The sequence below is a fragment of the Scatophagus argus genome, chromosome 15, assembly GCF_020382885.2.
Source record: "Scatophagus argus isolate fScaArg1 chromosome 15, fScaArg1.pri, whole genome shotgun sequence".
Lineage (NCBI taxonomy): Eukaryota > Metazoa > Chordata > Actinopteri > Scatophagidae > Scatophagus > Scatophagus argus.
Window position 1 is genome coordinate 13858480 of NC_058507.1, and position 493771 is coordinate 14352250.

General features: G+C 42.0%; 31 protein-coding genes and 1 long non-coding RNA gene across 50 annotated transcripts in view; 18 read left to right on the top strand and 14 right to left on the bottom strand.

Annotated features, from left to right (window-relative positions):
• LOC124071702 (formin-1-like) overlaps positions 1-18843 on the top strand; it is a 53429-nt gene extending 34586 nt beyond the window's left edge. For all 6 annotated transcript variants that reach the window (XM_046412481.1, XM_046412477.1, XM_046412482.1 and 3 more), the window contains 5 exons: positions 4698-4790; positions 9724-9775; positions 14788-14937; positions 16188-16269; positions 16379-18843. In XM_046412481.1, coding sequence (XP_046268437.1) covers positions 4698-4790; positions 9724-9775; positions 14788-14937; positions 16188-16269; positions 16379-16423 — 422 coding nt within the window. In that variant the 3' untranslated portion in view covers positions 16424-18843. The remainder of the gene's footprint in view (positions 1-4697; positions 4791-9723; positions 9776-14787; positions 14938-16187; positions 16270-16378) is intronic.
• Positions 18844-19635: 792 nt separating this feature from the next.
• grem1b (gremlin 1b) lies at positions 19636-22042 on the bottom strand. Its single transcript, XM_046413975.1, has 2 exons — positions 21356-22042; positions 19636-20935 (listed from the first exon to the last, which is right to left on the bottom strand). Exon 2 carries the CDS (start codon positions 20932-20934, stop codon positions 20386-20388), a length of 549 nt encoding a protein of 182 aa, XP_046269931.1. The 5' UTR covers position 20935; positions 21356-22042; the 3' UTR covers positions 19636-20385.
• A 1438-nt stretch (positions 22043-23480) lies between these two features.
• Positions 23481-30779, bottom strand: arhgap11a (Rho GTPase activating protein 11A). Of its 2 annotated transcripts, XM_046413371.1 has the most exons (12): positions 30077-30779; positions 29076-29143; positions 28883-28979; positions 28534-28790; positions 28252-28415; positions 28017-28157; positions 27674-27748; positions 27152-27325; positions 26930-27059; positions 26540-26648; positions 25704-25818; positions 23481-25586 (listed from the first exon to the last, which is right to left on the bottom strand). In XM_046413371.1, the coding sequence occupies exons 1-12, from the start codon at positions 30200-30202 to the stop codon at positions 24088-24090; spliced, it is 2955 nt and encodes a 984-aa protein (XP_046269327.1). In that variant the 5' UTR covers positions 30203-30779; the 3' UTR covers positions 23481-24087. The 2 variants fall into 2 exon arrangements, with proteins under 2 accessions (XP_046269327.1, XP_046269329.1); XM_046413373.1 differs by lacking the exon at positions 27674-27748 and having other exon boundaries at positions 30077-30778.
• A 1209-nt stretch (positions 30780-31988) lies between these two features.
• On the bottom strand, positions 31989-35459 carry LOC124072165 (actin, alpha cardiac muscle). Its single transcript, XM_046413377.1, has 9 exons — positions 35311-35459; positions 34114-34265; positions 33872-34000; positions 33567-33677; positions 33391-33475; positions 32908-33069; positions 32621-32812; positions 32346-32527; positions 31989-32255 (listed from the first exon to the last, which is right to left on the bottom strand). The coding sequence occupies exons 2-9, from the start codon at positions 34240-34242 to the stop codon at positions 32112-32114; spliced, it is 1134 nt and encodes a 377-aa protein (XP_046269333.1). The 5' UTR covers positions 34243-34265; positions 35311-35459; the 3' UTR covers positions 31989-32111.
• A 2397-nt stretch (positions 35460-37856) lies between these two features.
• eif2ak4 (eukaryotic translation initiation factor 2 alpha kinase 4) lies at positions 37857-59906 on the top strand. The gene is made up of 39 exons (XM_046413374.1): positions 37857-38264; positions 38390-38505; positions 39757-39859; positions 39954-40127; positions 40553-40633; positions 40753-40904; positions 40988-41088; positions 41198-41355; positions 41488-42026; positions 43395-43510; positions 44035-44189; positions 44280-44719; positions 44830-44902; positions 44989-45078; positions 45161-45283; positions 45851-45955; positions 46080-46143; positions 46242-46321; positions 46394-46495; positions 46601-46651; positions 46740-46976; positions 47395-47470; positions 47799-47920; positions 48181-48230; positions 48589-48757; positions 49373-49489; positions 49619-49684; positions 49792-49962; positions 50054-50188; positions 50413-50520; positions 50888-51016; positions 53635-53721; positions 53883-53995; positions 54079-54137; positions 54630-54733; positions 55218-55286; positions 56181-56225; positions 57170-57285; positions 59417-59906. Exons 1-39 carry the CDS (start codon positions 38136-38138, stop codon positions 59472-59474), a joined length of 4983 nt encoding a protein of 1660 aa, XP_046269330.1. The 5' UTR covers positions 37857-38135; the 3' UTR covers positions 59475-59906.
• A 728-nt stretch (positions 59907-60634) lies between these two features.
• Positions 60635-92419, bottom strand: crim1 (cysteine rich transmembrane BMP regulator 1 (chordin-like)). Of its 2 annotated transcripts, none has more exons than XM_046413375.1 (15): positions 91705-92419; positions 87732-87893; positions 87268-87441; positions 80026-80268; positions 76551-76730; positions 73913-74116; positions 72890-73018; positions 72371-72524; positions 69821-69942; positions 67517-67735; positions 66139-66354; positions 64768-65001; positions 63852-63974; positions 63315-63493; positions 60635-63017 (listed from the first exon to the last, which is right to left on the bottom strand). In XM_046413375.1, exons 1-15 carry the CDS (start codon positions 92000-92002, stop codon positions 62826-62828), a joined length of 2829 nt encoding a protein of 942 aa, XP_046269331.1. In that variant the 5' UTR covers positions 92003-92419; the 3' UTR covers positions 60635-62825. The 2 variants fall into 2 exon arrangements, with proteins under 2 accessions (XP_046269331.1, XP_046269332.1); XM_046413376.1 differs by having other exon boundaries at positions 64780-65001; positions 91705-92417.
• A 47007-nt stretch (positions 92420-139426) lies between these two features.
• Positions 139427-152396, bottom strand: LOC124072041 (bcl-2-modifying factor-like). The gene is made up of 4 exons (XM_046413166.1): positions 152258-152396; positions 150094-150290; positions 149211-149413; positions 139427-144277 (listed from the first exon to the last, which is right to left on the bottom strand). The coding sequence occupies exons 2-4, from the start codon at positions 150263-150265 to the stop codon at positions 144161-144163; spliced, it is 492 nt and encodes a 163-aa protein (XP_046269122.1). The 5' UTR covers positions 150266-150290; positions 152258-152396; the 3' UTR covers positions 139427-144160.
• A 41751-nt stretch (positions 152397-194147) lies between these two features.
• LOC124072001 (cytochrome P450 1B1-like) lies at positions 194148-197093 on the top strand. Its single transcript, XM_046413120.1, has one exon. The coding sequence runs from the start codon at positions 194380-194382 to the stop codon at positions 195955-195957; it is 1578 nt and encodes a 525-aa protein (XP_046269076.1). The 5' UTR covers positions 194148-194379; the 3' UTR covers positions 195958-197093.
• A 1273-nt stretch (positions 197094-198366) lies between these two features.
• On the top strand, positions 198367-201769 carry LOC124072002 (cytochrome P450 1B1-like). Its single transcript, XM_046413122.1, has one exon. The coding sequence runs from the start codon at positions 198621-198623 to the stop codon at positions 200193-200195; it is 1575 nt and encodes a 524-aa protein (XP_046269078.1). The 5' UTR covers positions 198367-198620; the 3' UTR covers positions 200196-201769.
• Positions 201770-220905: 19136 nt separating this feature from the next.
• Positions 220906-222911, top strand: gchfr (GTP cyclohydrolase I feedback regulator). The gene is made up of 3 exons (XM_046412338.1): positions 220906-221077; positions 221588-221682; positions 222334-222911. Exons 1-3 carry the CDS (start codon positions 221042-221044, stop codon positions 222461-222463), a joined length of 261 nt encoding a protein of 86 aa, XP_046268294.1. The 5' UTR covers positions 220906-221041; the 3' UTR covers positions 222464-222911.
• Positions 222912-226098: 3187 nt separating this feature from the next.
• On the bottom strand, positions 226099-256117 carry dnajc17 (DnaJ (Hsp40) homolog, subfamily C, member 17). The gene is made up of 11 exons (XM_046412336.1): positions 255901-256117; positions 250961-251030; positions 249488-249546; positions 249321-249408; positions 249057-249133; positions 248293-248407; positions 247429-247478; positions 245428-245505; positions 243636-243716; positions 242837-242956; positions 226099-226359 (listed from the first exon to the last, which is right to left on the bottom strand). The coding sequence occupies exons 1-11, from the start codon at positions 255979-255981 to the stop codon at positions 226234-226236; spliced, it is 945 nt and encodes a 314-aa protein (XP_046268292.1). The 5' UTR covers positions 255982-256117; the 3' UTR covers positions 226099-226233.
• Positions 233487-241154, top strand: LOC124071629 (cdc42 effector protein 3). The gene is made up of 3 exons (XM_046412337.1): positions 233487-234228; positions 234320-234474; positions 235860-241154. Exon 3 carries the CDS (start codon positions 235973-235975, stop codon positions 236591-236593), a length of 621 nt encoding a protein of 206 aa, XP_046268293.1. The 5' UTR covers positions 233487-234228; positions 234320-234474; positions 235860-235972; the 3' UTR covers positions 236594-241154.
• Positions 256118-259205: 3088 nt separating the features above from the next.
• On the top strand, positions 259206-265381 carry inf2 (inverted formin 2). Its single transcript, XM_046412618.1, has 5 exons — positions 259206-259442; positions 263127-263528; positions 264066-264181; positions 264406-264565; positions 265344-265381. Exons 1-5 carry the CDS (start codon positions 259370-259372, stop codon positions 265379-265381), a joined length of 789 nt encoding a protein of 262 aa, XP_046268574.1. The 5' UTR covers positions 259206-259369.
• LOC124071752 (inverted formin-2-like) lies at positions 265157-272634 on the top strand. Its single transcript, XM_046412614.1, has 19 exons — positions 265157-265377; positions 265633-265774; positions 265886-266018; positions 266269-266889; positions 267319-267464; positions 267591-267652; positions 267739-267841; positions 267959-268044; positions 268161-268261; positions 268354-268424; positions 268511-268618; positions 268706-268776; positions 268872-268992; positions 269098-269262; positions 269480-269582; positions 269684-269836; positions 270126-271001; positions 271285-271338; positions 272078-272634. The coding sequence occupies exons 2-18, from the start codon at positions 265685-265687 to the stop codon at positions 271335-271337; spliced, it is 3063 nt and encodes a 1020-aa protein (XP_046268570.1). The 5' UTR covers positions 265157-265377; positions 265633-265684; the 3' UTR covers position 271338; positions 272078-272634.
• Positions 272635-272823: 189 nt separating this feature from the next.
• On the top strand, positions 272824-277773 carry adss1 (adenylosuccinate synthase 1). Of its 2 annotated transcripts, none has more exons than XM_046412616.1 (13): positions 272824-273144; positions 274057-274159; positions 274254-274316; positions 274412-274462; positions 274571-274637; positions 274795-274902; positions 274992-275073; positions 275148-275274; positions 275362-275516; positions 276106-276230; positions 276404-276501; positions 276606-276755; positions 276861-277773. In XM_046412616.1, the coding sequence occupies exons 1-13, from the start codon at positions 272956-272958 to the stop codon at positions 276911-276913; spliced, it is 1371 nt and encodes a 456-aa protein (XP_046268572.1). In that variant the 5' UTR covers positions 272824-272955; the 3' UTR covers positions 276914-277773. The 2 variants fall into 2 exon arrangements, with proteins under 2 accessions (XP_046268572.1, XP_046268573.1); XM_046412617.1 differs by having other exon boundaries at positions 273052-273184.
• On the top strand, positions 277583-280927 carry siva1 (SIVA1, apoptosis-inducing factor). The gene is made up of 4 exons (XM_046412619.1): positions 277583-277773; positions 278238-278426; positions 279465-279618; positions 280672-280927. The coding sequence occupies exons 1-4, from the start codon at positions 277653-277655 to the stop codon at positions 280718-280720; spliced, it is 513 nt and encodes a 170-aa protein (XP_046268575.1). The 5' UTR covers positions 277583-277652; the 3' UTR covers positions 280721-280927.
• A 6799-nt stretch (positions 280928-287726) lies between these two features.
• On the bottom strand, positions 287727-292076 carry zbtb42 (zinc finger and BTB domain containing 42). The gene is made up of 2 exons (XM_046413297.1): positions 291849-292076; positions 287727-290609 (listed from the first exon to the last, which is right to left on the bottom strand). Exon 2 carries the CDS (start codon positions 290593-290595, stop codon positions 289000-289002), a length of 1596 nt encoding a protein of 531 aa, XP_046269253.1. The 5' UTR covers positions 290596-290609; positions 291849-292076; the 3' UTR covers positions 287727-288999.
• A 5431-nt stretch (positions 292077-297507) lies between these two features.
• akt1 (v-akt murine thymoma viral oncogene homolog 1) lies at positions 297508-327934 on the top strand. 2 transcript variants are annotated; one of them, XM_046412639.1, is made up of 14 exons: positions 297508-297778; positions 303014-303199; positions 315617-315745; positions 317481-317592; positions 317857-317983; positions 318564-318695; positions 318832-318897; positions 319481-319549; positions 319699-319824; positions 321643-321771; positions 324663-324877; positions 325064-325151; positions 325917-326019; positions 327276-327934. In XM_046412639.1, the coding sequence occupies exons 2-14, from the start codon at positions 303154-303156 to the stop codon at positions 327353-327355; spliced, it is 1422 nt and encodes a 473-aa protein (XP_046268595.1). In that variant the 5' UTR covers positions 297508-297778; positions 303014-303153; the 3' UTR covers positions 327356-327934. The 2 variants fall into 2 exon arrangements, with proteins under 2 accessions (XP_046268595.1, XP_046268594.1); XM_046412638.1 differs by having other exon boundaries at positions 297508-297721.
• Positions 327935-328113: 179 nt separating this feature from the next.
• Positions 328114-332750, bottom strand: LOC124071765. Its single transcript, XR_006845392.1, has 3 exons — positions 332696-332750; positions 331150-331243; positions 328114-330208 (listed from the first exon to the last, which is right to left on the bottom strand). It is a non-coding gene; the product is annotated as an uncharacterized LOC124071765 (long non-coding RNA).
• Positions 332751-333743: 993 nt separating this feature from the next.
• cep170ba (centrosomal protein 170Ba) lies at positions 333744-352678 on the top strand. Of its 3 annotated transcripts, none has more exons than XM_046412381.1 (19): positions 333744-333974; positions 334768-334905; positions 336685-336774; positions 337580-337658; positions 338326-338384; positions 339028-339184; positions 341741-341863; positions 342633-343121; positions 343198-344105; positions 344269-344421; positions 344879-345017; positions 345137-346771; positions 348027-348267; positions 348534-348666; positions 349086-349220; positions 349327-349415; positions 349848-349941; positions 350030-350081; positions 350181-352678. In XM_046412381.1, exons 2-19 carry the CDS (start codon positions 334801-334803, stop codon positions 350402-350404), a joined length of 4905 nt encoding a protein of 1634 aa, XP_046268337.1. In that variant the 5' UTR covers positions 333744-333974; positions 334768-334800; the 3' UTR covers positions 350405-352678. The 3 variants fall into 3 exon arrangements, with proteins under 3 accessions (XP_046268337.1, XP_046268338.1, XP_046268339.1); XM_046412382.1 differs by having other exon boundaries at positions 333745-333974; positions 344269-344388; XM_046412383.1 differs by lacking the exon at positions 344269-344421 and having other exon boundaries at positions 333745-333974.
• A 53-nt stretch (positions 352679-352731) lies between these two features.
• Positions 352732-356479, top strand: LOC124071649 (5'-3' exonuclease PLD4). The gene is made up of 11 exons (XM_046412384.1): positions 352732-352865; positions 352957-353030; positions 353135-353295; positions 354008-354191; positions 354266-354386; positions 354497-354624; positions 354712-354912; positions 355142-355281; positions 355386-355551; positions 355646-355742; positions 355875-356479. Exons 2-11 carry the CDS (start codon positions 352980-352982, stop codon positions 356075-356077), a joined length of 1452 nt encoding a protein of 483 aa, XP_046268340.1. The 5' UTR covers positions 352732-352865; positions 352957-352979; the 3' UTR covers positions 356078-356479.
• A 484-nt stretch (positions 356480-356963) lies between these two features.
• srp14 (signal recognition particle 14) lies at positions 356964-359717 on the top strand. Its single transcript, XM_046413611.1, has 5 exons — positions 356964-357098; positions 358049-358121; positions 358242-358354; positions 358451-358483; positions 358653-359717. Exons 1-5 carry the CDS (start codon positions 357075-357077, stop codon positions 358740-358742), a joined length of 333 nt encoding a protein of 110 aa, XP_046269567.1. The 5' UTR covers positions 356964-357074; the 3' UTR covers positions 358743-359717.
• Positions 359217-366240, bottom strand: xgb (x globin). Its single transcript, XM_046413609.1, has 5 exons — positions 366053-366240; positions 363235-363342; positions 361400-361520; positions 361057-361137; positions 359217-359994 (listed from the first exon to the last, which is right to left on the bottom strand). The coding sequence occupies exons 1-5, from the start codon at positions 366223-366225 to the stop codon at positions 359875-359877; spliced, it is 603 nt and encodes a 200-aa protein (XP_046269565.1). The 5' UTR covers positions 366226-366240; the 3' UTR covers positions 359217-359874.
• A 1083-nt stretch (positions 366241-367323) lies between these two features.
• LOC124071435 (pleckstrin homology domain-containing family G member 3) lies at positions 367324-404682 on the bottom strand. Of its 3 annotated transcripts, none has more exons than XM_046411958.1 (19): positions 404464-404682; positions 397912-397979; positions 386855-387396; positions 384050-384150; positions 382252-382321; positions 382110-382156; positions 381844-381994; positions 381357-381488; positions 380664-380846; positions 380374-380466; positions 379964-380050; positions 379854-379884; positions 379565-379666; positions 378606-378638; positions 377291-377301; positions 376657-376929; positions 375696-375806; positions 373323-374760; positions 367324-368793 (listed from the first exon to the last, which is right to left on the bottom strand). In XM_046411958.1, exons 2-19 carry the CDS (start codon positions 397958-397960, stop codon positions 368138-368140), a joined length of 4110 nt encoding a protein of 1369 aa, XP_046267914.1. In that variant the 5' UTR covers positions 397961-397979; positions 404464-404682; the 3' UTR covers positions 367324-368137. The 3 variants fall into 3 exon arrangements, with proteins under 3 accessions (XP_046267914.1, XP_046267913.1, XP_046267915.1); XM_046411957.1 differs by having other exon boundaries at positions 376570-376929; XM_046411959.1 differs by lacking the exon at positions 376657-376929.
• Positions 404683-405211: 529 nt separating this feature from the next.
• On the bottom strand, positions 405212-414693 carry spint1a (serine peptidase inhibitor, Kunitz type 1 a). Its single transcript, XM_046411960.1, has 10 exons — positions 413901-414693; positions 413130-413287; positions 412760-412901; positions 410722-410889; positions 409972-410019; positions 409564-409695; positions 409404-409454; positions 409059-409229; positions 408011-408070; positions 405212-407865 (listed from the first exon to the last, which is right to left on the bottom strand). Exons 1-10 carry the CDS (start codon positions 414310-414312, stop codon positions 407684-407686), a joined length of 1524 nt encoding a protein of 507 aa, XP_046267916.1. The 5' UTR covers positions 414313-414693; the 3' UTR covers positions 405212-407683.
• A 3030-nt stretch (positions 414694-417723) lies between these two features.
• On the top strand, positions 417724-424236 carry ppp1r14d (protein phosphatase 1 regulatory inhibitor subunit 14D). Its single transcript, XM_046413106.1, has 4 exons — positions 417724-418166; positions 423396-423476; positions 423650-423682; positions 423815-424236. The coding sequence occupies exons 1-4, from the start codon at positions 417987-417989 to the stop codon at positions 423881-423883; spliced, it is 363 nt and encodes a 120-aa protein (XP_046269062.1). The 5' UTR covers positions 417724-417986; the 3' UTR covers positions 423884-424236.
• A 1293-nt stretch (positions 424237-425529) lies between these two features.
• On the bottom strand, positions 425530-428979 carry zfyve19 (zinc finger, FYVE domain containing 19). Its single transcript, XM_046413104.1, has 11 exons — positions 428765-428979; positions 428558-428679; positions 428414-428467; positions 428174-428340; positions 427915-428057; positions 427385-427493; positions 426986-427204; positions 426732-426808; positions 426458-426559; positions 426205-426362; positions 425530-425970 (listed from the first exon to the last, which is right to left on the bottom strand). The coding sequence occupies exons 1-11, from the start codon at positions 428816-428818 to the stop codon at positions 425892-425894; spliced, it is 1284 nt and encodes a 427-aa protein (XP_046269060.1). The 5' UTR covers positions 428819-428979; the 3' UTR covers positions 425530-425891.
• A 27-nt stretch (positions 428980-429006) lies between these two features.
• bub1bb (BUB1 mitotic checkpoint serine/threonine kinase Bb) lies at positions 429007-432719 on the top strand. Of its 3 annotated transcripts, none has more exons than XM_046413102.1 (9): positions 429007-429156; positions 429585-429744; positions 429843-429902; positions 429984-430128; positions 430218-430414; positions 430500-430663; positions 430815-431008; positions 431097-431197; positions 431733-432719. In XM_046413102.1, exons 2-9 carry the CDS (start codon positions 429602-429604, stop codon positions 431986-431988), a joined length of 1260 nt encoding a protein of 419 aa, XP_046269058.1. In that variant the 5' UTR covers positions 429007-429156; positions 429585-429601; the 3' UTR covers positions 431989-432719. The 3 variants fall into 3 exon arrangements, with proteins under 3 accessions (XP_046269058.1, XP_046269059.1, XP_046269057.1); XM_046413103.1 differs by having other exon boundaries at positions 429032-429156; positions 429558-429744; XM_046413101.1 differs by having other exon boundaries at positions 429047-429180.
• Positions 432720-433106: 387 nt separating this feature from the next.
• Positions 433107-452804, top strand: LOC124072408 (serine/threonine-protein kinase PAK 6). Of its 3 annotated transcripts, XM_046413818.1 has the most exons (10): positions 433107-433463; positions 436156-436491; positions 445264-445507; positions 446937-447599; positions 448043-448576; positions 448916-449049; positions 450108-450234; positions 450341-450466; positions 450600-450734; positions 451270-452804. In XM_046413818.1, the coding sequence occupies exons 3-10, from the start codon at positions 445304-445306 to the stop codon at positions 451435-451437; spliced, it is 2091 nt and encodes a 696-aa protein (XP_046269774.1). In that variant the 5' UTR covers positions 433107-433463; positions 436156-436491; positions 445264-445303; the 3' UTR covers positions 451438-452804. The 3 variants fall into 3 exon arrangements, with proteins under 3 accessions (XP_046269774.1, XP_046269775.1, XP_046269776.1); XM_046413819.1 differs by lacking the exon at positions 433107-433463 and having other exon boundaries at positions 436053-436491; XM_046413820.1 differs by lacking the exons at positions 433107-433463; positions 436156-436491 and having other exon boundaries at positions 445242-445507.
• A 63-nt stretch (positions 452805-452867) lies between these two features.
• LOC124072507 (inversin-A) lies at positions 452868-458191 on the bottom strand. The gene is made up of 2 exons (XM_046413979.1): positions 458068-458191; positions 452868-455149 (listed from the first exon to the last, which is right to left on the bottom strand). The coding sequence occupies exon 2, from the start codon at positions 454889-454891 to the stop codon at positions 453278-453280; it is 1614 nt and encodes a 537-aa protein (XP_046269935.1). The 5' UTR covers positions 454892-455149; positions 458068-458191; the 3' UTR covers positions 452868-453277.
• A 6667-nt stretch (positions 458192-464858) lies between these two features.
• plcb2 (phospholipase C, beta 2) lies at positions 464859-485787 on the bottom strand. 2 transcript variants are annotated; one of them, XM_046413838.1, is made up of 32 exons: positions 484150-485787; positions 483821-483898; positions 483089-483157; positions 481263-481403; positions 480802-480881; positions 480632-480685; positions 480470-480545; positions 480125-480225; positions 479499-479659; positions 479258-479404; positions 479010-479167; positions 477921-478003; positions 477659-477743; positions 475755-475968; positions 475571-475653; positions 475373-475469; positions 475152-475236; positions 474895-475019; positions 474469-474620; positions 473770-473934; positions 473551-473650; positions 473262-473366; positions 472986-473050; positions 472730-472820; positions 472153-472605; positions 471780-471963; positions 471053-471194; positions 469694-469758; positions 469078-469137; positions 468832-468889; positions 467325-467408; positions 464859-465458 (listed from the first exon to the last, which is right to left on the bottom strand). In XM_046413838.1, the coding sequence occupies exons 1-32, from the start codon at positions 484231-484233 to the stop codon at positions 465288-465290; spliced, it is 3816 nt and encodes a 1271-aa protein (XP_046269794.1). In that variant the 5' UTR covers positions 484234-485787; the 3' UTR covers positions 464859-465287. The 2 variants fall into 2 exon arrangements, with proteins under 2 accessions (XP_046269794.1, XP_046269793.1); XM_046413837.1 differs by having other exon boundaries at positions 472721-472820.
• Positions 485788-486134: 347 nt separating this feature from the next.
• LOC124072378 lies at positions 486135-487311 on the top strand. The gene has a single exon (XM_046413789.1). The coding sequence runs from the start codon at positions 486592-486594 to the stop codon at positions 487273-487275; it is 684 nt and encodes a 227-aa protein (XP_046269745.1). The 5' UTR covers positions 486135-486591; the 3' UTR covers positions 487276-487311.
• The last annotated feature ends 6460 nt before the right edge of the window (positions 487312-493771 follow it).

Consider the following 493771-nt stretch of genomic DNA (forward strand, 5'->3'; position numbering starts at 1 on the left):
TGCGTGTGTGTGTGTGTGCGCACGTGTGCAGCGTCTTGTCATTGGTGATGCTCAGGAGCAGTTTGCCGTCCAGCTTGGCTGCCCTCTCCTTCACTGGCTTGTGCAGAAACATGATCCTCTTTTGATGGGGCTTCCTGTTTGGGGAGAGGGTGATGACCTCTCTCTGTGCTCCTCTCAGGGGGAGAGGGATGAGTGGGAGGCCACGAAGACCTAAACCTACTGTAGGACTCTTAGCTCCAGCAAAGACAAATATCTTCTCTTCTATCTCAAAGTATGTATAGTGGTGCAGTTAGCTCTGGGACCCAGCATGTAAACAACAGAAACAATCTACAGAGTTCTACTGAGCTTCAGGTCTATCATAAGTATTCACCGATCAAACTGTCTGACTAGTGGGTACCTACATAAAGATCCCTTTAACTGCCGTGTAATTGGACTGGACAGAGAGGCAGGGACGCTACCGATCAAATAAAAAGAAACAGTCAGAGCTCATTTGCCGCTCAGGGGAGTTTAGTGTTTCACTGAAGGCCTGGCCCGGGTTAGGCATTCATCACTGTGGCAAATCAGACAGTGTTCTGATTTTAAATGGCCTTTAATGTCAGGTTCAGGCAGGGCCTTTAGTCTGAGCTCCGTTTTACGACAGAGGCTCTGCTCGCAAAAGCATGTGCGAAGTCAGTGTGGTGAAGTACAGTCGCCTGAATGTCACATTTTTTGTCGCTGATTTGTTGAAAATGCCAATTCAAGAAAACTCCAAACTGAGTGTGTCTCAATTATGAATCAAATTTGTCAAAATCTGTGAAATATTTTATAAAAATTTTCATCAAAGGTGTTTTTATATAGCATGTGCAATAAAAGAGCTTTTTATTTTGCCAGTATGACTATTAGCCTAATCATAGCATTAACCCGTCTGTCATCAGACAGCTCCAGAATGATTTTGATGCTCTGTGCTTCCAGATTTTAACAAGGATTAATGCTCCACCTCATATTCAAAGTCCAGCCTGATGTCTCTGTGTCAGCATGGTATTCTGCTGGAATAAAATTAGTATAAGAGTTGGATACAGGTTGATTTATGAAGAGTACTAAGGAGTCTCTCCCTTCTCTACTGAGGTATGCTCCTGGCTGGACTCACCAAGGGGGGAATATTTGGCTTCATCCCCTTCAAGAAGGAGCTGGAATCTGACAGTCTGCTGGGTTTGAGGATAATTGGGGATCAGGGAGAGAATTCAGTTTCCAGGAATAGATAACCAGAATATGCCTGGGCTGGAGCATTGTACTGGTTTAACCTCTGATGAAAGGTGAAAAAAGTAAAGTAATCTCCAAAGTACGTCCAAAAACAGGGCTTAGGAGGTTCACCATCTGATTTTACATTCAGGAATTTGTAGAACTGAACAATATTTGAAATGAATTATTGTATTATTTGGATCTGTAATTCAGCTTTGTCTTTTTTAACAATTTGCCAAAAAAATGGAATCACCTGTGTATTATCATGTGTCTCTCTGTCTGCTAGTTTGCTCCGTCCCTGTTGAATAATGATCCAGAGCTGCAGAGAGAAGGAGGCGGAGGCGCGTTATGGCCACATTACTGAAACAGAAACATTCATCAAACAGCTAGTTCCCCCTCGTCTTGTGGTGCTTTGCATTAATTTTCCTTAGCACAGCCGTGCATTGTCTTGGTGTGCTGTGATTTCCTGGTAGCTGCAGTTGGGGGCTCTTGCTTACTGCGTTCAAATCATAAGTGCATATTGACATCAAAGTCACCCATTTTGCTAACCACACAGTGTAAACCCTGGAGCAGAAGTCTCGCTTTTCTTGTTTGTTTTTCTTCCTGTTTTCGCCACCGCAGCTTGTTGCAATATTACCTCATATTATGCAATAGCAAGTCTGCTCTCTCCCGTTCGGATATATGAATGCTCGGGCGATGATTCCTCTGGAATCAAGTATTAAGCTCCTCGGGATATTCGCTCTGTTTATTCCCACAGTGTAGCATGTTGTTGTTTGCTTTCGCAGTCCTCTTAGTTTGATGGAGAATACATTAGCAGCCCAGTTCCAGAGATGCTGAGTCCACTGGATGCTGAGTCTCATTGGTTATCCTCTTGCAGTAACAGTGGAAATGCTGTAAGGACTGGTCCTATGGGCAGCGAGCCTGATGGGACAAACTGATGTCACAGACAGAGAAGCTTTTGTACAGCTAACAGCAGGAGTGATACAATATGAATTAGATACCAGTAACATGATTGATTTGTCAACACAGATCAGTTTACTTAACATATGTTACATTAATCAAGGCAATGGATGATTTTCTTATATGACATATTGAAATGTCTGACAAGTTTTAATGGTCATTTTGATATCTATCAGAATGGTAATTTAATTTTTATCAACTATGTAATTCACTTATAATTTAATCAAAATATGAACTTTACATCAAAAAATGTTGGTAAATGGTTGTGCTTATCTCAAATTATGAAAATGTAAGACAAAACTACCACTGACTATTCCATTAATATTTTTGTAGTTATTTCACTCATTACTTTGTCTTATAATATGAACTCAAGATGTCAGTTATTCTTTGTAAAATTTTTAAGTTTTTAATTTTCTAAAACAATCAAATATTAATGTTACTTTTACACTTTTACATTAATATCAACGGCTCTATTCAGTATTTAGAAAGTAGTAGTTAATTACTTTTTTGGTTCTTTGTGAGTAGATCCATGGACTTGTGTGGGTGTCTTTTTTTTATTTTTTTTATTTCTAAACCCTTGCTAGGAATTATATGGCATTTAGTCAATATTATATATTATTTATTATTAAATATATATATATATATATATATATATATATATATATATTATATATATATATATATATATATATATATATATATATATGTTATTTTATTATCTTTATATTTAGGCAGACCATCAAAGCAGAAATTTTGTGCAATTATTTTAAATCAAGCATATTTTTAAATATTTGATTTTAAAATACTTGGAAAAAAAAAAAAAAGCAAGCCCTAAAAACATCACGGAGCATTTATCCCATTAGCTCGTCACACAAAAGAGCAACACATTAACATCCACTGCTGACACACATTTTTTGCATTATTTGTAACCAGTATTTTAATCATAGGCCTATACGTTCTTCTCTCTAACCTGACACATGGCGTCAGACACTTAAGAACAAGAGAATCTTCCTTTTGAATGTGTTGCTATAAAACATGTATTATCACTCCAAGACGATGTCTCAAACACAAGCTTTTAGTTTTTATTCTTTACAGCTGCTGTGTTTTTGTGGGCTTCCTCTTTGTGGCCTTTGCTGTCTGGACCGCATTTGGAAGAGAGCCGCCTCTAAATTGTAGACTTGCTGTTTTGAACACTGTTTTAATGGGTCTTTTTGAGTTGGGGGATTTCTGGTAAGGAAACGTGGTTTGTCCAAACAGGATATTTTGGTTATGTTTGTATGGTTGCTGATTTCTGTTTCTTATTTACTGGCTCTCACCATCAACATATTTTTAAAAAAAGGAGTGCTGGAATCCAGTCTGCAAGGCTGTACGTAGTTACCCCTCAATTTTAATGCTCAGACGTCGTGTTTCCTGTCTGATTTATAAAGATATCCAATAAATAAAAGATGTAATAGACTGAGTTTACGGAGCTGCAGGTGCAGCGGCTCCACGTGCAAACATGTAAGAGGCAAACTCGGATCTTAAAGCGGCGATGCAGTGAAGTGAGACATCGGCCAGACCTGTTAATGCTCTTGTTGTGTTGCAGAACTACTTAGCTATGCAGTCATAAGCAAGTGAAGGTATTTATTGCAGCCATTAATGACTTACAGGTTGGAGGAATGTGCCAAAGTTCTTTGACCAGGCGTCTGTGTGCGTATGTTAACCCAGGCTTACAGTTGAGAGGAAATGGGGAAGGTTCGGCTGGAACACGCTCAGTCACGGCTGTTTCCTTTGAGCTCGTGTGAGTTGGGTCATTTGGCGCCACACGGAAAACCCGTCCACAAACAGCAAACACATCTGCTGCACTCACATGTACAATATTAAGACATCAGAAACAGCAACAACATGTAAAACAACATTCAAGTGTTACTGATTTGTAAACCACGGAATGCTCTCCACCAATAGTTGAAACGAGTGGATCAAGAAGAAGGGGAATACCCGAAATGTAGAAAAATTTAAATTGAATATACTTTTAAGAGGAAAGAAATTTCCTTTTCAGTTTTTGTGTTAAACCCAAATTTGTCTCCCCTCCCAGTACAGATGTCATCTTCTATTCATTTAACAAGGAGAGTGTGTCTGTGGCTTTCCATTGTGGGATATTTAGTTAGTCATGAAGTATGTGTATTTTAAGTGTAAAATTGCTTTTCTTAATAGATCTTGCAAAAAAGAAAATTGAAGGAGAGAGGGGGAAATTGAGGGAGAAAATAATGATGCTGATTATATAACACAAATGCTTTTGTTAGAAGTACTGTGAGGTTAGATGTGATATTTTAGTGCCTTTTACTTTTAATGAACATCTTCAAGTGATCAGGTCTCCCTCCTCGCCATGTTTTGCTTACCCTAATTTCCCAGTCTTTAGCAACACCATGTGTTTTATTGGTTTTTAATTGTTTCATATCCATAGATGACTTCGAGAGGCATTTCCGCCTGTTATTCCATTCATCATTTCCCTCTGTTCTCTTTTCTGATCTGTCTGCCAGCTTGCGAGAAGGACGTGCAGAAGGTGTGTGCTAACTCGTCTGAGGAAAACCTCCAGCCCTTCAAGGAGAAGATGGAAGGATTTATCTCTGCTGGTGAGTCAAGGAAAGATTTTTATCAGGGGCAAAACTGTATTCATTATGGTTTAAAAATATATATCAGTTTTGCTCTTTGTTTTGTTGTATTTGCTTTTCTTTATTGAAATATATGTTAACGTAAATTGTGTGAATTTATGTAAATAAATGCCACTTTAGTTGTGTAGCTTTTGTCTAGTTGATGAAACATTTTCATATATTTACATTTTTAGGAAAAATCTTCATGCACACAGGAATCAATGAGCAGGATGTAGAAACAAAACACTGTGGAAAAACAACTTAGCAATGATCCCAGAAAAAAGCAAAAAATATAACTAAAAATGAAGATGTCACTCATTCTCACTTTAGGAAAATGTAATAAACCACAGATTGTTCCATATGCTGCCCCCAAAAAACACAGGTACTGCATGTGTAACTTTTACCTCCTCCTTTTATCTCTTCCGTCTGAAATAATTAGAGTTGTGTCAATCAAGAGAGGACAGAAGCTATTAAATCTTCTCCCACTCCTACCAAATAATACACAGTGATGCACTGATGTCAGCCATTAGCTCTGCTCATAAGCTGCCCTGTCTCATGTGAAGTGGTGAAGGACCCCAAAGAAAATTGGCAGCATCTTCAAAGATGAAATATTTATTTGGGGAGAGGATTTACAGCCAAGGAGATAGTCATGAAAACCGTCTTACAGAGCTAGAAAAACCTCATCTTCACTGAGACACACAGCATGGGCTCTTTTTAAAAAGAGGAAGGTATAATTATGTTTTTTTGCCATGTCAGACGGTCACCGGAGTAGAGCAGAATCTCCCTCTTAGTGCGTGCGTGTGTCTTTTTGTTCTTGCTGGGAGGGGGCGTCTCAGTGTGCTGTAAGACAGCATGAGGACAGGAGTCTACAGGCCTGTAGAAGGGATCACATTGCCTCTAACATGGTTCTCATGTACTCTCAACTGCCATAAAGCTGGCAGGACATCTCTGACTGCGGCCTTGTAAAGACTGGCCGGCCTCAGCGGATCAGATCTGGGGACCACCGGGACAGGAGCAGAGCTTCTCCAACACACTCTGATCTCATCTTGCTGTCTGTCCCCTTTCTGGCCCGAGCACTGGTCCTGCTCTCCTCCCTCTCACAGTTTAATGTAGTTGTAGTGCCTGCCAAGGAAAAAAGTTGCATTGAATCCCCCCACATCTAATTCCCTTTCAACCTTACATTTGTTCTGCACGAAGCAAGGAGTAGAGCATGCTTTGGTGAGATAATTAATGAAGGTGGCTGTGTACACATTTCCCTGAGTTATGACACTCATATCGTTAAAGTGGTGGTCTGCGCTGGCTATTAGAGACCCATATGCTGCCCTACGTTTGATTCACCGAAGCTTTATTATACACAAACCCTCCTCTGCATCCGAGTGAATGTCATTAAGGCATCTCAGTTCGCTACAGATTTCTCCATCTCTTTCTCCCACTGTCACATCACTTGATTCAGTTGTGCCTGGATAAACAATAAATGTGGGCAGTTGGGCAGTTTAGAATCCACATGCTTGCAGTCTCTGTCCCAAAGGCTTTCTGTTCATGCCTTTGAGCAACAATCTTCTCACATTTTGTGCACAAGCTGTTGATAAAATCCAGTTTGCCTGTAGAGTTTGATTTAATATCAGAACACAGGCCTTTCAAGAGAATTAAATACCTTTGTGCCACGAGAGAGCAGAAGGAAATCGGAGCTCACCGTGCTACTCCAAAAAATACAAAAATCTCTGTGAACAGTTGTCAGTGGAACTTTTTTCTGCCAAAAAATACTCACTACAAAAATTGTGCACATAAAGATCCCTGGACTCTTCGAGTTTTTTTTTTTGTTTTTTTTTTTTACTTTAATTTTTGGATTTTGCATTTATTAATTGCAGGCGAGGAGAAAGAAAGACAGCGAGATGGATGTGACATGCGACAATCTGGACACATTTCAGTAATGCGACCAGACGGGCCGTCTGTTGAAGGGTTTAAATGTAATTAATCAAAGCTGTGAGCAGCACAAACGAAAGTGTTCACCTCCATTACATTGATGTGGAGGCAGAAATCTGAGAGGTGGATATCTGGGGAAAATCCGCATGGCTAGACACCACTCTCACAAGTGAGAAAAGATATTTTGTAATTTGGGTGACACAATCCTTTAAGTACAATCACTTATGTTTCGATGCGGTATGTCTCTGAAACATCTTTTCCGAGTCTTAGTGACGGAGGAGTGTCCCTGTCACATAAGGACTAGTCTTCATTAGAAGAATTCTCAATCCCCTGAGTTACTTCATGGAGTGGTGAAACACTCCGTCATAAAAGCAACAGATGAGGAATCTCACACAGGGATTGTAGCTGCATTTTTGAGTCCATATTTGCATTAGAATTCCTGAAAAGATGTGTGTTGTTGCCTGACAAGTCTGTATTCTTGAAAGAGAAATGTGCCATGACATTGTTCTAGTTAGTTTATCTACCTTGACTGCTTCTGAGAGCCAAAGCCCTCCTTGAGCTTTGCTGAGTATCACCGAATATTTGAAACCGGTGCGGTTGCCACTGGCTGCAAAATGGCATCAGTTTGCGAAGGCACATCTTGAACATAAACTTTCCAGTGGGATACTTGTAAACCTTTCTTTCATAAACAGAATTCCTCGAGCCGTGTTGCCCGTGCTTTGGCGCTGTGTAATCATTGTTCATGATGATTCCATGACTTCAAAAGGCAAAACAAAGCAACAGCTCTCACATCAAAGAGCGTCACAGGCTCTTAAAATTTGACTCATCAGCGAATGAGTGAATTTCTCACACAGGTAAACGCTCGGGAGGCTGCCCACAGATGCATGTGTCTGACACATGATTTCAGATAGTGAAATTAACTGGTAAGAAACAAATGCTGAGAAATGCATCATTAGAAGCCTCAAAATGCATGCTGTTCAGTATAATCTCTTGCTCATACGAGAGGATCAAAGTATACCAGTGAATCAACAGAAAAAGAATTTGTGCTGAGAGTTGTGTTTCTGAGTCGCGCTGACCCGTAACCCAGCCTGTGGAGGAGCTCACAGCAGGGCCCGCAGGTGAACCCAAACGCCCTGCGCTCTGCCTCTTAGACTTGCCTGTGTGATCTCTAACAGGGGACACCTCTGAACCCAGTGATCCATTCTCATGTAAGGCTGTTCCTTTGCTTGTCCCATCAGTGGTTTCTCTCTGCTTTTTAGCAAAGTCCTCCTGACCACTCTGAAGTGTTTGTCTTTATTCTTGTATTTTATGTCATGTTAAGCTGATCTGGTTCACTGATTCCCTCCCTTTTGTGCTTAAAATCTTCCCCACAGTTTATTTCTCTCTCTGTCGAGACACAACCTTTTTATTTTTTTGGAAAAAGTTTCACAGATCAGACTGTGGTGGTTTCAACATCTAATCAGCCACCTTTTTTGTTTCCCTTTTTAATAGGAGCTCTTTGAAACCTCTGGGGATACTCTGACTGGCATATTTTTCATGTTGAATACAAGCCATGACTAATTGAAAACAAATTCCTGCTTTTAATCTCAGCTTGTGCAAGCCTCATTCCACTGGCTCTCTAAGGAAATACATGTGTATCATCACATCCTTTTTGTCAGTGAGTCTGACCCCAGCAACAAAAATTCCACTCGCTCAGGTGAATTACGCAGACCAAGTGGATTTTACAGATAACCTGTGTTCAAATGGAGGTGGTGCTGTTGAACAAGGGGGGATGCTTTGTAGAAATCGTCACACTCCTCAGCATCCCTCTTACACTGCTTTCCATCTCTTTGTTACCTTGCTGCTCGGTATAGCAGCAGTTTGGAAAAGTGTGTCGGAGTTTTAAAGCCCTAATTTATTGTCCCTCTCAGCATGCACATCTCATAACTTTCTAGTTAGCGACTACTGGTTTCATGTTTACACAGGGAGCGGAGGAAGAGAAACTTCACACATCCTTTCTCTCTGGGCCACTCTCTCCCTCTCTCCCCCTCTTCCTCTCTCTCTCTCTCTCTCTCTCTCTCACTCCCCCTGCCTCTCAGCTCTAGTGCCACCTCTGCACAGTCGCACCAGAGGGGTACCTCAGGCGCCAGCCTGACCCCCACTGAGACTAACGCCATTGGTCACAGCCCCTCTACTCTTCCCCCACTCTGTCCCAGACATGGCCACAACCTCCCTTCATTAGGTTTACCTCAGCCCCCTTGCCAACATACATGTAAAAAAAAAAAAAAAAAAGTAAGAAGTAAAAGTAAAAGGATTGGTTGGTCAGAGGCTTAAGCTCAGCTTCTCCCAAAAGACCCCCAAACCTGCCTTTGAACAATTTTTGGGAGACTTCCCGCTCTTAAATCTTCAAGTAGGAAAGGTCCCCCATCATTGTAAAAAGGATGAATCTGGAAAAATGCAATAAATCTGAGATCACAGGCACTCTCTGGCCCTAGATAAATTCTTGCACCTCAGCCTGGCCCGCTCCACACATCTGCCTTGCATTTAGACACTTTTACATGGCAGGAGTCCACAGGAGCCTCCAGTTCCCAAGACTCTCCGCTCAACCCTGCACCCCTGCTTCAGCTCTGCTTACAACATGAACATGCATGTCAACACACACGCACGTACACACCTCCGCAAACAGACCACCACTCCCCATCCCAACTCCAGGCGTCACAGGCTCACACTCTCTTGCTTGAGCACAGAAGCGCGTCAAACTTTACAATGTGCTTAACTGTCACTTCGATAACATGCTCACTGCATCAGTGACATCTCAACCCAGAGAGCGTCTTCTTCTTCTTCTTCTTTTCTCTTCAACTGACAATCCTAAGGACAGCTAATGAATACAGCGCCCCCTCTGGACATTTCTGTTATCAGTTCTCAGTGGCTGTCAGTCGAAATAAATGTCACCAAAAGCCCCATAATCTGCCACATGATCAATCTTAATCCAATATTTCCTCCTTTTTTACAGCTCAAAAGGAGCACTCAGCTGAAGAGGACCGACTCAATGCAGCACAGAAAAGGTAGGTGACCAACCTTTCATAACCCCAAACCAAAATGCATTTAAAATTTTAAATGTTTGGAAGAAAAATATTTATGATTTCCCATAGATTTTATCCTTCAATAAGGGAGAGAGCCAAGTGTTATGGATGCAAATGTCACACAACAGTGTTATTTAGCATGTTTCATATAAATAAAATAGCTGGTATGTGATAGCACTAATGCTTCTTGTTTGTATGGTTGTATACATTTACTAGCACCAGCTGATAAGATTTCTGGAAACCAGTCATGACTAGACAGGGATTGTTGGTGTAATTTATTTTGCAGGGTTGAGCTCAATTTTATATTTGCAATATTTTATATATTTATACACCTGTTCACAATACTAGCCCTATTGCAATCTGCCTTAAAGACCTATAAACAAGATGCCCATGCAGAAACAGCAGTGGATTTCTGCACACCCATAATGTGCAGCATACTGTAAGCCTGAGCGCCCTGTGTTTCCTCCTCTGCAGTTCCCATTAGTCTTATCTGCCATGTTTGGTGAAGAAGACTCCCAAGAGTTTTCTGAGAGGCATCTGATTTATAGGCATAAGACACACTGGCAGCCGCTGAGCTCGCTGTCCGAGCAAAAATCATATCTGGAACATTTCATATTGGAAAATGATGGTGGAACAGACAAACGACGCAAATAGATTATTTTTGTCTTGTTTGGATAGCGAACAGAATTGTTTGCTTTATACCGTAACGCTCCCACTTCCAAAATAAATCATGAAAGCACATAAAGGAGAAAGTGAAAGACGCCGGACGCAGGAAAATGGAAACTGTAAACAATTAGGAAGTTGATTGCGTTGGACAAAACTATAACTCAGCGGCTCGTTCCAAACTGTTCTGTTTCATGTTCCTGTTTATAAGCCAAGAGAATCGTTGAGGGACTACTGCGCCTCTCGCTTTCTGTCCTGGCCTCTCACCCCCGCCCTCGGCTCTCCATATAGTGATATCTCTATCCAGTGAACTAAACTGACACGCGGGTGTGTGTATATGTGTGTGTACGTGTGAGTGGACCCTCTTGTGCATGAGTGACACCACTGTAATGAAGGCGTTGAACTTGGAGGGGAATATTGATCAAAAGGGCCCCGCAGCTGACAGCACCTTTGCCTTTAATGAAGTTTTCCTTTAATTTCATCTAAAGAGGAGGCTGGCTGACTGGCGCTAGGTAGAGCAGGAGGGAGGAGGAAGAGGGGTGGGGGGGCTCTTTCTCAGGTTCCCACAGAGCCACCTCATAAAAGTGACACGCTGTTGATGAATACGGGCGTCAGTGGGCTCACCGGGCCCTGGGTGGGCTCTCACATCTGCACTGGATGAGGGATCCTCGCACAAACACACAACAGCAGCCGCGGCTTATGACTCAGTGTTAATAAAGGAAATCGACAACACATCCCTAGTGCTACCTAATACCTCAGCCTCGACCTCGTGAGGAGTCAGTGAGTTTAGACGCCTGCGAGTCAAAGTCAACCACCAGTGAGTAGGGCTGAGCGATATGAATCAGCATGAGGATACTGACAAGGATGAGGGTTGGTTCCAACCAAAACATTTGTCATGACTGATTAATATATTGATTCTTTGGTCTGATAAGTGTGACAAATGAGGTAAAAATGTCCATGAGAGTTTCCAGAGATTCTTACATCACTGCTTTTATCTGACCAACAGTCTGGACCCCAAATATACTCAGTTTTTAACAACAAATGAATTTAACATAAAAAATGATTGAAGAGAATAATTGCTTATCAAAAGAGCTGCTAATTTAGTTGTTGTCCATAGACTTATCATGTAATTGACTAATTGTTTCAGCTTTTGGAACTGTGTATCTGGCCAGATTCTTTTTTTTCCCCAAGTTATCCAAATTTGTGATTTCAGCCTAAATTAATAAAATTGACTTATTTGATCAGACAGTTTCTGATAAACCACACTTTTACCATTTTAAGACTATTTATTCAGGAAGGTTCTTATACGGTTGCTCTTGCTGAGACAACATTTAACATTTGAGAGGTTTGTTTTTTGTCTTTCAGAAGACTTTTATATTCCTCAAACTAAGCTATTGACAAAAGTATGGATTTTATATTGGCTTCAAAACTCGGTTATTGTATTGGCACTAGCACCATATATGTATAGCCTATTTTACTTATGCCAGCAGCGTGACTAGCATGATGTCAGCTGATCAGTCCACTACATTTGTCCAGACCAAAGTGTTTCAAAAATATTTCCATCAATTTGTAATAATTTTGATGATTGTTTAATTTTTCTATCCTGTACAAAACTTTACTTTGTGAACAAAGCAATGACAATGACATTCCGATCAGACTCCATTGTAATTCAGGTTGACTCCTAATTAGCAAATGTTGGCATGTTAACAAGCTAAACTAAGGTGGTTAAGATGGAAATAAATTATATCTGCAAAACATTAACATGTAAGCATTGTCAGTGTTTGCATGTTTGTATGCGAGCATTAGCATTTAGCTCAAAATACGGCTGTGTACATCAGACAAACCTTTCACATATGTAAAATAAAAACTTCAAAAGATTATTTTGTTCATTTGGATAAAGCACTCTATGAAGTTACATTTTCGTTTAGCCTAGTTATAAAACACTAGTGTCATTCTGTTGAGAACATTTTAAACTTATGTGGCCCATCCTTGGTGGGTGCCAACGTCTGTTCCTCAACATGCAGTCTTAATTTATCTGCTTCTTGTTTGGGTTCCACTGAGGTTTTCTGGTTCTGTCCTCAGTTCCGCCTCATTAAGTTCCTTTCTCCCACATCATGCTCAATTTCATTTGGCCTAACTGGCTCCACTGCACTTACCATGCAGTTATGGCTTCATAGATACCAGTCAGTGTTATTATTGTACTTAGATATTGCATGACGACAGTGGCACAAATTGACTTGGTGTCTTAGCCAACAACATGGAGTTTACTACTTCTGTAATCTTTTGACTGGAGAAAAAAAGGAATGCAGGGTTGCCTGTCCAAATATTTCCCTGATCTCATGGCTGCTCATGGTTTTGTAAAGGGTCTTTTTTTATAGCTGTCAGTGAGGAATGCCGACTGTGTGTGCTGCAGTAAACCTTCTCACTGCAATGGCATCATAGCGTGGATTACAGAAGTGTGCTCATGTGCTTGTGTGTATGAGTGTAATTGTTCTTCGCTCGAAACAAAGGTCTGCTTGATTTTGTTTATTTGTTGTAGGTATACTTGCACGTGGATTTGCATCTGTTTTGAGTGAAGCTTTGTGTATCTGCTTGTTCCATATGCTCAGGAGGAGGGTTAAGGGGAAAAAGCACTGTTACTTGATTTGTGCATGCTTTGACCCAGGGTCAGGAGAGGAGCTGATGGTTGAGAAACCCTGTTCATCACGCCAGATCAGGCTGACTGCAGCAAAGCTACCTGAGACGGAAGGTCTGTTTGGTCAATCTAAACATCCCAGAGCCTCGATTTTTCTTTTGTAGCATACAGGATCCTTTTTTGAGCATCCCAGCAAAATGACGCACTGGGAAATGGGAAGCAGGCTCAAGCCGAAGCCTCCCTTATTTCCCCAGATTTTAGCAGGCCGTCTGGGCAGCATATTGTACCAGTTCACTCTGCATGAACATGTCTTAGATTAGCGTCGCAAAAAGCCACCTAGCATCTGGAGGTCAGAGCCTAGCTTGGACGTCAATGGGACAGGGAGCATCCCTTGAATCATAGCCCCTTTTATCAACTCCTTGACAGGCAGGGCTAGAAAATGTCTTTCATGTTTGGGTTAGGGAGAGAATCTGAAGCAGCAGGCTGCTTCTCATGCCTTGTGTGTGCTGCTGAGAGTCTTGCAAAGAGTTCAGATTTGGTTACAATTGAATTAGGATGAGGAGCTGGCCTACAACAGTGTCACAGTCTAAATCCACAATCTGTTTATTCACACAGATTTGATGTGTCCCCATATTTTTCATGTGTGCGCACCTGTCAAAGTGTCTGACACATGTGCATATATCATATCATATATTTACATCTTAAGTTGTCAGCTAACAGATATGTTTTTTGATAGATATGTCCCGATTTCTCCATGGGGACAAATAAACTATCTGTCCATCTAGATATCTTCCTTAGGCTGTAGGAGTTTCACAATACTGTGTTTGTGTGTGTGTGCGTATTTTGCTGTGTGTGGAGGAGCAGCAGTCGGGTCTTGGCTGTCTCCTTCTCTTCTGGCAGTCTTTCCCCTGCAGGCTGTGGAGGTCAATGTGATAATGGAGCCGCTGCTACTGGCTCTCCCCCGTGGCCCAGCAGGGTGGACACTTTCCTTCCAGCTTCCAGTTTCTCACCTCTCACTCTGTCTCTACATGGTAGATGTAGTGTGGTAAATTTTGAAATTACATCCCAAAAACAGAATTTTTGACAGTATTTTGAATCCCATCTTCAAGTAAACTATTGGCAGTTGGTGGAAAAATAGCATTTTCTCTTCTGGAGCTGACATTTTATCGAGATGAAGTACACTATTCTCAGAATTTTGTCTTGATGAGAAAGTTTTTTGACAGTAGGCTGAAATCTGTATTTGCAAGTCTTAGTGTGAAGTCGCCCCGAATCTCTTTGGGTAGCACAACATGATAATGATGTGAGATGATTGTGAGTTCAAGACGCAGGTGATGCAGAGTGATCATATACCGACTCAGGCAGTGTGCTGCATGAATTAGATATGTGACTTCAAGGTTTAGTGATAATTTTGGTCCTGACTGTTCTGCTGATGAGTATCTCTAATTTGTCTCCCATCGCTTTCTTTTTTCATCTTCTGCCTCTTCCTCCTGCCTCATCTTCCCACTCAAAATGCCTGGTCCTGACTCACTGTTTCGCAGCAGCAGTAATCTACCCTCCTTTTGTCAATGTTTCTTGTACTGACTCTTGCTGTTTGTATAACTTCGACATGTAAATCTACAGTTGATCACTAAAACGCAGTGTTATTATGTGTGATAAGACAGCATTATTAGTGCCTCTGTTCTGTTTTCCTCTCTAGTTTCCAGGACACTGTGAACTACTTTGGGGTGAAGCCAAAGTCTGGGGAGAAAGAAGTGGTCCCGAGTTGTGTTTTTATGCTTTGGTACGAGTTTTGCAGTGACTTCAAGAATGCCTGGATACGACAAAGCAAGATCATCTCCAAAGAGAGGTGAGTTGGACTCTGGTTGAGTTGCTGCATTTCTTAATTTCTCTCCCAAAGACGCATGAAGACTCATCTGGAGTAGTAAAAAAAAAAAGACCTTTGTAATGTCCTCTGTGACTCTGATGGCAGCTTTCTAAAGTCTCTCTCTGGGCTCTTTTTTTAAAAGAATTTGGAATGTGGATGTATCAGAAAGAGTCCAAAGATTCTGTTGAATTATAGGAAATGTAGGGTCCAGTATTTTTAGAGATTGATCCATCTAGACATTGCCTCAAATTAACTGAACAAGAGTGATGTGCAATTGCTGTGTTAGAACTAAAGCAGAGAGGCAGGCCATCAAAGAGGAGGCAAACTGGAGTATCTGAGGCCTCGGCCCTCCATCTGAAGGACTGGGTCCTGAATTTATGATGTTTCCCCTGACCTGAGGCGGCATGGTGGGGGGGCATTCCACTGAGGGGACAGCAGACCCTCCTGGCGGCCGCCTGCCTTTACTAGCGAGTGGACGGGGCCTGTGGCTGTTAAAGGCAGCGTGTTATGGGAGAACTGATAAACACTGTAATGACGCTGGACATGCAGCCCAAAGGACAGGAGTGCTGCACGTGTGGAGACGACAGCGGGACTGCAGAAGATGTCACATCATGAATCTGAGCTTGGTGTCCTGCACACTTTAACTCAACTCACTCACTGAGCTGAGCCGCCTTTTCTCTCGGTGACATGGAGGGGTTAAAGATTTCACAGCCCTGTCTTGCATCCATGTGCTCTCTCTTGATTGTTTACTAGGTAATCTTGCCTCACATTACTCACAGCTGATTGTGCTTATGTACAATTAACTTTATTTTAAATACTGTCTGCGAACTCATAAAAGCCAAGTGTTTTTTAAAGGCTGCCTCATTATCTCATCAACCCACTGTCATTCTCTACTGCTTCTCACTTAAAGGGCTTTCACTGACCACAAACTCCTGAGAGGATCTGTGTGTGTGTGTGTGTGTGTGTGTGTGTGTGTGTGTGTGTGCACACGCGTGTAAGACTCTGCATGGCTCCATGACACAGGGTGCCCCAGGGAGATACTTAAATGTTTTTTTGCTCTAACAAACAACTTCACAAGGTCATAGTGATGAGAGACTTCTGACTGCCTTCTGAATTTACATTGTTTTCACAAATACTGTTTTTACAATTTTCATCAAAGCTTTTAGCTTTTTAGAGTAGTTTTAAAGGATCTGCAAATATCAAGTCAGTGTGGTTTTTATGTTCTTTCGTAGGTTGAAGGAAGCTCAAGAAAACATCAAGAAGATCACAGCGGAGAAAAGAGTTGAAACCAAGAAGATCAATGCCAACAGTCTGGTAAGAACGATTTACATACAGCAGAGAAATGGAATTTCTGGAAAGCTGCTCTTTCTTGTGTCTGTGCTGAAATCAATACACTGAATCTTTTTGTGGTTCTTGCCAACAGAAAGAGAGGCTGCGGCAGAAAGAAGCCAGCGTGTCCTCCAACTGAGCAAAATGACACAGCAGAGGAAGAGATACAGTAGGGTTGGTAAGAAAGTTGCAGAAGATCAGAAAGTGTGCAGGCCTCCTCTCTCCTGCATTCGCCACCTGCCTCAACAACAGCAAACCTCCCTCTGTGCCCTGTGTGGACTCACAATAAAACCTCACTGGACTCATACTGGTCCCACTGCCGTTTCTCTGCCCTACTAACAACAGTGGGCATCCCCCTGCCCATCCCCACCCCTACTTTCCACTTCCTTCACGTTGAGCTTTTTTCTGTCAGCTGAACAGATAAGAAGCTGGGCCTGCAGCGAGGATTCATGGCTGACACAGTCGAAGTGATGAGAGTCTTAAAGGCCAAAGGTTGATCTCATTCCTCCAGCGCGGCGTGACCTCTGAGTGCCCAGCTTGTGAAAGGTCTCATGGGGTCAGTGGGTTTCACAACAGTGCCAGCTGACAAATCGACCGAGCTGAGAAACCATTTCTGTCTGAACTGTAGATGTTACATCGGACAGAAGATGGATGATGCTTCTACTTATTGTTATATGAGCAGATACGGCTGCCTGCAGAGCAAAATCCCCGTTGATGAAACAGACCTTTTTCTCTGGAAGCTGTTAAAAAAAAAAAAAAAAAGCTGTTTCAGTGTTCTTTTGCTGTAGCGAGTAGCTTTTCATTCATTATGACTCATTAAGAGTCTTGTAAATATGTCGTGTTGTAGAATCGGCAGGGATTGTGCGTTAAATGACGAGACTTCGAGTGTAGATGAGGACATGTTGTGTATAAATGTGTGTGTGTACAAATCAGTATGTGGAGGAGGTTTCCCACTGTATTGTGTAGCACTGCAACAGACTGACTTCTTATGGGTGACGGCCAGAGAAGAGCAGAACCTGACCCCTCACACACACACACACACACACACACACACACACACACATACATACATACATACATACATACATACATACACATACTTAAAGGAACAGTTAAAATCAAAAATGCAAATTTTTCCTCTCACCTGCCGTGCTGTTTATCCATCTGGATTGTTCTGGTGTTCTGGTTTTGCCAATATTGGCTGCAGAAATGCCTGCCTTCTTTTGAAAACAATGTCAACTAGATAGTACTCAGCTTGTGGTTGGTCAAGGAACCAAAAAAAATAATAACAATTTGAACACTCAATAGCAATGTCTCTTTCCAGAAACCATGACCCAGTTACTCAATATAATCTAGACAACTTGTCGTGAGCAGTTTTATGTAGGTACTGTTTTCTTTATACACGCTGTATCACCACACAGAAACAAACGTGCATTTACTCATGGATGAAAGGCTCGTGCTCGTCACAGGGTGGTATGTAGACACTAATGACATCTTTCTCAATTTAGCTGTCATAGAAGCTCATCCGTAACACAACAGGCAAGAGAAAAAGTCTGTATTTTTGATTTTAGGGTGAACCGTTCCTTTAAAAACATCAAATGTCTAAGCCCAAGATATATTAAATATATATTATTAAAACTTTTTAATCCTTTATTGAGTGCTGTGCATCATATTGTGTCCAGAACACTTTTAAGCACTTTACCACTTGCTGTAGCTGTATGTCGTAGCTAGCAATGAGCTGATAAGCCGCACTCCCCTGTTACGCTAACAGCGTAGCGTGCATTTTGTTCAGATGTCTTGCACTTTTTTGCACCTCTTTTCCTATGCAAGGGTATTGTTTTCTTGTTAATAAGATTTATTAATTGTATTGCTTCAAGGGGAAATTCTACTAATTTTTTTTTTTAATTTGTTAAGAAAATATATTAAGCTCAGTGTTTTAATTTAGGTAGTGTAAATGTAACCACACTCTGTAACATTCAAGAAGTCTATTTATGTAAGGAAAGACTAACTTTATGCCAAAAAAAAAAAAAACATCAGCTTTGTTCCCTTTGAGGCTATATTTTTGTTGTAATTGACTGAGAAGCTGCCTAATAGGTCAGTCTGATGAAAGATATATTTTCACACTGATATTGCTTACATGTTGTGCCCGCTGATTTACAGGAAATGGAGTAATTTTCATAGACAGCTGCCGTTTCTGTTATGCCGAGGATTCTGTTTTGGGTAGAGAGAGAATATTTGAGCATATCTCCTGAAGCCATGTGCTTTGCCATACCTCAGACAGACTTCCATTACCTTGAATTGCTTTTATACCCTCTAAAGTCTTTCACATGTGCCATTTATTTTGTATAAAAATCAGGATATTTCATAATTTTAAACTGCTATGTTTTACTTCAGAGGGTTTGAAAAACCAATGAGCTGATACTGACCAAGGAACTGCTGTAGCCTCTACTGTATGTATGTATGTCAGTTCATGTAACCTTCTCTAGCTCTCATGTAGGTGCTCTGTAATTTTATGGAATTGTTTTAAATTTCAAGAATAAACTACTGGATGCCGAACAAGCTGGAACTATATCACTGATTTTTTTAAATCTGTCAACACTTCCATTAGGCCGGCTTATGGAAGCCCCGCAGTGCACCGAGAAAATGTGATATTTATGCAAAAAAAAAAAAAAACAACTCATCAAAGAGGATTTGATGATTCATAATTCAGCTAGCCTGTTCAACTATGACTCAAAGTGAAGTCAAGACATTTAAACTTGTTCCTGGAAGACCCCTAAAATAAAGTGATTATCAGTGACAACAGGAATTTTTCATGTGTTGGAAGTTTTAGGCGTGAGATCCGCGTTTCTCTGTTTGTGGTTTCACTAAAAATCCAATACAGTGGAGACTTAAGACCTGGTTTAGGACCTGTTCTCTTTACTTACTGGGATTTATAAACCTGAATCCAAACGATGCATTAATGTTCGTCGAACAAGACTCAATAAATCGCCGACTGACTCTGATTAAAAAAAAAAAAAAGTTTGAATTTTTGGCTGTAGATTCACACCTGTGGCAGCTCATTCCGTTTTCTATCTAAACAATTTGCACTCCCTCAACCTATATATACATGATGAGGTTAAATGGCATCACCCCTTTGATAATTGGAGGAGGTGATCGCTTCTTCACTCATAAACTGACTACCTTAACGATGAAATCTCAAGATCTGAGCGGATGTCCACGCAAGCCTGTGGCTCTGCGCACGAGAGCAGCAGGTGATGAGGGCATGATTTAACATTTTGTTCAAAACACCGTCTACCTCTACATCACGTGTGAGGAGACAGATGATATATACATCACTCCAACATCCTTTTATTTGATGTTTTCATGGATAATTTAATGAAAGGATAAACCAATCGCTTACACATCAAAGATGGCTTTACACGTTAGGACGATTTAATCTCGATACTGTAGAAACCACCACTGTACATTGTCCGTTTTTAACAAGGAGGCCTGCTGTCTCTACAACCGAGTAGGCACTCAACTTAAAAATCGTTTAATGATGGAATTCACAGACATCAGTTAACCTTGAAAAATTCATGTACTGAATACCGAAATAAAATCACATTTTCCATTTACAAATATCGTCACTCATCCATCAAATTCCACACAGTGGAAACATCCAGTTAAACAAAGACATATGCACACAAAAATACAAAATAGAGCAGGAATATTTTCCTGTCACAAAAAAGCGTTTTGAGGGTGACTAAATAAACCAGGGTTATGCAGTCCTCTTGGGGTGAGGAAGCCGTGCGTAAAACGTGCCCATTCCAAGTCAGCGTTCTCGTGCAGTGATGCTTGTTTTCAAACGTGGCAAAGTTTGTGAGGAGTAAAATGTTCAATGCAGTTAAACGTCTGTTGCATGTCCATATTTGATCACACGCTGCGCGAGAGAACAATCGTTGTAGCCTACATGTGGGGAGCCTTTACGGATGCTTCCCACTAAATGAAGACAGACACGTGTTCTCGGCTGTGTGACAGCCTTTCTTCTTTTGCTACCAACAATCCTGACCGCGTAGATTAAGAATATGGGAAACACATAGAACAGAAATATGCTGTGCGTCTTTAGTCCAAGTCTATGGATATGCAGCGGCACTGTTTGACGCGCTGGATGCGCTTCTTCTTGGTGGGTGGCTGCTGGTCCGGACAGTTCAAAGTAAAAGTCATGGTGGTGAAACGTTTCGGCTTGCAAAACGAACAGGACTGGAAGGCACCCTCCTCCCTGCGGATGTGCCTGGGGATGTAGAAGGAATTGCACTGTCCGTAACAAAAGCGGTTGATGATGGTGCGACTGACGCAGCCCTCCTCATGGATGGTCTGCTTGAGGGGCTGCGTCTTGCACCAGTCCCGTTTCAAATACTGGCGCTCCGTCACATGTAGAGCTTCCTGGCTGGATTCCAGCACCTCGTCGGCCGGTGAGGATGCGCTCTGCCTCTGCCTGGAGCCGGAGCCCGCATGCGGAGGCTGCGGTTGCTGTTCTGATTGGTTTGGGTTGTTTTTGTCAGGATGAGGAATGGCGCCTTGTGAACCTCGGTTTCTTTTGGAATCCACGGGAGAGGATAGCAACCCGATGATGAAAACCATGCTGCAGAAGATACGCGTCGAGTTGGCCATCCTTTGGGAGAAAAAGAAAATAATTCATCTTCTAACACCGTTTCAACGCCGAACGGGTTACGCACAGCTGTCAAAGCTTTTACGCTGCGTAAAAACGCACAGATAAAGCCTGCTTTTAAAAACGCATGCAAAATGAGACTTTAGTGTAAAAACTATACAACCTCAATCTAAATACCTGAGCGAGAGAAACATGTCTCTGACATTATTTATTGGGCTTTTAAAGAATGTATTTAACAATTGTGCATGATAATTTTCTTGGAAGTTTAATAAACCATCTACGCAGTCACACGTGCACACCAGTGCGTGGAAGGCGTGCAGTTTTGTGATTTCCATAAGCCATAAACAGATGAAAGTTCAAGCGTAAGTGGCTTAAGACGATGGGCGCGGATGTTATGGTGAGAAACAGTCCAAATCCACTCACCTGTGCGAGCCTCCGCTGTCACAAGTGCGATAATCTGATCCTGTCAGTCCTCTGCGGTACCTCCCGAGGTGATAGGCACCTACTGCTGTCGACTGTACGATGGTGGGACTGTGGATGGGTGGGAGACTAACCGCTCCATAGACAGGGGCCAGGGGGGTTTAATACAAATTGCTCCAGCGCCGGACTGTCTCCCTTTTAAATGTCTGCCAGCTGAGATGTGCACAACAGTTCCCTCTACATTATTGGCTAAGCACAATGTAGAGAAAATCAAAACTGTCCGCCCCCTCAACACTTCCCTGAACCCACTTCAAGAAAACAGACAACCGAGGAACAGCGAGGGCAGGCAGAGAGGAGGAGGGGGGCGAGAAGAGCTGAGAGCGAACAGGCCTGAGGTTTGTGCGCACATGGAAAAAGTAAAGCAGCTGATATTTTTAATCCAAGGGAGCACGCGGGTAAATCTGTGTGATTTGTCCGAATGTGAAAACTGAGAGGCGGCGTTCACGGACCTCCCGCAAAATATGAACATTTAATTTAAGAATTAACTCGATGAGAAAAGCTGCCACACGCATCACAGCACACCTGTGAACCCTCAGCACAGCGACAACAATGGCCTTTTGTATAGTAAATAAAAGATTGGAAATTTCAGTAATACACACCGGGGTATGGTATATTTTACTATTTATTGCTCCCTCTATAGCCATGGTTTTTTGTTATTTATAATACGTGTCCACAGTCTCCGTTTATTTACGCATGTCCAGATTAGGTCATTGTGAAAATGAGTATCTCAGTTTACGGTCTTTAAATGAATCAAAGCAAAAATACTACTGCACTACTTTCGAGTAAGGCATCTTTTTAAAAGGGTTTATAAATGATAACGAATGGAGTTTTTTGGTTATTAAATAATTCCCTCATGCTTCCTAAACCAGCTCGAGCCATTATTGAGAAGAACTTTCGGGTTGCCAGGTTGTGCAGTTTCCCTGGTTGATGTTACATCCTTCAGGTTTGGTCTGGTGCGGTTATAAATGTGCTGCTTGCACTTTCAATAAACGTCAAGTCCAGATTTATACATTTTAGTAAGCTGTTGATTGACTGATTTAGTTGCAGGTACACTGCAGGTTTTTCCAGAAGGTTAATGGCCCATTAGAGAGTCTATTTGATGAACTAAATAAGCGTGAAAGAATGATCTTGCTGAACGGATTTCAACATTAATGGCTTATAACTGATGTGTAAAACATTGGTGAATTAGTTAAGAGATGCTATATAAAAAAGCACCAGTTAGAAATTTAGTCAAACTGAGACTTCAATTCCAGCCCTGATGATAGTCTGGAAAATACAACTCAATCACTGTTACTGATTTAGAATCAGTTCGGACAAACATTCATCATGTACACATCTTTATAACATCACTAACCAGGTAGAGGATTTCCTGTCTATGTGTTACATTCTGATGTAATTTAGCGTTCAGAAATGTGAACATTTGATGGCCTAACCATCTTCTCTCACAGTCTGAACTAGTCTACTGAAGACATGTCATCCAATCTGTAATATTTATGCATCATAACACAGCGCCTGGCAGAGAATAAAAAACAGAAAGACACACTGGTCTGCCATCACTGCAGAGATAACCAGCATCTCTGGTTTTAACAAAACATTATTTTTTTTGTCCAAGGCCAATCTATTGTACTGCACTTGAAAAGCATGTGAGGCTCCCAATGGGCTACAGACAATAAATCTCAAGGAATGATTTTCACCTTCACCCTACTGACTATTCTCCAGATTCTTTTTAAGAAAATACACAGTCCATTCACTTCTCTCATGGCAACGCAAGTTGTAAGATGGTGTACTGAGACACGTCCATACAGCCTTTCATTGAGGGGACGGAGAAGTGTTTCTTTTATTAAGAAATTTGCAGATTATCTATTTCGAGAAATGCTTTTGATCTGGAAATGGCTGCAATAGGTCAGTCTAATCAGCCATCACAGCTTCTGGTTTTTGAATAAATTCCTGAGCCCCATTACAACATGTTTCACTGAACAAGTCAGTCTGATGTGGTCTCAGCAGTGGTTACATGACTCCCCCTTGTGGCACCCAAACCAGAAGAATTCAGCTGAAGAGAAACATACAATACATGCCGTTTGATTTTATTTGTCTGAAGCGGTTCACATAGCAAAGTATTTTACTGGTTCTTTGAGGGACAGACAGATGATCAATACTGCTTGGCTTTTTTTTCTCTCTCCATAAAATCCAACAAAAAGGTGCATTTTTACTTCTATCTGTTCATGATGAAACCATAAGAAAATATTTTTTAATTAAAAAAAAAACTGCAACTTAAGTAAACTTTTTTTTTTTAAAGAAAATAACATCTAACTAAGGATAAGATATAAAATGCATAAATAAAAGCATAAGACTTGTTCCAAACATTTCCAGTCATACCACCAATCACATTTCATTTGGCCTGCGCTCTACAGTCAAAACACTACCCAGCTTCAATACTGCAGGCTGATGTGTCGATATTTGACTTCTAAACATGCTTTACTACAGTAAAACAGACATAAGGCATATGAACATCTCCCATTAAGGCCCTGACACAACACAACCAGCACCTACCTCATTTAAAAATAAATTAAGACCCCTGGAATTATGGGTAGCATAAAAGGGAATGTTTCAAGTCGTGTTGCCCTACCAGACAGAGACCTGCATAGTAAGCGAACACAAAAGGCAAACTTTCTGAACTATAAATCTACAGGCTTGGTAGCAGACAGCAGCCTTACTTGGTTGAGAGGGTTTCTAGGTGAACCTCTGTAATGGTTCATGTCCTTTTCTACGACTTGCTGCACAAGGGGCTTCTGAGCTCCTGATGGATCAGGGACAGAACTGTCCATTTTGGTCTTTGGTTGGACCTTGTTGGTCACATCGCCCAGAACACAGGCCTTTGGCTTACGGGCCAAAGTGCTTGGCTTTTTGGGTGGGACTGGAGGTGGTTTCTTCATGGGACAAATACTGCTGGCCAGACCCACTTGTTCCGCTCCCTGGTAAAGCTGAAGCTGTGGCTGAGGAGAGAGGCCGCTCTCCAGACTCACCGCCTTCACTACTTGAACGCTCTGGTTGGTAGCAAGCTTTGCTATTCTACTCGGTCTACTGCTGTCTCCCAGGAGAGAGTTGATCCTGCGGACAGCCTGACGCACAGGGGTGCGCTGGAATTTGAGCGGTGATCTGATTTGTGCTGTGCTGGAGGCTCTGGGAGAATGGAGAGTGAGCTTGTTGAAGTGTTGAATGTGGTCTATCACCCGACGCTTTTCAGTCTCCAGGCTGTGTGGTGACAAGGGTTGTTGGTTTTGGACTTCGGAACCAATCTCTGGTGAAGATTTGTTGTTTTCGTGTACCACACTGTCTACAGCACCAGTTTTAGAAGGTGTATCATGCTCATCATCGAGCTGTAGGTCCAGCTTGTATGGGGTGGACTGCCGCCCGGAGGAGACGCTCAGTTTAAAGAAAGCAGGACTCTGGATGTCCAGAGCATCAATCAACCTGCTGCAGTTCACCTGCTCTGCTTCTCTTTCACTCTCTTCCGTGGAGCTGTTATGGCTACCCATAGGAGCTGCACAGAGGGGACCTTTACTTGCCTTTATTGGACTACAGTATGCACTAGACTCAAAAACTACACTGTCAATATGCAAAGGCGATAAAGCAGCAATTTCAATCTGGCCAAAGGTAATGTTTTGATCATTAGCCAGACGGCTCTGCTGAACTGGGAAACTGGAGGCCTCTGTGTCCACAGACAGGACTTTGACTGCAGGAGTCTCTGGTGGAGGAATGAGGAGGCTGTCCGATAGTTTGGTTGCATTGGTTCCAGTAGAGTTACAGGGTTCCTGTATCACAGCCTGGAGGTCACTGCCAGACTCGGTGAAGGCCTTCTTTATTTTCAGCAGGGTGGGGCCGGTTTGACTCTGGGCCTCAATGATGGAGCTCTCACTCTCCAGGCTCTCAGCACTGGAGGCACAACACAGCTTCTTAGGAAGGCCAGCCACCGCTGGGGGCTTTGATATGGCAATGGCTGGCTCAGATGTGTAACTGCCCTTGAGACATATGTTCATGGGGGTGTCTGTGAAAGATCCTCCACCGAAAGCCTGGGCTCCTACAGGAGTCTCTGCGCTCCATGAGGTCCGGTGGGAACGTGAGTCACATTGAGGTGTCAACAAGCTGTCCTCAGACTTACTGATGTACTTGGAGCCTGTAAAACAGAGTGGGATATTAGCAGGCATTACAGCTGAAAAGATCACATCATGTTTATAATAAATTTATCATTTATTAATAGACAGTTCATTTGATTTCTCCAGCTGGTACTCACTCTTGGATTCAGCTTTTCTAGGCAGAACTGATGGACTGAACTCTGTCTCTTTGGTGAAACGAAAACTGGTGGTGCTCTCCTGAGTGGCAAGTCGCCAGCCAATGGACTCAGATCCCTTTATCACCAGCATGGAATGAGAAATGAAAGATGAAAGGAAGTTCAGAGAGGATTAAGCTTAGTTATTTTGTTAAAAAGGACCCCATAGATGTTACCCAGAATGTAACATTAATATGTTAATTCCATGATTGTTGTGGTTAGTTCTTCAGAGGATGACAAAAATCACTCAGAAGAAACAAGATATTGCATTTGTAGGTCAACAACTTTATTAAATCCAGAATATACATGTAATTGTAGAGCATTAGAGAGTTTTGTACCCTAAATGTTTATTAGCTCACCAAAATGTACCCAAAAACACATTACAATATATCTGATTTATATAATAACATTCTTTCACCTGAGTGCTTAACAGAGCAAATCACCGAAAGCTGGGCACAGGAAATATCCTATGGCTTTGTACCATACAACTATGAACTAAAGTTATTTAGTAATCTTACAAACATAAGGTACTGAAAAAACAATCCAGATGTTTAAAACCGTGCATGCATTAGTTTAAATGTGTTAGATACTCAAAGTAAACGTAGAATGTCACACAATAAAAAAGTGCTAGTGTGCAACAGTTAACCCCAACAGAAACACCTCATGTGCAAATGCCTTACTTGATTTGAATACAGTTAACTGCAGCATATGCCTGCATGCACTTGATTGGTGTCATTTTTCACCGTTAACTGTGAGCCAGATAAGTTGGAATGTGAAGTCTGTCGGGCAACCACACTTACAGCGTCTTTGCTGCTCTTCCCCAGGCTAAAACGTAAGCGCAGAGATTTGCGCGGTGCTTCCTTTTTGCAGACTTTAGGAGAGAAGCAGCCAGCCCTTCCGGATTCAACTCTGAAAACGATATTTATTAAAACAATTATAAACATCAGATAAGCAGAAAAACTATGTAGCTCTCAGGTTAATATCTTACAAACTCTCATCTCTCTGTATTGTCATGGGAAACACATGGCTGTGTGGCACAATACATTTAATGGCTTCAGTTTGTCTTAATTTGTTTTATTCAGTGAGTATCAGTTACTGCACCATACTGTGAGTGTAATTTGTATGTGGCAGCAGACAAACAGCATAATTGTGTATTTTGAAAGACAACTGGAAAACAAAGAAATGTGTACCTGTTGACAGCATGTCTGCTGCTAAGCCGTCGGCTCTTCCTCCTCACAGAGGTAGCTGATTGCCTTCTAGACCTCCCTGCTGAAGACAGGGTATTCTGGGAAGAGTCCAACACCCCCGAAGCACTGTAAGCTAGAAAATATGAAAGGGAAAAGCATGTAAACATAACAACAAATTTTGAAGTTGAATAGCTGCTACCCATTTCATTAAACAACCATCAATACCTGATCCAGGAGTGGAAGTCCCGCTGAACAAAGTATTGGGAAGTAAGTCTATCCCAAGGTTCTTTTTGACAGATCTACGTTTCTTGTTTGAGAATCCAAAAGAATGGCCAGATTCCAAAGGAAGCTTTCGCTTTGAGGATGGCGTTGCAATCACAGGAGTTGCAGAGGAAAAGACTGGCAGAAATCACACAAGAATTAATGTCTTTGAATGTGAAGGATTTGCTGTTGAAAACATTGCAAAGATGATTCTGAGCCAAGGTGATGAGAAGAATTAGCATTAAATTGCCAGAGATAATCCATGCAAATGACAGGCAGACAGGCAAAGCAAACAAAAGCCAATAAAAACATTTGAAAGAAGACATGTCACATCATCATTATTAATTATAACAGCGTGTGTGAATAAATTTCATTGGAAGCGCACAAGAAGACAGAAAGTTTGCTGTTTCATGTAGCAAATGGATTACAACGGTATCATCATGCTATATGACAGGCAACAGCATCTCATCTGACCATAGTACCTACCAAGACTGTCTGACTGGGTGGCATTTGTAGGTGTTCTATTAGTTTTAATCTTATTCAGAGCACCACTGACCATATCTGAAATACGAGACAAATCGAACCATATAAAACAGTATTTACTAACTAAAGCCATTTCAAAATAACTTACACTAACTTACAGATTCATTTACAGTTACAGGGACTCAGACCTCTATTTTACTTGGATATGTCTGTGTAATGTCACTGAGTATTTCCAGTGTGGTTGCACCAGTCTTGCTGGAATTAATCAGGATAAATCTGATTTGATGTAAATCTTTGCATACTGCAGCGTTCACAAAATAATGAACCTCACATGATTTAGTCTTACCCCCAAAGCTGCGTCTGTGTCTCTTCTTCATCCCAGTGTTCAAGTCCAGCTCTTCAAGTTCATCATGAGTAGGGGACAGAACCCCCGCCTCACAGCCCATCATAGCTGGAACTTTGTCTTGAAGAAACTGTGGTAATACACCTGTGACAGACAAACGCAGCAAGATATTAGCTAAAAAGCTACAGTGCGGAGACACACACAGATGACCTGCAGGTTGTGATGCCTCAAGTCATACCAAAGTTGTGAGCATTGTCTATGAAGCAGTGCACTATGGCTGCCTGTAGCTTGAGGCGTTTTTCAGTGTTCGCATTCATCTTCTCTGTACCGTCTCCGAAGTGAAGGAGGTTGGGAGCCAAAATTACAGACAAATTACTGCCATCCATCTTATTCTCCGCACTCCTGTAATTGACAAAGGCCAAAAGATAAAAACCATCCACAATGGTAAATAGTGCACATACAGTGCTTTGTAAATAAAAGAAAAAGAACAAAGTAATCCCACTAAACATAGTTCTGGCACCTCTTAGAAACGGTGCAGAGGAAGTCAAAAAAGTGACGCAGGGTAGTTAGGTTTCTATCTGGTAGCACACATGAGAGCAGCATGGTGGCAGAGGTTCTGTCCTCCACGGTGGGGAGCTGCTGGGCCTTGAGGAAGGCCTCCTGCAGCTCTACGGGCAACACAGGCTCTGGCAACTCCCTGAAGAACTGCTTCACCAGACCGGCCACGTCACAGGGAAGTGCAGTGGACAGGCACTCCTCGCCCGCGTCCAATTTAGTCTGGAAAGACAATACACAGCTCAGGCATGTTAGACGTTTCTCGGGGTCAAGGGCCCTCAGTGAATACAAGGTCAACTTCAGCCATCACTCACCCTGAGCGCCTTCAGACGAACAACTGAGCCAGATTTTCTGAACAGACCCTCTGTGTCAACATGTGCCAGTAGCTTCATACATGCATCAACCAGAAAGCTAAGAAAAGCAGTGAAATGTCATTAGCACAAAATGTACAAGGTTGAACAAGAAATAACATGCCAACTGTACAAGTAAATAAGCAGAACCACTTGCCTTGGCACGCTGCCATATTCCATATTATAGTACGGCAAGCTCTCCAGGGACACCCCGAAAACCTTTGTCTGAAGGAACAATTAAACAATCAACAAGAAGACATTAAAATCTAGAAGATTTAACAGGAAAGCTAAACAATGAGGAAAAAAAGCTCATTTTTTAAAAAACTATATTTATTAAATTTACAGTGTGTAATAGTTCTCCTTGACAAGGCAGGAATCTCACTGCCACACACGTTTCTATTATTTTTTTCATAAGACAGTTTGATGGCTGGCTGCCAAACCTTGCTCTGGTTTTGGAGAACAATGATGAAAGATATAACAGCTCTTTAATGTTGGTTTCTAACCTCATTGATGTGTTTTGTCCATTGTTTTTTTTTTGTGTGTAGAAGAATTGCTTCATTTCACCTCTGGATTTCTTCACATAGCCAAAGTTTGTGGCATTCGTTGCAAATGCAGAAGTGCGCTGCTCATTTGAAAAGTCACAAGGTCGCTAGCAACAAACCTTGTGACTCTTGTGAGCTAATTACAAGAACACAAATAAAAACAGGACCTGATATATTAACTGATATTAAATTCATTATTGGATGGCCTGCATTGTTAAATTGTCCTACCTAAATTGCCAATGTCTATTGCCAAAATGTCCGATGGTATCACAACAATGTGCCATAAAAATTTATGAGAAAACACTGCACTTTTGTGTCTCGTTAGACTTGGCTTTCTGTTGCTGGTAAAGAAATTTATGGTGCGAATAATCACGACCACAGCGAAACAAAGCGTGTGCAGTGACTGACATGGGTGACAACAGCCTGCAGACAAATGGGTTTCATCAGCGGGGCCAAGCTTTCAGCAATATGCTAATTTGATTCAATAGACAAACAATTGTATGTCGAAAGCAGACAGATACCCTGAACTTGTCGATTCGTAGTCTACCATAATAAGAAATTATGAAGCTCAAAGTTACAAGTGAAGTTTCATTGCTCAATGGTTTTCTTTACTTACCGAGCTGCTGGTTGTTGTCTTACAGCTGACTTTGTTTTTATTCCAGTTCTTTGTCTTTATCCCGTACGCTGTGCGGAGATGTTGCACAGCCACTAGACGCATCACATTCTTCTCCATGACTTTCATTTTACACTCCTTTCTTATACTTTCCAAGCTAACTCCACAATAAGTCGTTCACTCTCTTATACCAGGACCAAAACAAACTTGACATCTGCAGTTGAATCAGTTACGTGATGACCAAACGCGTTCTGGCTTTATCACTTTCTCCAGACTTCTTTTAACTCATCCTTTCGTGGATCTTAACTGCTCACACGACTCTTGATCGCCACAAACATTTATCAACTATAACCTCAACAGTAAGAACTGCAAAGTCACGCCCTTCCAAAAAGATGTTAACGACTTGACCAAAGTTACAGTACAGAGCGCCTAATGGCTTCAGTTACAATGCAGTTAGCTAGCCAACGTTAGCCAGCTAGGTTAGCAAGTCACGTTAACTCCTAAACAAACCTTGTCCGGAAAAAAAAATAAAAAACAGAATTGTTTCTCGGCGACACACGATTTAAAATTGCCGTTTACCTCTGAAACGGTGAACTGTAAGAATTCCGCCGATTTATTTCGTCAGCTAGCTAACTGCATTGTGGTATGGTTGCTCCTCAAATCGGTTGCAAGGCAGTCTGTTTCCGCAGAGCATTCAAACAGCGGCGCTCTCTACATTCTACGCTGTGATTGGCCGAAACTGTTCGAATAATATTCTCTAGGGCGCATGTTTTACTATCCTTAGAAGCCTCGCTGGGCGGGGTAGTTTCTGTTGCACCAGATTAACTATCAAGTGACCGCCTCTGGTGCACCGGTCCACTCTGGAATAGAAAGTTATTACCCCTTTAACATTGAGAATCCACTACCCTCTTGCACGTATTCCGGTGATATTGTGTACTTAAACAAAACAGACACCCATATGTGATTTTAGGCTGTAATTATCAGCTTTTTGTGCACTCATTGTATCTAATGTGTAGTCGAGGTGTACGCCATTTGATAATGCTTTTGAAATGAAACAACATTCAGTATGTTTAAAGAGCTCTTTCAACTGAATGTGAAGACAGTACAGAACTGAGAACTGTAAAAACTGTAAGGTGACCAGGACCAAACCTCAGATACTAGGACAATTTAATGTTGTAATGCACTGTAGGAACAAATGCTCTAGCGCAATACTGTTACTGTAAGTAACCTCTTACAGTGTAAATTAATTTCTGTAAAAGATTGAAGTTTACTGTGTGACATTAAGTGAAAATGAGTTTGCACTGTACAAGAAGTTCCAACCTTGCAGACTTCCATTACAAAGTTCCTCTGTCCTGGCTTTAAGAAATATTTACTGAACCAATGTTCACTTCTGTCTTCAACCACTAGGTGGAAGCATCACCACTTATGCTCCAGAGTGTGAGTGTGGCCTTTAAAAGTAGCTATTTGCTTTGCTATAAGCATTGACAGACCATGGTTTTAAGGACAAAGACTAGATCCAAAAATAGAAAATTACATCAGTGTTACCATTTTACTTTCAGGCTAGGTGTTGGCAACAAAAGACAAAGCAGCAGAGTGTTTTTAGGTTCCAGCATCTAAAGCAACATTGGTGATTCACTTTCTTAATCTGTGTTCATCAGCTGCTCAAATACCTGCTTTATGATGATGGTCTGGAGTTAAATACATACAACAACGTGTTATTGTTGATGTGACTGCTGTTTCCTTGTCTGTGTGTTTGAAACCAAAAGATGGGATTAGGCCTGGTAATCATTTTTTATGTCGACTTTTAACTTTTGCCCTGTTTCTTTAATCTGCAAACTATTTAATAAATCGTCATGGAGCAGGTCCCTCCTCATGTGGTGTAAGTGTATGCTGGTCACAAAAACTGTACCAGAGATACTCTCAAAGGGCTTATCTTTATTACAGTAGAACATACAGATATATATAGATAGATATATATATATATATACAGGAGACAACATCATACAAATGCATGGACAATAGGAGGTTGGTTGTGTGTTTAGAAGCATTTCCTGTGGACAATGGAGGGGCCTGCCTCATCGTACTCCTGCTTGCTGATCCACATCTGCTGGAAGGTGGACAGGGAAGCCAGGATGGAGCCACCGATCCAGACGGAGTACTTCCTCTCAGGTGGTGCAATGATCTAGGTAAGGAATAAACACCATTTCAGTTTTGTTAAGTGTTAATTCACTTTCTCTTGACTTGATGACTTAAGCATTTGCTGTTCTCTCACCTTAATCTTCATGGTGCTTGGGGCCAGAGCTGTAATCTCCTTCTGCATACGGTCAGCAATACCAGGGTACATGGTGGTACCACCAGACAACACATTGTTGGCATAAAGATCCTTACGGATATCAATGTCACATTTCATGATGCTGTTGTAGGCGGTCTCATGGATACCAGCAGACTCCATACCTGGTAAAGAGAAAGCAAAAAAGATGAGTTCTGTCTGAAACAAACACTACATTTCTTAGATCTATTGACAAACAAATGTAACTAATTACTCACCAATGAAAGAAGGTTGGAAAAGGGTCTCTGGGCAACGGAAACGCTCATTACCAATGGTGATGACCTGACCGTCAGGCAGTTCATAGCTCTTCTCCAGGGAGGAGGAAGAAGCAGCCGTGGCCATCTCATTCTCAAAGTCAAGAGCCACGTAGCACAGCTTCTCCTTGATGTCACGCACGATCTCACGCTCAGCTAAGTTCACACACAATGTTCAGATATTGAGAAAAAACACTTGGAAGCCTCTCATACATACGTTAAACAAACGACCCATGATTGCATAAACCTACCGGTTGTGACAAAGGAGTAGCCACGCTCAGTCAGAATCTTCATCAGGTAGTCAGTCAGGTCACGACCAGCCAGATCCAGACGCATGATGGCGTGTGGCAGAGCATAACCCTCATAGATGGGGACATTATGGGTGACACCATCACCAGAGTCCAGCACGATACCTTTAGCAAGTAGAAAGGAACCATGGTTTGTCAGCTATGCATGTCTGTGAAGTTGAGGATTTGCAGCTAAGTCTGCCCTATGTCTCACATCATAAACTATACAACGCTGCTGAAATCACTTGGCACAGAATCCGCTGGAGAGGAATTAACACCTTCCCTTAACAATAAAGTTGGAATATACACAAATGATAGACATCCTCAAAATGTTCAACAACATGTTCAGCAGTTTCTCCCTTGCAATACAGCTTCTTATTTTAGGTCATTGCATAATTGACCAAGGATTTAAATTGGGTACATGTGAAAAAGCTGCAGTGCACTGACCGGTGGTACGACCAGAAGCATACAGGGACAGGACAGCCTGGATGGCCACATACATGGCAGGAACGTTGAAGGTCTCAAACATGATCTGCAAAAAAATCAAGCAGAATGTGAAAGGTTTGCCTTAACCAAAGAGCAGGTGTGTGATCATGGGGCGAGGAGTAGTGACTATAAAGTACCTGGGTCATCTTCTCCCTGTTGGCTTTGGGGTTCAGGGGGGCCTCAGTGAGCAGGGTGGGGTGCTCCTCAGGGGCCACACGCAGCTCATTGTAAAAAGTGTGGTGCCAGATCTGACAAAGAAGGAAAAAGAACAGCGTTTGTCCATACTGGAACAACTCTTGGCTAAATAAACAACAAATGGGTCTTCTAAATAAAGCGCAACAACAAGCAGGAATTTATGATGGCGACCAGGCTGTGAATTCACAGGAATGTGGAAGGTCAGCTGCCATGAATGTCGTAAATGAGGCTCGCTGTCAACACACACCTTCTCCATGTCATCCCAGTTGGTGATGATGCCATGCTCGATGGGGTACTTCAGAGTCAGGATACCCCTTTTGCTCTGGGCTTCATCACCTACGTAGCTGTCCTTCTGACCCATACCCACCATCACACCCTGAGAGAAGAAGAATAAGAGGAACATAAGACATAGAAAGAAGAAGCTGCTCTTACATTTTAAGGTAGGATTAAAGATTTAATGGATAGCAACGGGGGCAGATTTATGCCTACCTGGTGGCGGGGCCTTCCAACAATGGAAGGGAAGACAGCACGGGGAGCGTCATCTCCAGCAAATCCAGCCTTGACCAAGCCAGAGCCATTGTCGCACACAAGGGCGGTAGTCTCATCGTCATCACACATGATTAGGCTTTATTTGGGGTGATCTAAAATTTCAAGTGGGATAGACACACACAGAGAGAAGGTTTATTCTAAGTATTAGGAGCAGCTGTCTAAACTTCCCATCATAGAAAACATAGCACAAGTGCTAGTTATAATTCAACAATCACACTTTAATGCTGGAGTGGCTAATGATGTGATTAGGCCTGCTATATCTGGAGAAGTTGATGACATAATCAGTAAATCATTCATGTGATGTATTAGCTGCGATCCAAAGCACATTTGAAGACCTGCCAACACTATCTCATAACTGCACTAAACTTATTATCACTTTCACACACTAATGCGACCCACTTCAATGGGTGCTATCTATAGAGTGCTAATTAAACATGCTTTTGGATGCTATTTTGGTGCTAACCTTGTTGTACATCTACTGATACCATATCACCACAGCCATGATTGTTCCTGGGACATCTCAGAGCTGCTGAGGTAGCACCAAAAAGGGGCATAACAGAGAGACCTGTGATCTATTTTAAGCTCAGCACCCCTGTCGTGCTTAACGGGGTGAAACAAGTGACACATGGATCTCCTGCTATTTCAGGTCTGTGAGAACTTGTCTGAGAGCCAGGCCAGCACCCATCCGTCGGCATGCTACTGTGACACTTGTTTTACTACATGGCTCCATGCCCCAGTTGCCTCTTAACTTCATTCATTGAAGCATAGGTGGATTTGGCCAACTTCTGCTCAGCTTTAGTGTACTCATCCAAGCAACACCAGCACAAATCATGCTTGAGATACAATATGTGTTGTTCTATCACAGAAAATCACATCTTATAATCGATGTTAACTTCAACATCTCATGGCAATTAATCAACCAGAAGCAGTAATTCCAGTTGTACCTGAAATCAACAAGCCCAGTTAACAATTATAACTTGTGAAAACCATTAGTTAGTAGCACTCACCATTCAATCATCTCAGTTTCATCAACTCAAAGTACAACTAATAGAAAATCACCACATAAATGACACTGATCACACAAATGACGCAGACATCTTCAATAATTCAGAGAAACAAGCAATGAAATGTACTCACCAAGGTGCACTGGTAGGCGGATGCTTCCACTGGGACGAAAGCTGAGGGTGAGAGGAGCCCCTTAAATAAGACCCAGACTGAGTGTAGGGATGAGGGGTGGGGCCGAGGGTTCACACAAGTCCAAATAAGATCTGCAAGCAAAAATCATCAAGCCACAGGAAAGTGTTTTACATACATGGATTGAAGTCACTTGAATGACACAAGTTCAGTGAAATGCTGGTAGAGAATGAAAAGCTGCTGAGTTAATCTGATAGTGAATAGCCTATTACTGGTAGGTTTCAACAGAAAAGGAGGGGTCAGAGGTCTCTACCTCCATGTGGTTTTATTATGTTTCTTAATACAAAAGAACAAAATTCACACCAATACAGTGTCTCTTCTGAAAGCAACCCAATGAGTCATTTGTATTCCTGAGCTGAAAGTTTATTTCCTGAACTTTATGAACATGAATGAATATGCTATTTATGAATATGTAACTTCAGTCCTTAAAACCATTATAGCCATGAAATTATATATCATAAAACACTGTATTTTATGCTATTCAGATATATACATAAAGTGTCTCTACAATGCAGGAATACATACAGTGTGTCTTATCTCTTAGGACCTTTTACTATGTTCATAGCCACCTAGAAGGCTCACTATGATGACCCAGGCAGGCCAGCACCACTGGTGTCTTGTTAAGGATATGATAACATTGTATATGTCTGTGAACCATGCTGCTGGTATGTGCGTTGAGCCTCCTCAGTGTGTGGAACAGCTGATGGTAACGCCGGTTGAGCTCTGTGTATCATCTGGGTATCTGAGTGGCCTGCTGGTGTCAGTGCTCAGAGCTGATTGGCCCAGCTGTCTCCTTGTAGGGTTATAGGGAGCAGCAGAGTCATAAATGTGCGGCCACTGAGGTTCCCATGCTGTGAGTTTGCAAAAAGGAGTTCCATGTTTGTGCCGCCCACTTTTCCATATATTTCCTCCACGTACATTGCACCTTATGAGGTAATGCACACACATCTGTGCAGGAATGAGACAAACATTTGACAGATTATTTGTTGATACAATGCTATTCCACATGAAAATATCATATATGGTCAGATCTCAGGGAATATCATTCATGCATTTGTAATGCTAAAAGGAATGTATTTATATGGACCGTCAGGTAAGAAAGTTTCACTCAGATGTAAAACAGCAGCATATAATATGTGAGTTTATATCATAACTAGAAGTATGTGAGAGCATTCAGTTGAACCAGTAAATACCAGAGCCTCCTATTTATAGCTATTTCCTCTTTATCTCAACAGATAGGAGCTGGATGCAGCTGAAGCATCTCATAGTTATTTGCATGCCAGTAAAGACTTTTATAGATTGGATTATTATTGTTTTGATACATAAATAAAGGAGATGTGAATCATGATCAGGCAGCAGTGAGAGGTACTGTTCACTCCTAAATCCTTTAGCTTTGTAAATAAAAATACAAGAAATACAGAGTATTTTGCAGATATTTCATACAATATGACAGAGACACTCCATTACTGTCAGTTTATTAGCTCCGAGGAGCACTACTCAGTCTGTAATTTATGTTTTCTTTGACTCTTGAGGAGCTTCACTGAGTCCAACAAAACAGCCCCTGATGAATTGTTTCAGCTTGGGCTTGCAAACTCATAAAAGAGAGCCTGCACTGGAGGGTTGGGGTTTTGAAAGACGTGTAAGAAAAAAATGCATTTGGTTGCACCGTGGGGAGCATAGGATCAAATGTTTTGTGGATACTAGATACTAAAAGTCACTAAAAGTCAATATCTCAGTCTTAAAACTCTTTCTCTTGGAACCATGCTAAATCACTGCAGCACCCCTTTGAGGAAACTGAAGGGCTTGATTAAAAAACTTCAGCTATAAATCCATTTTGGAACATAATCACTGCATATCTTTTCAGATCTGTGATATCACTGAGCAGCTTGTTTTAATGTTGTAACATGTCCTAGTGTCACGTAGGATCTTCATCACTGTTTAATCCAAAAGTAAAATGTACAGTAAAATGCTACTTACACATTAATGCATTAGGACTAATTTGATAATCTTATTTATAATGGCAATGTCTGAGGAAGTGTGCAGATCTTTTACTTAAATAAAATAGCAAGACCACAGTAGAGTAGAAGTAACAATAAACCATAATTTATTTGTTGATCATATTTTGTATTGTTAATCTCTAGTACCAAAATTTACAGTTTTGTCTCTGAATTGCAGTGGGATAGAAATATAGTGTAGCAGAAAATCTAAATACTAAAATAAAGAATAAAGGAAATTCCTCGAAATCGTGCTGTCGTACAGTACTTGAGTAAAGGGTGTCCCACTTGATTGCTTTCAACCACTGGCGTGGTTGAGTCCTCACAGGAGCCATTTTTCAGACTACATTCACTGCAGAATTTATACATTGCAATACTCCTACTCTCAGTTAAACAAGATACTAAATCTTCCACAACTGAGTGATTCTCACACTTACCAGCCAATACCTTTCCCAGCATCGGTTAAAGGTGATTGCTGCCCTCAAGGGGCCATTTTTGAAAACGCAACGTGATGACGTGACATCTGCGACGCATCTCGCCACAGCCATGCGCCAGTTGCAGCATTGTTGTGGTAACCCTTGTGATAAGTTAGCTATTAACGAATAGTTTGTGGCATTGACGTGTTTTCTCGCCAAAGTTTAGTGTAGAAAGTGACAAAGGAGCTTAGGACGGCGGCAAGAGCAGCGGCGGAGCAACGTGCTGAGCCTCTTCCTCCTTGTCTGACGGCTGTGAGTGTGTCAGGACAGGAGGACTGCCATGTAGTTAGGCAGAAGAATGAGCAGTCAGCATACTCTAACAGACGGGACAGACGAACTCACGGTCCAGCAGGAAAATGAACTAGAAGCCCTCGCTTCTATCTTTGGAGATGATTTCCAGGATCTGCGGAACAACGATCCGTGGAAGGTAACGTTAGCTAGAGCTGTTAGCAGGATGCACTTCCTGCGGGTGTAGAGCAAAAGTTAACTGCTACTGCCCGTAGTGTGTTAATAAAGTGATGATCCCCACCAAAGAGGTGTCTGTATTTACAGGTTAAAAGGCCTCCAGAGGTGTACCTCTGCCTGCGGCCCAACGGGCTGAACAACGGTGAGGAATGCTACGTGACAGTGGACTTGCAGGTCAAATGTCCACCCACATACCCAGACGTGTGAGTACTGACCCCTGACCTTTGCCGTGTGTTCACCGTGCCCTTTATTATTACTGCACCGCAAGGTGTCCGTGCACACAATGAGCAGGTATTTCACTCCATGCCACACTTATTCAATTGCTTTCTCTTTTCAAACTTCAATTTTTTGCAAACCATTCAGAATATTTTTGGCTAAGAAGATGAAATGCCCCTGGATGGATATGCACACTTATCCACTAACTTGCATCTGTAAAAGTTCAGAAAACCAAAAAAATCCTATAAAAAAAGTGAGATATTTTGTCTGAATATGGGATTATAACTTTGTGACACTGTAAGATTTTTAGTTATATTGTATTGTATTCTTGTCTTTTTTCTATGACTCTTAATTGTTTTATTTACTTGGATGTTAAAAGTACCTTTGCTGTACTTATTTCAATGTTTCAAAGAAGATAAAAGAAAGAGCAGCTCTTATGCGTTAAAATGACACCGCTGATGTTTGTAGCCTTGTCGAGTTTATTTCTTATGTCTCTAAATAGTTTCACACTCACATGTTTCAACCCAGGAATGAGTTCCGCTTTGCCCTGGAGCCTGTTTTTCTCTCTTGTATGTGAAACAGATTTCTCTTCACAGAAAGTGTGATCTTATCTTTGAATTCAGCCTCGCTTAGTTACTGGCAACGTCATAAAACCCCGCACGAGATAAAGCAGATAAAGGAAAGCATAAACATAACAGACTAGTCTAGAGTGTCTAAAACAGGTGAGTATTGAACCTGAATGCTTTTTTGGTACTGACCAAAATGTATCAGCAGCTGTCAAGTACCAGAAGCTGAATGTGTAAAGATTCATAATGCTGTTCACCTTCTCTTTGATGAAGTAGTAAAGGCTCCTGGACAATAGTGGTCCCCCTCACAGTCTGTTACCAGAATACATTTCCATATTTCCTGTTCCTTCCAAGGCCCGCCAAGCACGGTGTGTCTCATATCACTTAAGGTGGAAATCAAAGTTATTAAAAGAGCTTTTCATTTTTTTCCCACTATTATTGTAATCTATATATAGCCTTAAAACAGTTCATTTAGATTTTATCAACACAAAGCTATATGATTCAAAACAAATTCACAATATGTCGATGCTGGCTGTTGCCTTTAACATACCAACCCAGCTGACCCTCTTGCCTGACGGTAGTCTCTGCGCAATCAGTGCGAAGATCCCATGTGCAGCTGTGAAAGTCATTTCAGTGTTTACAAGTGATCACGTTAACTTGAGTCTCAAACAGGCCTCCCGAGCTGGAGCTGAAGAATGCCAAAGGTCTGTCCAACGAAAACCTCCAGAACCTTCAGAGTGAGCTCACCAAGCTGGCAGCAGTGCGATGTGGAGAGGTGAGGATGCACATACATGAAAACAGGTACTTCAGGTACCTTTTCAGGTACTTTATACACAGCCTACTTCTAACCTACCTGCCTGCCCACCTAGGTGATGATTTTCGAGCTAGCAGACCACATCCAGGGCTTCCTGAGCGAGCACAACAAGCCTCCGCCACGCTCCTTCCATGAGGAGATGCTGAAGAACCAGCGCAGGCAGCAGGAGAAACGAGCCCAGGAGGAGAAGCGGAGGATGGACCAGCAACGCAAGCAGGAGGAGGAGATGGTGAGGAGGATCTGAGTTGTTTAGTTTGGTGCTTATGTTATTTCTAAATGATTTGTATGACCCACTCACAAATGTGAGAGGTATAATGATTATCTTATCTCTTCTGTGTAATTAAAATGAAATCACTGACACTAACTAATTCACAAATGATAGATACAATACTTAAACTAACTTACACACAAAATGAGGAATAACATACTTCTCTTCACACTCTACAATAATTTCTCTTCTTGGCCTAACATCTGTGTTAGACCTGTTTTTGGGAATGATGGAAAAGGGATTTCTTTTTACTTCCCTGACCTGTAAATACTTGTGTTAAGCCAAACTATGTACAATGTTGGTATTTCCTTAAATAACCAAACCACAGGACCTGACAGAAGCTCCAGCTGAACAGGATGTTGTGGTATTTTTTTCCTTTCTTGTAGGAAAAAGAGATCATGGCTGAAATCCAAAGAAGAGAGGAGGAGAAACGGGAGGAAAAGAGAAGGAAGGAGATCGCCAAACAGGTTTCTGTGCTTCCTCTGATCTCCATAAGAACACCACAGTTTATTATTGTATCACCTGCAGAAAGATCATAGGAACAAATATGGTGTAATTGACCTTTTGTGTGGTGTTATATTCATAGGAGAGACTTGAGAATGTGGAGCAGTCAGTCTCTGCTAGCTCCACCCTGTTAGGGAAGAGCCCACCCAGCCCAGGTAGAGCTCCTTTTGAAATGACAGAGGCCAAGAAAGCAGTCGGTAATCGCCGTCGGACTACATCGAATACACGCCACAGGTACACAGCAAACCAGCATTTACAAAGACAAAGTAAAAAGCTTGCTCGCTTACCTATACTTAAAGCGGTATTTGCTTTCCCAGACGTGACACAGTTAATGAGGACAACCAGCGCTCGCAAGAGGTTCTTCACTTCAACAGCAACTTTTACGGTGAACTTGTCGTGCACAGTGGGAAAAGATTAGGTGAGAACTGTCCTGAAACGATGCAGCGGGTCCAGTGAAAAGTCACTTAATGCGGCCAAGTAAGCCTGTTCATACCTTACTTTTGTTTTTGTGTTTGTGATTCCGACAGGTGTAAGCGAGAGGCTCGGCCGGAACGTTTATTATGGATTTGTGGCGAACTCGGGAGACTTTGCTGTGATCTACGAGTGGTCACTGCGATGGAACAGGAAGATGGGCAAGTTCTTCACCACCCAGGAGAAAGGAAGGATAGAGATTTGCAAAAAGCAGGCAAGTACAGGAGGAGGTAGATGTTATCTTAGATAGTAGATATTATCTCTGATTTTTAACAACAGGAAAATCTGAAAAATACTTCTGAGAGCCATATGCAATATACTTGCTTAAAACTGAATTCCTGTCTAGATCCACGGGGCAGAAAATGAGTTCAACTCCCTCCTGAGGCTTGACCACCCAAACTTGGTGCGCTACACGGCAATGAGCACCACTGAGAAGGAGGACTGCCTCGTGGTTAACTTGCTGGTGGAGCATGTGGCTGGAACCAACTTGAACCAAAGCCTAAACACCAATGGCCCGGTCCCTCTGGACAAACTGTGTCATTACACAGCCCAGCTGCTGGATGCTCTCGACTACCTTCATTCCAACTCTGTGGTCCACAAACAGCTGGGGGCCTCAAGCGTGCTGGTGGATTCTGAGGGCAACGTTCGTTTGACTGATTACAGTCTATCAAAGAGATTCTCTGATATCTGCAAAGAAGATATTTTTGAGCAAGCCCATGTGCGTTTCTCTGAGGACACAGCAATGCCAACAAAAACGGGCAAAAAAGGGGACATGTGGAACTTGGGGCTGATGCTGCTGGCTCTGAGTCAAGGCAAGGAGGTGAAGGAATATCCAGTTACAGTGCCAGACAGCCTGCCTGCTGACTTCCAGGATTTCCTCCACAAGTATGTATGGATGGATACCTGACCAGCCTCTTCAAGAAGTATATGAGCCCATGTACTGTAAATCATGTGCTGTATACTGTATATTACCACTGACCATTTTCCAAAGCTGACCGCAGTTTTGTTTGCTTTGTCTTTCTGACAACCACTTCCATTTATCGCACTAGACACGGACATTTTGCTGCTTTCATGATGGTCAAAATTATCATTATGTGATTGCAAATGTGCATACATATTAATTTTAAAAGTCTCAACATAATTATCATGACAATCTCCATTAAAATTAGCAGGGCTAAAATTAAGTTATTTTGATTATCAATATTTCTGCCATTTATTTTCTCAAAGCCTAAAAATATTCACTTCTCCAGGGGTATATAATTTACATATATACCCCTGGACTTGAACCATGAACTTGGAGCCATGTTGGCAGCACGTTTAGCATTTCTCCCCATTAACAAACCACTGAATTAGTTGCCAGTTAACCTTCAAATGATTACTTTACAGAGACAAAAGTATCCAGACACATCTTTATGGGACTGGTTTTCAGGGGTTGGGCTCGGCGCCTTACTTCCAGCGAAGGGAAATAATTAATGCTTCAGCATACCAAGACATTTTGGACAATGCTGTGCTTTGTCCAACACAATGCAACTTTGTGGCAACAGTTTGGGGAAGGTCCTTTTCTATTCCAACGTGACTGTGCCCCAGTGTGCAAAGCAAAGTCCATAAAGACATGGTTGGATGAGTTTGGTGTGGAAGAACTTGTTTGGACCACACAGAGCCCTGACCTCAGCCCCATCAGACACCTTTGGGACTGAACTGGAATGGAGATTGTGAGTCAGACATTTTGGTCCAACATCAGTGTCTGACCTCACAAATGCTCTGCTGCATGAATGGGCATTAATTCCCACAGAAACTCCAAACTCTTGAGGGAAGGCTTTCCAGAAGAGTTGAGGCTGTTGTAGCTGCAAAAATGTCTAGTTATTTAGAATTCATCATGTCCCTTATGGTGTAATAGTCAGGTACCCCTATACTTTTGTCTATATAATGTATTTTTAATTGGCTGATTAATCATTGTAGCTTTATTTTGACAGTTACAATTACTGAAATACTATATAAAAACCAATGATTGCCTGGAGGAAAACTCTAAAATGCTTGTGAGGACTATGCCTTGGAAAATGGTTGGTGGTACGGTAAATTGTTTTATCCATAGACTTCAATGTAATAGATATTTCTTGTTTTTGATATGTTGACTTTATGTTGTCAGCAGTTGTCCAGCACAGTGTGGATTGGAACAGGATACCAGATTGTTCCAGCTCATGGACTGCACACATTACCACACTGCCTATTATACTGTATGTGTCTTTGTCATAGATGTTTGTGCCTGAATGATGCTGACCGCTGGACAGCCCAGCAGCTTTTGGACCACTCCTTCATCAAGCCTCCATCACCTAAAAACCTGCCGCAGTCCCAGGATGCCAGCCCAGAAGGTGATTTATACATACAGCATGTAAAAGAGGTGGACAAATATTAGAAAGGCCTTTGAAAATTCAATACAACAAACACACTAAGTACTAACTAAATATCATTAAACTGAGACAACGAACAAACAAGTTAGTGTGGTAATATTTATTACTGGTGCAACTAATGATTCTTTTCCTTATTGATTAATCTGTCTGTTTTTCAGTCAATCATTTAGTCTATAAATGTCAGAAAATAGTGAAAAGTGCATCACACTGAGCAAATTAATATATTCAATTGCCAAGCAGCACTGACATTTGAAAAGTTTGGCATTTTTTTGGTAAATGTTGTAAACAACCAATCAGTTTTCAAAACTATCGATTCTTTTTAAAATTGTTAATTTGTCTCGGCCCTATTATTTGTTGCAGGATTAATTTACTGTGTTACATTACATTGCACAGTTGTTTCTGTTTTGTTTTTCTGAAAGCACCGAGTTAGACATTTCAGCTCTGACAACAAAGTCCAAAAACAATGTATTATCTTGATCTGTTAGATCTCGCCGTGGACTTGGTGCCATCAGTCATCCCACAGAGCCACCTCCTCAGTGCTCCATTCATCTCCGGGGTGCAGAGGCAGTTTTCTCGCTACTTCAGTGAGTTTGAGGAACTCCAGCTCCTTGGAAAGGGAGCCTTTGGTGCTGTCATCAAGGTAGGCTCTGGCTTTATTGGGAGAGAAGCTGGTTGTGATCTCTTAGTGTTCCAATTGGTGTTTTCCACTTTCCCTCTGTTGCATCCCCAGGTTCAGAATAATCTCGATGGCTGCTACTATGCCGTAAAGCGCATCCAGGTCAACCCAGCCAGTAAGCAGTTCAGACGGATCAAAGGCGAGGTGACACTGCTCTCACGCCTCAACCATGAGAACATTGTTCGCTACTACAACGCCTGGATCGAACGGCATGAGACTCCCTCGGTGGGCGTGCTTAGCAACACCGACAGCTCTGAGCCTCAGACCACTGCTGACAAATCTCCTCAGTGCAAAAAGCTTCCACTGTGCCTCAACGAGCTGGGCCTTCCTGACAACGTGGAGGACATTGCGCCGCCACCGGCTCTGTCGAGCTCTGTGGAGTGGTCCACCTCCATAGAGAGATCCTCCAGCGCCAAATGTCGGGGACATCAGTCAAGTGATGATGACGATGATGATGATGACGAAGAGGAGGATGTTTTTGGTGCCTCTTTTTTGTAAGTGTTTTTTTTTTTTTGTTCTGTAAGTAGCAGTAAGTCCTTCAAGACTTCCTCCTACACAAACACTCGATACATCACTGTTGCTTTTTGTCATTTTACACTTTTAGACCATCAGACAGCGACTCGAGAAGTGACATCGTCTTTGACAATGGCGATGAAAGCATGGACGAGATGTCACTGGTTTGAATATTTACACTTCATTAATTGTTCACTTGTTTGTCAGTGTCACAAGTGCAACGGCAAACTGATGGTGTTACCCTTTGCAGGTTGAGCCAAGCAAAAGGCCGGTGAACAACACAACAGAGAGCTCAGACTTGGAACAAGTTCCTCTCACAGCCCATTACCTGTACATACAAGTAAGCTTCACTGCCATGGTCCGTTGTTACCATTAGAGGTTTCTCTACCTTGCATCTAATGCGTGTTATCTCTTCCGGACAGATGGAATACTGTGAGAAGAGCACTTTAAGGGACACAATAGATCACGGCCTGCACCAGGACCAAAACCGGCTCTGGAGACTCTTCAGGGAAATACTAGATGGCCTTGCATACATCCATCAGCAGGTGTCTATCTGTGTGCATTTGTGTTTGAGTTTCCACCCTTCTCTAAAGCTGATAAGCCTGTTTGCCAGGGCAGTGTCCCATAACGAGGATCCAGGTTTAAACATGTCGATCTCCTCGTTAGTATAGTGGACAGTATCTCCGCCTGTCACGCGGAAGACTGGGGTTCGATTCCCCGACGGGGAGTGTTTCTTGGGGCAGTCGTGGATCAGCGGTTAGGGTGTCGGACCCGTAACTGGTGGATCGCTGGTTCGATTCCCCGTCCCGGTGTCCATGGCTGAGGTACCCTTGAGCAAGGTACCTAACCCCTACTGCTCCCCGGGCGCTGCACGCGGTCGCCCACTGCCCCGGGTTTGCTGTGTGTGTGTGCACGTCACTTGGGTGGGTTAAATGCAGAGAACAAATTTCGTTGGAGTGAGTTCCCTCCAATGACAAAATATGTCACTTTACTTTACTTTACTTTCATACTTCAATAGCAGTACAGTTAATCTAACTGTTAATGTGAAGGAAGACATGTTTTCATTTATCAGTGTCTGACCAGATCTCTTCATCCATCCTCCTCTCTTTTAGGGTATGATTCATAGAGACCTGAAGCCTGTCAACATATTCCTTGACTCACAGGACCATGTGAAGATTGGAGACTTTGGTTTAGCTACAGACCATCCTGCTAATGTGGTATGTAATGAAGTGCCTCCCCCTGCTGACATGCTGCTTTGTGGAACTTGTAGCTTTGTATGGAAGTAAAACTCCACTGATGAAAATGTTACAAACTTATGGAAATACTTTTTGCCTCTCTCAGGCTGCAGGTAAATTTGAAGTGGAGGAGAGTGGCTCAGCAGTGATTTCCAAACCAGATCCAACAGGTACAAAGAGTTTAATAGACGTGGTGTAACTCTGTGTTTTGTCTGATATGAATATTCTTCCCTGACACTTTGTGTGGCTTTGATGACATATTCCACAGGTAACATGACAGGCATGGTTGGTACTGCCCTCTATGTCAGTCCAGAGGTTCAAGGAAACACTAAAGCCACCTATAATCAAGTAAGATTCTAAATATAATCAAGATTTTTAGTTTTTGAGTTTGTGGTATTCATCCATTCTTTTACATCTCAGAAAGTAGACCTGTTTAGCCTGGGCATCATCCTGTTTGAGATGTCCCACCGGCCCATGACCACGGGGGCAGAGCGCATCTCTGTCCTGAGCCAGCTACGTGAGGTATGTATGTAGTCCATGTTCAGGACTTGGAACAGTCCTTGTAATTTGGACAGCGTGGGCCTCTGAAACTGTCTTGTCACTTGTTACTCTCTTCTCACACTGCAGGAGCCCATCATCTTCCCTGAGGACTTCACCGCGCATGAGCAAGGATCACAAGTGAGTACAGCATTTGATTGCATTTTTTTTCCTGTTTGTTTCCTTAACAACTGAAAGGCTCTCTGTGTCTCACATTTGTATCTTTCAGAGGAGAGTGATAGAGTGGCTACTGAACCACGACCCTGCCCTGCGGCCCACCGCCCAGGAACTGCTGAAGAGCGAGCTGCTGCCTCCGCCACAGATGGAGGAGTCAGAGCTGCATGAGGTGCTGCAGCACACCATGGCCAATATCAATGGCAAGGCCTACCGCACCATGGTGGGCCAGCTGTTTGCTCAGACGACCTCTCCAGTGATGGATTATGCCTATGACATGGACCTGCACAAGGTATGGCAGACATGTTTGACACAAAATTGAAAAGGAGGTCATGTGTGTAACATTTGAAAATTTGGGGAATTAATTTAAAGCCTTCCCAAAAGAATTAAAGCTGTTACAGCTGCACAGCTGTCCATCTATTTAGAATGCAATGTCATTAAAGTCCCTGTTGGTGTAGTAGTCAGATGTCCCAATACTTTTTCCTACATAGTGTATGTTGGATGTGAGGGCAATGTAAAGGCAAAATCATAGTAAAACGTTGTTCCCCTCTGTACCTGAAGATGTCGCTGCAGACACACGAATGGCTGCACCAGCTCCTTCGTGCTGCTTAAGTCATCTGGTCTGTATAGCCAACCTGCAGAAGACCTGTTAGTGCTTAATCAGTGTCTCCTGATCCCTAACAGAGGCTGTTTGTTTGGTCTCCCTCCAGGGCAGCTTCAACTTCAGCAGTGCAAAATTGCAGCAGTATGTGCATGAAACAATCACCAGGATCTTCAAAAAGCACGGTGAGTATGCAATGCCTGTCGAGTGTGTGTGAGCACAAGCCTTTCTTTACCTCTGCTTCTACCACTTTGACTCCTGACCTGCTAAGGTCTCTTTTTAGGGAACCCCAACATCTGCTCCAGTGAGTGGCAGCTAAACAATAAGTGTACTGTTGGGCAGTGCAGATTCTGTGCACGTGCTAGTGTTATTTTTATGCACACTGCTGATGGTGTCCAGCTGTACTTATTTGTTTATGCTCAGTTTGTATCTGCGCACATGCATCAGTTCTTTTAGGGTTAGGGTTACATTATTTCTGCAGATGTTGCAGTAATGCATGACGGTTGTTTTCAGGTGCGGTGCGTCTCCAGACACCGCTGCTCCTCCCCAGAAGAAAGAAGCTGTTTGATGGCAGCGAGCCGACCTGCTTCATGGACCACAGTGGAATGCTGGTTACTCTGCCCTATGACCTTCGTGTGAGTGAGCACGCAGAACAAACGTGTAGGCACGCACGTCCGCACACCAGTACTAATTATACATATATTTGCATCAGCATATGCAAACACACACGTAGTGTGAGGCCGCAATCAGCAGTGCTCTTTAGATCCCGCTACCTCGGGAAACCCTGAGGACTAAATGGTTGTTTCCACACTGTGATTGATTACAGCCTGGTATTCACTGATTTCACTGTCATTACACAAGTGCACCCAATGTCTCCACTCCCTTTTTACTTTAGATGGCGTTTGCAAGATTCGTCGCTCGGAATAATGTAACACATCTGAAGAGGTAAAATTTAATGATTTAACACATTTTTATGCCAAGAATCTATTTTAAGGATAATAGTAAGGTAATCATGATATATGATGATTTAATAATGATTTTTCTCTGCTAAGACAATAGAAACAAAAACATTGGTGTATATGTTACCAGCCTATGGGTAACTCATAAATCACACTGACTTTTTCACATGCAGCATAAATAATCCTTGATTGTATTTTTGTTAGATAATAACAATAATAGTCAAATCATTGCTGTTCTGCTCATTTTGCTCATCCAGTAGACCTGCTGCCTTTGAGTTTGCATGGAAACATTCATGTTGAAAATAAGCACAAGTGTCTCTGTGTTTTCCTTCATTTTTCTCAAGGTATAGCATTGAACGCGTTTTCCGCCCCAAAAAACTGGATCGGTCACACCCGAGGGAGCTTCTGGAGTGTGCCTTCGACATCATCACACCTGTTACCAACACCCTGCTTCCTGATGCCGAGACCATTTACACCATCTCTGAAATAGTCCAGGAATTCCCCGGACTTCAGGTCATACACATGAACTGCCTGTATTTTAAATGATACAGTGAGCTGACAGTTTGTGCTGCACTCCCTCGCCTTACTTCACACTCAGACCAAGCACTTCTTCAATGCATCATCATTTATTTTCCTACAGATGCAATCATCGCAGCCTGTCCTGTTGTTGTTTTTTCCTCTCTGTGCTTCCCACTCACATTTCTAACATACCAAAGTATGTGTAAGCCTGACAGATTTACACTGGGTTTATTATTTATATAGTAAATCTCTTATGTGCAGCTCTCTCCACTTCCTTCCCTGCCTACCAGTACAATCTGTTTCCTGTCCACATATCCCAGTGCCTCGTCAGTCTCGTGTCGCAGTCCTCCTTGCGTGTTTCATGAACCCAGTCAACCGAGGGTCTCGCCTCTCGTTCATCCCTCATAGATCCTGTTTCTGATCCTGTCCAACGCCCTGCTCTTTGTGTGAAAGCTTTTAAGAATATGTGAGTCAGACAGAATGAGAGGGCAGCCGGACACAACAGTCATTATTCAGAGAGGCACTCATTGTACAGTAGTGCTCTTGCTTTTGACTGTAATTGCAGCTGAGAGGGCTAAAGATGTGTTCGCTTGTGTTTTGTGACTACAGGAAAGGAACTATAACATTTACCTGAACCACACCAGCTTGTTGAAGGCCATCCTGCTCCACAGCGGAGTCCCTGAGGACAAACTGAGCCAGGCCTCCAACATACTGTGTGACGCCATGGTCAGTGTGGGTCACACATGCATTACAGATGTTCTCCCCTTCACGTGTCTGCTGCTGATGTGCTGCATGCGTGTTTAGAATAGTGTTCTTCCCAAATATTGCAGTGCTGACTTTCTGTATTTTCTCCAGAATGAAAAGTTGACCAAACGTGAGGTTGAGGCAAAGTTCTGCAACTTTTCACTGTCAACCAACAGTGTAAGTGTTCCTCTGGGTGCACAAACCTTCTGTAAAAATAATCAGTCCTGCAGCAGCCAACTTCTTCTCACTCATAAACACTGAGATCCCTCCTCTGTTGCGTCCAGTTGCAGACGCTGTACAAGTACATAGATTTGAAGGGGGATCTGCAGGACCTGGTGCCACTGCTGACATCACTCACCAAACAGAAGACTGCCGTCACTCAGCTGGCCAAGCAAGGCCTCAAGGACCTCGAGGAGGTCACAATGCTGCTGCGTAGACTGGGAGTTAAACTGCAGGTGATTTAGGTTTCCGGGTAAATGAATGTTAAATGAAGAGGCACTGTGTATGTTTTCTCTGCCTTTTTACATATAGGTGTCATCTCTACAGGTGGTGGTGAAGTTAGGCTTAGTATACAAGGTGCAACATCACTCTGGGGTCATCTTCCAGTTTGTGGCTTTCGTTAGGAGACGCAAGAGAACTGTACCTGAGATTGTGGCCGCTGGAGGACGATATGACCATTTGGTAGGTTTTACTTCCGTGGCCTCCACATTCCACGTGGTCAGGTCTTGACAAAAATCTGCAGCTATTACTGTAAAATGAAAACTGGGCCAAATGTTTTTATTCCATTTATGCACGTATGGGAACCATATTTTTCCCATCTCAGATATAGACATCTGCATTTCATAGAATCCATATGATGCTATCCATGTGGTATCTTCATATGGTGGTCCTCTCTGTGCTGCTAGATCCTGCAATTTCGACGGGGAGCTTCCACAGTGCCGGTGCCCTCTGCAGTGGGAGCCAGTGTGGCCCTTGACAAAGTCTTTGCTGCTATTGCAAATATGGAGGAGCCAGTGAGAGAGAGACAGACACACACACACACACGTGCACTGGGATCTGACATTCCTAATTATTGTAATGAAGGAGCAGTAGACAGAGCTACATATTTAATGATGCCTTATTACAGCAGGCGGCTGCCACACAGGCACTTTTAGAAACACGTTAATAACTATCATCACTGTGACTCTTGACGCCATGGAGTTATTTTTGGAGGCACATCATTTTCTATATTTTAGATTCAGACTGTGACATGATGTGCCCAGAAAACTGTGCTTAGGACTGAAGATAGAGAAGAGCACTGAAGCAGGTTTTTTCACTACAGTTCACAGCATCTGTCGCTATTAAACAACTTCTCTGTCCTTTTTCCCCCCCATTTATTAGCCGTCAGTGAGTTCCTGCGATGTGCTGGTGGTCCCAATTGGGCATTCTTCAATGACAAGAGCCATTAATGTTGTCCAGAAGCTGTGGAGCGCTGGCATTTCCACAGACATCGCCTACGATGTCTCACAGGTTAGGAGCCTGCGTGATACCAAGCCAATTTTTAATTCAAAGTTTTTCTGTGGAGTTTTCTTGTGAACAAACAAATCTATGTTTACATTCTGTGTTATTGAACAAAACAGTTTATGTGTATCCTTGGGGACTTGTTGGGGAGTTGTTGAATGCATTTCTTTCCTCAAACAGCATTTGCAAAGCCAGTTGTTTGTACATTTTGAAACCTGTGTCGCTGATTGTTGGCTAGCAGTAATACTGCCTCTGCTGGTGCATTACTTCATGTCTTGGCACATTACTGCCACCTGAAGGTCAAACACTGTGAAACGTGAGTGCGAGCACAGAAAATATTGCACTATGGTGCTTCTAGTGCTTGAAAACTGTGTTGTGCTACCTTGTAGTTGGTTGAGTGAAATGTCTTCAATTGTGATCAGGCAGCTGGAAAAGCACTTGTCTTGGAATTGAATTTTTGGTTTGACCAAATATTGGTGATGCGTTTGGGGTGTAGAGAGAATAATTGAAAACATCAGATGTCACTGAGCTAAATTTATCAGTTAGTCACCCTTTTACTATTGCTTGCAGACCTTCAAAAGAAAGAAATGTGCAGACAGGACTAGCATATAGCTGCATTGTACGTGTTGAGGTTGAAGAAGAAGGAGTTCATGGAGTTTATATTTATACAGTTTACGTGACTTTGTGTAAATTATGTAACTGAGCCATCATGTTTGTGACACATCTAAACTCAACCACATTTCTGACTTTGTAGATCCCTGAATAGACCCTGGAAATTAGTCAATTTGAGGCGATTTTCTGAGCCTCCCCTTTGTTCTGTGGTACCTTCATTCCTCCTACAGAGGGCAACACCTGACTTCCGTTCTTGAGGAAAATTCCCCTCATCTGTAAGCAGCAAACTTATCGTGACAGCATCAGAAATAGTAAAAATCCCGGAGAATGAACTGAACTTTGTGGTCACGTCTGAAAGAGACTTACAGGCCATATTGGCACAATGTGTCACGGAGACATTTCTGCAATAATTGACTTGGTCATGTGTTAGACAAGCTTCCAGTAAAGTTTCTTTTTAACTGAGCTCTTGTTAAGGAAACTCTTCAGTGTGATTGGAAAGCGCCCAAACTGAGATCGGTCCCTTCAAAGCAGAGTTATTTATCCTCTGGTCCAAAACTCTTGATGCCGTGACTCTGTCACATTCTTCATGTTTATGTGACAAACTGATCTCAGCCTTGTGTTTGTGGGTTTGTGTAAAACGCCCTCCCTGGCACATTGCTTTGCTCACATTTAAATACTCCTCCTGTTTTCCCCTTTTACTCTTTATAACCTATTGTTTGAACTTTCCACTTGTGCAGTGGATAAGTGTTTGCCTTAACGGTCTTCATTGTCTTTTGTACTGGCGCAGGACATAAGTGATTGGCCAACTTCATTTTCCCTGAGTCTTTAGACGCAATTAGGAAAGTTTGGGCTTGGTTGCAAACAAGCAGCACATAGTCCAAATTGTCAACAGTGTTTGTGTACGTATATGTTGATTATGTATGCAGGCGATGCCTTGACCAGTGGCAAATTGGTGAGAACACCTTATTTGGAGATACTCACCCATCACTCCCCCTCGCTAGACTTTTTGTTAACACCTTTCACATGCTGGCTTCCTAACGGGCTGAATCTGCAGCTTTAATTTATCCTCAGGAGATGGTTTTACTCTTTTAGGTTTTATTAGCCAAATATGGCAAACACTTTCCACATGCGGTCAGCTTAGGCATATGGCCCAAAGCTGCCCACTGGCCTCTAGGCAGTGGCTTACCTTTGATTTAATTTGTTCTGTCAATGAGAATTTTGTAATGCTTTTATGAGGACGAGGTGGAGTGACACACACACACACAGAGAGAGAGAGAAGGGTTTGTTCTGTTAGCTTGTGGAGCTCAGCAGTAAGATGAAACTCTGTGTGAAGTTGCTGCGGATAAGCTGGGCGGACACAAACAAATACATACATGCCCGCTGTCTGGGTTGACTGCATTACCTGAATTCACATTGTTCTTGGTTGTGATTATTGACTCAGTGTACACTCTTCTTGTTCCAAACAAAACTTAGCTAACTTACTGACTGACCGCTGCCATAGAAGAATTTCTGAGACTGTGAGTGCAGTGTTGACTTTGAATTATCTCTCATTTTTAAAGGTTGCCAACCTTATGGTATTAACTGAGTGCCCTCGCCTTTCTTTTTCAGGAACCGCATCAGCCTCATTGTGAAATTTGCAGTTTTGAGGCTTTATTTATGCAATTCCTCTCATGTTATCACACACAACTCATAATTTATGTCATAATTAATGGAGGAAAACGCTCACACAGTACTTGTATGGATTCAACCCTGAGCTGACCTCAGTAAACACCTCCCTCTGAACTAAACCCACACAGGCCGTCTGGCCAGCATCCCCAGGCCCCATCACTGACAACCCGGAAACATCATCATCAGACCAACATGACAGGATATCCAGCGCTAAATTGATTTTAGTTCTTGGATATAGTCAATCATTTTTTAATGGACACCTTGTTAAGCTGAATTGCACCCTTAAATCACAGCTCACATTGTGTGTGTGTGTGAGTAATTCAGCCTCTGTCATCGTGTGTGTTCAGTCTCAGGAGACGTTGTTGGAGCACTGCAGGCTAGCTGGCATCAGCTGCATGGCCCTGGTCTCTGACAAGGAGGGAAACCACGTGAAGGTAAACCAGCCTTACAGTGCATTGAAGTATTTTGCAGTATTATCCAGTCCTTTCTAGAAAACCATTGACACCCGAGTTTTAATTTGCATACACTCTGATAAGAGGGAGTTATGGAAATGTTGTATAAAGCAGCGCATGTTAGAGTCATTTTCCGTTTGCAGGTCAAATCCTTTGAGAAGGACAGACAGTCTGAGAAGCGGATTCCCGAGTTTGACTTGGTGGACCACATCATTCAGAAATGTCGGACCAAATTCTTTGAGGAAAGAAACACCAGGTAAAGAAATTGTGCCTGATGTCTGAATGTTGAATGTTCTAAGCGGGTTGTTCTTATATAATGCTGTCTTTGTGCCCCTGCAGAGAAATCCCCGAAAGCATGTCTCTTCAGAACCCTAAAGGATCCCTGCTCAACACCTCAGGTACTGTGTTCAGTCCGGTCTGACTACCCCCTTTACAGTCAGCCTCTATGCAGTTTTTAACTGTATATTTGTAACTTGGCAGATTGAGTGCAGCATGAAACAGTCATACCTCTGTTTTCATACAGCTGTGCTTTGACTCAAACTAAGTTCTGAAGTAGTAAGTAAGTAAACTTTTGAAGTAGTCGAACAGAATGTTCTGATCAACGTATGGCTTCTCTTAGTGTCGCATTTCCAATTCTGCTATTTAACCAAAAGAGAAGATAATGAAGAAAGACTAAGTGTTACATTTCATGCTGCCTCTGCATGAAATGCCTCATATCTGCCTCTGCATACACACAGGTAGCCAACGGCTCTGCTTTATTTAAACCAAATAAAACATCCCATTGGAATGTGTAAATATGAGATTGTGGTCTGATTAATTGTTGGATATTGGAAATGTGACACGACTTATAATTGGATAAAATATGGAATTGATCTTTCTTTTCTCTCCAGGCTCTTCAGAACAGCATGGGTGCAGCGGCAACATGAACATGAATGTGAACGTCATCAGCCCGGAAAAAGTTTCTTCCAGTGCCAGACGCCGATATGAGACTCAGGTTTGTGATGCACATACGTGTGCATGTATACGCTTGCACACAAACACACACACACACACACACACACACAAGAGAGAGTGAGTGGAGGTTGTATGCCCATACCTTCACTTTTCACAAAAGGACAGCTGTGCAGTTTGCAGCTGTGTTTTGGAGAAAAACATGGACATTGGACTGAATATTTGCAGATAATTGTGACTTGGGTCATGATAAGGCCATGCCTTCCTAAGCAAACCATGTTCACTCATTCATGCTAAAGCTGAACAGTGTCATACCCATGAGCTCCACTTTGTCTCCTTGAACTACACCAGTAGTAAAGATTCTCAGTCTTAAACATTGAAATATGGCAACTGTAACTGTAAGTAACAGTGGTTTACTTATAAAATGATTGCATGTCAAGTAGACTTTTATCCTGCTGGTTCATTGTGATCGTGCAAACAGTTACTATTTTGTCTTTCTTCTTGCTTTCTTTCTAACTCTCTTTCAGATCCAAACCAGATTACAGAATCTCGGTAGCAATTTGCAAAACAAGAGCAATGACATTGAGATTCTGGCAGTAAGTCATTTGTTTGTTTACCCCTTTATCCCTCCCAATCCGAGCTCCCCTTTTTTCCTCTCCCACCTTATCTTTTGAATTCATGTGTGAAATCACAGAGTGGGAAAAGCTCTTTTGATAGCTAAAACAGCAAACATCACTGGGAGCAGCCTTTTTATAGTTATTTGCCCTGTGCTAAAATCCCCTGCTGGAGGTAAGATGGCTGTGAATTTGTTCCAGTCGCTACAGAACAATGAACACTAAACAGAAGGCAGCAAGCGTGTCATTTGGAGGGATGTAAATGGCTGCCATATTTGAGTTTATTTGTGGTTGGGATGTAGATTTATGGCCAGATATTCTCAAAGTAAATCAGCCTTGCATGTCTTATTTACCATGTTGCTGTATGTTCCAAATACATTTGTCATCCCTGTTGGGGTCTGGATTTCATCAGCGATGCAACCGCACACACACAAGTTATTGAAACATAACAGGCGTAATCACCTTGATTCTGGTAAACAGTTGGCCTGTACTTTTTTCGTTGCTGTATGCGTGCTTGTCAGTCAGACTGGAACACAACAGTGCTTGTTTTACAATGATAAACCCATGAACCCCTTCCTGTAAAAGGGACATGTGGTGCTCAGGCCTGGCAGAAGTATTGTGAAAGTGGAATTATGAGTAATTTACTGATGTTAGAGCGGACTGGATTATCTTGTGTTGAAAGAATTACACAACATCGGGCAGCGGGTGCAGCTCTTGATATTTTTAGCTAGTTATACAGATGAATACAGTATTTTGTAGTACAAGTGGCCACTTCCAATCAAAACCTGTACTCTGCTGTGTTCGGTACATTTGTTGAGCTGTGAGATAAGGCTGCATTGTGTTATTGTGTAACCCTGCTTGTTTTGTATCCCACAGGTGGACCTGCAGAAGGAAACACTGATCAACTTCCTGTCCCTGGAGGTAAGTTCCATACTAGCTTCATCAAGACTACTGGAAAAGTTAATAAAAGGCTACATCCCAGAGAAGGGTGGGGGGCAAGGGGAAAGTGGAAAAAACATCCAGTAGAGGTCAAGAACCGAGACAGGAAGAGGGGGATCCCGTCTCCTTCCTTACAGTCCTGTCTGATGAGGAATGGAGTGAGGAAACACCCCTGCCTTTTTTCTACAGCCAGGGTGATCTGCCAAACAGTACAGCTTGCACTCAACAAATGGGACAGACACATACTGTAGTTAACAAAACGCATACTTGAAAGGTGTTAATATTCACATTCCAAACGCCTGACCACGGCTGCATGCATAAAAAAAAAACCCTGGTTCCTTAGAGCCCAGGTTTAAAAACAGACTTTAATTATATTGTGCGAAGAAACACGAAGAAGGCTGAAAAATGCTCTTAACACCACTGTTATATAAGCAAGGCCTCCACTCCATAAATGAATGGGCCACCTATATAGTCGCTCCCTTGCAGCACATGTGTCACAGAAAGCACATTTAGTATGTAAAAAGCACGACAATACACAGTGTATACAGCCCGGCGTGCAGGAAAGGCCTGTTTTAAGTATGGCAAATTACCCCAAGTCACACAAGGAACCAAAGAGCTATATAAACCCAGTGTTGCTTTGTACCTTCACTGCCCGGCTACACTTGACATGTAAAAATATACATATATATATATAGGCCGTAGATGAAAAACCCTGTTTATTCTTCTGAAATGCTGTCTACATTTCTGTTAACAAACGTGAAGAAAATGACACTGTGTTGAACAGTCTCCACAATATGCGACAGTAAAATTAGTCTGTACCAGGCTTTGTCTGATGTCCATGAGCTTTGTCTCCATCTTGCGTTCAACACTTTGTCACCTTTTTTTTTCTTTTTGCCTAAACTTCTGCTTTTTCTCTTTATTTCTAGTTTGATAGTGAAGACCAGTTCAACAGCAGCGTGAAGACTCTGCTGTCTCGCCTCCCGAAGCAGCGTTACCTAAAGTCCATCTGCGATGAGATCCACCATTTCAGAATCGTAAAGAAGTATGTTGATTGCATTTGCACATTTCTCTGTTGAGTTCCTTGTGTTGTTAAGGTCATCTATTCAGATCCTACGTGGCCTAGCTAGCTATATTATTATTAGTCTGAATAAGTTACACATGCAAGCTCAAAGTTGGGCACAGTGTGCTAACATGTTCTCAATGACAACGTTAGCATTTCGATGTTTAACAAGCATAATGTTTACCATGTTGACCATGTCAGCATAATACCATTTGCAAATTAGCTAAATACTTCAGCATGCAGACATTCTGAATATATCAGTGCTAACGTTCTTATGTTTGTTACGTAAAATGTTTTCCATGTTCACTATCTTAGTTTGATGTGTAATTTGGAATTACGGAATGGATTTAGGATTCATGTCAATCCATCCAGGTGGATATTTCAGTCAGGTCCAAAATGATGGACCAACCAACAGTACAGTCATTTATATTACTTACATTTTACCCACTACAGTCTTTAATGATATAGAGTGCCCAGTACTTTGAATATTTTGATTATTTGGTCCTTGTTGTGGTGGTACAGCAGCATTTTTGATGCAACTGGAGAACCAGTGTCATCCAATGTGTAAATCACCCTATTCACTAACCCCATTAATGAATGAAAGTAGTTATGTGATTAAATAAATAATGCTTAGAAGAATGCGGAAAGACCCGGTAAATAGAAGATGCATAAAAGAGAAAGGACGTCCTTGCAACTTCTTTTAAAACTCAATTTTAACATGCACATCCTTGTGTTTAGTGTCAGAATGTTTTTAATTTAACTTGTTCTCCCTTAAAAGTAAAGAAACAGCAGGAACTTGATACTGTATAGATATTTTCCAAACAAACAGTTACAGACGTCTTGTCTCAGCAGGGGCTCTGGTGGAAGATGAACCAGCGACCCCAGAGCCTCGCCTCTCTGCTCACTCCCACGTGTTTTCATATTCTACCGACGTGTTGTTGTTATTCAAATGAAACCTGAGGCAAACAGTGGAATACATTAAGGACCACTTAAAAAAGGCAGACTTCCTTTAATGGGCGGCTGCCACTCCAAAGCCCACGCACTGCAGGTGTAACAGTGACAGTCGGTCCTTCAAAGGCAGCTCTTAGACGGATAACTACTGCCTTGAAGTACATCAAATCCTCAGCTGATCCCGTTTCCTGAGGTGAAATCTGGAGAAGGATTACCTTTTTTGGTCTTCTGATGTCTGTCTCTTAACACCCAAGTTGATTGACACTGAGATTGCAGCACAAAGCGGCGTGTTAGCGGCGTGTTAGTGAATGTTAGCATTCATTACTGTGGTCGTGGTTTATTCCCAGTGTTTCCCAGGTAGAATGTTTTTTCAAGACCCAAGCTAAATCCTCAATATTTGAGCTCCCAGTGTTGTGACCCTTGTGAATGCCCATAGAGAGTAACTGTGAGGGATTCAGCAGATTTTCTCTTTCATGAATGAGATGGTAAGAAAAAAGAAAAATCAAAGCTTCTCTTTCTGGCTTCCCGTCTACCTCTTCAGAGCACTTGGTTTTAATTTCCTGTCCCTGCTGTGTGTTTGATTTGCCATTTTGGGGGCGGGGGGGGCGAGTCTCTGCTCTGATAAATGAGCGTCACAGAGGCAACACTGGATACATTCAGCATGTGTTTTTATGTGTTTGTTTAGTTGTTATTGTGGAATACAGGGCAGGCAGGCAACTGAGGCCAGATGAGTGGGGTAAAGGGCTCATGCAGTCACTTGGCTGCAGCAAGACCATAAACTTCACTTATTCCAGTTGCAGTCACTGAGCTTTTATTTCAGCCAAAACTACTCTGAGCAAGACTTGTTTATGATGTGTATGTCCAACATTGTCTCAACAAGTCTGTGAGGCTGCATGTATGCACATTGGTGCTTTGAGCTAAATGCTAACATGACCGCAATAAAATGTTCATAATGACAAGGTGGACATGTTGTTGCTGAGCAGGTAGAATTTGTGATAGTTTACTGACCTCTTAAATGAACATTGAACATGAACCCCAAAATTATTTTCTCATGAAACCTGCTGGCAGAATTTCATTATCCTGATTTTGTCCCATTTGGTTCTCCATAATGTCTTTAATATTCTTTTGAATCTTCTAACTGACAGATGTTGTCCTCTTGCAGGGTGGGTGTGCTTGTCTTGTACAGCTACAGGGATGACTACTATAAGATCCTTCTCTGAAAACCCAACGGTTCCAGTGGCCTGGGAGATGTCCCGCTTGGCTTGAGGCTCAGTAGATTCCCAGAGACTGTTCATCTCGGGACCCGCAGAATCTGCTTGAGGATTGACAGGTTTTCCCTTTGGAATCCCAAAAGACACAAATGATTACTGGTTTTTTTTGTTTGTTTGTTTGTTTTTTGTTTTTTCTCTGCCATGTTGAATGGTAACTCAGCTGTTTGATCCCAAATCTACAACTTTCCCAAAACCTTCCAGTATTTTGTGGTTTTCTCTCAGACTGGACACTGGACACAGGTTTGCTGGACTTTTTTGCCTTAAACAGCAGCAGAAATTGAAGTGCAGAGGGCTTTTTACTGAAGAATGTGTCATGAAAGCAGCACATTTCTAATTAGCAACAGGAATGATAGTAGAAATAAAGCACTTTTGGAGCTGTGATTTTGTTTCTGTGTAAAACTCGATGATTAACAGTGCAGGTATTGAGTATCCACTCAGAAGCTATTGCTTGTCCTTACTGTAAGTAATACTTAGGAATCCAGTTATTGCTCAGTTAGGACAGAAGTTGGGAATGTTGTAGGACTTATGAAAGTATCTCAAGATAAATAGCACTGCTTTTGGTAGTCTGAAAGCTTTGTGTTGCAGTATTTGATGCATTCAAGGCCTGGGAAACTGACTGTAATGTTTGCTTTACTGATCTTCCGGAGAAGCTTCCTCACCTTGAAGTTTATGAGCAAGCTTTGATGGACAAGTCAAAACAACAGCCCAGTCTACACTGAGGATTATCAAGGTTCCCAGGTCTGGCCTGCATGTCTTTGTGTTTTGTAGTGTTTTACCAGCCCACAGGATAGATGGGAGGTCTACTCGATCTTTGCTAGTACTTGAATCTCATAGGACCTCTGTCAGAAACAAGGTACAGTACCTCTGCTAAACACATCTGCAAGTGCTACTGAGATAAGAGGACAACCTTGGAAAGCAAGGGGAAAGCGATCAGATTTAAAGCAACTAGGGGAAGACAAATTCCCATTTGGAGGAGAACTCCAGGACCAGATGTGCATGAGCCTGCAAAAGTGAGTGAAGCACAAACCACTAACAGATACCATCTTGGATGATGTCACTTCAGGGAATTGTTCCTCCAGCCCAGTTTAAGTATCATCAGTGCAGGTCACTTTGGTTCACACATTTATTTTTCAAAATAAGTGTAAATGTTACAGTTCATTGTCTAGGAAACATATTTACAGGGTTCGCAACAGTAAAATAAATAAGGTTGTATAGAATATAGCAGGTAGAAATGGTAAATAGTCTACAATGTACAGCAGCTTTGGCTACCAAAAGTTCATTTTTCAAAAAAAAAAAAAAATCAAACTATAGTATTAATAAATAAAGCTATGTGAAAAAATAAATAAGGTACTCTTCTGTCCTACTAATTTAAACTACTTTTTTACACATAGAAGAACAAAGAATTGCGTAAGCCTTTACAGTCACCTCTTCATTTTAAAGCACATGGTCATAATTCAAACAGACACAAATCTATAGAGTTACTGAAACACTTTAAAATTGGTCTTCAACCAATTTTGGCATTAAAATGGTCTTTGTATTGAAAAGTTGGCAATGGATGGACAACTGTGATCCGAAACCTTTTCTTATGAAACCCCGGTTTGTTGTGTAATGCTTCTTAGATTCTGTCCTTCCCAATGCTGATCAGATTGGTGTGGAGCCTCTAGCTGCAACAGCTTGTTCACTTGAGTGGTTTAACATCTCCATGAACCTAATATGCCTATCAAATCCCCGATTAGGGCCTTTATCCCCCCAAGAATCCTGCAGTGAGCTTTCTCAAAAACACTGGCTCCAAAGAAAAGTGCTACATCTCTTTAACACGCTCTGATTTTGTAATGTGAACTCTTATGTACAGTCATCAGCGAGCTCCCCTTACATCTCCACATAACTCACTTGTATATGAAGAGTTGAACCATTAGCGATGCTGTATAACACAATCTATCTGTCTTAACATTGGGTGAGTATATTACTATTTTCAGATTCCTTGATATGGGCTAATGCACTTGTTAAAAGAAAACAAAATATCAACAAAGAAAATGCATTAAGGCTATAGAATTAAGGCTTTAAAATGAATCATTACTAACTACCATTAACATTCGGTGGGAACAGCAGCTCCACACAAACACACACCCACACACAGGGCTGATAATGAAGTTATGAAGTGAGCCAAGGTATCAGAAACAGTCCTCATTTGTCCAGATGAAACATCTGGCACCATTTTGTCTCCACTGCAGTCAATAAAATTGCATCTTTGTGGATGAACATCACTCCAACTGCAATTTTTTTCAATTTGCAGATTTTTCAGATGATGAAGTATGACTGACTCCTTCTGGAAATGGCGTGGTCAGATGAGGCTGAGTGGAAAGACGAGTACTGTTGGCTACTGCATTAGTGAGGGAATTCACATATTTCATTTCGTAGAACTGCGGTTTGATTGAGTTTTCTGAATGGAATGGCTCGGGTCATTCGAAGGCAGAAACAAGGCTATGATTTGGGATGCGTGTTCTTCCTGAACTTGATTGGGGGGAATGTTTAGACTGCCATTTTCAGAATGTTTCTGGCCCCGTGGAGACACCCATAATAAAAATGTGAGGTGAACCAAGAACAACACTACAACAAGTACAAATACTGTAGAAATATACAAAAACTAAGATGGAAACCACACATTCTAAAGCAGGGGTTTGGATCTGGGAGTCTGTGTAAAGCCTGTTGGTTTGTTATGATTTGGCTACTGAACCCAATATGATCCACCTGGATTATCAGTTCCTTATCCTCCCTGCCGATGAATATGATTACATCCATGAAGCACTGCTGAACTCAGGAGGCATAATCATCTACACCCATTTAATCTACAGCCCAACCCTGTCCTAAAGCTTTAAATGCTCCTCTTATTGCCTCAAAGTTCCAGTTCCAAAGGAGACAACAATATATTACAATGTTCACAGTCAAAGTCTAATTCTGACAGAGGAGCCTCCCTGGCTACCTCCTTCTCTGTTTTAAAGCAGCGCCCAGAGTGGCTGTGTCCTTTAGATGTCCATGTGTCCATCCACCTCCCAGCGTCTCACTCCACCCAAAGATCCAAACACAGAAGAATATGGACACATGATAAAATGAACAGAAGTCACTTGCTTCGTCTCTTGTGGAGCATCCTCAGATTCACACAGACAAAGAAGGGTGGGAAGAAGGCAGCGCCCAAGGTGTGTGTGTGTGTGTGCGCACCCTTGTACTAATCACCTTGGATACAGCAGTAAGAGAGAGTGGGAGGTGCCGGACAGCTCTGATCTGCAGGGTTTGGGCGGTGTTTTAGCGCGGCGTCCAGTCGTTGCCCATGCTCAGCTTAGCCCTGGGTATGGTCATCTTGTCCAGACAGGGGGAGCTCATTTCTGAAGAGCAATGGATGATACCGCAGTCGTTCTTCACATTCTGAAATTTGTTCTCCTTGGAGGGCTCCATGTAGACCACTGAGTTCTTATTTATGTTCTTTAGGATCACCGTCTAAACAGGAGCAGGAAAAAGACGAGAATCCCTTGTTGTTACATTGAAGGCAGGTCTTGACAGCTAATAGTTGCTGAAAGCTTACTATATTTATGTTAGTTTGCATTTGTATGTTCTTTGTAGAGCTGTAGATTTTCATAATGAACCTTTCCGTTCCAGTTGGAAGCGAAGGGCAAGAGGAAACCACAATAACGCTGAAGTCATGACAGCTTAAGCACTTCTAGCACACGCTGGAACATCGAGAACCTCACATCAAAATAGTGAGCGGATTCATGCGATTTACAGATAACTTCTCACCTTCTTTGGTGCACTGTAACAGGACATCTGCACCCACTTCTTTTTCTTGTTGATGAGTAGTGCCACAATGAGGAAGATGATGATGGCCAGGAGGAGACCTGCCAGGATCCAGGCTGCTGATTGGTAGATGAGGGCCATCTCTGTTTGGCTGGGGTAATTCTCCACCAAACCTGGCTCATCTGTGGGACACGGGCAATACTGACACTGATCCAACAGAAAGCTTTTTCGTTACTCTACCAAATCTAAGCTGAAAATAGCTGATTTTTTTGCTTTTGGTAGATTACGTGGTTCAGAACTTGAAAATGAACGCAGAGCTAATCTTACGCCATTGTCCATTTATCACGATATTTTAGTTCAGCATTAGTTAATATACCTGACAATCATTTATCAAGGCATCCCAAATACCATCTATTAGGATAAATATTTACTGAGACTGGCAGAGAGTACACAAAGGCTGTAGGATGAGGTTACTACTTCATAGTATAATAAAGAGAATATGGAGGGGAATGTGTGTGGATGGGTTTATTGAGCAGGTACCTGTATCAGCCATGATGGGCGGTACAGTGACAGTGGTGATCCACGCTGCACTCCCCACTGTCATAGTGACTGTGGTCTTGGCGGCATTGGTAGACACCATCACCGGCACAGACGTTGTAATTTCTATAGAGACGAGAATAAGATCCATTACCTTTATCACTGGTATAATGCAAAACATTCCAGACATAACTGTGAGTTAGTGTATGAACTCGCTTGATAGGCTGTGTTTATAGGATCTTAACTTGTACTGTACCACTTTTTAAAGGCATTACTTAAAACAGCTTTTGTTTTTCACCAGGCAAATAACAAAAACAAAGACCTGGTGAAATGGCGACATGTCAGGGTGAACAATAGGAGCCTATGTTGAGGTTTTCCTCTATAGGAAAAGCTGACATGAAGCTTTGCCTTCCTGTGCTGCCACACAGAGAGTGTCGCTCGCTGATGTAGCCGGGGACAGGAAACACGTGTGAATGTGCGGATGCTCGAGCAATGTTTTTGCTCTGAGTGGACCGTGTGAGTACGTCACATGGAATGTTCCTACGAATGGCTGTGTTTGCCTATGTAGCGCCAGATTGGCTATGTCTAACGAACAATCGCATACACACACATTCAGTCTGGAAACCAGACAGTTATGCCCTCTGTTTGGTATGTATTATGAATTATAACTTTCCCAACAACAGGCTGTGCCTTGTTCCAGTAGTCCCGCTTATTATAAAAAGGATGGTAGTTTTTCAGATTGTTGACAGTTCTTGTTCGCACTTTGTGGAAGTGTTAAATAAACTACATCTTACTACACAGTGCAAACCGCAATTTAGAATATACAAACTCAAAACTAGTATATTTTTAGTACAAAATCAAGGCTGAGTCTAAAGGCACAAGTACTTACAAAAGCAGCTTTCTCTTTATGAGGACGCACCTACGAACTCACCGAGACAGTGTGGACAGCACTGGCCCTTGCGTAAGACGGGCACCCTGCAGTTGGCAGCCAGACAGCGCTGAGAGAAACACTGAATGGTGCCGTTGTTGCAGGTGCAGCTGGTGCAGGCGTTGGCTTTCCAGGAGTCTCCTGCCAACAGAACGTCTCCATCGTTGGTTATGCAGTACTCCTGCTGGCTGTTGTTCACTGGCAGCAAGGGGTTCAACGTCTCGTCTGTGGTTGCACACAGGTATAAACAGGGTTAATAATGAAAATACTCAACGGTTAAGGCAAGAACTGGGGCTGTGTGGTGTGTAGGTCATATATCATATATCATAAGTTAAGCTTTCCTCATTTAACAGAATTTGGAATGGTAAGATTATGGCTAATTGCCATTTTTAAAGAAAATAACTAATTTTGTCATTATATTTTGTTGGAATATAACTAGGTGGAGAGGCCTTTTTCTACCTTCATTTATTTCTGCTGTATAACATCTCAATCAACAAAAGTTATGGGGCCTTTAGGCTTACGTTAAAGATAAGATACTTTACTGTATGTTAAACACTAACACAAGTGACTCCATATGGCAGATGTCTGCTCTAAAGCCTTATCTCTCTGTCTCATTAGACCCTCACAGGCCTTAGATCTATGGCTTTCTCATGACCAAAGACTGAATTAGCATGTACACACTGCAGTACTCTACAGTACACATACATCATAGGGCCTGTCAGTGAGATGTGTATTATTCCCACATTCCTGGTGACCAGGCCCATACATATATCAAAGGCTGGCCTCTGACAATCTGCTTTTGTGAAGGGAGATGCAGCGATAAGGCAGGCCGGCATTCTCAAGAAGCAGCTCTCGGGCGCAGTCATGCATTGCTGATTTGTGGGCCTCATGCTGGGGAGTGCTTAAGATATGCTCATTCTAAGTGTGTGAGAGAGGCTTGAGTGTTTGGGTATAGTTGTCAATAAAATATGCGTGTGGTTTTGTGTTTGCCTAGATGTTTAATCCCATAACCAGAAGAATAGTACAGCACAGAGGGAAAACAGTTACATTCTTGCCCTTCCAGCTATAAGAGAGTTATGATGAACCTCCAATGTGGGCTGCTGGGTGAAAGTAGTCCACATGTGCTGCTGCCTGCCTGGAGGATCACTATGTAAACCCAGCCGGTTTTGTCTGGTTTCTTTATGAGTCTGTGTGCCTGACATAAAACTGCCCGGCAGAGTGCAACATGTAAGACCTTTCAAAACCACATGCTGATAGTACATCTAAAACAGCTTCTCCACCCATTACCCCAAGTTCTGAGGCCCCCCAAGTCTTTTCTGTAATTACCCCTGCCTCCTTGCACTCTGGCCTTTTTCCCATTACCTGTGCATACATGGCAACAGGTGTCCTTGTTCCTGATTGGTGTCTGGCAAAGAGCTGGGGGGCACACTTCAGTGTCGCACAGGACACGTCCCTTCCTGCAGGTGCAGCGTGTGCACTCGTCCAGGTTCCAGGTCTCCCCCTCCACGTAAAATTCCCCCCCAGGTGCTCTGCAGACCACCATGTCCATCCCCTCTGGCTGACCGCTGCCTGACTCATCTACAGTCGAGTAGGAGCAATGCAAGAAAGGAAATAATCAAGTTTGTATTCTGCTATCAACTTCACATTCTGGTCTGTGCCAAATAAACATTCATTTAACTCATAACATTAACTGCAACGAGATGAAGTGAAACAATCATCTTGACAGAGTAAACAGTCAGAGGTTACTAGAATAAGGATGTGTGTGAATCCACTGTCCACTAGAAAGAGGCCTCGTGCAGTGACGGTTGGTGTCCAAGTTATGTTTTTACTCTAGTTTGGTTGAAAACATCTTTCTGTCCAGCAGAGTAGCAGACATCTGCAAAGAGTTAGCCTGTTGTCCCCTGACTGCAAAAAGTGTGTAGCTTCTGAAAGTTGTAGACATTCTTTCACTCCTAAATATTTGAACAGCCAACTGAGTCACCCCTCCATAAATATCCTGCATGAGTTGGAGGGTTTGCGAATAAAAATGTGTGGGTGTGGATCAGTGTGCCTTCCGTTTTTAGAGAAACAGAGACTGTGTGTCTAGTTTAACTGGTCAGCAAGTCTAAAGCCTAAAAGCTAGTTAATGATCAAAAGCTCTCGCTTGACTGAGCTCTTAGAGGACTGTGACTGTGTGTGTGTGTGTGTGTGATTCCAGCTAATGTCTAATACTGTATGCTGAGACATATGCAGCAGTGATTCAATTATAAGTTACTTCATGAGACATCAAGGTAAGAGTTTCTCCCCTTCAAACGAAGAGAAGATTCTAAACGATTATGTTGATTACAACTTGGGTCTTATTTTTATATTTCTGGCCATTATTTTTATTCGTTATATTATAAACTGTACTTGCTAATTGCTGAGATCTGGGAACATGGCAACATTGCTGCAGTGAAGTTGTGAATGTGACTGCACTTGTAATGTTGGTAGTAATTGTTCATTGCACAGAAAAATGTGTGCAAAACTAACATGTATTGGAGGTCAAACTTTTAAATAGGAAGTCAGTTAATGTATGGTATGCATATATTTGTCTTTATTTTCTCTTCCATTAAACTAACCTGGGAGTTTGTTAAAAGCGATGATATTCCAAGATCTCAACAAGAATAATGGTCAAAACTACAAAATAAGACCCAAGTTAGAATAATCAGTGAACACCACTTAAAACTGGATATAAAATAAAGTCATATTTGCAGAGACATACCCTCACACGTAGGGCAACACTGGTCAGGTCTCACAACTGGATGGGAACAGCTGGGCACAGGGCAGGATATGAGCACACACATCTCCCGTCCGGAGTGGCAGTAGCAATCACGACAGCCGTCATGCCAGCTGTCACCTTCCTCATATCGGTGCCCGTTGGAGGTAAGGCAATAACTGGGCATTGGGGCCGGGGCAGCTGTGCTTGGGAGGAGGCCACCTTCTGGAGATACAAGCGTGAAAGGGACAGACATTACCGGGCTGGCTAAGGACAAATAGCTTCACAAAAATTCAAAAAGTAACACAGCCTGCTCTGGCAAGGAACCTTGTAAATTCACTGTGGAAATTTCATTAAGCACACTTGTGATTTATTGGAAAAAAACGGCCAGTATCATTGTCTTTGGTCCAATTTCATTAGAGGCTAAAGTGAGAGTTAAGTGGTTATGGTTCCATCTACTGGAACATTCAGCAGCCAGGAAGGTTTGATCTTCCTTTAATGCACATTTGTCTCTGTATTCAATTCATAATCCTGCCACAAATAAAGCTCCATGAATTTCCCATGAATTTTTTGATCTGATAAAAAAGGGAGAAAAGGGTTCAGGCAGATGATTTGGATGAATCTTTTCTTTTATGTAAAACTTTAAATAACATGAACAAAAAATGCACTTCCAAAATGAGTTTCATATCCCTAAATATTTAAACAGTCCACAGACAGACTGAGTTTCAGAACCAGGTAAACGGCAGCGTGTTTGCACAGCTCTGTGTGTGTGTCCCTCTGGAAACGAGGAGCCCGCTGCATTGATCACCTCATCATACAGCAGAGTATATTTGAGGCTGATATATTATAATACAGCTAAACTGGCAAAATAAACACATCACACAAAATGTGGTGAAGCATAAACATGGCTGGGAATGTAATTACAGTTCCACACACAGTCCTTGCACACAGATGAAGCTACACACCAACAAGTCCCAAAACAAGCATACATAAAACAACAGAGCACCAAAAGGTCACAGGAAGCAAAAGCATCAAAGCTGCAGCTTAGTGGCAGAAATTCAACTCTGCTAACAGAGCTTCCCCACCTCCTTCTATCTATTGTCATTTATACTGTTTATGGTGAAGATCCAGTGGTGGAACTGTAGTTATGCATCAGGGGATAACTCTTGATAATCACCGCCTAAGAGGCAACTGTATCAATATATCATATTAGAATAGGAGTTGAAAATCCTCTGTGGACACAAAGTGAAGAGTAAATTTTAGTATCCCTATTTGCTACTGAGATTTGTTACACAAGAGTGACTCTGGTCTGAGAGTGCTGGTAGAAGGGAGGTCATAACAACACTACAATTAGCACAGTCCATCTTCTGGGGACCATGAATATTCAAAATAAAGCCAAAACTCATTGGATTTCATTAGGTGGCTTCGTTCAGTGAAGCATAAAAGTCGTTAAGTTTAAGAGTGTTGAACTTTTCCTTCAAGGTGGCGTCAGACGTTCTGTGTCCTTTCCGGACACAGAACACCTGCAGTCTCCACCATGCAGTCTTTCAAAAACTCACCTTCGGAGAAAGGCTTGCTAGCTGCTGCTAATTTGAATGCCAGCAAAAAGCTTGCCTTGGTAGTTGACTCCTGAAGCGCAGTTTGTCGGTGAAAAAAATTTTGCTGGAACAGTAAATTGGCTGCCATCCTCTCAGCCGTAGCTGCCCGTTCTTGCGCCGACAGCTTGCTGGCATAATTGGCATGCTTCGTAGCAAAGTGACGGCTAATATTGTACTCCTTAAAACCCGCGACACTTTCTTGGCATATCAAGCATACAGCCTTTGATCGGACTTCTTTGAAAAAATATTTTGTTGTCCATTCTGTTTTAAACACTCGGCACTCACTGTCGACTTTTCTTTTCTTTGATAAACTCATGTTTGTTTTTAGAAGGGGGAAAGCTTTACCGCGGAAACCGAGAAGGAGAGTGCTTCTTCTGGGACCGCGGGAACCGCGAAGAAGAGGGGGCAAATGCTCAAGCGCGCCATCTATTGGGGAAATGTGGGCATTACAGGGGAAAGTAAATGAACAAGGTTTGCCGGTATATTTTGATATAACTGGGAGATGTTTGGCGGGCCGGATTAAAAAGACCAACGGGCCGTAGTATGCCCATGTCTGCTCTAGCTGAATGAAGAGAACAATCAGTATCGCTACCTACAAGGCAATCATCTTGTGAAAGCACCAGTAATCTTTCCCAAGCTATTGCTAAGCTATTGACTGAGGTATCACATATTGCCGTGTTGCCCAGCGTTTGCAGCAGGTGAGCTCAGTTACCTTTACACATGCAGATGGAGCAGCCCTTCCTGTTCTGTCGATAGCCCTCGCTGCAGTGCTTGTCGCAGGTGAAAGGAGGACACTTGACACAGCGACACATCTCACAGCCATGCTTGTTCCTCCTGCGGGTTGAAGCATGCAGGTATAAAACACAGTTACTTGAAGAGAACTTTAGGGACTCAACAGGAAAACACTCTCCTGCAGCTCAAATAGTTGAAAAACTGCTTCACATTGAGAATATCCTAGATAAAGAGGAGTCTATGGAGCAACATGATGTTGTGATTGAGGAAAACTCAGACACTCAAATCTGATGTTCTCAACATCTGGACCTGCTTTCTCCTCTCTATATTAGCTTCCCTTAAAGAGGGCCAAATAAAAGGCACATCATACCAACTCTGACTCTGGATGGAGCCATCCAAAGCCATTTCAGATGCTTTTAATTCACCCCATTGCCATCCTTACTGCTTCAAAAATCTTTGGCAAATATACAGGAGCACCAAAGAGCAGTGGCTAGACAAGAGATAACTTATGCAGAGTGGAGGAGGAGCACAGGAGTACAGAAAAAGAGACAGAAAGATTTGGTCCTCTGAAGGTCAGCTATAAGCTGTTTCTTGATTTGTAGATTAAGTGACAATTTAACTAAACTGAAGAGAATCAAAGCTTGAGTTCAGTTGTCAGGGTTGAGGTTGTGAGGGTTATTCTCATATACAAAGAGACAGGAGCAGTATGAAATGTGGAAACTGCACAGGCTGGAAATAGGCCAGTTGGATCCCATTATCTGCCTTATAAAACATGGATAAGCTGCAGGTTGATAAAGTGTCAAAACCCAGACAAAAGAATGACCTGTATCTACGCTTCTCTCATCCTATGCTTCCTCTCTATCCCTCCCTGTCTGCATTCAACCCTCTCTCAACCAGCTAGCCTCCCACCCCGTCTCTTTCTCTCAAGGTAAATGATGATACCTATTTTATGAAGTAGTGGACTCATTAAGTTCGGGTAATTACTCGATTAATCTTCATCTGCCAGGTCAGCATAAATAAAGACGCCCTTGAACACATGGATGGGTGCTGTGCCCCATAAAGAGGACAGTGCATGTCAGGCTCAGCAAACAGAGCTCCCTATCTATGCTGAAACAGCAATAACGGCTATTGAAACAACATTGTGATGGTTTGACCAGCGCCTCACTGTACAAATACAGAGACAGAGGGTGCTGCAATCTTAGAACAAGGCTTTGTTTAAAGATGGTGTGTGGAATGCCAAGCAGTGCTTTGGACTCCGGGGGGATAGAAGGGCTTGGTGAGGCACTGGGGCCCACAGCCCTGGGACTGCTTGCTCGGCACAATTTCCAGTGTACCACAACTGTGATGGTCAGAAGAATGCCATTCATGACCTGTGAGGTCACAGTGATGATTTTGAGCCATAAAGGATGGAAACCACAACATCAGTTGTAAGAACTACCCTGAGAATATCCATCATGTAGATTGTTAACACAAGAGAGAAGTGGTCAACACATGGTCACACATAATTTACAAGGTTTACATTCACCCTGCGTTGGAGGCCTGTCCCTTCAGTTTTGGATATGTACATTACATTACACACAGGATGTCATCAATACAAGCAGTATAAACACAGAGATCCTTTGTGCCTTTTGTTTCTTTGTGGTTGCTCCATGCAGAGATCCTGTGTGAGGAGACAGATCTACATTGCAAGGCTGGCAAGCTCTCAGAGGATTTCAGACTTCTGAGGGTAGACCTAAACAGCTGCTTATGAAGGATAAAGCCAGGACTTCCTGTTCTTCTTTTCCCCAGAGGGTCCCCCTCATCCTCTCTCCTCTTCTCTCCTCTCCGGCACAGACATATCGGGCACATCTTGAGCTGTGGCTCCTCCGAGCATGGTTGAGATACCAGAAGAATCCCAACTGTATACGTTTCATAAAGGCTGCTTTTGTCCTGATGTGTTTTTGATCGTTGTTTTGAGACGGAACGATGATTTATGAAATGAGAGTGGTGCCTGGGGACCGAGCGTCCTGGTAGAGAGCACTTCCAGATGTTCGATCGGGTTAAATGGGATTAGGAGGAAAGGAGTTGCAGGGGGGCTGAGAGGCTTGCGAGGACCTCACAGTGAATTACTCACACACAGATATGCACACACACTCTTATGCACAGATTTAGAGACCTGGAACTGGCCACCAAGATAGGCCCTTTGATCTTGAATGCCAAACTACCATACCATTACAATAGCCTGTTCTACTTCCTTTTGACCAGGACCAAATAAGCACTGGTCTCTGGGCACCACTTATAAATATAAGTATTGAACTACTTATTGAACCAAATTCAAATACATGAGGTCACGGTGGAACATTATTCATCACACAGAGCTATCCATTTAGATTTTTCCATCTTATGTAGGAACAAAGTGTATAGTTTCCTCATATATCTGTAGGTCATGTCACTGACAGATGCCTTTAAAACAAGTTGAAAACATGGATAACAAATGACAGTAGGTGGACTTGGAGGATGAGAAACCCACGTATTTACTGCGTGTACTTACACATATCCATAGGGGCAGGTCTTAGTGCAGGTCAAAGGTCGGCACTTGGGCACAGGGATGCTGCACTCACACACTTCACAGCCAAAATCATCCCTCTCGTATCCCATTGGGCATTGCAGGGGACAGTATTTCCCCAGGTCAGGGCAGGAGTCATCTGAAAAGTTGAGGGAAAGGTCATCTGATCATGGGTACAACAATCCATCAAAGGCAAAGGCATGAGTCGCTATGGGGCTGCTCACAGGAACATTCTTGTGACAGAAAACCTCGCAAAGACTGTAGCTATGGACACTGATATGCCCTAACAAATATGAACATGTCTTTGTTGCTGTCAAAACCGAGTGGTTGCCAGATTTGTTTGTCATCAGCAAGAACAAACGTAAATACAGAGTTGGAAATCCGTCATTTCAATCCAAAAGCACAAGAAGCAGCATGTCAGAAGAAATATATCATGTTCAGCTTCTGCAAGTCAGTCCCTGAAACTTTAACCCTTTCAACATAAAGTGAGGAAAGTGAACTTACTACTGAGACACTGGCAGAGCAGACATCCATTTTTGTCTTGTTGGAAGCCATAGGGGCAGTCATTCCCTGACAGAGAACAGTTTTCCAGGGGAGGACATAGCATGGGGCTAACTGTTTCATAAGAAGGCTCTAGAGAACAAAAGAGATGATGGAGTGTAAGAACTTTGCATGGGAACAACAGCAACATTCAAAGTATACAACAAAGTACACTGAGTGATTTCTTTAACAATTTTTTCTGTTTTTAATATGCTGGTATATGTGCAAGGATCCCCTTAGGTGTTATACCTCACCTATGCTTTTTTGTGCCAACTGTAATAGCTACCTATTTACGCTGCTCTTATTTTGGAGTAAACAGTAATTACAGATAAATGTAGAGCAATTATACCAGGGTGGGTCACAGGGTGGGGGATTATACCTCTCTCTCTCTCTTATTGTGTGGAGCTGTCTCCCATTAATAGGGTGAATTCATCTAAAAAGCATGTTTTAGTTCTAAGACTAACAGTGAAGGTAAAAGAGTGTCTCCTGGACTGAATTTAGAGTCTAGCACATTGCAGACCCTTCTGAATCAGGGCCAGCTTTATTGTGAAGCCACAATAAATGAGCATGGTTACATAAACACATAAACACAAACATATATGCCGCGTAGATATTCCCGTCTCTTGCCACGTTCTGTGGGAGGAGCAGCCCAACGAGCTGTAACTAATTACGCTCACAAAAAGAGGATCCACATCTATTATGCAGCCTCCTGCTTTTAAAGCATGGAACAGCCTCACACAGACAGGTGGGTCTCATTTCGGCGGGCAATAGTAATAAAGGAACACAAAGAACCCTGCAGCTTAAAGAATGCTCTGTGGCCTCCCATTTAATGAGCCCATGCTGACATGGCCCCTGTAGAAAAGCTGCGTGGATGCAGGAGCCTTCTACATATATGGGCTAATGTGTACCTCATACAGATACATTAGATATGATAAATAATGAAAAACAAGTGCCATTTGGTTTGAAAACCAACACAGCTCCATATACCTTCACAGAATGGACAGCACTCTCCAGGGATCTTGACAGGGTTCTGGCAGCTCTGTTTGCAGGCCATGGCTGTGCAGTGCGGTTCTCCATCCACACACTGGCAGAAGGTGCAGTCGTCCTCTTTCCACTGCTCCTCATGGGCTCGCAGCTTATTATTCACCCAGCAACTGGCCTTAGTGCTGTCCATTGAAAGCAACTCCACATCTGGGAGGAAAGAAAGAGAAGTTCAGGAACAATGAGAGGAGGGGAGAGTCTTGGATCTGATTCTTAGCAAAGTGACATGTATAGTTTGGCTGGCTACCATGAATGTAATTGAAACCCAGAGATACAGGATCTTATACTACATCCTCTACTGTAACAGAATTAACAGAAGACGAGAGCAGAACTGAAGGATGCGGGATATGGAAACTGGCTTGTCACCAAGGGCTGCGGAGAGAACACTGTTTAATTTAGATGACTTGTTTGCATTAATAAGTGGGGAGTCCCCTTGCTGTGTAACAAAAACATACATATTGATTTATGGTGAAATGAGACATTTGAGTGTTGGGGTATCGGTGTCGTCTCAAGCGAGATTTGATCATTGAAAACACAGAGAGGGTGATGACATTCATAAGTGCCGGTCCACTCATCATTTGGCCAAAAGCTTGAAGTCATCCATGCGAGTTTCAGCTGTGACCTTCAATGTCAATGGTTAGGTCAGTGTTTGATAGCATACATTTTACTCCAAAGCAAAGAAAGAGTTTTAAACATGTTTTAAACTCTTACTGTCTGAGACAATTAAAAAGCCAATCTGTAAAGCCAGTCTGCTCAGCCTGAGGTGACGTATGATCCCTGAGACCAGCTAAACTTTTCTCATTTACAGTAAATAATTGCTTTTGTTACGCTGTTTATTGGTAACAGACGCAGGTTAGCAGGTGGTCTCAGCATTTTCTTTGTATGTCGGTGTGAAACAAAGTTGTGCTCAGATTTCTGTGTGTTTGGTGTGGCTTGTGTCCATGTGTGTCCAGGTTGTGCTGTATACTGAGCACAGGAGTCCTGTGAGTCAGACCCCAGCTGAGTTTTGGCTGCTGAGGTTCCATCCATCTGACTGTGATTAACCTGAACGAGATATATTTTCCTCTCCTGTATGCTTTACCTCTCTCTCACTGTGCACATCTCACGTATGCTGTACCATGGCCCTTATAATGAAACTTTAAAGCGTCATTCTGACATTTTAGCATTTGGCTTTCTTGAAGTTGGGGCCCTCAGCCTACAGATAATGCAGCAGAGGCCCTGATATCTTCATTATTTATACTGGTCAAGCTGCAAAAACCTTGAAATCTAAACTTCCTGTAATGCAACGTGACAGCATCTTACCAGTTCCTTTTTTAAAAAAATTGCTACCTTCCATTCCATGCTGAGATTACATGTCAGTTGGATAAATTTTCACAGACTTGACAAAAGCTTCTCCAAGTTTTCAGTATAAAACAAGTACATTCACTTCAACCTTGACATAATACGCAGATGATTACCAGGTTTCTTTTCAGTTTTCACTGATTCTTTTAGCCACTTAGGACAAGCTGAATTGCACAGCACTGACCTATTATTACCTCATAAATGTCATCCAGCTGACACAGAGCAATATTAGCATTTCTGTTCTCCACCAGCTCATGACCAAAATATCTGGATGATAAACAGGGCACTATACTTAGCTGCCTGTCACTAACTTTGTCTTATGCTGAGCAGGTAGCAGGAATTGAGGGTAACTGCAAAGTCCAGTCATAATTCTGTGTGGGCTTCTCATAACAAGAAACCTGTTTCACATTACACCGCCATTTGATCTATTGTTAACACAAAAACATTGATTAGTACAGCTTTACTTGTAATGACAACCAGGTAACCTTGAATACCTATCTTAATCCAGATTAAGAGTATTACAGCTGATGTCCTGATGTCCACGCAGTAAGTAAGAGCAGCTTTCCATGAGAAAAAGATGAAAGCATTCCACACCATCTAAATGCCTGCATATTCCAGGTGTACTTCCAACGCTGACTTGAACATGGCTGCACCCGTGCAGCCAAGCAGGCAGAGGACGCAACTGGTTCCCATCTCTCCCATCTCTACTGACTTCTAGCAGACTGTAATGTGGTTTCCATATGCCATTTTTTAACAATCTCAAGAGCACATATCAGAGCTCCCTACCTGGCTTTGAGCACATGTGTTTTTGTGAGTGGGTCGACCCTATTAATCCAGAGCCAGATATTAGAAAGCCAAACCATACACTCTAAAAGAGGGTTTATACGCTCTTAAGTCTCCCCAGTGGAAATGAATCCCTGGCTGGCTCAAGTGCCAGGTATGTTAACAACTGTGGAGGCTGGTTATATGAGGAAGCCATTAAGGTATGTGTCAGACAAGGTGGATTTCGCTGTCACCTCTGCTTCTCCTGCAACAGCTTCCCACTCTGCCAGCTGGTGAAGCTTTGACCTCATCTATGCCACATTACCAGTGGTTTAAACCTCCAAAAAGCAATTGTAAAACACAATATCCCGATTACAATAATGTAATGTTTGACAAAATTAAGAGTTACGTTAATATAACGTTAAGTTACTATATCTTAACAAAATAATGGTAAATAAAAAATAAAGGTAAAATTGCATACCTATGCAGACAGGGCAACACTCGCCCTCAGGAATGTAAAAGTTTTCACAGTCCAGCTCAGCGCACTCTGCCTTGGAGCAGAACGAGATCCCACCGCGGCACTGACACAGCCAGCAGGGGTCCATGCGGTACACCTCTCCCTCGGAAAACTCCTTCCCATTGTGGACACACTTGGGAGATACTAAGACGAAGAACAAGCAAAAGAATAGTCAAGCAGGCTGTGCCATCCTTCAAGGGGATGACAGTGCTTAACACATTTTGCGGTTCATGAATAGGATATGCTCCTCCGTCAGGTATCCATCACATTTGGCAAATATTAACACAAACATTTTCTCCTCATGACATTAAGACAGAAAGAAATGCAGATTTTAATCACAAATGTCAAGCTTGATCTATGAGAGGCTTCCACAAATGTATACATTCAATTACAAATTCATAAACATCCATTTGTTTTCTGCTGTTGATGGAAATATTTATTTAAACCAAATGGTGCTGAGGTAGACACTGATGGCTCAGACTATGCCTGTGGAGTGGACTGGCATTAATCAGACAATGAAGCCATGAAAAGGAATTTCACAGGGATCTATCAAGTCTTGAAAAGGTGCTGGACTCTCGCACTGCTAAGTAAAAGAAAGCAGTAGTGGGTCCGAGGCTTTGTCAGAATCTGGGCTCAACGTGCTTGTGGCAGGTGGAGTGAATCAACGCTCTGGCCTGCCTTTCCAAAAAGCCTTCAAGTCCTTAGAACCTCGTTCAGCTGTGTGGCCTCTACTATGAAATAAAATGAGCTTAGTTACAGCACTATTGGAAAACCACGCTCTGGTTTTGTGTACAGATAGTGGGCCCAGAAAAGACAGAATACATATATATGGAGAAAACTTGACCTGCTTAATGTGTGTCTTCCACAAATTGGAAAAAATGTGATTAATCATTGAAAGTTAATGGTGGTAGTTTTACAGCCAAAGGTACAGGAAGATTACAACATGACATCTCAATGGTAATGCCAGATTCACCATTCAATTACACCACAGTGGTTTGGGTGATTCATCATTCTAAGATCTTAAGTAACCACGCGGTAACTTTTCATCAAACATACTCCAACATGAGGGAAGTGAGGCAATGTGGTTATGTAAGAAAGTCTCCAGAGTAACAGAGGAGTAGCTGCACTAGTTAGGCAAGTAAATGGATTGCACAGATGCAAGCAGATGCAGGGCCAGTGGTTTCTATAAAAGGAGGAGGTTAAGAAGGCATCTGTACGCCATACCTTTGAGTGCAGCCTCAAAGTGTCTGCGCTGATGACCCCACGCCTCTTGACAACCAGCACGGCACTCAAACACAAAGCAGGTGGGCCGACTGAGTTGAAAGTAGAACGAGGATTTGTCGATCTTTTATTCGCTTCTTAGCCATCTTTGTGTTCCGTCATTTCTGCCCTTTCCTCCCTCCCTCTCTCTCTCTCTCTCTCTCTCTCTCTCTCTCAGTATTCCTGCCATCCCGCTTTGCGTGCAGCAAAACCAAGCAGAGAAAATGCAATAAGTACTTTAGCTGGCCGAAATCAAAAGGCACAGCAGCGTTTTTTAACGCTCACAGAAGCAATAGGAAGTCACATGAGGGGATGATCACATGTGATTTCCGCAGTGTTTGTTAATGTAATCCCTAAAACAACTTGCAGCACAGACTCTAAATTCCAGTCATGCTTTGTGATGTTCAGTCTTCGCTAAATTGAGGAGAGGATTGAATGTGAAGATGGATAGGCTATAAAACATTGACCCTAAGCCTGTCCAAATCATTCATTGTGGGCTGTCATGGCACCCCTTAAGGTTGGCAGGTAAATAAAGCAAAACCACAAAGTTAAACATGACTTTTCTCAGAAAAGAATGATGAGATTTTATTTATCATCTTTACAGTGATGCTTCCGATCAGTTCAGAATGACAGTGTACAAATGAATTTAATACGCAATCATAGTTGCTGCGTGTTTAGAATAAACTCAAGCTGAGTCCCCTGGGAACCGTTGGTGTTGTGTTGTGTTGGTGACCTCAGCCTTACTGCTCAACAACAGAGCAAATCTCAAAAGAACATGTGCAGTCATGAACCGACACTGCATCCAGGGGACATATGCAGAGTATGTGCCAGCTTAAGTGTTGATAAACAGCAGACCATAGCTAAACAGGATCAAACAGGATTATCTGTAACATCAGATGACATCAGGTCAGGATAGTGCTGCCAGGTTTGGTTTGCTACCCAGTTACAGCCATTTTCCAGCCAACAGTGGAAAGAGTCTATCGTCAATGGAGGCCAAAACACACAGGTGGGATTTATTGTCACTGCACACACTGACCCTAACTAAATATGAGCCCTCAGCCAAGTAGGCAATGGAAACAAGTCTATCAGTCCAAGCGGACACTCAGAGAGGATGAGAGGCTGCACTTGTGCGTTCCATTAGAGAATAGGCATGGCATTTGAAAGCAACTTAGAGTTTACATGTATATAATACAGTAGTTGGAGCCAGTGCTTTGGGGGCCGCTGCAGGACTAGGGAGGTGACTAGGGGGCCCAGTATGTGTCCTTGTCAATGTCCCTGTCTGTGGAGCGCAGTCATGCAGGCCTAACGGACGGTAGGGGCTGCACAAAAGGCATCAAGCCCCAGGCCCAAAGAGCAGCAGACACTTGTTATCAAAACACTGATCCCATGGCCCCCACGGCTGCCATTCAGCCCCCGCCGGCCTGCCGGACTCGATTACCCTCCCCACTGGCAGACTGGAGCACATAAAAAGCATTCCCATCAATGAACTGTTGAACCTTTTCCCTTTGGACGTGTGACCAGACAGGAACTCTTTGACACTGCACTTCTGTTGAGCAAATTCATAGCCTAAGCACTTTTCTGGTCACTGGGCTCGTTAAGTCCATTAATTCCGGGACAGGGCACTCATTTATGCATGTGGAGTGGCCAGAATGGGAATTTGTTCTGTTGGTAAAACAGCGAATATTTGTTGGGAGCACAGAGTAAACAGACCAATACCACAGGTCCCCTCCCTGCCTTCCTGACTCTCCTGGCTGCTTCTGGGCCATGTCAGAGAGGTCTCTTTACATGTGATCAACACATCATCATCTGCTTCTTATTTCTTTCATTTCTTCTGTTTCTTTCTTACCAGGTGAGAAACACAAGCATCGTTAAGATTCGTTATATTTAGTATCCCTTCAGGCAACAGAAATATTTGTGGATACGCCCCCGAAAAATGCCTTTGAACCATGGTCTTAATGGAGGCACTGGCCGGGCCTGATAAACAGCCAAGCAGTCATTATCCAATCAGCAATTTTCCTTTTCATCTGTGGACATTTAGTCAGCAGGGAGGAAAGCCTTACTCTGAGGAAAATAATTACTTCCTCGAAGGGCGATGAATCTCACACCAACTGCACCATTGCTACCCCCAGTGGGAGACAAATTGAAACAGATTGTGTAGTGTGCAGTTTAGTGCAATCACCTTTCTGGCACTCAAAGATATCACAGCAGTCTCCTGGCTGACCGCTGGCCTGGCTGAGTGGCACGGCACGCTGTCCACTCGGGCACTGGGGCTTGTGGCAGGCACTGAAGTCACAAGTGCACTGGGGTGGTATGGAGGGGCAGCAACCAGCAGGGGGCGTGGAACTCTTGGTCAGGACTGAACCCTTGGGGCAGGAGGGCACCTGCAGAGTGGGACACGTCACTCCGGCACACCTCAGCTCCTCTGAAACACACAGACATGGAAGCATGTTGTGATACAGGTATATACGCAGCATGCAGCGTATGCAAATACAGACAACGACTGGGACAATTAAGGCTTTGGCATCTTTTTGATTTTTCATTTAAGACATTCTGTGAAACCACCACCAACTTCTCTAGGTTCTGAAAGTGACCACACTATTCTCCTAGAGGAAGGAGAGGCTTTTCTGTGCTTGCACATAAGGGTGCATGTGTGTGTGTGTGCGTAAGGGCTGCCTCCTCATAGTGTCTGTTAAGCCACTTTAGAACACCACTGCTCGTGTTACGGTCTAAAAGCTGAGCTGACACCATCATCCAGGGCAAACCCTGTCCACATAAGATCTCTATTTCAGTTCTTCAGTCAGTTTCAGCGCATCCTATCAGTACGAGCGCTCAAGACATGACAAGGCTCTCTGCATATCCTGCCTATGTGCGTCTGATCCAAGCCCAGACTGGCTCACAATCCAAAAAGCCCCTCATGCTCTAAAACTAGTCATTAATACCAGGCAACCTTCAGCAGAGCTCTTCTCCTTGCCATTTTAGAATCTTCCCTTCTCTCAGCATACCAGGATGTGTTGGTCTATTCATTTAGCACGGCCGCCATAATAGCTCTGATATCCTTGTTGAGGGGGTGCAGGGGTACTGGAAATCTGGGATAGGGGCTCAGGGGTGTATTTTGGAGCCTGTTCAGGAAAAGAAAAGTGGAGCACCCCTCTGTACAGGGATTGTATGAGAACAGTAGCTACCTTACAAAGATTGGATTACCCAAACGAAAGGGATGTGTTTATTTTGGTTCTCAGTGTCACTGTAATGTATACAGCGCAGGCAGAAGACAAGCATCGGGGGGGAGCAGACTCAGGTCCTGTCCTATAATTGTCAATCACCAAGTAATTTTCCAGATCCCCGACTGAAAGCCCAGTCAATACACACTTTGTAGTATTTTGACAGCTGAGAAGAAGACTTAAATGGCAGCATTAACTTGTTTAGATATGATGGATGAGGATGAAGAAAATCTTGTAATTATACATCACTGATATTTAAAGGAGAAAATATGTCAACAGACGACTGTCTTAGTTACAGTTAATTTAAGTAGACTAAGAGTTAGTAATTAGGAATACTTAACAATCTTTGCATACATATGGTTTTTGAGGAGAGGGGAAGATACAGGCTGAGATTGTGTAACTGTGTTTAGGGTTTTGGTAGTGTTTCCAGAAGCTGAGTTTTGTTGATGGTTTTCCCAGACTGTTGCTGGCTCCACAATGCAACATGAGTCTCTCAGAGGATGTGCCTCATCCCTGACATTTGAAGACCTGTAAATTAATCCCTCTGGCTTTTGCCACAAGATGGGGAAACCAAACTGGTGAGCAGTCCGTGGTCCAGACTTCTGATCCTTCGATAATGGTTCTTTGGTCTAACTTGATGCTCTGCTGGCACTGCGATTAAACAGTCGTCTGATGTCTACCTGACCCAGAATAAGCATGGAGGAGGAGGGCTGTAAGACTGCTACTCTGCTCTTGAGGTGTGTTGGGGTAACGCTTCTGACAGATGAAATTGAGGCTAAGGGAAAAGTTGCTTTTTTTCTTGCACCAGATAAATAAAGCAGGAGTCTGAGGTACCTGCACTGTACCGTTTACTCAAGCGACCTGGGAACAGTGAGGACCGCCACAAAGCTCTCATTGATAAACTCTGCAGCTGAATAGTGTCATAGAAAATGAAGGGAAAACCCCTAAATTAGGGGAGGCTACAACCCTTTTAACGGTTTTTGGCCTGATTCCTATGCTGGAGTTAAATAAACTTCAGTTGGAAACGCTGATTGGCAAATGTTTTACTTCCAATAAAGTCTAATGCAGTCTGCTGCTGCTCAATTGAAGACTGGTTTTGCATATGAAAACCTCGCACTGTCTAAAGCCATAGAAATTTCCCTGGAATGATCTTGCACAATGTTCTGCACTGAAAAACACTTTCTGTGTATTGTATGTGTCTCGGAGAAGGCTGATTACTCTTTCAGTTGTGATAATGGCTGGGGTTAGAGTGCGCTGGGAAAAGCAACCGGCAGACATACCATTGTCATTCAAATGAATAGAATTGTATAAATCTGTGGAAATGGTCCAGCCCTTGCAGGTCCAATTAATATAATTTTCTTGCTGTAGCATTTATTAGCACAAGAGGCAGACAAAGAGGACAGAAAAAGTCAGCAGCAAACGGACTTTATCCTGTGTTGTTTGTGTGTTATCTCTGAGCATAAATGGCTATAATTAATGAGTCAGCAACCACTAAACCAATCTTCGTATCACAATGGTGGCCATGCTCCAGCTTGCACCAACACAATAAGCCTGATTTGGTATGCTTGATAAATTCTCTCTGTAGATTAACAACATGTGCTCTTGTGCGACTGTAAGATAGCAAACAATGGAAAACCTTTGACCTGCAAGAATGTACAGAATCTCTCACTCACACACACACACACGCACACACCTGACGCTGGTCCGGAAGAGGTGGAATACGGAAATTGCTTCATTACCACAGAATAGTCTCTTTTGTCAACAATGCATATTCCTGGCATCTCAGCAGCTCACTGAAGAAAGAAAAACACCACCTATCTAAATGGGTTTTTTTCTTCTCTTCAAGTCCGGGTACAAGGAGCGCAGTCTTTCCCCGAACGAGAGCAGCTCGGCCAGGCAGAGGAGGCTGTGTTGACAGCCCGAGTTTACTCATGGAAAAAGCGCACAATGTGAGTTCTGTTCACCGACTGACTTTGGAAGCAAGTCAGCGCAGAACAAAGCTGTCTCAGTCCAGCTGCCCTCCGTGGGTTTCTGGTCTGTCCTCAGGTTTTATAAAGTTGCTCCGCAAAGGGACACATCAGGGCCGTGCCTCACGTAAACGTGTGGGGGTCTGGCCCAGTGCCCACCACCAGTTACGGCTGAGAAAGTCAGCATTGTTCACAGTGTGTGTCAGCATGCGTGAGTATATGTGTGAGCACCGCGGGAGCAGGTCTGGGAGGGGGTCCAGGCCAAAAGGCACAGACAGGGTCACCAGGAAGAAACACTTGGGAACTTCACACCATGATGATTGGAGTTTGAAGCCTCAGGTAGTCGGGAGTATGCATATAGCAGCTGCGTGTTCTGCCTGCACACCTTGCTCCGTTATCCTTTGGCTAAATATTTGTATTAGAAAAACATGATATTAAAGTAACACCGCTGCAGCTGTGAATAAGCATGTTTGTGTTTATGTGTGTGTGTGTGCGCTTGCGAGCACAGCATGTGTGCATTCCATTGAAACACACCCTTTCCTTGCAGTCAGATGGCCAAAAAGATTAGGCCGATGGTGAAGAGAGTGAGGGACTTCTGTCTGGCTGAAGGGCCGGTCTCTCAGACACAGATCAGCATCATGCATGGTCTATCGTTACATCTGCCACAAAACGCATATGAAAAGAGCGAACATACCAGGGTACTGTACACAAAAGCACTGAGAAGCATAACTAAACAGTTGGCACGTGTACGGTCACTCAGAGGACACTGTAGCTAAGAACATAATGCAGCATACAGATAATGCAGTGAACATCTATGGGAGGCAGACAGACTGAATAAATTGTGGAATAACCATTTGGGTTTTGTATGGATTTTAGCCATATGGATCTTTTCCCTTTCAGGGTGAAGGGAGAAACAATGGCTGATGATAAAAGAAATGTTCCTGAGAACAGCAGGAGCTGGCTTAGGCTGCAGTGCAGGTGTCTTTGATTTTTTTAATGGTTATAGTTGGGTTAGTGAGCTGAGGCTTTAGGTCTCAATTTAGTGAATATACTGAGTTAGGTTAGGTTTGTGCTGGACATGCAAGAATGGTCATTTCCATTTGAGTGTATCTTGGCTTTTGCTGCTGGCATAATGCTAGCTTGTTTGGTCAGTGGCTGACCATAAGTAGTGAGTGGGGTTGAAAGCAATCCCAGCATGCCTTTAAGGGAAGTTCTTTGTCTCAGTTGCCACACAAGAGTTTTGTTTCCTCTTTGAAATCGCTATCCGCACAAACACAAACACTAACACGCTGGGAAACGAGCAGCTCGCAGGGTACGACAGGGACCATGGCTTCCGCAGACAGCAGTACACAAACAGCGCTGAGACGTCTCACTCCCCTGCCAGCCAGTAGCGGTCTGGCTCGGCCAGTAATAGCTCTGCCACAAAGGGGCTGCAGCCAAGCAGAACTAACAGTCCTTTCACAAGGGCAGAGAGAGGCAGGACGGAGGTGGCATAGGTGGGTAAGTAAATTTGCGGGAGCAAGGTCAGTTTGTGCCATTGCATCATAGTGGGCACTGCTTCCCTGTCTGATGAACCGCTTGTGAACTTCCACGTGCCTATGAGGGACAAATTTGACTCCATGTTACTCCATTCTCTCCACATTATTACTCCACTAGAGCAAGTAAGTAAACAACCTGACTGCTTCAGCATAGGCTGGGTTTTCAACTATCACTATTTCAGAGCAAATGTTAGTATTAAGTGATGCCAGTTGTATGAATCACCTAAACACTGTCAATGAGCAGCAGCAGGGGAATTCCTCTAAAAAAGCAGTTGTGGTCTTATCATGAATGAAATATGTAAACCATGCGAGAGTGTAAAATTACTGAAAGCCACCCTCTGAAGACCCTGGGGCCTATACATGACACAAATACTTCAACAAAATGGCATGTTGTGATTTCCTATCTTCTGCCCCCCCGCCCCCGCCTCCACACTTATCACATCCTCTTTCCCTGACATGTGGGTAATACGTCTGGCACACCATGTTGCTTCCAATTGAACGTTTGCAGCCGAATTACATCAGCGTCTTGTACACCAGCAGAGAACAGGATCCCACTGAAGCTACAAGAGGCAACATTAGGTGACTGAACTCCAACTGCTCTGAGGCAGAAAAGATGTTGAGTTTTAACAGGTCACAGTGAGTCACTGCAGAGAGATGAACTGACAAGACCACAGAGTGCGTCAGGCAGAAAGTGAGAGGGCAAACCGTTACCATGTGTGCACTTACAAATCTCAAGAAGAGAATTCTAAATTCTAAATTCTGACTGATGCATGAAAAGACTTTCTTGAAGTGTTTGGACATGTGGTCCGATGTCTCAATGCATGTGAAGACAAGTGGTGTGTTCATGCCTTGTCAGCAGGTTTACAGGATACATTTTCTGTCACACACTAGCAGGGCATGCTAACGCAGATCTTAATAACTGCTTGTGTCAGGACAACAAGGAGTTGACGGATACAGTCACTGCGGAGTCCAACAGGGCTGAGCGAATAAGATCCTAACCACAGAATCCCGGTCTGGTCGCAGAGGAAGCTCCTTCTGAAGACAGACAAAGGAAAATCTCTGCCGAGACATCTACACAAACAAGATAATTATCACACACAGACACGTGTGCGCTTTTCCACATGCACTTGCATACTTACAGACATAACAGACACACACATCCTGGTCTCTTACTTAATGAGGGGCTATCAGAAGGGTGGGTGTGTGTTGCAGTGAGAACTCATAAGCTGCTGAAAAATGTTGTTTACAGTTTTCACTGGCGTGAGTTTAAACTGTCATCTGCTGGGCTCAGGCTTTGAAATGAGGGAGTTCCAAAACATAAAAGAGCAGATCTTTCATTGTAACACTTGACCTCAATGAAATATAATGTTCAGTGAACACACTTCCTGTGGAATTTACTGAGTAACAACAGCAGTGTTATATGGAGACTAAATGATCACCAATACATTTTCTTGGTACGCACAAGAACTGGTTTTCACCCAAAATATCAGCAGGAACTTGAGTACCAAAGCAGAGCAACTTGTGGATAAAAACACAAGCAGTGGCATGCTTTGGACTTAATCTGCTCACTACACCAGACCAGTTTTCTTCCAGTTAACGGTAATGTTTTCCAGTTTTCTGGCTTTGAAAAGCTTGCTCAGTCAGATGAGGTTTACCCAACATACGCAGAGGTTCAGTGAGTTCACTCAGTGGCACTCCTGTCCAATTTTGCAAATGTCACTCAGGTGGCAGTCGCCACTTTGCTCCTGTCTATCTACCAGACACCAAACAATCCAAATGAGGAAACTAAACTCTCTGTGCCAATAACATTTTTCACCTACAAGTGTCAATCAGGGAGACTGCTAGGAGTGGAGGTAAACACACACTCTTGTATTCTTTCACATCATTCAAGCTATCCTCTTTTTTACCGCCCACACAGGACAAGCATTCATCTTACACTCTAAACACCTACGCCTTAAGGCATGTGTCCTGCACCTGAGGATCTCCAACACTCCATACTTCCAAAAGCAGCATCCGTCTCTTGTAAAGGAGATATTTTCTGTATTTTTTCTTGCTCCTCTGTCAGTCAGATTCACACCTTCTTTCTTTCACTTTCAACATCTTTCCTTTCAGTTTTCTTTTCATGACATCAGCCCTGCTCTCTTCCCTTACCTCCTCCTCCTCCTCTACTTTCCTCACTCTGCAAATTAAGTGGGAGGTGTTATGCATTATGCTGTCTGCTTGTTAAGCTTTGACAGTTAGTATCACACTATGAGATGACTTGTGACTCCATGCAAATATTTGGCACAAAAGATTAATTGCATAGTCACACCCACAATTTAAAGTACGGTACTTTGACTTTCGAGGGTCTCTTTGATTAAAATCAAATGGGGAACACACACATATATATATATAGAGAGAGAGTTACAAGGTTTTCATTGGTCAGCAACAATAATCTTTCTTTCGCACACATAATGAGGCGGGACGTAAGGAATTCTGTGTTCCACTTAGAGGTGATTTGTACAAGAGAAGGGCAAAAACCTAAACAGCCAAAGTTACAGCGTATTTTATACCAATATTTATATTATATAAAGGTAACTTTGTACTCAGACACATGTATAAATCCCCACCCCTCTCTTAACACCAAATAAGCTGAATAAAGCTACTGGTCGGCTGCTGTGCGGTTGTCAGTTCCCATTGCAGGTCATTTGAAGGTTACCTGCGGCTTCCTGGCACTGGCTGCGGTTGATGTAGGCGAAGTGGTGGTGGCAGCTCTGAGACTCACACACACAGCCCTCAGCGGTCAGGTTACACCCGGAGAACATGCAGGCTGGGTTAGATGGTCCCACATACTTCTCTCTGTGTCTTTCCCGGTGCTCGTGCCTGCGACCCTCTGAAATCCAGCCGCGGACAGACACACACACATACACAAACCACAGTCATCAATGAGTCACAGACAATGGCACCACTCAGTGTGAGAGGGGAAGCACTCGAAGAAGCCTTCGCATGTGTGTCGTCACTATGATATGTAAGTCGAATTAGTCACCTCAGGGCCACATCTGTTATGGATTAGCTCCTCTCAATGGACAGCTTTATTCACTCTAAACTGGATTCTCTGCTTGTGTGTGTGTACATCCATGTGTGTTTCAAAATGTGTGTGTGTGATGGAAGCAGAGGGCTCACCTGACTTGCTGGCCTTCATGCAGGTTTCTTGGTCTGGGTAGGTGAAAGAGCCCAAGCAGGAGTGACGGGCATCACACACACACTGACCGCCGGCTCGGTCGCAGCCCATCATCAGGGGACAGCGCTCGTCCTCCAGGCCTGCCTCTGGATGGTCAGGGAGCACTGCGGAGAACGACAGAGACAAGAGGACATAAGTGAAAGAAGATGAACTTCTCATTTGGATTGGATTGTACTTTTACCCATTTTAACTGGGAATGAAAAGACATTGCAGGGTGTGTAAATGTAATCACAAAGCAAAATGTGCCAGAAACTAAAATTTGTTTCCCAGAAGTGCTCAGAGGTTAGCCAGCTTACAGCCTCTGTTGCACCACCATTACTGAAATAACCAGTGGATTTCAGGGCTGCCATCCCTCCTCCCTCCTCATTGTGCCACACTACTTTAGCCAGTGAGCCCATTTGTTTGCTTTTGTTCCACAGCATGGGGGCCTCCCAGGGTTTCCATCCCTGCCGGCTGCTGGAACGCCTCTTCTGTACCAAGGCCACTTGCACCATACCAACAAATTGTTTCTTCGCCTAGCGAGACTTAGCCCCTGAGATGGCACCTTGAGACTTAGCCCGATTTGGATGCAGCTTTACCGTAGTAAACAATGTATGAGGGAGTGATGCGCCCCACTAGTGCTATGTGAGCTGAACAACCATGAAAAACCTTGGGATTAAAGAGCCCCAACATACACATTACCCACTTTGTTCCTTTCACACTGGTGCATGAATACACACATATATATCCCCAAATTACCCTCCCTCACAGATGTCCAAGCCTGCTAAGAGTGGCAGCAGAGTAAACAGGATGAGACAAACTGTAACACTGAGTAACCCCTTTCCAAGCCAAGCATTTAGCTCCCAGGCCTCAACCAGCAGTGTGGAAGAGTGATTGGAGCTTATCATAATACTCCAGCTTTCTTGTCCAAACAGCTACAGACCAGAACAATGCACCAGAGGAAAAGGTGAAAAGGTTTAACTATCCAATATAAACACAAGCACCTCATAGTATATTTACCTGACTACTGTAGTAATGCAACTTAAAATAAAGTTCCTTAAAATTCAAATTCTGTTCAGGGTTCGGAGAAACAACAACGGGATGACTCAAAGTGAAAGGAAAAGAAACAGACAGCTTTGCTTTCAAATGTTGTAAATCATTAAAAAACATATGTTGATTCATTTTAATTGAAAACATATATTCCACTATGAGGTAAAGTCAGTCTCTTGGAGTAATGAATTGTATTTTTAAAGTGGATCAATGTGACTGCGCAAGATAAGGTTTGGCTATTTTCAAGTTAAGACTGGTTGCGTGAATGACTCCTTAGTGATGAACGATGCTCACAAGCACTACAGTAAACACCGGCCACTGGAAGAGTTGAAGGTAATACTACCTTTAGCCTGAGCCAGCCTGTGCTGTTAATAGCTCTCCCAGACAGCCAGCAAGACTGGCAAACACAAGCAGTCTTTTCAATAAACCACACCAAAACTTTCCCCGTGATTTCCTTTCACCTTAAAATGATCCTCAACCCCACATATTTTCCATCCAGAGGCTTTCCTGTGCCTGGGAGGGTATTTTCTTTTGAGAAGGTGGTGGCAGGGGTGCCTGTCTGTGTGGGGTGCTAAATCTGGCATGTAGTAAAGGAGGTGGAAGTCAAAACAATTAATGAAAGGCTGGCCACTAAAGATGTTGTCTAATTAACTAGCTTTTTGCTTGACCCCAAAAAACGTTCCGTTTGTTCTCAGCTGGTCTGCAACCAACTAGCCCCATTTAGTCTGACCCTGGTCTGGTCTGGCCATGGTATCTATAATCTGGCCTGGCATGACTCTAGCCAAGGTCTATGGCTTCATCCCAGGGGGATTCCTCTCTCAGCCACTGAGACTGCTTGTCTTGGCATCCAGGGCCAGGATGGGAAAGCTGACCTCTAGAGGCCCTGTGGCTGATAGCGAGCTAAAAAGGAAGTCTTTGAAACATTAGATAATACCAGAGGAAGGGAGAAATAGAAGGCATGTGAAGGAGTGCAGTGGACATAGTGTCCCTGTAAGACAGACATTCTGTTACATGGTATGCTAAGTGCCTCTGAAGCTTGGGGAAGTTTGATGTGGGAGGACACACACAGTCATACAATGAGAACATGAAAGCAAATGACATAGTTTGTGTAGAGTGAATGAGTTCATCTGACTGAGGGGCTAATCACTGCAGCAAACAAGATAAGATGGAAGACCCAAATGAGTTTTGCGAAGAGCAGGTGCTTGTCTACTCAGAAGACTCCACCTGCAACCTGAAGCTGCAATGTTTTGTTTGGATATTTTTGTCACTCTCAGTGTTTAAATGCCAAATTTCTTTAATATCACAAGGTATTTCTGTTTGGAAAGATACAACCATTTCTTCCATGCATGCAATTACTTTTTGTTGTTACACCTTTGACATGATTGAACTGGCAACAAAGACCTGGATTTAAAGACTAACAGATTAAAAACTGAGTGTCGATGCCTTCCCATGTTACACTTCTCATATCATATGTGACATGTCACCTGTGTTGTAGGGTTGTTGTGCCTCCACACTAACAGATTATGGCCACCCAGAAAATAAGAAACTGTGAGCAGAAAAGCAGGGGATCAGAAAGCGGAAACATTTACCTCCTACTCCTGATTGCGAGTCTAATCACTTTAAGACTCTTGCAGCTTGAGGAGGGAAATCTGGGATCAGCCTCCAGCAGCCTACCTACTGTGGCCCCTGAAAACACACTGGGAGGTGTTGATTTACCCCCACCAAGACCCACTGGGATATTGAGATTGTGTGCGTACGTGTGTCTGATTTAGGGGTCAGCAGCGTACTCCCTGGCCCCTGGAGCCACAGGACCAGAGGCACGACTCAATCAGGGGAGTCATTAGGTCTCCCACTAGGTCCAAAGCTGTTAATTTGCAGAGGAGATGCCCTCCAGACGCCAGCCTAACCTGTATATGCAGCACAATCAGCAGCAGCGTCTCCTGGGATGGCCTGGGGCTTGAGACCCCTGGAAAACCCTCGAGGAGCCCCGACTTGGACCACCCCACAGAGGGATGATAGGAGGGCAGGGTCAGAGGATGTAGACACCCACTGAGAGCTGCTTACTTTCTCCTACAGTCCTGTCAGTCCCTTTCAATCATTTCAAAACAGACTGGACACAGTGCAGGTGAAGGGTCTGAGGGGGGTCCTCCCAGTGGTTATTTGTTCCTCAGGGGAAAGCCATTTGCTACTTCATTCACTGTGAGGAACCTGACACCAAACACACGTCTTTGAAGTTCAGAAAGTTGCTCAAAATAAGAATATCCACAGTATAGCAGTGTTCGTTCACAAGGCTGAAAACCTGTTAGGGACTTTTGCAACCATGCTGCTAAACCACGCATGTGACATAAACAATACAGGCAAGAAATGGGCAGCTTATTTATTAAATTACAGTTTATTTCAAGTTTTAAAACACAGTCATTATTGTTGGAGTTACTGCACAATTTTGCCCTCACACGGATATTTGCTGTCTTGTCTCAATTCAGCAAGAGAACTGAACCCACTAAACCTGAAGTGTAACCCAGTGCCAAGCCACTGCTGCCAATCTTATTGTCATGCCTCTGAGCAGAGAGTGAATGAAGCTTTGAGGAGAAGAAAGAGCAGTGGAACACGACTCCTCTCCTGGCAGTCAAGAGCCCCTCAGACCTGGGGGGGGGCTGCTCCAGGCTGCTAGAGACAAGGTAAACACTGACACAGTCCCTGTCAGGACTTAACTGACATTTGAATAGTGATGTCCTCAAGCCACTTCAATACGGGAATGGTTGCCTACCAAAGGAATAGAAGCCTGCTGTTCTATTATTTCACGGTTAAATAACTCAACAACAGAGCATTTACTCTCGCAAGACTGCCACAAGCTCTATGATTTAATAAAAAATTACTTTTACCGACCTTTACATACTCCAGTTTCAGGAACCGTGGCTGCTCCTGTTGTGTTGAAAGAGGCGCAGGTCAGACCCAGGGCGCAGTAGCCGTGCGCCCAGTCCTGTCCGCCGCAGGGCTCCCACTCCAGCCGGGTACACTGGTCACAGCATCCGCACGGATCCCTGGCCAAGGTCCGACCACCCTCACAGCCGTGCGGGGCTATAACGGGACAAACCCGGAGGTTACACGGCGTGCACTCATGAGCCGCGAGCGCCCGCACCAGGAAAAGGACATTCAATAAGACAACGGAGCACTTGCTGAACATGTTTCGAAAGCCTTCCCTAAGTTTCACACACAAATCCCCCGCTTCTCTCGGATGACAAAGCGCATGAACTCCAAAGTTGCAAAGTCTTCTTTAAAGTTTTGTGACGAGTCTTCCCTGAGGCGGGTTTTTCGTTTTGTTGTTACACAGCAGCTTCAAAGACAAAAAAAAAAATACCACGAAACTGAAGTGTGCGGATGCGTTTCAAGTGGCTGCAATATCCAACGGACTCAGTGTGTGCAGGTAGACGTCCGTCTCCAGCGTCTCATCTGATAAAAGTACATGAAGAAATCCCAGTCCGAGGCTGTGGACGTCCACTGAAGCTTGATGGTGCTGACAGCCGCACACGAGAACGCTATCTGACTGTTATTGACATACAAGCATATAGAAATTAGCGGTGCACCCCCCTCCCCCTGACTGACACGGCCACGGACCAGTCACAGGGAGCCAAAGGAGGGAGGATTTCAACTGATTTATCCCCGCTCGGCAACTCGTCTCTGTGTTGCGCAATGATGCAACTTCGAATGCCTCGAGTGCAAGTTGCTTTTTCGTCTTCATATTAAGCAAATACATGCAGTCTGGTGACTTTAGCAGCTATTTGTCATTTTGAAAACGGATATAGCAGTTAAAATGCCTAAAATACCATAAGCAAAAATCAGCTTTAGGGTATTTTTACTGTAAGAAAAGCATCTTCATCTTGCTTCAGGTCATACTGATATACAATGTGACTCTACAGCATTTAAACACAGCAGTAAAGTCAGTTAGACTTTAATTTTGGACCTAATTAAAATGTATGAAACCATGGCAATGAAATCAGACTCCAGGACAGTCTATGTACTCCCTCCCTCATTAAGATAATCTTTTATGTCACAGAGTGCATTTACAGTGGTGCTCCTGTCACCAGCTGCTTAATTATTCTTTATCTCTGTTCAACAATACAGCCATAAAGTCTGTCAAAGGCCTGTAATCAAACATATCCGGCATTATCAAGGCCATATATCATTCCACAGCTTTACCTTTTGTTTGTGGGTGAGTGTGCACAGACTTCTGTTTGTGGGTGTCCAATTGTGTGTGTGTGTGCAGGTGGCTTTGGAAAGGCAAAAAGGTCATCTGATGTTTGTTGAAGCAGTGTTAGTGTGCTTACATTGGCAGATGGATGGTGTGTGTATGTATGTGGGTAGTGGGCACAGCTGGAGGCTGTTTGTATCAGTGCTGCAGACACTGAGTAGCTAAAGACAGCAATACTATTTTAAAAAAATATATAAAATGCCATTTGTGGCCCTCTTCTGTTGCACAAGAGAGCAAGCAGACAGATTTTTTTCCCACAGTGACAGATCATATGGTCTTCAGATAAGTGTGATGTTAACACTTGAGGCCTCTTTACATGATTCTTGCTGACAGCCCTAAGGAGCTAATGAGAATTACTGGAAAGTAATTGATGCAATAGTAGATAGCACACATCAAAGTGATGATCCAGTATGTGAGATTTTTTTTTTTTTCACTTTCATTTGGAAACATTTCCTCTTCAAACACCATTCAGATGCCATCGGGGATGATTTTCCCCACAATGTCAACACACACAACAGCACCTCCTTCATTTGCAACATCTGCCTGGAGCCACCCGCTCCAATACAAACACAACATCCAAGAAACCAGCCCCGCAGCACGCATAATCAGCCCTTGCAACACAACTCAGCTCTTGTGCTCCCGCTCTCCCTCCACGTCTCCTCGCTCCGTCCCCTCCTTATAGCTCTTGTCATATGGGTGGACCTGCTGACCGTTGGCCGGACACCCACTGTTAGTTGATGACAGATCAGACCAGGACCTTGGAGAGTCTCGGTTTCCATTCACTTGCAGAGATCATGGCCCAGCAGCTCTGACCTATTTGCCTGGGCGATGAGCTTTCAAACGAGGCCAGCTGGCAACTCTCTGAGGCCTCTCATCCTGCTATCATGGATCAGGGGTTTGTTTTTGGCCAACCAAAAGGTCACCACAGCACCTTCTGGTTCTCTTTCTCCATATCCATACTAGTAATTAGATATATACTGCAGGTGATCATGAATTGGGTACTTTTTCTAGTCTGGGAGCAATCAACAATACAATGACTGGGACCAATCTAGAGTACACCTCATTAGATTCCCTCTGAGCATGTGTCCTGTGTCAAATGTTGCATGAATGTGGTATTTGGAAAACTTCCCTTTTGTTAAGTCTGGCATCAAACACCACAGTAAAACTATAAATCATTTATGCCTTAATTTCAAATAAGTGCCAAATGAGGCCCAAACAAAGCTAAATAGATTTGCTGAATGTCATGTAAAAACCAGAGCATAATCTGCTACACCATGTGGCCTGGGTGTGGGTAACTTTGCATGGCAGTCTCTGAATGGAGCAAACAAGGGGAAAAGGTGAGGCAGTGAAAGGCGTTTTGCAGGACTTGAATAACAGTAGTGTGTGTGTGCTAATGATGTTCTGAGTCACAGATCTCTGGGAAAATACAAGCAACAGGGGCGCCAGCTTCCTCGTCTCCTACACCAAAGTCTCTTGTGTGATGATTGTGATCCTGGCTTGTGAACTGATGGATATCCTTTATGTGTGAGTATGTGTGACAGTATCAAGTTTCCAGAGATTGGGCAACCTCTCTCTATCATTCAGCCATTTGCTTCTTGTCAATCCACTGCACAGGCAGCTGACTTACACTCAACTGCTGTGGAGGCGTTAGGCTGGCGGTGAGGAGGTGTTTCTGGGATTTAGATGGGTGTGAATGATGGTTTGGAGGTAAACTAACTGGCTGCAGCAATTCAAGGCTGAGTGTGGCACTGTGCCAAATGTGGAGTGCGATACGGAGTGTTGAGAGCATGTTGAGTGGACAGCGTGTGGCACACCTGATTACAAGTCCAAAGGATGTGTTTCCGGGATTTTTCCCCAAGGATGGGTGTACAGCGCTGGTTATCACCCTTGCTTAGCTTATCTGTGGGAACATGGTGCCGGACTGAACCTCACTTTGCAGATTGAGGCCAAGGGGTGGGGGGTGGTGATCAGGAGTCAGGGGGTTGAGGGAGTATAGTGGCAATTCACATTGACAGTTGAAAGAGTTTCAAAGCCAGTCAGACATCAACTAAATAGCGGAAATATGGAGCATTTAGTGTGGAGGTTAAGCAACACATAGACTAATGAATGGCCTGTTTCAAACTCAGAACAGATGAGGTCATCTGTTTTTGATATAAGCAGCCAATATATATAAAAAAGAAGACATTACAAGACAGTGAAGTGTGAACAAAGCAAAAATCTTCAGAAAATAAACCAAAAAGATTAACACACAATGATTTTTTTTTCTTGAAATAGACAGCTGTACAGTATATTGAGGTAGTAATCGACAGAGATGATTACTTCTCGTTTCCATTACTGCCATCCAGAGGGACTTCTTTTGTTTCTCATTTTTGCACTCTTCATTTGTTTGGACCTCTGTAGAAAGAGTGGGGGGAAAGTCAGAGACATGAGAAGGAGTAACTCATCTTTTAGGAGATCAGAGCTTATTCCCAGGTGTAGTTTACAAAAACACTGAACATCATTTATTTATTCAAGAGGTCCTCCTCTCTTTCTATGGCTTCTCTTCTCCTCTGTCATTGTCTCTTTCTGTTTTGCCTCTACTCCCTCACTCTGCGTCTTTTCTTTCTCTCTGTGAGGTCTGGTCCAGTTGCTGTTTTCCATGCGGGGACTATAATAATGTGTTTTGACACCCTCAGGTCTCCTGCTGTCTTCTTCTCTTAGTATTCCCAGAGTCATTGGAGCAGCCCTCCACACCCCCTCTTGTTCTGGGGGGTTCAGTGGGTTCAATCAGTAAGGAGTGTTAGGTACGCAACTTTCACTTTGTTGTCTGTGATTTGGCTGTTTTTGTTAAGGAATAACACAAAAAAATCTAAGCAGATGACATGTAAGTCACTGCTGTGTGAGCTGACATGGATGTTTTTTTAAGATGTTTTTATGGACAAGAGTCATGAATGCTTTGATTTGTTCAGCTTCTTTTTAGTCAAGTTAGTGCTGTGGCTCTGGGGTGGGTAATGTCTGTCTATTGGTCACCTGTTTGGCCCATCAGTTTTGCTCAGACTGAAATATTTTAACAACTGATGGATTGACATGAAAGTTTCTACAGACATCCATGGTGTCCAAGGTTAATATCGCAGATCCTCTGATTTTTCTCTTTATCATTCACTCAAAGGTTTGACTTATCCTGTGAAATATATCAACATCTACTAGATAAACTCTAAAACTTTGGTTTATGACCAAATGGCTGCTAAATTAAGATGTTAACATGGTAAACATTATACCTACTAAATATCAACTTGTTAGCAAGACCCACCCTTTAAATGCTACTACACTTCTAAACTCTGCACAACATTTTCTATTACCAATTACATCAATACTTTCCAAAAGTGTTCATAAGGTTTCTGGGTTCAACTGGCATCAAGAGTCATTATGACTCAGACCCAGACCTTTCCTACAGTCATGGCTCAAATCCTCTGGCTGTAGATTATGCCCAACTCTGGGCCTCTCACTTTCCCTCCATCCCATTCTGCCGTGAGATCCTGTGACCTTGAACAGCCACCACCTAGTATGACAATTATAAGTGGCATACTGGCTCACCCCTGTCGTGCTCCCAGTGGAACGTTAAGTGGACCTCTCTGAAGTTCTAATCTGTAAATCTAAGTGATGATGGTGAATTCCTCAGTGGATTGAAGTCTAAAAGATCCCTTATGTCCCATTTTCACAACACCTGGTCAGTGTAATCTTCCTTTTCATGCACATATCACTGAGACTGTTGAACAAGTGAGCCACAGAAAGTCTATGGTTACAGCAAATGAGTAGAGGGCGAGGCTGTAACCCAGATTTTCTACCTGCTCATAAACTACTGTGAGTGGGTGTAGCTGGAGATATTTGTCATGTGAACTGAAACTGTAATGTGTTCATGAAAGTTCTCATTAACATGCAGAGTGTTTGGTAGTTCAGTGTTGATCATAGTGTCAGACAAGAACAAAACCTCTTCTTGCTTGTTATTTTCATGCTGATTACAGGCATTACATGCAAATTAAATAATTTCTAGAATGACAGTAGCAAATCATGTTCTTGTCAGTGATTTAATTCAAACCTTACTGTATGATTTTTGCCCACCTGGGGTCATCAACAACAAACAAAGACAGCATGGTACAAAACAACACGATGAGAACGGAATTTACTTCGAACTAACGGTTGCAGTTTGGTTAGCTTTGGTCAGGTTAGGCACTAAGACTGCTTGGTCAGGTTTAGGAAAATGCATGCTTTTGGTTTAAATAAGTTAATGTATTATTTCTATAGGAGACAAAAGTTTGATTTCCCAGTGGAGCCAAACTCTTTTAACCAAAAACACAATTTGTTCGCATTGCAATCTTTTGCATTCTACTTAAGTGGAGCTGACATTTTCCCACAAAAGCCCATATAAAGGTATAGTGTGTTGAATTTAGTGGCATCTGGTGGTGTGTTTGCAGATCATTACTGAACATCCACCTGTCTTACCCTCAGCTAAGGTGGTCAATTAAAAATGTGAACAACACCAAAGATCTTGTCCAGAGTCAAAAACACCATGACCCTTAGTTTCAGGTGATTATATATTAATGAAAAATAATTACAAATATTGCATTCCTTTTTTCCTACATTATATTCAGTTTCTTCTTCTAAATTCCCCAAATCCTACGCGCAAAAAATAACTAATTTTACAGCAGACATACTTGATATTTAATGTTGGACAACTAATATGCCTTACTACAGGCAAACTAACAGACTGTCCAAGAAATCTGTGCTACACTTATTTGCCTATTTTTGGATTAGATGACAGTTAGGCTGAGTCAGGCACTGCCAAGACGTCGACAGCTGGGGCCACCACTCATTTATAGGTCATGTCACAGAGCTTATGTTCATGTTTTATTTAGTCTATACTGTACACACAACGTTGACATATTATCACCTTATCAAGTTGTTGTCTTTGGCGATCAGAAATTATATCCAGTATTCACTCTCCTTTTAGCTCTCTTTTGGTCTCCGCCAACTCCTGAGGAAAACAATCGGCGCTTGTTGAAATTAACTGAATGCAGCACTGACAGAGTGGTGAGACTGAATCCAAACAAAAAGCAAAGGCAAATCAATGGAAACTGTGAAGGTCAGTCTCTACAAATTATTCCATTCACATACATTTAATAATAATAATAATAATAATAATTTTTGGACTAAAAATAAAAATTAAAGCAGTATACAGCAGCAATAATTCTGTCTGAAGCACGATTAACCCTAGGCAGCAACATGGCTGAATCTATCTAATTTTCATTCATAGTAACATGCTATCAGCTATCAAATGTTTCACATGCCTGTCACTACAAAACTAACATCTTACCTTACCTGGTAAGAAGTCACAATGACTCAGATTATAAAATCCTTTTTTAATGTGTTATCAAATATCGACTGTATCTTAAAACAATTAATCAAGCTGATGAGGCTTCTTATAAATCAAGATAATAAAATTAACTCTATATTTTTTCAGTTCGTCCTTGAATAAATCATATCATGCTCTCACTCTGCACATACACACATGCACCTGTAACTATACAGAGATGGTTCTAGTGGTTTCTGTGGGCTTTGAGGGGAGGATCTTAAGGTAAAGGTGCCAGATTTACAGGCAGACCTCCAGCTGGCAGAGGAATGTCACAACCTGTGTTTCAGCTGTAAATTCTGACATAATTACAGTGCCACTTACTCAAGCATTGAGGTGAAACAACCACCTTGAGAGGGGAAAATGATCACTGCTTAATGTTATGTCTGGGACACAGATTTACTCCAGTCTTTGTGGGGGGAAGTACAGGCGGCAGGACCAAGAATGTGAGAAATGTGAGAGTCCTCTGACCTTTATGAAGGTGAAGCAGAGAAGAGTTTACATCATTACCATAGCTGGCATGTGCATACTTGCAGTCACATGGGCCAAAGGAAAGTAGGTACAGGTCAAGTGAGGGGAGAGTGTAAGTTATGTGCTGTATAAATACCTCTGTGAATCCATAAACTTAATGTTTACTTGACATATAAAACACATGTCAGGGATGCAAATTGTTGTAGCTGTTGAAACTGTGTCATTTCCTGGCAAGGGTGAGTGCAGTACTGATAGTCTTGAAATATGCATGACATTCATCATCAGCTTAGCTTAGCACATAGCCTGGAAACAGGGAAACAGTTTGCCTGACTCGTTAATTAAAATGTAACAATTCATTTTCATTTAGACAGAGTCAGGCTACCTTTTTACTCTTGTTTCCAGCCTTTATGCTAGCTATGCTACCTTATATGCTATAGAAACACATTTTTATCAATCCTCTCATCTAGTTGTATTCAAGAAAGCAAATAAGCATGTCTTCCAAAATTTCAAATTATTCCTTTAAGGTAATGACCATGTACTTCTATTTTCAGCCCATTACCTTTGTTGCATGCCAAGCTTCATCTGCCTCTTCCCTCATTCCTTTGATTCTTTAGGAAGAGGCCAGAAAATGCAACCTCCAATTTCTTTATTATTATCACTTTTCATTTATGTAGTTTGTTATTGAAGCTTGTACATCCTAGTTTGACAATACTGTGCTAAATTAAGAAAACCCAAGAAAGACAGAAATTGGGATGGGTGGCGGTGGTCTTTTCTTTTTACGTTTCCTTTTTCCTTTTTCTTTTTTCTTTATGTGGTGCTGCTGCCATGTGGTGGAATGCAGGCAGTGCAGTGTGACAAGCGCTGCACCTCGTCCCACAGTGTTCAGGTTCATTTTATCACACACAACATCAACTTGATAATTCTGTCTACCTGCCTGCCTGTCAACTCATGTGTGAGAAGAAACATCTAAAGGCAGGAAGCCTTTATTCCTCCTGGGCCAAGGTTTTTACCGGCTTAGTCAAACACTCTTCCTGTTTTTCTCCCACCACTAACCACCAACAAACAATACAAGGAAGGGGTCTGCTCTTTGTCTAGACGGTGGTCTGTCAACTGCGTCTGATCTGATTCAGTGTACGGCTCAACAACAGGCATGACAACTGACCTGTATGGCTGAGGTCAACCTGACTACTGAAGCGAGGCTTGCCGTAGGTGAATTCTAATGCACCCTGCTCTTTGTGAAATGCACTTTCCCGACACTGTGTGTGTGGATCATGTGGATGTGGATGCATTATTTATGTGATGAGCATTGCTTTAAGTGAGTGGTGAAAATTAGACTTTACTGAAATGGTCAAACATGTTTCAAACAACCACTAAAACAAAAACAATCATTTTAGACTAAATGGATGCCTTGCAATTTCATGATTTTATCAATAGAGGGCAGAATGATACAACTATACAATACACAGGGTTTCTTTAAGGTCACTGTTAACCGCAAAGAAAGGAGCCATGAAATAATGTAATTTCATGGCACACTGAGATGATTAATGATCAGCTAGGCCAAAAAAGAAAACAGAAAGTGTTCACAGAGAAAGTGTTATGATTTTCAGTGCTATCGTGCAGTGATACCACAGGGCAACAGACCAATGGATTTCTACTGGTGTGAAAGCTCAAAGGTGTGCATAAAATCAATTGTAATGTAGCTCATTATCAGGAAAATCAATTTTTAAAAAAGTAGAAACACAAACTTTCCTCCTATCATTCTCTGTCCTGTCAACTACCGCCTTCCTACTGTCAGTGTAGAAATATTCAGGAACAGCTGCTGTTTCTTGTATAGTAAAAGAAGACTCTGTAATGCTTTTGGCAATTTAGTGCACCTTAACCTTCGCTCGCACATTATACTGTGACGTTTCAGAGCAGAAAACAAAAATCATTACGGCCAAATCTGCTTGAAATGAAACTACAAATGTTGATACTGCAGCCTTGCAAAACAACAACTAACATTATGTAGCATGTGGCTCTACAGATATCAGCAACAACTCACTCTCTTTGAACCATCCAGTCTCCTTTGATTCCTTAGTTGGCATTTGACATGACAGTGTGTGTGTGTGTGTGTGTGTGTGCGTGTAAAAAGAAAGAGAGGGAGAACCAGAAGGTATAGGGGCAGACTTTCTGGAGCCAACTCCCACATGCCCTCTGACTACCTGTCACTGGTCAGACCAACCTCGTCTCTCTGAGCAGATGATGTGATAAGAGTGGCAGAGAGAGCAAGAAAGACAAGCGCAAGAGAGAGGAGGGAGGCGGACAATACAGAGTGAAGGGAATGAAAAATGATGAGAGGTGTGATAGGCAAGCGGGCCCAAAAATGTGAGTAAGTAGAGGAGGGTGAATGAAGGAGACAAAGGAGAGAGAGAGAGATCAGGAAGGGGGGGGGGGTGGCAGAGAGAGAGAGAGAGAGAGAGAGAGAGAGAGAGAGAGAGAGAGAAAGAGGGGGAGAGAGAGGGAGAGAGCACAAAGTCTTGCCCTGAGGCGTTGTTTCTCTGTCTGCACTCGGTGCAGGGAGGCCAACAACAGTGTCATACACAGCTGAAGACATTCACTGGCAGCCAAGAAGCACATCTGGATTTCTCATAATGAAATGCAGTAGGCTGCAAAGTTTTCCTGTGCAAATATACAGTAGAGAGAGCAGCCGCTGTGAATGTTGGTTGTTAACTTTGTTTTTCAGAACACTTTGCACCAGAGCTTTAGCTTTATCAAATTTATGTATATGCACAGTTTATTGTCACTATTGGTAGACACTGACAGATGGATGAATTACAATCAAACTGTCAGCAAGTGAAAGTGTGTCTAATTCTGTGACTGAGTGCACTGCCAGCCATAGGGAAAGGAATCTATCATTTCACGGTCTTATTATGTATTTACTGCTTCCAAAATACACCAGATACACAAGAGCACTCACACACATCTACACACCAACTCACTGCCAAGCTGTCCAATCCTTTGCATGTGCAGCATATCCTCCACTTTCCCCCTCCTCTTTTCAACATCCTTGCACAATACAGAAGAGTTGTGCTCAGGTTACACGCTCAGGTTGGAGCTCTCGATTGCTCCCCAGGGCTGTCGGGAAGAGAAGAGGTGGAGAGAAAAAAAAAGGCAAAAAGGAGGAGATGATGGAAGGAAGGCCCACAATAACAGTCTGTTTCCTCGCATGTTGGGGCCTGCAGCCTAACCTACTGCACCTGTTGGCTCACACTAGCTGGAGAATGATACGCGGGGAGGGGGTGGAGGGTGGAGAGGTCTGAGTGGTGATCTAGTGTGGCACCTGTATCGTGGCACAAAGCCAGCTGGAAGGGGGCCTGGCCTGGACACAACTCAGTGCACTCTGTCAATATCAGCTCACACTCTCTTTGCACTTGATGACCCCTGCAGCCTCCAGCTAACCCTGTGAGCATACACCTATATGTGTGTATGGAGTGTGTCCCCCATTCCCCCCCACCTGCCCGGTCTCACTAGGTAATTGGGTAAGTGTGTAATAAGGTTGGTCATGGGTATCTGCAACCAGGCTGGGGTAAATGTGACCCAGGCAGCACCAGCGCTTGTGGAATAACTGAGGATCTGTTTATGATTTAGGGAGTGCTGTGGGGGGAGGGAGGACGTGAGTTGAGCTGTGGTAGCAGTCACATTTAATTTTGGTTCAAGCTGTAGGATTTTAATATGAATCACTCACATCCCCCTTTTTATTGGTTTCTGTGTAATCACGCTTTGTTGGAATATGTTTTATTTAACAGCCTCAGCAGTATTTCACATTTTACAGCTTGTTGTAATTGTTCCGAAAATCTAAAAATGAGAGAGTGTGACTTTATGGGACACTCGGTTTGGTGACTAACAGTGCATAGTCCTTCTCATCCTTCTTCGTGAGCCATCACAATCGTCTGACAGCATCGTGAAGCCCCCTTGGTCAGAAATATGATCTTTTCTAGTTTCCGTCGAGAAAAGCCCGTCTTGCCAATATTCCTCGAGGGGCTGCCGCTTTTATATCTGACTGGCTGTCTGTGCCACTCTACACCACGCCGTTTGTTTTAGCCGTCACTTCAGACAAGAAGATGAGCAATCTCCCGTTGGTTGCATCGCGTTTTGTGGTCTTGATGACAGGTTTTATCTTCCCGTCTTCCTCTGGAGGGAGACTCTGCATCCGTCACATCCATTACACAAAAGCAGGGATTCAGTGAGACAACTCTCTCTTGCCATATGTCTCTCTAACTCTCCTCTGATTGCTGTATTAGTGAGCTTGTGTGACCACATCATCAAGGGCAGTAAACGTAGCGTAGAGCTTATTATCCCTCACTGCCTTCACAAGGAACAGGAAATGAACTAAACAAGACTCGGGGCTGTTCCAGGGCAGAGCATTCTCCAAGGGGTTCGCACTAGAGTGATTACGCGACTTTTTATACCAACTAACCAAAACACACAATTAGCCAATTCCCTAAACTACATATCACATTTGTGTAATAGGTTGCAGTTGGTTTTGATATGCTGAGGTAAGTTTGTGGGGTACATTTGAAGGAGTGTTTTTTCAGATGTTTTTTTTGTTTGTTTGTTTTTTTTTTTTTTTTGGTTATGTGTGCTAGATCTTTAAGTTTTCTTTTATAACATGTACCATTGTTACCTGCTCTTTCAGAAAGACATCTGACATGAGTGACAGCCACTGACAGTAAGTGGGTATAATGTTGTGCTGCTTGGCAAGCCTGCCACAACTCTACACATGAACATGCTGTTTCCTCAGTCTGACAGGGCTGTCACACACCATTACTGCTTACTGAAACCTCATCTCACTTTTCTATTTCTTCCATTTTGTGTTCTCTCACTAGCACCAAAGTTACCTCCCATGGTTTTCAAATCCACCCATGCAGCATGTTGCTTCTTATTTAATGCCCTCCCCTCCAAGTCCATCCATTTACTTTGTAGTATGTGGCTCTACCTCTCAGTGTCCCTTTCAGCTCCTTTTCTACCCACGTCCCTGCTCCCTCCTCCCTCCTCCTTCTCCTGTTTGACCAAGTCTGTAGTTGCTGTCAGACAAGGCGGTCTCTGTCTGAGCATTGCTCTTGTGTGAATGAGCACATCTGTGTGCACGTCCATGTGTGTGCTTGCAACTGTTGATATCTGTGTACGTGATCATGCTCTGTGTGTGTGTGTGTGTGTGTGTGTGTGTGTTTAAGCACGCCTGGGCTGAGCCTTAGGGGCAGTCCTCCTTTGTCCTCCCAACCATCTCCCAGAGATGGATGTGTCTCCAGGGAATTGGCCTCAGAAGAAAAGCACCTCCAGTTCACTCATATTAAATTCTGCTGAGCAAATACAATCTACCAGCATGTTTTTCCCCCTCCTCTTTTTCTTTTTGAAAGGAGCTAATTTAATGTGTGTGTGTGTGTGTGTGTGTGTGTGTGTGAGTAGAGGACCAAGAAGGGAGTGCAAACCAGTTCAAGAAAGTCAATGGTTGAAATAAAAAGAATCTTCACACATTGTATTTCAAAACAAGCTTGTTTTTGTGTTGAGAGTTATTCCTGCTTCTCTCAAATATACTTTGGAAAAGCTCATGGAAAGCATTTATCATGCAGTGGGCAATATGTCATGGCTTGGATATCTTTAGAAAATGCTTCAGTTCCTTTTGTTGACACATTTGGATGTCACGCTATTCCCATATAAGCCTTTCTGTCGGAGGCTTTGGCGTGCTGTTGGCCTTGTCCTGTTTGAGGCCGTTTGCTGTTATGGAGTCATAAAAATGTGCACTGGCTCTCATTTATCCATCCTTACCGGAGAACCAAGAGGATGGATAATCCTAATGCATCCACTTACCTCTCCCTGATTTTTCTTCTTTCCACTCCTCCCCCAGGCTTAAGGCTCAGCACCTGTGGGCCCCTCCCCCACCCAAACTTTTTCACTCCCCCTCCCTTTGGCAGGATGCCTGATGCGCTGACACAATCAGGGCTCTTTGCGTGAGAGAGACTGCCTTTTTCTCTCTGCCTCGCTGATTTGTGTGTGTGTGTGGAGATACACATGCAATTTGTGTATGAAATTGAGGGAGCACATTTGATTACACCCATCCCAGTGCAGCATAAAAGTCAGGAAAACAGTCAAACTTTTAGCTGAACAACAGATAACAGATAAGTTTGTAAACTCTGGCAGCAGTAGCCTCTAACCCCCAGAGATTACTCCTCCACCTCCATGCTTCTGCCTGCTTCTCATCTTCACTCGCTACTGTCCCACTTACACTCCTTATTTGTTAGACTGGTTGTGCAATTCATTCTGATGTGACTTTACTAGTAAATGAAGATTTGAATAGCCTTGCACCTGCTCTCCAGTAAATGGCACTATAAAACAGCTGGGGATGTAAAACTTTATTTCCACATCCCCACGACCAACACTTGCCAGACTGTCCTGCCCTCATGTGTCTCTGCTCCTTCAGCCTCATTTCTTTGTCACTTTTCTTCCTGATTGAAACCCTGAGCCAACATGCAGCCTTGCAAAATCACTGTGCCATCTCCCCTTCCTGGCACCCACAGGCTTCATGGCACTGCCCCAAACATGTGGTTCAAATAGCTCTTCCTGGCTCACTTTTTTTTTCTTCTTCTTCTTTTTTTTTGATTCACTTGTTTTGCATTTCTGTTTCAGCACACATGTGTACACTCACATACAGTAACCCCATATCAAGACATTTCTTAACAGAAACATAACTTTAAGGCTGTCTGTCACAGTGATTTGATGGATTCTCACTCTGCATGCATTCGCTCCTTGCAGCATGTGGCATTGATTGCACTATTCTGCTTCCACTGTCAGTCAAGCAGTCTCTCAAGGTTAGGCAGTAATGTATCACTCATGGCCTCAGGCTCATCTACTGTTTCCATTGCACATCTTCCCCCTGGCCAGAGGAATTGTGTATGGTTTTCATTAACAAAAATACTGCCAAGGAGCAATCTTTTTCTTTCCTCAGTATTGGCCAGTACTGTATGGACTAACTGCGTGAGTTTCTCTGAAAGATCTGATATTGCATACAGAACAGTGAAGATAGACTTTGATCCAGAGAAGCAATCCAAAGTTCAGAGGAGTCAGTAACTGAATAATTCCATAAGTATTATCAGCTCTGTCTTCTTCTTCTTGTATATTTGCATGTATTTCTGTTCTTGCTGTGCTAATTTACCAGCCTGGGATTTAGATGCATTTTGGCTCAAAAGTACACAAAATGGCACAAAGTTAAAAAAAAATAATAATAATAGCCTTGATTTCTTAAAGATTTTGTGTTGCAGGCAGTGTGATGTGTTGATGAGATGAAGCTGGGGAGGGAAAGTGTTTTGTTAGCTGGTGTTTTTGTGTGATCGGTGCTTCAGAAGCTGTGTGATCTTCAAACAACCAACCATGACCACGAGTAGTAGATAATCCCCATCATGTGACCATGGAGCAATTTGAGTGAAACATGAATGAATGAAGACCGGTAATTAAAGCAGCGGATCTCCTCCATCAAAAGAAACCAGGATGAGATGGCTGCTCTTGAGTCATGCTGGCTGCTTTTAATCTAACTCTCTAATTAGGCACCAGAAGAGCAAACGAAGAAAAAAAGAAAAAACCCAAATGCTTTTGTTTTCCAAAATGACTCAAACATGAAGATCCATCTCTTCATCTGGCTGCAATAAGTGCACGCTGCAGTATATTGTGTCTGACACGAACAACAATTACACAGTGTGTTTGGTTCTCTGGCTGAAGAAAGTTTTCACACAAAGGCTCAACAGGCGGTGCCAAATGCTGTCAGCTGGCTGGTTTCCAATGCTAAACTCTGTGAGCCAGACACACACATACACAGCAAACAGCATCCACTGCCTTCCTGTGATGTATCACCTGGATGCTGGGCAGTGGCCAGCAAAAGTACCCCACTGTGACAAGGGATTAGATTTTTTTAAACAACACTCTATGGCCAAAAACCTCCTAATGGGACAGTGATTACTGACTGGTGTGAGGACAGGCCCTCAACTGTTCAACTCACAACTATTATCCTTTCTGACTGTTGCCATATCCCATCTTCCTAGCTTCTGCAGCCTGCACTAGGACTGTCAAATAATTAAAATGCAATCAGACATAACGAAATGAAATATGTGTGAACAAACAAGAACTATAACTTATAAGAGTAACATAAATGTCCTATTAGGTAGTAACAGTGCTGAAATAACTTTATATTGCAGGGTTACAAAATGGTCATATAGGAGAAATTCAGAAATCCATCATCTGTGATCATTGCATTTCCTTCTTCTTTGGAAACTCGTTAAAAATTATTCACAATATTATTTCAGTGTTAACATACCAAACTGCCATACTGTTATTCTTAGTATGTTATCATTCAGTGTAAATTCTACCATGGTATATTTTTGGCTGCTAAGGGGCATATAAACATCAAACCAAGCCATCAAATACACAGACCCCACATATCACTGGTTTAAGTTCCAATCCACTGCAAGTCAGAAGCCGGTATTCATAACTTCCAGTTCTAAATGCATCCCAGGGCATCCCCTTGGGAAAACATGGACGCCTGCAGCAAACTGATGGCAAATCTTTGAACTTCATAAGCACCCAGCACAGTTTAAAAGATATGGGAGATGTAGACTGGTACTGTGTGCATCCAAAGACTATCAAGCACAAATCAACTAAATGGAAGTTGCAGTGGCAGCTACAAAGTTGCATATAGAAAACAACATATTTCACAACACCAACACTACATAGTGAGGTCAGATGTGTTTATGTTGGCAAACTTAGGACAGACGTATCTTAAGGTTCAGAATCAGAATCAGAATTCCTTTATTTATCTCTAATTAAGTTCCAACTTAATTTCCTATTTCCTTTTCTATTCCATTTTTCCATGTTGGAGGTGTTTTTTTTTTGTTTTTGTTTTTTTGGAGTGCAATGGTTTGCAGCATAATATCGAAAAGGAAGAGGGTACAACTCTGTGCTATTTTAGAGCAACATCACATTTCTGAATAATCAGTTTCCTCAGAAATGTGTCTATTGCAACATCTTTTGAAATAAATAAGATTTAAAAATAACATAACTGTTTTTAATATTAGGAGATTGATAACATTGATTGTTATTAATGTTAGGACCACAACCAGTGTGATCTTAACATTAATAGCAATTAATAATCTCGCACAATTAACAGCGGTCTTGCTGTCAGCTGATAATAAACATGCTAGCACATTAGCTCGCTAGCAGTAGGGTTAGCTCGCTGGAGCAGATAGAGTAGATAGATAGATAGATCATTCTTATTCCTTTTGGCTCTTGTTTGGTCTCTACCAGCTCCTCAGAAAGATACAACTAAAATTAAACAAATAAACAAAGTTAATTTCTAAACTGGATACTGAGCTGGTTTCATTAGCTTAAAGTAGGTTGAAAGCTTTTTGGTGGACAATTCTGCTTATATGAAGCTCATGAGAGCGTTTAGGGCCTTAAATATATAATATTCACTTGGAACAGTAAAAAAATCTGATCACCATTTAAAATCAACTGTACTGTTTACAGTTATAAGCTGTACAGCTGGTAATTCATCTGACCCTGTATGATGAAGCACTAAACCTCACAGAATATGTGACCTCTGTCATATGATGACAGCATAAATCTTCTCCATGAGGCCTGGTGAAAATCTGGCTCGCTGTCATTATTCCCTTCCAGACTTTCTAATCTCTGGCAGTGTGTGTGTGTGTGTGTGTGTGTGTGTGCGTGCGTGTGTGTGCTGCAGAGGTCTCATCACTGGTGCCAGCTGTGAACAGTAGTCCCTCCTTAGCACTATTTTCATGTGACCAAGCTGCACTGGACACACAACACACACACACTTTCAAGCACTTGCATACAAAATCACACGTGCACACACAGGCACGCCACATGACCAGATGAAGAGGAACCATTGTTCAGCATCACAGGACCTCTTAACACAGACATACACAATTCTCCTTTTGCATTGCCATTCGTGTGACCACCAGAGTTGTCCTTGTTTTAATATTCTGTGGGTTACATGCTTCCACATGCCTTCACTGCCTATAAACACACAATTCCTCTGTGTTCATGTCTTTGACTACAGCTTCTGTGTTCATGTGATTTTCTAGCATAACAGAAATCACTGCTGTGTCACACTAATCCATATGGAGATCTGAAGCACCCTTTGCCTGCCCCTTGGCCCAGCCTAAGTTTGCCCAACGTGATGAGGACTTATGGAGCTGTCAGACTGTGGCAGGCGGTGACAGTGGCAGGCCATTAGCCCGCTGAGCTAAAGCAGGTGAGGTCAAAACCCTGACCTCCAAATCTGAGGTCTGATGGGATCAGGGGTCAAGAGGTCAGAGGGCTGGAGACGTTTGACCAGCTCTAACCTCTATTCTCCATTCTGTGGAGACCAGTCACAAGACAAACATGTTCAACCATGATTTATGAGCTAATGGACTTTTGACTTTTTTTTAATACATGATGTGACTTTTATTCTTGGACAGCTTTTTATTTGGCTTGACATTTGTGACCGTAACCTTTTTAACTTACTGCATATAAATTAAAATCGGTTCACTGCAAAACTACAGCAAGGATAACAAAGCTGTTAATACGTTCAAAAGGATCTTCCATAGTGTCTCTGCTGGTATGCACTAAATATGCAACTGACTGACCAACTTTGTGCCAACAGTTTGGGGAAGACCCTTTTCTATTCCAGCATGACTGTGCCCCACCAATTCTCTGCTGCATGAATGGGCAAATATTCACACACAAACACTCCAAAATCTCGTGGAAAGCCTTACCAGAAGAGTGGGAGCTGTTATAGCTACAAATATGTCCATGAATTTACAACAGTACATTTATAAAATAAATGACTGTAAAAAACTTGTATTCTTGGGCTTGCAAAGCATTACGCAAAGCAGAGCTTAGTGGAGATGTTAAAAATTACAGTTTCACCAAAAAAACATTTGCTTTCTAATTTTCTTAGATGGTTTAGTTTTAGTGGCAATTTAAGGCCTAAAACAGGTAAAATTACACAATATTTGACAAAAAACTTCAAGATAAGTCAAAAAATGCATACAAATATGTGAGGCAAATCTTGTTTTTTTCTTCTTTCCTGCCTCATTAATCATCATACAACCCTTCATATTTCCCCTGTGGCCCTTTGATGGGACCCAACCCCTGGGAACCATGAAAACACTGAATTTTACAAAGTAGTTAGAGGTACTGCCCCACTTAAAGCAGTAAAATACCTCATGCACAATGATACATCAATAGTAAATATCTAATAATGACATACTAACACATCAGCCACAGCTGGACAACTTTGTGCAGAAACACCTTTACTTTTGAATGTACTTTTATTTGGATCTGGGCATTTTCAAATTCTCATACTAGTACTTTTAATTACTAAAGGACCACAGTCCTTCTTTCAATACTAACCCAAACAAGTACAAGTTCTAATTAGCTGGCTACAAAGAGCATTTCTAGGTAGTGTAAACTGGATTTTAGTTGCTGCACCACACTTCAGCATACAGAAGGGTTACGGAATCTTTACAGTTAAGGGCAAATGAGCGTTTATCATAACACCTCTGCAAAAGTCTGTCTTGCATTTTGTACCTACTCTAGAAATCAGTTTGGTCACTGTCACAGCTCTCTTATTACTGAAACTGCAGCAGCTGTCGTGTCTTTGTTTCATGGTGAATGCAAACACACACAGCTGTGTGAGTCGTGCGTAAAACCACAGATACTCGAGGGAAATGCACCTGTGACTGAGTGAGATTATCACCCCACCGCCACCACCATTACCCCCCCTGCTGTCTAAGCCTGACCTTAGAACCACATCCCCTCCCCAGTCACATACTCCCCAAATCAGTATATGACTATATATTTGCCCCATTCCTACTCTCTTTCTAGACATATCCTATGCACATGTGGAGAGATACAACAGAATGCAACAATTAACATTTAAAAAAACTTATTACTATCACCAGCTTTAACAAATATGAAACAAAAAATAATACTTCCTAGTGCAGTTGACAGTCTTTAGGGACGTCATTACTGTTCCTGTTTTCGTTGAGGTGCACAGCCGTGTGTCACAATATCGCCTCATTCCCTATGAAAACAAGCAAGTGCCACACTGTCACTTCCCCTCTTGCACCATGACCCCTGCTGGCATCCTGTGTCAGAGTGATAAGCAATCCCTTGATACCTCCCAGCCCCTCACAGAACAAAAGAACCACAGGAAGGGGTCAGGCACTTGCCACATAAGCCTGCCAAGAAATTATAGTGCTCCATATGTTTCAGGTTGAGGATAACTCAAAACAAATCCCCTGACTGCACACTCCTATCTTATACAATTAGGACAAGCACAACTCACTTACACATGAACTGGTCTTATTTGGCTGAGGTAATCAAGATTTACCTGCACATTGTCAAATACTGTCAGTGTGATCATTTTTCATCAGCACTCTTACTGACCTGCTAATTGTATTGTTTGTTGTGATTGTGCACACAAAAGCATGGCTGTCCATGCTGTGGACTTTTCAGTGCATTTGAAGTCAAAAGGCAGCTGTCTCACCTCTGAGAAAGCAATTGTCCATCACTGCTATTGGTCTGATATATTCTGCTTTATGGGTTGTGGAGTTACAAAGAGTCTATTTAAGCAGAGTCAAAGGGGACAGGACTAATGTTCACCAGGGTCAGCCAGAGCCTGGCTGTTATTCACTTAACTCTTGCAGAGGATCGGCGGTCAAAGAAAATCTGGCTCTCAGAATAAAATGTTGTCAACAGTGGTGGTGACGTTGTGGTCATGTCATGAAAGGTCTCTTTTTACTCCAAAACAATCAAAAGCTCTGCCGTGGTCACATTTATTTATTTGGTCACAGCAGAAGAAATATACCAAACCAGAAAAGAAGCTTAGAGTGAATGTTGGTTTTATCACCTGGCACTCCCACTCAACCACATGAATGCAGTGAACACTAGCTACAGAAAAGGGGGCAAAGGGATGTGGTGATATAGAACCAAACGGTGGAGGGGCTACATTTGAAAAGCAACCTTCTCTGTATTTAAACAACAGCCTGTTGAACATTAATACAACTCAGAGCGAAGACAGACGCCCCCCAGATGGGTCTGCGCTCTATATGTTTGGTCCGGCACAAGCATGTTACTATATCGTAGATCACCAGGAGGAACCAAGAGCTGATTAATGAAAGTCAGAGCAAATAGAAGGCAAGGCAAAGCAGCTGTTTGCGCCTGCATGAACCCATCAGCGATAGCTTATGAATCCTGAGAAGCCAGTTTCTTTTTTTGGTTGGGTATAAAATCTGAAATTGAACCCTGTCCAAAACAAAGCAGTGCCAAGCCCTTTCCACAATAGAAAGAAGACAGATGTTGGATCCTGAATTTGTAGACTGGCAGATTAGACTTGCAAAGTTATGGTCCAAACAGGGGCTATGAGGAAAAAAAGAGCTGCACTTGTCAAAAGTGTGGAGAGGAAATGGAGAGTTGCCTAACTACCACAAGGTCAACATTGTCAGTTAATAATAATGAAAACAGAACAGTGATAGCCATAGCATGCAGTGTTAAAAATTAAGTTTAACATTAACCTTAAAGTATATGAAAGAATACCAGTGACTCTTGAATAAATAAAATAATAGCAATATAATTAGGGTGCCAACTTCATTCTTAAGGTTACCCTCAACTCAAAAATGTATTTTCCTTCTTGTTCCTAAACTTAAATGTTTGAAGTTCACTGTGAAGAATGAAGTATATGCAGTGGTTAACACTAGAAGGCAGTTTTCACATTTATTGACTGAAAGTGAACGGTTTGGAAGTGAATTCTGGTTCAATATTTAACTTACACACGTGTGATGTGAAGGTGAACACTGAGAACTGACTTCATTGAAGCAGGAGACATCTTGCACTGATCAGCCATAACATCAAAACCACTGACAGGTGAAATGAATAAAATTAATCATCTGTTTACAATGTAATGTTCTGCAGGGAAACACTGGGTTCTGGCAATCATGTGGATGTTCTTTGGCACAAGGCACCCACCTAAACATTTCAGCCCAAATACACCCCCTCACATAGCAACGGCTCTTCCCGTATGCAACAGCCTCCCCCAGCTGGACAATGTAGCCTGTCACATTTTGTCACAGCTCAGGAATGTCTCAAGGACCACAACAACAACCTGCAGACTCCCCAGAGCCCAACCTCATCAACAATCTGGGAGATGCACCAGAATAAGCCAAATCCATCTTCCCACCTGGAGGGCCCACCCTCAAGGCCCCAAATCCAAAGGATCTAACATTTCAATCTTGGTGACCACAAAATACCCACAGAGGTCCTGTGTCTTTTCTCCTGACAGGTCAGGGCTGTTTGGCCTACAAAAAATCAAGCAAATAATAATAATTCCACTATTATTCACAGATTAGGGAATTTGCCATAAGGGAGAAGGGGTAGACGTCATTTTAAGAACTTTAACAAGATGATCTTTTTATAGAAAAAAACATACCAGACCGAAATTATTATTCAGAGTATCAAAGTATTACATATGCATCTTCAAACATGTCTGGAGGGGATTGTTAGTGTCGGAAAGTGCAATTAACAAAACATGCTCCCCTCAGTATCCATTGGCTAACTTTTCAGGGGCTTTCAGTCATATCATATAATTTTCATCGGGCAGCGCTGCATCAACTGATGCATCAAATTATTTTCATTTTGCTCAGCCGTCATGAATTGCAGATGTTTGAATTTCTGTGTCTGAGCATTTAGACCTGAATGTTTGTATTGTTTTTGGCCACCTGTAACCAGTGCAACAAATTGTAAATTGCACAGTACTGTAATAGCTAATAGCAAACAGTTGCCTGTTTACGCATCCAACAGGCATAGAGAAATGCTTGCATTTATTTGGAGTTGTGTGATTGGCTGCATGACGTCCAAAGGTAAGTCCAATATTGTCTCTCCTTGTAGCTTTAGTCACACTTTCAACCACTTTTGAGAAAAGTATAGCAGGCAGGACAGGGGAGGCAGCGTGCCCTGTGGACATCCAGCCTGTCTGCTCTCCCTTGCCCAGAAACAGAAGAGCAGCTCTGGAGGAGGACTGATCCTGGAGGAGCAGCGGCAGGCTGGGAAGGGGAAACTACAGCTCACTGTATCAGCACTGTCGCTGCCTGTTTGTCATACAACCCACTTACCACAAAAGCACACAGACACAACAGCCAATACAGAAGCCTCTGTGCTTGACTCAAGCTCTTATCTCATAATGATGAATGAGCAAGACAACCAATGGAGGCAACGAATCAGAAGCACAGTAAGGCTGGTCTGGCAAGAAAAGCAGTGGGATCCATAAAAACATTGATGTGATTGATAGTTTTGTCAACAGTAGTAACATATTTTGTTAAATATGAAGTAATTACACAAATGACCATCACTGATAGCTGATGATTACGGGGACATGTTCCATATGCTCCTGTTTACTGTTGTATTTCTCTCTTTGTCTTTACAATGAAACACAATATTGCTTAGGACTTGTGAAAATGTCTGGATGAATCACAGACAAAAGAGAAGGGAAGTAGATGAAAGGCTAAATTGCATTGGAGATCCCTCTTTAGAACATCAAACAGAGAGCGTTTCTCCCAGCAGTCAGTGGGGCTCCGGGGGGACAGAGTTGTAATTTCCTGGCAGAGATGGGCTGGACATGTGGGCACTCTGTCGACATCAAAGACAGCAGACCTTGAAAAAGCTCACTGTACACACACTCTTTCTGTCTCTGTCTGTGACATCTCTCTCTTCTCTGTCTCCATCTGGACTCGTCTCTCTTATCCACCCTCAATGTAGTTAAATTACAGGATTTGGTACTTGATTTACAAATCACTGTTTGAAAGAAAAAGTTCTGAAAGTGAAAAAAAAAATACTTGAAACTGAAATGAGTTTTGGAAAAGAAAAAAATGTTCCGTTTTGGTTTCTCCTTGCAAATCAACATGTCTTTCACTTGTAGTTCACTCAGCTTTTCCATTTATTTACATATCTATCCGCTTTAAAATTTGTTGATTCGGTTATTTAACTGATGTCCTCTGATTTGAAGTCAGACACTTCATCATCAAGGCAACAGAGCAGGTTGCTGTTACCAGTAATGCACAAAAACTCTTGAGTTGATATCCAACTAATAACTCACTTCATTAAATAAATTAGTTCTTGCAATATTTGACATATTTTATCAACTAATTCACTGGTTTGTTTAACAACACTTTGGCTAATTACAAAGATAGCATAGATTACATGACTGAAATAAGTTTCAGGTGGCTTGTTAACTTGTTGTAAGGTCAGTTATCTATTCAGGCACTTATCTAAAATTACAGTAAGTAGCCGACTGAAAGCGTGAAACCAACAATGTCTAACACATTCTCACGTTCTCATTCCAAGTTGTCAGATACAGCAGCTTTGTCATGTGCCTGTCAGCATCACACACAGACACACATGCTATGCTTGAACGTCTGTGTGTGATGAGCAAAGCCTTCCTGCCACAAAGCCTTTGTAACACACTGCTCACACAAAACTGCACTCCTGTTAAGTTTAGACCAGAAAACTGCTCGGTTGCGCATAGGAAAAGATCAGATCAGGTGTTTGGTTTCACACTAGACATGAACTCTGGCTCACTGGTGTCCTGGGTGGAGATTGTGTGTGTGACTTTGTACTGAACCCCAACCTACACCAGTCTTTGGGTTTTCTCACAGAGAGACGTGCCAGAAGGACCTTTAGCTTGCCCACTGAAGTTCCCCTTTTTATCTGGATATCAAAAAACACTTAATTAATGAAGTTCAGCTGTGTATTTGTGACTAGTTTTAAGCTGGAAGTTTATTAGATTGCTTATGTAACTTTTTTCATTGAAACACCTGTTATAGTAGAATGCATAATGTAGTTCCATAATGGGAAAAGCCCAAGTTAGAGACAGATTCACAAGGCCTTCAGTTTGCTTTTAATGGACTGGTATGAGCATGGTGAAAGTTGTTGCTGTGAAATCGATATATAAAAGTGCCAGGTACTTCACTATGGTTTGGGTTTAAAATAAACTGTATACGTGATCACACTAAGCATGGTACTTATGAATAAATAAAATTTACAGTGGTGGTAGCAAAGGAGGCTGTTGCAGAAGAGAGAAATTACACAATAGAAACATTTCAGTGTGGTGGCATCTTTGCCCAATTCAAAATCGTGGCTTTTATGACATGCCTGGACCAGATAAGAGCCTCAAGCAAGAACAGCTTTAAATGTATCATCATGTGCTCTATGGGCAGTGCGGTGTTCAGTGTTGCTAAACATGGTGTATGTAACAGGTGGACGCGCGGAGGCGTGATCTGTAATCTCCATAATTCACATGACTGCCATGGTTGAGTTTCATGTTGCTGCAAATTTATTCCTATGTTGAAATAGAAGCAATGAAATGAATGTGGATTATCCATAAAACCTTTTACAGGTTACAGCAAGTAAAACAACATTGTTGCCGTGGGTTTAAACATCACAAATCTCAGTTTAGTGAAACTGTGATTTGAAAGACTAATGAACCTTATTCACACAAACACTAGTCAGACTGGATTTTCTGCTTTTTTTGAATGTCATTAGATAAGTGTGGCATACAGTGATGTTATATTAAGTGAAACACAAAATTGTTCCTTAGCTTACTGATGATGACAGGACTTATGATATGATAAGAGTGACAGCCTAATGACCGGCAGTGATCAGCAAGTGAAAATAGACATGTCAAAATTCTAAAGAAAGTAGTATATAAACGCAAACAGTGACAACGTTGTCATGTGCAGAGGAGAGATATTGTATGTACAAAGCTGTTTATGTGGTGGTTAGCAAAAACACACAAGAGTGAAATTACATGTTTTTTCCATGTAATTGACATAATTGATAAACTCATTAAATCTCATAAATGACTGACATTTAAGTAAAATCCTGGGTTGCAGTCAGTTACACGTGAAGACTTATTTACTCTAAAATGTGCATTTTGGACGAAATGTATATCTGTTATAGATGTGTGTGGAGACAGCTCACACATGCTTTACAGGTTATATATACTGCAGTTCACACACATGTACTGTAGTAGGCGTGTGAGTGGGCAAGTTGTGGGTGCGTAAGGCTTCTTCCTCCAGCCATATACAACAAATAAACAAAGGGCATTTACTGCTAGCACCATTTACAGGATAATTACAGCATACAGTTTTGTCTGGAGGGGATATCGGCCAAGGCCACTCAAGTTGCTGATCTGGAACACTCTGTTCAAAGATAAGTGGACCAAATATGGTCCCCTTCTCTCTTTGTGTGTCTTTCAGTGTGTGTCTGTGCCTGTGCTTGTGTTTATGTGTAAAACAATGACTTAGCCACTGCATTTCTACACACACACACACACACACGCACACATACACATATACACACATGGCCTCAGGTGCTATGAACCAGGCAAGGCTATAATTTAGGAGTGCAGGCTATGAGGGAGGCGGCCCATTGGCCTGACTCGCCTCAGGTAACAGCTAAGCCCATAGATCTGAGTCAGGCAGCTCTGACTGGAGCGGACGGCCAATTTGCTCAGAGTGGAGGTTCTCTGAGAAAAGGCTTGAGCTGTGGGAGCAGCTGGGCTTGTCAACAGATTAATGCATCAACCTGAGTGACGGGTCAGGACCCACCTCCTGTCAGCTCCCTCCACCAGCCACTGCACTCTGTGTTAGAGGAAAGACTCGTATCTCTCTCTCTGTTCCTCTTAAACTTTCCTTATTATTCCTCTGGGACAGCTCTCCCACTGCAGCCGTTGGTCCACACGCCCAGCTGAGCCAGGTGGCAGCATTGTTGTGGCCTGGCTTTGGGATTTGCTGTTTGAGGCTGTGGGTAGAATTTTCCACTGGCACACAGCATGTCTCCACACTGCTTCTTGCCTATCAGAGCCATGTGTGTCAGCGGCGCTGCTAATGTTGCCCAGATGAGGCGAAGAGAGAAGTACTGAGGGGGGGGGTACATGTCTAAAAGAGACAGGAGTACAGGAACCTGAGGAGTGTGAAGGAAATTGTACCACTGCAGGTGTGTGAGCGGAGGGAAAAAATAGACACCCCCCGCCCACACACACACACACACACACACTCTCTCTCCTCGTCTCCTCCTCCTCCACCCCCCGGGCTGTGGTGAAACAGGTGACCTGCAGAGTCATAGCTTGGAGTGGAGTTGCTTGTTTAAAGAAACTAAGTTCCAGTCATGGTGGTAAAACCAGGTCACTCTTGCCAACGGATGCCTTTGATGTGTCCATCTTCAAGGAGATTTAAAAACCAAAGTGTGTTGGCTAGGGGTGCTGCAGAGTGTGTGTTGGGTGGAGGGAGGCAGAACTTAGGTCAACTGCTCCCTTTGAAGACTTGTTTGCATCCAAGCCAAGGACAACATAAAAGGAAAGACAGATTGGGCTGAATGAGTGTGGACTGCAGTTTAGTTAGGTGTGCTTAAAGTCATTTGAGTCAGTTTTGCTTTCAAGCTTGGCCATAGTAATTTTGGGGTCCTACAACTGTCCATAGATTCACTGAATGAGTCATTCAAACAATGTACAGTCAATGTACAACACACTCTTCTTACTCTGGTAAGCACAAGTTTTTTCTTCTCCAGAAACTTCAAGAAGATCTTTGGAGGTTTGTTTACTCAAAGTTGTAATATTGTGTTTCATGTCAATACCACAAGCACTGAGTCCATGCCAAATGGATAAGCCTCATGTTTGATACAGTTTCTCTGACTGACATGCTGTGTTTAATGGCATCTGAACACTAATACAGCAACCCAAATCAGTGTCAGTCAAGTCAGAAACCAAACAAGGACAAACAGCAATCTTATGAAACAATATATCCATGCGTTAATGCAGTATGCACCACTGCACTTTTTCTTTCACACACACACACACACACACACACTGCAGCTTAATGTTTCCAGCGGCTGCCATGTGGATGGTGTGCTTTGTTCTGAGCGCTCTGACTGTGAGTGGAGGTCTCAGGAGGCGCATGTTGAAGTTGAAAGCTCAACAAGTTCTCTGAAGTGGCTGGCTTTTATGTTGCACATTGTGCTGGAGCTAGAGGAGAGGGCAACACGAGTGCAAAAGACAAGCTTATTTTAAAAGCAGCGTATGTCAGTCATACACGCATCTGCAAGAGTTATGCCTTTCTGTAACTTCATTAAAGGTGGATACCTTTGAAAACTGTAGGATTTTTTTTTTTTTAATTAACACTCAGATTATTACCAGGAGCATTTGAATGCGGCCTACGCAGAGTGTCAGAGTTACGACTTACAAGTGTGGATTCACAGCTCAGGCTGCTTTCCTCTCTCTTCAGGTCAGGGTACATGTCAGGACATGAAGCAGTACGACTGCTCACTTTACTGGGCTGAGAGAATTAATTATTGTTCTGTTCTTATGTGTGTGTGTGTGTTGTGTATGCTGAGTCACACTGTGGTTACCACCTCTGCCATTTAATACCCCCCCTGTAATGACTCTCAATATTAGATGCTTATTATGTTAATTGAGCTCAGACGGTGACAGCCCGTTTTTACCCCAGCTTGTTGAGCCAATAAAACACCACAGCTGCAGGATGAAGAAAAAAGTAAGAAAGCAGTTCTGAGCCCACTATCCCTTAATACAACAATAAAGTCATCCTCTAAAGCCATATGTAGCTTAAACCTTTATTATTTCCATCCCAAATGTAAAGACAACTGTTCAGAACTGTCATGGTCAGTGCTTTGAGACACTTAATGCCCCTTTGTCCTAAAATGACACAATGGATCTGTGTTGTTGTCATGGCCATGTTTATAATCTTGGATCAGATTTCTCTAGTCCGTGCCAAAAGTGGTGACCCTTCCCCACCAATCTGCCCTCATATCCCCTCTCTGCTTTACCCTTCAGTTACCCTGAAGCTCTTTTTGGTAATGCTGCAGACAGTAAAGCATGGCAGATGTTCAAGGGAAAACATTACTGAGGGACAAAAAAAAAGGTTTTGAGAGGGAAGGAGCATTAACTAACTTAACTTTACAAGAATCTATTAATGTTTCCTTAATATAGTCTGGTGGAATTGATTTTGGACTCTGTGCAGTGCAGTTGCAAATATGTGGGAAGCAATGACAGGAAGTGCCACTTTTATAAGCAGGTCATTAGGATCTAAAACAATCAGCCAGCCTCCACTGAGATTAATCTCCTGTGACTATTCAGCTGGCCTGAGACACTGGAGAGATGCCAGGAGGAAGAAAGGCAGACTAGACAGTGGAGAGTTATGTATTGTATATGAGGCAGCAGCGGCCTGGAGGCTAGGAAAACAAGTCTGAGACCACAAGGTCAAGTGTCACTAACTCCATAACTACTGCTATGGACAGCACGTATGCCCCAAACCCTGCAATAGAGCAGTTTGTTGGTTACAACAGAGGACGCATGGAGCTTAGATTAAGTGAATGAAACTCCATACTTCTCTCTTTAAACCTGTAATAACTGATTTTTGGTCATTTTGGTTACATTGCAAACAAGCTGTAAAAACAATATTGAAACATTACTACCTTTAAAGTTGTTACGGCAGATGTGTTAGCAAAACGTCACTCAAAATGACACACATAAGTTCATGTTCATAGCAAACCCATAAAATAATGGGTTTAGAGGATTAATATGTGAAATGCAAACTTTTGTCTTTTTCATCACATCCAGTATGCACATTCATCATTTTCTGTAAATCTGTCATTTCATATACATCTTAAACCCGAATAGCCCTGTGTACACAGTTTTCAGGTGAGGCACACCCCGTCAGTAACACAGAGGAATAAAATTCAAATACATTGAATAGATATAATGGTATCAAAATGTGGTTTGAAAGCCTGAAAATCGTAAGTATTAACATTTAAACATATCCCTTTAAATCTCTGCCAGTGAGTGCAGCCTTACTCTCCTCCCCTTAAAGATACACGAGCACTAAGCCTGTTCTAATCAAAAACTAATGGGAATCTCATGATGAGATGGTCAGCAGTGTTGAGTGGCTTCACAAACAGTGGCGCCACTGTTAGATAATGACTTCTTATCTGATTCACAGAGATCTGTGTAATAGTAACATTACACTTAAATGGTGGCTCCTTAAATCATCCTGTGTGACTGGTTGAATATGAAAGGGCATAAAGTAAGTGGAGATTAACTTGATTGATGTACTTCATTCTGCATTTAAAAGCCTGAAATAAGTCTGATGCCGTCAAAGCTTTGTTGCTGGAGTAATTTAGAAGGACAGTTGTCTGTAAAACAACTGATTCATCATGTGAAATTTCATTTGGAGGAATGAGAGTTTGACTGAGCCAAACAAATAACAGAAAGATTAAGATGGCAAAACCCCTCCATGATTTGCTCTTTTGATCCAGAGTCGTTATCTAAAATACGACTGGGATTTTGGAATTCAGTCAAAGAGTCTCTGTGGTGTTTTATTAGCAGCACAATGTAAAGGGGCCCAGTCCAGATAAGAGGCTCTTTATGGATGGTGTTTCCCCAGGACTCTAGACCTCAGGACAAGCCAGGAGATATTAGATGACTGGGCTCTGGAGCCTGGAGTCTTCAGCCCAGCTGTTCACACAAAACCTCCACACACAACACACTCAGCCAAAGAGGGCACACAGGGGCAATAAAGCTGGGTCAGGTGCAGGCGACATGCCAGCACCATGACTTCAGTTCGTGTGAGTGTGTGTAGTGTGTGAATGTGTAGGCTGTTTTGTATGCAATGTTTACACTGAACTAACCAAGCTTTCCTCTTTATGCAGTCACCCATTCTGTGGTGTTCCTGTACAGACTGTCTCCTGTACCTCTTTCGGCTTATTGCATAATCTGGCACTCTAATATCTGTTATGAATCACCATGACAGTGTGTGTATCTGTTTTATTTTTTCCAAGTGTGAGCTGACCACACACCCAAAGTGCAGCATTCAAAAGCCACAAATGATCAGGCACAAAAAAAAACACTCGCACACACGTTTGTATTGCTTTCATTATTGAGACATATCAAACTGTCGAAATGCAGTCACGACACGCTCGTTAACCTGTTCCTGTGCGGATTGCTGTCTGTTTTACATCATAGATTTAAATACAGGAAGGGCAGTGCTCAGTCCTTTCTTTTTAACTAGAAAAGCCTCACTCACATTAAAAAAAAAGTCCTTTTTGAGAGTGTCCTGACTAGGCTAGGAAAGAAGTATAAAATAGAAAAAAATGTTTACTAAAGTCTGCCTCTGTAATGCAACAAAGGCCAATAAATCTGATAAATGTGGTGAGTGTGTTTTGGAGAGAAGGCAGCCGTGATAAGAGGACAAGTTATGAGTAGGTTTCATAATGCTGTCTGTTCCTCCTCCACAGAGAGCTCATTCAGACAAGAGGGGGGCACGGCAGGATATCCCGACCAGGCACGGCATCCAGCCATCCGCTGTCATTGGCTTCACTTGTTATGTTTTATCTCAAGATTTATCTCGCTTATGTACACTTAAGTACTACGCAACTAACTGATCTTAAAACTGTTAAGTGCAGGATTAACAATGTGACACAAATGAAATGCAGAAAAACATGCTGTGAGAAAACAGAGATCCTACTGTGCCAAAAACAACTACTAGTTAAGTTGGTGTACGGCCCCTTTAAAGGAGCAGGGTGGATGCGCTCCCCTCGGGGGGCCAGGATCGGGGCTTTGTTTAAAAACTACACGCTCCAATCTGCTGCAAGACGCTGACATCAGCAGAAGCCCGCGCTGGGGGTCATGTGGGGTCGTGGCTGCCACTCACCCAGTGCAAAATCAAAACAGCCTGGGCAGATCCTGCAGGCTCCGGAGGTGGAAGAAGATAGAGAGGAGAGAAGGAAAAAAACAACCTGCAACAGATGCAAACTTTGCATGATATACAGTGTAAACCTTTTTCCTAACCTTTTAATTCTCCTGAGTTGAAGTGGTGCACATACCAAGTGCCAACCAACATAAGTGACAATTATCACATTTTTTTTTGTTTTTTGTTTATGTGTAGGTTATATGCTTAAAACACACAAACTACTGAATTGTTGTCTAATTTATATTAAACCTCAATGTCAAGCTTTATGTCATAGACTGGCACAGTAAAATTAAACCACTACACTTCTCTTCTGAGTCCTCAGTCAGCAGGATGTGTTCCTGCTGTGGTGACAAATCCTCTCAGCAGTCACGGACCTGAACTGGAACACTGTGACCTGACACTCATAAAATAACCAGAAACAGCCTGCAGGTGTTATACACAAGGGTCCAGATCTGAGCAAGATCCACAAATGTCTTCACAGCCTTTGGTTTTTCAGCTGTACAACAAAGTTGGACTCCAGCTCTGAGTGATCACTGTGAGCCATTTTGCAGTAGCATTGAATGCACTTTCACAGTGTGTTTAGTGCACTTGACATTATCTCTGTGGTAAAGTCTGAGTCAGAATCGTGATAAATTGTACCGATTAGAGAGCAGCAGCATCCTCAACACCAAGATCTGCTTAAGTTAAGTGTCATGATAAGAGCGTCATCTTCACCATCAAGACCTGCGGCTGATAAGTCAGCTTCAGGTCAGTGGATCACAAGTGTCAAACACTTGTGTTTTCATAACATAAATACATTAAAATAAGCAGGAAATAACAAAAGACAGATACACTGATATAACAAGAGAACTTATTTAACATATTTTTTACTACTGGGGGTGTTTTGTCCATATCGGGGGTGGGGGGACAAAACAGCCCTAAAGAATGTGTGGATGGTGGACCAAAGCTGTAAAAAGCTGTGATGTGATGTGAGACTTTACCCCCTGATCACAAACCCCTGCAGGTTCTCACAGGAGATAAGAGTCTGCTGCTGGAAGTTGCAAGTTAACTGGGTCGCACTTGCCTCTGCAAAGGGCTTGCACATGCTGGCACGTACATACAGAAGTATTTCACAACACCACCCAGTTCAACTTCTATCTGTCTGACTGGTGAACTTTTAAACCCTGACATCCACAAAGGTGGCTAACATCACAGCTCGTCTCAAACAGAATAATACTCTCTTCTCTCAACAGGAGGAGTGTCACAACTAATTTACTCAGCCACCCTTAGGAAGAAAGCCATTAGAAGTTGTGTTTTACTGCAACTTGAGGTCAACAAAGAGTCATTAGGTAGCACAAAAAGGATTAAAATCCACTGTTAGCTGTCCTTAAGTCAGTGTGATTCATTCATAGTTCTGAGGAAATGCCTTGAGAGTGTTACAGTGCTATACAGTGCTGGCTATAAGTTAGCTTTGTGTTCAGGAAGTGACAGTGGTGCAGAACTTAGTCTGATCCTTTATCATGCAAAAGCAATATATAGCACAAATACAAGTAACCTCAGTGCAGGAAAATGCCCCTTGGGATTGTAATGTATTACATTTTGCTGTAAAAGTTAGTTGAGTTGAAGCTCATTTTGAAAAACTTTGTACAGAGCACTTGTTTCATATGATGAATGTGTTTTATATGCAAAAATCGGAATTTCATAGAGCAACTTTCAAATGATTATAATGGATATTTTCTTCTGAGAAAGGGGCATTAAAAGAAAATACTCAAGTCCAGTTCAGTTACTGTACTTCAGGTTTTTATGTGAGGAAAACACACTTAGTCACATTCCACCATGTAAGGGTGACTCGAAACAGACTCTGAACAGGTAGAGAAAAAAACAACACTTCTTGGCTCAACAAGATGTAAACGGGCTGCTGAAAGACCACATCAGCTAACAGTCAGGCAGGCATTTAACAACAACAAGTGTTGACTTTACTGATTCCTGGGTAATGGTAATCAAATCCTTTTGAAAATACAAACAGTTGACTTTTTTATTTTTGCAACCACTTGGACAAAATCACCACATGCCACCAGGCATTAGTAGTATTAGTAGTGCCAACGTGCTTTAAATGTTCTTCCACAGGAGCTGAAACACTGATTTGCTAAATGTGGGTTGCTGTTATGTGGTCATAGATGTGCATTAATGAGCCGTTTTACAGCGGCTTCGACTGGCATACATGACATTGACTTGGAGTTTTCTGCCTGCAGCCTGTGGGTGGTGTTCTGGGCAGTGGAGGGTTGTCAGGCAGAAAATAGTGATAAGAGAGAGAGGAGAATCTGGGAATAGGGATAAGATGGACAGCAAAGCAAACGGGCAGGCACAAACAAAGTCCGATACATATAAACACGCAAGATCTCACACACACACACACACACACACACACACACACACACACACATACGCCCACGCTGTGATTCATGCAGACAGAGTCAGTCTCCAGCAGGGATCTGTCCTCACCAGAAGGCCTCAGGGGAAACCAGACAGAATATTTAAGACAGGCCTCCCTAATCCCTTTAGTTAGACTGAAATCACACTCACTCACTCACACACACACACACACACACACACACACACACAAACTATATTTAGGGGGAAGAGATTCGAAAGCAAACAGGATATTACTAAATTTGTTTGCTTGTGTGCATCCCTGTGTTTGTTTTTCTGCGTGTGTCTTGTCATCCTTACTTTATATTTCCACTTTAGAATTTCTAAAACAATTTTGCATGTGAGAAAGATACAAGTGGGAGGGAGTTGTGGTCTAGAAATTACAGTCATTTAGCAAATCTGCTCATAGCTTCTTAGACTCTGCGTGATGTGCTGGCTTTGCCATCCTTAATATGATATTAACAGACTCTTAAGCTCACCCAAAAGCTCACCATTCTGACGAGGGGAAGCTACATCCTTGATAAGACTTGTTGTTTTTACAAGCATATGTTTGTGTGTGTGTGTGCGTGTGTGCCTGTGGTGGAGGGTGGTTGCAGTGGCAGTGAGAGGTACCTCCTGTTGCTTCTTTTACTGTTTGACAGTTTGTGTGCGTGTGTTTGTGCATGTGACAGAACAAAAGGTCATGACGCTGACTTTGTGGTCACACATGAGTCCCTCCGACGTTCGATCCCACAAGTGAAACATCCCCGAAAATGCTCATATCCACCTACACAACACAACAAGAGATAAACACTTTTACTCCCCCTCGCTGCTCTCTTTTGCTCTTGCTCGCTCGGTTGATGAGAGAGTTGTTATTATTGGCCGAGGGCCTGCTCCTAACTCCCAGTAGAAGCCAGATGATTGTTTTTGCTGCCTGGGGTCCAGACCGTACCTCTCCAGATCCTATTACTGGAACTGTGGAACCTTTCCACAGGGTTCTCAATGAGAGTTTGGCATAAAGAGAGGGAGGAGATGAAACTGCATCCCAAACATAAAGAGTTTACATCATTTTTAATAGACTGTCTTTTTATCTCTTTGTGGCAACAGCTGTACTTGAGTTGATGAAAACAGCAGCAGTGGAAAGTATCTAAGTACTTTTACTCAAGTACTGTACTTTGTGCTTCATCTCCACTACACTTCAGAGGGAAATGCTGTGTTTTTATTTAATGTGATGGCTCTCGTTAATAGTTATTTTGCAGACTGAAGGTGCCCTGTGGAGTAAACAAACAGTTTCTGTTTACATTTGGTGTCACTCACCACACTGAGGTCCAGTAAACGTGCTTCATTCATTTCCTCCCTCGTGAAACTTTTGTAAAGTAGATTTTTCTTACAGGTTCGGAGCTTGTATTGTTTATATCCATGTTTACTTGCCAATAGTCTAGTGCCTTGCTAGTAGCTTAATGCTGTGTTTCTTATTGTTTTACCACTTAGATCATTGGAATAATGTGAAAGCGTTGGCGGACATATGGATCGCATCAGCCACGTGCTTGAGAGCCTGCGTATGCATCCTTGTACATGTGAGTGGGTGCTCATGGCCATGGGAACAAACACAGTGCTCAGCACAAACTGTCATACAGAAAACATACACTTAGCTCATAAAACCCATGCATTGTTGATGTACTGTTGTAGACAACCCAGTGGTACGTAAACTAGCTGACAAAACTGTCTGCACTCAAGGTCCACCTGCTTAGTGGAAGCTTTTGACCATGGTCTTCATCAGCAGGGGAGGTTACTCTGTTGTGGAAGTGGTAAATGTGCAGCATTGTAATTTGACTGAGCTGTTTTGAGACGTTTCATCAATATTAAACAAACTGACTTTGACAAGAGAGTGTTTTGTCAACAAAGGCAACAGACAATGTTAAATTTTCAGCCAAAACGTATGAAAAGTTTAAGATCAATGTTTTTGCAACAACTGTGTAAACTTATTTGAGGATGACCTTGTTGGTTTGCCAAAAACACCAGAGCAAAATAGCAAGTGGAAGCTGATGTTTCCAAGATTAAGAAGAACTGTCAAGCTATCTAACATAGTGAAAATTAGCTCCACAGTCACCAGATGACATAATAATAATATGACATATTATATGCAGAATTTTCTCCAACATCCTTTTATTTATTTACTTTAAACAGCTTTGTCTTAGAATCTTATTCTTATAATTAAGTAAGATTTTGAATACAGGACATTTAAACTGAATATTTTTTAAATTGGCTTAATATTTTGGCCACCTTTTTAAAACAGCGCCTCCCACTCTTCCACACAGTCTTTCATGGTTTCTCTGTGGTGCTAATTCAGTACATTCTCATCTGTTTAATGTAACCTATCTTTTCATCTTCCAACTCAAGCTTGCACAACATTGTGGATTACAACAGACACATGCACACACATGCACACCTGTCACACATGTGTGTGTATTTTTAGCGGCCAGCCCGAGCAGCTGTTTGCCATTACTCATATCAGTGTGTGCTCCTTCTCTCCCTCTCTGACCCAGTGTTATTCTTTCTAAGCCACCGGAGCTACAGTCACTGTATGACTGTGTTGGCCTAACCCTGGCAGGCTGTTTTTCCTGCCGCAGTGGTTGAAGCAACTAATTTGAAAAGCTTGTCTAGCTTAATCATTTCCCGCTATCATTGTGCCTAGAATTATTTATCATATAACTGTGCAGAGGGAAAAGTTACAGAGGACCCGTTGATGAATTATTCATTGTTCTGCACTTTGTTGTTTATAGATGTTGCCACAGTGAACTGCGTATGTCAAGAGAGGAGTGTGTGTGTGACTGAGATTTTTTTTATGTGTGCGTGGTTAGGGTTAGAGGAGTTTATGGCTTGGCACATAAAAGATTAACTAGCATAACACACAGTCATGCATATTTGCCAAAACAAGCACCTATGCTTACAGATATACATACCCATAGAGCATACAAAACCCATCATTTTATTTCCTCCGTGTAAAGGATCAAGACACAGAGGTGAGTGTGAGCACTAATGCTGTGTGTAGCTGTGAAGACGTGTTTAGCGAATGAAAGTTTCTGAACTAACCCATGCAGGGTGTCAGAGATCAAGTCAAGGTCGCTTCATCCCAAAAGGCAGAACGGAGCATTATTACCCTTAATTAAGATGGCATTAATGACTTCCCTCTGGGCCTGGACATAAACATCCAGTTAGTGTTTTACAGAGTGCAATTACCCCAGTGGTGTGATTACCTCAGACCGGAGCCTCTGCTGGCTTCCTCCAGCGGTAATAGCTGGCCGGGAAGACTTCAGCTTGTTTAGTTTAACTCTAGAGATCAGGGTCGGATGCACCATAGGATAACAGTGAAAGAGAGAGAGCAGCAGAGGGAGAGAGAGACAGACAGACAGACAGACAGGGTAAGAGACTTGTGCTTTACAATAATTCTGCTGCTCTGATTGAATATAGAGGCAATGAAGAAAGAGGCAAAAGATCAGTGCATGTGATTAAGTCAGTAATAGCCATGAAAACCCTGTCAATTTTCATATGGAGCTGTTATCAGACGTGAAGCTCATCTTTCATTTGTCCAATCAGATGAACATCAGGCATAGCTCCAGTGTAAACATTCAAAGTGCTTCAGAGGGACAGTGTCTCTCGATACAAACCAAGAACTTTGTATATTGCTAATCCGCCTGTGGCTCGAACTTGTCAATAATCACCTAAAAGGGAAAACAAACCCTGCAGCCAGGTTGTTATATCTTTTGCTCATTGATCATAATTGATTTTGGAATCAGTACACAACATGTTCCACTTTCTCCTAAAGATTCTGCTATGTTATCAAACAAAGCCACAGTAACTGTGATAAATGTACATGTATATGAGTAGCACTCTTGCATATCACCCTGACTGTTAGTGGTGTTGCTCCAGAAAGTCTTACTTTGCTCTCTGGAGTCGTGGGGTCCATTTCATCAAAGTAATGACATCATCATACTACCTGAAATTAGTGACCTATGATCATTCCCAAAACAGACGCAGCTTATGAATGAGAATGAAACATTTGTTTGTAATTGGCCAGCAACAATCAAATGAGAATTGTGGCATCGCCGCTATTTGTGATCTGCGTGTAAGCAGTGGGGCCCCCTGCTGGTTATTGTTCGAGCAAAGTTCACTGATACAAAGATGAGTAAATTCCTGCATGTAACAAACATAACACACACTACCTGCTGTACACTAGCTTCATTCTTTGATAAGTAAACCATCATCACAGCTTAAACATACAACTGAACTCTGGTTGACACATCCTCACAGCCCTTCGGGCTTTAAGGGATTGAGGTCGACTTATGGACCAACCAGTATAAAGGTGTCTGTAGCACTGCAGCTGATAAAGAGGCTGGCTGTGGGGGGTGTCGGATAGATGTTAGCTGGAGGTTGACTGAAAGTTAATGAAGGAAGGGGGATAAATCTAAGCTGCAAGGATGAAGTGCCACTCTTTTTGAGGGGTATTTCCAAGCATGATTTAACCAGAGTCGCAAAAGGTCAAGTCATTAACCCTTTATTGATAATTCTTAGAAGTTGAGTCCTCAGGCATCAACAGTCATGCACTACTAATAAACAGGCTTACTAGTGTGGAAAAAGCCGTCCATGTGTCACACGTAAACAAAACAGGGTGTTCATGAACCATACCTAAAAAGTTTAGGTGCATTTTAGCAAATTACACATTTTAATGCCCATATACACATAGCCTTGATTGTAAACACCGACAGGGTCACAGGGTGCATACAGTAGAGCATTAAAATAATAGTAATGTGCATTCTCTGTGCTGATTATCACATTAATTCACACACAAACCTCCTTGTCCCATGCAGCAACATGAGCATGACTTGGCTCTGTACACTCCAGGGAATTGGTGAGAGCCATTGTAACATGGTCAAACCTCATGGGCGTGATTGAAAGCGTGAGGTTTCGGGGTGTGAGAACCACGTGAGACAAGTTGTTGAGAGGACAAAAACAGAAAGAGAGAGTCAGGGAAAAGGGGAGACAAGGTCTCTTGTTTCTTGCTCTCAGAGGCCCAGCTGCTGCAGCTTTCATTATTCAAATGCATGACACTGAATTAATACAGCCATTGGTAAACACTGCCACATGAGGACCTGTGCCGCAAACATCAACTAGAATCGTGCAGCCAAGGCAAATAAGCAAATTAAATGATGCTGTGAGAGAAATAGGGAAGAGAGATTGGAGGAAGAGATAATGTGATGACATTTGATAAGACTAGCACATTAAATACACTATCAGCCATTTTACATGGTTGCTTGTTTACACAGAGACTACGCAAGGTACAACAAGTTGCTAGAAATCAACTAAAATCTCAGTTTCATGAGCACAGTCAGATGGAACTCTTGGGAAAATAACATCTGACTTTCACTTTTATTTGTTCTTATTTTTAAAGAAAGCCAGAGTCTGCAATTCAGAGATGAATTAAATGTTCATTGCTCTGTGCTCACAGTGTTCCCTGATAACTTAATTTCCTTTCTGATTTCAGATTTTCCTTGTTCGTATTCTTCCGTACAAACTACACTCATTGCCTGCATATGTAAACAAGTCCACTGACACAAGTCCAACCCTAGTGAGTGGAGTTGTGGGTTTCAGCAGAGGTCACTAACAAGCAGATGACCCCAAGGTCACAGAGGGTGGAGGAAGGGCTGTAGGCATTGAGGGTATTTCTGTCTTGTTCCCTACTTGTGATTTCTAATGGACTAATCTAGAGGGTGCGTGAGAGCAGAGGATTGCCAACTTCCCTTCCCCCACCTCCGTGCACTCCCCCTGGGGAAAACTCAGAGTTACGCTAGGCTGGAGTGGGTAAGATGATGTCCAGACTCTTGCCGCTCAAACTTATAAAAACAACCATCATGAGAGGCAATTGTTTACAATGAAACTTCACTGTTACAACATAGACATACAGGTTCCTGGAGTTCTTTTTTTTTCTGGCTGGACAAGGAAAGTCATTGCCAAGTTTAATTGCCATGAGCCTGAAAGACAAAAAGAGTGATAGGGAGAAAGAGAGACAGAGAGACAGATTTAAAGAGACTGAGTGAGACTGATTGCCCGCTCTCTAGCTGTATATTTGCGTTAAGTTCAAGAGTTCAAGATCCTATCTGAATAGTTTGTCTTGTGTTGCTAACCACTCGACGCCACTCTGCCAACCAGTGCTGGTTTGGGGTGACTGACCATGATACGTACATCATAAAACCTCTGCAGCACTTGGCGGTTCAGCCTGAGTTCATGGAGGTAGTCTGGGAGAGATAGAGAGTGAGAGAGAGGGAGAGCGAGAGAGAGAGAGAGAGAGAGAGAGAGAGAGAGAGAGAAAGAGAAAAAGAGAGAGAGAGAGAGAGAGAGAGAGAGAGAAAAAGAGGGGAGAGGCAACATTAAGCCAGCAGCAGTGCAACAAGCTTTACAGATGCCTGTTCAACTCCACTTCTTCTGTACACTGATCTGTTTTTAGAAATTGAGATAACAAGCCCAAAACTGTATGGTAATACTTCATATTAACTACATCATGAGACACAAAGACTCCACTTTTTTCACTGCCCACTAATGAATCAGCAGATTTACCGATACACAATATATTTGTTGTCTGCACCTCCCCATCCAAACATCCTAAAGCAAAGAATACAAAGGTTCCCATTGGACCAATAATGAATAAATAGCTCCCATGTGACCATGGGCCAAGTCCCATTTCGCTCCATCCTCTGTTTGTTTTCCCCACCATTGTAATTACCCCTCCCCCTTAAAAAGCCCAAACTACGCAGCGGTAAAAGAAACCCAACAAACCCTGGGTCCCTGACTCAGACCCATAAAAACATGACAAAAGAGAATAGATGGAGGGGGGTTGAAGGATTGCAGCTTACGGGGGCAAACATGGCATGACAGCAGGAGGGAAAAGCTTTGGGCATTCAGTGCATGTGTGCGTGTGTTTGTGTGTGCAAAGGAACAGCGCCTTTACCCCCTTCCTCTGGCTCTGACCCTGGCCCCCTGCCAGCAACAGTCACAGTCTAATTACTGAAATCTGTGTGCCAGCTAAAGGCTTTGTAGAAGTCAGTATTGTCTGGGGGCCTGTGAGAGCAGTCACCATTCATCCCTGGGTGCCCTCTATTTACTGAGGTGGAACGGCCTTTACAACTAATCTGTTTTTGAGTTAGCAATGCGTTTGAATGAGTCGTCTGAGACCGGCCTGCTAAATGCTACAGTGTGACAGTGTGTCACTGTATTCAATTAGGAAACCAGTCCAAATGAGACTAACTGTGGCTCTATGTTGTCATAGTCAGATACAGCAACTTAAAAACAACATCCAAGATTAGTAGCTAAAAATAAGAGATTAGTGTCAATATTGATATTGCTTATTAAATCCATGTAGACCTCTGAATTTCCATCTTTGCACCGTTAAGTATTCACCACCATTGCATCTGTTTTTCACCTTTACCGGTGGAGCATAACAGCTGATGCCGCTCTTGCTGGTGTGAAATCCCTCCACCGATATCCAGATTAGAGCAGTGCTCCAGTCAAAGAGCCTGCAGGGAGGGACTCTCTACAGCTTAGATTCCCTAGTCCTGTCTTTATCACGCCCATGACTGGATTTATTAAGCCTAATGCTGTTAATCTGCTTGATTTTCAGTGTAAATCCATTAGGGGACATGCTGAAGGTAAGATAACAACAGGGAAGATGAGAGAGAACTCTCTCTGTTTTCAAGTAGGAGCCAACTTCTGTGTATTTATCTGACTGACTGTGATCTTGTCAAAAGCTGTCATAGGTCAGGATGTGCCAAAACAATGGTGTTAGGCCTCTTGTTATCACTGAAGCTGGAGACGAGGAGTTATTTACATCTGTGTTATCTACTTCGAGTCAGATCATGCTCCCTCACTGAAACCTTGAAAACAGTATCGGGAAGCATTCACATCTGCAAAACAACCTGGGTTTACATAAACATTTTCCAGCGAGACAGGAGGGGACTCGTGGTTTGCAGACATTTCTACACTGCAATTGTGACAAGCTGGCAGCTCAATGCATGTCAAACCCAAATGATCAGCCATGTTATAATGCTCAATAAGATGTAATAACAGTGTGGTGGTGGCTTTCTGAGTGGTCAGGCAACAGTTGAGGGCCTCTGCCTGCTTTTGCCTAGTGTGGTGAATTGTGATGCCACACTCCGTCTGCTGCCACCACAAGGTTCACCACTGTCTCTCGCCGGCGTCACAGCCGTTTGGTAGGCAGGGCCCATCCTCACCACACCTCACCTCACCACACCACAACACAACACACAGTCACATGAAACCCTCATACCCCTCACCCCTCATGTCTGCAGAGCTGCTTGTTCTGTCTGCATGGTGTCTGACATTGTGCATGCCAATAAAGTACACCACGATGATACTTTCACATGCTCGTTGAGTTTCACATCATCTTCTGTGGATGATAGAGCAGTTGCCTACATGTGTTAGGACACATGTGTTCACATTTGGGGAGTAGATTAAGGTCACTACAAGAAAGCACAATTATCTATAATAGGAGTAGACATGAACATTACAGCATGAACTCAATCACATCACATACAGTTAGCATGCAGCGATTCACGGCTCTACATGGAGCACAAAGTGAAATATCAAGGAATTAAGGTCAACCCTTGAGGCCATAATAGCATTTGTAGGTGAGCTATTGTACAACAAACAGCATCGGAACAGAAGTGGTGAGCTATTTTTATCACGGCTGGAGTTTAAATCAGTTTAACTGTTGGTCTGGACTTGTCAAAGACAAATTTCGCACACGACTGCATATTGTACCTTTACGTTTTCCAGCCCACCCTCATCTCTTTCTCTTTCTGCAATTGAAATTCATTCAACTGTCTTGGAAGAGAATTATTTATGAGCAAATCTGTTCATTGGAATGGCTTGTCTTGTTTTTGCTTTACTGAGCTCCCCTGATGCGGTTCTGCTGGGACTGCCTGTCAGTTTTTAATGGTGCCATCTTGCCAAAAACACCAGGTACAAAAGGTTAGCTGTTTCAGAAAACAGGAATATAATTACAGCTGCATTACAGATATCATAATAATCCCTGCACAGACTATCCACTGTCCCATTTCCCCGGCGTTATTAGTGAGATTCTGTGTATCTGTTGTTTTGTTTGTCTTAAACAGGGTTTTCATGCCCTCCCATGGTAGAATGGAGGTGGCCACAGGTTAATGATGAGCAGCCAGAAATGAGACGATTGCAGTGTTTCATTCTCTGAGCTTCAGTCCCAGGCGACTCCCTCTTTGAGAAGTATGGGTTCAAGAGTTTACCCACAGTCCTCTGGGCAATCGCATTAGCCAATTGGCGTGCAGGGATAGCAGCACTTGGCTAGAGGTGCCCGGTGCTGTGTGAAGAGTTGAGGTTGACTGGATGGTCAATGTCTGGACCGTCCTCTCTGAGGGACAATTAAAGACAGATGAAAATAAAGAAAAAGAGACACATAGAGAAAGTAATGTAATAGTAACATTGAAGAAAGTCTCGACTTACAACTATTGGCTGTTTGGATAATTAATGTGTAGTGATATCTAATCTCTGTAGGGGGTCTGTCAGGGACTCCAACCATTTGGTAACAATAACATTTAAAGAATAATGCTCCTTACATTTTGTAGTGATCAATAAGATTGGGGTTACTGAGAGGAGAGGAGAGGAGAGGAGAGGAGAGGAGAGGAGAGGAGAGGAGAGGAGCCAATCTACAACTTTGTTTATTGCCATCCAAAGTTGGCTCCCCCAGCCAGCCCCGAAGCTCATGCAATTGTTTGAGATGAGCTGGCAGCCTGCCAAACCTGGAGTAAATCAGCACTGTCAGTCAGCAACAACAGCCAGCAAAAGAGAGGGGGGAGGAGGATAAGGAGATGGGTGGATGCATATGTGTGTGTGTGTGTGTGTGTGTGTGTTGGGGGGGCAGAGTTTTGTGTGCTTGTGTATGTGATAGACATACAGATAGTGAGGGAGTGCAGAAAAACAGGGTCAGTAAGTGAGAAAAAAAAGAAGTGAAGAAGTGAAGGAGAACCAGGGAAGTGGGGGATGGGAGGCCCAAGAAAAAAAAAGTCATAGAGAGAGAAAGAAAAGGTAGAGAAAGGAGAAAGAGGGGAGGGAGTGCCTGGTCCTCTGTTGTGAAACATGAGCTCGGAAAAACTGCTCTGAGTTTAACACTCTACCCAATGTTTTTGCAGTTGTTACTGTTTGGAGGAGGTCCATTGCGTGAGCCGACACACATACTGAGACACACACACACACACACACACACACAATTGTCCCAGAGCCCCACCTCTGGTGCGCTGGTTGTTTTTCTTCCTCGGCCTCATCCCTCTCCCTACACTTCTGTTATCAAGGTGAGGTGTGCTAACAAGACAGGCCGCCTGCCTGACGTCTGTGGCGCCCTGCCAACCTGCTGGTTAAATAAAAAAAAACAACACACATACACCCACTGAACTGGTCCGGTTCTTTAGCTCGGAGGTTTTAACCAGCCCTTTATGCGTGCTGCCTGCTTGCGAAGACAGTGCGTCTGGAAACTGGGCATCAGGCGAGCTCTTCTCTCATTACTGCACACCACAGGCCGTGCCAGCGCAGAGTGCTCCTCGTGTGTCCTCAGGAAACCACAGTGACTGCTTATTTTTATCTAGCTACAGGAACCTTTTTCCTGCCAATTAGTTCCCAACAATGACCCTGCTTGTTTATGTGCTGTCTATTGAGTGACACCCCCCCCATCATAATTAGGTTGGGCTTGTGTCTTTCACAGCTTCATGCCTGTGCATGGATTTTCACATGTGGGGAGAGACAGCCGCCCGCTGTGTGCGAGGTTTGCAGGGTGTATCTTTTAATTGGGTCCAAATGGTGGTGGACAAGTACGAACATTTTGAAAAAGTGATAAAGTTGGAAAATGTAGAGGGAGAACAATAGCCAGCAGGAGACGAAGAGGACAAGTTCAGCAGGTTCATGTGCTGTGCTCAGAGGATTTAAATCCCTCCCCTTGACCACAGGATACTGCTAGTGTTTGTGAGTCAGAGATTTCAGTTCTGTGTGTGTGTGTGTGTGTGTGTGTGTGTGTGTGTACTTGTGTATGTGTCACAGCTGTGAGGCCGGGAGTGACTGCTGCTCAACAAAGCCCTGCGCTCTGCTGGGTTGCTCTTCGTAAACAAAGGGAACTCACAGTGCTGTGTAGTGATTGCCCAACCTCTTCTTTAACAGAGAAAGTAAAGAAGAAAGAGCCAGTCGAGCACAGCGGATTAGAAGAAAAGCTAAAAATGAACAACAAGCAGTGATCTTTAAAAGTGAAAGAACAACCCAGTCGCAAGAGCAGAAACCAGGACTGTTTATTTGATTATCAGCTGCAAAGTGTTAACAGATCAATTTCTGCACACTCTCCTCCCAGCTGTGATAGGGTGGCTGAGCAGAGCAGAGCAGGCTGGAGGAGGTGGGGGTTTAGGATTGGGGTCTTTGCCAGAGGAGGTCAGCTGTGTTCAGTCACAGCAGAGAGAAGTGAAGGGCGGGTGGGGGGGGGGTTATGGTTGCTGAGTTTCTGCACCCACTGCATGCCCAGCTGAACCCTGATCAGTCCTTCTACCCCCCACACAACATGCAACACTGTCAGCTCAGCTGCTTATTCCCATGACAACTGCCTGCCTGAGCACCAGATGTGTGCAAAGAAGAGAAGAGGAAGAACACAAAGTGTGGAAGCATTTCCATGGCTGAAACCGTGATGTTCCATTGCCTTGACTTAGGAGTTAAGTTAGGTGTCCAGTGTTTTCTGCTGAAGTATTTACAGATTTATAACATTTCTCAAAGGCATACTTAAATCAAGCCAGCAGAAATGCAGTTTTTCATCTGACATGAAGCACATACGTACACAATGCTCTTTGCAAAGTGATTGCATTTTGCACAGCTGTCTATTAACAGTCCATTTCATTCAAAATAGATTTGTCTGCCTGCAGTGTCTTGGTGCTATCAGCCCTGAAAGAGACGGGTTAGATGTGTGTGTGTGTGTGTGTGTGTGTGTGTGTGTGTGTGTGTACAGTCTCACATTTGGACGTAGTTTTGAGCTACACGCTAAATGCTAAAGTCAACACACCAACATGAGAGTGTGCCAATTTTTTAAAAATGAAATGGTGATTATTTCACGTCTCATAGGGATGATCATTTGAAATATTACTTTATATTACATGAAGTTTGCCAAGTCCATTTCAGTATAGTCAGCAGGATTGACTGTGGTGAAGAGTGTGGTGAGAATTTCTTGGCAATCATTTTTTTCAGGTGTCTTGTGTCTGTTTTGTTCTACAAAAACATCTACATAACAGTAGCTAAGATCAGTTCATTTAATTGTAAGTTTTTCTGCAAAGCTCTTTTTATTTTGCTACTAGCAGATCAAAGGAGTTAAAAACTCATTAATGTAATTTTAGATTTCATAAAATTAACTTAAGTTCCTTTACTCAAACCTTAAATTACAGCTCAATGAGAAGGGTGAGCTCACAGGTGATAATTTAGTAATTGCCTGTGTGTGAAGGAGTGAGGAGCCACTTGAAGAGGTCTTAGGGCTGGGGGGAGAATCTGCGGCTGGTGATGCGGAGCAGGTGCTGAGGTGCCTGTCAAAGCTAATTTGCTGTTTTTCTCTCGCACACAGCTACTTTATTCACTTAGTAACACAACATACCACTTTAGCTCAGAGTAGGAGGAACAAATTGAAGCTGTGGTTGAATTCGTTGCACTCTGTGACTTAAGCTCAAGCAGAAACTCCTCTTCAGTCTGCCAGAGACCCAGGCAAGTAGGAGTTAACGACGTAGGCTGCAGTGTTTTGATTGGCTTTCCAGACATAAACAAGAGCCGTACTTGTGCGTGACCCCTGAGCCTGACCCCAGAGATAGACGCTTCTCTAATGGGTGTCTCTTTCAGCTGGCTGCCAGGCCAGGGGAACAGAGGAGCCATTGTTTGGGCCAGGGAAAGCCAATGCTCTCCCCATTATAACACTGAGCCTGGAGGAGAGGGCTGTAGGAGCCCTGAGGCTGAGGTAAACAGCAAAGGAGGCGGGGAAATCCTTGGCACACCGCTTACTTATGATTAAAATTTAGGCTAATATGTCAAAAAAGCAAGCAGTCCTCTCTGCATGGATAACACTGTGGTCTAGAGTCATATGATCTTTATATATTTTGACAGTTATATAAATAACTCTCTTAATCAGCTCCTATTAAGGCTTGAAATGCCTACACTTGAAACACCTAAGATACAGGATTAGGAGGGGACTGTGCACGTAAAACCAAGCGTGACTGAGGTAGAAGTTGTTGTTCTGTTTCAACCACATCCTCTAACACACTTCATTGTGTGCATGTGTTTGTGTCAGGGGGCCACAGACAAGGGAGTTTTTTTTTTTCACTGAAAGTGGCCAAACAGGTGAGTCAGGTGTTGTGAAGCGTGAAACTGTACTTGGCATGTACGACAATAGAAGTGGCACGCGTCAGCTCCGAGAGAGGCGACCGTGTCTGCTCTGTTGAATAAAAGAGCAACAAAAATCATGGGTGTGATTGTAAAGCATGCTGTAAGAAAGCATTTATACTGGACAGATGTTAGAAAACATCTTCCATAAAAATGAATACACGCTTTTAAACACGATGAAAAGAATGCACTCCACACAAACAATCAACACATACTAAATTTTCATGTTTATGTATCAAGAGAGATCAATCACTCAATCCCATGTGACCAGGGCATCCATACTACAGTGTGAATAATCTCCAGGCTCAGCAGCAATGGTCTTAACCATTGAGGAAGTGACAGAGATTTGTTTGCCAGTCAGTTGTTGCTTGCGTGTGTGTGTGTTTGTGTGTGTGCATGTATACGTAGAGTGCAGACATAAAAACATTAATAAATGAATAACCTAGGAGCAGGAGGGATGGCCAGCCTCAGACACTTGGCTAATCTACCAGTGGCTTTCTTTCACAATAGTCCTCTTCAAAATAAAACCTCAGCCTCAAAGGAGAAGGAACAGAGCAAGTGAGGAAACTATGTTTTCCTCTGTAGACCCTATTTTGTTGTTGTCACTTTCTGTTATGAAAGTTTGAACTTACATCTAGACCTTTATTTTGCAAGAATTGCAACTTTTATTCCTCATCCGATATTCCCATTGCACTTTAGCCCTCAGAAAAGTGGTATTTCTTTAAATACCCAAATGGTTTCTCACATTTTTCTCACACATCCAAACAAAAACTTGACTCAACTTGACACCTTCAATAAAATTTTATTGAAAAAAAGTACCAATAAACAACAAGAAATCCAGAAAAAAAGATTTGTAGAGCAAAGCTCCATATGTACAGCATATTGCACTACATAACAAATTGTCTTTACTTCCATATTATATCAACAACCAAAAAATATATATAAACACAAAAATGAGTGCACAGTAGAGTCTCGAAAACACACAGTCAATGTTTACAAAAATGCTACATTTTCGCTGGGTCTCATTTCTTGGTATAACAGAGAGTGTGTGATAATCAAGACTTTGTTGAAACTGAGCAGTTAAAGGCATATTCCAGGGTTTTAGAAATACATGTACACTTAATCTGTTCTGTAAAGAAGGGCAAACATTTCACTGCTATAAGCTCATGAGTCAAAGTAACCACAACCATGAATTATTTTGGTTTGCTTGGTTTTGTTTATACACCACGATGTGCAAGGAATGTTGCAAGTTCATTTTTCTATTAAAAAAATGCCCTTGATCTCATGGACTTCAAAAGGATCCTGCTCGCATTACAAATTATTTTACAAGCATGAACTGTCCTTATAAAAGCAGACCCTTTTCTTACGAAAATACATTTTAAAAAGTTAAGAAAGACCATGAAGAAAAAATGTTATCGTTTTTTTTTTTTTAAAAAAAAGTCAAAATCAAAACCTTCCTCAAAAAACTTCAAATTTATATAAAGTGGAATATAAAATTCAAGACACTGATGGTTTCCATAAAACACATCCCACCCTAGGGATTCTCCACACTCACATATAATGTGATGAGTGCAGCTTGGGAACCTCATTCTAACAAAATTAAACAGGGCACCATGGTGGCTTGTTTCCCTTTTCCAATAAACCAAACAGGCCATCGATCTGAGCTTACTCTGTCGATGCACTGATAGACGTCTGTCACAAGGCAAGATCAGCTCGTGAGAACAATCCAGAGTATACACTATACATAAACACAGAACAGATAAGGGACCCATGGGATCTAAACAAAGTACTTTCCAGTGCATATTGATTACAACATGATGATCAAGATTAAAAAATTTACCACAAAAACGAACGCCCTGCGACATGAGAAGAATATGAAGGCAACCATTTTCTGTATGTTATGAAGCATTTCTAATGTCATAACTATCTTTAGAAACGGGTGAGATGGATGATGACTCATTAATTATAAAGGAAAGGTCATATCCTGTTGAAAGGTTAAACTGCATCAAAGCTGCTGCTTTTCTCAACCACATATTGTGAATCTACCCAAGATGACTGGTGAAAGATAATGAAAAAGGTCTGAACTGGTTGGGCCCATCCCTGGAAAATCACAACCTTTTGAGTGTAATACTCCACCCAAGATCTATTTTTCGAGTATCAAACACATGTGGGCTTGAAAGGTGAGGTTTGTAGTTTTCTTCCTCACGGAGGGCAGCAGCTGTGGTCAGAGTGAATTCATGCTGGGCAAAATGTGTTCCAAGAGTGAGACATTTTCAAAACGATTACAGAACATTTTCAATCGATTGCTTCAGAGCAAAGCACTTTCCTGCTGTCTACCTGTTGGGTCAATACGCTCCAAACTGTTACATTTGCATATATTGATGGATACACTACTCTGCACAGTACTGTTCTCCTGAAAGCAGTGACACTCTGACAGATGCAGTGAATTTTGGCAAAATACAACATGTGGAACATGCAGCTGCGCTGTGCAAACATGTCACCACTGAAATCCATTGTAACGAGCATGAATTCAAACTGACCAAAGGTGTTTTTCTTCATAAAGAAAATTATTACAAATTTCTAACAGCCTTCAGCAAATGAGTGATACTAAATGAACACAATTTGGGTATTACATGAAGCAAACCAACCTGCTCTGCACAGAGTCAAACAACAGAAGAATATACAAGTCCGAGAACAAAAAAAAAGAAAAAAAAAAAAAAGAAAATTGCACACACAAGCGTATACAGTAGGAATGGGCAAATGTACAAAAATAAATAAGAAGGTTAAAAAATAAATTACAAAGAAAAATGAACCGATGAACAATACCCATGTAATTAAGGAGCAGCACAAAGAGGAAGCCAAGAGCCAATGGTGAGACAGGGCGCTACATAGACTGGCTCAGCGTTCAGGATCCGCAGGAAACTCTAACCACAACCACATTCAGTGCACCTCACACGCCTACTACTACATGCTCAGTAGCCCCCGTCACCACCACAGTCAGCAAGTCAGCCTCAGACTCCTCAGTCAAACTGTACCTTTATGTGTGTGCTGAGAAATTGCCCAAGAGGATATATATATATATATTTTTTTTTTTTTTGCTTTATTTTTAACTGAAATGAAAATAAGACTTGACAACAGCTCGGGAGGCTTCATCACAAATCAGCGGGCGGAAACACTGCTCTCCTTCTAACCATGTGACAGATTCTCAAGGTTTACCAGTAGCCCACACAGTCCGTCCCTGAGACATCTTTAAGAAAATGAGAGGAAACCCTAATTATGTAGTGATTAACTCGACACACGGTGAGAAGCAAGTAATTACGGACCCCTGATATGTACTGCTCCTCATGTCCAACAGTTGGCCTGGGTTAAGCAATGGAGAATATAACAAACAGCATCTTCAACAGTGTCTTTAAACATATTCATATTTCAACAACAATTACAGTCATTCTCACTTTCACTTGTCTTTTTTGTCATTGGTGATTATGTGTATTAAAATATCCCAAATCTGAATCTGAGCACCAAAGACAACACAAGACCACCCAACAGAATACAACATGTTGGAAAACCCCATAAAAGTAGCCTGAGAAGATCTGTTTCACAGATTGATTATGCAGTATTGTTTGGTGTTCAGAACACACGTGGGCTGTGAAAAAAAACCAAAAAACAAACAAACCAAAAAAAAAAAAAAAACAGGAGAGAAACGTTTCAGTGGAGGCAGGTGGTTCTGTTGAAACTCTAATGTAGTCTGAAACACTGATACGTTGAAATCTCCAGAACCCATATCCAATCCAGGTTAGAGACTGTTCAGTCTGGTCTCAACATTGATTATTTATCTTGACACGAGAGTGAAATGTTGTGGCATGAAAACAAGTCATAACTGAAAACCTTCATGCAAGACAGAGGTTAGCTCGGTAACAATCTGAACTCTTGAAGGGTGTATGTCTAGTGCAAAAACAGTGGATCCACAGTTCCACTTCAAGGGCATGGAGGTCTGAAAACAATCACATTAAACAAACACATCTAAAAAACATGAAGAAGCTGAATTTGGGGTTGATTTTGGGAGCAAACTTCAACTGAAGAATCCGGTGTTCTCAATAAAACTGAAATTTAAAAAAAAAAAAATCACAACAGGCTTGGCCAAAAAGTTTTGTTGGATAAAAGATGCTTTACTTTGCTCTATATAACTCACAATGTGCTTTACTTGAATGCTAGAATTTAGTGCACGGGTCCCAGACCTCCAAAAATCACGCTAAACTCGGCACATCACCATTTTAATCTCAATATATTTTCATGTGTCTTCCCAGTCCTTCTTATAGAGTGCTACATCTCAGACAACATCCAGCCACCCAGTAGCTGTGTTAAGGAAGTCCCAACAGGATAAACACAACGCAGAATAGTCTAATCAAGTCTAAGCTGGTGCATGCAATCATATACATATATATGATTTGTTAATAAGAAATATTTTTTGTTATTTCTCTTAATATGTATTTCTTGCTGTTAGGTTGTTTTGTTAATTATCATGATACTCATGCAATGCAGGTCACCGTTTCATTAACTTTTGTGTTTCTAGTGTCACTAATTCCAATTCTTAATATTGCTATCAGCACCATGCAGAGCTTGTTTGCAATCTGCCAGCATGCTGTTGTACACAGGTTTGCTGACAGTCATCAGGCTTGTTAGACCAGTCGCTGACAGTACTGCAAACTCCACCCAGATACTTCTACTTTGTGTTGAACATCGCTTTGCCTTCTAATTGTCTGACACGTAGCACATGACTGAAGGACGGTTTCAAAAAATACCTATGCATACCAAAATAAGATATTTAGATTACAAGTCAAGGTGTGCTGAAACTTAACTTTGTTCCAAACGTTTTGAATGATACGGAGGGATCGTGTTAAAACTTAATAACCGAAGAAAACGGAGGAGGATGACAACAAAAACAGGAAGTAAAATTAAGAGAACAAGAAGAGATAAATGTTCCATTGAGGTGAGGTGCAAAATGCTTTGTTCTGAGAAGTTGCCTCTTTGGAAATTAGTAAATCAACTCATCTGATCACCTGGAAAACTTCAGAAAAGAAAACATCCCACCACATTTCCTTTCAATTCCTCACCATCTCATCTTGTCTGTCTAAATTGCTCAATACTCATTCTGGCAGAATACATTGAATAAGGCATTCCCAGGGTCTGTGGAGGTCATTGAAGATGGATACATGCTGGAAGTGCAAAAAAAAATTAACAAGAACAATGTACTGTACAAAACTACTACACCACATGTATACCAAAATATGAACATTGTCCTGGATAGGAATCTCGGCGCATCATGGCATCTTCTGCAAAAGAACAAAACCCCACACACGACCTTGTACAAAAGTTGGTTGTCTCCGTCCCGCGGCGACTTTTTGTCTCCTTTTTCTCTCTCCCCCCGCCCCAAAAACAGACCCGTGTTAGATTTGACAGTGCCATTAGGAGTCCAGTTCCTCAGAGAGATGAAGAAAAGAGACGTGAGAGGAAGACCCCTCCTCACCTCCGTCCTGCTCCCCCTCCTCCCGCAATGAGCCCTCTGTCAAACAGAAGGCTGAACAGAGCTGCGCCCAGGCGCCACCACAGCGGCCACTGGTTCCTTTGGTTTCGATGATACTGAAACAACAAATAAAGAGCAAACGTGAAAGTTAGCGCGCTCTCCTGAAACTAGTGCAATTTTCAATGTGAGTTTTAGTTTGTGTTGGGCTCTGATGTTTGCTGACTGACAGTGAGTACAGTGAAAAGGGTCAACTGAGAAGAGGGTAAGACAAAACCAGACACCGGAACAATGCTGATATTTTCACAACAGTCTGCTTCTGTCCCCAACAATACCTATTAGACTGGCCTCTCTTTGTGTGCTGGATCACAGTCAAGCTTTTCTGACACACATCCCAAGCCATAAACACATTCATCATAGGGTCACACTTTTTCATATCTTTCTGGCAGCGACCAGCAGCCTGTAGCGCAGAAGGAGACTCTCTCAGGTTTGCGAGCCAATTGGATTGTGTGCGATTTGGGGGGGGGGGGATAATGCTATCTCTGCCATTGAGAAGCTGAGATAAGATAATTGTACCAAATGGGATTAAGGAGCTCTTGATGAGAGGCAGGGAGCCTCTGGAAAACACGTATCTGCACGAGAAGGGTACAGTAGTGCAACAGCTCATCTGCAGACGAAAGGCAGACTCCACAATGCCTGATAGAGGCGAGGCTATTTTCAGCCCACGAGGGTGGTAAACTGAGGGAGACTGAGAGATGACTTTTCATTACAACGCACCAACGTGTGGTACCTTTTCTTGGAAACGTTCTGCTATTGTTTACAACAAGGAAAAATATCTCAAGGCAGAGATTAGATATGCCTTATTTGCATGACTGTTAAGGTTGGTGTCCAAACACTGACCTAGTTACCAGTCAAGAACTGCAATTGTGATAAGCCTGTATGTGTCTATACTCCTATCTGTTTGTGCTGAACATTTCACAGTGTTGCATAAGCTTTGCCAGGTTTGAACCAGCATGCGTGGATCTTACTTACTACTCGCTTACTCTTACTCACTTTTTCTCCCTAAAGAAAAATCAAGAAAAAAAAAAGAAATCATTAAAATCAAAGACTGTGGGGAATTTTGATACGACAAGTTTCTGTTGTATAATATATCTAAATCTTGCCTGGGGATATTTTGATAAGGACATACTGATAACGTAATGCCCGCTTCATATAAACATAGGCAATATTTATATGCTGCACAGAATGGATGAGCTGGCAGCCAGCATTGCTCAACTTCGTAAACACTGCCATGCTGTAATTCTTTCAAATTTAATAGATTACAGTCAGTTACTACTCTGGGATCAAAGCCATTAAATGTATATTGTGTGTCAATATGTGTAATACTTAACGGTGATTAGAGTTTCAGTATTAGACAGTAAAAGCTGCAGGAGTAAAATGAGCCAACTGAGGGATTTATCACGCTACAAAGCTTGTGTATTAACTACACGCTACACGAGAAGTCATTAATCTTTACACACAGAATGTTCTTGTGACAGCGGCCTTTTGCCCTCTACTCTGCCAAGCAGGGAGAGAGACATCGAGACAAACAGAAAGAAAGACAGCGCGAGAAAGAGAAAAAGAGGTGTGCACAGGCCTGTCGCAACTTAGTTATGAGTCACGCCACCAACTGTCAAAACGAGGCGCGGGCTCTAAATTTAGCCAGCGATAGAGCAGCAGAGTCTAGCCAGATGCTCAATGTCGTCACTCTGACACCAGCCTGATGTGCTTTATCAGCGTCCCATGCGGCCTGTCTGTCCAGCAGCTGCTGCAAAGCTCTGCCTTATCTCTTGAGCAAACAGGACAGCCTGAATAGCAAGAACCTCTGGATTAGTTACATCAAGGAGGAGCCAAGGACAAGTACAAACAAAGAGCCGTGATATTAGATAGTAGAAAAAGTAGCACAAATGGACATGTGAACAACAATCATCACAGAACAATGAATGAAAAGTAAATATCCAAGGAAAGCTTCGTGTGTTTTTATTTCTAGTGCGCGACTTCACTCCTCCCCTCTCCCTCTACAAGTGCTGAAAAGAGAGAGTGCTGTGCCCTCTCTGCGACAGCCAGCGAAGAGATAAAGCCACAAACACTGCGTGTGTGCAGACGTGCAGACACACACTCAGACGCACACACACACTCAGACGCACACAGGCGATATTCAACCCAGCTTTCAACACCTCCTGTCGAAAGCACCAGGAGTCGTCTCTCTTAAAAAAACATGGGGATGAAACCTAACTCTGCTCCTTGCCCTGTGCAGGCTGGAGCCGCCTTCCTGCCATTGTGACTGTCATTATTGCCACGTCTCAAATGGCGGGCCGGCTAATGTCAGCCATCCTCTGGGGACCTTGGCGTCCCCTCCGGCCCGCTCTGAGTGAGGAGCAATTTATCTGTCAGCATCCTCCAGCACTCCTTCGCTACCTAATCCCTCCTTTCGCCAGGGGCCCGCAAGCTCCCATGAAGAGCACTCACGGACACATTGCTCCCAGATCCGTCAAGAAGATGGCAGTCGAACACACTGGGATGACTCAGGGACAAGTGTCTGCACTGAATGACTGCAATCACTTACTGACAGGTATGAGCCATGACAAACAGTACCACTGCTACGGGTGGAGAGATTTTGTACTGACTGTCAGACTGTGTGACAGTGAGAGGTGATAGGCAGAAAGAGCAATTAGATATAGCAATTAAAGAGGCATAAATCAAGCATGCAAAACTGCACATCAGTGTCTGCATTGCAAAAACATGCCTCCAGCCACACACACACACACACTCTGATCACTCACACACATTGGCAGAAACTTAATTACACTTCATTTGAATGGCAAAGTGTCACCCATGGTCATACTGCTTTCTAAACGGGTTTCTATGCTAACTTGCACAAAAAAGCAGTGCTCATACTGCTTTCTGTGCAAGTTAGCATTATAAATCCCATTCTCTTTCATATTTCAGGCAAAAGTATTATTCTCTTCATTGCTTGTTCACTATCACGACATCTGTGTATCTGTGTCCCGTCAGTTGCAGCTTCAGGATATGACTTCACAGAGCCATTCTCACTCTGACTGTCCTCTCTGCTGTTTACTCAACCAGCAAAAGAGCAGCACAAGCCACTTCCTCATCCCCTGACCAAGGCCTGCCTCCGATGTGCGTCATTAGATCCCAGTCGCACACATCGCAGCACCCCTCCTGTCTGACTGTCTAGTTGTCTGTGCTGCATTTCCCACTGTCACAATACATGAGTCATGCTGAGCTGCTGGTGTATATATAGCTTGATAAGCGTATGGGAAAATCAGAAACTGTCTTGCACTTCTGAGTCTGAAGTTAAAAAAAAAATTAAAAGAAATAAAGAGGCCCTACCCATCCCCCAAAAGCAAAGGTTTAAGACAACTGAGATGGTTGTTACTTGATCATTTGAGGTTCATTTTCAAACCTCCTTCCCTCACACACAGCTTATACAGTCATTATGGATCCCACCCTTCTCTCTCTCTCTCCATGGCTGCGTAGACCTCTTATTTGGTGGTCTCCTGTGGCCTGTGGTCCCCCTTGGGGCTCACACATTGAGCTTCGAGTTACAGCATGTTTACCTGTTTCTGCCATTTCTGCTTTTTTCCTGGACATGTAAGTTTGTGTGTGTCTAGTGCATGTGTGAATAAATATGTGTTGGACTGTTAGCCACTTGTGTAGAAAGAGACTCTCCCCTGAGGGTTTATGTGTATTTTTGATGTTGCAGCCAATAAAGCAACCCTGTGTCGCGGTCATACGACACATCAACATCATGCAGCGCACAGACTCGGTGGACAGAGTCACCCTGACCACAGTGTATTGTTTGAGGCCAGGCATCCTCCACACCACTTGTCTCCACAGCACACTGAGGAAACAGGAGAAAAGAGAGAGGGGGGGGGGGGAGAGAGAGAGAGAGAGAGAGAGAGAAATAAACAGGAAGGAGAAGGGAGGGGGAGGGCCTGGGTTGGCAATGTGGGGGAAGGGCTGTCCTGGTTCAGCAATGTCTTTGGCTTGAGGGTGGGGTGGGGGCAAAACACTGGGCTCTGTAAGTTGTGCATGTGCACAGCCTCTCCAAAACAAATACAGAGCAAACACAATAAAAGAGAGCAAACTTTTGCCCCACCATAAATCTTGTCTAATCAACATTAATAAAAATTTTTTAAAAACCTGTGTGGATGAGGTTGGTAATGTGTGAACTGCACTTTTATTCTGCTTTGACTTTCAAAAATGCCACCTCAACCTGACAAAAACACAAACACAAAAAGGTCTGCTTTGATGACAATAGAGTGTAGCATAACGTGAAGCCAGGGGAAATGGACAGAAAAGATTAAAAACAAGAGCCATGTGCCCATACTGATTTGATGAGAATCGGGACAAAATATAACATGAACTTTACGTTTCAGTTGACAACTTCAGACTCTGTTGCTGTTTCCAGTCCACACTAAACAAATCACTTTGACCTGAGCGCCCAGGTACTGTAAACTGGTTAAAGTGCAGTATTGTTTCTAAAGTGGTTTATTCAACAAATTAAATTTCCTCCTACATAAGAAATAATGTGGTGTGAAATTCCTCAGTAGTTCTTTTCTTCTATCAAGTTTTTTTTCTCATATATTTTGAGAATAATATTAAATAACCTGATTTGTATAATAGCATATCCTCCTGGTTTTACTGCTTTTTATTTTGCCAGCTCAGCTTGAGGGCCACATTTAGAAAAATGGGAAAGAGTCTTCTGTTTGCCCAGCAGCAATTACTGGTATTTGTCTAATAGATTGTTACCAGTAATTGCTGGTTACCAGTAATTGCTGGTAACAATCTATTAGACAAATCTGAAAACTGACAAGGTACTATGACACTTCTAACATCAGGATTACCCACACACAGCACTTCATGAAGGACATCAAGGGAAGATTCTGTTACTGTTTACCACTTCCATTTGTTTACTGCCATCAAACTAGAGACCAATGTTTCTGTTTTCAATTTGTACAGTCAGCAGGATGCGTATTTCTTCCTCACCAGCTGTAGGTGTTCTCGGTGAAACTGGTCTCCTATCAGCTGGAGTTTCTGGCCAATGCATTCTTCCACACTGCGGGCCACAGGTTGCCGCTGAGGAACCTGCTCCATCCTGTTCTGCTCCTCCTCGCTTTCTTGACGCCTCGCTTCCTGATCCCCAACAAGCTCAAAGTGTGCCGGGAAGTGCAATCGAAAACCTGCGTTGCCTGTTGAGTGTCAAGGCTGAGACTTATTATTTTGTCAACACCACACGTGTTCAGTATAAAAATGTAAGTACCATAATAACACCTGACAGGGTGCTTTTCTTTTACCGTGATTATGTCTACGCTGATAATGTAACAGGTACAAAGAGCAGGTAAGTACTGCTGAATGTGTCTTTGACCAATAGCAATGTTTGGCCTTAACCACAGCTTTCCCAGTTGCTGTGTTCCTTTTTTAAGTCAAACACTGAATCATTTAGGAGCTTCATATCACCTACAACAAAATTGCATGACACAGATTTGAGGTCAGTCAGTTGTCATGGGGCTACTTTGGAATGATTACTTGTATATGGCGCCAATGTAACTTCGCTGTCACTGATAAAGAGCTCTCTGTACAGTTGTTGCTTGCGCAGGTAAGCACTTCTGACATGTCCTTCCAGTCACAATGCCAGTCTGGCGCCTTTTGAATAGCAAAGCAGCTGGGTACACTCCACGCAGCCCATAAAAGCCACTGTAATCACGACTATCAGGCGCCAGGGATGAGATCAGTGCAGCAACATTGTAACCAGTTTCACACAGTAAGTCTCACATTATGGTTTCGTGCCTCAGTTTTATAACGCTGGTCATCACGTACGAGGCTATGTTCCTTTTTCTCTTTTTGAAATACAGTGTGTCATAAGGCTCACCGTAGAAGAGTGGTCTGGGCTCCTCTGCGACTCCACAGGGCAGCATGCCGTTGTGCGGTGCCAGGGCAGGGCCAGGTGTCTGTGTGCCCCGGTCTTCACACTTTATCTCCTGGTATGTGGTGTGCCAGCAGTGGGGGTCTGGCTCAAACACATCATCCTCCTCATCGTCCATACGGGGGCACTATGAGATGAGCAACCTGAAACGCAACAGGACAGAGAAAGATATTTTACTGCTTTACAGCTGAACATAAAACATTTGTCTTCCAGTGAATGTGTAAGTCAAAGGCAACTCAAGTTTTTACTTCACTAACGGTAGGAACCTTGGACGAGTCTGCATTTGGGCCTGATGAGATGATCTCAGACACATTCATTATATTTATTCATTCCACCAAAGCATTCATTATCATTATAGACAACCTGTCTGGTTTATAAAGAGTGCCCTCTAATCAATAAAACCACACTGGACAAGTTGGGAGGAGAACATGAGCAAACGGTCTGCCTTCATTTGTGGTAAAGAACTCAGTGCCTATTTAGACAAATGGCCGTGTTCGTCTCAGTGATGAAACCACACAATTCACTGCGGTTAGGAGACTCGATAGAGCAGCATTTACATAAACGTGAGTTTGGCTTATTCCTTTCAGTAAGAGGTAGAATTTCTCTTGTTTGTGCTAAGCAGTCCTGTGGACAGGAAGCCTGGCTTCTTAAAGAACTGTCCCATAATTTCTGACTCATAAAACTTACATCAGGTACTTCAACAGCAAAGAGTTTCCTGTATCTGTGCATATATAAATATTTGAAATGTACACAGTATGCAAACTTGATGATGGGAATAATAACAATGTGTGATTACAAATCATTAAACGGCGTGGCGAGAATCTCAACCAGCACTTGGGAATCCATCCAGTGTCAATGATGCACTCCACTCAACCCTGAATCATATGGTGGGTCAAAGAGTTATCAAAATATGGGTGAAATTCAAGTTGCCTCACCAGCTCACCCCAGTCACTGTCGAGTTGTAATACAGGGTTTGACTACTACCACACTTCCAAATTAGGGTCCACAGCAAAAGGGTAATGACAGTCTTTGAGGAAAATCCTAAACCACTCTCCCTACCCTGGTCTGTCAGCCTGCCAGCTCCCTGAGAAGGAGTTTTCATTTCTTCACCCAACATAAGCAGATTGGCCTTTCTCTAGCATGCCCAGACCTCACAATACACTGTGTGCGTTCACAATAAACCCTGTGTGTAAAACCACTTAATGCTTTGTTTTGACAAACAAAGAGTAAGAACATGGAAGGCTCAGAAAATAAAAACATAGGCTCAGCTTCCAGATACCCTGTAGCTACTGCGCTGATAGTGAGCTGTGTGTTTGTGGCTCCCCCTGCTGCAAACAAAATAACCATAGAGAAAGGGAAGGAGGGAAAGATAAGTGGTGGTGGAGGTGGTGAAGCGGCTCTCTAAATGACAGTTTCAATCCAATGCCTTCAGCCTCACATCGCTCCATTTCCACTTTATGTAGGCTAACATCAGGCACACCGAGAACTTAAATGATACATGACCTCTTCAAGCTCAAATATACAGCTTTTGAACCCCAAAAATCTAGTTAAAAACCCGCAGACAAAAATAAGTATAGTATAAGTAGTATAAAAGAAAAGTAGGTCTTAAAAATGAATAAGAATGTTGTCCAAGAGAATTTGTGCGGTGATGTACAAGAAATTTTATACACGTATTCAGTCTGTGTAATTAACGTTTCCACGCGCAAATAAATGAAATCTATGGAGAAAAGTGCGGTCTCTCGTTACATTTCAGTGAAGCCTGACACACGCTTCCCGTAAAAACAGCCGCGGAGCCTGAAGTCCATTCACCGACCGAGCTCTACAAACCGGGAAAGCCGGTATAATTCAAATCTCTGCTGTATGAATGACACACTGATTACACTAAACACTGTTTTAATTTCGACTGATGTCGACGTTTCGGCTAAGTAATATACGGGTCAAATGTCGAAATAAATTTGTTGCAGCTGTTTCCACCACAACAGCGGCACGTTGTTTGTTTCTGCTTCCTAAAGACGCGGATGTCACTTTTAATGTTAAAGCCCGTGCCGACTAGCTGTTGTAAAGCTTCCACCGAAACAACGACATTTAAATGTGTTTTCGAGGAACTTACCACAGAGGTGGGCTTCGTTGTAACGGCTATACTGTACGACGAGTTCAATATCCTAGCAAGTCAGGCGAGTTTACTCCGTATCACCTCCACGACTACTTCCATACTGCGTGCGGGGAAAACTGCAAGAAGCTGATTTCATTTCGCCGACCTCAGCTCCAATATGGCTCCGCCTGTCCGGGCGTGGTGCTCAAAGTTAGTAAATAAACCCTCCTTGATTCGGATGCTGTGACCAATCGTCGAGTTTGTTTTTATCCCGCCTTCCTCATCGCGTATTCAGACACGTGGACGGGAAATTCCCCGTAGCACGAGACCCGCTACTGCTGTGCTCTTCTGGTCAGAAACCTGTGAACTACTGTCACCAGAGAGAGAGAGAGAGAGAAAATAGGAACACAGAAAGCTACAACGTCTTCGTGCGATTGCCTTCTGTGTAGGCTTTAAATAATAATAATTATTAAAAACGTTCATGTCTGACCATGTCTCTCACTGTATTATAACCAAATTCAGCTTTAGATAACAATAGAGGCCTACTTAATCCGTTGGTTTCAACTTGAGGTCTGTAGGTATATAAACTTTTATATACCCTTGTTATCATTGCACATGCTCACTTTTATGTTCACATTTAACTGTCAGATATGAAAACCTATGAACATTCAAATGTGTTCTGGTTAAATCAACAAACTGTTCACTGAGAAACTGGTTATGAATTTTTTGTTTTTTTCTAAGTGACATAGATCCTACGGGAAGTGGGCTAGATTTTGATCAGTCTAATGTAGCACCTGTGGCAGAAAACACTTTACGACAGGTGCACAGAATGATCGAGATCTGCAACACGTAATTCCAAATATAACCACTAACATTTTTCAGTTCAGATATACAGTACAACATTAATTTTATTTCTAGGTGATTTATAGTCAGCCCAGATTTTGACAGTTATCCATGTCCACGCTGAGCTGATCCTTTTAGGCCTGTTGTTTTGGAAGTCAGGACTGTGCTGATCTGCCCCCTCCCCCTCAGGGCTATCACAGATCAATAAACCTTCGGACAGCTGGAGCTGAGGCCGACCCCCTGCATTCTCTCACACAGCATCACCCAGCCCCCAGCTTCTCTTTCTCTGTCCCTCTGTCCTTCAGCTATGATGGCTTCCCACCACTGAGCTGTATGAGAAGTCACGGTTCCCTGCATCCTCTGTCCTGCCTGAATTGGATGGACCTCTTGGTTTGGTGCACCTGTAGCCTCACCAAAAAGGTTGGAATATACTGTGGAAGAGGGGATTGGTTTCCTCGCTCACTATGATATTGGAAACTTGATCACTTTTTGCATGAGTGCCCACTGTAAACAACAAAAGGCGTGAAGATGTGGGAGCATTAGTTGCAGCTTTCCTTTGTGCTCCAGCCAAACAAAAGAGACATCACTGCCCCGTACTTAAGAGACTATCATGAAAACACCTGCAGTGACTAAAGACAGTCCTTTCAGGGACAGGGTATTGTCAGAGGCACATGCAACTTTTGTGAGCTAATGTGTCCCAGTGCAGAATATAAGCTGCGGAGTGCCATCTAAGAAATGAAACACTATATTTGCTCTAGTTATGTCAACTGGTCCCACAAAAGTCGATTATTTAAATGGGAAAAGTAATCTAAAATGAATTGTAAGAATGTGTTTTAAGTAAATCTAACCGCACTGTGTTAATTAAATGCTGTATCACAGAGTTATGTTAAATTAACTCAGCATTATCTTGAATTTACTGGCACGTCATTTAACTAACGTGACACAAATAAGTTCAGTTTACTTAACGCATACAAGTATTAGTCATGTAGGTTTATCTTTAACTGTTTAAGTGAACTGGTTACATTGGTTTGAAGCTGCAGACCTATTTTGTAGCCTTAACATCTCAAGTTATTATTTTAATATAATGAAACCTGCTTATTGTGACTGTAAAAAATTGAATAGTGACAGTAATTTCAATATAAAACAACTATGTAAAGCAAAAAACATCATTGTTTCATTTCTCTCAGATAACATTGTCATGGTAATTTGTTACTATTTATTTGACTGGTTTATGATTTGGAAGTTTTGGAATGAAACATTAATGAATAATGTGTGTATACAGTATTGATGACAGAACATATATCTACCCTGAGGTATTCATTAGTTTGTGATGCATTAGCATTTGAGAGTAGTTGCAGAAACTATTGAGGCAAGTCTCGGTGGGACACATAGACAGGTCTTTATAACATAAATAATGAAAATGGATAAATTCACAGCAGTTTTTGCCACTAGCAAGGAACATAAATTATAAATTCAACACATTGTTGACTTAACTAATTGAGCCACGTCTGTTAATATGTAAAATGTGTGGATTAAAGAGATGTGTCTCTAAGTTTTTGAGGTGAACACACTCATATTCCATTTGAACATCATCTCCAGACAAAACTCTCACTAAAGAGAAAACATTAATAAAATCAAAGTGTCTCGCAAATATCTCTTAATGTCTCATCCTCTCTCTTCAACGTGAAACAATATTCACATTCACTTGTTTTTCCATTGTGAAGTGTTCATAAATAAGTTGCCATTGACGCCTGAGAACCCTGGGAGAGAGAAGGCAGGCATCAGTTTGTGTTACATCAGAGAGCTGGTTCTGAAGAGCAGTGCATGCACACCCACACACACTTGCATAAGAAGCATGCATGTCCATACCCGTGCGCACGCAAACACACATGGCTGCACAATAACATGCCCTACTTCCTCTTTAACCTCAAAAGCCATTCTCCCTCTTGATATCTCATTCTCTATAAACATGTGCACACGCATCTATCACAAACACACACACACACAATCTTGTTTCCATCTCTTTTGGGGACACATAGACTTACATTAATTTCCTGGAGGCTTAACCACCACCTAACCATAACAGTAAACATTACTTGCCTAATCGTAACCCTTACCTTAACCTGACCCGAACCTCAACCTAACCTAAAAGCAAGTCTTCACCCTAGTATTTAATGATTTACTTTGTGGAGACTTGCGTTTTGTCCCCATAAGTAAGGCAGGTCCTCACAGTCACATTGTGAGGACCCGCCTACAGGAAAATGCATCCACATACACCAGCACACACACACACACACACATGCACTGCCTGTCTCCCTACCAAAACATTCTCAGCATGTGAATCCTGCCTGGAAACTAGAAAGGGGAGATTTTATTTGCTCTAACAGGACATGTTCCATGGCAACCGCATCCTGACCGCGAGCCAGTTAGATGAGATACGTCGGCACACTGACCCAATGGCAGAGATCATACTGGAGCAGTGACCTGATAATAAACCGGGGGCTTGTTTCCCTGCCCTCTCTGGCACTCCTCATGTCAACTTCACCTAAAGAAAGCCATAAAAGCCCAGAGCACAGTGGTCTTGTGTCTCTGTCCTCCATGTCACTGTCACTCTCCTGTAAATTTTAAATTTTAAAACACAAAGTCAAGTCAGGACCAAAGAATCTGACAACATCTGAAGCTGTATGGTTAGGTGTGCACAACCACGTGCATCCATGTAGACATCTGTGTAAACCTCCTGTGGGAATAGCCTGAGGTTTGTTATCATTATCAAAGTCATCTGTTGTTGTTTCGAAGTCTAGTGACTTGGAGAAATAGTGCAATATATCCTTTTACCTTTCAAACAATAAATCATGTATATTGTATATTCTAGTACCACTAAGATGAGGAAAAATATTCTCTTGGCATGTGTTAAAATGTTTTCTACCAGCTGTTTTATAAGTTGCATTATTACTGATTTTTATCTGCTATGGTAGGTAACACAACGGTCAGAAGACAAATGGTAAAAATGTGTTAATTTTTCAGTCAGTTTGTATCCCCTAACAGGTCATCTCAGGTGAAAACTGATTGAATAATGTAGCGAGCGTGGAGAGGTGGAGTGGGGTCATTTCGTGCTTGAACCCAGCCTCTTTTAGAAATTGCAAAGGTGAGGCCAGTTATGAAGCAATGACACCTGATCCGACCACCGTAACTGAGAGCACAAACACAAATGGCCACCTTTGTAAGGCCTGTCTGGTAATCATACATGCCTGTCTGGCTGTAGACTGCCGGCCAGACTTCACACTCTCAAAGTGACTCAGTTACAAAGGTCTTTGTTACTGTGGAGGATCACGCCACAAAAGTTTTTCCCAAGAGAAATGTGTTTGGTGTAAAAAATATCCAAATGATGTGAGTCTTAGGATCAGTGAATGAAGCCATCACATGACCACGACTTACTGTAAGAAAGGCCCCATTTCTTAGTGTTTCCAGTATTTAGAAGCCAATTTCTCTTTTTGTCAACAAATCCCATGACAAGAACAACGCCAGCAATGAACTGTCAGTGTAACCAAGACGGTGTGCCGTATACTCTCGCTGCTGTCACTGTGAGCACTGGATGACACATTTCTTCACTGTGGTTTCGTTTGAGTCAATCTCACGCACAATGTCTGGCTGAAATGGGACCCTACAAATGTGCCATTTAAGTAATGTTTGCTAAAAAGTACAATACCCATCTATAGTCTTTTAAAATACATAAATAAATGAAGTATGTATTAGGGACCTGTTCTGAAAGATTTATGTCTTCATAACTTGCGGACTTGCGGCTGGGTGTTGTTGAGTGCAACAATAGGGAAGTTGTAATGTACTGAGGCTTTTCACAAACTGGTTCTTTACATCACAAAAATATAGAATACTATCCTTTGTTGCTGCTGTTTGGTTATTGTGTAATGGTTTGGTTTATACCATTATGGGGCCATGGCTAATTTATTTTAACTGTTTAACCATGTCAGCTGATCCCTGTGATGACTGCATGATGCTAACCACAGAACTTTAGTCACCATGTCTGCGCATGAGCTGCAGCACTGACATGTTTATTTCACTCCCCCATTAATACCAGCACAATCTCCTCTGTGAGAAAAGAGTAAAAATGAGACTCGAAACTATTGTGGCATGCGTAACTGTTCCACATAAGCTGACCCTTTGCTGAACCAGCTACCATTTGATCTTCACTGCAGGCAGCATAGTATAGCCCCGCATGATACACTGAAGTTTATGTTATAACTGAGACACACTGAAGTCCAGCAATTCGCAGACTGCCGGTGATGCTTTTATGTCAAGCGAGAAGAATCAATTGAAAGGCAGGAAGCTGTCTTCGAATTTCTCCAGTATTTTGCCCCCTGGCTATTCGTAGGCAGGAGTAGTCTGGAAAACTCTGGGCTTCACTTAATGAGACTGACCGGTGTGTCAAGCTGTTCTGCTCACTCTCTGGGGAACATGAGGGTGTATGTGGGGCAACAGCAGAAACACTCGTGCACAGACGTGCACACAGTAGATAAGACTGGATAACTGTGTGGGAGAGCTGACCAGTCATCCAGCCTTGATAATGGCACCCTGTTTAATCTGCTCCACACATGAAAGCCACGGCACCTCAAAGCAGGCATGTGCTAACAGCGATGGACATGTCTCTGTCTCTCTTTCTCTGAAGTGTTGCAGCACAGCGGTGTCCACAGCCACGTAGCAGAGAAGCACAGGATGAGGACTTGGAGACTGCTCGCCATGAATGGGTCAATCTCACACGGGGGTTATGACAATCCGAAGAGCCTTCAAAACCCAACACAGCCCTTCAAGCTCGCACAAAGGGCTTTTTCTCCCCCATTAAAGGCGTCACACTGGCCCTTCAAGGCTTTGAAATGCTGATATTATTTTCTACAGGATTTTCGTCATGCTTTCAACATGAAATCCCCAGAGGTAATAATACAAAAAAGATCAAATAAATGTAACAAATGACTTATTGTTTAATCACCAGTGATAATTAAACACTTTAAGTAAAGCTGATCAGCACAGTGGTTTTTAAAACTGCACAGAACCTTCTGTATCAGGATTTATTTATCTATTTATTTGCAACTTAATTAACTGTGGATAGCTCAAAGGGGGCCTGCTGCTGCATGGAGGTCCAGCTTAGAGGCCTGCGAGCTGTGTGTGGAAAAGCACCATTAATGGAATCTATCATCTGCTGCTAATTATGCTGCCTCTGGGCCTGACTGGATCCAGTTTCAGCTTTTGGGCTCCAGCCACCAAACACTTAGCATTCATATTTAATCACACCTCATTATCCACCAACAATGTAGGAAGGAGACAGAGACCTTACCTGATACGCCAGACAGACACAGTCAACATACAGACAGAAAAGAAAATCTAAACGCCAACTGCGAAGACAAATAGCAGCAACACATAAGCCCCCGCCCTGTGCCCCCTGGCCATCAACAAACGTTTGGAGAAGATGGTTTCTGCTAGGGAAGTGAGTCAGCCTCTTTGATGGGACCTAGTGGCCCCAATGCTGTGCTTTCTCAGCAAGTTGGTCCTTTCATGTGAGATTCTTTTCTGTTCAGTGTTTTCTGGTTCAAAGAGCAGCAAAAGCAAACGGAGGCTAATCTCTTATCCTCACAGCAACTGCTGGCTTTCTGCCGAGTTATCATCTTAGAGTCATCATGATGTCACACTCTTCAGGTGTGAGTAGTCTGAGGTTGGACATCAAATATGACTCTGGTCTGCCTGGGCCACCTGCCCTTGTTATTGCCGGGCAGGTGAAACAGAATACACTGAGTCATGCTCTTCACTTATCGTGCAACGGAGATAGTTTCATGATAAGCAATCAGTGTCAAGTGTTTCTTTTGATTTGGCTGCATGTTTGTGTGTGTGTTCCCTTGTCTTTCAAGAGTTCTTTATTTCCTTGTATAAGTAAAAGGTTGTCAGTGCGAGTTAGCAGCCAGCTGGAGAGTTACTGTGACTGATGTGCCTCAGCAAGTCCTTTCAGGAGCCAGTCTGTGCAATTTGTAGTTAACACTGGTGCGGATAATTATCTGGCACTTGTTCGTCCAGTTCTAGGACTCTGGCCAGCTGAAACTGGAGATGCTCCTGAAAGATGCAGGAGCTATTAAACAAAAAACACTGCAATATCCTCTTTCTTCAAGCTGTGAATCAACACATAAATCCCATCCCTCATGACTGACTTCTCCCTTACGACTCTGGGAATTCAGACTTAAGACTCATTAACACACGCAAACAGAGGACCATAACCGACTGAGCATTGAAACAATAAAAAGTATACACTCAAAATAATTTCTGCACACATTCAGTGATTAGCAGATTATTTAAGTTATTTAGTCCTTTTCTTTTAAGGTCTCTTTTGTATATCAGTTACATCGTGTCACATTTTTTGACTTTATGACACACTGGGCAGAAATGTGGATTCTCCACATTTCTTTTTTAATCTTTTGGCTTGACTATACTTGGTTCAGAGCCTAGTCATGGCTGTAGAAGTGTAAACAAAACATTTAAGAGTCATTTGACCCCGTGTGGGGACAAGTAATCAGTGTGCGACCTCAGACGCTGTCGTCTCTCGTTTCTCATCACAGGAGGCCAAGAGAGAAAGTCATCAACAGGCACGTATACACATACACCTCAAACTCCTGCTGCATGGTCAAAGAAGCACATGTATACACAAAAACACAAATACTAAAGTACAGCACTATGAGAAAAAAATTACATTAGATGCGCACAGAGGTAGAATCCTTCATCTCATCCAAGCCTTGTTTTTATTAATTTCTACCTTTGTGTGGTAATATTTTTAAAAATCAAACTGAACTCCAGAATGAAAAACATGTAATAGAATATGCTGAAGGTGTCAATTATTCATTTAAGAAAAGCAGCCTGATCGAAAATCAATCATTCAATCCTGATCTGATACACAGTCCGCTGAAATATTAGCTGTGGGGAAACATCATGTATCAGCCCATGAATGCTCCTTAATGTATATTCCATTAAAAATTGACACTCTGGTCTGAAAATGTGTCAAGTATAGACAGTGTGTGTGTGCATGAGTTTTAATCAGGCAGTGTGTGAATACCTGTGTGTATTTGAGAAGGGCGGGGTCACTTCATCCACTGTCTAGTCTCAGTCTGTTGGGCGGATGGTCCTGTCAGTGGGGCAGCCAGTAGACTGGAGGGGGGGGGGGGGGGGTCACGTGGGTGCAGTGACCTCCAAGCAGCGTTACGTGAACCCCCTCATGGACTGTGATGAAGTCAGATTGCCTAATCCATGGAAAACAAAAGTGCTGTCAGTCAGGCCGGACAAGTCATCAACAACAACAACAGCAGCGGCAGCCTGGGAGATTTTGCACCAGGCTGGACCCTTGGCGGGCAGGCAGCAGTCCACTTATGGGATATTGATGATGGAAAGACGCCTGGCTTTTACACTACAACTGCTAATGGTCTCTAAGTGTTCACCAGTGAAAATGTATTTTCTGTTCGGTTAAATAGGATATGCTCATTATGGCTGCGCTTTGTCTTTTATTGTAAGTGCTTCTGATGATTGGTCTCCCCGTGTCAAGTAACAATCAATGCCGGGCCTCTAAGCAGCAGCTGCATATGGGGCTAAATGTATGAAATGTATTTAGATGGGAGTGTGTCCTGACAGAATAAACAAGGGAAGGTCTGTGTTTGCCAATATGGATGGATTATATGAATCTCCTGAAATTATAATCCATCTCACGTGCAATGGGATTGCTGCTTTCACTCTCACAACGCTCTTGAGCACTTTTCCCAGCGCTCACGTTTGACGGATAGGCTTTGTTTTCTGGTTATTGTTTGGGGAAGTTGTTGTGGTGTGATACATGAGCCGATCCCTGCGTATTCCAATCCAGTGTTATTTTCACATTGTTTTCAGTTAACAAGAGAAATACCATATTTATCTAATGCACCGCAGACTACTGTAATTCACAGTGTTTACATATTGTCTACAGTTGTTTGTTACTTGGCAGACGATAAGCATCTGCAGTGAATCATAATGAGCTTTATGAATGAGATCATCATGTGCTGTAATGTTCAGCCAGAACATGAGACCTAGCAGGGTTTTTTGGTGGAACCCCTCCTTTGGCAATATGCCCTCCTACTGAACACATCCTCTCCTTCCCTTTCAGATGATGTCACTTCACCAGCTTTGTTATTCTTAGTGAATATTTAACCCAGATAGTGGCACACAGACAGGATAACCCAAATAAGAAGTGGAGGGATGTGAAGGGATCCAGCGAGCTGGACCGGTGCTTGACCACATTCCCGGAGTATGAGGTGACCGGGTTTTGACTGCCCCACGAGGAATCCCTTTGATAATGCTCCTATCTGCCCGGCGATCAATATGAAGCAGCGCGCTGATAAAAGAACACAGTTCACATCAAAGCCAGCCACGATGAGGGGGATAAGTAATAAGACGTCAATTATTAATGGAGGGGAAGGGTCCCCTTTCAAGTGGGAGGGAATTTAGATAATGAAAATCAAACAAAATCCATCTTTCACAAATAACATCCTCGGGTGTTCAAATCTTTTTTAATTTTTTTTTCACCTTTTTCTCATGTGAAACAAAAGCTTTTGTTGAATGTAGTCGATGCTGCTTAAATGTGATTGCTTTGAGAAGATGCCTTCTCGCACTAGCAAAATATGTAACCTTCCTGTGACCTTCAGACAACATCGCTTCACAGCTGCCGTGAGGTTGAACCTGTAACCCTCACCTCCACATAACCTCAACATCTGCACTGCCAAACCATAGAAGCACAGATCCATACTCACATGCACCTGAACTCTACACACCTTTCTGTGGCTCTCGATCAATATTTTCCCCCCTAGTGTGGTTTTGTTCTTTCATGTTTTGAGCCAGGTGGCCAACAAAGTTTTCTTGTTTCGAGTTTCAGCCGAGCTGACTTTTGAAATTCAAGTCTTTTGATTCAGCTTGTCAGAAGCTATGATTTATTGATCACAATGCCTGTGATAATCAAGGAAAAAGAGGGACTGGTACTGCACTTAGGGCCTCTCCACTGTTATTAGGCAATGTAAAGCGTCATGTTATATCCCTCAATGTGGCTATAGCGTTAAATATTCATGGCAAAAGACTCAACATATGGATTAACATGCATATTTTATGACACCATTCCCATAAGGCAAAGAGATGCACTGTATAGCCCCAACAGGCATCGCAATAAAAAAAGCTTCATTCTCTTCTCTTTTTGCCCTTTTCACTTTGCCCATTGGCAACTACTTGCACTCTCCTCCCTACTGTAAAAAAAAGCAAGCATAATCACTAATGAACCTCTGTGAGCATCTTGTTCTTTCCCGTGAAGTTCACATGAAAGGAGATTTATCGATTTCTCAGACCAGACAAATGTACTGCAAAGTTTTCTCCCTGTACTCCCACCTCAGTCCTCTCACCCCCTACCTCTGCTGGCACAGCCGGAGCCCCACGGAGGCACACCATTGTTTATCTCCAACTGGAAATTAGCATCTAAAATAGGCTGCTGTTTTGTTTGTCTCATTACTTCGCTGAAGGTTGCTCACTGAACTTCTTGACCTTTTCTTTTGAATATTAATTTGAATTTCTTGAGGTCAAATATACAGTATGCATCCAGTAATGCAGAGCTATAAATATAGGTCTGAGAATACATTAATTTAAAGCTAACAGTCTTTGACAAGTGCCAGAACATATAAGCAACAACATGCAAAATACATTTTAAAAAGTCTTAAAAACCATGTAACGTGTTTACATTAATCATGTGGGGTTTAGGTTGTAAATGAACTTAAGCTTATATTAACTGGCAAAACAATCATTAATGTTTACAGCTGTGAAGCAGCGCCGATCAGGAGGCCAGTAAGTCGGTGGGGGTGTAGGGGTCTCTCCCTCCAACCCCCTCAAGAGCCTTATCTGCTCCTTTTGACAGGCTAATGTGCTGACTCTGGGATTCTCCAGCACTCAGCAGGGAACTCCTGGCCACCTGCAGCTGAAGGCAGCTTCAACAAAGGGAACCCCTTAAGCTCAAGCTGCTATACCCATTTATGTCCCACACGTCAGGCCGGCAGCCAATGTAAGTTCCTTTACAATGATCCCAGTGGTGGGTCAAGCACTCCTTTCCATCATCGCCTCCATTAAATTCAAATAAGGGAAATACTAGGACATGTTGACAGGATTTATCATGTCCAGCAGCAACACAATATAGAAAAGTAGCAGTTACCACAATGAGGCTTTTGGGGAAAAATTCACGTAGTTTATTTGTATTTGAGTTGAAATCTCAATGTAAGAAGGCACGATTAGACATTCTATGAATGTCAGCATGAGCAGAGGAAGTTGGCAACAACAATTTGACAAGTGTGTGTGGATAAAGACCAAACTTCATGCTTTGGCACAGATAAAGTGTCACATTTTTGCAATTAGTCCTAAATCGCATTTGTTGTCCAGTGAAAATTTCCTTCAAAGTGAATACATTCACTGCTTCATAGTTATGATGCAGAGTCTTATCCTGCAGTCCAGTGCTTCTTCCAAGCTATTTGACTGAGCCAGGAGGTTATTTTAAAGTGTAAGTTTAAGTGTGAGTTATGAGGCTGCAGTGAGTCACTGTCACTGCTATTAACAAAACAGTCCTGGAGAAACTGGGTCGTTTGAAGGCATTGTCAGGATATACCACACCCCAAAGAATCATTTCAGTGATACTGCCTCAAAGTATCCTCTCTGCTTGACATATGTCACACTACCACTGTGGGAATAAATCAGTTCATGCCAAAAGTTTACCTGCAGGCATTTCCCCTCAGTGATATCACTTGTTTGATTTTCCCCTCTGAGTTGGGGGGGGGGGGGTCATATTGACAGGTGAGAGGTGAAGGGTTATAGTCAAGAGGAAAAGGATGAATTAGTGTTCATCCTCAGTTTTCTTTTGACTTCTGTCTAGCTTGAAAATCTTGAAAAGACATTTTCACAAAAAAGGTGGAACTTGAAGGAACAAAAAGTTAACCTTATGACCTTTCAAAATATCTAAATAAACATTCTTTTGGTCAAGATGTTAGTCTTTCTCACCTCCCCACCACTCACAGCAGGCCTCCCAGTGACCCATCATCATCTGCACTTCCACATCAACTTCCTTTTCTTACCCTCTTTTTCACACTTCTCAGAGACTCATCTCCCAATTCACACCTCTATTGTGCCACTGGTCCACGGTTTGTAATCTGGGGCCCTCTCCCAGGCTCTTCACACCTCAGTGTGACCTCCACACCCCATACCTGAAAGGAGATTAGCTGACCATTGCTACTCCTCCTCCCTCCACTTTAGTCCCCACTTCTTCTCACTCTTCAGCTTGCTGCAGTGTCGGCACATCAACTCCCCGCTCTGCCTTAACCCGCTCTGAGGTCCAGGATAAAGTTACTGTACTGGGGTCACTGACTGGCAAGAAGAATTAAGTTATTGGGTCACAGGAAGGAGATAGACACCCCCCGCCTGGGTCCAGACGCTGATGTCATGGTGAGACACCTCAGAGACAAGCTACAGAATAGTGATGTCATAGTATGCCTGAAAATCTGGTGGGCGGGTAATGGAGGAGATGAAGGGTTTGAACGTCGAGATCGTGTCATCCATACAAAAAACACTCTTGTTGATCTCATCTTGTGCAAGTCAAAAAAAGGATGGAAATACTGAGAAAAGATAAGTTTGTCTTTTCTCAGTAAAGATCTTATATGACAAGTCCATTCACTGGCCAAAGGTGACCTTGAAGGATGTAATTCTAGGATGGTGACAAATGTGTTTCTGTCAACAACAAAAACGTTCCACTTCAGATGGTTACAGCATTCGTCCGTACATGTTTTTGTTTGTTTGTTTGTTTGGTTGATTGGCTGGGGAGGCACAGCACTGGCCAGTAGAGGCTGACTCCTGTGACCTTGTAAAGGAGACGTGATGAAAAATTAATGTGAGAAATTTGACCACTTGTTTTTCTTTCTTTTGTTATTCAGTATCTCCACAGCTCATCAGTTATGTTAATTCCATATTTTGTCTTCACACTCTATTTGACACGAAACAATTGTATGGAGACCCAAGATGGGTGCTGTGGTTACAGTTAGGTAACCCAAGAGTGAGTCAAGCTGCATTAAACTGATTTATATCTGAAATATTTTAGCCACATGCCAATCGGGTGTTACATTGAGGCTGTAAAGCAATCAGTGAGCTCAGCCCTGCACCACATCAGTCATGGCTGTGCAGGGCGACACGTTCAGTGAGGTGAACAAAGAGTCACTGTATACATTTAAGATACCACAAAAGGTTTAGCTGTTTACTGAAGGACCAAAGGAGAAAGCACACTGTTGACCCGTCTGCCCCCCCACTTGCCTCCGGCTGACTGAGTAGATCAAAAATAGCTGTGTAATGTGAGGGGCAGCTGTGATTTTGTACATACATATGTGTGTGTGTGTGCGTGTGTGTGTTTACAGGCTTGAGCATGCAAAGACAGCATAAACAGGTGTTTTGAACACACACACACACATACACAACCTTGTGATATCACACATTCCAGCACAAAGCCAAGCCCCCTCCTCCTTAGCCTCACACCCTTCATCTGAAACTCATAAGACTCCCAAACACTTTGATTGCGAGATCCTTTTACATAACCAGGGCAATAGTGAAACATTAGTGGGAGGTAGCTCTCTGTCAGACAGTTATGGATCGGGCTGTATGGAGGATGAGGTCACCAGGCAAATGCATGGCTGCTCTGCCTCACTGTCACTTTTCTAATTGGAACGACAGGCTGCATCATATCACTCCAGAGTTAAGATCTTAATCTCCTCCTGCAGATACTATGTTTTATACCCAGTGGACATAAATATTGACACATGTATCCAGATGTATATGGGACGCTGTGTAACATGAGGCTGTTGATGGCAGGTGATCTGTTGACCTTGGTGATGACAAGTTCACGTGGGGTGCAGGGCGAGGGATACAGTTGCATGTGAGGGGTGTGGATTTGGTGCATACAGACCTTCAGCATCCCTACCAGTTGTCTGTCTCGTTAAGCTTTATAGCTAGCCCTCAACCAGCATGATGAAATCACAAGCAGCTGTTGTGTGGCACAGCCAGACAGACAACCAAATTCACCAGGGAAGCGCCAAAATGGATGCCGACCACATAGTTCCACCGCAGTCCTCTGCTGCGCATGGTGGGAAACAACAGTGCTACGGTATGAGGGGCGAAGGCTCCATTAAGGGCCATCAAATATTCATCTACCATACGGCACCAAGTCCTTGGCTCCATCCCCATAGAATCGTGCAACCAACCACCAGGAAAACTGCTCCTGAAAACAACAAGAACAACAACACAGTGAAGAGTCTGCAGAAACCGAAGAAACAGCTTTAATTGTCCTTGACCTCACATCAGACAACACTGATATATTCATTGACAAGGACTGGCAGAACCAAGAGCAATTTACAAATCACTTATTGCACCATGACTAACTTAATGGATGTTTAATTTACTGATATTTTCACATGACAAATTAAGCAAATGAGAGTTTAATGGAGGAAAGAGGTTTCTTTTCTCATCTGCTCACATTATATAGGGCTAACAACAAAGTAATTGTCGCATATTCATTAATGAGGATAACAATGACATCACCAGACTGACCACATGGTTCAATACTCTGAGTTAACTCCAAACTGTCAATAAAAACTCCATCAATGAATCCGACCAGGCATATCCAGACTGCGATCGGGTCTTAAATGTGTTTAGTGTTGCTGGTGGGGCTGTAATTACCTTAGCAGGCTAGCAGGCTGGCTGTAATGACATTATCAACCTGTTAACAACCACAGAGGAGCTAGATATGTTCCTCTAAAGGCTCTGCCATCCATCAATTTATAGTCATGTTGCAGTGTTGTTTATCTACACTGCTATTTGTTGAGGTCTCTCATGTTTTAGGGCTGCATTTGTCTACTGAGCATAACACAAAATGTGCTAAGGGCCAAAATGTTTTCAACTTATCAGAAATGATCAAAACAGAAAAGGGGCTGTAATTTTTAAAACTGTGTTAAATGATGCTGGCAAAACATACTTGGAGTATTAACAATGTAGTTTTCACCAGGGGGCAGCATCAACACATTTTTCAGATATCAAATTCACGTTGAGTTCAATGTATTCATATCTGCAGGAAAATGCAAATGGTTTTACTTACCATCCTACTGTCCAGTTTTTCTGCTAGATAATGGAATTTGTTTATTTCATTTGCATCACATAAGCCTAAAGTACACTAACCTGTCCTGTATGAAAGACAGGTTTTCGACTGTGTGTCAGGTGAGACACCAACCCAGAGGGGATGCAAGAGGGATTTTTATTTCTTTTATATACATTGATATAAAAAAGGGATAAAGTATGTAAGAGTAGATTGTAGGATCAAGTTTGATTCATCCATGACAAATCTAAAGTTGACAATATTTCCATACAAAAGAACATTTTCCCACACCTTGAGGCATCATCACTCATATATTTTGTATCAGCTTGTTCCCGCACTTCACAGACACTAGGTCACCCTTAATGCAGTATATTGATTTAAAAGAAATGACTAGAATTTAAAAATGAAGTTTTGTTTGTTTTAACAATATGCTCCACCTGACTTTGAAAAGTAGACAAACAGGACATAGCGTGTTAATGAGTGATATCCAAGACTTGGAGTCATACAGCTGTGTTAATGTGTTGTGCTGTGTGTGTGTAACACGCTCATATCACACTCTCATCATGTTAGCATGCTAACATTTGCTCATCCGTAATAAGCAAAGACAGCTGAGGCGGTGCCAGAGGAAATAACAACAGACATTGCCATCCACAGAGCCGTGCCACCAGTATGCCTGTTCGATACGCTTATAATAAAAATAATACAAACTGGGATCTGTTTTTCAGCAGGCGTAGGTGTATCTTACTTTGTATTTTTAGACTGTTGTCTCAGAGGAGATTTCAGCTGCAGCTCTGAAATAAATGGGCATCAAATCAGTAACAATTACAGCCTAAATCCAGATAAAGAGAGAAATATTGTTCTGGCCACAATACCAGATGAGTGGGAATCATTTCGTTTTACAAGAAAAATGTAGGTATTGCTTGCCAGCCTCCTCACAATGTGAACTCTTAAAATACAGTAAACTAGGACTGACTTAGTCCAGTCACATCCATCCATTTTCTATACCGCTTATCTGTCAGGGTCAGGGTCGTGGGGGAGCTGGAGCCTATCCCAGCTGACTACAGGCAAGACGCAGAGTACATCCTGGACTGGTCGCCAGTCAATTGCAGGGCCAACACACAAAGACAGACAACTACAGGCTCTCACACCTGGGGGCAATGTAGAGTAGCCAATTAACATAATGTGCATGTCTTTTGGGATTGTGGGAGGAAGCCGGAGTACCCGGAGAAAACCCACGCAGGCACAGGGAGAACATGCAAAGTCCACATAGAAGGGCCCAGACCGGGATTCGAACCTGGAACCCTCTTGCTATGAGGCAACTATCCTAACCACTGCACCACCGTGCCACCCTTAGCCCAGCCACATCTCAACTTAATTTTTGTTTTTACATCATAAAATTAAGATCTCATTAGATTAAGAAGAAGTCTCAAAAACAATGAATGATTCCTCTCTTAAAGAATTTTCTTTTTCTGTCTCAGGTGTCCTTTAAATATTGATGACAACTAGAATAAGGGTAAAAATCACAAGTCTAACACAGATCTTAATATTTTTCATATCAACACACATTTAACAGCAGTGGTAGCACTCCTAGCAAGACGCATGTCTGATAATGTAATGTTTAACTGGTTTTTCAGAGGCTCTACATTTGTACTTTAATCTGTGTGGGCCAGTCAAGTTCTTCCACACCAAACTCATCCAGCCATGTCTTTAAGGACTTTGTTTTGTGCACTGGGGCTCAGTCATGCTGAAATAAAAAAGGACCTTCCCCAAACTGTTGCCACAAAGTTGGAAGCATAGCATTGTCCAAAATGTCTTGGTATGCTGAAGCAATAAGATTTCCCTTCATTGAAAGTAAGGGGCCGAGCTCAATCTCTGAAAGGCAGCCCCATAAGAGGTGTGTCTGGATACTTTTGTCTGTATAGTGGATGTGTTTCAGTTCTTATTACAATAATAAATAATAAAAAAAAATAATAAAAATATATTCACTCAAATCTTTCTTTTTAGTTACAGCAGCTGTGGGGGGTAATTGCTCTTCTTGTCTCGGTTGGTCATTCATACCAACGATAGGAGTTCAGAACAAAATGTGAGCAACTTTTATAGACTTATACTTATATACTTATACTTATACTTGTCTTATATGACATTTTACATACACAGCAAGTGATTCGTGATGTCATTTTATTCATGTTTTTCAGGTGCTGGATCTCTGATGCTGTTTGCCACCAGAGAGTGAACGTCAGTTATTATGCTATAGCGTTCATCTTCACCTTCACTACATTCATTCTAACTGTGGAGCAGGTTGTTACCCCAAAGCCCATAGCAGGGAAATCTCAGGACATCAACTCCAAGCTCCAAGCAAACTCTTTCTCGATGCTGGCTCTGCTCCTCCTCCGAGGCATCGCCTGGGCTTTTGCTTTTTAACTGCCCAATTTTTTGCAGGTTTCTTGTTGTTCATCTAATATCACAATTCCGGCAAGTCTGTTGGATAGGACAGAAGCATCACAGTGAACAGTGGCAGCACAGCTACATCAAAAACCAGCTGACAGCAACAGTTGTTGCATCTCAGTGTCAATGATGCGTTTTGTACTTGCTTTTTAAATGTGGACAGAAAGTGTTCTGAGAGTATTTGGCACACAAGAGGGCAGCATTTCATTGCATGTGGTCAACTAGACTACATGTCGCATGTGAAACAGAATGACTACCCTGGTCTGAAATGGCTAATCTGGATTACCTTCACTGAGAAAATTACTCAAATGAGTGGAACACTGATGGCGTAATCTCCTGGAAGTCATTTGAGCATACGACTTCTGTGTTTCAACACAAGCCCTATCTGACTCACTGTGAAACCGAGAAGTCTGTGACTCACTCAGAATATATCACAGAGCTCCTAAATCAAAGCTTCAGTCATACACTGGAATGTAGAGTGCAAATGTTTAGGGAGAAAAACATCACCCCTTCTTATGACTGGTGTGGTTGTCATAATGACCAAAGATGGCAAAATGAAGAAAAAAACAAGATGAAGACAAGTCTTGTTTCTCACATGCTTTTCAGTGATGGGAGTCAAAGCAGTCAGCTAGCGCTTTGCGTGCCTGCAGATAATTACCTTGTGCCTACAGAGAGCTGTATCCACTGTGCAGGGAGCCTTAACTGGCAAACAAGAAATGAGCTCATGACTACCTATAATGATAAGAGGCTTGAGGACACACCATTATGTTGAAACCATTCTCTGAAATATGACCATATTTAACTAGCATTTATACTATTTAATAAGATAAGTGTTGCAAAATTATGTTGATGATCAGGAGTCGTTGGGAATTGTGTATCCTTTTGTTATCCATTAATTTGCATATTTTTTCTATGTACCTAATATCATTAATATAATGTCATATAATTTTGGAATACATGTCAAATTTCTGTGCTATTTTAATTTTTTCTTCAGTTATTTTTATTACATTTTATTTTGTTTCATTTCACTGTCCTTTCACTGGGAACACAATCATCATCACAATGTGATCATTGTGGTTTGTTAGGATTTGTTTTGATGAAATGTGGTAAGGCTTGTTTCTTGATTCAGTATCTCAGGACAAAACAAACAGTCCCTCAGACAAATGTCTAACCGCTTTTGTGAATGAAACTGACATTGTCTGCAGAAATGAAGTGTAACAGAGTTTCTGGTATGTTAAGCGGACACCAGAGCAGTTTTTCTTTATGCAGCACGCTGGGCACGTCGGGCTGGGGGGAGTGATATCCAGAGAGCAAACCATGTTTATTTATCTATGACTGATTAATCTTCCAAATGACTGCAGCGGCCCAGCCAAAAACTCGGGTAATTACTGCCATACACATCTGATTTGTTGCCCCAGAAAAGGCCTTTCATGCAGAGCACAGCGGACTTCTATGATGTAGGCTACCTGTGTGTGTTCGCACGTCGGAGCTCTCTAGGTAAGCCACAGCTGAGCCCTCATCTAGGAGCTGACACCGATATTCAAGCTGCAGTTACAAATCACAGCACTGTGGTAAACTGAGGCAAAACACATTGTAGAAAAAATATGTCAATTTCAAGAACTGGAGATTTCACAGCCCAGCATATGGATGTATTTGAGCCACAGATCAACAACACTGCCTTTTTATTCATTCATTTACCAAATCAAGTCAGTAGATGTTTCTCAAGCATAAATTATGACTTGTGGTGTGTGGTTTAACTGCTTTTCTAAAATGACTTAGATATCTCCAAGAAATGTACAAAAAGAAGCACTTGTGTTCCTGACTTCTGGGAACATTTTATTAAGTATGTCAGTCTAAATTATTTCAAAATAAAATTGGTGAGGAATGTTCGATCTTCACGTTATCCCATAAAACTGTCTGTTAAGTGAAGTGAAAATATGGCCACTGGAGTAAAATTTGAACACGTGTTTCTTTTAGTGGAAGGAAACTGAGAAAACACTTACTCGCTCTCAGCCTTAAACCACATGGACAGTAGTGGCTTGGAGAAGCACCAGCACATTGGCATGACAAAAGCTGTCTCTAAAAATGAGGGAAATCATGGGTGGATTTCACTGCTCCTTAGAAAGATACATACCCAGATAAAAGAAGGTATATTCAAACTAAGCGAGGGAAGTATTCTTGGAAAAGTGTAAAAATTCCACCACGTAGCCCTTATGACCTCAGTTTCCTTTTGATGGAAGATCATTATTCCTCAGCTGTACTGGAATAATAACAATAACACTGCTCCTAATCACGGCCAAAGTGTGAATACGTTTGGTTTTACGATTGGTGTATTTCAGGCGCATGAAAAGAGACATCAGTTTTGCGTGTGTTTTATTAAATGGAGTCTGGACTGAGTCCTGCCTTGTAAAACCAAATTGCTGATCTCAAATGACCTATTAAGCCTGAGGTCTTGTTCCTGCAACTTGTGTCTGGAGGAAGTACAACTTGTCAAATATAGATAACCATGCACCTGGATGTATCTTTTATTTAACTTCATAGTAAAGTATAATTGTATTACTGGCTTTTATCAGTTTGGAGTTACTATGAAGATCTAAATCTGACTATTGTCAAGGTACGTGACTGCTAACTGCACCCTTTTTTTGTAATTTTCTTTGGGTCAATGCAGCACACTTCCTAGCATCCCCCCTTTTCCCTTCTCGCTTTTCATAAATCCCAAAAATGATTTATTTCCTACTAACTTTGCTCGTGAAAATTGATGTGGACCCTGGGCCTTTGTAGCGTCTGGTTTCCCAGCCTGCTGCAGTAAAATCAGGCTGAGGTGCAGGCGTGGGGCAGCGCTTGCGTGACTGAGCGCCCTCGCCTCATTGCATGTCACAATGTGGCCCCCAGACTCAAAGCCCCCAGGCTGTTAGATTTGAGGGCCCATAGTTAAGTGAGTAGATTTATGACAGGCAGTTGCGGCTTGTCAAAGAGACTGTGTTACTTTTGCAGGGAGAACAAAACGAGGCCTCCTCCTACAGGAAAACACAAGAGGAAGAAGAAAAAATCCAAGGTTCTTTCAGGTTACCATCCATGACCTGGGAATCAGCATACTTACTTGTAGTCTATGTGGGGTGACTAGATGGCTGCAGATGCATCCATAGAACCTGACTGAGATGAACTGTCTTGCCTGAGTCCTGGAAGTTTAGATCTGTCTTCGCTGTTCATCAACATCTTTCATCAGCAAGGAGAATGATGGGGTGAGAATGATGGGGTGAGAATGGAGAGGTCACCAAAGGGGAGAAGAGGAAGGGAGGGAGAGGTGACTAAGGGCACGACCTGCTGAAATATTTAGTGTGAAAACTTGACCTCTGGATTTCAAGCTTCTCCTCCTTAAAGTTGCCTGTCTACCCTTCTCACGTCATGCACAACAGCAGGAAGGATCATTCTCTTTCCCCTTTTCGTCTCCCCGTGACCTTATTGGCTCCTCATCGCTCATTCACGGTTGTGTCAAGCACAGGGTCTGATAAGTGGAATGCTAAAGCCCTCTCACACATTCAGATCTGTCCATCAAATGTCAACAGATTCATCACAGTCACTCTATCATTCAGCTGATACTTGTGAGTTTTTTTTTTTTTTTTTTTTTTTTGCTACATTGCAACAATGTGAAGCATTTTGTGGTGTGTTTTGTTCAACCATCAGAATGGACAAAGGATAATTGAAACAACATGAGAATTTATGATGTTTGTGAGCGTATGCTGAGTAAAGCCAAAGTAACCTTCAGTGGCAGCAAAAAAGGTGTATTTCACAGTTGCTGCAGAGCTTCAAAAGCAGCCTGAATAAATAAAAACAGTTGTCAACACTTAATGTTGATAACACATGTGATTAATCTCTGTAATTTTCACAGTAATGTATGTGCAAGACTGCAGTATTCATGTCATTGTATCATCCTTCATTCTTTAAAGACATCGCTGGCAGAATGTCACTCCAAAGATTTCCTCATTCAAGCTGGATTTACACAGACCTCATAACAACCAGTTTGGTCCCACACTTTAGAGACATGAAAGCCTATGGTTAAAAGACTAAAGCCGTCTGGATTCACTCATACTGCGCCTAGTTAGCTTGCTATTGGCTTGGCCGTCGTTAGGCCTTTAAAATTCACACTTGGTGAAGTTGTGGTATTTGCCTCACACTTATGGTGCAGGCTTTCCCACAACACTGAAGAGTTTACTACAGGGACTGATTCATCCGCTGGTTTAACATTGCAGAATTACAAAATCTTCACCAGTTTAAAACTAAAAATTTAACAAATTTACCAAAATAAAAATTAAAGAATTGCCACCTCGCCCATTCTCATTCACTCTTTGGACCTTTTTATCATCTCGCAACTTACTTTTTTGGTTTTTACAGCTCACAGTAGCTCACAGTAGCTCACAGCATAACATCCCGTGGATGTTATATTTGTACATTTCATCATATCAGCACACCTGAAAAGACATACTTCACATTGTATGTGAATGCATGTGAGCTGAGCTCCTCATCTGGAGGATGAGGATGAGGGGGTGGTGGTGGTGTGACACCTAAGCGAGATGAGTGCCAAGCAAGAGAACAAAGTTCAACTCCAGCTGACACTTGTCGGGATTTTCCAGACGTTTTTGTCACAACAAACTCAGGTGTTTTAAGTCACCTTTTCCTAACCCTAACCAAGTGTATTTTTGCACCTAAACCTAAGCACGGCAAGAACATATAAAAAAATGCAAGCGCAATATATATGTGGTTTGCACAATGTCAAAATTTATTCTGGCAAATGGATTGCAGAATGGCCAAAAACAAGGCTACTGACCAGTTAGATTTAGGAGCTAAATAATAAAAGATTTCTCAGGAGTTGGTGCAGAAACAGCTGAAAGAAAGTGGCTGCTGGACTTTGATTCAAATATTCAAATATAATTGTGTAGTATTTAATAACCGTATAGTGCTTCCCTCTACACATGCAAGTGTGAGAATATATTCCTCTGTTTAAATAAACAAACTGAGATCACATGAGGAGACATATATGGAAAACATCCACTCGCGTGCCAATCCTCATTAAATCTTGTTTGCATCTGTGTGCTAGCATTTGGGTTAGTGGCAGTTTAATGTGAGGGACCACCAGAAAAGTTTGTTTCCTGGAGCAAAAGAGGATGGCTGTTTTTTCATCTTCTCCATGGCTCATTTTTAATGTCTCTTGTTTGTCATTTATGGCAGTCTCAGAACATAAGGATGTGGCTCTTCTAAGTGATTCATGTATTGTCCCAATATGTGGTCCAAGTCTTTCACAAAATGGTATTGGACAAACCACACAATTTAGGCTTGATGAGTGTTCATTTGGAGAAAATAAATCTTCTTCACATGCTGCTTTGAAGGTGTCCATTAAGTACATGCAATGAAAGAATTTACCCTCGTGATGCAGCAGTCGCTTAGTAATAACACGTTTAAAAATAATTATGTGAAAATTTCACAACTCTTTGCCTGGAATAAAAGACCAACGAGCAATCTGACTTGGTGGGCTCACTCCTGCTCCACAGCTCCTCGTTAGAGACTAGTGTCTGTGTTTACAGCCAAACACGACTTCCAGCTTCTAAAGCCAGACAGCTCCAAGTGATTCCATCCCAGCAGAGGTACTGACTGAAGCAGTGGCAGAGGTTAATCTGGAACATACTTGTGACTATGTCGGGCTGAGTTATCCTGCTGTCTTGACGTCCTGTTTGATGTATGGGCCTCATCTTGCTGCTGTTCACCATGTATCTCCTCTGACTTAAAGGATTAGTGGGAAGTGACGTCAGCTGAATTTCTCTGTCTATGCTCAAAATTTTCATAAAGGTCTGTGTGTCAAGGAGTCCATGTGTGTGCTTTAACCTGCATTGGGTTAAATTAAATGCACTAACTTATGCAAATAAACTATGTGCTTTTTTGAATTTCAGTTAGGCTGTTATTTTGAGATAAAGATAGTCCACTAAACGCTGTGGAAAATAAAGTCGACAAAACCAGCTAGACTCAGTTTGCATCTAGAGAATTAGGACCACATGGGTTTACATGCTGTTTTCCTCTGCTCTCACTGTCTTTATTTATTTAGTTATAGCAAAATTTAAAATAGCCTAAAGCATCATGACTTCTCTTGTGCCTATTTAGAGGTTTCACTGCCAAATTTGCTAGATTTCCTCTGGTGGTCTTTAACAGGCAACTCAAGGTAGGTCAGTCAGGGATAAGACTATGGATACATTAGACTTCGGATTTATGTCCACATTCAGTCAGTAGTTTGAAGCCTTGTCCACAATGTACACCCAAAGATTTAACTTCTCTGCAAATCTGGCATTGAAGCTTCTTATACAATAAGCCAATTAGCTGCTAAAGTTTCTTCCAAGTCCTTGTTTATTTCCTTTTGCTATTTTCCATCCATTTTAACAAAGACATTTTGTTTATTTGTTTGCTGTTTCCTTAATGTTAAAACAACAATGTGTTTGCCCAGAGACGTAGTTATGCATTAACCTGATGCGTAAATTACTGAAGCGAAAAATTCAGTCAAGTGGATGCTCAGAGATGGGTACCTAGACTAGGAGGTGACAGAATCCAGTAAGGCTACTCATATGGACAAAAGTGCTGGTACTACTTGTGTGAATTAAAATTAAACACGTGTCAAACAGGGCGGCATGGCGGTGCAATGGTTAGCACTGTAGCCTCATAGCAAGAGGGTTCCAGGGTTCGAATCCCGGTCTGAGCCCTTCTATGTGGAGTTTGCATGTTCTCTATGCCTGCTTGGGTTTTCTCCGGGTACTCCGGCTTCCTCCCACAATACCAAAAACATGCTCATTAGGTTAATTGGCTACTCTAAATTGCCCCTAGGTGTGAGTGTGAGAGTGTGTGGTTGTTTGTCTTTGTGTGTTGGCCCTGCGATTGACTGGCGACCAGTCCAGGGTGAACCCCACCTCTCCGTAGTCAGCTGGGATAGGCTCCAGCTCCCCTGCGACCCTGACGGATAAGCGGTATAGAACATGGATGGATGGATGGACGGATGGACATGTCAAACAGACACAGATGTACAGCTATTTATACATCAACTTATAGAGAGCAAAGAGGAGTAAGACGGAGACAGCAATGTCACCTGCTCACTATGTTTTTATCATAATTCCAATACTTTTATATTCCCAGATATAAAGTGGTTGTATTTGCATATTTACACATTATAGAAGAGCGGACAGTCGGCCTTGACAGAGTTCTGCTCTCTCCGATTGCCCTTCCCTTGAAAGGTGGGGTGAATGATTCTAAAGAAAAAGTTGTTGGCTCTTATTCACAAGGTTGTTATTGTTTTTGTGGCCACCAACCCAAAACATCTGTATTTGATGATCTGGGAATGAGGTTCAATGATCAAAAATCTTTCCCCAGAATCGCTCACCCCATCTTCAACAGTAACCATGAAGTTGCCTTAATTTTAACTCTTGCCTAATCCTGACCATAGTTTATTTGACATAGCCACAGTTCTCCCTCTGACAATTACCATGCCAAAGCTGTCATGTTATTTTCACTGTTGGGGTGAAGATTACGTGTAGATATTGAATACAGCAAAAATTTCTAAAATGCTGACATTAGTTAACATTAACTCAAGAACGTCTCCATTGAATGTACTCCTGTGTGTTGCAGAATGGTCGGGCAGTGTTGTCTGTGGACGTGCTGCAGGGTCAGATAATTTTGGCTACCTGGGATTAGATCATCAGCATCACTTACACTGGAAAAGTAAATATCCCTCATAGATTTTGTTTCAGCATGTAAGACATACACTGATCAGCCACACCACTGAAAGGTGAAGTGAATAACATTAATCATCTGTTTACAATGCAATGTTCTTGCTTCTTGAGATCTGGCAATCATCTCCCACCTGAACATTGCAAGGACCCATTGCATCCCCCCACCTGGAGGCCTCACTCTCCCAAAGGACCCAAAGGATCCAACATTTTGATCGTGGTGACCACAAAATACCCACTGAGGTCCTGTGTCTTTTCCCCTGACAGGTCAGAGCTGTTTGGGCAGCTCAAAGGGGCAGATTGGTTTATCAGAAACAGAATCAGAATCAAAATTGTCTTTATTGCCATGTAAGTGGAGAGGTTTCACATTACTAGGAATTTGTCTTAGTGATTGGTGCATACATAAAACGTAAGAATGAGTAACATATAATAATTATACCTGTTGCTGTTTCCCAGGTTTTCTTTTCCTTGGCCCATTTTTGGAAACCCCCGGAAACATCTCACAAGAGCGTATCTCACCCATTGCCACAGGTGCCACTGTAACGAGATAATCAATGTCATTCACTTCACCTCTCAGTTTCCATAGTGCTATGACTGATCGGTGATTACTATTGGCAAATGGCTGAGTCCATCACCATTTTTTGTTTTTTTCTGGATGGGATTGTTATTTTGTTTTCATAATTTAAGGGTCTGCCTCTGAAGAACGAGGAATAGCTTCTGCTGAGCTGTCATTCAGCAAGCTAACCCAGTAGCACAGTAGGCTGGAGAGAACAGAAAGAGGCAGCGGAAAACATCTTGCAGAGTCAGAATATTTTCACTTCTCTTTCAATCAACCAAAGTCAGTAATTATTGAAAATTTATCTCAAGAGCGTTGTTTTTTTTGGGGTGTGTGGAGGGGGGTCTTTTCATCATTACAGCATTACAGTACGCCCGTTAGCACCTCACATATGCACACACCTGCACAAATATATTGACAGTCGTTGGTTGTTGGGCTGACAGTGGCCGTCTGGAAAATTTTAACATATCTCCCAACCCAAGTAATTTGTGTGTCAAGTAACATTAAATTTGTTGCCCGCAGACATTCAATTTACTTTCTCATTTGCCAAGATCTGCTGTTATAGCAGGAGAGTTATGAGCTGCTGTCTGGGCCTGGTATGCTGGCTCTGGGAAATCATCTCTTCCTCTCTGCATGTTAGCTTGCACGCCCATGAATTTGGGGGATGTAGCTTCTGAAGGAGCGCTGAAGGGAGGGGGTGTATTTGTTTGTCTCATAAATTCAAAAATTAATCATCTTTCCTCAGAATTGCTGGCCCCACCATTAAAAAATGTTTGAAAATAAATTCACAATTTAAAACCACTAAATCAGTGTAGTGTTCCCTGGCCAGTCACTGAAGGTCTGTGCATCTGAATGCAGAGCAGTTACTTAACATAGTCATTCATTCATTCCTTGGACATCTTCATATCTACCATCTTTGCAGATTGAATTAAGCAAGAAAAAAATAGAGTTTTAAAGTGCAGTTGGAGTGAGGTTTGAGTCCCATGTTCAGATAAGTGAGTTAAATTATTGTTATGCTCATGTCAATTTGCCAAAGCCAATATAATCCATTTTTGTAACTGATTTTGTAATGTGAATAAGTAACTTTAAAGTTGTGTTTCCTCCATATCAGCACAGAGTGCCGCGGGATTGTACAGAATCTGTACAGGTTCAACAGCGCATGTGAGAGGCACCTTTAAATGCAAACCTTGCATGACCCCTATTTTGCAGATTCGAGCTGGCCTTGTCCTATTGCTCCTATCTGTGTTTGTATACCCACTTGGAATACAATAGAGGAAACTTGGCAGGAGAGAGAATGTGCAGAGACATGAATGTTAGCGTGAGCAATTGTTGGATTACAACAGTGGGAACAAGTGAAATCTCCGCATACTGCCACGATCCTCCTGCTCCCTTTTCTCTGGCACTCTCTGTGGACGGCAACCGGGACGGTAAACTCTGAGTGACCTGCCTGTGCATGTCATTCCTCAAAAGCAGTTACAGTGGGGCATATTTCCCTCTGACCAGGCAGGGATGTCACACACTCAAATATACCAGCCTCACATTATCACGCACATGCAAAGCACAGAGCTCTTTCAGCGGCTCATCCTACCATCCCCCTAGATTGTCTCCACCTCCATACACACACACACACACACACACACACACACCAACACCTCTGCCATTGCTCCACTCTAAGATGAACCCGCCCTGAGTGTGGTCAAAATGTGCCTTTCACACGGGCGGCTGGCCAAAGCAAATAAACCAGCCACATGCCAGCTAACGAGGGCATGAACAGGGTCACAGGGGGGGCTCGCTGGGAGGTGCCAGGAGTGACAGAGGGAGGGACATGGTCACGCAAAGAAAACAAGCCCAGCAAGAGCCAGCCAGCCTTCTCACGCAGGGGCCCAGACATGTGTCTTGTCATGCAACAGCCACCCCATCAACCCAAATTAGGACTGACGGAGGTAATAAAGCGAGGGAGCAAAGGAGGAAAAAGAGAGGAGAGGAGCAATCCACTCCTTCTCCTAAGAGAGCAAAAAAAGTGAAGATATGTTGTTCACCTTTTAGAAGAGTCTTACAAAATAACTCTGTGACCTCAGTGCACCTCAGTGTCAAGCTGTCTGCATGGTAAAGCCTCAGCAGTCAGATCTGTCTAACACACACACACACACACACACACACACACACACACACACACACTATGTCCTCAGTTAACCTTTAAAGGAAATCAAACTTCGGGAACACAAGGATCTGTCTCATTTTTGTCATAAGCACCATGCAAAACTATGGGGAAGACCATTTACAGGCACTCCACTCTGAATTTCTTTTACTTTCTTCTCCAATTACTTTATACGTTTGATTTATATTTGATGCAAATCTGTGGATAATTACACTGAAGTTTTGATAGTTTGATACTCACTCACACCAGATGAATGTATTGTACATAATCTATATTTCCCTCCAGTAACTGTGCTTGTTTATTTAATTTATTGTGTGATGGTAGTAAGGCTTGCCTGGACTCATTACTGAATATAGCCCTATTCACATGGGACTTGTAGCATCTGTGGGTTTCTAGTTGTCTATGATCTCAAGCCCTTGTGAATCTGCCATGTTCCTAACTTGCAAAATTTAAAAAATAAATAATTTCAAAAAACAATATTTAGCCAGACACAGAGACCATGTGATAACAGCTCTGTGCCATGCATCTCTATGATTTGGAGTCATTTTCTTTTAGCATTCATTCTATTCTTTAACATTTTTTGTTGTCAGACAACCGAACAACTATGAAATTTGACCATAACATATTGAAGAGTCAACAGCTGCGGTGTGAGATCAGCTATATTAATGTTTAAACTAAGCGCTGGCACACAAGGTTAGGAGTAACGAAAGGTTGTCACATTCAACTACAGCCACAAAGCATCTGTTACTTGGTCTAAATGAGCTGCAAACGTGTATTTACTGTGTTAACACACGCAGAAAGTTGGCAAAACAACTCCAAACTATGTTATTAATGTGCTGCTGAAGAACAGATGCTCCTTCTTAAAGGATGATGTTTCGCAGAGCCTTGACATCATATCCACAGGATAACGCCAGTAAATTCAAGTACAATACAGATTTCTGGCTTATGGCTTATGGCTTATGACATCATTTTTGTGTACATTCTTAAATTCACACTGGCGATTGTGGTGAGCAGAAGGTGTGCAGAAGGACGTAAATTTGTGAGATGTCCTACAAATAAAGGAGAAAAGTCACTGTTTTTGCAGTTCCCTTGTGGTATCTCTGTGTCCACTGTCACCATGAGGTTTGGTTACATTTTTGAGGAGGTGCACATCAGCGACATCATATTGTGGTTGTGTGCACAGGCCACATAGCTACTTCAAAAAAATCCTTATTTCGAAACATGCACTTAAGCTGATTTGTGCCTTGCTTTGACTTTTCAAGATGCTTTTTGCTATCCACAGCAGCCTGAAGAAATTTCAACCTATCCATATATTTGCTGTGCCCACATGGAACTTGAGCAGTGAAAGACTGGGAAACATTGTAGACTGGCTGCCTATAAAAGACAAAAACATAAAGCAGGTATGAATGGGAACAACCACTCTTTACACCCCTTTAATGTTGTTTAGAGAATGTAAGGTCATTCATGAACCTAAGCTGCATGTCTTCAGACTGGCAGGATGCAAACAGCCCACCTCGCACAGTGAGATCATGCAAACTCCAAAGAGAAAGTACTAAGGCTGCGTTTCAAAGACCCCTTGGTTTTGGGATGTGAGGTGGAAACCACTGAGCAATCATCCCATAATTTCAGAAATAACAGATGTAGTGCCATTTACAAGAGACAACGTTAATGAAAAAGTAACTGTGTACAATTTCCCTGATCACAGCTAGATAAAGCTTATCTTTAGATTGAAAACAAATATGAAGATCAAGGAAGAAGAACATTGGTGAGACCAGCTTCCTTCCACTGAGTGGCAGCCAGTCTGATGGTCTGAGGAGGAATATGTCAGCTAGCATAGGTGGTCTATGCCAGATGTGAGGTATAGGATGCCTCTTGGCCTCCGAGCATATGGTATACATTGTGCATGGAGGACTCCTCTGAGACTGCTTTCTCCTGGGTTGTGAGGCAGCTCATGCTTTTCCCTACAGAAACTGTGGGATTTAGAAATGTATCACCTTCAGTGGACGGTGCAACAGGGAAAAGGGGGGCAGCCGAGGATGTAGGGGGATGTAGGGTAAGAAGGTCAAACTTTCAGATTGTTTGTCTCTGTGTCTGCCTCAGTTGGAGGCCTGTGGATGTTAGGACTCATGTCTCACATTACACCATCCACGAAGTTATCAATAGGCTTTCACTTAACAACATGTTATGCTTGTTGCTCAGAATTTAAAGAGCTTCATTACATGGGATAAAAGTGACCTCTTCATTTGAAAATCTCTGTATTTTTAATAAAAACTGAGCTTCAGTCTTCACATCTGTCTCACATGTCTTTCCTCCCTTGAGTTCCTATAATAATGTGATGAATTACCAAAGCATATTGAATGGAGAGGAAAAGGCATATCATCCTATGTAAACTGCTGGGCCAACACCCATCCTCTTTGTAGTGGTCCATGAAATTATTCCCAAACAATGACAGACCACCACTCGCTACATCTGTCCCTGCAGGGCTTGTTTAAAACATCATAAATTCCCTGTCGAATGAATATTTTGCACGGGCCATTCTGCTAATTAACAGGAATCCCACATACCTTTTGGAGAATTAGGACTTCGTCACACTCCTTTAGTTTACTACCACCTCCCACTACTCAAGAGCATGTCCATATGGAAGCTACAGATGGGAGAATGAGAAAGGTGTACACCCAAAAATAATGCGCAACATTTTGCTTCTTCTGGTGCAATCAGGACTACCATGTCCCACTAAATGATCGACAGTAGATGATCTTTGCACATGTCAGTTTAGACTTTCTTTCTTCAAGCACTATGACTGCTAATGGATATTAGTCTGCTAACAGCTATGTGTTTACATTCCCTCATAAATGACTGTGGTACTGGAAAGAGCATGCCATATATAGGCAAAATCTACTGAGTGTAGCATTTGAACTTGTCCCATACCTAAACAGAGGAGATGGCCACGATACGATTACTTTAAATGTATTTTTTTTTTCTCCACCATGGATTTCCTGAGAGTCTCAGGCTGACTGTACATGAAAGGGAAGGTACAATTATATAAGAGCTTCAATCATGCTGGCAGACCTCGTTACACAAACAGCATGTGTCTATGTGAGTGTGGATGACTGCTTGAAAGCATCCTTATGTCTGCTTGCATTGTATAAATAAATATGCATGAGTATGCATGCCTGCACAGCCTGTTTCAGCCCAACAGCTGAACAGGTCAGTAGTTCCAGGTTATTTCCACATGGCCACAGGATGAGCTGCAGTTCGAGAGAGAGAGAAGGACGAGATGGACTCCAGTGCAGCTGGAACTTGCAAATATGGCAGAATGAAGTTAAGCCTGCAAACTGAGTGATGATTTGCACAAAATGATGCTACAAGATACATGCATTACTGGATTTAGTAAGTAAACAGAGTTCTTGGCATTGTCTTTTGCATCCCAGATTTACTTAGTTATTCACTTCAAAACATTAATCAGATGTCCTTCCTCATTCCTCTTCAAGAGCCAGCCAACGTCATGAAAATGTCTGCGTAGTATTATTTAATTCATCAAGGTTATAGCTGTGATGTCAACTTAAAACCACTTTTATGACTTACACAAAAGAGTGTAGTATAGCTATTGCTCAAGCAAACAAACTAGCAACCAGCAAAAACACCACAAAAAAGGGGCATATAATTAGAAATCGCTGGGATTAATTTGTTACTTAAAAATCAGAGGATGTAGTTACATTAATCATCATCTATAAAAAACAGAGGGAGAACAAGTAATCCACGGGGCAGCCAGAGCACCAAACAGATCATTTTAGAGCCACACTGAACTGTTATTTCCCTTTCTGCAGCAGGAAAATGAATGCTTTCTGACACAAAGAAGTTCTGACCCTTAAAAGTGTGAATCGGCCTTGGCCATCTGTCACCAAAAAGCCAAAAATGACAACTCTCACTTTTGGAGAGCAATAGAGGGCAAGAGGCTGCTGGAACTGTGTCATCTCCAAGGATCACACTGTTATTTTACGTCAGCTTGCTCTAAGAGCTGTCATCACTCTTTCTGTATTTGTGGACAGAAGTATAAACACTTAAGCAGCTTGTTTGAGAGAGCTCTGCGCCTCAAGCATCAGCCTGCAGAGTATTGAAAGTCTGTAGATTCTATCAGAGATTCAGTCAGTAAGTGAGAACTGAAGCTGAACTAATAAAGCTGAACTCTGATAATTGAGTTGACAACCATTGAAAGTTTTATGAAAAAGAGACTCACTAAGTCTATACCGCTCACAAATGAGGGAGCGTAGAAAAACAGAAACAGGTGAGTTACACAAAACATTTTAAGCTTTGAGACAACTTAAATGTCACTTGAACAAAATGAGCCACAGCAGAGTCAGGTGGATGACATTAGCTGCACATTCAGTCTTATTTGAAACAATCACAAAGCAGAAAAAGGAGAAAAGTGAAAAGCAGTTGGCAGTTGTAAGTATTGAAAATAATTCAAGTTCCATCCCTGGTTTTCTTAACAGTTCAGTTCCACAGTAATTACTTCACAATTTGCAGTGTCAGATACGTGGGCATGTGGTGATATATAAAGCACCAGAGCCCAATATGTACAGTATGGATGAATTAAGTAACAAAATAGCACATTTTTCACCAGTATTGCAATTATAATTGCACCAGTGAGACTACAGCAGAGCTTCTCAGATAGTGGATGAAATGCCCTCTGAGGTCTCTGTCCTGCTGTCTTGGAGATACCATCTTCTCATCTGCAGAATTGGAGCAGTGAGGGGGGTAACCCGACCGCTTGCTGACCCTGCTTCATTTTCAGGATACTAAAATGCACTGAGCTGCTCAAGCGGAACATATGGAGGTGCAAAAGAGAGGGAATCACGGAACATTATCCGCCCAATTACACAATGAGAAGAGCGACCCGCTGGTAGTATCCATACTGCACGTAATGTTCAGTGTGCCTGTGGCTGAGTCGTGGGCCCCCTCAGCTCAGATCAGACCAGATTCCAGCCTGGGACCGTCTGTCTCAAACAGAGACAGAAAAAAAAGTCCTAAATATGTGAGTCACTAAAAAGTATGGAGAAGAAACTGGAAAATGTTGTGTGCCCCCCCCCCCCCAAAAAAATAACTTCTTCATGTCCTATCACAGTAAACTGAGCAGATGCTCTACAGATGATGTGATTTCTGAAGTATCAAAAGACAAAATCTCCTCATGGTTAAGCATTTCGGAGAAGGAAAAGAATATTCAGAGTTCTAGCACATATTTCATTGTTGGAGCAAGTACTATTTTGCATGACAGCCTCCCATCTTTCTTGGTTGTCATGAGAAGAGCAAGTAATGCCCATTCTCACTCAGCAAGGCTCAGGAGTGTAATGACTTGACAAAGCATGACACAGACTCTGCTCCGAATAATCTGAGTAAGTTGCGAAAGACTTGCATGCCTGAGAGCAGAAATTGGAAAAATGATACTTTCTTCAAACAAATACTAGTATAGTCTGAAAATAATCAGTACTTTGGACACTTACAAAACCACAACATTATTCTACTATATAATAGCTTACTTTATTTATAAAATAATAATCATTATATATGATTTATTTATCCCCCTTTCTGAAACCTTTTGTCATCCTATCCCTCCCATATGTCCAATACATATGACTTAATATGGCAGTAGGATGGCAGGTGCAGCAACAACAAATGGTATCAGTCAGTTAAGCCAGTGCAGGATCAAAATGAGAAAATATGGAGTAATAACATAATTTGGACATCAGTTAAGTGGCACACTGTAACATCGTACAGTTCAAATAACCCTGAATTATGACAGATGACAGCTAGAAAGAAGTGAAAAACAGAGTTGAGCAAGGCAGACAAGTGTTCGTGTTTCTAATAAATCACTCTGAGTACTTTGTCCCAAAAAGACTGGAAAGGATCTGGACCAATAAACCCAGTAGCTTTGTGTAGGTGTGGCCTTGCAGTTTGGAAAATCTTGATCACATACACAACACTATACATGCACTTAGTGTACAGTAAGACTTTTTTAACTGTATTTTAAATCTTCTAAACACTTAGAAACCATAGACTACATACTAAATCCTGAAGTGATGTCCTGTGCTGCCTCCTTTAACATCGTCTTCTGTATTTGTAAGGTTTTCTTTTATTTCAGTTAGTTTATAAATAAAAACACACGTTTTTGACCAATTCTGGTACATTGACAGTGTTTATTAAGGGGCTGTCAAATCGACTTATGAAATAAAATCCAAGAGGGCTCTCCCCACAATCACTGGACTAGCTTCAGAAAACATAATCGACCTGTGGTTTCTTTCTAGTTTCCAGCTGTGTAAGAACTATGCCCATATGGAAGTGATTTATTTTTCAAGGTGGATTTTCACTTTAATTTTCTATTTAATGACCCAAAAGATAATATCTTCATAAAGCCATCCACGTATCACAAAGCCAGCAAGAAATTTTGAAAAAGTATTAACTCTGACAGTTAATGATTCACAGCATGACTGTGGCAGACTTACGTATGATAGTATTGTGTAACCAAAACAGGTGAAATAATGAAATAATGTTTTGCCAATCTTCTATGAACGGCTAATCACAAAAAAATGTAGTTTACGAAAAGCGTTTCTGCCCTGTTGCAGACTTGAGGCATCCTCTCAGCATTTTAAATGTGATGAATGTGTACCCTAAACACGTTGCAATGACAGGACTTATACTGAGTTTGATCTGAGTTTATGTCAACATCTTGCTGTATGCAGTATGCTGTAAATCTTCACTATCTCTGCTGTAAAGATTCTAAGGCATAACAGTCGTATATTAAAGGTTGTGTTTCATGGTTGATGGATGACAGACATAAGCATGTGAAATTTACAGAACGAACTCACATGGGCCTAATTGTGTTACCAGTTTAAGAGTTACCCATCACAAAATGTTATAGTCCTAAATTTTGAAGAAAATATCTACTAACAATTAGATCTAATATAAATCAGAATTGATCAAGTTTCTACACACTTGGAGACACTATAATAATCTCAAGGTTTTATAGTGAGAGCCCAATACCAAAGATGCTACATTTTTAAGTTCCTTTGAACTAAACAATATGTTCTTCCTAAACCGTGCTAAGAAATATGGAATGAAACACCATAAAATAAAGTCTGTCATGAGACACAGCACGCATCATTTTGTAAGTTACATAAATGACTGAATTGAGAAATGCAAAAGGGGGCGAACGTTCAAAGGAAGAATTTGAGTAACATGTCAAAAGACAGTTTCAGAACAATATCCAGATTTAGCTTTCTTCACTTTTTCTTTTCTTCTAAATCCGTGCATCTCTCAGCCTCACAACTTCTAATAATGTTATGGTGGCAGTATCCTTTAAAGAACTGGAGAACTAAGTTAATGTACTTCTTACATGACACAGGAGGTGGGAAATGTGTCCTACTGATTTCAGCCTGTATTAGATGAGCTCACAGAGTCGGGGTCATCTGGAAGCCATTTCTACTTGTACTTTCTCCCCTCGTCTCATTTTAATCTCTCAGTGCAGCCCCATACACCCCCGCCCCCGCTCCCTGGGGAAGCCGGAGTTCAGTGACCAAGCTCCACGCACGCCAGGCCAGCATGGCACGCAAGCTCATCCCCGCTCCACTCCCCTAGCACGCAAAAACTCTACGGGATTAGAAACAAATATCTCTATACTGTACATAATACATGTCTCCTGCCCTGGATGCCACATTAAGTGAAGATCTATCACGCAGACTGCACACAGTGAAGACGGAAATTCTCCAGGCAAGGAGGAGTGTGGGAAAAGAGAAAAATAGGCTATTATCCAAACAACTTACTATATTAATAAAATAGTAGTAATAAGAAGAACCTAGGGTCTATCAATGTCTGTGTATATTTACATCTGTCACTACTATTCTAGTCAACTTAACCTCTGTATGAACCCCTGTCTGGACTTACTGGGAGTGTGAAATTGGCATTTGTTACAAAGACTGAGCACTTGAACGATGCACAGCTTTTTACACAATGTCATGGGTCAGATAAAGAAAACTTTCAAAAAGGTTGGCAAAGATTCAGCAGTTGCAAACTTGCAGAGTGGGCTGACTGGGAAAAACAAACAGGACTGTACAAAGAGGATGCAGCCTACCTTGGTGTATTTTAATGCGCACAAGACAACAGCTGTCTCAGTGGATGCAACCAGCTATGGCAGAGGCAGCATCCTGTTGCATCTCTACAGCAAAGACGGAAGACTGGTTGCATACCATTCCAGATGACTGAGTGATGGTGAAATGAGGTATGCTCACATATAAAAAGAGGTCCTTGTGTGTATTCAGCCATGTGAAATGTCTGGTCTTATTGCATTCAGACTTATCACTGATCCCACATCACTCCATCCACTGATGAACTCTAGTAAGTTTCGGGAAAGACCTTGGCTATGGCAGATGCACTTTCCACAGACAGCAGAGACAGCACCTGACAAACAGCTGCTAGATGTGATCTGGTACATACAACGGTGTGGTTTGAACATATAGCAGACATGAACAGTGCAATACTTCTGAGCAGATCAGAGACTCAAATTCAGAAAAAGACTCAGGAAAATTGGTAAATTTCAGGACAAAAAACCAGAGAACAAAGGTAAGCTAAGACACTTAGAAACTAACAAAAGAAATAATGCTGGAATGCAGTGAGCTGTCTGACAATCTTGCAGGGGAACAGGAAAAACAGGCCAATTTAAATTATGAATCAAGTGGCACCTTGAGGGGCTGAAAAGGGAAGCCAACCTGGAAGTACTAAAAACTGCACTTCCTCGAATGGCCACTCGAGTATGGCTCCTAAAGCAAGTCATCTCCACAAGACCCCCATGTTAGATCGCCATGTCACAAAAAAAAGTTTTGGTCTCTATAGCTAATGTCCCTGTTCATGAAAACTATATGGAGGGTTTAAATAACGCACTGGTTTAAATTACATTAAGGCGTAAAATTGTGTTGCACGAATCTGGTGTTTGGATTAATGAACAACCTTGCTGACTGGCAGACTGGTAGACAGGTGCTGGGAGCTGATGAGCTCTGGAGGACAGAGTCGTGGGCAATGCACAGTGGGCCTACAGGTCAGAGGGCTCAAAAAGAGCACACAATGGATTTTTTTTCTTTTTTTTTTAAATAAAAAAAGTGGATTTATCTTCACTCTTCTTATCAACCTCTGCAGCAGCGTGTGTGAAACTGTCCGCTGTAACATACTGCAATTCTCTTTTATTTGACTGCTACTTTGTAAATGTAAGAGAAGATGATAGGAAAGAAAAGACACTGGAGGATATCAGAGAGAACTGGAGTCTCTGGTGAGTTCTGACTTTCATTTGACAGGATCTTAAAAGAAAGGACCACATGCAAATTTGACATTTTCTTTCTTTCTTTCTAAATGTCTGCAATCCTGGATGATTTTTTACTTTAATATCTCCCTTTTGGCATGTCACTTCATTATCATGCAGTGTTAAAAGTGTGAAAAATGTGCAGTGTGGGTGGACTGAATCAATCCCTTAATGTCCCCTTCAGTACACCCCTGCAATAGGCCTATTCATCGATGGGACCACATGAAAGTGCGAAGATAGAGATAACCAGGTTCCTCGCAATGGTAGTTCTCTTTTACTCCATATACAGGTGATCACAGGACATCAGGCGACTGTAGTTCACCTACATCCTACATTAGGTTCTCTGTGTCTCGCTATGGCCTTTTCATGGTGGAACAGTCTTGTAGACAAGTGAAACAATGGAGGTTTTGACAAGTACACAAACAAGGAATTAAATTCCCAATAATTCAATCTCGTTTGCGTGCCTGGGGTTCATCGTGCTGTGTGTGTGGTGATATGTGTGTAACACAATACATGCAGAGTGGTCATAGTCTACAAATGCAAAACCTTTGCCTCAATCATCACACCCGCAAGATATGAAACAACTTTAGCATTTGTCTGGAGCCACCTTCAAGGCCATCTGATGAATGAACCTCCAATATTCACTCTCCTTTTGGCCTCGACCAACTCCTGACAGGAATATCTTTCTTTACTGGTGAATTGCTGTCCACTAACTAGTTGCTAACTTTGTCTACTGTTTGGTGCTGGCCAGGAAGCAAACAAAAAATAATGAAAGTTGCTGACACTCTGCGTGAAATCCAAGCGGAACTGCAGGGACAGGTTATAATTATCTGACAGTCAGTCAATACCAGCAACGTCTTTACATTATACATATTATTTTTAGCTTTGTTAATATAAAAATGTTGACTTAAGCAGCTTCAAGTGATATTACTGCTTTGCTTTCCTATTTTATGGCTTCAGCAAACGGAAATGTCTCCTTTTCGCTTTCTAGCAATAATCAACATCGTGTGTATATGTCAAAATACTGATTACTTGTACCAAATTAGCCACAGGTCCATTTGGTATCTGCCCAGTGAAGTGAATTGTGCCTTTGCTTGTGCTTTTTTTTTTACTCACAAACAACAATCGGGTCAGACAGTGACAATTTTTTCAAGTATCTCTCTTTCCTCGTATTGTGGTCTGGCAAGCGAAAAACGCTCTCATTTCAAACATCACCATCTCTAATTAGCAATGTCCGGTGGTTACCTCCTGGCTGCCTGAGATGGCGCTGGCCCAGAGCATGTTTTTGTTGGTCTGTTTACTGGTTTGTCGGGTTGTTTTTGGCTACAGCTTTTTCAGTCTTGGCTCACCTTAGTTGAAAAAAAAAAAAAACTTCACTCAAATTCCTGCTTTCTCTCTGCTCTTCCCTTTCTTAAGTCCCACCAGATCCCCAACTGCCTTTTGGACCCCTGGCTTTCCTCTCCTCACTGCGCCACCCCCCCCCCAAACCCCAACCCCCCCTTCCATCTTCCTTCCTCCCTGTTGGTGCTGTGCGTGACAGTAGCTCACTGAGAAGTGGAAATGAGACTAGTAAACAATGATTAGCTCCAGAGCCGTGGCAGCCTGGTCTACCATTGGCCCTGTCTCCACACAGAAAGCGCCCACCCGCCAGCACATGACACGCAGCAGCATATAGACCCCATCCCCGCCTCCGCCCCCTCAGGCCCCAAAAACCCCTTCCAACTACTCCCCCCTTAGCCAGAGTCAACACAGGGTCAGGGCCAACCTTTCACAGCCAGGTTACAAGGGGTAATCACAGGCAAACACAGCAGCCACACGCAAAATGCACACACGACACCCCCCCTCCCGACCCAGGCCTCCACCTTCTCCCACACACATACACACAGACTACACCCCTCCCCACCCCTTACCTCCCGCCACCAAACTACCCCCTTCCCCAGCCACAAACCTGGCTCTGATTAGCGTGATGGGGAGGCAAGTGGCCACATGTGTATGAGGAGCAGACTCAGGCAAAGGGGAGGAGGAGGAGGAGGAGGAGGAGGGGGAAGCAGTGGTGGTGTTGGGGGGGGGGATTCCCCCTATAGGAACAGAGAAGAGAAGAAACAGTCATCCCCAGTGCAGGCAGTGTATTCGAAGACATTGCTATGTCTCTGGTTAACCGAGGAATCATTCTGGAGGCTTTGGTGCTCAGCCACACCGCATTTCTCAAGACAAACAGCTCTCAGGCAAAACTCTGAACCAGCAAAACTCTCGACATCTGTAAAAGGCTGCTCAAGGCCCATTACTGTGAAAGAATGACATATAACACATAATGTAGTTACACTTAAGTGACTTTTATTGCTGTCTTTTTCTTTGTTTTTACAATTTGAACATGCTGTGCCTGAAAGAAATATTATTTATCACTTTATTAAATCAAAAATTGTTATACATTACAGTTTGGGAGTGTGTGGTTGGGATGTGAGAGTTCCTGAAAGTTTCTATTATATTTATCGGAAATGTTTGCTTTGCAGAGCTAGTCGGTTAATCCAAGGGCTCTAAAACATCCAGTCTCACAGAGTGTGTGGACGTCATGGTGAAATATACAGACAGCACAAAGGTAATTTTGTGTTTGATTAATGAGGTAAGTATATACATTATTATACACACAATTGGCTTTAACTCAGCTATATATATAATAATATATTCTCCTGCCCCCTTATCTTAAAATTTATTTTATAAAAATGGCCTCATAACTTCGTATCATGAAAAATGATGTGAAAATAATTCCTGCACAACAGATTTTCAAAAAGTCAGTTAAATATCATTTTTCAACATTCATTCCTCACCCCTCCCTTCCTGCTGATGAAGACTGTTTGTGCTTGAGTGGCAGTGATGTTTCTGTCCCTCTGATTTGGTGCCTCGCTTCAGAAATGTTTTGGTACCTTCGGTTAGGGCCGTTACCTCCCTGGCAAAAATAAACTTCACAGCTGGAGGGAAAACAATGAATAAATTTTCTCTCCTGGTCAAAAGGGAAATGCGCTGCCTTGAGAAAGCGCCTCACTTAGAAAGGTAAAAGGTATGAAAGAATCAACAGAACAAAGATTTCCTTAAGTCTTAGGGCAGCTATCTATCGATCCATCTATTTGACAGAGCATTTAAGAACTCTATGACTCATAACTAACATGACTGTACAACTATCAAAATGTATAAATATAGTCAAAATTTGACATCAGATTTTCCTTTGTCTTTAGCAAGCCGTGTCTTTTTTTTTTCTTATTTTGTGGGGACTGTAATTTGCAAAGAGAACCACTGTTGGGGGGTTGGCGGGTGAAGTTTGTTGTGGTATGATGTAACCTGTAATGTCATGCAAAACTGCAGTTTATGTGTTCGCCACCAGTGTTCAGATATCAATATTTCATAGCTTGTTCTCTCTGAGTTATTGTGCTAGATTTCAGTCACATAGTTCAATGACTGCAATCTCGCACACTCCATACTGTGAAAGAAAGAAAGGATGAAAGAATGTAACACTGTAATATCTCCATATAAATCAGTGAGCTTATATTATTCTTGCTTTATGAAATTTTGATTATTATAAAATTTTAAACTGAATGATATGGCGATATGAAAATGTTTTTTGTTTTGTTTTGTTTGTTTGGTTGGTTGATTTTTTGTTTGTTTGTTTGTTTGTTTGTTTAGCTATTTATTTATTGTTTTTTGGTGATAAAGCTGCAGGTTACAGTCCAAATAAAACGTTTCCCGTCGGCTGGGATTCTGTAGTCGGGTCTTGTGGTGCGCAACTTTGTTTCAACTTTGTATGTGGCACTAATTACATTTTTATAAAATACTAACAAAATGATCATTTACAACACTCGATCATTTACAAAGCGACTTTGCACTAAAAATCAGAGGAAACCCTACAACAAAAATAACGGCACAGGGTTTCTGAAATCACTAAATTGCTGGAAAGAGATGTCCGATATATCCTTATATTTAAGCACGTCATTAAAGACGCATCGCAGAGCCCACAGATCTGTTAAAATTATCTTCTAACTTTCCCAACAGAGGATGCATTTAACTTCTAAAGCATGCAAACTAACTTTTAAACAGACCAATAAAATCACTAATTAACTGGCTAAATAAATACTGCCACATTCGCGCAACTGAAATATAATTAGTCTTACATATAGTTTGCGCAAAAGTTATTAAAGAGTAAAGTCAGTCTAGAGTTGGACAAACCGTATCCAAACACTTTTTTTTCTAGCCAAAGTGCGCCCGCCGAGTCTTCTGCAGCAAGAAAATAAATCATGTTAAAAAGATACGCTTTGAAATGTGCAAACTGTGCCAGTCCTCCAATTAGTAAAACAAATTGGCTCGACACGTTTCCTACTGAATCGGTCACCAGTTGCTGGTTCTTTTTTCTCTGCAGCAGACGGTTCGTTCACGCTGCGCGCGCCTCCAGCGGCGACCGACAACAGAGAGATAATGTAGTGGGGTCCGCAGGGCTACCACAATGGGAGGAGTATGAAAGTTGTCCCGAGCCCTGCCCACCAACTGCAAAACATATAAGACGCTGGAGTGAAGCAAAAGTCAGGCACTTAAGCCTTAAATCTTGATGAAAAGACTGACAAAAGACAAAAAAAAAAAAAAAGAAACCTCACCCTAACTCACTTTGCTTTTTATTATTATGACCTCAGGCATTTGATTGACATATCTTAAATATTTTTTTATGTGATATGGATGTATAAGAGCTTTATTGATTTTTTTTTCCTTCCAAAATTACAACTAAACAGAGTTAAAATTGACTTTTTTTATTTTTTATTTTTTTGAGGAACAGAAAATTTGTCACAATGGCAATGGACAATGATTTTGGTGTGAAGGGCAGCAGCATCATCAGGGAATGGAGTGGACAGGTCCAGCCTGCTCTAGTAGCCTCCTTCGTTTTCCTCTTCTGTCTGGAAGCCTGTCTGTGGGTCAGGAACCTCCGACTCAAGAGAAGACTCCCGGGACCCTTCGCCTGGCCTGTGGTGGGCAATGCCATGCAGCTGGGACAAATGCCCCACATAACCTTTGCAAAGCTAGCCAAAAAATATGGCAATGTGTACCAAATACGTCTAGGATGCAGCGATATTGTGGTTCTGAATGGAGACAGGGCAATACATCAGGCGCTCATACAGCACAGCACAGAGTTTGCAGGCAGACCAAACTTTGTCTCTTTCCAGATGATCTCTGGAGGCAGGAGTTTGACATTTACTAATTACAGCAAACAGTGGAAAGCGCACAGGAAAATAGCCCAGTCCAGTCTCAGAGCCTTTTCCTCTGCAAACAGTCAGACCAAAAAAGCCTTTGAGCAACACATTATAGCCGAAGCCATGGAGCTGGTGCAGGCATTTTTGCGTCACAGCACTGCTGGAAGGTATTTTGACCCGGCTCATGAGCTTACAGTAGCTGCTGCTAATATCATGTGCGCTCTCTGCTTTGGGAGGCGATACGGACACGAGGACCTGGAGTTCAGGTCCCTGTTAAAAAAGGTGTACAAGTTTGGAGAGACAGTAGGGGCAGGTAGCTTGGTAGATGTAATGCCATGGCTTCAGTCCTTCCCTAACCCCGTCCGAAGTGTCTATGAGAACTTCAAAAACCTCAATGAGGAGTTTTTTGCCTTTGTGAAAAATAAAGTCGGGCAGCACAGGGAGTCCTTCAACCCTGATGTGACCAGGGACATGAGCGACGCCATCATCAATGTGATTGAACACAGAAACGACAGCGGACTGACCAAAGAGTTTGTCGAAGCAACTGTCACAGATCTGATTGGAGCAGGTCAAGACACAATATCAACTGTCATGCAGTGGGTCGTGCTGCTCCTTGTCAAATATCCAGACATGCAAACCAAACTGCAGGAGCTCATAGACAAAGTGGTGGGTCGAGACAGGCTGCCATCAGTTGAGGACAGAAGCAGCCTGGCATTATTGGACGCCTTCATCTATGAGACCATGCGCTTCACCAGCTTCGTCCCCGTCACCATCCCACACTCCACAACCTCTGACGTCACTATCGAAGGTCTCCACATCCCCAAAGATACGGTGGTCTTCATCAATCAATGGTCTGTAAACCATGACCCTCTGAAGTGGAAAGACCCACATATCTTTGACCCCTCACGCTTCCTAGATGAAAATGGGGCCCTCGATAAGGACATAACCAACGGCGTGATGATCTTTTCGTCGGGTAAGAGACGCTGTATCGGTGATCAAATCGCCAAGGTGGAAGTGTTTTTATTCACAGCGGTCTTGCTGCACCAATGCAGCTTTGAAAGCGACCCTTCTGAACCCCTCACCCTTGACTGCTCCTACGGGCTCACGCTGAAGCCGCTGCGATGCTGTGTCAGCGCCAAGCTCAGGGGAAAGCTGCTTGGCTTGGTTTCCCCGGCATGAACAGCATGTCCTGATACTGTGACTCAAGGCCAGCTAACACACCACCAATGACACAAAGTGAGTATTAACATAGAGTACCTGCAAAGATCCTACTGTTGCAAGATTTTCAGATATAATAATGATATTTAATGGATATCTAAACACAGACTGTATATGAAGTATTGATGTTGATTGAAGATTTAAGGTTAGCTACAAGACTGTGGACCATCACGATCAGGGCAAAGGTATTAATTTCTCCTAAAAAAATACTCTATACTTGATCAGATGTATGTAATCCTGAGTTGTGTGTTTGTTTTACAATCACTATTGAGCATGTACGTGTATGGTGTGAGTGCAGGAATTAACTACTTTCTTTAACAGTCAAACTAATATAACTGTATATAAAGTGCTTGTGAATGTTATGAAGTCACTTGATGACTTGTTGTTCTCAACTGTAATATGTAAGAATATATTTAACCGTTGTCACGCAAATCAGTAACAAAATATTTTTATAATTTCAGGTATGACAATAAATGTAATGAAATTTAATGTATTTCACTATCTACTGTACTCAAAATGGACACATTGAAGACAGAATGCTGATCAGAGTGTAAAGAAAACAAACAAAAAAGGCTGGCATCTTTGAAAAGCAGGAAATCTTTTCATCAAGGAATGTTCATCACAATCTTGAGGATGAAGAGGAGACTTTAGCATTAACCAAGACTTCGCAAAGTTTATGCACCCAGGGTTCAGTTTTACTGTACAGGCAATGCAGCTACTCACTGCCAAACACACACACATCTCACCAGTATTAAAAAAAAACAGAAAAAAATCACGTGCACCAAATTTCTGTCAATGATGAGGCATTCTCAAAAACATGCTTGTTTACAAAGTAACGTCTTCAAAGCTACATGGATGTCACTGCACTCTCTTTAAACCTCTGCATTCAGGAATTGATGTTGCAACACCCAAGGGATGTGTTTCTCTGTCTGTGTAAAGGCAACAAATTAAACTTAGTCAGCTTTGGATGTTTAAGCATTCACTATAGAGGATATTTTGTTATCAATGTGTTGGATTTATATGATGGAAAAATAAGCTATATCTGATATTAATAAAGTGAACTGTCAACAGTCTATGTGTCCGGGTATTTTTTTTATTTCAGCCCTTAGACCTTTAGAACAAACTAAAATCTCTAAAGGCTTTGGAGACAGGAGAACATCTCTGGTTCTTAACTACTTTCGCAATCTCAAAGCACTTTTTTTTAGCTCTTTGCACTGATAGCACTATTAGATATGTGCCAGCAAAGTGATATTAAGAAGCACCATTGTGTAGATGTCTGTCATTACTCATTGTTACAAAAATAGAAACATCTGGAAAATTTGTGTCTGAATATCACTTCAACCCAAGCTGATGTTTTTTTTGGGATCTTCCTTTTGTTGCACAAGCACCCACATAAGCCCATATCTATCTATCTATCTATCTATCTATCTATCTATCTATCTATCTATCTATTTCATAGAGCATAACAAATCTTTGGATCTGAAACTGGCACTTTTCATGGTGATACCCCAGAATGCTTTACCCTGTGTGGTTATAATTAACATCTGGGCTGTAAATAACAGAAACCAAATCATGTTTAAACTGGCTGCAGAAAGTTCATAGGAAACAGTCATCTAACCTTTTAAAAAACTATCAGCTCCAGCTTATTGCCCATTACCAACACAATATGCTACTACACATCCAGTGACAGAGAGGAAGTATGTAGATCTACAGGTACAGTTTGGAGGTGCTTGTACTTTCCTTGAGTATTTCTGTTTTCTGCTACTATATGATTCCACTCCACTCCAATTAGAGGCAAACAATACATTTTAGTCCACTACATTTATCTGACAACTTTAGTTACTTTGCAGATTGTGTTTAATAATACAAAATATAATCAAATCAGCAAATAAATTAACATAAAAATGGTGAACACATCAGTGCACCAATAAAGTATTTCTACACTGTGGTATCACTACTTTCACTGAAGTACAAGTACTTCTTCCATCTTTCTATCACGTGCTACCAAATGCCATCCATTGCATCACATTGCTGAGGTGCATCACTTTCCAACATTAAAAAATCTATACAATATGTAGTGTAACAAATACCCTCCAGGCCTTGTATGGTTTGTGGAATTGTTTATCTCTTTAAAGTGTCAAGGGTTTTATTCTTTGGCTATAAAACTGTACAACTGTAGTTTCTGGCAACAGGACCTATTAAGTAGCTGCTCTCCTTTTCCGTCATCTTACAAGGGACTCTGCTGGCAGGAGGCCTGAGTGGGAATAGGACTAAGGGCTACAGGCTGTGGTCAAAATGGGAGGGGAGTGATAATAAAAAACCTGAGGAACTGACCCCTCCCACTGTAGAGATACATATAAGCGAAGTGTTAAGGCTTGAACCTGATCGAGCTGTTCTCACTAAGTCCTGTGCAGGAGGCAGCAAATGAGTGCTGCTTGGACTCTTCTTTTCGTATGGCCATTTTGTTATTTTGATCATAATCTATGATGAGAAAAGAAAGAATTTGTATTTTAATGTATTTAAGACTGCGCAAAGACGGACCACTTGGAAAGGTTTGCCGTTTTCAGTGAAACTTGCATATTTACTGGACACAGTGGATCATAGACAAACTACAGGATAACACAATGGCTGAAATGGATGGAGAGTTTGGTGTGAAGGGAAGCAGCATCATCAGGGAATGGAGTGGACAGGTCCAGCCTGCTCTAGTTGCCTTATTTGTTTTCCTCTTCAGTCTGGAAGCCTGTCTGTGGGTCAGGAATCTCCGTCTCAAGAGAAGACTCCCGGGACCCTTCGCCTGGCCTGTGGTGGGCAACGCCATGCAGCTGGGACAAATGCCTCACATAACCTTTGCAAAGCTAGCCAAAAAATATGGCAATGTGTACCAAATACGTCTAGGATGCAGCGATATTGTGGTTCTGAATGGAGACAGGGCAATACGTCAGGCGCTCATACAGCACAGCACAGAGTTTGCAGGCAGACCAAACTTTGTCTCTTTTCAGGCTGTCTCAGGGGGAAAAAGTATGACTTTCACCAATTACAGCAAACAGTGGAAGATGCACAGGAAAATTGCTCAATCAACGATCAGAGCATTCTCATCTGCCAACAGCCAGACCAAAAAAGCCTTTGAGCAGCAAATTGTGGCTGAAGCCACAGAGCTAGTTGAGATTTTCCTTAAACTCAGTGCTCAGGGCCAGCATTTCAACCCTGCTCATGAGTTGACAGTAGCTGCAGCTAATGTGATATGTGCCCTGTGCTTTGGAAAACGTTATGGACACGATGACGATGAGTTTAGATCCTTGCTGCACAATGTAGATAGGTTCGGACAGACAATAGGCGCTGGCAGTTTGGTAGATGTGATGCCATGGCTTCAGTCTTTCCCGAATCCAGTCCGCAGCATGTTCAAGAACTTCAAAATTCTGAATCAAGAGTTCTTTGGGTTTGTGCAGCACAAGGTGAAGGAGCACAGAGAGACGTTTGATCCAGAAATAACAAGGGACATGAGTGATGCTATTATTGGTGTGATTGACAAGGCTGTCAGTGACAATGTACTCACCAAAGGCCATGCAGAGGGGACGGTGTCAGATCTGATTGGTGCAGGTCTCGATACTGTGTCCACTGCTCTTCACTGGATTCTTCTTCTACTGGCTAAGCATTCAGAAATACAAACCAAACTCCATGAGCTCATAGACAAGGTGGTGGGTCGAGACAGGCTGCCATCTGTCAAGGACAGAAGCAACCTGGCTTACCTGGACGCCTTCATCTATGAGACCATGCGCTTCACCAGCTTCGTCCCCGTCACCATCCCACACTCCACAACCTCTGACGTCACTATCGAAGGTCTCCACATCCCCAAAGACACGGTGGTCTTCATCAATCAATGGTCCATCAATCATGACCCCCTGATGTGGAAGGATCCCCATATCTTTGACCCCTCACGCTTCCTGGATGAAAAGGGCTCCCTAAACAGGGATCTCACCAACAATGTTATGATTTTCTCAGCAGGAAAGAGAAGATGTATTGGGAACCAGATTGCCAAAGTAGAGCTGTTTCTGTTCTTCGCAATACTACTCCACCAATGTAGGTTTGAGAGATGTGCCAGTGAAGACCTGTCCCTAAACTGCTCCTATGGTTTAACATTGAAGCCTTTAGATTACAAGATCACTGCCAAACTTAGGGGAGAATTACTTACAGGCCACTGAAAAACATTTGACTGCTGGGTTCTCCAATTAAAGAAAAGCAATCAATGCAGTATAAGGTATGTGTTCTAAAATAAGATCAGAATTTTTTTAAGTGATGAGCTTTAATTATCCCAAAAAATGCAAATGATCATACTTCTGCAAACATTTAAAATTGTTACCAAACACAATAATGTCATATCAGCCAGTTACAAAATCTGCTGGTTTATGTATCAAACGTCAGCACGCTGTAAATGGCATCAGACAGCATGTGAGTTATATTTAAACTTAACAAAAATTTTACTCCTCAACTCTAAAAAGCGGTGTGACTGAGAAAGCCTAAATATATCTGTGCTGCCTCCACCACACTGTGTAAGAAATGGCAACAAAGATGCAATTAAAGCTTTGATGTGTTTGCCCAAAACCACAATTCATAATAGACCTTAAGTATGTATTGTTATTTATATGAGGGTATTTAGCGGAGTCACTCTAAATTGCAATATAAACCGGTGGTGATACATAAACTTCTTTTTGAGCATTTTGTGTTTTTCTCTGATGGTAATAAATCATGTGCCAGCTGTGTGGTCTCGAGTGAATCCCCTGAACATTTATTCACTCAGACGCTCATTTATCTTTGTTTGTATCGAACTTTTTCATGCTTGAGTTTAACGCAAACACACTGTGCAAGTCATCTACATTCATGTGCTCTTAAATCATGTATAATGCTATTGTGTTCTGATAATAACTCATGTCACATGTAACGTATGTTTAAAGGGCCATACAGTTGAGATTATGTTATACCGTCTCCTTCCTTCAGTGCATGTGCTACATCACTGTGCAACATGATTTAGCAGGCACATCCACTGTGTGATAAGCAGAATAGCAAAATAAATGATGTTTTCATATTAAACATGACCCGGTGTGATACAGTCGACACTACACTGACGAAAGCCTTGGATGCACAGTAAACATTCATGCATTGATCTCTAACTGAATCTTTGGGGCGCATCAGTCAGAGCAGCCAAATTGTTGAGAATCACAGAGGCCAGAGAGGTGAAAGAGATAATAATAGATGCTGATGTCTGGTCTAAAAGATTAATATGGGTTACAGGCCCTGCATGTTCTTGTTCTCCCCGCTTTACAAGCAGGCTGTAACTCATCAGTTCAGGCAACAGTAAGCAGCCGCAAGCTTCTCTCGTCAATATTTAACAGGGAGCCTGCTGCTGTGTCATTTCTGAACGAATGCATTCACTTTCAGCCGAGTCAGTGTTAACTCTCATGTATCAATACACAGTGAACTTTTTTCGTCAATTTAACTGACAAAACTAACAAAAATGTGTAGTAGCAAAGACTAGAGAGGTCAAGTCATGTTAACTGTTCAAGGAGAAGTTAACTCAAACACTGCAGGGGGGTGGGGGTCACATTAGGCTGCATGCCAATGATAAATATGTGTCAGTGTATTGTATACTATATGCTTGTATCGCATCCCTTTGTATAATTTCATCTTGTAAGTGCTGTTACTCTTTTTGATGCAGTTTGGGTTTGGCATCTGTTATGTTTTTATACGTAATAAATGTAATAAATCTGAGGTTCCTGTACTTTACATTAAGATTTTAATTTTCTGCTGCTTTACAGCTGGGGTGAGTGATTCTGGAATACGAAATGGTTGATTGTGGCCCTCAACCCACTTTCAAACATCTACGCGACTACATTTTAGAACAAAGTGCTATACTTTTTATTCCATTGCATGTATCTGGTAGTTACAGGTAGTTACGGTCCTGACTTTTTATAGAAATAACACATGATAACTTAAAAAAAATACAATACATTATTAAAGGTCAAACCAGAAGTTATTATTGTTAACTAAAATGAAAGTAAAAAATAAAATTAGGTGTAAAAAAAAACAAAAAACTTTTTTTTTTTACACGTTTTTTATCATGGGTAAACCAAAACCACCCACAGCAGTATATTTTCACAAGATTTTCAAAACACAATTTTGCCCATCTGTGGAAATTTGACTCCAATAGGGAAATGACTGAGACTTAAATGAACCCAGTCTCCCCCCTAAACTGAGGATCTGTGTTTTAATAGACTCAGCTGTGTTTAAAGATGAACAGCTTTTGATTATTTTCCTCCTCTTGTGTATCACCCTCAGTATCAGTGACATATGAGATCTATCTATTCCAACAAACGCAGCTCACAGCCCACTTTAAATTCTTTCTCCTGACTGACTTTTCATATTTTGGGAAAACCAAAACCACACAATTCTCAACATTTATTCTTGCTGTAAGTAAATATTATTTTACTTGTGGGTTAGCAGCTTATCATATTCATTCCCCTCTTTCCTTTTAGCTCCCTTTCCTTGCCACACGGGAGCATTTCCTCAGTGAGTGGTCCTGTGCTCTACCTGCAGGAGCAGCACTGTGGCTAAACTCTGAGGGAGGCTTGTCTTCACTGAGGTTAAAACAGAGCAGGCTGAAGACATTCTGTACTGCAACAGGCTCACTCACCCATCTATCTCTCTCTTTCTTTGCTCAAACACCACAAGGACCCTAGCGGGAGGAATGGGCCACTTAACCTCCCTGTTTTCCATCACTGCTTCCCAAAACATCTATGAAATGTGTTCAGCTGAAAGACTCCCTTTCACCCCGAGTCACCCACTCCTCATACGCCGCAGCACCTTAACCTGCTGAGTTTCACTCCTTAAAGGAAAACAGAGAAGTGTACACGCTGACAGTTTTTCAGCTCTGAGGTTGTTCACGTTCTGCACGTACACCAGGCCGCAGACTGACCTCCCACAAGGTCAAAATCCCCCTCTCCCCTGTTCGAGGTTAGACATGTAAACTGCAGTCATTGTTTGGTCACAGTGAGGTAGAATTACTTGGAGGCAGACAAACGCAGTCCTCCAGAAAATCTCTCCCCATGTCCACTGCCATCATCTGCTGAAATACAGCGGAACATTGTGTCTGAGCATTGGCTGGAAACGGCTTCATGTCCTTATTCAGCCAGTCTTTCCTAAAGCCGCCCTCGACACCAACAATCTGACCACAGCTACTCTCAAAAACCCCCAAAATCTTGCAGACAAATAATATGACTGTAATTTTGCAGGGGGTTCTAATCTGGCACAAAGCATAGATTATTAATAATTCTGGAAAAAATGATATCATCCCAGTAAACATTTTTCTTTGAATAACAAGAGTAAATAGCCCTCAGGAGGAAAGAAGCTCATGCAAAGTAACTATGAATCAACTTTTCCCAAACTGCTCCCAGAGAACACATTTGACAGACAAAGGTGACATTTCCAACAAGTCAAATAACACTGATTGCCAAGAGGTCAACAAAAATCTCTTCTCTCCCTAGAAGCATATTTATATGAACAAATGCAATTCTTCAGAATTTTATATTAATGTATTTTCAACATAATTTTCCCCTTCTGAGGTAACTTCAATCCAAGAGTGAAATAAATGTTGCTAATCCCTCCCTAAACTGATGTTCTGCGTTTTTTAAACACTGACAAACTCATCATCAGTCATCAGAGCGTTTTGCAATGTACAAATAACTTCGTTAGGGAAATAGCTATAATTTGAATTCAGCTTCAACTGACAGAAATATGAGTTTTTTTGTGATATTCCATTCATGAGCTCTTTTGAAGCCCCCTGTGGCATTAGGTCACAGACATAAATGCAGAGCAGAACTAATAATGTTCCAGTTGACATAATAATCAAGTCGAGCCACCAATAAGTGTGCTCTAGACTTTGTATTTTAACACATTACTGACACAGAGTCCAAAAGTTATTGACCCGTCACTTCATGTTTTGGAATACAACCGCAAGTCATGTGAAGTGACCCTGTTCAATAAACAATTACCCAGCTCATTATAATAGGGCGGGACGGTTAGTGCTTGTTGTTTTGTCCGCGCTGGGATTGTGTTTTGGAGCGGTGGCAAGGAAAGGACCTTTGATATAAAATAACACAATGTTCAGTTCTTTCCATAAAACAAACAATTACTCTCAGGAAGTGCACAAGGAAGTGATCCGTGTTGGTCAGTATGAGAACATGGCTAGCATGTGTTTTTTGTTCATGGATGGGAGTTCATGGTCTGAAACAGTCACTCATTCTAACTCTGTGTAAGTGGTCATTTTTGTTTCATATGGAAACCGAGCTACACTGTCTCCTATGATTTATGTTCAGTGGCAATTCTGAGGGACTGCATCGTCTGATGTTCTTGTAATGGAGTGGGACGAGAGGGCGTGGAGCCTATGGTGGAGAAGTTTGCACCCCTTCCCCTTGCTTTCTTCCGTCACTGAGACATGCTGATGTGGAGGCTGAGGTCGTGTCAGGATTTCCAATCTTTCCTGTGTGCACTACGGAGAAGGCTAACAGACCACATTTGCACCATTTGTTACATTTTTCAGTGTCTAAACAGCTGTACTTCCTTATTTTCTATTAAGAACAACAGGACTCGGCGAGGTTTTACTCAAGCAAACACAAAAACTCTCTTTATTTGCCAAACCTTGAAAGCAAATTAGATTACTGTGGTGTGTCTCCTACAAATAGCTTGTGATCTCATTTATCTGATGATGAATCAGTCCTGGTGGACATTCAGAGTGCTGGTACTTCCCTGTTGGTCCAGCACCTTCAAGAGGCCATCAATCTTGTGCAGCGTCAGAGATAGTGGTGTCTGCTCAGACGATAATGAACCACTGGCACCACTCTTGTGTAACCCAGACTGGAACTGCCTCAAGAGGCACACAAAAGTGTCTCTGAGAAGTAGACATATCTGATTTGTTTTGAAAAGGGAGGAAATAAATCAGATTATTGCTCTGTGTATTTTTTCAAGTAACATGAGAACGTTGGAAATGCTCAACAGAGTGATATCCCATGAACGAGCGGAAGAGAGACTTGAAGATATGTGTATAATTGCTTATTTTAACTATTTTACTTACTTCCAATTTGTGTGCTAAGCTAATTGACTGCTGGCTGTAGCTACATATTTGGCAGACAGATATATTAGAGTGGTACTGATCTTCTCATCTGACATGTGAACGTGAATGAGCACATCACTCAAAATGGCAAATGACTGTCGTTTTAACTGAATCTATTAAAATGAAAATTAAAATTATTCTCCCACGTCTCTTGAAACCAGTGGGACAACATGATGAAGCAGACAGCCACAACTGAAACAACCAACTGCTCCAGAATGAAAAAGGAAGTTTTGATTCTATTAGGTTTTTATTTTTGGCGATCCACTTAGAAGAGTACTGCAAGGCCAAAGGTATGTCAATACTTGAACAAAGTGTATGAACTCCTACTCACTGCAGAAAAGCGCTCCACAGAATTCTGAGAGGTCATCCCAAAGGTTTTGGATGGTTGAGGTTAGGGCTTCATTTATTTAAAGACCTGCTTGGTGCACAGGACTATTGTTAGGCTGAAATAGGAAAGGTTCTTCGCCAAAATGTTGCCACAAAGCTGGAAGCAACTATTGGCTAAAATATTGTTTGTTGAATTATTTAGATTACATTAATCTGGACTAAGGGGCTTAGGCCAAACCTTGAAAAACAGCCTAAAATCGTACACACAAGGAAGAAGAAGAGGGAAAAAGAGAAATAAGCAGAACTGTCTTTGTATAGTCATAATTCGTGTTGAACAAAGGTGACTGAAGAAAGAGTAAGGACACTCCATCTGTCAGAATCCGCCTCAGTTTTATAGTGTCTGTATCTGAAATTATAGCTCATGCATTGGAGTATGAAATATCTTGTAACCATCTCCCTGACAAAAAAAAGTCACATGCTCCCATGTCAAACAAGCTACCCATAATTCAGCTCTCCGCTGTGGCAGAACCCCTCTCCTTCCCTCCCTTCGCTTTCACGCCATCCCACTTCAAGCCCACTTCTTGGCAACGCTTTACGCCAGACCAAAACAATTTAGCAATAAGCTATTTGCGTTTGTAGGGATTCATTTTCAGTTGTTTTTACATTCTCCTTTTGTAGTGGGCTCTGATTGCCTGTCAGAACTTCCCCACTCACTGAGAGAATAACGGTTTGCTGGAGCTGACCACCCTACTGAAAAAACCTTGCCCTGTTAAGACTTGGAACAGTCTGCGCTTGGAACATGTCGGCTTGCTGACAGTGTTAGATGTTATATTTCAGTTCCTGTTATCCTAAATGACAATTTCACATCGTCTACGTGTTGTGCCTATTTTGAGGGGGTTCACTTTTGCTGAAAAAAAAAAAAGAAACTATGGAGTGCACGAACAATGGAGAGCATATTTTAACACAATATTTTTAGGTATTCTAATTCAGTTTGATGTGTTTAAATATGGTACTTTTTGGCTTAGGATTCTTTTGCGAAGGTTCAAGGAAAAGAAAAAAAGCACAACGATGATGCAGCTGAATTTTACGGATCTGTAGGGGTCAGTAGCTGGAGTTTAATTTTGTTCATGTGGACACACGCACACACAGACACATACTAAGACACAGTGTACCCTATGCTTTATTCAGCACCCATTAGCATCATGGCAGCACACAGGGTGCCAGCAGTGCATAAGCAGATCACATGCACCAGGAGAAGTCCCTCTGACAGTTTACCTTGTTCAGCATGTCTGTGTGTTTTCCCTACCTCAGCTCCCTCTGAAGCTCTTCTCTGAATCTGTTGATCATGTGGGTATGTGAGTGTTGATGGGCCAAATATTACATAAACATTTGTTCCTGCAACACATAGCCAAAACTGGAAATCAAGCATAATGCTTTCGTCAGGACAGTATGTTTGCTCAGGACACACACACAGGCGCCACTAATATTCAATTAGACAAGCATCCAGCAGTTCCTAGAAAACACATGTTGACAGGATGTCAAATGTGTGTGTGTGTGTGTGTGGGGGGGGGGGTTATCAGCTATCAGCTGGTTTTGAAGGGCAATACATCTGGAGGACCCTCGTGTGGGACTCCATGCCATAAACATGCATCTGAGGTTAATGCTGGGGACAGACCAAGAGGTCCTTGAAGATGACTTGAGCTGAAACGGAGGTGCGGATCATAAAAAATAACAGAGTGGGGATGAAGGGTGCTTATGGAAATGCTGGGGCTAACACGAGGTTCCGGAGACACCGTTTACTCAGCCTGCCAGCATTAGAGGACTTGGCCGGTGGTTCCTTTCCTGCTCTCTATCCAGAGGGGGAAAAACTGAGGGGACGCAGAAGCAGATCATGTTCGGACAGTGGCATCATATACACTCATGTCACAGTCTTGGGTTAGCAATATTTTGGATTTGCAAAAGCAGGGGGATTTTCTGTGCACTGGTACATCACATGCAGCTCACACTTGAATGGATACTTGGAAAACTGTTAGGTTTACTGGAGCATAAAGCAATGCAACAGATGACAACAAATATGTGTTAAGTCTTTTGTGGGTGATCTCATATCATTATGTAAGACAGTGGCGCCCGTGCCAGACCCTAAGACAGAGTGCAGGGAAGACATTCAGGTGCATGCCGCTGAGCACGCAGCTCTCCTCTTTGCCTGCCATACTTGGAAATAGTTGGTTGAGCTTGCTCCACTTGATTACCCCAATAACAATGCCTAGCCAAGCTTTTAAAAGCAGTTTGGTAGTGAAATGTTTTTGAAATAATTGCAGCTTTCATGTTTACAATAAAACAACATCATAAACTTTAACAGTTTAAATCATTCAGCTCTCCAGTGTCGGTACAGTAGCTCCTGGTCATTATGTAATTCGGTTTAGGCAGCAAAGGAGTTAACACAGCTGTAGTGAGCTACCTCTGTCTGAACCATAGTGACTGTGGGACCTCTCACGTGGGCATTCAAATATAATCACATGTTCGTGCACATTGCACCCACTTACCCAAACTTTTACCCCATAAAAATCACAAAAATATCTGATCCCGACAAATTTGAAATCATAACAACGTGGGGGGAAGATTACAATTCCCCTTTCAATACTCTGGTGGTCTCAGAATGTGAACTGAAGAATGGAAAATGAAGGGGGGCATTTGAGGACAGTGAGAAACTCTACCCCAAGCACATTTAGACCGAAGTCCAAAAAACTGATGGACCAAGAGTGGAAACGTTTGAAAGGAAATTTATGATCAAAACTGCTTCACCATGAGTTCGCTTCTGTTTTGCTCTGTATCCCATCCCAGAAACAACACCTGAAAAAATATGAAGACAGTGTTTTAGTCAATGGCTCTGTGTTTCTACAGAAGGAGTGTCCTCTCATCCCTCATCCAGTTGCAAGTGTTTCACTCGGGAAATGTATAGCTCAAATGAGTAAAGTGCCATTTGATGAGTCAGAGGGAGAGGGAGTTCTGGTATGAATGACAGCCAGTGAGTCAGACTGCTGCACACGCACACAGGTGGCTTTGGTTTTGTCAACCAGTGCTTTTCCTGTAAGTACAAGACACCAGCAGTGAGTGAAGCATCCACAACCCCTCATCTCACCCCTCACTGTGCCCTGCACCACCATCCACATGCCAAGCCCAGTCACAGTAGGCAGGGCCGGGGAGACAGGAGTCCGGGTGTCTGCTTCAATTCTCCAAACTGGGATCGCATTGCAGAGGAGAATCCATTAAGCGAGTCCTGGACTTTGGCTGACTCCTCAGCAGCATAGGCTCCTCATCATACCCCCCCCCCCCCCCCTCCTTTTACTCCACCCACGCGAACTCCCACCCCCCGCTGGCTCGAGTGCCAGGAACTAAGATGTATGGGTCTCTGCAGAGAACCGCCTCCAAGGTAGCACTTCGCCCCTCTGCCAGCAAAAATAAGACATTCTGCTCTCTCTCGCCTGCTCGCCCCCCCACCTCCCCATCCTCGTCTCAGCAGCACAAGTCCCTCCACATCTCAGTGGTCTAGGAGCTGCCAGAAGCTGCAGCCAATAGCTACAATCTGCTTTGCCCTCTTTTTTTCCCCCAATAGCTTTGAGAGAAATTTACTTTGCCCAAGAAAATTTATGTAGCAAGAGCCCTGCCAGTTTAGAAAGGCAATGTGTGTTCTTTGAGATAGGTTGCTATGTACGCAAGAGTTGACCACAGCATTTATTGTTGTTAGGTTGGAAATTAGGAATTACATGAGCTGTGCAGTATCTGGACTTGGCCATGTCTGAAAAAAGAAGCAGGCAGTACCTTCAGCACAGTTCAAATATATGCATAAAAAAAATCTAAATATCAACATGCAGATACACTTGGAGATGGACACACACAAACTCAGTTGTGGGGACATGTAATTGACTCACGCTCATGCTGTAACCCCATGCACTAATCATAACCGCAACAATGAATTGCTCTACTGTAATCCTTACCCTAACTTTAACCCAAGTCTAATTATAACTCTGTTCCAAACCCCTAATCCCTGAGTAGCCCCTTTTCAAAATAATGACAAGACTTTCTAATTTTAGAGAATATTAGTTGCATTCTTTTTGGGAAATGCGATCATCCCACAGATTTAAAAAGAAGTACAACAACACATAAATGTCATTATGGCCCTGAGCACATTTATTTGTAAGGAGAAATCCTGACATCCTGCAACCTTAACGGTTCATCGCTTTTGCCTTTAAATGGTCTTAACAACCAGCTCTAACCTATAATTAGTTCAGCATCATGTCCTTTCATGTCAGCAAATTTTACAGACTTTTACATCCAGTGAGTAAGTTTCTAATAAAAGATCTAAAAGCACTCACTTATCTGACTACTTCTATGTAGTCAGGACAAGCTACAAAGCAAACTGGCACCAACTAACGGAAATGTATGAGTATTTGACATCTGTCTTTGTACTTGCGGTAGTTCACCAATATTGGAGCTGAACAACTTGAATGTATTGAAGTATGAATGTTCTCACTGACCTAATGCACACATCTGTATTCTGGGTCCTGTGCGAAAATGTCGACATTTGAGCGCAAAGGGACGGCTGTCTGCATCCTCCTGAGTGGACCAGCTGAGTAAACACACTCCACAACACATAACCCCCTTCCCCCCCCAAAGAAAAATTAAATTCCATCGCATTCATCCCATGGCACCCATTTGGTTTGGCCCAGAGTTGACATCACACCTACTCCTTATTTCATAACATACTACAAGGGAAGTGTTTAACGTGCAGTACCTCACATGCTGATTTATGACAAGCCATAAAAGGTAGGACCGATTCTGGTGCAGCATGTCAGCTTTTGAGTGAGAAAAAGAAGGACATCAGGTGACTGCAGGGAAAAGTATAAAGTGGATGACATGGGAAAATGCACTGGGGTGTACTACAATACAACCAACACAGGTTTTCAAAACTCAACACATGACAGAAGAAACACAGCATTCTGCCCCAAATGAATCTTTCTCTTCGAACATCAGGGACAATAAACCACCTGATATACCAATGCTTCAGATTGTAAATATTAAGAAGAAGTAAATATTAAAGCTGCTCTTGCTGATACATTAACACTGTGCCACAACAGGCAGATATTTTGAGCAATGGATAAATACATTGTACACTCCCCTGCCCAGCACCAAACATTCAAGCATCCAATGAAGTTAGCCACTAGCTAATGAACAAAACAGGGCATTTTACCTAAAAAGCATAAAGAGGTGGAAAGCAAACTAAAGGTAAAAGAGAAGTGGATATTTGACTTTGTCAGGTTGCAAGAAACTCAGCTCTAAATGAATGTTAGAATGTTACATTAGAATACTGTTTTGCTCATTAGCGGAGGGATAGTGGTGAGTATACAGTAGACTGATGTAACTGTGGCATTATGGTTAGAAAGCTGACCATTAGTACAAGTTCATCATTGGTTTATTTAATACAGGTCTATCATTCAGCTAAAAGGCTAAGTACACAGATACAAATGCTGCAACAGAATCAACATATTACCATCATTCCGAAGACAGCTACAGATGTTAATCACTACTAACATTGGTCTCTAGCTTTCATCCCATAATGCATCTGTTTTCCTAATGGCTGTGGTGACTTGAGGATGACCATGTCCCTACTCATAAAGCTTGTGTGGTCACACAGTGGTTTTAATAGCCTGACAATGATGTTAACCATTATCCTGTGGTCTTATTAAAAAACAGGCATGATTTGATGATTTTAGCTTTTATGAAACACTCTATCATATTCTCTAACACACACACACACACGCATCAAGTTCAGGAAGTACAGGCTAATTAGTAACAAAGTGTATGCATGTTCCTTTAGATCTCTACTGACATTATAAATACGATGGACAAAACAAAGAATCAATCGTTACACTAACTATAAACAATGTAGACAATATGGTAGTGACAAATACTTTAGACTCAAAAATGAATTCAATTTACTTGAAACATAGGGCTTCAATTTCCTTGGGAAGTATTTTCACAGATTGTTTATATTTTTTCACAATCCAATATTTAGACTTGTGTCAATTTAGGCAAAGCACAGGGAGACTATGTGACCCACCTTTGCTACCTCTTGAACTTACATTGACAGTAATTAGGGTATTATAAGGCCAGTGCTCAACCTGTGTGCTTGGCCAGCGACACAGTAAGTCAATAAAACAAGTCTGACAGATACATTTTTGATTAACATCCACAGCCACAAGGTTGAAAAGTATTAAGGCACAATGACAATTTCCGAGCAAACTAGCTTTCATGCTTTGAGACTCTTTTGGAGAACTGACATCTACCACAGTCTGATCAGTTAGGTAATACGATAATGCCGTGTTTTAGAGTGTTGTTTCTGTCTTAATAATACAAGAGTAATGAAGGATTTAACAAGAAGCAGGCAGAAAAGCAGAAAGGGTTTTGTAAAAGAAGGCCAGGATGAGTGCTGTATATAGAGAGCCAGCACCATGCTTAGCACAACACATTTCCTGGAATTGCAGTGCTTCATGCTGTGATTGGAAATGAGGCAGACATTTGTTTAGTACAAGGAGTGTTAATTTGTCAGAGTGCTAATTAGATGCAAGCAGCCCTTGTTGCTCAGCATGCCAACTATAACACTGTATGTGAAATGGTACCCTCGCAGTGAGCAAATGACTGAGCTGGATTGATGGAATTCCATAAAGGCCAAGGACATTTATCACTGGATGTAGAAACAACTAAACACAAGGGCAGTGTGATACCAAGGCCAGGATGTGTGCAGCCAAAACTGTTGATTGAGCAGGGAGGGATAGAAAGGGGGACCTTGAGGCATATTCCACTTTGGCAGATCCTCACCTTGGTAATATAAGACTGGTGAACCAGCATGGTTTTCAAGAATCTGGCAACTTTTGCATTTTACATTTGGGCTGAAATTCATGATCCTTTGAATACTGCTCTTAGCCGCTACATGCCATCTGATGTGGTCAAATAGTTTGCAATGAAAATATCGTGTGTGAGAGAGATTATCTGACATTTACTTGTACTTTTTATTTTGAGGCATAACGAAACAGAACAGAATATCTAAAGAAAATTATTTTATCTAAGTCTCTCTAATGTGGGAGGGGGAGCAGCAACTCTTACTCAATTTTCTGGATAAGCTTGTGACATCTCTTTCAGATGAGTGTTGGGAGGAAACAGATAAAGCTTTCCATGTGGCATGTTCTCTTTCTGGCTCATTCTTTTGCCCTGCTGCCAGAGACCTCTGTTTAATGTAGTGGTACAAGGAGGACGAGGGGGAGTAAATGGAGAAACTTCAGGGAGAACACTGAACATGCATGAAGGAAAATAGTCCTCCCAAATGACCATGATGACTATAGGAGACAGACTGTGTACTAATCTGGGCTAGCGGCCAAGGCAAACAGCCTGAGGGGGCAAAGGGGAAGCCATAGTCAGAAAGAGGAGAGTTCAAATAAAGTATATCGAGGGTGGACAGGACAAGGCGAGACAAATGTCATTACAGTGCAGAAATGAAAATATGAGACACCAGGAGGGAACCTGGGGGTTGTAGGAGTGTTTCCTCTGGGGAAGGGGACCAAGGTCTGGTTGCACAGCAATATGGAGCCACCTGTTTAATGGTGCTTAACATGCACAAGCACAAACATGCTGCACACATGAAAACAAAATGTATACTGCACACTGCATGTGCTGCCTTTCCCCTCTTTCTCACACACACACACACACATACACACACTCGATGACCTCCTGGGTTCTGTGCTTTCAGTGCAACGGTATGTACTGCCAAGTCACACAGCTTGAGCAGCAGGGAGGTCCAGAAATCCAGAGGGAGATGGTACGTGACAGAGAGCATGCTGTGTATGAACGTGTGTGAGTGTGTCAGGTTGGAGGAGTCCAAGTGGATATTTAGTGAATGCTCTCAAAAAACCAGTCTGTGAGTGCTTGCATGAGGGTATATGAAGAGTGGCAGTGTGTTTTGACAATTACGTACGTTCCCAAGTTTGTTTTCCTGGAAAGAAAAGGATAGAAAAGATGGTGCAATAAGACAGAGGGCACAACATCTGATATCCATATGTTCATTTGTTTTAATCAAGTTTGTGGCTTCATGGAGCCAAAGTAGCTGCCTGTAAAATAAAGAGTACAACGAGAGGCACACAACATCAGCCATCTCTCCGTGTCGGCTTGTGTGCGTGTGTGACCGGTTGCATGCACACGTTTTTACAAACTGTGCCTGGCTCCATCACAGAGTGGAGAGGGCATGTGAGCTTCATGCTGCATCGGTTGCTTTCTCCAAACTCTGAAAGTGATTTTCTCACCGTATCTCAGAGGAAATGATTCATTAGGATCATTCTGACATTGAATAAGAAGCAGCCATGCACCTCAGGCTGGTGCATTTGGAGAGTGCACAGAAATGAAGGGGAAGATGGGAAGCAGCCGATGAAGGACATGATGCAGGGGGATGGGATTAAAACGGCAGGGATGGACGGAAGAGGAGAACTGGAGAGGCATAGCTGGAGGAGAGAAATGTTGAAATGAAGAAGATAGGGGAGGAGATGGAGGGACGGGGACGGGGGGGACGGGGAGGTGGAGGGGTGCCTCTGTGGCTTTGAGTCAACGTTACAACGGCTCCCAGGCAAGCTTGTCTTTCCTGGAACACCACGGGAGCACTCAGCACGAAAGAGAATATTGCTATGTACTATGTTTTTTTTCTGAGGTCATCTTGCACACATCTTTGTCAATTGTTTTAGTATCCTGTCTCACCGCTGCAGCACTTGGGAAAGCTTTGCCACCTCAGATGAGTATATTGTGGCTTTATTTAGGATTAAATCAGAAAATACAGACAGAAATGTAGTCACTAACTGCAGTATATCTGCACGGCTACATGTGGCTTTTCAGTTTTGTCCGTTGTCTGACTGTGTTTGTGTAGGATAATTCTAACTTGAATTTTTCAAAATTAAACAGGAAAAATCCATAGTATGGCCTGTTGACTTAATGTTACTAGCCAATATTCACATATTGCATATTGCATTTCATTTGAATGTCTGACATCTGAAGTCCGCAGTCAGAATTTCTGACCTCTTACTTCTGTGATCCCCAGCGTCTGGGCGTAGAAGAAACATCCATGCAGTGTTGAACAGCTGCGCTTCCCAACCAAGTTCGATGAATAACGCACTTATGAATACACACAGTTTTCACTGGCACTGTCTGCACGCGGGACCAGTTCTACAAGGTATCAGTAGTTTTTCCAATTACGTATTTTTACAGTTTTATATACTTTTTGTAGCTTGACTACCATACATATTTTTTCCAAAATAAGGTCCCATGGTAGTCCACCGGAAGGGGCCTCCCCACACTGTAATTTGTACAATATATTCTAGTGGTGGAGCTTAACGTAGCTCCCTATCTGGGTGAAATCTGCCTATCAGTGACACTATGGTTTCGATCTGGTCTTGTAGGAAGATATTTGTTGGAGTTGCCTGAAACAGCGTGCAGGGTGATTTTATAGCACTGGGAAGCCAAATCAAAGAAGCTGCCAATATTCAAGATGTTCAAACACTATGTATTTACTGCTGCTGACCTGAAAGCAAAATTTAACATTCTTGAGCTACTAAGGCTCCAAGCTAATAATTCCAAACTCCCAACTTCAAGTGAGTTTAGAGAGGAACAAAGCAGAATGCACAGCTCCATCTGGAATCCCATCCCAACATCCTAAAGTGATCTACCAACATGAGTGCTGAGAGGAGATAAGGGGGCTCTGACTTATGTGGAATGCAATTTGGTTTAAGTTGAAGATGAAGGGGAGTGCTGAAGATAACCCAGACTTGTTCCAGAAGCGGTTAGAGGTAGGAGGAAGAGTGAAAATGAAGAAGAGAACAAGCAAAGATAAGAAAGAGAGGTCTGGATTATATGTTAAGCCTCATTACTCAACCACCCACTCAGTTTAATACAATGAGGGATAGAGACAGACAGAAAAACAAAGTGAAAATGCAAACATAAATAGCACACAGCATACAATTGTGTGTGTGTGTGTGTGTGGCAGCGTGGGTGTTCATGTCCTCCCCATGACCTTGTGCTTCATTGTAATAAAGTGGCAAATTATGAATTAGATAAGTGTGAGTGAGCTATTGGTCTGGGAACACAGTAACCATCCCAACCACACTACATTTAAGAATGTGACTTTCTGCCCCCAACTTCATCTATCATCTTGTAAAACCATAACATTTCCACTTTCCACTGAGTTACTCACAATAGTCACGCCACCCTCGACGTACCTCAAACCCCCGCCGAAAACGTGTTAAATGGTTGGATTCCAGATGCATTCAGTCCTGAGACGGTGATTTACTTGTTATCTGTCACAACCAGACAATAAAATCACACTGCCAGATGGTAATTCATTGTCATCCTGTGCTGAAGTGGTGTTTTGCAATGATCTTGGCGACGGCGTCTAGGAGGCCTGCGACTTGTTGTTACTGATATGTGTGTCACCTGTACTTCCATTCACTGTCAGTCTGAAACTCCAGTTTCTGAAGTGAGGGATGCAGGGTATGAAGGATAGCGAGGGAACCCCAAAGACATATGGCCTTGATCAGAGCAAGTTCTCCCATTACATCATTGTCACATAATTGACTCTCATCGTCCATCGCTCTCTTTCCTCCTTTGTTGTCGGGGCGAGTGGAGGCCGCAGCCATTGAAATTTTCCTCTTTCACGTGATTATGCTGTTGACTGCGGGCTGCAACATTAAAGACCACGATGCGTCTGAATATTCTGCTCATACAATTCTTTCCCAACCGGATATTTAGCAGACAGTCGGGCTCTTCTTTTCAAGGATCTCCTGATTTATTAACTGAAACTCACGTTGGGCTTTAAATGGGACAATATAATGTCTGCTTCTGCGGCTGACGTAAGCTTGTTAAGCATTTAACAACCCTAATAAATCATAAACACTTCAGCCCTTACAGGTCAAGGCTAACATTAGCAAAGGGGACCAGTAATCGCAGAAGTGATATGAATGAGGTACAAGTCCTGAATTCATTTTGTCATCAAATGCTACATTAAGCAGTTGCTTTTCTAGATCATCATAACACATGTCACATGTACCACCATACAGCTGCTGAGCTTCAGTGTAAACCAGCGAAACTCCTCAGAGCTCCCAGTACGATAAAGGGCAACTGCCAGGGCAGCTTTTGTGCAGTCTTGCTGTTGTTGTTAAGCGTAAAACAAAGTCAAGCTGCCCATTCTCTCTTGCCAAGCTCATTGTCGTAGTTATTTTTCTAGCAGGAGCGATTCCTAGTGTGGTGAACTCCTGTCTGTACACAGAGCAGATTACCTCTGCCGAACTTGTTCATAAATAAAAACCACATGCTGCAACATATAATAAAAAACATGATAATAACCCCAGGCCTGATGGCAATGACGATGTGACTCAGTCTCAGTGGTATTTATGCATTTTGTCATTGCTCTCTCTCTCTGTCCAATTATCCATTTCTTCCTGTTCTTATGTACTACTTTCCAGAGATATTAACTGTAACGTTTAATAAAATGGCAGCTCTATTAGATTTAGGACTTAACAGTTCACTGTGATGATGTGACTGTGCATTTTAATGTTAACACACCTCTCAAGTAATCATATTACTATTTTGCACTAAGTACAGCATAAATAACTGTCAAATCTAAAAACTTTGTTTAAATAAAAGCTCTACTGTATGTTACAAGTCATTTTTTGGGTAAAAAGTGTATCGAGCTACTGTAAAATACACTGAATTTAAGACATGATTGACTGTTTTTATAAACTCTAAAGGCAATAGATGTTTACTGTCATCATTATTCACCTTGTTTTCTTTTGATTTCATATAATTTCAGGATATTCAAACAAACGTTTGACTTTGGCAATAAACACTTTTATGATCTGGTAATGAGAGGAAATAAAACTTAATGAATGAGCTGGAAAGTGGTGGTCAGGCTGGGGTCTTTAAAAAGGGATGGTTCAGATTTTTAGAAAGCCCATTCAGCTTCCTAAGAACTGAGAGTCCTTTCAGTTCTCCAATAAACTGCTCTCTGCCCGAGTGAGGCTGAACACATGAGGAAGTGAAAGTTGTACATTTATATCCACTTGATAATAAATCCGAAAGGAATTTCATCATGAACAGCTGTCCTGATAGTGTTTTGTTGTGTTTCTCTGTCTAAAAGGAGCATCCATGGTCAGCTTTACTGTACATAAGGAGATAATAGTTAGTCTTACTAAATGTGCTTTACTGTAGTCAAAGTCACAAGGATGCAACCCAGACAAGAAGGAGGAATGCAGGCCAATAAACTAGGCTACATAGTTGATACATTCAACTCCTCTTAGATCACTTCTCTGTTCCACTGTGTTTATTACGCATCATTTTGTTTCCTGTTACCAACAGCCCAATCGGTTCCATTTGTGGTAGCCCATGAGGACATGCTCCATGCACAAAACCCAGCTCTGAATCGAGGTGATGAGAGAGAAGACACAATGTGTAAGAACGCGTTGTTCCAAATTTCTGATGACATTACTCTTAATCACAGAGAGAAAGTCTCCCTAAACAAACCCTTCCACTATGTGCAACCACAGAAACCGCATCCTGGTGTTTCTCAACACAATCTTGACCCGGTGACAGCTCTTGAAATGTTTCACAGCGACATACGCACAGCTATGATGTGTTGTGTAATTTCTAAAGTCAAGCAATATCATCTATCAGAGAGCGCCGCATGGAAAGGTTGGAAGAGAGGTGAGGTAAGGTGAAAAGAAGAGGCAGAGAGAGGAGGAGGAAAGGAGACTTCAACCTTGCTAAAGCGGCTGGGTAATATCACTGCAGCTTTGAGACACTTTATGCAAGCTGCTGGGTGTAATCTGGAAAACAGCAAAGGAAAGGAGGCCAGTGATGTATCTGTTTGCAGAGGAGAGACTGTGAAGCTCGTCGGAGGGGAACTGCAGGAGCACACAAATGTACAAGTATAAAAGTCTCCAGAAGAAATACGTGGCTCAACAATACAGTGATTCATCACAATTAAGTAGATGTAAACCTATACAGTGTAACCCTAACACCCAATCTATCAGAGTGCTGCCTGTTGTCTCTGCTCTCCCACAGTTTAAATCTCTTCGCTGAATATTGGAATATCACTCCAGCACACACCTACAGTAAATCATCATACACACACACACACACACACACACACACTGCCTGCTGCTGTGTAATTCATTCCTATTCAGTCCCCGCTCAGTGATTTAAAGTGATTGCTTTAGCAGTGCAGCAATCCAGCACAAGTCTTCACCCACACATGTTCACAGCAAGTAAATCCGTCAGACGTGTTCATCATAGAAAGCTGTCTGAGGCGTTGGACATTATGGGACATGAAGCTCATTTTTTTAACAATGATTTGCGTTCCTGTGTTTCTATTTTGCATACCACTTGTTGAGTAGGTTGCCCTATAGGGCACTTTTCCACTGGTGTTTTTTTTTTATCTTATTATTCAAAAATGCATCATGGGATAGGTGAGGAAGGGGAAGGATAATTTATCTTCTGAGCTGTAAATTCACACCTGTACCTGTCGTAAGATCATCCTTAGTAAGTACCTTTATTTCAATATCCTAACTAAATGACAATATGTGATGAATTTGCAGTGGATAATGATTTTTTGTCAAAAAGTAGAACCAGAGTAACAGCCATCAGGGTATTCACTTGTTGCAGGAGATTCTTTACATGACACTAGCAGTTTATGTGATGACAGCGTTCCTACGACAGGCCATCACACTTTATCTGAGAAGATGAAGGCAAAGGCCTCATCATATGATCAAACTGCTTCCTGTGGGCCCACCAGAGACGAGCTCCACTGTCACCACAGGTCACAGAAACGGTGACCTTGCACTCCAATAGCCAGCAGCAGATGAGCCGGCGCAGGAAGACATTGCAGGAGTCCAGGAAGTGGCCCGGGTAGGAACATGTTTGAAGAGAGTGTTCTTTTGGCAGGAGGGGCGGCTCTGCGGTTTATTTTTGGGGCCCTGCTGCTTTCCTGTTTTCTTTCCTGAAGCAGGTCTCAGGTTAATGGGGACAGATAAAACATGAGATGAGAGACATTTGTCAGGGGCAGCTCTTTCTTTTTCACACCACAAATGATTCATATGGAAGCTCATCCATGTCACAGGCTACTGACAACCCAAACACCAATATGTCTATCAGCAAACGACTGTTTTCCAAAGGGGGAAGCAATGTGTCAGCTTTTATTCACTCAAATCAACAGTATGTGGATGTTTTTGACCAATGTGAAAGAAAAAAATCAAAAAGACCAGCAACACAAAGTGGATGACAATGATTTTGGAAGCCAGTAGGTGGCAATCTTCTCAGCAGTTCTCATCAAGTACCTGTGTGCCTCTGAGTGAAGGGGCTACAGACTGCAGGCTTTAGAACACCTCAGGAGGTGGTAGTGACACTGTCATGGCAGACACATTCGACAGTAAACAAACAGCGTGCATGCAGTCCTACGATGTAGGGCTGTATCAAATGTAGCAACAGTAGAATCTCAACAAAAAGGAGCCCCAAGATTATGCATTCACCAGTTATTGTGGTTCTCACTGAGCTCTGGTTTGCTCAGATTCATGTCTGCCTAACGCCACTCCAATCAGGCTTTAAATGACCATTCCCACTGAGCTTGACACACAAAGCCTAACTGAATGTCCATCGGGGTCCTCCAGAATCAGTGGGACATTACATTGATATTGCTGATTTTATCAGTGTCCCCGCCATTGTTGTTTATCTGAGGTCTGTGTCTTTCATTTCCCTCTGAGCCAAGACTGAAGCAAAATTATTATTGCTGCACTGAGGAGTAAAATGACTAAATCTCTGAGGAGGAAATTACACTTGCAGACAAGGAGTTCAATGTAATACATGCATGCATACAAATATTCTCTTTTTTTTTCAGAAAATTTACATAAACTGATTAAGTGTGAAATCACAGCTTCAAACATTATTTATTTCTTTGTACAAACCAGTTAGACATGGCCTGGAATAAAAGGAAATGCTTTACGCTTCATGCATGTTGCTGCTACTCTTCTGTCATGTTGTGAACTCAAGTTACTTGACATCCAAAAACGCCAGACAAAATATCTACATTTTCCCCGTTGTAAGCAGAGGACTTCTGTACAGAGGATGTGTGATTCAGGAGAACAAGAAAAAGAAAACAAAACTGCTTAATTAAAATAAATGATAAACCATTTCTGTGAAGTCCGAATAAAACATTTCCCTTGAGTTCGTGCACATTGGCCAACATTTCTCATGTCAACAAACTACTGATCATATCAGTTGAGCAAGACTTGCACTGAGCAGACAACGCTGTAGACAGATGCTGAGAGAGGAGCTGTGATTGGCCCGTCGCGGTGGGTGTTTCCGCATTCCGCGCAGACCTGTCAGCAGAGGCGCAAGTTGGACAGGGGGGACTGTCGCGTCTGTACAGAAGCCTTCTCAGTCATTCCCAGAGGAATAGCGGTCCATCGACAGGGAGCAGGGATGCCTTACATGTTGATCAGCACGCAGATCCGACTGGTGTGTATCCTGCATCTGTGAATGACTCGTGTCGTGTTTTTAGAGGAGACGCGCTCGAGTTGGACATTCAGGAATTTACTGATTTGCTATAGCAACGCAGCGCATATTACTTATCCATCAAGGTTACAGCTTACAGTCGTGCATTGTAATATTCTGGATGCGGGAAAACAACAAACAGTCCAGGATGCAAGCAGCGTATATGCTTGTGTTGTTTTCTCTTTTTTTTTGCCATGGTGTCCTGAATTAAAAACACATGTTGCATAGCCTCTTGTTGCGCATGAACCTAATTCTATAGCCTCAGAGTACTGGATGATCTATTCTTAGACTGTCCAAGTTATTAGAGATTATGATCCGCACCTGTCAGAGGGCTGCAGGTGTTGGCAGCGATATGCATTCAGATCCTACACAAATAACAGACAACAGATCTTGCTGTTGCAAAGCAATAATATCTCAGTTTATCTTAAGCAAATTATCTGCTGTTTAGTTAATGTAATGAATTACTTCTAACAGGAGAATGGGCCAACAAATGTGGGAGACGAATACTCTGATCCAGCTGTAATGAATTATCTGGGAGCAAGGAAAACGACCATGCTGGGAAACAATTTGTGAGTATTGTGAGTATGGGACAATCAGTTATTTTAGCGGGAGGACATAAAGCGAATGCGGCAGGGGACAAGTCAAACTTGGGTAATACCTTGAGGTAGAAAGTAAAGTGAGAGATTTGTGGGCATAATTCGGCTCAGGGCATCCACCCACAAAAACACAAAGACTTAAATGTTCCTCACAACATGAAGAATTTTTCATTTAAATGAAACCATCGCCACCACCATCTCACACAAAACCGTAATGAGTAAACTCTAAGCACACGTGCAGAGTCGAGGCTCAGGTGTACTGTAAAACTGCTCACACCATGGTAAATTTCCATATTTAGGCATTTAACACTTGGGTTTTGTTTCATTTTGGCAGTTAACATGTACATATTGACAACAGAGCTGAGATCAGGTCACGTGGTTGAGGAAGGCTGCTGCTTTGCAGATTTAGAATAAACTATTCAAGCTGATGGAATACAGATCAGGGAAGTGTTGTCATTGGCAATCTGATTCAAATGCTGCTGGGAAATGAATCAAGGTGTGGAAGGAAGTGAACAAGCACCAGAACAATTAACAGCATTCTACTTTCCAAGAAAAGTTTACCGAAAGACAGAGAAATCCCACATCTGTTGAAAGTAGAATTACTTTGTGTTTATGCTCGTTCAGCTCAGAGTACCATGTGGACGACCCCCCTCGCTTGGTGCTGGACAAGCTGGAGAGGATGGGCTTCCGCGTGCTGACGATGACGGGGGTGGGACAGACGCTAGTGTGGTGCCTCCACAAGGAGACGGAGTGACCGGAGTGCTGACTGGATCAAAACACCTGTATCAGGCTTGGTTCTCTCTACATTCGAACCACTGACAGCTCCTAAGTCAACCCTTTGTCAAGCGAAAAGAAAGTTCTTAAATTGAGATTATCCCAGACGTAAGGTTGCAGATTACACTCAATAGGTGACAGGGCACCAGTTTCAGGGGGAGGCCGAACTACATTCCAGAGATCAAGACCTTTCGTCCATACTGTTTGCTATTTACCACTGGAAGCAAGTGTAGGGTGTGAGGGCCAGGTTTATTGTTAATGTCACTTGGCAGTAGAATGTAATTAAAGGCATGTCTGTAAATTCAGCCCAGGAAAAAGGCCTCGCCCAAGTAAATAAAACACTGTGCACTGTGTATCATATGCTCATGATTAAATGATGTAATGATATGGATTGCTTGTGCACTTATTAATAAAATAAAACAATTTGCCCTTATTATTACCACAGACACAATGAAACACATGTAACTTTTTAATAATTCATATAACAGACACTTATCAAACATCACTTATAAAAGAAAATTGGAAACACACTAATGTTGTGAGCTCTTGCAGCTCTGTGGCACCTTACAGGGATGCTGCATGCCACCAAACTGAGGCACCAGATCTGCAGGCACACAGAGTGCAGAAGTCTGCCTGTGAGAGCCAAAAAACACTGGGTGGTTTCATTACAGCCCCAGGTCAGCCAGCGCATGTCTGGGGCCAGCCCATCACTAACCCGCAAACCAGAAACTTTGCCAGTCAGCTTGCAGCCAAACTCTCAGCTAGTCCTGCTGCCTCACATATGACTGAGCTTCCACCTCCACTCTTAAAATTAAAAGGTGGTGGTGCTTCCCAGTTTAGTAACCACGGAGATTCCACACACCGACCTGACAGGTTTGACTCAGACAAGGAAAGGAAAACAGGACGGAAAGGGTACTATGAAGATCTCAATGCCATTCTGTAATCATTGATGGGATGCAGTCTACAAAAGGCTCATCCTCCCATCCTGGTTTGCATGCAGCACAAGCCACTGCGGGCTTAGGGAAGGGTTGGTGGTGAATGTGTTTCCTGTAATCGTATTTCCTCTGTTGTCATTTGGACAGAGTTTGTGTGTTTCTGGGCTGTTTTTTTGCATTGCCGGGATATGAAAAAGACTACACATAAACAAAACCATGTGATGAGGGGATTTTGCAGGAGGAGAGCAGCAGATGTCTCCCACCACACCACTCCACAGCTGGACATTGTGTAACAGAGCCACGGCGAGGCAGCGCAGACTCGCGGAGAAATGGATGACTGGGTTGGATGTTGCAAAGCTGCCATGTGGCTCCTAAATAACACAATGACAGGAGAAAGCGCCGCCACACAAGCCCACAAATACAGACACACCATTACGCCACAGTCCCCCAAGGGACAGGAAAATAAGACTATTTGGATGGATAGATGTTCCACAGGCAGAGGACCTTGTTACAAAACTCATGGGTGACCGCAACACTGTAATGTCTGACTTAATGTGGGTCACGGAGTGGTAGCGTGTCATTTCAGAGAGCATAAATAAACAATGCAAAGTATCTTCTTAGTATCTGTTACATAAGCCTGTTGTGCTTACAATACAAAACAATAAACTTTGAGAAAATTTGTTGAGGTCAGCATCACAGAACAGAACTCTGTTTCTGAAGTTTCTGAAGCTGACATGTTCCTCAGTGTAAGCTGGTTGACTGCCCATCACATGATCCATCGGTACCAAGGGTGGAGTGAAGTGTATGAAATGGAAACACTGAGGTTGGTACGTTGCCCCAAAGCAAGCACACCCATTGCTGCAACAACTTGGCTTTAAACATTCCTGCAACATCCTGCATGAAGGAAAAATGGATGTTCATGTACTGTTCATGCTTAGTGCAGCAGTTCTCACGGGACTCGCTCAGAAATTGTCTAAGGGTCCCCTAAGTGAACGCCTTTCGCTGGTGATTAAAGCAACAGTCCTTTTGAAAAGAGAAAAAAAATGCAATTTGCTTACTTGCTGAGAATTAGATGAGAAGACTGATACTTCTCTCATCCATTCTGTCCAATTCTAAGCTGGAGCCAGATGCGGTTGTACGGGAGGATATGTGCCAGACAATTTCTTGGCCAGGAGCAGTGACTTCTCCACTAGTTGCCTGGGAACCTAATGGTGACAACAAGACTCCAGAAAGTCACCTCTCACTGCCAAGAAATAGTTCTGGATCTAACCCTCCTGTCACTCCGCAACGTGTCATTTATATAGCGTGGTTATGCACGCATTAAACAAACTAGATAAAACATGTTAATCGGTGAGCCTTAAAGGTGCTGGTACTGTAGGTGGATTGTTTTCTACGTTTGGACAGAGCCAAATTGGCGGTTTCCCCTTGTTTCCAGTCGCTAAGATAAACTTATCCTGGCTCCGGCTTCCTGTTGAACAGGCATATATGAGAGCGGTATTAAAGTAATCTAACTCTCAGCAAGAAAGTGAGCAAGTGTATTTTATGTAAAAATATTTGTAGAAAAGAAAAAGGATACATGTGACAATATTAAGTTACTATAAAGGACTTTTCTCTATCACATTGTTCCAAACCTTTTAAAGTTTTAAGAATAATAAATGGATAGTATCACGTGTTTCACAAGAAAATGCAAATGCTGAATTCTTAAAGAAGCATTTTTTTCCTTTATTTTATCCCTTTAATAATCTAATGGCTCTGCAGATTTGTCCTGAGACCCCTTGGAGGGCCTTGAGCCCTAGATTGGGAACCCCCATTTACATTACACTGAACAGTATTAAATAAATGGTTTACATAGAGATTGAAGTCCTTAAGTCTTCTTTGGTCAGGAGTAAAACTTTAGTTATATTATAAACCAAGTCCATTAGCTACACAAATTGATCTGTAATGGAGACTTCAGGCTTCACTTTCCATTACATGAATTCCCATAAAAAAACTTTCTAGTGTTTTCAGCCAGATTACTAGTTAAACACTGGAGAGAAATGATTTCCATTTAGTCACATTGCATGGTCTGTGGTTTGGATTGCTAACACTCATTTCACAGTTACTGATTATGTATTACACCAGAAAGGGAAGGCTACATTACATTACTCTGAGCTGGCTTCAGTAATGAGATAATGAGTTATCACAGCTAACCAGGCAGTGGCTGACAGATGCAAATTACATCATTATACTATTTGGATTACATGTGGTGTTGCACGGCCAACCTCTTGTGGCTTTTTTTTGTTTTTTTAATAACAGCGAATAATGACTGCATACTCCCTGGATGCCTTAAATCCCAAATAGTTTACAAACTAATGTATTAATGGTTAAGTGTTGGTGCATGACTTGGATGTTAATATCTTCAGAGGCACAACAGTATAAATTACATTATTATTAATTATGATGATGCATCAACCAGGATGCAATACTTTTGAGAATCACACCAGTACTGTATTAAGATGTATTGCAATTTATTTTGTGGCTTCAAATTATATCCCCCAAATCATCAGAAAAACTACTAAGACAAGGCAAAATTACCGAAAACATTTAGATGAAATATCTCCTCATTTTTTAGTTTATTGCAGTAAACTAAAAGGTCAACAGAGTAAATTTTGCATCCACCACAAACAAATAAAACGTATTATACAGTTATTAAAAAGATTTATTTTGCCTTACATACAAAAAATAACAAAACACTTAAGAGGCTTTATGGAACTAAAGCCTGAGGCAGGTATTCGTTTAACAGTTGCAGGCTGGTACAGAGCCGGCACCTGCTGTGCTATGACCCAGCAGCATCCTCTTCATCTTCTCTCTGCATTTGTTCTATGAGTCTCTGTCGCTCAGCAGCCTGCCTCATCCTCATCATCACCACGCTCTCATAGTCGCGCTCATTTGTCAGGGAGCTCTGCAGGAGAGACAGACAGACAGACAGACAAACAATGTTAAACAAGGCAAAAACAGAGATTTTTGGAACATGGAAAATCTGAAAACACATATATTCTTTGGTTCCAATCTTGTATTTTTTAATAAAGATAAAATCAGACTGTAAGATAAACACTGGAGTTGCTTTAAAAAAAACTTAGCCTTAGCCATTTTCACATTTTACAGACCAAACACACAATCAGTGAAAAGGTGAAGTACTCAAAACATTAATTGATGATAATAATCATTATTTGGAGTTTTACTCTGTAATATCCAAGAAACGCATACATCTGTCATTTCATCAGTCTTTTCTTGTACTCCAGCAATTAACTAACGTACTTTCATGAAGTTGGAGGACTTAAAGTGACAGTGACAGCTACTCCGAGCCTGGGAAATCCATTAGGGCTTTCAGACTCTACATCCTCCGTTTGTTGCAGGCAGGTCTTCTGTAATGTCCAAGCCCAATCCAAAATAACCCTGAAGATATCATTTCAGCTGTGTTCGTGGGGTGTGTGGTGCTCCCGATGAGTAATCCGATCTTGATTTTGAATCAATATTCAGAGAACATTTCTGCAGTCACGGCAGTCTCTACACAACCAGTGAGTCAAAGTAAAGTCAACCGCCTCTGTATTTTATATCGTGACAAGAGCGACTCAGGGCAACGCATGGAGCAAATGAGACCACTGTCACCGACCAAAGTGTGTTTGCTTTCACGACCAGGCCTGTGGGTGCGCAGCGGACTCAGACGGATGCTCTCATCTCAGTTGCCATCGGCATGACAGCGGGGTGAACACGCGTGAGACAGCAGCCCACAGAGAAAAAGTGACAGGGTAATTCCGCCGCCTGAGGTCATTAAACCCCAAAATGAGGGCTGGAAATAAGCCTGGCAATCATCCGGGATCTCACTTTGTGTGTGTGTGTGTGTGTGTGTGTCTGCATGCGATTTCTTTGAAGGGTTTGGGTTTGAGCTACAATGGCGAGAGATCCTCTTACTGTGGGGGGAGTCGGAGAGGGCAGCCACTGGCTAATGGCTAATCAGGCAGGGTGGAACAAAGACCAAGGCTTCTTAGACACACACAGACACATACATATGCACAGCGGTCACAATCTGTGTGGTCATGAATGTCAGCGCACATGCACAAGAGGAAGTCTAAAGAAGCAACAAGAAATAAAATAGGCACCTAGGGGAGTTTCTGCAAACATGTGCATAGTTGTATGTATATACGCCGTTTTAATGTACACAATAATGTGTCCACAGAGTAAGCCATTGTTTTATAGCATTATATCCAGGAAGTCTGCTGGGCTAAGGAAGTATCTCTTTAACAAGACGGTGAGCTGCAGGAGAGAGCAAGTGAGTGTGTGCATGAAGGACTGGGAGAGAACGTCTGGAGGACTGCTAGGTTTTTGTCAATGTGCTTGATGGACAAAGACATCTGGAAAAAATCACGGGGACTCCAGCATCCATGTGCTGAGAGAAAGAGGGTAAGTATGGAGGAAGAAGAGAGGAGAGGGGTCTGTGAGGGGAAGTTATCCCCCACCCCACCCCACCCCTGGATTCAGGAAAGCTGCTATTATCATTCCAGCAATGTGAGCTCAAGCCCTCGTCTGACACGTAACTCTGAAATATCACGCGAACGCCATTAGGTAAATAAACAAGTCTTGCATCTTCAAATTAAACAAAACACAAGCAAGTATACAACAAGCTGGTGGAAATGCTCCCTCTTCCTCAGCAATATATCTCCGCTCTGCCCTGCCCTCTACTGGCTGCTACACTGAAATGCACCTGAAAAATTCCAAGTAAAAATTGGTCTGACCTATTCTCTACCCGGTGTGGTCATGGGCGGACTGTACCAGGGTAATGATGTAGGGGAATTCTGAGCATTAACAGGTGCTTTATGGGCAGTGTGACGCATTTCTTCTCAGGGTGAGGGATGTTTCCTTGCCTGGAGGTCTTAACTTACAGAGTTGATGTTTAGCCAGTGCATCACTCTGTAACTAAACACTTGTGTATGTATGCGTGTGTTTGTGTGTGTTGCAGTTAAAACTGGGGCCCAGGGTGAGTAGGAAACCACAGAAGACAAACAATGGGCCCCCGTACAAAGCTGAGAGAGGAGGGCACAAGGCCACCGCGGAGGTAGGATGGTAGTAAAACACACACACAAACAAACTGAGGATTAGCTACGTGACATCAGCACATGGCTAGGCCTCCAAACAGCACGCCCGAGCCTGACCCCAGGCCAGCAATGACATCATGAATACCACCAATACTGTGAGTCAGGCAGAGTAACACACGCACACACACACACGCGCGCTCTCACACTCCGTCCCACACACAGCAGGAGGCATCAAGCAGCACAGGTGGCCACGGAGTTCCCTCGGTTCAAGTTGTCAGATCAGCAGCACATTACACCATTCCTTTGTGTGCGTTTGAGTGATTATGTGAGGAAATAAAGAAGAGTGCGGAATGAGGCGGTTTATGAGACCAGACTGCCGCAACCTCCACGAAACTGAAAAAAGGAAAAGATCTTTTTTCCAGCTTAATATCACAAGTACGAGTAAAATAACAAAAAAAATCTTACTTGAGAAAATGTTTGGACATGAACTGGACTGAATAGGGGATATTAAAAAAAAAATTAAGCAGAAATTTAAACCTGGTATGAATTGGAACTGGCGTAAGGCCTCCAGGATAGTGTCGGTATTGCTCAAAGTACTCAAGTACGAATGAAACCATCCCCATACAGGAAGTCACCTGCACTCATGCTCATTCACATTACTCCACTCATTTATTCACGCTCTCTCTTTAAATTGGTGCCCATCTGTACAAACATGCAGTCTCTCTTCACTTGTTCTCTAGCATATCAAAATCCGATTGTACAAACCTTGTGATTATTTTGTTTCGCACCGTCAGTAACAGTGCTGTTTGGTCCTGTCCCTTAAAATGTAATCGTAGTGCTGCTTTCTGCGGTATCTCAGCCTGGATCAAAAGCCCTATGCCTAAAATGTACATGTAAATGTAAAAACACATGCTTGTGCAGCAATATAATAAACAAGGAAGCCATCAAAGCATTTAACAAGACATTAAAAGCTCGAAGTTAACACCTCTCCCAAAACATCTGGTTTAACAATACCCCGTGGCTGACTGCATCGCTTTAGACAACAAAACTAAAACATTTGAGTTGATTTTTACATTTATACACTTGCCATTTTGTGGTTATTGTCTCTTAACCTCGCAACCTGAGAGGTTAACAATTTTCATTTGCTAACAGGATTACTCATTAACACCATCAGCCATCAGACATCTCTTATTAGATGGTCACTGAGCCAAGACATGATCCTTACTGCCAAGTGAAGAAAGGTCTTTTTTTTTTTTTTTTTCCTCAACAAGCCCTCTCTGTGGTTCAGGCTAACATGTCTGCCTCTAATGCACTCTGGTGAAGTTAATCAAGGAACTATTTATCTGGGGTGTGTGTGGTGGCATAGTGAGTATTCCTATGAGTGTGTGTGTGTCACTGAGCTATGGAGTAGGTGATTTATGAGAGGTGAACACTTATTTAGAGATCATTTGTGTGTGAGTATGAGTGTGTGTATGTGCGTGTGTGTGTGTAGGTGGGTGCCTGAGCACTCCCGCTAACTCAAACAAACAGGCAGCAGGGCAGGGGTACTGCACATGCAACACTGGAGCCAAGGTGAAATTCCTCCACAGACAAAACTCAGGCTTTGTAAATGGTACAGGATTAATCACCATTCATTATGAGACCCAGCAGACATAAAACCCCAAACGTCTAGTCTATTATACTGTTATTGTTAGTGAAGAACAAACACTACACAGAGATTAAGGCCCAAATACACTTCCTGTCTTTAACCCTTTACACGCACGTCCTACAAACATCTGGTTTTTGAATGGAACTCCTAGACAAGGCCCCCTTTTATTTGACAGCAGCTGAAAAAAAAAAATCTGCAGATGTAGTCTACAGATCATTGATTGTGACAATTATTTTAACATGCAAGCCGCAGAATTTACAGATATCCTTGAAACACTGGAGAAGAAGTTCACGGAACGTAAAATACAGCTATTTTGAAAATCTAAATCACGAAATTGAACGGCAATAGCAAAGCCGTATTGCACGTTATCCTATTTTCTCAAATCAAAGTCACATGGTCCTTTACAACAGAGACAAAAATACAAAGCTGATTTCGAAAGATCGTCAGTAAAATAAAAATAATGCAGATGGCTCATTAGGTGCGTGTATGTATGGATGGGTACACATGTGGTTGTAAGTGGTCACATATTGGACAGAATAGAAGCGTGTTGGATGGAGACAAGGAGCACCTTTGGAAGCTGTTAAAGTAAAGGAAATAAACAGTGAAAAGAGAAATTGCAGCATAGACCTGAACTCCTGGTGCCCTGGCATTTCTCTTTATGATGGATGAGCTCAGGGATCATAGAATAGGGAGATGTGGAGGTTTGGCCTTTTTAATATCCAACAAAACATCACTTGAGAAGCAGAAATCCGTCTTTCACATCCTGGCCTTCTGGGAAAAGCCTTCTGATTGCAACAGATTTCTTGTTAAAACAAAAAAAAAGAGGGCTGGTAAGAATACAGTCTGAACCTTGGAGATGTTAGAAAAAATGCTGAGGCGTTATGAGGAGAGAAAACAAAACAAATGAAAATAAAAATAAAGTTTCCAAACAAAAACAGGAAAATGTCTGTGCACTCTGTGTATCCTCCTATGTGTTTCCATACAAACATGTTTCCTTATGTATTTATTGCACAGAACAAACACGCTGTTTACCTCATGCCTCTGGTCTTTAAAGTAACCTAAATATCCCAACCATGATCTTATAATTACTAATGATGAAGTGCCAGGAGACACAGCAGAACTTTCCCAGCCTACACTGAACACCCACATTTACTGAAAAAAAAAAACAAAAAAAAACAAAAACATATCATAAGTTATACATAGGTCTATGTACATTACATTTTTTTAAAACTAAATCCAGCTAAGACTAAATGGAGAGTCCTGATTTCCTAACTCAACTAGCCCAACAAAAGATCAAAACAAGTACAAGATTTCCCTGTATAATAGAACAAAATTACCATTATAGAACATATTTAGTGGAAGGGGTAATTTTGTCTTAATGGACAGTCGGCAAATGAGAATGAGGAGAGGGGGACCACAGCTCCATGGTATGTATTTTATATCCATAGCCTGCTAGGATTCCCCTAAAAACAATCAAAACATGACTCTGATAATCAGATGCTGTGCTCAAGTACAGTAGAGAACAAAGTCTTCAGGACATTTGTAAATGGTTAACAATACAGAATAGTGCTACAAGGCAAAAAACAAATTTGTCTACAACCTAACATGCAAATAATTAAGCTTTTCTATATTATTATCTTATTTGACATCAATACATATTACATAATCAAAAATTTCTCTTGTATATCTGCTTTCAGTATCCAGCCTATTCACCTCCATACTGTGTTGTACCTGATGTGATCGGACTTTGTTGATTAAAGGTTACTGTAAGCGTTATCATGTGCTAATGAGTTTGCACTTGGTACATGTAACGTAACACCTGGACTTTGACTGGTCAGATCCGCAGTCATGCAACTGTCCTCACTTCCTCTGAGCAGTCAGATTGCTAAATTTTAGTTGGACTGCCTTCAAAAAGCTCATCAATGAGTCATAACTGTGGAGACAAAAAGTGACTACGTCTACGACTGGCTGGGATGATGACAAATGCAAACTTGGATAGACTCACCACAAAGGACATTACGAAGCTACTACAGAATGTTTAAGAATGTTTTAGAGACCAACACAGATAGAGTGGCGTACTTCCCAATTTCAAGCAATGAACGGACACTGCAGTCTGCTTTTCACTCTGGGTAATTTGTGGATACACTACAAGCTGAATCTTATCCAGCGCCATACAGCATGTCCTGTGTTCGCCTTAATCAAAAAATGTTTTTCATTTCAAAGAATCAGACAGTTCTTGCTGTAAATCTAGTCTAAATGCTGGCTGTCTAAGGGCCTCGATACAGCGGAAGCTGGAGAACACACAACAAAGGGTCAGAAGAATATCCACTAAAGCCTCAATTTGGGCTCCTAGCGCCAGTCAAAGCAATATCTGGAAACACTTTTTATCCTGCAACAACAAAAACACGCAGCATCCCAGATTTCAGACCCAGCATAGCAGCATCAAACCACACTGCCCGCTATGGTCAGGCCTTAGAAAAGAGGCTTAGACAAAAATCCAGCGAGGGCTAAACGCATCAGCCCAAAGGCTACATAGCATGACAAAAGAACTATCAGAGAGTCCAGCCTTGGTTGGGCGGCAGGTCTTGTGAGGTCATTCATAAATACTACAGATAACAATAGCTCTTCACCCTGATTGTCTTCGAGCAGGAAAGCAGTTTTGTGGTTGTAGGTGAAAGAAAGAGGGGGTTTCTTAGAAAAGAAATGTTCAGAAATGTACTGTATCAGTCTTGAGTAAATGTTATGATAATTTCATTTGCGTGAGTAATTGTCTCTGATCTTGCACACTGTGTTTGGTGCTACAGTGCAGAGCGGAAGAACAAGAGAGAACCAGGTGGCACGCCTGTTGTTTGTTGGATCAATTTGAAAGGAAAGGAAAGATACCATTTGTCCATTTCCTTCACACACTGCATGTATAAGCTGAGTGGATCCACAGACGTGTCCTTGCAGCTGGAACACATATTCATTTTAAGACTTCTATCAGATCACAGTAGCATGTATTCTCTTTTAAACACAGGGCCACAGGTTTCAGAAGAATAACAGTTTCAAACAAGCTTTTTTAAACCATAAGATGACGAAGAGGGCATGATCAAGGCAAGTAACAATTAGTGCCTGTGAGAGCACAACAAAATGTTTTAACCCTGCCATTTTTAGCACAAAGAAACTCCACAGAGCAGAAAAAAAGCATGTGTGGTGTGTTCTGACACAGTTTTCATTACTATATTGCTGTGGCATTCCTGAGACAAAGAGAACAAGCTGGAGGCGTGAGAATTAGAAATGCTACAATTTATCGCTCTTGTGCAACCTGACGTGCCTGTACGTACATGTTTGTGTGCGACAGCAGTGCTATGATTACATAGAGAAGCTATAGGCTTCCAGTCAGGCAGAAAGGCCATTGAAGTGGGCTGGACTCCAGGGCTTTAGACAAGCCAACAGTAAGCAGGAAATCAGGAAATCAGCAGAGCAGAGAGACAATGACATGGGGATTAGAGATCAGTTAACCCCCTCCTCTGAGTGACTGACCTGTTTGCTCACTGGCTACAACTTCCTTTTAGACACAAGCACGCAATGTGTAAAACACACACGCTTTCAAACACAACCTGCTGTACACTCCAACCTATCCGACCTCCACCTCTCACACTCTCCCTCCCTGTCAGACACATTCGGACAGAGCTCAGGTTTGGGTTTTTCACAATATCACAGGAATTGAATAAGCAGCTCCTGTTTTGTGCCCATTGTCTCGCAGACAATGGATACAGCCAACCAACGAGCAGGACTTACTCTGACATGTATGACTAAAAGGCAAATTCACACTACAACCAGGATGATATCATCTGATAGCTGGCAAACACTCTAAAGGCTGATGACAGCACATACAATCTGAGAAAGCCCCTAAGGAAAAAAAAATGGAAGAAAAGGCTCCACCTGGATATCTTAACGGTCTTGTACTTTAACCTCACCTGGCTTATCTCCTGGCAAAGACTTTCACAAGCAACATACCTAAGAGCTCTGCAAGAAGGAGCTTGCAGGAAAAACAAGACCAAATGTCCAAGGACTGACAACACTCAGCTAAGCAGCAGTTTACAGAAAGGTAAGTTAAATGCTGCAACTTAATGTAGAAGTTGACTTGGTTGTCTCACATGGGGAAAATGCCATTTTGACTGACTGTGTTTCTGTCTCAGGGTACAACAAAGTCTTCTCTGTAACGGCTGAACAAGCCTCATCATGTCAGGGACGAAGAGTTTGTCAGGGTGTACAGGTAGACGCTGCGTAGTTTCCTGACAGACGTGTGTGCGTATGTGGGATTCAAATATCCTGAACTTGTTCATCAACAAAGGTAAGAATTTATTAATCGATCTTTATCCATTCTACTGTTGTTTATCGTACTAGACAAACAACTGCATGCAAAGAAAAATCTTGAAATCACTTTCTTTTAATTAGTGGGTGAAGTTTTCATCTGAGAGATTTCTCATCTGTCTCAAAGCTGGACCTTTTATGGCAGCACTGAGGAAGATAATTTAAACAAAGTTTCTTGGCCAATCAGTTTTAATGAGCTTCTTTAATTTTTACTTGGCCATGAAGTGTTTCCTGAACATGATATTCATTGCTGAAATCTGAAGACTCCTCCTTGGCCAAACTGACATGTTTGGAAAGGAATGTTGTTATGTCCACGCTCTCCAATCTCCCGCTGCTACTAAAGTGCCGGTAAAACCTTTACAAGCCAACAAAACCTGTTTGCTATAGTGGCTTACAAATTTACGGAGTGAGTGTTTCAAGTCACGAACACATATCTAATGTGGGCAAGGCTGCTTAGGAGACCATAAAAATCACAGACACTGAGCAGATTATCTAATCAGCATGCCAGCATTGAGATGAACTGAGTTCTGTTTTAGTCAGTAAAATGATTACAGGTCACGGAATGTAAAATATTTTCTTTTCCTTTTTTTTTTGAAAAAGTTTGACTTTCATTTTAAGTTTTATTGTATGGTTTTCATTTTGACCAAAATGTTTGCTTTTAATTTTGTTTGTGGCAGAGAAATTGTAACGATATAAAATCCCCAAACTACATTACAAAATGTAAAATTCATTTTGAATGCCTATAGCGTGATGTTATTTATAGAAAAAAATACTGTTATTTTATTATATGAACTTCAACATCCAGAGTCACTAAATCCACCACAGCAAAGTAAACTGACTGCATCCCAGCTATTTGTATTTCTCACAAAATCATAAACATGTGTTTCAATGTGAAATGAACATCGTGATTTCTGACAAAAGTTACGGTAAAACCATTTGGCAATCTGCATTTTTGTTGCTTTCATTACTGGAAGTCTTAAGTACGCTAACAGACTTCCTTTAGAAGACAGACAGCAGACCACACCCATGTTTGTGGGAAAGAAATACTAGGATTTGAACAGTAAATATTTAGGAATGAAAACTTCAAAGCGTTGCTGAATTTCATTAAAGCAAAATCAAGTGGAGCAGGTGCAATCTCTAATTAATGGCTGTCGATTCACATCAAACCGACTGACGCAGTCCAATACTCGCATGTGCCGGAGAATTACATGACAAGCACAGACCTGCGCCATATTACAGCAGCATGAGAGGGAAACCTGAAAAAATATATTTTTAATGCAGTGTTGATAAAAATTAAAAAGTATATTTACCAGTGGACAACAATTTGTTAAATTGTAATTCCTCCTGTCTGTTGCTTTGTTGCAGATGGCATTATGCTTTTAAGCTTCATCACTTCATAAGGAGCCAATACTAACGGATACAAAGACTTCTGGGGATATATAAAAACATTTGAGTCTATTTCAACAAGATCTTCCAAGATGCCACTAAGAACATCATTGTACAGAAAGCCAACCTCTGGTCGTTGGCCCAGCAGGAACTCCAAGCGCAGGGAGGTGTTGTCTGTCAACATGATAAGCCTTCCACTGGCTGATTTCCGCCACATCTCACACATTGGGAGCGATGCCCACAGAGACAGCTTCGGAGACCTGTCCTTCTTAAAAACGGGCCACGGCCTGCTGCTGCAAAGCTCCCAGAGCGAGCAGAATCTTTTCATGGCTTGCTCGCCACCACCCAAGCCTCCACGTCTGAACCTGGATGAGGCGGAGGGTTCGGAGAGCCCCGACTGGCATGTAAACCGCCAGAACAACATGCCCCAGAAGAGAAAGAAATGCAGCTCTATGCCACTTCTGGACAATGACGAGGGAGACGGAGAGATGGAACAGGAAGATGGGTACCAAAGAGGGAATAATGTTGCTTCCAGTCAGCCTCACAGAACTGGATGGGACAGTTTGAGTTCTGATCAGAATGACTCCACAAGCACTAGTGTCAAAAATGCTGGACAGCAAAAAGACGAGGACAGTGGCTTTTCCTTTAGCCTCGACCTGGGCCCATCAATCCTGGATGATGTTCTCCAGGTGATGGACAAACTGCACAACTAGACAGGATCTTAGCCATAGGTTACAAAAAGGCTTTACAAGAAGTTTGGAATACGGAGAAGAAGTCCAACTCAACACTACTGATTTTACAGACATACCAAGTGTAAACTGGACATATCTGATTTTATGATTCATGGGTGCCAGGTATTGACATACAACCTTGAGAGAAGTTGTAATGGAGGTAAACACTGAAAAGACTGATGAGCAGGATGATTTTTTTCCCCCGTATTTCAATAAAAAATTAGACTTACTATACATCATAGCAACCTACATCTGCATCTACAATAAGGAGCTCATTCTTTAATAGAGAACTAGATTCTATGTCTCTAGCTCACTGTGGTGTGCAGACTTTGTTAAAAAGTAAAAATGATCTCCTAGAAAACTTAGACTAAAAAAGGACACCGATAACCAGGTTAATGTTCTCCTTAGTTTTACCCCAAGCAAAGATACAATGTTACACTAAGTTAATAATTGAACTCTGTTTTGATCTCAAATCTGGACATTTCTTTTACTTCCCTCCTTTGCTAGTGAAATCCTCCAAACCACACGGCACAGCACTGAAGACGGCTGTTAAGACTTAAGGGTGTTGTGTTTAAGAAAAGAAAAAGCTGCGGCTGGAATCCAAGGTCCTTGAGCTGTGATGCCTTGGCTCTTGGCGTGCTTGCCAATCTATTGTGTGCAGAGGGCAATTTCTCCTCCGCACGCATCCCAGAGGCCCCACTCAAGGTAGACCAAGGTACCCCCCATCTCTCATTCCCAACAATGCAGTGAAAACAAACACTTAGCTCTGCTTCCAATAAAAGCCAGCCAGTAGTGGCAGGTTGGGCTGCAGACCAAGTCAGGCCACAGGTCCAAGACCTCAGAAGAAGAAGTAGAAAAAAAAAAAAGAAGAAGGCAAAGCAGGCTGTTTTCTTAGCTGCAAATCAGAGTCTGATGCTCTGATGAGTGGCACACGAGACAGAAAGTGGTAAAGGGTAATCTGATACTTCCACATATGCAGGGGGTGTTGAGGGAGGAGGACCAGGAACATCCATTTCTGCTGCAAAAGTCCTGATGAGGGTTTAAACACTACCTTCTGACCAAACAGACCTCCTCTTGCTTCTCAAAGACACTGGCACAAAAGTGCAAGGAAGCGCACATGCATGTACATACAAATACATATGGTCAAACTGAGTTATATGCAGGCAGTTGTGCACGTTGCTCAGGTCTGGAGAGGAGAGAGTCAGGGCAGAGTCTCAGTCTCTGCCTTAGTTGGAAGTTGCCAGGAAAGGCTGTGGGGCAAACACAGAACCGGTCAAATTCCTAAGTTCCCCACGGGTCAGGCTGTAAAATATACGAACCACAAGTGTCTCGCATCTAGTAATAGATTTAGAATTCTATGTATATCCAAACAGAAACAGCCATGTTTGTGGGTGCGTCTGGACTGTATATCTGTTTTGGCATCTCTCAATTTAAACTGGATATCACTTCCCCTTTTTCTTGCATATGTTATGACAACAACACATTGTGAAACATTTTTTGAATTGAAAAATGTACTGTTTTGTATTTTGGTGAAGTAAAAAACATATCTTTCAAATTCCAAGATTGGCGGTTTTGTGGATAGAACTGCTCGTGTCAACATTTTAAGAGCGTTCATATGAGACTGTTTACACACCCTGATGGACAGACATTTATTTGGCTTTTTAACCATCAGCAGCCACTGTGGAGGCAATCCATGTCAATCACAGTTTCTAGAGAAATTATACCCTTGAATTACTGAACACAACAAGCAGCACAATATCATTTCAAGGTGGAGAGATACACAAGCCTAAATTAGACAGTCATGTCAAGCAGGATTTCATGTAGACAAAAATCATGTCTTAGAGGAAGCTGGACTGTTCCAAGTTGTTAGTCAAGACCTGCTCTGAGGCACACCTGTATCGCACAGAGGTGACATTCAATGGCCAACCAGGGTAGGTCTGGAATTTCTCAGAAATTTCTATGCGGGCTACTTTTTCCAGATAAGCAGGAGAAAGAGTTATTCAGTTACAGAGTGTTCTCGTGTGCTGTAATGACCCTGAATGACCAAAGAAGAGAAGGAAGAATGTCAGTCTGCACTGTCAGACGGACACTGTGGAATCAAATTATTTTGGAAAACAAAAAACTATAACCTATAAAAACTATATTAAAAACAAGGTGCACTCCCGCCAGAATTGATTAAGAAAACCACTGACAATTTTCACCCTTATTCATTATAAGCTTCAAAAATGAACCTTTTTGGAGGGTGAAAAAGCCTTCCTGCAGACAAGAGTCCTTGGCTGTTATGAGCTCTCAGCGTGAAGAATCACATGAAGTTAAGCTCAACAAGTGTTCAGCCACATGACTGATGCAAGAAGAAAGGGCCTGTAATTGAAGACAAATTATCTTGTCTGCGCTGCGCAAACTGGCCGAGCTGTGAAGTATCCCAATCACATCTGGTACCACTTCTCTCTCTCCAAAAATCTAAACTTGCTGTCATACAGAATACCAAGATACCCCATCATCTTTCCAAAGAGTAGCTCTTATGACTTATTTATTTTGTCAGGTATTGACTGAAAAACTAAAAATGTTGTCTTGGCAAATAAGAGATGTGTCCTTTTAATGTAACTGTATCTCCAAGCACGACTTGATGCTGCTGAAATATGTTGCGTGGTCTGTGACTCATTCACACACAAACAGGGATTTTGTGAAACTGATATTGTTTATACTGTCAAGTCAGAACACATTATCAACCTATAGATAGTTAGGGCCAAGCTGGTCCACGAGAAGCTAACCCTTCTCATGATACGCTTGATTTAGGCGCAACACAATAATGTTGAAATTCTGACCACACCTTAATCACAGGCAATTCATGCTATGTCTAATGAGAAATGGAAACACACATCTTTATATTTCAAGTTATCCTAAACAAGTGTATCCTTTCTATAAACTATGTGGTCTTTTGTTCCTTGAGGGTCCTGTCAGAAAATAGATCAGCACCAACTACCAGCCCCATACATTATGAGGTATATGGTCAGTCTCTCTCAACTATATCCGTTCAGGCCTGGTGTAAAATTTTATTTTCAGGTACAAACCAATAATAATGATAATGATTTCGTTCTTTTGGGTCTGATCACAGCGTCTTACAGAAGCCTGCTGATCTCCCCCCCCTAGAGGTCTGCTATCTCCATTCAGAGAGGGGGTCAGGCCCATGGTTGATTATGCCAACAGCAAGGCCACATAGAGTGCATCTCTTCCCGACAGGCTATTTTAGGTGAGAGTGCACTTTTTCAAGCACTGGCAAACTGGCGGACTGGAAAAACAATCTCAAAATAGTCAATCTGCTGCATCTGGTTTGTGTCGTGACAAGCCTACAATGTCTCTCATGGCTCTAGATGGAAGAAGCAGGCATAGAAAGCCCACATTTAAATCCTTTACAATAGCCTCATTTTAAATAATATGGTAATCTAAACTATGCAATAAACCATGAATCACGACTCTGTGATTAATGATGGCGTTACAGAAACAGAAACTCAAACATTACATCCGGCAAAGACAAAACAGATGGTGAGATAGTGATTCCATATCCAAGACAGTCTGTGAGGCGAGATATGAATCATTAGTCAGACCCTGTGGAATCCATAATGTCAGTCACGCATGTGAAATCATATTTTGATGCAGCAGCTATTCACAGTGCTCATTAAACACTGCATGTATGAACCTTGCATTGTTAAAGTTACCTCGCAGGCCACAATTAATACAAAACAACTGTTTATTTTGGGGTTCATTTGGGCACCATGACTCATTCAGGATTCACTGAGACTTGCAACTGTGTACGATACAATACTAAACACAATGCTTGCACTAATGAGACTGACTCAAATACTTCTCTCATAAAGATGTCCATTTCCAAATCTTTCACGACAGTTCAAAAGTTAAAGAATCAACAAAGAAAATTCTGCAGATGAAACTAAAACAGGCAAAACAGGAGTCTTAATTAAGTCAGGAACATGGGGAGCAATTCTACACAATGTGTAAGATGTGGTACTTCCCTGTTTTGAAATTTTTAATATCCACGGTGAGAAAAACTGGGTGAATGCAGTGGGGGTCCCCTATAAATCATGTCATGGCTCAGCTTTCTGGGCAAGCAGAACAAAAACAGTTCAATGGGTCTCCACATTATTTCTGTGTGGCAGCAGTGAAAATCAAACACAACATGGCATAGTTAGTAAAGTGAAAGGTCTCTGGACCCTGAGGGGGTCTTCAAAGGGAATTTGTTGCCTCCAACTCCATTAAGTCCTTCACCTTAGCGTCACTAAAGCTCCACACACTGAGCTGATAGCATATGGCAAATTTATTGGACCAAGCAGAGCAGAGCTGAGCTGGGCCTAGAGGTGGATCAAGCTCTGCTCTGACCAGTCCAGTCTGAGAGCAGATGGACTCTCAATCACGCAGCTCACAACCACCTGAGTGACGAACATGTTTGTGTCTGTTGTTCAGCTTTGTGAACAAGGCCTCTGTCAAAGCAAAAATGTTGCTCTGTTGAATTAAATTTGCTGGAAGCTGTTGTCTGCCAACGATTTATTCTTTTTGAACCTGCAGAATTTTTTTGGATGTGTGAACCCTACACTCTGTTTGCCCTTCACATTGGCTCCAGATTAATTTATTAAGCCCAGCAGAGTTGGAGCGGAGTCTGAAGGCTAAAGTTATACGTCTCTGAGCTCCCAGTAGTGAGACCCTGAATCTCCGAGCACTATGTTTGGATTGGTGAGGTAAAAGAAGCAAGTCCTCACCCAAGCTGCTCCTATGTGATTGCAGCTGGTTGGTGTGGGGGAGCAATGGAGGGGTGGAAGACAGGAGAGGAATCTGATTTTTAGATTTCAGATATAATGCGGGGAGAAGGACCTCCAAGGCTCTGGCTTCTTATTACCTCTATCTCTCTATGTCAAATGGCCCCCATGACCACTGACCTCAGGCCAGATGTGGAACAACATTACTAATATCTACATTGTTTAAACCATTATGTTGTGTGGGACTTTTTAGGTGAAACATATTGAGGGCCAATAGAAAATTACCCTGCCATAGTCTTGTTATTATTCTCAGAGGTGGGATTAAAAAAAGAAAAAAAAAAAAAAAAAAAAAAAAAAAAAAAAAAGATGACGCAATCAGCTTTGGATGTCTGTAAGGCAAACCGGGTTACCATAATAACATTTAAAGAGATTAGTATGACAAGTCCCAGCGTGCAAGGCCAGTCTCACATAGCCTCGACGAGGGGGTCTGAGACACCGCACAGGGTTCATGGGTGAAACCCAGTTCAGCAGCAGCTCTGGAGACACAGATAAGTGGACAGAGAGAGTCTACTGATCTGTAATCCCTCACAAGTAAAGATCACAGTGTAGGAGAAGTGAAATGCACACAGCAGAGAAAGAGCCATTACTTCATACTGATCGAATAATAACAAAGTAGATTCTCAGTGGATATAGCTGAAATGAGATTATCCTTGGACAGGAAAAGAGTTTGTGTGCCTTTGGTGCTGGCAGCAAAAAGGAAAACATTAGGCATGCAAAATCAATTAAAAAAGTTGAGATTGCAATACGGACTACTGTGATTTCCAGATCACAAGAGGAAACACATCACAGGGGAAAATGTTTTAAGATAGTTTTTCACAATAAACTGTAGTTTTTGCAGCAAACCTTTAGCCTGCAGAAAACAAGTTCTTCAAATACAATATCAGCAACCACATCCCTAAAAACTCCCGTAGATGTTAACCTGCCAACAATCAAAACAGCAGGAAAAAAAATTTATTATCAATGATAATAAAGACAGGCATTTAGCCAGTCTCCCGTGCGAGGCTACCATTATTCCACACTGCTTTGTCTGGGTTGCTATACGAAATGCAGCATTCCTGGGGTCTCCAGGTCAGGTCAGTTAATGAGTGTCCCGACCAGGGGCTTTGGGCCACTGGCGGGCCAGCCCCTCACCACTCCAAAGCAAATAAACTGAGGTCCATTTATCCAAACACACTGTTCTAGGGCAGACAGGAGGGGCGCTAGCACTGGGGCAATATTTGCACCACTGATGCAAAAATAAAACCTCAGAAGGTTTACATACTTCTCTTTCTTGGACAGTGTTTAGGTAATAGCATTTGTGTTGGATGTTGAGCATATCAGAAGATTTTGTAACATAGAGCTCACATGCTTTATGCGAGTGACAGAATTGCAACGATGCATTCTCAGGTTATTCTGGTACCTGTGAAGACGTGAACTGGCCAGGTTGAGATGCTGGAGCAATAATCTCAGGCTGTCCTTCAAGCCACGAAATCTTCAAGAGGTTTTCACTCAGGCCACTTTCATTCTTAACTGCCAGCTCCTAAAAACACAAAATAATCTGTGAGTGGATCTTCAAATGGTCTTTCTGTTAGTACTGTACTGAGACAAAAAAACTCCTTCCTCGTTCTGGAAATACACACATTTTTTTGTTGTATAGATCTTGCACCTGGATATTTGTGTAAGGACTGTTGGCATTATATACATATGAAAAACACATGCAGACAAACACAAAGGTGGATTGTAACTGGGTCAATGCTGAGAGCAAAGCTGGAACCAGGAGATGGGCAGGGAGAGACCACAGAACCTGTGCCCAGATCCTTGTGGACTGGCAGACATGTTCTCTGGGGGGAAACCACACGACGTGGTGAGCAAGCCACAACAAAAAAGTACAACATCACAACAAAGGGCCTGAGGAACCAGACAGTGTGGAACAATGAGGCAGCTAAAGTCCTTCCATCCAACTGTTCCCATCACCACAGAGATCTCTATACTACAGAAAGACTAAAACATCCATTTAGGTCACAGGAACTGTCCTAAGGGTGGAAAGCCTATGACAGGTGTCATTCTGAGTAATAATCAAACTCAGGAGATGACTTGAAACTTCAAGACATGCGAGTGGTAAACAAATGCGGTTCTATGCAAATGTCTGCTTTGGAAAACATTTTCATTATTGAACAAACAGAATGAGGACACCGATGGGGGATGAGTTAGGTACTTACAGCTGCTCTCACAGTTGCAAATTCAACCACAGCGCTTCCTTTCTTCTTACTCGATACAATCACATTCAAAACATCCCCATACTAGAGGTAAGAAATGGGAGAATAAAACAAAAGTCAAATGGAGGAAGGAGGAGAGATGCAGAACATTCAAATTAGTATTTCCTTTCACAGAACAAACTATAACCATGAAAACACAAAGCATATGCTGCCTGAAAAACTCAAAACATGGGTGAAAAGTTAGGATTCAATATGTGTTTGGTTATTAAACCTAATTTCTAATGATAGGGTTCGTATGTTTGACCCACAGCCAATAATATTGCAAAGAACATCCGAGTAACATCATGTACAAAAGCAAGACCTCTGTAACTTTTCAAAAGAGACAAGATGCAATACTGAAGGTCAACATTTTAGCTACTCCTTGTGCAGTGACAACATTTATTAAACAGTATTTTTGGCATGGAAGCTAAAATTAGATGTGGCTCTCATCCAACTCTCTGCCATAAATCAGAACTGGGAGGAAAGGTTGGCCAAAAAAGGAGAAGGAGGAAGGTCACAAACATATCAGAGCAATGGGTTTTCCTCAGGGTATGAATCACCTATAGGTGAGGGGTTCTGTTATTAACCTCTCCCAGCTTGAAGCAAGGAGTTTGAGAGCAAAGAGTAGGAGGGATATGGCCTTTGACAATCTCATCCTGTGAAGTTGTGGCTTTCTGGGAACGGGAAACTCCAAGAATGCTAATGCTTACTAAGGACACTCTGGAGCAAGCCAACAGTGACAAAGGAGACTCTCAAAAGGCCCCGGTTTCATAAAATAAAAATATCTGAAGTTAACATGTTTCTTCCCTCTTAGAAGAAGATGTATTATGTTAAGCAGCCAAAGTACACAAGTTTGCACACGTACGCAAGCAGAAATATACACGTACTATTCTTGCTTTCCCACACAGCGGTAGCTATTTCTTCTTGCCCAAACCATTAACTGTCACTCATTGGAGCTTGCCATCTCAAACAATTTTTTTCCCTAAAATTTATTCCCTTTGCCCTAGAACGTTAAAAGGAACAACACTTTTCCACAGTCTTCATTATGAAACAGCCCTCCTGTCCTGGACCATACTGACAGAGGAGAAATTCAGACGCCCTTTTCCGCACAGCTTGATGTCAGAGACACTAGCCCTATCCTCGTTTCAGGCCAACCTATGCCCCGGCAAAAAGCCCATGTGACAGATCATAGAATAAGGTGGTACGGGGTTGCATGAGAAGAGCACATTTCCTAGTGCCTCCCTTGGCCCTGCTTAATCACCTAGTAAGAGGGCCACAAACAATGGCGTGCATGGCTTTAAAAGGGCACTACAACATTGCCCTCAGCACTTTCGCTGCAACAAAACTTAATGGGCCTTGTTTAAGGGGAAGAATAAAACTATCTAGAGCGCTGATGTCATGCAGACCTCAAATATAGCCGGACTGTGCAGGAAGATTTGTTATTGTAGAGTTTACTGCTTAGGGACAGAGATAAAATGTATCATTATATAAAATAATCATCATACAGTATATGAAAGTATGAAAGTATGAAAATGTCATTGAGAAACATTTCAGATTAAATACCAGGATGGGCATGTCTGCTTTTAGTTATTCCAATGATTTAAAGACCTCAAATACTAAAGTACTTCATCATATTGATGCAAAATTCCTGTAAATCCAACATCCCAATGTTAACCAAACCAGTCCAAGCCAGTTTTGCTGTACAAATTATTAATTTTGTGACATTGTGGTTGTGCCTATTTGATGGGATGTGTACCTTTTGAAGAAGTCTAAATAGAACGTCCTGAGAGTAGCCTCCATTCGTCTCATCATCCTTTTTACACTTCCACTTCAACTGGAATGACAAAGAGCGGACAGGCTTATATTAGTCATGAGGGCTTTCAAGAATTAAAGACATGCATGATAACGTCTAATCAGTAGAGCACAACTGATTAAACTCAGCTGACCAGGAGACAAAGCATGCCAGGCAGGCTTGGCTCTGATGACACACTGATTACCATAACCGTCAGGGCAGACTGGAATTATGGGAGAAATTAGATTGTTAAACTCTTGCAACATCACCCTGGCACCACCTGTGAGACCTGCAGTCAATTTTCATCCATACAGAGGGTGCTGGACAGCTAAAAAGGGTGAAAATTACAAAACAGAGCACAACTCTAGACAGAGTTATGATACTCATGGGTACCAACCAACCATCAATCATGGACAGAGAGAGTAAAAGTTGTCCTCCGGAATGCGTTGCATCTTTTTTGTGATGTGGCTAACTTGCAATATGCAAGTTATTTGCATGTCTAACTATGTTTCTGTGCCTTTATTTCTTGACACTTCCCGTATTGCTCTGTGTACACTGTTCAAGAAATTACCATACAACTGTTTTCTGCATAAGAGCTCAAACATTTCCAAGATAATTTATCTTTTTTACATGCAATTCTGTCACTAAGTTCCCGTGCTCCCAAAATGACATATTGTGCAACTTCTCACATCTATGTATAAAGTACAGCAAAGTCTAGCCAATATATCACAATAACTGCTTAAAGAAGCATTATAAATGGCAAGTACTAAGCATTGATTCAGCTCCAATATTCTGCTCACTGTCAGAGCAACAGGATTTCTGGTAATTTCCATGTCGACACAGCCTCTTTTACCAACAATTATGGTTGCATTCTCCTTCCAAGAGCAGTCTCCCGTACCCGCTGATAACCTTATTACCCATTAATCTTCAAATAGGATGTTTTTTACATGATGTGATGTCTATGCTTTTGGCCCACAACGCTGACACATTGCGATGTTCTTCTGCTCCCAATTTCAATAAATATACAGACAGGAAAGATATTAGTGGCACCAAGCCAAATGGCTCTTGCTGCTTTTAATGCTCATTTACCTTGAAAATTACACAATTTTGAAGAGCTGTCAGGATGTCAAATATCACTAAAAAACATTTAAAATGATGACAGGTGTCAGATTCATTGCAATAGTTCCCGATCAATCAACACAGTCAATCATTTTGCTGAACATCACTCATCTAATAGTCCCCCAGATTTCTTTAGTCTAAAAATTAAGTTTAATCTTTAATACCAGGACGGGTATAAACAGTATAAAAGATAAAATATTATCTCTTACTGGACAGCAAAAAGAACAATTTTTTATCTTAGTTTACATAAAACATAAGTAAGAAAAAAATTGGATGCAAAAAATAAAGATTTTAATCGCAGGCACAACCCCACAGCCTTAGAGAGAGAAGACTGCAGTGATGTTTCCATGTCCTTGAACGTAATACTGTCTCGAGGCTGCTGTTTGTTTTTCTAACAGAATACACAAATGTCAAGAAATACACTGCTGAACTAGATGGCCATCAAAATCTAAAATCAGATTTAAAGTCTAAACACATTAGCTAACGTCCCCAGCGTCCGTTAATATATGCACGCTAGGCCGTTTCCAGGAGGAAATATAATAAGCCCTCTTTTGGCATAGTAACAGGTCTCCTGACAATGTCAGGCCTAATCTGGAGGAATGGGCGTTAGAACAGCCTGTGCACTCAGCGGTGAGACAGTGTATGTGGTCTCCAAATAATGAATTACAAATGTATTAAGTTCTATCAAAATCCCTACTGAGGTGCCTGAATTTTCACTCAAATAGAGCACTTCTCCCACCACCACGACCCCTTCCATCTTTCTGCTTTATTCACCAAGAATAATCATCCTGGCCCTCCTTCCCAGTCTCATCAACCGCCCGAAAACCCCATATTTGAAAGCCTTACCTTTAATTTTGGGGTCACATTGCTCTTGGAACATCTCTCCAACCCTGAGTCTGACAGAAAAAGCACACATGAGGGGAGAGATGAGACAGCTCAGTAAAAGGACAAAGAAACAACTGTTGTTTTTTTTCTGAAGCAAAACATGTGGCACTTAAGATAGCAGTCGAGGGACTCGACGGATTTTAAACAACTGTCTGTCACGTGGTGAATGTAAAGCTCTTGCTTCAGTCTGATGATCCACTGAGTGCCTCTTGAGATGGAACAGACTGTGGTGATCCAGGGGAGGCCTGACTGCGTGCAAATGGAAGAGACTCAAAAGATGTGCTGACTATGCATGAGCAGTAATTGTCCAGCCACAAAAAGAGGTCTAGTCTAGGGCCAAGAATCAGAGCTTCCCTTAAATACCCACACTTCCATAGCCTTATTTTACAAGACTTAATTTTTTTTTTCATGTCTCCAGAATGGAGACACAATGGCTTTAATGCAAAAAATATTTTCAAGGGGTTTCAAGTTTGATGGACAAATATGTGCGTGCATGGTGCTCAGCATTCCTATGTTATCTTGCCAAGTTGTCTTGCTGCCACATAAACTAAAATAGACCTCTTCAGAATTTTTTTTTTTTTTTTTTAAACAACACGTAGATTCACATGTACATTCAGTTATTTTCATTGTTTTTATATGAATAATATTTGGAGAACCACAGGGTGCCTCGTGACTGATGTGGTTAGACTGACAGTAAGATTCTCTGGAAACATAGGGGTTCATTCAGCTGAGGCTTTCAGGATGGTAAAAGGACTTTGCTGGATTTATTCAGGCAGAACGGGACTGCACTGAACTGGACCGGGTAAATCTTGAAAGTGGGCATACTTCTCTGAGTATATCCTCCGGCTTGCTGCGCTTCTCTTTCTCTCTGAATCTGCTCTCTGATGAGCCTCTGTTCCTCCTCAAGCTGCCTGGATCCCTCCTCTCTCAATCGGGCAATCTGTCAGAAAGACACATATGGTGTGCACAAACAGACATATTGGTTTGGCATGACAGGATGCATCTTTCCTCTTGATTAAGCACCGATGTAATTCATCACCTGTATGGCTCTCACATTTTAACACAACCTTTCTGCTATCCTGTGTTTCCAGGAGAATGTGCAGACCACCTTCCCTTCTCAGCTAAGGTAATAACAATCCGAATGAGACAGAAAATGGAACAGTGCCACCTTCTGGTCACCTCCTCTCCCCAAAGGTGCACGGCCACATTATTCTGCTATGACTCACCACGGAAGCACGCACACCATTTTTATATATCATCGGCTTTCGGAACAAAGTGCATCAAGTCATGCAACATCACCTAATAGTTGTACTGATAATTATGATATGGTAGTGAGAAAAAGCCTTTCTCAGACAGTGCCTTTTGTTCCTGACCCAAGATTTCAACTCAATCAGAGGAGAGTATTTGACGAAAAACAGAATAAAGGCTGTGTGCTGTGTGTGTTTCCTGGATACACGGGAATACTTTGTTCCCAGTACACATCTGAAGCCTGTAGCATAGTGAAATTTTTATTTCTAATTGTCTGCATCATGTCCAGGCAAAGTTTGGTGCAGTAACATCTCTCATATGGCTTTTAAAAACTGTTTTACCTCTTCTTCAAGTGTTCTAGTGATTTGCACCTCCTCCTGGCTCTGAGCTTCTGCATGTCGCTCCCTGGCCTCCAAGTCTGTTATAACAGACACACAGACAGACAGACAGACAGAATTAGACACAAACACAAAAGAACCTTCTTCATAATCAAGACCGGAGCAGGAATGACAATAAAAACAGACTGAAATAAATAAAGTCACATACAATACAATAACCATTTTTAATAAAGAGAATATCAAGCTCTGAGAATTACGGTGACTCACCAAGCTTTATTTTCTTCCTTTTATCATCTAGTTTCTTGTTTCTTTCTTCTGCTTGTTTCTTTGCGGCACAAATCTTATCATAAGCAGCCTGAAAACAGTATGAGACACCATGATTAACTGTGTGTGTATCAACACTTTTATGTGAGGTTTGGAGGCATTATTTTTACCTTGGCAGCGGCGTCGGTTAATACCTCGAGAGCCTGGGACAACTGGTGGAAGAGCTCCACTGAAAACAGAGAGGCGAGAAAAGCACAAAAACTGAAAATTCTGTTACTGAAAACATACAGAACTGTTACTGTTACTGTTCATCTACAGGGGACATTCACCAAAGGAGACCTTACATACTAAGTATGACATCCTAAAGCTGTAAAGCTGAGTTGAGACAAACAGACATTTTTTTAAAAAGGTGCCACAGGTCTCAAGAAGCCTGTTTCCTCCAATGACACAACTATGCATTCCCTCACGATCCCTTCTCCTCTCCATCCATCTTCATTAGAGCATCCTGCTGCCGCCATCACCACTGCCATGCAAAAATCCACCTCCACAGTTGTCATCTAACACACACACACACTCACACATACATACAAATGTACACAGGAAGACCACAATTCAACTTACCATCATAAAACCACCACACTACTGCACTGGGCTTAATCATTCACTTATGGGAGGCCTAACGGCCCGATATTGTTACTCCCTGTGGGGACTGGCAGTGCACACTAACAGGAGGCCCTGGAGATGATGCTGGTCAGGTTACCTACATGTAAATAATGGACTGGAATGAAATCCAACTGGGAGAAACCTACCATGCCCACTAGGCAGCTCAAAAAGTCACAACATGGGGGGGTAAGGAAAAAGAGGGAATAGTAGAGGGGGATGTCTTCAGTCAGTGAGAAATCATGACCCCCAAGTTACCTCTTACATGCATAGAACCTTCCCCTGAGGGGCAGAATGTCCCAAGACTTGCTCTGCTCTCGTGCGATAGAAACTGAGTCCGTCCATGTGCGGGTTCAAGTGTTGAGGCCCTCCAAACCACTTCTTTTCCATTTCTGGGAAACCGACCCCCTGCTTTTGCATTATCCCTCTCAACCCCCCCAACTCCACCAATTTCCCAGTTTTTTTCCCCCCTGACATAATCAAGATTTGTCTGAACCATCCAGTAACCACAAAAACCTCACTTGAAAATACGCCTCCTGACCAGTCTTTTGTCCAAGGTGCCTCTTTTCCCCCCTCTTGCGACAGAAAGCCACACTGACATTTCCTGGTTTAATTATTAACATGCCGGTTGGCGACAGGCAGCAGAAGGTCTCATAAAGCCAAGGATGGCCAGAGTGAGGAAACACTGGTGGTAATGGTGGTTCTGGTGGTGCGGCGGCTTTCCCTGTCTGACAAGGGCTGGTTAGACTTCCTACAGAGAGCTGTGGATAGGCTGTTTGGCAGGGTCTAACTTGCTGAGAGTGCTAGTCTGGAGCATTCATTTTTGATTCTAAAGCTTGATGGCCACTTGGTCAGATAATTAACCCTCAGTGTTCAGAAAACAACTAGGTAATTGCATAAACAAATACTGTATCACTGACAGAGGTCATACAGAGGGGACATCGTGAGAAAACGCAACATAGATAAACACATCATTAATTTACCTGCTTTTGGGTTGTCTGGGTTCTTGTCTGGATGGCATGTCAAGGCTTTCTGTCGATAAGCTTTCTTAATCTAAGAGAAACACAGAAGAAACCCTCAAGTTATGTACAGTGGAAAATGTTGATTAGAGCACAAAGAGAACAAATCATCCACTTAAGCAGAGATTTTGGCATTGTGAAAGTTAAATTCTTACTCTCAGTACCAGTTATTTTTGTCCTATCATCCTTGGCCCAGAAAGCAAAGTCTGGATAAAAAATGATGGTCTCATTGAAATAATGGCACGAATGCAAACAGTTTGACATGAAAGCGTGGGGGTGACATGTGGTCTGCATTTAAATAAAAAGAAAGGATTATACTGACTGGATTAAATCAGCACCTGAATTGTACTTTGTGTCCTTTTGTCATTTGCTAATGGAATCTAACCACCAAGGGACATACTGCACAGGGGATAACTTGCTCAAGAATTAAAACCTATTCTCTGGTCCATTGCCAGTTTGCAAGATAATTAAGGGCTCATTGCTTCTCTTTATTCAGTGGAAAGTGAATAAAAAAGTGGAAAAAAAAGTTACAATAACATACACAAACAGAGTGCCATTGTCTATAACAAATCTGAGAAGGCCACCATTAGTATCTTAGGCTTGTGGCCAAAACTTTTGAGGAGGTTAAGGGATCCAAAGTGGACAGCTACACAACCGTTGGAGTACATGTCAAATGAGGTTTTAGTTTTAGTTGTTTTTTGTTTGGTTTTTTTTTTCTTAACTCTGGGTCACTTTTTGGAATGTTAACTATTCATTGGTCCTCTTAGGGATCAGTTAATGACAAGGTGGTTTTCATTAGATCACTGTTCCTCTGAAGAAAGACGGGAAGCAGAAAAACTTTCCATGGAGACCAGAAGGGGCTGTAGGGTGCACCATTGAAGCCTTCTAGACGCACGCTCATTGCATGCTAAGGATTTGGCACATACACCCCCCACACATCTAAACTCAGACAGACACACACACACACATACACTTTCTCACCAGTCTTTATCATCCATGCCAACATTCTGCATATTTTCACATACCCCCCTTTGCGTAAATCAGTATGCTACAGGCCACAGAATTTGGGAGCTCCTTTCTTCATGTCCGGGAAACGTTTGCATTGGACGCCTATTCCTCTGGCATATGCAGTGATTCCCTGTGTGTTGTTTTGCACAATTTTATCTCTCGCATGCATGCCAAAACATACAGGGCTGATGTTCCTGGGGGGAAAACAAAACTCTGAGGGAACTGAGTGGAATGGCGTAATCCATCAGTGTCCAAGCCTTTTTAACAGCAACTTCAATGAGTCTCATGACAGTCAACCTAGACACATTAGGCTGGATGTCCAAGGTACGAGAGCTAAGAGTCCACACGATAATATGAAAGCAACAAGCCTCCAGCAAGCTCTCTGAAAATTATTATGATTCAGACAGCTCGTACATGTCGCCATTATTTTCTACTATGACTTGGTCAACATCAGATTTTCTCTCATTATACAGTAAATGAAACTCGGTTCACTGAGAGGGCTTTCAGAGACTAGACTTCATTAAGAGATATTTAGTCTGGCTGCTTGGCACAAAGAGCCTTCCTACAGATCGTGCTGACACACAACTGTGGACTGGCTCCAAACACATACGCTTAGCACTGGCCTAAACCTACTCCTTCTGGTTTTTAGTCTCCTTCAAACTGTTTCTCCTCTTTCTGTCTCTGTGCTTGCTCTCACAGCTTTGTCCAATGCTCTCCGAAGACTTTTAAGCTATAAGCAAGAATATAAAAACTCAGTCTCAAGTTCATATGTATTGTCATTCACACTGAATATTCTTCTGAAGTTCTTCATACTTCTGCAGGTTCTTCACCGCCTGCAACCAGCTGACAAGATAAACATGTCTCTATATTTGCTGTAAACATAGCAGATGTTTTACAAGTACAGCCTGTCATTACTGATGCTGTTCTGGTGGAGAGCAGCCATGTTACACATCATCATCTTTGTCTCACTGAGTTCAGTTAAAGATCTGGTTAGCACATATAGTGTCTATACTTCAGTTACCTATCCTACCTCCCCTTCTGTCATGCCCCCCCCCCCCTTGCTCTTTTACTTATCTCTCTAGCATCCTTTACAATATGTTGTCTGTACTGCGCCTCCAATGCTGTTTTGTTAAATCATACATGATTACACCCATCAATGCCATAACACGCAAGCTTTAATTGATTCTGGAAGCCTCTGAAGCCCCTTCGTCCTCCTGACTGGGAGCCAAAGCAAGCCAATTTTTGAAGAGGTTAGCACATATGTGGAAAAGAGCTCTCAGATAGAGTGGTATCTTCTTACAGGACTAATCCAGCAAATTACTGTGGCAATCATCTTTGTGACGTTCACCATGAACTTCTGTGATTCAGGGCTAAGGAGAACTTCAGAAGTGAAACAGATAGAGCAAAAATGTCTGTTTTTAATTCTGCCTTGTTTTCTATCTCTTCCACTTCAAATTATCACAAAGCAATTTTCCTTGTCACATACATGAGACAAACTGAACTGCAGAAATCTCAGCTATTTCCCACGCTTCAGTTTGCGGAAAGAGGAACCAAGAAATCAAGGAAAGAATCCAATCTTGCAGCAGCAGGCCAACAGTAGCCTAATGGTTAGTGCCTGGTGAAAAACAGATTCTCTGTGCCTCCCTGATCCATGCCTGCCACAGCCTTAACTGCATAGCCACATCTTGTCCTCATTACACCAGTCTTTGGTGCCAATTATACTTGACAAACTGGTCCTGATGCAGCCGCAGCACAGCCCGGGTAGGGCCCCTAGCCTGTGTAGCTGATTAGCTGGCTGATCTGCCATGGGCCCATCCTCCTTAATTACAACTCTCTGCTATTTACGGACACTATCAGCTGGTGGAAAATAATAACAGGGACAACAGGGAGTAGAAAACAGAGGAGCAAAGACAGGGGCAAAGAGGACACGAACAGACAGAGAAAAAGAGAGATAAAAGTAAGAAGAAAGTGGATGCAAAGAAGAGAAAGAGAAAGACACTGGGATTTAACTTTCCATGTGCTGGTGTGCCTGTCAATCTGACCACATCTCCAGCCTAAATGGGCTAGTGAGAAAATGAATGATTCCAAACAAACTAACAAATTTCTTATTCAGATTTTTAATTCCATTAGATGTGAAGAGGTTTCTTTGAAACACCCAATGATAACAGTTTGTATTTCTATTTACATGCCCAACTACACAATACGCTGCAACAGCAATCTTGACTTACCCTGTCCTGACCAAGCACACACTCAAAGAAGTAACTCATAATTTGCCTGGAAATAAATCATCTAGGCATATAATTACTGCATACAGTGCAACACATCAGGTACACTACAATTTAAGTAGCTGAATAAACCACAAGAAGTGTTGTGTGGTCTTGGCAGTTGACATTGTTTCACCATGCAATCTGCGGTAGGTAACACACACTAGCTGATGATTACCCAAGCCGCGCTAATGTATGCATGAGCATAACTCTTTCAACCGTGGTTAGCCTTCAGCAACAGCCCTCCTCAGCACGATCGGGATAAAGGAAACCCCAGCCACCCATTAAATCACCGTCTGTGTCACATGCCAGTTTCCCCAGCATTTATCAAACAGCCAAGATCAGAAGAAGCTCAATAGCAGTGATAACAGAAAGAGATATTAAATAGGACCAGCAGGAGATGCACAATAAAAAAGCGCTATATCAACGCAATGTTTTACAAGCTGTGGCTAAGGCCACATAGCCCACAGGCTCTGGGATGAGCTTCCTCCCGTCTCTCTGTGATAAACAACAAGCATGATAATGGTTGTCAGGCTGCTTGGCAAACAACTGTGATAAGTAGCCCATCTGATGACATCTGTCTTCGCACACTTGATTGATTTTTTTAGCCCCCCCACCCCGACCCCAGGCGCAATACACTACAGACACACATAAACTCTCACTATCTCTCTTGACCATCAACAGATCCCACAGAACCAGCTTTCTGCATTTTAGATTCCCAGTTCCACCCAAGCCACAACCACTAACTTCCTACAGGATAATCCTCTTGGGAGGATAGGACTTAGAAATCCAATTAAGAAATTAACTTCTTCCCTTGTTTTGGCAGCGATTTTAATGTCCATTTGGGCCTGTGGATTCCAGATGCTAGAAACTGTGAGGAGAGGAGGTTGTAGGGAAAAGTCTGGATTCAGGATATCATGATGAACTGCTCCAGACTGAGAAATGAAGAAGAGACGCCTGAAAACTCTTTAAAGTGTTTGAAACACATGCTGGCACAAAAAAAGGCAAAATACTGTTTGAACCATGCAGAGCGGCCATCAGATGTTATGTTTTGTAAATAAGTTGTCCATAGTATTACAGCAATTTCTATCCAAAAGAAGAAAATTGACTGAGCTGGCATCTCAAATTCATGCTATGTGATTTGCTGTTCAACAGACAGTTTAAATCACACCTTAATGAAAAACACCAAATACTGTATTATTCGAGCTGTTCCGTTGAAATCTATTGCTGTTTTCTGTCTAATATTACTGTCAGTTAAATATATTCGTAAAACAGGGAATTTGATGACAGAGTAACTGTTAATCAAAATGATCGCTAGTTGAAGCGCTTGAGTTTATATTCGCACATATCGATACGAAAGACTTAACTGATGCAATGTCACCACTCAGTGGCCTTTTTGGTGCATCACACTTTAGCGTTACAACCATTAGCAGGTTTTTCTGTTTTTGCTACACTGAATCTCACTTGAGTCCTCGCCTTATTTACACGGTGTTTCTCTTAACAGAAATTGCTCCTTGTATTGCGTTATTCTACACGCACAAACGATACAAACACACACACATTTCTACAAGCTCCACAAACGGCTGGTTATCTAACTAGCTTAACAGTTACCTACCAACCTAAATTATTCACCTCTTTCGTTGTTGCAGTGCTTTCAACACCTAGTAAACCATAGAGGTCCATCTGTAGGATATCCTTTGCCTTTCCGGACATTTCTGCCAACAACGAGCTACAGATCAAACACAGAAAAATAACAAATGTTAACACAGTGTTGAGGGTTAGCTAATAGAAATGTTTGTGTAGCTTCAGTTGTTGGCCGCATGAGTATGACGTATGTTTGACGTTCTCGACCTTTCAACTAGGATATGCGATGCAAAAACCTGGGAAATGTAGTTTTTGTTCTACCGTTTTATTTTTGGGAAGATATAGTTCAAATGCAGAAATGCTGTTTTATGAGTGTTTTTTACCATCGCATTTACATCGAGTTTTGTAGAACTCAACCTTTAACACATTTAAACCTCTTTGTAGTGTCTGTATGGGCTGTTAACGGGCGGTAAATCAGCAGGTATGTCATGTTTTACTGCGCCGTGGTACTACTTAGGTAGGTAGGTTGTCTCCGTGGCACATAAATCTTAGTTATATTCATGAATTCATTGACACTCCTTTTATGTTTATTTATCGGCAGTTTTTTTTTCTTTCATTAGTTGTTTAATGTCAAAAACAAACTTCACTGTAACGCGACTCGTGATATTTTATGTTCATTTTTTAGGCTGAAACAAATATTCATTATTGAAAACAAAAATGACAGTAAAGGATGTAGGATGATCTTCATTATTTTTCTGAATGAACACACGAACAAACATATTTTCCAAGGTCCCCTCAACTCTGTGTGTGAGATGGTTGTGATAGTTGACATTTCTTACCCATGTGTCCGGTTGCACTTTGCCTGTTGTTGTAACGAGCACAGAGTGCTCTCTGGTGGACAAATCATGTAACGGTACCTCAAAGTCTGATCAGTAATTATGCATTACATTATTGTAAATCTGCCAACACAAACATCCATAATTATGTGCTAGTATAATTTCAGCATATTACATTAGCTAGTCAATAGACCACAGTTTACATCCTGTGTTTTTATTTTGGCCAGCTAAGCTCCACCTTTGTTTACATTTGAATCATGTGTGTAGCTTGCTTCTGCGTTAGCTGACTAAACCTGACAACACCTTGTGCCAACTGTAAAACATAAACATTTTGACATTTTCGCCTGGGAACATTTCTTTTGCATTTAGTTGTTGTAGCTACACTTTCACAAGCTAAAAATTTTCATGGCTTCTCTGGGTTACAGTCAGGTTGAAGGCTAGAGTTGTGTCCTTGGTGAGCATCACCATATGATGAGGAATACCTGAGAAGAAATGTAATAATTCAGTAGAGACCATCTTTGTCCACCATTATTATCATTACACAGCTGGCTGAAAAACATACCAATGGCTGTGAAATGCAAAAGAGAGATGAACTGGTGTTTTTTGTTTTCCAGATATGCGTTTAACTGTGTTTTAGTGATAACATAGCTTTTTCTTTTTTTTCTTTTTTTTTCACCACAATAATCCGTTGTTGCAGCATTTCCTTTGGGCAGTGGGATCCATGATGATGCAGTATCAGGAATGTGTCTTGACATGCGTTAGAGCAGCTCTGCTTTTCTAAAATCCAGTAGGTAGCTTAAAGGTTATGAATGAGTAATATGTCATATGTTTGGAAATATTATAATCACAAACACCTCAGGCTGTTCAAAAAGCTTGGCCTCTTTCAGGATGTTCATCAGGAAGAGTTTTACTGCCTTCTGGAGAGTTTAGTATGTTCAGCACCTCATGTCACTATTAGTGACCTTTTTTTCCTTCCAGGATACATGTGACAAAGCAGCAGCAGGACTAAATCCTGTAATGACTGACACAAGACACACCCTTATAGAGGCCCAGAAATAGAGAGTTTTTGCAGGAGTAGCAGCCGTTTATGGGTATGTTTGTGCCTGGAATCATGGATGAAAATCATTTGTTGTATACACATGTATACAGAACCATAAATGGAGACATGACTATGATGTTGATTTTATAGTCAGAGCTCAATTCCACCTGATGGGCTTCATGATCTGTCCTGTTCAACTAGCTCAGCAAGGCAGCTATGGACTATTCATGATAATATTTGTTCAATAGCTTTTGTTGCTTAGTTTAAACAAAGCAGTATCGTGTGTAACCATTGTTTTGGCTGGGATAGACTGGAAATGCAGCTATCCTGCATATCCTTTGGTGTTGTAACTTGAGTATACATACTGCTGATTTCTCAGTGGTCTCCCTGATAGAAGCCCCAGTTTCCTATACATTAGCAACATGTTCTGTTGATGACACTTTGGCTCGGGGGACCTTAAGCACTGCAACAATACAATTATCTTATAGCTACCATTCTTTGAGGCAGTGAAACTCTAGTAACTTAACTACCTTCAAGTCACAGAGGAATTGATAACAACTTTCAAAGCACAGTACTGGTGGTGTCTGTATCTGCGGAGACTCTGCCCCCTCCTGTATTTTCTGCATTTTCTTTTATTTTCTCATTTTCTTAGTATTTTGTGGTGTGCAGGACGTTTCAGTGCATCAATAATTCAGGAGAAAGATATACCAACGTGTTAGGTTGGTGGCTTTATAATGACCTTGGATTGAGACTCAACAGTCAGCTAACATCTTTCTTCAGAGTTGCTTACGTTTGTGTTGACAAACAGCAACCACAGTATATTTTTAAGGAGAAATGCAAACACACTCAAGACAGTAATGAATTTAATGAGCTTTGCATTCCTTCATGGTTTTAAGCGAGGAACATTTTGTCCGTTAAGGAATATTTTGACTCTAAAATCCTAAATAATTAAAAACTTAATGAAAATATTATCTCAATTCTCTGTTGGTACTTTATAGGCTACAAATTGGCATATAGAATCCGACTGTTAATAGATATATAAATGTGCTTTTGGGAGGATTTTTCATTCCTAATTCCTCCAAAGATATGTAAACACAATATATGTAAATACTTTATATTTGATTATGTGTTGAAGGTGTGCCATTGCATCTATATATAATAATGCCCCACAAGACTCTTCAGGGCAGTCAGACCATGTATACCTATTTTCCTATAACCTCATTGTCAAGAGTGACTTGGAGAATTAAAGAACCTAAGTTAATTTGCCTCCAGCAGCGCCTGCTGCCTGAGGTTGGGATACAGCTGATGGGACAGGGAGTGTGGGAGGAGGACCCCACAACATAGATTTTTATATCAATGGGCCTAAACAACTGGCTACATTCAGCATCAAAGACAGCTTCAAGCCAGACAACAACAGGCACATTAAGACTGGAAATTAGGCAGTTATGCCTTCACAATAAAACACTGACCAAGAAATCTCTCTGAGTGTGACGACAATGAAATATACTTGGAGGAATCAACTTTGGAGTTATTCCTCCAGCAGTTATTTTCAGTTTAATGAGCTGTTGCTACCAGCAACTCCTTTTTTTCAAAGCAGCAGCAGTTTAACTGACATTCTTTAGCAATAGCATATAATAGCAAGATGTGGCCAAGCAAATATAGACAGGCATCTTCTGACTACTATCCACATACCTTGTTTGGAACATTTTATAGAGGTATGCCTACTCCATATAGCGCCTGTTTTGTGTAGGATATGCCTGTGCAATTTGAGATATTAAATGAGTTTTTCTGTTATAATTAGTGCTACATTCCACGTCAGTTAACGTTAGCTTATGCTGGGCTAGTTTTGATGTTATTTAGCAAACTGTATTGTTTTCTTTGTTGTTTTCTTTGAGTTGTTTTATAATTATACACGCTATTGTTTTTCGAGTGATGCCCTGTTTTCTTTAACTTATCTTGCCATCTAACTTTCTCAAAATTTTACTTCTGGTGGGACAGTTTAACTAATTTGACTGATAGCCTATTTCGTAGCTTAATCAGTCATAACTTACAACTTTCATTGTATTGTATTTTTATTGTATTTGTACTGAAAGCACAGTCTGTGCATTTTGGCGTGTTCAGCTATGTTCACAGTTTTATAACTGACACCAGCAAAAAGGACAAATCTTGTTGCCATATGTCAATTGCCTTATCTTACCGACGCATGTCTTTTATACTGAAAGTTCTGACCGGATGTTTTAGCTCACTAATGTTTCTGTTATGACAATGTCAGTCTCACAAGTGAAAGCTCAGGGGCCGTAGCGATTTGAAAGCGGTGCCCTCCGCATTCCACACAGGGTCATACCTGCCACACAGTGCCGAAATTTTCAGGGGTCCGTTTTTCATTTTTTGACGGAAGAAAAGGTTGCCTTGGTGATGGCAAAGAGCCCCCCCGTCTGAAACACATCAGAGGACGCGATTTTTCTAGTGCATTTTTATGGAATAAACCAGGTAAGGTATCGTGGTTTGCCTGTAGAAGATGTATTATTGAACTGCGACATGGGCTGTAACAATTAAAGTAATTTGCGTTTTCTTTTTCTGGTGTCTTTAACTCGGCACAATAAGCTGACTAGTCCCGTTATGTGCCATGGTATGTTGGGGAAAGCCCGCCTCAGAAAGTAAGGATGTTGCACCGTTAATGTGGCTATTTCGGGTGTTATTTGTATCATACTGGACCTGTGAATAACGTGAAATGGATAAACTGGTAATTGTATTCTGATCTTGTTGTGCCATCCTGTGGATCTGGTTCGACAGCTCAGTCTGAACCTCCATGCCTTGGACAGAATAAGGAGGGAAGAAGGCTGTTATGAAAAAAAAAAAACTGTTGCCACAAATCCACTTGAACAGAAAATTCCAGTCTCAAGGCTACATGTTAGACCATATGGGCTGTCGTTTTGTAAATCAGCCTGGCAAATGCTGAAGACATCCTCACATAGTCAGAGAATAAAGGAAAGCAAACTATAGCTGAAAGGTACGTTTCAACTCCGAAATTTGTTTGTAGACTTTGCAGGAAAAGTCGGACGGTCACTCCCTTAAATAGCAGAGAGGGGAGGAGTGCAGGATAGGATAACAGTTAAATGTGTACCAGATGTTCTCTGTTGTATTAATCATTCTGCAAAAGGTTGTAAAAATTATGTGTAATCACGCAAGCAACATATGCTCTGTGTCAACATGAGTACCCTAAAATCTGCATTTGATTGCAGCTCTCAAAAAGGGCAGTTTAATTTTATAATACATCCATCCTGTAACTATATCTGGTATGTCAATCAAAATTATAATGTAGAGAAAAAAATTATCCATGGCAATTTATGAATACCCTCTTAATCTATTTTACTCATTTGCTGTTGCTGAGATCCTTTGCGTACGTCTGAGAGGAAATAAATCAGTGGAGATGTCTCTGCATGTTCGTAAGTGTTGATGCTGTACAGTAGCAGTGGGCTGCTGTGTGGGCGACTTAACCAGAGGACAGATGCGTGGGCTTGTCCTGTGTGCAGTGAATCAGCCTGCTATTAGGAGTGCATGTGGGAGCTGTGGAAGACAAGGTCGGAGAATGAAAGTTGCTTATGTTTGAGGAGTGCACAAAGAAATATGCTGATGTTTTTTCCATCACAGTTGATCTTTGCTTGACATGTGACCAGATGTTTGGTACATCCATTCAAACCCCTTGAAATGAAACTGAAATTTCATAAGAGGAACTGAAATGATGAGCTGTCACACTAACATGTTTATCTTGAGCCAAGTTTCCTGTCCCAGGAAAGTCCTTTCCTTCCCTCTGTAAAGTTCCTGAGCTCGGCTTTGGAGGAAAGCGCACATGATGCATATATAAACACAATTTCCTCATTCCCCAAGTGTCATAGCTTTGGCTTTGCAGGATGTGAATCCCCTTTACAAAATTGCAAACCCTAGCATTTTCTCAACTTTCTGTGGAAATTATCCACATGACAAGTATCAACTTGCAACTTTTGTTCCCAACTCACACTGATCATGAACAAACAATGCGCTCTGAATCAAAAGATGTTTTAAATGGTTGCTTGGCGTAACTCTTATTAGCCTGACACAGGGGCAGAGAGAATTCCATCCATTTTGTGGCTAATGAAGACAGCTCTTTGAAGAGAACTGAGAAGGCCTATTGTAAAACACCATTGTCTGCCTGCTTGCTGCCACGGTAACACTCTCACACTGGCAGCAGGACTAAAATGCTGCAGTCAGAACTGACGAATGCCTTGCCAGAATATGTGAGAAAAGAAAAGCCTTGTTTTACCTTGACTCTACAGAGCGATGAGACAGATTTTTCACAAGTCACTGCTTCTGTTCCCTTCAGTTTATCAAGCTCCTAGTATGTAGAGTCAAAATGAAGCAGCAAAAATAAGCACAATGCAAGCAAAAATGAGACAAAGTAGACTACTTGTAAAAGCTGTAATTCTTTCCTGGCTGACTCTTAGGGTGACCTTTTTGCCGAGCACTGTTTGTTCATGCTCATCATTCAGTGCCTCATCTGTATGTGTTATCTTTTACCAAGAGTGCAATCAACCAGAAGAGACAGAGGAACTACTCATGCTGTTGCTTGTGCTGTGCCACCAAAGATCACAGCACAGCAGTAGAGAGAGAAAGTTGTTTTTTGTTAAAAGGTTTTACTCTTACTTTTTTTTTTTTTCTTTTCTCTATTTTTTTTTTCTTGGCTCTAAGTGTGGGAACGTGTTTATACTAGTTACATGCATCACAGCAGATAGTTTTTAGAAGCTTGGGCGTGAGACAAGTTGGTAAAAGAGGGGCCTGTGTTCTGGGGTTGTACCAGAAAAGGGCATTTGTGGGATCAATGTGTGCATTCATGTCGGTGTCAGATATGGTATGATGTTTGTGAAAAGTTCTTCCTGTACTCTTGTTGCTACACATTAGCTTTTAACTGAGCCTTGTGCATGTTTGTCACTGTTTATATCACAGTGATGAGCTTGAAAATCCTTTTTTTTTTCTCATCATAACCCACCGTACGCACTAACTAGACAACACTGAGCATGGCTTTCTGTACAGTTTTGACGAGCTGACTGTGAGTCTCTTTTCTTTCAAGCAGGATTTAGTAGGAATGTTTGGCAGAGCTGGCAATGACTGGACTGCTGACATACCTTTTACACATCTACAGAAGTGCTGAGCTGTCATTTCCAATTCTGTTTTCCTTTCTGATAAGGCCTTGTTTTGGCCTGCTTCCTCTGGTATAGATAGCAATGACAACACTGTATACTGGACAAACTTATTGATATCAGTACAAACAGACATCTGCAGTCAAAAAAGAAAAAAAAATAATAGCTACACAGTTGTCCCCCATTAACAGTGACAAAGCTGTGTCTCCTTTCTTTCCTACACAGCCATCATGTCAGGGAAGTCAGATGGGAAAAAGAAGTGGGCAGCCGTCAGGGGTCGCCTGGGCTCCTCGCAAGACTCAGATACACAGCAGGAGGCCAACCTAGAAAGTGCAGATCCGGAGCTGTGCATCAGGCTGTTGCAAGTCCCCACTGTGGTCAACTACTCAGGACTGAGACGTCGCCTGGAGGGCAGCGACCAGACATGGATGGTTCAGTTCCTGGAGCTGAGTGGGTTGGATCTCCTCCTGGAAGCCCTGGACCGGCTCTCAGGGAGGGGATGCTCTCGCATCGCCGACGCACTTCTCCAACTCACATGCGTCAACTGCGTCCGGGCAGTCATGAACTCCTCTGCAGGGATCCACTTCATTATAGAGAATGAGGGATACATTCGGAAGCTCTCTCAAGGTTGACCACACCCACCGCATCTACTGCACTCCACATAGTGTTCTTATGATTACTACTGATCTCACAGAGAAGATAATTTATTATGTTGAACAATTTGGTCAGGATATGTAAATCGGCCCGTTCACTCATTTGTAATGTCTTGTTAAATCAGTCATAACTCAGCCGACTAAAAGGCTCTCTGTGACTCACTCTGCAGAGCTGAATTTTCCAGTCATGTACTGAGCTTTATATACAGCGATGAATCTTTTATGGTGACTTCTGAACATCCCTAAAAATGTAGTGTCATGTGAATATTGGATTTCCCCACCTTCACACACACACACACACACAATCACATTTTTATCTACAGTACAGCGCCACATCTTTGAGGGCAAAGTTCAAGTTGAGTTGTCTAAACAGCAGAGAAACAAAGCATCGCGCTAAGGTTTGGACACAAAGGGGGGAAAAGAGTAGGTATAGGGGCTCGCTTTAAGAGACACAGATGGGAAATATGAGCACTCGTCCTAAATTGACGTATGTGATCATGATGCTCCACAGCCTTGGACACTTCAAACACCATGGTGAAGAAGCAAGTTTTTGAGCTGCTCGCTGCCCTCAGCATGTTCTCCACAGACGGCCACCGTCTGGCCCTGGATGCCCTGGACCACTACAAGGCAAGTAGATGAACTTGTGTAATTCTAACTTTGTTTTTGGAAAATTAAGTCACTGTGGAATTTACCTCACATGATCCTACATCTTCGCTCTGAGTGATTAATACCATAACAGTGCCCTCTAGTGGTGATTTGCAAGCATAGTTATTATTTGTAAATCCTAGAGATGCCGTCTTCCTCAATGATATTAAGGTTATTGCTTACATTCGCTTTGATTTCCCCTGCAGGGCGTGAAGACACAGCAGTATCGCTTCAGTGTGATCATGAACGAGCTCCAGGCAACAGATAACGTCCCGTACATGGTCACGCTCCTCAGTGTCATCAACGCCCTCATCTTTGGGACAGATGACCTCAGACAGAGAGATAAGATGAGGAAGGAGTTTATTGGTAGGTTTCCTAATCGGGCACTGTTTAACACTTAGTCAGAAGTCTAGAGTCATATCATGAGTAAGGTCACACTGTGGTAAACAGTGTGTCCCTCTGCTCTCAGTGTAAGCAGGCCATCAGCAGGAGCTCTATTACAAATATCTCTGTCAGTGGGTCTGTCTAAGAATAGGTCCTAATGTCCTCATTCTCATTTTGACAAAACGCCCAAGAACTGAGCAAACCTCAAGTGGATAAATCATTGTGTATTCAAGCATTTTACACCATAGCCAGTGACTGTTAAGCTAAGTTTAAAGGAAATACTGATTAAATTACACTAATCTAGTGTGATTTTGATAATGTCTTTGTTAAAAAATGAGTGAATGAAACCCACTATCCACCCATCCATCTGTTTTCTGTAGAGGATTATTTGCTCTTATACCCTGTGGAGTCCCAGCTTATACTGGACAAAAATAGGATTAACCTTGGACTGATCAAACCTTTTTCCTATGAGGCATCAATGTTAAACAGTGAGCTGCCGAGCTTGATGAATGTGCCATAGTTGCAGCTTTATAAAGCTTTCTAAATTCATTAAAGTGCCACTCACCACCTTGGACCAATCAACCGTTCATGGAAACTCCTCTTTTGTTTGATTGCTCACCTGTGACTTCCTGCCAATTCTCAAAAAACTAACATATGCTGCCATGGAGAGATGTTAGAAACCTTTTTAGGATGGACTTTCTTAAAAACTGATAATTAAGTGTAGTGATACTCAGAACTGTGTTTTATTGTTGTCTTGCAGGGCTTCAGTTACTTGATGTTCTGCCAAAGTTGAGGTGAGCCTTCCTTGTGTTCACATTTGATTTTGTCAGTTGTTTAATCTCCAAAGCATATTTTGCTTTAAAACATTCAACTGAAAAGGTTAGTCCATAATAATTGCAACCTTAAGTAAATGGTGCTTTTAGAAGAAGTTGTTTGCAATTTCTGTCTATTAATGACTGTGATTTGAGAAATCTCTTGCCTTTGCCTTACACAAAACTGAAAATGGCATTTAAATGTAATGAAGTGATCTGTATGTGGGTGGTGTGCAGGGAGCAAGAGGATGAAGACTTGATTATTCAATGTGAAGCTTTTGAAGAGGCAATGGCTGAAGATGAGGAGGAGCTGCTGCGGGTCTATGGGGGCATTGACATGAGTGATCACCTGGAGGTTTTCACTACCCTCTTTAACAAGGTTTGACTGGCTGTATCATCTGCCACTAAGAGCTAAATAGATAGATAGACTGGTAAATTGCAGACCCTAAGCCCTCTTACTGTGTGCCAATGCATGTGTCGGTGTGTGCAGGTGAGCAGCTCTCCAGCCTCTCTCCAGCTGCTGTCCATCCTGCAGACACTGTTGGTGCTCGGGCCGGGCCGCACTGATATCTGGCTGGCTCTGGAGGCCATCACTAACAGAGCCATACTGCTGGCCCAGGACTGTGAGTAAACACTAAAGCAACAATACATTCACTTTAGAGTCAACGCTCTGAAGAGGCTAATGGCTAGATAGATAATGGCCTCATATGTAATTCATGTGTGAAGGGGCGTGTATATCTGGGAAACGGAACGCACAGAGCGATGACATGGAGGCACCTGTTGACAAGATGACTGAAAGCTTTTGCTAGAGTGAGGGAAGTCATTTCAAATGGTGTGTCTGTGTTTGTTTGTGTGCTTGGATTTGCACTCTAGCTCAGATGGAGTCCTTTGAGAAGATCATGCAGCGGCTCATGTTCTCCAAAGGCTGTGAAGGTCATCATGAGCTGGACGGGCAGCTGGTGAAAGTGGATAAGGCCATACAGACTGATCTGGATCATCAGGACAAAGAGAAGTCAGACAAAAGTATCACTAAATCTTCTCAGAAGCCACTGAGTGCCGCTCCTCCACCACCCCCTCCCCCTCCACCCCCACCTCCTCTAAACCCTAGTATGACTGGGCCCCCACTGCAACCTTCTAGCCAGTGCCCACCTCCTCCTCCGCCACCTCCTCCTCCTCTTCCTCCACCACTACCTGGAGGGTTTGGTGGACCCCCACCACCACCTCCTTTGCCTGGAATGCCACCACCACCACCACCACTGCCCTGCGGTCCAGGCATGGCTCCCCCACCACCTCCTCCACCCCTACCAGGGATGGGTGGAGGACCGCCACCACCACCTCCCCTACCTGGTATGCCACCTCCACCACCTCCTCCACCTGGCATGATAATGGCTCAGAGTAGTTATGCCCTTGGGTGCGCTGCACCTGTAAAGGCAAACCGATGCCCCACCCTGAGAATGAAGAAGCTTAACTGGCAGAAACTCCGCGCTGTGACTGGTGAGTGGATAAAACGTTCCTATGAGGGTGCAAATTATTTTAACGACAACATTTCATTTACCTTTTATGAAGGCAGCAAACCCCAACTTTGATTTATGCCATGAAAAAAAGTCAAAGTATAAACTGTTTCTTTCAGTCAAGATATTACTCATGCTATTTCATATGCTTAAATAGAGTAGTATCATGGGAAATGGGAGTGAAGACATTACCAAAAGGCACCTGTGTGAAGTATAGTTGATGGGGATGTAACACTGAATAACCAAACAGACAATTGTTCTACATTCAGTCAAAATTTAATGTGAGTGCTGCCTTTTTAAGAGAGGAAACTTTGAAATGAGTTTCAGCCCTGGTGTGATGTTGATACATAGTGGTGCCACATGAGCTTGTGACAGGCTCCTCTCTTCTCTTCTTGCGTACACACACACACAGATGGTCACTCCATGTGGGCCTCAGTTCAGAAAGAGCCTCCTCCTCGGGAGCCGGACTACAGCAGTATCGAGCAGCTGTTCTGTCTCCCGGTGACCGAGCACAAAGACAAGGGGGCAGCTGCTCCTGTCAAGAAGGAGCCTAAAGAGGTGTGCTTGGTCAACACTTGACACGGCTCCTCAGAACTGTATCACTCAGAACAAACACACCTGATTATCAAAGCTGAATAATCACTATGCCTCTCTAACTTCTCTTCTTTTTTTATATGTATATAGATTACATTTATTGATCCAAAGAAAAACTTGAATTTGAACATATTCCTAAAGCAGTTCAAATGGTAAGATATCACACATTAGTTTGGTTTTTTTTTAATACATTTTGGTCCATTTTTTTAGCTAAAATTTCTAATTTTTCTCTGTCCAGCACAAATGAAGACTTTGTAGCCATGATTCAGAATGGTGACCGTACTAAATTCGATGTAGAAGTGCTTAAGCAGCTTCTAAAGCTCCTGCCAGAGAAGCATGAGGTTTGTACTCTCCTTCATCCTTATATATAGACCTTTTTTACACACCTATCCGCCGTTAAGCGGTCACTTTAAAATGGCAGATGTGTGAGTCACTGTCTTGTTTTTCTTTGTATTTAGATTGAAAATTTGAAGTCCTACCAGGGAGAAAAAGACAAGCTGGCAAATGTTGATCGCTTCTACACCTCCCTCCTCACTGTGCCATGGTAACTTTTTTTTTTCCTAACTCCAGTTCTGGTTGAGTTGTTAATTGTGAATGTGCTACATGTGTGCTGTTAAACTTCGCTGCTTATTTGCTTTGCTTTCTGACTTGACTCCCCAGTTATCAGTTGAGGATTGAGTGCATGTTGTTGTGTGAGGAGACTTCATCAGTGTTGGATATGCTCAAACCTAAAGTCAAGCTGGTGGAGGAGGCCTGCCAGTGTAAGTAAACCCTGAGTCTTCAGCTCTGTTCACATTCTTGTAGCTGTCATTTTTTCCCCCAACTATCCAATTCAACCCAACTCATTTCTCAGCCCTCAGAATGAGCGCGCTCTTGCCCAGTTTCTGCAGGCTTATCCTTGATGTTGGAAATTTTCTCAACTATGTAAGAACCTCTTCTGTCTCATGTATATTTTACCTAAGCTGACATTTAGACAAAGCTTGCATTTTTAATCACTGGTCTACTTCCAGGGAAGTCACACAGGGAACGCCGAGGGGTTCAAGATTAGCTCTCTGCTTAAGCTTACAGAGACCAAGGCCAACAAGGGCCGCATTACGCTGCTTCATCACATCCTGGAGGTAGAGACTGGCTCACAGCTGCCATAACTTTATTCCTCCTTAATTAGGACCTTTTTAATTATGTTCTGTGTGCCTTGTTTTGTACAGGAAGCAGAGGCAAACCACCCAGAGCTGCTGGTGCTGCCAGATGAAATAGAGATCTGTGATAAAGCAGCAGGGTATAGAATTTTTTCACATCTACTTCAGCTCACAGTCATCCTTTTTGATTTGTCTCAGTGGATATTTAACAGACATATTTACACTTTGTCCTCAGAGTTAATTTAGATTCTATTCAGTCTGAAGCCAGTGCCTTACTAAAGCGACTGAATGAGACGGCCAAGAAGGTCTCCAACTCTGTGGAAGAAGTGAAGGAGCAATATGAAAAAGTTCTTGAAGTAAGATGATAGTCTCTGCTGTGCCTGCAAATGGAGCCAGAGTTTGAGAAATCTATACTGTTTTTGAAAGCTGGAATGAAATTCTTTTTTTTTTTTCCATTATAGGAATGTCTGGAGGCATGTCGAGGCTTAAGTGAAAGGCTTACTGCAATTGAGAAGAAGAAGTGTGAGTTAGCACTATATTTGTGTGAAGACGCCAATCAGCTGTCACTTGAGGAACTCTTTGGAACCATCAAGACTTTCCGAGGACTTTTTATCAAGGCACTGAAGGTCGGTGATGATAGCTTGTCATTATAATTGCGTGCATGAATACACTGCATCACTCTTGGCTATGGGCTAGTGTCATATTTAGAACACGGGTATCATTATACTATGGAAAACTGGAAGATGTTAATATATGTCTGCCCAAATGATACAAAGACAAATTGCTATGTACAGTGTGTGCTTGGCATGGCAGTGAGTGAAATCCTGACTTTCATGCTAACAGGAAAACAAAACCAGAAGAGAGCAGGCAGCCAAGGCTGAGAAGAGAAAGCAGCAGCTGGCAGAGGAAGAGTCCAAGAGACAGAAGGGAGAGAATGGAAAAATAAGTATGTTGTCAACAGCCATCCTTTCTTTCACTGTACTAGAAACTCTTAACCAAGGTGACAAGTATGCATTTTAATCCCTTTTTTCACCTCTCATTTACCAGTCAAGAAAGGCATTGTGCCACAGAACGACGGATGCATCATCGACCACCTCCTCGCGGATATCAGGAAAGGTTTCAGCCTAAGAAAGACCAGACCAAGGTGCGATTCGGAAAGCCTCCCTTCTAGTGAAATGCGTAGGGATACCTGCCCATCTGGTAAGGACAAGAGACTGTGGCCTCCATCCGCAGTTCCTAGCTCCGCTCCTGAGCCACTTAGCTGCAAGCGACAACACAGCTTTGCTGCTTTATCTAGGCTCCTTTTATTTGTGCTAGAACACCCTGTGCCATCTTGCAATGCTAGCTCCATCGCACAGCTGCTTTGCCGGGCTACATTAGCATTTTATCTTCATGCATCTTGGTTCACAGATTGGCTCATTTCAAAGCTAATAATGGCCCTACAATGTATTTACCTTCACCATAAACACTACCTGCTTCTCACCCTCAGGATCAAGTGCGAAGCCTGTAGACGAAGAAGCCGTAAAATTGGTCACCATTACCGCTCCCACCAAACCTCAGATCGAGGGTCACCAAGCCAGCGCAGGCGAAGTGAACGGCTTCATCAGTCCATCAGAAGAGGCTCCACCAGCACTGCAGAGTGTGGGGCAAGACGGACCAGCTGTACCTCCCAACACACTCCCAGGAGAAGCAGCCACGACGATGCAGACACCCCTGGAAAGACCTGTGTTGCTGTCGGACAGGCAACACTCACAGAAACTTGCAGTGTCTTTGCAAGATGTGGCACAATGTCATCCTCAGGTTGAAATGGAACACCAGCCATGTCTACCCACAAATGGCTTTTCACTGGATTCGACTGAGTCCAGCGTCCTCAGCCCATCTTCCCTCACAGATTCAGACCTGCTAGAGGCTGTGTTAGATGGCACTTCTGGCCTGGTACCTGAGAAGGTGATGCCTGAAGAGCAAGCCGACATTAGTGTGAACGCTGAGACCAAGGAAAGCCTTTTACCTAGTACAGACAATGTGACACAGAGTAGTGAAAGCAATAAAATTGAAGACAGGAAAGGTGAAACTAGCGATAAAGCTAGCCATTCAACAGAGGATGTAGGACAAGAGGGTGGTGGAGAAGAGCGGGAACACATTATTGTAAAAACGCCTGGTCAAGATGAGGTCCTAAGTTACAAACATTCTGACACTAAAAGTAATGTGACTGCACTCAGTGAGGGCATCGAGGGGTGGGACGTCCCGGATGGGCTGCAATCAGAAGATCTGCCATCAGTGTCTGAAGCAGTGCCTTCATCCCTTAAGCCTGAACCAAAGAAACAGCAGAGCCTCTTTAAACGAAACAAAAAGAAGAGTAATCAAGGTAATCTCTCCATTAACTTCAATAAAAATTATGTTTGGAATAGTAGCCTCTTGATGTGTCGTAAGGGGAAATTCTTATTTGTTTTGTTTTTATTATATTTAACCTTTTATATATTTTGTATGGGCTGTTTTAGTGTATATTCATAAGTATTTTGCATGATAACATGCTTTTTATTAAAGTGTAAGTGTGGGCAGTGCTTTAATTGCAGATTTAATGAGTGGATTTAAATATGGTCAGTTTGTTTGAATACTCTGTTTTCCATTCTGACTCTCCGAAACACAAGGTAACAGTGGGAAAGGACACACTAAACATAAAAAAGGCTGTGTGTTGCAGTGAGGTAGGTCAAATCGATGGGATGGCAAACTGTAAGCAGGAACATCATCCTAATGAATTCAATCACCGTCAAAGCTTTTGTCCCAAATAACACGTCATTTGTTGGTCTAACTGGAATCTGAATTTCATTTGTCTCTGTTGTCCAGCTTCTAACACTCGCTCTCTCTTTAATGCTTTTCCAATTCAGTGGTGATCTGATCCATATTCTTAACAGCAAATGACCAAATGTGTCTTGAGGTGCTTCTAATATCCATAAAACTAAGGGGAAGAAGAATGCTAAAAGTACTTCTGTGTGCAGCAATTAATCCTCTTTAGCAAGTGGCAAAGTAATAGAACATCAGTTTTCTGATCTCAAACAGCCTTGCAGTTTGTGAAGTCTTTGTGAAGTCATCGTGGACTGATTTATTTCATGAAAGTTGTCACTTTTGTCTCTCTCTGTCCATATTTTCTTGTCCATTCCCCCAAATCTGCAGCTGGGACTGTTTTAATACTAACACAGTCTTGTGTGCTTCCTATAAACCGGGCTTTGTTGGTCTGACTTTGAAGAATACTGTATGTGATGTAAATGCATTAAAAATCTTTTTACCTTCTTTTTAAAAAAAAAAACAAAAAAAAAACCCAAAACATTTTAAAGTTGATGTAGCCATGTCTGCAAGCTGTAGATATAACTTTTAAAGGTATTAAAGTGTTTGATTTAGATATATTTTGATTCTGACTATTCATTTTAGTCTTTGTTTTCCTAGGTGACACCAGGAAGAGGAAATCGAGAGGAAAAAGAAAATGCTAATTTCACACTGGAGTTCTGAACTGGACTGAAGTATATTTTATTTTGTGAGACTACAGAATTGTGACTCCTTCGGGGGGATGCAGAGGTCTTCCTTTAGCAATGATTTGTCTTTCAAGACCAAGAAGAGTAAAAGCACCTGATGCTGGGATCTTCACAGCATGGATGTTCATGTGTCACTTTATGTACATGAGTTGTGGTTTTGTGTATATGAGTGATTTTGATTCAGAAAAATTCAAAAGAGTTGAATATGCTTTATATGTTTTGTATACTTGTTGTATAAATATGCAGTGAATGTGTTTTGCTGTAAGCTCTATTTACTGTTCAGCATCAGAAGAAAGAAAGATGCAGTGTTTGGTGCAAGGTATTTAACTCATCGAAACAAAACTGCCTGAAAATTGTCTTCGTTTCTTTATATTAACCAAATGATCTCTAATGGAAAATATAAGCACAGCATTTAAAGGATTGTAAATTTTAATGTTAAACATATTTTAATAAAAGTGAATTTACTGTTCAGCTATCTGTTTTAAATCAATCCTCTCATCCAGATAATTATAATAAGGCAACCAGAAAAGCCTTTTTGTTGCAGACTACTTACAATAAATGTTATAACATGCTATTAATGGGTGATTCTACCTTCACACATCCCTGTAGATGTTATGGAAAGTCTATTCACTGGTCGCTTTAACAACCTTGGAGACGACTTGCCCGGGCAGAGCGACGCACTTCTGCGCGTCTGGCTCTGACATCACTGGCTATGAAGTTACAGATATGGCAATGCCACTCTTGCAGACAGTTTAGTCTTCTTGAGACGGACAGACTAAAGCCACCGCCATCATGTCGCTCAGCTGGTCAGCGAAAGACCACAAAAACATGAATCAACCTGCCGCGACCGGACAAAAGCGATCGCGCAACGACGCGGGGAACAAAGTGACGGTGGTGCTCGGTGCTCAGTGGGGAGACGAAGGCAAAGGAAAAGTCGTCGATTTATTGGCGACTGAAGCTGACATTGTATGCAGATGCCAGGTAAATGTTTGGATTCGTGATTTCGGCTGAGCGTTCGCAGGGGCGTGTCCTTGCGTTATTGCTGAATCCCATTTTATTATGAATTAAGACTGAATCTCTCCAACTGGCCGTCTGGTAGAGCGCAACAGGTGCTCGGGGGCTAAACGCTTATCTGGTTGGGGGAATAACAGAATGTAGGATTTATTAGATGGAAACCATTTTGACCATCACAACAAACCGTATTGTAGTACGAGCATGTACTGTAATGTGCATGTGTCTTAATTTGGGCAAACGTGGAAATAAAACTCTAATTTCATAATGTTTACAGATACAGAATACAAAATGTTATCATTTCAGAAGTAGTAAGTGCAAATTATTGACCAAATTTTTCTGATAATTCTTGCACTCACCCTTATATTTAATGTGAACTTGCTCTGACTGACACATTCAGCTGATCATAATAATTCATCATTTAAAAAAAATTCCAGACAAATCAGTTTCTGTCTGCTTACATAAGTCACATAACCTTTGGTCAGACAGGTCTGTCAGAGGTCTGTCCAGCCCCGACACACACACAGAGAAACCTGCCAACAGTTGCTGTGTTGTACTTTCACCACAGACAAGACTAGCACCCTGTGTTCTGGAGGTTTGAGAGCCCCACCCACCAGGCTAGAGCGAGGTCACATTCTCAGGGTGGCTTGATACATGAGAAGGCCAGGTCTTAACCGGGGATCCGCCAGCACCAGCCAAGTCTGTTAAAATAGGTGCTGGAAAAGCAGGAAGAGGGTGGCTTGTTGCTGTCTCACAAAAAACACAAGAGGAATGCGTGTACATCTGTGGTCGTCTTGGGTGTTAACATCATACTGTATCTGATTATGTCATCATTGACAGTATAAACTATGGTCATAACATGTACCCTGATTTGATTCATAGGGAGGTAACAATGCAGGACACACAGTGGTCGTGGATGGCAAGGAGTATGACTTCCACCTTCTCCCCAGTGGAATCATCAACCCCAAAAGCACATCACTCATTGGTAATGGATTTAATTTTCAGCTTTACGGAGACAACATCATGAAAGAATAACAGTGCAGTTGAGAGTACATATTCCCCCTTGTCTGCTTTTGTAGGTAATGGAGTGGTCATACATCTACCTGGCTTGTTTGAGGAAGGTGATAAAAATGAGAAGAAAGGTATTTTAAGAAAAAATACGCTTCACCAAAATGCACAAGCGTAAATTCAGATGAGTGTATGCTCACATAGATGATGATTTCTATTCTCTGTTCAGGTCTGAAAGGCTGGGAGAAGAGACTAATTGTCTCAGACAGAGCTCACCTCGGTGTGTACAGTATATGCATTAGTTCATAGAAGTACAGCCTGTACAAATCATATGTTTTTAAGGGTGTGAAGGTTGCTTCTTATTGATGTTTTTGCTGTCCTTCTGCAGTGTTTGACTTCCACCAAGTTGTCGATGACTTACAGGAAACTGAAAGACAAGCACAAGAAGGAAAGACGTAAGGGTTAGGGAAGTGCAGGCAGAGGTTTCAGAAAGAGCAAGACCTGCCAACATTGTGTCAAATACCCTACAGTGCACAACAGTAAGTACAAATCTACTCTGATTCCGCACTTTATTTCACATCACTTCCTTTTGCTTGTGTTTGCTAATAACAGCATTGGAACAACCAAGAAGGGCATCGGACCTGCGTACTCGAGCAAAGCATCTCGCACTGGCCTACGTGTTTGTGACCTCCTGGGTGACTTTAAGGACTTCTCCACAAGGTAGGGGATTGTGGGAATACAGCAAATAAAATTACTTTCCAAAATAAATTCTATAAGCTCACATGATTCATGATTCCCCATTTTTTCAGATTCAAAAATCTTGTCCGCCAGTACCAATCCATGTATCCATCCTTGACGGTTGATGTTGAAGACCAACTGAAAAAACTCAAGGTAAACACTGGCAACTGGTAAGTGACCAATGATTGTCTTCACCAACCCATAGTTCTGTTCCTCATCTTGTGCAGGAGTATGCTGAGAGATTGCGGCCGATGGTCAGAGATGGGGTCTATTACATGTATGAAGCTCTTCATGGATCTCCAAAGAAAATTCTGGTTGAAGGGGCCAACGCTGCTCTTCTTGATATTGACTTTGGTAAAGTTTTAACACTGACAGCATTAAAATGAGACTTGTGTGATGGTTCCTTCTGTGCTACAGTAACATAAAATAATTGTTCTTCAGGCACATATCCTTTTGTGACATCATCAAACTGCACTGTGGGCGGGGCGTGCACTGGTCTCGGCATCCCCCCTTTGAATATTGGTGATGTGTTTGGTGTATCAAAGGCCTACACTACCAGAGTGGGAATAGGAGCCTTCCCCACAGAACAACTCAATGTAAGCGCTTGATGTTTGATTGATACTCAAGCGAATTAGCAAGGTTACTGGCATGTGTAAACTAGATGTTGTCACTTCTCTTCCTTCCTTTCCCTGCCTTTACATTGTACAGGACACATGACACGTTATGCAACACATTGAGTCGAGCTTGACATGCACGATTCGTTTGTGATCATGTGGGTGACTCTCAGGCAGCACGGTTGGTGGGGTGGGGGTGGGGGGTTTGTTCTCCCTCTGAGTGCAGCTGTCAGATTTTGTGAGAGATGGGCTCAAACACTCTTTACTTCTTATGCAGATCACATGTTCACAGGGATAAATTTAGGGCCAGAGTCTGAGTTCAAGATATATTTACTGTGAGAGCTGGGGATATGTTACTTGTCACGGGATCTGACCATGGAGACAAAGGTCAGGATGTTAAAACTTTATCCTCTGGCCCATGTGATGTTTTATTGTAGTCAGCTGTTTAGAAAAGTAGTGTGCTGTTTGCATGTTTTTTGGTTTCTGAGGGATTAGTAAATGCCTGACATCATTTAAGTTCACAAATAATTAAGTAACAATTAGGGCTGCTTTTTTTTCCTGTTTACTGCAGGCAGTGGGAGAGCTTCTGCAGACAAGGGGTCATGAGGTGGGTGTAACCACGGGAAGAAAGCGACGTTGCGGCTGGTTGGATCTTGTCATCGTCAGATATGCTCATATGATTAATGGCTTCACAGCGTGAGTGACTAGAGCAGTTTAAGCAAATGATCACATTTTGTGGTTGCTGTGTTTGAATATTGAAGCACATTTACCTCACAGTCATACATTCTTTTCTGCACCGTCATAAATTACATTACAATAATACAGTATGTGTTAAACTGCTCCCTGATGACATTTCACCTGTCCAACAGCATTGCTTTGACAAAACTTGACATTCTGGATGTGCTAGATGAAATTAAAGTTGGAGTCGCCTATAAGCTCAATGGGAAAAGAATTCCTCATTTCCCAGGTAATTTAACTGAAGAAACCATATAAACCTCATCTAAACCCCATCTGCTTTGATTGGTAACACTGATTTAAAGATTGGTAATGATTGATTTCTGTCCTTCATAGCCAACATGGATGTTTTGCAAAAGGTGGAGGTTGAATATGAGACCTTCCCTGGTTGGAAGACTGACACATCTGCAGCCAGGAAGTGGAACGACCTCCCGGCCAAGGCACAAAACTACATCCGTTTCATCGAGAACCACATTGGAGTTCCTAGTATGTTTAATACAAAATATCAAACTTTTCAGTGTGGATGGTTATGACTTCTACAGTTTTGTCACCTTCTCTAATCTTTATCTCTATTTCTGTCTCTCTCTTTAGTCAAGTGGGTTGGTGTTGGAAAGTCCAGAGAGTGTATGATCCAGATGTTCTAAGAGGAAACCTTTATCTTCCCTTGATGGAAGCACATGAGGCATCTTTTCATCTTCTAAAATCATCTTCTCCATTAATTAATAAACAAAACATTCATGTAATCTTTGTGCATTGTTGGCTGTGTCTTCTATCACTACACTGACTAGATTTAATCATAAGTGTCAATTTATGTCCATATGCCAACTAAATGAGAACAAATGTTTTCAGATAAAAGCTAATATGTCCAGAGAGGGCACTCAGTAGATCATTTATCAAGCTAATTTGATTTCTGGAGCCCAACTTGACTGTCAGGGAAATTAAATATAATCAACTCATGCAACAGTTCCAAAATTATGCACTGTTCGATCTCTGTGTGTTGGGACTGAGTTAATCATTATAAGTGGTTTAACTTGGAGAAAATAATCACATCCAAATACTAACACACTTTTGATACTTGAGAATGTTCTTTTTCCTGTGTCTGGTTTACTCAAAGTGTCAACACCAATCTGCAGCTACAAATTTCTGAAATTAAAAAACAGAAATTACAAACTCGCGACAGCCCATGAAGGCAGCACACCGTGAAAGGCTTAGGATAAAGTTTATGGAACCAGAAACCACGTGACAGCCGAGGAGTTGTTGGATTGGCTCTGTGATTTCACGTGACAATAAGGGATGTGTTTGATTGGCTTCCTGCGGCCTGTCTTGCAGTTTTCCCGCAACAAACAAGTGTTGAAGAACACGGGGGGAGTTTTCGCATCGAAAATGCCGAAACGAGCTTGTCCTTTTCCTGAAACCTTCTCTTCCCAATACAAAATACATATCGGACAACAGGAGCTGAATAATTACGGTGTGTTTGGGAATAAATACAAGCAAGAAATCTACGGTAAGTAACGTTTCACGTTAGCGGGTATGTCACTGCTCTGCAGTGTTAGCTAACATTGCCGTTAGCTTCGTCGCTGCGCACATTTGCTAGTTGCCTTTGCTTGCATAGCAGTCGTTGGATTCAACAAATAAATCTTACTTAAAATAGTCATCACCTTTGGTGCTTTTGTTCAGGGTCCTGAAACAATTGGTCGCGGCTCACATGATCTTATTAGGTTCCTCTTGACAATGAAACCCCCATCTCAGTGAAATATATCGACTGTTTATCAAGAGATTCGTCGTCTGTTTGACTTTCCTGCCACGGCCTCTAAGCTACCACAGTGCAGCCAAAGTGTATGCAGACTTAAATGTGCCATAAAGATTAGCCCTTTGTTTACCCCGATATGGTCGAGATGAGTTGTTCACATGAAATTTCACTTATGGGTGGTTCTTGTTTGGTTTGTTTGTTTGTTTTCTTGTTTCCAGAAAAGACAAAGAATCTGCTCTTCAAAGGTGCCAAGGCTATGATGGGCAAAATATGGACTGGGGAGGAGAAGTACGCCGTCCCTCAGCCCACTGGACAACTTGAAGCTCCTGCATGCGGCCAGGCACTCTTAAAAGGACAGACACTGATTGGACATGATGGGAGACTGACGAGAGCAAACGCTGCACAAGGTGAGCCTGAACTGATAGGTGCTGTTTTGATATATTTTTTAAGTATAATACGTTGACACAGCTAGTTAAAGCTACTTTGAGAGACACAGCCCAATAACTCTGTTCTGTGTCAAAACAATAGGAATTTGGGTCTTAAAGAACAGCTGACATGCAGGTGACCAACCAACCATTCAAGAGTCTATTTCATTCATTTATTTATTTATTTATTTTATAAGTACTGCTAAACTCTGGCTTAGAGTGTACTGCTACACTCTGTATCAGATTGTAGCACATTTGGGTGAGATCTGTAGTTCAAAGGAGAAAACTTTGTAAAAATTGATGCTAAAAGAGTAAACAAAATATGTGAAAACAGTGTCATCTATTGATGAAGCAGAGTAGTGAAGTGGCTGCTTTTAGCAACCAGGCAATATGAGGGTCCTCTAGGGCACATATGTCAAACTGGTCCACAGGAGGGCCGGTGTGGCTGCAGGTTTTTGTGTCAACTAACCAAGAGCACACCGTTTGACCAATCAACTGTCTGAAGACGTTGATCAGTTGATTAAATGAGTCAAGTCTGGTGTGCTGCTACTTGGTTGGAAAGAAAACCTGCAGCCACACCGGCCCTCTAGGGCATGCTGTCACAAAGTGGATTCTTTGGAGTATCTGAATTGCTGGCTAAACTTGCTCCTCCTAAAATATGACATCATTAAGTTGAAGATTCAGTGTATTCAGCAGTCTTCATGAAGTTAAAACCTTGTAAAAATATTCAGCCATGTAAAGTTAAGCTTGTTAAGATTGTCTGCAGAATCATAAAGAGGGGATTTCATAATAAAATGAGTGTAATTTTAGTAGTAACTGGACAAGAATATCTTTTCTCAAATGCGCTTAGAGGAGATGTTTAATATGGGAACGGGAAAGCACTCAGCTAAATGCAGGAGGTTAGTTCAGTTCATTCTTTTCACCAGCAGATGTCAGGGTTGTCACAGATTTGGATGCTCTGTTTGGTTACTTTTGCTAAATGTTCAAGTGTGCTGTGTGGATGTGTGATTTTGTATGCAGGTGTGGCTGTGGCTCCTGCAGGCTGCTGTGTTTGTCAGAAGAGCCAGGGGTCCAGGACATCATGCTCTCAATGTGACCGTCTAGCCTGTTCCTCCTGTACCCGACAGTGCTCCAGCTGCTCCAGTCTCTGCTGCTCCATCTGTACTATCACAGAGTAAGTCCAGATTTGATTCCTTTTTATTTAGTTTCTCTAAATTATGGCAACAATGTTATGTTTTGTCACATTAAGTTGATACTGCTGTCAAATTAGCTATTTCATTAATATCTTAGTAACTATGCGTGTCTGCAAAGCTTCTCCTCTTCTGCACCTGCACTTGTGTTATGGCTCATTAAAATCCATTGTTCTTATCAGCTGCTGTGAGCTGGAAAATGCTGGACTTAAACACATTTCAGTGCATAGCTGAAATCCAGCTGCAGTTTTTTTCCTCTAGTTGTCTCAGCTTCAAAGTGTCATTTGATCCCTTTAAAGTCAGACATAGTACATGCTAAAATTAATTAGGTCTCACATGGAAAATCACTTGCTGTGGTATTGAAGACATGTTTATATGAGATGTGTGGTGCAAGATGTTTCTCATCTGGTCAGTGAAAGGTATGCCTCTTGTGTTTGTTCTATGGGCACACTCTCAACTGCTGTACTATAGGCTGTGCGCTTCACCGTCACCACACCACTCTAATTGTTTTTGCATAGAGACACCTAGATACTGCCAAAACCACTCCGCCTTGAATCTTTTTGGATTTAAATCTGTTTGGCAGGAGCAACCACTAAGTTGCAAACCGCTCTAAAAGTGAATTTGCCTAAATGTTGAGACATCAGAAAGTAATCTTTGAGTATGAAGAAGTAAAATACACACTTTTTAGCCACCTCCCAAGCCAATGAGCGAGTTAATTATGTATGCTTCAGGAGCAACAGTCAGCAAACTGTCTCAAGGGGACTGAATTGAACAAGTCCAGTTGCGATAGCTATGACCTGGATAAATCAGAATATCCACAGACAACAGTCAGCAAACATGCACTCTGTTAAAGAATAATCTCTATGCAGTTATTCATATCAGACTCAACAGGAAACTTTGCCATTATCACTGCTTAAAATATAAGTTTGAATATGTGTTTAATAGAAAGGGATAGATGGCCCAATATCTGGGTCTTCCCTCCAAAGTCAAGATGCTGAATAATGCTAAATAATTGTAATATTTTGCTTGTTCTACAGTTACAGTGGGCAATATGATGAAATACTGTGCTGCAGCTGCTCAACGTAGAGGAAGACCAAAGATCAAGAGTTTAGTTTGAATTGTAGTTGCCTTATATGAGATATTACTATGACTGCATTTTATACCTGTGATTTTTTGTGTGTGTGTGTGTGAGAGAGAGAGAGAGAGAGAGTGAGAGAGAGAGATGTAAATGTTTTTGTATATATGTATTGCATTCCAAAGGTAATTGAAATAAACTTTTGTATACAGTTAAAAGTTGTGATCTCTTCAATGCACCTGTCACTGATAAAGTTCCAGTTTGTTTTTTGATGCGTTAAAGAGGCTCATTATGGGGTGGTAATTGTTGAGTAATACCAAATTGGATCAAAATGAGATGTGTGAGCAGAAATCTGCCAGTTAGCAAAAAGGTGACCCAGCTGTTGTCCTATGTTGTGGATACATCAGCAGATGGCAGCACACTTCAAGGACTCAGCTGAGAGATGAGTTCCTTCCAGACTGAACCGTATTCAGAGTGATACACAGACCCTGCGTCCTCATGGGATGAACACATTTATCTGACTATGCTAAAGGAGCACATTTTCAACCTTTTATTTGAAGTTTTGTCTTGCCTTGCCACTGAAAATGTTCCAATTCTGCCTGTCGAGACTGACCTTGAGGATGTGCTATCAAATGTATTTAATAATACAAGGAGACCCAGAGGTTGAACAGAGCGAGGGCTTTGCAGCAGACAATTTGGCTACAATTATCCCTGCTGGACATGACCTTGAGGGGCAGTCATCACTTTCTCTTGGCTGCGGTTCGTCACTGATGATGACTGGTTTCAGGGTCAGTTATTGTACACTGTGAGTAATTGTTCTTGGTGGCATAAGTCCTCATCACTGTTTTATAGAAATCAATCACATGGTCTTAGAGATATTAGCCTGGATGAGTGCACTTCCTGGAGCTTATTGCAAATGTGCCTATGAGCTGTGTGAGTCACATCCCCTGCTCAGCGGGCCAGTTGTGACTCCAGTCTTTGGGGAGCTCTGCAGTTGGTGTCCGTGAGCACCGCTTGATTTCTGGCTGAGTGAGCAGACAGCTGCTGGCAAGCAAGGCGTCAAGTTGTCTGCACATTTCTTGATAAGACTTAAAGGAAATCAGAGGTGGACATAAAAACACTTGACAGGAAGATGTGAACCTTTTCAGTTTCAAACCTTTTTGGCTTTTGTTGAAAATAAAACATGCAGCAACTCATGAAATTCAACAGAGGTTCATAATTCTGAAGCTTGTGGACGAGTTTCGAGTGAAAATATATACGACTATTCTGATAATAGATTTATTGGTTATAGTCATTTATAAAATAAAATAGATATATTCAGTATTTACATCATACATTTAAATTACTACTGAAGATTTAATTATCCATCAGTGTCTTCCTCTCCTGTCGTTCTGGGAGATGAGTTTGTCTTTATCAAGTGAGAAGCACTTTTAGGAGTTGAAGTCCTGTTTTGACCACCAAAAAGTCACCTCAATATCGAATTTTGTTTGTCAGTGTCCTATAATCCATTTTCACATCAGACAGCCATTTAGTAAATTTGAATCTAGAAGAAAGGAAGTAATGTAATAAATGACAGCAGAGAAAAGAGTGTCATCTGCAATGAATGAATGAATCTCATGACTCATCCACTGTTCTTTCAGTTTAATCTCAGATATCTCCTCAGTACTTAAAACACATAGTATAGGTCTTCCATGTCATATTCCTCTCTCAAATCTAAAAACAAATATTCACTTGGACCCCAGATACATTTAGCCAAATATTATTCATTTGGTCAACCATTATTCATTGCTGACTTATCAGAAGGAAGAATACCCCCCACCCCCACACACACACACTATAATGATGTGATGTGTTTATGTGCCTTCAAAACAAGAGAGTGCAGTTGTCAAGGTTTTCAGCACATACCCATCTGTGACACCCAAAGGGGGACAAAAAAACCTCACAGTGTACCTCACCTACCCCTGACGAATGATCATCTTCTCTCTGGTACATGTATGGCTGGGTGTCTGCAAAGGAGAAGGGGGCCACATAATCGCCCACAGCGCTCCAGACAGGACCAAATGCAGTCGGCCAGCGGGAGCACGTGGCTTTGTCTTCCACCCATTCTTTCGGGGACCAGCTGTGGTCTGAGTGTGTCGAGCCCAATGATGCTGCTGCTATAAATATGCGTCAACGAGTGTGAGTAAGTGACAGCTGTACAGTGGACCAAGGACACACTGTCTTGGCACTGTCAGGGTGAGCCACTCCAAAAAAGGCAAACCCAGTGTGGGAGCACTAGTTGATATGCATTTATGCACTTGTAGCAGTTGTAGCAGTAGCAGTGTACACCACTCTGATTGAAGCTTTTGATTGCAATTAAGAACTTGAATGCTGATCAAAATGTGATGTAACCTTGCAAGTTGGCAATAATTTTTTTATTTTTTTTATTTTTATTTTTTTACACTGCACTCTCATACTATTAATTGGGATTTTTCTTTTAATTCCTGGGCGCAATGTGATTTATATTTTTTGAAAGTCAAAAGAATGGCTCCTCCAAAATTAAGTGGATGATAACCATATGCATGTAGAGAGAGAAAAAGAAATCTACCCGTGTGTGTGTGTGTGCGCATGTGTGTGTGCGTGCGTTGTCTGTACACAAGCGCATGTGTGACTGTGTTTGTGTGCCCTTTTCAAGTGTGACCACCTGTCTTTTGTTAAGAAATAAATAAATAAACACAGGCCACACCAGCTGTCCCTGGCAGTCCGTCCCTTCAGAGGTCAAGGGCTCCCACCGCTGGCCCTGTTGAGGTGGTGGACACTTACAACTTTCCTCTCAACTTCTCTCAAGTACCTCTAAACACACACACACACGCACACACACAAAACCACTCACAGCCAAATGAGCCAGGCTTTGAGCCTCAGAGAGAGGAATGTTTTATTACACCATCGAGTTACACTACACATATCCCAGCTCGTCACCCTGCAGCTAAGCCCTATCACATGGCCCCTACTTTCCATGTGAAGGTTTTGGGCCACAAGAATTGCACACACACACACACACACACACTAGGCAGACTGAGCCCTGGATCCCGTTTAGGCAGATGTGAGATGTTGGTGCCAGCGAGCGTTCTGAGGCCTGCTGCTGTGGATGTTTACAGTGTGAGGTGGCCACAGCATTGCAGAGGGCCCTTATTTACTGTGAGCTGGCTGGGGCTGTTCAGGGTGTTTATGAATGATCTTGGGAGGACATTGTTTTCTTTATGTTGGAGCTGCCTGGCTAGCGCCGCTGTGTCGTCTGTTTGTGCATAAAGTACGTGCTGGGGAGCTGGGCCAGACAATAGCCTGGCTGAGCTACTACCCACGCACACAATAGAGTGGTGGGATGAGGCCGAGGTTTGGGGCCACAGTTTTGGGGGCCTGTGGGGGTGGATGTAGGATAGATGGGGGCAGGGGCAGTTGGATGCGGCCCTTGTCTATATGGCGTTCCCAGAACGGGTGAGCTGGAATTGGGGGAGGGTGGTGGGAACGCGAGCACATCCCCATTGGGATCACGTAGCAGAGCAGCTGGATTTCTTTCAATGTGCAGTGGGGAAATAATTAAAAGTTCTCACCATTGAAACTGTCCAGTGAACTGGCATGAAGTCCCTCAAGTCGACACATATTTGGTATGTGTTTGTTTACTTACAAATAGATGTGTGGTTGGTTCAGTTTCTTGCAGCAGATAAAATCAAGTTTTAATTGTAATTACACAACAAAGTCAACTGGCCTTGTTATCCCAGGTTTATCTCCTTTGGAGAGTATTGGAAACAGGTCAGGAACAATGGGCGCCCATCTTGAAACTGCTCCGTCCTTGAGTTCAGTTTATGGTTTCAGAGGGATTGGGTCTGTAAGACCAGCAGTATTATCACATTCTGTTGTCTCTGTACACATAGCAGTGCCTCCCACATACAATGTCTGGTTGATTGTTGTTGCTGTGTGTAAGACGGGGGCTCTTCTGTATGTTCTTTTGTTGTTGGTGCTTTTTGTTTTTTTTACTTTTCTTATTAAATTCAAAGCTTTCCCTATGCTCCTAAAGAAAAATCTGAAATTGCATGAAAACTAGTCTGACAGTGCAAATTAGCGAATGAATCAAATCCACACAAAGACAGAAAGTTGTTCCTTTTAATTCTATGCATAATCTTAAGAAAGACCTAAATCAAGATTGTCACATTTCCACAGCACACACACACACACACACAAGCGCACTCCAAAAGCGCAAACAAGGAAAATGCACATACAGTTATAGATCAAAGTAAATTGCTTCAATATCTAACCAATGTCAATTATGCATAAAGATTGTCCTCTAACCTCTACACCACTAACACTGAAGCAATTAATTACTATAAAATATACCTTTCTTATTAAAAAATTATATTAAATTCTAATGGCACTTCTACAAATTCTATTAAAAAGATTTGACATTTAGAAGCTTTTTTTCTTTTTTTGAACCAAATTAAAACTGAGACAGTCAATTGTTGCACAAGAAGCAAATGCAATAATAAATATTTCTCATGATTATACACAATTTCACAGTTGTAACCTGCAGAGGACAAAGTTCCAGTATCAGTAAAGTCTTTTTTTTTCTTTTTTAGACCTAAAAGATCATACAGCATGAGTTAGGCAAACATAGCCCTCAATCAAGAGTAGCGCTGTTTCCATACAAGTCAACAATCAACATCTCAGTGTTTCACATTCAAAAGTGACATTAACTAAGAACTGGACTGTTAGTTCCCAGGAGTATAGGCTACTAAAAGCCAAATCACAAAAATGCTTGTCTTCAGTTGAACATGTCCACGACAGATTTATTCACATAAACAAAAATGGTCAAATAAATCTCAAAATGTCAATGTAATCTCTCACAAAGCAGCAAAAATAAATGGGCTTCATACTTCTAGTTTGTCGGATGTAACATTTTTGATATGATAGAAAGAAAAAACAAAACAGGAACAACAAGTTGTGAATCACCTCAGTGGGACACAGTTGCTGTGATGTGAACTTTACCACTGAAGTCAAGGGCAAAATGTACAATATAGAAAAAGGGCTTCTCCAGATGCAACACCTCTTCATGTGTCTACAAGGCACGTTTGGTGATCATCCTGGAGGTATAAATAAAGACTGCAAACAATAAAAAGAAACAATTCTTCACATATTGTTAGTTTTTCTACCTCTGTACACATGTACATTAGAGAATCAAGCAATTTCATTTGCACCACATAAGAAATGTTGCTTTTCAAAAAAACTGACGGGGTGACAAAATCTACATTCCTGTGTGTTCTGATTGAAATATACATTTTTAACACTATGCAACATCTGAAATCTACCTATTGTTCTGACGACTACCCGGAGTGATTAAACATGTGTGAACAACAAGAGTGTTTGTGCAAGTAAACAGGGAGCCAAATCCCATTTCCTGTCAAATTACACACAAGCACAGTTCACTTGAGCCCCGGTCACTGACTGCGGGTCAGCAGGGAAAATGAAAACAGATTGCAGTAATTCTGAGAGAAATGGTTTGATTCCTTCTCGACTTGGGCCCCTCCATTTACAAAATGCTGACAAACCACTGCAAATGCTGAGAAATCACATGAATTCATTTCTGTGTCCTCAAAGAAGTCTTGTCGATGAACAGAAAAAAAAAAAATGCTGAAATGGACAGATGGTCAGCACTTACTTCTGACCTCTGACGTCACAGTTGCCAGACACATTATTGTCTATCTCAATCTTTCTCAATCAAGCACTGGGATAACGATACTCAGATTTTTCTGATATTCTCTTGATAGATGTGCAATCAAATCACCGTGGTATCTCCTCCATGCAGACGAACAATGAAGCATTTATCTACTGCATGCTGGGACTGAGGGGGGCTGTTCTTTGATGCCTCCAAACAATACACCTGTTTACAGTGTCCTTGGTCTCCCTTTGCTAAATACATTTCTCACATTCCAATGGCTTCATTCAATACAGAAAAGTGCAAAGAGAGACTTGCTCTGCCATTTCTCCCCACAGCTTGGAGGGAGATACACAATGATCCCTTGAGAACTACCTGGGATTTGGTAAAGGGGGGGTACAATGCCTGTATTGTCTCATTTCTATAGGTAGCCAATGCCGTACCAGTCTGTGAACAACTGTCTCCTGTGGCAGAACAGCACTCAGAGAGGTATTAACTGTTCTGATTTGTAGTGAGTCCAATCGAGTCTTGAATATGGAAAAGGAACCAAACTCCCTTGGGAAGACGTGTGACACTTTAAGAGACTGCAGCCTTGATAAGACACCTGACTCTCTCTACCTTACATGTGTTGTAACATGGAAAAACAAACAGTCTGATAAATAGAATATATATTTACATTAAATATACATATAGTAAGAAATAGCAGCCTAGACAATAGTGTTGAAACTATATGCATGCTAAAAACAAGTGCTTTTCTATCTTCCATGTGACAAATCTTGAATAGTCCGTAGAGATTTCTACATGGTGTATTAAAATACAATTACAGTAACTCGATTTGCACAGAGAAAATGAACAGACAGCCCCAATACCAGTTAATGAGTACCATGATCGCTAGGCAAGACACGATGTCTTTCAAGCTTATAGAAACAAAGACTACACCTACAGTAAACCCTGAACCAAGTCAAACTAATAAATAAAATCTGATCAAGTCTTTTCAGGACAGATTAGACAAATATCATGAACCTTTAGTGCTAACGCCCCTGCTGAGAATCCATATAGCATCTATGTGAACAGAGGAAATCCATCTCATGCCCACAGATTCTTTCAAGGGGAGCATCACTAAAGGCTCCAAACTCATCAGTAGTAACTTAGACACACATAAGAAGAAATGATCATGTGAAAAAGGTTAATTCAAAGACAGACAGGTCAGTAGATTCAGCTGAATGGCACGTGCAGCACAGCTTTGTTGAACAAACAGCCCTAACAACAGACACCGAAAGTACTGAATATCCACCTGTCTCCCTCTGTCCCCTCCCTGCCCGCCCGCCTGCCCGCCCGCCAGCCCGCCTGCCAGCTGAGGGTTTGCCCTAAACACCGTGTCAGTGTACCCTTTACGCCATACCAGGAAATAACAAGGTAATTTACTGTTTGCTTATAACGAAAAACAAGTCAATAAACTTTTAATTGACAAAAGCTTGATTAACATATTTTATTACATTCTTTTAAATGATTTAAGTAAGGACACTCATATGAAACAATTGGCATTCCCAAGTAGACAATTACCTTTGTTACCACCTGGTATGTGGAGTGTAATCCAGATTTTCTTTTTTAAAAGGCCTGAAAACTCACTGAATTTGACAAAAAGGCATGGCAATTTATCTCATTCTTGCCTAAGTTAAGTATACGAGGTGAAGTGTTAAGAATTTCAGTAGGCACCAGTGTTACAGGCATTAGCTTTTAACTACTCTCCAACCCTCCTCTGATTATACAACTTCTTTTTAAGTAGCAATTAGAAGGCCATTCCATCAACATGTGCTCACTCACATTAGCAACTAAAGAGCTCTCCGCAAGACTCAAAAAGAAATATGGTGATATAATGGTCTGCTTGCCTCTTGTTACAAACAACATAAAACTGCAAACAACTTCATTTCCACCAAACAAAAATTCTACTTCCATGAAAAAATAATTACACTTCCAGTAGTCAGACTTCATTAGTTTTGCTGCCTTATGATAATTTACTTGTTAAGGACTCAACTAATCCCCAAAAATAAATAATAATAATGATGTAGGAGTTAAAAAAAAAAAAAAAATCATATATTGCTACTCACGGACGGCTCTGAACTCCCACATGCACAAATAAAGTCTCACACACTCTGACGATTGTATTAACATATGTTAGCATTAGCTATCACCCATAGGGTAAGAAAGTGGGATGCTTTCAGCAAATATACTCCTCTAATAAACTCAACGGATTGACACAAATAAGACAGAAACAAACAAGTGCATCATCTGATTTGTTCACCTTCTTCCACACAGATCCAGCTCGAGTTTCACAGCACCCATGTTTATCCTAACAGCCAGTGCACCTTCAACTGCCTGCCTCTGACCACCGAACTACCTATGACAATCCTGCACAGACGACAGCTCCAGTTTTAAAGTTGCTACATCTTTTAACTAGAGAAATGCCACATGGGGTCGAATCCAAAGAGATATGTCTCCAACAAACTGCCAACATGTGTATACTTAAGGGAAAACTGTTCAGTAGTAGTATTCAGTGTATGAAAAGACATTCTGTCTGATGTCATGGCACTGCTGAGAGGTGTTTTATCCAATGGCGAGAGTCTTGACAAGGCCACAGTGAAACTTCCTGATGTGGCGGTAGAGGTCCCCGGATTGAGTGAAGCGCCGTTCGCACCACTTACAAGCGTGAGGCTTCTCACGTGTGTGGACTACAGCGTGCCGACTCAAGTTATGGGAGTACTGGAAGCTCTTGCCACACTGGCCACAGGTGTATGGCTTCTCGCCAGAGTGTGTGCGCTCATGGCGCTTAAGAGTGTACATGCAGGAAAAGGTCTTGTTGCACTGCATGCAGGTGGGGACCGAGCCGTCGGGGGACAACTTGGAGCGGGCGCCGTCCTTCTCGCGGAAGTGTGAGCTGAGGTGCAGTTGCAGCACATGGGGGCTGGGGAAGACTTTACTGCAGAGGGGGCACACACACACCTGTTGCCCCGGGGGCAGGAGCACCCCACTGGAGGTGGAGATATCTGAAGAGGCCAAGTCGTCCTCTTCCTCCTCCTCGCTGTCCCCCAGCAACCTACCCCTCCTCTCCTCTACCTCCCTGCCTGGGGCGCCCTCCCTTCCTCTGCAGGCCTCCCCCTCCTCGTCCATCAGGTCCTCCTCCTGGGAGAGCAGGGCGGCTGTGGAGCCGTTGTTGCCTGGGAAGAGGGCAGCGAACCCTGTCACCACTGAGCTCCTGGCACTATTCCCAAAGCGCTGGCTCTCAGGGCTCATCGGCTCACTGTCCTCCTGCTCTGACAGCAAGTCGTGTTCGTCTTTAACAAGTGGCTCAGTGCCCTGCTGCTGGCTGTCGAGGGCCAGCTGTCCCGAGACGTAGGAGGGGTGTAAGGGATCTCTGCTAGACAGAGGCTTGAAAGACAAATCCAGTGCACAGTCCATGTCATCTGAAGCCCGGGACCTCTGGGACAGCGATACGGTGGAACTACTGACATCAGCTTTTGTTTTTCCAGCTGTTTGGACGCAGGGCTCGGCCTCTGCTGACACATAATTGACACCTACAAGGTCCGGGGACCTGCCAGAGTGACCGTTTGCCTTCTGCCTGCTCTGTGCAGACCTATCACAATCTGTGACAGCCAGCCTTACTTCGCTGTTGTCCATGTCAAACTCTTCTGCCGGGGGGGCCCTGTGTAGCCCCTGAGACTGCGTCTGGGGCTGTCGCCGGATGAGCTGCTTACTGTGCAGCTCGCTATCTGAGGAATTTTCCCTGTCCAGACAGCTGAGTCCCAAACCCTCACTCATCTTTTCATCCAGAGAGGAGAGTTCCTTATCTTTAAGCTTGCCTTTACACACTTTCACTATATCATACATGTGTAGGTAACTGGCTGCTGCCAGGACATCCTCCACGGGGAGAGTGCTGAATTCCAACTTCCCCTCATACATAAATTCAAGGAGCAGACTGAAAGCCGGGGCTGTCACAATGTCACTGTTGAGATGCACAACGTCCCTTTTGTCCAGCTGGTCCCTGTAGAAGAGATGGAAGTACATGCTGCAGGAGGCCAGCACGGCTCTGTGCGCTTTGAATCGAGCCTCCCCGACAAGAACAGTGCAGTCACAGAGGAAACCTTGGTGACGCTGCTGACTCAGACACTGCAGCAACTGGCGGCTATGGTCTGGGAACTCCATTCTTCCTTCATAACCTGACGAAAAACAGGAAAAACAGGATAGTGGATAAACGAAGTGAAGCCAGTTAGAGGGCACAGCGCAGCTGCCGTCGCATATCAGAAGCAAACACAAACTAACCAACTGCAGAGACAATGTGAGGAATAACTTGAGCGAAATAACGCAAATGATTTTAAAGTATGAGCAAACACACGAGACCTCGAAGCCGTCGTGTCTTAAAATAGGCGACAAGTTCATAAAATCCTTCACAGTTTCAGAACTTGATTGAAAAACATTTTCTACATCAATAACTTTATTCAACTTCAGTACATAAATCCTACATTCTTTCCAGTGGTGCAGGATACGCTACGCTGCGCTCACCCACCCATATGTCACGGTGTAAACGAAATCACTATCCAAATTATCCGAGGGAGTCCGCTTTGTAATAGTCACTTTACTTCTTGAGCTATCAAAATTTGCGATAAGGGACGCACGGGCGCGTTTCCAAGCGGACGCGAAACAGAGGTGTTTACTGAACACAGAAGAGGGACTGGGAATGATACCACTGGTCCGCTGACGGAAGGAGGCTAACGTGAAAAAATAAGACCGGAGCAGAGTGAGTAAACTGGTGCTCTGTTTGCTAATTACACTGCAAGCTGTGGAGTCAGCTGCTCTGACATCACCGCAATGGAAACGCTACCTCCAGCTGTGCTCCCTTTATGCCATATGTTAACTCTGGGCTACGCAGTCCAAACCAGACACACAACTTGTAAAAAAAAAATATAGATTTATGAGTGTCACAAGATTACACGGAATTTCTAACTCATACAATGGCGTACTTTATCAACAAAGAAAACTGCACCCGACAACCGCGGAAGAGATTAAAAATGCTCTGTGGCCCTTTTACGCACCCACGAGACACGCGCACAACTGTGAAATATTTGTTTAAAGGGGTTAATTCAAAACAGAAAAGCCAGACGGTCGGAGAAAACTCAAAGTGACTTGGATATTAAAGTTGGATGCTGCCACGAACAGTGTTCATTGGTATCACTTTGCGCACATTAGTAATATTTTTAAAAGAAGAGGAAGAGTGTATGAAAGGGAGCCTGGGGCACAGTAAACCGAGCTCCATGTCCGTGTCGGGAAACGCATTGCTGGGAGCCTTTTAAACAGCAGAGGAACTCGCAGCAAAGCCAACTGCGCTGAACGAAGCGGCGAGGGGGACACTCTTTAACTTTCGCTTTCCGCGTTCCCAAGCACAAAAACACTGTACTTACATTTATTTCCGCCCAGTTCGTCGTGTTCTCTCCTAAAAGCTCCGATGTCCTTTCATGATGTGCGGCCAGATGTTCGCTTCTCCTTGTCGTTTCTTGAGCTTCAGTCCGACCCTGGCAAGGCAGGCTGCACTCAGCGCTGCTGTGTGTCAAGCAGGTTGATAATGGCACAAGTCTCGCGATATCGCGCGGCCACAATAAGTTCTGTACTACTCCGTGAATTCACACAGCGGCAGCAAGTAGCAGAGTACACTGGGAGCACCAATTGGCTCTCTTATTAAAACACCTGTCCCATGAACGGGGGGACTTTCAGTGATCCTGTGATCAAATTCTGAAGAGTGGCCAAGTTGAGTGCTGATCAATGACAACATAGAGTGTTAGACTAAAAAAAAAAAAAAATTCAAAAATATATGTCCTTAAGTAGACATTCTAATCACTGAAGTGGCATGTGTTACTTGATTGAATTTGCTCTTTCCTGTTCCACCTAACCCTGCACGAAGATGATGGGATTTTAAAATTTCAAATCTCCAAAGTTAATCTGATTTGCAAGCGTCCGCAAAATGTTTGATGTTTGCCGTGGATGAAAGGAAGACTTTTGGTTCACAATGAATTCTGTATCTGTGAAAATAATGACTAAGAATTATAAATCTTGCTTTGTGATTTGGTGGGTCAGTGGACTATTGGGAACTTTAAAGGGCTGTTCTCTCTAATCCTGCTTTGGGTCGTGGAATTCCCTGGCACCACACCACTCAGTGCCTTTGTAGTCCCAGACCACACCAGGTCCTGGCTATGATTTATTTGCCCTGAGTTGTCTTAAAACAGGAATTGTGCTGATTTTCCAGGCACTAAAAAACTGCCTCTGGATCCTGTTCTGTAATTGTTAAAGCGAGAAGAAGTGGTGGCACAGTGAAGAAACAGGGGCTTGAGGTTGCAGCTGCTCATCTCGTGCCCCCCACCTCCTCCTCCTCCTTCTCCTCCTCCTCTTCCTCCTCCTCCTCCTCCTCCTGTCCCTCTCTGTGCTCCCCCAACTGCTTCGGTCACCTTTGCCCTGTGTTCCAGCTGCCGTGTGTTTTGAAAGAGCCATTTGCAGCTCCTCACAGCCTTCTGACACAGAGGGGAATGAGCAATGTGACAAGAGGCGGCAGCCACTGGTCGAAAGGGGCCACCGGCTAGATTCTTATCCACTTACTGCTTTATTCCATTTTTAGTTTGGCTGTTACTGTTACAGAGGGTGGCTATCTGGTCACGTCCAGATGATCATAAGCGAGACAGAGTCATGCCACCTAAATAAAAACTCTATTTTACTTGGTCCATGAGTTTAATTGGTGTTGAGCTAGAAACAAAATGATGAAGAAATACTTCCCTTTTCCCCCTACAAAACACCAGTAAAGTAAATGTTTATACTGAAGCATCAGATGTGTGTGCCACATGAAAAACAATTTACCATTCAGCACTCACACACACACACACACACACACACAACATCCATGCAGGAGCAGCGATGTGGATAAGAATAGGAGCAGTGGCCCTGTGTTTCCCTGGCCCTGGCAAACGTGGGCACCCAGTAGAGGAGGGGGGTGTGTGTTCACAGGGCAAGACAAAGCAGTGGTTGTGCCTGGGGACCGTGGCCTCAGAGAGAGAGGCTCGGCACGGTGAAGGTTCTCACACACAGAAAAAGATAGAGAAAGAGAGACAGAGAGAGAGGGAGGGAGAGAGAATGGCGGTGGGAGAGTGGGGGAGCAGGGAGAGACAGGGAGAGAACACTTCCTGGAGGTTCTTTCTTCCTCTCTGCAATTATCAATGGCATTCTCCCCCTGACCCACTCCTCTCTCAGACAAACAAAAGACCCCGCATTCCAGTGTAGCCTGACCGGCCAACCAGCCAGCCATCCAGTTGAACCTCATAGCTCGGCCCTCCCCACTGAAACCAAAGTCTCATCACAGGGCTGTCGTAGATGTCTGTCTAAAGATGCTTGCAATGCATCAATGTATTTTTGTCTTTTTAAGTATTTTTACAAAAATATACAATATAGTGCTGTTCTGCACTTATAAGAAGTACTTTTGTTCAATTATTGTTCAAACTCAAGGTACTTGTACACTCACTTGCAAATGCTTTAATTTTATGCGACTTTATACTTCTACTCCATTAGAAAAATATTCAACTTTTCATAACTCTGCTGCTTTTATTTGACAACTCTAGTTATTGGTTACAACTTTTCAAATTCCATACCTTTCCTGCTCGGTGAAAACCATGTAGACTATCCTCAAAAAAAAATTCTCCTTCTTCTTAATTTAAATAAACTATATATATAGATAGATATAGATATAGATATAGATATATAAAACTCAGATTAGCTGCAAAATGTGTCACCAAGCTGAAAACAGGACTGTTTCTCTGAACTCATGAAAAGGTGAATTGTTAGAGATACATGGTTCTCACATCAGTCGTACTACTACTACAACTCAACCTTAAATAACCACAACAGCAAAATGCTAATGCAGCATTAATATTATTATGGTAAAACTCTCACAAGAAACGTTTTACTGCACAGTTACTAAAATTTAAGTATTCTCACATACTTTATTTAAGTAATGTTTTGAATGCAGGGCTTTTAATTAGTGGAGTATTTTCACAGTGTGATATAGAATAGTGAATACTTCTGCCACCGCACACACCCCATTTTACCAAATAACTCTACTTTGTATATTAGACTCTACTATACAGTCTGCATAGTTAAATAAAAGAAATTTATTTTGACTTGAAGTTTTTTCCTTTTTATTTATGCCAGTTATCTAACATTAAATCTTTGGCTCCTAAACCTTTAGTGTTGTATAGACATAGCTGCAAAACAGGTGGATAATACATCCAGGCTCATAACATGACAGTTGTAGCAACATTGCCCTGCAGTTGCCTGGAGATGCTGTATCGGTCAGACCCCCCACCACTTCCTCCCTGTTATGGTCCTCCTGCCCTTCTGTGTCTAATTGTTCCTACCACATGCTATCTATTCTCCTTCAACAGCCCATTAAGTTCTGTTCTGTTCATTATGTTCTGAGCAGATACGGCAAGCAAGAAAAGAGATCAGATGAGTCTTTGACAGGAAAGACATTATTAACTCACTCTGACTCTTTGATCTTGTTACCTTTGCTTTGAACCGGCAAAACAACAGGGTAAGCATTCCCATAACTGGACCAGAGACAGCAGAGTTAGACAAGGAGGAGGAGGAGGAGGAGGAGGAGGGCACTACTGAACAACAACAGCAGAAAAATATGGGATACCCTCTTTCAGTTCTGTTTGTATGACAGGAACAGCTTGGCAAGGCTGACACATAGTAGCAGTGAGGAACACATTACAATGTATGTGACAAAGAGGGGAAATGACAACAGAAGAAGCTGAGAGACAGAGGGCAGAGGCCAATACGTTTTTCATCACAGAGGGAATGCTGGCAGCTCTCCCACTCTCCTGCTCTTATGGTATTATATTTCAGCTATTGCACAAGCTTTGAAAATCACTGTATTGCATTTTTATATCATACACATTTGTTGTTCACTTCACTTGTATCAAAGCTGAGAAAGAAGCAAATACATGAGGCACTTTGACTTGGTAGACCCAGTAATCTGAGTGTTTCGGCTGGTACGGAGGATCCATGACTTCTTTTAAGTCTGACTGAGCTGGCCTGTCTGTACCTGTCCTTAACTGGTTTAACTCCTGCCTCTCCGGCATGACTTTCTTCGTGACTGTAGATGGCTGTTTATCCAAAATAATCCAGAATAACATTCAGGGTTGTAGTTTGAACCCTACACATAAATCTCAATGCATTTACATTTTCCTTTGCAGTTATAACCTGGTGTTGGGTATCTTAATGTTGCTGCACCTCCTGTTGACACAACAGAGGGCATTATTTAATATTAAGCACATGAGTTTATTTTTCACCATGAAAATAACTACTTTGAAGAAACTGTCCACTTAAGGTCCACTTAATGGCTTTTTTTTAGCCTTCAAAGGTCCCACAGTCTTCATCACCGGATGATGTTTGCTCCGTTATCGCAGAGACGCATCTGCTGACATCCAACCTCAGTATGGTTGTTGTGTTTTCACTCCATCCATTGATGAACGACATGTGATGCAGTTGTGTACTGTGTACTTGTGTACATCTCAGCCAAGATAAAGCTGCTCAAGAGCCAAAAAAGAGACAATGATTGTAAAAGTGCCTTTAGCTGGATTTACTGGTGGCCATAAAGTAGGAAAAGTAAAGATGAAGTTTAGTCCCTGTTTAGTTCCGAGCGTCACTTCATGGTTTAAGTTGTCTTTTATTGGAAATGTCAGTGATCCTTAACACCTCACGGCAAATCAGAGTGTCTTAATAGTTTTAGTGCATTTTTAGCATCAGTAGACCTTACTACTGTAAGGTTCTCAAAAATAAGCCATAAATCAACTTCCAGAAGCCTCCAGCTTGAGTGCTGACAAGCAAGAGAAGAGAGCAGCATCAAACCCATCTTCACTGCTTGGTTAACTGATAGTTTTTCAAATTGGTTTTAATACATTTTTTATTAGATTATACAGACCTACATGACTACAAATGCTTTTAAGTACGAAAGCCAGATCCTGCAGGAGCAGCAGGGTGCATGTAAAACAAAAAAACTTTATTCCCAGCCCTCTGAAGCCTCCTTCTTTAAATCTGCATGGTGTTTGCTTGGAATCTTTCACTGTATCTTATGTTACTCTCAGCATTAATCTTTCATTTTTATGATTTTCGTTGATTTGTCTCTTAACAAACAAAAGATCGTAAGCCAGCTGAATGTAAAGTTGAACACTTACATGTTTGCACTAATGAAGCTCTGAAGGCACAGAACACAAAATGACATTGTGCACTCTAGCCACAGTATACACATCTCCTTTGGTTTATTTGTTACCTTTTAGAAGTCCCCCTTTATAAACTCTTTCATGGTGGATATTATTATTATTATTTGATTGTTTATTTAAAGTGAGGTATTTTATTTTAGAAAACTTGCAGTTTTGCTGCTTGGAGTGTTTCCGCATTGCTACTTTTAGATAACAAATTACGCTTGCATTTTAAATTGCTTTTAAAATGATTTTGATTTTTTGTTCATTTTAAGTCATATTAAACAACTGTACACAGCATAGGACAGAAATGACTAGTGGTCATTCAATTAAAAAGTAATTTAGATAATAACTTAAAGTGCCCAAAATTCCAAACATTCACTGACTCCAGCTCATCAAATGTTAATACTTTCTTACTTTTTTTTTTTTTAGTCTTCTGTGATAGTAAACTGAATGTGATGGGGGTTTTGGGTTAAACAAAACAGCCAACATAAATAGCAACTTGTGCGCTGTTAAACTGTGATAAACAAACGCCCAAATTTTATTCACAGCTGTAACAAAAAAAGTCAGTCTTGTACATTATCTCATGTGATTGTTCTAGGAAGTCAAAAATAGAGATACCCTTTATTATACTGAGGTTCCCCTGGAAAGCTTACGCGGGACCTTGTAGGTCCCAGAACCTCATTTTGGAAACCACAGATGAAAAAAAAAACCCCTCAGAGTTCAACAAGGCCATGCAGTCCCTGATAAGCCCCTATAGCAACACGGCAGGATTTTTCAATGGGACGGCTGACAGCCTACCACTCCTCCTATATTGAGTGTGACTAGAAACGGGGTCGGCTTTAGGACCCGGGAGAGCAGGCTGCCACAGAGGCATTGCAGACAGCGCGTTTGGGAGGTGTAGTGGAAGAAAGGCAAAGAAACGGAGTAAATGAGAGCACTTTTGTCCAGATTGTTGAAGGACTTATCAACTTAATATATCGCCGAAACAGCTCACTATAATGAAACGGACACACTGTTGAATTCCTGTCCAGGTAAATGTCCGCGTTTCCTTCGCATGGTTAACTACAAGAGGTCGACTGCTAGACAGGGTAGGTCCCCATTGTACTTACATGGGATGCGGTTATTCTCACCCAGGCTGCCCTGCTAGGCCCCATATCCTTTCTCTCGCTAAATACAAACCTGAAATGAGGTACCTTCCTGACTTCGCTTTGCTTTAAAAGTTATTTAGCAGCAAAGTCGAGAGATTATAAGCGTCCTGTCGTTAATTACAACGTGTTGTTGTTCCCCCCCCCCCCACAAACAACAGCGACTCTCTTTTAAGATTTTAACCATTCATTTTTGACAATGACCACTTTGGAGACAGCCCTCAGGCCAAAATATCTGCAGTCATGTTACTTTAAACGGTTCACCTCCACGAGAAAGTTGTTTTTGCTTCCACTTTATGGCCCAGCAGGCAAATGAAAACAAATGAGCTCAGCGAGATAGCAGCTCATTCATTGTTATGAACTACCACTGCGATTGTTTACTTGTTTGAGTGCGAAATTTATTGCCAGACAATAATTTGACGTTGAGTCGTTAGCTTTGCTAGCTTGCTGCTGCTCTGTTGTCGCTCTGATGCGACCACATTCAGTGATGAGAAGAAATGGTACATATTTGTTGTTGACATGATGCCAACCTGTAGTGGTTCTCGAAACGGGGCATAAGGACCTTCAGGTCCAAAGTTTGGGCAGCAGGAAAGTCATAAAGTAAAGGTATAATAGAGTTATATTCTTTTGTTCCTTCCCTGTAATCAGGACAATTGCAGAATGAGTGTGCAACTGTGTCAGTGATAGGTTTTACTGTCCTCACTCATCCCACCTACAGTGATGACAGTAATGCACTTCTTTACTAAATCATTGCTAACTACACGAATTATGTCAAGAAGGTTCATTGTTGAAGAGTGATGTGGTAGGAGTCAAAATGTAAGGACTTGTCATATGCGCATCTGAGCACCACTGGTTTAATGGACATGCAAGATGCAAAGCTTAAATGTCCAACTTGAGAGAACTCACACTTTACTTGATGTTACTGTCTGTTTGTGTCTGTGTGCCAGGGGTTACGTATCCATGTACAGTCTGGAAAGAGAACATTGTCCATGGGCATGTTGTAACCGTAACGCCTTTAGTGTCAAAATGTTTTTTTTATCAGTCATGAGACTATGTCTGTCCAGTGTGTGTACGCAGGGAGACTTGGCATGTGACCCGGGGAAGACGCAACAAGCTGGTGTAATGATGCAGCCAGTGACTACTTGGCTCTCCCTGTTCTATTTAGAAAATGCCAGTCACCTCCCACCCAATCCCTTCACAGCCCCTTTGACGCAAATGTGCCACCAGTTGCATGCAGAATCTGAGGAATGTTGTTTGAAATTGTTGTCCCTGTACACAGGCAGACTTATTGTGGCCGTCTCTCTGCCTGCACCACAAGGGTTCAGATGTATTATCACTGAGGAGGATACGCTGCTAATGATGGTAGCCCGCTGTCAGCATCACATGATGGTACTCTTCCTGCTCTGTGTCATGAAACCGAGAACACTGCAGCCTAAAATACTTGTCTCATTCATCTCGTTTAGTCGGTGTTCAAGTTAACGGCACAGTCATTTGATTTGCAACAAAACAAACGATCTTGTCCTTTGTAATCCAGATCTCTTTTAAAAGGACGGAATGAGTATGTTACGACTGGTGTATATTTGAAAAAGTCCAACTTTGTGATCTATCTTTAATTTAGTTCAAAGCTTGTCTCAGTTTTAACAGGGTTGTTGTTCATGTCATCACAGGATTAAAGCAGTGAGTCTACTTGACTTTGAAGGTTACAGTAGCTGTGGTTTGGCATTTACCAACACCTCTCCACAATATTGTTATCATTAGCGATGTGTTTTCAGGGAACTTGAAAGAGGAACTTGGCGCTGTATAGTAGCTCACACCTTTACAAGTTCCATGGTGGCATTTGAACATTAATAAAAAGTGTCATTTCAGAGGCTGTTTCCCAGCAGCAGGTGAGCACATTTGATGTTTAATCATTTTAAACATGAGTGTAACGTTCTATTTTTGTAACCAGCTGCTAACCCACTTGCAGAGCTGCAATGATTAGTCAGTTAGAAAAAGAATGGTGTAGTGACCAGCTATTTTGATAATCAGTTAATAGTTTCAGTCATTTTTCAAGTAAAAATGTCAAACGTTTGCTTGTTCCAGATTCTAAAATTTAAATATTTGCTTCTTTTCTGTCTCATGTATGGTAGTTGGGCTTGTAAATGGGAGTGTTTGAGTTTTGGATTGTTGGTTGGACAAAAGAAGCAATTTGAATATGTCACTTTGGGCTCCGGGAAGTTGCGATGGACATTTTTTTTTTGTCATTTTAAGGACTAAGTGATTAATTGTGAAAATTACCGGCAGATGAAGTTGTGTCTTTACTCACTTGTTTACCCATTTGACAGCAGAAAACAGAGCAAAAACAGTTTTGTATCCATCGATCTGAAATGAAGGAAGTAGTGCGGTGATGACGGCCTGATTGTTTTGATTCCTGCCGCAAACGGCAAGCTGTCCTCTATATCCCAGTGACAGGCTCAGTGTGTGGCATCTTTGCTGCATGACACTGATTTGCATTGAATGGGGAGGCCCTCGCAGCTGGAGCCAGAAAGATGAATGATTGAAAGCTTTGATGACGGCAGAGCAGGCAGGCAGGCAGGCGGGCGGCAGGCGGTGGCGGCCCAGAGGCCGGAGGACCATGTGACCAACTGTCAGGGTACTGGGTTCATTCAGTGGCTGCTGGCTGCAGCGCTGGCAGCAGCCCAGCTTTTCCACACAGGCCGCAGTAGCAACAGGTCGCTCCCATTAAAACAGCAACGCTCTGTTGTGGCTCCAGAGCCGGTCTTGTGCATGTGTTGCTTTCTTGGCTGTGGTGTGTGCGCTCAAGTTTGTTTGTGTGATGTATCCCAATGTGTATATATGTGTGCGTGCCTGTGTCACAGAGTACACACTAAGATGCCGAAGGGATCCAACGGTTTTGTGTGATCCCTAGTTTGAATAGCGCTCAGTGTGCTTTTTCAAATCCCTCTCCAAGATCCTTCCAACATTGACTGTGTAACACAAGCACAGCAACTCCAGTGCAATAAACAAAAACACAGAGCAAAAATAAACAGTGTTTTTAAAAGCTCACTTTTGCTCATTGATGGAAGTGAGCAGAATGGCTGTAAAAGGCGCGTTGCTCACTCACTCACTGACAGATGTGTTCGAGCCTGAGGCTGTACTGATATGACTTGCAGTCTGTCAATAGTCACATCCACTTCCTGTTGTTGTCCCCACCAGTAGGCTGGATGAGGCCACTCAAACAGAGCTCTCTTTTGATGGCCTTACTCTGACGGAGCAGCAGCAGGCCAATTGATTTCAGTTGATGGTCAGAGATTGCCTGGTGCAGTATGTGACATTTGTGTGAACAAGCATGGCAATTGATCATTCTTTTGATTCTGCCCTGCATTCAGAGCTGTCTTTATATAATAAAGAAGTACTGAATGAATCAAAAGGTCAAGCATTTTGGTTGTTAGCCTGCAGGTTTTTAGTACATGGTGTTGATGAATAACCGATAAGTCAGTGATGGAATTCAGCCTCATTTAGTCTATCAGATGACTGTCAGCACACTTTTCTACTGTCTTCTATCTTACATTCTTACTTGAGTTTGAACAGCTAAGACTGTTGCTTTAGCTCTGTCTTTTTAACATACATTTAATTTTCAGTCTGCACTTTACTCACACATCTCTCTGAAGACCCTTTCACACATTTACTTTCTAAATGTGACAGCAACTTTTTCATTTCTGTTCATGTGTGAATAGGCTGTTGTCAAGTTGTTCTGTAAATATCATGCAGGCAGTTTACTGTAATGCTGTCACCACAGGTGAATGAAAACATCAACACTCGCAGATAAAGTGCACTAACATTATCTGTGTACTTAAGCATTTCAGTCTATTCATCCCCAGAGTAAACAGCATGCCTTTACCCCACAACATATTTAGTTAGTCAAGAGAACAATCTCACCCTGAGGCCCGTTTAGTAGCTTTCAGTCATATCACATGATCTTCATCAGCAGATGCAGTTTGCCTAATTGTTGTGGATTTGTGGAAAAGAAATCATCATTCAGTAGCTGTACTGGAGCTTTTAGTCACATCATTTTCAACACAACCTTCATCACATAGTATGAAATTTGAATTTTGACTGAATTATTTTTCCTGTATTTCTTTTGTTTTTAAACAAAAATCTGGTTGGATGAAAGGAGCTTTCTGCTTTTGTATACCTGCTTAAGCACACATTTCAGTGCCAGAAGACAGCAAATCTGTAATGGATTTTGCATTTAATTATTTCTTAAAAATTTTTGTGTGTTCGCTGTGATTGATTGATGCCTGGTTGTTGCAGGATTCTGCATGGTTTTTTTTTTATATGATAAAAATTGAAAAAATATAATATAGTGAATTTAATTCTCATTATCTAATATTTTTTTTCAAAGAGTAATCAAATACCTTCCACGTTCATCTTTAACTTGAGTGTAGTATGCAACTGAGCACCTGAGGGACGGCTCTGTTTGGAAAAGAGTGAATGAAAAAATGATTTTGTTTCAAAGCCTTTAAGTCCATCATTAAATCAGTCCGTGTTTTAGCTAAAATATGCATATCAAAGTGGGGTAATAGTCCTTGCCATCCCAATAAGAAACTCATATCATGCTTTGTGCTAAGTAATAACAAAAACATTAACTGCTTAACAAGCTCCCTTAAATTTTGAACTCTGCTGCTACCTGCTAACAAGCTGAAAATACAACAAGAGGCATAAAATAAAATAAAATGATATGTTCACAACATATCCCAGTAAGATCAAACATATCGTTGGCTAAACCCTCAGGAATCAGCAGTTGTGACAGGGCAAAATGTATTTTAAAATCCTTCATTTGGACAGCCTGTTTTATGCCATTATTTTCTAATTCGCTGCTGTTCTGCTTGTGTAGAAAAATCAGGAGTGGTTGCACTGTGTTTGAACTACATGGAATTTTCCAATACCGGGAGACTTCTTTGTGAATGGCAAAAACCGTGGCCATACACAGATATTTGAACCTTGCAAGGTTGCAGGTTCCACATGGGAAAGGGACTAAACTGTGGTTTAAGCATATCCTCCACTAACTGGACCATAAAGCTCACTTCCACTGCCTCTCTTCTGCTATGTTGACCTCAGGGTTAATATTCAGACAAGTGGAAAAAAAAATCTTTTACCTCAATATGGGGCTAATTTTTACTCTTTTTCAACTAATAGGTAACCACCATTGAGAAGGCGGCTGTAAACCCCAGGACTCCGTCTCCAGGCTGCTGCACAGGGCTGAGTGAAGGAAACTTGGGAAACAAAGCGGTGTCTCTCCCTGTGGGAAACCTGGATCCTCCACCCTGCCCACCAACATGACCAGTGTGGTGATCGTCAAAGAGGGATGGCTGCATAAAAGAGGTAAAAGCACAGATGAAGTTTGTACTATATGGTTTGTTTTGGTATCAGTTGTAACTTTTGATTGTTTCAAATGTAACCACACTGAAATCAAAGTGAAGTAAGACACTGTATGTATATCATTATTGTGCAATGCTCTCTTTTGTGTATTTGTTACAATTCCATTAAGATGTATAGTCATCATCACCTCATGTGCTACAAAATCCAACTGTGCAAACCTCAAGAACACAAAATATGCCTTAACCTATGTTTGTCGTGCAGATTGAAAAAAAATTGAAAATTCCTTGTTGTTACATGGAAATGAAATGCCTTTAAACTGCAAAAGAAGTACTTGGTTTCGCAGAATTCATGTACATGGCTGTTTTCATGTGTTTGGCGTAAGCTCAGAACGCTGACATTTTTACTGCAGTGGTTCAAATGCTTAGCAAATCTGCATTAACTTTACTCCTGGGGCAAAACATTTATTGTAGTACTTTACTGACTGATATATTTTCCAAGAACTGCAGAATTTCTTGAATTGAATGACATGACATTTATGAGGTGATTGATCACCAGGTAACTGTATTTAAACACGCTGTAAGCCATATCTAATGTAAAGAGCCATCCAGCTGCAGAGTCCCCAGCGGGCCCCATTTAGCTGCTCTGACAGCGCTGTGCGGCGTGGCGTGGCTCTGTGTCAGGCGTGAGTCCTGTTGTTTGGACGAAGAGGCATTCCTCACATACCTGCTGGCTTTGAGCAGCTTTATGTGTGCATACTAACTTTGCCTTCAAACTCCGGCTGTTTCACGGAGCCCACTCCACCACCTTCACCACCACCAGGGGCAAAATAGGATAAGGAACTTCTCCAAAACCAATGAAGGCTCCCAGGCCCAGTGCCAAGACACCAGGCTTTTACTGGAATAGGGGAAACCAAGACTGTGACTCAGAGGATAAGGTGATGGGAGCAGGTCACTAGGAGAGTTCCTGAGACTCTAGGGGGAACAGTGTGCCGCTGTGCTGTGTTAGCCCTCGCTCCCCCTCCTCAGGGCTTGGGCTAAGAGCATAACAGGCTGCTGTTATAGGAAAGGGTCAGCCTGGTTCGGCTCAGTTGGTCTCAGGCAGACACACCCTGGTCCTTTCAGTGAGTGAAAGGATAAAACGCTGCGTGATTACATTTGCACTAAGTAACTGACAAAAATGTAGAGGTTTATCGAATCCACAATCTCAAGTTTCCTTTAGCCCTTCATAAAATCATATGAAGCAAAATTTATGTAATTAATTAAATTTCCGGCACGTGCCTGAGGCTTTTGAGACAAACTGTGTTGTTGTGTCTCTCTTTGTAGAAAAATGAGAAGAGAACGTCCTTTCTTTGGAAGGGAAGCCAGTCCAAAGTTTATGCTGACATGTCATTCATTATGAGTCTGTATATTTGTATCCTTATACTTATTTCAGCTGCTTGTTTCTTTCTCTGTGGGTTATTTGTGCTACAGAACTGGCACAGGTCCATCTTTCCATGCATTCTGCAGTGCTGATAAGAAAAAAGATTCTGAGAACCAGTGTAAAATATAACTTTAAGAGTAGTCAAATAGTGACTTGTAGAAAAACAGTCAAAGTAGTGTGGCAGTAGTGTACACACACAAACACACACACACACACACACACACACACACACACACAGAGTTCTAGCAGTGACACTTCTGGTGTGTGACACACACTCATACACACACTAAACAAACAACCCTTCAGGAATAGTGAGCTGGCATGCTGTCGCAGCCCAGCAGCTGTGCCCTGTGAAATGTCACCCAGAGTCTCTGTGTTTTGATTGGAGGACGTCCACCTGCCTCCTTGACAGGAAGGCTTTTCGTGTCGCGTCACTGTCATGCAGTCTTTGCCCCAAAGCCACTGCACAGAAGGTGAACCTGCAGTACCCCTGTCTCACTGTCCATCACCTCAGCCAGCTAGCCCCCACTCAACCGTTATCATCCTATGTTGCACCTTGAGTGAAGCTGCTTTGTGTGGTGGCGCCACCCAAGTGACTCACATCTCCATGTGGGCGTAATAATAAATGGCTTATACTGCTTCCAAGTGTGTTCAGCATGCTCATTACTCCCATGTGTGCACTCAAAACACCAATTTAATGTTTTACAGAAGATAGTCCTCCATATTTCCATCAACAGTTTGTGTGTGTTCCATGGTCATGGTCTAGCAGCAAGATACCTTTGCATGAGACTCAATGAAAGCAGGTACAGTTACAGTGTGGCTTTGTCCTCCAATAATGCCCATTTAGCAGTAGTACACGGTGAACAGATTTCATGGTGGGCAAGGCACAGAGCACGGACACTCTGCTTGACAAATCCACACTACTCACACTCGCTCTTTGTTTCCTGTCTGATTAGTTATGTTCAGCAGGCACTTGTAAACTGTGTGGAGGCTCCTGCAAGAAAGCAGAGCGAGCATTGTGCCTTAGTACCCCGTGAACCATCCAGGAGAGCTAATCTGTCATTAGAGCAACAGATTCTCAGCCTTGGAGTGCTCTGTGCATTTGTTCCAGACAGGCTGCGCTCAGTGAAATGATCTCATTCTGAAGGACACACCTTCATACTTTCTCTGTAAGCCTTGTACTGCAGTAATATGTCTGGATTGTGGACCCTGCCTGGGATGTGTTGTTGTGACTGTTGTCTGCTTTTTGGAAGGACAGCTTTGGAATGCAAGACAAAGCAGCCGAGTAGGATAGGGGTAGCGTGTGCGTACGTCTGGACATGCATATGCAAATGTGTGAGTGTATGGACAGCGTGTAGCATATTTAATCAGAAGTTAACACTGCCAGCAGGACATTACCCAGTGCCCTTATGCACCAACTGAATCACAAGTACAGGCTTGCAAAAACACTAACTTTGTTGTTACTATTATAACCAGTTGTTATGCGTCCACAGATGATACTTCCCTTTCAGGTCGTTCAGAATGCACCCACACACTTCGAATGTGCCTACGGCCTCTAGCGGCCACAGAGACCGAGCACTATGTTATTTCTTTTTGCAAATGTGTTTTTCCAAAGTTTCCATCAAAGCCAGAGCATCATCAGACATCAAAGAGCCAGATTGTGGGTTCCCTAGTTTCCAGGCAAGTGCTGCGGCCAAGAACCCAGTGAAGCTCAACAGAACAGCGCTTGCTTGTCCTCCCCTCTTCCCTGGCCCTTGTTTGTTTGAATCATTTGCTCCCTGACAAGTATAAAGAGCCGGCCCCTTCGTTAGGCTAACGAAGGCCACAACAACTGTTAGATTTGGGTAGCACGCTCAGCTGGCTCCGACTCATGGGAGGAGGGGTGAGGTGAGAGAGCGAGGGAAAACAGAGGGCACACCAGTAGAAATAGTGAGGAAAAGATGAAGAGGCAGGCAGAGAGAGAGAGAGAGAGAGAGACAGAAGTTGAGCAGTGTCTTTGTGATGTTCCCAGAACATTGCTCAGTGACCCAGTCGGCCTCAGGAGAGCAGATGGATGTTATGTGCGACCTGCCATAGAACCTCTCGACGTTTGGTTTGGAGCTCATCAGCTGATTGGTTTCCTCGCTGGTCATGTGGCTGAAGGGACACCCCTGAGCTGCTGCTCCATCAAGCGAGACCTTGTTGGTGGTCCAGGAAAGTGTGTGTGTGTGTTGGGAGGGGGGAGCTGCATGGGTTTTGTGAAACCACAGACACAGTAGTCAGTGTAGATGTTTTTTTTTGTTTTTTTTTTCCCTTTCGTCTTTTGAATATTTGTGCCTTGTGCATCTGGTGAACAGGCCTCTAATAATTCAGCCAGTATTTTCCACATTTGTATTCATTCCCTCTTTCAGTATTGGTGATCTCAGTAAGGGAATGTTGTGTTTCTTGTACAGTTCAATGCTCTTCAAAGGAGCAGGCCCACCTGATTGAGAATGTCTCATGATGCTGCAATGCTGATACTCTCAGGACTTTAGGACTTTGACTGGCTGCCAGCTCTGCTGCATGGCTCGCCCAGGCTCCTACACATCCCCTCATCATGGCTGTTGTAGGCCACACACTGCTGCAGCACACCCACAAACACATACATTACATACTGCAGAGCTGCTGCAATCGCTCATTCAATTTGCTAATATTTTCATCCAAATCGTGAGACATTTACACATAACTTAAAATGACTAAATCCTGTGAAGTTGATCCCAGAATGATTCTCTTTCTGATCTTGAAGCTTGTGGATAAGCAATAATCAAATTACTGTAATCAGAAACATAGCTATGTGGTGCTTTACTTAATTATAGTAATGTGATAATATCATCTAAATAGTGATTAGGTTTTATACACAATTAAACCTCTCATTTTGTTGTAAAATCCAGATTAAAGAAAAATTCTGTTTGATACACATTTTTAACTAATAGATGTCGTCTAAACGTAAAATAAATGATATCCAAGTATTCAAAAATAACAAATACAAATTATGATACTCTATTCAGAGTACAGCAGAGAGATACATAGTAATTAATTTGCAATTTCTAAACACTACTAGTTGTTATTAAAAGAACCTAGATAAGATATTTTAATGTTCTTTTCAACTAGATATACAGTTAAAGCTGTCCAGCATATCATTGGTACTAATAAAAGAAGTTAAAACAAATCAGATTGGGGCATGTAAAGATTTTTTAAAGTCAAATTTAAGAACAGTGAGGTCAAAGCCTAATTTACAAAAGAATTTATTTTGACCAATGAACAATCAATTTTTGTGAAAAGCAAATCGTAGAACATAAATGAGAGATGAACAGTTCTTTTGTGGAGGGAAAACTGTGAATAAATTTATAATAAATAAATATAATTATGTGATGAAGTGAAACTTATAGACGTAGCATAAAACTTTTTGAAACTTTGGTGATTAAACATCCAGACACAAGCCACTTGATCATCAGCAGTGGAAGTTGAAGTATCAGCCCCTGTAGGCAGGGTCCAGCAGCAGAGGGTGTCACACCAGGAAGCCTGCGCTCTGGCCGGGTGTCTGGCCGTCAGCACGGACCCCCTGCCCTGGGTAATGGGAAGCAGTCTTCCTGTTAAATGTGGTGGAGAGAAGTAAATTACTGGGGTGCAGCTGTCGGCAGGCAGGCTGGCTGGCATTGCGGCGGGGGCGGGGGGACCAGGAGGCTGAAGGAGGTGGCACCTCCACCACTCGCCTCCTCTCACGGCAAGCCCGCTGTGTGCTTACTTTGCTGTGCAGTGTCCTCCTGCTTGCCACAACTGTGGTTCTCAGCATTGCCCCCCTCGGTCGTTGCTCCCCTCTTGTTCCCTTTTTACCTATGTCACTTCCTCTTTCTTTCTCCCATTCTAACTCCCACATTCCTTTTCTCCTCTTCTCCATTAACTCCCCTCTTTGCCTCTGCCTGCCCCCATTGCTCCCTGATCCTCCCCCCTGCATCCAGCACACAATCCTCACCCACAGCCTCACTACCCTGTTGCTAGGATAATGAGCCTGCTGACAACTCAGACCCATGGCGGAAGCGGCTATGGAACAGTGAAAAGCACCCAGAAGCTTCTCCAACATCGATCACATCACTGGCACCGCTCTTCAGTTTAGGGGGGGTAGGGGAGACAGCGAGATGAAGGGGATGCTCAGCTGTCTGCAGACTAAGAGCTGAGTGTATCCACAGATATGTGTTACGTCCCTCACAACATCAGCCTGTTATATTATTCAGAGTGTATTTTATAAGTTATTCAGAGGCCTTACAGACAGGAAGCTGGTCTCAACAAACACGTGAAGACTGCCTTTCTACAGAAAAATGGGGTTTGTTCCTTCCTCATTTTAGGATGTTAAATCTTACACTAGTCATTGAGAGTTCATTGGCACTAATTTGCTTTAAATAATGTGTGTTTATTTGTTTGCCATGCGGTAACCCAGTTAACTAATCCATGGACTGCTTGTTTACTCAGGGAGAGGGGGCAAATCTCAGCTCCAGTGTGGCGGAGAGGGAGGGGTTGGGGGGGACTTCTCAGTGTCTCTATGGTAATCAGCAGGTGTCACTCACCACGGAGAAGAAGTGAGGGCTTTCTTACAAGCGTGAGAAAGCGGGGCAGCCTCCATTGCACCCACACCCCCCTGGCTTTTTTTCCTGTTGGGGTAGCAGCAGCAATTGCAGTGATAGAGAGAAAGAGCGAGGGATAAGGGGAAGAGACAGAGAGGGCTACATTGGAGGCCCGGGTAGCCCTTCCCCACAACCTGTTGATGCTGCTGCCAAAACCCTGGCATTGGAGTCTCCCATCCAGCTGCATGGGAGAGAGAGAGGGGCCAACAAACGAGGGTTGGCGTAGACGAGGATGTCAGGAAGACATAAAGAGAAGGGGTGTAAAATGAAGGAGCCCAAATTCCTGGACAGTTCAGGAACACTTGTGAGCCTGGTACTGCCTTATATGGTCACAGCCAGAAATGGGTAGTTGGGTATCCGGGGAAGCACAAGAAGCCCTGCTCAGAGCTCTGTTGCTCAGAGCAGGGGATGGTGCTGGGCGGAGTTTGCGGTTGCTGGGGCTCAGTGGTGACCCCTGCATCAGGGAGCCCCCTCTCCTCTGGAGCGGGCGGCCCGTGGCTCATTGAGATGCAGGGCACAGGGTGGCAGGCCGCAGCTGCAGCCTACAGGCAGAACTCGGCAGAAAAGGGCCGAAGGGATGGCGGGGGCGGCTGAGGAAAAACCAACAAAAGGCGCAGCCCGCTCACCCCCTCCTCCCTCGCTTTGGAGTTCTAATTCCCTAATCCTCAACCTCCGCCTACCTCCCCCCCTCATCCGATTCTCACCACTCAAACACACACACACACACACGTTCATGCAGTTACCACTGGCTCCCTTCCTCTCATCCCCAAGCTGTGAATGGCCAGACGGGGACCAAATCTAACAGCAGCTCCCTCAGGAAGTCCAACCACTGGCTGTGGGCACTGAGAGGCACATTTTCTCTGACCCTCTCTTGGGTGCTCTCACTGTGTGTGTGTTCTTATATTCAACCACATGTTCTGTGACTGTGTGTATGGTTTATCTAGTGCCAGGTGTATACAGTGGGCCTCTGTTTAAATTATTGTTCTTGAAATTTCATTAAAATCCTTAAAGTAGAAAGAGTCCAGACAGAACAGGAGAGAGAGGGATGACATGCAGTCGAATTGTTGGTTTGAACACATTGTCACACTGTGGCCTCTCCTTTTGGTGGCCCACGATGAATGCTGCATGATGTGTCTTATTAAAAGCCAACGAGCCACAGCAGCTGAGACCTCAACATTCCTGTTGCTGTCACGTAGAGACGGACAGAACAGGACGCTCCTCGGAAACAGCCACTAACCTCTGTCACTCTCTCTCTTTCTCTCTCTCCCCCTTCTGTCTAAAGGCTTCCACGTTTCTTTCCTTTTATTTATTGACCCCTCAACCAGTCTGCCTGGCCAGCCCTTGCTGTTACGGCGTCTTAAGCCAAGTTGACTTGCAAATGGATCCAGTGTCGAAAGAAAACGTCGAGTCTATTTTAATCTTGCAAGTCTTTGACAAATTTGTCGAAACTTTCAAATTTGTAAACCTCGACACGCTCTTGTGATCATTTCAGTATGTGAAATAGAAAACCTCACTTTGAACTTTCTAAAAGATGTTTTCAGATTTGCCTAAGGCAAACTCTGCTGAGTTACCTTTTTGGATTAGAAACTAGTACACATGGACGTACGCTGCTTATAATTAGTTGCACTCCTGCATAAGCAAACAAGATGCTGCTGTGCCATGTACAACTGTGGTCGAACCTGTTCTCTCCCCCTGTACCTGGTTGTGAGTGTGTGTTTGGGGTATAGAGGGCGTGGTTGTGGTAGACTATAGCTGTCCACACACACAGACATGCAGCAGTTGGCAAATAAAGATGAATTCTGTTGTGTTTGGCAGCGGTTCTCCGTTCATTATTTTCCACTTTGCCCAGTGCGCTTCCCAGACCTCAGCAGCTGCTTGTCATGTAAAGACACTCTATCAGGCCCTGACAGCTCCTCCCATGCACACACACGCACAGTATGCATGGCTCATACACACTCCACCCCCCCCCCCGGTCTTACATATGTGGGGAACATATGTAGTGATCTGTCTCACTACCACTCCGCTCAGCACAGCTCTTTGCACACTGCGTGGCTTTCTCGTCCCCTCTGGTTCTCTCATCTCTCATCTGGTGTCAAATCATTCTTCCTATTCTTCTGTCCTTCCCCTAATTTGGTTGAGTTCAGCCACATGTCTGCTGTCACACTTGACTTTTATTAGAAAGGCTTTGATTCCGGGACAACGTTCGTTTGGTGGATTTCCTCGTAGTGAAGTGCGTCTGTGTGTCTCTGCAGTTGCAGTCTGACCTGAAACTTGAAGGAGGTTTCATCTTATCTAGGCTGTGGTCAGTCTGTCTGTTGGCCAATTTCCTGTTTTGGAGAACACGTTGACATCAAAAGAGTTCAGTTTACATCAGTGATGATGAACTGACTTAAAAGCAGAAGGCTCTCCTGTATTGTTATGAGACCCATTGTCCTTTGTCAGCAGTCTGCACTGTGTTTCTCACTGTACACAGGATGTATTTGGGGTTTACCCTGCAAAACATTGAAGTCATTTCTTATAGAATATTGAAAACATCTGTGATAGCTAGTCTCAGTAGATTTGGTCTTGAATTAATCTGTGGATCTGTTTTACTGCTACTGTATTATATAACACTGTTTCCACATTTACTCTCCTGTGCTTGAGTCAACGGTTAAAAGAAGAAAAGAAGCACAGCTGTCAGTTTCACTTTCTCGTCAAGTCGGTGCGTGTGACAAGAAGAACCGAATAAAAGTAGAAGAAGGGGAAATGGGTGTAAATAGGAAGCTGACAAGGGTCATCTTTGTTGTTTGTGCAGACTGTTTGCAGGGGTTACACTGCAGAGACAAACACACAACCGGATATAACAGCTTCCACTGTTGTCATGTGACTAAATTTGTGGTCACAGACGAGGAAGCTGCAGTATCCTCCTGTCTAGAAAGAGCATGTACTAAGTTAAGGATGGTGCTGCATTTCTGAGACAGTTTTTTTCAAAGGTGTGTGTCAGTGTGGAAAAAGATGACCACAGCTCCACTTTTTTTTTTTCGGTGCAGTTTCAGTAACATAGTCGCTGTTGAACTGATCTCGTGAGGGTTTTAGAATTCACTTCATTTGTTTTGTGTGGCCCCTCCCCAGTAACCACGCAGACCTGCGATATTGGTCTTAATATCACAGTTTCATTATTCAAGCAACTGACAGTTTCTTATACACTCTAGTGACAGAAAATAGTGATCTGACTTTGTCATGTTCCTGACATCCATGTGACCAAGGCCACCTCAGTGTGAGAGAATGTCTAGCTGATACAAGCCATGCCTTGCGCTGCTGCGTCACATACGACCACCCATGCTACTTCTGGTGGGTGCTGTGCGTCAGTGGAGCTGGCAGGAAAGGCCCTGAGCCTTCCAAAGTGGATGTTGTTGTAATCCATGACACACAAATACCTGTCACTACCCACAAGGCAGTGTACACACACATACACACACAGATGTATTTACACACAAGCACGCATATGCGTACACATAAACACCTGTCTCTACCCATCAGAGAATCTGAATGCTATAATGTACGAAAGGTTTTTACTCAGCCTGGAAGTGATTTGCTGCGTTCCTGCAGCCAAACCAAAAGTTCTAAACTGAAAGTTTAGTCTCCACCGGTGAGACAATCATCTATGGTGAGCCTTTGTCTGGTGTCACAGTGTCAGGTAGGGAGCTCATTATGCTGTCTCTGCATTGTGCACATACTGTCCTCACTGTGGGCTGGCATGAACTATAGCTGGGGGATATGGGTCAGCCAAAACCTGACCACAGAGCGAGGCACCAGCTGGGGCCCAGCTGAGGAAAACAAGGCTCAGTACAGAGGGCTCAGGAGACTTTCTGGCCGCAGTGTGAAAGATTTAGGCAACTTATGTTTGTCTTGAACAGACTTCTTGGTTTAACTCCCAGCTGGTACTTCTATGGCTACATGTGCTCTTAAATAGCACCTCTTCTATGCTTTTCATTTCTTACTTACTTTCTTACTTACTTTGTCCTTACTTCAGAAATCTGAAGTAAGAACGTAGTTCTCTTGAGGGCCTGTGATGAATAACATGCATGTGGATTCTCGGGAGACCAGCGTGCACGGGTGGGTGACTGATGTGGAAGTTGATCGGTGAGGCTTGTAGTTTAAAACGGACAAACGACTCATCACGTCGATTGTGTTGCATTGAATCAGGCATGAGGGGAAATCCACCAAAGAGATTCCTTCCGGTGTGCATTTCAGTTAGGACAGCACCCGTCCGATGACTGACAAAGGCTAGCTAATTTCTAAACGAGCAATGTTTGGCTTGAAAACACTTACTCTGCAGAAAAAAAAGATGAAAAAATCTTCTCCTGTGCCATGATGAAAAATGTAGTAACATACTGTACATCTGCAGCAGATTGAAGACTAAAGCATATTGTGCTCTGGGGCAGATGTCTTCTTTTGTGGTGACTGGTGCCACCATCTTGCCAGCCGCAGTAAGTCAGGTGTTTTGCATTTGGGTGTCATCTTTTGGTTTAATAGCTTCATACTCTGCTGTAAGGTGATGTACAGATAGCCGGTTTGACGAGGCTTCATCCTGCTGTGTGTGGTCAACTACAGTGTTTCTCTTCTTAAATGTCCTTTTCTTTTCCTCCTCATCTTTTAGCTTGACAAAGAAGAGCCATGTGGAAAATATCCTATTAGTTTGCTGCGCATGTTGTCAAAGAAATGAAAAAGAAGCGGGATGAGGAAGTTAATAATTTTAAGCCGTCAAAAGTGACAAATCCTGAAAAGAGATGTTTGGTCAGTTTTTTAAATTCTTGTACTCTCCTTAAATATTTTTTAAGGAAGTAGACTGAACAGAGGAGACAGTCTCAGACATAATCTGTTCTCGCTTTCATCAGTCAGAAGTGTGTGTGTTTGAAGGAGGGTAACAGAAGCTCATATTGACAGATCTCCTACCTCTCCCCTGCAGACACTCATACACACACACACCACACTTCTGTGTTGGAGGAAATGGGGCAATTAAGGACAGCTTGCTTCAGCTCTGCATGGGGTTAATATGCGGCTCCGTAATTAAAAATAAATTACACTTTTCCTGTATAAATATTCAAGTCCCTCTCCACTGTGTGCCACTGCCTTGTTATGGTATGTAAGCTATTTTTCCCCCCGTCTGCACAACATCTGGCGCAACATTTCCTGAAGCATCACCGGAATAAATTGAGTTTAGTCTGCCTACGAGAGATTCATTTGTGTGATGCTAGTGTGTCTGCGAATGGGATGGACATGCATGACTTGAGGTTATGGCTGTTGTGTAGAAAGTGCAAACTGAGGAAAGTTTTATTTGAAAATCAAATTGAGGCTTTGGCAAACGCGATGTTACAAAATGATCGATAGGGGGAAAAAAAAACAGAAGAGTGGTTACAATAGACTACATTTACAATAATAGCATCTACATTTTAAAGGGGAACTTGACCAATTTTGTACGCGAGGCTTGAGAGTTGCTGTTGTGTTAAGTAAGAATAAAAGTAGTGATATCATTTGGAAAGAAGTGAGCTTTTCAGACTTCTGTCGCCCACTCCTCATCTGCACTTGAGGTTAGACACTAGTGGCTACTAGCACAACACACTGGAATCTTGAACTGTCAGTGATCAGGTGCATTATGGGTAATGTAGCTGGCAGACATGTTTTTGACATGGAAGAAAAATATGTGAAATAAAAAGATAATATCTCAGATTGTGCTGTACTGATTTTGAAACTTTTTTGTTGGAGACTGTCCATCTGGACTCATGGGAGTGCAATACTAAGTTCTTTTTTTTTTGTCTCAAGTATACAAAACTCTTTTGAACAAGGCTTTTTTCCCATCTAGGACCATCTGCCGACTTGAATCCTAAATCTTATGTTACCAGTGCATGGAAACGGAGGGAGGATAGAAAAAAGGACAGTTTGAATGTTCCCTGAGAGTCTGTCACTGCAAGCAACTGGAAATGGGACAGACGGGTTGGAGGAAAGGGTCCTGACTCCTACTAAAACCACCATTTGTCCTGCAGCTGACCTACTCTAGAGAAAATATGGTGACAAGATGGTCATTTTAGGGAGCACTAGTGAACAGCATGGTAATTAGATTGCAGGAAATGTGGTGCACCTCTGGGAATTAAAAAAAGAAACAAGAAGGACAACACTGTTTTGTCATTAATCATGAAACCACATTGTAAACAAAATGGTTGTGTAATGGTCAGCATTTTGAAAATGAGAAAGCATGTGAAATTTTTCAATTAAGCTTTGTCCATGAGCAGTAACCCCCTGAAAATCCCTCTTGCTCGGTGTTGAGCTGTTTTTATTTGATCTCTTATAACACAGCAGTCCTTTTTCAACCTCTTTCTCATATCAGGAGAATACATCAAGACCTGGAGGCCAAGGTATTTTCTCCTGAAGAGTGATGGTACGTTCATTGGTTACAAAGAGCGACCGCAAGATGTTGACCAGCTGGAAACCCCCTTAAATAACTTCTCGGTGGCACGTGAGTATCTGCTTCAGAGAAACCACTGCATTTCTTTTCCTTTCTGTCTCTCGGCAGCTTGTTTGACCCTTTTCTGTTTGCTGCTCTCTTGTTTTTACTTGCATTGTTGTAACAAATTTGTTCACATACTTGTTTTGTTTGGATTTGCGTATCCAGCCTCTAGGTCCACCCCGAAAAGCAACAGTTATAATTTCTAAATTCATGCCCAAGTCCCTAAAAGTAAATTGTTAAAGTTAATCATCTCACGTATTATGACCAAGATTCTTTGCCATTTTACGTCTCTTAAAATGATCATGAACAGAATATTAGCAGATTAGCTGTAGCATCATCTCAGCAGCATCACAGCAAGTTTCTTTCAATAGGGGCACCACTCTGAGGCAAAGCTCTTCCACTGTACACGCATGCAAGATGCTGGCATTAATATCTCAGCTGTCATTGCTCTTCTTTCTGTCTTCCACATACTGTCTGTTTTTATATGACAGAAAATAACAACAACAACAAAAAAAAATGCCCAGAGCAGCTCAGCCCACTCCATCTTCACATCAGAGAAAGTTGCTGTGATAAGCTGTGCAGATGACTGAACACAGCAATTAGACAGCATACTGTTTGTTTAACAAAATGTTTCCTCTCCGACACTCTTGAGTTATCGTGGCTATTAGCTGCCTGATTTCAAGTATTTATCTGGGCTCCGCTCTGAGGCTCTGCCTCCATCAGCGGTGGCTTTGGTTTTTGTCACCACTGCGACCCCACTGCAGAGGACACATGGTGCGTCGCTGCTGACGGGGATGCTGCAGCTGGATTACATATTCACCCTGATGGAGCCATGTTGGATCTCAGTGGTGGTCCACTCCCCTGGCCTCCATCTATCAGACAGAGGCTATTTTGTGTCACGTTTTGACATATTTGCTGACATGTTTCATTTGGGAACAGATGTTAATGTGAAGGAGGTGCAGATGGAAATATCCGCTTTCTAAATTCAGTTATAACACTGTTGTGAGCAATTGTTTTGCAGACTGCTTCCCAAACAGTTATTTGCTACAAAAGTGTGAGAATTGAGAGAAACTGGGGGAAAGGATGATTTGCTTTTAAATTTGCACTTCAGTAAGTCTAATAAGGATAAAGAAAATAAAAGAAAGAAAAAGTAAAAGTTGTCCATGCCAAGCATTTTCTAGTTTCAGCTTCTTGTTTTATATCACTGTAACTCAAATATATTAAGGTTTTTGAGTGTTTGAGAAAGAAAAATGTTTTTTTTGGTACTATTTTGTGACATTTTATCAACGAGTAAGCACTTGGTTAATCAAGAAATTAATCATCTGATATATCAATAATGAAAATAGTAAACCAATTAGTCACAGATCCAGAAATAAAAATGATAAACACAGTATGCACATAGTAGTGCACAAGTCTGGAATTCAAACTGGACTCGATGAAATACTAGAATTTGTACTAAATTGTTGTATATATTTTTTAATTCTAAGAAGTTCTGTTTTTATGTAATACTACACAGATTCTTAAACCCTAGATAAGCAAATGTTAAGTTGTAAAGGGGCTGACAAGATCTGAGTTATTTTCTTTCACCAAAGTGCACCTGTCCTTTTCCAAATTGGCTGACAGTGTCTGTTAGGGTGGCGATAAAGATAAATGGCTATAACTGTGGGTCTGTCTCTCCCCTCTTCTCCCCTACGCATCGGCCCTTCTCGACGTCTCCCTTCCTTTTCTCCCTGGCTGTGGTCAGAGTGCCAGCTGATGAAGACAGAACGGCCCAAGCCCAACACATTTATCATCCGCTGCCTGCAGTGGACCACTGTCATCGAGCGCACCTTCCACGTGGATACCCCCGAGGAGAGGTAAGCGAGAAACACGCATGCTCTCGGCTCGTAGAGCAGTAAAACACAATTCGTTTACATGTAGAGAATCTGCTTGAATGCAGTTTAACAGCTCTGTTTTTCTAACACAAAAGCAAACACCAACATAGTTAATTATTGTTATGCACTCAACACAGTGTCCACTGGCTGTTGGCAGAACTCACACTTGAAATTGCCTTCCTGTTGATAAGAAGACAATTACGTGATTGACTGATGTAATCTCTCTGCTGCCTATGCCTCCCTCAGGGAAGAATGGACTAAAGCCATCCAGGCAGTGGCTGAAGGCCTGCAGAAACAACAGGAGGAGATGATGGACTCCTCTCCAGACCCCATGGACATGGAGGTCTACCTGACCAAAATCAAACACAAAGTGGTACGGCCCCGTCTCACTCTGCTGTTTAGCTCCTTCTCTCCTTTGTCTCAATGTGATACACCTCAGTGTCCATTACCATGTACTTTTACCTCATTCAAATTATTCCTCCCCACCCTGAGTATATCCTGGTCTTCCATGTTGACCATTGCTCTTCTCAGCCGCCCTGCCCTGCCTTGCCTTATTTGCACTGACATCACTTTAGCCCTTTCTCAGCCTCTCCCAGGCCACTCTCCACTTTCCCAACATCAGCCGTGGGTGGCTTAGCACCAGATAGCATGTCCACCAGGTTTCACAACCCCCACATGTGCCATGTCATAAAGGTCCAAGGCCACCGGATTGGATGTCCCCCACACAACCATTTTCAACATTCTCTTTAGCACCAGGGTTAAAGGTTAACTGAGATACAACCACATATAGGTTAAACCATTAGAGGAGTGGAAATTACATGGTGGGTGAAATAGTGCCTTAAATGATTCTGCGTTGTTGTCAGTGGGATTGTGTGTCTTGGCTAGTTAGAGCACGAGTCTGTTAATACTTCTGCTTGTAACCAGATGCCAATTTCTCTCCTCTGGCTCTCCAGACTATGCACGACTTTGAATACCTCAAACTCTTGGGAAAAGGCACTTTTGGCAAAGTTATCCTAGTAAAGGAGAAAGCCACAGGACGCTACTACGCCATGAAGATCCTAAAGAAGGAGGTGATCGTAGCAAAAGTGAGTGGATGCCAAAGAGGTGGAGGAAAAACACTGGGGGAGGGGTTAGTGAGGGCGGAGGAGCACATGACTGATACCTAAATGGTTGGTTATTGTGAGAGTTGCACAAACACTCTTTATTACTCTTTATTTTCAGGATGAAGTGGCGCATACACTCACAGAAAACAGAGTCCTCCAGAATTCAAAGCATCCGTTCTTGACAGTAAGGAGCCCCTTCGTATACCTAAACCAAACCTTATTTTAACTCACAGAGATCCTCGGAAACCTCTTCAGTCCAACCCAGCAGCATCCATTCAAGGAAAAAAAGGCCCGGTTTTACCAGGAATGTTTTGAAGAGCTGTTCTTACAAAGGCTGCAGACGAGCTGGGTCTTTTATAGTAACACTGCACTTTCTTTTCTTTTTTCTTTTTTTTTTTTTTTTTTTCTCAGTTAACTCTTTCTCTGTACGTCTGAGGGTGAAAACCTCCTCCAAAATGGTAAATCTAAGTGGCGGGTGGAGGCAACACATTATGTGATGTGCTCAATGCAATGAATGCGACCAATGTTTGCCACACAACAGTAGTTAAAAAGCCTCAACACACTGGTTATATTATGTTGTTGTTTTTGTTTTGTTTTGTTTTTTTAAATTCCTTTTTTATGTTTTAAAAATGTAGCCGAAGGGTCAAGCTGCAACGTGTATTGTGGTGTTTTAGGTTACAGTCAGCTGCTTAAATGCCAGCTTCCTCTTGAATTCACTGGAAACATCACCAAGTTCTTCTTTGAGCGTTCTCTTTATCTGTCTGCAGGCACTGAAATACTCCTTCCAGACACATGACCGCTTGTGCTTTGTCATGGAGTATGCAAACGGTGGTGAGGTAAACAATTTCAGTCCTAAATCTGCACCTGAATCAGAATACTCTTCAGCTTAAACTGTGTTACTGTCCCTATTTTCTCTGGACTCATCAACTCTGTCTTTCATCTGTCCTCTGCCTCCTCACCGCCAATCTCCTCTGTTTCCTCTCAGCTTTTCTTCCATCTGTCAAGGGACCGCGTGTTCTCAGAGGAGCGGGCACGATTCTACGGTGCAGAGATAGTGTCAGCGCTGGACTACCTGCATGCTGAAAGAAACGTGGTCTATCGGGATCTAAAGGTAGGCAGGAAGACACATCCTCGCTTTCTCTCATCCTCACGGTCAGCTTCTCTCTTCTGTCATTCTCCTTTTGCCCCCCTCTTCCCTTCATTTCTTCACTGGCAGGTTATAAATAGGGTTTTCCTCCATCCAGAGCAGAGGTGGTGGCCAGGACTTATTGATCTGCCTCCCCCAGATCAGACTCCAGACCTTAGAGAGACTTGGTCCATACACTTACTGCAGCTAGACAGAAATAACCACCACTCCTCTTCGAACAGATCACCACTGCGTCCCTTTATAGCATGGATACTGCGTTCTCAGAGGGTGTGCATAATGTTGTATGCTGGCAGAAGAGCACTATAAGCTAACAAAGAGAAAATGGCCATCATCACAAAATAAATAAGTTGCAAGGTTTCAGCTTCCTTGTTTTTTTTTTTGTTTTTTAGTTGTTGTTTTTTTATGTAAACCAAACCCTCATACTCTAAAGGTGGGATCAGAGATGGATGCTGCAGTCTGATAAGGACATGTTTGGGTTTAGCAGGGCTGTAGGGGGTTATCAGTGTTGTAGTGGGCATCTGTCGCCCTACTACTTCCAGCTGATAAAACCAGTCCGGTCAGCACAGCACTCTCTCTCTCACTCGCTCACTCGCTCACTTTCTCCCTTGGGTTTATGAGGCAGGCTCACAGCCTGCTAGGGTTCTCCTGAAAATGCCAGGGTAGCAGGATTGGAGGATGTGCTGACTCTGGCCGGGCGCTGCTGGCCACGTGTGAGCTACAGCTGCCAGGTGACTTTAACTGAGAGGGAAAGACAGAGAGGGAGGGAGGACACACTGATATTTAAAGGCCATGCAACCTCAAGCCATGACACTGCATGATGCACTTTCTGAAGGCATTTAAGTTTGTTTAACTGTACATGTAATCCCTGGGTGCATTTACATCCACCTGTGTTCAAAGGACTTATTAGTATTTCAGCTTTTTTTAATTGTCTGGAAAAAGTGGCACAGTTGAAAAAGAGAAGACAACATAAACAGTTTTTTTTTTTTTTATCAACCTAGTACTTGCATCACTTCATTCATTTAGAAAAGGCATTCATGACATGCTACATTCATCATTCACAGGGTTCAGAAAGCTGATCAGTGCCTTTTGGTGCCCATGCTAACCAGTGGCTCAGAGCTCCACAGCCAGTATGTGATCTTCAGCAATAGTTTCGGCATCTGGTCTGTTTTTTTCTATGTGTCACGAGCCAATCTGTCAAGAAAATAATCTGTTATAAAGCTTTCCTTCATTTCTCTTTTTTTTGTAAACTGACAAGTTTCAGCTGGTTTCAGACATTTTAATTAAGATAAAACATCTGATGGTTGTTATGAAAAAAGCTTTATGTTATAAATTCATGAGATTTCTAATGATGAAGATCATGTCTGTGCATGAAAACAAAAGAGGAGAGGAGGAAAATCCCTAGTTAGCCGACATGGAAAAACTTACCTCTTGGGCTTTTTTGCATTTCACCTATTTTTATCACCAAAGAAGAAGATATAAACACTACAGTGTACACATGGATCGACCAATTCGTTAGTAAGCAACAACAAAATATCATCAACCTCACTGGTGCTCAATTGATTATGATGTTCAGAAATGTACATAAAGGAACTGATTTATATGTTATTCTGCCTTTAATACTTATGCTTGTGTTTTTTATGTTTATGAATTAATATTCTTGAGAATTTCCCCACCGCAGGACTAATAAAGGTTGATCTTATCTTCCCATCACCTCCCTGATTTATTTGCTCAAGTTATTTTTACTATGATGCTAACACTCATCTTCTCTCTGTTCCCCCTCAGCTGGAAAACCTCATGCTGGATAAAGACGGACACATAAAGATCACAGATTTTGGCCTGTGTAAGGAGGGGATCAAAGATGGCGCCACCATGAAAACTTTTTGCGGGACACCAGAGTACCTAGCACCTGAGGTAACCAGTACTGCTATACTGTCCAGCTGAGTTACTGACTTCACCCTTTCTTGCAACAAAACCAGTTTTACGTATGGACAAACAGATGAGCGACAAGTTAAAGCATTAACATGACATCTCTGATTAATGTCTCAGGCCACTGTCTAACCGTCTTCCAGTAACCCCAAAAGCAAAGCAAGATGATTTTGATTAGATCAAGAATAACCTCATGTGGATCCCAAAAATGAATGTTAGTCCAATCACACGTGACAAGAGTAAATTCCAAACAAAATGCAGCGTGTGTTGTTGGACATCAGTGGAAGCATGTGCATGAAATGGCAGCTGTCCCAGAATGCCTTTCTAATCTCCAGCCTGAAGTCTGTGAGTTAATGAGTGTGCTGAGGGCCCAGGGCAGGGCAGTCTGCTCTCATATTTGCTGTCTAGGGTGTGGCTACTCCCTGTTGCGTGCAGGTATGACAAGTGTTGGAGTGGGCTGTGTAACCCGATATTGTATTGTGAGTGTTGGCGGTGTGTTGAGTGTTTGTGCTTGCCCCTTGAATGTTTTCCGGGAGCAGGGTGTCCATGTTGACACAGTTGCTGTATCGTTGTTTTTAGCCTCCATTTGGAATTTTCTGGTTGAGGGAGGAGGAGGAGGGGTGATTGGCTGGCAGTGCTTCAGGAAACGTGAGCTTCCGCCACTGGAAAAAAAAAAAAAAAAAAAAAAAAAAAAAGGACCACATTGGCTACAGCTGTTGTGTGGCACCAGGGGAGCCTGAGCCCCACTGCTGCCCTGGATGCCTTGCCTGATCTGAGCAGAGACACAGCCGTCATGAGCACGCTATCTCATAGTGCTGCCCCATAGGAATCTGTACCTGTTTTTTCATCAGTTAGACCAAGCTGGCCTCTAATCATCAACACCAGGTTATGAAGTCCAAGTGGAGGGTTAACATGTGAATATTTCATTAAAACTCAAACAACATTAACAAAATGTGTATCTCCTTTACTTCTACAAACCGTCTTTAAACCGTCCTCAGATTTCCCCGCCTGCCAGCTGTAAACTCTGTCTAGTCCACTTCGCTCATCCACAGTCTATGACAGCTCCAGCTTCAGCAGCGCAGGGAGACATCAGGGGGCGTTACCATGGCAACCGGGTCGCTGGCTAGCGTCTCCGTGGAGTGCGGGCCAGGCAGTGTTACAGGTTGTTCTGCAGTAAACAATGACCTTGTTGTGTGTGCTGCACAGGAATGCTGTAACGTCTGGGAATATTCCATCCAGAGCAGGGGGGAGGGAGTAGAGACCCAATCTGCAAAAACCCGACCAGTTTGTCTCTGGAGTGCAAGGTCTGGGACAAATTCACTTTGTCACTTTTATTAAGTAGTTAGAAGAAGAAAAACCTTATTGGTTGAGGGAATTGGCTGTTAGAAAATATCTACAAAGAAATCTGTGGAGAGGTTTAATCTAGCTGCTGAAACTGATCAGGATTCACGAGCTTGGAAGATTAATGGCTGTCAGTGCAGGGGAAAAAAAAGGTATACAGAGTGGGGCTCCAGAGCGGCAGCAAGTGTTTGTGCTTTTATTCCCTCTCTCCTCCCTCTCTCCTCCCCCTGTTTCTGCTCCTCTGGGGCAGTGTAACAGTATTAGTTTGGGGCTGAGGCCCAAGCAGGCAGGCAAACAGTCCTGGTTACGTATATGAGGGATGAGTTTGGCTCCTGCGCTCCTGGCAGCTTCACAGCTGTGGTGCTCTTCTACATATATGGGGCAGCTGCGGGCCCAGCTGTCGCACGGTGTGAATCACACGACAGCAGCGCTGGAAATAGAGACGGCCCAGTAATCCTAGCCCCACACCGGCTTCACGTTACTCCCTCTGCCCTCCCAGTCCTCCTCCTTGATGCTCACCACTCACCGCACCGCCAGGCGGAGTGCCCACAGACACATGCACGGCTGCGTGCACGTGCGCACACATGCAGTAGGTTTGTTCCTTTTACGGACACATCGGTCCATCTGTTTTCCAGGACCCTTGCTCGGCCTGTGCAATGTTGTGTCCATATCTAATTCTATTAATCCACCCACGTCTTTTACCTACGTTTCTATTCTTGGGTCTGAATGGCCTCACATCACTCTGCCTGAGGTTTAAGAGAACAGACTGTTCTCGTTGTCTTGATTTCACCTTCAACATCCGCCTGGTAAGGTAGAATCCAGTACAAGTCCACAGAGACCTTGGAACAACTCTGCTCAGAAGCACATTAGTCATGCAACAGGTTGCACTGTTTTGTAAGCACAAAAACTGGAGGAGTTTGTCTCATTAAGAACTGTTGAGAGCAGTCATCCTATGGAAATAATAAGACTACATGTTTTCCTCTCTGTGACTCTGGTAGAGTTCAGTGAACAGTTTGTTTGTAAGACCGGTCTGTGTTTGTTGCCACACATTTGCTTATTTAAGCGCCCCGCACCTCTGCTGCTTGTTGATCTGTATATGTGTGTGTGTGAAAGGCCCAGTGGTGATTAAATATGCAGGGCTCCAGGGGAAACTCTATCCTTGCGACTAATGTGAGATGTGAGTCAGTGTTGGCTGGGGTGGCCTCAAAAGGCCGGGGGTGGTGGGGCGAGCAGGTGATTTTGCTGGGGGTGGGCTGATGGTTTGTATATTCAGCCTAAAGAGCTGCTGTCTTCACAGCCCTCCAATGTCCAAATACAACCTGATTGGTTCAACCCCTAAGCGCATTTACAAAACCGTGTCAACTGAATTTGTTCTTTAACTTGCTGTACATTTATTTATACATATATTTTTTTGCTATATTACAACGCCTTAGTGTTGGCATTTAAAAACCTACATACTAAAATAACTTAGTGTAGCACATACGTATCCCAACAGCTTTACTGAATAACTTTTTACCCTCCTCCTCATCCCCAAGGTGCTAGAAGACAACGACTACGGCCGTGCTGTGGACTGGTGGGGCCTGGGGGTGGTGATGTACGAGATGATGTGCGGCAGACTGCCTTTCTACAACCAGGACCATGAGAAGCTGTTCGAGCTCATCCTCATGGAAGACATCCGCTTCCCCCGAACACTGGGCCCCGAGGCGCGCTCGCTGCTCTCTGGCCTTCTTAAGAAAGACCCAATGCAGAGGTGAGTTTCTGCTGTGTCTTCTGCAGTAGTGAATCACAAGTAGACTACCAGCGTATTGATTGTGACTCAGAAACATTTCTTCTGACGTGAGCTTATGATGTATTTTTATGACAAAGTAACTGGAAAAGTGAAAATAAGATTATTAGAAATGACAGCTTTTTTGCCCTTTTTGCCCTTGTCTTCCAGGTTAGGTGGAGGCCCTGACGATGCCAAGGAAATCATGCAGCACAAGTTCTTTGCAGGAATTGAATGGCAAGATGTCTATGAGAAGAAGGTTGGTTTCTAAAGTGGTCGTGTTCAACTAAAGTGTTGCCACGGGTCCTTGAAATCCTTGAAAGTTTGTTTATTTGGGAGAGAAAGAGTTTGAGGACTTAGTTTGTAAAAAATAGTCATAAATGGTCATGTGTCTTTGAAAAGTGCTTTAATTTATATATTTTGTAGAATTTTTTTGATATCTTTGTAACTTTAGTCAATACGCTACATCTGCCTGTGTGTCTCCCACAGTTGTGTCACTGTTTCACACGCCACCTGCCTTAAGAAAGTGCTTCACATGTGTGCATGAGTGTGTGCATGAGTCAAATGATGCAGGTTACAGCAAGCGAGCGAGTGAGCGAGAAAGCTAACACTAAGCAAATCTTTGTATTTGCCTGGAAAAATCTGAATTCCTTCTAAGACACTTTTTTGCACAATTTTGAAATGTTCACAAATGTTCAGTAAAGCCTTCTAGTTCTCATTATAAAACTTTGCCATGTACAGTACTTAACCTCGATCTCCGTCTCAAACTGTGCCATGTCAGCTCCCTGAATTTTAGGGAAAGTCTTTGAGTTTGATATTTAAGAAGGTACGGGAACTCAGTTACTGAAAGGACACCAAACTCAGATAAATGTAATTTCTTCCCCCGGGGATCAATATCGTTGCGTCACTGGAAACAGCAGCACCCAGAGAAGCTACAGATTGTCATCAGGGGGGACAGCTGTTATCAGAGTGATGGACGGTGCTGATGTGCCGATATGTCTGTGTCTCTTCTCCCCTTCAACAGCTGGTCCCACCCTTCAAGCCCCAAGTTACCTCGGAGACGGACACACGATATTTTGACGAAGAGTTCACAGCACAGACCATCACTATTACACCACCAGGACAAGGTAGCACCAAAGCATGTACACACACACACACACACATACAGTTCACTTGATACAACTTTACTTATGTGGTGTAACACAAGCTCAAATCATCAGACTGTTTGTTGTGGAGCTTCATGGTGTTTATGGTGTTTGAATGTGACAGTAAGGCAGATGAGAGCTCTGTGTGTGTGTGTGTGTGTGTGTGTGAGAGAGAGAGAGAGAAGATGAACTGCCACCTGACTTGTGTGATAAATTTCCTTACGCCTTCTGTGAGACTTTATTAAGAATGAAAAATTACACTTTGAATTCACTTAAGATGAGAGCAGCAGTTCACAATCGCTAGATTGATTTTCATATGAAAATCCCAAAATGATCATCACTGTTCTCTATCATTTCCAGTTTAATATTATAAAATGTAAGCTGACAGGCTCGTAAGAGAAACTCTGAAACCTAACAAAATCAATTAGTCAATGGGTATCTTGATTATTTTCCTCTGTACAGAATTCTGGTGTGAGACTGGAGTTAGTTTTTGTGGGTAAAGGAACAATTCTGCATGCGTGAGAAGAGTCTTCCCTTTCCTGGAGAGCCATTAAACGAAAGCATCATGCCACACAAGATCATCAAATGCGTGTGAATGACAGCCAGTGTGTAAATGCAAGTGATGATGCACTATAAGAAGATTAGGGAAGTGATTAGAAAATTGGCAGTATTGGCTTATTGGTGCTGGGTTAGACTGACAAAATCAAATAAAATCATATTTTTGACTGAAATATGAGATGAAAACTTGTGAAACATGTGGATGTGATGACCGTGCAGGTTCAGAATTAACTGTTTATTTCACTCCACTTGCTGTCGCTGTAATGCAGCATTCAAGAGTGAAAATTCTATTGATTGTTATGAAAAGCAACATCTACGACTATTTCCTATCTGATATCACAATACAGCATTATGTCCGCCCGGCCACAGGAAAATTTAGATTAAAGTGTACTATAATTAACATACTGTATGTGTAACTTTATATCCAAGTTCCAAGTGCATATGGATAGATGCAGGATATTGTAATTTTTCCGTAATATGAATTGAGAAACTGTTAATAGATACAACAAGCACATGAGAATAACTACTACATTAAATGAAATACTGGATAAACACCTCACACTAAATTCTAACCATTAAAAATGTAGTCGTAAAACATGTGCGATCATCATTTCGCGCACTCACAATGGTCTAGTGATGGTATGTTGAAATCTAAGCAGTTGTTTGCCCTCTGTCCTCAGATGACAGTATGGAGTCATTTGACAGCGAGCGGAGACCCCACTTCCCCCAGTTCTCCTACTCTGCCAGTGGGACGGCCTAAACGACTCTCGTACATTCCCCCTGGTCCCACCACCCGCCCTCACCCCACCCGACTGCACTCTGAAAAGACCAGGGGCTGCAGCCCCTGCTGTCCTCCCAGCATTGTCTCCAGACACCGTTGGTGGATGTAACCTTCACAATCTGCAAGTTGTGTTTTCCAGGAAAGAGGAAATTCAAGACAAAACAAAGATAACTGTGGTTATTCTATGAGGCCTTTTGAAGACTGACCATGGAGAGAGAGAGTCAACACTAACCCTGCATTTCCTGGTTGTTATGTTGTATACTGAGCAGGCATCCATACACCATAATGAATGGGGAAATGTAGCTATGTTATGCACAAATTAGGCCACTGATGAATTTTGAAAAGGGCCATTTTGTACTGAATAACAACCATTTCAGACAGATATAGACATACTGTGGACCAAAAACATCATGTGAGCAGAGTGTCTTGTTTGTTGAGTGGGTAATAAATCCATGTTTTCCTCTCTAAGATCTCTGAACAATTCAAATTCAGACTTCAAGACATTTTTGGCTTCAAAAGTGAATGTACCAAATAAAGTCAATCTTTTCTGCATACTTATTTGTTGTAACACATGGCTGATTCTCCTATGACTGAAATACCATCTACTGGACAGGATTTTTATCACTTTTCAACTACCCTGATGCAAAACTGACACCAATCTTTCTGTTGTATTATCACGCTACACTGTGATGAGTCTGATGAATCAATTGTGCAGTGCAGTGTGATATGAGGAATGCCAGACATGCAAAGAATGCAGAGTGATTAATCATTAAGGTAAAAGCTGGCCTGCAACAGATTCCTCTTTACTGTTTGCACATCCAAGTCACTGAGAGACCCTCCCAGCTTCTCGTTCAGGATAATAAATAGCTCCTCGAGCCCCCCCCCACCCTGAAGTAAGTGCTTATACTTCCTGATGCCTTCCTCTCTTGATGCTGTGCTGCAGACACCTCCTGGTTTCCCTCTGATCAGAGTCAGTCAGTTGCTGACCTATCAGAAACTCTTTATCTCCTCTGGGTTTTTCCTCCATGTACAGTACAGTATTGGGTGTTTTCCACCCAGTGCATTCACTGCAGCCTCAATGAGGTCACTTAAAGAGAATACACTTCTTTAGGAATACTTTGCAAACAAACTGGGCTTCAGGGGGAAAAAGAAAAACACACAAAGTCATCTTTGATTTGCTACTTTAGGGCACTTCTGTCCCTTCACGAGCTTCTGAGTTATTTATATGAGACCAGCATTGACTAAAATGAGTTTTACTGTGCCAATGATATGCACTTTGCTGCCCCAAAATGATTGTATTTGGACTCTTATTTGTACTTCATGGTTGGTAAAGACTAATTTAGCTTCTTTTATAATGTAAATTCAAATGTTGTGGATACAAATAAAACAAGAATCGCTTGTTTGAATGATTTCTCCCCTTTTACAGATGGCTGAGGCTAAACTGAGACTCTTGGAAACTGAAACTACTATTTCAGAGTGTACCAAGAATTTCCCTAAAAGCGCTTCAGATTTGTTGAGATGACAGATAATCATTTTTCAAAAGTGCATCATACGTTATTGAATGTAATGGTTTTTTTTTTTTAATGGTATTGTTTTCATTTCAATCGTTGCAAACCTTTTGTTCAGTTTCTGAATCTGATTGTTACTTATTCCTATGCACGCGCACCCTTTGCTGTCGCCTTCTGAAAATAGGGAAATTCATTTTATACTTTTGTTTTTATTTCTACCTTTTTTTTTTTTTTTTTGTACCTGCCCTCCCATATTCCTGAGACTGAGGACACCAGCTTTAGTAAACAAATAATATAAACTTTGTACACTGTTTTTACTTGTTTCTTTCAAATTGATGAAATAAAAGGTCTTAACAATAAACTGTGTTGATTCCTCTTTTATTGTGAAATCTTAAAGCGCTAGGAGGCACACAAATAAACTGGATAGGCAAGAAAAGAGTAATTAATCCTCATATTTGGCTAAATAAACAGTATTGTGAAATTAGCGAGTACTGCGCCCAGACATGTTAACAGAAAGGACAGTATCAAGAAGTGTATTTAGAAAGGAAAAAAAACACATTTCCATCTTTTTTCTAACCTTTTCTCCTGCAGTTATGTATTTCATAGACATGCCCTCTAAGTCTTTCTATTTCCACATGATCATGTTCTTCCTCGTCCTTCATTTCTTGCTTTTTCTCGTAGAATTCTGTAACCTTTCGCACAAGGCTGCTTCAGTTCAAAGTAACTTGTAATCCCACCGTATGGATATATGATTTCTAAGTTCCTCTTAAATTGCGCTATCAGTAGGCAGCACCTTCATCCTCTGGCACTAAATAGTAAAAGATTAGTCAAGAGGAGCAGAAAGTTTGTTTATCTAAACCTCACTGTGATCACACCCTGCAGATAAAACATGGCTGAGCGTGTGAGACGAATGTCCCTGTGCTCAGTGGCTCTGACTGTGTCTTGGACCTGTTCTCTGCCTCTGCACGACCGCTCAGGTCCACGTCTGGGGCTCTGCAGCTGGTCTGAGACAGGAGGGATGCTCCCCCCGGGGCCTCGGGCAGATGGTACAGTCTCTGGAGCAGATGTTGACAGCCAGGGCTCACAGTCTGTCTTTTGGCCAGCTGCAATACACTGCTCCACGCTGCGAGAGCGAGGCTTGGCCCGGTGTGACGCTAACCTGACAACCATCCCTCACCTGACTCCAGCTGCACTGCCCAAAACACTCTGCAGGGCTGGGGCTGCAACTCTGCCACAGGCTTCCCCTGGGTGATGTAGTGTTCTGCTGTGCGGGGAAACATGTCACTCACACAGCCTGCAAGCCAGTGCTCCTCTCTTCTTTATACTACAGACAAACATGTTCAGTGTTATACAGCCAGTGGAGGCTGGCGTTGATATAATTATCAACAGTTTGGAGCTTTGACACACATGACATAAATGCAACAGCAACCTTAACTCAAAATATTATATTTTCTTTCACTGTTAGACAGCATCTCTACTTTGCCAGGTTTTACTTGGCAAAAGTATTCTGCTAAAAGTCCACCTCACTTCAACATATTTTATAATTTACTACCCAAAAGAAATAAATCTTTTTGTCCCCTAATGTGCACAAGATGAGCTGGGCTGGAGCTCACTCAGTGTTTGGTTTATAGACACTTCAAAACTGTAGGAGACAGTGAACCCGCTACCTGGATCATAAACTCACTGAATGCAGTGTCTTGTAGGTCAACACGTTAAAAATGCCCTCGGTGGAAAAGTCCTATTGTTTACTCAAGCGGCTTGGCGTAGGAAACTGGAGTCATAATTTGGTGAAAGAGGAGGGTTTTTTCATATGAGGGTGGGGAGCTCCAGTGTGACACGTCAGGGCCTTAGAAACAGGTTCCACCTGTTGACTGCAAGTCCCTTCAGAACACTACCAGCAGGGGTGAAGTGGAGGGTAAACCCACATAAACTTAGCATGAGAAAAGGTTCTAAAGCCTGGAGCCGCAGTCTCAACTAAAAATAGAAAATTCGACCATATTACACCAACTCCAGCTTCCTTCCACTGGTTCCATATCAATGTCAGGTCAGACTTTAAGGTGCTTCTGATCACTTAACAAACTGTAAATGGAGACGCCCCCTTAATATCTGATCTAATGTCTAATGTCTGATCACCTTAAACCTTTAAAAAGAAGTCAGCAGGCTGCAGGTCCTTTCCTGTCATGCCCCTTTTGTCTGGAAAAACTCCCTGCTCACAGGAGAGAGGCTGACTCTACTAAAGCCTTTAAAAAAAAAACTAAAACTCACCTTTTCACCTGAACTTTCAGTCAGTTGCTTGCTCTTTGGTGACTTGAGGCCTTGCACCTGTCATCGTCATCCTTCTGGTGGCTCAATCTCAGTCCTGCTAACAAAAATACTGTAAACTCTCTGAAAACCACTGCATCTCTCTAAACCTCTGTTTATTTGTGTAACTCAAAGGATTGCAGTGTGCTTCTCTCTCTCCATGTTTCCTCCTCCTTGTCCTCTTTTCACTCAGGCTTCTCTGCACTGGACCGTCGGCCGCCACGGGACCTCGTTCCCTCTCCTCCTTCCAGATGTTTTGGACCTGGCTCTTCGTCCTTCAGGAGATTCAGCCTCTCCTCTCGTCTCCTCTCTCTCCCTCTGTGGGTTTGTTTCCTTTCTCCTGTCTGTGTTAATGGTGTGTCTGAGCTTTGCCACTGTAAGGTGTTTATGTAGTTTGTCCTCTTTCCAGGTCTCCATGGTGGGGAGGGGGTTGTTTGGCTCAGGTCTGTTTTGGATTCACATTCTTCATACATGTTTACAATCTACTGATAATTTTGTTATGAGTGTCCATAAGGGAAGTTTATTGTGTTGGTTTATTTTGCACACATCACGTTTGTGGTATGACTGTCCATCATGGGAGAGGTATTTACGTCTACCTCTTTAGAATAATAAAGCATGTATTTTGTTTGTTTTAAGCTACTTTATACTTTCACTACACTACAGTTCCAAAGGTGATATTTGTTGTTTTTCTTTTCAAATAACAATAGCGATATAGCAATAAATAAACAAATAATAAGCCCTATCTTTATCATCTACATATCAGACCATAAACACCACATCTATCAGTGCATCAATAATTTTAATTTATTAAAACAGTATACACCCAGAATGGGTCATTCTGCATGATGAGTGCTTTCACTTTTTGTATATTATGTAATGCTTACATTTTTGTACTTGTATTTATATAAAATTTTGAACGTAGCAGGAGCATTTTTACCCTGTGGCATTGCTACCTTTACTCAGGTGAAAGATGTAAGTAGTCCACTTCTTAAACTGCAGCTTTCTCCCAACACATTAAGAGCTCGAATGTGTTGGTTGAATGATGATGGTTTATGTATAATAAAGAAGTAACAGTCACTGTGGAGTCACTGTGAGGTTGACCTTGTGGTTTTGATGAAATTGCCCTTAACATCCTAAATTAATGTGGTAACAAGAAGGTAAGTTTTTACAACAGCATGGTAAATTAGAACGAGAGCGCCATCTAGTGGGCAGTACGCTTATGTGAAAACAACTTCCATCTGGATGTTCCGAGTCCACACATCATCACCAGACGTTCAGTTTGATCATAATTCAGACCAAATAATAAGATAGACTTGAATGTTAGTGCAAGTTGAATTAAACTGTGACTATGATGTTTTAATTGAATGTAATTACTAGTGTTCCATGCACTCTACAGACATTTCACCAACAATAAGTGAACACTATTTACCCAGCAGTTTGAACGAGGCCAATATTTTAGCTCGTTGTCAAGGAAAAACAACCATTTTCTTTGACACTAAGCTGATATTACTTTTCCATTGTGCTGCGTGCCAACATGAAACACGGGATGAACAAAGTCCTATCGGGCAGTGAATACAGATCGTCTATAAAGACGATGAGTCACCAGACAGTTGGAACAGCGCTGCACTTCCGCCCATTCACATAGATTGATTTCAGCGAGCAACCATGCAATGTTCCAGTGCAAATTTGTGGTATAGTGTCTTGCCTAAGTACCCTGTGATTAGTGCTCTGCTTTACCCTGACACTTGATGTCACTAGGTACTTTGCTAATTAAATGTTTCCCAAAAATAATATGATAACCTATCAAAAATCCTTCAAGTCTAATTTTAAAGTATAACCTGACTGATACAGGATACAGACCAATACTGATATTCATATCTGCATTTCTAAATATTTGACAATGAGCAGACATTGACAGGATCACTGCAAAAGGTTTACTGGCCATCAGACACACACCAATACAGGTATATCTGCAATAAGATAACATTGGCCAATATATGTGTATGTCCTTCAGTCTAGTGTTACCACAAAGTAGTTTAGTTTAGTGTTCTGCTAACATATTAATACATGAGTAGTAATATTAAGTTAGATGATATTTCTAAAATAACACTCTGAAAAGGCCAATTCTGCACAATGGGTATTTTGCAACTTATATACATTTTCATAATACTTTGTTTTATTGTTGTTTTTTCTTTTTTTTAAATAAAGTCTTGATTTCAAAATGCTTAATTTAAAAATCAAGAAAAAGTGTTTATTATTTTTTGACAATTGATTATTCATTATCGTCACTGTATTGCTATTTTTACCAAAGTAAAAGCCAAGGATATATACTTATTTCATCTCTGGCTACTACACATGAACCACAAATGCCGCAAAACAAAACAAAACAAAAAAACAAAGAAGTTTTAAATGCATCCTACTCGTTCTAAAATAAATACCAATGTTTTAGCTGTGCTTCCGGGGGGCGTGCCTATTTAAATTTCCACCGTGAGTTTTGCCTGCACCAGGAAAGCAAACAGAGTGAGAGCTCTGACTTCTCTCCACCTCTCGGCTCACACCCGTAAAGCGTTTGATGGGACTTGTCAGGCTACGTCACCGTGTCGGCAGAGCAGGCGGTGGAGGAGAGTTTCGCCCGGTTGACATTCCCAGAAGAAGAAGAGGGTGTGATCGAAATTTACCTGTCCAGTGTTACCTGGTGCTCTTGTTGTACATGTCGGCCGTCGAATTTCATCGGCTGTAGGACTTAAACACTGGATTCACAAAGGAGTAAAACGGAGAAGGCATTAAAGGTACGTCCCTGTTGGGAGCAAATGGTTGGAAAAAGCTTGTTTCGGTCGAGCTGGAGGTTCACTAACGTTAGCTAAACAACGTCACTGTCAACGGCGGACTCCAACTGTCCGCGGTGTAATTTAAAACAATATATTAACGCTGCCATTACGAGACAATAACTAGGTTGGAATTTACGACCTAAACAACCCTTCTAGCTAATATGTCTTTGGCAACAATGTTTAGTTATCCAAGGTTACAGGAAGTAAAAACGTGAACAGTGGGAAGTTTAAGTTGTTAGCTACTCACAGGCGCCACTTTGCAACAGGTTTCCCAGCATGCGTGATTAAACAGACACTGTTTCAAAGGCATTACATCTGCTGCATATGTTATGTAAAAGGGAAACCTGCATTTGTAAGTTGTTTTGAGCGTGAACATACTAAATATCCTCTAATGACACATGGAAACCTGTCCGTCCCTAACCTGTGTGACTCACCAAAACACAATACGAATTATGAATCTTTACTTACTTGAATTATTTCAGTAATAACACAAGCCAGACTGTAATTATTTGGAAAAACCGGTCTAACTAAGGTGAGCTGATAATTCCCTCACTAATCTCTATACTGAAGCATGCTTTCACAACAGCAGATTTTTATAGGACACCTAGTATTGTTCAGGGACGCAGGTATTGAATTTTGATCATGCCACCTGAATGCCAATTGTTCAGTCATACAACTTTCAAGTTTCTTTGACTGAAATGCTCTCCTGGTCATTTAGAATTATCTTTTTGTTGTTGTTGTTATCTTTTCCCAGGATGCTAAGAGGATCCTGACCCATGACCCCAGCATGAGTGTGACATCATGGTTCCTGGTCAGCAGCTCCGGCACTCGCCACCGGCTGCCTCGGGAGATGATCTTCGTTGGCCGGGAGGATTGCGAGCTAATGCTGCAGGTGTGTGACTTTGTGTGTTCAAGAGCACGACTGGCACGAGTTTTACTACTCGTCACTGATACACGACTGCTAGTCGCAGAAATATGTGAAACACCAGTGGGAGGCTTGTTGCTTGCCTTGTGTGTGTGTGTGTGTGTAACCTGGTGACACTGGCTTCACACAAAGTTGCCCCTGACAGCCTGTCAAACAGTGACTTAAAACACAGCTAAAACATTCCACTGTGTTGTTTTCCACACAGCATATGTCATAAATTCAAATGTTTCTGTGTTCTTTGTGTAATACTCTCCCTCCCATTTTCTCCTCAGCCTGTATTTAGGCCAGTGAAAGAAGGGGAATGTTGCCCCTCAAGCAGTTGTTTATGCTCTTCTTAGTCAGTGTGCTTGGCTCAGAAATGCCGTGCCAACCACAGAGGTCGGTTAGATTGAAAAGTTGCTCGTGTCCATATTTAGGCGTTGCCGGATCAGAGAAAAAAACCTCAGCTTTTCCCACACTGAAATGATGCAGACTTTTCTGTTGCACTGCTTAAGTGCTCAGGACTGCTTCCTGACTTGGCACACAGTCAGTTTTGCCTCCAAAATGCCCTTTACCCTTTAGTTTTTTATTTTTCTGTTTGTAGTTCATTGCATTTCTTTTCTCATTCAAACCACATTTGAATGTCAGCAACGTGAGAATCCTGTTTGGCATGAAAAGCAGAGAGTAGCGTGGCCGAGGGCCTCAAATTGAATGTTTGTATTTTCCATGACAACTGGTGTCCGATCAGTGTGTGTCTCCGTGACCAATAATTGTTCCTGCAGTAATAGTGACTGCATTTTTTTCTAGTTCGGTGGTGCAGTTATTGTTGCCCTAATGCCAGAGCTAACATTTTCTCTGTGATAAGGGGGGCAAAGTGAAGCTGAGGCTCACTGAATTAGGAATGGGGTATTCTTAGTGCTGCTGCATAGTTAACCTAATCAAGAAGGTAAACTGTTTGATTAACTTGTACTTCCATGCAGTACAGTGTTTACAAGAAGCTATGTTAAGGTTTACTGAGAGTATAGGCCAGCACAGACGGCCCTCACAGCCTCTGAGTGCTGTTTGTCCCGCTTGGTAGGTCATATGGAAGTGTGAATGTCAACCCTGTAACTGGACCATCAGAGGATGGTGGTAATTTTGCAAATGAGTTTGGCAGTCACCTCCAATCTTTGTTATTTTTGTGACAAGGAGGCCCAGAGTGTCTAATGAGCAGAGGAGAGCGAGTGAGTCAGTCTGAATCACTTATACAGTTTGTGCTTAACTGATAAAAGCATGTTTAGAAATGAGCACATTTTTTCTCTGGAGAATGACTGGTAGATCTTGTGTGCAAGGGAGATGAGGACCAGCCATTAGGGTAATATTTAAGACATGTTGGTAATGCATGCAGATCTGTCAGACTCTGTTTAAAAGTTATGTTTTTGTGCACAAGTCCCAATGATCCTTATTGTCCCAGTGTAGGAATGATAATTACTTTTCAGGCTAAAGTAATGACTGTTTTCTTGAACGATTATTTGTTTGAATTTAATAATTTAGTCTGTGGTTTCAGTTGTTTTACTTTGTCCAATCAGCAGACCAAAACCCAAACATGCTCAGTTTAAAAAGATATAAAACAGAGAAAAGTAGATTAAGTTAGTAAATTCATTGAAAAACCCAGTGCTGTCCTGTTTTTGCTTGAAAAATGAATCAAGCAAAAAATATTTTGCTAATATTTGCCAGTTATTTTCCAGTTTTAATATTGAATTCTAATGACTTTTGCCATGGTTGCAGTCACGCAGTGTGGACAAACAGCATGCTGTGATCAACTATGACAACAACACAGACGAACACATGGTGAAGGACCTGGGCAGCTTGAATGGGGTGAGTGAGTACATGTTTAGTGTCAGACTACCTGCCCCAGTTCACAGCAATTCCCAGAGCACAGAATACCAGCCAGAGACTGAGACGGCTGGTAGAAACGTGGTAATCAGGAGACTGGAGACTTTTCCTGCTTCCCTGGGCCACCTTTTTTCTTCTCATCCTTTCTACCTCTCTGTAGCCTCCCCCCTCCCTCCCTTCTCTGCTTTGTTACCACTTCATTGCACCATTATCCCAATGAAATCCAGAGTTGAGTAGTGGGAGAAAACCACTCATTGTTCTCTGAGAGTGTTTCTTTTGGACTTGGTAACTGCAGCCAAACTAATCAGAGCAGAACAGTAACTGAAAGCCAACATGGCTTGCTTTTTCTTCCAATTATGTCCATTTAGTCTGCATAGAATAAGCTCCTCCATTCTCTCCTCTGCACCCTTCCAGCATTATCTTTCTTTACATTTAGCGATCTGATGCTAAACTCCGGGGCCTTGATCTCACTGTTCTTTAGTTCAGGCAAAAGATGACTTAACTGATCAGCAGACTAAGCAGTGTTGTATATATTTACCGCTACCTGGCCATTAAGAATTCTGTGAAAGCTGAGGCGGATGTTGAATAACAACATAATCTCATCAGAGTTTTAATGTGCTGGTGGATTAACTTTCCATGGGAAAAGGGCCAATTGCAAAGCACCTTACAGTATCTGGGTGTGTGCCATGAGGCATTAGAGAGCCTGTCACCTGTGAGTCAACACATTTCTTTATTAATGAATAGTGAAAATGATTTGAGCTCAGTGTTGTTTTTCTCTGTTTTGCAGACATTTGTGAATGACCTAAGAATCCCAGACCAGACGTACATCACCCTCAAGCTCTCTGATGTCATTCGCTTTGGCTATGATATCCTTTTTACTTTATATGACGTTTAAATTTGAAATTAAACTTAAAAAATTCTGTAATTCAGACTTTCTGTTCTCTTTTTGGAACAGTTTAAGCTGGTGAATGACTGCCCACAATGAGCCAAATTTTTTACATTTTATGTGGTCTTGGGCTCCATCGGCATGTTAATCCCCTCTGGTTTTTCAGTCAGGGTTTTTAGATTATTGTCAGCTTTGGACAGAAAATCTGCTGCACCCTTTGACCCTCGGAACAGAAAGCTCACGAATGGTGAAACTTATTTAAGATAACAAAGCGGAAAGCTGTATAGAGCACAGAGACATTTAGGAATGTTTGTGGCATGTGATTTTGCATGTTTGAAGGAGTGGGCCACAGAAGATATGAGCATGTTTGAATTGCAAAAGGTCTCTGGTGCTTATCGGTTTTCCTCCTTCCAAGCAGCAGAAGAACGTACTTTTGACCTCCTGGGGAGACGAGGTGAAAACTAGGCAGCATGAGAAGTGCACATTTACTGCATTTTAGGTGGCAGATTTGCGTTCTGATTTTACATTGTGTTTTCGTGCCCCCGTGCCACTCACTGTCTGATTGTAAACTGTTAGTATACAACTAGACGTATCATCATGTTGTTCAAAAACAAAAGCACACCTGTGTACTTTAACTCGTCCTGCACATGCTCATGTATATATCCTGGAGAAGAGTCAACACAAGGTACCAGAGGAAGCTCTTAAAGTAAGTAATACTGACAGCATGTGCCTTTTTTTAATCCTACGGAGAAATGCTTGGCAAGGATCCCGTTGACAGTGATAAAGCGTGGTGCTCGATTAATCTGTTGATTATTTTTTTGCAGTTATCACTTAGCCCTAGAAAGCAGAAATGATTACAAATGTTCATTTTCTGTTTGGCAGAGTTCATCATCACCTTGTTTACTGTCCATATACTGTATCTTTGCTCTTCTTAAACACTTTACCGTGTTGCTTTTGTGTCGTCCCTGCCTCTGCCCTCACCTTAATAACCACATTCCAGCTGACTGTTGCCTACAGCTAGAGCAAAGGATAGACACCCCAAAATGCTGCATACAGTTTAAGGGACCATTCCATGCAAAAAAAGTCTCACCTATGCGATAACGAAAAGATGAAAATTGTAAATTTTCTGTAAGTTTCCTATTTCTGCACGTTGAAACATGCTCATTCTTGTCAGTAAGTTAATGCGTTTTGTAAATAGTATCCATTATATCCAACAGTCATTAAAAGGAACTTAGCTGAAGTCCCTGTTGATATTCTCCCTTACTCTACATGTCTGAGGACATGAGGACTGTACTGATTGATGGCAGAAAGTTCCTCACATCCTGCTTCCCTCCTGTCTCTTTGTGCAGCATGAGAAATACACCAGCCAGTTGCAGCTTAGTATGAAAGCCCTGGAGGCCAAGGCGAAGGAAAAGCATCAGCTCCAGGGCACAGAGAAGAGCAAAAGCTGTGTTTCCAATGTCAAGCTGCAGGACAGGGCTGAGCGAAGAGCCCACTCTCTCACAGGTACGCAACTCTGCCCACACATAGTCCGTCGTAGCTGATATTAGCAGGAAGGCAGCAGCTTTTATGATAACAGAAGCAGGTCAATTGTTTTGGTTGCCTGAGAGGAACTGTTCTAGCTGGAGTGAATTTGAATACTGTGTTATGAGCACAGTATTCATACACAAGGAAGAGGAAGTCTTTCTGTCTCTGTGTGCTGCATGACTTTGGCTGTAGGTCACTTGATGAAGCGGTTGTGGCTTCTTTTATTAAGAGCTTCCCTGGTGTGAGATTAGGCTGCCATGTGAGAGGCTGAGGCTACAATCCTGTGGTGTCAGTAAAGAAATAGAGCTTGACATCCCGGAGTTGACAGAATAAGTATACACGAGTAAGAGCTTGCCAGACAAGCTGAGGGGTGAAGAGTTAAGGACAAGTAGTCTTATCTCTGTCAGCCACGCCTGACTGCTGAAGAGAGGTGGGGGTGCTACCAAACACACTGATGATTCTTCAACACGTGTTGTAGAAGAATTAGAAAGGTGTCTTGGCTTTTTGGTGCCAAGTTGGCACCTGTGTCCATGTGGCCTGTGGTGGATTTGTTGCTGCTTACATTTCCAGTTTCTGTCCTGAGCTGTACTGAGTAAACCCTGTTGCACGGTACAGGCAGCAGTGGAACAGTCAGAGAATTGTTAGTTCAAAAGAAGCACTTTGTGAATGAAGCTCATTCACACTGACAAAACCTATTCCAGCTGTAGTTGATTTTGCAATTCTTGTGCTTTTCTGCTCCATAATCACCCCTGTGAGCTTAGAGGGAAAACTACAACTTTATGCTTAAAATAGAACTTTTCCAGTTAGGTTCATATCCTTGAGAGTGCCTTACAAATAACTCATTGAAGTGCAGCACTTTGGAAAACATTTAGTGAGGCTTGTTACTTGGACGGGAGTGTGGTTGTATCTCCTGCAGCTATAAGCTAACCACAGTGGATCCTGTAAACCTGTGACTGCAAATTCTTTGTTGAACGTGCCCACCGAAGGCATGTTTACTCCATTAGTGAGATAAGTGAACGAGCCTCTGCTGTCTCGCTAACTGGACAGTCAGAAGAAGATAAGGATAGACTTTCATAGTGTGTTATGGAAAATAAAGCTTCCACAATACAATGTATATGTGCAGAAAGGTCTACAGCTAATGACAAATGAAAAGTCCTGCACTTACTTGCACAATCAGACTGATTGATTCTCATTGGCTCCATATGTTTGACTGGAGGCCTTGATATGGTGCAGTTTTTTTTTTGTTTGTTTGTTTTCCTACTTAGGATTGAAGGTTACCATTTTTTTTAATCATTGCGTCAATTGTGTATAGTTCTGACATGAACACAGTGCTGAGAGCTCTAGCTATCTTTTTCTGTGTGCTCTTGCTTGTTTTCCCCTGCAGCTGCACAGGATGTGGAGTGTGTCCAATCCTCCAGCTGTCTGCAGGGCAGGACGTTTTACTTGTACAGTGTGTGTGACTCAGTCAGGCCTACTTCACCCTGCCAGAATGTGGGCTATTTAGTATTTGCTAAAGGGGCATGAAATGGTTAGTTCACATCTTTCCTGATACAGTACACGTCAGCACTAGATGGTTTATAACACTCTGATGCTTAAACTCTCCTGGTAACTGATCACTCTTGTCGTGACTTGCTGTGCTGTACTAAGATGACCCAAAAAATGAACTAATGCTGGACGTATTCACCTACTGATGTGACGGATAATGGAAAATAGTTTAATTTGGCTGAATCTAGTAGTAGTCTAGGAATTTAAACTTTTCATGAAGCTGACTATTCACAGCTGTACTCTGTCCACTTTCTTTGGGATACTTGCCTATATTTTTTTTTAGCTAAAAGGAGAGAATTGTATAAGGGGAAAGGAATCAGCAACATGCCTCTCTGTGTCTCCCGTTACTGTTTTGATGTCTTATTGTGTGTATCCAAGGCAACAGTGGTGAAGTGCTGTTGATACTCAGGATTGTTAAGCCTCCACATCAAAATCAAGAGAGCTTGTTGAGTCTATGTATCAGGCCGAAAAGCAGCATCTAGATTATCTGATTAGTGCCATATAGGCTGTTTGGCATGTGTTGACTGGCAAGTCAGAGTTTAAAACACAAATCCAGAAGCAGCATCAGGTCATTCCCTGTGTTTCAGAGGTCAGTGTTTAGACAATGAGCACAGGAAGCCTCACACTAGACGCAGTTGTTATCCTATATCCTACATCCTTTCTTCTTTGAAGATTAGGATTAGATTTGTCCTGATTCACATGAGAAGGATTATGTTTTAGTAGCTTGTGTGAAACAGTTTGTATCACAGTTTGACTACATCTTTCAGTCTTTCTGAGCTCTGATGCTACACAACATTTTGTTGTTGCAAGTCCAAACCCAAACATAACATTGTGTTATCATGCAACTAACATAAACATATTGCCTTATACAAGAGTCTGTGTAACCTCAGTTCTTTGTTTGGCTCCTTGCAAGTCTTCTCTCTGCCTGAGTGTATCTATGTGCTTAATGGTGTCTGTTTGTGGTTGTGCTTTTGTTTATGTGTCTATTAGCTGCAACAGATTCTCCGATATCCAAGCCTACTCCTCTTTATGGCCAACCATCCTGGTGGGGGGAGGATGAGGACCCAGCCAATAAAAAACAGGACAGAGGTGGAAAAATGCCAGAGACTCCAGGTTAGAGAGTGTGTCTTATAGTTTTACTTTGTGTGCAAAAGACAGACTCGATTATTGTGATTATGATTTTTTTAATCTAATAAGCAAACTGTTTCTTTACTGTAACGTAACTGTATTAGTGCTGCCCACATCTGTGAATTAGGCCCTAATTTGTGATGACATGTTTTTCTGTGCCACTGCTATCCGATGCCCTTTGTGGGTCACTTAGAGATGGATGGTGTTGAGCCCAAGGCAGATCTCTGGCCGCCAGTTGCGGACTCTTAGCCAGGCCATAGCATGCCAAGCCACTGGGCAGACCCTGCCTGCCTCGTGATGGATTATGACCCCCAAAGCTGCTGTAGGGGGGAGGAAGGGTGATTGTTTGCCTCATGCTGCCTGGGCTAAAACAGATTATTTCCGCACAGCTACCCTCTGCTGGACTCTGAGCTCCTAAAGTGATATTTGGCCACATCCAACTGGCATCCAAAGACCAGCTAGTGGATTTGTTTTCTCAGTTTAACAGCTGGAATCTGTGTGTGATTGTGCAGGAGTGACATCCCAATCATCTCATTTCATTTAGCTATAGCTCTTAGCTATTTAGCTGTATCTGTGAGCTCAATGATGAACTCAAAGTGTATTAAATACATATACTTTTATTATTAATGTCAAAGTAGTATTTTTTTCTATAGCAACTTAATCACTTTATGGATGACATGATACTGAATGATTACTAATAGTTGCTCTGTATCTGTGTGTTTGTTGTTCTCGCACCACTCTTCACTGCTAACAGAGCCTGCAAAAGATATATCCAGATATGAAGTCAATGGTTCCCTGTCTGACAGTCAGGCCAAATCCATCTTCTCCTTCCGCCGGGAGCCCAGCTATTTTGAGATCCCAACAAAGGAGCCCCAGCCACGACCTGCCAAGAAACCTGACTTGCAGGTTCATGAGATTCCTACTAAGGACACTCTGGATCAGTGTATCTCTTCCACCCCCACACCTCCCGTGGTCCAAAGCCATGCCTCCTTCACCATCGAATTTGATGAATGCACACCAGGTAAAATGAAGATCAAGGACCATGTGACCAAGTTTTCTTTTCGTCAACAACGCAAGCTACCTTCCACAGAGACTGTCACTGCACCCACTGAGGTGATGTCATCAGAAAACAAAGTTGCTGATTGGCTGGTCCAGAGCAATGCTAGCATGATGCGGCGGCGGTCACATGCCGAAGACATGTATAGCACAAGCAGTGACCCTTCACTTCTAAAGATCTTCAAGGGTGAGTCACTTAAATGAAGTCAGTATGTTTACAATAATGACTTAACTCTCAAGCTAACTTTTCTTTCCATCTTCAGAAAATCACTGCGAAGAAGGCACACGCAGTGATTCAGGGGATCCTGCAGTCAATGGAAATGATTTAGTCCAATCGGAACCTCAGATTGGGCCCTGGGCATCTCCACAACCCCTGAGAACTTCCCCAACACAGCAGTTAGCCTCCCCTGACTCTGAGGAGTCTCAGCAAGAGTATCAGCCCCTGTCCAGTCTTGGCAAGGCTGAGCCTCACAAGGCCTTTGTCATTGAATTCTGTGATGATAACTCAAGAAAGAAGCGTTCCCAGTCCTTCACTAATAACACATTCCCTCCAGAGCCCTCAGGCATTAAGGTCCACCTGGAGAACGCGAGGAAGAGCTCAAGTCCAACTGGGGAGAGACAGGTCCCATCTCCAGCCTCCTCCACTCCCCCAACCCAACGATACACGGTCCCCCTGAAGGGCCCAGCTCCCATGGGCCCTCCAAGAGCTGGCTCTCTGCGAAGAGAGAAGACAGAGGAGCGAATCAGCACCAACTTTTCCTCTCGTTCTTCATCGTCTGTGACCGCAAGACCTTTTAGCAGTGTGGGCCGGAGATCCAAACTCGCCCAGGAATTTGCTGCTGAATTCCTCAAACAGGCAAAGCAGTCTGCTTCTGCCTCCTGGGAGAAAAATACATCTAGCCCCCCTACAGTTGCTAAAACAGAGACCGTGGGTGTATCCCAGACTAGCCCCCCTCCTTCTATCCAGCCACAGACCTCCTCTCCTATACACCAGCCAGTTCCCCTCAAGGCCCCCGTAATGCCACTGGTGTCTCAGATTGCGGAAGTTAAGAGTACCCATGTTGGCCCCAAAAATGAAGAGGAGGACAGTCTGAGTGATGCGGGAACCTACACCATTGAAGCAGATATTCAAGATAAAGAGCTAGAAGAGGCACGGAGCAAGATTGACCAGGCAAGTTTTTCTGTTTTTTTCTCCATTTAATTCAATTCTAAACACAAAGCTCACATGTTATTTAAAAGTCTCACTAGTGCAAGTGAGGATGGGCCATGGACATTGGCAGTGTCACTTTCTCCATTCCTACACTTATCCACTTGCACTGCTTTGTTCCTGACAGGTGTTTGGCGTTTTTGAGAGCCCCGAGCGAACCAACCAGAGTGAAGCAGAAACATCATCAGCATTTAGGCCTGTTATTGTTCAGAGCAGGGAGGAGCATAGACAGAATAGCTGTGGGGAGGTGAGGCCAGCTCCAGAACAGGGTCTGGTAAAGGTAAACCTTCCTGCCCAGGGTGGGATCAATGATTGGTTGGAATAAACAATAATTTTATAGTCATTTCTAAACACAATTAATTTATGTGTGGGGTCAGTAAACCATGAATGTGAAAACGCACAAATCACTATGAAGTCTTGATTTGCCTTCTTGGGTTTTCTTGTCTGTTTTGGTGCATCTGTCCCTTGATTGCTATATGTGCCTCATGTTTCCTCACAAGTTCTGGGCTTTTCATCAACTTTCTAACCAAATATAAGGAAAAAGAAAAACAACATGTTTTGTAACAGTTGCACAACATGCTCACTCATGACACAGACTGATTTGCTGTATCTTTTGTTGTTTGTCATATTAACAGTGTTACCAACTAAGGAGATCATATAACATCTGCTTTCTTCCTAATTTTTCTTCTATCTTTTTTTTGATAGATACTAAATAAGTTGCATGTTATTTTGTGCAGGTTCAGCCAGCAGGTGCAGTCTTACAGGGTGCTCCTAAGTGGATGTCTTGCTGGGCCAGCTTGGCAGACAGCTACACAGAATCCGGCCCTTCGTCTGGCCTCTTTGACATTCCTTCCCAGATGGAGCTGTCAGGAGGGGGTAAGCCGCCTGACGAGACATGAGTGTATTTGAAATGATAATGAGACACCCTGATGAATATGAATGATATTCAATTCCAGTATGTGTGGTTAATATGCATTAAAACTGTTAAACTTCAGCACGAGGTACGATCATCCACAAGGCCACGCTCAGCCAACCCCATGAAAGCACCGACAATGGTTCAAGAGCCCGGCGCATCCTGCCCCCAGCTCCACAGGGGGACAAGAGTGACATTCCAACCCCCAGCATCCATGTTCATTATGACCTGCATTCAACTTTTGATGTAGAAGAGAAGAGTTTGGTGGGCCCTATGTCCCAAGATGGCCTTGACAGGTTATCAGTGCAGGACGATGTAGAGCCTGACAGCCTGAGTGATGCCAGCAAGTCAGATGATGGTTCCATCATAGATCAAAGGAGGAGGCCGCTGTCAGACACAGAAGAGAAGAAGAAAAATGAGGACAATCTCAGACTCCCAGCCAAGTCTACATCATTCTACATCGGGTCAGAAGAGACTGTGTACAAACCTGAATATGGAGGCTCAAACTACAGCACTCCTAAGACTGAAAGAAAAAGCACAACCAAAACTTTCTCAACAGCCACCCTGACCAAACCGAAAAGTAACCAAGACTCTGGAAAAGTCAGGCCCAGTGTGTCTGCTCCTGTCATTGGTCAGGGGACACGGAGTCCAGAAGCAAGAGAAGGCACGGTATCACCATTAATCAGACAAGAGAGCTTCACCAAGGAGCGGCCGAGCAATGCCAGATTGCCCAACATTTCTAGCCAGCCTGTTCAGAGAGACCCAGGCCATGAATCAATCCAGGGACCCTGTAATCAGGACACTCATTCTTACCTCAAAGAGACAGAGGATGTTCTGGCTGTTTTGGAGGCCAAACTCCAAGCAGGGCCATCAGAAACAACACCAATAATGGACTCACTTTCTGGAGAGTCTGATGTGGACACCTCTAGCACAGTCAGTCAACAAAGCAATAAGACCAAGCCAAACACAGTGTCTAACAGACCCTCTGTTAGTGGCCTCCACAGGGAGAGGTCTTCAGCCAGTGTAGCTAGTCAGGACTTAAATCACCTGTCCAGCACATCAGAAAAGCAACGCCTTCAGGGAGCAGACAGCAACAATAAGACTGAGTTTTTCAGGAGAGCAGTTGGACTGAGACGTAGTGTTGGAAAATGTGGCTCCACAGACTTAAGTGACGACCATCAGAGCTTACCTTACTCTGATCAAGAGTCTAACAATCACCAAACCCGCAAAAAATACACAGTGCCCCTACAGAAGGAGGATGGCAAGACCTCCAGAGTTTCCCATGCCTTAAGTCGTGCCAATAGTTTGTCAGCCCCAAGGCCCACCAGAGCATCCATGCTCCGCCGGGCTCGTCTGGGCGAGGCCTCAGACAACGAAGGCACTGAGACGGACAGGCTGTCCCAGGAGGCAGGCAGCGTCCCAGCTAAGCAACCACAGGAAACCAAGAAACTCTCCAGGCTGGATATGCTGGCGATGCCTCGTAAGCGAACAAGCTCTTTCAACACTCCCAGTGACACTGAGGCTTCATCCACCTCACAGTGGACAGGCAGGAGCACTGGATTCTCCAACCGCAGCACTGAGTTTGGTGGCAGCTCAGTTCGAAGGGCCTCTGCTCCGGGGCCAAAGCCTATAGAAAGGCCACAGAAAGCAGCTCTCAACAAGACACCAATCGTTCGTGTGCGTTCAAGCAGTGCCAAATATGCCAGCAGCACCGCAAGTGAGTATAATACACACATACCTACACTGAGTTAAAATATCTAGACTGGCATAATAATTTCCTCTTCTCAGTCAAACTAAGAACTAGTCAAAAAAAAAACAAAAAAACTTTGTGCCTGGATCGGAAACATTATCATGTGTGAAAATCAACCCCAGCGGTGAATTGGTTTGATACATTCCTCAGTTTGTTGTATATTTCAGGAAATAACATCTGGGTTCTGTACTTTAATGAAAGAGTCATTTGGGCAGGGAATTGATTCTGGACTTTCACTAAAATTCACCAACACTAACATTTGGGCCATATTTCAGTTTCAGTACAATGACCAACTCAAGCAGTGGTCTGACAGTTTTGAGGTATTTTTCTGACCTTTAAGTTCACCTGTCTGTTATGTGATGTGCAGCCTCCGTTCCAACTGTTCTTTAAAAAGCTCTCCAAAATGCATTAGGAAACAATCACTGCTGTATCACATTCTAACTTATGATTACTGATGATGTTACCATAAGTGAAATACAGTGCAGTAGAATTAGAATAATTGGACAGATGTAGTCATATAAACAGACCTACCTTAACAGTTGTACTTATATATATATATATATTATCATTGTCATATTAACTAACTGTTACTAACTGTTCCCACAAGATCTGCCTCTGGCTGCAGATTTGTGACTTTTATCTGAACGCATCTTCACCCCACACTTTTGCACTTTACACTGTTTAACATGAAACCAAAATAGCGGATCTGCTCCTAAGGCTGCCTTGTGCTAGTGGTTGCACATTAAAAACAAAGGGCCCTCATATTACAATACCTTTCAGATACAGTTAGATTTCCCTTCATCTGCACAGTGTTCTCATGCAGTTTATGATAATTTATGAGGATTCTGTGGTCATGAAGTTTACAATACTAACAGTGTACAAAATGCCTTATGCTACACAACACAGTCTTCACTATGTTGTATTTGGTATTCAGCTGGTGTACTGTGGAAGTCAAGTACTCATTTCAGTTTGTAAATAATTTTGAATCTTAAAAATGAAAACCTGATCCATCTTTATGATAAAGTTGTAGAAGCTGTAGAAATGAGTTCTTCCACAGCAACCTCTCTGTCTCTGGTTCTGGGAAAGATTATGGTGATGGAATCTAAAATACTTGGTGGTGTTTTCCATGCCTGTATTCTTTGATGGTATCTTTTTTCCTCTCTTGTTTTCCCGACTTCTCTGTCCTCATCCTCCCTAACTCAAACCAATTCACAACGGCAAGGCTCCAGGAGACGACAGAAAGGCTCTGACTATGCCTCTACCTCAGACGAGGAGTACGACTCAAACCAGAGTACTCCTAAACACAAACGCTCCCAACCTTCCTCAGCTTCCCATAGCCCACGTAATCGGCCTCGGCCTCAGCCCATGGTCGCCCTGAAACCCCGCAACAGAGATTCTGAAGAGGAAAGCCAAGAGGGAGAAACTCTCCACAGCTGGTCCAACCACAGTGCTGAAATTGCACGGTAAGGAATGTTATGAACAAAGTTTTTCTGCTATAGATGCTAATATGATTTCCAAAGGTTAAATCGATGTCCCTTGGCTAATGATGGTGGAGCCAATATCTGATTAAATTAGTGATAATAGTGTAATTTTAACTGCGTAATCTTCATTGGGTTAAATTACCTGTGATGTCACACGTCAGGATAGTTTCTGTTTTTTCGAACTCTAACCGAAATGCCTAACTGGAAGACTTCAGCCATCCTTGTATCCCATGTTCCTTCCCTGTTAGGTTGAGTCAAGACCTGGCTAAAGACTTGGCTATCTTGGCCAGAGAGATCCATGATGTGGCAGGTGATGGTGACCTACAAAACCCCGGAGCGGAAAGCAGTGCACCCATCTCCACAGTGACCACTCACGAACAGGTACATCAAGTGTTGTTTTTAAGGCTGTTGCTGCTTAATCTGACACTGTGAAGCATCAAATCTCTATTTGATCACCTCACGAAAACTGATGATGGAGATTCTCTTTGTTTTTCTCTTTATCACAAACTTCACTGTTGAAATGAAAATATCTCTGCAAATTCTTGTGTAGTACATTCTTCTACTTTTGCTGTCCTGCTGCATATATGTAACACAACATCTTGAAAATATTAAAGTAGTTATTTTTGTCTCAATCACTAAATTGTTCATCTACGTGGTCAAATCATTTACTTGCAGTTAGTGTAAAACTTATAGGCTTAAGTGTCTCTTTGCCTTATTTAACACAACATCTAAAAGAGACTACAGTTCTCTCAGTCTGTCTCGCACCATAACACTAATTTGAAAGTCTGATTGTGTTACAGCTGGTTCATCATATTCCAGAGGCTGGATTAAACTATCAGAGGGTCCCGCCAAGTTCTGCATCTACAAAGGAACCTGACCAGAGTTCCAGTGACCATGAACAGAAGCCCAGGCAGCGGGCTTGGAGCAGAGACGAGGTCTGGTCCCAGTATGCCGCTTCACCGCATTTGTAAAACCTCTGTGATGTTTGCACTGAGGGATCACTTTGAAATGTTCTGGGTTTTTTTGTTTTTTCGTCTCCAGGTCACGGTAGACAACCTGATGCTTAACCCTGTGTCTCAGGTCATCATGGCCATCAGAGAAAACACTGAGCAACTTGCTGACAAAATTAGGTGAGACGCACACAGTTAAATAAACATCCTTTATTCACTTGATGAAAAACTTTATCAATCAAGTCTGACGACCAGACTGTACCGAGCACACAAATGTATAGTCTATTTGACAATATGGGATTGTAATCTTTTGAATAGATTAGATGCAGATAAAATTTTGTTTTGTGAATTTGTTTGACAGTTTCCATTGTGAGATGTAGCCGTAATTATTTTTTTTGTGGAACTTTTATTTAATAGAAATGACAAGATATCAAAGTCAAAACAATGCGTATACCTTAGAAATTTTACTAAGTCGCTGCAATAAAAAAAAAAAAGCTCTCTAATACAGCTTAAGTCTTCAGTGTTTTGGACAGAAAAATGTGAATTTTCCCATTTAAGGAACAGTTCAGGAAACCCACTTTGTCACATCTGTATTTGGCGTTATGCACACAGGGTACTGTTCCAGGACAGGATGGATATCTGGCAAGAAATTGAGACCAAGGTTAATTCTGACAACGATGTTCCTGTTATCAAAACCTCCAACAAGGTCGGTGACTTGTGTTGTGAAATCTTCAAGTTAAAAGTATAGCAATTAATGCAGAGTGTTTGAGCTGCTATGAACATTTGTGTTTCAGGAAATCACGTCTATCCTGAAAGAACTCAGGAGAGTTCAACGGCAACTGGAGGGTGAGTCAATCTGACCTTTCATAAACGATATACAGAAGATACAAATCATTTACAAGTTTATAATAGTCAGCTTAACTACATTTTCTTTATTCTCCCCAGTCATTAACACAGTCATGGAGCCCACTGTGCAGCCAGAAGCAACCAAGGCCTCAGCCTCTGCCGTCTCCTCCTCATCTGGCATTCGGCCCTCCAGACCTCCCACTTCCCGAGACTTTCGAACAGTCCACTCGGCCTCCAGACGTGGCGGCGGCCCGAGGCCCAGTGAGAGTGTCAGGAGAGCAGCTGTGACACCAAATGATGTCAGAGAGGGATATTTAGTGTGAGATGTGGCACACAGACTCCACCAGCACTGAGCTTCTGCTGTAACCCTACAAACCCAGGTGTCGCACCATTGCGCACACAATGAAACTAAGAAAGGGGGAAGTGATACACAGAACTGTAGCCTCCTGCACACCCAAACACACACTACTGTGCTCTGAGGACTAAACACCTACACAGTGGTGTAATTCACAACGAAGCCTGCACTACACACCCTTAAAATATGCTGGAGGTCTAAGTATGAGGTGAGGATTTAAGGAAATACCAAAATACTTCATTAAATCTCGCATCCACCTTTTACAGACCTCATAACTATACTTGATTCTCTGTGCATTAAGAAGTTGACATCCTTATTTGCCAATAATTACAACCCCGATTCCAGAAAAAGTTGTGATGTTGCGTAAAACATAAATAAAAACATAATGCAGTCATTTACAAACAGACAGCTTACCATGTAGTAATATTCTTTATAACCTCACCCTGTCTTTGTTTGTGAACTGAGCCTTTCAGCGATGCTCCTTTCATAAACAACCATGATGCACCTGTTACCAATGAACCTGCTCACCTGTTGAGTTTCCCAATCTTTCGTTGCTCCTGTTGCGACTTGTTGTAAACCAGTTGCTTCAGTTGATTCGGCATCAAATTGAAAATAACCATATATTTGCAAAACTCAATTAAGTTGATAAGGTAAAACATCAGCAAGTGATCACATTGTGTTATTATGTTTTAGACAATGTCCCAGCTTTTTTGGAATCGGAGTGGTATGACCAACATTGCTGATTTTTAAAAACTCATAATTACTTTGTTTGTTTGAAAACCAACCTGAGCGTAAAAATCTCAGGGAAATCTACGAATAAATACCATTTGTATGTTTAGTCACATTTTTGAGGAAATATTAAGCTAATTTGTGTTTTTCGGGGTGGAAAGAACTGCAGTAACACCTTGCAGATCTTTGTGTCCTGTGTACTTGTATCCTCTGTAAGCCCCTTGTGTTTCTTTGCATATTTTTTCCATGTTTTGTGGACCAGATAATTTGAAGAATGTAAAAAGTATTTATTAGCTGTCTTTTGTGAGACACTGTAACTGAGACAACATGACGCTAGTGCCAGATCAATTAATGCTGTATTGCACAGTTGCTACCAGCCAGTTTCTTTTCTGTTTGTTCTGGTCACATCTCCCAGTGGAGCAACTCTGTCCAGGTCCTCCTCACTAAATGGTCGCTATATTTTGTCTGACTGGAGATGAAAATCCTCCAGGAATGTGTTGTCCAAATGGTAGGAGGGACTCACTCCGCAGTTGAGTCTCCTGGCAAACACAAATGGTTGTGAAACAACAGTTTTCACGCATTCCTGGCCTCTGAAAAGTGTTTTTATTTATTACAGCTGGGGGCTTGAAACTTGCTTTTAGTTTCCATGTCTAAGGAACACTGTTAGCTCTGAGGTTTTACCCAAAGACAATCATGAAGCAACAGCCATCTGTATTTGTTCTGAGCTCATCACACCACACCTAAACCTCCATATGCTGAAGAGCTATCAGGGGACTGTGATAGGACTTTATATTTCCTCAATCTCTCGAGTCACAAGGACACATCTGATCCTCGTGTGACAGGAGAAGTAATTTAGCATTTGAGTTCACAAAGTCAGTGGTGTGAAACTGTCAACATGATCATTAGTTGGTGACATTGTGTTATTCTGTTTGTAAATATCTAAAGATGCACAAGAGTGCTAAATGTCCTACATGTCCTACAAATTACCTCTCAATCTTGTCTTTTGCACTAATGTATTACATGACCCCCCCCCCCCCCAAAAAAAACAACAACAACAACAAAAAAAAAACTGATGTGCTGCAAAGTGAAATCTCTTTCTCTCCTGCAACTCAGAACACCAGCAAACTTCCTTCTTCTCAGTCCAGCCCAGATTGTACATGTGATTGTTGGGATGTACCTGAAAGTGCCACAGAGCTTTGTGAGATCATGTTTCAGTGGTTGTTTACAAACTCCAGCAAAATTTGAATGTCTTTCCTTTTGACTCCTCCTGCTCAAGGTTTTGCTGCTATTCTTCTTCTATGGGATAGTTTTTCCCACATCGCTTTACTCCATCCGAGCTTCAGCGGGTTTGAGAGCTGAAATGTCATTCTTGATTGTCAAATTTGTGTCCCTGTTTTGTAATTCAACTTTTGGTTGAATTAGGTTTAGTTAGCTGATATTTATGTTTGGATATTTGTGTAATTTGTTAGCTGTTGATTCCAGGTTTTCAAATAAAATTTGAATAGCTTCATGACGTCTCACTCACTGTACTTTTTTTTCATAATTTAGCATGTACACGTCTCAAAACCAGAAATGAAAGTAAGAACGGGAACAGTACTGTGATATATTTAACAGCACAGCTATGCCTTCAGTTCTGTTTCGAGTGAAAGCCAAATAGGAAGAAGCAAGCTGTGAGCCAAAAGAATCTGCATCTGCTGTGTGTAAGTGGCTTTTGCATTCAAATATTTATAAAAACAAACTTGTTTTGATATTTAAAGCGTTTAAAATTCTGCGTTCTGCTGTTTTGGACAGGTGAGGAGCACTTGGAAGCAGAAATGACATTTTCATACAAAAGCCTTCGTGATAGTTATGTTTCAAACAAACCGGTAGGAATATATGACATATTTATCAAGTTATTCACTTCTTGTTTTGTGTGACTCATTGCGCTTATTCTTGGACTTGTTTTTTCTTCCAAACCTCATGCTGTTAGAGGTCGACCAGCTGTGTGACATTAGCTGTGATTTTGGGCTTTCTGACGGTTCTGGGGATCCTACTTGCCATCGCTGTGCTTGAAAGACCACCACCATCCAGAGATCATGAGACACTTCCTGGGGATGCTGGTGGGAGTAGTTCCTCTACAGACCAGTGCAGGTAATGTGGCTCACACTCTGTAAACAGAGGTTTGCCCTTTAAAGCCCTCTAAATACGGACAGGCTGAGAAGACTTATCAGCTGCTATGATATAATAAAACTGAGTGAGTTTAATACTATAAAGTCTATAGCTGTGGTGACTTAAGTCCTCTAGTTGAACCTGAAATATTCATACTCTGGTGGAAATAAACAGTTTTACTGAGTCTCCAAAGAGAATTTTTTGCTACCTTCCACCTTACTGGTGCACACAACAAACACTCTCTTTTAGCTGTTGATGTTACGCTGTATTTAAAATTTAAGAAGTTTATTTTATTTAGATTTTATATCTATTTTATATATATTATATATATTTAAATGATCACTAAAAGTTTTTCGTTTTAGGAATTAAGGTATAAATGAAAGTTTTGTATTTTTTTTTTGTTTTTCTGTTTGTCAGTTCAGATTTTGTGTCATATCTCATGTCATCTGACTGTCTTATAGTGTTTGTCTGTAGCTTGTTGTAGGGTATTGTTCAAAAGAGACAAATTCAAAAACACTACAGAAACTGACAGTAATTTAGCATACTTCAAACGGCATGAATTACTAAAATCATTCAAGTCACAAAACACACAGTTTCTACTTCCATTGACTTAATGATTATCAAATTGTTTCCCTAATTGTTTCCCTTATACCTCTCCAGTTTCCCTCAGTAGATGTCTTTGTTTATCTCGTAGTATGGTCCTGGTGGAGAGCATCCCTCAGTATGTGAAATATAAAGGCAATGTAACGTTCGGGATCCCTTTGGACAAAGCCTGGAAAGATCTTCTCTCCATGGCAACAGACCAACTAGATGTGGCCTCCTTCTACTGGACGTTAACTGGGGAAGACATCAACGTTAACTCTTCCTCCGACATACCTGTGAGTAAATCACAAAGAAACATGAAAAAACTACTGAATGCCTTGTGTTTGTGAAAACAGTCTGTCCTCGACAGGGAAAGGAAATCCTGAAAGAACTTGAAGAGTTGCCGTCCAGGAATGTTTCTGTTCGAGTGGTGACCAGCATTCCCAGCGTTAGAACAAACTCCACAGATTTAAAGGTCTTAAAAAAGAAAGGTTTGGAAGTGATTCCGCTGTTCCTGTTCTATGCATTCACTGCAGCGTGTTTTGACTTGCAATGCACTGTACCAGCCACCTTCCTTCATCTGGTCTCCTCCTGTCTAAAGGAGTTCAAGCGAGGAAGGTGAACTTTGGGCGCTTGACGAGGGGCGTCCTTCACAGCAAGTTCTGGATTGTTGATAGAAAACATGTGTTTGTTGGAAGTGCCAACATGGACTGGAGGGCTCTCACCCAGGTAACACTAAACATCCATGAATACCGGTGCTTATTTGTAAACCTTAAAACACAGACTAACAGTTACATAATTTACTTTTGCTTGTAGGTAAAGGAACTTGGAGTAGTTGTCTACAACTGCTCCCGTCTAGCAAAGGACCTGTACAAGATTTTCCAGTCCTACTGGGTGATGGGACAATCCAACAGCTCCCTGCCACAGCCCTGGCCTGCAAAGTATGACACTACCATCAACAAACATCACCCCCTGCTGGTGAAAACTGATAACGTCTCCAGCAGACTTTACCTCGCAGTGAGTTCATGAAGGTTTCACTTCCTTTTTACAGGACAATGTTACCCTGATGGATAAAGGACTGTTGTCTCTGTTTGCAGACGGGTGACTGTGCAGTGTGCATATTGCAATTTCAGCCAGGTCAACCTCCAGTCTTCGAACTGTTACCATGTGGAAGTTGAGGTTTTATGAAACAAACGTTTGTTCTTTTTTGTTGGTACTATCAGTCCGTATTTGCATTTCACATCAGGCTTCTCCACCATCATTCTGTCCTCCATCGAGGACTCAGGACCTGGAAGCTATTCTCTCCATCATCTCGGAGGCCCAACACTTTGTCCATATAGCCGTCATGGAATACTTCCCCACCACGCGCTTTGAAAAGCCTCAGAGGTGAACCTGAACCACACACACACAAAAAACAACATTTGTTTCCATCAAACTCTTTGCCTCTTCTTTGCTTTGTATCTTCACTTGAAGGTTCTTTCATTGAACAGATACTGGCCAGTCATTGATGATGCCATCAGGACGGCTGCATTTGAGAGGAAGGTGAAGATCCGGATGCTGATCAGCTGTGGGAAGGACTCTGATCCAGCAATGCTGCCTTTCCTTAAGTCTCTAGCCTCAATGGACAGCCCTCACCGGGGTATCAGTGTCCAAATAGTAAGACCCAGCATGAGCTTCAGAAGCTTCAGCTTTAAACATCTATCTTCGTCTGTTAAGTGTATTTTTCATTCACACATCATTCTCTTTTCAGAAACTGTACATTGTGCCTGTGGGAAACCAGTCTGATATTCCATATTCCAGAGTCAACCACAATAAATACATGGTGACTGATAAAGTAGCCTACATTGGTGAGTGACAGATTCTCTTCAGGATTCTTATTGACTTTAAACTCCCTTTAATTCTTGTGCATTCACGTTTTGAACAATCAGTTTGATTGGATCTGAACTGGTTAATGACTGACCAGTTGTGTTGTTCCTCAGGTACCTCCAACTGGTCAGGAGACTATTTCCAGACCACAGCTGGAGTGGGTCTGGTGATTTCCCAGCATGCTCCTGACCCTCTATGGAAGACCAAGACCCTGCAGAGTCAGCTCAGGGCGGTCTTTGACAGAGACTGGCACTCGGAGTTTGCTGTGCACCTCTCTGAACTGGGACACCATCCAGACTGTACGCTATCAAGATGACAGAAGTTTCCTCATAGAAGTTACACTTAAATATATTTTATTATCAACAATCAAATCATAGCTGTGATTTATGTTGTTGTTTTTTGTTATATGTGTCAAAATCAGCAGTTTTGGTAGATTTTGCACTGCTATGAATGCTTAAATATATATCAATTATATTGAGCATGTGCTGAAAGTGAGGATGAAAGAGAACATTTTCATAAATCAAACCCTGACATCAAAAGTTAAAAGCTTACCAGCTGTGTTGTCCTCAGTTGTGTGACTTTATTATCTAATGCGCCTGTTGAGTTATTGTTGATATTGTTATAAGATCTACTGGATGTTTATGGTTAAGCTAACCGTTGCATGCATAATTCATGAATATACTGTATAATCATTAAATATACATACAACAACCAAAAAGTAGTTTGTCCAGAATCCCTCACACTTGCTATGAGAGGGTGCCTTTGGCTATGACTGGCTAAGTGGCTACATGAGTAAACAATGATCGTGACTGTGGCTACTCAGCACAGCACCTTTGATAGTAACACAGACCAAGACAGCATTGTGGAAACACAGATTAACATCATGGGTTGTGTCCTGGTACTTGCATCAGATAGGACAGCACACTGCAGGAGGATAGAAATAACGAATTGCTGTGTCACATCCTTGATAATCACAACAGCCAAAGCCTGTCAAAATCAAGGTTGCAGTAATAAGAATGACTCACTTACAGACTGGAGTTTTTGTGTCACCCAGAAACTGTTACACTTATTTCAGCATTGTCTTTATGCAAAATTCGCAAGTGTATTCATATAATTTCAATCTACAAATGCTTTCTTTGTTATATTAAATGGATCTTTATGTGTTATTTCCCTCCCTGACAATAGAGGGCGCTGTGATTAAACTGAGCCTTCACAGATAGGGGGCAGGGCGGGGCTTCGGCTTGTGTAGTACGTGTGCTTCACAGCCAGCAGTTAGCCTGCGGTCGGTAAGCTAAGGAGTTGAAGTTAGAATCATGGTGCTGCTTGAGAATGACTCGGTAAGAACAAAACACACATAGCGAATTATGTGCTCTGTTGACCATATTGATCATAAACCAGAAACGGACACTGACTGCTTCAGCTGGTTAGCTGTTAAAAGCTAACCAGCTGATAGCCTCAACGTGAGACCAGCTAGACGCCAAACAGACTTAGACTAGCCAGGCTGCTAATGTTAGGTTGAAGCTAACACTCGCCTTGTGTTTTTGGCAAATATATAACATAGTTAATTCATTGTATTTGCTACCTTATTAATAGATATAAACTGCAATTGGAACGTAAATCCCATTATAATTTACTTAATGCTAACGTTACGATTTCGCAACAGTTAGATGGACGTGAATGTAATTAAATCTGGACAGCAAGTTAGCGCTTAAGTTGGTAATGTATCATTTGATCAAATGAGCTAACTTAAGTAACTATGAAGTAGCTAAACATCTTCTGGTGGCTTTCTGAGTTAGTCTCATATGTACTGTTAAAAATTTAAAAGCTACTTATCGGTTCCTATAACTTACGGTACTTTTTAGTTAACTCATATTGCAGTCTAATCAGAGGCTGTAATGAGTGTCATATGTCGCTCTCCCTGTTTATATGAAGGTAGGCTTAGGTAGAAGTTTGAGGCAGCACAATTGAACGCCACCACAAACCTTCAAAGATTACCCTCAATGAAAGTAAATGCCATTCTACAAAACAATTTCAGTAAAAACCTTTTACCTTTTTTACCTAACTTTTTTTTTTAAACTTGGGTGTTGTTTAAGAGTAGTTTAGTCTTCATATCCCTAGCAGACTGGCAACTGAATGTATAATCAGTCTGTTTCTCTGGAAGGTTTGTTCTTGACATGTCGAGTCTTAATGCCAACATGAGCTGCAGCCCTAAGTGTTACTGATTATTCAGACAGAATTGTCAAATTATTGCAGCATTGATATGTGTGTTTTTTTCTCTCTCATCCAGTTTCTCACAGAGCTCACACGTCTCTTCCAGAAGTGCAGAACATCTGGCAGTGTTGTCATCACACTAAAAAAATGTAAGTAGCTCCTGACAATTATCACTCAAGCACAATCAGGAAGTAAAGCTGTGAGTTTCCCTTTTCACCATCCATCATCATCACTAAGCAGCTGGATTGGGATGTGTTTCTTCTTTCCAGATGATGGGAGGACTAAGCCGTTGCCCAGAAAAGGCCACTCTGAGTCATTTGAACCAGCAGACAACAAATGTCTCATCAGAGCATCTGATGGCAAGAAGAAAATAAGCACAGTGGTGAGCTGACACTGTTTTTTTTATGTTTTAATGTTTGATATTGAAGATCTCTTATCTATTGGTGTTAATGCTGAACTCTACTCTTTGTAATTTCAGGTCAGCACCAAAGAAGTAATCAAGTTTCAGATGGTAGGTTGAGCTACTTTAATTTCAGTGTTGTTTGGAAGCCGTTGCCCTGTCATTGTATGCAGATTTTCCTGATTTTATTCTTTGGTGTGTTTAACATTATCTTTTGTTTCATGATAATCTGTCTTTGATGAGTGAGTTGTTACAGCTTGACCTGAATTTCTCTTTACAGGCATACTCCAACCTCCTCAGAGCTCACATGGATGGACTTAAGAAGAAAGATAAGAAAAGCAAAAGCAAGAAAACCAAAGCCACCCAATGAGCAACAGACTCTTTAACATAACCATGGGTACCTAAAGTGGCCTGTACTGGGGGAATGGGAAAGGCCCCACCCGGATTTCTTCCCATTTGCCTGAGGCCTCAGAATCACTGTTCATCCACCTGGTGACTGCTCTGATATTATGCCATTGTTTGCATGGTAATTTCTCATCCCTGGCTGGTCAGTGCCATCGGTGATTTGGACCAGAAAACCTGAGGATTTCTCACAACTCCTACGGGACGAAGCGAGTCAACTTAATTGAATTTCTATTGTTTCTGCTTCGGAACCAGGTCCTCAACAGCTGTGTCACCTCTGGAGCCAGAATGCATGGACCCCAATGATTAGCTGCCTTTCATACTATTTAATTATTAGAGTCCCTATTTATGTTTTGTTTCTGCCGTGGGTCAATTCGACAGCATCTCAAGAAGAATATGTAGTATTCCAGTCATTGGAAGTTTTTGATTTTTTTTTTTTTGGGGGGGGGGGGTTGTTTTTTAATAATTATTAAAAATCTTTGAAATTACTTAAAATTGCTTGGAAATACAAAACTAAATCAGATCATTTGATGTATTTTTAACCAATTTTACAGTATTAAACTTTTTTTTTTTAATTTACTATGTTTTAGTTTACCTTTTTGAAGTTCTATGAATATTATTTTGCGCCCTTGTCTTGGTTCCATACCAAGGTGTTGAACTGTCGGTCTTAAAATGTGTACTGTATGGCTGCAGCCAATGTGGGTATTTGAAATGTGAATGAGTTAAATGGCCCCAAAAATGTTAAAAGTTGTAGGTTTACTGAAAGGCATCGAGTTTGAGTTATAAACACAAAGCATTGGCTGTAATTCTAATATCATTTCTGTTAATCACAATTACAAGGCAGGTTTAACTACAGCCAGTATATTTTGTCAACTGTCTTGTCATGCTCCTGAGTCCTGCAGCAGAGTTTAAGTTCAGAAATAAAGTGCTTTGTTCAAAGTCACTGCATGTTTTTTTTTTCTTTTGTGAAGTAGCAAACGATAACTGTGGTAAACATGAGCCATGTACAAAAGGAGGCAGTAAATACAGTATATACATGAAGACATTTCTGTCGTGAACTGGGAAAAACAGTCTGAGTAGGTGCTGAGAGAAGCAGCGTCTCACAACGCCGTGCTCCTCTTGTCGGGCCTGTCCTTCGGGGAGACTGCTAGGTGGCGCTGTCGGGTGCTCTCCTCCAGGTATCCCTGCTTCATGAGGCCGGTGACATACAGGAACATGGTCTGGAACACAACACACATTGAACTGGCTTATAGCATGCAAAGGTGAAGGACATTACTTTTGTAAAGAAAGAAAAAAGTACTTAGTGATTAAATGTTGAATCACACAAGCTAAACTGTGCAATAGAAACCAGTGCTATTATTACATGTTGTTCGAGTGTCCATAAATTCAAGTGCACCAAAGTTGACGTGAACAACAGAAAAGATTGAGCTGACATATGAGACATGAAAAATCAGGAAAAAAAAAAAAAAAATCAGGATAAACTTGTAGCACTTCTTATTAAGATTAAGTTTTTTAGAATCATATTATGTTGTAAATGTGTTTATTTTTTCTGGTATGTGTCGTGTTTTTTGATGCTATTGGTATATATATATATATATAATATAATGGTAATCGCAACTGGCGCAAATGTTTGGCCTGGCCCAGAAATAATTTTTTTTTTTTTAAATGACAAACGTACACCACTAGAGGGCAGTGAAGTCCACTCTTTCAAGCGGATGGAAAAAAAGATACACAGAATTGTAGAATTAAATTTAAAATTTTTGTAATTTTAGATTATTTTTTGTAATTACTAAAACACCAGGCTACAGGAAGTGCACATTTGACACAAGTATATATTGCATTAAACCCCCTTAATTTTGTTACGCCTTGTTCTACACCCAAATTCATTAAAGAGCTGTGACTATTGCATAGCAACAGCATTAATGGAGAGTGTCTGTGTTAATAAAGCAAGGAATCTCAAAGTGACATAACATGTTATGACAGAGCCATGTTCCATTTTCTCACTATGTTCATCTATGGTTCAGTGGGACGTTCATGTCACATTAGTGAACCCTGTGTTGCATTGCTTTCCATCCTGACACGTTAGATGGTGCATTAAAAGAGATGTGCAGTACTGTGACGTGAGCCGGACACAAACCATCACTGCTGCTGCTGCTGCTGCTGCTGCTGACTGCTTGTGCACAGCAAGCCTATTTCACATTTACCCAGAACGGGTCACTGCAAAGATCTCTGATTAGCACCCACATAAGGAGACACTCAGGTCACACAATGACACTCCTCACCTTCCATGCCTCCTCCAGCTCGGCTGTCCACCTCTCCTTCAGGATGGGCTGCACGGCGCGGATGAATTCTGCTCCGACGTACTAGAAAATAATTACGTGAGACACTTAGTGTCATGCTTGTCCCTTGGTAACAAGGCTAGTATCCAGTTGGTGTGACACACCATTGCTATTATTTGCAAAGGGTAGGTGTGTTTCATTTTTGCAGTATGTGTGCATCATTTTTCACAGAGTAAGTCTGCTAAAGAGAGCTACAGTTTCACTTCAAATTAAAATGAGCACCACAAACAAAGCCCCATCACAGAAACAGAGTGCGTTCAGGTGAATGCGATCATGGGGGTCTTACGGTGTAGTATTTAGGAGGGGCGTTGTAATGATAATGGCTCTTTCCCAGCTCCAGAGCCAGAGCTTCGAGTCTCTCCTGCTGGTCCAGTCTAGCCACGCTTTTCTCGATGAAAGACATCACCCTGAAAGAGATGGAGGGGAAAAAAAATGTCTCAGATCGCAAATTAGAAACGGGCGACTTTAAACTGATACACATCCTCTGTAGATAAGTGTGATACTCTTTGGTGCTGAAAGGCTGCATGGTGACATTTCACAAACTGAAATGCCAAGAAAAATAAACACAATTGATTGTGTATCTATCGGTCTGGCTCACACTTGAGGCAAGACCAAATGATTGCACAATACTTAATCCCCCCCCACCATCACAGGATCAATCTCCTTTGCTGCTTTGAAGGTGTGTCTGCCATCACTGCAGAGTGGGTGCGTGATAGGTTTTAAGAGGAATATGGAACAAAGGGTCAGAGTTGGGTTTAGCTCTCTGTTCTCTCTGTCTCTGTGCCATCGTGGACATTTGTACTCATGTCCCAGAGTGTGCTACTGAAGGGCCATTTGGCCTCATCAGTGGATTTGAGAACAGATGGTTCTCGCTGGGACGTGTAACATTTAGTCTGTGCGTTGCTGCTGCAATGCCACAGTGGCCTCTCTATCTTCAGGCCCTCGGGCAGTAATTGGCTGCTTTGGCCTCGTTAGTAGATGAACACGGGCCCCGTGCGCCCTGGGACGAGTTGCCGCGATCGATGCTACAAGCTGCAGCAGAGCCGTGAGAAATGTCGCAATGATGGGACTACCTCTGCCACTTGTGATTTGTCTCTTCCATTGTAGCTACTGCGTGCAATGTGGTTTTATCATCCGTCATGTTACAGAAACCTCAATGATAGATAGAGCCTGGAGGAAAAATAAATAATCTGAAAAGTCTGGTGATATGTTATATTTTTCCTCATGAATAAACCTGAACAATGATGCAATGATTCCTCCGCAGAAGATCCATTTCTATAAACACTAATATTGATATTTAAAGCTCATCAAAGTTGGGAACCACCGCACAACAGCAGCACCGGCTGCTCAGGAGCTGCGGGGGAAGGCTAACGGTGGCTAAGCTAGGCGGCTCCGCACCGGCTACAAAGGCCGGGATTTCAAAACACCAAGCCTCGCCTCCAGGCCTGCAAAACGGCTACAGTTATTACAAGTACCATTATCAGTAAACGAGGCACAGGAGTGGCTAGTCATCAGGCATACGGAGCAGGAGAAGGGTGAGGAAGTGGAGGGAGAGAGAGAAGCCATAGCTAAGTAAGCTAGCGATCTGACTACAGGAATATAGAGACAAGCTTGTCAACAAGCTTGTGCACTAAGCTCAGGTTGATGTAGTGGCGTTTAACGCTATAAAAATTACAAAAAGTGCAAAATATGTGGAGAGCGTCTAACACAGAGTATTACATGCACAAACAGGAAATGACGCAATACGCTCACCGTGAGTCGCAGGAGGAGGAGGAGGAGGAGGAGCCTTCCAGCTTCCAACCAATTTATACGTTTCAGTGATGAACTGCAGCTTAAGTGACTATGCCTTATTTAAAACTGAAGGTGTACATGGCTGAACTTTATGTTAGTAATGTCAGAAGAGACGGATATGATAATGTCAAGCTTGTTAGCATAGTAACAGGAATGGCCATCTTTAAAGACATAAGCCAATAAATGACTTTGAACACTTCAACAAGACTAGATGGGGCTGAATGTCAACATGCTGTCCTGCTCAGCTGACACCATGCAGCATCATGCTATGCTTTCATTGGCTGGTTTGCTCAGTTTTGTTCTTGGTGTGTTGATGAGTTGGTGACTGACCGTAGGCCGTGCGCCCTGAGCTCCCGGCTGCTCCGCAACCTCTCCAGGTCCTCCACGTCTCGGAAGAGGAAGAAGACGTCTTTGCATTCGGGATGGGTCTCAAACAACCTGTTATCAAGACAACGACAGCACACGCAGCCATCTGTGAGCCTCTGAGAGCAGCTCGTGAAGAGCTGCCTGTTATAATCACTCCTCTGCCGAATCTACCTCTCCCTGAGTTTTCCCCAGCCAACCAAGAGTTTAGCATGGGCGGTCACACACTTGTACCCACAGTGCTGAGTGTGAATGTGCAGCTCATCAACATTGTGATTAGTGGCTTCTCTACACCCCACACTTTGAATAGAGACCTGATTGTGCCTTCCGAATCTTATTCTGTTTCCTCTTGTCATCACTGCCCTCTGCTCTGCTTTTTTACACCCAACAGCTGCAATCAATAGCAGGCCCTGGTGGATCTGTGAAGTTTTCTTTAGCCACCTGGAGCTGTGAAGAGCCGGCCTGCCTTGTCAAGAGCCGGAAGGGAATCTCAGTCTAATGGAACCACTGCCCCTGCTAGAGTTTCCCTTCTTCTGATTTAACCTCAATCGGTTTCCTTCAGCAGAGAGCTAAAACATGCTGCCATCCAATCAGAGTGCCTTCCAGTCTCCAGGTGAGGCACCTGTGATTCGTCATGCTACCAGAATACACAGTTTCCTCCTATGGATGTGAGTCGTATTGTGCTCACAATGAGATATGAGGCTTATTGTAATTCTGCTTTTTCAGCATGAAGTCGGCATCAGAAGGAAAATAAGGAGAGGGAGAACAAAAGGCTTCAGGTGAGAATATGTGACTTTAGAGTTTAAGCTTGATATGAACAGGAACTTGCAATAAAACCTGCTATTAATGATGCGGTAACACTGAGCCAGACATTAATAATAAAACAGAATTTAAAATGCATTGGGTGTGGCAGGTCAAAGAGAAGCTTATTCTGTTTTCTGTTCACTGCTTTTAGTGTTTCGCTCTGCACATGAGAGGGAAGAGCCGTGTGTTTTTACACCTGAAACACACAGCAGAGTCCTCATGAATAAATGCATTAGGTGCTTATAACATGTGGCACCCTTTATAGATGGATGAATAGAGGTGCTGAGAGATGTGTTAGGGAAAAGATGGTCTCCCTAATGGCTGCTGTGCAAAGAGTAGCTCTGCACCCTTTGACAAGCAGACAATAAAGCAGAGATGTCTATTGAAATGCAATATACTGATGTGGCCTCAAAGCTCTTACTTAAGACAAAATGAAAGTGATTGTCTCCAATCATCCATACAGGTCCCTGTATATGTTTCTGAGTGCCCTGACTAACATATTTTTATATTCCCATGACCCAGCATTTCATTCGGACGACTGCATGTTTTATATTTGTGTAAAGTTGTGTGAAATTTGGTTTCCTCATTATTCATACCTGCTGCTCACCGGATTTACTAATGGGAAAATAGAATCGGCTCCTCTTCATTCTTTTCCATTCCCACCACTGTCAACAACACAGCAGCAACATCATGTACAGAGCTGCTTATTTTGTTCCATTGTGTGCACTTCTCCAGGACGCAAGCAAAGATGCAAACATGCGATACATACGCAGACAATGTAGCACTATACAGCTCGCGTGGAATTTTAATTGGCGCTGTATTCAGCGCGGACAGCATTCATAACTATCTTTCGCACTTATGAACGGATGGAAGTTCTTATTTCCTATAAATCTGACAGAGGAACATCCCTTTGCCACGGAATATGGTTCTTTTAAGCATACAATTAAAAACGGTGAATCCCATTTGCTGTTTTTCTGTAACAGTTGCTGTTCAGTCATGTGGTACAAGCCCTGATAGCCTGGGAGGTGGGGGCCCTGACCCAAGAGAGACCCATGCATTTTCAGGCTAACATGCTAAGGTCAATCTCTTCAACTGCTGAGGTCACCCAGGGGACACAAGGCCTTAATTGGGCTACTAGCCATGTGCTCAGTGGCCTCTGTATATCCAGAAGCTGCATCCTGAATATCTGCCTCTCTTTATCACCACATTCTTTCATTTTGTTTTATTTCCCTGCCAAAGGCCAAAGATGTTTTCCTGGACGCTGGTCATCATCATAATTGATAAAATACATTTCCCTGATGGCTGATGCCTCTAATTGTACGGTAGTATGGCAGACCTGGAGCGGTATATTATTATGTAACGTTGTCAAGATGTGATATGAAGTGATAAGAGGGGAGGAGGGGTTTTCTCCTCCGAGCTCTCAGTGAAAAGCTGTGGGTCAGAAGGCAGAGCAGAGGGATGCTGGATGTTCACTTTCAGGCTTATTTGAAAAGGTCAGGCACCATGTCATCATCAGAATGGATCGAAAGACCCTCTGCAGACCTCCTTGTCTTGGGCCAGCAGGGTAGAACGCAGTGCAGATACCCCACTGAGCTCCCTGATAAGGTTAAACTGAAAAGTCAACATCTGATCCTTTGAGTGTGGGCTATTAAACATGTATGATTTGGAAAATGCCACTGGGAAAAAAGACATTTTGTGTCCTGGGTTTCATTTGACTGCATTATTTAGGCTGCATTTAGCAGATTACTGACAAAACTACTTGTTCTATATCCACAAAATCCTGTCTTAAACCTAACAAAGCCTTATAAAATTTCTGCAAAGCTCATAAATGCCTCCTCAGTGTGACTTCATTGCACTTATAATAATTCTGATCCTACAGCTTAACATTATCCTCCAACCAGGTGAATTATCTCTCCAAACATGAGTTATCTGATACGAACCCAACACTGAAAATGTACAGAACAGGACAGAGCATTTTTACCTGACGAACATAATAATCCCAACTTTGGATATATCGTCCCGGATAACTTTCCACGACTCCTTGATCATCTGGATCTGATCCTCTCTGGGAAACGCAGCGGCGGCAGCAGCATCCTCTGTGTTCCTCGCTCCAAACTCTGTTTTTGCCGCCAGACCTGATATTGCGCAGCCCATTCTTCATGAAAAAAAATAATAATAAGAGACGATGATTTTTTGCGTCACTTCAGGAGGAAAAACTAGGATTAATTGATTTTGTGCCAGAAGAAATCAGATGTTGCTGGCAAACGTTTTCAGTGCGCGACTCCAATTGTGTTTTGAACTTGCAGTCCGTCGCTCGCTGTCACGAATCACGGTCAAGTCAGTCGACACACAGACAGGATACAAGCTCTGGTCATTGGTCCAAAAGAAAAACCAGAGTAGATGAGCACAATTTGAGCCATAAAAATGCTGTTATTTTGAAAATCGACCATGTTGACTTCCTGTACGTATTTATGATTGACTTGACGCACCCTTTTCAAGGCAAAGGTGATTTCGGTTAAGCCGGAGACAGGACGGTGCAGTTTCAAATTAATAAAGACAAAAACATACGTGCCAACTTCCAACACAAATCACTCAAACGTCTCAGCTTTACGACAATCAATTACATATCTCAACCCTCGTGTTTTAAAGAGCTGTTCCGTCATTGGTTTGTGCTCAATGCTGTATGCGCAAAAATCTTAATAATATTAATAACAACGATTGCTAAATCCACCATCTCTCCCTATTACTTCTGATCTTCATTAAATCCAAGTAAGAATGTGGGAAGGACTCGCACATTTGATAAAAGTGACAAACTACATAAAACAACATATTCAACCAAGCAAGGAGACCCCAAACTGAATGTTGAGATTAATTTTATATTTCTGCCCCACTGATTAGATAAATCTTAGTTTTAGTTACAAATGTATTAATAACTTCATGCTCAGAGCTTGTCATTTTATCATATGTCTCCTCGGTCTTCATCTCGTCTCTTCAGAATACAGAATCATACCAACGAGACATGTTACATCGACATTATACTTTAAGAACATAATAATAAAACAGTCTCGACTCTCCTTTATTCCTGTGTTACCTCTTCTGAAAACAGAAAAACTGCCTCAGTCTTAAATAAAATTGTTCTTCATTCAGTTTAACGGCTTGATTATGGATAACTCGATATACTCACTTCAGCCACAGCACAGATGGATATACTGTATTTGAGATGAATGTTGGGGTAAAGAGAGGACCAGCGTGAACACTTAACCATCTCTGTTTTTATTGAAAATATAGGAAACTTCAAGTATGAAACAATATATTTTCTGGAAAGGAAAAGTAAAAAGGGTTGCCACTTGTCAGTATTTACATGAGGACGATTGCTCCAAAATATACAGTTTCATAAATAATATTAAAGAAAATATACAGCTTGTTGAGAAGAATAAAGCTCCAGTGATACAGTATGTGAAAATAGTTTTAGAAGCAGCTACAGTAGATGTGGAAGCAAATTACTGCTGTGACCACATGCCTTAAAATTCAACAAATGTCAAAAGGAAACCCTCTTTGGTGAACACTCAGAGACTTCTCTCTCGTCAATGACACTTAAGCTCCTTTTTTGCTTTTCCTTGTAACTCTATCTGACAATTTACATGGTTAAATGATATAATAATGTAGCGATTGTAGCAAGAATCACCAAATGCCGGAGGGAACCAGAGAGATGGATATAATAATGAAGTAGAACCTAATCTTCAATTGATACAGGGGACTATATACATATTTTAACACAAGTGTGTGTTTTACAGTGCAGGCACCTACCCAATGTACAAATATTACACAAAACATTTTTAGAGGCAATATATTTTCCCTTCATTGCCCTCACCAATACCCAATAATATAACTTCTATGGTGCCAACATCATCACTGTGATCCATATACTGAAAACAATGTGTACACCACAAGTTGCATTCTTTTGGGGAAAAACAGGAAAATGAGAATTGAGAAGCACCAGTTAACTGGCAGATAATTCTTCCATGTGATGGAAGGTGAAGCCCCCGATAATAAAAATGTATAAAATTCACGAGCTTGTGCTTAAGCTTTGGAACTTCTCCCGTAAGCTTTTCACTAGATTACTTTCTGTCAATTTCAAGACAGCAGATTTGGTGGTACAGTCTGAGCCCTCCTGATGAATTCTGTCCTCATTCTGCAATTTGCCAGTTTCCCTTGTAACCAGAGACACCTGACTGGCTGTGTAGCAGGTTCTCAGAGGTTCCTGAAGGTTCTGCACTTCATGGAGGGGAAGAGACCCAAGCATGTGGTCCAAGGAGTTCCACCTGCACAACAGGGGCTGGAGCTGGGGCCAGTCCTCCACCACAGGACACTCTTTCTTATGTATTGTTTCAGAATATGTCCTTGGGCAGCCTGTTACGGCTTTGGGAAGGTCCAAGGAGCTACTGTACTTGCGTGAGCAGCCATTACACCTGTTTGCACAGCACTCCATCCTGTCTGACACCGTGCAGCTATGGGTTATTTTAGAAGAATGGGAGGTATATTTGGTGCGCAGCTCCTGTACGTCGGGCCAGTGGAAGGTGTCTGACTGAGGACTTTGTGGGTGAGTAAATGTGCTCTCGGAACTGGCTCCAGATGTGTGGGTCTGGGCTGGGTCTGGAGAATGCTCTTCATGGATAAGCGCCTGGTCACAAGTGTTCAAGGGCAATCTCAGGTTGGGTTTACCTGCATATGTACATAGAAAATAAACAAAACATACAAAAATATTTTTAATGTTAGTTTTAATGTTTATTATGTACCATTTGTGTGTGCATGTGTGTGTGTGTATATATATGTGTGTATATATATATATATATATATATATACACACACACACACATATACATACATATATATATATATATACATACATATATATATATATATATATATATATATATATATATATATATATATATATATATATATATATATATATATATATATATACATACATACATATATACATATGCATGTATATATGTATATGTGTGTGTGTGTGTGTGTGTGTGTGTGTGTGTGTGTATGTATGTGTTTGGTGATGTTGCCATGCGCTAAGCTGTTCCATTCCATTGATCCTTTGATCCAAACCCAACAGAACTAGCTCTGATGCATACCATACCATGTGTGTGCGTGTGCGTGTGCATGTGTGTGTGTTTGGCTATGTTGCCATGCGCTAAGCTGTTCCATTCCTTTGATCCTTTGATCCAAAACCAACAGAACCAGCTTTGATGCTGTGTCTATAAATGAAGCTCAGAACTCGTATCATCTCAGAACAACTACACACAAGTGTTACGTTCACACGTGCTCGCACAGTTAAGGAGGATCTACTGCAGATTTACAGCCAACGTCAATCTATTGTAGACAAAGCAATGGAGCAGAACAAGAAACTGAAAACATCTCTCACTCAGACTGCCTCAAGTGAAAACCCTGAACAGGAGAAGGAGAAACAGTATGAGGAGACCATGCTGAAGCTAATGCCTGCCTGGATGTCAAAGGGGCAGACATTTGGCTCAAATATGCAGCACCTGAACAGTCTGGGGTGCAACATGATGGCACCAAGACTGGAGCAAGAGGAACAAGAGCTCTCAGACCAAGAATGTCAAATCACGGAGGCCACATACTACAAGGCTAAAGACAATGAGGAGAGCATGCTGAACCTAATGCCTGCCTGGATGTCGACAGGGCAGACATTTGGCTCAAATAAGCAAGTTGATGACATTCAGTGCCTGGACAATCAGGGGAGCGACATGATGGCACCAAGACTGGAAGCTGAGAAGCAAGAACTCTCAGAGCAAGACAGCCAGATCATGGAGGCCACATACAGCGAAGCTGAATTTGTACCTGAACAAGCACCTGACCAACCATTGGAGCAGAAAAAGAAAAAGAAAAAGAAAAGGCAAAAAAACAAGAGTGGAAAGGTTGAGGATGCTCCTCAGGAGTGTCCACCATCTCCCACTCAGACTGCCTCAAGTGAAAACCCTGAACAGGAGAAGGAGAAACAGTATGAGGAGACCATGCTGAAGCTAATGCCTGCCTGGATGTCAAAGGGGCAGACATTTGGCTCAAATATGCAGCACCTGAACAATCTGGGGTGCGACATGATGGCACCAAGACTGGAGCAAGAGGAACAAGAGCTCTCAGACCAAGACTGTCAAATCACAGAGGCCACATACTGCAAGGTTAAAGAAAATGAGGAGAGCATGCTGAACCTAATGCCTGCCTGGATGTCGACAGGGCAGACATTTTGCTCAAATATGCAAGTTGATGACATTCAGTGCCTGGACAATCAGGGGAGCGACATGATGGCACCAAGACTGGAAGCTGAGAAGCAAGAACTCTCAGAGCAAGACAGCCAGATCATGGAGGCCACATACAGCGAAGCTGAATTTGTACCTGAACAAGCACCTGACCAACCATTGGAGCAGAAAAAGAAAAAGAAAAAGAAAAGGCAAAAAAACAAGAGTGGAAAGGTTGAGGATGCTCCTCAGGAGCGTCCACCATCTCCCACTCAGACTGCCTCAAGTGAAAACCCTGAACAGGAGAAGGAGAAACAGTATGAGGAGACCATGCTGAAGCTAATGCCTGCCTGGATGTCAAAGGGGCAGACATTTGGCTCAAATATGCAGCACCTGAACAGTCAGGGGTGCGACATGATGGCACCAAGACTGGAGCAAGAGGAACAAGAGCTCTCAGACCAAGACTGTCAAATCACAGAGGCCACATACTGCAAGGTTAAAGAAAATGAGGAGAGCATGGTGAACTTAATGCCTCCCTGGATGTCGACAGGGCAGACATTTGGCTCAAATATGCAAGTTGATGACATTCAGTGCCTGGACAATCAGGGGAGCGACATGATGGCACCAAGACTGGAAGCTGAGAAGCAAGAACTCTCAGAGCAAGACAGCCAGATCATGGAGGCCACATACAGCAAAGCTGAATTTGTACCTGAACAAGCACCTGACCAACCATTGGAGCAGAAAAAGAAAAGGCCAAAAAACCAGGGTGGAAATGTTGAGGATGCTCCTCAGGAGCGTCCACCTTCTCCCACTCAGACTGCCTCAACTGAAAACTCTGAACAGGAGAAGGAGGGACATAATGAGGAGAACATGGGGAACCTAATGCCTGCCTCAATTTTGAAAGGGCAGACATTTGGCTCAAAGACACAGATTGATGACCTCCAGCTCCTGGACAATCAGGGACTGGAGCCAGAGAAACAAGAACTCTCAGAACAAGACGATAAAATCACAGAGGCCACAAACAGCAAAGCCAGCACAGCAAAAATTCTCCAAAACGACAATGAGTGGCAGAGAAGATATGAAGCCCTGCAGGAGAACTTCAGAGAGGAGATGGCCTTGAAAGAACAGAGCTGGGAGACAAAAGTTAAACAGCTGGAGGAAGAGAAGAAAAAACTGGCTGAAAAAGAACAGAGCTGGGAGGCAAAATTAAAAGAACTGGAGAAAGAAAAGAAACAACTAGCCACAAATGAGCAGAGTTTGAAGACAAGAGTAAAACTGTTGGAGGAAAGAAAGGAAGAACTGCTCAAGAAAGGACAGATGTGGGAGACAAAAATAAAACAACTGGAGGAAGAAGAGATAAATGTGGCTGAGGAAGAACAAAGCTGCGATGAAAAACTGAAACAGGAAGGTGAAGAGAAGAATGATCTGGAGGACCTCTGTGTTGAAATGAAGAAGAAGAAAAAGAAGAAAGGCCACTTCCAGTTTTTCCGAAAGTTGTTCAGATCTGGACAACAGAAAGAGGTGGAGAAGGAGGACACAGAAGTAAAAGACGTGGATGATGAAATGAATGAAAAAGAAAAAGAACTCAAAGAGGAAACAACAACAACAGAGAAGAAGAAGAAGAAGAAAAAGAGCCTTATAAACTGGATGAAGAAGAAGGTTTTTAGGCGCCGTACGGACAGCAACAGCGAGGTGAAGGAGGCTGCTGGATGTTCAGCTCAGGTTGAGCAACAGTAGCTTCGCCCAAAATAACAACCCTCCACCCCACTTCCACCCTCGTCTCTGCCTGTCAATCCTTTTTCTTTCCACCATCCTTCCATTCCTCCCTCCTACCTTCCTCCATCTCCCTCAGCTCCCTGCTCAGTCCCTGCTCGTCATCTTCTCCCCATTCCTGCCTCCACCCATCCTCCAACTCTGTCACCCCCACCCTCACGCCTTCCTCTTTTCATCTTCTGCCCCTCTCTCCCCATTAGCCCCGCCCTTATCCTCTCCCCTTTCCACCCCCCCTTAACTCCACCTTCCAACATTTCCCCTCTCTTCCATCTCTCTATCTATCTTTCCTCTTTTTCCCACAGCATAAAACAAAATGCAAAAAAAAAAAAACAAAAAAAATAAAAAAAACAAAACAAAAAAAAAACCTCTCCTTGAACCGCCACCTTAACGTGGTGGAAGGGTTTGAGCACCCGAATGATCCTAGGGGCTATGTTGTCGGGGGGCTAAATGCCCCCCCGGTAGGGTCTCCCAAGACAAACAGGTCCTAGGTGACAGGTCTGACTAAGAGCGGTTCAGAAATCTCTAATGAATAACTTAACAACAAGGACGTGTACGTTGCCCGGACTGGCATTACCAGGGCCCCACCCTGGAGCCAGGTCTGAGGTTGGGGCTCACAGGCGAGCGCCTGGTGCCTCCACATCGAGAGGAGCCAGTTCAGGTGAACCGCGTTCATAGTACTGATGTCTCCTTTGTTGGCCATTAAATCTAAATCTAAATCTAATCTGTTTTCAGGTGGTGCCTGCTCTTATGGAGCGGCTGAAATTGCAAAAAGTGCAGCTTGGAGCTGTGTGGTGGAAATAAGATTAGAGAGAATAACAACCTAGACTCTCACAGGAGCTGTTTCACAAAGTTAAGAATGGGGTAAAAACTGCACCTGGCTCTGAAATACACTGCTGCTTTTCTCAGTGGGAGTGCTGAACACTGAATCGAGAGGAGCCAGTTGAAGTGGCTCCCTGTCAAGGTGTTCCGGGCATACCCCATTGGGAGGAGGCCCCAAGGAAGACCCAGGACACGCTGGAGGGACTATGTCACTCGGCTGGCCTGGGAACGCCTTGGGGTCCACCCGGAAGAGCTGGAGGAAGTGTCTGGGCATCCCTGCTCAAGCTGCTGCCCCCGCAACCCGGCCCGGATAAAGCGGAAGAAAGTGGATGGATGAAGCTAATGCAAAAAAAAGCAATATGGCACCATTTGCATCCTATTTACCCTTTTTCTCCTCCTGGACAGCAGGCATATTCTTGAAGACTTGTTGATTTGCGGTTTCTCGGTTCCTCTGCCAGACCATTGGTCTGTTATTTTTGATGCGCTGACTGTACTGACGTGCCAGCTGGAACACCTTGTTTTTCATCCTTCCCATGTCTTGTAGGATCTGGTCCTCATCCATACTTGTTCGAAAATTAATGATCTTGGGTAGGTGGCCATGGTTGAAATGGCTCTTCTCGTGAGACATGGGGGACTTAGAGTCCTGACAGGATTGTCTCTCCTCCACTGTTGGAGAGGTTGTGGTGGGTGATGAGATGGAGGAGACTTCTGAGGCAGTGCTTGTTTCAGACTCTTTCAAAATTGGAAGCATTTGCTCATTGGTTATAACATCTGATATGTCTGAGCTGTTATCTGGTATTGCTTCTAATCTAGAGTTCTCCTCTGCAATCTGCTGAACTTTCTGGTTCTCTTCCTTCATTTCCACATCTTCCCAACCCTTGAGATCTTCTGCTGAAGAACTGAACTCTTCTTCTGTGGTAGCTGCATCTGTGATGCTGTGTAATCTAGCCTTGGCTTCCACTGGTCTCTCTGTGTCAGTTTTTTTATGAATGTCAGTGTTTTGACTCTTGTCTAAGCCAGGAAGGTCAAACACAGACCAGGAAGTAGGCCGGTTGCGAGACTGGCCTTTCCGGTGAACTGGGACAGGCTGTTCCTGAGGACCACTGTTGAGCTGTCGGCTAAGGAGCCGGACCAGACCTGCTGGGATATATGATAGACTTTCCCTGCGCTTGATGCTAAAGTTAGCATCTTGGTGCTCGGCATGCTCGTAGTATCTTCTGATCTTATGGATGAGGAGGCGATCTTGTTTAGAAAGAGTGGACCTGTGCTCCCCTTCAATGAGGGCACTGAGTGCAGGTTCATTAGCAGGGGTTGGCAGATTTGGTGGGGTTACCCATGGCTCTGGGGTAGAGCTGGCCAGCATTTGGGTCTGTTTCTCTAAGTTCATGCAAGCTAAAGGGCTTTTGAAGATGTCATTATTTGTCGAGGGTGAGGGGCAGGCAAGGGAACCCAAGTCCTCTGAAACCAGACTGCTCCGTCTGGACAGGCTGCTGATGAAGCGCTCAGCGATCACACTTGCCTGGTCCAAAACAGAGGAAGGTAGGAGGCTTTTATTGCCTGAAAGTACCTCATCTTCCTCCTCTGAGAGCTCCCCATTCATCAGCACACTCGTCTCCTCCGCTTGGAGACCTGAGGAATCACTCTCCCCTTCTTCTTCCTCTCCAGTTTCTCTTGAGCTTTCCTGAGATTCTGACGTGTTGGCTTCCTGTTGCAAAGGGGAGACGGGAGTCTTGGGGAGCTGGGAGTGATGCACCTCCAGCTGATTGCTCTTCTTCCTTGCTTGAGGGACAAAGTCTTGAGAGCACAGCTCCTCCACATTGACCTGAAACATGATAGCAGCGTTTACAAAGTGGGATGCAACGAGTAAAAGAGGCATTATGATGGCAAGCACTCTCAATTCCCCATTATCTTAATGGATCTTTTCAAAGTCTACTAGGCAGTTTAATGTATAGCATACACAGTTTATGATGCATGCCATTCATCTTTTGAGGCCTACTTGTGATTTTTGAACTGACCTATTTCTGTGTAAAATGAAAACTAAGGAAAAATCGTGATCGTAATTGTAGCGTTGCTGCTAACGACTCCTCATTGGCCCATTTTTGCCACCTTTTGCAAGTTAAATGGTGAATAGTGTTTCAAGAACATGGTTTGAACCGTGTTCATAGTACTGATGTCTCCCTAGTTGGCCATTAATCTAAATCTGTTTCCAAGTGGTGCCTGCTCTTACGGAGCAACTGAAATTGCAAAAAGTGCAGCTTGGAGCTGTGTGGTGGAGATAAGGTTAGAGAGAATAACAACCTAGACTCTCACAGGAGCTGTTTCGCAAAGTTGCCATGAGAATGAGGTAAGAACTGCACCTGGCTCTGAAATACACTGCTGCTTTTCTCAGTGGGAGTGCTGACCACTGAACAGCAGCTTGTATGTGCGCATGAGGCATATTAATTTCTGGGCACTATTACAGCTCTGGGCATGATTCAAATTGGCCTCAGGGAAAAGCTGTGCTCAGGGCAAAGGCCACCTATTAGATAGGAAATTTACTTGAATGTCTAATGTAGTATGGAAACAGTTTGTTTTCTTTCTCAGATAGAATTATAGCAAATGCACAGAAAATGTGTCATTTAAACTATATAATGGTTAGAAAACAGGCTTAACAATAAACTAAGTGATACTACGGCATGAGGACAGATGGGTATGACACATATGTGACCTCAGAGACGTGTGGAAATGAATGGATGTATTGAAGGCTATATTGAATACCTGTGTGGTGAGAGTTTCTTTCACAGCCACATCCAAGTGTTTTTCTTCCCGCCTCTGAGTTTCTACCTCCTCACTCATTTTCAGTTCAGCCAGATCTCTGTTCTGATCATCCTGAAAAAACAAAACACAGCATTAAAACTGAGGGTTTGTATTCTAAAGCAGGTCAGCCAACAATGGTCAAAAGAAAAATCTTACAATTCCAATGTTAATTCCAATGTTAATTCCAAGTTATAATTCACATTCAGAAACAATACTGGTATAAGCATTAACCTGAACAAAGACTTTTTAGTTATGAAAATTCAGAGCGGAAATATGATTAGGAAATATGATTATCAAAGAGCAAAGCTCTTGTTATTATAATGATAATTAACCTTTGAAGTCAAACAACATTTAACAGGGCACATTAAGTCACTGGTTCTAATGCAAATTCAGGCATGGTTTCAACAGCATGAGCTTCTACATCAATCACATCCCAAAAACACAAATGTCAAACACAGCACACTGTGGCTACCCAGACGAGGAAATCATACAATCAGGGAAACAAATGCATGCACATGGGGATGATCTTCAACTCCAAAAAGAAAACAATGCAAGCAAGCACATGCACCAAGTTTGACTTTTAAGTTTCACCCATACGTTTTAGAGTTCAACTCTGGGAGAAGCTCAGTCCATGCACTTCAATAGTATGATTTCAGACTGAGGCATTCAATGTGCACAGTGCGAAAAGTAGCAGATGTTAGTTGGTTCTGTTCATGAAAGAAAAAAAGAGGGAGAGGGACGAGAGCCAGCGTGGGAGAAAGAGCGGCAGAGAGTATGGGTAAGCCAGTGGAATAGAGCTGGAAATGGGAAACCTGTGGGTGGCAGAAACCCTCACCGTTGTGAAGTGAGTAGAAAGCAAAGCCCTGGCTTTATAGTGCCAGCAGGAGATGGCTGCCAGCACTGAGCTGGCAAAGTCGGCTACCTGGTCGTCTCCCATCAGTATGTCTTCCTTGTAACACTCCACCTCCTCCTCCTCCTCATCCAGCTCCAGCCCCCCCTCACTGGGTGAAGAGCCCACTTTCGGGTCACTGTCAGTAGGACTTAGCTGCACCAGAGAGTCCCTTCTGGGAATTAGATCCTTCACACATGGCCTCTCAGCCTGGGGCTCGCCTAGACTGGAGGTCAGCGTACTGACACTAGTGGCTGGCTGAAGGGAGCACCTCTCCCCCAGCAGTGCACCCTCACTGTCTGCATGCTGTAGCGTGAAGTCATAGACATGTGATTTGTTATTGCAAGGCCAGTGCTAGAGCCATGTTGTGATTGCAAGGCTGTAAAAGGGATGAATCATCATAAGGCTGCTTTAGCTTTGGGTGAGATATGATATTTAAAATCCGGGACAAGTAAAAGTGTGTTCTTTGAAGATTAGGTTTGCACTTTCTCATTTTTGGTTTGAATTATTTTTCAATTAGAATAGAAAAGTTGTAACTTCTGAGTCAAAACTGGGTAAACCATATCTCACCACTGCACACTGACCCAAAAAAACTGCCCTCATACAACAGAAAGAAAAAGCTTATCAAGGTTTAATAAAAGACTGCATTTGAATTTCAGAAGCTTACCTTCAAAACAGCTGCATGGGGAACAACGTTAAAGAGGGGGAGAAGAGATCAACAAATGAGAATGTCAGTAAGGCTGAAAAAAAGGCATGCTCAAGTCAAATATTACCTGACAAAATAACCTAAATACCACATACATCTCTTGTACAACTATGGTCAGGACACAAACCCTGCCTCCACAAGCAGACACTGAGTGAGGCAGTAGTTAGTCTGGCCCAGACTTAAGAGAGGCCCTGTTATTAGATAAATACCAATTAGAAACATCTTCCTCTGAGAGGCTCAAATTGGACATGATGCAATTAGCCAGGATATGATGACCTACTCCCTCACTGAGATGGGAAGGTTGACATGAAAATTGCTTCTTCATTACATTGGTTCAAAAAATTGATCTGGACTGGGAGCAAAGGAGATCTGGGGACAAGAATACAGAGGTTTCCTCTTTCATAATGGCCAATTAGAATAGATGAGAGCAGGAAGACGTGCAGATCTGACGGCAAGGCTGAATTTGACTATTGAAAAGGAGCTTGTGTATGACAAAGCCTTCGACCACTGTTGGCATATAATTAACCTCATCATGTCTTTTGATCTGTTTATCAAGTGTCTTTGAGGGAGAAAAAAAAGCACAAGTGCCATGGAGATGTAGACAGACACAAAATAACCTTGGTGCTATAGTGTTGTGTGGCTGCTGGGCCACTGTGCTCAGAACGTAAATCAAACTGTAAATGAGCCTTCCCTTTGGGCTCACAGTGGGTGAGAGAGCTCATCGCACTGCAACTATACAAGTACCATGGCTTATGAGTGTCATCCAAGTAAAATGTGTCAACATCCATAGCAACTCGTGATGAAGGAACATCTTCACTGGGGGGCTGACTGATTCATTCAAGTTTATAAAAAAACCCAATATCAATTCCAGGCTTAAATTTGCAAAATCCAGTTAGTCCCACCCAGAGAGTTTAAGTGCAAACTTCTGGTTTAAGCCCTGCCCATCCCAGATGCAGATAATGGTGTACACGCCCACCGTTAGTGTCCATGTCTTGTTCAGCACTGTGTCCTCTGGAAACACTATCTGTATTTCCAGAGCATTTCTGTATTTGGTTGTGTTGTGTGTATCTGCAGCATCTAAATGCTGTGTGTGTGTGTTGTCAAACTCATAAAAATGTTTTCTCAATTTGCTTGGGTTTTTTTTTATGTTTTGTTTTGTTTTTTTTGTAAGTTCTTTCTGAATTTGCAGTGTGTTGAGCTCTCTTGGTCACCAGATTAGCTGCAAAAGCATTACTGAACATATGATGATGTTAACAAAACCACATAATGTACCAACCTTTTGTGCTCCTTATGATTTGTTTTGCAGGCTCTAAAAAGACAGAGAATCGGAAAAGATGCAACTCACTGATCGTGTAAATAACAATTAATAATTAGTAATATTATTCTATAATATCAGATAAAAATAAACTTTTTAACGTTGTTAACATCCCATATGGTGTGTTTTATGTGTTACATGGCATATCATGAGCAGAAAAAGAGGCCAACACCATGGCTGAACATTTGCACCTTGCAACCTTGCAGTGATCAATTACTAGCATTTAACAAGGCAAAAATGATTTTCTAAATCAGTGGTTGCAAAAAGGAGAAATGGCAAGTCTTCATGCATTACCAAAGAAGAAATCATGGGTTTGCAGGAACCCTTTTCCACAGCAGTGTTTTGGAATATTTTACACAAAAACACATGGGTTTTACCACAAAACTTATACTGAAGCCAAATGGTGTTCCAGCTCTTTACCCGGGGGGGAACAGCAAGTATGAGCCAACATTCTGGTCAGTGTGCCAGATAATGTTAGCCAGGCTTAGCTTGGTTGAGTTACCAGTTACACGATGATTCATGTCAAATGCTGACAAGACATTTTATATGACTTGGGGGTGTTGACGGTTACCGCAAACATGACTCAAACTAATTTGTCAGATAGCTAAGCTGCTGAATTAGATGATGTTTGTGTATTTGATAAACAGAGCCAAAGCTGCAGGCAAGCGGTGGAAGGCAAGGTGGAGATGGAGGCTGGGACTATTTAGTTCTAGGCAAAGGTACAGAGTTACATCTGAGCCAATGTAGGCATACTGGGATTTTTTTCATGGAAAAAGCTGAATATGTAATATTATATTATAATATATATGTAATATGTAATTTAATGGACATAGATGAGCTTTTAAGGGTTTAATCAATGCCAGAAGAGGAACCTTGATATTACAGATACACAGTAAATGGATCATGTAGGGGTCTCTAACCTGATCTTCGTCTCCCATTTCGCCCTCCAAGATGGAAGCTGTCGGCATGGTAGGAATCTGCTTTCTTCAGCCTCTCAGGACTATAGTGGTACTTCCCTGGATCTGAACAGCAGGATGATCGGTCATTTTGTCACAATTACAAAAACAATTTAAAATAAATTAAACACCATTCCATATTTTCCACTGAAAATCGAGTACCCTCCTCTTTACTGAGCAGCGTCTTTGGTTGCTATGGAAACAGCTGGATTTGTCCTAGCACAACAAATGTTCCTCTATTTGTAACACTTACAGTTTGAATTGTCCAGGGTGACTTCTTTTGCCTTCAAAGAAAAAGACAATGTGTTTAAATACAATTCTTCAGAAGCTGAGGAAAAAGGAGTTAAGTACTCTGTTGCTTACCTTCTGTGGGACGATGGTGTTGTGGTTCTCAAGAATCAGCCTCTTAATGTGATGCGACCACAGACGCTTCTCTTCTACAGATTTGGCCTGAAACAACAGCACAGAGAGTCAATGACTTTAACAAAGACACACCAGGCAACTCACTCATATAGATTAAAGACATATTGAAGTGCAAAACAAAGGCTCTTATGTGTTTGAGGGAAAAAAGGTTTAGTTAACACAAAAAAATTAAAAGGAAAAAAAAAGTTTTCTTTAATTAGCTACCTAAATAATTACAAACAAAAAATTACATAAATAAGACTAACAGAAAGAATACCAGCATGAGCCTCATTAAAACATGGGGTTTTATAGTGTTTTATATAAAACGTTTATGTATAAAAAGGTTGACAGTCACTAGTGTTCACATTTACCTGTACTGTATGGGGTTGCTTGGGATGCTTGAAATGAATGACACTGAAGAGCAGGGGATCTTTGGCACTGTCAAGCAGCATTAGGGTGGAGCACTGCAACCACAATGAGCGTAGTGATATAGCTGAGCCTTCATCCCACTGAGCTGGATGCCTCATTTGATTTGCTACCTTATCAAAAACTGTTCTGTGTAATTTTACTGGAAATATTAGCTTATGAAATTATAAGTGTTCACCTACATTTACAAAAAAAATGAATTCACTGATCAATGAAAAAAATGTCAAAACCATACTGAGATGTGGATCTTGTAGACATAGTGTTCCCCTCTTTTCTTGGTAATGAGGAGCATCTTTTCGAAGAGGAAGAGTGTACGGGTGTTCTTCGCCCGCAGGACATGAAAGGTGCCCTCCAGCACCAGCTCTCCATAGGTGGTCAGGTCAGGACCCTTCCAGTTGATCAGAAGAGACTGTATCTCCTGCAGATGCATATGAAAGCATATACCCTCACAAACACACTCTCAGTCATGTTCCTTCAGCACGAAAGAAAATAAATGTCAGCCAAGTATCAGCTTTTATTTGCGATCAAACCTTATAATACACGTGTACAAAGAAAACCAGGAAGGGGAACCAGCCACTCTCAACTAAGGAAATCATTAAAAAGGTGTCAGCTTCATTTTAACACTGCTAGACTAGACTAGAAGGTTCAAGAATTCGCCTAGGAAAACATCTGCTTGGTGATTTGGAGCTTTAAAAATCTTATGCAAGAGATGGAATTAATGTAGGGTTAACTTGATGACAAAAGCTAATATATGGAAGAACAGTAGAAAAAGTTACAGGAGCACCGGACAAGTGATGTACATGAGAAAATAAGACGGTGTCAGAGAGGGGAGGGCAGTGTTCTCTGTTTGTAAATGTAACATGGTAATGTCAGAAATTCACCTTTTCGTAAAGGAAGCTGGTATACGTGTATGGTAGTTCTACCTCACCTGCACTCGAACAGCATGCTCGTGTTTCCTCTTCATATCATTGATGTACCAAGCAACTCCAGTCATGGTGTCTATGGCCTCCTGAATGACCTCATAGCCCTCCTCATCTGGGTCAAAGTGCTTTGCAATTTCCTTTAAAAGAGATCACAGTCAACTTACGGTCACCCCCACAGGGAATTGGTTCATTCCTTCCCCAAACAAACAAAGATGTGTGTCCAAATGAACCTATTTTGTTCTGCTGTTGTGACACGTGTTTAACCTCTAGGTCCTTAATAATCTATCAAATCTATGAACCAAAGAGAATAAAGTCACTTTGGTTAAACCTGTCACAGTGTCATAGAAAACACACTAGACATTGCTTCAGTATAATTCAAAATGCTGCTTGTCTGCTTGTCCATAACTGATAAATAACAGTACCACAGCCTGTAGGCTGCATCGTGAAGAAAAGCTGAGTGGGAACAAAATGAACACTGAGGACACTCTGTACCTGAAGCAGCAGGTGATATTTCAGGATCCGCTGGACTGGCTTTAGCAGATAGGAGCCCAAAGGGAGGGAGCGCTTCAAAGCAGCCTGCCGATCTCTGAAGAACTTGGCCAAAGTTTTACTCCTCATGCAATCGGTCAGTGCTGCCACGGAGCTGGAGGACAGTAGAGAAGTATGTTAATTACGTGACTCTCAAGGAAAATATTTACATACATACATACGCATCATTAACAAAAGTTTAATTCAAAAGAATACTTCTAGCTACTTACTTGGGGTAGTTGGTGCAGTACTGTGTGTATATTTCAAAGTATTCACTCTGAGGAAACACAGGTCAGACAAACACATCATTAGTGTTTACTTTCTTGAATTGATATCACTATAAATCAGTCTGAGGAGGACAGTTCATCTCACCTTATCTACAAAGCAGCGAGCGATGGCCACAGGGTCACTCTCACACATGTCTAAGGACTGCAGCAGTTCGCTGAATTTCAGAAGACAACAGGATGACAGGAAGTTATGTGTTAACAAACTTCCTAAACTAGTTCATTGGTTAGGAATATAAAAACAGCAGTTAACAGAAGGAAGGAATAATGATGAGTGGTGAAGTTCAACATAAAATACTTTCAGCCTTGACTAAGATGTGTCCTTTGTTAAAAAATATCACCACTAGAGGGCGGCACACACTATGGGGCTTGTTGCATGTTCAGACAGATCGTAAAAGAAAAGATGAATCCAGCTTGGAATTCTTCCACAGTCCCACCAAACACAAGCTTTATTCAGAGTTTTACAGTATTTTAATACTTTACGTGGTGTGACATCACCTCAATAAAATGTGTACAACTGAATGAGGAGACGTAAAGGAAGGGTGACTGTGGAAAAATACAAACAAATGCACGAAAGCTGTTCAGTTAACAGGTGCAGTGTAAATATCAAACACAATTCATCACACAGCATTCCATACCTTAGATCAAATGTGGCCTTACTGAAACTGACTACATGCTGATGGGTCAACATGTTTGTGGTACAATGAGAAAGTCTTGTTTTGAAATTTGTTTTGGACACACAGTCAATATTTGCTCATACTGCATGACTGCATTGTCAACAATATTTGAAGTTGGAAGGAGGTTAAGCATTACAAAGAAATACAAATTCCTGGATTAAAAAAGAGAGGTCCTTTATCAATGAACCAATTCATTTTCAAGTCAAATGTGAGTTAATGACCCAGACTTCTGACAAAGGAACAAAGGAACTGTTATCAAGACATCTATTTCACATACTGTACATACTGTGCAGTACTGCATATGTAGTAAATGGTCTGTCCTTGTCATGGTATGATCCCAGGTGAATATATTTATTTATTATATATATTTATTATATATTAGTATTGGGCTTTTGATTTTCTAAATTTCCCTAAAGAGACAAAAATAAAAAGCCACTAATCTCTCTTGCAACAAAACCAGGTTTTCCCTTGGCAGACTCCTGAAAATCAGCAAAACTATTTTGAAATATATAACCTGCGGCACCTGTTTGCAGACTGATACATCTATTTCTCCACCTCCACAAAATACACCTGGTGAGAATTTCATTAGAAGGTGAAAAGAATCAAATAATCCCCATTTGTGGCTCGGGGCTGTACTACAGCCTTGGCGTGAGCAGGGAGGCTCCTCACTGTGAGAAGAGAGAGGAATGTTAATGTGTGTTTTGGCAAGCAGCGTGGTCAGCAATGGGCACTCGCTGACATAAGATGATTAAATGTAAAGCTTGCTGCAGCAACATTTCCCTTGGCTTTGAGATATTTGTAAAAAGCATGTTTACTGTAGAGTGTGGCATTCCTTTTTTCCGTAGTGCATTCGCAGCACATTTAAAGTGAGGAGTCAGGAGTCATGCATTCTTTCTCAGTTGTCATTCTTCCATTATATGTTGTGTTACATGCATATGCATATGAATATATATATATATATATATATATATATACACACACACACACACACACACACATATATATATATATATATATATACGTAAAAAAAGGGCAGGAATTAATGTCTTTTCAGTGATTATCCTGACCTTTTTGTCTGTTTTCAGTAAAATGTATTTAATGACAAGTTAGATAAGGATTATAGTCATCCTTACAGCCATATTATAAACAACTATGTAAAATATCTATATCTATCTTCCCAGTGTGTTTGTCTTTGTGTTTGTTACTCACCTGTTGAACTCATAGATGTCCTCTATGTTTCCAAACAGCGCACACACTTGCTCTGGCCGTATGGGAAGGTTACTCATATCAATAATGTGAGCCAAGTAGTCCTGGAAATCAGCAAAGATGGGGATATACATAAAAGGTGGCCTTATAAATTAAATACATGCAGACACTTCTAAATTCTTACCAGCAGAGGGCGCATGTTTCTAGAAAAACAAATTTCTCAAGTTCAATTGCAAGACTACAGTGTAGATTAGGTCATCTAATGTGCATAAAAAGACTAATGGTGCATAAATAACCGTTGCAGCATGATTTCAAGGATTCTCTGTTTTAAAAAAGCAGGATCCTTCTAGTAATTCACACTTCACTCATGTGGTCTTTAAAGAATCCTTTTAAGGATTTGTTCCATTGACTAGAATCCAGCGTGACCATTTGGAAGAGGTTCTGTTGTATCCAGACCATAAACATCAGCACAGACTGTTCTCCTCCAAGGCCCTGGCTCCCCCTGGACCTCAGGAGTATTCAGAAGTACATAAAAATATCTACTAACACGGTGGCCAAATATGCCAACGTCTGGATAATTATTCCACTCGTTGGTCAATTACACACTCATGTGGGATACAAAATGCTCCCAACAAATAGAGGAGTAGGTTGACGAAGGAAAACATGCACACATGCAGCGACTATAAACAGAGCGTGTGTCCGGCGAACAGCTTGGACACACACCCAGCCTCCCAGACGAGTGCAAATACACACACAGGCACACATTTTGAAGGCTGCTGGGAAGCCCTTGTTAAAAGTAGAGTCATCACATCGCTCTACTGGATGAACTGCAGCCGGTCATGGATGGAGAATTCCAGTGCAGTGAGAGCAATGCTGAACTGCAGTCAGCTGGGCGTCACACAGTCTCCTACAGAATGCCTTGCCATGAGTGTTAAACATGTGACCTTCAGTATGTCGTGAGAGACTGCTTTATATGTATGTAGTGTCGTAGTTGATAATGCTATAAGCTTTGTTTTATTAAAGAATAAGCAGGGCTATTTTGTCCTATTATGGGTAAAATCAAAAATTCTTATGTCAAACAAGAATTATATGTATAATTATACGTAATATGTCAGAGCGAGTCTTTCAAAATCCTGTAAGCACAGACCGCATTCTTGTTTCAACTGTGTTGAGTGTGATTATTCTGGGTGTGTTCGGGCCAGGTGTTGGGGATGTATTTAGACATGCGAGACCAGCTGGGTCAAACAACTGTTCTTAAAACTTTATTTCATGGACAGGCAGTTGAAAAGATTTGAGAGAGTGAGTGAGAGACTAGATCTTAAGTGGACATAACATCAACAGCTGTTTGGAAGAAGGTTAAGCCAACATCAAGTGGAAGCTCTGGATTAGTTTGCTGAAGAATCAATGACAAAATGAAGTAAGAGTTTCACATATCTCTGTCAGACTAAAAGCTTGGTGTGAAATTAAAATGAGCTCTGTTGGATCATTTTGATGGAAGCCCTACTGTAATCATTAAAGGACAGAGGATACATCTGTACTTGACTGTGTTCCCACACTGTAGCCTACAGAAAAAAACCCCACTGGTTTCCTTTCATCTATGTTATTTCTCCTGTTGGTGCAAAGATGGAGGTGTTTGTGTTGGCTGGGAGACCCGATAGCTCAGGCTAGGCTGGAGCTCACTGCGGGGCCTGCACGACCAGAGCCGGACCAAGCTGGGCTGCTGCTCCTGTCAAGTGAAATAGTTAGATGTCCTGGAAGAGTTTGTCAGGAGCACGTTGTTACTCAAACTGCAACGAGGGCAGCACTCCCTCCCAAAGCAACTGCCAGACGCCGGCACAGTCGGAGACAAGGTAAGGAGAGGTGCTAGTTGGTTTACTGCCAGCCCATCTCAGAAATACCTCATGTGTTTATGACATTACCATCAGTGATGAGGGGATTGTTTGACAGAAGAACACTCCTGTTTCTATTCAAGAGCCAGGAAAGATTGAAGAGGCCAGAGAGGTTTCTTGGTCTGGAAGCTGTTTCCAGACTACAAAAGGTGGAAGATGTGATAACATGTAAGTGGTCTGTTGAGTGGTAAAGTCATCCCTGGCCCATTATTTCATTCTTCACATCTCTGAGATGAGATTTCGCCTATCTTTGACTAAGATCACAAATCCCAAGATTCTGGCCAAGAAAGATCTGCATTGTGTCCCAGTTTTGACTGTGTTTGAACTCCGGATAGCAGTCCATAATCCCAAGTGACAGGCTGTAAACTTTCACTGTATCGTAAATATACAGAATGGTTTATATACAACAATGTGACCATATCATAAACTGCTCCAAAGCCTTCATCTCTATGAACTGGAAATCTCTAAACAAAGCACACGATTGCCAAATGTTAGGTATGCATTTTTGTCAGTTGACCAATGTGTTTAGAAATCAAGAAGTCAGAATGGGCTCTGGTACTGAAAAGAAAATGAAAAATCCACTGGATGTTTTACAAGTACCACACTCAATTGAGGCCACAAACAGCTGCTTGGAACACAGTAGACATTATTTGCTCTCAACAACCATTGAATTCAGTTCCCCTACTTTGGCTCCTGGCTGGCCAAATTCAGTAAATCACCTCCAAAGAGTTCTGCAGACGTGAAGTCATGCCTTCATATTAATCCAAGTCAAACATGTGCTTTAAATACGCAGAATGCTGAAGATTTACTTTCCATAATATCACACAGTTGGCTCACAGTGAATACTTGGCTTAATGTGAAAAACTGAAACGGAAAATTCAGTTTGAGTACAGTCAGCATAACCCCGACATCCACTCACCTCCACAATACTGCGTAGGTCCTTGACGTACATGCGCTCTGTCTCAATGATCTCCATGACAACACGGTCCACATAGGTAAGCTTGGGGTTGGGCGCCATGGTGTCCGTAACGACAGGCGAGGCAGGGATGTGAGAAATTTCACCACTTGCCTTCCTGATGGAGGTGGTGTTGTTGTTGTTCCACTGGTTGCTGACCACCCTCGGCCCCAGTCGCTCCTGCCAGTGGCCTGTGGACCCTGTGAGGGTGGAACTCTGGTCCCCTGCCTGCTCTTCTGTGCCTTCAGTTGGGCTCAGCTCCAAGTCTATGTCCTCCTCACTCGGTATGGGTGGGGTGGTGGAGGAAGGAAGGGCAACGATGCTGCCAAAAAGGCTGTGACTGTCACGGGATGAACCAGAGGAGAGAGTGGACACCAGGCTCACTGGACGTTCACCCTCTCCGTCCAGTGGCTCCACACACAGCTGGCTGTAACAGTCTGGGCCCAAGTCAACATTTGCCTGGTCATGTTCGCTTGCAGAGAGGGGAGAGGACGACTGTGGAGATTCTGGGACAGGTGGAAAGAAGGTAGGTGTCAGGAATTGGATGGATAGAGGGAAACAGTGTGTTTAATGGCACACTTAGAAAGCCACAACACTTTGAGTGACCAAACTTATTAAGGCCACCTTGTGAGTTTTGCATTTCAAAAGAAACATTCTGGTTTGAGCATTAGTCTGAAACAACTGCTATTTCATGGGTTTCATTCCAGTTTTACATTTTATTGTAGGAAACACACCCTGCCTGCTCTTTTGTTGAAATGCAATTCATCATATTTGGATTACTGGCATTCACTCTGTAACCAGTCTGGTGGTTTCTGTGCCGGTGCGCTAAGGGTTAAAGTCTATTTGAGCTGAATGCACAGTGCATCAGGCATGTCAAACTGGTCCACAGGAGGGCCGGTGTGGCTGCAGGTTTTTGTGCCAACCAACCAAGAGCACACCGTTTGACCAATCAACTGTCTGAAGATGGAGATCAGTTGATTAAATGAGTCAAGTCTGGTGTGCTGATACTTGGTTGGAAAGAAAACCTGCAGCCACACCGGCCCTCCTGTGGACCAGTTTGACATGCCTGATCTACACATTCAAATTGTTTATTATTTTAGGTAATATGCATGTCATCTTAGATGGTACAGCATGCTAGGCAAGTAATATAATGCTGTCACAAACCAGATGCACTTTCAAATTGTCTTTAGTAGCGACTTCATGAATCTCGCCAAGAGAATAAATAACAGGAACACTCTGACTGCTTTAAAACACTTTCTCGGTACAACTTCAGATAAATATATCTCTGGCGACACTGCACAGACTAGTCTGCAGAAATCAATAAAAGACTTAAAAGCTCTGTGTTTCTACGCCCAGACTGAGACACAGGGGGGAGGTTTACAGTAAAAGGCCTCGCTCAAATCATTACTGACACGGCCTGAATTAAAACACTGCATATTCTGTGGAAAACCCAGCCATTTCCTCTTGTTCTCCTGACTGCTGAAGGCTAAACCTTGGAAAAACAGAGAGAGGGAACACTGATGAGAAGGGGAAAAAAAGGCAAGGGAAGGGGACTGGGAGTTTTGTTTATATGTCTTTATTGCACTACATCTGAATTTAAGAGAAACTGAATCCATATTCAGTTTCACATCCTTCCTGTCCAAATGGGGAATTTTCCTCACAAACGTTTCCTAAACATATGAAGTCATGGTGGTGTGAGAGTGAAGCACTAAGTGGCCACTGTGCAGCAAGCTCAATTTCCTGAAATGTTCGCAGGGCAAATGGGTCAAAATCGTTTTGCCCAGCTAAAGAAATGAAGAAAGATTTGTCATGTAATTTGAATTCAGACTAATAAATGGAAATCTACAAGGCACAAACCATCATTAAGTAAAAGATTAAATGAAATGACTCAACTAAGTATTGCCAAGTGGGGAAAGGGAGCATAATTGGCTGTTGATAGCCCACAGGTATAGTTTAAGTCATTAGTATGAAATACACTCAACCAGTGTTGACATGCTTGTAACATGAATGTGTTCATCATTAGATGTACATCATTAGTCAGCAGCCCACAGCTGATAACACAAACCTGATGTTGTGAGGAAAGGGTATTTCATCAATCTGCAACCAAACTGAATCACTATTAGCAAGCACCCTCCCTTGACTTAGCCCTCATATGCCATTTTACAGGGAACATTATTCACAGGTCTCCTTGGAATAAATAATGTTAAGCAAGACAAATTTTTTAACATGAGAGCGTGTGAAGTGCTTCAAGATAGTGAGGTATGGGTGTAGCTGTGGCCTAGAGGTTGGAGAAGCGGCTTATGATTGGAAGGTCTGCGCTGCGCTTGATGCAGCCCACTACTCCTGTGTGTCTCACTGCATGTTGCATGTGTGTGTGTTTCAATCAGTGATGGGTTAAATGCAGAGAAGTAATTTCCCAGCTTGGGATTAATAAAGTAACTTAAAAAAAAAAAAAAAAAAAAGAAGTCTTGAAAAAAAGTGTAAGGTGCAGCTGGATGATGGGCTTTACAAGAAGAATCAAACTGCCTTTCAGTTTATTCACACACACACACACACACACACACCCGTTCTGGCATCCTTAAACTTTCCATGAGTCAGTACTGAGCTCATGAGAGTCTCTTTCAGCTGCACAACTTACTCCACAATCCCCAGCAAGCTATCCCAACAACACAGTTCCCATGCAAGCCCTCACTCAGAGAAAAAGATGAGCTGGCAAGCAGAAGCTGACCACTAGAGAAAACTTTGTTTACGCTACGCGACAAATCACAGGGTTGATGGTGTAAAGGGAGTGCAGCGGTAAGCTATTACACTCACTACACCACTATGAATTAGAATGAGGCATCCGCTTCCTTTGCCACTTCAGTCTTTACATTTGGTTTTGAGATTTGGCGTGTCTGGCATGTGAAACTCCCTTTCTCCTTCCTTCTCTTTCTCACACCCAGTATCCCTTAATAATAATAATAATTATAACAGCTGCTGTGCTGCAGACTGCAGTCAATGCCAAGTTAAAGGGAGGGGGAAGAACAGCACAAATCAACACCATGTTTGCAAAGTTTCCACACTCTTCTAGTTAATCACTCAGAATCTATACTTATGTCTCCTTATGAACATGCCATGTGCCAAAATCAGACACGCCTGAGTAAAAAAGTAAACAATGGCAGTGTAGGGATACCATCTGTCTTATCCGACTTGAGGACATACTTGACTCCAGTACAAGCTCAGCTCCTACTACATTCACTTGACCACTTTACATACAGACTCTACAGGCAGCCATTATCTGTGTCTGATAGCACACACCACTTGATTTAAGGGGAAAACACCGCTGGTGGACCACTCAATGACTTAGTTGAAAGAGGTCATGCAGAGGAATGCAAACGATCTGGCCAACATGCAGGTCTAAGATAAGGCGAACACCAGATCCCGTGTGATGTAGTGCAAAGTGCTGCCATTCTGCCTGTCGCTCAGTACAAAGTCAAGTTCTGATCCCTCCACGTCATCAAGCTTGTACAGACAGACATGAAAATGCATTTAAGTCCTTGTTTTTCACCACTCAATATATTGCATATTAAACAATCATTACAACAGAGACACTATAAAAGCAGAGTGTCTGGGCTTGCTTGGTGCCACAGAGTCTCTTTAGCATCTGAAAACATTTATAACTAATCTCTGAGGGATCTCCCATGGCAGAGCTGTGTCACCCTATGCCACCCTGCTGTCAAATTTGGAGGACTGTGAAGTGTCTGGTGTCAAATTTAGCCTTTTAAAAACAAATAAGTTTAAGTTTTAATTTTAGTTTTCATTTAAATGAAGCACGATTAGGCTGTTTTTAAATGTTTCTTTTCAGTGTATTTGTCCTCTCTCATTGTGTCAGCGGTGTCATGGCTTTTTGCAGGTTTCTGCATGGTTTTGCATGTCTTTGCAGTGTTAACAACCATTGCCTTGATAATAAAATGAAAATGTACAAACATACTAAATGTCTTGTCACATTCAAGCAGTTTTCCCTTCAGCAAAGGAGAATGATCAAAGACAAGCAAAGTTTTCTGACTGCTTTAAGAGCAAATTTGTTGGCATTAACTTTATTGCTAGGAAAAACAGTTGTTGGAATTCATCCTTTAAAGCTCAAATGCCGATTGTTTTGGCAATAACTGCAGGGAAAGGTCTATAAAAAGAAACCACTATAACGGGCAGTGAACAGTACGCTCTAGTTTAAACCTGTTTTGTAGAGACGAGGCAAAGGCATTCACACATAACATCTGCACACTTTTGAACACTCAATTCACCCGCCATTGTTAAATTACAGCTCTGATAACTGTTCTTTAAACACTTAAGTTAAAGCACACTGATGGCAACAATGACAGCAGTTGAAATAAATAATAGAGGGAATCTTTACAGACACGCAAGTAAAAGTCAGATTCAGAGGAAGGGGTAGACTTCAAATTGTTCATATCAAGCTGCTATCATGCTGTTAGCAGCGTAATCTGGAGTGTAATTTGGAAGCAGATTATTTGTATCAAACCACAAAAAACATCCCCACCACTTCCTTCTTTCAGTTAAGAGGACAGACCTGTTAAATCATAACGTACACAGGATGGTTGCACAGCTAAGTATATGGTCCACAACCAAATTTCCATTTGAGCCAAGCCATGGGTTTCTACATTCACACACTGCAATTTCACAAAGTATACTACCTCAACAAAACACAACACTCTCCTTTGTTTCAGCACTGCATCAATACAGTCATAACTCACAGAAACAACCATTAACCCAGACAAGGCTACAGAGCTAGTATAGTATTTGGACTGCACAGACAACCTCAATAACGCACTGCAGTTTTTTTCTTTTCTCAAAATCCATTTAGTCAAAACAAAGTCAACAGCAGCAATGTTAATTAATGGATTGCATTATATCAGCTGCTTGTGTGTGAACAGATTAGTAATGTTGTTGCTAAAGGAAAAATGGTTGGAATTCCAGAAAAAAGACCTCCCAAACCCCCTCATTGTAATTCTTTGAATTCCAGTTTCCTGGCTGTTAAGCCGAGGTTAACATTTACAGACAAAGGTGTTAATACTACAAGCATGACCTTCCTTTCTCTTTTGTTGCTTCCCTGAATCCAAATCCCCTGGACAGTGGTTTACATTAATGCAGTGCTAGCATCCGCTAATACAACCTGTAACCAGACAGTTGCAATGCGATTTTGGATGTGAAGAAAAAGCCAATGAAGGGTACATATGAATGGCAAAGAATATCGTCAGACATATGACAGGTGCTTTAGTGTAAATGCTTCAGTCTGTTTCCGTATCTCTGAAAGCAGACAGGACATTCACTCACCGAGGGGCTCAATGACTAATCAGTCTAGAACTAACAATGTGAAGTCTATGGCGTTTCCATTTCTTTCTGAGCTTATCATAAAGTTAACAATGCAGACAATTCACAAACCCGCCTGCCTCTGACATCATGGCAATATGACTGACAAGCAGTGTCTGCCTAATAGGGTGGTGCATGAGGAGAACAGAAACACTGAAATGAATACCGCAGCACCTGGTTGTTAACTTTTCTGAAAGGCTACAGACAACAGAGGTGATCTGTATCTGTCTGAAGTTATCTGTGCGTGGCACACAAAAGTATTTGCAAGCTTACATGAAAACAATCTTCAGATGCTTTTCAACTATATATTACCACCTTCTGTGATAAGCCACAACATGCAACTATGACGTTAGTCGGTTGCAAAATCCTGCGATGATGTGACTTGCATTTTCACATCAGTTCATGCAAACCAGCCTCCATGCAAATTCTACCCTGGATAAGCTACCATCTTCTTTTCTCCAACATCTAAACACATACCATATCTAAACACATACACATACCTGCCTTAACATTTACATACTTACAATAAAAAGATACGTTGCATAATACAACATCTACTTCACTCGGTATTAAGAAACAAATTAGACACAAACAAGGGTAACAACACCGTCAGTCTAAAAATTAGGATGCACTATGGAAAGTGTTACAAGTGTATAACAACATAATAAAGATGATTATCCCTGTCAAGTTGAACTGATTATATATTAAAATGTTTTTTATACCGCAAAACTGTATATAAATGCCCTTACTGTCATTCGTACATGTTGTAATGTGTCAATCCTGCAATTACCTTAAAGACAGCAGTGATGAGATTTGTCCATCAAAGCAAAAAACCTGAAAGAACAAAGTGTGAAAATCCTGGATGATTTCTAAATCATCACCTCTAATCCTTCCAACTACTGTTTTTAATGTGACAGATGAGGAGTGTGTACTGCACAGTAAAAGGGGAGCTGTCTCTGAGTAAGACACACCTTTGTGACTGCTTCAGGTGAACTCACTAGGACCCCGAGTCAAACTTTATTGTAAATTTGACTATGACAATCCAATAATAACCAAGAGTGCCAGAATTCCTGCTACTCCGTCTGCCTTTTGTTTTCTAACCAAATCAGGGAGGAAAAACAGGAACAACACAGCACACATCTCTGTTCAGCATGCAAATGCTTATCCTAAAGCTGCAAGAGCTTGTAGCATCAGTAAATTACTTTCTCTCTCCAGAGGGAAACTGATAGCAGATCACAGATGTCATGCTGAGACACCTTGACTCCTCTAAACATTTTGCAGCCTGTGGCAAGTCTGTCATTTGCATCCGTGTTAAGCATTTTTCTGAGCATAGAAAGCAAACAATACAAGTAAGAGTGGCAGCACTGTGGACACAACATCTCCCTGCAAAATACAAGCCCCTGCCTGCTCTGTTATTAGTAATACCTCACACAGCCGCTCCTGCTTGATTCACACTGACTCACGTATCAAACAGTGACGAATCTGAACCCAGCATACTATGAATCACATCACACTAGCTTGACTATACCTGCAATTGCATAGTCAATACAATAAAACTGTGAAATGTGGGTAATTTCAGTGCTCAGTCTCATCACATTGAGCAATCTGGGAGGATCATCTGGGAAGAAATAGTTTTCTGTGTGCCTGGCACCATCTTAGCACATTTATAACAAATAGGTTTCTTTAACTATTGGCTATTTGTGATACATACACAACTCCCAGCAACATTTACAACGTTTCTTATAACACACTTAATCTTCCTTGACAAAAAACATAATCAAAGCAAATTCTTGCTGTCTTTTCACCTGTTTTTCTTTACTATTCGCACAGGGCAATTATTTAGTGGAGATTCCGACTGGCCATAAAGAGAACTTTCACCTCCTACATAAAATCATGTAACAAGGTGGAAAATCCTGCTTTCTAATTGGTTGATTAGTATGTTCACTCACAAGGAAGAAAAGAAACAACAACTTCATAACAACTCTCGAGGAGACCACTAATCTGCCAACTGTTTCAGAGCCAAGGGCACAGTGTGTGACCCTGTTTCCTTGGGGGACAAAGAGGGAATCATGTTTTGCAGTATGTCTTAGTAAAGCCCTTCCGCCTCTCAAGATCACTCTGAACTTCCATCTTTAACACCTCTCGACAACCTCTGGCACTCAACTCCTTCCCGAGTGGCTGTTGGGAGACACAGAGGTAGTCTTGTCCTGATCCCACTGGGAAGAACTCCTCCCCACCTGGCAACGGTGAATGGTTGCCCTGCAGGAGGACAGGAGGCACAAGCATAAAGGGTGCCTCTGGGGATTAGGCCCTCAAGTCCTCAGAGGCCATTATCAAACAGCATGGGTCAGAACACTGGAGATTAGACACAGAGACGGATGGCCTGGATTGATTTCTTATCCCTTGATGGAGGAAAGAATTTAGGTCAATTAAGGGGTTTTCTGCTTTAAAAGTCCTTCACATGTACAAGACCGTTTGATTTACACATCTTTGGTCTCACAAGGAGCTTTTAATGCTGTGTTAATAATTAGCCTGAAGGTCGGTAAATAAACCACAGTGGACAACGGAGGCTGAGTAAACACACACAAACTGAACCTGCATTCCACACTGACAGTCAAGGTCAAAACATTAAGCTGGGAAGTTCTGGGGATTTCTGGTGTTTAAATATGAAACTAACTATGCTTTGTTTAGGCTACAAATTTCACTTTTTTACTGGGCATAGTTAAACACCAAGATGTCTTTGTTAGATTTTTTTAGATGCTTGACGTGCTTGCAAAAAAGAAATGTACTGTTGGATTGGACAGTCATTATAGCAAAACAGGCCACTAAAGGGAAACACTAAAGCTAATATAAAGGGAAAGAATTACCATTTACATGTTTGTGGGTTCAACCTTATAACGTACACCAACAATGCACAGGATGAGGGAAAGGACAAAATTTAAGAATGTAATTTATGTTTCAAAGAAGCAGGTTTCTCTAAGTACAAACAGGACAAATCTCAAAAAGCTCAAACTTAATCCTGTAAACCTCCTCTGAGCTCAAGCTCGGCCCTTAAAGGATCCAGCTGTGCCAGCTAACCTCACTGCATAGGCATGTGATGATCCACTTAGGAGACTCCTCCATCAACAAGCCCCCCTTCTAAGAGTCCTTCAGGCACTTGCACACAGCCAGCTTTGGGTCTATTCAAAACTCGCATTTCCTTTAGACATCACACGCCATCTGGGCCCTGTGGTGTGGGTCCATTGTAAACTTTACCACCAATCTCACAGTCTACAACCAAACTGCTGTCCTGTTAGCGCCTCTTTGCAGAGTCCAACCAGGCTGGGGGCAGGACAGCTGTGTGAAGACACTACATTTACTTCCCATCAAGCTGTTTATCACATGCAGTGTTATAAAGGGTGTGATGCTGTTTATCCTCTACGTTAGGCCTTAATAACCCTCACTGTACACGGCAGTCAAATGAGGAATTTGACAGTTTGCTTTGGCACTCACTTGTCTACTTTACTAAACACAGAACAAATATGTTTTGTCATGCAATAATAAATTACAAGAACAGTATTAATCTAATAAATCATCTTTTACAATAAGCTATACTCATAAACCAACACTGTGTTTGCCATTACATCTTCCTTGTCACTAAAATATCCTAATACATTGCATGTCTGATTACAAAACACCACCTGAATGTTAAGTGTTACAGAGGAAGCCTGTAACTAATGTGGGTAATCCAGTGGAAGAGCTCTATAGGAGGAATGCCACTGTAGGAGGCTGTAAAATCATTTACAGTGAAATAAATTCTTTTGTGAGGAATAAGGGAGTCTGAGCCAAACAATGAAATGAAATACAGTGAATGTGGAATTCTATTGCAACAGTTGTTATGTTATATAAAGATTTACAACTTCTGCAACACCGCTAAGATGTTGTGAACATAGACGACAGGAAGCTGTCAGGAGTGCGTGTATGACTACAAAAACAGGAGTTGCTGCAGGCTCACCTGAGGCTGCCAGTGATTAACACTACAGGCAATTAAGCAGAGAAGGAGTTCCAGATGAAGAGCTCAACTGACATGCCCACTCATAGATGCAGCCATCCCTGCCATTATATGTCTATGTCCACAGCCCTATGCCCACTGGTCTGGAAAACCTGCAGTGAATGGAGATGATCCATCTGTCCCCCCCAAAACCCCTTTAAAGCTGTACATTCTGCACACACAGCTACATTCCTGCCTGGGGTTAAGTAGGTCAGAGGGAACCCTTATCTTTGAAAGAGATGATTCATGCTGCCTCAGGTCTGTTGAAGCCTGGGTGAGTCTCTGTCATTTGATTGACAGGCTAGATGTGCATTTTTAATCTGATATATTTCATATATGGTGTACAAGGATTGCAATCATGCTGGGTCACATTCTACCATGGTGATGAAAACTTAGTTTAGGTGGAAATTTTGAGGGATCTCATGTAGGTTCTCGTCATCCAGTTCTGGAAAAGGAAATTCAAAGTGCAGAACAACAGCAAAACTTTCAAAAGCTGAAAGGAACATCTGGGCAATGCAGTCTGGTATTGGTGAAACTAATCAATACTGGTTCTTTTCACTTCAGAAGTCCTTGATCAGTCAGATGAATTGGACCTGGATTGTCATCATAATCTTTTTACTATTTACCTTGACCAGACAGGGAGGCTCTCTTCCACCACATGCATTCCTCCTGCCTGTTAACCACATCCAATCATCACCTCATACGAATAACACATTACCAACAGCCCTGTCCCTTAATTACCATCTATCCATCCACAGCAGGGGAGTTGGGGCAGTCACGCTTTAACTCGAACTGGCAGTCAAACAAAATCAGTCTGAAAATGTTTCAGCTGCAAGTGGGTGTTCTGTCATGCCAAGGTGAGTTCACACTGGACATCTGAGCTGCAAAATGCTTTGTGAGAACATGTAATCATTGCAGGGTGGCCTTTTGAGGAAATAGAGACACAAATTTTCATGAGGGCGGCACACGTCTCCTCCGGCCAAAAGCCTCTGTTGGCCAAAGCTGAACCAAAGTGACAGGCGCAGAGGAAAAGGGAACCATTGACACACTGGTATTCTTCAGCCAAAGTGGAAGCTCAGCGCCAAATGTGTTCAGTAGAAAACAGAGGAGGCGTGGGAGAGGGGGGAGGGCGGGTTGAGGGACAGAGCAGGCAAACAGTTACAAAGAGGCCCTGTGTCAATGCTGTAGCTCTGCGACTGAAGATAATGAACACTAAAATAATATGTAATTTGAGTGGCCCCCAGCATACAAGGTCAGCACTGCTGGCTACACCAACCATCTTAGCTGTCTGTGATTCTGACACATTCTGGTTTGATGTGCAAGTGTTCAGGGGTTTCAGCTGTATAAGAAGGGTTTGGCCGAGCTCCACAGCCACACAAAGAGCCTCTCTGCCAGTCTGGACTGTAGGAGGGAAGTTCATTGCTCTCTCAGCTCTGCCTCGGTACATTTCCTCTATTCTTCCATTTCAAGCATTTTTCCATTCACCTCTTCAGTACTTCTGCGGTATGTTAGCACACTGTCCAGGTTAACCACATGTATCGACTTATTAAAATGCCATGTTATCAGACTTGTCCATTCAGACACAGCAATTATCAAAGCATAGTGAATGAGATTGCTTTTGTCTTACCTTCCTCCATTGAGCCCTGGTGGAGAGCAGAAAGGGACCCCTCTGGCATGGCACTCAGGCCTCTGGAGCTGACAAAACAAAACATGGGGACTCAAACACAATCCAGGTAGTTTAAACTTCTTTACTTCTTATATTGGACTTTTTAAGTTTTTAATTCTTTCCTCAAGTGAGCCACGCTTTCTCTAATGGCCTAGCTCACCAAAGGCCAACCAGCTTCAGTCTATTCAGGTCTTATATAAAAAGGAAATGCTTCTCATTCCCCTGCTCACTGCTCTTCATTCCCTCATGCCAGCCACTTGCGAATATATAGCAAAGCAGGGGCTGAGGCATACACAGTAGAGGAAACAGTGGTATGAGTCCATGCTAATGAGCAGAGAAAGGGCAGGAGGGGGTTGGAATGACAACAGTCCAACTTAATATGAATGTGTACCCAAAGTATTTTGAAGCTACAAAGTTAAAGGTTTTGGCATTTGAGAACCTCTGTGACTGCAATTTGAAGTGCATCAGTTACGTACTTTTAATTGAGGTATAACTCAAAATTGATTTCAGCCTTGCTTTACAAAAAGAAAATGGATACACTACTACAAATATGAATACCCGTGGCCCAAAACTACTAAAAAATGAAACAGACAAGCCCAACAAAACAGGTACAGAGTCCGCCAAAATAACGTATACATCAGGAAAAAAGGGTAATGCCATCTATTGGGAAAACAGCGTACAACAGTACACAGTGCTATCATAATTTGATCAAACTTCGAAAGAGGAATCTATATGTATAGAAGTACTTATACAAATTAAATATTTATGCATGTTTTTCTTTTCCTGATGTGTGTATACATTATTTTGACTGACTCTGTACATTTCATATAAGCCTGTATTGTTTGTACATATGTGATAAACAGCGGTTACAAATAAATTCAGGCCACATCAAAACAAGTTATCTCATAAGCAACCCCGCGAGATTACAGGTGCACTCTGGTGGCACGTTTTTTTCTGATCCCTCATGCCAGGCTGCGGTGCTGTTAATGATGTGGCGCGTCCCCTCCAAGCCACTCTGCTGCCAGTTTCTCACATCACTGCCTCTCTTGCTCCTTACAACAAATTAACATGGAAGACTGTGCATGAGAACTTGTCTCTCTGTGATTCCTGGTGAGCCTCAGGCCTTTTAAACATCAAATTCTTCAGCCAGCTAGATCAGAGGAGCGGGAATTCTTCAGGGATTAGGATGGGCATTGTTCCTAGTGCGTTTGCTGGCCACTGTGCCGAGCTGACAGCCAGGCCAGCCGAGGCCAAATCCAGGCCACTGCCAGGAGGTTCGCCAATTAAGATGTGCAGGAATGCAAGGAGAAGAATCACAGAGCTGGATCCACATATTACGACGGCTGTTTCACTGTAGGGTCCCTGCAGCTGCAGCCTGGACTCAAGCAGAGACTGTTTACTACATGGAGGATGAAGCAGCCATAAAATTCTTATTATTTTGTGTTCATTCTATAGCAAAGCACAAAAAGTGCACAAGGAAAAAACTTATCCATCCTATCAAATGACATTTATGCCCTTTTTTGGACTCATAAGTTAAGTATGTGGGACTTATTTACTTAACTCTGTGGAGTGTTTGACCATTAGCAGCACCACAGAGAAGCATTTGCATCTCACAAGGATGCACAAGGACATACATGCAAACATACTGGCACAGAGGAACACGGCACATATTAAATTCAACAGCTTCATGATATTCCACTGCTTTACAGTTGGTTAGCAGTAACACACCAAGTAACCTTGCAAGACTCCAACAAAGGTAAAGAAGAGGACAACTGTTAACTGGTAAAGATGTAAACAATGCAGGCTTTAAAATATTCTTTAAAAAAATTATTATCACTGGTAGTAAAAAAATCTAACAAAACTATATATTTATGTTGTTGCACCTTACTCTTCTCTGTTGTAAGTAAGATGTATTCTAACTTGTACATGTTGAGGTTGTTGTCCTTATGTTAAGTGAGGGCAGAAAGTTCAAACACTTTTGGAAGGTGGTACACAACATGACTGCCAAGGTTTTGGAAATTCTCTTGGACATTACACCAATATGGTAGGTCTTTGGCACAGAATCGCATCGCTGAAAAGACTCTATATCTGCAAAGCCATAATATTACATACCCAGCAAAGACCCCTAACATGTAATCAGTTCAAAGACACTCTGAAAGAAAAACTACATCTGGAACAACATTTAGTGTACTTTCTAAAAATAAGGAGGATATCTTTCCCAGAACATGGGAAAAATCAGTTCTGCAAATGTTTTATGAGGAAGAAAATCCATTCAGCAGGCCTCAAGGATACAAACATTGGAATTTTGTGAGAAACATGAAAGAAACTGTAATGAAGTGATTGAGATTAGAAATATTTCAACAAAAATCACAAACTTTTCCTTCTTAATGTAGGCTCTTGGTGACATTTTTTTAACTCATGACAGTAACGTCATGTAATATTATCTAATCACTTTCCAGAGTATCTTTTTGTATGTTAACGCTGAACAAAACTTCCAGGTTTTAATATTCTTCAAAAACTGACCAAACCAGCTAACATCACCATTTAAACCTGGTTTGCCTTGAATTAAACATGGTACTAACTGAACCTTGGTGAATTTTTGAGACCAAAGCATATAACTAATGCTGTAAGACAAGCAGGTTTATGCTAAGTCAGTTCAGCACTGCTACAATAACATTCTCAAAGAATGAAGCCTCACAGCTTTTCATTAAGATTGGCCAAGTGATTTTCAAGGGGTGGGTTACTTTGTGTAAGCTGCAGGACCAGTATTCATGTCGAGGGGCAGTCTTTGCACTTGTCTTGGTGAACAGTGAACTAATAAAATCCTCTGACAATCCCACCTACTATGACCTATGAGCTAACCCCACTTAATGACCAAACCAAAACTATGCTAATCTGTATGTTGTCAACGAGAGGCTAGACTAGGAATAATAGGCTCAAAATCTATACATGCTGTAGACGTCCGGGTATTAAAAATGTTTTCCAATGTCTCACTAAAAGCTGTTGGTGGGTGTAGAAATGTTTTGATAAAGTATGACATGGTAGGACATAGTAAAGCAGTGAAACTCACAATCTTAACACATCTGGACAGAATTGAACAATTGTAACTCATTAACTCTCACCTCCTATTTGCTGACATGTGGCAAAATCTTTGTTTTCCTATGGGGGGGGGCACAACCAAATTTCAAATCCTAAAGAAAACACTACATAAAGGCCAACATTCATGCCAGGCTAGCTGGCCACCTGTGCTTGAACTAGCTGCCATTTCACACAAATGGAGAGCATTTGGTTCCCACAGCTGACGACTGAATTACCCGCAGCATGAACCTCCCGCTTGGGAATCTGCAACTTGCCCCTTAATTGAGGACAGATGCTGCAAGAGCCAATCTGATGGTTTTTAAAAGCAAGACCTGCAATGGATCGCTTCTTCAGATGGGCTGATAAACTTCCTTGTTCCTGTAATAGCTAGGCTTTATGCTGATCCAGGCAGTCAAAGTCTGAATTCCTTTCTTGAAAACACAACAAACAGATGATTAAGGGGGACAGATGCTGACAAGATACAGCACTCTTGCAAATAAAGAGAAAATTTTATAATGAGTCATCACCACAAATGTGCTAAATGCCTCACTCTGGGATAACATGCACAGACAAACATATACCTTGAACTAAGACCTAAGGCCTAACATGTTAAAGGAAAAAGGGTCCTGGGGGGGTGATGACTATCTGGAGTATTTTTCACCACTGACAGCTAGTCAAGGTTATGAGAGAACTGAAACCACTGAATGTGTCTAGAGGGGAAGCCCAAGGAGACATGCCACTTTCTCTGTCTCTTCAGGAAGGGTTACAAGAGGCAAAGAGGAGTCAGTGAGGATGTGATATCATACTTGACCAGAAAAAGTGTTATTGGTTGTCAAGATAGCCGTCAATTAACAGACTGTGTTTATAATTAAATCCTGATGTGTTATTCTAACTGTGGAGCCTCTGAAGAAAACTCCCATCCACCAGGAGTACTAGTGACGATGCTCACAACTGATTACATACAAAAAAGAAAACTTAATCAGCCTTTTGTGCAATAATTAACAGCACAAATTGTTTTTCTTCCTTGTGTGGAACAAGGAGAAGCTAAAAATAGTCCAGAGAATTCCTGCTGCACTTCTCTCTCACAGTAGGAGGCCTACTGCATCACGCTGCATTCACCGTTTGCCCCAACAAGGCCCACGGGAATCTGAATGTATGACATAAGACCCTTGGGATGTCTCTAGTCAGACATGAAGGAACGGGTTTCTTTCAGACACCATCAGTCAGGACGGATGTTTACGTTTAGAACAAATAAAAATTAAACCTGGCATGGCAGGCAGAGGTCCAAGGTCCTACAGACTAACAGAGACAGAGAGTCTTTATTATTTCAGCATTGGTGCCATGTTTATCTTCCAAGACCTCTCTCTCACCCTCTAACCCCATCTACCCTGGTAGAAAATATCTCCTGACAAACAGCCTTTCTCTGAGTGGGCTCTTTCCCACATTACTCCTGCAGTTCATCCCCTGACACACAGGCCTTAAGAGACTAACAGCTTTTCATTCACTGGGGAAAACAATAAACCCATACGCTGTCTCTTCATCTCAATCAAATCCACAGCCTCCACAAAAGCGCTGTCCAACCCGCAACTTCACACAGACACACAACATATGAGCCTCTTATTTTAGTTCACTGCATTTTAGAGCAAGCTGCTTAGATGTGGCGATAAGTTATCCATCCCAATGAACACCCAAGGGGCACTTTGGGGAGTTCTGCCCATATGGTGCACGTAGGCCCCAGCCAAAATAGTCCTTAATGGGAGAATAATCATTCCCTGCTGTGCTGAAAAGGGAGAAGCAGCAATTTTCACCTCACCCATCAATGACCTTTAACCACAGAATGCATACCTGGCAAGTGAAGTTGGCAAGTGCCATCTTGATTGGCAAATGACAAGTGAAGACTTACAGATCTTCAACATTATAAATGATAGCCAGCAGTGGTAGCCATAATGTCTTGCAGTGCATAGTAGAAGGCTGCTAAAATTAGAAAGCAATGCTTCAAACAGAAGTAAAGTATGCCCATTTAAAGGTGCATTACACCACATCTTCAGGCACGCAGCTCCCTCATACCTTTGTGGGGGGCTTGTCAACATTATAACAACAAAAACCTCCCTTGGGTGTCTGGAATGCTAAATCGCTTATGGCACACACTCTTCATTTACAAACAAACGCAAAGTTGACAGGTCTCGTTTAGAGTCAACCTTTAACTGGCATAGTGTATTCTGAGCTGTAACTTGCAAAAGCTGGAACTTTATGTCCTCAGGAGGTCCTGCGCTGAATCACTCAAGGTGACTGATGAAAAGCCCAGACACTGTTTTTTTTTTTTTTTTAGAGTTATGAGGTCTCCATAGATGAAACCACCTATGCATTCTGCAGCTCTGGTAATTTTAGCACAGCTGCAGCATACCAAGACTCAGGAAGAAGGAATAAAGTGCCAACTCTGAGATCCAAGATACACTTGGGCAGTTTCCTGTCTGGACCACCTGGAAGAGAACTGTTTATCACATTGAGGCAACATTTATCTGAAATGAAGTTGAGAGGTTATTGTCTGAAAGGTCAAGTGAGGTCAAAGGAGTAGAAAAATTCTTTTCACTGGTAACTGATTGATTTTGTCCCATTCTTCTACAACAGCTGGTGGGGAAAGTCATTGACCTATGAACAACCTGCATTTAAAGCCTGACTGTGGCTCACTGGGGTGCTCATTAGAAAAAAACTATTAGGTTTGCTGGGGCCAAGTATGGGCACCATAGGGGGTGGGAATGGGATGCAGGGAAAGAGGAAATGGCAAATGACTCATATACACCATGGAGGTTAGTATGTCTCACAAGTCAAGTCTGACATCAATGCATTAGAAAGATAATGGAAAAATATCATCCAGTAAAGATACAGACTCCAGCAGCTGATCAAAGTTCACTCAACTGAGAGTGTTTTGGATCAAAGACAAACATTTCTTATCTGACTGAAACTCCTGCACCATCCAGGGCTTATAGCTTGGACGTTGTGAAATTATATGAAGCAAAACTGCGCATAAAACCTGTAAGGTTAACCTTATGCAACGTAAAAGGCGGAGAAGCTCATCTCAGAGAATGTGTTTAAGTATTTCACATCCTAAAGGCTGAATTCGAGAACAAAAAGACACGCATGCAGATGTTTTTTTTTTTAACTTTCACACTGCGGCGTTTAATTAATCACAGTTTGTTTTGGTGAAATGGAGCTTTGGTAAACCGATACATTTAAGCCGTTTTTCGGTTTTTAACGGCAGCTCAAGGCGAGTCTGGCAGACCCAATTAAAGTTCAGTGTTTTTTTTTAACAGTCCTCAAAAACACACTATAAGTATCGACTGAAGAGAACCCCCTCTGACATGCAGTTCATTTTGCATCACAGCTAGCGTTGAGTTAGCTAAGATTTAGTAAAGTAGTCAAAAGCAGTTCACGTACCTAACTTCGACAACTTATTTCCTTTCAACGATTTTGCTCCGCTGTAAAACTTTTCTCCGTAGTCTCTTTACGAAGTTCTTAAAGTTACTCCGCTAGTTAGTTTCTTCTTTTCACATGTTAAAAGCAGCCCGGACGACACACATCCCACCGTAGGTCATCAGCTTGCACTGGGTCCAACCACCAAACACTGATGCATCTTTGAAGAACGGACAAGAACTGACGCTGCATTCACGACCTGCCAGAAATATAGCAACTACAACTTGTTAGTGAACGCAAGTGACTTACAGACGAATGGGATTTTTTTTCTTTTGATTATAACTCTTAATGACTTCACATGGTAAAATTACATTTTATCCATCCCTGCTATACTTTCTACTGATAAGTGAATTATTCATATTGGATGATACATTTTGTTGTTTTGTTCACGGTTGGCAACAAAAACACACGAAAAGGCACCTCAAACTGAAGAAAATAGCTTTAAATTCACATTTACACTTTTTGAAAAAGCCCGTCTTCGAGAAAAGCTAAAAAACTATCTATGAAATGCCAACTGCTTCGGAGAATTTGAGAGTCTCTACTTTACGAGGAGCAATTGAATGTAACCAAGAACCGCCTGTTTTTGACAGGCCAGTGTCTGTTTGGTGTCATTAGTGTTCCTACATCTTAACATCTGGCCCGTGTGGTCTGGTCATTTCTGTTAGTGTGAGATAGTTTTAAAAAAAGGGTATACAAACATAATTTTTTTTCTCCACAGAAGTATTTTATTTACACTCATGATATAACATATGCAAACGAATGACAGGCTTGTGAAAGAGCATAATAAATTGTAACCCTGACAATTACATTTATGACGGCTAGGTCAGTTGACAGGAGGGCTCACAAAGGGTGGTTTCAGTAAATCAATTGGGTGGGTGCTAATTTATGTCTGTCTAAATAGAGAGGGGCGCTTTTGCTTTGCACTGCCCCCTCTTTGCTGCCTCCATACAGGCTATGAAGAAAACAATATGCTGGACGACTTCATTGAAAGAAAAGTCGTCCAGCTTATTGTCAATGTGAAAATGTAGCCTGTGCTGTCATATGGAAGTAACTTGCCCTGGTACAATTTGCAGCTTTATAGTCTTAAATTCATATTAATAATAATAAATAATGCAAAAGATCCTAATGACTCCGAATAAGACAAAGATTTCAGAATAAACGACATAAGTTTGTGTAGACCACATTAATCAGATTTAGCTACACAAGGCCGCTAAGTTGAATATCTAACGAAGCAATGTCGCCATCTGCTGGTAATAAAGGACAATGCCCCTTTGTAGTTGCACGACTGAAATTTGACCATCACTAAGATTCCCACACATATTATAAATCCAGGGAAAGATGATTGTATGACTCTATTTAACCAGTCAATATTTGCAAAAAACTAACAGAAAAAACAAAAACAAATGTGACTGGTTTGCTGATGCAGTTTATACTGCAACTGTGGTTTAGTAGCTTATGTTACATATCTCAGGTGTGCATTTAACATGTTTAACATACTTTTGTTGGTTTTATCTGACTCAAACAAATGTGACAACATCAGATGTTTGAAAGTGACAGTTGAACGGAGATTAGATCAATCAGAAGTGGCATCTCAAGATCCAAAGTTTGTCAAAATGTTGGGTGTTTTTAGTTTTTATGTCGACTTTAACACAACACATATTAATCAGATGAAACTGAAAAAGCAACCATCTCATGAAGGCAGATTATCTTTATCTTTCTAAAGACAACTGTCTGTCACATTTTATTTGAGCATATGAATCCAAACATAATGAAAAACATGTAAAAGTAGTGGCCTAAGCTCTATTTGAACTATCTATGATTATAATACAAAAAACTGATCCCACACAGAAAAACTGAAAGTCAGAACAGGAAAAAGAAGTAAAAGAACCAGTGCATAATCTGCAAAAAAAATTTGTTACACAAAAAAGTCACTAATCATTTTATACTAGTAACCAGAGGCTATTGAAACTAACAAAACAAAAACAAAACTCAAAATACAACAACATGAGGAAATTGCATTATGTAGTTACATTTAGAAAGATGGACATGAACCAAAAAAATTGCACTTGAGAGGAATCGAGTAGATGGGTGTGTCTTTTTCCACACACGGCGTCTACATCATAAATTACAGTCAGGAAAAAAAATAATGCATCCTATGATGCAAGACAAAGAGTTGAGCAAACAATCACAGTGAAGTCGATTAAGAACACAGAACTTTAAAAACCTGTTCAAACAAGTTGGTATCTTTTTGAAGACAAAAAAATTCCCAAGTATCTCTTGAGTTAATATGTTTATTTAGCATAAACATGAGGATACTGCAAAAGGAACAGAAACCTATTATCAGGTCATATGTACAAAGTTTAAAATGTTGAATATTCAACAACCAGGCTGCTTTCTAGCGTATAAGCACTGCTTAGTGTGTGCATTCTGCTTATTCTAAAAAACACTTGAAAAATCTCTCACAAAATAACCTTTTGTAAAATATTACTTTCTTAAAATTCAAAGATTATGTACAACATTAAGCTTCCATGTAACAATGGTGTATGAACAGGAACAAAAATAAATCTGGCAGAGTGAAAAAGCTGGTGTGAAAGGACTGTTGAAGGGATCCTCCATATGACTTTACATACCCACATAACCTTTCCCAGAGCTTAGGTTCACAAAAAAGTGAGGGCATCTAGACTCTTAAAAGTAACAGTCCAATGTAGACCTATAACAATTAGGGGTCTGACATTAAAACTCAATGTATTTCAAAAAGAGCTGCTCACTGACAGATGTCAGAGCACCTAATGGAGGAAAGCACAACAAAGGAGAAAATATTTAGGAATTTAAACTGGTCTCATGGGATGATACACAGTGGTTATCTACCTCCACACTATTAAAAATCCTGCCCTTTTAACCTGAGTACAAAGTGATAGCCAACAACGCCAGTCCACTGTATTATATACAAGCTAATAGTTAAATCATTAGACATCACATTTTATCATCGAAGGTATTCTGCCTTCTGTGTACATCACCCTTAGAAGATACATCGATATCAGGACAAAATACAGCCCCTCTAGCATTCAAACGCAGTCAGTGGACATCGTTTCCTCTAACATCAATCTGAGTATGTTCAGTGGTACAACATAGCTAAAGCAACCAAATGTAATTCACCACCAGGACAGGTGAGGACTGAGGAGTGTCAGATGGGCTTGGTGGTGCTGTTGTAGACAAGACGTTCTCTGTCCTCAAAGGTGACCGGGACCGTGTTGACAGGAATACGCTGGTGTTGCGAAGACTTCCTTGCCTTCATGATGCAGTACACCAGGATGCCCAGTAGGATGAGGATAGCCAGACCCAGGAGGACAGCTATCGCTATGGTAACTGTTAAATAGACACATCATGAAAAGCTGCAAAACTGAGAAATCTGATCAAAACACTACTGAACAAGAAAGGAACTGGAGGTCAAAGTTGATGGAGCTGCATGTTATTTTTCAAAGTTTCAACTTAATAAAATGAATGGTAATACCTGTGTGGCTTTCTGACACTCTCTTTCCTAATTCCGTATTTCTTGTAAAAACGTCATTTTCTGAAAAAAAGGAAAGAGACATGATACAGTTTTTAGATTTTTATGTGGTACATGACAGATAAAACACGAGAGGGGTTCAATAAACATCTATCTGCACTCTGCCCTGAAGGAAAATTAAACCTACAATAACTATTTTTGGCCACTTGGGAGCAGAAACAAGCTGTGATGATGTAATCTTTTCAAAAAGTACTCTACTCACTGTAACACACTCAGACACATATGGTGCACTGTTGCACCATGTGTGTCTGAGTTACTGTTTTCAGTAACTTCAGCACTAATCGAGAAGCACTAGCATGCAATGAGCCAAAAGGAGCTAAAACCGTCACGGGAAGCTGCAGAGTTTAACTTTGTGTTCAGGTGACTTCAGTGAAGCCAAATAACATGAAGTCATATGTTACATTGTGAATATGAAAAATACAGAGAAGTTTAATTCTTTAAATCAATTAAATGTCTCACCACATTTGTAGATTTCCATTACCAAATCATCTACTCGGATCAACTTCACTTTTCCACTAAACGCACATTTTAATAATAAAGAAACAACTTGTTGTTTCATGTCAGTTACTGACGCAATCCCAAAAAAAAAAAAAACAGAGCTTCCTGAGAAATGAAAAATTCTGAATTCACATTTACAATTCACCCTGTTCACAGTTGTTGTTCTTTTTGTCTGAGTTTCCAACTGCTCCCCCTGGGCCCTCACAGGTGTTAGATGGTGAGAAAATAGCCTGAGGCAGTAGAATTTGCTGGCACCTCTTAAATAGTGGTAGACAAGAATAACAAACAAAAACATTGCATCAACAAAATAAAATGCCATAAAAAAATTAATGCGGAAAAGGACTGGTGGCACTGTGTGCACTCCTTTTATGTACCGTGTAGTACCATGTACTACCCATACATGGTTGTAAAGACAATAAAAACTCCTGGACCTTGACCTTTACCAGGATGCAAATATACATGAAATGTCTACTCAACATTAATAACAACCAACCTGTTACTCCACGGCAAATTTTCATACAGGCCTCCTCAGAATCAAATCTGTTCTCATTTCCTTGGCAGCCGCCGTAGTTGAAGCGGAAGCAGGTTTGCTGCATGGGGTCGTAGTACCATTTGGTGAAACTGTCCCTGCACGTTCCTGTGTTGGGAAGCTCTGTGCAGCGCACTGTGGACAAGAAATAAACAGGTGCTTTGAGACTGTGTGTAGTAGAATATTAACAAGTGTCAAGAGTGTGTTTTACAGTTACAACAAATTCCAAGTGCCAAAACCACCATGTCCAAAGGTTTGGAGAGCGCAAATCAACAAGAAGAAGAAAAAAAGACTGAAACTTCAAATCACCTTTTTGTTCATTCACTGGAATCTGCAGCAGAATACGGAACTTGTTGTCCACTAACCGACACACAAAGCATAATTCAGGTTATTATGGAAACATTTTATTAGTGTCATATCATAGCTGCATTTGCTGCATAGAAGTCTAGTTTGCATAGTCACTGCTCACAGTCCTCGCATTTCTGCTCATCTGAGCCGTCGGAACATTGTGGGGTTGCATCGCACTCCAGTCCTGGATCCAGACAACAGCCATTTGAACAGGCGAACTCCTCTGTGGTACATGGAGCGCCACATTTTTCTCCTGTGCCACACAAAAACACAGGAAATTGTCACTTGTACTTCACCAGAACTGCTGCTTTAAAGTACCCACAGTACAGAAGCGTCATCCTTCATTAGTATTATTATTACCGTTTTACCTTCATCTATTAATTGATTATTTGTTTGTTGCAGTTGATATATATCACTGCACATATTTTCATCATTCACTTTCTTCTTGTTAAAAAAAGGCATAACTGAAACAAATATCAACTGAGAAAGATGTATTAGAAGGTAAAGTACAGAAGTAGAATTCACTCACCTTGAGGCGCAGGAATTGGCAAACCTCTTCCAGTTATTCTAGTTTTTTCTGAAAGAAAGACAACAAGATTAGATACATTTTCAATCTCTTTTAAAACCTGACAATTTAGCTAGCCCTGCAGAGAGATGTGTTGTGTTGTGGTGGGGGCGTTTAGTTAGAGCCAGGGTCGCTTTTTGTCCCGTCTTTATGCTAAACTAAAAGTCTCCTAGCTGTGGCATCACATTTGCTGTACAGACATAAAAATGATAGAAATGTCATGTAACTCGTGACAAGAAATATATCATACAATATCTTCCAAAATATCAGACTATTCCTTTCACTACTGGTCATTTCTATTCTTGTGATTTCAGGTATTTTCAGCTCATGTTTCACTGGCGGCTTTACATTTTCTCAGAATAAAAGAGTTAGAAAAGTACTGATGATATTCAAGCCACCATGAGTTTGATTTGAACATTTCTGGCTAAAACATAGCCTTAGCCAATATTTACCATGGTTGCATCATATTTCAATAAACTAACACTTAAGAAATCAGGAAAATGTGCTATAGCCACAAATTTTACATCAGGCACTGCACTGAGTTACGTGTTTGTCACATAAGACGTTCAATTAAAAGTTCATGTTTGGCTTAGCTTATTCACACCTTTTACTTGAAGAAATATAGTGTATAATGTACACATACACTTGCTGCCAAACAAACAAACAAAAAGTGACAGCATGGAAAATGTATGTAGAAAAGCCCAGAGCAGATACCTGAGCCAAAGCAGGCACTGGTGCACTCATCCTTGGAGAGATAGTTGTTGAGATTCTCCCTGCAGCCCCCAAACATGAACTCCTCACAATTCTTTGAGGCAGCGTTGTAATGCCAGCGAGGGAAGGAGCCGCGACACGGCCCAATCTTCTTTGGAGCCATGCAGTGATCTGGTGGGTCAGAAAATAAAGGTCTAACTTTGAGTTCGCAATTAGTGATGGTTGTATGGTCACACTCTCTGAAAGTGTTATGCAAAGCAGAGTGCAGTAGCAATATTATCACGGTGGAAATAATTGTTGTGTCCCCTGGCAATAAACAATTAATTTTTAAAGGGCTTCCGCCACTGTGAGAAATTAAAGTTTGAGAATGAATGTTTTCATGATGATTTCTTCCCCACACCGTGATGTCACGTCCGTGGTTTAGTTAGCAGTGAACACTCTCACCGAGTAGTATTGATGAAAAATGTAGTTATAAATTATCAACATTGTCCTCTGTGTTCAACACACTAATCCTTCTCAGAAGTCCTAACTCAAAAGGCTGGAAAAACTGACTTAATGTGTACCAGATAAAGCCACTCGACCTTAACGATGTAACACTTCTCTCAAACCCGTAAACCTGTTTGACTAACCATTAATAGTTTGGTCTTATATCCGATACCAGATGTGGTGGGATTTCCTTTTGCAGTCTGTTCTAACTTCTTGCCCTCTGCGGCTGTCTGGTGACCAGACAGCAGACGTATTACACAAGAGTATATTTCGGTATAGAGAACTGCAAATGAGAAAACGAAGTAGCGTGTTTCCGCAGAAGATGAGGTTGAATAAGGCAACTGTCTGCCTGTGGTTGATAATACATATTTTAAGCATCAGCAGAGTTCTCATGCAAAGAGAATCACGACAAAGAAGAGCCCTGCTGAGGAATTTTAAAAGGGAAGTGAAGCTACACTTTCATTATCAAGTTCTCATGTTATCATATCACAGTGGCTTTACTTGCAATTCAAGATAGTCACTGGCATGTCCCTGGCACTGAAGTGCATTCTATTACTATTCACTATTCAGGCCATGAGCTGTTAATAAGTAACTGAGCCACTTAATGGTTAAGAATATTTTCTTGTCCTTTATTATGCAATCAACCAATACCGCTCATTTGAACAGCCATGGGCAAAAGAAAGCATATTTAATGAATATAATCACTTTTAATAAAGACGATCGCCGCCTTCTTGCTTGTGCAATCCAAGCAGAAACCAGACTGACAGGTTTAGTTGAGTCGGGGGTGGAGGGAGCCGGATGGGAGCAATAAAAACCACACCAACCACACTATTCACTTCAGTTTCTGAAAGAAGCTTCAAACATGAATGTGCCATGTGTCAGCCACTGAGGCTTTCTGTTCTCTGTTTCAAAGGCAGTGACACCATGATTGAGACTTAGCAAGTAGTTAATTCATGGTAAAGAAGCAAATAGTGCAAGAGTTTCCCACCACAAAAGCTGAATCTGGTTTAATCTTCTATAACATGAGCTCTTATCTGACTATCTCCACGCTGTTTCGCTTCATTCCTCAGAAATTACGCTGGCATGCCTTGACAGGTTTAATCACAACTAACAAAAAGTGGCTCATGCTAGTGACAAATGCGAAACAATGAGTTGAGTTCCTCAGAAAAAAAAGAATCCCCCCAAACCAAACAACCTAAAGGAAAATAATAGGAAAGCTGCGCAAAAGGTGTCATTATTGAAAACACACCAGTCACAACCTGAGATATTTTGAGCTTTAAATGAGCAAAAAATCATCCATAATTTGAATAAAAAGGAAACAAATAGTAAAGAGAAGGCACTGTCCTCATTTTCTTATGCCCCATGTAAAACACTAGGCAGGTGAGTAAGCCACAGAAAATGTCAACGTGTGGACAGTGCACACATGACTCATGTTTACCACTGAAACTAAATAATTTCTTACAGTAAATGCCACAGATGACGCTCCATGTGCAGGTAAGCTAGGTTACTGCAACCGCAGCTGCCAGTTTTAGACAGCTTTTTCCTAAATACTCACGCTCAGACTGCTCAGGAGTAAGGACCAGGACGGTGACCTTGGTTGAGTCTGACTGGCCATTGGTGTCTATGACAGTCAGCTGGAACTTGTACACCCCAGAAGTCAGATTGGATACCATAATCTGGTCGTCAAAGTTGGTTTTCTACAAAAAAAAAAAAAGGAAAAGATAGTGTTTTGTTATTGTATACAAATAAGACTCTCGCCAGTTTTCAATAAATAACATTAAAGCAGATTTTTAAAGGCAATATCAAACACACAAATGCAGCATTGCTGATAATTCAGGTCTATTTGTTTTTCTAAATTTCCCCTCACTAGACTCTCAGATAGAAAGGCGATGTGATCAGGTTTGAACTGCAGTCTCTTTACTCACCTCAATGATGGCATAAGGATACCCAGTGAGCATTTGCCACTGGAAGGACGCAATCCCCTTGTCATCTTTGCTTGCTATGCCATTCAGGGTCACTATGTCCTGAGGCTGGACCACCAGGTCCTGGCCTCCGTTGGCCACAGGGGGATGGTCAGACTCATCTGGAGAGAGAGACCGCGCTATCAATGTATATCACATGTAAACAAGACCTACAATAGTTTGTGCATACAAGTGAGGAGATATTATAGATCCAAAACATTTGGAACACCTGGGGCAGAAGCAAAAACAGAAACCTGAACCAGGCCTGGCGTGTGAGAACATGCTGAAATGAAGGTTTCTGCTGCAAATCTGTGGTCTCACATGTCCTGATTACAAACTGTGTCAACACAAAACACTGAAAGATTTTGAACATCATCACTGAGCCAATGAGCAAAAAAAAAAAAAAAGTAACTTGTTTAACTGCTATGTCCAAATTTGTTTTCACAGAGCTGTCCTGTGCAGGTTAACCGAAACTCTTCATGTTCTGATGACTGTTTTCTTTCTACGATAAGTTTCCATAATGTAAAATCTTCATCTGCAAGGCATAATTGTTCAGTTCTACAGCAAAAGTCTGACTAACAATGAGTCAGTGAGTCTAAAGATAAAGATCCATCATGCTGATCTTATCACAGAGGGCCTACAGTGTGATATACATCTCCACAAAGTTACATGGAACCTTTTGATAAAATGCAATGCAATGTGTTTAAGAATCTGTAATTAGAGTTTTGGTCTTACTTGGGGGAACATCCACTGCCAGGTAGCTCTCGTGAACGCTGTCCAGGATGTAATTCGTGTATCCTTTCTTCCTGACGAAACGACACACGTATTTCTTTTTGTACAGACAGTCAAACAGAAAGCAGGAGCTGACCAAGCCTTCTTCTCCTCTCTCCATGAAGGCGAGATTGCACTTAGGCTCTTTGCAGCAGGCAGTCACACAGTCCTTTTCATGGTCCAGTTTCGGCGACGAAATGAAAGTCGCGCCGTCTTTCACAGATTCGTCAGCATCGAGAATAAAATCGTCCCGACCTTTCTGAAACGTGGCTAAACATTTCTGACCAACTTCATTGTTGCCGTAAGAGGGGTCAAGTAGTAGCACTATAAGCAAAAGCGAGCACGCCCCAAATTGCCCTTTAATAAGTGAATACATTTTCAAGGTGCTGTGAATATTGACACAAAAGTAAAATCAAAAGACTACCTATAACGATAGCGAAATCAAAACAGAATAAAATCGCTTGTTATTTTAAAAATCAACTTCTCCCAGCAGCGTTTAGGCCGCAAATGGGCAAAGCAACAGTTTGCTTCTTCTCACAAATCAACCTTAAGTTGGCCGCTGGCTCCCTTTCGTGCATCCAGTGATGGTTCACAAAGTCCACAAAGACCCAACGGACGGATCTGATCGTTCACAGCTCCGAAACTCTCACATGAGACATACCGGTTTGATGTCGACATAAACCTGAGCAACCGAGGACATTGCCCGACTGACTCACCTGAGAGATACAGGAAGTGAAATTCAACTCCTGACACGCCACTCCCTTCTGGCTGTTATGTGACTGTACGACCGCAGCTTCAGACAAAACAAGGAAATTGTATTGTGTGTGTGTGTATGTGTGTGTGTGTGTGTGTGTGTGTGTGTGTGTGTGTGTGTGTGTGTGTGTGTGTGTGAGAGAGAGAGAGACAGAGGAAAGCATCATTTATCATTGTTAAAATATGGAGAGGTCTATGGTAATGCTCTCTATTGTGACACATATGGACTGTTATCACAACTGTTATTCTTTTATTATTATTATTATTATTTTAAATGTTTTTATTTATCAGGTCAAAAGAAATTGTTATTCACAATAATAAATACCTTCATCTCATTCATACCTTATCATTATAGCCATATCGATGGCAGTTTAAAATGTGCGCTTGTGTGGTCCTAAATTAGGAAAGGTATAGTCCAGACGTTTTCAGGGACTGAACTGTGAGTAAGTTACCAACTTGCACAATTAACAGTGAAGTTTTCCTCCCGTTTTGATTTAGTCATTATTTCCTCATGAAATTAATCCCACAGAGAATTCCTAAGAAAATAACACTACAAAAAGTCAGCTATGAGGTGATTTAAAACTTAGTGTACAATAAGCTTACTAATTATAATGTACTTGTGTTGAACGTAAAATAGAAAATAGTATAAAAGTTGATGAGGTGTTCTTGATATATGTAGAATAAAGACTTTGTCGTAACTATTTTATAACAGAAATAATCTGATTTGTATAGCACTGTTCAACAAGGAGCACACACTGCTCTCTCTCTGCTCTCACACATAGTAAGCACCTCTTGATCCCTCATTCCACTCAGCCATGAGGCTTTTTAACACACTTTTTAATCTTTTTAACACCTCTTTCTAACACACACACACACACACCACTGGACTGGTAGGGCCATGTGCAATATGCACTCCATATTCTGAGCACTCACACATGCACAATATTTTTCTATCCATTAATTTGTAAGATGTTTAATTTACTTATTTTGACCCTGTGTTATTTATTCTGTCCTCACATATCTAACTTCAGTTAAATTGTGCAAGCTACTGGATACCAGAATTTCTCCACCAGGATGAATAAAGTATCTATCTATCTATCTGTCTATCTATCTATAGAAAAGAGAACAGCAACAAAAGATCAAACCACCACTGATATGGAAAACACACATAAACAAAATAAGAGAGACACAAGTCAAAAGAAAAGCATAAAATCTGGTGGTAATAAGACAGAGCTATACAGTGCAACACAAGTAATGGCTGGAAAAGAAAGCAATTCTGAAATCTTCATTTTTAAAATTCAGTTTTAATCCAGAAGGTGGCAGTATGAGCTCACCCACAGATGAGGAAGAAGCTGAGGCCCAGCAGTTTATTATATTTCTTAAAGTGTTGTAAAAGCACTGTAAAACATGTGTTTAATGTTTCTCACATCCAGCTTCATCATTAACACAATGTGTCATACAGGAAAATCACAGTACTTCAAATCCTTTCTTCTGAGCCGTAGTGAGATGATTCTCCTGTCGAGTCATCTAAAGTATGCGATGAGTCATGAAGCCACTCATTAAGTTATCAACGACTTCAAGGTGAAGCAGGAAGTGGTCGCTCAAACTGTGCAATACAGGTGAAGTCGTTTTGTGATAGTGAATCGTAATTCCAGCCAGATTTAGCCAGATGATAGTTATCACAGCAGTACAAGGACAAAGGTATACAAAGTAAAAACTACAAGGATAATTATTCCCTTTTTAAAATAAACCATCAAAATACAAGATACATCAACAAGATATTTACAGATGAGATGAGTTTTGGTAAAACAAAAAGGTTGTTTCCCCCAGCTTCCTGACAATGAGATCTTCATCTAGCAGCGAAGATGAAACAGCAGAGGTCGAGCTCATTTGCTACCTCCGCTTTCTTCTTTCCTCCCATGTAGAAAGCGTCGCCTGGCCGGATCCGAGGTGAGAAGGCCTCGAACGTGTCTCCGGTCCGTTTTTTTGACCACCCGGTGATGCAGAACCGAGTAGCATAAGACGAGATGAATGAATTTGTTTGCCTGGAAAGGTGAGCTGCTGGAGGCGCTCAATAATTCAGTGTTTGTAACAGACGGTGCATCAGTGGGTGAACATGCACGGCTATGGCTGATTGATAGTCCCTGCCAAAACAAAAAACTGAACCCCATTATTCATATTGTAACAGGATCTGTGGAAACTCTGCAGCTCTGTAGTCTCTGTTGTCTCAACTGTAATAATTTGGCACTGGGAGGTACAACCATGAATTTTTGACCTCAGGTTTTGTGCCACTGTTGACATTTGGCTCCACAAACGTTGATGGTTTCAAGACTTTTATTTGACATTTGACTTCTAAACAGCCATAAACAGTACTCTCCTATTCCTCCATTATTTATAGCTATGTAACTGAGGATGCCAATTTGACTTCAAGGCTTATTAAGCGTACACCTGATAATGCTCGTTATAAAGGACAGGGCAGCCATCACACTAGAGGAACCCTGGCTCACCTGTCAGGGGGACCCAGCTATTGTTGGACGTGTTTGTGAACACGAGAGCCCTTATTTAGTGTGTCAAACCCTTCTGACCTTGTGAGCAGATAAATACTTTGGATATTCTTACTAAGTGAATATTAGGGGAAAATATTGGTTGGTTAGCTGATGTTTCTGATGACTAACCACATGATTGTTGATAAAACAATAAAAGTACACATTTCTTTTTGTATTATGTCAGTAAAACACGTTTGCATATTTTCAGAGAGGGTAATATTCCGAACATTATTGCCCTGGTTGCCTTCTCACCCTTTCTCCGGTTTTTATCACCGCAATTGACCTATGCTCTCCCACCTGTTATAATGTAGAGGAAGAGAGCAACAAGCAAACGCACACCTTATAAGGTGCATGTGCACGTACACACAAATGCACGCACAAACTCACGCACATGCACAGAGACATATCTCATTACCATCCTGATAGTGCAGCCAGTGGGTGTGTAGCAAGAGGAGGAGGGAAGGAGAGCAAGACAGTGAGCTTCAGAGAGAGAGGGAGGGAGAGAGAGAGAGAGAGGACAGGCAGAGAACCAGAGCCAGCATTACAGAGAGGGAGAGCACGAACACTCAACAAGATAACAGGAGATACATGTGGAAACAGCAACCCACAAGAAGAGCAGAGACAGAGCAAGGGGAGCTGATTTGCAAAACGAACGTGTCAAAGTCTGTGTGTGTGTGTGTGTGTGTGTGTGGGTGAGTGTGTGTGAGGGAGCTCAGTGTGTTTCCACGGTTCTCCTGAGGCCGTGGCAGCCATGGCGTCAGAGCCTAGCACCCAGTCCAGGGTGATGTTCCAGGCAGCGGATAAAACAGAGGAGCCGGCGAACCGCAAGCTGGGCAAGTTGACAGTCAAATACAACCGCAAGGACCTGCAGAGGAGGCTGGATATCGAGGAGTGGATCGACGGGCAGCTGCACCTGCTGTTTGACTGTGAGGTAGGGTAGAGCTGGCTCACGCAGACGCACGCTCAGACACACACTGAGGAGGGAGGAACTGCACAGCTCATAGGTGCCTGTAGTGGGCTATCCATCATGTGTGAGAGACTACAATGACCTAAAAGAGAAGCGGGTAGGAGGCAAGTAGCTTTTGCTCCATGGCTACAATTTGTGGTACGCAAGCTCTCATGTGTCATTAACCTGGCTGCTGTATCAGCTGTTCGGTGCGGAACGTGGTGTTCTACCATAAAGATAAGATTATTTTTCCCAGACTAGATCTCCGATTTAAGCATTTGCAAGCATGTTGCAACCCTGATAAAGCAACACCTAGATCACTTTAAACACATGGCTAAAATTAAAATTAAATAAGGCATTAAGGCAAACCAACTTTTGGTTTGATACCATGTGAAGTTGAATAGCTTAGATTTGATATAAAGCTATGGACTGAGATGGAGAGTATTTATGTCATCATTTTATTGTCTGTCTTTGTGTGTCGCTGCATACACATTCCAATGCACAATGTCACTCAGTAACTATGCATAATGGAAACTACATACTTAAGTTATTCCTATACTGTATATTGTACTCCATCCAGGGTGCAGAGTTTATGTAAACACAGTGCATGTTATGCAAATATAGGAACAGGTGTAACATGTGCTCATTATTCTCTTATTATAATGTTTAATATGTACAGGGGATTATGACGAGGTATCAGCCATCTTTCTCCCTCTCTCATACACACCACATGGCAACACAACCTTTATAACTCCACTCCTGTATTGTGGGATACAATCCAATTATGTCAGAGGCTCCATATTGATTTGCTTGGCATTCTCTGAGGGGAAACCATGGCAACAGATGTCTCATCGCCCACATGAGGCAGCATGGCACAGTGGAATTAGGGGTATCTGTTTAGGAGCGTGAGCTTCCTAATGATGAAGCAGATCAGATGAGGACACCGCCTCCGTTTCACGCCAGAGAAGGCAGAGACAAACTGTTTCTCTCTTAATTCTTGAACCGCAAGACCCCTGAATGCAGCTGGCCTGTAGCCACCTCTTTATGTGGCATCCCCTTACACTGCCAGAGATCCCTTTGCACATGCCATATACTCATACTGCAGGAAGTGAGCATGCGTCCGCATCCATCTAATTGGCTGGCTGGCTGACCTGGAAGTTCTTCACAGGAAATTGATATTGATAGTGATTGCTAGTGATAGCATCTCCAGTCATCTCTGCGGCTCTTTTTCTACACCAGTAAACAGCAGGGGTTAAACCTGGTTGGTTTGATTTTAAAACATTTTGGTCACAACTGAGTGCTAAGAATATTGTGCTTTTATTTTCCTGATTGGAATATTTATTTTATAAGCTTTATTTGCCATCCAGAGCCTCCCTTCCTGTGGTAATATGTTATAAAATGCTTGTAAAGGGTTGAATAAAGCATATTAGTGGAAACCAGGACATGTGGATGATATAAACAGATCTGAAGTCTTTCTCTGTGTATTCTTTTGGTCTTGTCCTAGAAACATCTAATTATTTTACATTTGCAGTACTTGGCATTTAAATTTCTGGTTCTGGTATAATCAAACATGAGGATAAATGTGAATATGCATATTTCCCCATTAAGTTGAATGGTGGGCTCTCGGCATGACTGATAAAATGATGGCAAATGTCTTTGATTAAATCATGATAGTGCCTGTCATCATGATTTCAAGTAAACAGAAGTTCCTTATCTGTAATGTTGCATTAAGAATAATCTGCGCCCTTGCCATATGAAAATGAAGGCTTTAGTCTCTTGCTGGGATGGCCTGAATATTTGCATTAGCCACTTGCATGGAGTTAGTCATGGCTTGTCCATGTGCACTGGCCAGTGTAATGAATTTTGCATGGACTCAGGGGAAGGTTACTCTGTTGGTTCTCAGAGTCTTCCCGCGTGGAAGCATTTACCATCAGTCCCCTGTGTCACCACCTGAATTATTTAACCGCATCTCTAATTCATACAAGTGCTGCCCCGGTCTGGAGTGACCACCTTTGTTGCAAACTTCACACCTTTAAAGAAACATTAAAAAAAAAAACTGTGAAAAATAATTTTGAGATAGACTTGAAAACCCTGAACAAAGATTAGGCTTGTATAGTATAGTATAGTATAGTATAGTGACAAAAGTTTGATTTAAAATTCGATGTATTGTACACTCATCGTAAGTTTTAGTTCTTACGTCTGAATTTTTCCACTACTGTACAATCAAACAACATGATTTTGGATATTACCACTCTGTTTGTCCCCATTTAACTTTAACTAAGTCTTTAACTGTATAATGACTCACTCAGTGAAGTTAATGAATATTATGACCTGTGGTTAGCTCGTGCCTGACAGGAAAATGGAAAAGTCTGATAAGTTAAACATGCTGGCATGCTGGCATTTTATCAAAACAGCTGGATTTCCTGGGCATGGTTTCCTTCACATTACAATAGCAAACACATAGCGTGTGTTATAGAATGACAGTGTGTTTGATGTTAATGGTTGTTGTAATATTTCCTAACATTATAGGTTCGCAAATATCATTAATTAACACTTATATTTAAGGAACATATAGCAATGGAACCAATCTAAAAACGCTATAACCAAAAGTTTTAGGGAATAGTTCCATATTTCTGGAAATAATTTTATTAGCTCTCTGGTCCAGAGTTAGATGAGAAAATCAATCAACCACTAACATGCCTGTTCAATATGAAGCTACATGCAGCAGCTGGTTAGCTTAGCACAGACTGGAAACAGCTGTTCTGACTGTGAAAAAAAACCATCTAGCTAGTACCTCTAAAGCTAAGTTTTTATGCTAAGCTAACTGGTTGCTTGCTGTAGCTTCAGCTATAAACTGTCAAAATATTAAAAATGTTGTTCTGGTGGATACTCGTGGTCCTCATAGGCCATAATTATCCAATATATCCTTGCAAAGGTCAAGGATACATTTTGATCTGAGGTTTGCCCTTCATGATAGGTCGGGGAGGTCATCAAAGTCATTAGGTGAATAGCTCACTGGGGGCCTTTAATATCAATACTAATTTTCATGATGATCGTAATGGTATTTCAGAAATCGCCCTCTGGTTGAACTTGTTGCACTGGCTGACTGATCGATTTATTATCCTTAGGGCATTTTTTAGACAGAAAAAACCATTTATATGACACAAATCTAAACAAACTGTTTCTCTGAAAAAGACTAAAATCAATTGCATTAAGAAAAAAAATCAACACCACAAAGAACTGCAAGTATTTGAATCAAAATAACAAACAAGAAAGATTAAAAAATTAAAAACATTTAAATGTTAATGCTGCCTCTCTGAAATGTGAGTCGCAAACCTAAGAAATCATGACATGAAAAATCAGGTCACCATGATTCTGAATTCTAATGGAGTCATTTTTTCTTGATAAAATGCAACTGCTATTTAGACTGCAACTGTATTGCCCATCTAAAGCTGCAATCCACTGAGAGCCACTTTGATATTCATGAATTCCAGTATTAGTGCCAGCATTCATTTCAGCTTCAATCTATTGCTTTTAACTTCAAAAAGTGCTGCTGAGACATTTTTGTCCAGAGGCCTCATTAAAATGCAATTTTGCTCTGACAATGAAGGTAATTCTTAACAAGCTGGAAATTGCCACTGCATATATGAAATGCTGAAAACCTACTGTAAGGCTCATCGTTCATGGTAAATGCATGTTCCTTTAATTGATATTCAGTGGTGCTCTGCACAGTCCTGCAGTCACAGGTAGACCGGCGGGAATTTAAACCTCAAAAAGTATACCACTGTTCATACTCATTGCTAATGTAGTACTTGGATAAGTTTCATTTTCACAGGAATCCTTTACTTACTGAATATAATACTCATACGCCTGGTTTGACAGCAGACATTATAATAAATATCTACTACTCTACCATGTACTCTAAATAACTACTCATATTCATAAGGTGGACTTCTAGGGTCATCTCTGCACTCCTTGAAGGCTGACTAATTAAAAGAAATCTGGAAGATGTGATTAACACCATATAGTTGAAAATATTTGCTCTAAATATGTGATGCACAAAAACACAAACCGAAAAGCACAACACAACCACCCACAGCCTAGCTAGTAGAGCAAAGCCCACGCAGCACAGAAATGTACAGCAATGCACACAGCCCTGCATGTGTCCTGCAAACATCAGCAAAATCACACGAAGGTCCAAACTGGCAGCATGTATCAATTAGAGTGGGCACAGGGGATTCCGGAGGAGGGCTCATCTATTCTGCCACTCAGCACTTCCACATTGATTAGCTTTCTCCTTGTCCAGAAAGCTGTGCAAATCCCATCCTCACTAGCCATGAAAACTCCCCAACTGAAAAACATTCCTCTTAAAAAGAGGCCCCTCTTGTCAGATGAATGTACACCTGCTGACTCTTGATATTATCGTGTCCAGGATCCACTAGTGACTCTTTCTGGAAATGTAGTTAACGTGTGGATGAGAGCTTGTGATATGAATTGACTTGGCTTTAATCTTTCACTGTGCTGCCAGCCACTCTTTAGTTAAGGCTAACATTTTACACATTTTAAAGGAGTTTGTATAGATGTAGTAAGGCATCCAGTTCATATATTAGTTAATGTTGCCTTTGGGTTTGTATTCCAATTCACAAAAAAGTGGGACAAGCTAGCTGAGGTGAATATATTCTTTAGAAAACATTTCAACTGGAAATAATCTCTCAGCTGAGATAAATGCTAGCTTAAACCATCCATGAAATCTGATGATGGCATGTGGTAAGTGTGGTCTCCTGAAGCCTTTTTGCCTGCGTGCCTCAGTGCTCTTCAGCTCTTCAATCATATCACTGTTATGAGAAATTATTCAGGAAGAAAAACAGTGCAACGCTAATAACTCTGGAGATTGGCTAATAGTAAAAGTATGGTGTCAGTTCTTTAAAACCTGACAATCCGGCAGCTTATATACTATGATGCATGGATTTAATTACTGTGTTGCAATGTCTGATGCAGCCTGCCACGTTGCATCACATCCTGGATCACATCTTGCATCATTTCGTTCTGAATGACTCTGAATAATGGTGTGAAGTCTTACCACTATGAGTGAAAGAATGGCAAGATGCCCACATTTTACAGTTTTTGCAACATGCAGAAATACAAGTGTGGGGCACTATAGTAACAGAAAAATATCAACTTCAGACCCTAACTTGTCTGTAACTGCTTTTACAGGAGGAAGAGATTCCCGAGTTAGAGATTGACATAGATGAGCTCCTGGAGCTGACAGACGAGGGGCAGAGGATCCGGTTGCAGGTACGATTGTGCAAGTTAACCTAAAAACAAATACATAGTTAACTACTTGCAATATGGGGTAATAGCTAAACAAGCACTTGACCCTTGCTGGAATCCAGTGTTGCAATGTTTGCCTTGAAAAAGCAATGTCCAATGTTGTTAGTGAACCTTCCTGTGTTTGTGTTCTTTGTCAGGAGCTGTTGCAGGAATGTGGAAAGCCAAAAGAGGTGAGTCAAAAAATACATACTGATATGAAAATGCACACAAGCATGTAAAGATTTGAATATTTATTAGAGAAAAAGTAATCCTTGTTTAAAGTTATTGTTGTCATGTAGAAAAAAAATGTATCTTCCCCACAGGATTTTATCAACGGTCTGCTCTACAGGATAAAAGGTCTACGCAAGATGTCAGGTCCCTTGAAGAAATAATTCTAGGTCAAGCAAATTGAGACAATGTGGAGCCTCTTATCTTAACTGTTTGGATGCCTGTCTGTGGGACTCTCTTTTTGCCCCCTGCCCCCTTCCAGGGTCAGCATCAGTTTTACACCAGAGCAGTCGGGTTTTAAATGGATTTTTTTTTCTCTTAAATTTATGGACTGCTATAACATTTTGTCTCCCATAAAAATACCAATAATGCACATGTGATAAAAGTTGTATTTACTCAGATGGACCGTTTGTTCTTTTTTGTGTAAGACTGTATATTTTTGGTTGCCTATTTATGTACAGAAATATTTTTGTTCTGATAACAGCGTATGTGTATGTCGAAATAAAATTGAACATTTTCAAGACAAGACTGTTGATGAATTTTAAAAAAACAAACAAACAAAAAAAACAGGTTACACCTTATTCTCAACAACGTGACTGACCAAAAGCATTATCAGCTATTATTTATTCCACAGGCACAAATAAATATTGACACGTCCATTAGAGCCATCAATTTAAAGTACCAATTAAACTGTCCCGTCACCACACTTGGCCTTTATCACTGCTCTAAAATACATATTGGCTTTTCAAAAATGCTTATGTCCTACTGTTCAGAGACAACAATAAGACTTGTAGCACAGCCACTGCAGCACAGCTGTCAGCACATCATTCCCAGAATACAAGCTTCAGTTTCCCGGTGTAAATTTTTCAACAGAGTGATGGAAACAAAGGAGACGTTGACATGTCAGATCTAGGAGTAAACACAGTGGCAGCAAAGTCCATTAAGTATGCATCCATTATCCTCACCCATTTCCTGTCTGTGGTGCATGTCTGACATGGCCAGAAAAAGGCAAACACAATAACGGCCTCCATACAAACCTTAATGGAGCGAGCCCCCAGAGGAAAGTGTAATTATGGTTTCTCCTCAGTTAGCTTGACAGTAATGCACACTGATGAAACTGCACTCCAGCCTCCTCTCTGTCATACACTGAGGGTCTTTCGGCTGAGGGCTCCATTATAGTAATTTGCTTGGTTCGCCCCTCTTCCACTCTTACTTCTCCTGCCAGCCTGGGACATTTTTGTCGAGCGATCAAAAATGGCTTCAGAGTCTAAAAATACAACTGAAAAGAAAGGCAGTGACATAGCGCCTAACACTTTTACATCCTTCAGAAAGCAATTACACACAAGGACAAAAAAGGCAATACTTGTGTGACTCACAGCCAAACATAGATTACAAGCAAGACTGCAGTGCTTGCCAAAAGAAAACAAAGCCCTCAGTAATCCTTTTATACTGACTCCTCTGTACTTTTTCAGTGCAGAGCTGACAATAGTCTGGGTTCATAAATCATCCCAGATGAACTTATGATGTGTCTGCTTTCTGTCTATGTTGTCACAATAAAAAAAAAAAAAAAGAAAGAAAAATTAAATGGTGATAAGGGCAGAGTGCATCAAAGATGAGCCTTTGTTGCCTTTGGAAAGTAGGACAAGTGACATCAGAAAAAGGCTTTAAGCCTCTTATTCAGTTGGGCAGTTTAAAACTTCTCTGTATGCAGAAGCTATTCAGTTTCACTAAAATACCAACACTGTCTAGCAGCCTCTGCAAGATTTCATTCATTATACATCATTATTTTTTACAGAAAAGATAGGCACTATTTTCACATTATACATATTTTATTACATTTACATTGAAGTTTATGTCTAGTCTTTGCTTTCCCATAAATGTTAACCACAGTTTTTGATTTGTTGCATTAGTCTGTTGGTAACTACAGAAATCAGATGCTGCTCTTCCTGTGGTCTACACAAACACATGTTTATAACCATTTTAGACAAACTGGATAAGTTGAAGTTAAAATTAGAGGTTCTGGCTTGCTTTAGAGAACAGGTTGTGTTTAAATCTTCTGAAGCAGTTTTATTAACAACAATAATAGGTCACTTAAGTCTAAATCACTTAAGTTTTAACAGTGATGACTGACCAGAGCCCGATAAGGCACAAACCTACAGCACAGTCTCACTATCATGTCTTCCTCTTCTTCTTTGGTGCAGTGTAGTTACTGGTGCGATGCTCCATCCTGTCATATTTATCATGTCCTTCCCTGGAGAGATAACAGAAAGTGGATTGATAATTCATCACACTAAATACTTTATATTCATGCTGCTTAACAGTATGGCAGCAGCCTACCCAGATAAATTATCTGGGTCATGGTATGCATTCCAAATCACAGCCATCTTTCTTGGGCATCAAAGCAAAGATTTTCATGCAAAGCTCTCCTGTGAGCCAAAACCAGAATTATTGTTGAACTTGTTATAATGAACGTATGTTATGCTACCTGAAGCAGCGGCTGCAGTACAGGTCTCCATCACAGGTGTGACAGCGAAGGGTGGCATCTTGGTTACAGATGCAGCACCATGGAAGCTCTTCCTCATCACTGTCTGATAGCTGGTGTGCAACAGCAGCTGGTGAAACCCTACTCTTAGGTGCTGGAGTCTTTAAAACATATCAGATAATCAGGGGATTAAACATTATTCTGTCAAATAGCTTGCAAAAAGGTACGACATTGCATTTTGGGTTTTGTTTAGTACCACTTTCTTAGGAGCTTTTTCTTTTTCAGTGTTTTTTGGTCCACTCTGCTCTAAAGGTATGTTGTAGCCACTGGCTTCATCCAATGCAGCCTCTTCAGAGAGCTGAAACACAAATCAGAAATACAAGAATTTCCGACATGCTCTCCAATTCACATTACAAATTATTAAAATGGCATAATAGCAGCCCCTTGTGGACTGCCAAACTGGTCTATCTTGCAATATACAGTGGAATCTACACATAAGTATTAAGTTTATTTTGCATTAAGTCCCAGACCTGTTTTAACACTCTCAGAACAGCTTCTTCCTCTGTCTCCTCGTCACTGTCAGGATGCTGAAAGTCCTCCATAGTAACTGGAAGTGTCATGACAAATACAACAATGATAGGATTCTCTAAGGCATTCACACTCAGCCATGGCCACAGTGTTTAAATTTAGAGCTCTTATCATATTTTCTGACATTCAGATGTGAACATAGGATAGAGAATAAGGTCAAGAAAGGGATACAGTAAGATCTTTGTGGGTGAAGTACCTTTGTCTGGATCCTGCCCTTTCAACTGCGCCAGCCTCTTGGCCATATGAAGGACCTGATCCTGGGAATGCTGCTCCTTCCTCAGCTCCTGCATGGCTTCCTCCAGCAGACTGGCCTTCTCAGCCTCCAACTGTTTGGCCGACTCCTGGTTTTCCTCCAAATTCTCATCCAATGTTCCCCCCTCCCCTTTATTGAGATCATTCATCCCACCATCTACACCTGTAGGGGGATTATTAGTTCAGGGCATGTTTAGAAAATTCCCATAGTACGTGAACAAAGCCGAATTTTGGTGTGAGAACGTAGACAAGATCATTCTGATTGCATAAGACTATGATATAAATGTATCATTAATTTAGACATTTAACATGGGAGAAATCAATGACACAAGTAACATCTTACTGCATTCAGGATTTGATTGCTGGTTGTCAATGGCAACTTCCTCTGTCATCTGAGTAATCAGATCATTGGCTTGTTCAGTCTGAGTCCTGTTAGCTGGAGGCTGGTACACCTGCACAGATGAGCGCACACAAGTACCTGTACTGGTAAGCAACTATGGCAAACTGTCTGCCATGCAGTAACTTGTAAATTGTCTTAAATACTTTAACACGTCCATGTGGAATACTGTAAGGGCCAACATGCTACAAACAAGTAGCAGTCGTGGATCAGCGGTTAGGGTGTCGGACCCGTAACCGGTGGATCGCTGGTTCGATTCCCCGTACCGGTGTCCATGGCTGAGGTACCCTTGAGCAAGGTACCTAACCCCCACTGCTCCCCGGGCGCTGCACGCGGTCGTTTGCTGTGTGTGTGCACGTCACTTGGGTGGGTTAAATGCAGAGCACGAATTTCGTTGGAGTGAGTTCCCTCCAACGACAAAATATGTCACTATTCACTATTCTACTATTCTAAAAGTAGAAAGAGGATTTGCTCACGGGTGGAGAAGCTTGAGATGGCGGAGGCTGACCCCGTAGAACTGCCAGACGATCCTCCATCTCCCCAACAGAAGGCACTGGGCGGCTGGGAGCTTTCAGAGCAGCAAGGCGAGACTCAAGGTCTTTCTCAGAGGGCACAGACTCTGAAGAAGAGGTAAAAAACTTACAATGGTTTTTGTTTATATTAGAAATATTACTACTGTACTGTGCTGTACAGATTTAATCAAAATGGTAGCTGTCGAAAATATAATTTCATTACTTGGTATGGTGTCCTCCTTCAGCTTTTGAAGTCTTTCAGCAATAGCCTGATCTTCTTTACTCAGGCCTTTGGCTAGTAAATGGCCTCCTTTGCTGTTTTTATTGCCTCCATGTGCAACAGGCTTTGTCGCCTGTTCCTGCTGCTTGGCCTCAAATGCAGCGACTCGTCTACAAGAGAAACATTATTATGAAACAGCTGTGTTACAAAGTGCCATGTTTTTCCAATATGTCATATACTGACTTTTTGTAATTTTCAGGAGGAGACCATTTTCCAGCATCATTTGGAGATCCCCCTCTAAAAATGGAGAACCGAAGATTAGCAAGAATGTTTAATAATAGCAATTAATAACTAAATTGATATTCTTTTACATGGTTTGACCTTTACCTTGTCAGATTACCATGGCACTGTTTGCAGACCTTCTGCTGGGTGTTGCCACCGCGAGGTACCACAGCACTGAAAGTCAAACAGCTGGAGCAGAAGGAGCGGCCACAATTCTTACAGCCGAGCTGTGAGGATAGTGTAATTTCATCGGTTACTTCAAACGTTTCATGTGCAAAGCTAAGTGACTCATGCTAGCCAGCAAGGTCTTACCTCCTTCTTGAAGAGACTGAATTTCGATGCACAACAATAACAACGACTGTCCATGTCGACACGTTGAGAGTCATGAGACACGCAGTTATAATTGGCTCATATTGCTCTTGTAGGTAGATATGAATATGAAAGCTGACTCTAAGAACAATAATTTCCAATCAAGCTACAAATTTCAACCTGTCAACGTTGTTATAACCAAAACAGGAAGCATTCCGGAAAATGATGTGCGAAGTCCAGTTACGTTTTCCTGTTTCTTGTTCCTCCAATCAGCTTTCTCGAAATTGTCTCGCGGGTCCCGTTCAAAACACCAAACCGACTGCTGAACGGCGTACTTGCGACAGCGTTGCAGCTGAAATAATCTATAAAAAGGAGTCAGGGGAGACTTAAAAGCGGTATGGAAATCCACCATTTTGAAGGTCGTTAGTTTTATTTTTATATGCCACTGGTAAATTACGCTAACATTGCGAACAACGACAGAAATTGTCGAGGTAGCGCTAATATTAGTAAGCTAGTGCTAGCTCCACCCCATCACGTAATCATTAACGTTTGGAAGCTAGTAGCTTAGCTGGGACACTGGAAACACTTCAGTTGTCTTTCATTTAACGATATAAGATCTTCCCTGCAATAAATAGTACTTTGCTATTATTAGATGTCAGATCATATTCTTAAATGCGTCGTTATTACTTTGCATTTACACACCTCCTTATTTAATTATTGTGTTACGTGTATTGCCCTTGTATGACATTATTTCCATGCCTTCGTTTCCTGTGTAACAACATTGCTCACGCGATAGCGTGTCTGTCGTCCTGTTGGCTCTTAGTTGTTTCAACTTCCACAATGGCTGAAGGAGGAGATGTGGAGTGGGAGCTAAGCAAAGAAAATATCCAGCCACTGCGGCGGGGCAGAGCAATATCGGCATTACATCAGGCACTCAGTCAACAACAGGATGGCGATAGCTTTGCCATCAACCACCAGAGACAGTATGGATGATTTTTAAAACATTGTACCTGGATTGTATGACAATTTCCCTGCGTTTTTCATATAATAATGGTGATTTTGTGTCTTTTTGTTTCTCCAGGGCCTTTGAGTCTGAAGTGCGGATGTATGACGGAGATGATCCACTTGATGTTTGGGATCGGTAAGTTGCATATTTAAACAGTAGCATGTATTCATATGTGCTGCTCTCAAGTCATGGTTACCATTGTTCTGTCTTTTACAGGTATATTAAGTGGACAGAGCAAACCTTCCCTCAGGGAGGAAAGGAGAGCAACCTTGCTACACTGTTGGAGCAAGTTGTGACGAGATTTACAGATGAAAAGAAATATTACAATGATCCTCGCTATGTTGACCTCTGGATCAAATTTGTATGTGTAATATTTTAACTTTTGAATGATTTGCCACTCTGACAACTAATTCAGCTCAAATAACTTTTGCAATACATGTGTGTCACTAGGCAGAAAACTGCTCAGAGCCCTTGGAAATCTACAGATACATGCAAGCGCAGGGAATAGGCATGACACAGTCATCTTTCTACATTGCTTGGTCTGAAGAATATGAGAATCAGGGCAACTTTCGCAAAGCAGACCTGGTCTACCAAGAAGGATTCAAGAAGTGTGCTGAGCCCCATGATAAGCTTCTACAATTTCACAAGTAGGGATTTTTCCAGTAAAGATTATATATAGTTTGAAAAGCAAAATATTCACATGGTCAGGATTGTTGTTGTTGTTATTTGCAGGGCTTTGCAGGCACGTGTGTCTCGACAGGTGATGATGAATGTGGAGAGCGACGATAGTGATGATGAGCCTAAAGTACTGGAGAGGGTTTCTCTAGCTGACCTCAAACATAGAGGGAAGAAAAAAGCTATCGCCCCTGTCAACAGAACAGGGCCTGCAATCAAAAGTAAGTGTCTAAATATACATTAAAATAAGATGTGAATTTTTAAGTTGATAGTACCAGTGCTCCAGCACAATTTAACCCACATATCACTCACAGATGATTGGCATTAGCATTTTTAAAAGGTGTTTGATATTTGATGGATTTTTTTGTACAGGTATGTCTGGAGGCCTGCAGTCACTTGGAGCTCCTGCCCTGGGCAATGCTTCAAACAGAAGGTTGGTGATCTTTGATGAGAACAAGACTGAAAATGCTGGCTCTTCAGAGCCTAAGCTGGAGTCCTGGGCAGCCCCTCCCACCTCCAGGGCGAAAGAGAATGAGCAAAGGCCTGAACGATGGTGTGATGTCAAGGTATGAGACAAGCAAGTGCTTTGTGTGTTGATTTAAAAATGTGGAATTTAACACTGTCTTATCGGTTTAATATGTGTGTATACCATAGATGCCCCAGAAGTCCAAATTCGGACATACTATTATGGCCCCACCACCTCCTAAACCTACCTTCCAACCATTTGTTGAGGAGTCGGACCAGCCACCAACAATGTGAGTGACTAGAAGAATCTAACTTTTTTTCTGCAGTTTTGATGCATTGCTTTTATTTATTGAACTTCTAATTTACCTCACACATTCAGGTTTGTGAGAATAAGTAGCACCAGCTTCCTGAAACTGATGACCACTGAAATTAATTAATAAACACTTCTGATAATTATTTGAATGACCTCCTGTGCTTTGTTGTCTCCTACTCCTCTTTCATATTATTGTGAGCTAAAATAAAAATCTCTATTGCGGGAGGATTTTCGGACGGTCTAAATCACATTTTGAGTTGTGATCAATTGCCAGCTATTGCTGTTTTTGCTTTTTTAATAGACTTTACAAGTAAGAATAGGTTATTCAGTAATAAGTAATCCCATTTTGGGATTAATAAAGTATAATAAAAAAAACAAATACAAACTGAAGCTTTATTCATGACTTGTTTCAAAGTTATTTTAGCCTCAGAAGTTAATTCAAGTTAACCCATCTCAAGCTATGTTGATAAAATTTCTTTGCTTTGCTTTGGCATCTTGCTTCACCCTCTCAGGACTCCATGTAAGATCAACCCAGCAGTGAACACAGTTTTATCGTCACGCAAGCCCTGCAGGGAGGAAACCCCACTAAAGAGACTACAGGAGCACCATCAGCAGCAGAAAGAAGCAGAAGCAGGAAAAAAACAGGAGCAGAGCATGTACTGTAAAGAGCTGCTGCTCAGCGGTGCCTCTGAGTTCTGCTTTGAGGAACTCCGTGCTGAACGCTACTTCAAAAAGGTGGCACAAGAGGTCAGAGGTCAAAAGGATTAAACTAGTGCCAGTGCTTCAAACGGATACATCAAAGACTGACATTTTGAGAGTTCTTTACAAATTTGTACCTACAAAACAAGACTTTATCTGTGTGTATCCTGTCATTACTGTTACCAACTGTTTGTCACCCTGTTGTAAATATTTTCTTTATAGAGATTCAGTTACTCAGAATGGAATAAGAAGACAAAGGGGGTAAAGCTTTTTAGAAACCCTTTTAAATGAAGATACACTATTTTACACTGATTTAGTTGGGTTCATTAAAATACAACCAAATCAATGTCATTTCATTGGTACAAAATACAGCCAAGTGGCAGTAGTGTGGAATCACACAATTTCAACAAACAATATAAACAACGTGCTTCACAGTAGTATTTGAAGGACTGCTGAACTGTGTCTTTGTTGTGTGCACTCTGTCAATACTGAGCACGTTTGTCTCCCACAGATCAAGCTTTAGCACCAGAAATACACATATTCTTAGTTCAACTATTGGTCCCTTTATCCATTTTTCTTAATTGCATTGTTCTTAGCAACTGCGTTTGTTTTTTTTATGAGTGCTGCCTTTTTTAAGTTTCATTTTGTTCAGTGTCTCTTCAGTAGAGGTCTCAGTACAGATCCAGCACAGCCGAAAGAGCTTCAGTGAGGTGATTCAGCTGAGTTTTCTGTCTCCGTCTGATTGAAATATCCCTTTGAGGCCATCTGTCTTGGATGTTCAATAAACTTGCTAAAATGTCTGGTGGATAACTAGTGGGATTCGTTTCGTTTTTTTTTTTTAGACCTGAGGAGACTGTAGTAATGCACTGTCAGCAGGGGGCACGAGAGGGAAGGCATGTGTTGTATTTCTGGTAATAGTATTTGAATTAATAATGGGGTGCTGGAACGATTTAGCGTTGAGTGTAATCTGTTGCTGCAGTTTCAAAAGAGGGTATGAGCAAAACGGGAACAATCTCCATTTGAATACTTCTGAATGTTGTCTTTATATCTTATTTTAATTAAGTCACTTCATTTAACCCCATTCGTGTGGATATCCTCGTGTTTTGTTTAATTTACTTTAAAGAATCCTAACGCGTATTAGGCGTATTTTTTTTATTATTATTATTATCATCAGCAGATAACGCCTTTAGCTGGCCCAAATGTTAATCATTGTCGAGGAGAGGTTACCCAGTAGCCCGCTGACTAAAGTGCTGGGAGTAAACCTAATCTACTGTGATGATGGGATGTACTTCACACACACGCAGCTCGCAGGGCAGGACTTTGATGAATGGCTGGAAGATAGGCGGCTGGCTCATTAGCAAGTGAAATCCACCCCTTTGCAGCGGTGGGCAGCACAAGCCTCAGTTATCCCCAAGAGGTCACCATGTCGGTGCTGTAAGGTACAGAGCGAGTGTTGCTGCTTTTACATGCGCATGGAGCGAAGTGGTGGAGGAGCAGACTTTACACTGGAAATATGACACTGCCAGCCAAGATCCTCTCAACTGGTGAGTTCCCAAACTGTCTACTACTATAAATTTTGGCTTTGCACTGAGAGCAGCTGAAATTCAGTGATAAATGATAGGCAACATGATGCACTCCCATCATAATAACACAGCATAACCACATCATAATGCATCCTCTGTGGCTCGCCGGTTTGGCAGGACTTATTAAAAGCTCGTCCCACGGAGGCAAGCAGCCAGCGACTCCGATAGCGCCTCAGACAGAAAATCTATAGCTTTCTCTTACTGCAGTGGACAGATGGTACGAGCGAGCTACCTTTGCTTAATGCGCTTCGGACAGGCCCTCGGAGAAGAGCTTTTGTCCAGCGCTGTTACTTTGATAGGCAAGAACTCTCAGGCTCTTTATGGGCGAGATGTTAGAGTCGGAGCTCTTAACCCTTTTATACAGTTTGTATTTACATGCACCAGTTCACCGAAAGTTCTCCACCCAAGTCTCTGCCGTAACTCACTTGGAAGTGAGGACCTGATGCATCGCACTTTAGTGCACTGAGAGAGCGAGAAGAGGTTTCAAGATGCAGCAGCTAATGGAGAAACCAAGACAAAAAGTATGGAAGCTCATTACTGCCAGGGGGGAAAAAAAGAAAGAAAAATTAGTCATGATGAAAATTATTTTTCTTATACATAACATACTTTGTCATAACTTTAACATAAAACTACTATCTTATAATGTCAACCTGCTCTATCAAAACTACTTGGTGTGGAAGCACGTGATATGATGTGCGTTTTGTCTTAATTTCAACAGTCATTACCTCATGCTTACAGAATTAAAACAGATTAATAGGGCATCCGGAAATGTCAATGGATTCTGACAAGAAATGAAATTTGCTTTAGCTGTATAGGCTGAACTCTGATAACCCCCGCTGGTGTAATCCTTACAGATTCATCCTAAACAATAGAATGAATTGAAATGCAAACAATTAAGGCAGCATCACTTATGTGCCCCCCAGGCTTTCATTTTAATGACACAGTGGTTTAGGAATTTCTCTTTTCACTGTATAAGCCCTTTTTTACATTACAAGCTTTATGTTTTTCAGTATTTATCCAAAGGCGTGCGGGGGGGGGGGGGGGGGGGGGGCTCCTCAGTGCTTTCAGGAGATGATTTAGCAAGAAAGACAATATACAAAGCACATATTAAGCACAAAAAATGATAAAATAATAACAAATTTGAAGGTAAAATATGAAAAAATATGTTTAAAGTATGTAAAGTATGTTTAAAAAAGCAGCCTTAATTTACTCAATTTTTAATTACTTACTCATAATTATTTAACTACCCTTTCACATTATGCACATTGAGCCCTCTAAAGAATTGGTGTGCCTGATTAACAAATGGAAAAGCAGAAAAGTAAAGGTTTATCATGTCTTTACCAAGTTTACCCAGTGTATAAAACATTATGCATTTGCTGTATTTGTTGAAAGAGGTTCATTAAACTCTGTCATAAAGATAGTGTCTCATTAATTGACCTTTTGACTTCCAGTGCATGAATGGCTTAGCAGACTGCCCGAGAAAATAGGATGCTTTTTGTGATAACTATCATGTTATGCACATAAAGATACCTATTAGTGTGGAATTTTATTGCTGTTTATAGCACTGGACTAAAAGGAAATCAGAAAAATTTGTCACTCGAGGTAATAAAATATAGTCAAGCTAATGAATATCTTTGACAACAATGCTGACAAGTAAGAATGAAGGAGGGGGGGGGGGTCTACTGTGCCCCTAACAGGCAAATGTGACATTGTTATGCAGATTGCTTCAGTAGTGCCTGTTTCATTTTTATTTGATGTGTTAGGGGAACATCATTATTTAAGCCTGTTATAGTGCTGTTGCATGTGTCTCTCACATCAAAATGCCATGCATTACATGTATGCCCCAAATCTGGCTCACTCTGCAAGCAATTTCTGCACGACTTGACCCTAATACATTTTCCTGCTTTGTGTCTGGTCTTAGCTGCTGTATGAATTATTCAGGAAATGGTTGTGGTGAAAAGAGAGGGGAACGTTTCAGTCAAATAATAAGGATGGTAGACCAGAGCAGTGTTGTAACTTCAGTTACTTGTGTCTTCATCTTGTGCTGATTTTTGAGTCACAGTGGACTCAAAAGAGATTGTGAGGATGAGGATTGCACTCTCTACAGAAATACCCCCCCCCCCCCAACTTTACACACAGATACAACAACCCCTCCTGCCATCTGCTATCCCTGACCCTGTCATCCCATGGATAATGCATTTGGCTGAACAGCAGCACACTGGGTGAATGCAGTGCCCTCGTGTTCTCGTGTCACCCACATTATGTGCAAAGGAGACGGAGAGAGAAATGGAGGGTGGGGTGGATGAAAGGTATCCCAGGTGATGAGGTGTAGCGGAGCTTCTCCTCTTCTTACAGTCACTGGAAACCAGCTTCAAAACACACACAGGCACAGGCACAGGCACATGCACACGCTGCTATCAGGTCTTTTGCAGTCCAATGAGGGAGTGGGAGGAGGCAGAGAAAGAGGGATGTGATAAAGACAGAGGGTGAGGGTGTGTGTGTGTGTGACAGAGAGAGAGGGAGAGAGCAAGAGGAGAGGGAGAAGGGGGGGAAGCAAGGAGCTATATGGAGCTGTAATATTCTCTCCTCCTGGATGCTGCTTTTTCTCTTCATGGCTTTGTCCCTCCTTTGTACGGTCACCCTGTGTCCCCAGGAGCAGACACCGTTATGCGGACCAGCACTCAGCCACAGAGCCGGGGATGAATCAGCCCCAACAAAGAGCCTTTGAGATGGCAGTGTGCGCTTTTGCCTGGAGGGAGGAACGCATCAGGCTTTCCCAGGCAAGCGTCAGCCTGCAGTGTGCGCTTGCTTGAGAGCCAGCCCTCCTCGTCGTTGTGTGTATGAGAGAGAGAGCGTGTATGTCTGTGTATGAGCGCGTGTGTAAATGTGAGTGAGCGGTGTATTATAGTGTATGTGAGTGTATGTGTGCGCACTCTGGCTTCCAATCCTTCCTGGAGGAGAGAGGCTCTCCTCTTCACTAGACGGCAAGGTAAGGGGAATGACATATTTTTTTCCCTCTCTTCTAACAATGATTTATCCCTACAGAGTCCTGTTTCCTCTCTGCACGGCGAGGAGTACAGGGTAAGGTGGGGGGTGGGGGGGAGGAAAAAGAAAAAGAGGCTTAACGTCATTGATAAAGAGCAGGCTAGCGTATGCTGTTGGTAGACATCAACCCTGGCAGAGAGAGAGGGAAGAAGGACATGGAGCTGTGAGCTGAATGCGGTGCAGCCAGGTGCTGATGTGGGGAAGAAAGGTAGAAAAAAAGGGAAGACAGAGAGGGTTGCTGGATGTATTAAGTGAAGGACTGTATCTCAAAAGAGGAACCTTCACCTTCTACTCACCTCCTCCTCAAGATCCCCACATCCCCAATTTGTGTGTGTGTGTGTGTGTGGCTTCTGTCCCCAGCCTCTCCAAGGATGCATCAGTCCCTAAAATGTTGTCTTCCTCAAGATCAGATCACGTTTGACAAATACAGACTGTGCCAATGCTATGGGCAATGTGGAGAGAAGCTTCCCCTTTTTGCAGCTGAGTATTCTAATGTGTGTGTAGTCTGAGTTCTCAGGTGATCTTTCTTGTCCTAGCAGTGTATGAGGATTCAAGCTGCTACAGTATGTATACACTTCAGTGGATGGATGCTGTGGGAAAACAGGCGTAGCAGAGAAGACTGACATGTGACATGTTTAGTTAGCAACATTTACTTTCAATCTGTAAATGTAATCATTAGAAAACCTGTTGTACAGGAACATGCATAATCGTTGGAGGCGATGTTTGAGCTGATCTCTGTTTGAATGAATTTTAAGCATTAAGAAATCATCTGCTCTGTATTGTTGAAAACACATTTGAAAGGTCTATCTGTTCATCTCTGTGTTAGATGCAAGTCCCCAGTGAAAATCAATTCAAGTCTAAGGTGTTTTAAAGAAGAAGTGTATAGATTTTAGTTTCAGTCCAATGCTTTATCATCTCCATTGCACTCATTCTCATTGACAGTATCACAACATTCATGCACTTGCTAAAGAGTTGTGGCTGCACGTGGCCTTGTCCAGACATATGCTGCAAGTGACCAACACAGAGGACTTCAATCCGATTCACAGGATTCGTACATTTCCTAAGTCTGATGATGATGTAATTGAAGCTCTGCAATTCTTAAATTAGGTGTTTGTGTCTCAAGTTACTCATTGATATTCAAGAAGGAGGAGGGAAAGGGTAGAGGAGGTGACAGAGAAGGTCTATTTGTTGCATGCACACATACACACACACACACACACACAGCTGGACATCTGCTTCATTGAGGGTGACGTGTACACTCCAGCGTCTTCTGAAGTCATTTGTTTTTTTGGAAGCCATCTCTTTGCGCTCATCTTGTTTTCACGCTCTTGCAGGCGTACCTTGCAACACAGATTGGCAACACAGTCTTTTCTGCATGTACTGATACACTCACAGGACAGGAAGTGATGGGGACTTCTCACACACACATGAACACAGCACACAGGTGTAGGTGGGACGCCACTGTCATTTGCCCTGCCGTGTTCGTGGCTGTATTCAGGAATGCTCATGTCATGTTCATGTCAGCCGAAGGAGGCAGGGACAGCGTGCAGTACCAGCTTAGCGTCGTCATCGGCCATGAGACGTCAAAGCACTAAGGATTAAAACAGACTCTGAGTCCAAATTAGGACAGCATGCCACGATTCCTCTCTATGGGCTGAAACAGCACCCATGCTGGGTGACAGAGGAGGGCAGCAGAATCGGAGCAGATTGATACTATAAAGAAAGTTGAGGTTAAAAATGGTTGGTGCTTTGTCCCTGGAAGAGACACGCTGAGGCCTGGGCTAAAAAAAATATAAATCAAAGCCTTCATAAGCACATGCGCGTACAGTAAAGCTTGCACTGAGGCCCAGCGCATCAATAAATTAGACCCAAGGGAGAAGAGTTGGGCTCATACCATTGGTCCAGGCAGATCATACGTTTCTATCAGCACAGCGTCAAATTGTTCAAAGCACTTGTGAGAGCCAAGAGGATCTTTAATTAAACAGAGTGTTGGTCAGTGCAGCATTCGCCTACTCTCCTGACTCGAGCCCTTTAGTATACATATTGTTACACGACATGAAGGGGCGTACTTCCTATTTTAATTTTTTTTTTCCAGTGATGTGTCAGCATCAAACGAACATCCCATAAAGCCCCAGGACACTGGAAGTGTTTTTCTTTTACAATGTCGTTATGTTAAGGTTTTTGGAGTAGATAGAGACTATAGCTTTTACTGCACATTTATGTCCACACTCCTCGTTACTGCAGGGCAGAGCAAACTAGTTTTCTTGTCCTTTTTCTCGTCTGGAAGAATCAGTGCCAATATGTCAGGTGACAGAATGATGTATGCACTCTGTTGATGCAACTGTCCTGTCCTCAAATCCCCTTTGCTGTGGCTTGTTTACTGCAGACAAATTTGCCCAAGACGATGAAGGAAAGAGGCTACATCTTCAGAGGGCATTCGGCTGCCACATCACTGTTCCACCAAATTAGCCACAAAAACATGTCAATATCAATTTGCAGAACACTGACACTGGCCTTTAGCATCTTTATTCTTTACATTTATTCTTTACTTATTTCCATCTTCTCTTTTTCTTTTTTGTCACTGCGTCTGAGTGCCCAGACTCTCCTGTCCTCCCCCACTTGTCCTCCTCCTCCTGTCTTGACCTCTCATTTCTTGTTTCCTCCTGTCAATATTAACACAGGACTGATGTGCACTCCACAGATGTCTGCCCTTGTAGAACTGACAGCCCACATTGTTGGGCATGCACATCATATTTTACCATACCCTTCCAGTCCTGAGGCCTTTTCTTACTCATTCAGGACAATCAGAAAATGGCAGACAAGCTTTTTGATTTTTTACTGTCTGAATTTCAGTGCTCTGTGATTTCCAACTTGCACTACTTCATACAGAGGTTTGAGTGAAAGCTTACTCATGATGCATCGCTGCGAGTTATGTGACATTTGAAATACCCCATATGTCACTATCAATGAACTCTCTGCTCGAATATGGGTCACCATGCCCATGTCCTTTTTCATAAACTGAAATATAAATGCAGAATATGGATATAATTTGATACTTCATTGAATATTATTTGCCATTGACACTTCTTATAATAATTTACACTCTGCAACTTGAAGTCCTTTGGCACTTTGCTTTTCATACACTGAAACTAGTCCATAATATTCACTTCACATGCCCTTGGGTATGCTCTACTTGTGTCCTTACCCCTGACCGCAGCTTTTATTAGAGATATAGATACATCGAGGACTGAGAAAATTGTTTGACTTCAAGAAAGAACTGGCACACTTGTTCACAAGTACATTTCTCAAGGTTCCTCATCCTCCAGTGACTCTGAGTTGCTCCTTTAAATTCATGCTCATCCTATATTTTTTGATGAATTGCTTACTAAAATCAGTTCTCAAACGAGGATAAGTGTTCAAAGCCGTGCTAACAGCTGTGTGAGTCAGTTATCCCCTGGTATCAGAATTAGTTAATGGTTAACTTACAGTTTTTAAACTTTGAGGGTCATTTAACCTGTAAATCAATTAACAAAACTAATAATAGACAGCTATGCTATTGGCTGAATGAGGCTGTACTTAGGCATAGTGTTGCTTTGCGCTAAAGTTTGCTTATATGTTCACAATGACAATGCAAACATGATAATGCTAAGGAGATATTTTAGTTTATTATGATCACCATCTTACTTTAGCATGTTAGTATTGTAACGTGTTAAACTAACACTTAACATTTAACAATTAACATCTGCTAACAAAGTGTCAATGTGTCAATATTTGTGCATGTATTTGGTCATAATTCAAAATTTAGGACAAATTGAAACTTAGACATGATGGTCAAAGGATCACCAAATTTATTACACTTAATACTAAATCAGACATAAATGTGTGTAGCAAATTTTAAGACAGTTCATTCAGAAATGGTTTAGACATTTCACTAAAAATCACAAATATGAACCTCATGGCAGAACAAGACATAATGTCAGGGTATCACTGAAGTCAGTGGGATTCATCTTCTGGAGTCCATGACTGTCTTACAAACTGTCTTGACTGTTTCCTTGACAATTCCATACAAAACCATCCATAGATGTTGAGATATTTCACTCTGGACCAAAGTGATAAACCATGCGACCGATCAACAAACCAACATTGCCATCCTTCACTGTCGTCACATTCACATAACAGGGTGAGTTTCCAGAGACAGTAGTAGATTCTCCAAGATTCCTTGTATTCCAAGTGCTTTGTCATTTTTGATGTATAAGACCCCTGGCATGAAATATGCAGGGCAGCAACGTGTTATTTCATGTCACTGACTGCAGCACATTACGTTACTTGTCGTCTCCTATTGACAATCCTTCTGTGTCTGCAGAGGTGACTTCAAAGAGAAAGCAGACATCAACTTAAATCATAAACACTGCGATTGTACTGTCCGGTCACGTCCAGCGGCTGTGTACCTTTTCATGTCCTCAGATGCCGTGTGTATGTGAATGTGTGTACATTACAAAGCACAAGGAAGAGATGACCAACCAAGACACCCCCACCCCCCACACCCCCAACCTCCCTTGTGAGGCAGTCTCATTACACTCAGAGGGCAGAACGGTCATCATAATGAAGCTGATAGAAGAGCAATAAGCCCCTCACACTGCACTGCAGAGTCCAAAAACAGCAGTTAAGACCTTGATGCTATCTATGCCACCATGAAATAGATGTAGCTCCCTGTAATTCAGTATAGCTGGATTATGACTCTACATGCATTGACAAACACAAAAAGAGGATTACCTCATCTCTAGCATCTCCCACCCTCACCTCACTATTTGACATGAATCCTGTACAAAATAAACACGTCTGGTGCTGGGGGGGCATGATGTGTCCTAAAATTAGATCAGTGAAGGACTGAACACTACACTAATCCTGCAAGCACAGTCACCTGCGCTCTCACTACATTTCTGCATCCATGCCAACAAAAAAGATAGAAGCAGAAATCAGGGCAAATAGAAAAAAAAAAAAATCATTCAACAGAGCTCAGGGCACTAACGTTGAGCAAATCCAATATCTCTCTTATCTCTCGATCCCCTCCCACTCATCCACAACTCCTGCTCGGGGTGATTTCAGTACGAGAGGAATTCCAGCATGCCCTCTGCTCTGCTGTCATGTCATCTGTGGGAAACATATGGATTGTGTGGTTTCATTTCTGCATGGCATGAGAGACGCAGCCTCTCTGCCAGGTGAAGAATATCTATGGGACTCAGTCGTGGGCCACTGTGATTGGATCTTCATTTGAGCCTGGAAAAGGGGTGTATTGCTGTCATTAAGTGGTGATTCACTGGGGGAAATGGGATCTGTTTGCATGTTTTACATAGTTTTGTATCCTTTTTTCAAAGGTTTGTTTGAATCAGATTTCACAAGCAGGCTTGTCACAAACAGCTTTATGCTCATGTGATTTTCGGTGAGTGGGATGTTATTTCTCTGTGACGTTATTTGTGGATTTTCAGGCCATGCATTTGGATCTTTGCAATTTTTTGCTCCTGCACACAACTGTAGAAATGGAAATACCTAATATAGCACAATTTCAAAGTGACCTCACCCCCTTTGGCTTTTCATATCCCTGACAGCAGCTGGCTTAGTTTTGCCTCAGCACTTTGATAGATTCAAGACAAGTCCGTGAGGCATAGGGTCAAGTCCCAGCAGTTTAGTGGGATGTGACCGGAAAGCGTGATTATACACTGTGCAAGTTCTGAGCACATGTATTACACTGCAGGCTTAGGGCTCCATAACACATTTTTCAAGACAGTCATAAGCTTGGCGGAGACAGAGAGGTCAATATAAGGCCAGTTGCATGTGATTAAAGCTTGTAAATCAATATTTGCATCAACATTTCAATTCATTTTGCACTGGCATAAATCAACAAATTGTATGTGTGTGTTTATACTTTTCTCTAACATCACAGTGGTTAGTTTGTATTTCCAGAGTCTTCAAGAGGGAACAGTGTTGGATAATTAATAATGAATACTGTGGTATGTTCTGCTCTCTGTTGCTTTGAATTGATAAATAATGATAAGTACCATACACAGCAGCACTTCTATTTATGCTTGTATCACCCTATTATTGCTGGCAGTGGAGGACTGTAGTAGTTTGCATTTGACTCATGAGTAAATATTGATTGATCTGCTTGTAAAAGGATACATGAGTGCTATGTGTAAATATTTGTTCAGGCATTACCAACATCTGCACGTTGAACAGCTATCAAAGCAGAAAGTCTCTCAGACAGTGGGAAATGGGGAAAAAACCCACAGAGATCACAATCTTCTGATTTGCAGCTTGTTTTTTCAGGCGTTCATTATTCCGAAAGCAGTTACAATTGGCTGTTAAAAGCTTTTCAGTGTACGAAAGAAGGTAACTGTGTCGCCATTTCTCTAATACATCCAGGCCCCAACTCTTCTGTCTCCACCTCTTGAGAGCCCTTACACCATAATGTGCCTGTCAGATAGAATTAAAGTCCTTCCCAGGACCACGTTTTGTACATAGAGAGAGCACTGAGTGATGTTCTTATGTAACACTGAGAATATTTGCCTTGTGACTGAATTGTTCTTGGAGGGCAACATTATTTTGGTTCCGCTTTGCCCCCCACCCCCAATCTCACCCTGCCTTCCTGTAATGAGGCAGGTTTAGCTGATGTGACCAGCTGGCCCGACCTCCTTCTACCCTCTGGTGATGCGGTGAGGCGAGTGGTAGTCACTGATACAGCTCACAACAGGCATCGCTGATGCCGATTAGAGCCACGCTGGTCTGAGGACGGAGGTGGAGAGAGGAGAGACTGCTGGCATGATCGCCTGCTGAGCTGCGGACGACTGCAAAATTCATTTACTCAACTCCCACCATTTCACAGTGCATGATGGGAGATTGTATCCAATATTCTAGGGACATCTTTTATGCCTCTGCTCTGGTCACATATATAATGGCCTACATATATGAAGTGCTACATTCTGCTAAAATAGTCAAGATCAAGAGATTACAATCAGGTTAGTGGCTATGTGAGGCTGTACTGAGGTGCAGTGGTCTTTTGAACTTAAATGTTAGCATGCTATCATGTAATAATTAGCCTCTAACTACTTGATGCATTTGTTGGTAAAAAGTTAAAAGTATTCAACCATGAAGAAGAAGGACTGTTGCACATCTAAGACTTCTTTTTTCTCCTCTGCTAATTTTGACACTGAAAACAATAGAAAGAACACCGTCACATTCCCTTTTTATATATTTTTTTGACATTTATTAAACAAACCTCAATTGTCTCTTTTTTGCCTTTGAATGAGAATGAAACATTTTTCCCCCTACTTCACAAATTAACAGTACATACAAAATAAAGCTGAGGCTGATGGGAATGTCATTAATTATACAGGTATTTGGTCACAAATTAAAGTATTGGGCAAAATCCAAAGTGACCTTATAATGATGCTCTATAAAGTTTTTTTTTTGTTTTATTTTTTCCATTGGCAATTCATCAAGTAGGTGTTGAGATATTTTACATAAAAAACGTGAGAACTTTAGAAGAAGAAGAAAGAGGATCATCAGAGTCATTATAAATATCCTCTAGTGAGTTTGTGACATCTGCAGTTGTCAAGAATTTTAGTCCTGGACAATCTTGTAGTGAGGTGGTACACAATGGATGACTTTACCAAGGCAATAGACATGTGCCTTTCTCCAACATCCCTTTATTCCAAGCACTTTGTTGTGCATGATGTACCAGACCTCTAGCATGAATATGCATGACAGCAAAGTGTTATTCCATGTCACTGAATATGGCTTATTACATCACTTGTGTCTCCTCTCATGTCCTGTGAAGGAACAACAAGCAGACCACCATTGCCACCCCTAGAGCCTCGGTGCTGGTATGCCCAGTTGGAACGTTCTTCATAATACAAGCTACATGAAACAGCTTTAATACTAATCATGAGACTTAAATTTGAGTGATTATCTCCCAGTGCAGCTGTGCAGCTGAGGAAATGAGATGTATTAAATATATTAAATTATTTCCCTGTACTTGAACGGAAAATAAAGCTTAACATATAGTTACCCTGAGTCATCCAAGGTTTAAGTGGTTACCCTTCCTGCAATCAAGGGCACACAAGCTACTAATTAGGACAGGATATGAAAGGGTTATGAAGGGTTTATGAAGGATTGCCTGTCATAGTATATTTGTGTTTTTGTAAATGTGTTTGTGCATGAGCATGTGTTTGTGTCTGTGTGTTTTACTCCTCGTGCTGCTAATGCACTGAAAGCCTGGGGGTGCTGGCCAGCGTGGCCGCATGCTCATCAGTTAAATGGCACAGAGAATGAATAAGCCTTAATTGACCAGATATCCTTCATTACACATGTGCTTACAAATCCATCCACTCTCCTTGGAGTCATACTCAGAGGCACAAGCTCGTGACAGTCTGCAAGGCAGTGCGGATCATACACATCCCAGATATAGAACAGCTTTTAGATAAGCCATTTGAATATTTTCTCCCACGTGGAAACATCATCTGTTGTCACATTTCATTTGAATTGGCCTGGTCAGAGAATAGATAGTAAATGATAGTGGTCCGTCAGTGGCAACTTCTTTTTAATCAGTGGGGCAGAAGAGATTTTCTTAAATTCAAATGTCAAGATTGCAGTCACTTGAACATGTGTTGTATGTGATGCTGAATGCAGTTTATCAAAGGCTGAATACTTTTCTCTACAGGGACTTGAAGCAGCAAGCTGTTGCGTACGTGGACCTGAGGATGTTCCGCAAAAAGAAAAAGAAGAGGCCTGAGATATCAGCGCCGAAGAACTTTGAACACCGTGTCCACACCTCATTTGACCCCAAGCATGGCTGCTTTGTTGGCCTGCCGACCCAATGGCAAAGCCTGATAGACAACCTACGCAGGCCCAAACCCATGGTGGACCCTTCCAGGATCACAGAGGTGGAGCTGAGGCCAAAGAAGGTACACCATGCCTTCCATTCAACTCTTCACTGATCCTCTGGCCTTGAACTCATCAGTAATGATTAGCACGTCATTCAACCAGGCCATCATTAAATTATCGATGAGTTTCCATTCTAAATGTCTAGCTTTGTAGTCACAGAGAGACTGATGAATAAACTTATGTTGCTTGTTTATTGATGCAGAAGGGTCATTCAGTGCTGCAGGGGGATCCTGCTGTCTCAGAAACTGCCATAATACTCTGGTGACAACGTGGAAGGAAGGCCTGCTCTCCTCTCCATCTTTTCTGCTTTCTTATCTATCATGGGGCTTGGCTAATGACCCTGCTGTGTACACTGACTGTACAATATTGAATACTCAGAAGGGCCGCGAGATTTATTACTCAATGCAGGCAATTAATAACAGTCCATGGTGCCTTCCCACAGATGTCAAACAGAGGGGATAAAAAGTGCAGGTACAGCAAAGGAAATGCCAGTGAGTGATAAAGGCTGCAAATCTAAGGATTTCTGTACTTTCTGGAACATATTGTCAGTGGTGTTTGTGACCCTTTATAAAAAAAAGGACAAAGCACCAACATTTCATTAAAGCTCTGATGTGATTAGTGCTAATCAATATGAGAGCCATCATGTCAGCATTTAGGTCAGGTTTGTAGTTTCAATAGCGTAATCAAGACTGTGGTGTTAATCAAAAGAGCCTCACAAAGCAAATAACATACAGATGGAAATTCAGTACATTTCACGTTATTGCTCTGACTTAAACAGGAAAAGAGGAAAATGTAATTAAGTATCTGAAAAAAGTCAATTTGAAAATCTGATTTTAATATCTTCTAAAACAGGATATCTAAGACCATTATCACCTGCCATTTTCTTCCCTCTGAGAGGTGCTACAGTAGGTGAAATGTCATCTGACCTCTGCCCCCCTGTGCAGTTGTAATGGCACTGAACCAGAGAAACAGGATAGGCTGTTGACTGGCTGTGAACTGAACATGACTCTACCCTGAGAATGACTAATGAGCTACCATGCACTCTCTTTTACTGTTGCAACAGGAATACTATTCTGGCGAAAGATCTTAAGTTTTATCATTTTTTGTCTGGGCAAGTTTAGACCCTTTACCTTTGCGTGCCTGCTAACTATGCATGCCATCTGACGTCTTAAGAGTTATCTGTAATATCTGAATTTTGCAACATATTAATAGTTGTAGAGGCTCTGTCTTTGGCATATTCTTCACAATCAGAATAAGCCACTGGGGAAATGATTTAAGTTGCTGCCTTTGAAAAATGACAAAGATGTCCTTTACAAATTCTCAAGTCTAAATTTAACTTGTCTCTGAGCAATGATTACGTCACCCTCATTATGCCCTTCAGTCTGAAATCTCTATAATGTGATCATGGCATGCACACTTTGATAAAGATGAATGCCTTTCCTTTTTCAGACCATTGTGCGTGGGAGCATGATTGGTCATGGAGACTACATCGCAGCCATGATCAATGACATGAGCCGTCTGTCTGTAACCAGCTCCAACTCTCTGAGGAAGACCAGCCCCTCAGCCAGGAAGAGGGCCCAGTCTTTGGGAAGACTGGGGGAAGTGAACGAGGGAGACCCTTACCAGTACGAGGGCCTGACCCAGGATGATGAAGATGACGAGGATGTGGGTCAAGATGAGTGGAGGGAAAAGGCCAGGAACATCCACAGTGAGAGTAACACTCCCTACTTGGGCATGAAGAAGAGCATCACTCTGCAGCCCAATGGAATCTTGCCAAAGGCCAAGTCTACCTATGAAGTCAGTGTCAGCTCCCCCGAGGGACCCTCACAACCTGTTCAGTCCCAGAACATCCCGGTGCCAAGTCACGGGGCTTATGTGAGTGGTGAATTGGGCAGCCCTCAGGAGAGAGTGATATGGAAGAGAGATTTCCAGCTGCCCAGGGGAATGCCACCAAGTCAGAGACCTATAGCTTGTTTTTACAGCCCAGCTATGGCTGTGCAGCAGCCCCATGGAGATCAAGCAACAGCCACCACAGAGCTCCGGCCCAACCCACCAATGTACATGCACCCCCAAAACAGCCCTGGACGGCCGTTCTCCTCCTATGACCTGAAGGTAAGCCTGACATCACAGCAGTTTTTTTGCACATCTTTGTGACCATTAAGTGCACTGATAATACATTATTTACAGAATACACAATACGTGCATTTTATGCTTATGTTATGTACATCACATTATTAGAACATGGCACATGTTCTGAATCCATTGAATAAAAGTTTTTTTTTGTCAAGAAAACAACAGGGATCATTTTCATATTTGGGCTGTTGAAATGTGGATTTAAGGTGCGAGTGAGGTCATAAAAGTTGAGAAATGAGGTGTTTGGCAAAATCTCAGCAAGACACTTGGGTCCATATAGCAACATCTTCACATGGATCATATCAGGTGAAGTGGATGCAGTGATTTACATTCACTTTTACACAGCACTTGACCCCCAGGCAGGCAGCCAACTTTCTTTCAGCTCTCTCAATGTTCTTCACCCTTTTTCTCTTATCGTGCAGGCAGAGTCGGCAGTGAGGTACCACTCTGGCTTCCTGCCCACTGGCAACAGCAGTCCTCTTGTTAGTGGCATCAGACCCCAGCGGACTGTGCGCTCTTCAGCTAGCTATACGCTGGGCCTGTCTCCAAACATGAGACTGAGGCCTAGTGGGCCTGACCCCTTCCTCAGACACTCTGGATGCCCCAACCCTCCCTACCCCCGACAAGACAGCCCTTCCCAACCTCGGCCCTCCCCTACAGGTTCACTAGCAACTAGTCCTCCGGGTACCTGCTCTCCTGCCTTCAGGCCACCCCAACATCCTTCACCCAGGCCACCACCAGACCCACCCAAAGTGACCCATGAACAGTTCAAGGCAGCCCTACAGATGGTGGTAGACAAGGGTGATCCAAGGTCTTACCTCGAGAACTTTGTGAAAATTGGGGAGGGCTCAACAGGGGTGGTGTGTATTGCTACAGAGAAGCACAGCGGCAGGCAGGTGGCGGTGAAGATGATGGACTTGCGGCGGCAGCAGAGGAGAGAGTTGCTCTTTAACGAGGTAGAGTGTCCAGTTAGGCACAAAGTGATTCCAATAAACATATGCAATACAAATCACCAACACATACGAAATTCAAGGTTGTAGCAACATATTTGAGGATTTGGCATGTTATTCTTTGTATTCTAGCACATTCCGGTTTATGTCAACCTGGTGATTTTCCCATAAATGTGATTATGGAAGCTCTATGCTAAGATATTGTTGTTTACCAAGTAGGATCTTTAATGAAAGACACTATTGAGTTGGGTTGTTAGGGTGAAAGTCAGGATATCGTTCAGGAGGCCACATTATTGTTCATGTCCCCAGATATTTTGTTTCCAATGTGATTGTGTTTTCCTTCAGGTTGTCATCATGAGGGACTATCAGCACAGGAATGTGGTGGAGATGTTTAAGTCAGCTCTGGTGGAGGAGGAGCTCTGGGTTATCATGGAGTACCTGCAAGGTGGAGCGCTAACTAACATTGTCTCTGAAACAAGGTACTGCCAAGTGATCATCCTGGTCCCTCTTAAGAAAGCTGCATTAGTGTACTCTGTTTAGTTATGATATCATCTTTAATAACTAAATCAACCACAAGGGGGTAGTGTGGTATTGCCTGGTGAGTGATCTGTGTTGATATCAGCAGCATAGAGACTCACAAAGACTGTCATTCAGTCAATACTCTCACTCCAAGTCAGATGACTGGCTCGATCTCCACCCTCACGACCTGAGGGTTAGATTGCTTGACTCGAGTGAAATTTTTCTTAAGTCAAATGACATGTAAAATGAGCCTGTTTGTCAAACACTAAGACGATCAGTGTATTGACAGAAGAATCAAGAATAAGTCCTTTACTTCTGCTGTTTTTCCTGGCTGCAGTCTGGTGTCATGTACAGTAATTTCCTAAATAATATAGGATTTTTTTTCATATATAGTTTTACATGGTTTTTTTTTTAATATGATGACAATCATGTGGGAGAATACAGCACTTTCTGTTTGAAAATGGCTTATTTTCATCTGACTGAACTGAACACTGAAGTCCATCCATCCATCCATTTTCTATACCGCTTGTCCGTCAGGGTCACGGGGGAACTGGAGCCTGGGTGAGCTGGAGCCTATCCCAGCTGACTACAGGCGAGAGGCGGGGTTCACCCTGGACTGGTCGCCAGTCAATCGCAGGGCCAACACACAAAGACAAACAACCACACACTCTCACACTCACATCTAGGGGCAATGTAGAGTAGCCAATTAACCTAATGTGCATGTTTTTGGTATTGTGGGAGGAAGCCGGAGTACCCGGAGAAAACCCACGCAGGCACAGGGAGAACATGCAGTCACATGAAGTCATATTAACATATTAGAGGACTGGACATGTTTTGTGGGCCATTCTGTGGCGTGGGAGTTGTTTTTATGAACCCCGCACTCTTTATCATTGCCTTTAATGTGCAGTGAATCATAATGTCACATTTCTCAGCTGCTCATTTGTTGCAACTCATAATGCAGAAGTATGTAATGTTGATGTAAATATGTATGAACTTGTGTGTGTGTGTTGTCCTGTAGGCTGAGTGAAGAGCAGATTGCAACAGTCTGTGAAGCTGTTCTTCAAGCCCTGGCCTATCTCCATTCACAGGGAGTCATCCACAGAGATATCAAGAGTGACTCCATACTTCTCACATTAGACGGAAGGGTATATATTTTCTTTCTTTCTTTCTTTCTTTCTTTCTTTCTTTCTTTCTTTCTTTCTTTCTTTCTTTCCCACCTTAATAGCACAGCCTTTCTCTTGTTGCCTACAGGTCAAACTTTCAGACTTTGGCTTCTGTGCTCAGATCAGCAAGGACATCCCTAAGAGGAAATCTCTAGTGGGAACACCGTATTGGATGGCTCCTGAGGTCATCTCCAAATCACCATATGGCACTGAGGTGAGGAGGCACGCATTCAAATGCACTCACACTGAAAAACAGTGGGGATCACTTTCACATAGTGTAAATGCCAACAGTGGCAATCTGTGCCATAAGATCTGTTGCATAATTTAACTGTGTGTTGGTGCACCAGGTGGATATTTGGTCAATGGGTATCATGGTGGTGGAGATGGTGGACGGAGAGCCCCCGTACTTCAGTGAAACCCCTGTAGCTGCGATGAAGAGACTGAGGGATGAGCTCGCTCCTACAGTACGAAATGTCAGCCAGGTACTAGAGCAGACAGACATACTCGCATAGACGCACAACATTTAAAGATGCTGTGTTTAGCATTTGTAATGTTTCCTCTAGCACTATCATCAGGTCATATTTACAGCCTCAGCTGTACTTTGTGTTCACTGCTAATTGTGTTGTTAGCATGCTAATATATCAAATTAGGATGTTGTAAATTTTGTACTTGCTATATATTATCATAATATAACATTATCAACAACCATATCTGATATAACCTCACATTCTCAATGTGACCCTGTTAGCATACTGATGTTAGCATTTGGCTCAAAGTACCACTGTATCCAAGCAGTGTGTCACAGTGTCGCTAGAATGGCTGCAAACTCTAGTTAAAGGTCAAAATGTGGTTGACATATTATAATACCTTGGTGTTATAAATAATATAAACTAAATGCCATGTTCACAGAGGTATTGTCACTTTCTCATAAATACCACTGCTTCTTGCTGCAACTTGTTTTACTTTTACGTTAATTATAATTAACATGGGGCTGTTATGTATTACTCTCTGGTTCAGATCTCTCCGGTTCTTAAAGATTTCCTGGACCGTATGCTGACTCGGGATCCCCTAGAACGAGCCAGTGCCACTGACCTGCTGGAGCACCCCTTCCTGCTGCAGAGTGGCTCACCTCAGTGCCTGGTCCCACTGGTGGAGCAGTACCGCAAGCGCATGTCCCGTTGCTGACCCTGTGGGGCTCCCGCACCCCAACACCCACCTTCAGTCTGACCTGTCCAAGCCTCGGACTAGGACAAGCACCGGGATCCAACTCCTCTAGCGCCTAAGCCAAAGGGCAATCAGCTCCAGAGAAGCGGACCCAGACAGCATGTTGCTGCCAGAGTGGTGATGGCAGGACAACTAGTTTGGTTGACAGACACTGCATGGTCTCAGGAATGAGAGAAGCACTTTAGGAGTGAGTCAAAGGCAGCATGCGGTTCCTCACCTCTCAAATCGGTTCGATCCGAATATTGATTGGCTTCCTGTAACATTCAGTGAATTCAACACAATAAAACATGGTACATATCAACTGATTGCAAAAATCAATACTCTATTTAAAAGTATGTAACAAACGTGCTACTCTAAAGATCCTTTATAGTGTTCATAGTGGGAGGTATTCCTAGCCGTGTAAAGCTTATAAAGCTGGTGTTAGGCTCAAGTCACAGTAGCTCATTGTGACATTATTAAGGAAGAATAGTTACCTCTGCACACTCGCACTCCCTGTTGGGGAAGCTGGACAACAGCCTGGTCAGTACACACCACAAACACTGACAGCAGACTCTTTGCATGTCCAAATGGAGGCACACCTGGCCTGATGTGAATGCTTGAATATGTACTAAGCTGGAACATGAAAGACAATTCTCCTTTATTAGCATAATAAATGGGTAGATCAAAGCCCAGCTGCTACTATTGGGCTATTGGAAAACACCAGTAGAATATTCCTCTTTTTCATGTTTATTCTTTATTTCCAAAAGGTGTTGTGGGGTGTTTGTATGATGTGAACTTGCAAATAGGGTTTCATTATTACATATGGACTTGAAACATAAGCAGATAAGTTAATAATGTAAATAAAAATGCTGAATATTAGGTCCTTATACCTGCTGATCTACTACAGTGAATTATATGAGATGAACTTAAAATTTTACTTTTCTCTACTGAAGATGTGAGGCTATAGTTGTATGTATGTGTGCACGTGGTTGCGAGCATACGGGCACATGGATGTGTGTGAGGTGATGTCTCAGTGTTTGCTTCTGATACAACCCTCTTTGTATTGTGACAGACTTTTTAAAAACCACCAAGATGTGTGTGTTGCTCCTCAACAAGATGTGTATGACTGTATTTGCATTTGTTTGCCTAGATAAAGCACACAGGCCTGGCATGTGATGCTGCAGGATGTCCACCTGCTGAGAAACACTTTGCACATAGTCTTTGTATTCTGACACGAATACATGCTGACATGTTTCATGTATTTCTATTTCTGTGTGGATCATTCATGAAAAAGAGAATTACACATTTTAATTTTGTATAAATTAATAAATGATGCATATTGAATTGGACTTAATTTGACCCTGCATTTTCCTCATTCACACACACAGGCATGAATACAGCAGAGCTGGTGTTTCAAAGTATTTATTAAGTATTCAGCATGAAACATACAGTGCACAGTCACTGAATATCTTAAAGCAAAATACATACATTATTTCTTATAAACACAGAAGCAATATCAAATACATTTATATCTAAATGATATAAAGCTTTAATTATTTTCAGATATCATGTTAATGTATAAATAATTTCAAATTTAGAATAGCAAAATTGTGTGCAACTGAACAATTAGCTTTCAAACCCTGTCTGTTTTTTTTATGGCATAAACATCGAAGAAAATAGTCAACTGCAATATAAGCAAAACATCATTGTTCCTCTTAATAAGTAGAATATGTTGTCATGCAATCAAGCTGCACTGTCAGAATTTGAAGTGTTCTAAAAATTTCCCCACCAGCCATTTCTGTTGCTAGACATTGTCTTTATTCTAATCAAGCGCGGACTGAGATGAGCAGCTTTCAAACTCACACTTCACTCCACTGATGCTGTCAACGCTCGGCTGGCTGTTGACTTGCTGATGTGTGTGAGAGAGGGGGAAGGTTTCTGAGCGGGACATTCGCCCTCGGCTGTTTGAGGAGCCTGATGAACAGTCTATCACCATCCTCATGAACTCTGGTGCGGTGAATCGACGCAGCAGTCTGGTCCCCAGACCCATGAACCCCGGCATGCGACCTGGGATCTTGCTGGACTCCATCTCCCCTCTGGCAAACAGCAGCTTATTTTGTCTGGCAGTCAGGCCAAAGTTTCCCCTCTTCTGCTGCTCTCTTCTGCTAGATGGAGCTATGTCATTAGCTTCCTCTTTCTGTGAATTGACATTCTCCTCGAGTGCCCTCACGGGCTGACTCTTGCTATTTAAAAGAGGTTTTGGCATTGAGACAGTTTTGTCACCGTTGTTTGTCAGGCCCCGGGTGCTCCCTTGACATTCCATCTTGTCTATCAGACATCTTTCATCCTGTAGCGAAGCTCTCTTTAATTTGCTGGCTGACAGGCTCATGTCACGCACATCACCCTGATAGGACTGCTTTCTGCTGCTCAGGAGGTCCAGGTTAAATGACTTTGCTTTTCCCCAGAGAGGAAAACTTACTGGTGTTTGCTCTTGGAGTCCAGTGTCTCGACTGACATCTTTCTGGCTTGGCTCAGGCAGAGAGTTCAGTGTTTTAGCCCCTCTTAGCTCTTTAAGCTGGCAGTTTTGCAGTTGTTTGGCAGTGAAAATAACACTGTGATCCCCCTCAATCTGGCTTTTCTCTATCTGAGGAGGCAGAGCCCAGCTGTGGTGATGGTTGTCCTCTTGAGATTGACTCCTGGGACATCTGAAGCGATTCCACAGCCCACCGCTGTCTCCAATCTTCATTTGTCTCTGAAACACCCCAGGCAGTTGGTCTTCGTTGTTTTTCAGCTGCATGGAGAACCTCTCCAGAACATGCCTGGGGAGCCTGTTGGGCAGCCGGCACTCTCCGTCACCAGTGGTACCTGAATCAGCAAGTGGATCATCTGTGCTAACACCCCTCCTACAAGGAAAGTTCAGAATCTGCACACACTGGTTGTGTCCAAAGAAGTTGGCCACTTCGATGGCTGAGTGACCAGCATTATTGGTTCTGTCCAGCCTCAGTCCCAGTCTTTTGAAAGCCCGGACCAGGAACTCCAGAACCTGGCTGTGCCCAGAAAAAGCAGCATACATCAGAGCGCTGTTACCCCAGGCATCAGAGACATCTGGGTCAGCATTGAACTGCACTAGGAGCTTAACCACATCCAGGTGACCTATCTCACAGGCATGGCTCAAAGCCGTGCGACCGTCCTCATCCTGGCAGTTGACATCGGCCCCTTTCTCCAGCAGCAGACGGGTGAACTTGGCCCTGGTCCCTGGGTCTTGCAGGCAGACAGCGTACATGAGCGGGGTGCGGCTGTTTTCTGTCTTAGAGTTGATGATGCGTCCGTCCAAGGCGTCCAGGATGAAACGTGCCAGGTGAACTTTGCCACCATGCATCGCATCTAAGAAGGTTTTGGTGCCAGAGCCCTGGCGTAAATCTCTCGGTCGCATCATTCTTGAACAGCTACTTGTGGAGCTGAGCCTTCAAGTCAACTAAGAAAAAATGTAACAAATAGGGAGAGAAATGTGTGGCAAGTTCTCCGAGCTCTCCTTGTTGACAGTGAGCGCATTTACTTCAGAGTAAGACTCAGAGAGGAGCTGCCAATGTTTTTATACCTCCCTCTCCACATGCCCTCCCCACGTTGCCAGGGAAACAAACGTCTGAGGACCATTATGCAGTGGCAGCATCCATTCAGTACAAGCACCCTCTGCCTGGAGAAAAATATATGCTATTTGAACAGAATAATTACTCAAGGAGAAAAACATGGCGCTGTGTTTTTCATGTGCAGACTGTGAGGTTAACTTAAATGCTGCATTTGAACTTTTCTTTTATGCAAATTAACTTGATTAACAAATTCCTGCTATTTATACAATTCTCAAACATAGGAAAGGACAACACAGAATTTTGGGAAATCCATGAGCTGTATTTTGTTGGGTCCCCTTTATATTCAATGCAGAATTTAATTTCAATTGCTAATATAAATCTCAGCAGGACCAAAACTGCACCAAACAGTGGAGGTGAGAAAAACATTGTCGGGGTTTTGCCTTCCTCACTGTTCACCATCCGGCTTCATCAGAACCTCAGCAGGTCCCTTATAGAGTGCTAAGAGTCCTTCACTCAGCTAAATATGGCAGAAATTCATCAACAGACCCACAATTCTTCCTGGGGGTATTTCAGTTTGTGGAGGTTATTCTGATAATACAGAAATATCTTTTTCATCATAAAAACATACTATTGCCTCATCTTTTTATAACAAGGTTACATCATGGCAAAACCTCAGTATATTTAAGTACTTATAATGCCAGAAATGCCGTTAATTTCACAATGCCTGGATCCACAGATGTTACCTTCTCGATACTCTATTTTCACAGCATACACATAGTATTATCAGTGGAAAGGAAGTCCAAACTCAGTCCAGATAATAAAATACTAAAACTGAATTACTGATTGAAGCAGAGCAAACTTTGTGAGGCTAGACATGAGCAAAATCTCAGACAATCATAACATCAGTATGCTGATGTTTAGCTGGTTTATTGTTAGCATGTTAGCATATTATAATTTGCTAATAATACTACAATACAGCTGAAGCAGATGAGATTAATATCACACATATTTGCCAAAAACCAAATTATCAGACGATTTGACATTTTGACTTGACAATGCCACCACATGAAAAATAAAGGAAAGAGAATATCTGCATCAAATTTCATGGCCATATGACAACTGTTACATCATTTTACTCAAAACCACAATTCTGAGCCTCAGGGATCACCAAAGTCAGATTTATCCCCTGGGGCCAATGAATGTCTATATTGCACTTGTGTTCGGTATATTGTTTTCCTGTAGCAAATTTCCTATTCTTTGATTGATCTGATCAGTACATGGCGCCTGATACTGAAGGAAGTACACATTTGAAAAATAAGACTGTGACCTTAAAGGGTTGCACCAGTCCAGCAATAGTTTTCATGTATGCCGAGTTAAAACCACAGTATTACCACCATGACCACTACTTGCTGTTCCTTTGACTTTGACTGTGGATTCCTACTAATAATGCCAGATTCCGACCATGTACTACCAGCATATCATAACAGAAATTAAGATCTGCAGCGCTGCAGTATGTGTTTGTCTAGTGTTGGTCATCGCGTACAGATTTAGCCTTGTCTTTTAGATTGCAGTTGAAAAGGACTCTATCTTGTTCATCACAGATTTTGTAGTCATTTTGTTTACTTGGCTGACCATAAACCAGTCATATCACATTTAAATTATCTTGCAGTAGATCATGTGTTTAATGTCGTATGCTTTATTTATACAACGGTGCATCCTGCAGACCGTACGAGGAATGCCCATTTAATTAGTCTCAAGACTTTCAAGAAATTCAAACCGTTACTGTGGTTTGGATGTTCATATGAGACTTGTATGTAAGTGCACATATTCTTGACTGTGATGGTGGAAATGTCTCTGATCACCTTAAAAATGTACACACAGCCCACTGTCCATACCAGTGAGACCACGCTCGAGGCCTAACTGTCTGTCTTCTGCACAGGAGGCTACATTTGAGCATATCTGCATACTAAAAACTCAAGCATCAGCTGCAGCATCAGTATTGTAGCATCACTTAGAGGATAAATACATAACACCTGTAAGATAAAAGCCATAAAACAGACAGTGAGTCTTGCACAGAGCTTGATAACACTTGTGTGCACCATGATAATTCTTATCGGATGTTCCAGTTTGAGCACTTTGAGACTTTTGCTGCTTTTTCAGACAGTTCATCCAGAAATAGATTTGAGCTGCCTGTATTGATTCATCCTCACAGGCAGGCTGCAAGCTGTACTGGAGTTATTGTGTTGGCCCCCAAGACTTTTGGCTACTGCACATACCTCTGTATATGAGGTAACATGTTCTGCTAGGGCTCTTAGTTTTTATAAAAGAGATTTCAGGATTAATAGATCACACAGTGCATTGATAGGTGTGGGTATCTACATACTATGTGTACTTTAAGCACATGGCAAGAAGAACAATTACATTTTATAATGGATATAACTTCCTTTTGAATCTAATTACTATACTTAACACTATTACATCAAACCCATAAGTGATTATTGAAATAGATTAGTAACAGTACTTACATATGGCCAAAAACTCACAGAAATAATGATCAGTATGCCAGAGTCCTACTGGCAAAAGGGGGCAGAAATGAATGAAATGTGGATGAGTCGTTACCATGAGACTTGCTAATTGGACAGATGTATGCAATAAAGCAGGCATGTCATGGTAAATACGTGATCTCCCATTCATTGCGGGACTGGCCCAGGCAGGAGCCACTTTGAATGCCTGATTAGAAATTAAAGCTCATGTCAAGTTAAGGTGTTATTCGCAGCCCTAAATGTCTTAATTAGTCACTGGGGGAAATGCACTTTCAGTGCCACAAAATCAACAAATCTCTCAAGGTTCTTCAAGAAAAACTTGTAAATGGAAACAAAACACTGTGCCAAACCCCCCTTGGTAACTCCACTTAGCCACTAACACCTGGGACTAAATTACTGTATGAGGAGAGGGTAGGAAATGGAGTTTGTTAAAGACCAAGTTCAATAAACGCAATTCCTTGTAACTAAAAATGTTTTCTTACCAGTTGACTCAACATGCCCTCATTCTCCATGGACTACTTTATCTTCTGCCTCTTAATTGAATGCACCTGAGTATGACGTGGTTCAGGTGATCACCTGCCTTGTGCTATGAAAAACAGGATGCAGCTGGTGGCAATCTGTTTTTTCCATTCCCTGCACACACTTGTTAGTTGAGAAACACAGGCAGCTAAGCCACAATAAACTTAATGAAGTTATAATCTTTAACCTGATAAGGTGTCATTTTCATAGAACATGTCAATGTTATTACTGACCTCTTTTCAGACTTCTTCTTGTTTCCCTTTTTTGCCCAACATCACTTTGTTTCCTCACAGTTATGTAATGTCTTAACACAGGGACCTCTGTCTTTTGAGCAGTGTGGGATAACAACTCCTGCAGGGACAAAAGCACTAAACTGATGCATTTGTGTTCAGCAAGAACAATCATGTGTCCGTGTGTCCATTCAGTTCCTATAATGCCCTTTGATTTGATAGAAGGACACAGGACAGAGCAGTCTGGGGTTGAATGGCGATTTCACACGCTGTCCTTTCCAGGAAAGAGGCAGCAGCTGGCCTGCTGTCATTGTGCTACCATGGCGTGTTTGTTTCATCGCTAAGGTTGGAGCAAGGTCACTGAGGTTGTCCCATAGCAGAAAACAAATGTCAGGTTTAAACAGTAGAACATCTTTAAATTAACTTTCAACTTTAATGTCACTTTGCTGTTGTTTTCAGTGTTTATTTCTTGGAGATAAAAACTTAGGAAGACATTATTATATTTTTCATTTCTGTCACAAGACTAAGGACCGATAAGAAGGCAGAGCCGGAGAGAGGACAATTACATAGAGTTACTATGTTGCAGCTGAAGACCCTGACAGCACACCAGGACCTGCCACTTACAGGGGCCACGGATATGTTATTGGCCAAGAGATGGGTCTCTCAGTGCCTTTGCTCTCTTGCTCTCATCAATTATCACCCTGACTCAAACTTGTCAGGCTGCCACAGCCAGATGGTAAACAGTAGGCTGCTCTGTCAGCCTTGGAATTTAGGGGGCTCTAATATCAGTTCTCAGTCTCAGATATTTTGGACAACAGAGAATTAGCAGCAACAGCATGACTGTCCTGTGCTCCTTTGCCATGGCAATTGGGATGACAGTAGTTCAAGAGGGAAAGCAGCAATACAAAAGGGAAGTGTAAGATGCAAATTGTGACAGATGTTTTGATGGTTTTGTACAAATAAACCATTTAATGTCTGAACAACAGACATCACAACTGTATTGGACTCATAGGCCAATATTTAGCCCCACTAGCAGCATGTGACTTTAGCGGCGATGGTCAGTAATTGGGTTCACCATTTTGGTCTAATGGAAATATCTTTATTGGATGGATTGTCATGAAATATGGTACAGACATTCATGTTCCACAAAAAACAAATTTGTTACCATGGTAAACAGTATATCTATGGTAAATGTGCTAAAGGAGTAGTTTGACAGCTTGGGAAATCCACTTTTTTTCCTTTCTTGCTAAGACGTAGATAACAAAATGAAAACATTCCCATGTCTGTACATAGCAAGAGCTAGGAATTGATTAGCTTATCTTAGCTTAGCTTAAGGAGAAATGGCTAGCTTGGCTCTTTCCAAACTTAAAAAAATCTGGATCACTGAGGTTCAGTAATTAATATATTACATCTAATTTGTTTACTCTGTACACAACTGAGAAGTAAAAATATTCTTTTATTAGAGGTGCTGGAACATGGAATTTTTGCTTGTATTAGCATTTAATCGTATGCCTAAGTATATTCCGTCACAATTAATATTTATATAATTTTAGCTTAGTCTGATTTAATATGTTTATAAACAATAAAAAATTAAGCAGATTTGTTAGCTGTTAGTTTGTTATTTCTTGATGTTTATCTGAAAAAAAAAGAACACAACATGGATGTTCCAGTAATCAGACTTGTCACTGACTTCCTGTTGAACAAGAGGACTTGATTCTGTGTCAACAATACCTTTTGCCAGGCTGAGCTGTGCTGCTGTTTCCAGTGAGCCACCTGTACCCTCTCCTTAATCTATCAGGTCTGATGGAAATTCCTTTCCTGCAATGATGGGGAGGAGATGGAGGGCCAGAGAGCTCCCACTCCATCTCCAGGCTGACAGGCCCTATTTGTGGCCTTGCAGGCCCGCTCACCTCTGACAGCTCAATAAATTGTACAAATGGACAACAAATGTATTTGTTTGATGGCCACATTGTGAGGAGATGCACTCAGCAGCACCTGGAGTAAAGGTCTGTCACACAGTCATATCCACAAAGGAAGGAGCATCAAATGGCTGGGTCAGGAGAAAATATAAAAAAAGCACCTGGGGGCTTTAAGACAATAACAGCTGCCAGATTTCATTTTGCAAGGTGCTGCAATTGCTGACACTGCTGCATTTTTAATTGAGTTCCCTCAATTAAATTTATTTATGGACTTGTAAAAAGGAAATTTTTCTGTCATTTTTTAAAAGAAATACTGTTTACTTTATGATTAACCTTTTAATGAAACATTTAATACTTGAGAACATCTCTATGTGTTAATACATTCAATCTGGAGGAGTGACAGATGACAACATTAACAACTGAGGAAAACCATATCAGTCAAACCTCACCTGAAGACACAATAGGTCTGTAAGTGGCAACCCTCTTAGTTCCCTGGAGAAACTTCCCTTCTTTTTAAGTGAACTAATGGCCCTGAGGCCCACATTCTCTCCCCCACATGCTCTGCCACTCATGTTGTTCAGCGTTCGCCTTCATACTGTCTCCTGTGGCTCTTTTTTTAGCTATAGGCAATGTACAGTGAAAGTAGCTCTGAGTAAAAGCAAGTTTTACATCAAATGAGCCCCTGGTAAGAGTGTTATTATTCTGAAAAGAGACACTTTGTGACTCACCTGCCTTAAGTGCATAACATTAAATGTATGTTGTGGGTGTTACGGGGTCTTATGACCTTTTCCACACCCACCATGTCTGTCAGCTGCTGCCCCATGGTGTGGAAATGTAAAGAAAAGGTGATGTGGTGGAATTAACTGATATTTTTTTAACCATACTTGAATGCACGTTGTTGTTTACATGTAATAAATAAGTGTTTAGTGCAGATTTGATTAAAACTTTTAAAAGATTGAAGAAAACTACTGTGTGCGTTGACTCAAGAATGGAAAGACAAGTTAACCCGACAGCATTTATTTATTTTCTCCCTCAACTAAGAAATATGGTTTCACTTGGATGTTTGACCTTCACTGTGTAAAATGATGTATATGCAGAGTTTGACTCAGACAATGCTCATCTCAAATCAAAGCTTTTTTTAGTATGGCTCCTCTCCTGAGGACTAAGCCTCCCTGACCTTACCCTGACCTTAGCCAAAATCAAAAGCAGTGTCAAATAAAGAAAATGTCTGATTTAGGTTCAAAGCTTTCAATAAACAGTTTTAATAAATACATTTATATGCTGTCTTGCGAGTGAGATGTGACATCACTCTCATGTCAGTACAACAGGACTGAATATGAAGTCAGAGACAGCAGATGCCATTAGCTTAGCTAGCCTTTTTTCTCTCATTAGATTAAAACATAATAGCAATTCCAAATAAAACTAATATACTAATATATATATTAAAATTTTAGTTCAAACTCATAAACCTGTGATTTTTATTTATTTATTAATTTATATATTCATCGTGTTTCTCCTCACCTTACGTCATGAACTTAATAACACTGCAGAAACTAGTGGACTGTGTAGATCATTATGTACTCTCATTTGCAGTTCAAATCAGGCATCTTTACAATTACATAACAGTGTCATCAGCTGCAACGGTTTTGAAATGGCTCTTTTGTCTCCGTCCTCTTAACTCACCGTGAGACAGATGCTCCCACCCCAGAGAGGTTGGGGCTGTGATGGAGTTATCATCAGGCTACAGGGGATCTAAATGGTTTAAAGAATGGCATGAATTTCAGCTCCAAAACTGCTCGGGTAACATGAGAATATCAGAATTTAAATGATCATAAGAGCACTGTCTGGCACTATCTTGCAGGTTGTGTGTGTGTTTGTGTGTGAATGTGTATGTGTGTGTGTGCCCTGAATGTAAGCACTGTATGCTCAACACACATAGAAAGCGTACAATTTGCATCTGTAAGAAGGTGGAGGCGCCTCTCACAGCCCCTCAGTACTCATGTGACACACAAGGGGGACTGACTGCAGGGAGATGAGCCTACTGGAGTGCTCATTATGCTGCTGATTCTATGCTATAACTATAATTTTAATGGGATTGTGTAAGGTACCCTGGGTCCAAAGGACAACTTTCTGCAGCTCGGTGAAATTATGTAGACAAATCATCAGTATTTTATTGCAAATTCTTGTCCTGGCAGTGTCTTTTTCCTCTTTAAAAGCTGTCTAAGTACAGTATTCAGCCCTCAGAATGAGCCAACAAATACACACATGGAGCCTGTGACAGAGCAGCCTCAGCAGGTGGTGTGTATGTGGGTGGTGTGGGTGCTTAATATTCATCCAGGATGGCATCCACTTCAAGCCAAGATGGACTATAGATCATGACTCTCCACCTCCTGTGGGTCAGACCTGCTTCCTCATACAGGAAACAACAAGAGGAAAGCAGAAAAGCAGTTCACTCCTCACGTAAATTTCACCGTGTCCTCATTCTTTGTGCTTATCTGACCGAAAATACACCATTTCTATTCTCCGCTGATGTTGTTTTAATCTTGCATGTTACACAGGAACATTGTTCAGAAACGAGTCTTTAAATTGCAGGGTGTCTTTTCTCTGTTGTTTTTTTAGGATTAAAATAGAATGACTGACCGAACACAGCAAAAGAGGGAAAAGTCTCAGCCGTCTTTTCAGCTGCTGCCAGTATTTAAGAGGACTGCACTGATGTCTGTTGTTAACAGTTTTCATGCTTTTCATTTGTGATTGTTTCTCTGAATAAAGCTTTTCATATTATGAAGAAATCTATTTAAACCCCTTCTAAAATAATAATGTATGTTCAGCTCTTGTTTGAGCTTTGTGTGCACCGCATCCTCCATTTCATTTCATATTCTGATGAGTAAGACCTTTTTTCTGAATTTGAACTGCTAGTTTATAAGGATTTGGCTTGATAATCCCTTTTATCCCCATTTTCACCTTCTCATACCTTTTTATTCAGTTGTATTTTACATGTTTGTTCCTGAACATGTAGGCACTGGGAATTTTTCTGGCAGTCACTATTAAATTTGCTAGCATCTGCTCCAAAGCCTGCTCTGTAATTTTGTGATCGGAAGTACTCCCCCCCCCCCCCCCATCTCTCCTATCTTCTCTTCAGTGTCAGTCTTGCCTTGTGGCAAAAGATCCTGCTCAGGCCATCCCTCTCCAGCTGGTATGAGACAGAGTTTTCTTCATCTTATGTAAGATTATCAGCCCGGTGATTCAGGGCTGACTGGTTTCACATTCTAAAGCTCACAGTTCATCTGTGTTGTGCATGAGGTGGCAGGACTCTCAGGCACAAGCTGTGTCTAACAAACACGGCTTGTCCAGATCACCCACTTTTAAATGCCAGTCATGTCATTTGATTGAGAAGAAGGGTACCAAACTGAAAAGGAAAAAGGAAAAACAGACAGACTGCTGGGGACGATGAGTCACAGAAAAGATGTGTTCATTAATAAATGTATGCATGTGTGTGTAAACACTTGAAGAAACAAGTGCCTCTCATTGAAGTAGCACATTTCCTCCTGTCTCTGTCTAAGTTTAATGCACTATAGCATTGCACAAAGTGATGTACCAACGGTTCTTTATTCACGGCCCTACTGCTGACAGAACCACTCTTGTGTTCAGTTTTATCATTAATATGTATTCATACCCATATACATACTTGTCATGAGTACGAAGAAAGACTAAACAAAATTATTCTGCTCAATTTGCACAAAATGTGCATACTTCTTGTAAAATATTGTATAGTTTTACTTCTTCAGGCCCCTGGAATTTTTTTGCAAAAGGCCAAAAGGTGCAGGAAAAATCTGTCATTGACTCTCAGACGTGCACCCTGCGATGTGTGCTTGGTTTGTATTAACGGGTGACAACCAGACGACAGGTTTGGGAGTCCAAAAATAGTACAAATTTAAACAGAATTTCTAGAAAATCAGCAAACGTGTTTCCATTCATTACTGTTGTGTGAATGTTAGAAGTTGGGATCCATCAGGATGAACAATGTGTGACAGTAATTATCCAGTCATGTGCCACATCAGATATTGTTTTTATCGATTCTTTTGCTTTTATTTTTAATGATGATTATACTTATTTTTTGAATTTCAGTTGTTTCTACTCAGGTTTTTCTAACTCAGATTAGAGCAGCATATTCATAAACAAAGGATTTGGGCCAGTTCGATCCCTAGACCAGTAGGGAGTGTGTATGAAAGAGCAGCTCCTTCCTTTCAGTTCTCTGTGGTTTTGAGCAAAGCCCAACCGTTTAGACTGTGGACATACAGGAAGGCTTTGCAAGTCTGACTGTGGGTAACTTTGCAAGTGTGGGATTCCTGATTATTACATGCAGACTGGTATCCGGCTTGAGTTCGGGTTTATTTTGTATAAGTACAACAAACAATATTACTGATCGTAGTCTGAACCTGTATTCAAGTGATGAACAGCATGACATGCTTGTGCAATGAATGACTGTATTTCTCTGTGTTTTGTGCAAACATCATGATCAAACCCAAAAAAAACATTGAGTAACACACACTGTGTGTGACAGATGGCGTCATTGTCTCGACTCGGCATGCAGACTCTGATAAGCAGTATTTTTCTTGCTACATTTATTCCCATTTTTGAACTCATTAAGAGGACAGAAAGGAGACTGTGAGCACAAAACCAAAGTAAGGCTTTTAGTGATGGCCGTTCATCTGGAAGAAATCTGTATTAGGGTATTCTTTCACTGGTCAAATGGAAGAGAAATAAAGAGTCAAATAGAAAATGAAAATCGTGTCCAAATCATCTAACTTTACAGGATATCTGTGAAAACATCATTATTGGCTTCAGAATTTCAAAAGAATTCTCTATGAATAGCACCTATAATTGAAATTTCACACAGAGCTTTTCTAATTGGATAATCATGCACTATTCCATAGTTATGCTCAAACTATAGGTTATGTAACAGCTTAAAAGAAAATATAAGAGTGGAGAAAAAGTTTCCAAAAAGTTAGGACAAGGCTACACTGAAAGACACATCTAACCCAGGAAAACATCTCCGTAGACGCCCACTCCCTCCACCCTTTTGTCTCCAGCCTGATCGACCAGTTCAGGAAAGTGGGCCCCCACACAGACATTGACGGTCTCCCTCACCTCTGCTGGCAGGGACCTCAGTTTCTGCTCATGCTCCTTCAGGGCCTCCTGATTGAGCTGCAAACACAGGGGCCAAAGATTAGTTAAAGGTTACAGGATTGTCGAAAGGACACATTGATATTTTTATACTTTCTTTTTCCCTCCAGGTGCTTATCATAATCATTGTGAAGCTCAAGCAAGGGAACTTGCTTGAACCCAGTGGCAAGAATTGATTTTAAATTAGTGTGATGACAAGCTATTTTAAGAATACTTAATAATGTGGCAATGTGCTTGTATTAAGGAAAATGACTCAGTAATCAATTGTGTTAAATACATGCATCAAAAAAATGAATGCATGTTCGGAAGAATAAATTATCATCATTTGTCCCTTAATCTATTAGCACTCAGTTGAATTCCTCCCACTGTCATTATCTCAATAACAAAACTTTGTAAGCTAATATTGCTGGTGAGACATAAAAAAACATCATCCATCTGGTGTTCCCACGTCAATTTCTAAACTATCTAACACCTCTTTTCTCAATGTCAGCTGCCAAGATTTCACCAATTCAAAGAAAAGCATTGTCATAAAAGCATTCTGATATCATTTACAGCTGTGGGAGTTTGGTCTGTAACAAACTGGATGTGTCACCTATGGACATCACGTATAATCGCTAATTGGACACACGGCTATGGTTGACATTGGATTTGTAAAACCAGGAATCTGTTGTTTGGATATATGGAGTATATTACATTATATTGCAGTACATTATGGGGAGGTAAGTCTCTATAAATGCTAATAAAAGGGACAAAAGTTTAACACCACAAAGTAAACTATATTTTAGGGCTTTTTTGGTTTTTGGTTATGGTTGGGTTAAGGGTTGGGGTTAGTCATATAGTGGTTAGGGTAAGTCTCCATGAGATATAATTAGTAGTTCCCACCACAGGAACTTTCCCAGGGGACCAAAAACTTTCTGAGGACTCCAGGAACCGAATTTACTGTGTGATAAATTCCAGGCGTCAAAGTCCTTCCTACTTGCTTGGTAAATTTGTCATCGATCTAATCTCATGCCCCTTGCAAAACACCCAGCACAGTGTGATTAGTGTTGTTTCCGACCAATGCAGCTGCGAGCCCGTGGGTGTGCCTGTCTTAAAATGAGGTGTGCTCTGGCTGATTGTTGGCATTACTGTCTTGAGGCAGCAGAAAGCAATTATGCCATTGACCGAGAAAAACCTGAAAGGAAAAACTATTCAGATAGAAAGATGCACCTACATAGGTGACTTCCCAATATTCGGAAACACTGCTTGTTACACACTAGTGATAAATGGATCTGCTCTGACATCATCTGAATCTGCCCTGACAGGCTAAGAGAGGCTGCTTTCAGCAGGCAGCAATGCCAATGCAGAAAATATTGTGGGACGTTTAATTAAAATGTACATGTCTAGAAGAACAGAGAACATTAATTAACATCCTGTCTCCATGTCAAGAGATTTAAACAATCTGCGAAGCTAAGCTGCTATGCCTCATGTGCACACTGTCTCTTTTAATGGGGAGATGCACTTTTTGTTTCTGCAGTGGGGGATTACTGCATTTATGGAATAGATTATTATTTATTTTCCTCATAAATTATGCATTATTTCATCCACCCGCAATCCACAATTAATCAATCCTTTAGCGAGGCAAGTGCTGCTGTTTAAACAGCAATGCATCAGGCACAGGCAAAGGGAATGGAGAGTTGACACTGAGTGTTTTAATTCACATTAGGTCCAAAACACACCTCTGAATACTTATGGGACATTTACAATGTAACTTTGCACTTAGCGCCTCATCTTAGTTTGTGCCCAGATTATGCACCGATTAACGAAAGGTTGCTGTACACTCCCTAAATACAAATCACTTAAATGGGGTCCTTAGTTTTTTGTGTATCCTGGTGCCAGCTGGGGTACCTGATTGGTCAGGATCTTGATATCCTCCAAAGTGGTAGCCTGTTTCTTCATCAGAGCCTCTTGCTGTGGACTGTAATCTGAAGACTACAGAACACAATACAACATGTTACTATTGAAAATCAATCTGTGGTTTGAGTCTGTATGAGACAATTTGTGTGTGTGACTGTTTGCATGTCTATAAGCTGTTCGCCTGCTCATGTTCCTCCCTGTGAGGGTATATATATATGTGTGTGTGTGTGTGTGTGTGTCTATCTGGAGAGGAATGCACCCATGGGGTGCAACCTGAGCAAGAGAATCAATACATTTAAGTCACAACAGGTTGGACTTGTCTGATTCAGTTACACAACCCTTATTGCATCCGACAATTCAATACTGATGCTGTGCTGATTAAAAAGGTGACTGTGTTATAAACAGTTGCCATAATTAATGAGCAAATGCTGATTAAGTAGATCAAAATGAGGTGCAATGCGACTCTAATGCAATGAGGGGTGAGGGTCCGAGCCTTTAACCCAGATACAACAGATCTGAATCTTGATGAGCTAACAGGGGAACAAGAGCAGAGCTCAGTGAGTCATCGACCACACGTGGATTAGCCTGCTCCCTGTAAACAGCTTCTGAGTAATGGACAAGGCTGGCCTATGCTCAGGGCCCACTGCACTTTGCTCAGTGAGTAAAAGGGTGTTTGTATATGTGGGTGGTTTGTGGGTGAATTGAGTGTGCATGTTCATACATGTGGGTGTACTTACAGTTCAGCTGTGTGTGTGTGTGTGTGTGTATTTGAAAAGCAAACGTGGGTGTATGTGTGCAGGTGCAAGAAGAAAGGCGCTGCAACATGCCTAAGGTGATATTTTTTCCCATGTTTTGTTCAAATCTTTAGACACTTGCTGTTTCTTTGTAACCATAGTTACACTGTGAAATACAATAAGTGTTGAAGAGACCAGTGGATGTTAAGACTGAGAAGGGACATTACTACTGATTTAAGTACATGTCAACATGGTAAATGCACTGATTCATATGAGTGTGTAGCTTCAGACTTCAGTCAAAATCAGGCAGGAATTCCAATATGAATTGTTCTTTCCTTTAAAGGAATTGTTTGACATTTTGGGATGTACACCTATTTGTTTTCTGGAGGAGATGTAAATAAGAAGATTGATACCACTTTTATGTTTGCCTGTTCAATATGAAGCGACAGCCAGCAGCTAGTTAGCTTAGCTTAGCATAAATACTGGAAATGGCCCTTAGGCCAAACAAACAGTGAGGTTGAGAGGCACTGATTGGCAGATTTTGTTCCGCTGGGGTCTGAGATGTTTCCAGGGTTGGTGTTTCTCCGTGTTCCTAATCTTTATGCTAAGCTAAAAGATATGAATTTGAAGTATCAATCTTCTCATTCAGCTTTCAGCAAGAAAGTGAACAAGCACATATACAGAAAAATCAAACTACTGCTTTAATTGTACATGCATGCTCAAAAGAGCTCTGCCACATTCAATGAGTTTAAAAGACTACTTACTGCACCATCAGACTGACTCGCCTCATCCAACAGCTCTGTGCTCATTGCTTTTTTCAGCCTAAGAGAAGATGATTATAAATTTCAATTAGACCTCTTGTACATAATGTTAAAATGCAACAAATTGAGCCAGACTTAATGTGTGCCATGTGCCTCCTCATATTTTTGTTCATTTTGGACAATAAGCTGTTCCTCGTGAGAGGAAAGCGAATGAATGGAAACGTATGCGGTAACTTAAAGTCAACTCACTTTGCTTTATCTGAGCATGAATGTTTTGAGAGCGTTTTCTTCTTATTTTCTTTGGTTTCGCTGCAAAACAAAGCAAAAGCAGAAAGGAAGGAAAGCCTGCTTGATTTAAAATCTAAAAATCAAAAGTGGCCCTATAAACCAACCTTTAAACAACAGATGCAGGGCTGTGTGTGTTCTGATGTGACCTTTTCAGTGAAAGGAAGGCTTAAATGCAATATTATAGTGTCTGTGTGGGAAGGTAGATGACCAGGGCTGCCTTTGCTTCCCTACCGCTGTTTAAACACCTGTTGGATAATGATTGTCCTGAGATCACCATCTGCCAGCTGGGTACTTGGGATAAGATACACACACATGCATACACAAACACACACACATGCAGGCACACACATCCAGAACACCATAAGCCAGCCAAGGACATTGGAAGACCTGCACACTGATGTGATTCATTCATTATTTGAGGTATTGTCTTTGCAAAATGTCAAATGTTTCGCCTCAGATGACACACACATACAAAGACACGGCAAAAACTCAAGGCACAGATTGGACAGGCTCACAAAGCCCTCTGCACTCTCAGCGTGTACAGCATGTCCTAAATGTGTTGTATGTGTGCTCACACCTCTCCAGGGTCCTCAGTTCACTGTCGTGTCTCTCTGTGGCCATCTCCAACAGTTTGGCCAGTCTCTATTACAATAGGAGAAGGAAGTGACACGATCACAGTCAAGAAAGCTAAAGCTAGAAAACGACACTTGAGTAACTCTAAATAACAGTGTCCAGGCTTTTCTTCTTACATGAGATTGGCTTTAAGTTTCGATAAGATTTGGCCCAAGACCTGTATTTGTGATGTTAACTTTGATCTCACACAATAGCACTTGTATAGTACGATCTGTCTAGAGTGGTGGCAATGACCTAAGTGACCTCTCAGTCTCATACAGATTCAGAGTTTATGCTAAGAGAGCCTTGAAGCACCTGGGTCTGGTATATTATCAATGGAGCATCTAAAGTGCTGGCTGCTCCCATGTGATCCAGACACACAATGCAGAGAGGTAACATTAGGTGGTCAATGAGAAATGTGAATACATCATGAACCATGGAAATGAATCTCATTTTTGGGATGAAGCGTTAAATGTAATAAAGACAGCCAAGAGGTTGGTATGAGGAGAGTGCCTGGATGAGGAGCACATCAGAACAGGTTACAATAGGATAAAGAGCACATCTTGACTTTCAGGTACAGGCTGAAAAAAATATTAATGGTAGTTGTTTTGCTACACAGAAGTATGTAACACTAAGTTATGACTTTCAATGGTGATTAAAGTATTTACATCTTTTACATAAGTAAAAAGAGCAATCCAACCATGAAAAATAGTTACTAGTCACGGTCATGTTTAAAAAGTAAAACTCCTATTCAGTATTTGACAATGGGTAGGCAACATGTTACAGCTGCTTGAGGTGGAGCAAATTTCATCTATCCATCATTCTATAATCTATAAGAATGCATTAAACTTTGTAGATGATATGATTTGTATGCAAATCTTACATTGGAAATGAACCATTAAAAATAGCTGGCTATTCAGCAACATCCTGAGGAGTGGTGGACACAAATTATGAACTCAAAACTGACATGTCATCACCTGTTTAATTTGATAAAAAGAACTTGTTAGCTAACAATTTTAGTTGTTCACATCAAGCGCTCGTTGCTCTACCTAAAACGAAAACAATTATCTGATAGATGCTAAAATGGTCTTTATGACTGAGGGGACCTGAATTGAAAAGAGTAAATAATTCTCTCTACGTTTGTCACAACAAGTGACAGCTTTCACATTGAGGATACTCATTTGACTCCTTGTTAGTGCATCATGATCTACAGTACTTTAGTAAATGTACTGAGTAACTTTCCACCACAATCTTTAAATGGGAAACAAAAGTTTAAATGAGCCAACCTTTAGTGAAGTTAAACATAAACCTGTGTCATACTAACCTCTGTAGCACACTGCTCTTTCTTCTTCCTCAGCTGATCACACTGTTCCTTCCACAAAGCCTGCAGCTCAACCTGCATTTTTTCCTTCTCATCCCGCACCCTGTCCATCTTCACGCCAGAGTTGGAGGTGTTTCCTTCTCCCCTGAAGGAAATATAACACAACACAACATAACAAGACATATTCAAGGGGAATAGAGTTTATCAACTTACAGATACTACCCCCTGAGAATAGAAACAAATGTACATCTGGGTGGTTTCTCGAAAGCCTATACAGCAGTGCTCATTTGGCCTTGAATAACACATGATTTGTCCTGAAAGTGTAGTGTGCATTAGAGGCACCACAACACATATTCATTTGGTTGTTCTCTTCATCATCTAATATTCTGCTTCAGCTTGAAAAACACATTAGCTGAGAAATATTCTCTGTGCTTCTAAATCTAATCTCATTAGTGACACTGACCAAAACAACAGCTTCATTAGTGGGTCAACATTAATATGCCGTAGAATTCATGGCTACTTTGTAGGAAACAGAACGGTCCTTGTTGAATCACTAAACATAAACAATTAGACAGATGGATCTCACTATTCTGAAATTATAACATGCCACCCCTCCTCTGCCAACACTATCTAACCAGCTTTTGTCAAGCATTTTTTTCACCTTCCATATTTCAGCTAAAAACTGACTTAGAAAGGCAATGTGACAACAAATGGGAAAGAAAATAAATACTCTGTTTTCTTCAGTGATGCCTTCTTCTTGATGGCCTTGAAGGAGTCAGAGTATTTCTGAATCAGATCCTCTGTTTTTTTCTGATACTTCTTTTCAGTCCCCTTCAGCTCTTTCTCCTGTCGCTTGACGACCTTCAGATAGTTCTTGTGCTGTGTCAGTTCTCCAGTAGCCACAGTCGAAGGCTCTGCAGAAACACACACGGCTTTGTTATTAGAATTCCTCTTGTGGACATGCATTTAGAACAAAGTAAACTCATCTACTTGACAGAAAAGATCAAGTTAGTCTGTATTTTCCCTCTCAGAGATCAAGGATAGAGTGTACTGACAAAAGGGAAACTGTGATAAGTGCAGCACATGGAGCACTTCAGTGTAACCTTCACTGCACGTCGGTAGCTGAGATGAGTCAGCGTCTGCTGCACTTGTTGGACAGGGCACAGCTGCAACGGCAGGCTCTTCAGCAGCACTGGCAGCATCTGTGCCTGGTATATCATCTGAGGCAGGCTCATGGTTTGCGTTGGAGTCATTCACTTCCTCCTCTTTGCTTATAGGAGCTGTCTCTGGCTCTAGAACAGCTTCCTGCTCAGGGGTTGCCTCTTCAGGTGGAGGAATGGCTTCAGGAAGGGGCTCAGGTGTGGTGTTTCCTCCATCCCGGGATGGATCGCCAGCAGGAGTGTCATCAGGAGTTTGAGAAGGTTCTGCTTCAGGTTGTGGGATGTCTGACTCGTTTTCAGCCTCTTCTTTAGTTTCCTCTACAGTTGCTTCTGGTGGAGACAGGGAAGTTTCATCTGTGGTTTCAACAAGTGGTGTAGGTTCAAATGTGGCCTTTTCTGGGGAAAGTGCAAAGTTCAGCTTTTTAATTCAGCACAAAAGACCCACTACAAAAGTCATGTTAAAGCTCAGTATGTTTCCAAAATAAGATCTGAACAGTGTTATCTTCACTACCTTCAGTACCTGCAGCAGGAGCTTCAATTTCCCTAGCTTTGTCCGTGAGACTTTGGGCCACGAGAGGCAACTCATAGGGAGATATGTAGTCAGAGGATGACTGCATGGGCAAATAAACGACAGGAACATCACAATTTAGCAAAGCTGATAGTTTCCAGGAAGCTAATTAGTGCTGTTAAGGGTTTAGGGAGAGTTGGGGGGCATTACTACTATGTGAACTTTAGTAGATGGTGAGTTAGGTTTTGTCGTAGCATCCTTTTGTTACCTCCTTCGGGGTCTTTGTGGTCTTCTCTGTGCCCTTTGTTGGGTTAAATAAAGCATCTGTGAAATCTGAGGGAGAATTGCATGTGTCAGTGCAAAGATAACTAATACCTAAACCAAACAGGAATGTGTGTAAGAACAATTAAATGCTATCAAGCACAACACATCCACACTAAATCATGTTGTCCCTGACTGTTGCAAAGCATGCATTCTAATGTAGCAGAGAGTTTGTTTGTTTTTTTGTTTGTTTGTTTTTTCATGAAAGTGAAAAGCCAAACACCTGCAAAGGCGGCAGGGATGTAGTCCTTGACCTCAATGTATGCAAAGATAGCAGGCATAGTGAGCGGCATGTTGCTCTCACTGCGCAGGCAGATGTGGTGGAAACCTGCAGGGCATTAAACAAACTTTGGTGAAAACAAGGCAGCTGCTCCTCTGATCCAGAAGCTGACTAAAACACATTAGCAAACATTCTGTGGTCTTGGATGACTCAGTGATGTTTAAAATATGTAGATTAGATGAAGTATGAAGTGTTTGAAGGTCATGAAGTGCTTTTTCTCAGTTACACTGACCTGATTGGATGGCATCAATTGGGATGATCCTGTGTCCCAAGAATTTACCATTCTCTTCATGGACTACAATTCTTAGAGAGGCCATTTCTGGGAGCAGGATCTATCCATCATAACAACAACAAATATATTAGGACCGACAGCAGCGGCAGCACAGGGCTATAATGGCTGAGCTCATGCAAACACATGCACATTTGTACATATTCATCTATTGACACACACCTTCTCAAAAACAAAAGGCTCCTCATTCCACACTGGGTTAATGGCATTGGGTGTGGGGGACCACTTGGTGCGATATTTCTTCTTGGGGTCTCCTGGCAGCCCAATCACCTCCACCTCAACTCCTGTTTTCACGTTCTTGTCAGAAAGAAACTGGCCCGAATAGATCTGGTGACACAGGGGAATAGGACTTGAAGACATATGTGTTTGTAATAGTCAACAGTATGGATGTGTCCTTTTGTGTCAACCCATTCTCAGGACACGGTGGATATATAAATTGAGCTCAGGCTTTCATTCATGCAGTCTGCAGAATACCAGGAACAGTGTATCACTCTCAGCATGAGGCTAGTATTATTGAGGCCTCAGCAACTAAACTAGAAGGAACATGGCTACACACACATGCACACACAAATTGAAAGCTATTGAGGCTAATTTATTGCCCAATTTAGAAGAGCTAGAAAAATAGCTGTCATCTGTACTCTGTAACTCGCTTTGTTTGTGCATCAGTTTCGCTACAATGTAACACAATAAATGAGGCAGCATTACTGTTTAAAAAGGTTTACATGGACTTTTAAAGTCATTTATTTCACCTTCTTAAATTGTTTTGTTTTTGTATTTTCTTGCACAGAGACTATGACCACCATGACAAACACATCACAGTCAAGTGAGTGAACCATCATAATAACAAGGCTGTAAACCTGCCTTTATGGTCAATGTGCTTGCCACCACGGTGTCAATCCTGTCACAGAAAGGGTCGAACTTCTTGTCACTGCGACGCAGAACATCATGCTTGAGCAGGTAGCCAGTTTTGCCGTTAAATTCAAACAAAGCCATGTTCAGCTGCATGGGGAAATCTGAAAATAAACGCAGATAGACCCATTCACGCCCTCCCTCTGTTCAGCATGAGGAAGAACAGTGAGCACAGCAGAGGCCTATGCACCACAGAGAGGTACAACACTGACCTGCTGTGGCGAAAAACAGAAGCTCAGGTTTAAAAATATAACACAGCAGCAACATTTCCCAAAATGTCATTAAAAAAACTGTGAGTGCTTGCAACCCCTCATGTAGTGCAACACATTTATGACATTTTAAGTGTATTGTATCATGGCCTTGTGTGTCCATTTCTACCCATAGTTTGGTAGTTGAGCGCCACCATCTGGCAGCCTACGTTCCAAAAAGGCTGGGGGCTGTAGTTGGATGAGTCCATTCTTGTTCCTTTTGGGTAAATCCTGCTCATCTGCCTCTTATTGTATCTGAGAAAGATGAGTTAGGAAGCACAGTTTCATATCTCTATTTGTGTATGTGAAACTCGAGTCTATTTTGGTCTGATCGCATGTCATTTTTAATCAGACCATGACAACATCTGCAGAAGTCTCAAAGGATACTCGACAAATTCAACAGCAGTCTTAGCAATCATTGTCTCCCCTTTGGTCTCCACAAAAGATGAGATGACATAACTCTTGTTTTTCTCTGTAAAGGAAGAATGAGAGGGGAAATTGCACAACACACACTAACTTTGATTTGTTTAACTATGATTTTCATGAGTATATGTCGTAAAAATATGTCTATTTTGTCGGAGTCTTGGGTTAAATTTATGAAGACATACTTCTGGCATTGTCAAAAGAGATGAATTTGTTGGGCTGGATGTAGTTGACCAGGGATGACATTGCCTCATACGCTGTTACTTCTTGTCCAGCTGTGCCCTGTGGGGGATTGGCAGAATGTTAAATGATGTTTGAACTGCATTGAACTGAACATGGATGATGTGAAACAATAAAACTGTCATCACAACTGCATACTCTACCTCATCTGATGTCTTCATTTTCTCCTCGTCCTGTTCTTCCGTGTCCTCTTGCTCCTCAATTTCCTCCACAGCTGCATCCCCCTCTGGATAAACATGTAAACATTATGCATGAGACACCTGTAAATAACTAAACAGGCTTGTTTTTAAATGTAATCTCATTTGGCTCAGGGTTCATCTTGTCCACCTTGGTTCTCCTGGGGGATGGGGGCTGGGCTGGCAGGATCCTGGGAAGTGGCATTTGAATCCTGGGTTGTTGTAGCTGTGGTTGTGGTCTGGTCAGTGACTGCTGGGCTTACTTTCTTAGTCTGGGTGGGGTTTTCATGGCTGCCCTTCTTGTTCTTGATGAGGATCTTGCCCAAGAGCTCAGATGGGCTGGGGATCTGCTGGCCGGGCTTCAGCTGGATGTTATGCAGAGGTGGAAGAAGTACTCACATCTTGCACTTAAGTAAATGTAAATTACACACAAACTTCATGCTCATGCAAATAATAATAATAATAACCATAATATATAACAATGCAATATTAATAAAAAATTACTGTATTTATGAATCATAATTAGCAATGCATTACTTTAATTATGAAGCTAGCAAAGGTGTTTTAACTGATTTATATTGTTTATTTGCTGGGTACTGTGGGAATTTCCCTTGAGGATCAATAAAGTTTTATCTTAATCTAAGAAGTTGGTAGAATGTGTAGAAATATAAAATAGACATAAAAGGAAATACTCAAGTATAGTAAAACCAGCTCAAAATGATCATAATACGTAAGTATTGCACTTGAAGAAACATACTTAAATTCTTAAATTCTATCACTTATGAGATAAACAATAAAAAAATAACCTGGGGTAAACTGACAAAAAATGTTTAGACCTGTAGCTTTAGAAGCATTGAAGCTTTTATTGTACAATAAAATTGGGCGTACTATCCCTGAATGGTGCATAAAAGATTAAAACACATACACAAAATAGCATCATGCAACTCTCAGCACAAAACCAATATAAATAAGTAGATAATTAAATAAATTTAAAAAAGTGCCACAGTAGTTATTGTACAGAGTAAAATTGCACAAGAATGTTATTGCAAAATTGTGAGAGTTGCCCAAGGACTGTTCTCACTATGCATGTTTGAGCCAATTAAGATTGCACATGGCTGTGGGAAAGGAACAGCAGTATGAGTCAGCACATGAAAAAACAAACAAAAAGGCAATGAACTGAAGAACAAAGAGCTTCTGCGCTTATGAGCGCCACCATCTTGAAAGCTGTCCGTTCCAAGTTCCAAGGTCTTACCTTAGGACTGGAAACTGCTAATCTAGTATTGTCTTAAAATATCCAAGCTCACCAATTAACATGTAAAATATTTGTTGAATTGTTGAATGAAACCAAAGGAAACCAAAAATTACATTTTAAGGGGTTTATGCACTGCATGATTTTTTTCCTGGTGTCTTCACTGGTCGAATGGCAACCTACAGCAAGATTGCAGAAATTCCCTGTTCCCAGACAAGTATAGTCAGATGAAAAACAAAAAATTTTAAAAACTGCCTCATTTAATCTGTACAGATTTTATGCAAATTAAATAAACAAGATGTTTATGATACTTTTTGCACAAAGCCAAGCTAGCAATTTCACCTGTTTCCAGTCTTTTTGTTAAGCTAAGCTATCCAAAAGCTAGCTTTAGCTTTATGTTTACAGAACTGACATGAGATGAAGTTGTAGAACATCAAAAAGCCTAATTTCCTAATCAAAAACTTTGTGGGATACTGGGATAATTTTGAATCAGGACTTCAGAGATCATAATTCTGGCTGTGGCACTGACATTATTTGAGAATGTTAAACATGACCTCTCTTTGCTTCAGGAATACAAACACACAAACATCCCTCTATAGAACACACACACACACACACCATAGCTGAGAGGAGGGGAACACCCTGGCTGATGATATGAATCACTTGGATGGCTAGAGGCGCCTGTGAGGGTCATGTCTAGCAGCGATAAGAAAGAGGCCAAACATGAAGCTTGAACTTTGTCATCGGCTCCAGTATATTATACTCTATTATTTTGACAGTGAGCTGTGAGGCTGCAGTGTACTCACAGGGTATTTGTCCAGTGGCTCTGTCAGCAGGGCATCACCAAATATGGTTTTGCAGTAGTTTGCCATCTTCTCCTGCTGTTTCACCCTGTAATAAAGCAGAGTCACACCTGTTACAGACTGCTGCTTCTGCCAGAATGAAATGTTCAGTTACATCATCAGTATGTCCCAACAATATTCCACTTGGGATAATGTCATCAGAGCAATATTACAGTGTGTTAATAACATTACATGGCATGAGGTCATGGAAAAGCTCAGGTCTTACGAGTCAACATGGTTCTCAAATGAGAGGATAACAGGATACTGTGAGGTCTTGAAGGCACTCTCAGCAATGGCCTCAATCACATCCTGTCAAAACAATGAAACAGCCATTTTTGTTTTCCATGCATTTAAATAGACTTTTATTTGACCAAGGACTGTAAAATTAAGACTGATGAGAAACAAATGGCAAGAGAGAAAAAGAAAACCAAAATAACCTGATGACACAGTGGCAAACAACGAAAATAGATTAAAATCATAAAGAAGTATGAGACCAGCAGGCAGAGCCAATCATCACTATTCCTCCAAAGCACAAAGAGACACAACATGACAAACTGCAGGACTATTGCTTATATGCACAGGCCCAGAAGGCAGTTCCAAACTTATCACATCTGGAAGCTGACAGTAAACTGAACTGAGCTGTTGTGTCCAGGCCCTGGGGTCTGCCCTTAAATGGAAGTGTTGAGTGTGAGAGGATGAAGAGGGTGCTTGTCTGTGTGTATATGTGTGTGTGTGTTAGAGCATTACTGTGCACTTTTAAGTATTCACACTCTTTTGCTCTGCAACGTGCATAACTTGCACCCACGCATGAATCAAAGGCAATCAGTGTAATGTATAGGCTTATCCTGACATATTGCTTCACTCTTTGGTAAGCATGAACAGTTTCTGGCATGCGCATACATGAAGATGTCATATTGAAACAATGAAAACCATGCTCACAGACAGCTGTGGCGTGATCATTTACTATAAAGAGTCCAAGATTTATGACAGACAACAACAAGGAAATATTCACCAGAAGTGGGTCGGGCTTACATCAAATCATCTGTACTGCTTCATTTTCTAGGTTTTATTGTTTTTGACTGCCATTTATACTGATAACAGGTATAAAAGTAAATATAGCTGCCCACAAAGTATACAGCAACAATCATAACATATTTTTTTTAATCATGTACCTAATTTAATGAAATGATAAGAACATTTTGTACAGTCTTCAATTTTTAAAAAAAAATAAAAAAAGTTTAAAAAAATGAAAGTTAAATTAAAATTAAACAATCTGAATAATGTCTTTGCCCCAAATGACTGTACGTGTAACCACCTTGTAAAGGATCTCAGTTGTCATGGTGAAGCCGTGAGTAATGATGGGCTCTTCATCTGGAGGTTTGCCCTTCCAGCAGTCCAGCTCCAGACAACGGCAGCCGGACAGCAGGCACTGACGGTACATTTCCGGAGAGGACACACCTGAGAACTGACCAGCTGCAGGGTGACAGGCAGAAAGACAAAATATTCCTGATAAATGATCCTCAAATGGAATTTATGAGTTAAAACGCAAGCAACGTATGGGACCTGTTAGGTATGTGTTGTGGGAGGACTTGACGAAGTAGTGGGGCAAGGGTTGGGTCATGTCCTGACACTTGGCCAACCTGTCCTGCATGACAACTGATGTCTCCGGCCCCATCAGATAATTTAAGAGACCTTCTGGAGAAATCAGACCTGCAGATGAACAAGGGGGGCACACTGAAGATTTCGAAACAAAAGTGCAAAAGTATTATCCAGCCTGTGCGTCCTCCACATGACAACATCTCACCTCTGTTTGTATTAGAGGAGCAGGGTTCGTATTTGTCAATCAGAGCCTTGATCTGGTCCTGCCGCAGACGTGGAAACAGCTCCTCATTGAGCCTAGAGTCCCTCTGTTTCTCGTTGAGGAACTTGGTGAAATTCTCCTTCGTCATGGTGGGTTTGTTGGAGCTGGAAGACACAGCGAGGCGTGACAACCATATCAGTTCTGAACATAATGTTGATCCTGTCTATCACAACCTGACTAGCTACCTGACACCTGAGCCCGTGTCAGGTAGCTAATGCACAAATTGGAGTTTCTGGCTTTGTGCTACCAAATTAGAATATGTAAAAGAGCACATTTCAGGCTTCATACCTACCAGATACAAGATCAGATTTAGATGCAGAAGAAAGGGTTTATAATAAAGGGCAAAAAAATGATGAGAAAGTCAAACACCATTTAAGAATTTTTTTGAACTGAAAATTTATGGAAATCTGAAAAAGATAAATGACACAATATGGAGTATAAGAATAAAAAGTGTATAATGTATTGGGAGAAAAAACTAAAAAGAAAACTTAAAGATATAAAGTGATAAATTGAGGATTATTCAACAATATCAGAAAATAATCAGTGAAGCACAGGAAAGGCAGACTCACTAAGAAGTGAAGATCTCAAGGATCTCAGGCCGAGGACAGAGATTTGCCAGAAAGACCTTGAAGGCTGCCTCAGTGAAGACATCAGGCTTCATGCTTTCATACTGAAATGTAAAAACATGAAGCACTTTTGTAAAATTATCAAAAAACTATTTGCTACTGCAAAACCAAACTTTTGACCTAATTTTACTGTATTTATGCAGGAGTCCGGGTACTTCATTCTAAACTGAAAGTACAGTCAAGAACCACAACAAATAACAGGACATTATGGGGGTAGGTGGCAAAAACTGCAGCGACAAGCTTTGAAGGACAGATGAAAACTTCACCAAAATGTTCGTATTTTCGGACCTTTCCTTTAGGGAGGTGTGCTGATGCCAAGGCGCTTTCCACCCTCTTCTTATCAGCAGGGAACATTTTGTAAATGCTGAGGAAACACACGATGATACATTGAATAGGAAATATGACAATCTACTGTACAAATTAATGACTGTGTGTCATCCTGCAACCTACTGTTTCACTGGGATTTTGCCGTCCTTGTTGGTGTGAAGAGAAATGCGGACATATCTGAGATTTAACACAAAAGTTTGTAATAAAATACTGTATTACACATAGGGAAATTAAATGATTTTGCATTCACTCTGCAACAAAACAGTAAGGTCTGTCAGATGACGGTCACTTACAATTTCTCCAGGAAGACTTGTCTGCACGCATTGTTTCTTGCAGCGTTATAGGCAATTGCAAGAATGTCACTCGCCCAGTTCTGATGTGTGTTTAATTCCAAATACAAACAGGGATATTACTTCAATGTCAGCATGAACTGTCATTAGTGTCATTAGAGTGTCTAAAACCATTATGAAAGATTTTTAATGGCCACAAACTCACCACTAGAGGGCATTAGTATAACAGTGCCTCCGGAAATGAGAGCAGTAAGTCTGATCAAAGTACAGCTGTGATTTCAATACAGTTAATTAAATCCGGATATTGGAGTCATAACGTGCAATAAAGACTAAAAGGCAGAGAGAGGCACCTTATGGGAAGGAAGCAAAGGCTCACTGCAAAATTGCTAATGGCCTGTAACTGTGTTTGAACAATCAAAGAGTATCAGTAACACACATAATCAGTTTATGCAGTGACTTATTACCTGGGTCACTTTCTCCTTTGAGGCAAAGAAGTTATGATAGGTCAGATTCACCATATCTGGACCTGAGACAATGGTCAGAGTTTTGGCGAGATGGTTGCTTTCTGGAAAGTCCAAGTTGAACACGTTGCGAACCTTGGGGTGCTGTGAAAGGCAAGAGAGAGAATATATGTTTCGTAGGCAGTTCGATCTCACTGGTTCAAAATATATGGTCCCATTTTCAACCACTCTGAGTGATTTATTTTTTCATTTCACCCTCCATTTGCTTAAAGAATGTGAACCATGTCTGCAGCACTTGCTCTCTGGAAGCTTGTTTAACACAGGCAAATTGGTTGACCCTGACATGCAAACATATGCACAGAGCTGTGTCAGAAAATGTGTTTTAGATTACTTTGGGATTACTTTAAAATTAAAACATTGAAAATACTGCACCTTACACTAAAAAGGCCATAAAAATTTAAACATAAACTTTCTTAAAAATAAAGTTACTTTGAGACACAACAGAACATATTTAGCTTATTCAAGTTTCATAATTATATAATTATCCATCCATCCATCCATTTTCTATACCGCTTATCCATCAGGGTCGCGGGGGAGCTGGAGCCTATCCCAGCTGACTACGGGTGAGAGGCAGGGTACACCCTGGACTGGTCGCCAGTCAATCGCAGGGCCAACACACAAAGACAGACAACCACACACTCTCACATTCACACCTAGGGGCAATTTAGAGTAGCCAATTAATGTGCATGTTTTTGGTATTGTGGGAGGAAGCCGGAGAACCCGGAGAAAACCCACGCAGGCACAGGGAGAACATGCAAACTTCACACAGAAGGGCCCAGACCGGGATTCGAACCTGGAACCCTCTTGCTATGAGGCGACAGTGCTAACCACTGCACCACCGTGCCGCCCATTATATAATTATTGTATTTAAAAATGTAATGAAAAATGTAATTATGTAATCCCCAACACTGCAAGTATAATCTAGTTACACATTTGTTCTCAAATGTTAACAGTTTACAAACAGAGTTTGTGTGTGTGTGTGTGTGTGTGTGTGTGTGTGTGTGTGTGTGAAACTCTTGTGGAAAGCCTTCCCAGAAGAGTGAAATCTGCTGTAGCTGCAAAGCTGTCTGGTCCTTGTTGCTGTAATGGTCAGGTACCCCAATACTATATACTGTATGTTCATATAGAAAGCAAAATGAGCTGCAAGAGGACCAGTGTTTCAGCTACTGTCTTCCTATAACTGCTACTTCACTCTACAATCAATCATGTCTATGCTTCTTTCAGATATTCGGAGGTAAGGTCAACACTGGACCCACTTTCCCAAAGCTCCTCAGGGGCTAGAGAGGAAGATGTGCTTCCACCCCAGCTAGGATGATGCAGAGCTCTGTGCTCTCCCTGATGGGACTAGATTTCAGATTTCAACTGTGAACTCTCAGTGAGCGATGACGATGGCTGCATACTGCAACTCTCTGCGGAGGCAAGCGAGGACGCAGGAAAAAAAGCAACTTACAACCGTCAGATTTCAACTCACACAGACAAACAGACAAGCTCACTCACAGAAATCTCAGCTCATGACTCAGTGTGTGTGTGTGTGTGTAGGTTTGTCTGTGTATGTATGCATCTATGTGTTTCTGTACTGGGACAATACCCTGGGTACATGTGTCCACTGCCATTTTTGCAATGCAAATATGGCCCTCATATTAATGGGCAAAGACTAAGGGCTTGACACCCTATTTGCATCCCAGTAGAGATACTTGTATAACGAAACACACCACCTTAGCTTAATTGAGAGAGCAGGTCGGTACATTAAATAAAGATACTGTACTCACTTTTGGAAGTTTTGCATATCTTCCCGTTCTGGTATCTCTGATTGTAGCAACATCCAGGAACGTTGTCTCCTAGAAACAAGAAGCAAAGAATCATCTCCAATACTGAATTCAACATGTAGGCGCCAGTCCAAATATGGATTCAGATACAAGTCATCCTTTGGCAAAGTGCAAAAACTACGGGATTTACTACGTTTGACTGTAATGTCTTCAAACATGTGGTAAACTGTGAAGGAAACTTCACGTGAACACAACGATATGACACCAGACACATTAGAAACACATCTGATGTAGGCTCCACTGGTTGTGGTGAAAACCAGAGGGTGTCTCAGTGAGACACCAGGAGAGACAGCAGCAAAGACAGATAGTCTTCTCCATGGAGTGCATCGCGGTTCAGCTGCACAGTGCAGCAGGATGGTGAGCCCACATCAGCACCAATCAATAATCTCCACAAGCTGCTGGGACCGGAAGGTGCAATGCAACTCATAGCGATCCCACAGCTTTGGCAGATCTTGATCACATGCACATTACACACACACACACACACACACACACACACACTGGATGTGAGTCATTCAAACATGACTACCTCGATGTGATATATCTCTTAATCTGTTTTTGTCTAATGCACAAAAAGCCATTTTATTTCTCTCAGCCACTCAACACCATCTCCTACACCTGTGACTTATTGTTCAATGCATTTTCTTTTTTTTCCACACTCTAGATATTGATGACCTTGTTTTGGTTTATCCAGTAGACGTAAAAACCTTTCGGATCCATCTTCATGGTGACAGGAGCGGTCTTTGTGGAGTCCTTGACAGAGATGCATACATTTTAGACAGTCATTGAGTTTGAACAGAGTTTAAAAAGAGCTGTTTTACGATGATATGTTGGTGGTAAATTAGGTAATTTACCTTGTAGGACTATTTTAAGTTTAGTAATTGAGCATCAGTGATTGAAGTTACTACAGTGGGATTCAAAGGGACTCACAATGTTGCTCTACAGTCAATGTGATGTAAAAATTCACTGTTATAGCTGTAGATTTTCTTGAAATACTCACTCACCTCTGACCACTTGGTAAATCTTTCTCCTTTGACCAGATAGTCTTTGACCTCTGGAGCCTCAAGAAAGTGCCTTTTCTTATTCATGTTGTCTTCCTGGAGTGTTTTGTTTGTTTAATGCTATACCTGAAATATATCCACAATCTGCTTGTACCCCATTGTCGTAACCTCTGACTAACTCATCCGTCCATCTGTTTTCAAAAGATACACTAAAATGGAGTTTATTGCATAGACCCTGGCTATGCTCAGGACACTCCCTGAGAAATATGCATTGCAAATGAAGGTGACAAAAAAACAAAACAAGTAACTTGAGTAATGGTGAAAGTGCTGACAAGGGACAGGGAATGAATAATTATTCCTCTATAGCTTCTGAGTCACATATTAAAACAATTGTAATTTTACCCAGGGTTTGTTACTATTTCACCATAAAGGCATCACAACTTCCTGTTGTTTTTGGTCCCTGCCCCTCAGACACCCTGAGTCTGCCACTGTTAAAGAGCAGCTTAACAAACACAGTGCCTCCCTTACTTCACATACATCACTCTGAAAAGTTTTATATCTAACTGCTTTCTACTCTCTTTCTATTTGAGAGAGATAAGTGAGAAAATGTTTTCCTTGTAGTCTGGGTGAAATGACACTTTAATAAATGCTTTTCACAGTTGCTTTTCACACAGTGATTTTGAATTGTCAGTTCAGAATATTGATTTTTGCTGCAACATAAAACATGTAATGCAGACCAAGGGCTGGCTGCTTATTGTACATTAGTTTACCTTGACAGAAAATCACAAATCATTTACTCATCATCTTGATGTATTATAAGAGTGTGCCACAACCACCTGTCCAGGGTCTTGGTGTGGCACCACTTACTGCTCGAGGGAGGACTATTGTTTTCAACAAAAGATTCAAGGTCATTTGGATATCATTCAAATAAACCTTTAAACCACGCAATATCTAATGCAAACACTCTGCCAGTCAGGCACCAGAGGGGAGACATTTGATAAACAACCACCAGCTCAGTTTATTTAGGGTTTGGGATTTTTTTTTTCTGTTATTTCTTTCGTTTTTTTTTATGAATATATCATAATGGGTGGTGGTGTGTGTTGGGTTAATGCACATTAACCCATCGTACCACAACTCGCATCACGATCTTCCTTCCGGTCTCCATGTCATAAAAGACAAAAGATAACAAAAACAATAAACCTTCCTATGAACAGATGAATGTAGATGTATGTGAGCATGTAGGGGACACGACTTGTCTCAGCTGTCTCATGTAAATATCATTTACTACTGCTGTATTCTGATAGCCAAAGCAGCAGGATGGGCTGCACAGTTGAAACCTTTAGCTCCGTGACAGCAAACAATATACTTCACTTTATCCTGTGTATGGATGTCACAACACAGTCGTGCTCATTATACTTTTACTTTACTACCGGAAACTCGAACACCACATGTAATCATTGATGACTTATTTTCAGATGGTTGAATGTTCGAAGCAAGAATGTAGTGTGAAATCAACTGGAAATAGTTTTATTTTAAAGTTGACATACTAAATGCTTGACCCGTGAGCGGTGAGATGTCGTTGCCTCTTTACCTTCTCTTGCCCATTGTACCGAAATGAGGTCAAAACTGATCCAAAGTAAAGCGCATATATGATGATGATGCTCAAAGGCTTTTCAGTGGATTGGATAAGTATTACATAATTCAGAATTTTCCGTCAAATTTCATCAATTACCGCTTTGTTGGCTCATCGCATACATCTATCATGCGTGCTTTCCACTTGGGTGCGCGCAGTGTAACGTAAACACTCTGCAGCGTCACTGCAAAGTGTTTAGTCAAGTTCATCCCCGCTGCAATATCCTGCTCTCCATGCGCGGCACAAGCATCCTGATGTGGAGGAGATATGGGGGGTTTTTTTTCCCTTTTTTTTTTGGTTTCTTCTCGGGCTGCTGCACAGCTGCTGCTTCTTTAAGAGCCACCGCCCGCCCCCTCTCCTGTATTTTTAGCTGAGCCAGCCACTTCATTTGCTGGATGAGACAGACAATTGTGTACCGTATGATCTCACTTAATCGTTTTAATAAATAAAAACTCATCCTGCGGATTCGCCGTGGGCCTACAGCCAGCTGTTCCCTGGAAATGTGTACTGGATAGACATTTGTCCCGCCGCTGTCGGATGCTGAAACGCGCAATCAGCCTGTGGATGCTTGATGCCCATTATGAAACGCAATGCTGCACTGGATACCGAATATTAGGCGCAGCGCTTCTGAGATCAAATGAATTACAAGAGATCAGTTTAGCAGCAAAATACTCCTGTGGTGCGGACGGTTCAAGGTGGTCCAGCATCTTTCTCCTCAGCCCTCTGCTTCCCGTCTTCTCTTGGACTGTGGATAACAAGAAGGCTTCAAGACGGAGGGGGTGGTGGAGCATCGAGGAAAAAACAGGGGCAATATGAGAGAGCGGGACTTCATGCCCAATATGGAGAGGGGCAAACCTGCCACTTATACGGGGGACAAAAAGGCTAAGATGGCTGCTAAGACTAACAAGAAGTGGGTGAGACTAGCCACTGTTTTTGCATATGTATTGTCCGTGTCCTTAGCAGCCATTATCCTGGCAATTTACTACAGCCTGATCTGGAAACCAACCAGTGCATCCTCTTCTGTGGGGAAGCCTGGAGTGCCCGGGGAGGTCACCCCCACCGCAAACATCTCAACTAATATTTCCATGAGCACCAACGTAACAGAATGGAACTCTACACAAACAGGGCTGCTATCTGTCAACCAGACCAGGCAGGACACGACCCCGCACAGTCAGGCGTCTCAGTGGTATGACAGAGCCGACAATGTGTCCGTCTCAGCGCGCGGTGCCGGAGCAGAAATTGCGCACTCACAGCAGGAGGAAGGACTCTACGCATCTTCCCACGGTTACACAAGCGAGCAGAGATCGGACACTTTGGGTAGGCAGACACACGCGTCTCAACCCCAAGTGAAGCAATACATCCCGTCAAGCACCACAGAGTCTGCAGAGTCTGGCGGGGACGAAGGGGCGACTGACAACCGCGATCAGGCGGCTACAGATGCTGCTGCTGTTCCTCCGATCCCTGCGACGAGCAGAACCGGCCTAAGAGGGGACTGATGGGGGCCTCATCCCCACCGTCAGCCCCCCCCCCCCCCCCCCCCCCACACACACACACACACACACGCACACATAAACTGACCCAAGATGGAGTGTTTTACAGACTCAAAGCCGCAGGTCGGATAACACACAGGTCTTCTTCTTTGAGCTCATTTTGCAGAGCTTCTTATGGATGCTGATCTGCACATATAACTGATATCTTGCTCTGAACCCTCATGCCTAAGAAAAGAGGAGACCTCGCTTCATGTTCAACACTGTTTCCCCTTCAACAACAGCAACTATGCTTTTTCCTGTTCCGTTTGTTTTAGGTCATCTGTATGCCTTAAATAATTGTGTGTCTACTTTACCTCGGACAACTTCCGAGGCCACTAACACGCCTGTACGTGTGGACAACACCGACATAGATACATGCTCTTAAACTGATAGGACACCGGCTCCAGAGTTGCTTTTGGTTTTGCAGGACATCAATATGTCTTGCAGGCATACGACGCTTGACATCACTGCCATTCATAGGCTGGTCTAAATCAATACTGAATTTTACTGCATTTTAACATAAGCTGTATTTTCTTGTCATGGATCAAACCTGGATTCCGAGTAAAGAGAACCTGCATTATAGAGTTATGCTCAGGTATGTGCATATAACCATGTAAATGTATTGTGTATTTGGTTATGTACATATAGGGCAGGCATACATCTTTTGGGCCTAGATAAACTTTTAGTGTAATTAGATTTTTATTAAAAGTACAGTATGTATTATAGGTATAACTATATCACAAGGTACAAATAAACATCCTTAGAAAAATGATTCATTTTTCTGTTTTTATAATAGAGGCTTGAAAATTGTTAATTAATCGCTGACAGTATCCTGTATCTTAATCATATTTTATTTATTTGGAGCCAGAATGGATAATATACGGTATATTCAAATAAATGTTAGGTTTTTCCTAACACCTTACAATCTGTTTCTAAAATGAAAAGTCAAATTGGTTTAAATTAAATCTGGTGCACTCCAAGCAATTAAGAGTAGAGTAGAATGAATACTGACTGATACAAAGAGGTATCGACGGTAATAATAATAATTGTACAAGTGCGCTCAGTTTATGATTGTTCTTGTGATTTGGACATTTAATCAGATTTAGGTGATTGGCCCTTTAATGATCTGAATGAACTGTCCAGTGTGTGTTTATAGGGACTAGCTGCTCCTCATGGAAAGAGAAGCATTCATCTCCCAGTCTGCCACAGTTCAGTCACTGCAGCTCTCACTGAAACCACTTCACACAGTCACATGTGGTGAACTATGAAGTGGAAATAAGACCAACCACCCCGTGCTCTCTCTCAGCAGCATGTGAGGGAGGTGTATCGATTTGAGAGCTCTGTTGTTGCACTGTACAAAACAGAGAGGAACACATTACACAATGCCGCTTGGTGCTATTTTGATCCAACTCTCTCTGAAAAAAAGGACTGTTTGCCTGAAAGGCTTGGTTTCCATGCCGGCGGTGACAAGCATCATTCACTATCACGCTGAAAATAAAACTACTTGATTTCCGCAGAGCATCCAATGCACTGTGATGTAAAATGTGATGACACGCGCTGTTGTGGCAATATGACAGATTTTCAGAACCAAAGCCAAGATATGTGTCTGGTGAGCTGAACAGGAAGTCCATTCATCAGGGGAGACAGCAAAAGGCACAAACATCCTCCATCATCACAACACAAACCATGTGTCATGGAAAAATGTAATACAGAGTGTACATAACAGGGTGACAGACCTGTCAATGTCGCTGAAGCCTCTGCGTATATAGGACAGCCTTGACAGATGCATTACCAGTGCCTCTTATGGCTTCTTGTGATATATGAGAGGAGTAACGACCGACCTATTGATGAAGGACTTCATCAGTCCTGACAGTTACTGCTTGAAACTACATCTGAGTCAGGATGCAGCATCTGACCTTATGACTCTTGAAACCAGTCACCAAGGCGCATGATTGCATTATCTGATGTGAAATCAGTCATATGTTACATTAGAGTCTGGTATAGGATTTGTTTTGTGGCTCAAGCCAGGCAAGGGATAACATGGATTGTTTAGAAAAAGAAATGCATTTATCAAATCATAAAAAATATAAAAAACAGTTGTCGTAGCTGCTTATCCTGCCCTTCTTAAGAAAATACATACAGTGATTTTTAAATGTTCACAACTGCAGCTGTACTGTTCACTTTAACAACAGATTTGTCAAGAAAAAGAGAATAGCATTATGCATTAAGAACTACATTATCCATCAGATAATTCCACAGTGGGACAAAATAAGACACTCTATAAAGATTTTATTTTGAGATGAACAAGAGTTTCCACGATTTATACTGCTAATAATGAAAATTACAAGACAGAGGGGCATAAGCATGAAATTCTTCCCATCAAACCATTACACATCATAAAAGCCACTTCTCAACACTCACCGAAAAGCACAGAATCTGTCAATACGCTAGTATTTTGTGTTTCAAATATTCAAAAGCTTCCGTCGTCCTTCCTTGTATATGAGTTTCACATCGGACCACTGCTGGCCTCCAAACCAGCTGTGATGTCACAAAATCATACTTGTGCTTTCACGTCCTAAAGTGAGATTTGAAGTAATCAGAGAAATGTTCCCCCTGTGGTATCCTAATGAAGGGACAATAAGCAAAACACATTTCTGAACAGCCTTTAAAGTCCTGTTTTTCAGAAACTACTTTCCTCATCAGATTTTACAATTTAGGGGGGTGACATACTACAACCAAGAGACCTTTCCAACAAAGATGGAGGACATAAAGGCCTTTGCAGTGTACTATTCTTTGAGCGGGACACCATCACAAAAGTTATGAAATATTAATATGATGTCTTGCAATACAGGAGAACAATATGAAGGCAGCGAACAATAGCTTTTCAATTACTAAAAGGGCAAAAGTGTGGAGTGATGCACAATGGAACAAAAGTACAGCTGTGTGTAAAAGAAGGTGATGTTGTCATCTTTCAGGAGTTTAATAACCATGTTGTCTCAAAAATGCCATTAATTTTCCTGTTATTGCTGGTGTGCAGAGCTGAAACTCCGTGTGACACAACAGGTAGACTATTTCTATGATGTAGCTAGGATGTACAATATATTCACATAGATATGTCAAAAAACAGTTAAGTGTTAACTGATTCCACTTTGCTTTGTAAGATAAAATCAAATCAGAGGGCTACAGTCCTAATTGTCAGTCAATAACGATACACACAAGGTCTAAAATATCCTATAATATGTATGTACATTTATAAAAATTAAAACCACAAAAATGAGATAAGCTTTCAAGTAGGGTTATTAAATCATGTTAACAAAAAGGGCCAACCTCAGATCAATATGTCAGACAGTACACAGACACCTTGTCAGCCCAGCCTCCTGTCCCCTGGGTGATGGGGGGAGAAGGAAGGTGGTGGTGGGGAGCACACACACTCTCCTTGATCAGAGCAGCTGCTGAGGCGTGGTTATTACATCCTGAACCATGACAGGGCTGCTGGGATGACGCACACGCTCAGTGGGGACTGCCAACCTGCCTGTGTGAGGTTCTGTCAGGGTCGTAGGACCAAACCAGCCGTCGCTTCCACTTAACCTAAATTCATCGACTGTAATGAAACACCTCGAGAGCCTCAGATTGCTACCCCACAGAACATGGCTAATAGATGGCACAATAAACCTATAGGAAGAAAACCATTTCAGCAGATTTTAGCTAGAGTCAGATGAGTACATTGATCTGACTGTCAAATCTATCCAATAAATACAAGGTCGGAGCCAGCAGCCCATTAAACCAGCACAAACAGAGAACGAGGAAGCCTATAGCTCTGTGTGATGGTAATCGAGTCTGTCTCCCATCATGTCTCCCACACGTTGTGGTTTTCATTGGGGGTTGGCCAGACACAGTGACTATCACTTGCTAATGTATCATTTCTTAGTTAAACAAGGTAAGGCCATAAACATGGAGTCACCAATGGGGTGGTGGTGGTCAGGAAATACTGAATATGCTTTTAGTTATTTGTGTAGAAAGGATACACTCTGTTTTATAACTTGTAGCAGTTGTTCCTTCCTGACTTGAAAGCACTTCATGCAGGTCACTTCAGACAAAACTGTTACAACAACAGCCTAATGAATACAATGCGAGTGTATTAAGTAATCTTTAGAGGTGTTGGTTTGGGAATGTTGTTACCTTTGGACAGAGGCAGGCAAACAGTTTCCCCCTGTTTGTAGCCTTTATGCTAAACTGAGTTAACTGGTTGCTCGCTGTACCTTCAAATGTGCCAGACATGTATAAGAATCTGTTCATTTGACTCTTATTTCACTTGTTTTGCAAGTGTTTTTCACTCCCAGAATCTCAAACTATTGTTTCCAAATTAATTATATTAATTATCAATTCCAAAACATCCTGCAGTCAAAAGTTACCTTTAATCCCGAGCATTATGAGAGCATGATTCAGTGGTAGTATTTTGGAGCATGGATATTAAAGAAAGTTACTGTTAGTGATTCATTTCTCCAAGCCACAAATTTCAAACCCAGCACCAAAACAAAAAGCCTATTGTTGCACATGCACAAACAGGATCCTGTGTGATCTGCAACGACAGGTCTCAGCATCACCTCGCTTTAAAGCTGCTTTAGGTGCAAAGTTGAGCTCTTTTAATGGTTTTTCCTCAGGAAAGCAAGCTTCTGAAGCTTCTCTCTGCAGCGGAGTGCAGCTGACATAATCCTACACTGCACTTCAATCCTCTAACACAGCCTACAGGACTTATTTCCATAATATCAACACCCCCACTGTAGTGTACTATTGCGTCAGACCCTTCAAACTATAGGTACCTTAGCACAAAAGTGAACCAGAAGCGTCATAGGGTGTATCTCATAATACTATTTGTGGGAATCAAAAAGCTTTAGGCATGTATTACACTAAAGTAAATAAATATTCAAGGACAGTGAGGCTGTTATACTCACTGTACAGCAGGTCACAAGCCCAAAAGCCTAAGTGGCAGAAGACTGCTATGGAGACAGCCTTGGGAGGAGATAATTAAAACAGTAGCACCTATGGGAGGCCCCACCTGTAGGGCTGAGAGGGAGCCGTTTCCAACGTGACAGCCCAGCAGAGCGCTCATCTGAAATTAATCAAATCCAGCATGAAGGCAGACTTAATGGGCTGACACGTTACTATAGGTGCTGTTGATGCTGCTGTGTGCTCGACATTTCTGTCACACCCGACTGAGACATATTGGGGTGTTGTCAATCCATGAGAGATGAGGGAGGGAGAGCGTAGGACAGCGTAAGAGTGCGACAAAACGATTGCCACTCATGCACTGAGGGTTAAAAATACAGAAAAAAAACTTTATTGATGTTCTTTATGCCTCCTTCCAAATTGTTCTACAGTAAATTAAGCTATGTTGCACACATTTAAATTAGCATGAGCACACTGAACAGCAAAAAGCTGCGATCACACTTCGACATACACACACACACGCACACACACTCATACACAGGCACTCGTGATTATTCCTTCCTTATGAACGTACATGAACGCAGGAGTGGTGTCCAGGTGGAGCAGGACAATCACAACCACCTCTTAAATGTGACATTTCAGTGAGGTGACAGCAATTCATATCTAAACAAACAAGTGATAAACAAGGACAAATGGTTGTAGGTCCTAAATTTCATTTTTACTAAATTGAACACCACAGGTAATTTTAAATATTTCAGAGGTAATTTGTATGACCTTCTTTTCAAACAATTGCTTCCTTTTCCAACCATTCAAATTCCATATGCAGTACAGGATAAGGCCCCGAGTAAAAACCAGGACATTTTTTCTATTGATGGCTGGACTGGCCTCAAACCTTGTGACTTGCTTCTTGGTTTTCCCAGTGTGCTTCTACTAGAGTCCTGATGATTTGTATTTTATGTAACCACAGTTAAAGCTGACAGAGCCCTGCAGCTCAGAGAATAACCACTAAGTTCTCCACTTACAGGTTACATAACTGTTTACTATACTGTATCATTGAAGTAAGCCAAAAACTTCTTTGAGGACAGAGTTCTTATTATAGTTGCCACTTGATACCAAAAATATAATAACAGACTGCTAATAAATAAAAACAAATTTGTACATTTCACATAGAAAAAAACAGCAACTATAATGCATGTAGACATCATTTGAAGACAGTTTTAGATTTACAAAACCACTCTAGTTGACATTCTGTCGTCCAATAAGGGGGGCAAATAAATAAAATCAATACTGGTGCTGCACTGTTAGTACAATACATTTAACATGCTATATGTTATGGTAAGGTACACCTTCAGCATTGGAAGAAGCCATTATGAAAGGCACAACAACTGGCTAAATTCTTAAGAATGAAGCTTTTCAAAAATATTAGTTGTCTTTCATGATTATAAAACAAACACGAATGGCAAAACAATGCCAAAAGGGAATAACAGCTGAAGCCCAGTGCTCAGACGGTGAACTA

Excerpts from the sequence above, each read along its gene's own strand:
- grem1b (XM_046413975.1), bottom strand. The coding sequence starts at position 20,934 with ATGGCCAACTCGACGCGTATCTTCTGCAGCATGGTTTTCATCATCGGG.
- arhgap11a (XM_046413371.1), bottom strand. The coding sequence starts at position 30,202 with ATGAAAGTCATGGAGAAGAATGTGATGCGTCTAGTGGCTGTGCAACAT. Across the intron at positions 28,980-29,075 it reads GAATATGGCAGCGTGCCAAG|CTTTCTGGTTGATGCATGTA; the intron begins GCAAGTGGTTCT and ends TGCTTTTCTTAG. Across the intron at positions 28,416-28,533 it reads CTCTGCACCGTTTCTAAGAG|GAGTGCGGAGAATAAGATGG; the intron begins GTGCCAGAACTA and ends TGTCAATTACAG.
- LOC124072165 (XM_046413377.1), bottom strand. The coding sequence starts at position 34,242 with ATGTGTGATGACGATGAGACTACCGCCCTTGTGTGCGACAATGGCTCT. Across the intron at positions 33,070-33,390 it reads TGCTTCTGGTCGTACCACCG|GTATCGTGCTGGACTCTGGT; the intron begins GTCAGTGCACTG and ends TACTTGCTAAAG. Across the intron at positions 32,256-32,345 it reads CAAGCACCATGAAGATTAAG|ATCATTGCACCACCTGAGAG; the intron begins GTGAGAGAACAG and ends TTCCTTACCTAG.
- eif2ak4 (XM_046413374.1), top strand. The coding sequence starts at position 38,136 with ATGAGCAGTCAGCATACTCTAACAGACGGGACAGACGAACTCACGGTC. Across the intron at positions 44,190-44,279 it reads CCTTTGGTGCTGTCATCAAG|GTTCAGAATAATCTCGATGG; the intron begins GTAGGCTCTGGC and ends TTGCATCCCCAG. Across the intron at positions 53,996-54,078 it reads TTTGAGGAAAGAAACACCAG|AGAAATCCCCGAAAGCATGT; the intron begins GTAAAGAAATTG and ends GTGCCCCTGCAG.
- crim1 (XM_046413375.1), bottom strand. The coding sequence starts at position 92,002 with ATGTTCAGCAAGTGCTCCGTTGTCTTATTGAATGTCCTTTTCCTGGTG. Across the intron at positions 69,943-72,370 it reads ACCTGCCCCTATGGATATGT|GAGGAACAAGCATGGCTGTG; the intron begins GTAAGTACACGC and ends TTCAACCCGCAG. Across the intron at positions 63,494-63,851 it reads GCCCATCATGGCTGATACAG|ATGAGCCAGGTTTGGTGGAG; the intron begins GTACCTGCTCAA and ends CGTGTCCCACAG.
- LOC124072041 (XM_046413166.1), bottom strand. The coding sequence starts at position 150,265 with ATGGACGATGAGGAGGATGATGTGTTTGAGCCAGACCCCCACTGCTGG. Across the intron at positions 149,414-150,093 it reads GCCCAGACCACTCTTCTACG|GCAACGCAGGTTTTCGATTG; the intron begins GTGAGCCTTATG and ends GACACTCAACAG. Across the intron at positions 144,278-149,210 it reads ACCGAGAACACCTACAGCTG|TATCATCGAAACCAAAGGAA; the intron begins GTGAGGAAGAAA and ends TTGTTGTTTCAG.
- LOC124072001 (XM_046413120.1), top strand. The coding sequence starts at position 194,380 with ATGGCAATGGACAATGATTTTGGTGTGAAGGGCAGCAGCATCATCAGG.
- LOC124072002 (XM_046413122.1), top strand. The coding sequence starts at position 198,621 with ATGGCTGAAATGGATGGAGAGTTTGGTGTGAAGGGAAGCAGCATCATC.
- gchfr (XM_046412338.1), top strand. The coding sequence starts at position 221,042 with ATGCCTTACATGTTGATCAGCACGCAGATCCGACTG. Across the intron at positions 221,078-221,587 it reads TCAGCACGCAGATCCGACTG|GAGAATGGGCCAACAAATGT; the intron begins GTGTGTATCCTG and ends TACTTCTAACAG. Across the intron at positions 221,683-222,333 it reads ACCATGCTGGGAAACAATTT|CTCAGAGTACCATGTGGACG; the intron begins GTGAGTATTGTG and ends ATGCTCGTTCAG.
- LOC124071629 (XM_046412337.1), top strand. The coding sequence starts at position 235,973 with ATGCCACTAAGAACATCATTGTACAGAAAGCCAACCTCTGGTCGTTGG.
- dnajc17 (XM_046412336.1), bottom strand. The coding sequence starts at position 255,981 with ATGTCCGGAAAGGCAAAGGATATCCTACAGATGGACCTCTATGGTTTA. Across the intron at positions 242,957-243,635 it reads TTGCAACTGTGAGAGCAGCT|GAGCTGGCAGTTAAGAATGA; the intron begins GTAAGTACCTAA and ends TTGTGTTTTTAG. Across the intron at positions 226,360-242,836 it reads GCCAGTTCACGTCTTCACAG|AGCTCCCTGACAAATGAGCG; the intron begins GTACCAGAATAA and ends TCTCTCCTGCAG.
- inf2 (XM_046412618.1), top strand. The coding sequence starts at position 259,370 with ATGTGGCCAAGCAAATATAGACAGGCATCTTCTGACTACTATCCACAT. Across the intron at positions 259,443-263,126 it reads GTTTGGAACATTTTATAGAG|CCATCATGTCAGGGAAGTCA; the intron begins GTATGCCTACTC and ends TTTCCTACACAG. Across the intron at positions 264,566-265,343 it reads GATGAGGAAGGAGTTTATTG|GGCTTCAGTTACTTGATGTT; the intron begins GTAGGTTTCCTA and ends GTTGTCTTGCAG.
- LOC124071752 (XM_046412614.1), top strand. The coding sequence starts at position 265,685 with ATGGCTGAAGATGAGGAGGAGCTGCTGCGGGTCTATGGGGGCATTGAC. Across the intron at positions 266,019-266,268 it reads CATACTGCTGGCCCAGGACT|CTCAGATGGAGTCCTTTGAG; the intron begins GTGAGTAAACAC and ends TTTGCACTCTAG. Across the intron at positions 269,583-269,683 it reads GGGAGAGAATGGAAAAATAA|TCAAGAAAGGCATTGTGCCA; the intron begins GTATGTTGTCAA and ends CTCATTTACCAG.
- adss1 (XM_046412616.1), top strand. The coding sequence starts at position 272,956 with ATGTCGCTCAGCTGGTCAGCGAAAGACCACAAAAACATGAATCAACCT. Across the intron at positions 274,160-274,253 it reads CAAAAGCACATCACTCATTG|GTAATGGAGTGGTCATACAT; the intron begins GTAATGGATTTA and ends CTGCTTTTGTAG. Across the intron at positions 275,275-275,361 it reads TCTTCTTGATATTGACTTTG|GCACATATCCTTTTGTGACA; the intron begins GTAAAGTTTTAA and ends ATTGTTCTTCAG.
- siva1 (XM_046412619.1), top strand. The coding sequence starts at position 277,653 with ATGCCGAAACGAGCTTGTCCTTTTCCTGAAACCTTCTCTTCCCAATAC. Across the intron at positions 277,774-278,237 it reads ATACAAGCAAGAAATCTACG|AAAAGACAAAGAATCTGCTC; the intron begins GTAAGTAACGTT and ends TCTTGTTTCCAG. Across the intron at positions 278,427-279,464 it reads GAGAGCAAACGCTGCACAAG|GTGTGGCTGTGGCTCCTGCA; the intron begins GTGAGCCTGAAC and ends TTTTGTATGCAG.
- zbtb42 (XM_046413297.1), bottom strand. The coding sequence starts at position 290,595 with ATGGAGTTCCCAGACCATAGCCGCCAGTTGCTGCAGTGTCTGAGTCAG.
- akt1 (XM_046412639.1), top strand. The coding sequence starts at position 303,154 with ATGACCAGTGTGGTGATCGTCAAAGAGGGATGGCTGCATAAAAGAG. Across the intron at positions 317,984-318,563 it reads CCAAAATCAAACACAAAGTG|ACTATGCACGACTTTGAATA; the intron begins GTACGGCCCCGT and ends CTGGCTCTCCAG. Across the intron at positions 325,152-325,916 it reads AAGATGTCTATGAGAAGAAG|CTGGTCCCACCCTTCAAGCC; the intron begins GTTGGTTTCTAA and ends CCCCTTCAACAG.
- cep170ba (XM_046412381.1), top strand. The coding sequence starts at position 334,801 with ATGAGTGTGACATCATGGTTCCTGGTCAGCAGCTCCGGCACTCGCCAC. Across the intron at positions 334,906-336,684 it reads ATTGCGAGCTAATGCTGCAG|TCACGCAGTGTGGACAAACA; the intron begins GTGTGTGACTTT and ends CCATGGTTGCAG. Across the intron at positions 349,221-349,326 it reads GGGCTTGGAGCAGAGACGAG|GTCACGGTAGACAACCTGAT; the intron begins GTCTGGTCCCAG and ends TTTCGTCTCCAG.
- LOC124071649 (XM_046412384.1), top strand. The coding sequence starts at position 352,980 with ATGACATTTTCATACAAAAGCCTTCGTGATAGTTATGTTTCAAACAAA. Across the intron at positions 353,031-353,134 it reads GTTATGTTTCAAACAAACCG|AGGTCGACCAGCTGTGTGAC; the intron begins GTAGGAATATAT and ends TCATGCTGTTAG. Across the intron at positions 354,913-355,141 it reads CCAGCAGACTTTACCTCGCA|GCTTCTCCACCATCATTCTG; the intron begins GTGAGTTCATGA and ends ATTTCACATCAG.
- srp14 (XM_046413611.1), top strand. The coding sequence starts at position 357,075 with ATGGTGCTGCTTGAGAATGACTCG. Across the intron at positions 357,099-358,048 it reads TGCTGCTTGAGAATGACTCG|TTTCTCACAGAGCTCACACG; the intron begins GTAAGAACAAAA and ends TCTCTCATCCAG. Across the intron at positions 358,355-358,450 it reads AGAAGAAAATAAGCACAGTG|GTCAGCACCAAAGAAGTAAT; the intron begins GTGAGCTGACAC and ends TTGTAATTTCAG.
- xgb (XM_046413609.1), bottom strand. The coding sequence starts at position 366,225 with ATGGGCTGCGCAATATCAGGTCTGGCGGCAAAAACAGAGTTTGGAGCG. Across the intron at positions 363,343-366,052 it reads GGGATTATTATGTTCGTCAG|GTTGTTTGAGACCCATCCCG; the intron begins GTAAAAATGCTC and ends TCTTGATAACAG. Across the intron at positions 359,995-361,056 it reads AGCTGGAGGAGGCATGGAAG|ACCATGTTCCTGTATGTCAC; the intron begins GTGAGGAGTGTC and ends GTTGTGTTCCAG.
- LOC124071435 (XM_046411957.1), bottom strand. The coding sequence starts at position 397,960 with ATGCCAGAGGGGTCCCTTTCTGCTCTCCACCAGGGCTCAATGGAGGAA. Across the intron at positions 380,051-380,373 it reads AGCAACCCCATACAGTACAG|GCCAAATCTGTAGAAGAGAA; the intron begins GTAAATGTGAAC and ends CTGTTGTTTCAG. Across the intron at positions 368,794-373,322 it reads TGTCCAGGAGGAGAAAAAGG|GTAAACCCAACCTGAGATTG; the intron begins GTAAATAGGATG and ends GTACATATGCAG.
- spint1a (XM_046411960.1), bottom strand. The coding sequence starts at position 414,312 with ATGTATTCACTTATTAAAGGGCAATTTGGGGCGTGCTCGCTTTTGCTT. Across the intron at positions 413,288-413,900 it reads GGCAGTGGATGTTCCCCCAA|ATGAGTCTGACCATCCCCCT; the intron begins GTAAGACCAAAA and ends CTCTCTCTCCAG. Across the intron at positions 412,902-413,129 it reads ATCCTTATGCCATCATTGAG|AAAACCAACTTTGACGACCA; the intron begins GTGAGTAAAGAG and ends TTTTTTTTGTAG.
- ppp1r14d (XM_046413106.1), top strand. The coding sequence starts at position 417,987 with ATGGCGTCAGAGCCTAGCACCCAGTCCAGGGTGATGTTCCAGGCAGCG. Across the intron at positions 423,477-423,649 it reads GGCAGAGGATCCGGTTGCAG|GAGCTGTTGCAGGAATGTGG; the intron begins GTACGATTGTGC and ends GTTCTTTGTCAG. Across the intron at positions 423,683-423,814 it reads AATGTGGAAAGCCAAAAGAG|GATTTTATCAACGGTCTGCT; the intron begins GTGAGTCAAAAA and ends TCTTCCCCACAG.
- zfyve19 (XM_046413104.1), bottom strand. The coding sequence starts at position 428,818 with ATGGACAGTCGTTGTTATTGTTGTGCATCGAAATTCAGTCTCTTCAAG. Across the intron at positions 426,363-426,457 it reads AAAAAGCTCCTAAGAAAGTG|ACTCCAGCACCTAAGAGTAG; the intron begins GTACTAAACAAA and ends TATGTTTTAAAG. Across the intron at positions 425,971-426,204 it reads TACTGCAGCCGCTGCTTCAG|GGAAGGACATGATAAATATG; the intron begins GTAGCATAACAT and ends TTATCTCTCCAG.
- bub1bb (XM_046413101.1), top strand. The coding sequence starts at position 429,159 with ATGGAAATCCACCATTTTGAAG. Across the intron at positions 430,415-430,499 it reads AAGCTTCTACAATTTCACAA|GGCTTTGCAGGCACGTGTGT; the intron begins GTAGGGATTTTT and ends TGTTATTTGCAG. Across the intron at positions 431,198-431,732 it reads TCGGACCAGCCACCAACAAT|GACTCCATGTAAGATCAACC; the intron begins GTGAGTGACTAG and ends TCACCCTCTCAG.
- LOC124072408 (XM_046413818.1), top strand. The coding sequence starts at position 445,304 with ATGTTCCGCAAAAAGAAAAAGAAGAGGCCTGAGATATCAGCGCCGAAG. Across the intron at positions 445,508-446,936 it reads TGGAGCTGAGGCCAAAGAAG|ACCATTGTGCGTGGGAGCAT; the intron begins GTACACCATGCC and ends TTCCTTTTTCAG. Across the intron at positions 450,735-451,269 it reads CAGTACGAAATGTCAGCCAG|ATCTCTCCGGTTCTTAAAGA; the intron begins GTACTAGAGCAG and ends TCTCTGGTTCAG.
- LOC124072507 (XM_046413979.1), bottom strand. The coding sequence starts at position 454,891 with ATGATGCGACCGAGAGATTTACGCCAGGGCTCTGGCACCAAAACCTTC.
- plcb2 (XM_046413837.1), bottom strand. The coding sequence starts at position 484,233 with ATGAATAAGAAAAGGCACTTTCTTGAGGCTCCAGAGGTCAAAGACTAT. Across the intron at positions 480,546-480,631 it reads GGCAAAATCCCAGTGAAACA|CATTTACAAAATGTTCCCTG; the intron begins GTAGGTTGCAGG and ends GTGTTTCCTCAG. Across the intron at positions 473,935-474,468 it reads CAAGCACATTGACCATAAAG|ATCTATTCGGGCCAGTTTCT; the intron begins GCAGGTTTACAG and ends CTGTGTCACCAG.
- LOC124072378 (XM_046413789.1), top strand. The coding sequence starts at position 486,592 with ATGAGAGAGCGGGACTTCATGCCCAATATGGAGAGGGGCAAACCTGCC.